The sequence below is a fragment of the Rhamphochromis longiceps genome, linkage group LG8 (genome assembly GCF_057381845.1).
Source record: "Rhamphochromis longiceps isolate RC_006_pf linkage group LG8, R_longiceps_female_GT1.1, whole genome shotgun sequence".
Taxonomy (NCBI): domain Eukaryota; kingdom Metazoa; phylum Chordata; class Actinopteri; order Cichliformes; family Cichlidae; genus Rhamphochromis; species Rhamphochromis longiceps.
Genome location: NC_140564.1, coordinates 28,756,193 through 29,291,008, shown reverse-complemented (window position 1 = coordinate 29,291,008; position 534,816 = coordinate 28,756,193). Strand labels below are relative to the sequence as shown.

Below are 534,816 nucleotides of genomic sequence, written 5' to 3'. Positions count from 1 at the left end.
AAAAACGACACTCACGGTTGAGTAACCCCGAACTGTCCAACTCGGAATATTCCGTTTCAGAAAGGCTGATAACAATTAGTTCAGTCAACGCGGAGTTGCTTTAACCCCAAGTGAAGCGCGCGGACGAGGATACATAAAGCCCTGATAAGCGGAGCACAGATTAAGCGAGTCACCATGGAGACGGAGGGAAAGAAGGCGCGGTCAATGTATCTCACAGCGCTTGAGGCCGAAATTCTGATGGCAGCATATGCCGATAACATGCAAATTCCGCGAAAAAAAGGAACACAGCCACAGCTGCAAAAGCATGCATGGCAAAACATAGCCGACAGAGTCAATGCGTGAGTGTTAATTTAAACATTGATCGAGGGATTTCCACCCATTTAACACGTTATTTTATCATATGTTATTTTATTTGTTATTTTATACATTTTATTTTGTGATGTGATGTGAGCGCAGGTGCAACCCAACAGGCCCCAAACGTGCCTGGCAGCAAGTAAAAATGAAATATAAAAATATAGTCCAAACAGGTGAGGTGTAATTGTATTATGAGCCATAGTGCTTGGTCTGTTTGTCCCATGTAAATCAATTGCAGTTAGAGGCTACATTAATTTTCTTTCTGTAAGCACTTATTGAAATTATCTGAGCACATTACAAGTACATATTTGCTTACTCTGTATGCTCAAATGTGGCCCGTTATAGCCAACAGAAAAAAAGCAGAGGCCCGAAAAACAGGTGGGGGTCCTCCACCACCACCACTCACAGAGGCTGAGCAGTTGGCCCTCAGCCAAAACAGTGGGCGCCCTGTGGCCGAAGGCATCTCTGCGGGGACATCCTCTGAGGCAATAACCCCGCAAGACACAAGTGCCTACATAAGGGGTAAATTCAAAATAATACATGATGTGCATACATCCTTTCTTCACAGTCACCTTTGCAGTGCGACACATTCATTTGATAACCTCTTTACCATAATGAATTATTTTGTAGTGAAGTTATTTTCCGACTGATTTTGCCTTCCCTCAGCCTTGGTTGTCTTTGAGAGCATAATGACAATGAAGTGTAAGGTGCTTGGTATGTTTGTTAATTGCCATTTGGTCCCTTGTAAGTTATAAGTGACCTGTATAAACCTCATATTCTATCAGTTGATGGTGATGGTGTACTGCATCTGGTGCAGCCTCCTGTTGAGCCAGACCAACATGCAGTTGTGAGTAATACTCCACAGATTATATGAGTTTACAGTAGAACAGCAATGTTGTTTATTTCTTTACTACAGGAAAATAATGAAGAAACATTGACAGCTGTTACAGAGGAGGAAGCAACAGAGACACTTTATGAGGTTTACATCTTTTAATACTTTGTGTACAGGAAATACAGGCGACCAATAAAGCCAGTTGAACAAAAAATCTGTTTATTCTTCTTTCAACATGTTGAGGTGATGGGTCAAAAGAAATGATTGTGACATATGGTGTCTCTGACTGCTCTTCCATCTTGTATGTCCGTGGGAGGGTCAGGATGTTCATGGTTTGGATCACTGCTGATGTTTGGTTCAGAAGGACAGTGTTCTCCTCTAATTGTGGCAATGTTGTGAAGAATCACACATGCCACAATAATGTCACATGCCCTTTCTGGGGTGACCCTGAGTCTTTGCAGGCACTGGAACCGGGCCTTAAGCATTCCGATAGTCATTTCAATTCTGGCTCTTGTCCTGCAATTAGCCAGATTATATCGCTGCTGTGGGCCCGGTTCAGGGTCAGGGTAAGGGGTAAGCAAATAGGGTAAACATGGATACCCCCTATCACCAAGCAAGTAGCCAGTGAACTCTCCTAAGACAGAAGGGTACACTTCAGTTCAAATGTCCCTGAAGCAATTGGTCTTTATATATTTTAAAGTATTCTCAACTCACCATGTCCAAATTTTGTGCTCAGTGTACATTCACGGAATATTTGTGAGTCATGGACAGAGCCTGGCCACTTGGCTTCCACATTTGTGATAATGTTGGCAGCATCACATATGATCTTCACAGTGCAGAGAACACAAATTAGCATCCATTACTATAATGAAATAATTTGTTAGTTTGACATGCTACAGGGAACTATGTACCTGTACATTAATGCTGTGGAAAGACTTCCTGTTCACATAGTCTCCTTCATTTACTGAAGGAGCAATGATTGGAATGTGAGTGCCATCTGTATAGCCAATCACGCCTGGGAACCCTGAAAATAAATGTGCAATTTAAGTAGTAGTCCAAGTATCACCACATCATAAATTAAGTTTTGTTCATCCTGATACCTGCAATTTTGTGGCATCCCTCTTTGATAAATCTTGTGGGTCTGTGACCGGGGAACACCACAGACGAGTACAGGAGACGTTTCAGTGCAACTGTAACATTCCTGACTGCCCGACAGACGGTAGCCTTGGAAACGTGCTCAGCGTCACCAATATTATACAGAAAGCTCCCGTTTGCAAGAAACCGAAGTGCAATACAAATAATATGCAATGAACTGAGAGCATGTCCGCGATGTGTCACATGCGTAATATATGGCCTGAGGATGTTATCCAAATAAATTATAGATTGTGCTGAGAAACGGTAACGTTCGCACAGAAAATCATCAGGAAATGATAAAATGTCCAAACGCGCTCTGATCACTCTCTCCCGGCGGAGAGCTCTGCGGAGAATTTGGGCTTCACGATCTACTGGCTCTTCAAGGAAGGAGCACGCCATGTCCGACACTTCCTACTGTCAGGTTTCCGACAAAGGGGCGGAGACAGTCAGGGTTAGTTGTAGTAAACCTGCTAGGGGGCAGGTTAGCTTCACGGAGTGTGTCGTCATAGTGACTCACTCAGGCTGCAGCTGAACTCGCTTTGTGAAACCGAAAACCCAGAGTTTTCGTTAACTCAGGGTATACTTACTCAGTTTTTCCACTAAACCGGCTTCCTGAAACAGGGCCCAGGACTGTTCGCCTCCCAACACAACCAAATTGTACTGAAGCAGCCTATTTGTGTTTTTGCATGGAGGGCTAGTCATGGGTGTATCACTAGGTCTAGTCAGATGTTTAGTAATGGATTTTGGTTTTACACTTGACTTTTATCTCTCTTGTCATCAGAGAATATGCTTGTCTTTTGATTTTTATTATATAAAACGATCATTTGTCTGTTTTGTAAAAGTTTTCTACAATTTTCACTTACTTTACATTATTCCACACATCAAACAAAACCTTCCCCTACAGACTGTTTCTGCCAAACCGTTGGTAACTTTGGACCGTTACAGTTGAGAGTTTGAAGGAAAACATATTAACTAACAATTTGAAACCAGTTTATGGGGTAAGTTTCATGAAGTTTGAACCAGTCGTCTGGCAGGAGTTCAGGAATAAACATACAGATATACATACGGTACGATCATTGCAGTATAAGATGATACATAAAAACACAGCTGTAAGAATGCAAAGACAAAACATTTAAAAAAAAAAAAAAGACAGAGCAGGTCTGAGCTTTGCTAAAAGTAGAATTTTTATCTTACATTTGACATTTTGATAAAGCAAGAGAAAAAGAAAAGTTGTTCACCAGAGATTCACAGTGGTTGAGGACAATTGATTAAGGATTTCTCAAAAACATGTCCACACAATCAAAGGAGCTTACAAAGAAAAGCGTCTGGACTTCTTTAAGTTGCTTGAAGACGTTTCACCTCTCATTCAAGAAGCTTCTTCAGTTCTCCTTTGACTACGATGACCTGGATGACTGAGAACCTTCACAGACATGTCCACACAATCATTACTGTCCCTAATGTGGCCTTGAGTGGTAAACAGTTTAAAACTTTTTTCCTTCTGATTGTTTTGCTTTTCAGAGATGAAATAATCCAGTAATTTATGAAGCGTTTTCTTTCTTATCCTTTTCCCCTTTTTCTACCAAGCTTCTTTGAGGCATTGACCTTAGGTTTGTGAACACTAAGTTACAGTGGCAGTACTAACTGTGTGACATTAGGAATATCAACCATAACCATGACCCAAATTTTAGCCCAGCTTTACCAGATCAGCAGACCAGTTTTTATTCCACTGAAATCTGTGACATTCAAGAAGCTTCTTCATTAGTCTGTTAAAGTGATGATGTTGGGCTAACTTTTGTGTTAACTCATTTTTTATGTTCATTTTCTCACAGAAGTTTGCCAGTAAGATTCAGTCATGTGACCCGCACAAACACCACAGTTGCACTCACACCACAGTCACCGCTTTGACAGCTTCTATTCTGAAGCATCATCTACACCTCACTTCTATGGAAGAGAAACAATGACTTCAGTATTATTTAGAAAAGGAATACAAATATTTAATATAATATTTCAAGTATATGCCAACATGAAAAATTTTTTATTTATACAAAAAAATGTTAAGGTATAATTATAAATATTATGAGACTAGTAAACACATCCAAGCCTTTCATTCATTTAATTTGCAGTGATTTCATTTGTGCATGAGGTCATGTTTGTTTGTTTTTCTTCAGCAGAGACAGATATCTTCCTGTGTTTGATCTTTGAAGTATAACAGAAGTGACCCAGGATGTAATTCACCACATCCCAACAGATTGAAGACCCAAGTACAGCAATAAGGATGGGATTCAAACCCACGTGTGCAGCGCACAATAGACTAGTAGTCCGTCACCACAATCATCCCGTAGGGCAATCCCAAAAAGTTGATCTTGTTAAACTGGACAAAGGTTGGGAGATGCTCTCAATGTAGCTTTCCTCAACCTTATAAACAGGACATTTGCATAATGACTGAAACATTGATCAATTGCTCAAGCTGTATTAATATATATTTAATGACACTACAGAGAATGAATTGTATGTAATAAATCAAATGTAGACGAAAACATCCCAGTTAAAAAAAACAATGTCAAATAGGACTATGGCATGAAATAGTCCATTCAAATGTTGCTTTTCTGATAGCTGATATTTCTTGATTGGGTCACTGTATAAAATAGGCAGAGAAAATCTATGAGATAATAACCTAATAATCACATCAGATATTAGAGATTTGGCTTTTCTGACACATACTGACTGTATTCCTCACAGGAGGAGAGAGCAGAAGAGATGATGAGTACAGCACATGGATGAGAAAAAAAAAGAAGGGTGAAGAGAAGGCAAACATCCAAAGGACAGCACACTTTCAAAGTGACCATTATGGCACAATAGAACCAGAAGCTTTGAGACCATCGCTGGTATAAGAAAAAAATAAAAACAAACCTAAATACTGGCAACACAAACTCTCTTATGTAACTACTTCATAAACATGAAGGTTTCAGTTTTTTTCAGCGGACGACAAAAAATACTTTTAATTGCAATCAGAACTCACAGCAGTCCAATTAGAAATTCCAACAGTGAGTGGAGCAAGTGCCTTTCAGCCACTGCACAACCACCGGCTTTAGTTAAACCCATTTGCTCTGCAAACATAGACACTATTCTTGGTGTGGTTCCCACATATGCTGTGGAAAATATTTTTCCACATATTGCATCATATATAGCTGAAAAAGCTCGTGAACGATATACATCTGTGCAGCCATCGGCTCAGACAGAAAAAAATGTCAGAAGCAACGATGATGATGAACTGATCTATGAGAGTCATGGACCCAGTTCCATTGGTTTGCACTCTTGCAGTGAAATGGCGCAAGAGAAACCTGAGCACAGAACAAAGGATTCTGCCATTTCAGAGCTCAAGCTTTCTCCCTGTGCACCCCCACAGCTAACTGTAAGAAGTATTTATGCCCTAAATAAGAGAGAATGGCTAAATATTGAATTCCTGGGTTCAGAGAAGACCAAACCTTTTGACAGCATGGGTCAAGCAAGAATGGCATCAATTTACTGGGCCCAGGAAAAAACTGTCACTGTTGTTTCTACTAGTAGAACAACAACTGACATGACATGTCTCCACTGAACATACAAAATACACGCTACTGATCTCAGGTATTCTCATGATAAGGTGGGGCCAGGTTTCACAATGAACTCACCCGAAACTCTGGCTGATTGGGACCCACACCCAGTTTCACACCTTGGCTCAGAGGATCATCAGGGGGTCCTTTTGTCCCTCTGTGGGGGGTTACTCCCACTAGGTTTATATCTGGGACTCTCCACCATTTGACCTTAGAACTGAAGAAGCTTCTCGGATGGGAGGTGAAACGTCTTCAAGTAACTTAAAGAAGTCCAGACGCTTTTCTTTGCAAGCTCCTTTGACTGTATATGGAGTAGGAAAACAGGCTGTTCATAACATGTCAAGCTATTAAAAGTTATTTCTAGTTCATAGCTTTTAAAATTTCATGGAAATGTTTGCAGTTTTGGCAATAAGAAATTGTATTTTCACATTTTTAAAAAGCAATTAAATGTTTATAGACTTCAGTTCAGCATTCAATACAATCCACCCCTCACAACTCATCAGGAAACTGACAGACCTGGGCATCAGTTCCCTCATCTGCAAATGGTTACTGGACTTCCTGACCAACCGCCCCCAACATGTCCGGCTGGATAACCGCTGCTCATCTACAATCACGATGAACACCGGTGTACCACAAGGCTGTGTGATGAGCCCTTTCCTCTACTCCCTCTTCACCCACGACTGCAGACCTGCTGATGGTTTGTGACCAGGAGATATTTTATTTTGTATTCTTATGATCACAGTTATAATTAGAAGTATCAATCATTAATCATTTACCATTGTGGAATCTGATGACAGTATAATCTTTGTTTTATATCTATGGTAATCTGAGTAAAGATTAATGTATGCATATTATCATCATTGTAATCAAGTCTCAAATGGTATCCACAGCATTGTATTCACCGTCCATAACTGGAGGGTCCAGCAGGACCTTGTTCTAATTCATTTGCAGGCCTACATCAGAACATGCACATAGAGAGTTATGTAAACACGCACGTTCACACTTATTTACACAGGGAGGTCATGTCAGGACATTCTCTAGTTGGACACACAGGCTCACAGAACTGCACAACATGACATGTCACACACTTGTTTTTCTCTAAAGTATCATCTGATGTTTGTATAAGGAGAACTTTGGACTATGGGGAGACTGTTATCATTTCCAGTAAGGTCTAACTGTGTGATGTCATCATGGGTTATATAAGGATGGGGAATGGTCCACTCTTGGGAGATCTGTGGCTGTACGCTTGTCTTCCCATGCTTCTGTCTTAGAAGCATGTAATAAAATCACTATTTTTGTCACCTACACGGACTCGGCTGTTTTTCCTTCTTACCCAAACTGAACCAGACGTAACAGGTTCCAACACCATCATTAAGTTTGCAGATGACACCACGGTGATTGGCCTCATCAGTGACAACGATGAGGCCGCCTAAAGGGAGGAGGTGGATCGTCTGGCTGAGTGGTGCGACACAAACAACCTGCTGCTTAACACCGAGAAGACCAAGGAGCTCATAGTGGACTACAGGAGGAATGCTGACCCACATCCATCCATCCACATTAAGGGGACGGCTGTGGAGCGTGTGAGCAGCTTCAAGTTCCTGGGAGTCCACATCTCCGAGGATCTCACCTGGACGACCAACTGCTCCAAGCTGGTCAAGAAGGCTCACCAGCGCCTCTTCTTCTTGAGGACTCTGAGGAAGAACCACCTGTCCTCAGACATCCTGGTGAACTTCTATCGTTGCACCATCGAGAGCATCCTGACCAACTGTATAACAGTCTGGTACGGGAACTGCTCTGCCTCGGACCGGAAGGCGTTGCAGAGGGTCGTGAAAACTGCCCAGTGCATCGCCGGAGCACCACTTCCTGCCATAAAAGACATCTACAGGAAGCGGTGTCTGAAAAGGGCTGGGAAAATAAATGAATGAATGAATAAATCTAAACTGATGTTATTTGGAAATAGTAGTTTAAATACAAATGCAAAGATTCAAATAAATGGTGTTGATATTGAAAGAGTCAGTGAAAATAAATTTCTGGGGGTAATAATAGATGAAAAACTTAACTGGAGAGCTCACGTAAGATATATTCATTCCAAAGTATCACGAAGCATTGCAGTACTAAACAAGGCAAAACAGGTATTCGACAGAACATCACTTCATATTCTCTACTGTTCACTGGTTTCACCATACTTAAGCTATTGTGCAGAGGTCTGGGGCAATAACTATAAAACCACATTACATTCACTTTTTACTCTTCAAAAGAAAGCAATTCGAATCATCCACAATGCAGGTTATAGGGAACATACAAACTCACTATTTTTGCAGTCTGAAATATTGAAACTTGACGATATAGTGAAATTCCAAACAGCACAAATTCTATTCAAAGCAAAAAATAAAGAACTGCCAGGTAATATTCAGAGTATGTTTTTTTTGAAAGAAGGAAGTTATAATTTAAGGGGTTTTTGTAACTTCAAAACAATGAAGGTACGTACTATAAGAAAAGGCTTTTGTGTTTCTGTTCAAGGAGTGAAACTATGGAACAAACTGAATATGGAATTAAAGCAATGTCCAAACATAAAACTGTTCAAAAAGAGTTATAAAAATACGATCTTCTCGATCTATAAAGAAAAGGAAAATATTTGAATTAAGTGAATGTCTCTATTTAAAAACAAACAAACAAAAAATTCATGATGTGATATTATAGTATATAGTATATCAGAAATCTGTTCACTATTTTTATTACAAATTATATCAGTAAGGAAGCTGACTAAATATTCACTGATAATTTATGGGACAGGGGTGGGATTAAATAAGTGTATACTTCTTCCCACTCCCTTTCAACATGTAAATTAATCAGAATGTTTTTTTGTATGTAATTTGTATAGTATTTTTTTTCTCTCTTATTTCTTTTCTAAATGTACTTGTATATTGTTCACATGTTGAAATAAATTACCAATCAATCAATCAATCAAAATCATCAAAGACCCCAGTCACCCATCACATGGACTCTTCACCCTCCTGCCCTCTGGGAGGCGCCACAGGAGCCTCCGGACTAAGACCACCAGGTACCGGAACAGCTTCTTCCCCACAGCTGTCAGACTCCTGAACTCTGCCTCCTGACATCTGACCCACGTTAAAACATGGACTGAACATACACACACCCACAATGGACAACTGTACCCTCAAACACACAATAATAACACGGACTGAACCACCACTCACAACCACTAGCACTTTATATAGCCTCTGTAGAAACTATCTACACCCTCACTTATCTTAACTGCACTACTGTATAGCTCTGTGTAAATAATCATTCTGTACATTCGATAATCTTTAATCCTACAACTGTTTACAACTTGCATAGTTCCCATTTCTGTATAACTGTATATCTCAGATTTCTTTAAAGTTATTTATTTCATATTCTGTATAGTTTTTCATATTTATATCCTGTTCATAGCCTGTACATAGCTTGTACTCACTACAGCCTGTACATACTTATAGTTATAGAATATTCACAACATACTTCATACCGTGTACATTATAACATAATAGACCCATTTCTGTAATATACTTACATATCTATATTATTGCTAATATATATTGTAATATATCTATATCACTAAGCACTTCTGGATGGATGCAAACTGCATTTCGTTGCCCTGTACCTGTGCATGTGCAATGACAATAAAGTTGAATTCTATTCTATTCTATTCTAAATGCCTGCATTCTTACTCAGGGAGTAGTACTGGAGAAATCCTCAATTAAAAGCAAGCAATATATAATTTATACATGTATAATAAATATAAATTTAGCTTTGACACACATACTTAGTTCGTTTTTTCTGGTTGCATTACTGTTGATCTGATCCTGAAAACCAACTTAAACCACAGTGTTACAGTAAAATAAATATAATAAATATAGAATAAATATAAATGGTGCTTAGGTATATTGAGTTTATTAGAATTTCCTTTTAATTAATATATCCAACTATTACTTGTGTGATTTACTTGCAGTTTACTACCTTTATTTGATAGGTATGGCTAGTTTGGCTGTTATGCAATGTCATTTGATTGGCGTGTTATGCGTCCAATAAAGCACTCTCAATTCAACGCAATCCAGCCAATGGACGGATTGTGGGGGCGGGGCTTTGTTGACGCCAGAAATGTCCAGGCCAGGTGCGTTGAGTCATTTCCCACAAACATAGACTCAGGTATACGAAACAGCAGAGTTGGTTGTTTTAATTTAAAGAATATGGGGTGAATAGAAAGGATAGAGTGGAAGCTTCGTAGTGCCTGGTTGTACTTAAGCAGAAAACGTTAGAAGAAGTCAGCGGTGTTCAGAGCACGAAATGAGTGGTAGGTATTTATTTACGCGTCTTTATTTTCTCAGACACCATATTGCAAAAAATATCCAAATTTAGCACTGACGTTTTAGATACTATAGAAGCTGGATTAAATTAAGACGCAGAGCACGTTTATTACACGTTTTCTCATTTGAATATTTATATGCTAAACTTAAATTTGGCCGTTTGACGTAACTTTTGACGTTATTTAGCGTCGCTGTCCTTGGTCCTGAAGCTCAGTGAGGCGCTCAGGGGGAACCCCAAGATGGTAACTCTTAGTGACATGTAACCATGGCATCAGCACCATGTGACTTCGTGACTCTTAAGTGGGTCAGACAGGACTTAAATAAACCAGTTAAATCCTATTTCTTACCTCACCTTCTGCAGCAAGAATAGCTAAGAGTGAACCTTTCCTGAGCTGATTTGGAAAGAATTTGGTAGCTCCATATGTTCGACAGGTTTTTGTTTATTTGTTTCTTTTACATCCAAATGCATTATGGTGTATTCATATGATGTGCAAGTTTTTATTCATGCATCCAATATTGATTTGGTTCTGAGACTCAGACAGGTGAGAACAATGCAACATGGGCAGGAATGGGCCAGAGTGTGACTCCAGGAAGCAAAAGAGTCACTTATCATGTGGGAAAACAGCCAACTTCAGTGAGTAAAATCCAGTTTACACCACTGCACATTCGAGTGATTTGAAGTTCTCTTAAATGTGAGTATAATGCAGTATCACCATGCAGGGAATACAAGACAATCCGTCTGCTCTGTGCTCCTGTAGAGTCCTCTGCGTGGAGCTGAGAGTGTGTGAAAGGAGACCCCGCCAGCCTCCATGGCTCAGTCGTCAGACCCATCCCGCAGAGAGAAGACCCCAGGGACCCAAGGGTCACACACAGCTACGCGCAACCTCTTACGGAAGAAGGAGCAGCGCCGGCGTGGAATCCGATCCTCCTCACCAATGGGTCGGGTCATCCTCATCAACTCTCCTGTGGATGGTAAGGAGCAGTCAAGCTGGCTGCTGGTGTAGTGCAGTTTGTAACACTCCTGATGACTAAACAGTGATTCCTTCTAATTTATTAGTCATAGAGAGCGGACAAATAGTTTTAGCATTCTGTTATCAATACATTAAACCAAGCATAAGTCTCACAACATGAATCCACAACACTTTTATACTCAAGCTTACAATCACAAGAATTAAATTCTGTGGACAAATGCACAGGCACTGCAGATTAGGTTTAATATTTGGGGCTATTGTGCTTCTGTAACATGTCTTCTTTTATACTAAGAGAAAGAAAAAGGTCTTGATTTTTCTGCATGTTGTAATGCAAGATGCTAATTTATGCTAATTGGAGTATGTTTAATGAGATAATGCAGCATTTTTAAACATAAAAGCAGACCTGGAATGAAAAATTTTATTTCTGAAAACTGGCCAAAAATGTTTTTAATTACAAACTCCGTAGATACTTGACCCCGTTGAAATATTCACCACAATCACCAACAACTTTTGACTTTAAACACTTTAGGTGGTGATGATAGCGAGGACCTCCACACAATCACAGTGGATAAGTGTGTGGACGGCAAGCTTGGATTCAGTGTGCGTGGAGGCTCAGAACATGGTCTCAGCATCTTTGTCAGTAAGGTAGAGGACAACAGTGCAGCAGGTAAGATTAATTTAGTCTCTGTGGAAATAAATAGATGTAGCCAGAGATGTGAGAGTGCACAGAATAAACATTTGCTGTGTTTGTTACTCACAGTATTTTATTTGTGTGCTTGTTTTCAGAGGCAGCAGGCCTGCTCGTAGGTGACAAACTGGTGGAGGTGAATGGCATCAGCCTGGAGAGCATCACCATGAGCAGTGCTGTGAAGGTGCTGACGGGCAACAACAGGCTAAGGATGGTGGTGAGACGTGTTGGCAAAGTCCCTGGTATCCGCTACTCCAAGGAGAAAACTACCTGGTAATAAAGCAGTATTCCTATTCATGTTTATTCCCCAAAAATTATTTTTAAAAAATCTGTCAGATTTTTTTCCCTGTAGTGATCAGCAGTGAGGTGTGCTGTTACTTTTTTAGGGTGGACCTGATTCACAGGCGTATGGTGGTGGAGGAGAGTGGACGGACGCCTTCTGAGGCCAGCTCAGGCAGCGCCCTGCAAAGGATTGTCCACCTTTACACCACCTCTGATGACTACTGCCTGGGTTTCAACATCCGTGGGGGACAGGAGTTTGGTCTGGGCATCTATGTCTCCAAGTACGTACACCTGCTAGAGAAAGAAAGAAAGAAGCATGTTCATAAAATTTAAATGGAATTAAAAAGGGAAGAAGGAAGTTTGAAACATGCCTGAATGCCCAACTTTTGACATGCACTCCTCTCATAGCGTAATTTTTTTGTATGTTTTTCTTTCTGTTTATTTAGTCAATAAAAAAAATCTCTGCCACTAATATATCGCTGCAATAAACAATAAGTTTTTATTGTTGACTCATCTGAGGATCATTTTCTTCTAAAATGTACAAGTAATGACGTAGAACTACTCAGAATGTTTCAGAGTCTTGCTTTTTGTTAAACCAACAGCTCCAAATCCAAACAGCAGCTGATACGCATTTGGTATTTGAGCTTCAAAATACTGACACAGTTCATCATTTAAGCCCTTGCTTGTCTTATTGTCCCAGATTGGATCCTGGTGGTCTGGCTGAGCAAAACGGAATTAAGATGGGGGACCAGATTCTGGCTGCCAATGGAGTGAGCTTTGAGGACATCAGCCACAGCAGTGCTGTTGAGGTCCTGAAGAGTCACACACATGTTATGCTGACCATCAAGGTGAGGGTGGTGATGTATGACATAAATTGCAGAATACATTGCTTGTTAAATGCAAAGAACGTCATAGCCTCTAGAAAATGTTTCGGTTTTTAATCTGGTACACAAACAGTTAATATAATTCTAAAAATATATAATTAGATTAACTACATAATTATAGTTAATATAATTATATAGTTCTAATTTTATATAATTATAAAATTATACTAACTGTCACACCAAAGCCAGTGATTCTAAGTCTTAAATTGACACTGATAACCCAGGGTGAACCCTGAAGTTACCAGGATAAGATGAAAATCTTGCTTCATAGTGGCTTAATTTGGGAAACTGAGGCTTCAGAAAGCAGAGGTGTGGACTCGAGTCACATGACTTGGACTCGAGTCAGACTCGAGTCATTAATTTTATGACTTTAGACTTGACTTGAAAAAATGTTCTAAGACTTGTGACTTGACTTGGACTTTTACACCAATGACTTGGGACTTGAATTGGACTTGAACCGGTTTACTTGAAAAGACTTGATATTTTACCCCAAATATAAAATTTAACATGCATATTATATAGAGATTGAAAATGTGACGTCATTCACGGGTAGAACCGCAAAGGATTCTGGGAACTCGTGGCAAGCGGTACTAGCGCACGCAGGCTTTCAATTAAAATCAGTTATACAGCGATAAAAAGAAACACAAAAATGTCAAGAAGCTGTTGTATTATTAACTGCAATAGCCGGTCGCATGACAGCCACGGGAAGCCGACGGGTAAAGAGATCGGTTGTTATCGGATTACGTCGTTGAAGAGAAATTGTTCGAGCCATGTTTCCGAAGTAACAAAGACGCGACGGGTGGCCTGGATTGCAGCCATTCAAAGATCAAATATAACGTCCCAGAACACTCCAGCTCACAGGTTAGTCTGCTCCAAGCATTTACACGAAGGTCAGTGTTTTTTAGTAGTTAATACGTCATTTTCATAACATAATTGGTGATATAGGTTACAAGCAAGTCTGGCGCTGAACAGAAATTGTGGCGCTATGCTCCTTTATTTATTGTGCATAAATAGTGAATTGTCCTGACACAATATTGCGTTTCGCTTATGTTATTATGGTACATTGACAAAAACATATACGTTTATTCACAGGATAAAACAGTTTTTTTTGTATCACTAATTGCCCAGTACGATTACAGCATACAATATTATTGTCACTGCTACATTTCTGTGATGAACCAGAAATTATTTCCACTACTAATTAATTACCGTTGAGCTCAAAGGTTATATTAATAAACGGTTAAGGAATGTGTATTTATGACGACGATTTGTGAGATTGGTAAACTTATGATACGTACGATGGTCTTTCGTTCTACACGGTGCATTTCAAGGTCCTGCACCCATCCGTCGGTAAACTGTACCTGGACTTGTTGCAGTGACCGGAAGTTACTAAACTTCATGAGTGTATGCACTCACTCCAAGAACCGTATGATTATTAATATGCGTATAAATAAAGAAGCTATTTTGTGCAAAGATGTCAACTGTAAGAATGCTGTGCATAAACATTTACTCTGCTCCATGTATGATGATATAGTGACTGCTCTGTATAAAAGTGGCACACTGCTTGATAAACAATATAAGCATAAGGAACCTAACATCAGACCTGGCTGGAAAGAACATGTATCCATGTACCATGATGAAGCTCGCATAGCTTATAAATGTTGGGCCATGGCTGGAAGACCTAAACAAGGCCCAGAATTTGAACAGAAAAAATGTGCGAATGCCAGATATAAGTACGCTGTTCGCTTTATAACTAAAAATGAGCAAATGCTAAGAGCAGATTCTTTGGCCAGGAAAATGCTGTGTAATAATACGGCAGATTTTTGGAAAGAGGTGAAAGCTCTTAATAACTGTAAACCATCTCTACCATCAACTGTTGAAGGTGTTTCTGGGGCAGATAACATTGCAGCATTATGGAGACAGCATTACAGTGCGTTGTTTAACTGTATAAAAAGTGAACCATATGAGGACAATCTTGACATGAGTAATGACACAATAAGTGTAAGGACACATGAAGTATATGAAGCCATTCATAGGTTGTCTGATAATAAATCCTCTGGTTTGGATCACATCACTGCAGAACATTTAAAACATGCTAGTGTAAGGCTAGCTCCTCTTTTAGCACTCTGTTTCACTGGGTTTATGATTCATGGCATATTACCAGACTCAATGCTGTGTATTTTACTGGTACCAGTTATGAAGGACAAAGCTGCAAAAGTGAGCTGCTTGGAAAATTACAGGCCAATTGCACTAGCCAGTATTTTATCTAAGGTGTTAGAAAGAATCTTGTTTGACAGAGTTAGTGTGTTCATCTCTTCTCTGGATAATCAGTTTGGCTTCAAAGCACGGCACTGACATGTGCATATATGCACTCAAGGAAATAGTTTGTACAGGGCTAAAAATTCATCTGTCCTCATGTCTTTCATTGATGCCTCTAAGGCTTTTGATCGAGTGAACCACAGAAAACTTTTTGATAAAATGAAGAGATGGGGAGTTCCTCAATACATCGTGAGGATTCTCTCTTACTGGTACGCTCATCAGAACATGCAGGTTAAATGGGGAAGCAGTATTTCTGCCCCCTTTGGTGTCAGCAATGGTGTCAGACAGGGTGGGATTTTGTCTCCAATTTTATTTAATTTGTATGTTGATGATTTGTCCATAAAACTGAGAGCCTGTAACACTGGGTGTATATTAGGTAAAGCACTGATAAATCATCTTATGTATGCAGATGACCTGGTTGTTTTTAGTCCAAGCAGTGCTGGGTTACAGGATCTTCTTAATGTCTGTACTGAATATGGTGTGCAATATGACATTGAGTACAATGCTGCTAAAAGTGCTGTTTTGATATGTAGAACCAAGCAGGATAAACAGCTAAATTTCCCTTTGTTTAAACTGGCACAAAAAACTCTTGAAGTTCATAAAAAGGTGAAATACCTCGGTCACTTTATTACTGAGCAAATGAATGATGATGATGACATATACAGACAACGGTGTAAGCTCTATGTGCAGGCAAATACTATTGCACGCAAATTCAGCTTTTGTTCACTTCCAGTTAAAGTGGCTTTGTTTAAAGCGTATTGCACACCGCTATATACTGCCCCCTTGTGGTCATCCTACAAACAATGTAGCATGCAGAAGCTGCATGTTGCATATAATGATGCGATGAGAATCCTTTGCAGGATACCTAGAAGTGGTAGTGCCAGCCAGATGTTTGTAGCTGTGGGTGTTTGGACTTTTAAAGCACTTTTAAGGAAGCTAATGTTCAATTTTAGAGAACGACTGGATGGTTCGAGTAACAGTATAATTTTAGCACTCACAGATCCGACAGTGAGTGGTTCCCGTTACTCATCCAGTCTCAGAAAGCACTGGTTAAAGTGTTTGTGTATTTATTGATTTATTTTAAGTAATTGTGTTTTATGTATATTATGGTTTTATGTTTTTACAAATGTTTTAGATACTTATTTATATACATATATATATTTAATGGTATACCTTGTGTTGGGGGGGGGGGGTGGGGGGGGGAGTGTTGTGTGTGTGTGTGTGTTTTTTGTTTTTTTTTTGTCTTGTTTTTATGGACATGAAGTCTGCCAATTAAGATTGAATTGAATTATAAAGATCCATTAGAGTGTTCATCATATCGTCCTATATCTCTCTTAAATGTAGATTTAAAAATACTGTCAAAAACACTTGCTCTCAGGCTAGAGCAACATCTACCATTGTTAATTTCTCCAGATCAGACAGGTTTCGTGAAGGGTAGGCATGGTTTTTTCAACCTGCGCAGGTTTTTGAACATATTACACACCAAGTCAACTACAACCCCTGAAATTGCCTTATTACTCGATGCTGAGAAGGCATTTGACCGGGTGGAGTGGGATTATCTGTTTTATACTCTGCATAAATTTGGATTTGGCCCTAATTTCATTTCATGGATTCAGTTACTTTACTCCTCACCTATGGCACGTGTTAGAACAAATTCGTTATTCTCTTCTTATTTCCCACTTCTCCGTGGTACGAGACAAGGTTGTCCCTTATCCCCTCTTCTTTTTGCATTATCAATTGAACCACTGGCGATTAAACTGCGAGCTGACAGTTGCATTAAGGGCATCTTCAGAGGTGACCAGGAGCACAAAATATCCTTATATGCTGACGACCTCCTGCTGTATATGTCAGAGCCTTTATGCTCTCTTCCCCGTGCTCTTGCCATTTTTGAATGTTTTGGTAATATTTCAGGTTACAAGTTAAATCTGCATAAAAGTGAACTTCTCTGTGTCAACTCTATAGCCAGAAAGATTTCATTTTCAGGTTTTCAATTTAGCGTTAAATCAGGGTATGTGACCTATCTGGGGGTTAAGGTTACCCACTCATACAAAGATCTTTATGAAAGAAACTTTGTCCCGCTGCTTAAAAATACTGAGACAGATCTTCAGAGGTGGAACAATTTACCACTGTCATTAATTGGCCGCGTCAATTCTATCAAAATGAACATACTTCCCAAGTTCCTTTACTTATTTCAATGTATCCCATGCTACTTACCCAATAAGTATTTTATAACACTGAATAAGCATATCTCTGCATTTATTTGGAATGGCAAAAGTCCACGAATTCGTAAAGATTTCATGCAGAGGACTAGGCCAATGGGTGGATTAGCCTTGCCAAACTTTCGGTCTTATTATTGGGCAGCAAATATTCGTAATATGCTGTACTGGATGAGTAATGTTACTACAGAGACTCCAGCTTGGCTCCAAATTGAGTCATCCAATTGTGGCAAAATTTGCCTATCAGCTTTGTTGAGTTCAGCTCTCCCATTAGAACTATACACCTATAAACGTAACCCTTTGTTGTATGACTCGCTCAGAATCTGGGTGCAATGTAGGAAAAGGTTGGGGTTACACTTAATGTCAATTAAAGCACCTATCTGCTCAAACCATATGTTCCCACCCTCCATGATGGACTCTGCCTTTAAAATATGGGAAAGTAATGGCCTTAGAAATATCAAAGACCTCCTGAAGCAGTTTAATGTTCCTCGGCAACATTTTTTCCGCTATTTACAAATTCGTCACTTTGTAAAGAGTCGATTTCCTTCATTTCCGGAACTACCTGAGGAAACTTCTTTGGATAAAATTTTTAATATAAACGTTCATAAGAGAGGGGCGATTAAAGAAATCTATGCTATACTATTAGATCTTCAATCTCCTTCTCTCTTCATCCTTAAAGCACAGTGGGAGAAAGACCTTGGGATGACTATAACAGATGAGCTCTGGCAATCTTTTCTCCAGAGGGTACACTCTTCTTCGATATGTGCCAGGCATGGGCTCCTTCAATTTAAGGTCCTACACCGATTACATATCTCCAAGGAAAAGTTAGCCAAGTTCTATCCAGGAGCTGACCCTCTGTGTAACAGATGTAAAGCAGAAACAGGTTCGCTCCTTCATACCTTTTGGACATGCCCCAATCTTCATACCTATTGGGTGTCTATATTTAACACTCTGTCAGAGATGTATAACGTTAAATATGAGCCTTCTGCTCTAACGGCTATCTTTGGGGTGATACCTCAAGACATCACTTTGCCAAAATGCTATTCGAATTCTATTGCCTTTGCTTCACTTATCGCAAGGCGCCTTATACTTTTAAGATGGAAGCCGGAAGCTCCTCCCACACATGAACAGTGGCTTGCGGAGCTCATGAGGTTTTTACATTTAGAAAAGATGAGATATACACTGGCAGGTTCAACCACCAAATTTCTTAGGGCATGGCAGCCATTCTTGATGTACATGGAAACATTTAAAATGACCACCTTATCATGACCAGATACCATATCTTTATATCGCTATCATAGCTAACTGTACGCTGAATGTCCCTTATACATTTTATTTTTCTATTTGTTTGTTGTTGTTTGTTTGTTTTTTGTTGTTTTGTAGGGGTTTCTTTGGTTTGTTTGTTTGTTTGTTTTTTCCTTCTCTATTTCTGTTATCTTTTGGGGTATTGTAAATACTGAACAGCAAACTATTGTATGTTCAATGTTTTGTTGTTAACATGCTGCTGTGACTGAAAATAAAATTTATAAAAATAAAAAAAAAGATTGAATTGAATTGAATTGAAATAAATATGCTAAGATGAGATATCTGACTTCATCTAACTAGCAAATGTTGTCCAGGCTACGTTGGTGATACAGTTTTTTTTAATGTGTATGATATTTTTGTCATGCGATTTTAAAGCTGGTCCTACAACCGCATCCAAGAATAACATGCAGCTTATCTCAGAACTGTCGGTTAAAATTATTCTTGGAGCTAGGTTTAATTGAGCTGCATTTTAAAGAGGTGCAATTTCACAATTTGTGTATATTTTCTAAGTTCACTATTTTGTCATGTGTTGAGAAAAACACAGATTTTAAAATTACATGGTCTAATATTTACATTTAGCATAACTGCAACATTATTTTTTCGGTTTTTTTTTTAAAGACTCGAAAGGACTTGAAATTCAAAGTTTCAGACTTGTGACTTGACTCGGACTTTTACACCAGTGACTTGAGACTCGACTCTGACTTGCCTGACATTACTTGAGACTTGACTTGAGACTTGAGGATAAAGACTTGAGACTTACTTGAGACTTGCAAGACAATGACTTGGTCCCACCTCTGTCAGAAAGTTGCTGACCTGAAAAGAGGTGCCTACAGCACAGTGTATTGCTTTGAGCCCAGGCTTAAAGTAGCTATAAAGTTATGTTATGGTCTGTTTGAGATATATACTTTTGATTAAAAGATGTCAATAAACCATATGCCTAGCTGTATCCACAGCCCTGACATTGTGTTAGTAGAAGTAAAGCTGTCTCAGTTGGATGTTTGCTGCTAAATAAAATCTTAACAACTTAAAGATGCCTCGTTGTGTTCTGCAGTCGGTCTTTTTTATGGGAAGCATGCCAGCCCTTTCATTAAAGCCTCTTTCAGATGATCCGACATGTATCACCTTTCTAACCTCTTACCTGACTTTCATCTTGAATTCTCTCACAAACACAAACTACTCCAGTCGCATGGCTACGTGGTCGATATAGCAGCAGTTAGTGTGGCAGAGCCGACAGCTGGCATGCAGTCATAATATTCCTCACTCACTTAACTTGTCGGAGCTTGGGTTTCGCACTGTGAAAAATAGCCAGGCCATGTGCATTATTCACCAGGCAGCTGGGATCAGGTGCTGATCAAAGCATAGAGCCGGTGTATTGTGCAACTTTTTTGTTTGGGAGATCTTTTACTTTGGTAACTGAAACAGATCCTACAGTTAGAAACCATCCCAACTATCAAAGATTACTAGAAAGTCTGGAAAGGAAACGTGTTCGTCATGTAGGTTTTTGGGCGTGTGGTTCTCCGGTTACACTTTGTCAAATATAGTGATCCCATAAAAGTTTAACTGTTTCTACTGTATCTATTTGCATATCTGTGACCCTATCTTCACAGGAAGCAGGACGGTACCCTGCTTATAAGGAGATGGTGGCAGAATACAGATGGCTTAATAAATGTATGTATGTTTTTTTTTCTTCTAAAGTTTTCTTCTGTTCTGTTTATATCAGAGTGAATTTATCCTTTTAAATCTTTTAATCTTTCTTTATTAGTGGCCAATGGTACTCAGAAGTCTTCCTCCCAGGGCTCAGAATCCTCTTCAGCCTCTTCTCTGTCATCTGGGACTCCGGTGAGCTCTCTGAGCGGCCTGTCGCAGGTCATGTTCCCGCCTAGCCTGCCATTTGGTTCTGACATGGTGGACGTGTGCATCTCCACCGAGGACCAGAGGTCTGTGTCTGGTTTGTTTCCCCTTTAGAAGCACTCAAGCTAAAGTTCTTCTGCAGACCACACCACATGTGATGCTGATAGTTCTTATGTTCAGGTCTGAGTCAGAGCAGACAGAGACTGCCATTCAGACAGATCTACCTCTGAGATCTGGGACAGACACCACTCGCAGCCTGGGACGGACCACTCTGCTCAAAGACACGGTGATTCGTGGAGAGGAGAGCAAAGGGAAGAAATTGTCTCCCAAAACAGCCGTGCTGCTGGCTCTTAGCAGGCCAAGCCGACCCATCACCAGGTCACAGAGCCAAGTGACTGTGTCAGGTGAAAGTGAAGCAGAGTGAAATATATCAAAATGAAATGGTTAAACGGTACAGTAAATAACCTTCTGTTACTACCCCACCATAGAGATAAAGCAGAAAAAAGAGAAGAAGCAGAAAGGAAAGGACCCCGAGGAGAAGAGCACCCTGCAGCGCTCGAAGACCTTCGTTAACTTGCTTTTCAAGGGTGGACGGAAGAGAGACACTTCAAGGGGGCGTTCAAAGTCCCCATCCAAAGACAAGGCTGGGAAAGGTAACTGCCTTGCTTTTCATTGCTACAGTGACATTCACATTATATCAAACTGAAAATGAGATGTGCGGCCAGCGAAGATGCTGAAATATCTTCTGCAATTAAAACAGCAAACGAGAAATAACATGAAGCAAATAGACAGCAGATACCTGTCAAGGCTGAAAATGTCTTCATATCGCATGTGATTTGAGTCCATAGATTCAAATTTTTTTGTTTGTGATGTTTCCTTTATATCAAGATATCTTCCAATTTTTCTTATTTTATTTTAAGTTTATTTTTGAAGAAATTATGTGAAATATGTTCCAATTTGTCACAGAAAGAATCGTTTTTTCCTAGATCACTTTGTTGGATCAAGCACCACCTCTAGTATAATTTCCACACACACCTCACTTTATTCTTTTTGAGTAATCCTGCTAGCAAACAGACAAACTGAAACAATCACTGGGCAGTGGAAAAAACAGGAACTTTTCAGGCATCTAATTGTTTATTTATTAGCTAATTACTTTGGTGTATGGTGAATTGTCATGGGGGAGGTCTTTATCAGCAAGAAAAGCAATAAAACTTATGAAAATACAGTTAAGAAGTACTAAGTTTAATCCCCTCTTTACATTTCCCGGTACCATCCAGTGGGCCGGATTGAAGTCTTTGGTGGTTGCCTGATTTAGACACACATACTCAATATTGATTCCACTCTGCAATGTTTTTAGATGGAGGACGGGCTGGTGAGATGCCAAATTCAGAGATGCTTGGAGTGGTGGAGGACATGGCCCGCAGGCTGCTGACTGAGGAGGAAGTGGCTGCTGTAATGAAGACGTGCAGAAGGGTAGGACGCTGAGTTAAAATCTGTAGGCATACTGAGTGTTTGTGTGTTGACCTCTGTAGTGTCCTCATCCAAGGGAGTAATAAATGCCTTTTTGTCAGATGCCGCTAAAAATGTGTAACAATGTTTTAACAAAAAACAAAACAAAACCCAGGATTCATTAATATTTTCTTAGCTGAATTTGTTTGTTTTCTCCAACTAAATTTCAAACTACCTTAGATCATGAGTGCACATATGATGAAAGTCAGGCTGTGTTTTACTGCCATCCATTCCACAGAAACACTTAGGAAAACTGGATCTTCTTCACAGTCCTCCTCAGACATGATAGTTTCAGTTAATTTTTCCATATATTTACTGTGTTTCTGATTCACTGACATACGCATGTTGGTAAGAACAAAATAGGCTGGTGTGCAGGTGTCTTTAATCCAGTGGTAAATTTGTATGTACAATTACTTTGTGTTTGTGATATTGGAACATTTCTACACAGTGATTAGTAAGTGAAGCCAAGGTGCATTTATGCTTTGATTGATGAGAGGTAACAGTCCTGTTTTAGAGACTTGCGATGTGTTAGCGTAGCTGTAGCAGTAGTCTTAGGTTTAGCAGGCAGGAGAAAAGAACATTTTATTGTTTAGGGATTTTTCATTGGCATGAAAACAGGCCAGTTTGCAACATTAACCATGCATGGTGTAAAATCACAGGATAACTGTGAAGTACTGTCTCACTGATGTCATAAGTTGGTGTGTCAGGGCAAAGATGCTAAAGGACACCTTCCCAAGCCAGCAGCTTTGACGCCCTGGGTGTGAGAATGGCCCATTTGGACAGTTTGTTTCAGTGTCCACTTGTAAATGTAAGGAAATAATAAAAGCTGCTAAATGCTTACTAAATGTATTTACTCTCTCAGTACGTAGCAGATTGTTCAGTGGAAAATCTGATACGTCAACTGCTGGTTGTGCTGGACCGACCTGAAAAGCTGCTGCTGCTTAGAGAAGTGAGGTAAGGACAGGGAAACAATGGCGTTGGAAATGTTTCCAGAGAGGCTGAAGGATTTTTCAGGATAACCATCTCAAACTGAAATCCAAATGTTGCTCATTGAGGAGCTGAAGACTAATTAAAGATGTAAGAACAATGACTCAGCGCATTTTTTGTTCATCCACGTGTCTCAGAATGCTGCTTCCTCCTTCTGATCTGAGTGTATTCAATAACATGGTGACTGCCATTGAAGCCGAGGCCTACGATATCCTCAAGTATCGCTCAGGTGTGTATGAGAATTATCTGATCATGATATTCGAGCACCATCAGAGTCAAAGTTGTTTTCTGATATTACAAACCGTATCTTTTCAGTTAGCCCAAAAATTAGCATTAACTTAACACAGTTTAGTAGGACCTCAGTAGGCCCAGAAATTCTCTGTCCTGTAAAATATGATTATTTTACTCTTTGTCTTATCACCATTTACCACCTTTCTGTAAAGTTGCATTTGTCTTATCTTTCCATTGTAGTCCGGACTCCTCCTCTTCGCTCTCCCATTTCTGGTCGAACACCAAAACGGCGCCTCATCACTCCCATCCCAGGTCAGCACCTCCACTGCTAGACCTTTTCTCGGTCTAGCTTTTCTAAGGATGAAATTCTTTTTTTTTTCTTTAAGCATATTGGTGAGACATAAATCCACTCAAGGAGGGATGAAAGGACCAATGAAGTAAAACTATGTTGATGAATGTGATTTTTATATTGGAAAAGTAAAACAGTGTTTATTGGCACTATTGTTTAACCTCTTTTATTGTTATTTATGTTTGATTGAAAAGGTTTGAGATCTTTGGGGGGGTTAAATGGGCTTCCATACTTTCCATTCAACTGTGAAACATTTTCAAACCTCAGCCTGAAGTGAAAGTGTATTGAACTTGAAAATAGTTCCTGTAACAACATTTGTTCTCCTTCTAGATTACCGGGGAGGCTTTGAGCTCCACAGTGCTGAGGAGGTGGAGAAGGAGGGCCACCTGCTGGAGGAGCTGGAGAAGCTCAGCTTGACTGGGCCCCGTGTGTCCAAAGACAGGCTCCACACCTCCAGGTCCTTCACACCTCTGCTGGACATACCGGTGGATGGATACAACACAGAGTCCAGAGACCTCAGACCTCCAGCTGCCAGTCCAGTGCTCCCCAACTGGCTGCTGGCCCGCAGCACCGACTCCAGGCCGCCTCTCCAGACAGAGATCGGCACGATTCGCTCCGTCCATTTTGATGAGGTGTCGCTGCACTCTACTTCAGATAAGGGAGATACGAACTTAGAACAGGGACGGCCGCCGTTAAGAAACAGTCGCTCTAAAGGCAAAAAGGAGAAAAGTGGGGACAGGAGTAAAGAAGCCGTGTTTACGCTGCAGAGCGCTGCTCGCAGGAGTCGGCCTTTATTGTCGCAGGTGTTTGGTTCAAATCAGAAACTGGGGAGTGAACAGGTGAACGGTCATCAGGCTTCTTCTGAGGACAGGATCAATGGCAGCGACTCCAAACAGGAGTATGAGCTCCGAACTGTCAGCATCTCCAAGACCAAACAGTCTCTGGGTAAGTAACTTTATTTGATGCCACTCTCACATTCAGAATAACTTTGTACCTAGTTTCCCAAACCAAGTTAAACTGAGGCATTATAAACTTTCATGCGACTAATTACAGAATAATGGAAGTAATTTTTAGTAATGCTTCTGAGCAAGAGATGCTTGGTATACAGCCTTCTCCTTCAGCCATTTAAAAACAATTGGAAAAACAATGTGTGCAGTCTGCTCTCACATATCAAAGTGAAAATTAAAAATCATTTCAATTGCAAATGTTTATCACATATCAGAAAAATAATCCAGTGAAATGTGTTTCTAAAAAAATCTGAGGCTGGAAACAAGCTGACATGCTTGATTTTCATGTGGTAGCCTGCCCCTCGATACCCTGGCTCTCAAAACATAATGCCGAGCTGCAAGAACGCATTGTGTTGCAACAGTATGCATGGAATTGATTGATCCTGTGGAAAACACTGGAAAATACTAACTGTATGACATACATTTTTGTATTTACTTCCTATATTTAGATTAAATATGACATTGTTTATGTATGCCTCCAAGTACGCCTCTGACTTGTGCTGCTGTGATGCTGCAGGTATCAGTATATCTGGTGGGATGGAGTCAAAGGTTCAGCCGGTGGTGAAGATTGAGAAGATCTTTCCTGGAGGAGCTGCCTCCACCTGTGAAGTTCTCAAGGTAACATGACAGTACCAAGCAGAAATCTTATAGAAAGAAGACTTATCAGACCAGGCAGAAATCTTCTATTGTCCAATTTTAGTGATTGCAGCAAATTGCAGCTTCAGTTTCCTGTTCTTACCTAACAGGAGTAGCATGTTGTGTGGGTTTCTGCTGCTGAAGCCCATTCATTTCTAGGTTTGCACTGAGTTGCTGCCATGTGTGATTAGCTGATTAGATATTTGCAAGCAAACAATTGAATAGGTGTACCTAATGAAGTTGCCAATGAGTGTATATAGTTCAGTGCATTTATTCTGTCAGTGTCTGACTGGATCTCCCTCTGTTTCCCAGGCTGGATTTGAGTTGGTGTCTGTGGATGCTGTTTCACTGCAAGGGGTCACCCATCAGCATGCCGTTGACATAATCCGAAAAGCCTTCAGCAATAAGGCCAAAGACCCCATGGAGTTTGTTGTCAAAGTCCCCAAAGATCTTTGAAAGGACTCTGAGATGCTTTTGTGGATTTAGAAAAAATATCCAGTGATAAGCAGCCGCCGGAATTTAACTTGGACACAGGTAAACTTTTACCAGCACACACACTGCTGAGGACTGGTATGCATTTTTTGCCATTCAAGTTAAATTTGGGAACAAGGACACAGAAACTTTCTGAACTGAAGCAAAGCTGCAGATAATATTTAAGAGAAAATGAACAAACCAAAAAGTTGTGTTTGTGTACAAATGAAATCTCTCACTTTTTCACAACCCTGGGGCCAGTGCCCGTCCAGAACATTTTTAACTTGTTTGACCAATATCCATTAGTGCATAACAGATGGAGAACTGTAGGTTATGCTCCTGAATTTTAAACTGTGCAGGATGGCAAACTTCAACTTTTGAGTGCCTTTGAAAGCCCCAGTGGACTGAATATTAATAAGAATCCACGTTAAGGTGGCTTTAAATTCAATTTTCTACCTGAAGAGGGCAGACACGGACCATTCACAATATTCCTGTGGACAGCAGCTAGCAAGAAGGATTTCTGAAAAGTTAAACCAGAAAATACTAAATGTAAACAAAGAATTAAAAATGGGAGAAAATACATCTGTACATGGAGGAAAGACCTGGTGTAATAAATACAAACTGACACATCTGTTAAACTTTTGTCTCTTTTTTTATTATTAAAACCAGAGTGGGTTTGTTCAAGAAATGTACAGCATGAAAATATACATTTAATGTTTTCATACAAATATTGTGGATTATAAAATTATACTGAGGAACCAAAACAAACATCTACACAAACAGTAATATACAGGCATCATATCTGTAGGAGCAAAATATAGAACGTGGGACATTGCTTTGGTCTATTCACAGTGGCTATGCTTTTATTGTGAGATGAACACATCTCTGGAAGAAAACTTTATCATGTTATGGACAAGTGAGGTTTATTTACATAATAATGGAGGATAATAATGATTCACTCAGCAGTGAGAGAGGAACAGGACGCGTCTCCTCCTGTGGTACAGGGGCGTAAATAAACAGATTCAAGCAGTCGGTGGAAAATTAGTTTGACTTTAAACGAAAACGTCACTTGGTACAAGAGCTCGCCATTTCAGCGATGAGTAATACGGAAACGTTCATAACACTTTATCCACACAGAAAAACGACGACCTCTTTGAGAGTAGTTTCTCCAATTATGATTAAAAAACAAAACAATGATAAAGGGGAAAAACAGTCACAATATACTGTGTGATATAAGAAATTAGGCATTATGATTTCCCTTTAATATCTGGATGTTTGAGGAGATCCAAAACACTGCATCTAATTCCCAACACTGACAACCTCTCCCTTATTTACTTCTGCATGCTCAGCAGCAGGTCCACAACCACAAAATAAGGCTGCTCGATTTAGGCAAAAGCCACAATCATGATAATTTTCGACAAAATCTTGCAATCCTGATTATTTAACATGATTATTGATGATTTAAAACCGTGAATTTGCTAAACCTAAAAAAAAAAGGGGGCTTTTCACATGGGATTTCCTTGACCTTCAGGCTAGTTGGTGCATTTTAAGTTAAACTTACAAAAACTGCTGCTCCTCTTTGGACCAGAGGGAGAGCAGTAGCAGATAACCAGCAAACATCCGGTTAACCATCACTGAAAGAGGACCAGATGAGAAACCCTCAGAGATCCTGTTTGCAGGCAAACACTGATGATCCTTTCACTTCAAACATGTTCTGGAGTTAGAGCTTGTTGACCAAAGACTCTTGTTTGTCTCTCTCCATTTAGTTCAAGCTGAACTGAATGGTGAATTTGTTTTCGGTTTTAGGATAGAAGTGAAGTTGCACTGCTGTAAAGGACAGGGGTGCGCTTGATTTATTACCAGACAAAATTATCATCCATATTGTCCTGATGTCATATTTCTTTAAAGCCAAAATAGTTTGATCCTAAACTTAAGGGAGAAGTTAACGGTGTTTCCACCAAACACTAACAAAATGAAGACAGTCTAGCTTTTGCAAAAACAGCAAGACGATTATGCACAGGTGTACATAAGTAAATAAATCATGGCTAATCTCCATTTTGCTGCTTCAGTTTCAGAGTCCTGGGCTATTTCTCACCCGTAAAACACATGCTCAGCATTTTACTAAGAGTGAGCACACTTTTTAGCGTAGATTTGAATAAGATGTGACTGACTGTACTACAGCACTGGTAACAGAAAGAGGTAAACATGACATGGAGATCGTTTTTGTTCCGTATCTGGAAATTAAAGCCACTGTATGGTGCAGAAAAACTATAAATCGAACAGTAAACAGGAAGTGATTTGGGACATTAATGTTTTTTGGTAAATATCATCTTTAAAGCAATGATATCATGAAGTTACTGTCCTGTTAAGGTTTTGGAAGATTTTATCCTCATGTTCTGCTGCTACTCTCCGGGAGAGTTATTTAATCCAATCTTGAGATAACTGTGGCACAGATGTTTGTGTCTGTGCGAGCTTAAAGCTGATATGTGTAGTGGTGTTAAAGTAATATTTGTTCCAGGCATTGTTAAATACTGTGAATTAAGACTAGACAGATGTTGATGACACGGCTTCCACCCTCTCCATTAATTTAGGGATAAGGGGAACCTATTGTGCACATTACGAGCTCTGGGGAGTACACTGGTTGAATGTCTCTGTCAATTCTGACAATTTTTTGCCATTCCTTGCGAACCTTCAAATCACACCAGAACGCAGCATGGTGAAACTACAAGCATTGTCTTAAGTGGATGCAATCAGCTCCAGCTGTACCGAGTGTTAATCCTGGGGTTATACTTGTCAAATATCTCATACTGGGCCTTAAGGCAGCTCTAAGCGATCTTTTGATTGGCTGCCCACCGCTAACAGAAGGTGTGAACAGTAGGTGGCTGGGGCTGATGTGTGCCAGATATGACTATATTAAGGACATGCACTTTAAAAAGCCAGAGCTTTTGGCTCACAGGGATTACTTGCTCAAATGCTGACCTAATTTTTTTTTTAGATTTTTTTTAATTGGCCATTTTTAATATGAGCATCCACCTTGTAATAGTATAAATGTGAAAAAATAAAATAAAATAAATAAAGACTAATAGTCCACTTTGTATTTCCAAACTATCAGAGTGCATTTTTAAGAAGCCTTAAGTTTGTTTTCCAAGATCATTACATGTCCAGAAACAACATATTTGGGCAACAAAAAAACTAGGGTTTTGTTTTTTGTTGCTACAGTGAAAATAAGTAGAGAACGATCAACAGTTTACTTGTTGGTCATGAACAGTTAGCATAAAAGCTTGACTAGTTCTGAGGAAAACAACAAGATAGACCTGTCAGCGATTAGCACCAGGCTCTGATTCACTCACTCTTATCATGACATCCTGATTGTGTGGTATCCCACAATCACTGACGACAGCGTGGGCTCCGTCTAAATGAACTGCACTAATGAGAGCTGACTACTAACACAGAGTGGGAGTGCTAAAGCCAGCAGGGAAGGTGGAGTCATAACCAACACAGGGGGAGGATAGCGAAAGGTTGAGAGAATGAGAGAAGTGAGTCACCCACAAACAAAATCTCCCACGAACTTTGAAAAGCGTGAGAGGACCAGGGCTAGTATGCTTATATCTGGTCGGTGTTAATACTAACAGACATTAATAGAAGGGCAAAGGATTGAGGTGGAGGGCTAACAACTAATTAAAGGTCAGTGGCTTTAAAGTGAGACTTGTAGACCAGACCAATGAAGCAGAAATCAAGCGGTGCAGGTGTGAAACACCACTTTTTTTTTACATTTTAAGTACTTTTATGCTTGTCTGAACATGAAGGAGGAAAGACAATTAGCTTACAGTAGTGCAAAATTTTAAAAAAAAGAAAAAAAAGAAACACAATCAAAGGACAGATACGAGGGTCAAATTTCTGTTGCGGCAATTTCATCAAAGTTGATCTCATTGCCGCTGCCCTCATCATCATCTCTGCTTTCCAGTTCCAAACTGAGCTCCTGCAGGAGCTGCTCCAGCTCTCGGTTCCTGCGATACATCTGCACATAGTTCTGCTGCAGCTGCTTCTGGTAGCGAATTACTTTGTCCTTTTCCTCCTGCCATATCTTGCGCTCCTCCTCAAAGCTTCCCAGTTGCTGCTCAGCTTTTTGACGCTCAAAAGCTAACTCGGATCTCATCCTGTCCATCTGCACCTTCATGCTCTGCAGCGCCTCGGTGTTGCTCTGCCGCTGAGCCTTCGCTTCGTCGCTCTCGTAGGCGAGCAGCTGCTCCTCGGCTTCCTGAAACACCTGACACTGTCTGTTTCCCGGGCCTTGATTGACCAGAGCATCTCGGAGATGAGCCATTTCCCCCTCCAGGCGTCCTACCTTTTCTCTGAGTAGCTCTGCTTCGCTCTTGCGACGCTGAAGCTCATTTTCACACACCTCCAGCTCCAGTGTTCGAGTTCGGATGGTGCCGTGGGCCTCCTGGAGCAGCACCTGGGTGTTGGTCAGCTCGCCACGAGTCTCCCTGAGTTGACCCCGCAGTGAGACGATCTCCCCCACACGCTGAGCTAACTCACTCTGCACTTCCTTCAACTGCTGCTTCAGCAACGAGATTTCCCCAGACTTCTGACAGACCTGAGTGGAGAGAAGCATTTAGGAGGGAAATTCAGTCAATGAAGTGTCGACAAAGAGCTCTGTTGGTTTTGAAGGTTAGATGGTACTACTACTACTACTAAAATGGATAAAGGAGTTGTTGTGCTTTATAGATGAAAGATTTTAGAGAAGGCTAAATAACATTTGTGTCACTGACCTGCTGTTTGGTGGTTTTTATTTACTGTCTTATTTACAGATTTAATGAGGTAGACCTCATCCATAGAGGTAAAAAGTTTGACTTTAAAGGTTTGCAGCTTGTCACTAGTTGGTTTTCCAGATGGAAATTTTTAATACAATACCCAAGCTCTTAAACAATCTTACTTAAACAAATAAGTGCAATGATTCCCATTATCAATCAAACTGACATTTATTTATGCAGACAATCGATTTGATCAGTAATTAAATGTCAGAAAAGAGTGAAAATGGTTCATTTCAGAAACTCTCTCTTGAAGAAAATGTCATAAAATACAACCAAACAGTTTTCAGTCTGAGAGGCTAACGTTTGTGTGTGCAGGTAATTATTTTAGATCCAAAATTAAGTACAAATATTAAGTATATAGCGCTTTTTAGAATAATAATACACTAAAATGTTGCAGAATCGTTAAGAAGGTGTGGAGACTGCTTTGAACTTTAGAAAGGATTTGTATTTTACACAAAATCAGTCAGAATAATTAATATAAACCATGAAATAGTTACTTTTACGTTTTGAACTGACTGAACTTTTTCTTATAAAATATTGGATATTTTTCTTTAAAAGAAGCCTTTTTTTTAAAGTATTTTTTTGTTATCACTAAAATTCATTGGATGACATTAATTTCATTTCATTCACGATTACAGCAAGACATTAAATTAGTGATTTGATTTGCACAGCTCTTATAGCAGTGATGAGTTTAATGAAGAATGAGACGTGGCACAAAAAAAAAAAATCACTAAAAGGGCACAATAATACACTTTAAAACTCAAATGTATTTCATGTACTTATTACTACATTATATAAGAGTTTAAAGAACATCCGCTCACCTCCCACTTGGTCTCCTCGAGTCGAGGGCCCAGCTGGATCTTCTCATGCTCATACGAGGTGCAGCGCTCCTCAAGCTGCTCCCTCTCCTTCAGAAGCTGAGCAAAGTCCTCCTGAAGTTTCTTCTTCTCCTGCTGGAGCTGGAAAACCTGCAGCCATAAAAAGAAAAAAGAGAGAGAGAGAGAGCGATACACTTAAAACAATGCTTTGTTTTCAAAAGCCAGCACTGAATATTCTTGTCTGAGGTTCTAACCTGCAGCTGAAGCACCTGCTGTGCACGCTGGGCTTTCTGAGAGGCAACCTGCATCCTGGTGGCACAGCCCTGCCTCAGCTCCTCCAGTTCCAGCTCAAAGCGCTTCTGCTTCTCCTCATAAACCTGTAAAGCAGAACAACCAGTGGCAGAGAGGTCAAAGTTCAGATCTGTGTAAGTTTAGATAAAGCAAATGTCCTGCTTGGATATTTTGTTTGGAGGTCTCACCTGACATATTGCAGCTTCATTCTCATCCAGATTGTCTCTGAGTTGCTGCAGCTCCAGCTCTCTCTCCCTCAGTTTGTCCTCTAGATCCCTTACCACCCCCTCATAGCCTTCCACAGGGCCAGGAGAACGCCCACCAGACCCGCTGTCAGACAGAGGCTGCCCCCGCCCACTTATCGACCCAGAGCCTGTGCTCTTACTGGAGGAGGATCGCCCGCTGTCTGAGTTGGAGTGTCCATGTACAGTCACTGGCGGGGCGCTCTTCATGGGCTCTAGGTGGCCAGCGGAAGCCTCCCCCGATGGCAGGTTGTAGCTGGCAGCACTGTAAGGCGGCAGGCTAGAGAGGGAATTGCGTCCAGAGTCTGATAATGAGCAAGACTGGCTGTTACCACCAGCGGCGTTACGCCCACCACTATAGGAGCTACGCTTCTCAGAGCAGGAGGGCGACACATCTCTGTGGGTGGGGCTGAGCAGGTTCAGGTTGTTTTGGCTTTCTGGCGCATTGGCACAATGGCGAGGCGAGAGATACTGCATCGAGGAGCGGCTCTTGGGAATGACGGGTTTGAAGGCAGTGGGCCGCAGCACTGTTTTCTCCATATTCTAGTAAAAAGTAAAAAGAGTGAATTTGATATAATCTAAAGCTTTACAAAGCAAAATTAAGCCTAAACAAAGCTGTGAATAAGTAGTTAAAATATGTTTTATGTGACACAGGCCCTGCTTCTGGGAAATGGAGTCTTTATAGGGCGGACAAAACTGAATGATATGGACCACATATATGGTATGCACTGTGGAGCCTCACACACTCACCTTCTCAAGTTTTCCTGACACTGGGATCAGTTTAGGAGGAGGTCCTCCAATATTTCCATTTAATCCTTCTTTAATCTCGTCTACTTCACTTCCTGGGCTGCCAGGTGTCACATGACTGTCATTCCAGTCACCTATGTAGTCCTCATTCAGATACGTGTAGTTCCCGTTCCCAGTCTCCTTCTCCAGCCCTCTGCTGGACATCGTGGAGTTCTGTTTCTTGACTGGGGGAATGCTTTGCAGTAACAGATCCTGTTGGGGCGACTCGGAGTCCACGCGGGAAACTCCTGGTGTGGGCCGTCGAACTCTGGCTCCCAGCTCAACAATTGGGCGATGGTCCTGGTAGGGACCAGGGTGGGTGGTGATGAGGCTACCGACAGAACCCATAGGATCCAGAGTGGCCAGTGGCGCGTTGATGGGGGGGGAAGGGGCAGAAGGGTGTCGTCTGCGAGCTCCTCCACTCAGGCTTGGGGTGTGGGGCTCAGCAGATACAGGTAGAGGCTGAACCAGGGCCATGGTGGCAGCTCAGAGAGGTCACTCGTGCTGAAAAAGAACAAATGTGAATGTGTTAAATAGTGACAGACTGATAGCGTTCCTTTTTTCCCCTGTCATGGGGACGGTTTCAAAGAGGGACACTCATAATAAATCTGTCCCAAACTTCAAAATAACTACATCAGCATACTTTATGTTCAAGAAATCCCTGTATGATTTCAAATAGAGAAGAATCATTACTCTGTTCTCAGGATAAAATCATTCTAATAGGAGCTAGAAATGAGCGCAAGTCAAAGACCTCGCTCTCCCTCGCCAACTCCTCCATCTCTTCCAAGTAGCCAAGAGGTGTAATCTATCCACTCAGTCACCTCCCAGTGAGACCCGCCCAAGAAAAGCTCACTATGAGGTGTCCAGGAGGCCAAACCACTCAAACTGGCTCCTTTCAATGCACAGTATCATCTACTCTGTACCGCTCCCAAATGACCAAACTCCTCAGTCACCCGTCAGAGGAAGGACATTTCAGTTGCTTGTATCCACAATCTGTCTTTCAAGGTGACAGTAGATTTACCAGGACATCAACCTTCAAATTCATCTCACACTTCATAACAGATCTATACAGAGTCCACATGACTGGCAATGCTAGGCCACTTTATCTGTTGACATCTCACTCCAAAGTTCGTCCAAACGGAACAAGACTGAAGTACAAAACTGGAGAAAATATTTTTCCCCCCCACACTAAAACAACGATGAGTGCTAGGGCAAAAACAAACCAATGCCAAATAGGTTAATAAAATATGTAAATGAATCAAAATTAACAACTGTCATCCTGTGGAGCTCCAGTTATCCATTTGCTGCACCATGAAAACATTGTTTTGGCTTAAGAGTAAGTCTCAAGTCCTCTGAAAGCCCTTCATAGGTGATTCCTTATAGAAAAATCTGTTAAATCTTAAAACATTTCCATCAGATGCTTCATGCTTTAATTTTTTGCCATGCATAATTTAACCTTTATACTATGAATATTTAATGATTTACAATCACTCAACTACATAGGAGTGGATCTAAATTTTGCACTTCTTAATTCACATTATTTTTGCCCTCATTACTTAATAAAAACAGGAATTATCCACTTGAAATTTTCACAGCTGATAATCACATTTAACCTTTTAAAATCTGCAGCCAAATCAATTTTACACCGACTCCAAGTGTCACAATCTGAAGCTAAAATCAGACTTTTGTTCAGTGAGATTTTTATGTAACCAACAGCATATCTGCACCAGTTTCATGTCTATGACGTAGATGAATAGAGACATGTATATTTGATCATTCACTGAAGAAAACTTCAAAGAGTACTTTTCTGGGGGGTAAGTTTCCACCATGTAATATAGGTGGCTGGTATGGGCTCAAAATGTGGTCATAAATATTTTGTACTTGTAAAAAAGATTTGTATGTGTAAAAAAGATTTGTGTGTGCGTAAAAAAGATTTGTATGTGTAAAAAGAATTTGTGTGTGCGTAAAAAAGATTTGTATGTGTAAAAAAGATTTGTGTGTGCGTAAAAAAGATTTGTGTGTGCGTAAAAAAGATTTGTATGTGTAAAAAAGATTTGTGTGTGCGTAAAAAAGATTTGTATGTGTAAAAAAGATTTGTGTGTGCGTAAAAAAGATTTGTATGTGTAAAAAAGATTTGTGTGTGGACTTAGAAAAAAAACCCCTGCAAGTTACAAGTACAGATTTTTGACCCTATTTTTCTACCCTTCATCTGATTGGTCAATGTCATGTCAATCACAAATGTAACAATCCAATCAGAGAACAGATGGGTTTGGCTGTCGAGGGGCGCTTTTTTTGAACTGCAGGTCTTTGAAGGGAATAAATGCCCTTTTACATGCCAACCCAGCGTTTTCCTTCATCACCACGAAGGAAAACAGTCTGTGGTTGTCCGAGTTTGGTGATTTTTATGTCACAGGTCTACGTGTTTAATACAGGGACTTCCACAGCCTTTTCAACAGCGCTGCGGACCGCGGGGTGGGGGCGGGCAGTGTTTTGGAAATGACAGTCTTCATTACAAAGCTTTCTTCGTTATGAATTAGCATACATGTTTTTATTGAACATTTGAAGAACTAGCAAAAAAAACAAACTCTTGTAGAGGATATAAAGTCAGAGATAGAAAAGACAAGGAGCAGGTGCATCTAGTACAGGTAGAGCAGCTGCAAAAACCCACAGAGCCCAGCAGCCAGCGTAACAAATTCTGGATCCTTTGCTTTTAGTTAGCAGTTAGCATTAGCAGCGTATCCTGCATCCGATGTGAAAGGACTTTTATGCTGCGCACTGTGACTCACAGTAATGGTCCTGGGTCAGCCCTGACTTTGTGTTAAACTAATCCTAAAGTAATAATGTTATTTCTAACCACTGATATACCACAACTTTTTCCTTTCAACAGCTACTGAAAGTTAGGGGACCTAGCTGCTATCGGATATTTATATAGCGATCCTCCAGCTTCAAACGGTATCACCCTTCAAGGACCTGCAGTTCAAAAAAGCGCCCCTCTGACAGCCTAACCCATCTGTTCTCTGATTGGATTGTTACATGTGTGATTGACATGACATTGACCAATCAGATGAAGGGTAGAAAAATAGGGTCAAAAATCCGTACTTGTAACTTGCAGGGGTTTTTTTTCTAAGTCCACACACAAATCTTTTTTACACATACAAATCTTTTTTACACATACAAATCTTTTTTACACATACAAATCTTTTTTACGCACACACAAATCTTTTTTACACATACAAATCTTTTTTACGCACACACAAATCTTTTTTACACATACAAATCTTTTTTACACATACAAATCTTTTTTACGCACACACAAATTCTTTTTACACATACAAATCTTTTTTACACATACAAATCTTTTTTACGCACACACAAATCTTTTTTACACATACAAATCTTTTTTACAAGTACAAAATATTTATGACCACATTTTGAGCCCATAGGTTGGTTAAAGCAAGCTGGAGCGCACTTACTTTCTTACCATAATTCCTTCTATATCAAAACAATTTTTAATATAGTGATTTTTTTCACACTCTCAACTGAAGCTCAAGGCTGTGAAATGGAGAAACGACACAAGTGTTCACATGTTATGGTTAAAGTTTCAGCATATCCTTTAAGAAGTTTCTCAAAAACCTTGTAGGCCCTTGCTCAAAGAGGGTCTCAGGATCAGGAGGCTGAGCAAGTAGATGAAAACTGCAACTGCATGTTCCCCTCTAAAGTCATTTCATCTTATTTGGTGTGAAGCACTGACTGACTCTTCAATTATAACTGTCATAGTAAGGGCAAGGTCTTATATTAAGCCTTATAAAATCAAGTCGAATCTTAAGTACTTAAAGACAAAAATCAGTCACTGTCTGAGTGCAAACTAGCAAAACATGATAATCATAGCATTTTTCTATCAAAGGCTTCGTTAATAGTGTTTTCAAATAGCTGTGTCAAAACCTGTTGCTATAATATTTACTGATCTTATTCAGCAACTAAAGAAATGAGCTGAACTGGCATGTTTTTCTTTAAGACCTAACAAGAAGTGATTGCAGCATTCAAATCTCCCCACAGGGTTTCTTTCAAGGAATTTTTCTCACAGTGCCTATGACACAGACAACACAGAGATGATATACAGTAGACTGAAGGATACAAATATCCCACAAGACCATGGTGGGCCACACACAGACAGCCAGGGACAGGCCATTCATTATATCCATCCAAGCAGCACAAACAGGGCTTGAGGCATGGGGCAGCACAAGGAAGGGGTCTCTCTTCATTTGAGATGTAAAATGCCTTGTAACATGCTGGCATTTTTCCCTGACAGCAACAAAGGCTACTGTCTCCACACATCTTATCAGCCTTAGGAACAACTGAAAAGTTCATAACTGTGGATAATACCACAAAAGGTAAAACACTGAGAAGAGGAGACAGGTTGAACTTGGCGTGGTACTTCTGCAGTGGGTGTTTAAAGCTACTAAGTAAAGGCAATAATACACAGAGAACAATTTTTAAAAAGCGTGACAGACTTACTTTTTCACTCCTTCAAACGTCTGGTGGTAAATGTTGACATTATAACAGCAGGCACAACAGACTATGATATCAACAGTTTATTCCCGGCGCTGCCCAGCAGTCGAGCGTGAAGAACAATGGACAACAGGACGCCTGATGATGAGATCATGGTGTACAAAAACCAACAACGGAGCCTCTTGTAGACTAAAAACATCATCACAGTGAGTCAGACTGTCAGGATATCCAACCTGTGGGTGTGTCGTCGCCTTAAGTTTCAGAGAAGTCATTTAAAGTATGACAGGAATTCAGTTTTCACTACGTCACTCACACGTTTTTGGTAATCAGCCGTTGCGGTCCAAGGGTGTTGTAATGATTTACCATTATGGGGTTTTCTGTGATATTGCTGTGACTCTTGTTATGATTTTATATTCTAACCTTCACAGTGTCCTTTGTTTCTGTGTGTGGTTTAGTGTGTGTGTGTGTGTGTTTCCTCCCTCCCTGTCTGTCTCCACCTGTGTTGTTTACATGCACCCATGTCTCTTTTCCCACCTGTTTTCTAATCCCTAGTAAGGCCTCAGGCCTTTCGACCAAATGTAAACGGTGTTTTAAGTCACTCAAAACTTTTTTCTTCTTTTTTTTAAAGCTAACACCAAATAGGGAGATGTTCAGAAGTTGAATTGCATGTAGCTACGTGGAAAAGGAGGATACTTTTATCTCCGTTTCTGACATCACAAACATGGTTCTGTGTTATTGTTTGGGAGCTTATTAATAGCCAATGTTTCCACATCAGTTTTTTGCATTTTCGTGAGAAATATATATATTTCAAAATAAAAGTAGAAAACCCCAGTTTAAAAAATAAAAAAAACCCACCTGTGAGTCTGTAGCATATATCCTGTCTAGCTCTGTGCTGTTTTTGTTCCTTGATGTGCTCCCTTGTGCGTGTCATGTTTTCCTAGTTTAACTTCTGCTCTTCCTGATGGTTTCCAGAGAAGTCAAATAAAGGAGGAGCCCTGCATCTGGCTCCTCTCCATACCACACATCATGACACCTGCCATGTTTTAAAACAAAACAAAAAAAAAAAGTATTTTGCTTTTTTATAATTTGATCAAACTGATCTACTTGTATCTCAAATATTTTGATATTTTATAGCTGATTAATTATTATTACCCGCCCAGGCGGTGATCATGGAAATCAGCTAGTTCTAAATCTATTACAAGGCATTTTGTATTTTTTTTTCTTATAAGATGAACTCTCTAAGATCGTAACCATTTTTGTTCTTATTAAATTGTTCTTCCAGGTTAACAATATAGGGTTAGGGTTACCCCCATCAGAGGGTCAGTGTTTTTGTACTTGGTCTGGGCGAAAAATAGCAATAAATATTAAAAAAGCTAAAGAAAATTATAATAAAATAAAATAAAAACTTAAAACAGAATGCACAGTAGTACAGTAGTGGTTAGCACCGTCACTTCACAGCAAGAAGGGTTTCTGTGTGGCGTTAGCATGTTCTCTCTCTGCCTGTGTTGGTTCTCCCACAGTCCACAGACATGCATGTTAAGTTATCTGATGATTGTAAATTGGCTGAGTGTGAACAGTTGTCTGTCTCTCTGTGATAGCCCCGTGATAAGACTGGTGACCCGTCATGGGTGAAGCACTAGCCCATAGCAGCTGGGATAAGCTGCTGTATCCGACCCCTTTTGGATAATTGGATGGCTGCATAAACTAACTATAACCCTCTCGACCAACCTTTTGACCTTTAACGTTGACACTTATTGTGAAGTAGGCTTGCAGAGTTTCTAGCCAAACAGCTGTGCCAAGTCATTTTCCAACCTACCAAGTTCACAGGTTTCTTAAGGCTTTTGCTGTGATTCAACTGTGATTACCACATGTTAATCAGCACCGTGGAAACCTGGCTGATCCCTTCTTAGGCTCATTATGAAGTGACTAGGACAAGCCTGGTGCTATTGTATGTTAGTATGTTCAGTAGACAGTGAAAATGCAAAGAAATGAGAGAGCATTTTAGTCCAATGTCTGTTAATATGTTTAGTGTGTCTTGGTACTCTCACATAGCAAACTTTTAGAGGTGGTACAGCTTTAACAAGAAAAGTATTGATTACATTACATCACTCTGCTGCTATTAGAAAGTCAAAAATCCATTAGCTTATGGGCAACTGGGATCTGTCCATTGATCATCTTTGGTTAGTCAGTTAATGGACTTTCAAATTGAAACTCCATTAAACAAAAAAAAAATTCAATCAGTGTCAGCATGAAGGAAAAGTAAATGAATAGCAGCCGGAGCAACATGTGGTGTTGCGGATCAGACTTAACGGTCCCCAGAGGCACAGCCAGGAGGATTAATCTCATGTGATTTCTCTATACACTGATAAAACGAATTCATCCATGACAATATTTATTACAAATAATCCCATGTGAATAGCATGGAATGAGAATGACTGAGTAACTGCTATTAGAAAAAGAAAGCCTCAAACCTAAAATTGCCTTTCTTAATACTGAGATTAAAGAAACCCCAGAAGATTATCTCCAGCAAACTCTACAGCTTATTTCAATGAGAAAATTCCTCCAGGCTGATTTAAAAAGCACCAGTTAGTGAACTCACCCGGCTGCATCACAAATTTAAAATCTTTTTTGCTGTGAAAACTTTAAAAGGGGACATATGATTATTTGAAGCTCCATATTGACTCGTTGCTTTACATGACTCACAATTCATAGCAATCTTTGTTCATCTTATACCTAGTATTTTCATAATAAATAAGTTGTATGAGAAAAATCGTTAACTTAAAAAGGCTGCCAGTGTTTTGTGGTTCAATAAATCTTTTTGTATAAGATAGTCATGAAGAATGTGCATTTAATACATTAATCTTTCAGGGCAGAGAAACACTTCTCTCTAGTGCTGCTTTAACATTTACCTTTATCATGCTCTGATCACAAGGTAGCAGCACTCTAAACCATACCCTACTTTATTTGTTTGTTTATGTTTCTGTAGATGGCATTATAATTTTTAAAAGTGAACATCATGTTGTATTAAATGAGACATTAAATTACTGATTGAAACCCTAAAAATCACAGATTAATCGAGAAACTTGATATTCTTCCTCAGATTTCTACACAGTCTAACAAATTTCTGCAGCTGAAGGAGTCACCCCCTGATGGTCATGAGAAATAATGCCAGTTTTTTGCGCAACATCTATTGTTTGTCCAACCTATACCCAAGGGAAAGCTTTACTTTATGTAAAAGTACCCAAGAATGTTAAACTGCCACAGATTGATGACGATGTGCTCATACTTGAGATCTCCCAACTGCAAACTGTTTATATACTAAACCTAAACCTTTTTTAATACTTCTTTTGCAATAAAAAGTTTGCATATTTATGCAACAACTAGGCAAGACATTCTAGTTCAGTCTCCTCCTTACGTTTGGTTTCCACAGGTCTTTATTCCTGATCACTGAGTCCATTTGTTGCCCTCAGTCTCCCCAGAATGAGCTCTAATCCCTCAAGATAACCAAAACTATGCAGGCGCTCTTCTAGGCGAGGCACATGGGGTCTCAAAGTGTTTTTAAAGCCCCCGTCATGTTCATGCAGTCCTAGTTTCCCTTTTGTTGTCACAGTGACTGGGGGCCTCAAACATTAGAAGGAGGAAGAGAAAAGAAAAGGGGAGGAGGGGGTCATAGGGCTGACAGGAAGACCAGGACCCCTTCTTAGCATCTTAAAGCCTCCAGTCCTGCTATAGCTTTTACAATCTTCCACATGCTCCCACTTCCCTAATTGAAGATAAATGGACAATAACAGCTAATGGTAGTGGAAGGGTTTGTGACAACTATAAAGAGGGGCTGATGGACATAATATACTTAATATATTATGGTTTACAAATATTCTGTGGATGGGCAGAATTTGCCATTTTCCTTGTAGATTAAATGTGCCAAATACCTTTATATTACTACATGATATCTCATGTGATATCAGATGATATAGAGTACTGAGGCATTTTCTGACGTGTAAAAACAGCTGAATTGAAATAGCAAGCTAATATGATACATTAGCAAATTAAATGCATGCAACTCTTGTTTAGAAATCACTAATACAATGTTGTTGAGGCCCAGCACCCAGTCAAGCCATCCACTTAGGCCCATGTGCGCACACACATGCACACACAAAAACACTGCACGGAATGCAAGTAATATTAAAACCACCCCCAGTGTCCACTGTGTCAGCTGATTGTGAATGTGAGCAGACTGTTTTTGTCTGGGAAAGGCTTTGAAGGCTTTAATGCCCCTCGGTCAGCCAGTCACTCCTCCAGCAGCAGGAATGTGTGGCACTCCAGCTGAGGAGGAGACCAAACATGAGCAGTGGTCAGTGTGGGGTCGTGTCGAGTCTGCAGCCACCCATTTTCTGATGTCTCATCACTCAAAAGCCACAGGTTGCAAGACGAGATGTAGAGTAATATTTCTTCCGCATCAGACATTTTTCATTGCGGCAGGCAACAGTAGCAGTCTTAGGAAATCTGCTGTCACACAGAGGCATCAGGATTTTATCCTCTAGCTTTCAGTGCTGACAGTTTTATAGGGTTACTTGTATAGATGGAGCACCGGAGAAGCAGCATAGAGAGAATCTGCAATTGCAGCACTTTTTAAAATGTAATAATTCAGCATAAAGCTATGTGGATCAAAATATTACAAAATAAAAGTCAAAGCATTATAAAGTACACACTTTTCACTACAACAGAAATATCTGATCAACTTATTTTAGGAACATTGACCATATACTCTTAATTGTAAAAGATACCCCTCACCAAGAGATGATAATGACATAATCTGGGACCCACCTTAAAATAATCCTTTGGTCTTTATTCATTCAGAGGAAGTAGGGACCCTCAGCAGGAGAGTTACTTAAAGGCACTTAACTTTAGATGTTGGTTTTAGAAATGTGTTTTAGCAAAAACTATAAAGTTAAGTTAACTAACAACATAAAACCAGATTTTCAAACAGTAATGTTGCGGGGGATATTTGTACTAACTGAGCATCGTTCTGATGACAGAATGACACGCCTTGTCATCAAGCTCAAATCATCTTAAAGTGGTTTCTTGAACATGGCAATAAGTTCACTGAACTCAGATGACCTCCACAGTCAACAGATTTCATTCCAATAGAGCACCTTTGGGATATGATGGAACAGAAGAGTCGCAACTGGGTTATGTAGCTTACAAGTCTGCAGCAACTGTGCAATGTTAGCATGTCAATATGGTCAAGAATCTCTGAGGAATGTTTCCAGCACCTTGCTGACTCTGTGCCATTAAGAATTAAGGCCGTTCTGAAGCAAAAGGGGATCCAAACTACTACCAGTAAGGTGTACCTACTAAAGTGTCTGGTGAGCGCATATCTCGTTTGAAAGAAGTCACTTTCTCATCACACCTTGTCAAATGACTGCAAATGTCATGAAACTATTATACTGGCTAAATAAAAAGCAATAGTGAACACTTCTAAGTACATCATAGTGGCTCAAATTTCAACTGAAATTACTGATCTCGACCTTCCTCGTCTTCCTCCTCTCCCTCTGAGATTGCTTCCATCCACAGCTGGCATCAACCTTCAAACTCATCCTAGCTGGCTGTACAGCACTCTCACCGGGATATTTTTGGTTAAATTACACCATTAGTAACAAGTGTGAACAATTTTGAGCTGTTGTGTTTAATAAATGACACCTGTGCTGTAGCTGTGTTTACCTTCTGCTGCCAGTGGTTGGCATAAAGCTTTACAAGTGAATTACTGTGCAAAATTGTTCTTTAGTGAGTGAAAATGTGTTTAGAGTTTCGCAAGAAGGTTAAATTGGCTCTGCAAAGTCTGTCAGGGGTGACTGATTCAATAAACTGGCTTAGGGCTGAGAATTTGGTTCAGTCAATGGGAATTCACGTTATTCTAAAAAAAAATGCACCAAGTTTTTAGAATAAAGGTGTTAAAGGTGCAAACACAAGAGGGTAGTTTCTAATCTGTGGCAAGTTTAACTCTGTGGAGTCACACATGCAGCTGCTGAAGGGGGAAAGGTGCAAATACAATAGGGAGCTTTAGGTGCCGTGACCTTTCTCCGAGGGAAACAGGAACTTCCAATCAGCAAGTTTTTGTTACCGGTAGGGAAGGGCCAGTGCTAGCTGATTTGTAGAGACTACACTTTCAAAATAAATGTGGGGGGGACTCTCCATCAGTAAAACACAGCAATGGCATCAGAAGAATGAAAAAAATAAAAATATGTACGCTAAAATGATTTCCCAAATATACTTGGGTGGCCATTAAAATACCTGGGCTGTCCTCCCAAGTAAAGTCTATGTTCAGGGAAAGACTGGATCATAACCATCCCTTTGGAAAATGCTCCCAATCTACTTCAGTTTCTTTCAGGCATTAAAACCAGCATTTGCAAAATGCTAAACATCTTTGCTCCTTCCGTTTTGTAGATTTTTTGTTGTTATAATTTCTAACGAGAAAAAAAGAAAATAATACCAGAAATATGAAGACTTAAAAGCCACAAAGAGCAGTTCAATATTGTCTACTACGGAGACAACATAGAACTTAGAAGTGTGTAGAGTTCACTCCATACTGGACACAAAACAGGTGCTCTGCTTTCAAAGAGTGCAGTCAGTAAGCCTGCTTTGGTGCTTTACAACCCACTCCTTGAGTGGAGCCTCAGTGTGAACATGCAAACAGAGTAAAAGTTTGTAAGTGGAGGTTGCAGGCGCCTATAAAAGCTGGCCAATCAGCTTTTATAGACTGGACGGCCCATGTGATCTGCATTAAGTTTAATTTATAACTTAATATATAATGTATATACAGACCATTAGAGCTACAAAAATGAGAAAATCTTCATGACTACACTTGTGGAATTTATTTACATAAATGTATTTCGAGTGTATTAACATTTTGTTTTATAGACATATATTTGGCTACTGTATACCGATTAGCACAAGGATAACAACTCTCTTAAACAAAATATTAATATGCTGTAATTATATCCAACACACCCATGTGCTTGTGCTAGTCAGTACACCACAGTATACAGATTAGCACAAAGTTTGCATTGTTGAAATGCGTAGTAAGAGTTTAACCAGGTACTATAAATCATGGAGTAGCTGACACTGAGCAGCAACCTTGGAGCTGAGAAGTGAAGCCAATCTGTAAATGCAAAAAAACTGCAGTTCTTCCAATGACCATGTTAAAATCTCCAACTTTAAAAATATGTTTATAGCCCGGTAATGACATCTATGGCTGGTTTCCCACTTCAGAACAACTGTACAAATGGGTAAGGGGCCACTTTGATTTACAGGTGTAGCCATTTGCTTGACTTCACCTCAGTCCATTCCACTGAACTGGATCTCAGCAGTGTCCGTGCTGTTGGCGCCTTTTGCATAATTTTTAGTTAAATTATCTGACTGATATTATGCCTTGCTATGCGTTACAAACCATCCAAGACATTTGGGCTTTACTTCAAGTGAGTGAAATTCTAGTTTTCTGTTTAATCAGTTTGTTACTTAGCACCAATAAGCATCCCTACAGTTTATGAACACAGCTTGCTAACCAAGCATGGCAGTGTTAGCTGTTGGTTTGAAATGCCACAATCTCATCCAAATATGCTCACTTCTGGCTCTAAAAGCCCATCCAAAAACATAGCATTAGTCAAAACACACTGACAGTGAGGCCTTAAATTCTAGAAGCAAATGAGTTATGGTATGGCTATGTCTATCTTTTACATACAGTCTGTGCTTATGACCCTCCAATGTCAACTTTTTGCCACAAAAGACAGACTAGAGTTTTGCTACTACATTAAATAGCTTCTAAATGCTTTGTCCCTTATATTCATGCAAAAAGGAGATTTATTAAGAGACAGGACATTATTAAAACCCCATCATTTTAACAACTTTGAACCTGCCCTTAAAACGAAAAAGTTCTCAGACTTTCACACATCTTCATTTCTGTGGCGAAATAAGAAGCAGAGATGACAAAAATCAATAAAGAGAGATCAATACATTCACAAAGAAATGCTGAGGATTCAGTCTACAGGATCAGACTATATGCTGCACATAAAATGTGAAGGAAAGTCTGCAGTCTGCTCTGAAAAACTCCACTCAGGCAGGCTGCTCCAATCACAGCGGCATATTTTATTACACGTACAGCAGTAAACTGTAGATAAATTTCAGCAGCATTCTCTGGCATGCGTGGCAACCTTTCGTCTGACTGCATCTGAGATTGGCAATTAGAGACGCAAACAGTATAAAAGCCTTTTTATAGAGGCCGTTTATAAAGAGACAGTATATGCAGTTTATTAGCCATGCCCTTTAAAACTGCAACGTCACACAAACCTGCTTTGAGACAAACTGAAAGAGCCTACTCTAAGTCCTCCTTTGTTAGCGCCACACCATAAACACACATCCACAACCACAGAGGTGAGTCTAAAAATATTCCAACACCAGGTGAAGTGTTGGAACTGGCAAAAAGTTGTATTATCCCAGCCCTCATCCGAGACTCAGAGGTGTTAGGAGCAACAGCTCTGACTCAAAGAAGAACATGGGCAGAAAGAAGTAAAGAAGAGAGAGCTTCAATTTTCCCCAGGGAGGGTCCACATGAGGGAACAAACAAATGAGTCTGGAGATCCCCTCCTCCACTCTCCAAACTTCTGAATCCAACTCTCCCTTTCTGTCACACCCCCCAATCTCCTTATTCTTTCCCCTCATACTGGAAACTGGAACACAGAGAGAAAACTGTGACAAAGCTATTTTGGTTTGTAGACAACCTACCTTTCCACAGGCAGACACCTCAGTGCCCCAACAAACACCCCGGTTATCATGCCAAAAGGTAATGTTCCCAAGCAAAGCTGCAACTTTTTAGACAACTCAAATAAATAAAACCGATATTAGATTCCCCAAGAAGAATAACTGAATAAAAAAAGGGAATAAAAAGCCTTTAGAAACTGTAATTAACAGCTGAAAGGTGCTATGAATATGTACCACATATAATTGTGATAAATATTAGACCACAAAACACCTTCTGAATCATTCAGTAAGCAAACCCCAAACCATTTATCATTAAACAACACAAATCCATTAAAACATTAAGGGCTGGCCTTCAAAAAAATATAAAACCATAATTTAGCCCTTTTTCTCTTTTCTGCAGTGACTAATCATCGTTTAGATGCTGAAAGACTGTCTATAAAAATGTCAGGCTTTATAACAAAAAGACAGAAAAATCACAAATAGAGTGCAGTTCAAATGCTAAACATATGATTTACACCTGACGAAGAGAAAAACAACAAGTCATTACATTTGAGGCAGGAAAATACAACAATAAAGACCAACAAGCCATTACAGTGGTATTTTGTACCGTGTGGTTTTCCTGTAAGTCGGGACTTAACGCCACCCTTCTAGAACCTTTTTGACATAAATATTACCTTTTTGAAGTGCATGCATACTGCATTATAAGTAGTTCCACTATACAGAAGTGGTGACCAGTATATTTAAAATATTTGACTAAACAGGCATTTTTCAGGATTTATGATCCATTTGCAAAGCAATTTTGCTATGAAGTAAGAGGGATTCTGGATTTAAAACATAGAAATGCACTTTCCAATGACCATGATGCTCTAAAAGCTACTTTCAGATGCTCACTTATTCCCAAAGGGTCTCCACACCAAGTAGTTCTGCATGTTTGATTTGGCGTTTTTTGGGGGTTTTTGTCCTTTCTGACATAGCCCCAAAAGGCATTTGTGTCCTCCTGGGATCAAACAGGGGATCTTTCACCTGTTAGGCAAATGTGTAAACAGAGGCCCTTACGCTTAAACTTTACTATACAGTAACCTCTACTTGCCACCCTTGCACCACTGAGCAGCAACAGAAGAGTAATCAGTGAAAGGTCACGGCAGTTCTTTCCACCTTTTTTTTTTGCCTACAGCTACTGTTAACTATACGGTCTATGAAATCTTACAGTTATTAAAAACAATACTGATGTTTAACAATTTCTGCTTATTTAGACTGATTGGGAGTCTAAACCTAAAGATATTTAATTCTTATTTTAAGGAGATTATAAAAATTGAGATGGCATACTGAATAGGAAAACAGTAAGTGCATGCTGATAAGCTAAGAGATTCATCAACTAATTGTTTACATTTCTTTACACAAATGTAAAAATTCTTCTCTTTTTACCTTAATGTACAATAATCCTCTGTAACTTTCAGTCACAGTGGGACTCCCACTGTGAATGTCAAACACCGCCCATCACTTTCAATGGCCAGGTAATTAAAAGGTAACTTCCTGTTTCTCCAACGGTTTTTTCCTGCGAGTCTCTTACCCCAGTTTGTTCCTTGCATAGCTGCTCTGATGTCTGACCAGCTCCTTCTGATCATCCAGCCTCCTGCCCCTTCGTGTCTCACTCCGTTCCTGTTTCTGACCAACCCTCCTGAGGGGGAAAAAACTTCTCTAAAACCCCCCTTCCCCAAAAAAGAAACCGCTCATTCTCAAGGCAAATGCCACCAATGTGAATGAGAGCACAGTCCCCTCCCCTTTCCCTGCTTTTCACTCTCTTTCATGCATCCCACCTCCTCCTCCTCTCAGCACTACCCAGCCCCTCTCTGACATATGCACACCTCCTCTCTCCGTGCTCCACTCCTCTGCCATTTCCTTTGACTAAAGAAACTATACTCTGCAAGGTCCTCTACTGCCATTGTCAGGCAGTTAAAAGAAGAGGATGCAAGGGAAGGGGGAAAAAGCTGTCAGTTAAAGATCATTCTGATCTGTCCACACATTTTAAACAAAGTAAAAAATAAAAAATAAAGTGGTGCTGCATGCATCTCACTCTGTAAAGGTGCAGAACCCCCTGCAACCCTGAAGTGGATAAATGAATGGATGGCATTATTAGCTGTCCAAATTGAGTCTTTAAAGGAGACGTGTAAACACTAAGATTTAGAGTGAAATTGTAGTTTTATGGAACTACAGATAAAGGAGCCTGTTTAATTAACTCCCAGAAAGGATTAAAACAGGTAATTATGATACGAATGATTAATTAGAAGAAGCTGCCACTGAAAGATTAGAACTGGTTTACCTTAAAGGAAAAAACACCCAAGTGAGGATTTTGATATTTTAAGAAGCAATTCTGGATGTATGACATGCAGGCACATTTAAAAACAACATGGTAATGCTTATCTCTGCTCTAAAAAGTCTCATGAAAACAAATGCCAGTGAAAAATACAAACGAGAGCACAGTATATAAGAGCTGTAGTGCTACAACTAAAGCAGTATCCTGCACAATCACCTCTCAATATAATTGTTAAGGTACTCCACACACAATGATTTTGGGGGAGTGAGCAGTAAGCGGCTACAGGTAGGAATACATGGTGCTAAGCTAGCAGAACAACAATAAGGGTTTCATATAATATATGGATATATTTTATACCTGCATTATATTTTAGCATTTCAATGTCTTGGGGGTTGTACATAAAGTGATAACATCTGTTTGCAAACAGCTGCATATTTGCTCCAAGCATCAGTGAAAGGGACTGTTGAAATTTTTACAGAAGTGATGAAGAGCTGTTTACATTTCAACTGGTTTAACTGGTGCAGGAATCTAGTGTACATGCTTTGATGATAAAGAAAGAAAGAAAGAAAGTACAACGACTCTTGAGCACTTTTGTCTGGTTCAGGGTTCATTTTTAAAAGTGCTTTACAAGTGTTTTCAAAAGATTGAGGTTCTATTTATTCAGTGGGCAAGGGGGCTGCCGTGTCGTGTGCACACAAGTATTTATAGTGAAAGCATTGGTGCCTCCATTCACAGCACACACCCACACGCTTTGTGACAAAAACATTCTTCAGTCTTGGACTGCAGCTAGCGATTGTAGTCGTTTTTCTGCTCTATGGCCTCTGAAAGTTCAGCATCGTGGCACATGAATCAGTTCTCCTCCTGTTGGTTCTGGTTAACACGGCCCTTCAGATTACAGCATATTTTCAGAGCAGGAGGAGGAACAAACATTGAGTACATCTGACAGCAAGATGGTATTTCACTGGATTATTATTCACCTTTAATGAACCCAGAAACCAGGAGATTAAGAATCTCTTGTCTGGATTAGTGCTACCAGAACTCAAAAACCCCTCCTTTTAAAAAAATATTTGATTATATAATCTCATTTAGAATATACACTGTCAGCCCTTGTCCAGACAGACAGCATTAACTTTGCATCTTTTTCCAGTGGTGGGAGAAACCAAAGCTCCTGGAGAAAACCCACACAAGCACCGGGAGAAAATGCAAACTGTCTAGATTCAAACCAGGACTCTCCTGCTTTAAGACAATATTGCTAACTAATTAAGCCACCATGCTGTCTAAATGAAATAAAAGAAACTACACATGGCCACAATGGCAACCAGGCCACAAAACTATCCACTAGACAAAGTGTTTAGAGCGAGCTTGGCAGCAGGAACTGAACTTTCAAATTAATCAAATCAGTCTTATTTATATAGCACCAATTCACAACAATAGTCACCTCAAGGTGTTTTCTATTGAGAGAACCCCAGCAATCATAAAATTCTATATGAGCAAGCACTTGGCAATGGTGGGAAGAGAGAACTCCCTTTTAAGAGGAAGAAACCAGGTTCAGGTAGGTGCGGGTATCTAGTGCAACCAACTCTGGGGTGAGAGGACAGAAGAGACCACGAATAACAAATGAGACAAAACATTAACTATAGGAGAGAATAGATAAAAGTTACAGACAAGCATATAAATGCATCAGGAATTAAAAGAGGGAAGTAGACAGGTGGTGATGAATGCCAAGTGTATCATAGGAAATTCCTCAGCAGGCTGAGCCTATTCCAGCAAAACCAAAAAGAACTTGGGGGTCACCTCATCTAGCCCCAACTACAAAAGTCTGAAGCCCAATTTTAAAAGCAGAGATGATGTTGACAATGTACACCCTCTCCATCTTCTCTGTTTCATATATGGTTCTAGACCTTAAATACAACCCAAACATCTGCAAGCCCTCTATTGATATATTCAATCAATTATACAATTCCCTCATTCCCTTCACTGCAGAAATTAAGAAAATACTAAAACAAATCACCAAATATAGTTATAGTCTGTATAAATAGAGGTATGGTTTATACAGTTTCCACCAACATTTGAGACAAATATTTGTTTCTTAAGTTGCTAAATGCTGCCCTGTTAATCTCGCATGTCTGCTTTTCGTGTTGTGTGGGTATAGGTTGAGTAATAATTTTATTTTATTAAAGTTTCATGCATGCTGGCTTACTCTTACACCAGCATTACTAACTGAACTTCAATTTAGGATTATCAGACAGTAATCGCAGTTTAATCGAGGATATGACATGCTGAAGTTTATTCCAACATGGCTTTGGCAGCATTCAGCGTTTGCCTTGACCTGTAAGCCACCATCTGGTCAATAAACATGAAAAAAAGGAAAAAGGAAACAGGAGATGGTGTAGTCAGTGTAGCTCAGTTGCTCCCACATAAAGAGAGGGCTAAAGTAGGGTACGAGAAGTAGGCTATGCCCTGCCACCACCGCCTTACACACATACAAACACAGATTTGTCCCTCTTCGTTTTCAACTCTCTCTTTCCCTGCTCATAGAACTGGGTCACAGTAGTAGGCACAAGGTTTGTCCTTCAGGCAACAAGACATGATGCTGGGGATGGAGTTCAAGGTCATTCTTGATCAAGTCTCAATGGGAGGTCTTGAGAATACTAAATGGGCCACAAGTGAGGTCTCATCAGCCTGCAGCCAAAGCAACAGAAACTGCTCTCTGTTGGAGGCTACCATTTGAGAGCAAACACCATTAATCAGCCGCCTGGAGGCCACAACTGCTGGACTAAAGACGCAGGCTGCAAATCACCGCTGTGAATGCCACCATTAACACTACCACTTTACTGGCATGGGATGGCCAACATGACTCAGCCCCTATTTGAGGGAACTGATTTACAGGCTGAAGCAGCAGTAAAGTAAAATTCTGTAACTTCTCTATCTGCAGGACAGCAGAGTTAAAACCATGAGGAATATTAGAGGGAAATTCCAGTAAAATAAATAATTCCAGTGTGGCTTTGCAGAAATATTGGGTACATCTGTCTGTGGTCTCCAGTTTTTCTTCCTCAGTCATATAAAGTTTATTATCCTACAGTGATACTTAAAATGTTTAGGAGTGCCAGGAGTAACATAATTTCTAGTGAACACTGAAAACGGCTCCCGAGAGCCCACAGTTCTACTTTATCTACATCTATAGCGGATGCCCATCAGGTGGTCATCCACAATAAGCTGTGTTGCCATCTCTCTGCGGTCCGTCATCCTGCTTCCTTCTATAGTTTCATAACAACAGCTCCCGTCTGGGAACAGAAACCAACAGAAAGCTAGGCCATCCATCAGTGTCCGTGCTGCCTCGGCATGGGGACACACTCCCATTGGACGCTGCAGCTAAAACTGGCCTTGACCAGCCAGCCCTTTGGACCACTTACCTCCAAAATAATCCACCATGGCACAAAGCAATTCATGCACACCTCCCAAATAAAACCGCTGAGAAAATTTCAGCAGTAGGGTGCTTCATCAGTATGAAGAGAGAAGTGAGAGAAAGGGTCGTTTGTAGATTAAAATAAGTAGTCCTACTGAGCAAGTCCAGTCATACATAAATCCACACAAATGGGCTGTTTTGAGCTGGCAGGGACCCGACTTAACCACACTCTGATTTACTGTATAATGTGGCAAAGAGATTAGGGTTATGCCTCCCGCTCTGGAATTACAGCAATACCCTATCCATGATTAAGATCTGTTGCAAGCTCCCACGCAGCAAGAATGTGTTAACGTCCACGCCAGCACTATGCACGCTGCAACATGTGGGCCACGCTGAAGCCAAGTCACAACGTCAAAGTGTCAAACAGGAAATGACCATTAGAGAAAACCTAATGCGGGTATGAGGAAATGGCCTCAACATATGCAGAGGTTTTAGCAGTACTGCATGCAAGAAACTCCTCTTACCTGTCACTGACACCCCGTCTTCAGCTTCTGGAGGCCTTAGAAAATCATGTACGAGTCCGTTGAGCATCTCAGGAACTCGTCATTCTTCTTGTCGCCTCTCTGTTCTCCCAGACTGAGGGGATAAAACACACACAAAAGCACAATGTTGAATCAGCAGAAGAGAAGCAGCGAGACTACTACTGCTGTGGGGAGGCTGGAAAACGTGAAAAGTGACAAGTGTGTTTATAGAAGTTGGCAAGAAAGAGGAAAATCTGAGTCACAATGGCAAAAAGACTTCACGTGGAAGAAGCCTGAGAGTGAGGGGATTTTTCCTTGTTAACAAGAGCGAAGGCTGAACACAAAAACTTGCACCTCGTTTAAAGCAAAAACAAAACAAAAAAAACAACTACACCCTGGGACAAGTTTTAAAATGCTCGTGCTGATTCTTTTCCATGTTAGGGAATCGTGTGGGGTTTGCGGGTTTTCACAGGAAATCACTTTCTAAGGTTGAGCAAGGTTTAGAAATTATACCTAAAAATTCTGAATTGACTACTACCTCAACACCTAAAAAGACAAAAACCCACTGCCACCATCTGGAAAGAAGTACAGAGTCCATCTGCAGCTCATTAAACTGATGTATTGCTAGTACAGCAATAATTTAGTTTGTAATGGAAGAGGACAAGAAAAGACCGTGAGAAGTGCCAGAGGTGAGTAGACAAGACAGCCCTCATTTCACACTAAATATTCAAGCCTGCTGCTACAGTGAGATCACCCTAATTGTGGCACAATCATGTTTTCAGTAAATATTGTGCTGGGAATTAAATACTGACAGTAGCAAAGAAAGAACTGCACCAAAATCTAATGCCATACACCAGAGGCTTCATCTATCAAACTACAAGGTACTGCCGATGAAAATTAGCCCGTATGGATAAATACTATCCATTCAACTGATGGGACAAAGTGTTCATGTTAATTAATGTGCATTTTCCCTTTTTAAAATAAAAAGGAAAACACATTACTTTTCAATTTTTTGCTCTTTCCAGGTCAAATTTTCAAGTTGTGATGCATCACTTCTTAATTTTATAAATATCTACAGAACCCAAGTATCACACAATTTATTTTACATTTAATTAACTATAATTACAGTTATAAAGGTTTTTCTCACTGCGAAATGGGCCTTTTTGGAGGGTGTGACAATGCACATAATAGCAATTGGTCTCCACACAAAACAAAAGTACATCTATGATGTATTATTATAGAGAAATGCCTGCATTCTTCTTTTATGTCTATCTGATAAATGCAAAAGTTTACTAACCACCAATTTTAAAAGAAAAAAACATTTTTTAATACAACACTACATATGCAAGAAAAGCTCTGAGTGAAACTACACATTCCCACATTATTACATAAGAAACAATGCAGGCCTTGGGACTATTAAACAAAGAAAAGCACATCAATGTGTATCAGTACTTGAAACATAAGATATTTCTAAAATGACAAAACAAGGGATGCACAACTTGTAAATGTACAATATTTTGCCATGTACCGGTCGGCTATAATTTTCTTCTGCAGTTAGTGGCAAAAGCTTCTGGCTTATATCAGTGTAACTTAGAATTTGTCTTTTTCTGTAGTTCATTTTACTTGAAGTAATATTTCTCGAAACTTGACTGTGCCGCAAGTAATTAGGATTATTTCACTGTACTGTAGTAGCAGGGCTCAATATTTAGTACAAAATGAGTGCTGTCTTGTCTCCTTACCTCTAAATTATTGCTTTATTAGTAATACGTCAGTTTAATGAGCTGCAGATGGACTCTACTTCTTTCCAGATGGTGGCAGTGGTCTGTTGTCATTTTAGGTGTGGAGGTAGAAGTCCAGAAACCCAGAGCAACCTTTTCCACCCCCACTTTGAAACTAATAATAATTTCCATAGAATCAGAGATATGTCCATTCATATGTTCTTTCACCCGTCTATCCAGAATGGATGGATAGATGATCATCAATCTCAATCCTTTAGCTGTTTGAGTTTAAAATGTAACTAAATGTAACTACAAAGACTAAACTGAAACAAGAAAGTCTACTCCACAGTTCGAACTACCAAAAAAAATGTAACCCTATATTAACTGAAATTAGGGTTTATATTTGTTATTAAAACACTCACACACAAAGATGTCTGTAAACCCTTTATATGTTCTGCAAGTCTAAAAATAGACTGGTGGTCTCAGCTGAGAAACCGTGAGAGAGGAGCAGTAGCTAACTGGTTCATGTGAATCTCCTTTCATCAGCAGGATGATAAGATTTGTGGTGTTTGCTAAAACTAATGTTACCAAACTGCCTGCAGGGTTACTGCAACTGTAAGGGCTTTATTTAATACTAGCCAAGCCATCAGCTCTTCCATCTGTGCCTAACACACTGTATTAGTAAGTTACAGACAGATGGAAGTGCTGAGGAGACTGTGGCTTCCCACATGTAATGTAGCTCAATCCAGATGGCTTAAATGCAGCTTCTTAAATGCTGTACAGCGATAGGGCCAAGCCATTTAGAATAATTGAAGGCCAGCAAAGAAATGCCTTAACGCTTGTTTGTTTTAAAGGCTGACAAATGACCTACAGAACATAAGCAGGTGTTTACTTAACAGAGCAAACAGTGCAAAGAAGGACGCAGGACTTGGATCCTTGCACTGAATAAAAAGAAAGCAGAGGGCAGTATTTTGATAACCACTTATTATGTCACACAAAATGCAGTCTGATCTAGACCCCAATTTTCCTAAAAGGAAAACTAGACAACCCTCCAAAAATCCATAAAAGCTGCAGCAGGGCTGGCACCATTGACATGCCTATGAATGACATCAAACACCACAATGGTGTAGTTCTTGTCCTGCTCTGCAGCCTCAGTGAGCTCAGTAACAGAACCAGTTCTCCACCTGCTGCAGGTTCTGGTTAAAAGTGTCATCTGCTCTCAAGGGATTGGTGCAGAACAAGGAATCCTCTCACCAGCAGTTTACTGGTGTAGGAACATGAGATGGCAAGGATTGAGGTTAGTCTGATTTTGAAAGTTCTGTCGCTGAAAACAGGTGAGGGCATTGTTCTATCATTGATCCCATCCTTGTTTTGTCCTTATTATCCTTGATTGAGGAAAACGAAACTCAAAAATATGGCTAAAAGGTGCAAAAAGTAAATTGTAATAGTAGGAAACAAAACAAAAATGTGTTTATAAATCTCAGCTATCAGTAGGGCGCCCTACTTCATCTCCACCAAAAGGGTAGCTTTTGTTATTTGGGGGAAAGAAATGACTGAAACAAATTTTTCCAACATAATTGATTAATTTTAGTTTGAAGATGGTAAGGTAAAGAAAAGAAACATGTTTTCTTCAACAGGGATCGTTGGAAAGTAGATTTACACACCAAGAAAAAATAATTTAGTTATTACCATATACCTGCATTTGAAGCAGAAGTTATTCAGAGCACATTTAAAGTATTTCAGCAAAAAAAAGAAAAAAAAAAAAAAGCTCACACTAGTAACAAAGAGATTGCAGATGATAGATTAGGGTTTAACCTGTAGGCCAGAGTGCCAACAACCATCCACATAAAGAAAGAAAAATCACAACTCTGGGAGTCAGAGCAGGTCATCTACTCTCCATCTCAAATTAGAGTTTCACTATACCCTGGAAAAAAGTTAAAATCCCAAAAGAAATTGCAAAATGTAGTTTAGATATTTTGATATTTGTTTATGAAAGCTAAATATAAATAAACTGTGACAATCATTATTTTTTTTAATCATTAAAATTTATCAATTTAAAGTGAACTGTAGCCAATCACAACTGTCATAGAGTAAAAACAAGGCTATTATGTAGACAGCCTGTCTTTCCAGAGACAAACACTCACACATACAATTTTAGACACCAATATACCCAACAAGCCCTAAAAAACAAAAACAAACAAACAAACAAACATACGTTTCAAAGGAAGCTGCAAATCAAGGGCTGAAAATCTAAGCCAGTGCTGAAGTATCAAAAGCTGCAGTTCCTCTAGTGACCACTTGAGGCTTCAAAAAACAAGTCAATCCTGAGTCACTGAAGTGGACCTCCGAGCCATGCTCTTGCTACTGGTGCCTTTTGGAGAGTTTTTAATTAAATCATCTTACAAATAATATGTCCTGCTATGTGGTGAAACCCAGCCAAAAAGTTTGTGCTTCAATTGCATTGACTAAATGAAATCCTAGTATTTTATTAGCCTACACTGAGGATTAATTAGCAGGTATCTGTCTGTACATCAAGTTAATTTTAAATAATCAATGCAGACAACCAGAGTTGACAGTTAGGGATTAATATCCTGATTACATGCATAAAGATGCAGGATTACTATGAACATATGTGCATGTCTGGCAATAACAGGATTCAGTAAGTTCACAGCTACACTGTGCAGCAGTCAGGATTAAATGGGATGAGGTGCAGGAAATAAATTTAGCCACCTATTGGGAAGGACAGTGTAATAGAGTATAAGTAATGAAGATAAATGAGGTTCTGCATTTCCCAGGCTTTCAGGCATGCGCACACAAAAGCATGTGAACACACACATGCAAACACAAAAAACACAGGGCCCAGTGGACACCCTATTAAGAAATAGGGTGGCGTCCCACTTCTTCCTTGTCCAAACACTGCCATCCCATAGCACTTAGAATAATAAACCTAATGCTCAGCCATGTACCAAAGGTTGCAGGCGGGTTAACAAACTCGGTAAGAGGCAGTTGGACTTTTACACACTCAACAAAAGGCCATTCAAAAAACAGGGAAGTGGTGTAGCATAAAGGAGCACCATGCAAACAGTCATATTGACAGTATCCTGTAATAATAAACTTGAAAGCATGTAATTGATTTTCACTTGACCTCTGTTGTAAATTGTAAATGTGTGGTTATCTAACAGTATAAATGTAGGGGGGAAACATCGAATGGAGACTGGAAACATTGTGTTCAGAATTCTGAAATCATACAGATGTTTGTTTAAAGTGGATAAAATAGGCAGTGAGGGGGAAGTGAATCCAAGGAGGAAAAATGGCATGTCTGCCTTGTTTGGACAGTAAGAAGGTGGATCAGCAGAATCTCAGAGTTTTTCTCAGACATCCTCATTTAGGATCCTCACCCAGGCCAAACCTCAGACATACTCGTGCATTTTAAAAACCTCCTGGGAGAAAAATCCAGCTACTTCTTCCACGCAATGAGTAGTGGAGACTGAGAATGAGGTTACAATGAAATGAGGATGTGCATCATATTTTATTGCCTTCTTTAAGTGAAAATTAAGACTGCAGGGACAAGTAGTTGCTTTTCATTGCTGTGCATCTGTTTAAATACAGTTGAAAGCAATTTTATGTCATTAAGTCTTTCAGAATTAGCGAAAACATATACTTTGTGTTTATATCAGGGTCACAGACAGCTGCCTCTCCATTAAATGCCTTTCAAAATAAAAACACTCAGCCATTTATGTTGGAATGAAAAAAATGCAAATAAATGTTTAAGTGTAAAACATTATATCTGTTCCATTATTATGATCAGATCGTTTTAATGCAAAACAAAAGCTACAATAACTACACAATGGCTTTATTTTCAATACCAATAAGATGTGCCGACTCTTTTCTACAATGGTTTAGAGATTCTTGTACAAAATGTCAACAAAAGTAAGAAAACCAAAGAATAATCAGTTGCAAAGTTTTTTGCATCTGTAGATACATAAGCATAGCTGCACAGCACTGTGGAAAAACCCTCAAAATATGTTGTCTTATTTAACTGTGGGTTGTGTAAAAGGGGGTTGAAAGGAAAAGGAATAACTGGGAAAAGTTTTTTGTTAGGCGAGGATAGTCTGGCAGTGCGATGACAGGATGAGAGCGTATTCAAACAGTGTGCACATGTTCTTCACTTCAGATCCACTTCCCTTCTGTCTGAATAAGCTATTATGCAACACTGTGACGCAGGTCCTGCTTGACCGTGCATCCCACCTCCCACGTAGCTTCTGATCTGCACCCTCATTCATTCCCATCACCTCTCAGTCACTCAGACATCTACCGCACAGCCCCCCCCCCCCCCCCCCCCCCATTCAAAAACCTTCACCTCTTTTGACTCTTTCATAGGCATATGATTTCTCTTTGAGATATATTTTTATAAGTCATAAGCATGTCTGTTTTAAAAAGAGTACATTTATGTGTCGTCCATCTCGTGGCCTCCAAGCTGGAGAATAATCAGGCCAGAAATCACACAGAGAGCAAGGAGAAATGTATTTAAAAATATCCAAACAACCAACCTCAGGGAGGGGGTCGTCCCACTTACATAAGTCAGTTACACACAGTACCTCTTACTGTGAGGAAACTAAATGAAGATGTAAAAAGGAAAAGGTGGAGGCTTCAAGAGAGCCAAGATAAATGTCTGCAACAATTCTGCCATTCAGGACTCACTTGAGACTGACAGAAACAACAAAAGACAAAGGATGAAATATTACACTGAGTTATGAGTTTCTCTTCAAACTCAAGAGAAACAGTCAAGTTTTATGTTTGATTATTTATAAAAGCCTGATTTGCGTGACCTTGAGTGAGGGCGGATGAAGCAAATGACAACAAAACTGAGGGAGAACTTAAGTCTGAAGATTAAGAAAGCAAAAGTGGGCTGCTGGCCAATATTTTTAGGTAAAGAATATTTCCAGTTTATGTAACTTGCTTCTCATTTCCAGAGATTTGTAATAGCTGAAGATTAAAGACGTAAACAGGGCAAACTCCAACAAACAAAATAATTTTAAAAAGGTTATTCAATCAAATCTATCAGTATAGATATATAGTTGACACAGAATCCCACCACTGAGTTCTAGGTCTGCTGTGACGTCTCCTTCTAGCTGGGTGTACCCAATTCTTCCCAGTCACATGGAAAAGCATGAAAGAGCCAAGATAAAACAACCTACTCGCTCATGTTGAAGGACACTAATTGTCCTGTTTTTTCCTGACAGTCAGCATGACTTTGAAACTGATGTGTTTCAATAGGAAGTAAAGTCACATGGGGATAAAAGAGTTTTCACAAGGCTTTGCAGTCTTCTGTAAATCTACACACCATGACTCAATAGTTTGTAACAATAACTTAAAGTACTCATTTTTTTGTCTCCCATATGGTTATGAAGGAATTCTGGCCCAATGTTATTACGTTACTACAGTTCATTGAGGTTTGGAGGCATTTATTTCTACACAGCTCTTTTAAGGTCCCACCCACAGTATTTCAGTTGGGTTCAAGTCTGGATTTTGATTGCATTTTCTACAACTGTATTCAGTTGTAGATTTACTGCTGTGCTGAGGATCATGCTGCCCCTGACTGTAGAATACTTTGGTGTACAGAGGAGTTCATGGTTGAGCCAATGACTGCAAGGTTCCCAGGGTCCTATGGCTACAAAACAAGTCCAAATCATCACCCCTCAGGCACAGTGTTCAACAGATGTTATGAGGTGTTTGTGCTAATATACCTCGTTTTGGTTTTCTCCGATTGCAGCTCCACTTTGGTCTCATCTGACTAAAGAAAGTTGTTCCAGAAGCCTTTTGGTTTGGCCAGATGCAGCTTTGCAGACCTAAGCTTTGCTGGTCTGTCCATTTTAGAAAGAACAGGCTTTGTCCTGGCAACCCTTACAAAAAAAGCAATATTTTTAAGTCTTTTTGTAAGTGTAACTTTGTGAACTTTAATATTTAAATGGTAACTGAGGCCTGCACAGTCTGAGATGTCAGTTACGATTCAATTCAATTCAATTCAATTTTATTTATATAGCGCCAAATCACAACAAAAGTCGCCTCAAGGCGCTTCATAGATACAGAGAAAAACCCAACAATCATATGACCCCCTATGAGCAAGCACTTTGGCGACAGTGGGAAGGAAAAACTCCCTTTTAACAGGAAGAAACCTCCGGCAGAACCAGGCTCAGGGAGGGGCGACCGGTTGAGTTTTTGGAGTTTTTCCTCTGATCTTTGTATTGTCCAACTTGCTGGAACATCCACTCCAGGAAAGACTGTGGCAAAGTCTTAACACACATCTGAACGCAGCAGACCAGCAAACTCCTAAAACATCTGCTTTTATAGAAGTGGTCACACTTTATAGTGATCAGTATTTAACAGCACCAACGATGCACTTATTTTTCCACAGGTCTACTTGGAGCTCAATGAAAACTTTCTTTTTCGCATGACTCTAGATCTGTAGCGTGTGTCTGTGAAGGTTCTCAATCATCCAGGTCATCGTAGTCAAAGGAGCTTGCAAAGAAAAGCGTCTGGACTTCTTTAAGTTACTTGAAGACGTTTCACCTCTCATCCGAGAAGCTTCTTCAGTTCTAAGGTCAAATGGTGGAGAGTCCCAGATATAAACCTAGTGGGAGTAACCCCCCACAGAGGGACAAAAGGACCCCCTGATGATCCTCTAATCGCCTGAGCCAAGGTGTGAAACTGGGTGTGGGTCCCAATCAGCCAGAGTTTCGGGTGAGTTCATTGTGAAACCTGGCCCCACCTTATCATGAGAATACCTGAGATCAGTAGCGTGTATTTTGTATGTTCAGTGGAGACATGTCACGTTATCAACCAAAAATATATCAAACTCAGTGATTCACTAGCTCAGAACTCATGATACCAATTCAGTTATTCCAGAATTTTGGTGAAGACCCATTAGATGATCATGTGCCATGTGTTTTTTGTGAATCGAGGACAGACTGACCTTGGACTGTATGAGCAAAAATGTGGCAATTGTTGTATTTTAACCAAAAACCATATCTTTTTTTAAACCTTGCAGAGTAATTTTTATTGCCTAACCATAAACAGTAGGGTTTAGACTAACTGCCCCTTAAAAGTGGAAAATATTCACTTTGTGTACATGGCTCTGAATAAGAACATATGAATCCAGTCTGATGAAAATTCAGGATCACAGAAATGACGTTAATTCGTTTCTTAAGTTGCTGCACTGTTTATTTATTTTTTCCTGTTTTCTCATGTTCCTGGCCAGTCGTCGAGAAAGCCTGTGGGCTGCACCTCAGTCAGAGGCTGTAAGATGGATGACAGAAGGACAACAGCCAGCTGACACAACTGAGGAGTAAGTGAGTGGCAAAATGAGGGGTAGCGAAAGAGGAGAAAAACAGTGTGAGAGCAGGAAGGGAAGGAGAAAAAAATGAGAAGAGAAGCAGGAGTCAGAGATGCTGCAGGGCTTTACTGTACATCAGCACATATGGGCCTCCCTGCAGCAGCTGTGAATGTCATGATCACACTAACTACCGCCGCCAATCACATCTGCTCATGGGAATATGGCATGTTGTTTTTAAAGGTTTTTTTTTTCTCTTTTCAGACTGCGTAATCATCCACAGATGATGCAACACACAATGTGTACATGCTCTGTTCTCCTTATAGGCCATTTTGGGATAAACTTTAATTCAGGCTACAGACAACATGTGACAAAATTGTGCTCAGCTACAATGCAGAGATGCCCTCCTATGATTAAGCAGAAGAATATTTTACAGGAATCTTTGTAATTCTGTGCAGATTAATTCAGGCAGAGCAGTGCTTTGAGCTAAACACTCATGTTAACATGCTCACAGTGACTACATGCTGTTATGCAATGCATGTTTAGAACAAGTGCAATGTACAAGCTAGCATCAGGTTACTGCTGGCTCGTTGGCAGTGGTTGCTGGCTATCAGAGGCTGATTGCTTTGGCTGATAGCAGATTGTCACAGTTGCCCGTAATGTTTCCACGTTTGTCTACAAATATTCTTTGACTACTAACAAAGTGGAAATAAAATTTGAAAGAGTGCAACCCAATCTGGAAACCAAGAAGAAACCACAACAGCAGCATATAGGCTAGCAACCAAAGTAGTCACCAGACATTTTTTCCAGTTGAGGAATATAATTTTTCCCTAGTGACAGGTGGTTGCCAGGGGCTCACTGACTGGTCTGTAGGCCTGAATAATTGGGTTTTAACAATGGTTTTTCCTGCAACTGGAGCCTTCTTCACTTGATCCAACATTGTCACCATTATTGTAACATATCCAAAACAGTGGACAAATTAACCTCATGTGGTTAGTATGTAGACTCATAGCAAATGGGATCAGAAACATTTAATAAAAGTATTGCATTAACCATTTAAAAACTGCACGCATTTTTAGACGTAGTCCCCCATTTTCAGAGCATGTTCAGGTGCTTCTAGCTCTTTATGTAATCTCAGACTGACTCAATGATATCGAGATTAGGGATCAGTGCCATATAATCTGCTGCAGGACTTTTTGGTCTTTCTGACATTAAAGATAAAGGCTCTATATACAGGGTTTCCACCAGGGAAGTTGATAACCCCAGTGGCCCTGACAGGGGCAAACAATTTAATATAGCTACACTAATCTTTTCTAACAGTGATTGCAAAGCCCAGAGAAAACACAGGAGCACTGTTAGCATCTGTATTTCACACAGACGAGAGTGATGAGAAAGAGAGGCACTGGGGTCATAATACCCAAATATAACTAGTGGGAGACCACTGATTCGCTTCATGTGGCAAAGATTATTTAGCCTACTATGATTCTACTATAAAATAGTAGTTATAATATCTGCTTGGGTCTTCAATGTCATATTAAATTCAATTTCAATGCTGGTGATTTTGGCTCATAACAATATATACACACCCTTTCTTTTATAACGGTGTGTTTGTACTCTTCCCTAAATGCTCAAACTCATTCACTTTTTAAGACAGCCTGAGGCGAGATGACTAAAAGGTAGCGTTCGGTCATAAAAGATCTGCCAAGAGGAAGTTAAACTCAACAGGTAGATGTAGATGAACCTGAGGCAGATTTAATCATGGTCGCCAGCAACTGCATTTGTCTGTGGATCGCTTAGGGTCAACTGGCCCACATTAAACACTGTGAGGCAGTTGTGTGTGAACTTTCCAGGGGTTTCCCTGTGGCTGCTGTGCAGGTCTCCAGAGGCATGGGAGTCCTGCACTAGGATAAATAATTAAGGAGAAGGTAACCTACGAAAAATTCGTTTCCAGCTGATGTTTAAATCAAACCACTGGTTCAGCTTGTCTCGTGGATAGAGGAAGGCTGTTCCAAAGTTGAGGCACCACAATCTCATCTGGTGATCTCTGAATTTAAACTAAGTGTGGAACAATTAAACGACTGTTCAGATGATGGGAAAGGCCAACTGTTCAAATAAGGTCTCAGCAGATCTGCTACAATATATGAGCAAGAGCTTGTCCACGTAAGGCTTTGCATGAAATACTAAGTTTAAGTGGAAGAAAATTAAAGGAACTATTAACAAGTAGGATGGCGTGCAAGGGTTAGCTTTTTCTATAAGCAACCAAGGACGACTGAAAATGTATGTAAAGAGCAAATTTTTATTGGCTGACAGTAAAGATTTGAGTTTCCAGATGTTTCTTAGATAAACAAAAATAAGCCTGGATGAAGTTGGAGGAGAAGAAGAGAAGATTTAAAACACAACAAAACCTTGTTGGGGTGGCTGTGGCTCAGGTGGTAGAGCAGATCAGCTACTGATTGGAAGGTTGGTGGTTCGATCCTTGGCTTCCCAGTCTGCATGCCAAATATCCTTGGGCAAGATACTAACCCCAAGTTGCCCTCCGATGCGTTCATTGGAGTGTGAATGTTTATTAGTTTGCACTTGTATGAGTGGTTGTGAATGGGTGAACGAGGTATGTTGTATACAGCGCTTTGAGTACTCCGGGTGAGTAGAAAAGCGCTATGAATCAGTCCATGCTGGGGCTTAAAGACCCTGGGTCTCCCACCACCTCCACCTCTTTTTTAATAAGTTGAAGCTCAAGAAAATTCTGTGTAATAAGTTAATATTGTGCATCTTATTAACTTAAGTTAATTACATTTATCAAACAATTACCAAAATAAAATGACCAATCATGATTGTGACTTCTGCTTAATCTAGCAGCACTTCCAAGAAGGTAGTAAGACAGAATAGCTAAACCAAGTTGTAGCTTTTGTATTATAAAATATATAACCTATCCCCACTGGGCTTGTAATACACTGTTAGAACTCTGGCAGTATGCTTTGTAGCTCATTCAATGACTTCAGACTTAAATAGTGTCTTCTCCTACCTTCCACCCACCAAGGACACTTTTCCCTGAGTGATGTTGATGACAGCAACTTATCTCTGAAGGAAACTAAGCCCAGCCGTTCTGGTATCTTATCAGGGCTGTTTACAAAACTGTAAATGTAGTCACTACTGTGACCCATTCAGAAAGTGAGTGCAGGAAAGGAGGCAGTGGCACAGGTCAAGTCTGTGGGGATGGGGAAAAACATTTGGGGATGATTAAGAGAACGAATGCAGTTACAGCGGTGGAGCAGTGATTGAGTAAAGAGAAATATGAGAGGTTCAGCCTGCTTCTCTAAACAGCACATTAGAAATTTACTGAAAGGAGAGAGCTTTTATATTCTACATTCATCGGTATTCAGGGGATGAACTCTGTTCTGTCTGTAGAATAAAAACTGGTAGAGTCATGTCCACTTTGCATCACACTTGAATATAAAAAATAACCCTGAATTTATTTTTTTAAAGCACTGGCTGATCAGTCTATTTAAAAAAAACCAAAGTCAGGCCAGACAGTGAAACTGAATTTAAGTATTACTGCAACAAATGAGTCCTCTTATTATCAGAAAATCTTGTCATATAAGGTAAAATGACTGTTTGAGTTTTGGAAAGTTAGTTGGGGGAAAAAAACCATCAATATATTTACTAAAAAATTAAGATTATTTTTGACATTTTGTGATATTTTATTGGCAAAACAATCAATCAAGAAAACAGTTACAAAAGGGAACCTTCTCCAGTCTCTCTGAATCACGTGCCCTGAAGCTCATCAACTGACTGACAATGTTTTTCTGACAGCTGCATACTGGCAAAACAATGACGTCAGTGTCATGACACCAGCATGAGTCAAGGGTTTGAGATTCTTATTTCAAAATCAGTGGGAATTCCTGCCTTAAACATCTGTTTATACTTGTTTTACACACTGTGGTAAGGACACCACTTGTGGGCCTAACTACATGTGTTACATTTTTCTCCTTCATCTTCAACATTTGCTCTAAAATCTTCTGTCTTTGCTTTAGTGGCTTTCTTTTGTCTTCTCTTTACGATGCCTTCTCTCGTTCCCCATCTTCTGTCACATGCACACCAATGCTTCATTGCTGAATATTTTATAAATCAAGCAATTTCACCTTTATAAGTTCAAGCTATGAATTCTTTTAGACAGAAAATCAACAGGTTAACATTAAAGTCATTTCCTAGTTGCACACCCTTTGTATAATACACAAACATAAGTTGATCATGTTGACATATAACATATTGAAGTTATTGTACTACATGTGGTTCTATGGGTTTTTGTAGAGGTATAAAAAAGTCCTGGGAAATCTTCTAGAAACAAAAACTTTTGGCCAAAGTTTTGGAAGTCAAAAGTTTTAAAATATGGATGGAGGGTGCTTTGGCACCATGGTCCATTTGCATTGAAATGGGGCCATTAGTCAAAGCACCGGGAAAGGAGACAAGGAGGACAAAAAATGGCAATTTAGAAGGTAAAAGATGTCCACAGATAAATGGCTGCTGCACTTGAAAATTGGGACAAAGCAAAAAAAAAAAAAAAAAATCACATGAGATTTAACAAAGGAGAGAAACTGGGAGGCCTGAGTGTAACATTCATCTGCTGTTAAATCCTCCAAATACTCCCCATCTTAATCTGTATTCTTCAAAATTTAATGATCACAGACACAACCTGGTCGCGTCAGGACAGATTAGGCAGAAAAGAAGGCCACAAAATGTCCTGTCTGGTTCCCAAGCTCAGGCATCTGAGGTCTCTAAAACCTCAGCCCCTGCCTCTCAGTGCCCTCAAACAGCTGTTCAGTCCAGCTGTGCAAAGAGCTCAGAGCTGGCTAGGAGTACCAAACCAAATCCTCGACAGGAGCTCAGGTCACAATGCTCAGCAGTAAATTAAACCTGCAAGTTATTTTAATTGTGGGGTGCATTTTTAAAAAAAATATAAAGATTCTCCATTATTTTTTATTTGTATGGCCATAATGGCCCCCGTCACGTATCTTTCATATAATAAATCTAGGATATCTACCAAAATAGGGGCTCTGTTATTCATAACACCTTTTCCAAGCAGAGTTCTCAGGCTTTTCATGGATTTTGAACCAAAATGTAGCCATGCTGGTGCCCCCAAAAATAGGTCCTAGGTCCATTCCCAAAGGGGGAAAAAACCCTTTCCAATTCTATTTTTACAATACAAATGTCATTTTTTAAAACCAGCTGTTTTTATTTTATTAGATTGGGTTGCTGTTACTGAAGCAGAATAGACATGACCATTTATCCAACAGTTAGAAATAACAGGAAACTGCTTAAAATTACTATCAATAAGCTAAAAGATTCAGTTTAGTATATGAGGACAACTCCTTGCTATAGCACAGACTCCGAAAGTGACATGGGTTGATCTATTAGGCAGAATTCTATGCTGGTTCTTAGTCGTTACACTTCATAGGAGAGCTAAAAGTAGAGGAAGCTAAAAGCAAAGGGTCAGCAGTTTAGAGGTGTGACAAAGTGGATGAGTAGTTGAAATACTCCATTCATCTCAGAAGTATTGACTTTTTGCACATTAAGCACATTATTCTCTACATGTGTTTATTGGCTATGATTTGCTATTGTCAAAGTAACACTGCTGCACTTAGTATCCCAGGTTTGTTTGTGTAAGAATTATGTTGACGTCAAAATCAAACATTCAGCAGATTAAAGCAAATACTTGGTCCCATGTTGCTTTATAGTTTATTATGTTGCAGATTGACTCATTTGTGCATACTGACACTAGTTCTTCATTCTTAGTCTTCTTGTATGTCAGGTGTGGGAAAGGCCCGCTCCACATATCCTGATTTTTAAAGTACTGATGATGTCATGACTGACTGTTTTTTGTTTTTTTTTCATAGGAATGTTTCCTTTTGTTTTTCAGGACACAAAGTGATTTCTTGAATATTTTCCTTCCATACAGAGCCATCAGAAAAGTAGCTTTATGTGATTCTGACATAGAGGTGTGTTGTGTTACCAAGTTCATCTGCTTTTTGGTTTTTGTTAATTAAGTTAATTTGGGGAGATTTGTTCAGTTTCACATATAATGGTGGTCACTGTAAATATATCGCTCATCTCTGGGAACCCGAAATGTCTGCTGAGTCTGCTTCCTTGACACTTGAGTCAGACTATTTGACTGCTACATCTATAGCTTCTGTAATATCTGTATCTATAATAGTTTCATTCACAACTGTAAACTGTGGTTTTAAAAAAAAGAAGAAGAAGAAGAAGCCAGGCAAAGCCTTCCCCGTCAACTCATGTAACATATCCCCATCTTCATGAAGAACCACACTGACAAGTTAAAGGCATAAAAATATGCCGATATGTGTGAGGAGGAGTACTCATAGTGACAGCAGGAAGAAGAGCAACTAGTGTAAATGACAACTTAATCCAGTAACCTAATTACTCTGACACTGAGCTGAAATAAGAGTAGTGCAAATAAATGAGGCATAAAAAGTAATTATGGCTACTTTGGTCCTTACTTTGGTTTGGTTGTCATGTATACTTTTACTCATAAATACCAGTTTAGCATATTTGTATGCTTAGATGTATTACTTTCATTTTACAGAGTCAGGAAAACCATGTTTAAGCCAGGCTTGGTGTTACTTTACCAAAGTTTTCCTGCATATTGAGAAGTTTACCCTCCAACAAAGAGGTTTTATCCTTTAACCTTTCATCAGTTTTATGTAAGAGAACCTTTGTTTACTGAAGCTTAAAAGAAAAAAAGACAGGAATACAGGCTTTTTAAACAAATCGTGCTGTCGGAACCCCCTGAAAGTAATTTTCCATCAGCTAAAATAATCATTCGCGGCTTCATCCTTCGTTTACAGTATTAGAAGAGAACTGAAGTCAAGGTATTGCATCAGAGAAAGTATGACTTTTTCCTCAAAAGCTAGTTCTTAGACAAGAAAAGCCCTGGATTAGAGTTGATGTCCTCGTACTTAGCCTGCCAAGGTGTTCTGGTTTCCATAAAAAATTCCTATTATCACATCCTATTGTATTAATATATAAAAATACAGGAACTGACAAGAGTACAAAGAATTGCCCTTTCTTGTCATTTACAGACGTGTGCCCAGCAACACAGGCTCAAGGACTGTTTACAAAAGCAGAAAGTAATTATAAATGCACTGTAGGTCAGAGGAGGAAACACTGCCTATCTAATCATATCACAACAAAAAGAGATTTGGAATTTTACTATAAGCTATTTGAAATCAGTAACTCTAACAGTGGGAAAACGGAGGGCACACAGTTAAAGCCGCCTGGTCACAGCTCACTTTGTTTAGTCAACATCTTCAACAACCTGCAGTCTTTCAGCTACCTGAAACCCCCATTCAGCTCATCTGTACACAGTCGAAAAAGCATGGATTTTATATCAGCCCACAGCAAGTCTTCCTTTAAGACATAATTCCCAGCGAATTATTGATCTTCAAGTAGAGCTCTATTCCTTCTTCTGTAATGTTGATACTAATAAAAGCTTGTATCCAATCTTCTTCTCCAGCTATTTGTGTTAAAAGCCTCACTAAGTCCCAGCATCATAATTTCAGACAGTTTTAAAACACTGTTGTGTGGGAAAGTTTGCAACAACACTAATTACAGTAAGCAATCATTGAGAGGAGAACAAATTCAACACAATGAGGCGCTGCATAAACAAAGAAACCCAGTAATTACTAAATCTGCACTTCATGTGGCGTGATGGGCCCTCACGAAGACTAAATACAACACATGTTTTTACGTTCCTGACAGCTCCCGCTATCTTGCCATTGTTCCCTTGTCTTTTAAAGTTTCTCTCATATTATTATTCCTTCAAGAGAACAGTTTGTGCAGCATAAAACCAACAATAGAGGGCCACGACCTTTAGTTTAAAGAGCTCAAGGGCAACGTTCACAGCAGCACAACTGAGAAGTATCAGAGAAAACAAAAACAATATGGCCTTTTAATACTAATATACACTCATACCTCCAGCTCAGCCTTCCTGATTAAAACAAGTCTGACTAGAAACAAACAAGGTGTGGTGCCGCGAGAAGACACATTACATGACCAAATGCGCACTGCACTAAAGTAAACCTCCCTATCAAAACAGTGCTTTCTCTTCTAGTGCTTGGGGTGATTTTAACTGGCAGCACATACGGTGCCTCAAGGCCGCCAGTGTCTCATACACACAGTTTGTTTCATAATAATCACATAAAAAGCTGAAAAATGTGATTACATTAAATGAGCACATAAGTATTTGCAAGCCTGAATTAGCAAAACCTTTTCTGCAGCTTGACTAGTCTTGGATTTTGGGAGTTTTGTAGGTGTAACAGGTGTTTTCCCACATGCAGCCTTTAACTAGGATGAATAAACTCAACAACATGCAAACTACAGGCAACTGTGGCAATCTGCAAATGACCAAAAGAGGGTTCATTGTAACACCCTCTCTGGCAGGGACAGCCAGCAACCACTCGTCAACCACGGGGTCAGGTAACATTTTCCCAGGGGTGGTCGCCAACTGGTCTCTAGGCCTGTGTGACTGATGGTTCAAGCACCCTACTGACACTTTTATTTAAAGGTTTCAACATATACAATACAGGACAGAAAAAAACAAAACAAACACAGATTTGTTAACCAAGCAAAATACTGGTCATCACACCCCAACCCTAAACATCGAGAGTCATGATTCACCCGTCATGCAAAAAGAGAAGAAAATAAAAACACAATGCGGGATATGTCTTAGTGTCAGGAGTGCTCTTTTATGCTGACAAAGCACTCCTCTAGAAATTAGGGAAGCTTGCCGTGTGCTTAGAAAAATCACTTGACAAATTATCAATGCAAATAGGCTGTCTAGCCTCTCACTGACAAAGCTGCTCAGGTGCGGGTTTGACCTTGCTTTGTATGTTTAAGCAGAAGAAATTTCAATACAGCATCCTGCAGAGTTGTGGGGGTTTGAAGGCCGGAGCTTGCCCTACTGTTCGCTTTGTTTGCTCTTTACTATGTTATCTTGTTCCAAGCATTTGGCCTTTTGTTTACAGATGACTGAGCTGCGAACCTAAAATAGAGGGAATGTTGTTGTTTTTTACCTCATTATTAAAATAAGTGCACTTAGGGTTTTTCGGCAGCATAAATCCTTCTTATTATAGATGTAAACTTTTTTGTGTTTCACTAGAGCTGGGCGATATATCGAGTTTTTAAAAAATATCGATATATTTTTATACGAGATATAAGATGTGACAATATCCTTTATATCGATATAGTCTATGTTACGTTATAATTATACTTGTGGAGCCGCAAGTTTGCCTCTCTTTCGTCCACTTTCGTCTTTACGCAACGTTACTCGGCCTCGCCTCTCCTTCACTGAACACAACTCCCCCTCCTCCCCCATCGCTTCACCTGCAGGAAGCGACAAGATGGACACGGCAAATCTCCGTTAACGAGTTACTGCGCATCGCCCCGTGCGTGGGGCTGGACGGCGTCAACGTGTTAGCTAGCTAACCACGCTAACGAGCTAACCACGCTAACGCCATGCAGCCCAGAGGTGCTGCACGGACTAAAATCCTTTCATTTTCTCAAAAGTTGACAGCGCGCCTTATGTATGAATTCTGGTTGTGCTTGATGGCCGCGAACCGATTTTATGTGGAACACGGCGCTCAGCAATCTGTCACAAATGTTTGAGTACGACTTTGGTAAGCTACGGAGCTGCACCGCTTGATGGATTGTCGGAGCATTACGGCTGAGCCTCGCGGAGTGATACGTACTGTGCTTCAACGTAATATTACCCTACTGTGTATAAGGACCATAAATGGCACCAAGAGACGTGGTTGCGAAGCGGATTACAAACTCCAGGCTGTCAGTCACGCAGTACAAGTTGGGAACAGAGCAGCTGTGAAATCTGTCTCTTTGTTATTACGCTCAGCGTCTATTAGTTTACATTTTGACTGCACAATTGTGAGCTTTTTGTTATGCACAAAAACAACATTGTTTTCTTTTATTTATGGAGCATTATTATTTAATAAATGCTCATAATTTATTTTTGAGCAAATTTTATGTACATCTGCTCTATGTTAATAAAAGTGCCTGTGTGACATCTGGGACACAGCTTTGACTAAGAACTCTCTTTTTGTTCTTACTTTATGGCTTTAAAAAAATATATCGAGATATATATCTTATATCGCCATCCAGCTAAAAAATATCGAGATATGAATTTTGGGTCATATCGCCCAGCCCTATGTTTCACAGATTTTAATTTTAATCAAAGTGTGGCCTCACAGCACACCGGGCAACAGTACTGTAAATGTGCGTCTGAGTCGAGCCAATTTCCACTGCAGACAGCGTCACGGGGGGAATGCCATTCATTTTAAGAATTCACATATGTTGCTGCTCTGTCCCAGGGGCAGGTCAGGCAGTACTTGAGTGAATGTTAACTGCTCTCTCCTACTTTCTGTTGTCATTGGGTCATAAAATCTGCCACTGCCCCCAAAGACTTCATGTTTGCTTGTTGTTAAGTAAAACTTTTTCTGAGCTCCTGCTGGTGTTATTCATTCTGGTTGACAGCAGCAAACCAATCCTAAAACAAACTCACCGCCTGTGGAGCAGGCCTAGATTTTCAGGTCTCCTGTGATGCTGCACGTTTGGTCATTTCTAGCTTTAGAAAAGACCAGAAAGCCACAAAGGAAAAACACATTCCACATCATGTAGACCCAAAGTGTGGGTGGAAACAAATAACAAGGTTTTATTCCTTATAATAATCACTTTAATAACTTAATAACTGACTAATAACTAATATAACTTTAGCCTACTGATGTCCACATTACAATTTAAGGGCTAAAGCAAATATACATCCACACAAAGTGTAACAACCAACCAAAACTCACAAATTTAATATACTACATAGACTAACAGAAAGAATTGCTGCCAATGTGAATGTTTTATTGGTTTCTTATAGTTCGCTAGGGGGACAAAAAAACTAAGGTGTATTTTGGGTCAAATTTAAAGGCTCTTATTGCCATGAGGGCCCACTTTTAGCACTCAACATGCTTAGGTTATTGTACATACAAATTTTGAGGAGATCGTGTGAAAGACACCCACTGATTCTTCATAGAAATGACAACTTTAAGTAGTTCGTAGAAAAGCAATCATGTCCCTAAGACTAAAATAATGCACAGCAATTAGCCAGCTCTCCATTTCTAAACAGATAAGATAGAAAGAAACCAGATTAGTCTTGAAGAGACCGATGAGGAGGACATGCTGGAAGTCCACGATAATGAAACTGTTGATTTATAATCTACACTGAAGCTGAAGTCTGGACAGGAAATGAGTCTGGATACACTACAGGAGGCACTTTGTTGTGTCTAAACCCACCCAACCTGTCATGAGCGATGCACACATCGATAAAAAAAAAAAAAGGGAAGTGAGACTTTTTAAAGTGCAAAAGAAAAAGAACCTACTCTTTATTTCCCAATCATACACCTGTGTGGAGTAGGTGTGACAAAGTTGGATATCAGTGCGTTCAAAGTAAACAATAAGACACACATGCTTTGGCACAACTCAACCCCGACATAAAGCCACGCACACTAATTGTATCATGTTTTCATTGATTGTTAGGTTAGTTAGAGCCTACCGTATACAGAGTGCTGTGGACAGTCCGGGACAGTTGCTCTGCTCTGTTGTGGAAAAATCTGAGGAGGAAAATCAGGATGCCTCGGGAATGTTTTTTTTCTTCTTTTTAAATTGTCTTATCCACAAACTCGTAACTTTAGCCACGGCTGAGCTGACAAAACTGCATGTTCAAGTCTTGCTCAAGCTGTCTCGTTACTCTTCCTGTCGCTGAAAGCGCGTTTGTTGCTTTGCGAGGAGCTGAACGGGAGCTGCTCGTATTTCATTAGAGAGGCGGAAAGCTGGTGAGAAAAACTGACGTTACATCCGGTAATATGTTTCAAAATAACACTGTTTACAAGGAATAAATGTCATAAGATTTTCATTCAAACATTTTCAGGCAAAGAAATTTTTAAAATAAAACTGAAAAAATAAATAAATAAAAGCGAACAAACAACAAAGTGCAACTATATTAAAAGAATATATCTTCATTAATTCAAAAAGGTTCAAAAAGAGTCCTTCAATAGTCCTGGGAGGTGTTTATTTGATTTGAGGGGTTATTTATTTATTTAATTATTTATATTTGATCCGCAACAATACTATTAGCTCTTGAGGTTTTAAAATATAGAGACTGATTATTCTTTTTTTCATTTCAAATTATCATTTTGTGCATTGAACCTAAGTAGAAATTGCTTGGGGTCTAGTAGATTTCTTTTTTTTTTTTACATTTTCTTCTTAATTTAATGCTAATTTAAATTATATGTTTATATTTAAATTCTATCTTTATATATTACAAAAAAAAGCATGAGTGAAGTTGGTTATCCGAGATTCACCTACCGTTGTGGTTTTAATAAAATAGCAGTAAGTTAAAAAATACTTATTTTATAAGTTTCTTGGAAAGAATTTATAGAGGACAGTGGTTAAACAATAGTAATGATGATCATAATAACCTACATCATTTTGCCATTAATCTGTAAAAGTTTGTCATTAGGGCAAGAGGTTTCTCCAGTATTCTGCATATTGCACAGAAATTGTAAAAGCAAACATAAAGTGGCAGCAGGATGTTAATTTTAGAAGTCATAGCAGGACCAAAACGCGCACACTCTTAGCTTACAGTTTCTTTCGTACATCAAACAAACACTAAGGCATGTTATATGATCAGAGGGGGCAAAATAACAGAAACAACATGCTTTTACTTTGAAGCCCACTTGATAGCTTCCCGCTGTGAGGTGCTTTCGGTACATTAACTGCGATAAACTAAGCCCTTAACAATTACTCAAAGCTTAGCTTGATAAAACCTTAAACAAAGTCTTTACAACAAAAAGTAACGATTTATGTCATGGGAGATTGACCCCCAATTGACCCCATAAGCCAGGTAATTCCACACAATGTAATATAAACACAAGTATGTTTGCACAACACCTGTACACGGACACACACTTTTATCCAGCAAGCCCAGTGTGACTTTCAGATGCCCCTAAATACAGAAAAATATGTCTCTAAAAGCTATTTGCAGCAGTCTGAAATATTTAACAGTGCATGTTTACCACATTAAAACACCACACTGTTTAATTACAGCCTATCAATCGGCAGATGGTACCGCTCTGATTGGGTTGTAAAGGGATCATAGTCCCACAGTACAGTTTTGTGATGAAGATAACGTACCCTAGATTCAAAGCCTGCTCCAGCACAACCAGTTCTTTGCTCTGTATTCTAAATATGTAGAACGAGGTCACACCTAACGAACCTCAACCCTCTCAGACAAGCTTTTATGCTCCAGAGGAGTGAAAGAAGGCTATATATGCACAGTCGCACAGAGGGTTCAGATCAAAAACAGCATCAAAACTCTCGTTATTTTGGTTATTTTTAGAGCTGAACGTTGACTGATATGTCAGTCCAAAGTTAAATATAAGTCCACACAGAGAGAGTGATATATAGACATATAGATAGTCTCATAATAACACAAAATATGAACAGAAAAACTGTAAATAATCAAATCGTCCTGTCTGAATGCATGGTTGGAATAACCTGTTGTGTTTTACTGTTATAATATAACTTGAAATAATACATTTTTGAGCCATCTTAGTTCTGTCTGTACACAATTTTATGGCAATTCAAACCAAGACGCACATAGCTTCCAGTTCTAAAAATAGAAGCCAAGGCAAATGTACATTAAACCTGTGTTCTTTCCACTGACCACAAGGGACCAACTCCTCTGATGTGACCATTAACCATGTGTGACAATCATGGTGACAATGTAGGATCAAGGGATAAAACTCCAGTCACAGGTTTAGCGACCAGCCAGAGACCATCTGGCATGGTCTCTGTCTGAAAAAGAAAGAAGAAGAAAAAAATCAGTTTCCCAACCAGTTGGGAGTACTTCCTGGAGTTTGATGGCAGTCATTGTGAAAATGATTGTCGGTCACTGGTCTGTGTGGTGTGTTGTGCTGTGGTCGTAGTTTGAATGAAAGTAACAGACAAGGATGCCTTGAAATCACATTTAAACAACTTCTAAGCCCTGGGGCAGACAAGGTTCACCCTGAGTTCCTGAAGGCTCTGGATCCTGTAGGGTTGTCTTAGTTGATACACCTCTACAATTTTGCGTGGAGATCAGGTGGGGTACCTCTGGATTGGCAGACCGGTATGGTGGTTCACATCTTCAGGAAGGGGGACCGGAGGGTATGTTCCAACTATAGGGGGATCACACTCCTCAGCCTCGCTGGAAAAGTCTATGTCAGTGTGCTGGAAAGGAGAGTCCATCCGTTAGTTGAACCTCAGATAAAGGAGGAACAATGCGGTTTTGTCCCAGGTCGTGGAACTCTGGACCAGCTCTTTACCTTTTCAAGGATACATGAGGGGGCAAAGGAGTTTGACCAACCAGTCTACATGTGTTCTGTGGACTCGAAGGCATTCGACTGTGGGAGGTGCCTCAGGACTATGGGGTGTCTGGCACGTTGCTATACAATTTGATCCTTATACAACCGTTGCAGGAGCTTGGTCCGCATAGCTGGCAATAAGTCCGATTCATTCCCAGTGGGAGTTGAACTCCGCCAGGGCTGCCCTTTATCACCGATTCTGTTCATAATTTTTATGGACAGAATTTCTAGGTACAGTCCAGTGGTGGAAGGCTTCCAACTGGATGGTCTCAGAAAACTGTCTCAGCTTTTTGTAGATGATGTGGTTATGTTGGCTTCATCAGGTGGTGGCCTCCAGCTCGCACTGGAGCGGTTCGCAGCCGAGTGTGAAATAGTGGGAAGGAAACATCTTTGGAAACATCTTGACTGCAGTGCTATAGTACAACTTTTACTTATTTTTTCTGGTTTTGATCACACTTTTTCAGGTTTTACTGTCACAAACAAGGGTTTGCAGACAAACATGAAAAACTACAGGCAACTGTGGCAATCTGCCAGCAAGGTTTTTAGTGCAGCACCTTCACTTCATCCAGAGAGTGGGAGCAACCTCCAGGAAGCACTGCCAACCAGGTGGGGGATTTTTTCCCCATAACAGTATTGCATCCAGTTTGCTGGACAACTTTGGGTAAAGTGTGCATGACGTCATATGAGAAAATTCAATAGTATGGGAACAGAGCACTTAGTTTCCTTGATTTGTGGCTTCAGTAGAACCTTTCCTTATAGATTAATGGGCTGAATCACTAGTTTCACACTTATCAAATATAGCACGATGGTCATGTTGCAAAGTTTGGTCCTCATTATTGTCTAAAAGAACAATGAAGCAGGGTATACTTTAGGGCAAGTCTAGTTTGTGACTGACAAGTTTCTACTCTATGGAGGTGTAGTGTCCCTCAGTTTTAGAGTCAGGTCTGTGATAGTTCCTTACCTCATAAAACTAAGATGGTAATGATGGTAGCATAAACCTTAAGATGGTAACTAGCTATGTCCAGCTCCTGAATACAGTTTATGGTATGGGCTAACTATGACCAACTAATCACTAGTACAGCCTCCAGAGTTGTCCCACTGTTTTAAAATGCAGCTGCAAAACATGCACACTTGTGGATGTGGATGTCTTGTGGGTTTGCACAGAAAGGTTTATTTACTTTTTTTATATGAAGAACAAATCTTTAAATTTAAACCACTGTACTCCATTTTGCAGGATTGTACATTTACTCAACTTTTTGACTTCGACTGGTGGGGCTACAGCAATCAGACATAATAGGACTGGAGGAAAAAAAACTGCCCTGCACTTATCTGGTCTCTAGAGAATCTGAGAAGAGTTGTTACAGTAATTGATAATTGTGTGTGGGTTGAATGCTGCGTGCTTGTTGATAATGACTCCCCGAAATCAGTGCGCTCTTCGCCACTCGAGCATGAGGACATTGTGTTCACATTGCTCTCAGCTCCTGCACGCATGTCCAAGATGCCTATCATTGCTCAGATCAGCAAATTATGCTGTGTTGGCTGATAATGAACCCTCCACATCCCACTGTGAGCTCATTTTATTCATGAACATGCCGGATGGAGGTAATTGGTGAAGAGTAAGTGGTCAGTGACGCTGCAACTCATTTCACTCAAAAATGGCCCCTATATCTCCGCTATTTGAGAGTCCATTTCCTGAATGTGAAACTGCAGTGCTTTCCATTATGATACATTAAGCATGAGCAAAAAAGCCAGGAAAAACATTTTAAGGTTTTCCCAGGTGCAGTATAAAAGCATTCGTGTACTTGCGTGATATCCCTGTTTGTGCACTTTGCATTTGACTTACATGGTGTACGGTATTTGCAGCAAAATACACAGCAAGATCTCTGCAATTATTCTACGTTGACGTCAGTTTTAGCTCGTGTTTGCACACATAAACAAGTCTGATTAACTGAAAGATAGAAGAATGTAAACTGCCAGTAAAACAAATAAACACTCTCATTTCTAAATCTCCAGCAGGAAGGAAAATAATGAACTAACCAAAATACTGTAAGCACTCATCATAAGGAAAATAGGTTAGTCAAAGCAAAATGCATGAATGACAAGTAGGACAAGCAATGGGAATGACCTGCTGACGCATAAACCTAAACACAGTGCGTGTTTTATCTTCATCTGCTACGATCATATCATGTAGAGAGGGGGGAAGTAAACCACATGTCATGTGTTTGTACTCTTTGTCCTGCTTACCAGCCCTATGATTCAACAGTAAACTGAAAGATTGTTAATATAAACACCAACAGATGAAGGCCCCAAGCTGTAAGCAAAACGAGCTAAATCAAAATTGAATAATGTGAAACAGACATTTTTATGTCACTGAGTAATACAACTGACAGCAATTTATGCTATTTAGTTGACCAGATTAAGGGAAAATTATGCTTCTTGGTATTCTTGTTCATTACATTTTGGGGGTTGGTGGTAACAAACAGCAGCTTGGCCAAATTATTACTTAATTTAAACCAAATCGTAACTTCAAACTTCACGTGATACATAGACACTGGTAGGCCAAATTTTGGAGGTTGGCACGTAAACTGTGTAAACTGACATGTAAACTGATGTGTAGGCTTCTAAAATTTGAGCATATTTTCCCATGAGGACAACTTCACAACGGGGGCCCCTTGAATCCGGGACCCTCCTGCTAACCACTCTGTCACCATGCTACCCAGAGTACTATATACCTTTGAGATAATAAATAATTTTACTTTTAACCTCTATATGAGCTTTCAAAAACCTTAATAACTTTTGGTGTGATTAACCAGAAGTCATGAACCATAATAGTAATGAAGGCAAATTTGGTATGCTAAATTAGGCTAGAAACTAAGGAACTGACCTAAGAAAAGACTAAAAGTAGGGGCACAGGGTGATGTATGACATCTAAACTATGAGTCACACTATGGACATTGAATTTATTTGGCTTATTTACCCACTAGACATCACAAAAAGTGTACAGAGCTAATAAGAGTGATAATTACTCAAGTTACACAATATTAGAGCCATAGTTAAGAGTTTCCTGAACACTTAATTTTTTTCCCTTTGAGTCCATGCTCCGCGAGTCGGACCACAGTATGAGAATTGCAGGTGTAGAGAGATTATCAGTCTGTTAAGGTCTGGGTGGTGGTTTCACCAGACAGTTTAACTTCAGCAGATCTAAGTTTCTCCTGACAGCTGTGTGGAAGGTAGATTTAACAGATGGGGGGTATATGGATAAATTAATGGACGACTTGACTGAATTAATGATTTTTTTTCCTTTGCATTTAAATGAGAAAAAAATACAATCAAGGATCAACCCAAATCACACTGCTGTCATGCTGTTGAAATGATCCTATAAATTAGGATAACATAGGCTTATGTCACTAATGCATCCACCATCTTAGCATTTCCATTTCTTTAAAGTTAACAATACAGGGATCTAGTGTAACATAACCAAACATCAAGGGAGGAAAGATCTCGTTCCATTGCATGATAATCTGTTAAAAGGCTAAGCAGAGTCTTCTTAACTTACAGGTTCTTTGTTCTCAGTCTGGTGGTAAGGAAGTAAAAGGCCTACCAGGCCAAAGGGGTAGAGCTATGTACACTGCAACCAGACAGGTAACAGGATATAATGTAAGCTGGTGTAGTGAAGCCACAAAGGGTTTTGAACTTGTGATTTTAACACAATTAAGGCCTCAATATGTTTGTTGTCTTGATAATATTGCATCAAATGGACATAGAGTAAAACTAAATTGATTTTGTTACATTACAGTAACAGGTTATAACTGTTTAATAACTACATTAATAAAAAAATATTACACTTAAAATGATGTCAAGTGTATTAAAATGGGTTTCAACAGCTAAAAAAACAAAAGCCTGCACTGCAAATGTCTTTAAGTAAAAGGAAAAAAAGAAAATATATCCAAAATACAGTACTATACTCTCAAAATACTGCCGAGAGTGAGAAAGGTGATGTAATGAAAATTGTGATGGATAGAAGATGAGGTCAAGCAGTGGACCATATGTCAACAGAAGCTGTCGTTGTTCTTATCAGTCACCCGCATATGGTTGATGTTGAGCGCATGTTTCTTATGCTTGTCCTAACCAAGGACAAGTCGATTATGAATATTTCCACATGTGCTGTAATAGCAAAGCAACCAGTCTGCATGTGTCCCTCCTTGTCTTTACTAATCTTCAAGAAACAGATGCTATGCACGAGCAATGTGTGAAGTATTTCTGAAGCATCGAATGCATAGTCAGAGGACATCGCCTGATAGCATTATTAATGTTTCTGGCATTGTTCCATAGAAGCTTTGCATTATTATTTTCTCCAGGAATTCAGCTTCCTTTGTCATTGTTGGCTGGAGCTGTGAGGTGCCAGACTCCCTCAGCCAACTAATCTCAGCATCTGTGTGCCAAGGGAGCTGCTTTACTGAATAGTGCACTCACTTTGATCCTCATTATCAAACGTTGTCCTTTTGTAATTGAGGAGCTTAATTAAAATGTACAATAATTTGATGGAGAGCATGGGGGGAATATTCAGTAGAGATGAAAAACAATCTTCTCTATCCATCCATCAATCCACAGTTGCTGCTCTGTATTTTCCTGCACAGTGCCAAACTGATGGCCTTTAAAGACAACATGCAGGATTCATATGTGTCCCCTGTTTTTTTTATGTGTCTTTAAGGAGGATAGTCCACAGTTAGATAATCAGCTTAACTGACCATGCTTATGCTGATAATGTTTCAATTAACTGCTGTGGTTTCAGTGCTCAGGCGCTCATGAAGCAGACAGCCAGTGTGTGCACACAGTCTGAGAAGATTAGGTAGAGAGGGGCCTCCTTTCAAGGTGGCCATGCAGACGGCTAATTTGAGAGTGAATGGACATTTTCTTTGGCCTGGCTGTGGAGTATGCCCAGTTGGCTGTTCAGCAGAGCTGTCCCCATCTTGCTCTCTCTCTCTCTCTCTCTCTGTCTTTCTCTCTCTCAGGCTAAATTAAAAGAAAGTTTGGTGTGAGGTGCAGGGGCTCTGCCAGGAGCCTCACTTGTCTCCGAAGTAGGACACTAATTCTGACCACTTGCTGAAGAGGAATGAGGCCCTTCTCTCATTAAAATCAGAGATGCTTGCCTTTCAAAGCGCCATTTAACAGTTTCGTCATCCATTCGCTTAGCCACAGACGCCACATTCCTGACCACAACCACAGCACCTCCTCTCTTATTACTGCTATTATGCTCTTACTGTCACCCCACCTACCCTCTCATTTAACCTTTTTGAGTTTTATAGCAAATACAAGAGCCCAAACTGCCACCTAAGATTGTGCACCCTCCCCAATCCCCTCGGGGCTCTTGAATAGCCGCCACACCCTTGGTGCCAGGGCAGATTAAGCCCCTCAGCACTCTCTTTGGCCAGATCTGGGTGTTACATAAGAACAGGGCATGCTGGTGACTCTCAAAAGGTTTTCCTCTCATGTTTAAAAGCCAGTCGAGCACAGTGAGACGGCAGGTGTTTACAGTACAGCTCTGTCACTGGAAGTGGGTGGTCAGCTAAATGTCTGTGACTAATTCTACATGACAGTTAAGCATATCAGACATCAAAATTTAAAAAAAAGAAAGAAAAAGAAAGAAAGAAAAAGAAAAAAGAAAGAAAGAAAAACAATATTAAATAAATTAAGAAATTGTTTAATAAAACCATTATTGAAAAATATTAAAAAGAATATTTAAAAATTTTTATTTTTTAAAAACAAAAACAAAATAACAACAAAACAATGCCTATAAAAGAAAATAAATAACAGGAAATAAAGCGAATTTTTGACTGAAAATTGTCGGCTGAAGCTTTATCTTATAACACCTGCCTTTTTTTAACAGAGCATATTCTAAATGGTTACATTTTAAACTAGATTTCACACAAAAAAATAATAAAGCAGTTATCCATGGAGTATTATAAAAGAGATGCAAATGAGAGTATGCAGTAAGTAAGTAGTATTTTTGAGGGTAATGTTTCACATAGCTGCAGGGTGTGTTAAAATTGCTTCCTAACTAATTCACTCAATGCAATAATTTTCTTTTGTGTTTATTTACCTTTATAACAGTAAGCATGACTAATGTTATGAATCAATATAATCAATGAATGAATTAAAATTGTATTGATTCATTCATTTTAAGACGTATTGATTTCTGTATCGTTTTCTCTCTGTGTTTGTCACCCTGTTAATTTCTCTGTATTCATTTTTGCCCCATTGTGCAAAACACTTTCATTCAAAGTAGGTCTGGAAAATAAATAAATAAAAATGACTTGGACGTTGCTATAGAATGAAGACAAATAGCTAAGCTATTAATGAGGATAAAACTGATAAATAATACTTAAAATCACAAGGCAATGTAAATAGGAATAGAGAAATTGATACAGAACCAAGATCAATAAGAAATATAAATATTTAATAATAGCAACTGCATGAATGCAGGACCTGATGTGAGACATACTTACCCAAAAGCCATACATGCTCATTGACCTTTAGATTTTTGTAGGTGAACTGCTCTGACTGCCACACACAGAGAAGCAAAGCACTGCAGGCATTCTCCAAAGGGTCCAGTTCACCTTCGACAGCATTTTCCTCCACCTCACAAAGGTCTGCAACCTTCAAAATCTCCACATTTCCTTTACGTCACGCATGTGCAAAGGTGCATTAAGTATTAAACAATACTAACACCAAAATAGTCATGTAGAAAATTGTCATTCAGTAGCTTTATTTCACAGAGAAATACTTCCTAAGAATATCCTTTGTAACTGGATGAATTCATCATTCAATTAACTTCTTTATTGGTAATAAAAAAGATACAAAATATATTTTAAGTTTCAAATAATGGGCTGAAAACTGTGCTCCTTCATGATGTGAGAGTACAGAGAGGAGAATGTGAGCTTGGTTATTAATATACACAGCAGCAACAGCAGGCATAGTGTTGGCTAATGTGGGTCAAACGTGCTGAGTGCACGTGAGTGAGGCAGAGTAAACCCCACCTCCCTCATGTCCTGACACCACCCGGGGGTGGTGGGGCATCTTGAATCAGCTGTGAGTCTGAAATGGCCTCTGGTCCATCCGCATGCTACATGAGTCCTGAACACGCTCTAACTGCAAAACCACAGAGAAATGAGGCATGCACTTTATGGCGCTATAATGGGAATGGTTTCTGTTTATGAACATTTAAGATTTATAGCCAGTGCCTCTAATGCAAGGACAGGAATGTGGTGATTCTGGTCTGGCCTCCACTTTTGCACTTGAATGGATGGAGAAAGTTACTGTTTTAAAAACAATGTCACAGACTCAGTGTACTGTTGAACTTGCTCTACATACTCAGTGTGCCCCTTCTAGCACTTGGTGTTCTCTCAGCATGTTCTGTTACACTTTCTATTCTACTGTGAGTCTGGCTCAAATAATATTTCCTGCGATTGGTTCTAATGGGGTTTATGGACTAAAATGGCATAAGGAAATGTTTTGATATGTTTTAAAAGTGCATAGAGTAAAGTATAAGTGAATGGTAGCTGGTAAGGATGCAAAATTAATCCTGCACCGAGCTTTTGTTTGGGAACTTTTGATTGCATTGTATTGTATTGTTTCCTCAGATGTAATAAAAATCTAAATGTTCAAGTCTTTATGATTACAAAAAGGACTTCTCGTTCACATTGGCTTAAGAACTAAGAGCTTAGCTGTTGTGTTTTTGTTTGTTTTACCCTGGACACAGTAGTGAAAGAATAACTAGGTTCTAGATACAGAGTCTGTATGATGATGTCTATCTCTTAAATGTAAATTATTTGCGATATTGTTATGTATCGTTGAATCTTCCTCATGAGTGAGAGAAAAGTGGAGTAGGAGACCATCAGATGGATTGGGGGTGACTAAATGGAAGGTTGGTGGGTTGATCTCTGGCTGCTCCAGTCTGTGTGGCAAAGTATCCCTGGGCAAGATACGGACTCAAGTGTTCTCGCCAATGCATTCATCGGATTTTTGTAAAACAAAAAGTAAACAAAACGAGCTGCATGATTCAGGTTAAGTGATATAAAAACAACAAAATCCATTACCAGGGAAGATTCTGTAAAAATAATGTGTAGAGATGATAAACTGACAAAGACCTATGTAACAGACACAGACTAATTACAGAACAAGGATAGGTGAACTCAATCAGTCACTGATGGCTCAAAAAAGATCAGAGAGAAGAAAAAGCACAAAAAACCACATGCGGACCTTCAAAATAAAACAGAAAGTAAACTGAAAAAAGGAGCAAGACCAAACTGTGGGGGACAGACAGAGGGGAACACAGGAGACACGAAAAAGGAAAATTGAGGACAATAATAGGAACCAAAGATAATACAAGGAACATGACTCTATGAAACTAATACTTTAAACCTAACCAGGAACATGTTTTTGTGGTTGCACTGTTGCCTAATTTATCTAAAAATACCTCCAAACTCTATTGTGTTCTAGGCTGACTTTCCTGCAGTGAAAGTCCTGTCATGGAGGCCAACATCAGCAGAAAAGCCTCAAGAATATGATCCCAAGTTCACCGCAGGACCAAAGCCCCCAGCTGATTAACTCTGATTGAAGGTCCTGAAATTACCTCCAGACTCGGTCGAAATAGTTGAGGTTTAATGAAGGGCAGCTAATGGGGCGGAGAGCTATGCCTGCATGTCATGCATTGATCGGATCATGCAGGGAGCAGCATGCAAGTTTATTTCTCCCTGACTGATGTAAAGCTTCTTGTTCCGTTTTTGTGGTGTGGGCTGGCATTTTTAATTCTGACACCTGATGATGTTTTTATTAGAAAGATAGGAAGAGGGTTTATCAGCAGCTGAAACATCTTTTCTCGGCCTCATTTAATTCACATCCTTTTGGTCCCTGCACTGTTTGTTGCCTTCATGATTAAAAGCCTCATAACTGGAGTTGTTTCATCTCCTCCCCTCTCCAGATGGCAACTATTTGAATAGGCATGCAAAGCTCTGATCAGCACAGGCCATTCACAACAAAAGAGAACAATCAGACATAGAGTGCTGTGCTGCTGCACAAAGGGATTCTTGTATTTAATTTGGATTTTCACCACCTGTTTACAAGAGGAAAAAAGAACAATGAAACTCTAGATATTTTTAAAAGCTTACTTGGAAGAGGATCAGTAATCCTATAGCTTATGACTGTACATTCATGTGTCTGCATTCATTTAGCTCAGTTGTATTTTTTTGTGCATTTTTGTGATTTTTAAGGAGCTGGCGGGCGACACAGCCACCATCATCTGGCTGCAGTAATGTCTTAAAACACAAAGAGCCCCATTCAGAGATCTCTCGGGCCATATCCCACACCCACACAGTCAAAAGGACACACGGACCCATCCAGCACACAGCCTGGAGTTATTATGGCGAGCAGTGTGTACTTACACAGCAGTAAAACATTCACAGAAAATATTCAGCATTAACAGAAGGGTCAGAAAAGCAGAAATGAGAACAAAATGATGGAGCTTCTATACAAAGACCTGTCTCCCTCCTGCTGTCTCATACGCAGTGATTTAGGTTCATCAAACACACACAGGAATTATTCCTACAGCTTACAACAATATTTTACAGTTTCAACTATCCGAGAAGCTCGAGGCTGCACATACCTCGTGTAAGATGAGTCTGGTGCCAGGAGCTTCCCTTGGACTGGTCTGTCAAAGATGGAGCCAGCAAAGAAATCAGAGGCAGACAGAGAGGCCCCAGTGTCTGCGAAGTCCACACCGAGGCAAACAACAGGACAAAAGTACTAAAGAGCAACTTCACTCATTTTTACTAAAAGTAAAAAGCTGTACAAAACCCTTTTCCTGCTCCAGAGTTTGTACAGGTTTTAAAGGAATAAATAACTTTAGTAAGAAAAAAGGAAACTCTCAACAGCTGAGTTGCATTTTGAGTAATTCAGGCACTTGGTTTGAAAGATTTTGAAGACAAAGTAGGCATGTTGTTATACATATGTATGACATTCAGGTTAGATTGATATTTCATAAGTCATAGCAAAGCTATGCATCTGGAGTGCAAAGGCTGCCTCAACATTCCCATAATCCTAAGGTGTTACATATGGAGGACCAAAGCAGTCAGTCAATCAGTCAAGTTTATGCCACAATCACCTGAGGAGTGGACTTTCCAGCAAATTCACTCCAGCTTCAAACAGTCTAACACAAAGACAAAGTACAAGAGTTACACCACCGACTCTATAGATCTCAGTTAGCATGCTAAACGTTAAAGTTCATGACTGCACAATTAGAAAAAGACTGAACAGCACGACATGTTTGGAAGTGTCACCGAGAAGAAGCCGCTTCTCTCATGGCTGGTTTTTGTGTGCAAACCTGCATCTGTATAATCCACAGGACCTCTGGAACAATGTCCCGTGGACAGATGAGACCAAAGTGGAGATGTTGGCCACAATGCACAGCATTATCAGCACAAACAGCTCAACTGTCAAAGCACAGCAAAGGAGGGTTGATGATTCAGGCTTGTTTTGCAGCTACAGGGCACTTTGTAGTCACTGAGTGGACTATGAATTCCTCTATAAGTATTCTAGAATCAAATGTGAGGCCATCTGTGAGACCAAAGCTTGGCCCAAATTGGGCCATGGAACAAACTCAAAGGATGTAAGGAAATCTACAGCTGAATAGATTAATCAAGGTGTTGCAATAATAGTCCAGTGAAAAAATGTTTTCACAGGACCGTGTTTGCCTTTGGTATTGGCCAGCTCGTTTTATATTGAAACATAAAGGAACTGTAAAAGAAAATACAGAAATACGAAATAACAGAAAAGAAAATATTCTATAACTTGTATCTATGTATCTAGTGCATTAAATTGGATTTTTTAATTATTCAGTAGTTAGTTTTTTTTCCATTTTGGCACCTTTGGTCCTTGATTTTACACTTGTGTCATTCCCACAGTGACACTTGATTTATTCAGTGTATATTTCAAGGTTGCAAATCACCAAAGGCCCTGGTATAAAACACACAGGCACTTTCATATTCCCACATTGAACCACTAACCCTTTAAATCATAAACCTGAAATTTATATGGGTTTGCAGTGACTGTGATAAAGTGCGACACTTCAGCCATCAATACGTCCTGCAGCAGCCCACGACACAGCGCAATGCAGACTTTCTTCACTTCTGAGAGCTGCTGATTCTACTCGTAACCCCACACCAGTGCAACCGAGGCAGGGTAGTTGACTTTACCCATGAAATATTCATAGGAAGATGTTTTAAAAACACTTTGCATTTATTTAAAGTCACCCACTCTAAATAATGCATTGTGTGGTGTGACATTGGAGAAGGCCATGGTTGGACAATGAAGGGTAATTAACAGGCAAGTGTGCTAAAACCTTTAGTACTCTTCTCTTCCATACGTGGTATTTGAACTTAATTATCATTATTCAAAAGGCAGGCTCACAGGAGGATAAAAGGGAACAAACAAACTCTGAAACTCAGTCAAACAGCAAGGAAAGAGGGGTACACAGCTTGCTGCTTAACCAAAGAGTGCAGAATTAAACTACATTTTTCCTAATGTGCATAACTGAGCTTTGTCACGCTTGTAGTCATTTATAAATCAGACATATGGAACAAATCGTTAGCAAGTTGTTAAGGCAGTCGCTGCTGTAGCCGAGAGACGAAACTAAACGAACACATATGTCTGTAGTCAGTGATCACTGCCATTTGGAAATAGGACGGCTGATATTTGCTGCTCAACAATTATCTGAAGTTAACTAAACTCCAGTCTCTTAGCACACAACGCCCCCTGGTGACCACAGATAGAAAACGCAATCACAATCTGCATTAGAAGTTGTTGGAGGGGGTTTATTATAAAAAGCAACAAATCATTGTTGTACAAAAAGTCAGTAGAGAACACACTGTGGTAATGTGCAGGGGTTTGTATTATGCCTCTAAGCAGACAGTGATAGTGTTACCATCCCTATTTAATCAGTAGTTCCTGGCGTCACATTATTATTTCAATAGGTTAAACAACACTTAACAAATTCAGTCTTACTACATTGAACAGAAAAGCTTTGAAGACTAGTTTAACACTTTGCTGTCATTATTTCACATTCTGTCTGTAACATGCTTCATTCCACGATGAAACACGTTTTCACTACCTGGCATATTCTGGATTCAGGGATGTTAATTCATACATTTCATATGCATGTTCATATTTATGTACTTGTATTTAGCTTAGCTGAACCTCCTGTTATTGACATACAACTGCCGAACATTATCTTTCATACAAAGAGTCTGGTTGAGGTTTAACATTCAAATCCCTGATCAACAGAGAGAATACTCTGAATGAAAGTTCACTTCTGAATGGCTCCGTTTCCATTTGCAGGACTTTTAACAGTTCGTGGAGTCTTTGTGTTTCCTTTCACTTTCTCTACCTTGTCTTTTTTAACCTCCTCCTTCTTTGACGCTGCTGCAGTGGCCTCGTCCTCCTCCTCGTTTTCCGGCTTAGTGTTGACCTTCCTCAGCTTGTGTTTTCCTTTGATGGGAGTGGAAAAAGTCAGCGAAGACTTGATGAAGTCCAGAGGGAAGATGCCCACGTCTCCATCAAAGCGGTTCTTGGTCACTTGCAGGGATCTGCGGCCAGGACACGTCACCAGCTTCTTTTCCTGCAGTATGAGGACGTTGTCGGCCTCTTGGCTGGCCTGGAAGGAGTTAAAAGTCAAGACGTGTCTTACTTAAATTGGAAAACTGCAGATTTGAGAAGAGAGCAAGCGTATATGCATTTTATTGAAACAGCAAGTCAAGAGATGTGCTTATTTATTAAAATGTTTTTAATGTTTTTTAAGAATCAAAATAGAATGATACCCATGCTATTTTGATGAGTATGAACAAAATTATTATTACTCTCACAATAACAACCTATCGATGCTGTGATTCTATTTTGGCCCTTTTAGTTCTCCTATTAAAATATTTTAATTTGCGAATGCCAGATAGGGGAAATACCCACAAATAGGGTACATTTTTGCTGACCAGGTCACTGGTGACTGTGACAATGTTAAGAGGATAATTAAACATTGTACATTAAATGTACAGTATCTGTCTGCCAACAATTTGTCATTTTCAACTGTTCCTTCAGTATTTTCTACCAGACTGAACTGAAACTCTCACTGCCTTACCTTAGCAGAACCAAAGATTGATGCCGTTTGCAGTTCTCGGTCATCCTCCTCTTTCCTCGGATGAATGATCAGGGTGACATGACAGGAGCTGTTAGTGGCAAACTTCCTGAAAACCCCGATAATGTGGTCCTGGACTGCAAACCTGAGGTACATGAGAACATTGTATTTCCATACAGCATTAACACACCAATAACATATATTTTTATGACAGTATGTTTGCACTGAAGCACCGCAGCAATTTCCTAATGTTGTAAACCTGCTCAACATTTGGCAATAAAACCCTTTCTGATTCTGATTCTGATTCTGAACAGCACTAACATGACATCATCACACACCAGATAAACAACATTTTTTTTATCTTACTTGTCTACTGAAAGGTTTTCTTGTCCCATCATGAACTGTAGATTATCAATGACGACATGGTTGATATCATAGAGGTAGACAGCATGTTGCATTGTGTCCAGCACTGTCCTGCAGGCAAAATTGGACAGGAGTCAGAGGGTCTTAGACCATGTCCACACTAATATGTTTTCGTTTGAAAACGTATCTTTTTCTCTCCGTTTTGGCCTTCTGTCCACACTGAGACTGCGTTTTTGGTCAAGGAAAACAGAGCTTTTTGAAAATGCTCGCCAAAGCGGAAAGGCAGTGTAGACTGCATAAACAGAGACTTTCGGAAACGATGACGCATTTTAGTCATATGATGCAGTCATGTAACCAATTAAACTAAGATAGCAGAGGGCATTATACAGCAGTTATTTTGTTTGCTCTCAATTTTGACAGCCCTATTAAAGATTAATATCAGTTTGTACATGCTCCAGATAGCTTTTCTTCAAATTCTTTAATTCTCACTCGCTTTTGCAACTTTGTACTTTTGTGTTACTTGCAGCAACAACTCCACTTCATTGTTAGTCCATTTAAAAAACTCATTTACTCATTTAACATTTACTGACTGAGCAACCACACTCCAACAAGAAGTGATCAAACTATCAAGATTATGTTAAAAAACAAAGCAAACCTCTTCAATAAAAGAACTTAATGGATCCCTGAAGTACTAATAAGACTTACTTGATGTTCTGCTGCCCATGGAAAGTCATGAAGTAAAGCGACAGCTCTTCAAACTTGTCTGCCCAGAAATCATACTGTTCCAGGTTCTCCTCCAGCCTCTGCATGGCGAACTGTGTCAACATGATCTTGGCTAGACGAACATTGTTGATCTCAAAGCTGCCCCACAAAGTGTTGACACCCTGCATGCAAAGGTCCAGGGCCAACTCACTGATAAAGGTGGTTTTCCCACTTCCAGTAGGACCTGGTAAAGAAACATCATGATTGCGTACTGGGTTAATAAAGCTAGTACTTGTACTTTATATTTAAACTGGTAAACTAAAAAGCCATCATACTTCCAGACACTTTAATGAAAAGTAAAAACTTGGCCAGCTGTGAGTGTTTTACATCCTCTTCCTTTAAAGAAAGTATGCGGTTTGATTTTTTTTTTTTTTATCAAATATTGTGGCTGAATTTAAGTCAGCCTATCTCCGGTTCAAGGTCCTTGAGCAGTGCTGCATGACTTCCACAGCTTTTTAGCATTAATTCAGCTAGGTAATGCAGTGGGTCAGTGTTATAACAGTGATGATTCAATTTAAATGGCACACAGTGGGACACCAGGAAGTGGATTTGTTATTCACATGTTTGAAGTTCCATGATGAAATTGCAGATATAAAGAAGCATGTTGGGACTTTCACTGACTGATCCAAAAATAGCCACAATGCTGCAGAAGTCAGAAAAGGGAAAAACAGGAGCAGTTTTGAAAGTGCTGCAGCACTGACAAATGAGACCATCTTGAAGAAGATATCATCCAAACTTCAATCAGGTATGGTTTTTGTTTTGTTGTTGAGTTGTGAAACTCGATCACAACTCAGGGCAGAACAATAAAAGACTGAATTTAAATCTGCTTGCTTACAAATTGGCTTTGATATTTGGCTACCTAGACGTGGTGGAAGAAAGATCCATTATCCACAGAGATATTGATTATATGATGCTATGAGTTTTGTTTGTATCACTTTTAAAAAGGGAAGAAATGACTTAATTTTGGTTATGATTTCTTGGGATTTAAAAAAAAACAACTAATTAGTTCCTGAGTCTTAAAACATCATTATTAGTAACACAGTACCTGTAAAAACAGTCAGCTCTCCCTTGCGGTGTCCCTTCAAAATCCTGTTGAGCTCAGGAAACCTCGTCCACTTCACTCCAGCCACCTGATCTGTGTTGACAAGCTCCCCGTAAACGTCCTCTCTGAGCTGCTTGAAGGACACTATGGACTTATGGGCCGCTGGGATCGAGGCTTTAATGATGTTGCTTAAGTTTTTACCTCGGGCCAGAGCCTCCACCGCACACGGCCGGTACTCACCGGGCCGCACAAGGGAGCAACGCCTGATGCCCAGCTTGCGAGAAAAGCTCTTTGACGCCTCCCAAGAGCGAATGTCTCCCCCCAGCCACAGAGTCACCCGCTTGAACTGCTCCAGGTAGGGCAGCAGGATTGGAGGAAGGCAGCTGACCCCGCGAGGAAGAGCAACACTCGGGAGTCCTGTTGCCTGACTCACAGCCATCGTGTCAAACTCGTGACCCGTCACCACCACCTCCGAGTCCAGACGTCCCACAAGAGGGAGGCCAAACAAGTTGTAATAGGAGTTAGACTTTGGGACTGTAGCTTCATTATATGTGACTTTGTCAGTTTCTGTTCTTTGAGCTGACAGGAGCTTGACCCCTTTTAAAGAGGAATCAGGTCCACCAAACCAGGGGAAAACCAGGCTTTTGGTTGGCTTGAATAATCTCACTCCAAACTTCTTGAGGGTTGCATTGGAGATCTTTGTGATCTGAAACAAAGCATTGACATTACTGCGCCAGATGACACTGTAGAGGAAAAGGTAAGGTCTTGTACATACACCACCATATTTAACAAAATAAATATATACGTTTAAAGTGACTTTACATTCAGGTACTAGCAGTCTCAGAGGATGAGAATGGTTGTGTATGTGCACATATGTTTGTCACAGAGCTGAGGATGTGTGTGTGTGTTAGTTGTTGCCGATCTTTGTAATCAGTGCAGGGAGATGTGTGGTGAGGGCAACAGCTCTGGGGAAGCTGTTCATGAGCTGCTCGTGTCATCTTTTGAATTAAGAATCACAAATTACACAGAATAATACCTGGAAAATGGTTTTAATCAGCTGAGCTTCATCCTCTGGGAGGTCAGTGAGTGGCACAGAGGTGGACCAGATCCTCTGCACCTCTCTCAGCTCCCTCTCTCTCTCCTCCTGCTCCTCCACACTCTCCGGATACCCCAGAAGCACATTAGGGTTAAGGGACTCTTCCCCGTCCTTCTGCATCACCTCCAAACAGTCCTGGAGGTCCTCCCAGCTCCCCTCCACCAGCGTGTCCTTGCACAGAAACTGTCCCGTGGTTTTGTCAATGAACAGGGAGAAGACCTCCTTCCTGGTTGACAAATCCACAAAGATGCTGGGAATGTGGAGGCAGCTGTAACCATCGTGGAAGGGAATATCTTTGGAGCGTAGATACTGTTTGATGTCTGTGACTGTGACTGGGGTCACAGGGAACTCTAAAGTAGATTTGGTGTCTTTTTTATAACCTCTGGTCCCAGTGTGTGTCAGGAAGTAGCCTGTACCCCAAGGTATTGGAAATGGCCTGTGAAGCAGCCTCTTTGCTAGAGGTCTCAAAAATGGAGATGTAAGACATCCTTGGAGGAGAAACCTTGGAGCTCCCACCTGCAAGAGACAGGTGGAGCTCCTCAGCAGCAAGCCTTTCCACATTGGTTATGTGGTCAGCACGTTGAACCTGCAAAAAGACACCAAGACATGAGGAAACCAGCAGCCTAATATAGGAAAAGCACAGCAAAGTTTTGGGGTGACCTAGACAGTCAAATTAAGGAGAGGCAGAAAACCGTTATTTTCTTGTCAAACGGAGACGTACCGAACATGAAAATTATCATGGAGGCGTATGAAAGCATCACTCAAAAGTTAGTGGCGTTTAATAAAACATGAGGCTGAAAAAGAACAACTTACAGTCTCTGATATCTGTCCTCCTCTCCTCCCATGCTCCACTCTAACCCGGGCTTTTCGGTGCGTTTCCAAAACAAGTCCGTGTGAACAATACGGAAGACTAGATATTCGGAAAGCTAGACTAACACATATTTACCTTTTAAATTATACTTAACGTGATCATTTTTATAGTAGAAAATAAATGTAATGGTTGGACGTTTAATTTGTCAACGAAAAAAGTCTTCTTCTAGAAGGTATCTTTTTTTGTTAACCGTTATGTCAGCTATGCGTTTCACTCCGGAACTTGCTACTGACGGACAGCGCTGTGTACATGCCCGTCAGGTTGTCCTCTGAGAGCCTTGTTACCGTTTAGTGTGTTTGACTGTGTTATTTTTGTGCAGCAGTAGAAAAAGAGCAGATTAACGATGACTTCCAGAGGGACACCGAGTCGTTTTTTGAGAAGTGTCCTTCAAAATGGCGTCGGTCGGTACGTTTGCCAGCTAAAACGCATCTCCATCGTCTTCTCCAAAAAGGCTCAGAGTTCGTTGGGAGCCAGGTAAAAGAAGTCTTTGATAGTTTATGTAGACAGTTCCTCTAAGTCACGGCCTTGAAAAAATCTAAGAGATTACTTGGTTTCCTGATTAGCACACGGTTTATTGATTTAGATCTTGTAATTATTCTTAAATTAGATCCCAGTCTATTATGTTGACGTTAGTCTTGTACCTCATTATTTTTCATTAATCAGCCGTCTTTCCCGGTGGAGGAATCCAAAAGATGCTGTAAGCCAACAGCAGGTTAAAAATCTATTTGTCATAACGTCATAGCATACAATATGCTCATCTGCCGCTTCATTAGGAACACCCTTTCAACTACTCGTTAATGCAAATATCTCGTGAACAAATCACAATGGCAGCAACCGAACACATGTAGACATGGCCAAAGACCAGATGAAGTCCAAACGAGCATCAGAATTTTGAAGAAAGTTAAAGATGTAGACGAGCATCTGTGAACGCACAGCACGTTAAACCTTTGAGCAGATGGGCTACAGCAGCAGAAGACACCTGATGTCACTCCTTTCAGCTGAGAACAGGAAACTGAACCTACACCAAAGCTGGACAATAGAAAATTGGAAATGATGCAACATTCGAATGGAAGGGTCAGAATTTGGTGTAAACTACATGAAATCATGAATTGTAGCTCAGGAGGCAGAGCAGGTCACCAACTGATCAGAAAGTTGGTGTTTTGATGTCCGGCTCCTCCGGTCTACATAGCGAAGTATCCTTGGGCAAGATAATGAACCCCAAGTCGCCTTCTGATGTCATGTCACAGAGCTGAAATCCTCTCAATATGATTTCATTAACATGACAGTGAATTTATTGTACTCACATGGTCTCCGCAGTCACTGCATCTCAATCTAATAGAGCATCTTTAGTAGCAGGAGCAGTAGGTTTGCAACAAGGATGTACAACAAACAGATCTGCAGCAACTATGTGATGCTGTCATGTAAATATGCACCAAAATCTCTGAGGAATGTTTCCAGCACCTTGTTGAATCTATGCCACAAAGAATAATACCAGTTCTGAGGGCAAAAAGCGGTCAAACCCAGTACTGACAAGGTGTAACTGATAGAGTATTTTAGAAATGGCCCAAAAATGTGCAGTTAAGCAGGATTTTTGCAGTTCCTATTATAGCATGTAGGCTCAAATGCACTACCTGCTTCTGTAACACACAATCAGAAAGCCAGATGATCATCACATTCCTGTGATATGGATTCAGGGATCATAGTAGAAGAATCTTTTAGCACTGGCAGTAGATGTTGACAGACATCACCAACAGCCCTTTATTGTTCAAACGCCACATCATGATGCTAGCAGCAGTTACATTTGCAGACTCTCAGCAGAATTTTTCACTGCTCAGAATAGTTTCTGACTTCATGACTGAATGTTCTGTGACTTCAGTAGCCTAAAGATAAAAATAATGTTTCTGTTGATTCATTTTAAGCTGTTTATCTGCTTGCTAACACACAAAATAGGCCAAATACTTTACATTTGCATTATAATAGTGAAAGGGTCCCGCTTCACATTAACCAATTAAAACATCCTGTGCTCTTCTAAAATTGTATTTTAAAGAAAATGTTTTTTTAAAAATTCATATCTGAAAATTGCAGGGTGATGTCTGTCATCTGGAAAGATTTTTTTCCCCCAAGTTTGTTTTATTATCAGTTATTTAACTGTTCATGCATTTCTTTTTCTTTTTGAAATGAAAAGTAGCACAAAGCATAAAATTAAATTATATGATTGTCATTTAATTTTCCATTTTATACAGCTACGCTCAGACTGTGTGGTTTAAACAAAAGTATAATAATTTATTAACCAGTAATGAAAATAATTGGCAGGTATGGCTCAAAAAACAAACAAAAAACTCTGTCACCCTTACCAAACTGTAATACCGGTTAACCTGCTTTTTCAGGGATTTCATCGAGGAGGGAGTTGTGGATTATGCCAACAAGAACCCTGGAACTGTCGTCTATGTGTCTCCGCAGTCCTGCAGAGTACCAAAAATAGTTGCAGAATACTGTAAGTGCCCACAGCTCTGTTCGAATCAAACCTGAATAAATTTACTGAAACAATGGTGAAGCAGAGTGACAGTGAGATTTCTGAATATATATCATTTGTTGATGTAGATATAAAGCAAAGAGAGAAGGAGTTAAGATTACAAGCTTCTGTTAAGGAGTTTAAAGGTAATGAAATTATAATAGAGAGCAACTGAATGTTTATTAGAACATTTATTATATTCCACTCACTAGACTCTGAACTGAGTAATCGATAATGTATACTGAATAAAAAGATGAGTACCAAAATGAATGGTAATCACGTAGGAATATAGTCATGACTCTCTAGAGATGGTAAGCTTTCAAATGCTTCCAAACTAACCATCACAGATGTGCCTGACTAAAATAAGATGAGATAAGACTTAACTGATTCCATCCAAAGTGTTCTGGATGTGGTGTTTAGAGCTGCCCACCAATAGGTTGACAATTGAAACCAGCAACTTGTTGATGTTATAGGTGACCGAGTTGATCATACAGACAGTTGGTCTTACAGGTGCACCCTGTTTATGTATCGTCTGTAAACCATACAGACTTGGTTTAGATTCTCCTGGGTATAGCCTGTGGTATGAGGTTTGCTCAATAACGATGTCTTGCTCTAACTGTTTGAGACAGTCTATCACCCTCTTCCTGTAACAACTACCTGGTTCTCATTTCAGGGGCTCATAAGTATTTTTGTCACTGTGCAGCAACACAATTTTCTCATGTTAGTCTTTCTGGTTTAGCAAAAGCATGCACCTACCCTTGTCTGCCGGAAGGATGATAATGTTGTTATTACTAAGCGATGTGAGTGCCTTCCTCTCCCCCATGTTGATGTTGGATGCTGAGGACATTTTCGTCCCCAGTTGCTCTGCTTCCACATCTGCAAAGTTGATGTTTTGAATTGCTGTTTCTGTAGCTGTGATCAATTCGACTATCGGAATTTGCCTCGGCTTTAAATTTAACCCTGGAAGGATGTTTTTTACTGTTTGGGTGAGTTTTCTGTCAGGCAAATTTTTCCCCCGCTTTCCACATCCTCGGTATGGCATCCTTCTGTCTTCAGGCTGTTGAGGAAACTCCATATTTGGCTATGCAGATGTACTGTTCATAAGATTGGGGAAACCTGCAGTCAGCTGAGACTGAAGAAGTCACGTGGATGGGGATGAAACGTTTTCCCCACTGAAAATGCTACTTCCAGAAAAAAAAGAATCATCTTTTCAGGATTTCCTTACCTGTATGATTGAGCATGCATCAAGGCATATTTTCTAACATTTCTTTCATATTATCTGAAAACTCCTTGAACCAGATTCTTCATATTTTTAGGGTAAATATCTGGTACTGTGGCTTTATCAGTAAGGACATTTATAGAATGATGGATGCTTGAAATCTCTAAAATATTTGGATCCTGGATCTCTGACAGCAAATTTGGAAGTATTGTAGAAATGAGAATTTTGCAGATAGGGAACTGATATTTTATTTCCAGCTTCTCATATAGAAGGCATGTAATAGTCTTTAACCCTGTCACGCCAATTGTATCATATTTGATGAATTAATATTTTAGAATTCTTCATCAGCAAATATGAAACAAATTAAAAGTCACATATGCAAATTAATATTTCATTTAATTTTTAAACATTTTGTCAGAAGTTTTAATGAACACTCCATTTTCAAAAAGCTTGAGTATGGATAAGGTAGATTTTTCATCCAACTTCACTGTTATAATACTCAGCTATGAAACCATGTGCCAAATCCAAATGAACATTTTTAGAAACAGACAGTTTGTGTTAATGTTATATCCAAAATCTGTTGTTCTGTCTCATTTTTACTTACTTAATAAGAAGCACGAAAAGTAAACTGCCATAAAGCAGTCTTAGATACTGTAGGGGGCAGTATAACATAGGTAGAAGGTATTGTTGTTAATGTTAATGTTGTAGGTGTCCTCTTAAAAGTCGCATATATTTTCCTTTTTTGCAGTAAATGGCAACGTGAGGGAAGAAACCATCACGAGCAAAACGTCTCAGCAGATATCCGAGCTTTTGACTAAGCTGACCAATCAGTCCGGTCTGGAAATCATCCGCATCCGCAAACCCTTCCACACAGACAGTCCCAGCATCCAGGGCCTGTGGCACCCTTTCACCAACCGGCCCCCGTCTATTGGCCCCATAAGGCCACAGAAACCAGATTTTCAATAAGGACTAACGAAAGAAAATGTTGAACTTCCATTTGTATTTTTTGCAATTTAAATTAAATCACTGGTGAATAACAGTTTCTGCATCGGCTTCCTTTTGATTTGTTTTCCTGGATAATACCACACTGTTGTCTGATTTAAAAAAAAACATTTTTTTAACCATCTCCTTCTGTTTGCAGCAGAGCCCACTTGAAGGAAAAATGCTCACAGTTCCAGCTCTAAATGCCACATTTGAATAGACTTTAAATGGATCCACCAGAGCTTTGTCGGCGGGCATACTAAAGAGCAGATAACTGTTTTTAAATCTCAAGGTTATTTAAAGATTTGTGTAATAAGTGCCGCAGATGGAACTTTGAAATAAAAAAACCCAACAACTTTCAGATGTTGATGTTTAAATACAGATTTTCTTTAGAGGTGGGTTTCAGCACATCGAGAGAAATCAAATCACTTTTTTTTAATTTTTTTTTATTGTCACATCACATGTGCAGGCACACTGGCACAGCACATGCGAGTGAAATTCTTGTGTGCAAGCCCCACAAGCAACAGAGATGTGCAAACACAACAACACAAACGAGCAAAATACAAGAATGGCCAACCTGAAACTAATAAATATATGTACAATATATAATAGTGTATGCATTTCTGGATGTGTATACTAAATATTTTCCTACGTGTGTGTGTGTGTGTGTGTGTGTGTGTGTGTGTGTGTGTGTATACACATTTTTACAAATTAAATAGTAAAAAAATAAAATAAAATAATAATAATAATAATAATAATAAAATATATAAAATAGACAGAGTTGAATATGTGCAAAACAAGTGGCATTTATATACAGTGTGGAGTGCATAATGTTGAAGTTCCAGTAGTGAAGCTGAGGTGTCTATGACGTGTTCAGCAGTCTGATGGCCTGATGGAAAAAGCTGTCTCTCAGTCTGCTGGTACGGGACCGGATGCTGCAGAACCTCCTTCCTGATGGAAGCAGTCTGAACAGTTTATGGCTGGGGTGACTGGAGTCCTTGATGATCCTCCCCGCTTTCCTCAGGCACCGCTTCCTGTAGATGTCTTGGAGGGAGGGAAGCTCACCTCCAATTATCCGTTCAGAGCACCGCACTACTCGCTGGAGAGCTTTGCAGTTGTAGGCGGTGCTGTTGCCATACCAGGTGGTGATGCATCCAGTGAGGATGCTCTCAATGGCACAGCGATAGAAGGTCCTGAGGATGCGGGGGCTCATGCCGAATCTTTTCAGTCTCCTGAGAAAGAAGAGGCGCTGCTGGGCCTTCTTCACTGTTTTGTTTGTGTGTACTGACCACGTAAGATCCTCAGCCAGGTGTACGCCAAGAAGAAGAAGTAGCACAGCCGTTGTGCTGTCTGCATCGCTCAGTGTAAAAACTTAAGAAGAATTACATGTTTTTTAAGTTGTACTCCAGGGTGAATGTAAATGTTTTCACGGCTTAATACTGACAAGATTTGAAGGTGTCCTTAAATATCCCACAGCTTAAATGAACATGACAGATGGTTGTGTGATTGCCTGAGGGACAGCCTTTAACCTTCAGTGTGAGCTGTCCTCTGTAACAGGAACAGAAAATTTAACACTCGTCCAGCGGGTGATTTGTTCAAATTCAACAAGGCGTTGAATTTTGGCACAACTACTGGTTGCTTTCTTTGCAGTTCTTCTACTGAATTCATCATTTTTGACTGCAAAAGGCATTCAGGGTTCACCCCCAGTGTTGCTCTCCAAAAAACAAATACAACCAAGTGGAAACCATCGGACGAATACAAATAAGTCTTCGCATGAAGCCAACGTGAAGAGTGCAGCAGGCGAATGGTATACTTTATAACCCCGGCCACGGGAAATGGTTAGGCAATGTGACTGTTTATGTGGAGCGGGAGAGTGACATGACTGCAAAGGATGCTGATGAGATGCAGGAAGATGTTGCTGTTCATTTCGCTCACTTTCTCCCACGTATCTTTTCTAATTAGCATTCCAGTGTTAAATTAGACTCAGACACGGAGGCTGCACTTGGAATAAAAGTGTCTAACTTTAAATCTCCAAACTTTTCATCAGTAAATTTCAGATTTAAAAAGGGGCATTGCCTGTTTCGTAGAATAAAGTCTTCATTTTTATCCAAAACAGATAAATGTATTCCGCCATTCCCATGTTAAAGTCTGCAACAGCCAGTTTTAAGATTCCAAACCCCTTTATCAACCCATCCAAGCTTTTAATCATCACATGAGTATAAGATGAAGCATTTCTTTCTTTGTGTTTCCACTGATCTCTGGTCAGTTAGCTTGATGAGGTTGAGTCTCCAACCTCATTTCCAGCATCTGAAAGCCACTGCTATATTTGTGTGTGTGTGTGTAAGTAATTTTGGCACTTACAGTCCTCCATACTATTCTCATTTCCTGTATTTTTAATTTATCTCCGACACCAATTACAGATATCGCAGCTGCTGTTCTCTCATCACGCCCGCCATCCCTGATGGGAAATGGCACAGCTTGACCTGCGCAAGGACACTAAATAAAGTTGTTGTTGCTTAGTTACAGCTGTGAATGCTGCTCTAAAAATGGTAATTTTTACCCGCCTCCTCTGTACCCTGAGTCTATGTTATACCTCTGGCTCATATAAATGACTATGGGGTGGAGTGGGGTTCATTCCCTGTGGAGGACAGTGGCCTTGCTACTCGCCACAAGCTAAAAACAACCAGGTATCTTGAGAGAAGAACCGAGTGAGAACATATTTTGCATGTTGTTTCATGACTTCCTCTCAGGGCTGTTGACAATGAACCTTTTTTCCCCCAAGCTAAAGGTCATCCAAACACTTTTTTAAGCTACATGAACGCCAGAGGAAATTGAATGACATGAAATAAATAAGACATGAGATATCACTTTGGCCAGGTATAATCTGATAAGACAACAAAGAGAAGTTCATTATCTACATCAAAAATAATACAGAACCAGCTTGAATCAAAGTGTCACAGTTTACAGGGGTTTTAGTATGCATGATTTTTAACAAAGCACATAAGAAAGTATAGTGCAAGCTGTGAACTGTTTAGGCCCGACACAAAGAAGAAAGTACATCTACATAAACAGCAGGATAATTTTTGCTATGGAATTAGCAAAAAACAAAACAAAACCAAAAAACCAAAACAATTTCATGTGAACGCAAAGCAGCCAACGTGTTAACTAATTAAGTTTAAGTCCATAGTACAGAATAGAGTGTTTATTGTAAACGAATTGCCCTTGAATGACAGTGAAATAGCAGCAGTAATGACCTTAGATTCAGGTGAAACTTCCACTATGTTCAGTAATACCCAGACATTTACAAGAAAAAATTCTATATAACACAAACATGTTGAACACAGTAGAAGCTGCAATTATTTTACACATTTTATTGAAATTAAATGTTAACCAGCAAAAAAATAAAACAAAAACATTTTACACTGTACAATTTTGATTTAAATATATACCGTGGGCCTATTATGCAACTTCCAGTACCTTTGCATAAACCAGAGTCTAAAATTATCCTACTTGTCTTATGCTGGGCCTGTCTTGTCTTGTCTGGAAACAAGTTGTTTTAGCCTCTCTCTTTAAGCCAGCTGCCCTCTGATTGATTGACTAGCAGCAGGTGGGTGGAGCTTCTGTACATGAGATGCCATATTAGGGTTATCAGCCCTGTCTGACATCATATAGATCTAAGAGTCGGAAACTGTCAGAAAGTAAATGTAAATAGCAGTCTGAAGCTTGAGCTTGTCATTATTTGAAACTATACAAGCTAACAAGGGAAACATAAAACAACCCTTTGAATGCTTAAGCTGTCGGATTGAGAGCTTCATAACATAACAGCGTCTTAAACTGCTACAGAAAATCCAATTGTTACTTGAATTCCCACATATTCAAAAACACAAACTCAAGTGCTCTTTTAAAAGCCGGCTTTAATTGATTAGAGGCCACTGTGACCATTTGGAAATTCAGCCGGGTCCTTGAGAAGCGAGTGTGAATGTGAGCGGCGAGGGTTACAGATGATGCTGCCATGTAGAAGTAATGAGCAGTGGTAATAAAAGAGGCAGCAGAGATGGAAAGAGTTGAGGACAGAAGATTATGATCAAAACATGTGGAGTGGTTTGTTTTTTTGCTTTTTTATAAAGGGCTGATCAGAAACGGGAGATGAAGAAGATGAAGTGGCAAAGTTTGGGAGAAAGTATGAAGCAAGAACTTTAAGTTCAGGTTTTTACCACATACTGTAGTTTAAAACCATATATATGGCATTTAAAATATATAAAAGCAGGTCATTGTAAGCTTTAAATTTGTCCACTGCATTGCTTATGGATACAGGGTGTAACAAGATTATTATTTTACTAGGATACAGTAAAAATGGACTTGTGGCTTCTGGCAAAAACCTTGACAAACACACTATACTCAGTGTTTAGTAAACTGAAAAGCCTTTAACGCTGACACTAAAGTACAAAAAAACAGTCAGATCAAAGTTTGGATCATAGTGGTACTGATCTGATACTAAATACAAATATGCCCATTTAGAACAGCTTATTTGTGCTGTCACATAATGATGCTATGTACTGTAATAAAAGCACACTGAAGCTTTTGCCTGTCTGTGTGTCTGTCTGTGTGTTTTACGCTCTCTCCAAACGTATGCACCGCCCTTTGCAGATGAATCCACTCAGCAATTAAGCCTGGGAGTATTTAAGCGGAGGCAGGGGGAGAGGAGAACCTCAGTCTTTTAGTGTATTTCTGTTTGCAGTGTATGAGCTCATGGAGATTTGTGCGTGCAGTTTGCCAGCTATTTGATTAATTTCCCTTTTAGTTACAGGCTACTAAATTTTGTCGCATTCTTTTTACTTTTATGTGGCGATAGCAGCTTGGCCATGGTTCTGACTTTACTTAATTTAAAAAAAAATGTTGTTTTGTTCCTGAATCACCCAGAGACTTCTTCTGTCGCTTCCCCAGATGCCACAGACTTCCTGGGGAATATAACATGCGCACTTTTGCAGAGTTTCTCTTAAGCAATAATCATGATGTGGCTGGGTGCACATGGATTGCCAAAAAATCTGTAGTGCATAGTTTTAAAAGACCAGCTTAATAATATGCAAGCATGCAATCAGTTAAGTGCTTTGATTTGATTGAATTAATGTGGTTCTTTAGTCACAGAGAATTTCTTCTACCTCTATTTGCATAGAGTGGACTGCCTGGACTATATTATCCTCAGCAAAAAAAAAGAATGAAAAATCCATGATGCCAAAGTACAAGACACACGAGAAGACCTGCAAGTGCAAAACATCTCCTGTCTACTAGTATCGCCATCTGTTTCCTGCATGACTAACCAGGACACGCAGGTCAAATGTTTTGTGGCTGGATGTACCTGCAGAGATGACAGCGAGGCATGCAAACAGACAAGAAGCTGCTGTCCTCCCCTCGTGGAGGTGAGCCAAACACGACTCTCGCTGTCTGACAGATAAACAATGAGAGCCACCAGAGAGGGCCGCTGCTTGTGCTGAAGCTACGAGAGCTGATTCAACACTTTGCAGCAAAGACGGATCTTTATTTACCACTGGCCGTGACACGTTTACAAAAAGCTCAGAGATTCATTTCAGTCACTTCCCCGTAAGATATACACGTAGCATTTAATCATAGCGTTGTTCACCTTGTTGAGGAAATACAGTGAAGGCTGCAGTTCTTGTTGTTTTGGCATTGCACTAATGTCAGGTAAACACTGAGGATGCTTTTGTGGGCTGCAAGTGTGAAGGTCTTCTCCACTTGGGTTTGGCAACTTGCCACGTGCAGCTTTAGCAAAGCAGAGGACAAATGTGAGCCTGGCTCTCAGCGTTGTTTTAAGAGATAGATGACTAGAACTTTTTTTAATTTTTGCTGTAGAAATCCATGTGATTTCTGTTTGTTTTTTCACCTGTTTTTGTATGAAACCATGTTCTTGATGTTTTGAGAGAAAGTAAAACAGTCAATGTTATTCAGAAAACAGGCCTTAAATATAAATATAAAACAGCATCTAAAAACTTTCTTTATAGGATTTCATCAGTTTGTGGTTCCCGGTTCGCCTCCACAACCCTGAAGCCAGTCTGTGATCTACAGCAAAAGCCAATCAATCTGACCACCACGCTGACTGCTCCTTTAATAGACTGCATGTTTACTTTCATAAAGTTTTATCTCTTTTCCCACAGAGAGGCTAAAAATAGAAATACTACAGGGAAAAAAATAGTTCCAAGTTTGCTACAGGTTTTTCCATTGGCACTGGCACAGCACACTATGCTACTAACGGTTGCAACAGTGGCGTATATTTATTGCTATTTACATGAGGAAAAATCAAGGGGGGAAAGTGGCTTAAATAAATACACTAAAATGTAAGACTTGTCTTAAAATCTGTGCTCTAGTGTGCTGTATCAAAACTGGATTCTTAAAGTGATACTTTTACTAAAGTCAACATTTTAGTTATTATAATGATTGTGGCCGACGGCTTAACAGAGAAGATAAATGTTGTTTATCGAGCAAAAATGCCAAACATTCACAGCTTTCAGATCCTAAAGTGAGAAATCATAGGAAAATAATCATTCGTTACATCTCTGCAAAGGACATGCATCATAGAAAAAGTGGCTTGAAACATGACAAGCCACTCAAAACCCATTCCTGGAGCTTTGTGTGCTCAGCTTTCACTCATTTTTCCATATGCTCAATATTTTACACAAACAATTTTGTGAAAATATGGATTAATACTCTACCTCCTTTCAAGCCAGTTTAAAAATATACAAGGCTTGCTGCTCATCTCAATCAATATAAATCTAAATTTAAACTTGATTTAATTAGGCTAATCTCCCCTTCAAGGTCATCTTGTTGTGCACATCTGGATCAATTCCAGGGTAGCTATTTTTAGCACGCTCCTCCAAAAGTCCCGTTATGAACGCTTGCACTTTTGTATCTAGAATTTCACAGAGCAGCAAACATCAGCTGCTGTGTGATCCAGCTGATTACTGTTGATGCAAACTTGGTCTTTGGTTACATCCAGAATCCAAAGAGTAGCTTTCGCTGGAAGAGTCCACAGTGTCCAAGCACAAAGGTGGTGCTGCCAGGAGACATTTGTGGGGTTTTTCAATGTTTAGTCATTTCTCAGGGAGAGTTTTCCAACACTGATATTTACTTTAACCTCCTGAAGCATGTGAGAGATGACATCTGGTATGAACCATCTAAACAGTCTATAGAAAATCTTTTTTTTTAGCCACAGCAACAAAATCCGTGCTAAACACCTGCCACACATGCCAGATTTGATTGCCTCTGACATTATCCTCTTCTCCTAAAAAAATCCAAGATGATCGGTTCCAGTTTCGACACCACACATCACAGAACCAGAGCTGCAAGAGGGTATAATGGGACTTCCAAGCAGCAACCTAAAAGTAACAGCCACATTCAAAGTGCTGTAATGCTTCCTAAAGCGATATTCTTGAAGGAGAGATTGGTCAAATTTAAATCTCTTGTAGCTTTTTATTTTGTTGGGCATACACAGAACTTTACCTTCACACCACATAGGTCTTTTATTAGTCTTTAGTTTGGTAGGTTAGTGCATTTATAAAAATTTAAAAAAGACGAGAGGGGGCATGGATGCCTCCTTACTTAAGCCGTGATGACCTTGTTCATCCTAAGAGCATGGATTGTTTCATTTGCCGTTTTGTAATCTTCCTCATCAATATGTTTTTAGGACTTCTCAAAAAAGCCACTTGAAAAAGCTTCTTTTACCTCATAGAAAGGCTCACTGTGCAGTTTGTGATAATACCAGTCCACAAACACAGTCACAAGCAACAAAAAGGTGCATCTTCATACACAGGACTGGGTGGTAAAGCTGTAAGCACATTAGGTGCTACTGTTCTTAGGCCATGTTTTTAATTTATACAAAATAGCCTAATGCTTAGCATGTTTGGATGAACTATCACTTTAAGCTCCACAGATACCTAATATTACATGGTTATAAAACTTCTTAAATCTCTCCACAGTCTCGGAAATGCTTGATCACCTCCTGGCCTAATTTAGTTTTTGTATCCATGTCCTATTTTGTAACATTGGCTTTTTTGTCGTCTGACTGCCATCTTTCAGAAACTTCCAGAGAGTCTGCACTTTAGGTATCATCTTTAAGCTCCTTGGTTGTAGCAATTTTTCACAGCTCCACATTTTAGCAGTCTCTGATTAGTGAAATCCTGGGCCATTTGTCACCGAAGACACAACAGGCTGAATATTTCTGACCAAGTTATGACATGACCTGCAGGTACTCTGTGCAATTAAGAGCAGCACTTCATAAAATAGTCATTTTTCCCCACAAGTACGGATCACCTCTAGGGTAAAAATAAATAACAGTGGAATGAAGCATAAGAGGGGTGTCCTAGATGGAACTCTCATCGGGTTGCAAGTCCAGTTGTGTGTGTTTCCTTTTCTCCAGGATCCTGTTGAGCTCCTCTGTGAAGGAATGGTAGAGCGGGGACATACCGTCAGGGTCGGCCTGCCTCAGCAGCACGTAGCTGTTTCCGTTCATCTTCCTCAGCACGCTGGGCAGAGTGGCCGAGAGCCCGTTGGCATAGTCCATGTTGGGAAGCGGGGGTGGCATGGGAAGAGGAGGAGCCGGAGGAGGTGTTTTAGCTGGAGACATCTGGCCTTCACCTGGCACTATCTGGAGGAAGCCATCACCCAGGTCCCCAAAGCTCGGCACTGAGATGGACCGACGACCCTGACGGCCATTGCAGTGGCTTGAGATGGTTTTAAGTTCAAGGTGGGAGCTCCTTTTTCTCTCAGAGGCACCTAGGACTTGGAGACCTTGCTGGGAGAACTTCCGATCCTGAGAGGCTCGTCTAGTGCAGAAGCTTACATAAAGAAGGACCACAGTCAAAACCAAGCAAAGCCCACCGAGAACCGCCACCAGAGAGATGTACACGGCCTCCATGTGTCTGTAGGTCTGAAACTCAGGTCTTGAAGGAAGTGGGGCAGGAGGCGAGGGCAAGGGCTGCTCAGTGGGGCTGCCGGTAGAGAAAACAGTCGGGCTGGAAATTGTAGTGGGGTTAGTTGTGGCTGTGGGTTCCACAGGGAAGTACGGCTCTGTGTGAACCCTTACTGTGTAGAGATAGACCAGAACTGAGACTGAGTTCTCGAGAGCAAAGCAGCGGTAAATGCCGCTCTGCTGGGTGCGAGCTCCGATTATCAGGAGGCCATCTGTGCCGATCCGATAGCCCGAATTGAGGTCGTATCCCTGGAGCTCCCTGCCGTTTAGCGTCCAGCGTGGAGTTGCCAGGTTGGAGCGTAGTTCACACTGGAGTAGCACGTCGTCACCCGACATCACAGAACGCCTCCGATGGACCACTGAGGATAAAAACAAGAGGACAAGAGACATGAGATGGAGTTAAAAAGAAAAGTGAAGTGAAAAAGACAGAAGAAGACTAGTGGAACGTGAGAACGTGAGAAACAGTGTGACACAAATGCAGGAAGACAGAGCAATGAATATACAAGATGTCGGGTCACCAAGGTTACAATTTAAAAGTGAAGGTGAGCAACGTGTACAGCACCAGCATCGCTTTCCATCACATTTCATAAGCTGCTTTAAATGTAGCGAGCTCTGCAGTGCAGCCAGCAGGCCCGTCTGGCCTACAGCAAGAGAGGAACTGATTAAAATGTGTAAGCTGGGACCTGGGGGATGGGTAGGGAACATACACCTAATAAAATCCCTTAATAGATACTAAAAGCTTTAGTTTTCTGGCAGAGAAGGAAGATGGAAGGAAGATTTTTTAACCCCATCATCTGTGAGAGAGTCAGAAAAACTTATCAAGTGGGAAGGATGGTAAGGTAAAATGAAGAACTAACCTTTTTTAAAAATGAACAAAGACGCTGTGGTATAATGGATTTACAGTGTAGAAATGAAGTGCACGTGAATGTGTGAAGCAACACGTACCATTTCCTGAATTCTCCTTGCAGCCCCTGACCCCTCTCAAGATATCCTGGGTTAGGTTCGACCTGCAATAGTAATTAGGAAAAATTTGCATTTAACCTTCATTAAACTAAGAGATAAGCGTTAGAGTAAAAAGCGAGTGTCTTCTGAGAGCATAAATAACAGCGAGGTATAAAAATGCAGCAAAACTGTGATAAACAGAAACGTGATTGCCATATCATAAAGAAGATTTCTCCAATCAAGATTTCGACACAAAACTACCTGAAAGCTGCAAATATTGAGCCATTTCTGCAGCAAAGCCTTAATATCATAAAAAGAAATAAACTTGAGATAGCTTGGGTTCCCAGCAATAAGAGGAGGATACCTAAATGCTTTTTTTATGCAGCCCACTGTGGATTAGTACTAGGGATAAATTCCCCATCTCCTCCTTTATAGAAGGATTACTATAACAAAATGTTTTTCAAAGAAATAATATGGATATTGTAACTTAATAAGCTTTAAGAAGGAAGCATTACCATCCAAATCTTTTTGCTACTTTCTTTGGATGTGATGCAGCAGCAGCAAAACAAATCCACGGGGAGGGCCGAAGTGTCTGCTGCAGTAATGGAGATTAAGATGTCTGCTACTCAGTCATGCAGAGTTAATGAAGAGAGGCACAAACAGTCCCCAGTGCAAAGAGTGAACACAAGCATGCCTGTTTACTGTCATGTACCACGTGCACTTTTTTTTCCACTGGAATTAATTTACAAAATCCAGGTAAGCTCCTAGTAAACAAAGGAGGAATCTAACTTAGCAATTTTTGCATAGACCTGCATGTCCTGAAGCCTATTACACCTGATGCTGGGCAACAGATAGGATACACCTGGATGGTTTGACAGTCCTGTAAAACTGATTAGTGATATCATACAGTATTAGCTCCATCTCCAGTAAAGTGGCAGCAATGCAGCACATTTAAGCCTGTGGACACGGTCAAGTTGACCTGCTAAAGTTCAAACTGGGCATCGGAATGGGGAAGAAAGCTCATTTAAGGCACATTGAATGTTGCATGGTTGTTGGTGCCAGGTTGGATGGTCTGAGTACTTCAAAAACTGGTGATCTACAGGGATTTTCCCACACAAACATCCCTAGAGTTAACAGAGAATGAGCCAAAAAAGAGAAAATATTTTCTGGGAGAAAATTCCTTGTTCAAGTCAAAGGTCAAAAGAGAATAACCAGACTTCTTCGAGCTGACAGGATAACAAGAGTAACTCAAATAATCACTCATTACGATTAAGGAATGTGGAAGAGTATCTAATGCACAACTCGTTAAACCTTAAAGTAGTCGGGCTACAGCAACAGAAGACCACGCCAGGTGCTACTCCTGATAGCTAAGAATAGAAAACGACTAGAGCTCATAGGATCAGAGTTTGGAGTAAAGAACATGAAGGCACACATCCATTCTGCCTTATATCAACAGCTCAGGCTGCTGGTGGTGTAATGTGGGGGATATTTTATTGGCATATATCCCACGGAGAGTTAAGGCAGCTCTGAATGCAAACGGGGTCCAAATGGTACTAACAAGGTGTTCCTCATAAAGGTTTGGTGAGTGTACATTAGCATTTATTTAATATTGACAAAATACTCTCAAAGTTTTAATTATTGTGTTGTACCAGTTGTACCAGTTTCTCTCATGTAAATATTTCAGATGGCGATATGTAAAGTAAAATGTTACTGAAAGAGGAAAGACACGATTTCACTCACTTCCACCCTGTTTGTTTTTCCGTTCTACATGCAGAGCTACATGAGACATAAAGATTGAAATCATATCCAAATGGGTGGGGGCTTTTTTTGTGTGTGTGCGTACTTGAAATTCAAAACTTCCCATTATGTGCGAAGCTCCTGCTGAGCTGAACAGAGCTGATGAGAAAAATCCAGGTCAACTACATTGTCTTAGACCTGCTTTCATAGAAGATTTGTTGGAGGGATACAGAAGCTGTATAAATAATTAACTGTGCTCTGGTATTGTTTGGCCCAGAAGGAAGAAATAAACATAAGCTAAAAAAGGTCATGTAATGCAAAAATGTACAGCACAAAAAGTTAATCATCTTATTCACCTCTCCCTAATCTCCTGTAATTTTTCCAGAGGGCTTGATGGTAATGTTATGTTAAATCAACATGCCATCAGTTATGAGCAGTTCACCACATTATTTAACAGTTACATTAGAAAAAAATAAATAAAATCTAAATAAAAAGTACATTTTATGCTCAATTTTTCAGCTCATGTAAAAAAATAGATATAGAGTTAACAGAATATGACAAAATTAGGAAAAATCGGAGACTACAGAGCAGGTGGAACTGTGGAGAAGGTTTAGGGAAGTATAGATTCAGGATCTATGGAAGAGCAAAGCAAATGTATCTTGTTTGTTTTCTGCCAGATCTCTGTAACCCCATTTTTTTTTGCATGCATTGTGTAATTATGCATGTGTGTGACACTAAAATACATTGAGTCTGTGTCCTTACTGGAAATATTCTTTTTTTTGAGTGCATGTGCCCTTACTTTTGTGCACGTGAAGATATTTCCACACACACTTTCCCATCCCAGCCGCAGAAGGGGTCTCTGGCGAACACACAGTCATAACAGGAAGTGTACCTCTTGCAGGCTGACATCGGTACCTGCACGACTCCAGAGTGCGACCCAACATAGACACTCCTCTGTAAAACAGGAGCATATTTGGAAGATTTTTTCCTCATGTTAAATATTGTAATGCCCTTCAGTATAGACAGTGTATTTGTTCTTTAATCATCAGTTATTAATCGGTGGAGAAGGGAAGAGTTCCACAACCTTTTTGGGGTATGACAGGGATTTAGGCGCAAAGGTTGCCCATTTTCATTTAGATATAAATCCTTATTCTGTTAACGTACAGTTTTACTGTAGATATATTTAAACCTACCAGAGCTGAGGAGATGACCAGGCTCTCTATGGGCTGTGGTTCATCAAACAGCTGCAGCTCTTCTATGATATGCATTTCTCCATCGATGTCCACAGCTCTATGCAGCCAGCCGTCATCTGCAACAACAGAGAAAACCTTGTTGAGTTAAACTGAGATGTGAATATAACAAAATGCTGGCTGTATGAACAAGACTGATGTAGCCACTCAGTCTGAAACTCATGCTAGTGACAATTCTTTCTAAAGACTAGCAGGGGCAAAATCCACTGATAATAAAAAGATTGACCCTAGTTTTCACTTGATTTAATACCTCGGTAAACGCTATGCTGATTGCTTTATAGTCTCCATTTCTAGTTCCACCACTATTTCACCATGAGTTCCTCTCCTTTTACACAGATAGCAGCCAATGATGCAGAGGTATTCCTTGTAGCATGAGATGGTGCATTGTCTTGCATGGAGATGGTTGTGTTGCAGAAGGCACAGTTCTTCTCTTTCTACCATGGAAGAAAGCGGTCAGTCAGAAACTCCACATACTGGCTCAAAACATGACTCCACCACCTCCTTGCTGACGATGCAGCCTTGTTGGGATATGGTGGCCGTCCACCAACCATCCACCACTGCATCCATCAGTGAACAAGACTGTTTGAAAATTAGTCTTCATGAGTTCTGGGCCCACCACAGCCGTTTCTGCTTGTGAGCATTGGTTAGGGGTGGCCGAATAGAAGGTTTATGCACAACTGCAAATCTATGGAGGATCCTACACCTTGATGTTCGCCGGGCTCCACAGGCACCAGCAGCTTCAAATATGTGTTTGCTGCTTTGTAATGGCCTTTTAGCAGCTGCTCTCTTAATCTGATGTATTTGTCTGGCGGAAACCTTCATAATAATAATAATAATAATAATGGATTGCATTTATATAGCGCTTTTCCGGACCCCTCAAAGCGCTTTACAATACCACTATTCATTCACTTTCACATTCATACACTGGTGAAGGCAAGCTACAGTTGTAGCCACAGCTGCCCTGGGGCCTTTATCTTTATCTTTATTCCATCCATGGGTTTAATTGAAAAACAACTTATTTCATCTTTATGACACTTAAACACAATTTGCATAATAATTTGGAATGCGGTGTATTGTTATTTCATGGCACTGCTAAATGCAGATATGGTGTTTATTTGGTCATTTCATTGGATTTCTTGTATGAAACTCACCAGTTCCCAAAAACAGAACAGTGTAAATATTTCCATCCAGTGCCGGCTCTTTGTGCACTGCTATCTTGACATAGTTGACACTTCTTTTGAACATGAGGGGGCGCACACCTATTGGGTGCACCTGTTTGGCCATCAGCGGGTGCCTTCTGGCGAAGGTGAGGACATTGTCTGGGAGATCTCGAGACGAGTTGATGTTCTGGGACCTGTGCAGATCTGTTATACACTGAAGATACAGACAGAAAAAATGACTAAAAATACAGAACATAACAATCGCTGATGATGGTGGAGAGAAGGTTAATGCTTTAAAACTTACAGAGCCGGGTCTTGGATCTGGGACTTTTCCTGTGTACTCCCTCCATTTTGAGTCTTGCACCTCCATGTACGGCCCTTCGAAAACCTTCTGCACATCTGAGAAGGCGTACTGGCAGATAGCAGACGCTTTGATATTCTTCCTGTAACACAATCCCCAACACCCCAAAGACATGTCCAGGGGACACACTCAGGATTAATGACTCAAAGTTGAAAAACGGCTGGATTGAATTTCAGAAGCATCACAGATCATCAGGCCTCACTGACAGGCAAAAGGTTAACTAGCTGACTCTTTATTCTATGAAAACTGTGGGTATTATGGTGGGTTTTTTCCTTTTCACATTGGCATGTGGGAGTGACGTCACTGACAGGTGTGTAATTTTACCCCTTTATCTCTTCCAGAGGGATGCGTTTTCAACACTAGCATACAGTGCAAAAATACCCACTCCTTGTGAGTCATAAATAAAACAACCTATTTGTGGTTTTGGTCCTGCAGCTGTGAGGAAAAAGAAGAAGAAAAAGACTTTGTCCAACAGTATGAGTGATTAGTTGATTAGTTGCATGGTAAACCTTAACCTTGAGCCCTAAAGGTGAGATTAGTAATGGATGGAAAATGTCTTTGTCACACTCTTTAGACCATTGTGTAGTCATCAGAGTCTTCAAAAGCATCAAAGTGAGGAAAATAAGAGCGAACTGAGACCAGAATGTGTCTTGAAACTACCAGGAAGTACACCTCAGGGGATTAGTCATTCTTACACATGTGTGTCTGATGCATAGTGATGACTACTACTCATACATGTGTAATAACAAAGAAAGAAAGAAAGCAAAAAAGAAAGAAAGAAAGAAAGAAAGCAAAAAAGAAAGAAAGAAAGAAAGAAAGCAAAAAAGAAAGAAAGCAAGCAAGCAAGAAAGCAAGCAAGCAAGCAAGCAAGCAAGCAAGCAAGCAAGCAAGCAAGCAAGCAAGCAAGAAAGAAAGAAAGAAAGAAAGAAAGAAAGAAAGAAAGACAATGTCTACACTAGCCCGGATAAATTTGAAAATGGCGTATACGTCTGAAAATGCTCCGCGTCCACACTATTGTTTTCATGCGTTTTCACAGAGTTGTGCGTCCACACACAAAACCCTTACGTTCCAGTACTGCGCATGCGTATCAACCAGCCTCATTTCTGTCTGTCGTTTATTTGCTTTCCAGCTCTTCGACACGTCGTGTCAAAATTTTGAGGAAAAGCATCGCGAGTTTTTTAAATGGACTGACAATGAGGTGGAGCTGTTGCTGCGAGTAACACAAAAGTACAATGTTGCAAAAGCGAGTGAGACTTAAAGAATTTGAAGAAAAGCTATCTGGAGCAGGTACAAACTGATATTAATCTTTAATAGGGCAGTCAAAATTGAGAGCAAACAAAACAACTGCTGTGTAATGCCCTCCGCTATCTTAGTTTAATTGGTCACATGACTTAAATGTGTCACCGTTTTCGAAAAGGCTCCGGTTTCGCTGTTTACACTGCGACGCGGAAATGGCGTTTTCAAATCTATCCACTTTGGAAAGCGTTTTCAAAAAGCTCAGTTTTCTTTGACCAAAAATGTCTCAGTGTGTCTCAGGAAGGCCAAAACGGAGAGAAAAAGATGCGTTTTCAACGTATTAGAGTGGACATGGCCAAAAGAAAGAAATTAAAAGCAACAAAAGACAAAACAGAACGTAAGAGAACAGAATGAACGCAACCAAAAAAGAAAAAAGTAAGAAAGCCAACAACTAAATAGGACACCTAGAAAACTGCAAACCACAAAAGATGGAAAGCTAGAGTAATCAAGACAGAGAGATAAAAACATGAAAGCAACAACCAAGAAACAAGAAACAAAGAAAGAAAGCTGGCAACCAATGAAGAAAGAAACTAGACATCAATCTTCTGTTTATCCTATTCAGGGTTGTCAGGCAGATGGAACCTATTCCAGCTATCATAGGGCGACCACTGCGCCGGCCCAAAAGCCACCAAAAGACAAAAAAGAAAGGAAGTTAGCAATAAAGAAAGAACGAAAGAAAGTGATCAAAAGTGGAAAAAAAAGACAAAAGAAATGAAGGGCAAGAAAGACGGAAAGAATGAACTGCAGTCCTGCAGTGAATGAGAGGACACACACTGATATCCACTAAACTACAGCAGTGGGAAAATGGAAAGAAGCAAAGGAGAAATAGATAATAGATGTCTCATTGCAATGCTATCCTCACCATCAGAATCTAAACACCCCTGGGACAGTTTTATGCAGCATGACTCTGCATATCAGCATAAACACACACTCAGATCACATCACATTTTCCATTGGCAGTCGTCATCTTCACACACACACCCACGCACACACACATCAGCTCTCACCGCAGCTTGGCTTTCTGTTGATAAGAACTCACCTAGGATTTGAAAGAATGACTTTTTTCTCATTATCAGTTAATCTGCCGATTACTTCTACGATCAATCATCTAATCTTGACGGTGTCAGAATGTAGAGAAAAGATCCAGAGCACCAAAAGATATCTTGAAATGGCTGGATTTGTCTGACAGCCAGTGTAAAATCCAACAATATTTAGTATGCGACGACATAACACAGGGAAAAGCAGCAAATACCCCAAACAGAGAAGCACAAACCACAAGCAGTTTTACTTAATTTAATGACTTAATTGAGTCGTGTTAAAGGATTATTGGTTGATTAGTTAATCTCTGAATTACATGTTTGGGGAAGAAACATCGTTTTGTTCATCATCTGAATAAAATAGATCTCGTGGTCTCTCAAAAGAGGAATTAACATCACATTTACTTCCAGCTGGATATCACATTCTTGTTTCTCTGTTTTTTACGTCTTGATGCAACACAATGCAATAAAGAAATAATTTTCCCCTTTTGGAATAAAAGAACTTGGATGGTTTGCTCAGAGCTCTGACAACCTCATGCAAAATCTTTAGAATGAACTTAAACATCCCAAAGGTGCGAGTTTGACTTTATCCCACGACATGAGTCCTGGTCCTCACTAAATCTCTTGTGTCTGATTAGGAGATTGTGCCCTCGGCTAGGCTGCATTACCTCTTATAGTAACAGGATAACGGTCATTATTGAGTGTAGTGTCCACACAGTTTTGGCCATCCAAGCACAGGCGGACACACTGGCACAGTCCCAAGTTTTATACACTCACATCTGTTCACTTTCTGCTTCCAAATAGATTTTTTTTTTCAGAGCTGAATGTTTAAATGAGTGTTTAAATTGTAAATTAGTGTGATACTCAGAGGCTGGCAGGTTATTCATTAAAACCTTTTTTAAATGTAAAACCTAAGTAGCTCAGAAACAACAAAATAAACAGAAAACAAAAAAGTTTGTATAATTAAGCCATCTGAAAAAAGGAAAACCACTGAGCAAACAGTGTTTGACTGCAGATATATTCTGTTTTCACATGCTGCACATTCCACTTTAAAACTACTTGACTGAGTTCAAAGAGGAGAAATGCAGATAAGCATTCAGATTTATGGGATCCCCTCCTACACACACTGCACTATATTCCATTACATTTAACCTTATTTTTAAAGCTTCAGCTCACTGGACTCAAGCTCCTGAAATGGTCCTAAACAAAGGATGTTTAAATCTGACCATCTTATCCCACTGAGTGATTATTAAAAGTTGTAACTATGTGCATTATTGACCAGCTCAATTACAGTACCTCATTAAGCTAATACATGTCAGTGACAGCCCCGCACACAAAAAAAAACAGGCTGGGGAAACTATTTCTTGTTCAAGACTTTTGCTTGGTTTAAAAATACTGGAAAATTAAGTAAGTTCCTTTTCTCAACCATTGATTAGATATAATGACACAGTCACACCAAATATTAGAAAAGTTAAATATTCTGGCTATTGCCAGGTGTATACAAGATCTGACAGAAAACTAAAGACAGTGACAGATGATCTTTTTTTTAGTTTACAGTAATGTTGGGACCATAATGCACCAATTAAATACCATGTTGCATATAATATGGATTGGAATTGGGCAGCTGAGACTGTAGACTTCTCACAAAACAGTCTACTGAGGCCACACTAACAGCAAAGACTGGACATTTTCTCATAGACTTCTTAGAGAAGCTGCGCCCTTGGTAACCATTAAAAAGTTTGCAGATTCATTTTTCACTCTTCGTCACTTCACTTCTCAGACATCCATCTATGGTTCAAAGCCATAAAATTGTTTGCTGCCCATATGCAATGGGTGCTGAGGGCTTTGAGTTTGGCTCTCAGTAGTTATTTTCAGGAAGTTGATGCTTCTTGCTATACCAAGAAATATTCTGAAAATTGTTCTCAAAGTTTGGATCTTTGCATGAATTCTACAAATGTTCTCAGATGTTTGGGTTTGTAAGTTGATATTTGATAATAACTTGAAGTTTTAATTTATAGATTACAAAAAATGTTTTGTTTTTTATAGAAACAAGCATACATACATGAATTAATGATCTTAATCACTAGTTTCTAGTTTGATCTAATACATCACAATATTCTTTCATGCAAAAAAAACCAAACTACATGTTTGTAGAGCATAAATGAGTCAAAATCAGCTCTTACCATTCCAGACCAAAGATACCATAAAAAATGCTGCTGCGAGCGTCTCGCTCCTGCAGGACGAACACGTCACGCAGGATATTGAGGTGCAGCTCATACTCTGGGACTGAGCACACCATTCTAGCCTTGAGGAACGAGGTCCACTTCCTCTGCAAAGTCCTCTGGCCTCCCCAGTCAGTCTGCAGAGAGAGGAGACAGAGGTGGAATTAATTGATGTAAAGATAAACAACACAATGATTTTAATGATGCGGGTGATGCACAAACAGTGCATTTATATAAGAAAAGATTAGATCCAATTGAGATTATGCAGATATAATGAATATATAGGGAGGAGCTGAATGTTGGTATTCAAACTCAGTGTCCCTAGTGTAGCACATTTCTCTGATTGCATTTCAGAAGCAGTGGGAGGTAAGGCTGTAAGACATTTTTCTCCCTAAAAGAGTAATTTGGCACACCTCATTTAGATAAGATGAAAAAAGAGATGGATTCAATTTTTTCTTTGTTTGTCTGTATTAGAGGTTCTCATCTTTCTTTATTTGTGGCTTTAGGGGACATCTGTTGTTCATCAAAAGCCTCTGCCTGCATTGGCCTCCCACACAAGAAAGCCAAAGTAAATCAACATAAGATATACACTTAAAACCTTAGGAGCAGTTCTGTCAATAATACCAATTCAATTTATGGCACAAGACGAATGAAAGAAGAGACGAAAAGGAGTGCAGACAGATGAATCCAATCTTTAAATTTCATTCATTTGACAGAAGGAAATCTGTAGAGACTTGAAAGCAACAAATAAGCATTTCTTACAGAGATGATAGCAGGTTATTACTGTGGGAAGAGCTAAAGGGATGCAATGGCAGATTACAGTCTCTGTCAATCAACGCACAGTCAGGGTCACTGGGCTGTCATGAGGTAAATTTAAGGCAGTAATAGTGAAGAATCCAAGCATACCAGAGGGGGAATTAACCCTAGATGAGCCTGTGCTGCAGTGTATTCTCAAAATACAACTGAGAAAAACAACAACAACAACAACTTAAAACTACAGCACCATTCTCTTTACTGGAGATGTATAGCAAGAAAAATGTTAAATAATGTCAAACTGGCACCTATTTCTGCTTTTTGCAATGGTCTTGTTTTCATGTCATCATGTCTCTTCTTTGTTAAAGTAGGCATGACTGGCGAGGAAGTAGAAGCTGTCTGGCTGGGAAGTGAGAAGCAGAAGAGGACAACCGGCTAGGCAACTCAAAAATGGCAAGTCGTCAGTGGTTTCAGGCCAGGGGCTACTGCCAGAGCCGTCACTATCTGTGGATCTGCCATCAACCAGCGTGGTGCCTGGCCGCCATGGGGGCTGAGCTGGGGACCACTCGACATCTGCATGTGCTGCCGTGGCCTAGTTCAGACTGAGTTATTACACTCGACTGCTCTGACAACTCCACAGTGCTGGTGAAGGGAGAGGAAGAGCCCAGACCTTATTTCCAGAAATGACTACTTTCGAATGCTGTGAGAATGAAGACAAGACACAGTGAGTGTGTATATGGGTTTGAAAAGTAAGAGAGCAAGAAATGCTCAAAAATGAGCTCCCTGCATTTGTTTAATGAGCTTTTGGGACAAAAGCTTGCAGCAACACAGGGGTATTGTGGTATTTTACAACTTTATTATTCAATGCCAGTGGAAACAGGACAAAAAGAGAGAGAAATATCCTCAACAGAGGTCCTTGAGAATCATTTTAATGGAAATAAAATGATGTGTTTTTTCAGCAAAGCAGCAGAGACACTTAGGGAAAAGACCAACAGCAGACAGCGATGTGAAAATCAATACTGGGTGTATAAACCTTTAGCAACCTGTTTTTCATACTAAAAGATCCAAAACATGAGGCTTTTTTTCAATGAACTCTTACAGTGAAAATAGTGTCCAGACTATCTGTGTACTGTATACATAATTGAAAAGCAACAAACTCATGCTGCTGCTGTTTGTATTGTATGAATACAATTACATGGACACCGGTAATCATTCACTCACCCCCCATCCACCCATTTATCTCTATTTTTTCAACCATTCATCTAACTTAGTAGTCAAAGGGGGCTGGAACTTTTCCCAGCTTTCATGGTGTGAGAAACAGCATACATCCCGGACGCTGTGATGCCAGTCCATCACAGGGCCAACACACAGAGAGCCAGATCATTTATTACTCTCTATTAAGGGAATTTAATGTGGACTATGAGCCTATATGAAAAATGAATTAAAAAATTGGCACTTTTAAGCACTATTAGTCATTTTCTCTACACCATTAACTGTGCCATTGCTGTCACACAATTAAAACTTGACACATCAATGTCAAATAAATGCCATTTACCCTAAATGCATGTATGTTCCATCCCTGTTACTTATTCCCTAATCACTCTTCTGAGTCCAGTCTGCTAAGCACTCACCCCCCTTTGCAACTTGCCTGGGAACCATGAAGGAAGTTCAACATAGCCATGCTTACTTTGTATTAGCAGGCTTGACAAATCCTAAAACCCCAGTCAGGGATAAGGGGTGTGACAATGGCAGTTATCAACATTCTGTGTTAAGCTGGGCTTTCTGCCTGGCTCTGTGCACGCTCACATAAAAAGGAGCGTTTCACACATCATATTGACTCTTCAGCACAACATGATCCCCATGAGTGACACCTACACCAATCAGACACGTTATCAGATGAAAGCGTTGATAATAAAATGGTGATAAATGTTTATAAAGAACACAAAGGAGCATAAAAGATGTAACAGTAAAATGCAATACTGATGGAAATAAGACAAAAGAATAACGCTGCTATTCCAGCAGTGCAAAACAGACTTAACAGCAGAGTAGAGTCAAGTACGACAGTTTTTACTTAACTCATGATGTCAGTAATATATTGCTTAAAAACTTGGACATACATGACACATTCATGTTTTTGTTTGTTTTCTGTGTCCTGTTCTTTTTGTATATGTGTGTTTTTTGCTGCTGATACAACCAAATTTCCCCTTGTGGGACAATTAAAGGATTATTCTATTCTATTCTATTCTATTCTATTCACCCAGCTGAGAATCTATAGTAGGTTTAACAAATGTAATTTAAAAATTCACGGAAAACCTATTTTAAGCTGAAACTGACCATAGCCTCCTCCCAACCAGGTTATGCGTTCAGCACATGTTACCATGGTGATTTAACCACATAAAAAGACAGCCAATTTTGTGACATAAAAAATTCTGACTTTATGCTCAACATAGCTTGCTCTGTAGTACACTCAAATAATCTTGTTTATCAAGCTTTCCAGAGTTCCTTATAGTTGTACTGTGCTCTATTGTGTGTTTCACTGGCTGCTTATTTCCTCTTTTGATTAAAAATTTGGATTCCCCTTAGAGCCATTACTTTGGCTTTTGTCTTCTCTTTGAAGCCACATTGCATTCATGTCAGTGTCCACAATAACATCTTCCCAAGATAAGCTTCGAAACATTATTATAAAACTAACAGCAGCACAAGGTCAAAAAGACGTGTGGCACAGCTGCACCATAAATTCTTTTGTTATGCACAAACAAAACAATAAACTACTGCTGTATTTTATAATATCATCTTCCAGCGATTATATACTGTATATTTTCCAGCATATTCCTCTATAAACCTGTGCATCCTCAAGTACAGCTCTTCTGGCAAACCACTTCTTTCCTTCTGTCCTCTCTCCTCCTGTTGCATTTTAGGAATTGAAACTAAGATGACGTAGGACAGAGGAGACAAGGAAGCACAACTTAGAGAAAAAAAAGCTAAAGAGAAATAATAATGAAAGTATGAACATTAGTAAATGATATATTAAAAAAAGGAAACAAAACTCTACAAGTACATAACAGAGAATTCACACCATGTCAAAATCTTTGAAAAATTTCCTGCTCAGTAGGTTTTCCTGTTAGTGTTCTCTCATTCATTCACTTAAATCCTTTTCACAGGATCACAAAAAATGAAACACAACTGCTTCATTTCACCAGCTGAGTCATTGACTTACTCTTTTGATGCCTACAAAAGCACACTGTGATGGTAATTATACCCCCATGAATGGCTAAAATAAATGACAAGCGGGAGGAAAAGGAGCAAGAGTAACCTCTAGGAATGGTTGCTGGGCATGCTGTCTAGACTGGGAATGCTGACAGCAAGTGAAATGAGGTGAGATGGGAAGTAGAGGAAGAAGAGCAGGAGAAGGCGGAGTTGAAGATGGGGATATGGCAATAAAGTAAGGGGGAGGGTTTGCCATTGGAGGTGGAGGTTTGTGGACTTGTACTTTGCCTGGCAACAGTGGCACAGAGAGAGAACCTCTGTCAGTGAAGAAACTGTGATTAGAGACGACCAACTGCTGGCTGATTTAGCATTGATATTACAGCGAGAGGAGCGTGGCAGCTCATTGAGAAACAAGAACGTCCTCTGAAATCCATTTACATTCATTCTGTGCAACTGACAAAAACCATTCAATAATCCCACCATTTTTCACTTTGAATGATTGGTAACTTTTACCCTCTCTTGTTTCAACCCTTTCTTTCTGTGACCTTGCAGGCACTTGTAAAGCCGTTTCAAACCCAGTGAAAGCATTAATGCGATTATAGATAGCAGTGTTTGGGTTAACTGGTCTTTCTGACCTTGCACACTCTGGCGACCCTGGACACCTTGGTCTGGCTCGGGTAGGCAATCTGCTCCTGGCTTCTCTCAGTGAAGAAGAAGTAAATCTTGTCATCATCACCGATAGAGCTGTTGATGCTCTCCTTCAGCAGCACAGAGCCCACGAAATTTGCCTCTGTGCACACAAACACAAACACATCACACGCACACATCCACATGTCCAAAAAGAAACCTATTAGCAGCCTAGAAAGTGTCTCCTTGGAAACTAAAGATGGAGCCTTTAAGTATGATTGAACCACCACAACCAAGTCAGTTAGAGCTGCAATGCGGTGCAATTTTTTTCCTTGTGATTTTTATTCTACAAGTGAATCTGTTGTTTTTTTATGACAAAAAAACATCTGATGTAATAAAAATGTGCAACATAGCAATGAGGTTTGGTCTATTAATATTCTACTGAAAGAGGAACTGCAACCCCACTACCCAAAACACAGGAATGCTGTATGAAATGCAGATAATAAATAAACAATTCGCAATTTAATTGCTTGTAAGGTGTCCTTGAGTGTCTTGAAAGCAACTATAAATAAAATGTTTTATTGTTGTTATTGTTTATTTTATTTTTGAACACTAAAAGGAAGAAAAGTTATGCAATACTAAAAAAACAAAATTAAAGCCACAACTGCGATTATACAACTAATTACATTCATTGCTAACTTGATGGGAGTTTTTTTAAAGCAGGAAAAGAGGCTGACTCATTCAGAATAGAAATGAGGAAGAAGTTTCGACTGTAATGTATGCGGCAAATAGTTTGATAGCTTAAAAATGATGTTTCTCAATATGAAACTGCAATGAATATTGGAATCAGTAAACTATAAAATATCAATAAAAGACTCAAAAAATAAAGTGAAATGTCTGAATATAGCTGAATATGCGGAAAACCATATCAGTCAGAAAAGTCTGTTGGACTCTGGGACAACAACATGAACATAAACTGCCACTGCATGCACAAATGCAAGTTCAAACTCTACTATGCAAAGAAAAAAATATATCTACAAAAAAATATCAGATCTTGTTTGGGTGTGAGGTAGTTTAAAATGGATTGAAGTGCTGTTACAAGAAGATGAGATACAATACTGCTGTATGCTAGTTATGTCACATTATCATCACATCTATTCGTCTATTCTGTCCATCCAGAGAAAAAAAATTCTACACAAGAAGCAATACAATTACAATTGGTATATTGCCTTTCTACTACTTTTAGTTAAATCCAATTTAAAACCCAATTGAAATATTTGGAAAAAGGACACCATCCTTTTTGAACTAGCGTCTTACAGCAGCTATTATGTACATACATATGAATGATTATATTTACCCAGAAGCCACCGGGTGGGCGCCTCCTCTGTCCTGAGTGTGGGGAATGGAAAGTTTCTGCGAATATCTGGAGAGCTGCGAAACTCGTACTGAGAGGCTGTGAACATCTCACCATCTAATTAAAAGATTAAAAGCATGAATTGGTGGCAAATGGATTAAAAAAGAAAGATATTGAGATATCAAAGTTTAATCACATGTAAATGAAAGCATTCAGTGGACTGCAGAGGAAGTGGAAACAGTATGACCTATGACTTGTGTATTTGTAACGATAATTAGACAAAATTTAGTATGCTTAAACTGTCTAATAAAGACAGTGTTTGATTATCTATGCTACATCTAAAAGTGTGATCTAATCCAAAAATCAGGGTGCACTTTTGCACAGTTAACGCTTGCTGTAATCCTTAAAAATGTTCATGATGGTTGTCAAGCAATTATACATGAGGGAGCATTCACATTTCCAGCAAAACTAATTAAAGACTTAAGCCGTTTGAGTTGGTAAAAATCATGTAATTGTGACCTTGCTTGCATTTGAAACAAATCCCACAAGTTCCCCTTGCCCTTCTGGGTCCACTGTGATTTGATGAGTCTTCACAGACCCTTAGTAGGATGACGTTAGAAGTTTTAAAAACACTGCTGGGCCTAATTATAACCTCACAGTAGCACAGTTCTAACAAAGTATTTGAAAATGGATTTGAGTTTCATTCAAAACTATGACATCAGCATGATAAACAATATAAAATATTTTCCATAACTTCTCTTATGGATTTTAAAGTGCAGAATCAGGTGACAGACTGTGAAAGAGGACCTAAATGCAGGATACAGGAAATTACTGTGAAAGTCCAGATTCCAAAGCTTTAATCCAAAAAGTCAAGGTCATTTGCTGATGTGTTGATGAGACAGCAAAGCAAATCATTCTGGCAAAGGGCAAGCAAAATGTCAAATCCGAAACTACTTCAAAAAGTCATAAATGGAAATGAATACGAGGACAGCAACAGGATTATGAGGCAAAAAATCACGAAAAAGACTGGAGGCACAGAGAACTGCTGGAAGGAAACTGCATTCATTCTTAGATTTTAGAGTTCTACTAAGTATTCAAGTTATATAAAAAATTATGTAATATGCTGTGTATATGCATATCAGCAACATGCTGTTACAGAGGTTTGCATTGTCCCCTCACAGCAAAATGGTTCTGGGCTTGAACATCCGTTCTCCCTCCAGCTGGTGATTTTTTTTTCTGTGTCCAAACACTTCCAAGTTAAGTTGAGGTGATTCTCAGGTGTCCACAAGTGCAGATGGAGACAGATAAACCAATGTATAACCCAATTTAGTGTGGAGCCAGGACACCAATGGATGGGTGAGGATGGGAAATCAATATTTCATTGATTTAATTGTAAATTCCACAGATGAGCAGCAGATTAAAACTCAGAACATCCTTCCAAACATGTGCTAACCTCCGCACCACTATGCCACCATAATGTGTGAGAACAGTAAACCTTTACTGCCCAGAGGCCTTTACAAATAAGATCCCCAAGGACAAACATAATGCAGGATGGTTTGTGGAATAAAAGAAATTGCATTTGGACTTACCTATGATGAGGCCAGTGAATCCCTTTGCTGGGTCATACGGACACCTGTCTCTGCCTTCCTCAAAACCTGAGGAGAAGCTGAAACGCTCTGCATCCTTGTAAAAAAAAAAAAGATTGAGAACACATAATAAGTTGTTTCATTTCAATTCTTGTCACAATTTTACTTGACATAAAAAACCCAGGATCTCTTACGATATAAGCACAGAGCGGTCTGAAGGCGTTCGTTCCACAGACGTACAGGTGAGTCTCATTGTATCGCTGCAGAAAGCGGATGTGGTTGTAACACTCTGTCTGCAGAGAACACAGTAAAATGAAGTGATTTGTTTTTTGTTGTGTATCTGCTTGTTTTTCTCAGCGGCAATACATAATAATCAGTCAATAAATTTGTTTCCCGGGTGTTAAAAACAATAAAACATAAAAGAATAACCTTTCAAAGATAGGGAGGAAAAGCTTTAGAGAGCAGAGAAGGAAGCATGCAAAATAAATCAAATACAATACAGATGACATTAATGCTATTACACAGCACAGGCGGTTCAAAAGGAAGTTACATAAACTCTCATTACATTATTGATAACAAAGAAAAAGCCATAAAGGAGGCAAACTGACAAAACTGGAAAAAAAGAAAGGCAAATATGCACTAGCTAAGCATGATGACAAGTCTGGTTGGTTTTTTAACAAATTTTAAACAGTGCTTGCAAGGAAGTGGTAAGAGTCACTCAGTAATATATTTAATGGTAATAGGTTCCATAAACAGGAAGCTCTTATTTTGAAGGTTTATGGGGATATGTTTTCTTTCATTAGATACAGATGATCTCTGTCACTGGTCATCATGAGAATCTATTGCCAACTTTTTTTTTGAAATGTGACTGTTTTAAATGGAGTAGGTGCTAATCTGTCTATATTCAATAAAATTCACCAGCTAAGGCAGCCCAAACTGGAAAGCACACAGGTTCACCTTGCTAGTACCAGTTTGGATCCCATTTCCCCCCCCAGAACTATCTTAATCCTTTGTGGCACAGATTCAACAAAGTTCTGGACACATTTCTGTGAGATTTTGGTCCATACTGACGAGATAGCATCACACAGCCACTGCAGATTTTTTGCTGCACATCCATGATGTGAATCTCCAGTTCCACCACATCCCAAATGTGCTCTATTGGATTGAGACTGTTACGGCCAGTTTGAGCACACTGAACTCATCGTCCTGTTCAAGGAACCAGTATGAGATAATTAGAGCTTTGTCACATGCCATTTCATGGCTGGATGCAACCATCAGAAGGTGGATATCATGTGGTCATACAGGGATGGACATGGTCAGCAACAATAGTCAGATACGCTCTGGCATTTAAACAATGGCTGATGAGTCACGATTTCTGCTGCGACATTCAAACGTAGCTCTTCAGACCAGGTAACATTCTTCCAATCTTCTATTCTGAATTCTAGCCTCAGTTTCCTGTTCTTAGTTGACAGGAATGGGACCCGCTGTGGTCTTCTGATCCTCTCCTGCATACCTTGTTTGTAACAAGCTGTTATTCTTTGAGATGGTTTTGCCAAAAAAAGAAAATCCCAGTCAATCAGAAGTTTCAGACCTTTCTAGTGACATCTTGTTTTTTGTTTGCTCTACAACAAATAAAAGATGGAGAAAACCTCTACTTAATGTATATGGTCTAATTTATAAAAATAATGAATGAATGAGTGCCATTTATTTTAAATCCTCAACCTCCAGTTTAGTGTCTCAGGGTTTCAGGGAAACGAAATTACAAAACAACTGGAAGTATTGAATGTTTCGTTGCTGTCACAAGCATCACAAAATGGAGCAGTTGCACTTGTGCTCTCCAATATTAACCTAATAAATAAAGATGGGAGATTTTTCCGAGAAGAAAACAAAGCTGCAGCCTTTTACCTGATTGTCTCTGCCTTTGTTTAGGCACTGCTTCTTCTGTTCAGGGGAAGCATCCCAATCAATCTGCAAACAATGGGAGGGTAATAAGGATGACTCCGTAAGCTAAATAAATAAAGAGAGGCAAACAGATAAATAAAAAGCCCTATAGATAGAAAAGAAAGTAACAGATAGAGAGAAGAAAGTATGTGTGTGTGTATGTGTGTGATAAACAGGGGGAGGAAAAGAGAAGGACAGCAGACTTAATTTTCTGGCTGCGTCACTAAGTTCTGACTCACTTCAGTAACCCTTGAATAAATGCCTGGTGCATTTAATCCGATAGCCATAAAATTGGTGGAACACAATGGGATTTGCTCAATCTCAAAAAGGCTATTGTTAGTTTCTCCTCCTTCGAATGGGAGAAAAACTCGTGAAATGGGCTTTTCTGTCTTAACATCAGCAATTATGTGTTTCTCAGCAACTTGGCACTCACTGTGAGGTTTTCAGGTGTGGAGATGCTGGATGTGTTGAGAGCGTAGAGTGCTCCTCTGCCTCCCACATACAGCAGCCTGGCCTCCTCCTCCAACAGCAGGGTGCTGTAGTTTCGGGAAGAGCCGATGAAACGGGTGCTGCCCAGCAGACCTGCAAATATATGACACGAGACATGTGAAGGTTTCTTTGTGTAAAGACCGAGACTAACATGTCTTATTGTGTCAGGGAAGCAATATATCTGGGTGTAACTGACAATGATGCATATCGTCAGAATTTTTTGATTAGCAAAAAACGACAGATTTGTTCTGGTTATTTAAACTATAAATAGAGTCTCCTTTGAATTTCCAAATTACATCACTATCTTGTAAGCTAGAGCAGTTTTATACGTTGACCAATTGGCAAACTCCAAGGCTAAAAAAAAAGAGCAAGTGCCAACACTTGCAGTTCCTCTAATGGCCACATGAGGCTGGTTCCAACTGTATAGGGTGTTGATTTTTTATTTATTTTTCTATATCTCACCTGTTTCAACTTTTTTAAGGCTGACATTTAGTGGTGAGACTATTTTGATTGACAAGTGTGCTCACATAGAAAGCTGTAGCCGGCTGCCTGCGAGGCATCGCCTCCACTAATTCCACTTGCCAAACTGGACCTCTCAAACATGTATACACAGTGGTGGATTTTAAAGGAATTCTCTGACTAAATGAATGGCTCTCTGTGTGGTACAGCCTGTACAAGACGTCTGTGAACCAGCTGTAGTGATTAAAATTGTTATTATATTCCTATGCAAGCATTGTGTTATTAGCTGATAGCTAATATGTGCTCCTTTAGCTCTTCTGAGCCATTTGATTTGGCGTTTCAACACTCTGCCTACATATAGTTAGCTTCACCCAGACTTTTGTTTTAAAGGTTTTCTGCCAGAAAGACTTTGTAAAACATTGTTAACATAGTTGAAGTTTTATTTTTAACCCAAACCTAACCTTTTAATAAAGATTAGTATGTGGTTTGTTGCCTAAACCTAGCCAAACTGTGACGGTTACATGGTACGGTTGTATCAGGAACTGGCATAAAATCATTTCCAAATGAAACATGCGGATTATCAAGAATAAGATTTCCACACCCAATCAGTCAGGTTCTGGGTTAACAAAGACCACCTCTGGTGCTTTTGTCCAACAGGGTTCCAATGGAAACAAAAGGTTAATGCAGGAGTGTGAAGGTGAGAGTACGGACTTTAAATGTACAGAATATGATTGGTAAAAGGAGAGAGCTAGCTGATGTGATAGAGAGAAGGAAGGTAGATATATTTTGAGACCAGATGGCAGGGAAGTGATGCCAGGAGTATTGGAGGTGGATTTAAAATGTTCTACCATGGTGTAGATAGGAGGAGAAATGGAGTAGGAATAATCTTCAAGGAAGAGTATGCAAACAGTGTTGTGAAATTGAAGAGAGTATCAGAATTGTGAGTTTAAATCAAACAGACAGAAATCAAAGGGGTAATATTGAGTGTTATCAGTGCGTGTGCTCCATAAGTTGGATGATGTTGGATTTACTAGACAAAGAATGATTAATATGGAGCTGCCAGGCAGCAGCAGAAGAGGAAGATCACAAAAAAAATCATGAATGTAGTGAAGGATGGCATGCAAAAGGTTGGTGGGATAGAGGTGGATTGCTAGGGTGGGATGGAGGCACATGATCCATTGTGGCAACCCCTAAAATGACCAGCTGTAAGAAGAAAAATTGGCTTTAAAAAAACCACAAGATCACAGCTTCATATCTCTGCTTACAAAGCACAAGAATAGCTTGACTTTACACTCACTGGGAAATGAATGGAGTCTACACACCCCAAATGAACATGCTCAGTGTGTGTGACTGAGCGTGTGAGGGTGAGACCCAACTACAGATCTGGGAGATGGGGAGGGAGTCGCTGGAGTGATTGCTAAGAGGACTATAGAGACAGAACGTAGGGATGGGGGCACAGTGGAGGCAAAATTTTAGGGCATTCAGCAGGAATCGTGCCCCAGTACTGCCAAATCGCATCAGCGGTAATGCCATAGCATCAACATCATCCCTGCTGTGTGTGTGTGAACAAGTGTGATGTGTGAGAGATTTTTATAGTAAGTGGGCTAAATTACTGTCACTGAAGTCCATGAAAAGTACATGTTAACAAGGTAAACATGGCGGATGGCTTTTTGGCTTTTGATCTTCTGCCACTGGAGCAGACAGAGAGGTTGAAAAATAATTGGCCTGGTGCACTAAACTAAATATTTGAACACACCCCAATGTAGCACCTCAGAAATTAGGGCAGGTTGCGTCGCTGCTATGAGACAGCGAAAAGGAGGACATTGTTTTTTTTTCTTCCTGTGGGCATGAAAGATCTCCTTCAGTGCAGAAGTAGGTTTACAGAGCTTTGGTTTGCTCTAAAAGTGAGTGATAAATGTCTGATTAAGAAAATCTGACATTAAGAAGAATAAAAACCCTGCATGCGGAAAGAACAGCTGTCTTCAGAGAACAACAGAAGAGATGAAGGTATCAAGAGTGTTGCACTGAGGAATATGAGTCTGCACAGTGCAGATGGGCACATTAATCTCCACACATCCTCTCTGCCTCCCTCTCCTTCATCTCGCTCTGTTGTGAAATAACAGCAACATGTCTCAGCTCCCGGTAAAAAGATAAGCTATATTAGTCCTCAACCAATCAATTAAGCACAATGTGAGGACCTGCACGCTTGTTGCGGTTAATTCATTCTGATGTTCATAGTTCCTTTAAAGAAATGGAAATGGTTCATTGCTGCTGAGGGAGGCCATGGGATCACAGAGTAACTGCGAAAAGTATATAGATGATTAGCAGGCAATGGAAGCTTAAGTATTATATTATCTTATATACCACGGTTCATAAATGTTATATATTCAAGTAGTTCAGGGTCAGTATCAGTTCATAGTCACTTCAACATCAAATTAGGTTAATATGATGCAATTATACGTCATAAAATGCCTGACTGTGATAAATTGTCAAATCATGTCATTTAAATCAACAAGAATTGATTCAATATGAGCGTATAACTAAAAAGGATATAAATTGCATCATTATTTTCAGAGGCTGAATGATAATCCCTTTAACGTTATAGCTTTGAACACAAAACACAGTGCCGGCATTTAACATTTTACAGATTTCCATGATAAAATGTCCAACTTAAAATGTAGGAAAAACAAACCTGTTTACAGCCTGTTACAAATAAAGTATTTTTTTTAGTAGTACTGTAGTAGTAATCTCTTTATTCATGACAACTCTGCAGGATTTGCAGCTCAAGAACCCAAATGTAAACTCAGAGTAACTATCATCAGAGTAAAGAAAAACCAGTTTTCAAAGAGGTATACTACAAACTAAGTTCAACATAGCCAGCTTTTTTGCATTAGCTGGCTTGACAAAGCCCTAAAACCCCATTTGAGATGACTGGTATCACTGTTGCCTCACAACAAGAAGTGCTGAGTTCAATTTCACCATCAGCCCAGGGTCTTTCTCTGTGGAGTTTGAATGTTCTCCCCATGTTTGCATGGCTTCTCTCTGGGTACTCCGGCTTCCTCCCACAGTCCAAAGATGTGCAGTTAGTGAGGTTAGGTTAACTGGTAACTCTAAATTGCCCATAGGTGTGAATGTGAGTGTGAATGGTTGCCTGTCTCTATGTCTTAGCCCTGCGACAGACTGGCGACCGGTCCAGGGTGTACCCTGCCTCTCACCCTAAGACAACTGGGATAGGCTCCAGCTCCCCTGTGACCAAATGGAGCTATAATCCATCAAGCAGGGCCTTCTGCTAAAGACTCAGTGAGCTCTCAATGCTACTGTTTATTTCTTAGATGAGGGCGGCTGCAGATTAAGGCTCTGAAATTTAGTTCTGCAAGTCTCCTTTATTAAAGAGTAACGTTTAATATCTGACTGTATCCAACTTAAAGATTAGACTTTAAATTGGATACACTTAAACATTAAATGTTACTGTCCAGTAAAAGAGACTTGGAAATCGATTTATTTTGTCAGCAGATCAAAGTGAAATTAATTTTATTGATTAAACAGGTGTTTGTCTTGGTGTGTGCTCTGTGTTTAAGCAGCTGCAGTTCCAGCAGTGTAAAAGTGACTTAGCAGCAGATGAGGTTTATTAACATTTCTGCGTCACTAGATTAATACAGTCCCATTTCCATGACAGTGCAATCCACAGTTTGTTCTTCATTCAGTGGTTTTAGTTAGGTACAGCTTAAAACTTGCAAAACATATTTGCCCAGAAGACAACGTGAAAACAATTAAGTCAAACCAAACACAAGACAGAAGATGGAAACGGTTCACTGCTGCTGAGGAAGGCCATAGGACAAGAAAGAAGACAACCAGCTATCAAAATAAAACAGGAAATCACAGAGTAACAATCTGTTGTATAAAGTAGAGTAGAGAAACGATTTATATGAATCAGTCCATTTACACATGGGGAAAAAATCACTAAAGAAAATGCACGACTCTAAAAGTGAATTACACATGCATTTTGCTAGCCAAGCAGGTTAGCCAACATAAGACAATCCACAGAAATGTTCCTGTATTTGTCAATGGAAAATCTACCTATGTAAGCAGTTTTTAAGATGTTAATAAACATATCAGTGAGATCCTACAGGTACAAACACTCTGAGACAAAAATGGCAAGTTTTTGTTGACGGGTAGGTTCAACTTTGTCAAGAACTCAAGAACTGTCAGAGCAGTTAAAAAAAACTGTCCCAGCTGAAACTGAAGTCCATGTTTATGTCATGCATAAACATGGACTCCAGTACATATACTCTCCCAGGCTGTGACTCATCTCCACTGTATCACACTACAGTATTAGTAATGCTTTTACTTCCCTAATTTACAATAACCATGATGATAATGAGGATGACAGCGAGTTTTCCAGCGTGTTTGATCTTGCATAATACAACATGATGAAAACTGGTTTGAGTTTCCCAACCATCACATGGAAGGCAATTTCTTCCCCACACAACTGTCTGCTTGCCTAACCATCACATGGACACACTGGGCGATGACAGCAGCTCTGCAGGAACCTATCGACTTCCTGGAAAACCAGAGACTGAGTCAGACAGCATCTTCTCTTTCACAACCTTCCTTCTTATCAGCCTTTTTCTTTTTCTTTTTTAACTGACAGTCAGACAACCACAGGGATGCTCTTACTGGTCAATAATTAGGTTATTATCATACCAGCTCCGTTATGGCTGTCAGGCTGATTATACGCATGGAGGCTGAGAAGATTGATGATGCACACACAGCTCCTGGTAGAGGAAATCCTTTAAAAAAAGTTTTAAAGCATTCATTCTTCCTTTTTTTTAAAGTTATGTTTAAAAAAAGACCAAATTTACTTTTAAAATATTTATTTTAAGCATAAATTTATAAATTAAAAAACTGTAATCCTCTGTAGCCACTGCTCTTCCAGTAATAGTGAATATTTCTAATTTTCTGTGAGGTAGTAGAAGACTGTTTTTAATGTCTATGTTAAGACACTGACAAGGAGTGTTGGAGTATGTTGGAGTGTAAGAAAGTTTTATAGAGTTCATGGTCTTGTTTAGACTTTGAGCATCTCTCTTAAAAGTGCATCCACACTGGAAGCAACATGGTGAGACCATAGAAAGTGCAACTTAAAGCGACTACAGTCAAATAACTACAAGCAGCAAAAGTGGGCCCGAGCATTTCTCAGCTTCCAGGTGAACGGCTGAAACAGCTAGCACTTGACATATGGACTGGGAGTAAATACATTGGATGGGTAACTAGGCAACCAGAGCCTGGAATGCAGCTGCAAAGAAATGTGCAATGACCTTAAAAGGTAATCTGAAAGGCATCAATTATCCAGGTGACTTCTGAGCAAGCTGCAATAAAACTAATCAAGGGCAATAAAATCTTTGATTCCATGGTGGAGAAGACAAGCTGATTTTGTACTATAAATGTACCCTTCTCAGTTTAACGAGAGCAGCTGACATTTGTTGCTGCACTAGCGCCTTAAGACTTACATAAATGAGTAGCCATAATACATAGTTTGTATGACAGCTACCTTAAATATTTAAATATTCAAACTTTACCTAAATCACATTACCTAAATTACTCATCACACTTAGCACATCAACCTCAGGAGCACCCCTGCAGGGGATTATTCAGCATTTTTTTGTCAGCAGTTTTGAAATCAAGATTGCACTTTGTCGGTTTGCATTGTTTTATGTAGTGTATAAAAGATGTCTGTGCAGTGTGAGCAATTTAGTATTTTGTGGAATATATAAAGTGTAATTTCCTAGGTGGGACAGAGAACTAATAAGATGCACTCAATCTTTTAACATTAACTGGACTCCAGGCACAGCTCTGTTTTTGTGCCGTGCACATTTTCAGAATGAGAGGATTTTACTTTTCAAAAGTCCTCCCACACATGCAGTTTTAATGAGACTTTACAGTTCAGTTTTTAAGTGTTACAAACAGGGAAGATTCTTTGAAATTCAATGCTTTTTTACTTTTTTCATTTTGATAATTCTTGTATGAGCTTTTACCGTTAAAGGCTTTTTGATGCTTTATTACCTGCTTACATACTAACTTAAAAAAACATATTCTTTGTTTTTCTCTGTGTAAATAACTCAAAATCGTAGTCAGATCTTCCAACCTCTTTTTTTATCTCTCACTAAACGGGAGAGCTAAACAAGTATGTTAATTATGATAGGTGCTGAAAACAGCTGAAATTTGATCATTTCGTTCCAGTAATTGGACTGCCTCATAGTTTATGTAAGATTTAAGTGATCGCATTCCTGCTTTCATTTCCTGCACCCTCAAACCTGTTTTTAGTGACTGCTATGAGGGCAAGAGCAGTAACTAAAAGTTTTAATAAATTGAGAATGATCCGTTTTTTGTTTCCAGAGTTCATTTCCATGAACTCAACTTTCCACGAACTTTATCAGCAACTATTGCAAAGCTACTGTAGCTATCAATGAAAGCCACGTGACTGTGTACCTCTTTTTTTTTTTTAAATCTTTTTTCAGCCTGTCAACTTTAGATTTGAGTGAGCAATGAGCATGTCATCCAACACAGGCAAAGGTCAGGACACGCCAGGAGGGGATTCATCTGAAGGGTAGATGAGGGCACTTTGGTAGGAAGGGCCAGGATTCACCCAGTAGGGTGTACACTCCACTGCACATGCAAATAATCTAAATATAATCTAAAAGAAATTGGGAACATCAGAAAACAAACTCATACATGAGATACATTCAAGAAGAAAGTGTGATAAAGAAAGAAACACAGTCACGCGCATTAAAAAATGCATGACATTAACAATTTCCTCCTCACGAGAACACTGCGTACTCTCCGAGATCATTTTTAAAGTAAGAGTTATGCAAACACAAAATCTCAACCCAAGGCAATAAGATAAGATAAGATAAGATAAGATAAGATAAGATAAGATAAGATAAGATAAGATAAGATAAGATAAGATAAGATAAGATAAGATAAGATAAGATAAGATAAGATAAGATAAGATAAGATAAGATAAGATAAGATAAGATAGAACTTTATTAATCCCTCGGGTGGGTTCCTCTGGGAAATTCGATTTCCAAAAAAGCACAGCACCGACAGAAGTTACAGAGTTATACACACACACATATATATAAATACAGAGACAATATAAATAAAATATACGAAGGGGATAAATAGAATAAATAGGAATAAAAATAAAAATACAAGTGAATTGCACATTTCAAGTATTGAGTCTATTGCACCGTTGACTATTTACAAAAGTATTGCACAAAAGGTATTGCACAGTGAGGTGAAGAGGCACTACAGCTTAGTTGTTCCCTCCTTTGTCCTCCTGTTTCCCCTCCCTCTCCCCTCCAGAGAGGAGTTAAACAGTCTGATGGCGTGTGGGACAAAGGAGTTTTTAAGTCTGTTAGTTCTTGTCTTTGGGAGAAGCAACCTGTCACTGAACAGACTCTTCTGGTTGTTTATGGCCGTGTGCAGAGGATGCCTGGCATTGTCCATAATGTCCATCAGTTTCTTTAATGTCCTTTTCTCTGCCACTGTCACCAGAGTGTCCAGCTTCATGCCGACCACAGAGCTAGCCCTCCTGATCAGTTTCTCCAGCCTGGATGAGTCCTTCTTTGCTGTGCTGCTCCCCCAGCACACCACAGCATAGAAAAGTACTCCAGCAACCACCGACTGGTAAAACATCCTCAGGAGCTTCCTGCAGATGTTAAAAGACCTCAGCCTCCTGAGGAAGTACAGTCGGCTTTGGGCTTTTTTATACAGGTACTCTGTGTTGCATGACCAGTCCAGTTTATTGTCCACCCACAGCCCGAGGTATTTGTACTTGTTGACCACCTCCACCTCCTCCCCCTCTATCTGAACCGGCAGTGGACCTGCTCTAGACCTCCCGAAGTCCACAACCAGTTCCTTAGTCTTTGAGGTGTTGAGTTGCAGGTGGTTTGTGTGACTCCATGCGACAAAGTTCCTCACCAGACTTCTGTACTCCTCTTCCTGATCATCCCAGATACACCCCATGATGGCTGTGTCGTCTGCAAACTTCTGAATGTGGCATAATTCAGAGTTGTAGCAGAAGTCAGAGGTGTACAGGGTGAAGAGAAGAGGGGACAGCACAGTTCCCTGTGGTGCTCCTGTGCTGCTGACCACTGTGTCAGACGTGATGTCCTTCAGCCTGACGTACTGTGGTCTGTCGGTGAGGTAGTCGGAGATCCAAGCCACCAGGCAGGGGTCCACCTCCATCCTGTTCAGTTTTTCTTGAAGCATACAGGGCCGGATGGTATTAAAGGCACTGGAAAAGTCAAGAAACAGGATCCTGACCGTGCCTTTTCCCCCATCCAGGTGTGAGTGGGCTCTGTGTAGGAGGTACAGGATGGCATCCTCCACTCCGACACCCGCCTTGTATGCAAACTGTAGTGGGTCCTGGGCATGTTGTACCTGTGGTCGGAGGAGGTTGAGGAAGAGCTGCTCTAGAGTCTTCATAAGATGTGACGTCAGTGCCACCGGTCGGAAGTCATTCAGCTCATTGGGCCGGTTCTTTTTGGGGACCGGGACGATGCAGGATGTCTTCCATAGGGCGGGCACTCTCCCCAGCCCGCTACTCGTGACTCATCCAAGTAAGCAAAAGCCTTGGTTTCTATCTTATAAAAATAGTGACTGTATGATATAACAAGCACAGGGCTGATGAGAAGGACTGTGGTGACACAAAATGTCCCTGGGCTCAAGGCAGCAGAGGTAGAGTGACCTTGGTCTCAGATCTGGTATGACGCGAGCGGTTGCTATTTCATACCACTTGATCTTGAGTCCGAGGTATGAAAGAGAAACTTTTTCTTTAGTCTGAATCACAGAAATGAAAAATCAATTGGCAGCAATTACAGGAGTGCTCTAAACCCTATACTGACCCTTGATGTAGCTCCTCAGTTTATCTACTGTTTGAGCTTCTTAAGCTAGATTTATTCTAGCAAACAAAATTTGAGCACCAGGTGAGCTGGGCTTTAGTCAAAGCCTAAGCATGTCTCTCAATTGACCATATTAGGGATATCTAACCACTTACGTCCACTGACATCATTCAGACCCAAGAGTAGCAAAATACTTTCCCAAGACAAGAGTTGGGACCTCTTTGCTCACAGTGGTAACTTGTACGTACACTTATTGCAATTATTGAAAGTTAAAGTGTTTACTATGCGCATCCACCATTGTAACAGTACACACACTAACTGGCCATTTCATTAGGTTTGTTCAACTGACTTCTAACAAAAATTTCTCATGGCAGGAACTCTTTGCAATTAGGCATGCAGACTTCTTGTTCTTCTTTCAGCTACTGCCTTTGGGGGTTGGCACAGCAAATCATCTGCTTCTTTCTCACCCTGTCATGTTTGATTTGGCCAAGTTCTTTTGAGCAGGACACCCTCCATGACACAACCCTCCCCATTAATCTGGGCTTGGGACCCAGCCATGGGTCCACAGTTTTCAGGCCCCTCTTCTGTTGAACCAGCTTCCAGTTTGGATTCGGGAGACAGACACTATCTCTACTTTCAAGATTAGGCTTAAAACTTTCCTTTTTGCTAAAGCATATAGTTAGGGCTGGACCAGGTGACTCTGAATCCTCCCTTAGTTATTCTGCAACAGACGTAGGCTGCCGGGGGACTCCCATGATGCATTGAGTTTTTCCTTTCCAGTTACCTTCCTCACTCACTATGTGTTAATAGACCTCTCTGCACTGAATCATACCTGTTATTAATCTCTGTCTCTCTTCCACAGCATGTCTTTATCCTGTCTTCCTTCTCTCACCCCAACTGGTCGCAGCAGATGGCCGCCCCTCCCTGAGCCTGGTTCTGCCGGAGGTTTCTTCCTGTTAAAAGGAAGTTTTTCCTTCCCACTGTCGCCAAAGTGCTTGCTCATAGGGGGTTATATGACTGTTGGGTTTTCTCTGAATCTATTATTATATGATCTACTGTAGAATATAAAGTGCCTTGAGGCGACTGTTGTTGTGATTTGGCGCTATATCAATAAAATTGAATTGAATTGAATTGAATTGAATTGAATTGGTGGGGGGGCAGCACGGTGGCACGGTGGTTAGCACTGTTGCCGCACAGCAAGAAGGTCCTGAGTTCAATTCCACCATCAGGTCTTTCTGTGTGGAGTTTGCATGTTCTCCCCGTGTTTGCGTGGGTTCCCTCCGGGTACTCCGGCTTCCTCCCACCGTCCAAAGACATGCAGCTTGTGGGGGTAGGTTAATTGGATAATCCAAATTGTCACTAGGTGTGAATGTCCGAATGAGTGTGAGAGCGAATGGTTGTTTGTCCCTGTGTGTTGGCCCTGCGACAGACTGGCGACCTGTCCAGGGTGTACCCCGCCTCTCGCCCTATGACAGCTGGGATAGGCTCCAGCGCCCCCCGCGACCCTGAAAAGGATAAGCGGAAGCGAATGGATGGATGGATGGGTGGGCCACAGTGGCTTGTGGAATTAATAAGACATGGTTAAGATAACCTGCTTAAGTTCAAGCTGAGCATCAGAATAGGAAATAAAGACAAGTAAGTGTCAGCTCTCTGCAGAAAAATGTCTTACTGATGCCAGTTGTCAGAGGAGAATGGATGTCATTGAGCTGATAGGAAGGCAACAGTAACTCAAATGCTGTAACCACTCATTAGAACCAGGTAAGCAGAAGAGCATCTGTGAACGCACAACATGTGAAGCAAGTCCACTTCTTTATGCCTAGTTTACTCATCTTCTGATCACTGCTTCCAACAGGATAATCTGTCATACCACAAAACTCAAATCATCTCATACTGGTTTCATGAAAATATTTTCTTAGTGGTTCTAGTGTATATTAGTTTACACATTCAACTAACAAGAAAAAATATCCCCAGCTTGATTGCATGAGGAGTCACAAATTCCTTGTTTGTTCCTTCAGGAACACCATCTGGTATCAAAATGTGTATATTTTTAATTTTAGTTAAATTTTCTGCCTCCCAAAAGCACTCCTTAGAAGAAGCAACATATTCTATATTACATTTGATTTGTTCTCAATGTAGAAATATAGATTAATGTAGTTTTCGATATTGAAAAATAAAAATCAAAAAATCATTATCACTAAGAGGATTGCTATGAATATCTATTTAGCAACACACACAGATGTCAACCTGCTGTTCCATGAAGCTGGCCATTATTTTATATCCGTAGACACACACAGAGAAACACACACACACATACAGAGAGACACACAATGTACCTCGTGCTTTGCTGCAAAATCAATGGGGAAATTCAACAGAGCACTGAGGTGTGCCAGAAACCTCTTAGCCTGCTGGCTGGTTTCTATTTACTGTTCATTTACTGTGTTTGAGTGTGTGTGTGTTTGCACATCAGTTCTTCTGACTCTTCAGAGTACACAGGTTTGATGAGGGGAAGAGGTCAAAATGCTCCTCAGAAACATCTGTCAGTGGTTACACAAACACACACATACTCTTCACGCTTATTTCACACATCATCTGCCTCCTGAAAAAGAGTAAAGACAACTCTATCAGTGACTCAGAAGATCTGAGGAGTGTGCGTTGTGTGTTTGCCAGAATGAGCGCGTTTTCGGCAGTTGAGCCGTCACAGGTGGCGTAGCCAGATTGTGCGCAGACACACTTGTAATCCACCATGTGGGGTCCTGGATGATAGTAAATCCACTGTATGTTTGTATGCGTGTCTGTCACAGACTGAGTGTGTGACTTCCTCTGTGACTCACCGATCGCTGCACCCACTGTGGCGAGCATGTGACAAACAAAAACGCACACGTGCTCACAGAAAATTTGGGAACAAAGGCTTGAAGGAAAGCCTGACTTGATTTCTTTGGACACTGTCAGCAGTGTCAGTTTCTTTCAACTCTATCCACATTATATAAGCAACTCTTTACTTCTTTACCACGGTCAAGAGTCAGCTACATGACTGTGTGTTATGTAAGCAATTATGCACAGAAGACCTTGTGCAAGAATAAAGGCAAAGGTTAAAAAAACAAAAAGTGAAGTATGTCGGCGTGTCATCTGCTGACTCCATTATTTTCTATATTATGATGTTTACCATAGGAAATTATTACAGGCAAATACAGAAGCTGTGCACAAACTGAAATATGTAATTTTAAAGTGTTTATTTAGTTTAAAAGACAATTAGCAGGTCTGTAAACTGCAGAATATACAATACCATCGAATCAAGATAATATTTTACCCATTCAGCCTGTTATTTCTTGGTGAGATGGGGGTGGTATTTTTTATTTTTTTGTTCCAACCATCTGCTAGTAGTTGACACTGTTGCTTTACCGACATAATTTTCAGTTTACTCAGAAACGATCGACTTGTTTATAACATGCTTGTTGACACCTTTTTGTTTCTACTTCTCTCATGGAAGAAGTTTGCCTTCAGGGATTTGACCGACAAAGTTGATGCAGGAAGTAGTTTGTGGTAGATGCATGGGTTGGACACATGACTTTTATCCAGGAGACTGGACATCCAGGAGATCTTGTGCTTAAGAAAATTTTTCGAGACTTAGCTGACCACTTATTTTCAGTTTTTATTTTCTTTTTCATTCTTAGCTGTCACTTGTAACAAGGCCACTTGGTTATGTTTAGAAAAGGTCAGACAAGGATTAGCAAAAGATCAGACATTCACGGATGGACACAGACCATTTTGCAAAGTTGAACACTTGTTGCTACCAAAGGGCAACCCCTAAAGCTTAAAAATGAAGTCAGCACAGATGTGACAGTACCTACAGGGCCTCTAGATGCCATATGATACATGTTTCAAAAGGGGCTCTATCTCCATACAAGGTCAAAATGTTCAAAACCACTTAAAAGCATGTTATTTTCCTCTTCTGATAGTAATAACTCAGCTACCAGGATAACGGTCTGTACTGTGTGGCTCAAAAAATCCAAGAAGAAGAGAAATTATTATATTTCTAAAGTCTGTTACTTAATACTAATTAGCTAGTATGTGTGTCTGTGGATCACACCTGTATGAATGTATTGATGCTAATATAAGTGAGCACTCTTCTTTCATCCGTAACTTCTGAACACTAAAGCTTAAAAATAAGAAGTCCCAAATCAGTGGGTGAGGTCATGTCACATGATTTATTATCTTGTGTTTTTGTCCACTTGTGCAGTTTCAGAATGGCTAAAAAGTTGGTTAAAAGATTAAGAAAACAACAGCGGAGCTTGCTTTAAAAAAAAGCATGAATGGGAAGCACAAACAATGGCTGCAGTGGGCAGTTTTCATTGTTTTTAACACTCTTTTTTACTATGTGGCAGCTAAAGAAAAACAGAAACAGAGCAAACCATAAACAAAATAAAAAAGAGCACCCGACACTGCCCTCAGGTTCAAGTGCACAGCTACAAGATGTGCACATGCATCTGTAAAATTTAGTACTGCACCTGCAGTTTCTTACCGCAAAAACAAGTTGGACATGGTTCATGATGTCCCTGGTCATAATTCTGACTTCTAAACACTGACAGAGAATTAACAGAAAAATAAAAGATAACAGATGTGCACACTTTCAAAGGGTCAGTATGCCCAGGTTTATTTTCTCTCATGGTTTTCTAGTGGTATTTAGCCATTTTATTTTTAATTGACTAAGATTTGAAGTACAAATCTCTCAGATTCTTCACAATTGCCTTTGCCTTCAGCTGAATAAAAGGTCAGTGGAGCTTCATACAAAAAGAAGCAAAATATGCAGCAGCAATTTATCTTTACAAGTGTCTGTCACTGTGACGAGCTGTCCTTGATATGCTGAATAATCCACACTGTTCACTGTCAGCAGCTTTTATTGGGACCAATTCCTTACAGGAGGAAGATCCAGTTCACAGTACTCTCTCCATCTGGTGTTTTTTCTACACCATATGGGTAGTGTGAATTGTGAAGTGCAGGAAAATTAGTATTTTTTTTAAACACAGCTGCTCATTAAATTGTGGCACATCACACTCCAGCCAATGGATTCTGTCAGTATGTTGACAGGTTTCCACTTACGCATGTCAAATCAAATTTGTTTATGTTTTAGTAATAACAATATTGTTTATGATGGTAATTACTTGTCAGAGCAAACTATTATGTGAATAAGAAAATCCATAGGACAAAGTGTAATTCATGCTGTAATAACTATTATTTATGTGCAATCCAAGACTGTAAAGTGAAGATTAGGCATAAGAAACAAAAACTGCATTTCCTCTAGTGTCTGTGAAGGTTCTCAGTCATCCAGGTCATTGTAGTCAGCTTGGAAAGAAAAGCTTCTGAACTTCTTTAAGTTGCTTGAAGACGTTTCACCTCTCATCCAAGAAGCTTCTTCAGTTCTAAGGTCAAATGGTGGAGAGGCCAAGATTTAAGTCCTAGGGGAGTGTCCCCCAAGAGGGTCATGAACTCCCTGATGATCCTCTACCTAATCACACGAGCCAAGGTATGAAAACGGGTGTAGGTCACAATCAGCCAAGGTTTCGGGTGAAACCTAGCCACACCCTATCATGTGATTTACTGAGGTCAAATGGCCCAGGATGTGAGTGGGCGTTAAGGCGTCTGGGAAAGGATCTCAAAACTGGATTATAGATGGCAGACAGTTGGTGTCGTAAGCCACCGTCTCTGTTCAAGGATGGCTGTTCGCAGCGGACATAGATGGCTTCTTTCACTCCTCTTTCAAACCATCTGTTTTCTCTGTCCAAAAGTAGTTAAAGGTGCAATGTCTTCAAGCAACTTAAAGAAGTCCAGATGCTTTTCTTCCCAAGCTCCTTAGATTTCCTCTAGTGGCCACTTGAGGTTGGTTCAAAAAGCAAGTCAATCGCCATAGACCCCCCCTTTAAAAATGCCCAATTTTAGAACACTAAGAGGCATATTTGAAACCTTGTATGGTCTCTATAGGTTTCTCCCTTCATAAAAACTCTGACTGGTTTTCAGTCCAGATGAACAGAATCAACTTTTGAAGATTTACTTACCTGGATGATTGAGAATGCATTAAGACGTCTGACTGGGTCTTTCCTTATAAATCATTTGTTTGAATACTAGTGAGGCTTAAAATTAGGAACATGGCCATTTTGATTGACAAGTGTGCTTACACATGAATACTGTAGCTGTCATAGCCAAAAACTGTTCTTTAGTAAGCATTTTTTAGTAAACTATCTGGCTAATATGGCTTTCTTCCTGACACCCCTCCCCCACCCATCACCTTCACTCAATACCAGGTTGAGATGCAAATGAGGAGACTTCACTCAGGCAAGTCTGCTGGACCAGACGGAGTGAGTCCCCTTGTCCTCAAGGCCTGTGCCCCCCAGCTGTGTGGAGTCTTTCATAAACTGTTTATGCTGAGTCTGAGTCTGCAGAGGGTCCCGGTGATGTGGAAGACATCATGCCTCGTCCCTGTACCAAAGACGCCTCGTCCCAGTGGCCCCCAGGATTACAGGCCCGTGGCACTGACCTCCCACATCATGAAGACCCTGGAAAGGCTCATCCTGGACCAGCTGCGACCCATAGTAAGACCACATCTGGATCCCCTTCAGTTCGCTTATCAGCCTCGTCTCGGAACAGAGGACGCCATCATCTACCTGCTCAATCGTGTCTACACCCATCTGGACCAGCCGGCGAGCACTGTGAGGGTCATGTTTTTTGACTTTTCCAGTGCTTTCAACACCATCAGGCCGACCCTCCTGGGTGATAAGTTAGCAGCGATGCAGGTGGATGCTTCTCTGGTGTCCTGGATTGTTGATTACCTGACAGGAAGACCACAATATGTACGTCTCCCACAGTGTGTGTCTGACAAGGTGATTAGCAACACAGGGGCACCACAGGGGACTGTCCTCTCCCCCTTCCTCTTCACCCTCTACACCACAGACTTCAGCCACTGCACAGAGACCTGCCATCTTCAGAAGTTTTCTGATGACTCTGCGGTGGTTGGATGCATCAGCAGGGATGATGAGACAGAGTACCGGGCTGTGGTCGACTCCTTTGTCACGTGGTGTGAGCAGAATCATCTGCAGCTCAACGTGGCAAAGACCAAGGAACTGATCGTGGACTTCAGGAAGACCAGGAAACACTTGACCCCTGTTTCAATCCAGGGGGTCAGTGTTGACATTGTGGAGGACTATAAATACCTTGGAGTACACATTGACAATAAACTGGACTGGGCTAAAAACACCACAGCACTTTACAGGAAGGGCCAGAGTCGTCTCTATTTTTTGAGGCGACTGAGGTCCTTCAACATCTGTCAGAAAATGCTGAGGATTTTCTATGAGTCTGTGGTGGCCAGTGCGATCCTCTATGCTGTTGCATGCTGGGGGAGCAGGCTGAGGGTCGCAGATGCCAACAGACTTAATAAACTGATCCGTAAGGCCAGCAATGTTGTGGGGATGGAGCTGGACTCCCTCAAGGTGGTGTCGGAGAGGCGGATGCTGTCCAAGATAAAGACAATGTTGGATAACACCTCCCACCCACTCCATGACATGCTGGTCAGTCACAGGAGCTCGTTCAGTGAGAGACTGAGATTACCGAAAAGCACCACTGAACGACACAGGAAATCATTCCTGCCTGTGGCCATCTCCCTGTACAACGCATCCACTTAACACACTGTTTGCTGCTACAGCTACACATGTTTCTTTTCCAAATATTTATTTATAAGTGACTTATGTATGTATGTATGTATATATATGTATATATTGTACTATTCTTAGTTAGCGTATTGTCTGTCTTGTCTTAATGTTGGTTTAAAATGGAGCACTGTAACAAAAAATAATTTCCCCCAGGGATCAATAAAGTATTCTGATTCTGATTCTGATTCTGATTTCTGTGTTGTGCAGACTATCCAAGACAATCCATTTGTGGTTCACTTTTGTTGAGTGAAATAAAGTACTTTTTATCTGCACCAGTTAGCAGGTATCTGTCTGTGCACAGTATGCATATAGTTTATTTATGCAGCTTGCTTACCAAGTAAATTGTAGCACTCCAACATTTTTTCCAAATGTGGTCACTTCTTTTTCTTCAAAAAACAACATGGTTGTGGCCAAAATGCTACCAGTGAGGCTTCAAAATAGGTGATTTCATGCTGGCTAGAAATTTACAAAAATCGACCAAGTTTTAAGAAGTTTTATAATATGAAGAAAAATAGGCCTGTCCCGATCTGATGTGCATGCTTATTTTGCACATCAAAGTGGCAGTGTTATGTTTACCCCACTATTAATAATGACACAAATACAATACCTTGTCTTTAAAGCTTGTGTCAGAGCCAAAACTTTCATAAGACTTTGTCCAACCAGGGAGACTGCAGAATAAGATGAAGGAAAGCCAAGACTTTCATCTTAGATAAGATGGAAAAACATAACCCCACTCAAATGGTGGCAGTGTCATTGCAGGACTGGCACATCGGCCATCACTGAATTACTAATAAGGCCGTGTCTGAATCAGACACCAACACTATCAGAGGAGAAGAGGATCAAAGCACCATGTAAGCTTCAGGGATTTAAAGGGTCTAAGGCATAAAATGTCTCAACTGAGAACACCCCCCCCACCCCCACCCCCCCAAAAAAAGGTAACAGAAAATAACAGCAGAGATTAAACCTCTTTAGTTTGAGCAGTCTTGGTCTCGCTGATACAGTTTGTAAATCATCACTGTTATGCACAAGATGCAGCTGGTTAGACTAAGATATTAACAGACTTTGTTGAGCAGTAAATTGATGATCATTAGTGGTGTAATTACCATACTGGATGCAAAACAATTCATCTACACAGAAGCGTCAAGCTGGCAGGCTTTCTTACTGCCAATATCACAATAATGGTGCAATCTATAAGGAACCTTACTACCAAGACCTCTTGTTACATCCCAGCTCTCAACATAGTAACTTACAGTGCATCAATATTTCAGAACGGCATTACTTCAGGTCTGGTGGCAGAGGTAGGAAATGCCAAAGCACAAGCCCCATGGGCAAACAATTGAGTTCAGGACACAGTCAAGCATTAATCTCACTTCTAGGAGTGGAAAAATGCACTGTGGCCCACAAAAACAATCTATGTTTAGTTGTCAAACCTGCCCATAAAGGTTACAACGGTGGATTTCTAATGCTTAATGCATTCAGTATTTTTGCTTTCTTTTAAATGGAAAAGCTCCAATACCATTTCTATTTTCCGCTACAGTGATGTTTTATTAAGTCAATCACATGCATCATGGTCAAAATAACTATTTAGAAATATTCATATGGCAGCTAGTTTGATTAGCCAGAAGAAAGCTGTCTGGTTAGAAAAGCTAGTCTAGTCTCTGTTTACTTTTAGTCTCTTTTAGAAGAGCTTTTAGCTATGTTTCGTCTCGACAAACTGATAAAGGAACTCATCAAATCAGCAGCAACCTCATCTGTCTGCTGTGTGGTGCTGAGCAGGGACAATGGATTTATCAGCAACTCCCACTAAAGACCACTGCCTAACATAGCTCAAAATCGAACTATAATTGAAGGAGCCTCTGTCCCTGTGCCAGTTCTTCACTCTTCACTATCAACCTCATCCTCACACTTGATCTGTATGTTACTGTGCGTGAGCTTTCACATATTTGGTGGTTTTCAGTTGCTGTCCACACAGGGAGATGTCATCAAGTTTCTGACACCTTTCTAACAGCACATCAGTGACTAGCTCTTGGTTATCATAAACTGTGTGCAAACATATTGCCACCAAACGTAACATTTCTTTTTGGGATGGCATCTTTAATAACTATAAACTAACTTGTCTTTTAGTTGTATGGCTGTGGTTCAGGTGACAGATAAGGTTGTGTACTAATTGGAAGATAATGGTTTAATCCCTGGCTCCCTGAGTCTGGGTCAAACTACCCTTGGGCAATATACTGAACCCTGATACATGATGCATTTATCCAAGCAAATGAGGGCATATAAAAAGTGCTTAGGTTAATGAGGCTTGGAGTAAAAAAGTGCTTTAATTGCTGAAATGGAGTAGAACAGCACTGCAGAAAAACAGTCGATGGATCTTAGTATTTTAATAAAGCAACCAACTACAGAGAAATTAAGAGTTAAGAATGCCTGGTTTGGCTAGCAGTAGTCCTCTCTGTTCCTCAGGCAGATCAGTTTTCTTTGTTACTCCAAGAGACAAGCTGCAAGCCGCAGATGGTGTGTTCAGCACAGGCATATTTTAAATAGTCTGCATGATAAAGGTTGATAAAAGTAAGATAAATGCACAAAAACAAAGAAATGAAAGATCTAAAAAGATCCAAAGTTGAAAAGAAAGCTGGGTTATACTCTCAGGGTTTAAAAAACTCACTTTAAAAAAAACCTCCTTCAACATAACATTAACTCTTTTGTTTTAAAATAAGACCAATATTTGTCTTTTTTTTATTTTTTTTTATTTCTGGACTCTACTAGAGCAGTAGAATTCTAAATAATCTTTATCTATTTTATACAGAGTCTTGTTGCCAAGGCATCCTCTGAAACAAGTTTTATCTTGTCTGCCTATCAGACAACTTTCTTCTGATTTACTGCTCCTCAAAACCACAAGGTCTGAACAACAGATGGGGCTTCCATGCTCGCAGCCAGAGATTTAGATGACCATGTTAGGGATATCCCCTCTCATTATGATGGGAGCCAAGAGTAAAAAAAACTGTCAGAAATCAAGGAACCTCCTTATTTGAAACCCTGGCCATGTTTAATATGAGCATCCACTATTTAAATAGTGGATGAAAATAGTGGGGCCATTTTAACATCAAGAAAGGAATTAAGTATTAAATAGTATTTATAGATTCATCTCAGTATTGGATAAAAAAAAATCATGTATCAGAATTATTTCTTTGCTTGTTTGCCTTTGGTGGCCTTTTCGATGTACCTGTTCTCACCAAGAGAGCATAAAGACCTCTTCTGTCATTTTCTCTCTTATATACATATCCAAGCGCTCTCTCTGTGATACATCATGTCCTTCTCCTCCCACTCATGCAGCAAACCAGTAAAGCATACTGTAAATTAATGAGCGCCAGCAAAGAAAAATAATATCAATCCTCCCACAGATAGTGACACCCACATATCATCAAAAGGAGAAGAAACTTCCCTTCCCCCGTCCTCCCCGCTGACATGTCTCAGTGAGGAAAGTGACAGGAGATGCATGTATGCAGGATTTTTACATGGCACTTAATAAGCTTCCCCCTACATGACACACACACATATGCAGCACACATTCGCAGGGCATGCCCTAAGAGTGATGAAACGCATGCTGACACACGTGCACGTTCTGCACTCTCACATGTACTCACACGCCTTCCCTGATGATTAGAAACTGGGTCAAGGACAACTTTCTGTGAGGGCAAGGAGAAAAAGAAAATCTGTAATGACAGACGGGCTCAGGCTACAGCATAGAAAAGTGCCCGCAGTAAGAAGAGTATGTATGATTTATAATCCTAGGCACAGTCAGAGATGTGTAAATGAATTGTCACAAACTTGACCACTGTGAGGACAGAACACAGATAAGTTCTTCCACTGTGCATTTACAGAACCTGGTCAAAATGTGCCTGATGGGAACAACTGCTGTTTGCAGCTGTGTTTGTGCTTCACTAAACAGAAGACTCTGTAGGTGAGCCTGGGGTGAGCTTGTTCTCTTGGCCTCAGTTAATGTTGTTTTCATGACTTAAGCACAAGGTGTCCTTAGGCAGGTTACAGCATTAGTGAGGGATCACTTCCAACTTGTCACTTTTCAATTATGCTACACCAAACCACTCTTTTTCCAAACCTAACAAGATAGTTTGTAGTGTCAAAACATAAAAAAGTCACCAAAGCCACAGGACACCTTGCACATAGCAGGAAGATACAGGCAGTACCTGCCCAGCATGAGGAGATAATAGTGAGCCTGAAGAACAAATATAACACTGCATTCTGCAGTGGAAAGTCAGAGACTGACATTATTTTCAGCTTCTACGGTGCCTCCAGGTTTGATTTGCTGCTTTTCAAAACCAGCAAATATTCACCAACAGACCTGTACTCCATGAGTTGCAATAATAGCTTAATTATACACCCAATTCCAAAAATTCATCCACCCATTCTCTTCTGCTTATCCAATTCAGGGTCATGGAATTGGATAAGCAGGTGCTGGTGGTGCTGGAGCCTATCCCAGTCTATCACATGTAGAGAGACAACCACTTGCACTCAAATTCACACCTATGGGCAATTTAGAATCATCAATTAACCTAACCCCACTAACTGCATGTCTCTGAAATGTGGGAGGAAGCCGGAGTACCCAGAGAGAACCCACACAAACACAGGGAGAACATGCAAACTCCATACAGAAAAAGCCCAGACAGATGTTGGAAGCAAACTCAGGACCTTCTTGCTATGATTCAACAGTGCTAACCACTGCACCACCATGCTGCCCTAATTCCAAAAATGCCATTTTCTAATCATCAGGGGAGATGTGTTAATAGAAGCACGATGCAATGATTTAAAAATCTAATTTTATTCACAATAAAATATCAAAAGTTTAAACTGAAGCATTTTACTAGTTCTCAAAAAAGTTGGGCCAGGGACGACAAAAGAGGGACAGAGAGGCAGTAATTCTCAAAAGTTGTCATTATCCTGGGTCTTTGACCCAGTGTTTGAGTGTTCCTTTGGATTTGTCATTTACTTCTTTGAAAGCATAAGTTAATTATGTTCTAGTGTCTGAACATATTATTTTCAGGTGCCGCTGAGTTTGTATTTATAGTTCTGGATTTCTGGTTCATGTCTGTCCTAGTCTCATCTCTGCATTTTGTTATTTCTTCAGTATGGTCACGTCTCCATATCTGTTTCTGTCCCAGTATCAAGCCCATGTGTCTTAGTTTGTTTCTCAGTGTGTGTTACTTCCTGCTTTACTTTGAGAATCTCCTGTCTCGTGTGTATTCTGTTCAGTTTTGCTTCCCTTGTCTCATTTGTCTGGATTAGTGTCAGCTGTGTTCCCACCTGTGGCCTCTTCCCTCGTTATCCTGCTTGTGTATATATTGTCTGCATTTCCTTCTGTCCTCCCTTGCAATATGGTATCCTTGTGTCAATGGTTTGAGTCTCCTAGTATTGTTTTTTGTATTATTTTGTACTTCAGTTTAATAAAACCACCTATTATTTTATTCCCTACGTTCCGAGCACTGTGTTTGGGTCTTACCTGCACCAGGCATACCATCCCAAATTTTTGGGAACTGGGTTTGTATATAGTTTAGATAAATAGTTTCACAACCCAGCTCTTAACATAAAATGGAGACCAAAACTAGAAATTTAAAAAGCACGAGTCTCTAATTTAAAAGACTAAATTGATTAAAATAAAATGTACAGATTGGAGCAGCAAGGAGATTATGATGGTGAGAGGTGGTGGTCCTCTCCAAACCAACCCAGGCACGCCTTCATCCACATCTTATTAACAGCTTTTAGCCAAACATAAAAATCGTTCATCCAAGCAACTTTAATTCCACAGCAATACAGCAGCTAAGTCTGAAGTAGGAAAGGACAAACACATACAGCTGCAGAGACTCCTTTATTTAGAGATGGTGGCTAAATTAATTTTGCATGCATTCCCGTCTGATGAGCACTCAACAGAGCAAGCCCTTTTCATTTGTTTGATAAATAACCAAAAGATATTCGTAGTCTGGTCAATGCTTCACCTCCCAGTAGTTGCAGTAAATAGCTCCACAACGGTTTCTTTATTCATTGTTCTTCAGTGTACTTTTCTCAACCAATCAGTGCACTTTGAAGCAAAGCTCAGACCTTAGACCTCTCTCTCCAGCAAACAAAGTAATCATCCACTCAGTTCGGATCAAGAAAATGCACCACAGAACCGGGAACAAATACACAACCAGCTTCTGCTGTGTTACAGTCGCTCTCAAAGTTATTGTGATTCAGAACATCAAGCAGCACATCCTCCCACCTCCAAAATATCATCTCACCCTGCAATACTCTCAATAGCACTTATGACACCAGAGAGCTCGGCTAGCAATACAGCCGGCCCTGTTAACTCCACCCGCCCGCTAATAATACTCATCCTCGGAGGACCGAAGAGGAGAAAAGTGGAGTGGGGTGGAGTGGAGGTAAGAGCACCAGCCCTTACTGTTTGTCTGTGCTGGAGTTTCCTTCTCACTGCAGCTGGCTTCTGCTGCAGTAAGTGAGGAGAGAGGGAGGGTAAAGGTGAGCTGGTGGGAAGTAAGAGGTGGAGGTGTAAGGAAGACGTGCTGATGGTGTGTGTAAATACCCACTGTGTGCCAAAACACACCTATTCAGCAGTATTTTCTGCACAGACAGTAATCAGGTCTAACGTGCTCAGGTCCTCTTTTATGGAGGCTTCTTGTCTATTGTTTCATTAGAAGTGTTTGCTGAGCTGTGTGATCTAGGACAGGGCATGAGAGAGGCGATTAATAACTCTGAGCATGAAGGAGCTGTCTTTGGGGCCAACTGCAAAAACTGTGCCACTTCCGTAACAGGGAGGGGAGGAAGCAGTCGGAGCAGTAGCAAATAAGGACAGCGATCTGTTAGCTGGGTTGTGCACATGTGTTTGTGGATCCATCTGGAAATACACTGTATTAATGGAGTTTGTCCCTGTTCATACTTTTTTGTGTTTCTTTTTGTGTATCTGGTCTCTTTTTGGATGATAATCATGCTGCAAAGTGTTATTTTATGCCAGTTTAAAGATAATATCAATATTGTAACTGCGAAAATAAAAATAGTATGTGGCTTTTTCCGCCTAAAAGCAAGTGTAAATTGTTCTTTTAGGCATTAAATCTTGGTCAGTCCTACAAATTGAGAACCATCTCAAAATGTGTGATGGCCTCCGTCTTAGGTAATCTGTGGAGAGATGTGAATGACAACTCTGTCTCCCCAGATGTCCATGAACTACTCATGCCAACACCATAGTAATCTGATTTGGCACACCTGGTCTAGGATAAAAATCCTTCAGCTGAAATCTCAGCTTCATCTATGTGATCGTACACTCTGGTCTAGATTATGTTACTCCACAGTTGGCAGCCTCACCATACCACTGATGAACATACTTCACATTTCATTTGCTTTCTTGTTTATTTTCTTTTTTACTGGTTACAGTAAATGCTCATATTAGCCACCAACTCTCATGCCTTTCCATTTCTGGTTTGGCCTTAGAGCTGGGTCATGACTGACCGAAGCCAACTGCTGTACAATGGGATTAATAGGTGGTGGAATAGCTCCCCTAGCTCAACACTGCCATAATGCTTTCGGGGATGAGAACAGGATGTCTTCTGCTGCTGTTTATTCAGGGAGTTATGCTGGGGGGCAAAACTTGAGCTCCATATTTTTTGGCCAGTATTTGTTTATATTTTGGCCAACCATTTATGGCCAACCATTTAAGGATGCTAAATCATCTTTTAGTTTGTAATCCTTGTCTGCAATGTACCCCTTGTTGTACAACAACCTTAATTGGATTATTTTGATAAAAACATAAAAATCACGCCATGTTCTGGAGCTTTTTTTATGATCTTTAAGGAAATGTGCGGGCCAGCATATACAAATGTAAATAACGATTTTTTTAACATTTGTATGTATGATCAGATTAGGATAAAAAGGATCATCCATTTCCTGATAATCTGATTAAATCTTTAACTAATATTAAAAAAAATTGTTTTGGAAGATTAAAATTATCTCCTTTTTACCACTAACCCCCCTGTACAGAGCTTTAATCACAGTTTAAGACTTTTAATTTAAAAAAATCTGCTTGATCCTCACCTTTTGAGAAGACGGTAGTTCTCGCAGTGACATCCAGGTCCAAGGATGGGCTGAACGGAAAGGCCCACAGCTGTGATAGTCGGTTGAAAAACATCAGGGGCAGCAGGAGGAGTAGGAAGGGCTTGACTGATCCCATGATTAACCTACAGACCTGGGTCCAAGCAGAGACTTGCTTGTGCTCACTGTTTATTGTATGCAAAAAATAAATAAATAAATAATGAAATAAATGTGCAAAGCGTGTATCTTCAGGCCCAGCAGCAACCAGGCGCAGACTCTTTGATTATCCTCCAGCTGAGAACACACTGAGTCTGTGCAGAGAAAGAGAAAAACAATGTGTATTACTAAAAGAGATGTGATCCTGAATACCAAACTAGATGCGGCTGTCAAAAGGTGGTGATGGATTTCACTCATTTATGAACAAAACAAACGTTTGCAGGACAAGGACTCCACCACCCAAGTGGATATGTTGCGCTGGACTAATTGAAAGATTAAAAGGATGTCAAAGTGCCAGAAATGTACTTGTTATGCGGCAAATCAACCCAGCTATTGACTGGCCCTTCTTTAGTGGGCAATAAAATAGTATTAAAATTAGAGATGGACCGATCCGATATTACGTATCGGTCCGATACTGACCTAAATTACTGGATCGGATATCGGAGAAAAATAAAAAATTTAATCCGATCCATTAAATATCACGAAAGCACCTCGCAAAACTTGCAACACGCCGTAACTCACCTCAGAACGTTAGCAGTCGGAGCAGTATGCATCACGTGATAGAGCAGCTGTGGCATGCGGGACCTGTTGGTGGTCTGGATAGCATGTGGAGCTTCGCTAGCAACCTGGCATTTCATCTCCGACAAAGTTATCCCCGAGAGAAGTAAAGCAAGTGTGTAAGTCCATCTCTGAATGTTTGTAAAGCATTCCCACGTTAAGCTTAACAAGCGACTGCCTCTCGCTCTCCGGCTGCTACTTCAATCGTGAAACTGCTTAAATGATCAGCTGATCGGCTTTTCTGTCGCGAGTCCGTGTCTCTTGTTTGTTTTTGGCCCACTTTGCACCAGAAAGAGGAAACCAGCGGCTGAACAACAGCAGAACGTTTAAGCTTGATAAGCTGTTGTTAGAATTTATTTAATATTTCTTTCTACACCAGGATCTTTTTCTACGTAGCTGACGCTGGTAACTGTGCAGGGGCGGATCTAGCAAAGTTTAGCCAGGGGGGCCGATAGGGCATGAACAGGGAAAAGGGGGCACAAAGACATACTTTTCTTTCTTATTCTCATTTAAAATGTCGAGCTTTTAATAAATAATTATCTGACACCCAAAGTTTTAATTTGATGTAAAATGAATAGAAGTCAATTACTGTATATAGTGACTATTAAGTCTAATATATACCCTAGTAAGCTATAGTACTTTTTACTTTGGGAAGGTACCATCTGTGCAGTCTGCAATTTTGTTGAAGAAAGATGTTGAATCTATTTAATATTTCTTGAAAAATAATTGATTTCTGTGCATTTTTTTTTCACACTGCATCAAATTAAGGTTGATTACGTCGATTAAGCATCATGAGGTGGCGCGTGAGGGGTGGTTCCTTATTTTTTATTTATTTCTTTTTGTTGTTGCTGGGAGTTGGAACCCTATTAGTTAGGTTGCTTAATATTTACGCTAAGTACTCTTTAAAATACCAGAATAGGGAGGATGGTGTAGGTCTAAGTTTATTAGATTGATCAGTATTGCTGAACTATGAAATATTTTTTTTGTATACAGGTATAACAGAATAGCTTTAGTGTAGTTGTTGTTTTAAACTTGAGTATGAACTTGCAGACTTGCAAAATGCAGCAAGATATTTTAAAAAACAGTTTTGTTGATTAAAAAACACTATATCGGATTCATATCGGTATCGGCAGATATCCAAATTTATGATATCGGTATCGGTATCGGACATAAAAAAGTGGTATCGTGCCATCTCTAATTAAAATAAATCTCATTCCTGCGATGTCTGAAAAGTACATTTAAATCAGTGTGGTGCATTTACGAGTGTAGTATGGAAAGTAGAAAAATTATAATCACAAAATATTTTGCAGGATTTTACAACACAAAGATTATTTGGGTGGACAATCCAGGTACAGTAAGAGCTGCCCAACTATATTTGCCACTAATTTCAGGTATTTAAATGTATCTGTACAAGATAAATCACTTCAATCCCACATAATTCAGCTGGTTCTCCAGAAACGATCTTGTCCCGTGATCAGTCGGACTTCTAATCCTCCATTTTTACTGTTCTCAAGATCTGCTGTGGAGAATGGGATTCGTGTGCTGCTATGCTGTGCTCACTGAGGCTGCAGGGTAGAACAAGGACTATGATCACCATCATTACTCCAAGATTGTAGAGCTGCAGTGTGTCCAACTCCACAGAGAGACACTCTGCTTGGAATCCAATCCACTAGCTGAATATTGCTACATTTTTTGCACACACTACCTACGATAGATAAAATCTAATTCTGTAGCAAATACATGTGTGTTTGTGTGTGTGAGAGAGAGAGTAAATATATTTAATTACTTTATAGTTAAGGTGTAGATAGATGGTAATAGGAAACTACTAGGAGGTCATGAAACATGATGCTGAACCTGATGCCTACCAGGAACCACATGAATGATGTGTGATATTTCAAAACGTCATCAATGAACTTTAATGAAGAGGCGGCGTGCATAAACTTTCTCACTTGACAGCATGAGCACGAAATTACTTGCTGACATGCATCACTGCTCTCTGATTACAACCAATTAGCCAAAGAGAAGGACTAAGGTGCTGTTACGTAGCAGACCATTTAAAGAAAAGTTTGGAGAGTTAAATAATGCGCCTGCGTGATGTGATCTTGCAACACACATCTCTTAATTAGCTGGGTGCAGCATGATGGATAATCTAGAGATTAGGCCTTGTGCCATCAGCGCAATCTTCGCCTGGCTGCCCGTTCCCTGGCACTGTCACCGATCAAAGGGTCTACGCTGTGAATCACACTCTGCTGCGCAGTGACACTGGAGAATTCCCAGCTTTAATCTCCACGGCTGCCGCTGCTGCAAATCACTCCCAGCATGAAGCACAATGAGGTTGATGACCTTTCAGTTATAAGTTAGGGTGCTAATCCCTGGAACCAAACTGTAAAATGATAAAGCAGGAGATGAGATGGTGAAAAATTATGATGCATTTGTTTATCCAGATATGTGTACTCAGTATTGATGGTTTGGATTTAAGAAATAAAACTTAATGTCAAACAAACATCCCAAACACACCTACAAGATGTTAGGCTCAAGTGAGGAGCTCTACATATTTTCAAAGCTGTAGGCCTATGGTTTTTTTTATCAAGATTATGTTTTTAAGTAGGAGATAAATCATTAAACTGTAGTTTCATACCATATCTAATGATAGCAACTGAGCAAACCGATGTTGACTGGCCTCCAGGAAAACTTGGTACGTAAATCTTAAATTAAAATTACTTTGTTTTCAAGGTTAAGAGAACACATGCTCAAATGGTGAGACCAGGAATATGTTCATCTGCATGAAATAGACTTCAGGTATGAAAATGAATTCTTTTAACACCTTTGTAATATCTCAGTTTAAAAAAGTGAAGACTGAACAATGCTGAAATGACTTTAAAAAAGCATTAAAACCATGTTGTAGTAATTGTTGCATCAAATTGCCACACATGATGCAGTAAACTCTTAGTCAAACAAAAACAAAAAATTTAAAGGCATAATTTTCATCTGTCACTATTTACTGTCCAGTGCTGATACCGCTAAAGTTTCGGTATCAGCACTTAAAACAGCCAATAATTTAAAATGTAAAAACTAAAGAAGAGATGCAAAGAAACACCCTTCAACCATGTTGTAAGTGTTGATGTTGCATAGTTTTTCAACCAGAGGGTTCTTTGCAACTTCCTGCTTGGCAACATGTGTTTGGAACTCCACAAGCACATGAACCTGCTGATCAGATCAGCTGATCTGAGCAGAGTGGAGCCAACGCTTTGCTGACATCACAACTGCAGCCTTCCAAAACCTCCTCTGGCATTAATGCAGCACAAAAACTGAATGCCAGAAGCTTCATGGCATGAGCAGCTCCTGTAGGTGTAATGCATAAGTGGCCTACTTTATTCTCCAAAGTCTATTTGCTTCTGATACTAGTCTTTGTATTTATCTATGGTTTCTGTCAACTGTTGCTGTGCTTCATACATTCTGTAAAAGGCAGTCTAAATCAGAAGTTGGCTTTATATGATGACAGCCGTAAGAGATTTTAGCACTGTGCTCTTAGAATTTGTCAAATTCACATCCTTGTTTGAAAAAAAAGAAGTAGAACCAAAACAAAAAGCTTTTTTCCCAGTCCACACTACTTCTTTTAAAATTGTCATTACCCAAAATGAATAACACTCCATTGAGAGATTATAGTCAAAATTTTTGCATTTTTAAACTTTTACACTCAGCTAATGCTGACATCATTTGTGACATTTGTTTTTATCAGTCTTCACAGCTCCCACTAGAAAACTTTTTCACGCACACTTTCGTGCTCACAAAAGCCTGTAAGCACACTTTGATGTACAAAATCGGCGCGGTTCCCCTTCAATATTGCAAGCGAGGGGAGAGCAACAGCGCAACATGTGTCTTGTTTGATAGCTGCTCCAAATGCTAAGAACCTCCAGAATCATGCTCTGACAAAACTGCAGATGAAGGCATAGTGAGAAGCTCTTTGTCCTGTTTTTGTCAACTGCTGTCCTCGTGTAACACACAGCAAACGCACCATTGTCTCAACACATCTGCATTGGCGTGTTTGTGTGTCCTGCCCACAATGGTGTTGACACCAATGTGTTCCCACTTATGAAAGCCTGATAACTCCAAGAGGGAAAGGTAAACACATCTGCCTTGGCAGTGACACGAGCAATGTGACATGAAGACAAGAGGAACTGCACAAAAGAGCAGGCGGCGACAAAAACACCTTGTACTCAGTTTATTGATCCAAAGAGCGGGACAGGTCTGATGGGAAATTTTAACCCAGTTTCTATAACCACAGGTCTCTTGCAGCTGGTGCCCATCAAAAAGATTAAGTCGTCACTCCAGAGTATGAAATATATAAAGAATGATGCAGCTGTTTTCCATTGAGACTAATATGCAAAACACCTAGCCTGACATTTCTGCAGAAAGATCAATAAAACAGGTGAGCTATTTTTGGTTTTCCTTTCAACTGATGCCACTTGAAATGCCAAACACACTCTCATTCCTTTGATAGCTGCAGTGATTTTAATGGGCTTATATATTATGTGCTATATGCTACATTTAAATATTATATTTATACTTTTTTGTTTTTATCTCAAAGCATTGAGTGCCTGGCATACAGAGGAGCCATAAATGAGATTACTGAAGTTCACCCTGTGGTGTTCACTGTGATGTGGATACAAATATAAATAATTTGCCTCTGTTTACACTGCAAATATATAGAAGTAAGAACTTTTTATGTTCAGGTCATGCAATCACACTCACAAATAAGAATATGAAATTACTTCTTGAAGCTCTAAATAGAAAGTGATTTTAAACATCTAAAAATTACTTTTTTCTGGCTTGTACTACTTGATCTACCACTACATGGAGTTTGATAACAGATATTTCACAAGATGAAGCATTAGTTCAGGGCTTTCAAGATTTTAATGAAATAACACCAGTTTTAATGTGAACGGCAGATCAATTATCAGGGGGGGAAATCACATTTTGTCATACAGGGAAATTACCTTTCAACTAATAAAACTGTTTGATTTATTCTAACTTATTTCCAACCACTATCACAGAAAAAACACCTTGTTATGAAGCTTACAGCTTATGTACAGTATTTTCTGTTTATTTATATCAAGTTTAAGGTGTAAATTGAACTGCTTGGAAAATTTCAGTCTACTAAATATGAAAAGATTCCTTTAATATCCATTATAAAGACTTATCTTCTCTCTATACTTGTCATCTGTACCCACTGGAAATACTGGGAGAACAGGATGCCTCTGAAAATGATAGCTCTTACTACTATTGTAGAATAAGTAATGAATCACTTTACCCATTCTGAATTTTCCAACTCTGGAAAATCTGTCTTATCTTATCTTATCTTATCTTGCATCACAGCAGGAAAGAAAGTCGACCTGAGTAATCTACAGCTGATCTACTGGGATTTTCCCACACAACCATAACTAGGATTTACAGAGAATGGTCCAAAAATAGAAATAAAAGAAAGAAAGAGTGAGGGGCCATTCTCTGGGTGAAACTGGCCTTGTTGATACCAGAACTAAGATACCAGAGTTAAGAGGAGAATGGCCAGACTGTTTCAAGTTGATAGGATGACAACGGTAACTCAAAAATAACCACTTGTTACAATAAAATTACACAGAAGAACATCTCTGAATGCATAACCTGTTGAATCTTGACACAAACAGGCTACAACAGCAGAACACCAGATGCCATTCCTGTCAGCTAAAAACAGGAAACTGAGGCTACAAATTAAATGGATTCAACAAAATTAGACAATAGAAGACTGGAAAAATGTTGCCTGGTCAAATGAGTCTCAATATCTTCGGCATTAAATTGATGGTGGGGTCAGAGTTTGACGTACACACCATGAAAAGACTGATCAATCCTGCCTTGTATAAGCAGTTCAGGCTGTTGGTGGTGTAATTCTAGGTGCCTATGCGATATTTCATTTACAAAATTTGGGCCCTTAATATCAGCAAACACCACAGCCTACCTGAGTATTGTTGCTGACCATGTCCATCCCATTATGACAACAGTGCACCCATCTTCTAATGGATCCTCACAGCAGGATAAAGTGCTATGTCACAAAGTTCAAGCTGGTTTCTTGAGCAAGACAATGAGTCTAATTTACTGAAATGGCCTCCACAGTCACCAGATCTCACCTTTGGAGTGTGGTGAAATGAAGGACTCGCTTCACGGATGCGCAGCCAAGAAATCTGCAGCAACTCTGTGATGCCGTCATATTAATATGAACCAAAGTCTCTGAGGAGTGTTGCCAGCTCACTGTGGAATGTGTGCCACAAAGAATTAAGGGGGTCCAACCCATTACTACCAAGGTGTGACTAATAAAGTGTCAGCTGAGTCCATATTGATACATTTATTGTGAAATTGTTGTACTGCATATAAGAAACATGACCAACTCATAAAGTATGCAGATTGATACAGACTGAACTACAGGAAATACAAAAAATTAAATGCTATCAGTTAACTGTATCTTCTTTTTTGTCTGTTTTTGTCTAATTTTATTCAGAAGTTTTCTCAAAATACATACAGGGTTGGAGGATGGGTCAGTAGCCCATCCCTCAACAAAAAAATCCATTTAGTAACTGTACAAAAGCATACAACAAAGATAGAATTATACAAATATTATTTAACATACTTGCATTATTGACATAACAATTTCATGGTTTGCATATCAGGGTTGTGTCAATACTAGTACAGTGCTACACCTCTAGTACTCTAGCCTACTTACTGTATAACACAGCCATATTATATGTTAGCACTCTGAAACAGTCCCTTGTGTCTAAGAAGTTTTATTACTCAGATTTGGCTACTAATATTTAGAGCGTGTACTTTTACCCACGTATGTAGGATTTCAATTTGTAATAGAATATGGAGTATTTTAGATATTGAGTATTTTTAATCACTCAAGAAATCTGGCTGCTTCTTACGCCAAAGCAACCTGCCATCTGTGAAAATTTTTATGACTTAATAACGTATCTATAAAGCATGAATAAATGACAAAGATTACAAAGTAATCATTAATAAAAGCCACTAGTTACAGCTTTTACAGCGAGACTCGGCGACAAGTGCCAAAAAGCTTATTTAAGGAATGTATTCAATGAATCTCTCAAGTTTAATGTGCTTTAGAAACCACTGCTCAGCTTTATGTCTACCCATTTAAATTGATGCTTCCTCCAACAGTAAAACACCGCAACGAGGCTTTACAAGATATTAAATCACAGCAGATGTTCTAATTTCAACTTGAAACAATAAGTGACTGTCCTCAATGTCCTCAGAAGCAGCGGTGACACTAAAACGCACCTAATATGCATTTATGCCATAGTTAACGTCCACAAATGTGGCTGTAATAACTTAATGAGTGTTAATGTAAACAGTCAATGAACGTGAGGACGTCTACCCATGTGCACCTGTCCGACCTGGACTGCAGCACTGAGAGCCGAAAACAGCACCGCACGCGGTTTGGTCACCTTCACCTGAGCAGCCTCTTTACATCAGCAAATAGAGAGCAAGGAAAAGTGGAAGAAACACGGAGAAGCAGTCCGGAATGAAACATAACAGCAGTGAGGACTCACCTGCTTGTTTTCCTGTAGCTCTGCTCCTAAATCCTTTGAACCGACCTCTCCGCGGTGAAACACAGAGCTTCTCTGCTGCTGCTGCTGCTGCAGTTACCCAATGCTCAAACACAACCGACTCTCCCTCCACCCCCCGACACACAAACACACACACACACACACTGAGATCACAGGCTTTCCACAATTTCACCACCTCACATGTTCTTTTTGTTGTTTTGTTTGAGTTTCTATTAATTTTATTTTAAGAGTAAAGAAATTGTTTAGGAAGGATGTTTTTTCACCCATATCCAGATAATAAGCAGGTGTACGCTTTTTTGTGATTTTTACTCAATAGATTCGCCTTTTTGGATTCTTGAAAACGAAGGGTTTAAGCTCAGTGTTTGGCGTTTCTATTTAAAACAAACGTATAATAATGTTCTTTCTCAATAGAAGAATGGAAATGTGTCAGTTCCACGTAGAAGTGTGATTGATTTTAATTTTCTTTAAGAATATTACTTAACTGTTTCGTAAATTCTCCTGGAAATGTTTCCAAACATTAGTAAGCCTTCCAGTGTGACACCCCACGCAGGCTGTAAATGTAAAGTCGAGTGGAGCCCATGTGATGTGTGAGCGACTCCTGCTGGACAAAAGCTAGAACGACAAAACTTTGGGCTTTGGTACAGTATTTCTTTACCTTGTTTAGGTTAGACGGGATAACTATAGCTGGTTCATCAAATCTAAGATAACCAGGCAACATTGCATTTCAATAGATATGTGATTTGATTACTGGACTGCTTCTTATATAGTTCTTTTCTACTCTGCATGAGTACTCAAAGCACTTTATACAGCGTGTCTCATACACCACGGATGTTCTGTATGCAGACTGAAGCAGCCAGGAACCCTGGAGCTTCACTTGCAATCTTTATAAATGACTGCATCTACTCTATTAAAGAATAAAGTGGTCTATAGCAAAAATGCAGTGATCCTGTTATCCAACCACAGTGTTTAACATTATCATTGACATGATACTTGACATACTTGCTGTGTAATTCCAAACGCCTGCTACCCAGTTTGGAGATAAAATTATATTTTTTATTGATTTTATATGGTGCACAGTGGTTGAATCTGATGATCCAAGTATCCAAATGGAGAGGCTGGAGCCTATCCCAGCTGTCAGGGTGAGAGTCAGCGTCCAGCCTGGACAGGTTGCCAGTCTGTGGAAGGCTAACACACAGACAACCATTCACACCCACTGTCAGTTTACAATCACCAATTATAACCCCAACAATGTATTTGGACTGTGGGAGGAAGCCATAGTACCAAAGAAAAAACCCCTAACAGACACAGGAAGAACATACAAATATCATGGTGAGCATTGGTGTCTTTTGGGAATTTGCTTTTAGAAGTGGTTATTAGTTCCTTATAGCATCCCCTTCCTTTCCTTAGTCTTAAGGGTTTATTCTTGTGTCTCCCAGGTTCATTCAGTGTCATCCTCATTGTGATGGCTGCATGCCAACACACAACTGAAATACTCAGGTAATATTTTTGTTTACCTTTCTTTTTGCATTGTACTGTAAAGCTTCAGTGTCCATAAATTAACTGAAAGGTTTAAACTGGGTAGTTTGTAATACATGACAGCAGCAGGCCATAGTGCAAGGAATAGCATAGAATCTGTTTTGTATTGTTTGTTATTGTACTATATGTTGTATTAATTATTTTCTCTTCTTTTTGAGTTACCTGGCTGCTGCTCCAGTCCTTCCTGGTTTGAGTAAAGGAGAAGGCTAAGGGTGGAGCTGGTTTAAATGCAGAGGTCAATAAAATAGATTTCACCAGCTGTTGTGACCACACAAGGGGGGGAATGGGCTTTCTTCTTGTATTATGTTTAGCTATTGTCTCTGTGGTTTCCACCTTTGATGTATACCATGGTTCATTCACTTAATATATAACAGGAGTAGTCTCTCATTTGGGGAGGTCAGTTTGCTGAGTTATGGTGTTTTGTTAAGTGTTTTTAGTAGAATTTTGCTTTAGTTGGCCTCTTTTATGGGCCCACTTACTTCTTAAAATAGTTTGTTTCTGTCATTTAGAATTTTTGTAATAATTTTGCCTTTTGGGGGGCATAATAAAACCCATTTTGTGAAGGTTATACCTGTGCCTGTATGTTCTTGGTTGCCTGGTCCCTGATACCCATGTTTGTCCATGTCCTTGTCTCGGTATCGATGATTTCCTGTTTCATTTTGGTAATCTTTTGTCCTTCTTTGCTTCTGTGCCTGTTTGTATTCCCCTTTGTCTCATCTTCCCTGATTTGTTCTCTTCTGTGTTCCCTGGTGTCTCCGTCTCATGTGTGCTTGTTGTTTGTCTCCTTCTGTCCCCTGTCTAGTCCTTTTGTTCTCCTCTTAAGTTACCTTGGCCCCTTGTTCACTTCTGGCTTCGCTTTCTTCCCCTTGTGTTTTCCCCCAGTCAGTCATGTCTGTCGGTTGGTCTGTTCCTATGTCATGTTTCAACCCCCTCACCCATGAGGGGTGATGAATCACAAAGCATATTTTTCCTGAGCAATCTGAAATCTACGTGCAACACATACTGTAGAAGTGGTAGGCCTGCTGGCAAGTGGCACTGAAAGGAGGGAAAGGAGGATCTCTCTGAGGGAAACAGACAGATAGGAAGGCGACAACAACAGGTGTGCTGGACATTTAAGATGTAATCCTTATTTAAACATAATAATAACAATAATGTGTTTGTTTGTTTTTTAAGTGAAGAAGCTTTGACTGCTTCATTTCCAATTTAATATCAGATACTTTAAAGGTTTCTGTGAAATTATACATATTTTTTGTAATTACTTCTATTCTATTCTGTGCCCGTGTATTGATGTATGATATGTATAAATACTACATTTTTAAAAAATCATGCCATCAAAACAGCTGCCATCAAAACAACTGCTTTTGGGCCAGGTTTATGTAACTCGTTGCAAGTTATACTGGAATCCAAAGTTGGCTTCAATGCTTGCTCCATGTCCCTGAACATGTTTCAGAAGTGCATCTGGTCGTTGTGCCGCTGGGTGGCGCTGCAGCTCTTATCAGTGTGCCTCCAGTGCTGGGAAACCCTTTCACAAACCCGGCGCAGTCGTCACCGGTGTGAGTACGGACTGTTGTCATGACGTGCTCTCTGTCTGGGACTGAGACACAGCTGCTGCGCCAACACGTTAATTTCCCACGAAGCCAAACACGCTTTATTCTCTTCGGTTAACACATTTTTTAACGGTACGTAACCCGGTCGGTACTCTGTCGTGAATACACTTGAAGCCAGTTCTTAATATGTTAATTTCCTGCTTGGCAGCACGATAAGGTTATTATTAACCAGCTAGCTAATGCTAGCGCTATCGATTAGCTGGACGTTTAACGCCCAGATAAGAGCTTATTCCAGTATTGCTCTTAATCGATCAGCTGCTACACATGTGCGTTACTACTTGTAATATGAGCGAGTTCAATCGAGAGCCGAGCTTGTGAATGAGCTAATAAGCTACTGATAGTAAGTTAAATGTCTTTTTTAGAGCAGCAACGCCGCCTTTTCTGTGTCTGTCGTATATTTAGCAGAAGAAGTTTAGTCACTACTAGTCAGTGTCAGGCTTATTTCCTCTTCATTTTGTAGTTTCTTTACTAGCTCGGGAGGCTATAAAACTGTTTGAATACGTGGTTGTCACATGAGGAAGATATTGTGTGCAGTTTGACCTAACCATTATAACACCGTTGTAAAGTCTGTTTATAATGATTGTCTGCAGTGTGAGGTGAGGTAAAAAAAACATCTGTGATGTCCTGTAAACACAACAGGTGGGCTCCCCTGCAGGTGGGGAGAAAACAGTTGGTAAATATGCCGTGCCTGAGAGGACATGAATGGGATATTTGTAGATGTTGTCAGGCACTATCATCTGCTGCAAAGTACACCACTTTTGTTTTGGTAAGATGCACAAGTGTTAAAGATGTGATATGGCACAGCCAGCTGAAAGATATCCCGCTTTTACCTGCTTGGATCTGATAGGGAGCTCTTTGTTACACTCCACTGAGGTTGCCCCACTTATCTTGGTTGTACCTAGACAGTACACTGATGGAAAATATCATATCGCCTTGTTTTTGGGTTTTTTTAACTATTACTTTTTTCTCCCCCACTGAAGACGTGACAGGATGTAATCAGTGCAAGTTTGACCTTGTGGCAGTCAGGCATGAAGTGAGAGGTGCTTACTGGTATTTTTAAGCAAATTCTTTTCCCTGGGGTGCTGCTTATGAGAATGCACTCGGGACATGAGAATAGAACAGCCAACAAAGGAGACAGTAATTCACAAGGGGGTGTAACATGGAAACTCTGGACCTCATTCACAAGGTGTGCGTGAAGGTACTGAATGTGTTTGTAGTCTACAAACACATTGAGAACTTCCTCAGACTGTTTTTATGAACAAATAAAGGAGGCTGTCTTAGAATATTTTAGCGCATCTTTAAACTGCAGTGCTGTAGCAGTCCCTCATTTCTTCATATATTTCCATAACAATGGGAAATGTTGATCCCAGTCCGTGACTGATGGTGTCCCATTGTTTTCTTTTTTATCCAGGTATGTTTTTACTACACTGGTAGTGTACTTAGGATCATTGTAATTTGGAAAAATGAAGCTGTTGTCAAAAAATTGCATTCCAGATGATATTGCACGGTAGATCAATATATGTACTTTCCTGTGTGCATAAATCCTTTAATTTTAACAAGATCTCCAAAACCTCAAGCTGAAATTCATCCCCAAGACATAACCTCCACAGCATTTCACACGTTTTGCTCCTGTCCCTACCTGTGGCATCCTTCTTACATATTGGTGTAAGAAGGCTCTCCCCTTTCACTCTGTCCATGAACCTTCAACATACGGTCTATTTGAACTGTACAGGCTTCTTTCTTAGAAAAACACCACTGAGTTTTCCTCTATACCTCATGTTAATTTATAGAGAAATATGGGTGTGACTGTATGAAGATTGTATACAGCGATTTGGATGCACTGATACCCGCAAGGTGGCCAAAAAGAACATTTCCCAAGACCTACAGTAAATTTGCATGTACATGCAAAGTCTGTATTAAGGTCTATATATATATATCTGCATTGATGAAAGAAGCTCATTATGCTTCCTTTTCAAGCTAATTTTTCTTTTTTTCTGAAAGTTTTTTGTAATTATAATAGCATAAACAGTGCAACACTTCAGTTTTGAATATGACACCCAAGGGCAACACAGCAGTGAAAATACTCATCCTGAAATGTTTACTTTGTTCTTTTGGTCAGCTTTTTATGAGGTAAGTGAGATGGAGTTTTCAAAGGAGTGGTCATATTTGGCTGGGAGAAGTAGTATTACTCTCAGTCGGCTGGGCGTGTGCTCACAGAGGAAAGGAACAGTGTACCACAACCTAACTAACTTTAATGAGTACCTAGTGCACCATTGCTTTGAAAACAGCACTTTTTTCTGGTCTGCTCAGACTCTGTGGGGAGACTGACGGGAATGTTAATATTATTTTGATGTGCTCAGCTGGGATTTAACTGTTAAAAAGGTGCAGTGCAATTTCTGGTAATGCTCATAAATGTGACGTTATGAGCTAATACAGTTTATCTGTTGTATGTTTTTATCAAATCTAAATGCATTTACTTGTGCTGTGTGGTTTGTTTGTTTTATTTTTTGCAGGTTATGATGAGGTGGTAACCCTGGGGCGGCCAGGCTGTGAAATGACTGCTGTTCGGCACAAAAGAAAGACGGAGCAGAGAGACTGAGAAAGAAGAATGGGCACAAGGGTCTGGGGTTGCTGGCAAGGTGTCCTCTCTACTGCGCTGCTCTATGGCTCTTTGGCTCTGTTTACATCCATCCTGCACAATGTGTTCCTGCTCTACTACGTGGAGATGTTTGTCTCCATCTACAAGATCGATAAAATCTCCTTCTGGGTGGGAGAGGTGAGTCTAAAGAATGCCTGAAACTGTGATTCTGAGATTAAACACGTGATTTAAATTTGGATGTTTAATTCAGATTAGAAATCCAACTCTAATTTACCAGTCCAGTGTCGCTGAGAGTGTGCTCATCGTTTTGCTTTTGTTATTTAATTACCTTTTTTTTGTACCAGAAAAACAGAAATCTTCATTATGAAATATAACTTATTTATCGTAAAGTCTGTCAGCTCTTCATGAGACTAAAATTGGACAGTGAAAAATGGATCTTTCTTTTACTGATAGCAGCTTCTGGGTCTAAAAGGGAAAACAACATGGCCTTAAACCTGTATTTATTATTAATGCTACCAGGGGTGATAACCTGTGGTTGCAAAATAACTTTCAGTCCTATAGAAGTTTATGGGAAAAGCACCATTGCCCCGTAACTCTATAAACACTTTCATGATGAGTTTATGGGCTCAGTCACTCATTTCAGGTCAGACTGAATACAAAATTAAATCCAAAATTGTATGTTTTGGCCATTTTTGTTGTCAGAAAAGAGGATTATCCAGAGTAAGTTGAGGACTTGGCTAACAACATGTGATTGAAAAGTCGTTAACCAGTGAACATCCAGCAGTATCACAGCCAGATCCACCTCTTAGATAGTGAAAAGCTTCAGGTTTCATAACAGGACTCCACAAACCAATGGATGACATCATGGTGGCTACATCTGTCTTTTTTTACTGTCATTGGACACAACACATTGTCTTGTGCTGCTGTAACACCGAATAAAACCAATAAGACAAAAACATAAATAAAAGCAAATAGTTAAATTAAATGAAACAAAATACATTATGGCAAAACAATAAGGTTGAAACTACACAGAAGAACAGATTCTATATTGGAACCAATTTAAGATTAATGGTAATCCTGTATGCACCATCATCCACTGATTTTTATTTAACATTATTTTTCTGCTGCTCCAAAGACTGTCTTCCTTATCTGGAACAGTCTGAATGACCCTCTCTTCGGCTGGCTGAGTGACCGCGCCTTTCTCAGCTCTCCTCAGTGAGTATCTGCATCTTTACTTTCTTCTACTTTTTGTGGAACAAACACAGTTGTAAATAGTTGTTTATGAATGTGCAAAAGACTGCAGAAAAACAAGTTAACTGTTTGCACAGGCTTTAGAAATGTTGACGTGACCACACACAATAGATATTCCAAAAAAAAGGTCATTTACGTAGTTGGAGTCATTTGGAAGAGACACTAATGTTGTGCAATAGAATTTAGTTCTTTCTGGGATATTTTTGTCGGTTGCACATCTTCTTTCGAAAAAGAGAAGTTTTTTTTCTCTGAAGAGACACCTCATAGTTCTTGTTATGTGTCAGCACAGTTCATCTACTTGCCTCGAACTTGGAGAGATACTCCTGATTCAACAACATAAAGTCATCTTTGTAGAATGATCTTAAAATTCCAGATATAATCTTCATTCGGACTCTGATCGCTTCTCATTTCTCACCCATACTAGCCAAGTATCTCTTAGACACTCATACACACCCAAGTGTTTGACGCCATCAGAGCACTTTGTCAAACATTTGTCTGCTTTCTGTGTTTACATTGTTATATCACTAAGCAAACCTTCTCTGTGTTGTTCTAAGGCAGTGATGTTATAAAGCTGGTCACATCATTCTGTTGAAGTTTGTTACATTTAATACAACTACACGTTTTTTATGCCAGAGATACGCACTTTTTCCCTTTTTTATTTTAAGAATCTCTCCGCTGCTTGACATCATGATATACGGGGCTGTCTGCAATAACCTGTCTGTCTGTACCAGGGAAGTTGGTTAATTATCACAAAACGCGTCTAAAGATTTGTTATGTGTTTCGTTTTTCCACCCAGAGCCGGCTCTCAGATCACAAATCCAGAGGTGGTGCTGAAGCGTCTGAAGGCCCTCGCCACAAATGGTCCTCTCTTCGCTGTGTCCTTCCTGGCCTTCTGGGTGGCTTGGGCCAGTCCAGGCCTGCAGTTCCTGCTGTGCCTGTGTCTCTACGATGGCTTTCTCACTATGGTGGATCTCCACCACAGCGCCCTATTGGCGGACCTCGCTGTATCTGCCACCGATCGCACACGCCTCAACTTTCACTGCTCGGTGTTCAGCGCTCTGGGGTCTTTCTCCGTCTTTCTGTCCTACTCTTTCTGGGATAAAGAGGACTTTTACTCCTTCCGTATCTTCTGTGTAACTCTGGCAGCTTTTTCCGTCTTGGGGTTTTTCTTAGTGTCTCGAATGCTCCAGTGCCGTTTTATAAAGGAAATCCATCCAAAACAAGATGATGCATCAGCACTCAAAGAGTAAGAATTTAAAAGTGTGAATAATATGAGAAATTTTCATACTGTGTTTTCTCCTTTCTCACATCTTTTCGTGTGTGTCTGTTATCACAGACTAAACGTTGGCCATGCTCCACTTAACCACCCGGAAAAACCTGTCACTATTGGACAGTATCTCAAGCAGCTGTCCAGACACAGGAACTTCATGTGGTTCGTGTCAATGAACCTGATTCAGGTCAGCCTTTAAAAGTCTTAAAGCCGTGTGAGCCCATGTTTGTTTTTGACGTGCAATCTTAGTACAAACCTTTACAGTCTTAGTGAGTTTGTTCTTGTTATTAATGATAGACAATGCAAGATAAAAGTTAGACTGCCCTCCAGTGTTTGTCTTTCCACATGAAGTGCAGCCCTTCTTGTAAATGACACTTGTTGAACTTTCATAATTAATATTATTAGCTAAATATTTGTGGTTTTCCTGCTCGCACTAAAATCAGAAAACATTTCATTTGTTTTCTTGGTGTTTAATTAAAGAAAACTGCTACAGGTCCAAGCAACAAACTACTTTTAATTTAGAATAAAATAATCATCTTAGTTTATCTGTCACTTCTGCTTCTGTTTGCAGGTGTTTCACTGCCACTTCAACAGCAACTTCTTCCCTCTTTTCTTAGAACATCTCTTATCTGACAACATCTCTGCCTCTACGGGTTCAATTTTACTTGGTAAGATCCAGTTGAGATGCAGTAAATGATTTACACAAGTGTTTGTAATGGATGCTTTGCACAGCAAGAGATAAGAAATTGTATATTTGATATAGTGACTTAAATTTTAGTGAATAGGAAGTTACCAATAGGAATATTAAAATAAAGAAGTTATTTTAATGTTTAACACTGTTATGTGAGGAAAAATGCTTGGAAAACACACTGCAATGCATACATTTAAACCATGAGTAGTGGCATATTAAAATATATAATTAACCTTTATTTATATAGCACCTTTAAGAAAATAGTTTGCAGATTGCTTTGACAGAAAAGCAAATGCAGAAAGAGAACTAAATAAAAGTCACAGAAAATAAGTGGTTGATCTATTAAAAAAAAATTAAACAATTATATGAAAGAAGAAACTCATTTGAAAAGAATGAAGTGAGCACTTGATCTTCATAGTGTCACGCAAAGTTAGTTAAACCTCTGGGAAATTCATCTGTCTAGGTAGAAAGCATGAACCACTGTGAATCTATTTCACCTGCTTGGATTCAAACTCAAGTGAGAATATGTGTCCTGGAGAGTCAAAAACAAGACAACAACCCCACAAATGGAATGATTTTGCACCTTGTGGCCACAGAGGAGTGCTGTTTCCTTATATGCTGACTGATTTTTCTCCAGTTTTGCTTTTCCTGGTGTCTTTGTCACTTCAGTTAGCATGTGATGGTACCTGCAGCACACGTAGCTTGCACACAGAGTCTGGCTCCTCTAGGATGGCAGATGCACATCAGGTTTGCTGTGTCAAGTTCAAGATTCAAGAGCTTTATTGTCCGAAATGCTGTTTCACCCCAAGCCTCCCTATGGTGCATTTATAAGTATATAAAAGATATATCTCCAAGATATATAAAACTAGAATTTAAAAATAAATAACATGCTAGATTTTTTGTAAAATTAAGGGATAAAAGGGTACTAATTACTAACTAACAATACTATAATTATAACTATACAATACTAACTGTACAATAGTTTACAGGAGGTAGCAGGAGAGGGTTGTTATATGAGGAGAACTGGGCAGACATCAACCCAGTAGACAAGCCAGCATCTGCTCTTTTGATCAAGAAAGAACATGAGGAGCAGCGTAGAATGACCTTCAGTGATTTCACTTCACTCATTTGCATGTTTCTGATCAGACTCTCAGGAACTGACTCCATGAAGGTGGCATGAGGGCCAGATGGTATGAAAGAGGCTTGGCGAACGTTATGCTGTTTGCAGCATCAACCAGCATGACCAGTTTAGCAGTGGGTCAGTGATGGTCTGGAGAGCCATATCTTTGGTGGACCTGTTGCCAATTTAATTTGCAAACAAGCAGTTGAAATTGTTTCACGGCAGTTTATGCTTCTAACTAGACAAGCTGATGTCCCAGAAATTTAACAGACTTTGCATTTCATTTTTTTTGAGCAATATATTTTTGTTAGTGAGGCCCTTAAAAACATTGAAACTAGTCTATAAGAAGTGATTCAAAGGTGGTTACTAATTCTGCAAGCCTGATCTCTTCAGGCAAGTGATTCCAAATCTGAGACATGACAATAAAAGCTACCACACATTTTTTTTTTACTTATGTGTAGCACCAGAACCTTTTGAATGAATTGCAAAATTTTTACTTATTTGTATTGTTTGGGGTTTTTTGGCTTTCCACTCGCTTTCTCTCAAATTATTTTTCTGCTGTTTTATAGTTTTAATTTTTAACGCAGCTCTGCTTCTGCTCCACACAGGAATCTCTTATATTGCTCCACACCTGAACAACTTGTATTTCCTGACACTGTGCCAGCGTTACGGGGTTTACCAGGTTATCCGCTGGCTATTTATGCTCAAACTGGGACTTAGTGTGGCTATGCTGCTAGCAGGGGCTGACCACATTTATCTGCTGTGTGTCTTCATTGCTAGGTATGGCCGTGCACACACATCTGCACACGCTTCATGGATGTGTGGCAGTTTGGCTGGTTCTTTTTGTGCTTGTTTTTAACGGTTTATCATTTTCAAAGCTGCATACACAAACCCAGAATTCCTTTGGGCATGCCATTTGCAGAGACCCTTTTTTTGAGGGGGGTTATAAATGCTGTCTCTAGAAATTAGCCACAATTCTGAAATTGGTCTACTCTTAACTGTAATTGTAATATTTGTGTTATCTGTATAGTCCCATATACACATATAACATTTTAATGCCACAAGCGATTGATTTTCATGCAGTTTTTAGACTATTAGTGGTCTTGCTGTTCTTATAGCTATCAACAGCATTTGAGTGCTTTCATAGCTCATTGATAATTTTAGTCACAGCTGTGGTAAAGTGGTTAAACTTGTGGGTGAAGCTCACTAAAACTTTCCAGCTAAAAGTGATGAAGTTGTTACTGTATTTCATACTCGGACACACCTTAGCATGCTCTGACTGCTCTGAACAAAGGCTTTTTGCATGATAACCTGTATTACAGCTGATGTTTCCACGCTGTAACATTACGTCTCCATTTTCTAGTAACCGCGTGTTCACCGAGGGGACATGCAAACTCCTGAAACTGGTGATTTCTGATCTGGTGGATGAGGACTTTGTGGTAAACCGACGTCAGCAAGCCGCCTCTGCTCTCGTCTTCGGCATGGTTGCCTTGATGACCAAACCCGGGCAGACATTCGCCCCACTCATTGGCACATGGCTGCTCTGTGTTTACACAGGTACAAACAGAAACTCTCAGCCTTGGACCTCATGAGGACACAGGTTTTTCCAAGCTTGCTCCAAGGCGCTGCTTTCATGTGCGATTCCCAAGCTGACACAAATTACTACAGGCTCACACACTCTGTTGATATGTGTGTTGATAAAGTTTTGAGCGTTCAACTAGAGTTAAAATACATGTGTGTGACTTGCACAACAAGTTGAACTAGACAGATGACATAAATTGCTGTTTTGTGGTTAGTTTATCTTGCAAATGACAAACAAAACAAAAAAGCCACTCATCAAATCTTTGGCATTTACCTGATTAAACAGGCTTCTTTTGTAATCTCATTTTTTTTTTATTTAGTTTTCTAGAACCTGAACAGGATAGGAAAAAAAATCTATCTGTTTTACACTTGTTTTGCAGACTTGTTTAACTTTGCATTAATTGTTTGCCCATTTGTGGACGGTCAGCACAAGTGACCTGGCAGCCAACAAAGAATTAATGTAATTTTAAGAAGAAAAAAACATTGTAAACATGTATATTTACCTTCTTACTAAGACTTGGATGAGGTTGTTTAACTGGACAGAGTCAGTGTAGTTGTTTCTGCTGATAGGAAAAACGATCTAAGCCAAAGGGGGTGTATCCAGAGCCAAGCCACGTACTTATCAGTCACTTGCCTCAAAGTTTGGAAAATTGCGACACCAGCTTTGCATGAATTCACTCATCATAGCTGGATGTTACTGACTTTTCTATGGTCTCTGCTCACTTCCTCTTTGGATGTGTTTTTTAAGGCTAACAAACCAGTTTCCCCAAATATAACCTGTTAGACAAGCATCGCTTTATGCCAGCCGTGCTCTTAAAATATATCCTAGTGACACGTTTTTGTTTTGCCTCACTAGTTTTACTTTAGTTTCTTTCATCAATAGGATCCTCATTAACTCTTACTGTTTTCATATTTAAGTATGGCTTCAGGAAAAAAGAGTCAAATTTAATGTGATTAATTTTGTCGTCTCCAGGTTATGATATCTTTGAGAGAGATTCTGTCAAGGACTCAGTTTCTGGGTCTCACGTCGCCTCCAGCTCAGGGAATCCGCCTCTACGCCTGGGCTGCTTCTACATGTTGGTGTTTGTGCCTATCACCTGTGCCCTGCTCCAGCTGGTGGCCTGGTCTCGCTTCACGCTTCATGGCCGCAAGCTGCAAGGGATCAAAGCCCTGCGGCAGGGGGCCCAGCAAGGCCACCTTATCGATGTCAAGGCCATATGAACTGTTGGGCGAAGTTGCACATGGACACTTTTACGTCATTAGCTTTTACAGTCCTTTTTGATAATGTCTTGGAAGAAGATGAGCTGCTCCGCCCTTTTTCTGCAGCTTGGCCTTCTGTGCAATAAACTCTTACAGATCATGTGGCTTTGTGTACAGTGGAAAATGCACAGCGGGCTCACTAATCCATGTGGAAATGAACATGTTGAAATCTGCCTTATTCTTTTTATATTAAAATAATAAAGTATATTTATATTTGAACCGATGACCAAAACATCAGTAAAACCAATCAATCTTTTGGACCAAGGGGAGAAGAGATCGGGTGCCCTCTTTACGTGTAATTCTGGTGTTGAGCGCAGTCTGAACGTCTTTGCTGATCTTTAAATTGTCAGCACCGTCAGCCTGTTTGGAAAAGCAAAAGGAGGGTAGGTTTACAACAGAGCTCCGGTTCTGATTTCTAACTTTTCTTAACAAGTTGATGAAGAATTTCCAATGTAAGTACGTTGTGTTGAAAGTGCTGTTGATACTGCATGAAAACACAAGTTGATCATTTTGCTGTACATGTTTCACACAGAATGCCACTTTGATGTTGAGAACTGTATTTTGTAATACGTCAGTATTGATGATGCATTTGCACAACACTGCCGTTCGTCCGTTGTACTTCTAACATTTTACTTTTAGTCCTGTGGTGATGGAAACTGAAACAAGGAAATTATGCCAGTAGCCACTCACTCAATTCTCTTTTCAATTGTTTTTTTCCAGACGATTACAAAGAATGTGAGACAGTGCCACAAATAAACCTCTGTGTTGAGAGTTAATCAAACTCTTTATTTTAAATTGGGAGTTATTCTATGCTCTTTACTACACAACAAACTTGAAATAAAAACCTTAACAGTGTGATGAACCATTCGCAGTTTAAATATACACCAAAAAGTTTGCATATGAAAATCATTTATAGCCCTGTCAGGCAAAGGTCACTGCTGTTAATTTGAAGATAACTGGGTCAAGTATTTCAGGTTTAAAGACATCCCTTAATGCCTTTCTTGATTTCTGAGCTACTGAAAATTTTGCATTTGATTTCATTTGTTGTACTTTGTTAAGAAGACATCGCCCTGAATTTGGGAGAATTTTTTGTATATTCTGGTGAACTAATCTACTAAGCTATTTCTCTTTCAGGAAAAAAATCTATTCATCTATATCTATCCATTCACTTACTGCACATTCACTTACTTTCCATCCATGACAAACTTGGATTTTTTCAATACTGAAGTACTGGGCCCCTGATTTTCTTGTGCTTGTGTGATACTCGAACAGTAACCCAGGCAGATAACCTCAAAGCTTAATCAGGATTTATGATCGTAAAATGAAATGTACATAGGACATAAGCTGAAATTAGTGCAGTTGAAACATTGATTTTCTTTAGGGTTCAAAATAGAAATAGAATAGAAAAGTATATTCATATTTTTGTGATAGGAAGGGCCGGAAACACCCCAGAGTCTCCATTGGAGGATCAAACAAAAATGATTTTGATCGCTAAAAGTGTTTCTTACGCTATTTGTTTTGTTTTTTAACCGTTTAACTTAAAAGGAGGGGGGCGGTTAGCTGTGCGAAGACGGAAGTAGTAGGAAGGACTTCTCTCGTTCCAAAGCCCATCCTAACAGTGTGTTGCGCCTGCGTAAACCTTTTTCCTATTTTTTGCACTTATTTTCCTTATTTCTAATCACTTAATAATTAATTTAGTCACAGTATCGTTTCTGCTCAGTTACAGACCTAGCAAAGCTTCCCGAGTGCAGTATTTTAGCCTGAAATAGAATATTACCCATCATGCATCGGGCCTAGTACGCCAACTCCTTTTAAACCTACGTTTTCGCTCTAAAGCAATTCATATAGATTTTTTAAATATATATAAAGTGTTTTGTATATTTATATAAAGTAGATCCCAAAGTACAGTATTCAAACTATGCACGTTTGAGTTCAGCTCAACGACACCGTGAGTGTAATGGGTATGTCGGAAAATCACACCTCCCCGGGTCACTACATTCAGTAGTACACTCATGTTTCTCTTCAGATCGTATAAATCTTTCGCCTTTTACTAAAGATTTCCGTGGAGAGGAACAATATGAGTTATAACTAATTTTTTGATGCCCTGCTTATCGCGGGGCTTCTGTACTTGTGAAAAAAATACTATACGTTGCGCAGCATAATAACGTTCCCCGGCGTTTGAGTGAACTTAACGCGGAACTATCTATATCAGTAAGTAGTATTAACCGACAATGTTGTAGTTCCGGATCACCCGAATTTGACTTGCTTTTAACTTACAAAATGATTCTTATCTTTCAGGAGCACATTTGAATTTTCTCTCTAGTACAAATGCTAACAAAAATGTGAATAAAAATATAAATTATGGCTCATAATTGCAAGCCTCACCTCTTCAAGATGTCTTTACCAGAAGCAAACTAAGCAATCAACATATAAAGTAGATTAAAACTGATGGATTTAACGCAATTGATAATGCTGATTTTAAACAAAAACAACAAATTACTTTAAAATGCATTCAACAACAGACACAAAACCTTTAAAAAAAATTCACAGGCGTTTATTTAACAACTGTGTTACCTTACTAAAGGTTTGTTTGTATTGCTTCACACACTGAAGACCTAGATAGTTTTTGATGTCTTAATTTTTATTGTTACCACATTGAGCACGTGTGTAAGGAAATATGCAACATAAAAACGACACCGACGGTATTTTTGACGTAAATGAAGATATGAGTGTTTTCAGTGTCTAATGTAATCCACAGAAATGTGATTGCCTTGGATCTACTTCAGATCTCGTGTCTTTTTTCTTTCCTCGGTTCTGTATAAACACGGTTTAAATCGGTTTATAAGAGAGACCGCAGTATTTCAGTGATTCACAGTTTAGTCCAGTCCAAATCTGCGAATAAGACAAAATAAATAAGTAAGGAAATCATCATTTGGACTTAGATGTGTATTTTATTTAACCTAAAATTCCAGCAGAGGGCGTACTTGGTTTTAAAGATATACACATGAAGCTACAACTACACACATAACTACCCTGCTTTTCTAAAGTATTGTCTTATGGTCCTATTGGTAACATACTCTATTAAGTTTAAAAGATTTCATTTTTGCATTCCCATCACATACATAAAACATTAAACTATCTTTGTTATTTTCAATAAGAAAAGAGTTAAACTGTCCTTAAAACTCTATGTTTACCACGTTTATTTATTCACAGTGTTTGCAAAATATTATGGCAGACTGAGTCAGCACTTGGTCGGACAATCCCATTGGCTTTTTGTGAGCAATTTTCTGTGAAAACAAAGCACATTTAAAGAAAACACTGGGAAGTGTGGTTAAAGTCAGACTTCCCATTTCTCGTGGCTTTTGTGCTGTAATGCCTCACCATTTGCTTCTTTCGGTGCATTCGCAGAGGCACACAGAACAGGAAATAAGAGGGAGGCAAACGAGCAGAAATGATACATGTAAGCAGCAGGTTGAGCTCCGGCTGTTTAGATACTTAGGTGCCGCTTCAAGGCTGCGAGACTGAAAAACTACTGTCGGGGAATGCTGGGAGGCAGAGATGAGGCAAGTAAACCAATTTTAACTTATAAAGTGTGAAATTCAAGGGTTAGGTTTGATTTTATTGTTGAATGTTGAACTTTAAAATATGCCAGAAGACAAAATATGAGAATTTTACCCATGTTGGTTAACTTTTTCCCCCCATTATTTATAATTTTGCATTTTTATGTGCCTTGAGTGTATGTATGATTTGGCATTATGGAGTTTCTTTTAAAAAGCAGTGTATAAGGATTTTAACAATACGGCTAGCACTATTAGCAATACGACTGTCTTTTGTGGTTTTATTTTGTTTTTAGTATGACTAAATTTGTTGTTTAAAATGTGCTTCAGAAGATAATAAAAAGCAGTAAACATTCAGAGTCCTCCGTAGCAAAAACATAGCCTTTAACAGGCAAACTGAGATTGCTGAGTGACGTCTGCCTGACGCTGAGATGAGGACGGTGCAGGCTTCCTGTTTTGTGGCTAAGCAATTACTCAGTCTGCTGCTCAAGCTCAAGTTTAGGTTGAAGTTGCTCTGCAGCAAATGGAAAGCAACTTCCATTTCCTGTCTAATTCTGCGCACACACATAGAGGCTTTTATCTCTGCCAGCCTTTTGCTCATTACTCTAAACTGGAACTGCATTAGCCTTTCTGGTAAATCAGTATTAACATAATAATGTCAAACACTAACCATGAATGGATTATTGGACAGGCAGACATGGGTCCAAGTGCTTTGAGTGCTCGATGAAAGAAGAAAAAGAATATAGATGTTACAGCTATGTAGCATTATTTTTATCAGGTCTTAAAATTAGAGAAATACAACCTCAGATGAACAACAATGCACCCATATCACATTATTTATTAAAAACGAATCCAAAATGAGGAAAAATATGGAAAACTACATAGACTTAATAGCTTTTGAATGCTTTTCTGTATCACTCTGTCTTTCACATCATTGTGGTGAAAATTTGGCCCACTTTCTGTTTATACACAGCCCTCCCGTTATTGCATCTTAATCAGTTTGAGGTCTGCTCTTTGACTAGACCATTGGAATGTTTTCGCGTTTTCAGCCATTCTGTTGAGTAAATTTGCTGCTGTGCTTGGGAGCGTTGATCTGTTGCATGACCCAGTTTCAGACAAGCTTTATCTATCGGACAGATGGCCTCACATCTGACTCTAGAATACTTTGGTGTACAGAGGAGTTCTTGGGTGACTCAGTGACTGTGAGGTGCCCAAGCCCAAATCCTCATCCATCTACCTCCGTGCTTGACAGTTATGAGATGTTTGTGCCCATTTATTTGGTTTTCCCAAACATGATGCTATGCACAATAGCTAAACATCTCCGCTTTGGTCTCATCTGTCCAAAGGACATTTTACCTAATGTCATATTGTTTGGTCAGATGTAACTTTTCAAATCTAAGCCACGTTGCTGTGTTCTTTTTTAGAGACAAGAGGCTTTCTTCAGGCAACCCTTCCAAACAAGGCATACTTGTTCAGTCTTTTTCTAATTGTACTGTCATGAACTTTAATATTTAAGCCCTTAAAGCCGGACATTTGAATTCATTCCCAGAAAATTCGAATTGGAGAGTTTATTGAACTATCTGACAAATTTGATTAAAAAATTTCTTGAAATTTAATTTCCATATATGGCTTTCAATTTGTTTGTTATTTTCTTTTCTTTTCCTTTTTTAAATGTCTTAGAATTTGATTGAGGAAGTATTTTAAGAGAATAAAGGACTCTAATGATGTAGAAGTCTCAAAAGCGCACAAAGATTGGTTTGTATCAAATATGTTACACTAGGTGTTAAGGGGATTGAATCTTTTCCACTTGTGAGTAATCTCTCTTACTGTAGAATGGTGTTGTTTGGAAATGGCTGTATAACCCTTCACAGACTTGGCAGGAAGTCCTAAGAGTGTGTCTAATTTTTTTACGCACTGCAGCTGCATTTTGTGACTGTTTGTCAGATAAACAATGACACAGCGTAGGTGTCATGTGTTGTTGTGCATCTGATGTTGTATTTCCCCAAGAAATACAACATCATCACCATGATTCTAAGCAGTAGTTCATTTCCTTTTTACCAATTGTGTTGGGTTGTCAGAGCAAAAAAGCCCACAACCAACACACACTAAGCACTTAAGTGTTATGAAGACATGCAAAAAATAGTCTCCTCTCTCTCTCTCTATGTATATACACATATCTATCTATCTGTGTCTCTCTCTATATATATGTATGTGTGTATATATATATATATATATATATATATATATATATATATATATATATATATATATATATATATATATATATATATATATATATATATATATATATATATATATATATATAGTGTGGGGGGGGGCAATTTGAGAGATTTTTCACACAATCTTGTGAAATGGGATCACGAAACAAAAACAAGCAATGAACTCTGAACACTTTTTGACACCCACCCTAACATCACATTTCCTCTATTTCCAGTTTCAAAATGTTCCCTGTGCGTCCACATTAACTGGGAGTTGATGCCCTGCACAAGAGCATGGAGCACGTGTCAGTGAAGTTTGAGTACGAGTACACAGCGAAAGATGGTCGCCGAGTGTCCATAAAGCCAAACGAAAGTTACATCCTGGTCTCCAAGACTAATGATCACTGGTGGCACGTTCGCAAAGACCAGCACACCAAGCCCTTTTATATTCCTGCACAGTATGTGGAGGAGCTCTCGGCCACCGGTGGAGACCATCTTCGTCCTAACAAGCTGAATTCAGCTCAGGGTCTGACTGTTAGTAAGCCAGTGGATATGACCAACGTAAAGCCACGTAAAGGGACAACAAAGAGTCGTCCATCATCTCAGGATGTTCCAAAAGAGACCTACCGCTTCTCCACTTTTGGTTTCGGTGACGACTTACCAGAGGTGAAGACAGATGTACAGACTAACAGCACCTTTGTACACACTCTGAATAATGTAAAAACGCACAACTCGGCACCTCCAAAGGCTGAAAGCACCCAAGTGTATGCAAAACCTCATCTGGTGCCAAAGGTCATAAAAGAAAAAAAAGAGTCAAAAATCTCACTGCAGGATGATACTGCAGAGCAGACCTCTGCACATGATGAGGATATGGATTTCCCTTTGCCCCCACCACCCACATATGACACCATACCAGAGCTAATCGTCACAGAATTTGACACTTTTCCCGAGCCTCCGCCTCCTCTAGTTTCACTCGACACGCATCCCCCAGAGAGGCAAAGTGTCAAACAAACTGCAGAAAAAAATTCCATGCAAGTACCTCCTACGGAGCAGGTAAGACCCACATACTTTTTTCAACGCTTCATTCATTCTGTATCACCTCAATTGATGAACACGGGGGTTTTCTGCCACAAGAGGGTGCAATTTTGTCATGTAAGGTATGGCAGCTATGCTTACACATTACAGTGCTTTAAAAAGCTTTAACCCCCACTGCAGGTTTGACTGTGTTATTGTTTAGCACTGCATCAATGCACGTTTAAAGCCACAAAAAATGCACCTTGAAAATGCTTGTATTCATGTTTTTATGCAACAAACACGACGAACTAGACTTAGTTTAGAAGTTTCACTTTATGCAGCATAAGAGGAGGTTATCACTTATGAAACATGTGCAATGAAGCGCTGCTTTATTTTCAGAGAGAACATAACAAAAACACTGGGAACTTCTGCTGCATGTTGGGGATCCCAGGTGAAGCCTCGGCCCATCTGTGGCTCTAACTATTTCACTTCCTGCTCTTAGGAGAACTGAGAAGAGAACTGAATAGCATTTAAACATCAGTTTCAACATCTCAAACTCTCAGACTAGTAAACTTGAATTCCCATAGAAAGATTTATCCAGTTATCTCTTCTCTGTCCACTATAAACAGTAGAAAAGCAAGTGTGCTGAGAAACACACTGTGTGACATTACGTATTATTCAGATATATATATATATAAAAAAACACCCAGCACGCCCCTGCGGGCGGTTTATCCTTCAAGCTCGGGTCCTCTACCAGAGGCCTGGGAGCTTGAGGGTCCTGCGCAGTATCTTAGCTGTTCCCAGGACTGCGCTCTTCTGGACAGAGATCTCCGATGTTATTCCCGGGATCTGCTGGAGCCACTCGCCTAGCTTGGGAGTCACCGCACCTAGTGCTCCGATTACCACGGGGACCACCGTTACCTTCACCCTCCACATCCTCTCGAGCTCTTCTCTGAGCCCTTGGTATTTCTCCAGCTTCTCGTGTTCCTTCTTCCTGATATTGCTGTCATTCGGAACCGCTACATCGATCACTACGGCCGTCTTCTTCTGTTTGTCTACCACCACTATGTCCGGTTGGTTAGCCACCACCATTTTGTCCGTCTGTATCTGGAAGTCCCACAGGATCTTAGCTCGGTCATTCTCCACCACCCTTGGGGGCATCTCCCATTTTGACCTCGGGACTTCTAGGTTATACTCGGCACAGATGTTCCTGTACACTATGCCGGCCACTTGGTTATGGCGTTCCATGTATGCCTTGCCTGCTAGCATCTTGCACCCTGCTGTTATGTGCTGGATTGTCTCTGGGGCATCTTTACACAGCCTGCACCTGGGGTCTTGCCTGGTGTGATAGACCCCAGCCTCTATGGATCTTGTACTCAGAGCTTGTTCTTGTGCTGCCATGATTAGTGCCTCTGTGCTGTCTTTCAGTCCAGCTTTGTCCAGCCACTGGTAGGATTTCTGGATATCAGCCACCTCCTCTATCTGCCGGTGGTACATACCGTGCAGGGGCCTGTCCTTCCATGATGGTTCCTCGTCTCCCTCCTCTTTCTTGGGTTTCTGCTGCCTGAGGTATTCACTGAGCACTTGGTCAGTTGGGGCCATCTTCCCAATGTATTCTTGGATGTTCCTTGTCTCATCCTGGACTGTGGTGCTGACACTCACCAGTCCCCGGCCCCCTTCCTTCCGCTTAGCGTACAGCCTCAGGGTGCTGGACTTGGGGTGAAACCCTCCATGCATGGTCAGGAGCTTTCTTGTCTTTATGTCAGTGGCTTCTATCTCCTCCTTTGGCCAGCCTATTACCCCAGCAGGGTACCTGATCACGGGCAGGGCGTATGTGTTGATGGCCCGGATCTTGTTCTTACCATTCAGCTGACTCCTCAGGACTTGCCTGACCCTCTGCAGGTACTTGGTGGTTGCAGCCTTTCTAGCGGCCTCTTCATGGTTCCCATTTGCCTGCGGGATCCCCAGGTACTTGTAACTGTCCTCTATGTCTGCAATGTTGCCTTCTGGTAGTTCAATCCCCTCAGTTCTGACTACCTTCCCTCTCTTTGTTACCATCCGACTACACTTCTCCAGTCCGAACGACATTCCAATGTCATTGCTGTATAGCCTGGTAGTGTGGATCAGTGAATCGATGTCTCGTTCACTCTTGGCATACAGCTTGATGTCATCCATGTACAGGAGGTGGCTGACAACTGCTCCGTTCCGTAGTCGGTATCCGTAGCCAGTCTTGTTAATGATCTCACTGAGGGGGTTCAGGCCTATGCAGAACAGCAGTGGGGACAGAGCATCTCCTTGGTAGATCCCGCACTTGATGGTAACTTGTGCTATGGGCTTGGAGTTGGCCTCTAGTGTTGTACGCCACATCCCCATTGAGTTCCTGATGAAGGCTCTTAGGGTCCCATTGATCTTGTACAATTCTAGGCATTCCAGTATCCAGCTGTGGGGCATTGAGTCATAGGCCTTCTTGTAATCAATCCAGGCAGTGCACAGGTTGGTCAGTCTGGTCTTGCAGTCTCGGCTGATTGTTCTGTCTACCAGTAGCTGGTGTTTTGCACCTCTGGTATTCTTGCCAATTCCTTTCTGTGTCCCGCTCATGTGTTGACCCATGTGCCTGTTCATCTTAGCCGATATGATGCCTGACAGGAGCTTCCATGTAGTACTGAGGCAGGTTATTGGTCGGTAGTTGGAGGGGACCGCTCCCTTCTTGGGGTCCTTGGGGATCAGGACCGTCCGACCTTCGGTTAGCCATTCCGGGTGTCTCTCGTTAACTAGCAGCTGGTTCATTTGTGCTGCCAGACGCTCGTGGAGTGCAGTCAGCTTCTTCAGCCAGTAGGCGTGAACCATGTCGGGCCCTGGTGCTGTCCAACTCTTCATACTGGAGACCCTTTCTTGGATATCTGCCACTGTGATGGTTACTGGACCCTGTTCAGGGAGGTCGCTGTGGTCTGCCCTCAGATCCACTAGCCACTGAGCATTGCCGTTATGGGTTGCATCCTTCTCCCATATGCTCTTCCAGTATTGCTCCGTCTCCAGCCTTGGTGGTGCTGTTCTCTTATTGTTCCCTTGCCACTGAGAGTACACCTTTGCTGGTTCTGTGGAGAACAGCTGGTTTATTCTCCTGCCTTCTATCTCTCTGGTGTACCTCCTCAAGCGGCTGGCCAAGGCTGTGAGTCTTTGCTTGGCAGTTTCCAAGGCCTCAGGTATGGACAGCTTGCTGTATTTCTTAGGCACCTTATTTGTCGCACCTTTCTGCAACTCTGTTAGTTGGCTAACCTCCCTCCGTGCTACTTTGATCTTGCCCTATATATATATATATATATATATATATATATATATATATATATAAAATATATATATATATATATAAGTAAAAGACCCAAAACAAAAATAAAGAAGCACAGTTCTGTTGATGTTATTGATCATACAGTATTTGCAGACTGTTATTAAACCTGCAAACATGTACATATCTCAGTATTTATTATCCTTAACATATTGTCTTGTCTTTTTATTCTAGAGCATCTAAAACTGTAATCTTAACTGATTTTTATAAAATACATGGCAAAATCCAGATTTAAATGGCCTGCTCCTTAAATAGAAAACCTATGAGCCGAGCAGACCCATTGTCTGGGAAATCCCACGGGACACGGGCAGAAATAGGATCGTGTGGAGGCTTGAATTGAGTTAAGAAAGGTGAGACTTACATGCTGCACCCCAAAAAAGCCTACAGGCAACGACAGGCAACATGACTTAACATATTATTATATTACTGTTATTATATCTTTCAAAAGCTGTGAAAATACCTGAACTGGAACTAGTAACTGTAAAACCACTGAACTTACTGGCGTTAAGGATTCAACTAAAAACAGTGAAGGCACCTAAGTACTGTTGGGAACACAAAAAAAATCAAAGAGAAGAATGTGTTGTACAAAAAAGGGCCCCATTATACTAGTAATACCTTAGTAGTACTATTAATGCATATGTATCCATTCTAACCAGAAATGGGAGAACTTATTTTTAGGAGCCAACCTTCATTAAAGCCTAAACTGTATTTAAAAGATGGACGTGGACTCCTGCCACCACTGCCTTCTACATCTCCATATTCATATGGTGGTGAAATGTCAGTCACAGGGTAACCATGATCTTTTAGCTAACAGGTTTCACAATGCATAAAACGCTCATCATGTTGTATTCAGTAAAACTTTAAACTAGCAAATGACATCATAAACTGATCAGAACGTTTTTGAGGCCATAGATCCCGAGAGCTGAGGGCTATTTGAGAAATAAAAAACATCTGTTGTAAGAAGTACTAAAGGGTTAGCTCTCTTTTTTAATCTAGCTAAATCACTATGGTAACCTACCTGTAACAGGTAAGGCTCAGAGCATGTTTTAAGTGCTATAGAGATTTTGTGCCGAAGGAATACAATTATTTTACATATGTAACCTGTTACAACAACACAGGATTGTTTTGTTTTTAGGTTTTGTCGAGCCAGCTAATGCAGAGAAAGCTAAGCTATGCTGAAGTAGTTTCGTAGTACAGCTCCCTAATGGTCATCAAAAAGAATGTGGGTTCAAAGTGCTTCAACATGGGTTGTATCCAGCTTTTATATACAGTCTATGTTTGAAAGCTGCTGCCTACATTACCCATAATGCTCTGAGGAGCGAGCTTCAACGATCACTTCTTTCTAAGTCTACATCCCAGGTTTTATATGCGCTTTTTAATTGTGCTGTCCCGTGCCCCACCTGCTGACTCAAGGGACATCCCTTGCGGCAGTTTGCGTGCGGCTCTTTCTGAAGCTACAAAACACTCTCATATCAAATTCACGCCTAGTCCCAACCAAGATCAACAGAGATTCACGTGTAATATTATTGAACGTGTTCCTGGTTAACCTGAGCACTGAATGGTTGGATTTGCTTAGATATAAGATCCCACCATTTATTGGTGTTGACACTAGTGAAGGAAGGACTTAGAATACCGTTTCGGTTGATTGCGGTGTGTCAGAGCCAGCTCATCAGCATATGAATGCCCGGTCTTTCCCTTCATGCCATTTCAATGGCTGAAAAAAAAAGAGGTGTTCCTTGAATACTTCGGTAAAAGCTGATTCAAGACCTCAGTTTTACTCAGCGAAAGTTTCTGAGGGTGCGGGATCACTTTTATCAGGTGCGTATGGTTCACCTTTGTATTAAACAGATGTGGTTAAACTTCGGGAGGAGCTGGAGGTTTGCAGTGGATGAAACGGCTTTGCAGTGCAGCTGAAGGAGGGGCTGTTTTTTAGCTCTGGGACTTGAAAAATACAGTCTGTGGCTGTGATGACACTCCAGAACAGGTTACAAACAGGTTGTGTCAGCTGGTTGACCTTTCCTGGGGAGAGGAAGGAGTTAAAGCGAAAATCTGCCAGCCACTCCCAAAACCTCCAGCTGCTACCTGGTTTCCCAGCACCGGTTACGATCCGGGGAATTGTGATCATATGCGCACGGCAGGGAAACGATGAAACACACGGCAACATTTAACCTTATGTTCCTGTCGGATGTAGTTTGGTGACTTGAAACTTTTGCTTCAGGTAAGTTTCACGACACTTCCCGTCGTCTTTTGCACCTGTTGCAAGGAATACGTGACGTCAGACAGCACTGGGGTTTATGAAGGAGAAGGTGTGTTTGATTGGGTTTCTGCTCAGTTTCTACCAAATGTGTGTGGCACTTTGAGTCATGTAATGTCTACAGCCTCTCCCACTATACCCAGTGATTTGGTGTGCATTACGCTGTAATTACCAGCACAGTTTGTTGCTTCAGTGGGAGATTTTTACCACCTCCCAGAAATGATTTTTGCGAAGCGGTGCAGTTGAATTCCTGCATTTTAAACCATAATTTGTCCTTCTCGTCTCCTCTGTGTAAACATGAATGAACCCCCCACACACTTGTAACGGGACTGTAGACGTGCCAGGACCCCTCAAGTGCATTAATTCTTACCCCACAATGGAGGGCCATCTCCATGGTGATGCGAGGGGGTCTGGCCTGACTCCCAACAAGCAGGGCTTTGGAGCTTTTAATGCCAGCCCTGCCATGCAGTTGGCGTGTGTGTGCATATGTAATGTGCAGAACTTGCAATTAGCCCAAAATGTAGGTCACTTAATGTGGTAGGGAGTTTGGGCTGTTCTGGGCTTTCAGATGGGAAGTTAAGTTTGTCGAGTGAAGCTCAGGTTGTGAAACTATTGTTGTAGAATGCAAACTTTAATTCAGGTCTGATGTTTATGGCCAGTATGACTCATAAATACCTAACTTGTGTCAATTGGCTCTTTTATCATCCAGAAGTACAAGGTTCAATTATTGATGTCTGGCAGCAAAAGTAAACGTGTCTCATAATCCACATCACAGATAGCACTGGAGCCTTTGATATATATACATGTGTATTGGCATTTTAAAAGTAATGCCTCACCCTGCACCTTTTAAGACTAATAATTCCTGGTGCTCTGTGAAACAACATCAGATGCCAAGAAACTGCTCCAACAGGTAGTGTGAGTGTCCTGTCAGGCATTTCTGTGCACAGCACATGTGTACATCAGGCAGAACGGGTGCTTTTAGCTTCCTGGTCAGGCAAGTCCTTTCATTTTCACCACATTTTAGTTTTGGTGAAAATAAGTATGCATATTATGATGTGTTTTGACAGAGTTAGTTTTTTTTATAGTTTAAGGTTTAACAACTTGTTCAGCATGTAAGTGTGAGACAAGAACTAAATATATACCGTGACCTCAGAGAGTCAGACTTAGATCCAGTTTATGCCTGTCATGTTTTACCAATACATTTCTCACATTCAATATTTTACACTGTTGGCAAATAAAACTGCTCTTGCGAAGGTAATTTGGTTTGACTTGGTTCTTAAGTCATAATTTAGGTATTAAACATATAGTTATCTGTAAAAAAAAAGGACATATTTTGTAATTTTATGTGGAAATATGAGATTACATAAAGAGATATGTAATCTCAGCCTGTTCAGCCAGGTACAGCCTTGAGAAACAAGTGATATTTTTGTACAGATGTCAAAGCATGTGTACAAAATCAGCCCCTCTTCACTGTACAGTTGACTATACAGTAGGTTCACCATTCTGTAGTGATGTCCATATGTACAGCTACACCCTATTCAGTGCATTTACAGTATCTCACCATGCCTTAAGTTCTGACTCCCAAGTAGGCACACTGTTACAAACAGGTTAGTGAAGTCCTCTAATGAAACATTCAGTGTTTTGATGGTTTAAACATCATAAACATTACAACAATAAAATCATTGTTGTGATGTTATTCAGTAAGACCATAAACTATAAGGTCATTATTACAGTGTTTTCTGTGGTCACAGAGCATGGGAGCTGAGGGCCCCCATAGAGTTCTGTGGAACTGGAAGTGTTGTTACAACTACATGAATGAGCCCCTACTAGTCATTAAACATGCAAGTTTAAGGCCCTTCCCTATTCGCAACACTTTTCAGATTTTGAGACATACAGTAGATGTAAAATAAATCTATAACAGGAAATAGGAAATTTGCCAGTAGTGTCCATCCAGTAATGAGCGTGCTATGTACTCTTTTAAATAAAACTCCCAAAGTAGGACACTGGGATTAGTGAATGAGTGAATCGTTTTGGACATAACCACAATCAGAAGCGTTTTTGAGGATTTCATAAATATATTCTTGACATTTGTTGTTAAACATTAAATTTCTGAGCATTTCTCTCCCAGGTCTTGGATGCTAAGCTCTGTAACTTTATTGTAACCTTTTTAAATTATTATTACTATTTTCTTAGTGCAGCTGCTCATTTAGTTTACAAATGCAAAATAATGTAAAACTACTCTAAAGGAAGCTTCAGTTGGTCTTTATCAAGGGATGTATTAGTCATATGCTCAGGAATGTCTTTTGTGCAATTATTATTTTTAAAATGCTTTCTTAGTTTTGTTATGATGTGCTTGCTTACAGTAATCCTGCCTTTTTTTTCTATTTGTTAAGAACTAAGAAAAAGTTCCCAGAATCAAAAGCTGCAAGTGAAGTCCCGAATTTTATTTTTATTTCCAGTGTGTTTGCACGCAAACTGTTGATATTTACTTTCACCTGTAAAAAATGTCAAGGTGGTATTTTTGCAAAACACCAAGGTTTCCATTTCACTTGGCTGGTTTATAGTTTCCCCAGAGAGCATTACTTCGACTGGTACTTAAATCCTCCCTCGCTCCTACACAGAAAACACTTCACCTACAAAGTGTGAGTGGGAGAAATCTGAAATCAACAAACAGCATCAGCGGGTTTTTCACATCGGCATGCAAAGCTGGCCTGGAGAGCATAGATAAGAATGTGATAAGCTGATGGATTCCACATTGGGCATTTATGGAGTCTTCCAGGATTCTGGACCAATGATGAGTGTGATGTAAGAGCGAGTGGAGCCAGACCGATTCAATAGCTCAACTGTGTGCTTGTGGCGTGATTTGGGCCCCAATTTGGTTCTCCATTGTTTGATTGGATGAGCGCTAATGTGGTTAAGTAATCAAGCAGATTGCTGCTTCATGCATAGCTGAGGGCATAGAGTTGTCTGCTCTGCACTGAAGGGTTTTCTCCTTGAATAACGCTCAAAAACATTATCAAAAAGGAGCCATTTACTTGGCATCTTAGACAAAACAATACAACAGATGCCCTCCAGATATTCTCCATTACAGCTGGAAACGTATCTCAAAATCTGACACAACACTATCATTATTTCTGTGATTAGATGGATTTGACTAGCAAACTATCTTACTGAGGCACTTAAAGATGCACTTAGGTGCCTTCTTAATCCAGTAAAAGTTTTTTATATTGCCATTGTGTAAACATAAATGAAAGAATTTAGGCCTTCTCCACTGTCTTTATTTCTACCAGTGTGTAGGCCGATTTTATGTGAGGAGTTCGGGTTGAGCTTGCAGTGAAAATCCAAAGGATAACACTTTTTTCCCAAAAGCTTCTCTCCTTCCATACAGCACCAAACAGGTTCATAGCTAGCGTTTGTAATGAAAATGTGCCCTAAGTACACTGATAGCAATAAAAGATTGGCTTCCAGCACAATAGAAATTCCATGAATGATACAAACAAACGCTGATATGAATTTCCATGGGGCCACGCTTCAGTAAAATTAATGTTAAGATGAGCTAGACTTTTTGTTCATGGAGGGAAAACTGTTCAGAACTGATCATGGGCTAATCATAGCTTGTGCTAGCTTGTTAGCTAGCTTGTTGGCTATAGTAAATGTAGCAAAACATCCTAACTGGTTAAGTTCAGCTGATTAATCCAAATACCTGGGGTTAGTCGGGCTTGTATGTTGTTTTTTTGCAATTGGTAAAAGCTTTGTCATGCTCAAGTCAGTGTTATTTCAAATAGTCATTCGTACATTATATACACTGGGCTCCCAGTTGCTGTACAAAATATATGCAACATTTTAAGCTTATAGTCCATCTGTAGTGTAGTTGTGTACATTTATCTTACTAGTAAAAGATCCCCAGTTTGATCCAGAGAGGAGACACAAATTCTTTTGGGGTTGTGTCTGTGGCAGTATTGATAGCTACCCGGTATGACAACTCCTTTTGAATAAGGGAGCCACTGAAAGTAGCTCTTATGAAGCATATAGTGCAAAAGAATAAGCAGGACAAGCTTTTGTATACCTTATCACCCATATGTTCACTAAAATGTCAGCTAATATTATGCAGGTGGTTTTATGCACATTACAAATAGAAGATTTCATGCAGGGGAATCATGTGGCCCACGAGTTCATTCTGGCCTGCTGCATGACAAATGTGAAAACTGTATTGAAGTCATTAATAATTCAGCTTTTTTTTGTTCAATAAACCTAAGTACAGAAGTAGACATCTGTCGAAAGTTAAATGCATTTCTGCGTCTCGACAAGTTGTGTGAATATAAAGTGTTATTTTCTTTAGTTATTTTGTTATTGATATATTAAGTTTCAGTTCTCTCAGGCTGTCCTTCACTTTTTTATATAAATAGTTGCAAATAGTTGATAGTTCATTAAAAATAAAAGCTTTCACACTAACTTAAAATTTCAGTTACATTTCAGAAAAACCTCATGTGAAGAGCCACACCTGCCACCTAACTTTATTGGTGTACATATAGCCCACTAACTAATACACCTGACACTCCTGCATTAATGAAAATGCTTTTTGGATGTTCTTTGCAGCACTGTCTTCTGCCGTATACCCTGTAACCTGCAAGAATTTAAATTTCAACAATATAAAAAGAGAAGTTACACTCAAACCTTATTCAGGATAAAGCCAAATTCCAAATCTTCCATAAAACATACCCACACTCTCTGAAGCCCAGCTGGCTATGTTGTCCCATGCAGGAGGAAGTGTTGACTGAACAATTCAATTGAACAGAAACTAGACTTCCTGTTTCAAGCATCCACCCACATGTAGTCTGTAGATTTAGCAACACTCATCAGACAAACCTGTGAAAAAGCAGCTTTTCCATTTCCTTTTCTGGGAAATGTTTGCTTCCCCCCCCCCCCCCCCCCCACCCCCCACCCCACACACACACACACACACACACACACACACACACACACACACACACACACACACACATTATTAGCTGTGACCTACTAGCAGGTCTCAGCCATTAATAAAGTGTAGGCACTAGTGGCACTTAGGTGTAGGCATTAGTGTACACTTTACACACTATATGGAAGCTGCTGGTTCTACATAAGAAAACCAAGAGATTTTAAAAGCTCTACCGTTTCAAAACATCTTACTTTTCCTCTGTTGTGAATATAACATGTTTCCTTCCAAAAAGTTTGTTTCCATTGCTGTAATTTCCTTTTTTATCTTATGGGTACTCAGTCAGGAAGTAGGTTGCAGTGACCTGCAGAGTTTCTGCTGCTCCCTCTATCTTACAGTTCCCTCTGTCTTGTTTTCACTGTGTGTTTCTGCTTTGGGCTGCTGGCAGACGGTTACCCTCTACCCCCCTATCCTGTGCACAGGAATTCATGCATAGGCGTGCACAAACACACACACAGTCTGACGTGCACGCACGTCTCACCCAGTCCTTACACAGTCCCTTCCTGCTGCTGTTGTCACACAGCTCACAGTTCTCCTTTCAGTCTGGGTGCAACTGTCACAGCTGCAGTGTGAGGAGGATGTAAGCGTGTGCTTCTTGGTGTGCACTCACCTCTATCCCAGCACAAGCGGACCAAATGTAGTCGCACGGTTAAGTCGCTAGTTTTTGGTGTCTTTTGGATGGATGGCTCCTCTAGATAGTACAACATAAAGATGGTGGAGATGCAGTCCAGGTTTTGGCCAGGTCACCGGTCCAAGCGGGGCATGGCCCTGCCGGTGCCTTCTAAGGTAGGTGATCATTATTTAAGAAGCTTATAATGAAAAGCTCAGTTTTATTCATTGGTTTGTTTTTGTATCCTTATAAACTTGATAAATGATGTGCTTCCTGTTTTCTCTAACGTGATCACATCGCCCCTGCACTTATTTTGTTTCCTGTACCAAGTAAGGTGACGTACATGGCGTACTAACTGTGCCATGTTGGTTTTTAATGTTAGTTTGGACCCAAACTTTGTTTGTTAGTCCAAACATTTTCCCAAAGCAAAAGCATCAGTTCAGAGAAACTTCCTTACAAATCAAAGATCTGCATTCAAATGTTAACTACAGAACGCACTTAAAGGCTTAAAAGCATTATTGTGTTTAATTTTTTTTTACCTGATTGGTGTTTTTGTGAACAAAAATTAACATTAACAACTCAGACGTCATTGTAAATAGAGTCCACATGGGCTGAAAATAAGTTTTGTTTTTTTTTACTATTTATTTTCATTACTCAGTTTAAGGAATGGCTTGGCTCATTTAAGCTCAGTCACGGTTTTGGGTTCTGTTACTATGAGATTTGTAGTATTTGTAATGTTGTAAGACTTTGTAAGATGGTGATAATACAACAATACAAGTCAGGCTGTTTTATGTAAAGTTTAGTTTTTATTTTACTGCCATTTTACTAAAATGTTTTCACCCACCCACCTAGCTTTAGTGTTTCCTTTTTAGTGAACTGTATTAACACTGGTAGTAAGTACACCATAATTCCACCTACACGAGTGACTGATATAACTATGCTCAGATGTTGTTATTGTATTACTGTATATGCGTATGCACAGTTTTGCTTCGATCACGTGCAGTTAAGTTTTAGTGTTTTCTCCAAAGGATAGGGACCTTCCAGCATAGCTATTTCAGAGATCAATGATGCAGCTCTTTCATTTCCTCTGTGTCTGTCTGTACAGTTGTGTTGTTCAGGATCAATGTGTTTTGGGGTCAGCTGTCTGGTTGTCCTCATCGCTTGCCTCATAGTTATATCAAGATCAATAATAAGCCAAGTGCTAACACTGTATAGATAAAAACACACACAGTGCAATAGAGAAATGCTCTCGTTGCTCTTTTATTTTTATCACCTACATTTATCTGCCTGCTCTAAGTTGGGGTACTGTGTGGGTGACCCAAAAGCCAAGTGGTTAAAGCACATAGACCAACCACAGCGAGTCTCTGATCAGTTCCTAGCTTGCGCGACTGTCACTGCATGTCAATCCACTGCTCTCTTTCCTTACATTTCATTTGTTTTCTCTTTTAAGATTATTTAAGGATTTTTTATTATTATTTTGGCCTTTACTACATGTAAAGAGTCAAATAGGATCATGTCATTGACTGGGTGGGAGAGAAAGCAACACTACTTCACTGGATGTTGCTGTTATGTGGCATGTACTGCAATGATTTGGCTTCCAAGGTGCTTTTTCCCCAGAAGTTCTGCTTCGGGACTCTAACAATGACTACTAAAGCCAAAGGTGCTACAAAAAATGGCCTTTACTTGTACTAAAACAGCCGCATCTCTATTTCAAATACTCATTGACAACTAATAATCCTGCATTCCCAAGCAAAAGAACTCATGCAGAAACGGATTACGTTGGTGGCTGTCATTGTACCTAATAAATAAAGTCTGGAAAAGAACATAACAATGTAATTGATGCCGACTGACTGTACATATATGTGTAGTGACTTCCTCGTTTGTGAGGAAGGAAAAACTGTACAAGTCACCCATATGGAAAAGATATATATAAATCTTATAAAGTTTGTATCTGTCTTGTGTGAAACTTGTATGAAAAGCATACAAGAGTGAAAACACATAAGATCCCTTGAAAAATTATATAATGAAACTTGTATGTTTTGGATACTTACTAAAACAATATATGAAAGTAATGAGAAAGTGGCCACTTTCATGAGTAAATCATATAAGTTTTTACTATTTCTTTTCCGTATGGGCAGGCTTGAAGCAAGAATCCGTGCACATTCCAATGCTCAAATTATAAATAAGGTTTGCATGAAACATGCAGGTTTGATTATTCTTGGAACTTTGTCAGTGTCCTGATCACCGTGTTGCATTTTTTCCTTTGACCGTTTTTTATGAAGATAAAAATGGACTAAATACTATCGCCCAGTGTATGTGCATGTTTATCGTGCAGTAAAAACTGTCATATTTGCCTTTCAGGTGTAAAGCAGTTAAGGAATAGTACCTTAAAACTGATCATAGTCGAAATGAGGGCAGCTCGGATAACCAGACGATGTCCATGACGGTTATTAAATATTAGCGTATTGATATAATGTCAATTGCATACATACACTACATTTAGTTATATTGTAAAGTTACAAATAGACTGTCTCCCCACCTCCAAGTAGTTGTATGTTGTATTTAATATGCCAAAAAAAGATAATGCCCAACAAACAAAGCTTTAGATGAATTTGACGGAGAGCATTTCTGCTATTTGTTCATCAGATTTTCTGCAGGTATTGCGCTATTATTGTGATTGTGACATGTACTGAGTTACTTTCTGCTGCTTCCTGTTAGCACTTTTTTTCCTTTTGTGGACTCTGTTTATTGCAGTTATGACCAGATACAGCACTGACATGCGCAGGTCTCAAGTCTTGATAAATATAAAAAATGAGACTACCTATGTGACAAGAGGTAGTTTATGGGAAAGTCTGCAGCAGAAAGGAGCCTGTCTTTTTATCTGTGCCACCATGTTCAGAAGTCTTACAAAAAGGAATAGTGGAGCACAGGTGAGAGCACAGTAACTTAAATCAAAGGTTTTTTTGTTTTTTTTGGGCAGGAGTTGTTTCAGGTACCTACTTGTAACTAAGGAAAGGTTGAGGACAGTGGCAGCCTTTCATCGCACTCACTCTCGCTGGTGTTCTTTAAACAAATTAGTTGTGATGATCAGGATTGTTTTGCATGTTGTGTTCCTGCCATGCAGCAAGTGGACTCATGTGGAACTCTGTTCATGAAAGCAATGTGACACTGAGGACCTAACAACCCATTGAGAGAGAAAATGAAATGAAATAGGTAGTTAACTGGTTTGCAGTCGAACAAGAGGACCAAAGCTGATGCGCAATAGTAACGCATACCCTAGTTTTCAAACATCTATGGTTGGCCTGTGGTTTGGTGTTATTTGTGTGGTTGTTATTTTTATTTTTTATTTTTTTTATTTTTAATACAGTATTTAACAAAAACTTCGCAAAACCCACCACTGATCAGCACATGATCAACTATGGCAGCAAGTGCTAAATACAGACGGTGCTTAAACCCATGTGGAGGTGGTTTTGTGGACAAATATAGGTTTTGATTATTACTGAGGGAAGAGCGTGTCTGTGGGGTTTTTTTCAGCTCTAAGCTACTTCCTGTGCTCTGTAAGATGCGGAAGGCTGACTTATAAAGAGCAATAGTAAGAGCAGTGGACTGAAGACAAGTACTTGACACTGCTGACAATACTTGCGCTACTTTTTTGTGTGTTTACAGGAACACTAAAGTGACAAGATCTGAGTTTGACACCTTCAAAAATGAACTCCACAGAAGAATCTACTTTGTTTGCTTTAAACTTGTGTTTTGTAATGTAGAAGCACATATGAATGAGTCCCTTCTTTGTTTTTCCACAGGTGCAGGATGAAAATCTCCGGTCAGCAGTGTACGTCAATGTAGCAGAGCTCCGGAAAAGCATCTCAGAGTCTCCTCCATCGGCTCCTTCGTCCTACTCTCCTTCCTACCTTAACCCAGAGGGATGGGAGGTGCACGTTGACGACGAAAGTGGACAGGAATATTACTACCACCCCAACACAGGGCGCACAACCTGGGACAGCCCTTTTGTAGACCCCTCCACAGACCCCGAACCACTCCCTGCAGAGGAGCCTTATTCCCCCTCACCTCCTCAATCTCCTGTCCTTTCTCTGTCCACCGCCTCCCCACCGGCGTGGACCTCAGACTGGGAGCAGTTAGTGGATGAGACCAGTGGTCGCCCATACTTCTACAACCCAATGTCTGGGGAAACATCTTGGGAGCCCCCTGAGCATCCTCAGAGCCCCTACCCGCCTCTGATGGAGCCTATGAGTGTGCACAGGTTTCATGAGGATGAGCGGGTAAGGACAGCATGGCTGCTCTACTTAGCCGCTCTCTGTCTCCTGTTTTAGCTTCACCCAAGGGAAAGCTGTAAATACAGTCTGCTTTTAATGGAATTAAATCTCCTGCACCTACATAGCTAGTAGGACTCATTTTCATCAGGGAATCTCACAGCCCTGGCACTTAATATCCACAACAGTGGACACTAAGTAGTATTGTCTCTTAACTTTAAATGAAGACAGGCATCTGTGCTCATTTTAAATTACCTAAAAATTATTGGTGATGTTTTGTTTCTTCTGGGAAATTGGGCAAATTTGAGAAACAGTTCACTTCAAATTACCACTCATATTTATATCATGAAAAGTTTTTTAACAGTGCAAGCAGGCAGTGACCCCATTTTTCCCCTTGAATGACTTTTCTGAGCTGGAGAAAAAGCATTAATAGGCCAAGAAAGAATAATACATCGAGGTCATGAAACTATTCTGACTCATTTATGAAAGTCATAGGGAAGTCATCAAGCTCTATTTCGGGGTCACAGTAAGAAATTATCCAATCAAGATGATTCCGTGGGATGTAGCAACATTTCAAAACAGGAAAGGGCCGAGGAGGCGTTAATACTTTTACTATTATTATTCTTTATTAAACAGGAAGTGAAACTCTTGGGATTAAGAGCATCCTAGGCCAAGAATGGCAGTATTAACATAGCATGTTTTTTAATAGTGAGAGAAATCAGAGCTTATGGAAAACAAAACTGCATATTGTGGTTTAAAACTTGGGATTCTCTTGCTGTGAAACAGCAGCGCTAATAAAACAGGAGGTCAAGATTCACCAAGGGGGGATTAAATCATTAGACTTAGATGGCAACTGACCATGATGGTATATCACAGAGCTAAGCATCAAAATCTCATGAACCAACGTGCATGAATTAATACTTTTTCATGAATGTTGGTATTACTGTTCTTCAATCTTGAGTTATCAGTGTTTACAGGGAGGCCTGCAGTTCTAAGTAAAAAAGATTAAAAATTGAGCAGTAATATCTGTGAATGTGTATTCTGGTGAAATTCATATGTTGTAATCGTGATGAAATAAGCAAGTTCTTCCAGGGAGTAAAGGCGCTTTTTTCTTTCTCTGTGCTGGATATGTTTGTGTTTGTTGGGGGTTGTGCAAGGCGGATGTTATATTCCTCATTAGAAATTTTGGACTTATTAGAGTAACTTTGCATAATTCAGAGTTGAAAATAAGCCTTAATTATTTTATACCGGGCCTTAATGTGGTCTCGGGTTCCTACATTGTGTGGAACAAGCCATTTTAGCTTCCTTTAAGCCAGCTTTCCTCCATCGTGGAAACAGAGAGGTTCTGGGGGCCTCTCTGTCACCAAAGGCCGGGTCACCAATTTGTCTGAAGGAACTTTATGCAGTGATAAAGGAGTTGACTCATGATTACGACATTAGGAATTCATCAGAATACACATTCATTTTCTGCTCTTTTTTTTTTAGCCCACCACAATAACAGCAGGCTTGACTGCGAGAAATATACAAGCATGATTATAAAAACATAGTTGGTGAATTAATGAATTCATTGCTTTTACATCAAGGCATGGATATATATACAATCCCGACAGTTCATAAGGGTTTTACGTTGCTGATTAATTGATGCTTTTTAATGCCTAAAAACGACATAAAGTGACAATAATTATTTTATCCTTGACATAAAGTCTCACTTATCTTTTGGTTTTTTAATGTTATGCTTACAATAAAGTTTGCAAAGGGGGAACTATTTCCATTCAGGCCTTTCATTTGTCTTTCTTACTTTTGCAAAAGAAAAGAAATTGCTTCATTTGAAGCCTTAAAAACTGTCAGAAGATGGATTTTGAGACTTTCACGTAGAACCACATTGACTCTTTTCCATATTTTAAGTGCTTATGCATTGCTTTGCCAAATCAAACCAGTTCCTAGTTTTGGTTTAGTATTTTCCTCGTAAAATAAAACAAAACCCATTTGGGTCACAGCTCATGTGTTGAACCCTGAGTGGGACTTATGTGTAACTTAACGTACTGTGTCTTCATCCCCAGCCTCCTTTACCGGAGGAGGACTACCCCTCGGAGGATTACCCGCCTGCAGATCCACCAGAGGGCTATGAGGACACCCATGCCACAGGACCTCCAGCCCCAATCCCAAAAGACTACAGCTTCACCCATGTGACCCGGCCCGTAATCCCCAGGGCCAACCTGGACCGCAACACCCCGGCTGGTTGGAACCTCACTGTGGAGAAAGATGGGACGTGGGTGTTCACCAGTGAAAACTCTCCAGATCAGGTCTGCCCAATCAGAATTCAGGTTAATTATCCTGCAAAACGTTTGAAAATGTGATGAAACGGCTTCAAACACGTTCCAGCATAGTTACCATGATGATTGTTTGGAAACCCAGTATATCAATGTTATCTGTGATTGTTTTGACGTCATTCCAGTTGTGCAATTATCCAGGGAGGCGTGTAGCTAGTGTGGCTAAGAATAGAGTTGAGAGAAAATGACAAACACTGCATATTTTCCCCATCACACACTTCTGTCCGGTTACTGTGTGAACAGACCATGGATCTGTTTTGGAAAGTTACAAAATCGTCACGTGCAGTCCACCCAGTTTGACTCCTGGACAGGATTTCAGGCTCCATTCACTGTAATATGTTTTTGCCAAAAAACGTGTCATTTTAGTGCGTTAATGCCAAGCATCCACGCCACTTTTAAGACCTTTAAAACAAAGTCTTATGGAAACCCTAGTGTTAGTTCAAATATGGAGCAGTGTTTTATTCTTCGTGGACTCAAACAGAAAGTTTTTGAAGTGGTGCTCGGGTGGTGCTCGGGTCTTGTTAGTCATAAAAAACAAATAAGATAAACATCATATCTGGGCTGTTTGAGTTCTCCTCTCCTGTTACCTAGATTTCCTCTAGTAATAAATCACAGTTACAGTCCTGGTTTGCTTTGTAAAACTACATTCTGTCCTCAAATTACCACTTAGTTCTTTCAGTAACAGTTTCACCTCATTGGCAGCCAAAGTGGAAAAAACTCTGGTTGTACTGTTTGTCTATTGCCATTCTTCCTCTGTAGTATTTTCAAGAAGAAACCAGTTCTCTGCTTCCTGTTTATGCTGCACCATGCGCGCCCAGCCCATGCATGACTGGTCATGTGATGTGCATTTGCAAGCGTCTTAGTTTGTAATTACATTACATCCAAATATGCGACAAAGTCCTCATCTGCACTGAGATTAGCGTGGATACCATTTTCAGTAACATTTTCTCCAGCAGCATGCAGCAGATCATGTGTGAGCGTTGTTTTAGCTCTAAGGAAGTGAAACTACCTGAGCAAGACATTTTTTTTAACTATTTACAGTAATTAACTTTTTCTGTAACACCGAGACATGTTTAACTAAAACAAGTGCATTGTGTGTAACAGTGGATCAAATCTTTGGATGAGCAGGGGCAGACCTACTACTATCTAAGAGATGGCTCCAGGTCTCTGTGGAACCTGCCCGAGGTAAAGATCTCACACCACTTAACAAAGTAGTCGACAGCGTTTTTCATGCAAGATTATCACTGATTCTTAGACATGTTTTTACAGTTTGAATATAAATTATGAAAATCAATTTCTACGTAATGCTAAATGGACTAGTTTGAATACAGCACTTTTCTATTGTACTGCACTCAAAGTGCTTTATACAACATGTCTCGTTCATCCCTCACACACACATTCACACAGCAACTTTTACTTATTCCAGGTGTTTCTATCAAACAGTCGCACTTCGATGAGCAACTCGGGTTTCAGTATTCCGATTAGTAGATGACCTACTCTACTTCCTAAACCACAGCCACTGCCACTCCTGTACCCGTCTACTTACTGCATAGTAGATTTGAATAAACAGGAAACAAGCGTAACTTTATATGTATATTCATAGAAAACTTCTTACAGAGTAGAAGCACAATTCTCTGCACAATGCATAAGCTACCGCAAAAGTTGCAGTTGCATGCAACACTAAGACAGTAGGCAAGAAGAGAAGATCAATTACTCAAATCAATGTTAAGAAGCAGAATTAAAACTGAAATAATATTAAGATGATCAGGAGAGCAGTAAAAATGATACGGTCCTAGAAATCAAATCTATAAATGTAGCATACATTTAATAAAGTGATCATTTTATGCTGCTAAAAGGTTTAACTAAACAGGGATGATTTTAGCTTATTTTTGAATACTGCTAATGCTGGAGTACAGCTAGTGTTATAAACTGGGAGCTCATTCAATTAGCTTGCAGTATAAAAGTTTTAGGGAGACACAGAGTGTAACGAGACAGGTAGTTGTTCCAGATTACCTGAGGGTTTGAGCCGTCTCATACTCAGGCTCTGAAATAAGGATTAAATTTTGAATATGAATTTTAACTAAAGCACTATATTTCATATCCTTTGGCAGATAAGTAGGATCAAACTTTCACTTGTCTAAATTAAAGCAACACTGATCCTTAAAGTTGCGTCCTTTCACTCATTTTCTTGCATTTAATCAATGAAACTAAACTGTGTTTTGTCCCTCTAGGCCCCTGTAGCTTATGGCCAGTTGAGGGTGGAGAATGGCGTTGAGGTGGATGGCATGTCTGTCATCAAAAACTGGAGACACACCGTGGGACCTGCTCAGTTCAGCTCTGCCCAGGAAGATGGGGTACGAACATGCACATGCATATACACCCACTAATAGCACATGCTTGTTTAAGCACAAGCTGTATCACGTATTCAGGGTGTGTCGCCTGGGTTAAACAGAAAGCTTTAGTCAGGCAAAAGTGGTGAGGGTAAGTACCTGTTTAACAATCAACACTACTATGCTTTTTAACCCTTATTTAGCAAGGCAAATTAGCTCCACACCACGCTAATTTACAGAAACAGAGAGAGGGAGGATGAGGGAGAGCAAAAAGCGATATTTCCACAAACACCTGCGACTTCTGGTATACAATAAAGGGCTTGTGCTAAACAAGTCACCTCTAGCAGTCAGGGGTTCAAAGCAACCGTGTTGCTCAAGGGCACAACACTGGATTTCTCTTCACTGGAACCAAAGAGTTTACTCAAACCAAGAAAAACAGGCTTTGGATCAACTGTCATCTTTTTGATATAAAGTTTCATTTTTTTATTAGTGTGAAAAGGCTGAATGATGACAAAGACTGTAAGCAACAGTTTATGTTTTCTTTTTTGTCGCACACCTGAAACATAAAAAGACCAGAATTATAATAATAAGTTAGGTAATACAATTGTGTATTTAAAAAAATTAAAACCAAGTGCATATTGTTAGGTGATTGTTGTTCTTCTAACCATTTAATGCCATATTAACAAGGATAGTGCTCAGTATTGAACACTGAGAAAATGTGACAGATTTAAGAAGCCAAGAAACTACATTTCATATCTGCAATCCCTAGACAGATGTTACAGTCAAACTAAAAACTAAGTATTAAGGTGGTGTTTGGAGAATCAAGTCAGGACGTTGCCCAAAGTTGTTTTCACACGTAGCACACAATGCCAGATAGCCTGGGTAGAGCTTGCAAGGGGCAGTGCACAAGACGCTCACTCTTCAGTACATGACCTGCATAGTCAGGGATTAACAGGTTAAAGACTGTTTTAATCCAGAGCATTTGAGTCCTTGTGGCAAATAAAGTCTAAAAACTTTCAGGGCTGCAGTGCACCTATGCATGTGAAGCATGGAGATAAATAGATAACACCGATTTAAATTTACATGCTTGGGTAAGCTTTGTGGGTTTTTTGAATGACAAATCTCCTCACTGTCTTTCAGAGATTCGCCCCGACTCACAGGAGGAACACGTCAGACTACAGCTCCAGTGACAGCTCCAGTACAGGAAACTCTCCTGAGACGCAGCAAAATGTGAGCGGAGCTTATGTCCTGCCAAGGATTGTACTGACTGACTGCTTTTGATGAATTCTCAGTAGCAACAAAATTACTCTGATCTTCACCTTTAACTGAAAGGAGTTCTGTGTCTCTCTCTTAAGGCTTTTGGGTTTTGGCCCTGGAGAAATCCTTATTATCTGACCTCAAAGTGGCTGCGCTATAATGTGGGTGGTTAGTTAGAGAGCTTGCCTGCCCTTGATCTATAGATAGGTGCATCTATCTATGATGGGCAAAAGGTGTCATTTTTTTAGATAATTAGCCGAGCATTTGTTGCACTCAACCAGTTTCATTCCATGCATTAAATACTGTACTGTATTGAAATCACCCCATTGCTCACCCTTGCTGGAAACCTGCAAACCCTTTGCTGTATGTTTTTGCCTAAATGTGCATCTGGCTGAAGACAGATCTGTTGTCTTGAAACTGTGATAGATCCGGCCTGAAAGTCACTCTTGTAGATCAAAGGACAAGTTATGCGAAGTTCTTCTTTTTTCTTACTTTAAACCAAAATTGATTCTTCCTAGAATTTTTATCTGTTGAGCTCTCATTCTGGCAGCTGTACTTAATTTTATAAGAATGTTGAAAATTTACACAACCCTGCCACTGTTTGATCAATGCGTATCCTCTAAAAGTAGTCCCCCGGAAATCAACTTTGCACACACTGGGTTGACATTTACTTATATACTATATAGTGGCTCACTGTTTTAGAAGTCTTGTGGTGTTAGCGTCTCTTTAGTGTTGTGGTTCACACAGTTGCCTAACAAGTGTAAATTTCCTGTTTCAGTCTGGGGAGGGGACGCAGATCCCTTGGGGTTTGTTTTAGGAATGCAGAGCTACCTGCTGTGGTGACCAATTTTGAGGGAGCAGCTGAAAACAGCTTTGTTACTGAGACGTTGATCAATTTCATATTCATCTGTTTTTTGGGGGCGGGGTTTTGTCAAAGCCACAGGGAGTCACTGGTGATGGGCAGAAGAGCTGCATTTGGCACTGTCTGTTCAAGACCCCTGTTCTAGAGAAAAGCTGCTGTGCTGTTGCCTTAAAGCCTTAAACAACACATAACAGGACTAACAGCATAGTTTTAGCACATTGTGCATGTCATGTTAGTGTATTTGAAGCTTTCCAAATTTTTGCAAAAATGTATGCCAAGGATGCCGTAAGAAGAAATAAGAGTCTAAATAACAGTCAGGTGCTGTTAATCAAGTAAACTGGATTAACTGATCATCGGTGAGTGTAACCATCTCTATAAAAACAGAAACTTTGACAGTTAGCTAGTCTTCAGGTGTTGAAAAGCTGCATCTGAACAAACCACCAGACTCTTGTACTGTACGGTACCTTTGACAGACAAGACCAGAGTGGAGGTGTCTGTCCATAATCCACAACACCACATTCGGTGAAAAACAAACATGGCGTATCGACACAAACACCTCCTACAAGTTGTCAACCCTGGTGGTGGAGGGGTGATGATCTGGTTTTGTTTAGCGGCCACAGGATCTGAGCACCTTGCAGTCATTGAGTTGACCTCTGCATAGTAAAAAATTCTAGAGCCCAATCTGAGGACAGATCTGTCTGACAGGTAAAGCTGGGTCATGCTACAGGACAGAAATCCCATGCACAACAGCAAATCTACAACAGAATGGGTGAAAAAAGAAAAGAAGCAAACTGCTGCGAAGTAAAATCAGCACCCTTGGATGTGAAACATAAAATAAATTAATAATTATAACAATTCTTTATGCAGTGTATTGTAATAGAGAAGGCAGTGCTGTTTAATATACTCTGTATGCATAATGCTGCTGAAGACGTTTGCGTTCAACCTGCTGCCCTTCATTTCATCCCACAAGTAAATTTTACTCATAAGCCTGATAACTAAACATGATCTGCTAACAATTCAAAGATGTTTACTGTTTGTATTTTTAGGTGCAGAACTTGGAGAAAGCTGGAATTCTTAATAAAACAAAAGTGTCTGAGAATGGAAGGAAAGTAAGGTAAGAGGTTGCTTTGAGGTGTATTTTGCAAGTATCTTACTCACATTTCTCGAGTTTCTGTGTTACTTATGAATCTTCTCCCATTCCAGGAAAAACTGGGCCCCAACGTGGACTGTTCTCCATGGAGGGGTGCTGACGTTCCACAAGGACCCAAAATCTGCATCATCAGGGGCCGCGGTATAGTATACGCTTTGTATTAACAACGGAAGCGCTCATATTAATGATATGAGCATAATAATAGGAGCTCTGACACAGCATTCTTGCTCATTTCTGGCAGGGTTGTGACTAAATGTAGTCACAACTCTTCATGAAATAAGTTTTCAGTTCTTTCTTCTTGATTTTAAATATAAACTATCTGTTCTTATCATCTGCACGATACTATCACATTTCTCACCTGAGAGAGGGAAAGGAAAACCTAAACTGCAACGTGTTGCCAGCTGAGGTGTCACCTTTATGAGAATGCGTTAAGGCCCTCGGGTCACGAGCTGCCAAGGACAGCCACATCTTTTATTAAAGGCATCTTGATTCTTGGAATGCCGTGCCGTCAGTTTTGTAAACACCTGGATTTTGTTTTTCTCCTTGCAGAACAAAACCAATCACATTGTCCCGGAGGTTGCGGTGGATCTGCGCGGAGCAACGATTGGCTGGGCCACAAAGGACAAATCGAGCAAAAAGAATGTTTTAGAGGTGTGTTCGTTGACAGTGCTCATTTCTAAGCTTGTACATCCTTGATTCCTTTCTTCTCTCTCACCAGAGATGCAGATATTTAACAAAATGAGATATCCTAGCATCAGAGCCGCATTTCAAAGACATAAAACTGCATGATTTCTTCTTCTACTTTTTTTGTTATAGCCTGCTGTGCTAGTTTTTGGTCTCAGATGCCGTAGAAGTATAACAGTATAACAGACAAGCTTTATATTTAGGTCTAATTTTAATTTAATTCAGAACACACGCGGTCACAAGATGTGCATCTTTTATTACAGTTGCAAACTGTGAAGGGAAAAAACTCTGATCCCTGTTGTTCATTTGAAATACTAAAAAAAAGAATATAAACATCTGCTTATGCATAGACTCGTCCTCTATTCCAAGTGTGTTCAGCATCAAACACAAAAACAAACACTTGCTAAAGTTGTGCATCCTCGATTATAGGTCCCACGGGAAGCCTTCTTTCTTGTCTATGAAACAAAATAACCATCAATAGCATACAGAGGTTGATGTCACTGGCAGGATGTCAGAGAACAGAAAAACAGAGAAAAGAGGAGGGCACTCAGTGCCCCACATTTCACACTGAAAATCATGCCCACTGGAGGGGAAGACAATTGACCTCGAACTATAGAACTGAGATCCGAAACACTATGAAAATGCATCAAAAGCTCGCTAAATATATGAAAATTCACTTCCTTAAAAGATCATTTTAGCAGCTAGCAGTTATAGAAGTAATATTAGCTACAATGTATTGGGGGGGGGGGGGGGGGGGGAGTATTGGGCCACACTCCAATAAAAACTCCTGCTTTAAACCCTAACCCGTCACCGGCGATGGGTTAGGGTTTAAAGCAGGGGTGTCCAAAGCCAGGCCTCAAGGGCCGGTGTCCTGCAGATTTTAGATATCACCCAGGGTCAACACACCTGCATCAAATGATTAGTTCATTACCAGGCCTCTGGAGAACTGCCAGACATGTTGAGGAGGTCATTTAGCCATTTAAATCAGCTGTGTTGGATCAAGGATACATCTAAAACCTGCAGGACACCACCCCTTGAGCCCTGGAGTTGGACACCCCTGCTGTAAAGGGTAAATTAGGTTAGGGTTTAAAGGGTTAATCCTTGAATTCAGGTGTTTTCAGCGGCTTTGCCAGAGTTGTATAATGTTGTATAATCAAACAGCGAGCCTAGGAGTGCTTCACTCTAAAGAGCTCACAGATTTCCTGCATGGTACTGTAGTAGGAGGCCACCACTGCAACAAGTCAGTTTGTGAAATTCCACGATCAACTGTAAAGCACTTGGGAACCACAGCAACTCAGCCATGGAGTGGCAGATCATGTAAAGTAACAGGGCAGAGGTGCTGAGGCATACAATGCATCAAAATCGCCAGCACTCTGCTGACTCAGTCAATAAACAGTTCCACACCTCCTCGGCCACTAAAATCAGCACGAAAACTGCACCAAGAACGTCATGTCATGGGTTTCCACAGCCGAGCGACTCCTGTAGGTGTAATGTGTAGGTGCCCAGTACTTTTGTCCATATATTGTATGTATTAGCTGGGTTGTGTAGTTTTCTAACTTGCGAACATAATGATGTTACATGTAGCTTTTATTTGCCACACAAGTTGCTTCATTCCTCCTCCTGAAGAAAGGAGCTGTAGATTCATTAGTCTTTCAGTTCTTCAAGGCCTTACAGCTCTTATTGTTCAAGAGAGCAGTGAATTGTTTTCATTTTCAATATGGGCGGGACGTCTCTCTATGTGTGCGATTTAATGTTTTTTTGTATATGTGGGTGTGTTCGTGCTTTAGTAGAGCTGGTTCCATAAATGCACAGCTAAAATAAGATCTCACTCACTTCCTCTTTGAAAAAAGTGTTGCGAGTTCAGTCAGTAACAGGAGCTCTTCTATAAATAATCTAGCAGCGATTTATGAGTCACATCATATGTTTGGGTTTGTGCTTGCAAAAATAAAAATGTATATATATATATAAATTCTTTTAATCTGTGATTTTTCTGCATTTCAGTTAAAAGGAAAGAATGGTGTGGAGTTTCTGTTGCAATATGACACCGAAAGCATCATCACTGACTGGCATAAAGTCTTAGTGGACACCATAAGGCAACTTGTAAGTCTTTAAACTGCTTTTACAGAATAATCAAAATTAGGCTGCATTAAAATGGTTTAATAGCTTATTTGTCTTCTATTTTTTTCTTATATGAAAATATTAAATTTGCGTCTGTTTATAGAAGTTGATCTGTTCCATTTCCTGTTAATAACATTGTGTAGATATTCACTCCAATTCAGCTCCTACACAAAACAAACCCGCATATTTCATCAAGTTTCTTAAATTTTGTATCAATAAATGGCATAAATCAACACTTACAGGGAGCCAGATTTTGACCACCAAAGCTTAATTGCACCCAACGGTAACTAGACATTAGAAGATCACAACAGAAACTTCTGGTTGTTGTGGTTGATGGTGATGATGACAGGAGGCAGATCTCTGCTGCTGCTGCTTCACGCCTGAAGTCCCTAATAATTAGTGTTAAATACCCAAAGGTAAACAGGTAGAACTTGCTCAAAGTTTAAGAAAAAGCTTTTGCCGTGTCAACAAATGTACTCATGTTTCAGCTCAGATGAAGCCTTAAACATTAGCTTATTTGCCAATGAAGTTTTGTGTAAGTGCTATATTTGGATATTCAACATCTGAGCTTCATGCTTTTGGATTAGCACAGATGAGTACACTGGGAAAGCATACATAACTTTATGGGACTGTATTTTGGGCTATACCTCCAAAGGGGTGCCATTCATTCTGGACAATCTTGCAAGCGACCCCTACAAAGCTGGATGTCCAGAGACCGGGAGCTGGATGTTCTTTGGCTCTTTGGTTCTAGACTACTAGCGTAACTCTGGCTAAAAACAAAAATCAATTAAAACTAATATCAAGTTCATTTAATGTGTAGAAAACCACAGCATTAGAAAACACACAATTGTCTCACATTTTTTCCTAGTTAAGAAGCTAGTAGATTTCTGTTTTTAGCTACGTGGTCACTAGATGGAACATTTCTTTAAAAAAAGGTAAAATTAGAAAAACTCTACATCAAGTTTCATTTGTTTTGATTGTCTGTGTTTACCAGGAGTACCAGGAACATCATTCTGAGGAGGAGGATGCAGACATTTATGAAAAGATCCCCAACACAGATGAGAAGGTGGGAGGTGCCGTAGACAAGAGAAAATGTAAGTACAGCTTCTTCTACTTCAGCAAAAAAAAAAGCAAATTATCTCTGATTTTAACTGTGGCATGAGCAGCATAATGATTGTGCTTCAGTTAGATAGATAAGACATTTGTGAGCTACCCTCCCATCCTTTTTAAATGTCTATTGTTGCTATCTTTAGCAAGGGGAAGTGTTACAAGTACAGCTGCAACCACCACTGCAGCAGAAACAGAGCAGAAGAAGGTCCGAACCAAACTGATGAAGTTCCTCATGAAGCGTCCCACGTTGCAGACGGTCAAAGAAAAAGGCTACATCAGAGGTGATTTCAGACGAGGAAATGTAGAGCTTTGTTGTCATTTGCAGGCTTTGGCTGATTTGAATAGGAGGGAAAAATCAGTCTTTGTGCCTCCCAAACACTGAGCACTGATGTTGTGCCTATATCAGCATTTAAATACGAGCTGCTTTGAATTTTCCTACCCGCTTTTCAGTTCAGTTCACTTCTGTTTAGAGCTTATTTCTAGTGCATGGACAGCAAAATGGCAAAACAAACACAATGAAATTCTAAGGAAGTGTGTAATAGCCATGCTTTCGTCCAACTAGATGTCTTCAAGAGTTATGAGTATATTTAATATTCATTTCTGATATTGTGTGTAATCAAACTCTTCTAATTCTTTGCAGAAAATGTCTTTGGTTGTGACCTTGCGACATTGTGCGCACATGAAAAGACTACAGTACCGAGTTTTGTAGAGAAATGTATTAATGCAGTGGAAAGGCGAGGTAACACCTTATTTATATCACAGTGGAATAATTACAAAGTATATCTTCCTGTGTGCGTGATCAAGCAGCTGACTCGCTGGTGCTTACTTGCTGATTTCTAGGTCTGGATATTGATGGACTCTACAGAGTCAGTGGGAACCTCGCTGTCATTCAGAAACTGCGCTTCAAGGCCGATCACGGTAAAATCAATCAATGTGTTAAACTAATTAATTCAGTCAGTCACCTCATGGGCAAGGAACATACTGTGGTGTTGATCTCATAGGCTCATTTTAGACAGCAGTGACCCCTGCTGGGTTTTAATAGCAAGTGCATGTGTTGTGTATAAACAGATGAACTGGACCTCGAGGACGGTCAGTGGGAAGATGTTCACGTCATCACTGGAGCGCTGAAGTTATTTTTCCGGGAGCTTTCTGAGCCGCTTTTCCCATACAGCCACTTTAATAAGTTCATCTCAGCCATCAGTGAGCATTCTTTAATTAACAATAAGCCTAATTCTAAGCGCTATATCATCAATTTTTACAGGTGAAATTGCAGTGAGTGTTGCCATTGATCATTAACAATTGTTATGTATTTCTAGGAATTGGTGATTTCAACACAAAACGGGATCACATGTATGACTTGATCCAGTCACTTCCTGCTCCAAACCACGACACCATGAAGCTTCTATTCGGGCATTTACACAGGTTTGTGACACTTTACTTTTCTGTCCTTTGCATTTTATCTTTTATTTATTTATTTATTTATTTTGCTTACTGTGCTTATATTCATATTGAAATTGAGAGGATTTGTCATAATTATTGAATTTCTTTCACAGGGTTATTGAATATGGGCAGGATAATCGTATGACTGTACAGAATGTGGCAATTGTGTTCGGCCCAACGCTTCTTCGGCCAGAGATGGAGTCGGGGAATATCGCGATGCACATGGTCTTCCAGAACCAGATAGTGGAGTTCGTCCTGAACGAATACAACTATCTCTTCCAATAAACAGTAACAAACCTCCAGTGCAGACCTGGGCCAACATGTAAATGTGGTCAAATTGTTTAAAGAGATAGATTTACCTTTGCATTTGCACATCAGCAGCTTCAGTGTGCGATCTGGAAAGTTAAACTCCTTCTGTAAAATATGTGAAAGGGGTCTTCAAGTTTATTCAGACTAGGAAAGGGATCTTCACGTGCTCATCGCTGAGGATATTTGAAGCATGTTTAACCACTGTTTTATCTGGATTTTCTCTGTCGTGTGCAGCTTACACCGTTAGACCCTACGTTGGCAGTATTGCAGGAGAGGAAGTCGAGCTACATGGGTGTTGACAGGTGTTGTTTGGTTTACTGTTTCAAAGCCACTGAGCTTGTTTTGTGTGTGTGTGTGTGTGTGTGTGTGTGTGTGTGTGTGTGTGTGTGTGTGTGTGTGTGTGTGTGTGTGTGTGTGTGTGTGTGTGTGTGTGTGTGTGTATGGAGTGTAGACTGTAACAAATTGCTCTCCCTCCCTGGAACTCTAGGTGTCTAAATCTCACAAGTCACTTTCTGGAGATTTTATTTTATTGCTTTTTTTGTTTTGGTTTATCTAAATCTCAGTGATAATAGAACCAATAGGTCAAACTTGGAGAAATGCATTAATTCTCTCTTTAGCAAATTTTCTTTTATTGCTTTTATCTTTATTTTTAGTAATTTACAGTTTATCACTCATGGCAATATCTGAGATTCTATGCTAATATTGTTTCTTCTTTTTCGGCCTCATTTTTACGCAGGAATTTTATTGTAATATAGAAATGTGTAAAAAAATATATTAATACTTCTTGCTATGAAATAGATGATGGTGACTTAGAGTACTTGTGCAACTTGTAGATTATTTTCAACTGAAAACATCATTTTTCAATCATGCTGTACTTGAAGAAATTGTATAATAACAGCACAGAGATATAAAGTAGCAACAGTTTGAAATTCAGAACAGAAACATGGATTGTAGCTTTATGACATGTAAATAGAAATAGATGGCATATTTATGCTTCAAGTTGGTGAAAATGCACAAGTTATTCCATAATAAAATAACTTTGTTAAAAAAGGTTTATGTGTGTATGTTTGTTTCTTGCAATCATGTGTTTATAAGCTGTAAATGGGAGAAATACATTTAAGAATTTGTTTTTTCATTAAAGCTGGCCTGTTACACTTGTCATGTATATTTTTATAATTGTGGATGTTCTCATAAATAATAATTTCCAAGGTTTCAAATAATGGGGTCAACATATATACAAGTAAACCATGTTATTCAAAAGTTCAAGCCTCAGACTGCTTTAAGCCCTCAGCTTGAAACAATTTTTCTACTCTTTGATTTGAGTTATCTTATCATTTTATGAAAATTTTAACTAAATATTAATCTAAAGTGAAAAACACTTTCGGTTAAATTAATATTCGACATTTGTTGAATAAAAAGGATTGCGTCATTATTCACTTTTAACTGTTCTTCATATATTTTATTGTCAAAGCAAATGGTTGCACAACTATTGTACAATTGCAATTAAACAAACTCTGGTTACACGTGCTGAAGAGGCTGAGGAAATAAAATGCTTATTTTATAAAAGGCTTTATAAATGCCAAAAGGTGTAACTTAAATATTAAATATTTAACACGGGTACAGGTCTTTAATTTAATCTACAAAATACATTTAAAAAATCATAAAGCTGATTTTTTTTGTAAATGCTGAGGTCTAAGTAAAAACAACAACAACAACAACGAAAACAAAAAAAAGTTAGAGAAAGAAATCTTTCTTCTTGCGATCCCCCAAATCGGAAGTTTGAGTCGGACCATTTGGGAGGTTGGACGCGTTTCCGGGAGCTGTCAGCTGTGAGCACCCAACATATCCACTGCAATGAGTTTTGAGTGGCCGTGGCAGTACAATTTTCCACCGTTTTTCACGTGAGTCAGATGTTTCTCAGTATTTTTCAGAGCAGAGCTTGTGAACACGTAACTCAGTTTTCAGTATTTATTCATTTATGAGTCGGTGAGCGCTTATTTTCGTGCTAGCATCATGTTAGCACGCCAGCTAGCCAAACGAAACAGATTGCTAGGGAAGTGATTTTGCACTCACTGGCTTTCTGAAGTTTATTTAAAGTCTTTCTCGGTTTGTCTCAGTGGCTCGTTAAGGCTAGACTTCAGGGGGCTATATTAAAACATTAACAGGCAAACAGTTCATCGTCGTGTGTTTGAAATTTGGGATTTCCACTGTTATCTCGAGTGAGCTTATTTAATGGGATGAGCTGCGAGATAGCGAGAACTCCACCTAGTTATCACCTAAAGACTTGCACGTTTTGGTGTAATAAAAGTCAGGAAGACCTCAGTGCTGAAATCCCTGTAAAACACTGCTGTCCCGATAAATCACCGGGAGAGCAACTTCCCGAAAGGGACATTTAAAGGGGCTGCTATTGTCTAGGCGGTCGAATATGATAGGGTAGGCTTGCAATAAAAGACTGGTTTTATACATGATATGTAAAAATGACTTTTAACCCGTTACAATATGACAGATATTAGGAAAGCAGCACATATGTATATACTTAAAAATGGAACACTTTGCTCTTATCTTAATCCCAGGTCAGTGTTAACATATCTGCCTATGGGTGCAGTTTGTCTTTTGTATTAAGTTTGTATTATGTTGCCAAACATTGCTCCTGCCTGCAAGAACACAAAATCAGGCAAAACGTTGGATTCTCATTTTAATCACTGTCCTTGCAATAAAAAGTCTTTAAGTAAAATCTGACCATCTACTGTCTTCTGCTTATTCTATATTACTGGCTTTTACTGGCTCAAAATAGGCTGGCAATTGAGTTTTTTCAGGTACATTGATCTAGCACCAATTTCAAACAACCATCACCTCAAGGCACTTTATATTATAAGGTAATGATGGTGTAATTTTGGAGAGAACATCCCAGTGATCCATTCCTTCCCTATCCCTTCTGAACCCAAGCTAGGAGCTGTTTGCACAGGAGACGATACTGATAATTGAAGGCTCTGTCTTCTATTATACTTTTACAAACTCTAGGAACTGCAAGTAACCCTATAGTCTCAGAGCAAGGTGCTCTGTTGGCAGGATATGATGCAATGAGGCCTGTAACAGATGATCAGAGTTGTAACCAATGGACAGGTGGCTAAGGGCGGGCACAAAGACTGTGAATCAAACTGGCTGAAGTGGACCCAAACTGATGAGTAGTTTTCCTTATAGCCAGTGTTTTCGCTCTAAAATATCAATAAATCATGAAACCACCTGTTTGCATAGTTTAAATGTGAAGAAGACTTTTGTTTTTAGAATGTCTCATATACCCCCTGTTTGTTTTGCACATCAATAGCACAGCTAAATTAAGAAGAAACTAAAATAAAAGCTGTCTCTGTGGGTAAACTGACAGATCTTTAAATATGGCAGATTTCTTGTAGACTTTGCTCTACCTGGAAAGCAGCCACCTCTCTTTTTAGCAGCAATACCTAGAACATGCAGGGGGGGAATCTAAAGAGGGGCATTGCATTTACTTAACTACACTTATTTTAAAGCTTAAATATATTTGTTTTTTCTGATGTTGATTTATTATCTAAATCTACTAAGAAATTATGGCACGTTCTTATAGATTAAGTCAGCTGTATATAAATTGAATTGAATGAATGCTTTATTGGCCATATGCAGGTTGCCCCGCAGAGGAATAGGACCCCCCCCCCCCCCCCCCCCCCCCCCCGGACTTACACACACAACAAAGACATCACATGGGAATACAGTTGGAGATCGGCAGCGTTGCAGAGAAAACACTGAAAAATTACACAACAGTAGGAAAAGTACAAGAGGAAAATAAAGAGACCTCTTCTCACGCTGGGCACCTATGGGAGGACAGCATGAGAACAGGAAACAAAAAAAACTCCTCTGCACAGAGAGCACATTAATGTCCACATCACAACATTAGAGCACGTGACTAGCCACAGGGGTGGATAGGGGGGTGGGGGGGTAATCCGAAGGAACACAGCAGTCGTCCTAAAGTAATTAAAATGGCTTTGTTGGAGATCAGTAAAACTATACAAGGGGTCAGTATGTTGGACACTGATGTTGGGGCCTGATGAGTCAAGACTTCAGGAGAAAGATTTTAAATAAACATCTTTTATTCTGGAACCAATGAAGAAAAGTAAAGAATTATTCATTATAAAACATTAAATGCTTACTAGATGAAGGCTTTTCGAGCAAACTGACTTTAATTAGAAATGCAGCATTCATAAAAAAGCTTGATTATGTGATTAACGCTGTTTATGGTTAAGGAAAAATGTGTTTGTGTCTTTAACGTGCATTAAGTTTATTTTGCCCAAGCATTTGCGGTAATCTTTGCAGTAATCTCTTTGTGTTCTTTTCTGACAGACTACAGCCCAATGTTGACACGAGACAGAAGCAGCTGGCGGCATGGTGCTCACTGGCTCTGTCCTACTGCCGGCATCACAAGCTCTACACGCTGGATGTCATGGAGGCTCAGGAAAGCCCCATGTTCAACAACAAGAAGATAGAACGTATCCTGAAAGTCAACCTGTGGTTCCTTTTTAAGGGAGTGTTCAATTATTTTAATGTTTTTTTTGGAAAAATATTTGTTTGTTTTTAGTTTAAATCCTTTATTTTTTATATATTACAATTGCTAAATCTCTTGTGAAGAATTTATAGTTCAGAGATATTAATGTTGACACATATTGCAGTCACTGTAGTTTTTAGGACAGAGCCACCTCCCCCTTTCTCTCTCTGCTTGACTGATTTATTTTGAGGTTTCCCTCTTGATTCGGGCCTGATACAAAGCTGTCTTCAGAGACTGAGGTCATAACATGATCACTGAATTTTATTTCCCAGCTAATCTGTGCCGAGGGCAAGATAAGGCATTTTAAACACAACTGGCATGAAGGTGCTTATTGTGCCATTGCACATTAGCCTTAACTGAATCCCAGGAAAACTGTCAATGGAAGCAATTCAAGTTGTTTTTGAGGAACTGAGGAAAAAAGGTGAATTTTATTCACTTTACCTGCCAGCATAGTGTCATGATAAGAAAAAAAAAATCTTATTGTGTAACGTTGATAAGTGAAAAGCATTCTTGTTGTCTTCAGGCAACCTCGAGTGGTTGGACAAAAACAAGTCTCGGTGTTTAGTCATGTGGAGACGACCAGAGGAATGGGGCAAGTTAATATATCAGTGGGTGAGTCATCAAATTACAACACATACTGCCACAAACTGTTCTTTTTATTTATATATATATATATGTGTGTGTGTGTGTGTGTGTGTGTGTGTGTGTGTGTGTGTGTGTGTGTGTGTGTGTGTGTGTGTGTGTGTGTGTATGTTTATTAAGGTTTTGTGCTTTTTTTTCCCCTGATGTTTTAAAACTAGATATGATGAATGAGCAGTGATGGGTAAGATGTTAGTAAATGGGGATAACCTGGGTACTCCTCCTTTCCAACTCCAAGAACATCTGTAATTTACAAAATAAGCTTGAGGTTTTTATTAAGATGGTCTGAAAGGAGTGACTAAGCCCAAAATCTGATTAGGAAAGTGTTTACTGAGTCACAGAGCAGAAACAACCAACACTTGTTCTCCCATAGACTTTTATACAACTTTAACTCTTTTTACTGCCCTCTGTTGATCATTAGCAAAAATGCATGTTTAAGGCCACACTGGCTTCACTGTTTATCCCTGCTTCACTCTGTTTAGAGTGACTGGCACACATGGATATAGAAACATGTATCTTCAGCTGTTTTACAAGGTCATTCGTTGATATTACCGCATCCCCAACCAACAAAATCCATAAACCTTTTTCTTTAACTCCAAAACTATGACTGTATGATTATTGGGGTTTTCCCTCGAGTATTTGTAAAATAAAACACCTTAAGAAGATTCTTCTTGTGAGTTGATGGTATATAATTAAACTTTAAACTGAAAAATGAAGATCTGAAGACTTTTCTGAACTTTATTTTTAGAATATCAACTCTCATTCTCGCAATATCATACAATTGATTGTCCCAAAAATCAGAATAGAATTAGGAAAAAAGGCTTTTAAATACGCTGCCCCTGTTTCCTGGAATAATCAGCAGAAGGAACTGAAATTATTAGAACTGGTTACCATGTGGGAGTTTAATTCCATCTTAAAGGAACGAAAGAATTACTTTTTTTACTCGGTGTGATTGTTTTTAATTTCGCTCTTAATTGATCTGTTATTGTATATTTTTCATGTTTGTGTGGGATATTGTATTTGTTTTAAATGTTATGTACTGATGTGGTAATTTTGTTGCCATGATGCCAGGTCTCTCTTCGAAATGATAATTTTAATCTCAATGAGAGTTTTACCTGGATAAATAAAGGACTAATAAAAACATCAAACTGAATTAAAACCAAGCCTTAACCAAACAAGTCTTCAAACTAAGGGTCCAGAAAGTTTTAACTTCTCATCCTTCAGGTAGTCTATAACTCTCATAAATATAGCTGATCAGGTACACTATATTTTCGTTTATAAATTTATATCATTTTACCTATTTATTGCCTTTAGCCTCACAAATTACTTAAATCATTTTGTTTGGTTGCAGTTCTTGTAAAAACTGGACCCCACACTGCCTGTTCTGAACCCACATTATGAACAACGATTATTCCTTTCTGTCTGTTCTCTCTTCAAAACAGAAACTTAATGATTAACTGCATGCGATGCATTTAGAAGAAATGGCAGCTTTAAAAAACATCTGTTTCACTTTCTCCAACTTTCAGTTAGTTTAATTCAGTTTCTGCTTTTTTTTTTTTTTTTTTTTTGTACGTTCAGGTTATAAGACTGTTTACCACTTCATGTGTCAAATTAAGAAATTATAATAAAATAGAATAAGACTTGTGGTCAAGGTTCCAAATTAGTACCTTCAAATATCCAAATGGGTATAGTTTTTTTTTTTTCCCCCCCATTTTTCCAGTAAGTCTGGGAAGCCTATCAGCTACATGTCTGTAAGGGGGGAAAATTATCATGTAATAAAAAGGATCTAGTGCGTTTTGATGCCATTTACAGATGTGCCGTATTCTTTCTTGTGCTGTTCATGATAGAGATTGCCACACAGATGGTGTTGGTGAAGGTTAATGGAGCACATCTTCAGGGCTGTGGGTGTACATCACAACCGCTGTGGTTGTGTAAACAATTTAAACACGACTGCTGTGCTGTTTTGTACACCTTGTACTTCTGCACACATATTGTAGGTGTTACCTGCGACATAACGAGAAGGCCAGTGTTGTATTCATCGACCACTTGGGCTCTCTTTGCTCCTTGTGCTTAAAAAAAAAAAAAAAGCAGCCTGCGCTGGCACGAGTGCAGAGCCACTGCTGACTTCTTGAGGAGCAGCACACTTTTAGACAGGTTAGAACTGATCATTAGCAACAGATGTTGGGATAATTTCTCTAGGGACAAAACCATGGTGGACAGAATCTGTGTCCTGCATCTGCTAGTCGTTTGTGAATTTCTTGCTTTAGCTCCTGCATTAGTAACCTAAGCAAGTGGTTTCAACCTTTGGACCAGAAAGTTTGTGGTGCTGGGCAGGTTTATGGCACTTGCATCTGTCTGATTTTGTGTAAAAATGTGTGAAAATTGTTCCAGATTGTATACTGGGGTTGTGGTAATTGAAAAGGAGTGAAACTGGTTTGAACATGTTTATATTTTCAGTGTCAAAAGCATATGTCTGTAAATATTCTATATTTTGCCAACAAATCCAATGGAAACAATCAGTGATTTGTTTTATTAACAAGTATTGTTTGCACATTCATTCTTTACTGCTGGGTCATGAGGGGAGGGTCAAAATTATAGCCTTCAGCGATATTAAATAGGATTGAAGCTACAGACAAGCTAGAAACATCTGAAAATACAGTTGGGTTCATAAATAATCCACCACAGTGGATTTTAAGTGAAACAACAGAAATACAGACCTAAAGCTGTAATTCAAAGGTTTTAACAGAATTTTGACACTAAGTGTTTGGTTATTAAAGCCATTTTTATGCACAGTCCCTCATTTTCACAGACTTAAAAGTAACTGGACAATTGAGTGGGATGGGGGGAAAATCAATACAGCATAGTATCGCAATATTTTGCATGGTAATATTGTATCAATACAGGGACACCAAACATCAATATTTTATTAAATAAATAAAATACTTTGTGAATAGTTTATATTTTTATCCACAATTTCATCATCTAGAATAAAATGGGGGTCTTTTTCTTTAAAAAGCTGCTTTTTTTTTTTTTTTTTGGTAATAAAGAAAATTATTCTCTGTCACCTTAACGCATCTGTAAATGTAACCATTATATCTTTTTCCGACATTTTAGGTTTCCAAAAACGGTATGGTCAACTCTGTGTTTACACTTTATGAGCTGTCCAATGGTGATGACACAGAAGGTGAAGGTATGGCACCGTTTTAAAGTTTTCCACATGGAGAAAGCACCCATAAAACCCAGCTCGCGTTAAAGTAAACATAACATAACACAGTGGCGAGAAAGGCTTTTATTAATGCTGGCTGTACAGTAGGTTTCCAGTCCTAGTTTGTTTTAACTGTTTGATTTGTGTTGTTTACTCTGTTTCCTGTTTCTGCATGATTTCACCTAGCTGTAGTCCCAAATTGCTTCTTTCGTCTCTATTTTTGCACGTAAAGCACTGCTTAATGTTAATAAATGCCATGCTAATGAAATGTGCTGCACACATTGACCCAAAATATTATGAAGATATCAGCTTAATATACTGCTTATCCTTTAAGTGCTTAAAAACATCTCTGACCTGCCAAGGCATGGACTTGAAAGAGACCCTGTGGTATCTAAACCTTTTGCCCGTGACTGGGAGCCAAAAGGTCTTGCTGTGTCAGAGATTCCTGTTCCTTAATAATTTGGCTCTTGTCAGAGTGGCTCGGATACCTGCCCATTTTTTACTTGTTTTCTTGCATAGCACACCCTAACCCTACAGGGAACCTATTATACTTACTTCCAGCTACATATGTTTAATCTTGGCCTCCACTAGACCAGATTTGCATGATTCACAGCTTGAAAATAATCCTTATTTACCAAATACCGAACCTTGATGGGGCCTTCAGTTCATGGACTGACTGAAGTATCAAGTATCATACATAGCCAAGAGGAGTGAAAAATGTGTTTGGTGCAGCCCCTGAAGCCTGAGATTTTGATTTATTTGGAACTTTGGCACAAAGATTAACTCTCACAACAAGCGGTGAATTCTGGATTCGAATTCCACTTTCTGTACAGAGTTTAAATGTTTGCCCTGTGCCTCTGTGTGTTCTTTCCAGGTATTCTGGGCTCTTCCCTTACAGTCCAAAACATGCACATTAGGTTAATTGTCACTGTGTGTGAGCCTTATTATAAACCGGTGATCCCATCCCTCCTATCTGGCATCACTGCAAAGAGTCAACACTTATCATATAAAACTATGCTGCTGGTCCTCCAAGCAGCATGCTTGAAATTGGCTCTGATCCCCTAAGGCGTGGACTCTGAAGTTGCCCTGTGGTACTCAGTCCTCTGCTGATAATTGAGAACACCCCATAAGCCCTCCTCGTTCTTAGTGACCTAAATAATTTGGCTTCTTTGAGAGTCACTCAGATATTTAGCCTATGTTTTTCCCAGATCCAACACATTAACCAAGTGTTCCCTTGCTCTCTTAGGCAGATATTTCCAGACTTGAAATGCAGGTTTGTTATGAGATAATAGTTGTTATTCACCTCATATTTGAGTGATCGGTGTTTTGACTCATTGATTAGTTTATTTGATTTTCTTATAGCTTGTAATCCTTTTTCTCCAGAGTTCCACGGTCTGGAGGACTGGATGCTGCTTCGCTCGCTGCAGGCTTTACAGACAGAAGGCAAAGCCGAGCTCTTCACCATGGATGATGGAAAAGGCGTCAAGTTCTTCTAAAACTGTGCTGGAATCACACACCCTCTGTCTGGGAGCCCTCATACTGTACTTTACAGACAAATTTTTATTAAGATTTAGCCATTTAAGGCTACATAAGGTGCACCTCAATACCGAGTCTAGTGGATGCTGGTCCTCTAATTGTTGTTGCCTTTTGATTCAAAGCCTTCTCTTACTGGAAGAGAACCAATATCATTTCTAAGTGTTTGGGGGGGGGCATTTTAGATCATGCTACTTGTAAAGTCGTCATAGGTAGCATTTGTTGCCATTTAACCATGCAATGAATATCAGGGCACTAAATACTGTCATGTCTGAGTACTTTAGGGGAACATCTTTCCCTGCCCGCTTTAACTTTACTCCATCTTTATTATTGTAAATGCATCTACTTTTATTCTCATTTTTCTCTGTTAACAAATTTACTCTGTAAAAATAGCTGTGGATCTTTGCTCGGCTGTTATTCCTCTGTTCCAACCAGACATACCAAGAAATTCCAGAAAGCAACACCAGAGGGACTTTTTATTTTGAGAGTAAATGCTTCCAGAAGAGGAACACAACAGACGCTTGAGCCAGTCTTGGCTTGACTCAGCTGCGTGTAATAATAGTGGACTTCATGTACAGATTGCTGTATCCTATTATTGTGCAGTAGCTACTGTGATGCTCCTGTTATCTTTATCTCTGTCTATATTCAACTTCTTTTTCATATCCTGTAGGAAATAAATTAGACATTTGTTAAATTTTCTGGCTATTTCCTTTCTTTCACGTGCATCGACGTTTTGTTGTGTGAAAAACACGAGTGAGGACTTCAAAAGCTTTGCAGAGTGCAGACTGAAACTGCAGCAATGATGATGTTTTGATCTCCTTGCTGCAGCTGTATTAAAGTACTGCATACTGACATCATGTGCTGTGTATTCCCGCCTGTGGAGGGATGATACAGCTCCAGAGAATTGTGCGTGTCTTTGTGGATAAAACCTTGTATGTTCTCTTGTGGGGCAGGTGGGGCCCAGTGTGGCCTTGGCTGATAATGGTGTACTGTTTCACGAGCAGCAGCCCCCCCCCCCTGTAGGCCAGGCGCGGGTGCGCATCCTCCACCTTTGGGCAGCATACCGCTTTCCACAAATGAGGACAGCCTTGGCTCATAAAATGACTCATTGTTTTTATCTAATTTCAGAGGAAACTGAGGAGGAGTTCTTTTGATCAGCGGGGGGCCAGTTGAAAGTGTGGACATTCTGTTCGCCAGCAAGCTTAAAGTCAACCAGCTGAAGAACCTGATCGCCAAATTAATACAAAGTGTCATAAAAGGCAGCTTATGGATTGTTTCTCAAAAATTTAGAGTCACTCCCACAGTTGAGTTTTGAAGATATTCTTTTAATCGGATAAAACAAATCAAAACTTAATAACACTTGCGGTTCAAAATGATAAATTACCAAACACTCATCTTATTATAATTACTCCCTCTGGATTGCCCTATTGGTGCGTGAAAGCTGCGAGGGGGCGGAGTTGGAAGCGCGCACTGGGAGCGCACAGGACGAACTGCCCTCCGGAGCTTTGTTGATATTGGCAGTTCAGACCTTTCGCAGTAGGTTATGGCAAAAGCTTTCAGAAAGACAAGAAGAAGAAGACGAGAGGACCACACGAATCACTTGAAAGAAACTATGCATTAATGTGCGTGGAGCGTTCAAGTGACATGTTTTTTACGCAGTGAATGTGCTGAGTAAGTGTATTTTCCTCACTTTTCTGTTTTTTTACACGCTTTATCTGTCATATACTTCTAAGGCTGGTTACCACTACAGGCACTACAGTAGTTTACACGTTTCCGACTATCGTCTCTAATCTTGTTTTCCTTAGATATGGCTGTTATTCAGTCTCCAGTCTTTTGTTTTAAAGCCACTGACTTAACTGACATCATGGAAAAGTAACCTCAAATATAAAGTAACGGTGCTCTGCTGTCCTACTGTTATTTCCATATTTAGGCTCCAAATCAGGTTGAACCTGCCACAATGTCTCATGCACAAGTAGAGATACCAGGACGCGGGTTCCCGGGGCTCTCCGTGGATATGACCGACGACTGTTTGTCCCGAGTCCCATCCGTGCTGAGGACGCACGGGCTGGGCGCACGGAGGAACTCCTACGGCCTGCAGAAAATTAGTATGGACATTGATTCTCCCCTATACAGCGGTGTACTTTCCAAAGCCTTATCGTGGTCGGCAGAAAATATTCTCTCTCTGCCCGAGTCCAGAGCAGAAGAAGAAAAAACAGACGACACCCCGCCGTCCGCGTCTCCGGTTTCCAGCTCCAGCACGTGCCGCCAGGACCCCGACGCCGGGTCCGTCGGTGGCAACTGGAAACCTGTTGCCAGATCCACTCCTCAAGATCCCAGCTCGGACTCTGAAAACGAACTTCATAATAAACAGCAAAAGATTCTGTCTCGCATCACGTTTGACACTCAGTGGGAGCAGGAAGAAAAGGAGGACGTGGAGACTAAAGCGGTGGCAACATCTCCTGATGGAAGATATCTCAAATTCAACATAGAGATTGGAAGGGGGTCTTTCAAGACGGTCTATAAAGGGCTGGACACAGAGACTACAGTGGAGGTGGCATGGTGTGAGCTACAGGTAGGATGCACACTGGGTCTGTTCACAGCATATTCCCATCTATGTACAACTTCACACAAACGATGCATTGGTTTCCAGGACTTTTAAATCTACCTTTCCTAAAATGAACACTAGGCCAAGTGTGTAAGCTGATGCTTTTCTTGATTTCCTGGCCCACTTGCTGCTCTAATTCCTCCCTCAGGGCATCAGGGTTGATGTCAGGCAGCTAATCTACTGTATATTATTCCCCACTGACCTTGAGTTAGTTGTGTCAGGCACTTGCATGGTAAGGCAGGTCATCCTGTTAGCAGTCAGCTCCAAGCTGAGCTACAGTACTCTGCTTGTCATGAATCCCCTCTAATCTGTTTTCATTAACAACCAGTGACACTGGGGCTCTCTGAAGGCCTCACGTGACAGCTAAGAACATCTGAAAGGTAATAGATCAAGTTTTTAGGAACATACCATCAGTGGTTGTGTTAAAAAGTAAATGTGATGTGGGGCTTGTGAGATGAAGTTCTGCTTGGTGGTCTGGCCTTGCAGGGCATAATGCCCACGTGTATCATGTAAACATAAAGTAAGGCAGACGACTGAAGAGGCAGGCTTCAGTAAAACTGTAGAAGTGTCAGTACTTTTTATGCCATAGCATTTGGCGCACAGCCTTGAAACAGCCTGGGCAACAGCTGACACTTCTCTTGCTTACATGGTTTGATAGCACAGTTGTGGATTTAAAGATTAAAACTGTAAGTCCACTCTTAACATTTGCAGTTTTGTGTGTGTGTGTGTGTGTGTGTGTGTGTGTGTGTGTGTGTGTGTGTGTGTGTGTGTGTGTGTGTGAGAGAGAGACGTGGATGGGTGTCAGTAACTGGCAGCCACATGAGCTTTGAAGCTGTGTCCTCATAGCCTTTAAATGTCAAATTAAACCATGTGACAAGGATATTGCACTATATACATGCTGGCAATGTTTACTTTTGTTTTGATTCAAACACACTGGAAGTTTTTTTTAAAGATACATCTTCATTTAAAAGCACTCTTTACTGAATTAAAAAAAATGCACAGAGCTACTTTTTGTTGTGCAGTTATTTTCTACAGAAGCCATCGGAGTGCAGATAATAAGAGAATGTATGGGCATGAAGGGAATCTGCCCTTAAGGCTCAAGCTCTAGCACCTTCTGCCTCAGAGCCCACCTGTCTGTCAAGTCACACAACAGGTATCTGTTAACAGGAAGCAGATGGAGAGTCACACAGGCTCCTGCTTGGGGCACAGATGACCCATTACCTGCATCATGCAACACAGGCACTGATGTTTCACATGTTTGAGTCAAATAAACGCATTGGTCCATTGGGGTACTTTGTGGTCAGACATAACCCTGATTTTACCTTCTGTGGAGTGAAAAGTACAGCAATCTTTTTTTGTGGCTCTGTGTTGGAAACAAGCATGCTATTTCATCTCTTTACTTGAGACATGAGTCCAGTTAAGCTCCTTAATCACTCCTAATAAGCTTAAAGGTGACCACTGTTGATATGGTTACTGCTGTGATAATTTAACCTCAAAGAGACGGACTCAGATTCAGTTCCATTTCTTAAGTGAAATCACCACCCCGTCCACCTTTTGATGCTTAAGTGAAACTCAAAAGCTGAGTGTTGGTGGCTAAACAGAGATCGCTCCTGTAATGTTGATGGAGCAGCAGTGGAAGGTGCGTCACTGCAACTCAGGTAGAAATGCCTTAAGCTCTTTTAACTATGTATTACAGAGCCTGAGCTCTAATCTGCCGGATGTTCTAAGCTGTTCAGAATACAGAACAGGTTTTAAAGCACATCTAGTTATAGAGATCAGAACTTCAATTCATCATAATTGTCACTGTGACACAGAGAGGTGTTCTTTTGTGAATGGTTGGGCTGCATTGTTATGCTGAATGCATTGCAGTCTGGGCGGCGTCTACAGGGAGGCATTGTGCGATCACGTAAAAGGTAAAGAAAACATGCCGAACCCTCTGTGACATGAGACATTAAAGCCACTGAAAACTTTTGTGTGCTGTCTCTCTTCATAAACCAAATGAAGGCCTGTACTAATACAGAGAAAAGTAGTCCCTCACTAGAATCAAAGCTTCCTTAAGCTTACAAAACCCCTGAAAGATATAAACGCTGTGAAATCATACACATGTCTGAGGAAGATCACTAGTTTGAGTGTGTTGGAGCTTTTCTTCTGTTTTCTTATAGACTTCTTTTTGTATCCAGCGCCAACATTGTAAGTGAGGGCTTTTAATTTCACTCTTTATTATTTAAAACATGAATGATTTATTGACATTCACAACATTACCAGCCAGTTGAAGCACAGATAAGAAACTTTCATGCAGTTCATAAAGTGTTGTCTATTTACACTTTGTGTCCAGGAAGCAAAACATCCTGGTATTTTGTTGTTTAATAGTCACGCTTATACAATTTGTTTCTTTTATATGTTAATGCAAAACATTTCTGGATCATGTGTTATCAGATTTCTTTTTAAATTCTCAAATTTCATAATTAATGCTGGGTGAGCTTCAAAAATAAGGAACTGATCAGAATCAGTACTTGATTACTTGCTCTTATGTGATCTTTGCTATTTTGGGTTTAAGATCAAGTGCAAACAGTCAGATATTGCTCATCCATATCCTTTTGTTCTTCCTAATCACATGTTGTGCTGAGTACACACACCTTATCAATGCATTTAAAACCGGATGGACATGGCAAAAATATCACTAACTGATTATATAAGTCTGCTGGCAAGCTGATAAAGTAACACCCAGTGGGTGCTGCAGAACATTTTAAAACAAACTGTACCCAAACACTTGTGCCGATTGTTTGGTTATCTTTAGACGCTCAGTTGCATCTGCCACACTTCTCACATTTTTTTCTCTTCATCCAAATCGCCATTAAAGTCGCCCTCGTAGTTCTTGCATAAGCACTGCAAATTTTACAGAATCCTCCACATTTCTGTGGAGGATTCTGTAAAGTTCTTTCTTTCTTTTTTTTTTTTTTTTTTTTTTTTTTTTTAAAGAAAGAAGACTTAGTCTACATCACATCGCAGATGCCCATGAAGCAGGATTAAAAAAAACTAGTTCCACTTGTACTTTTGGTCATTTTGTGTATTTGTTAGTGTTGGTGTCACTGCACTGGTCATTCAGCCTCCAGACCTCTTAATGGCTGCATACATCTCTTACCTATGGATAAAACAAGAGTTTAAATGCTGCTTGATAATGTTGCTTTACAGGTGGCAGCTACCTAGCAACTGCTCACCCACAGGTAATTCAGGTGCCATATAGGTATTGACCGCTGAGCTTTTAAGTTAATACAGAGGAAATGAAAAATTGATGAGCTGTTGTGTGGCCCTCTGTTCCTCCCATTCATATACTGTTCTCACTGCACTGCATTGAGTCAAAAGGAAGAGTTGTTGTTACTGCGTCTAAAATGCTGATCGTTGCATGGATTAATGAGCTTGGAGGTTCAGCACCTCACAAGTGACTGCAACAGCACACCGAGCTACTTAGTAACTGATAGGAATGAGTTCACTGAGGCACATATCCTTTTTGGTGATCCTTTGTAAAGGGCATATGTTGCACAATACCTGATCTTATTCAAGGGCAGCACTTTCCAGCAGTTCTCTCCAACCTTGCCCCCTCAGCGTCTCAGGCACTTTTATACGCTTGGTTCATTTTTAAACATAAACCAACACAGTTTCTGTTATCGTGCAGTGTTTTTATGAGGGCTGTTATTAATGGAAGGCTGGCCTTAGCACCCACAACCAATTAATACCAGGTCCTCAGATGCATAAATACGGGCTGAAAGACCGTTTTCTGCTGATTAAGAGAAACCAGATCTTTAAAGTTGGTGCACCCTGGAGGTTTTATTGATGGTCACAAACTGTTTAAGAGGATTTTTTTTCCTCAGCTAATGCTTCTTCTAAAACAAATAAAACTTAATGCTGTTGAAGCATGTAGATTGGGCTGTTATTAACCATTTCTTTAGTGGTTTTTACCCATTATAAACTGGTAGTTTTCATACAGAAAACTACAGAATGCTCACACAGGCTAGCTTGTCCAGTATTTTTCCAGATATAAACAATGAATTCATTAAAACATGCACAACTAATGAATTGATATTGAAAATAACTGCCTGTTGTTTCAGTGCTTTATTCCTTTTGCCGCTAGTAAACATAGTTCCTGTGTCTAGGTGCAAAAAAAAGGAGGGTAGATTGTACATCAGCCGAGTTGTAGTAAGACCTGGAAACATTACTGAAGCAGTGAAACTGGGCTCTTGATGTAGTGTTTACGTTTTAGCTCAAAGTTTTAATACTCATATCGAAGTAGCAGATTAAATTAAAGCTGTAAAACCTTATTAATGTCTTGCTACTGTGTCCGTATAGTTATGAGGCTAAACAAAAAGGCATAAATCTAGTTTGGCACGCCCCAAGATTTCTGTTGCCCCCCCCCCTCTCTCACTCATGCTAGCCTGGGTTTCATAGTATAAGCCTGGCTGTGTAACTTTTATCTGAATGTGGCTAGTGTTCACTGACAAGCCATGGGCTTCCTATCAGCTCTACTGTAGCCAACATCAACATGGTCTTTCCTTGTAAGGCCCAAAGTGCACCCAAAATCAGCTTATCAGGGCGAGCCAATGTTCTGTGAGTAGAAAGTTAAGAAGGCGCACAGTGATAGCCTACATGTACACATGGCATAACGTCATTTTGATGTGGGGCCCGCTGTTTGTTGTTTTGTTTTTTTTCCTTTACTGAGCACGTTGGTCACCTGTGAAATTTGTACTGTACTGAATGTGCACGTCTTGGTGATTGCTCTGCAAGATACAGCTTGTCTGTATCATTCAGCATACTGACAGCACTGTGCCTAGATAGCAGTGTCTCATTGGCTGCTGTTGATAACAGGTTAGTGAGGGTGGATACTGTAGCTGCAAGCAGAGGCAGCATGAGGCTCTTTGTTTAGGGGCTTTGAGCCCAGGGCCATTGGGTGTGTTTGTGTGTTTACACTGGAAACCATAGTTCTTGTGTAGGTATAAAGGTGAGCGTGTGTGGTTTTTTTTTTTTTTTTTTTTTTTTTTTTTTTTCTATTTGCTTGATGGACTGGTTACTGTACCGTGGACCTGTCACTCACCTAATCCATACACAAGGAGACTGCTTATTGATGCTTTCTTAGACATAAGTTCCAGAAGTAGGACCCGCTTGATTAAATAATAGTTTAACTTTGTAATCCACAGTTATACGTTTAATCTTAGATACTAATCAAAAGTTTGGGAGTGTTAAAAGTCTTCTTATTCATCAAAGAAAATCATATTAAATATTGTCTAATACAGAAGAAACTGATCAGAAATCTTTCTTTTAAAGACTCATGTTTTCTTTTAATGGAATGGAGAGGAACCCAGGTCAGACCCACACACTGGAGAGATTACATCTCTCAGAAGGCTTGGGAACACCTCGGTGTTTCCCCCCGGAAACATTAGAGGTGGTGGGCGAAGAGAGGGAGGTCTGGGCGTCTCCTGCTCAGATTGATGCCCAATAACCCAGATCCAAAAATGGATGGATGGATGGTCACAGAAGCATCTCTTGCCTCTCTCCCAATGGCATACATTAACTAATACAAATTTAATATGTTACAATTTAATTAATCATTTTAACTGATAATTAAGGAAGCAACAAATCTAGCTAATTCACTGCCAGCGCTCCTAAAACTCAGAGTATTTTAGACTGGGACCTGTTCTGTGTTTTTGTACAACAGTTTGTACTATTCCCTTTACAAACCAGCATAATTCATCTCTGACCAGTTAATGAAGCAGTTACTTGCAGTGTTTAGTGTTCAGCTGTAAGTTGGCTGTTTTTTAAACCAGAAAAAGCTGTTTCTTCATGCTCAGTTATGCACTGCAGTCTCATATTTGTCCTTTTTATGTTGGCTAGTCTTCCAGTAGCGTGCAGGGAGTAGTACACTCAGTGGTTTTGAAATCCTCAGGTTTTTGGCAGTTTCCCACTTTAGATAAAATAATTTTTATCTTTTAGGAATCTTTTCAGTATTTATGTCAACATTCATGATAAATGAAACATAAAACTTTTCATTTATCATTTCAAGGTGTAGTAACAGAAGGGAAATCAAGCTCAAATGCACACATTACATGTGAAATGCATTCAGAGATAGGTCACACAATCTTATTGTTACCAATTACTCAGTTTTGGTAACAATGTAAACAGTAATAATCAACAATAATGCTTTTACAATAACCACAGACTCCGTAGGTTTTGATTAACACAAAGGATAATAGATAAGATTATATTAATGTCTTGAGATGTACAAAAATGATACTCTTTTCAGTTATTATATGTACCTCTGCCAGACACAGACTGGAAACACCAAGCGGCAAGAACAGATTAGAAACTGGTTTTCCGTCCTCGAGATGTAGCGATAGAGCTAGTGAAATTTACGTGCTAAAGTGTGCCACTGGCAAAGGCTCTGTATCTGCTGAGTCATTGCTTTTATTATTTTTCCTCAGTGAATCAATTCTTCATGTGAGAGATTTCAGTAAGTAGTCCAGGTTTGTTTAAAGTTTTCCAACTTCCAGTAATAGTGCTCTGGTAACCCATATTTTATACAATCACTTGCTCCGCTTCACGTTTTTCACGTGCGGCTCAATGGAAAGCTTGTTTCTTGGTATTGGGTTTATCCCGTGAGATCCCTTTAAAATGACACCGGTATCTGCTCCTCTAAAGGAATCTTTTGTGTTTACAGTAATCACATTGTCTTGAGCATGAGTATATTTTCCCTCTTATCTTCTGTGCTTTGAATACATATCCGATTGTTCAGTCTGACGTCACTAGCCGTGTCTGGGTCTAAACTCCGCTGCAGGTCCATATATCAAACGATCACTATGGCATTACTGAGAGTTGAAAAACTGTCTAAAGTCTTTCATCTTTAATAAAATGATCAGCGTTCTGCTCTACCAGGTGTAACAATTGAGTTTAACATCCAGGCATCCATGAACACGGAATTTATGACATTTAACGGAGTTAGAAGTTAGCAGGGAGTTAGCTCGCTAGCTTCTATCTAAATACAATATAGCATGTCCTGACTGCGGGGTTTTGGAAACAAATTAAAACGTACAGCTCTGCTATCACTTCCAGCATAAATGAAGACAGAAAACTAAACAGCAGTGACGTTTGTAGGGTTACTGAAGTTGGGCTAGCTGGTATATAATGATGTGCTACGTGACCGCTAGCGACACAGCTATGTTAGCTTAATATAAACAAGCTAACTTTTTTTCCCACTCAATAAAAGTTAATGTGAGTGTTGTCGGTGGTCAGGAACAAATGTAATCGCATGGCAGGATGCTGTAAAAGGACCAAACTTCAGCCAGGAGAACAACTGAGATCCATCCACATATGAGGTTAGTCATTCATATACTGCTGCATGGGCTGGGCTGTAGGTTCATCCTAAGGTTTTAAAAACTGAGCTTAAATAAATGATTAGTGGTAATAAAAGCCGAGGGAGGTCAACAGTGATCACTGACTGTTTTAGGAGCTTTTTGAGATCAAATAGAAGAAAATACATAACATTAAACATGTTAACAACACAAAAGCCATATTAAACGCAGACTACTTTAGACCCGGAAGTAGGATTCGTCGCGTCATCACTGAACAACCGGATTGATGGGCCGCAACATTAAAGCTGCTGACAGGTGAAGTCAATAATATTGATCATCTCCTTACAATGCAATGTTCTTTTGAGAAACCTTGACTTCTGCCATGCATGGGGATGATGCTTTAACATAAACCATCTAGCTAAACATTATATCCCAAGCAACCTCCCCCAACCCCTGGGACAGCTCTCCCTGACGGCTTCAACCTCACCCAGCAGGACAATATACTCCGACCTGCCAAAGCTGCTCAGGTCAAAGAGCCTAAAGCTTAATGAATACTTCTGCACTGAATCTGCATACTGTCTCTATAGCTTCTCAGTCATCCAGGTCATTGCAGTCTTAAGCGCTTAAGTGGAAAGAAACTGGACTTCTCTTTTAGTTTTTGCAGATAGCCAACTATCATCCACCTGTAACGCAGTCTTGAGATCCGTTCTCGGGTGTTTGACTCACACTTTGACCTTTAATAACGTATTATGATAGCAAGGTGTTGGTAATATTTAACAGAATTCACACCTTGGCTCATGATGACTCAAAGTTACAGGTAGGTCAGAGGAATGCGTAGAAGGAAATATTGGTACTGAACAGGTCGATCATAGTCATTGCAAGTCTCCTTGAGGTGGCCTCTGGTTATATTTCTAGGTAGGTGCAGAGTGCAGTCTACACCTAAGGTGAGGAAGTATAACGCAGGAGTATAAATCCTGCCTAACGTGTTGGCCTCACCTCTATACAATCCAGTGTTGACATTCTATGTTTCTGTGTTCATTACCCAACATGGGTCAGAGCTCTTAAGGGAAGTTCCTACGCAATGTCAGGCAGATTGTATTAATATGTCTTGTCAGTGTATTCCAGTGATGCTCGTGTGCTTTTGTTGAACTAGATTAGAACTAGCCAGTGTGCGCCCAGATTAGCCTCTTTTTGTAGCTGCATATCGAAACTGGTCCCAAGTTAATTTGTATCACTTTTAAAGTGTCTCCGCATGACACTGTGCAGCAACTGCAATTATGCAGGTTAACTGCATGAGATACTGTGTAACATGGGCTTGCAAAAATCTTGGTCACGATCTGTGTCAGGTGGAACGAGATCTGTTTCTTTAGATAATGTCCCATAAAGACAAAATATACTTTGTCATAACTCTGGTTGGGAATTATTCATCAGATTGATGATCATCCTGGGTGTCCTGTGATATATTTTCTGGTCCATATTTTCCTCTTCTGGCCAAAGTTCTGGTTTAAAAATGGCAGCGGGCTTGTCTCACATTACTAGGAATGCTGTTTTGCTCTAAGATACTCTTCAAATGCCACTAGTGTCCATTCCTGTTGAAAGGGATTTTCTGTCATCCACCACCAAGTGCTTGCTCATAGGAGGAACACCTGGTCTCTGGGGATCTCTCATTAATATTTGTAAGGTCTTTCTTTACCTTAAATATAAACACAACAATAATTTCTGTAATCTTTTTCTGAACTTTTTGGCTGTTTCAGTACAAACTTTATCTCACGATTATTAACATTTGCCAAAGATATAATAAGAACAGTATACAGGGGCTTTCAGAAAAATAAACCCAGCAGTAGCTCCACTCTGGAAAATGTCTTTCCTTCTCGATATTTTCAGTATTGACAGTGTTTCAGTTTACAGCCGTTCCTTTGGTGGTGAATTTAGTCACCCTCCAGCTTGGGCCCCAAAGAGGCCTGGGTCTTGCTTCCTAAACAAACTAAAGACCTCAAGCTTTAAAAGCTGTTGGGGCTCCGAGGCCACAGTTGGTAAGGGAAAGAGGCTGCTTCACGAGGTCACCCCTTGGCGTTTCTGAACTGACCGTGTGTCTTTGAGTGTGCAGGACTGAGGTGTCAGGGGTGTAAATGTGCCCTAAGTTGTTACGTGAGGTTTGGCATGAATTGGCCAATGTGGTGTACAGTAATGGCTCTCTCTGTCTTAGAGCCTGGCACCTTTCAATACTGATCAGCAAACACTGTAATTTGTTTTCTCAATCCCCCTCCTCCAGATGGAACTGGTAGTGCTATTTTAAATCCCATTTATCTCTAAGCTATGTGGGTTTCTAAAGTTGGTGCTCACATTCAGGCTTAGGTATGAGTGTGTTGGACACAGTTGAACAGCTAGTCAAGGATTCACAAATCTTTCATACTGTTAGCTTCCCGTTATACGGCACCACTTGCATACCGTCACTTTGTAAACTGTATCTGGTGCTAGTTGCCAGTGGCACTTGATAGCAGACCCGTGTTTTAAGTGTAACACTATGCTTCTGAACCTCCTGCAGCCAGACTTAAAGTGGACCAAACATACCATCTGTACACAGCATGTGCTTCATATTTTGCTTCACTTTGTCAAACATTTGTCAGGTATAAGATGTCAGTAAGACATTTGGAATTTCAGGTGATATCTGAGGGTTTTTATCAGCTTTAACATCACAAAAACTAATAATAAAAAAGAAACATCCTGGGATGAAAGCACCTTTGCTCTGCTTTGCTGCACAGCCCGGGGTCATAACTTTAAAGGGCTTTACTCCAACACCCTCTCGGGTGATCTCTGTCAAATGGGTTTTCCAAGAAAGCTTAGCATATTGTCTCGCTTGGAGTTGGTGTGCGTGGAGTGTTTTTGCATTAGAGCTTTTTTTTTTTATCCAGAGAAAATTATTCTTGATGGGTACTCCTTGTGATTGTCCTGGGGGAGTCACGTGATGCAATAAATGTCAGGTAGTGTGAATAAATCATGACCAAGGCAGGGGTAAAAATATGTGTATTAATGCTTAATGAGTTACAAAGATTTTACACAACATCCATAAGAATTACTTGGAGCTTGCCAGGTTCTGAATAATCCCTTTATCTCTTCCAGCATGACAATTGATTGTCTTCACCAAGAAAACATCAGTAGACTGTTGGGCAGCTCACACTCTGTGAAAGAGGTGCTGCATGTCCCAACCTGTTGACCCCTTAATTAATGATTTACTAACCTTAATGCATGAACTCTGCAGGTATAATTTCTAGTAGGACCTTCTACAACCTGGCAACTCGAACACCGTTTCTATGAATAAACGGTGAATGGATAATTACTCATTAATCACAGGAAATCGATTAGTCACAGCTTATAAACTCTTTCAAAGTGAAATCAAACAATCTTTAAGGTAATTTTCTTGTACTTGCATCCAATATTAAGCAACTTAAGATGTCATTTTTATAATCCATGCTGAATAGTTGGGAGGAGTTGGCTTGATTAGGTTTAAACAAGGCATAGAATCGGGCAGGTTCACATAATGTTATAACAGTGTTGTCGATTTCTGTGAAAACGTTACTGTAAAAACTGGTTTAAGGAATACACCCTGGAGTAACGAGCCTTTAAAGCCTGTCAGATATGTATTGTCATGAACTTGCTGAAGCCTGTAGTGTGTCAGTTATAGCCTGGTTATAATTATTGCAAATGTTTTTGAGCAATTACTGCTGAGAGAATTCCTGTAATGAGAACCAAGGGTTTGGTGGGAACATCCAATGTGGTTGGAGCTTCACTGCATTTTAGGTATTGTGTGAAGATTATCTGCAGCATTTGATTTTCCAAATGAAGATGTGTGCAGGAGCATTTTTGGAGTTTTTGGATGGAAATCACCAGAAATTATTTTTGTGCTTTTTAGTTTTAGCACTCATATTAAAAAGGCCAAAAGTGGAATTTGCACGCAGTCAAAAATAATGATGTAAACTTTGTTTGTCATATTTCTGTCGTCCCAAGAGGCACTAAAGCAAAGTACAGTTAAAAAGAATGATAGAAGCTGTAACTGAGAGCCTCCCTGTCATGAGATGTACTCGTACAGATAATTGTTTTTGACTGCCACAGTTGTGCGGCCAGTTGGCTCGGTTTAATCAGGTTTCAAAGCCCACAGATTCGCCTTGGCTCTTTGGAGGTAGAAGATGTATCTTTGACGGCTGTCGAGTCTACTGCAGTTTACAATAATAGCCTTAGCTGTGCAGACTGAGGAGCTGCCTGTAAACCACAATGCAAGTACACAAGTTTTAGTTACCTTTCTTAAACTCCTCAAGTACTTTAATCTGTACACCTTGCTAGTACCAGGTTGGACCTCCTTTATTTAGCCTTCAAAATTGCTTTAATTTATTGTGGCATAAATTCAACAAACATATTGATGTTATGTGGAAACATATTGGGCCATATGGACACATTAGCATCACTCAGTTCCAACCATGCCACCTTTTCTCCATACCTTGGTTGTAAAGAGTGGTTATTTGTGTTGTGTTGTATTTGTGCTGTTCCTGTCCTATGAGTTTAAAGCAGTGTGGCCTTTCTTTTGCCACTAACTTGATATTTTCTTTTTTTCTGGCCATTCTCTTAACCCTGGGGATGACTGTGTGTGAACTCAAGTCTATTTCCTGATAAAGACTCGTGTCATTATGAACAGTACAAAAAGCTAAAAAAAAAAAAATAGAATTTGTGTGACCCATAAGTAAACCTTTTCTACTCTTTTAGTCTCGTTTGGAGTCATCGAGTTGAACTATTTGGCTTTATTTTTAAGGCAGCTCTCTTCCAGGTTGCAACCTTCAGGCATCTTGTGATCTTTCAGTGATTCAATGTTTCCTGTGGAGGACAAAGTGTTTGTTCCTTTTACACTCATCATACTATTAGACAGAACAGCTATTATATTGTGCACTGTGGCATTTCCAAACATCCTTTCCTTGCAGAGTTATTTCATCTGATAGGAGTCAGTGTCCTTCCATCTGTTTTTCTTGACCTGAGATTGCTCCGATATCAACTGAAAGGTGTTACAGCTCAAAATGATCCTCAGGTTACTGCATAAACACCAGCCAAGTTCACAAGCCATGAACATGACGTCGTTTAAGAACTACTGATCGTCCATATTCACATTTACTGTGCTGGCATTTTCAAAAGTTTCTAATTGAAGTTTAAGGAACTACTTACTTACAAGCTGCCAACAGAAAATGACAGAGCCAATCAAAGATGTAACGTGCAAGGAAAAGTTCCACATCTCTGTAACTGCGTGACGCAATGCTCAGCCTAAAGGGCAAGAGGACTAACCCTTTAAAAGAAGTCTCAGAGAAGGTGCAGGATGGTACTATATATGCAGAGCAGTTTCTAGAAGACTGACGTTTTAATGAGTTACTAAAAGCAAACACCAGATAGGTTAAGAGATGTCAAGAATAACAAAGTCAACAGGCGATAAAAGATCTCCCAGCTTGCAAACAAACATAGCCTTGTAGTAGAGGTCGAATCGACCAAGTCGGTATCCTATAAACCAAATCCAACCAATAAGGTGAACTCAATTCGGCTCAGTAATTTTTTTGTTTTTGTTTTAATCTCTCCAAAAACTGCTACTGGTAATAGTATATGTTACACTTGGGTCTTAATTGTGACCACTTGGGGAAATTAATTGCCCACCGCTGCTATAAACAGTGTCACCACATGTAAAAGTCGTTTTTCCAACTATAAAGTGAAATGCATAAAATTTTATAAGATAACAGTATCAGTGTCAAAATTAACCCTAAAATGCAATATGATGTTGAAAGTGTCTGAGCAGCACTGGCAAAGACTTTATGACAGGCTGCTTTTCATGATTAAAACACATAAGAGATAGTGTAATCCTGTATCTAATTAGCGGGCGCCACAAGTCAATTCAGCCTCTCAGAAGGAGAGCAGCAGTCAGAGGCTGGTTTGACTCCCCAATCCTTATGAGATTAATGGCTAACCTCCCTCTGCCTGCTCCATTTACAGACCATGTCAGGTTTTCTTGGAAAGAGCACACTGCTGCTTCAGTTCTCACCTGCAAACATCTAAATGTGACCCTGTGCCAGTGCAGGTGCCTATGTGCGTGTTTATACAAACTGTATGTCAGTCAAGGGGAGGGCATGTCAGTTTCAGTGCTGTGAGGTCAGACTTTTTTCCCACGTTGCCTTTGACCTCAATCCTCACTTTTGGCAAGTCTGTCATCACGGTCTCCAATGGACACTAGTTTGTTAATTCTGCAACTGCGCAGGTTCTCCTCCTGTCGTTAAAGGGTCAAGACAAACTCTGGTTTTTATCTGCTGGGCTCCTCACTGTCAGCGTCACAGGACACAGGAGTTATTGCCTGTTAGCGTCACTTTAAATAATAACTTAATGACAGGAAGAGGAGGGAAAACTTACCTTAGTCCCAAAGCGGGTTTACACAGAGTTTAAGATAAGATAGGATACACATTATTTGTCCCAGAGTTGGGAAATTCCTTTGTTACCGCAGTTTAAATTGACTTAACCACAACAAATATAAAATAAAGAGTATGTTGCTCAATAAAATTGAATAGAATATGATCAAAATATTACATCAATAAGGTGAACTACTGTTATAGCTACTACTATTCTTATTATTCAACAACTGAACTTTTCTACTAATAATCAGTTGATCTTTCCCTTCTTTTAACTGATGAGTTATTTGTTTGGTTTACAAATTTAAATAGTTAGCGCTAGAAAATCGCAGATTGCAATTTGTTCTTGCGCCAACATATTAAAACCCAAATTCTTCCAGTTAAACTTTAATTTCTTGACAGAAAACAACAAAAAAATCATGTTAAAATATAGAGCTAGCAATTATTTGGCAAGAGATTATGTTTAACTTATGAAACAACATGGAACTTTTCATGCATGGCTAAAGCCTGCTAGTACTGGAGCTAATGGAGGAAAGCAATTGTGCACAAACTAGCAGCCGTTTAGCTGAGGGTGCAGCAGTTGATGCTATCTTGCAGTGTTTAATGAAGGAATAAACCACAAGGGAATGGAACTAACATACTGTTAGCATGGCTTTTTATACAAAAAATGTTATCCAAATTTTATCTAAAATATGTTAAAATTTAAAAACAAAATGAATCATTTTGTTTTTCTTTTTGGGAAGTCGAAAGCTAGACTTCTATTTAAGCGTGCTGATTGGTTGCTTAAGGACGAGACACGCCCTCAATGTCACTCATTTCCAAACAATAATTACATGTTAGAATCATACGTAAATTACAGCTAAAATGTGTACAAGCAGCTGGCTTGTCTGAAGACTCAAAAGACCCCTGAACCGTTTGATCTTTGACATTAAATCACTATTTTTAAGTCTTAATGAATACAATGTGGCATATATTGGACAAAGGAAGATGTCTAGAAAGAGGGTGACTATGTAGCTGCCAGGCAGGGAGAAAAGACGATGTCCACAGAGGAGATTCATGGATGGAGTAAAGGAGGACATACAGAGGGTTGGTGTGACACATCATCTGCTGTGGTGACCCCTAAAGGGAGCAGCTGAAGAGCAGCAGTTCAAGAAGATTAATCATGCAGCATTTAAAACCAGTGGGTGATGTTAGAATCCATTGTTTACTACAGGGTTTGGTAATGACTTACTGCATTACCTAATTAAAAGTAACCATTATTATTACACTGTGCCTAAAGGTCTGTCATTGAATAATCACAAAATAAACTCCTGGCTGATATAGAATTATATTTTTGCAGGAGAAATGAACTGAAAAGTCAGTTGAAACCTTTAAGACGCATTCCTGCAGGCTATACGTAGTGAGACTGAATTCTTTCTTCTTCTTCTTTTTTTTACTTGCCCTACTTTTCACTCTGCATTTAGTTAAGATTCCTGCGGATGCTGCAGTCCATCTGCATTGACTGGATGTTCCCCAACTCGCGTACATACTTTCTGCGTCTGTTTTAATGCACACAGTTCATTCCTGTACTAAGTCAGAGTATGCACTGCACACCACCTGGTTTGGTGCAAATGTTGTCTGACATGCTGTGTCCATGTCCCTGTTCTCATAATAGGGGCGCTGACAGGGACTTCTTAATACCCCTGCCTCCTCTACCATCAACACTGCTTATATAACTCCACTTATGTGGCTCTGAACTGAAGTATTTCCAACCCCAACCATTGCAGACCCCCAACTTAACACACACACACCTCTGAGTGGCTAAGAATAAATCATCTAGCTGGAAGAGGCTGCAGTAGAAGAAAAGCTTTTGCAGAGGCATGCTCACACACCTCTGACTCTGAGGTTGTTTTATTGATATACCCACTTGTCCTTTCAAAATGGAGATTATTTGTTTTTGTTGTTGCTCCCCCCTGCATCGCTTTCTCTGGTGTTATGCAACCTATGTTGGCCTCGATTCTCAGAGAGGGGAGGTGGAAGAAAGAGTGAGTGAGAGGTTTGGGACAGATGCAGGCCTGCTAATATACCATGGAAAAGTTGGATAGAGGCCTTGCAGAATGGGGGTATCTTCTTTAGGAAATGCCAGAGGGCAGGGCTTATAACTAAAACGGGCTACAGTTGTCTGTAATAATAAAATGAATATTCCTGCTTATGAAGTTATACTCTGATCAAACAGCCGCTGCCCTAATGAGAAAACTGTTGGAGTAAAACCAAAACATAATGGAACACGATCAGTTTTCAATTCCTCTGTTAGTCACAGCTTAAGTGAATGTCTTTACTGGGAGGAGGTGTTGTTAAGTCACCCTGAAATTGGCCAGTATCAACAACAGTCTAATTAGATGATTGCACTGCAGTGTTAATGCAGCTCATAATTTGCTTTTCTTGTCTCCATCTGCAGCTAATTTTCCCCTACATTGTTCAGTTATTGGCTTTTTAAATGAACAATGGTTGCTTTAAATAGAGGACGGGTTTGGATGAGTCACATGAAGTAATCACCCATTATCGGTGCCGCTTAGTTTGGCAGCTCACATTTTTCTGAACGCTGTATTTCACAGTTGCTACTGCAAGATTTTGGTTTTCCAAGAAGGCCTGCATTTTATGCTGTTGTCATTTGCAGCCGTGCCATCTTGCTTGCCAAGCTGTAGTAAATCTTGTGGTTTTGGGGGCGTCCGGGACTCCAAGTGGCTAGACTGCGTGCCACAAGTTGCCCCGCCTCTGTCCTGCAAACAGCTTTCATTTCTTTGCACAGGTGACTCTCTGCAGGAGAGTTATCTGATGTTGTCATCTTAGATGCATAAATATCCAGATGCACATCAAACCGTACACTCATTGACTCGCCCTGGCTCATGCAAGCTGCAAACATGCCATAATTTGTATCATGTTGCATATTTTCCCTTATTTTCAGAGCACATAATCCCATTACGGCTCTAATCCTCAGTGTCCATAAAGCTAATTTAAGTGTAGCCATCAAAAATTAGCTTAAAATTGAAGTGACTTACTCTTATTTGCTTAATAGCTTTTTTGAATGCAGTTCTAACTATTCCTTTTGACCCTTACGCCAAGATGTTTTTCTTTTATGCAAAGCTTTTAGTGTTTCTGACAGAGCTCTTTATATATGAGGAATAAGCTGCAGCCTGTCCTCACATCATAAACTGATCACTGTTGACCTAAAAGTAATTCACTTGGTCAGAGGTCTCCTTTGTGTTTCGCCTTTGAGCTCAGTGCCACATACTCGGGCTGCTGGTGTAATATGACAGTTTGACAGGTGACTGACGCAGGTAAGAGTAGCGTTTCGTTGTGTGACATCAGACTGTGCAGTTCTTCAGACAGTCTGCCTCCTGTGTTGATAGCTCAGCATTAGCCTCGCTGGGAAAACGTCGAGAGGAGGGAGACAGCAGTGGTCAAGCTGATTGTAAGCATAAACACATGTAGAGCTTTTTTTTTTTTTTTTTCCCCAGAAATCTACCTCAATACAGAATTCATGGTCCTGAAGTCTCTTGGGAGTTTTCCACCAACCGCCCACCGCAGGCAGAGTTACTCCACCAGTCGCTAAATTGGGCCATTCATCCAGAAGGAAGCACAAAAATGTCTTTGTTTGTCCGATGTGATTGCTGTGTTTGGTTCAGTGCAGTTTTACACAGATTTTAGAAACTTCCTCCGTAAATTTTTAAAGTCAGAGCTCCTCTCATTGGAAAATAAATGTTGTTATGCAACTGGAGGGTCACCCAGATGGATGAACCTGTGGTTTCCAATCCCACAGTGAGCTCATTAGCTAACGTAACAGTGATTTATCAGATCGCTCCCATGCATTTGTATTTGCTGTGTTTATTGCTGCCAACTTATGTAATCAAACAAAACCCTGACGAGACCAGAGCATGTGCACGTTAAAATTTTACTACAGCTACAACTCAACCATCAACACAACTGGATTTTTATGGCAAAGCAATCTTACCCCACTTAGTCATGGTTGTAAAGCTTTCAATCATTTTACATGATCGGCAGATTTTAAGTCTTTTTTTTTTTTAATGTTCATATCCTGAAGGTGGTCAACATATTGATGTCTTAAAAGTGTTTAATATTAATAAATACCTATTACGGTAACTTTTTTTTTTTTTTTTTTACACAGACTCGCAAGTTAACCAAGGCAGAGCGTCAGCGTTTCAGCGAGGAGGTGGAGATGCTAAAAGGTCTGCAGCATCCGAACATTGTGCGCTTCCACGACTCCTGGAAGTCGACAATGAAGGGCCATAAGTGCATCATCCTGGTGACTGAACTCATGACCTCAGGCACGCTCAAGACGTGAGTCCCTGTGTCCAGTTCCACTTTTGAATTAAACTGCAGATTTGCATGTGTATATGCATATAAAAGACTGCAGTTTATGTATAGATCAAAGTCCACAAACCTAAAAACGGTTCATTTTTGTCTCAAGTAGCTGATGCTCTGTTTCTAAATAAAACTTGCCAAGTCTCGCATACCAAAAAGGATATTTGTGTCATGTTTGACAACTTCTCCTTTAAGTAATGATGAAAGCTCTACTTTGGAAACAGTGTTCTAGGAGCGAATTCAGGAAACTCACTCATTTTAAAACTTCCTCTTGGCTGTCAAAATAAGAGATTAATTATTTTGTAGCACTTAAAAGCTTCCTTTTCTTTCCGTGTTTTGATATGTTTGGACTGATTCTTATCCTCTTTTTTTTTTTTTTTTTTTCTTCTTTTTAGGTACTTGAAGAGGTTCAAAGAGATGAAGCTGAAGCTGCTCCAGCGCTGGAGTCGTCAGATCCTGAAAGGGCTGCACTTCCTGCACACACGCACTCCTCCCATCATCCACCGGGATCTCAAATGTGATAATATCTTCATCACTGGCCCCACAGGCTCTGTCAAGATTGGAGATCTGGGGCTGGCCACTCTCAAAAGTGCCTCTTTTGCTAAAAGTGTCATTGGTAAGTGTTAATTTAGTCTGTGTTTACCCTGCTAGACAAAAGAAACGGCATCTAGAGCACAATTTATCAGTTAATAATTATCTGAAAATATAATTTTATATGCAAAATGCCCTAAAATGGTCTTGAAATGGTGGGAAAATCCAATGGCATTTTACAGGCCTTGCATTTGTGTAAACACCCTCCTGTTTCTGCTTACTCTTATTTCCTCCGTACTCATACTACCATGAATGCCTCTGTTTAAATTCCTGTCTGCATTTTTAAATGCAGCATCATTAACCAAATGGCTTCTAATTTCACCTGGAACTTGCCCATCCCATCACTTACATCCAGGGAGTGCCAGCCGTCACATGCACGATAATAACTTGTTGATTTTTGTTGAAAGTGGCACTGATTTTAAATCATTTGGTCCAAATCAAACACAGTATGTTGGGGTATTTTAACAAGAGGAACATTTTTTAACCTTTTTTATCAGCAAACAACATTAACAAGATTTTTTTTTTCTGCTGTTGGCTGTAATGATTAGTCAGACTATAACTTTGGACCAGAGTAAAGGACCTCAAGAGCTATATGCTAGTAATACCTGCTTTTCATGCAATGCCAAAATCTAAATATCTGCAAAACAAATGACACTTCCATCAGCATCCATTAACTGTACTGTCTACTTGGTGCTAATTAGCAAATGATGGCATGCTAATGGGAATTGGAAATTATATACATTAATATAAGCATGCGTGCCTTAATTAGCAGCTGTTATTGCTAACAATCATGAATATTAATCATTAGTGACTTAAAAAAGAAGGATGCAGGTTAAATTTTATCTAAATAAAAATGTCAGGAAATTCTTGTTTGTTTATATTTCTTTAAAAACATCATCCCTGCAGCTCTGTTCCATTTCATGTTTTTCCTCTGGTCGTTCACGCCTCACCTGCAGTGGCGCAGTGTCCCAGCAGTGCTTCTTACCTCAAAGTCTGGGGATGGTAAATGCTGCTAAAAGGGTAGTAAAGGAAGGGGCTGCACCCATAAGATGAATTATGGGGAACTGTGCATCATGCAAAACTACTTTAATAGATTCCAGGAACAGAGTTGAATGGCTGCTTGTAGAAAAAGGATAAACATGGCTTGCATTGCATACAGCTTGTCCTGTGCACAGGAAAAACTGTCACGAGAAAAGACTGCACGTTCTTCACTTAGTTTACTATATGTATTAGGTCTCTTGTTCCAGAAAGTTGCTCCTGTTATTTTAAAATCTCTATCAACTATAAATAAGTATTAATTTTCTCAAAATACCCCATCTTTGAGCTGTTTGATTTGCAAATTTCTTGTCAGCTGAGGTTTTAACTGCATCAGGCAACTACTTTGAGCAGAAACTCTTTGAGCAGAAACTACCTGGTCATCTTGGCAGAGAATTTAGCAGTTAAAAAGCTCACCTCATGTTTAAAGCGTGTTCTGATGCCATCAAAGTGGCAATCACACTGTCCAATAAGGGTCCTTGACTCTTATTATGGCTCATCAAGGATTTTAAATAATAGAACAACCTTTAAACCTTTTCTTCTCCCCTGACAGGAACACCTGAGTTTATGGCCCCAGAGATGTACGAGGAGAAATATGATGAAGCGGTGGACGTCTACGCCTTAGGAATGTGCATCCTGGAGATGGCCACATCTGAGTACCCATATTCTGAGTGCCAAAATGCCGCCCAGATCTACCGCAAAGTCACCAGTGTGAGTAAAGCAAAGACGAGGACTACCTCATTTCCCCCGATATTTAGTGTGATTGTCCACATGTGTTCTTCCGTGATGATGGAATTAGAGAGGAACCAGGATATCTTATTCGTACAAATAGAAATACGTAAAACGCACATGAATTGGGATTGAAATCATCATTACATAACATAACAGATTGCAGATGTTTTTCTTTTTTTTGCATTGGAATTTATCTGTCTGACGATGAAATGGGCTTTAAAGAAGTGGATTTTGGGAACACAGGCTGATGCAGTTCAGGCTGTTCTTGGGGGGTGCCAAGCACATCAGTGACGCCACGGTGGGCGAGAGCAGGCGAGAGCAGGCGACTGTAGAATTATATGTTTTGGAAAATGTGTCTCACTCCTTACTCCACAAAGAGGCCTGTTTCTTTCTTGTGTGTCGCGTATGCAAAGCAAACAGCGTGTCTGACGGAGGCTGGAAAGTGAGAAAGTGACAATGCCAACAAGTCGTAGTGCTCCTGGCTCCTCCACAGACAGGAGCATTATGTGGAGAAGCTTAGGCATACATCATGATGAAAAAACACAGTCATTAGCTGCTGTTTTTTATGATTTGTTAATGCTTTGTGTTTATGTGGAGCTGAAGTCACCTGCTATTAAAAAGGCCCGCAGTAACCAATATAGCGTGACATATGAAAGGCAGGACAGACGGGCTTCTGTCGTGACTGTTTACAGACTCTCCTTGTTCACATTTAAGTATACACCAAGTAAATGGATAGAAACGTGCTTTCTCATGTACGCTATATAACCAACAGTATGTGGGTGTTTGTGCATTTTACACTTATTTTTATCCACTAGGACTTCCTTATTTCATTTTTGTTATTTTCTTCCTAGGGCTGTGCGATATGACCAAAATCTCATATCCCGATATAAGAATTCTATCGTCCGATAACGATATAAATCACAAAAATTTTAAATTTTCTGTAAATTCTGTGAATCTCGGGCAGCTCGACATGCGTGAATTGTTTCCAGCTGCGTGTCCTTTACCCGGAGTTGAGTGTTTTAACCGATGCGTGAAACTATACATTTTTAGACATAAGTTGTAACGGCTGCCGATTTCTTTGTATTTATTACACGGCGTTCTGCGGGTTGCCTGTTCTAACATTTGAGTCTAAGGTTTCTTTTTTAGCACCTGGCGGCTCTTTTTTTACTTCTTATCCGTAAATAATCTGCTCTTTCACGTGATTCAGTTTATTTTGAAAAGTCTCAACAGGATCTTGAGCTTTATTGTGAAAGGTTTATGTGGAACATAAACAAGCGGACACGCGAAGGAGTTGCCGTCGCTGTTGCTAGCGACAACGCATAAAAACAGGCGCTTGTCTGTCCCTAGTGTGGTTATATTACATATAAGAGAAAGAGAGAACTTTAAGAAATGAATATAGCCACTACAGTAACCATCAGAACGATGAAAAAATATTGCCGTAAACAGTTTATTTTGCGACACCACGAAACAAACGATAGCGTAAAATGAAACGATAGATGTTTTTATATCGTCATCTGATATATATCGTTACATCGAACAGCCCTATTTTTCCTGCTTTTTACACTTACAGTAAACACACCTGTTGGTTCAGCCATTAAAGCCCGCCCCCCCTTCTTTGTACAATTGGAGGCTTACCAGTGTCAGAAGCTGCTTCTTTCGTCCATTAAAGGTTTTTTGAACAGGCTGTTCTTCAGCATGATTAAATCCACATTTTCTACACTGGTGAGCAAGAAAAGAACATTAATCATTAGGATGGAACAACCCCACTCCATCTGTTTTAAGTGATCTGCTGTATATGCCCAATTTGAGAAACTGCTGGAAACAATGACGACATATCTAGCAAGATTTCCTGGGTTTTGTGTTTGAGATAAAGAACTTCTTCTGGGGTCATTAATGATGATGCTATTAAACTCTTTCCTGCCAGATGTTTAACCTAGCTGGAGGGATTTGTTCCACGACAGCACCAATGAGGTCCGACACTGATGATGGCTGATAACGACTAGTTTGCGGTTGCCATTCAGGTTTACTTCAAAGCTTGGGGGGGCTTCTGTGCAGGCCAGTCAAGTTCTTCCAAAGCAGGAAAGAATTTTATTAAAGAGCTGCCTTTGTGCAGGGAGCCCTTGTGATGTTTGAGGAAGAAGGGTCCAAAGACAAATAAAGATAAATTATTACTGTATTAGATTAGAATTAAGTAAAGTGCAAACAGCAGGAGCAGTGTATACAGTTACACAATATGGACAAAAGTATTGTATAGTAGTATAACACCTCTTAATCTTAATCCTTAATTCGGGTGTATAAAACAAAGCAGCCAAGCAGTCCGTCTTTCCAAACAACTGTGAAACACTGGCTCGTTCTAAAGACTTCACTGAATTCAAAACGTTGTAACGTAATACTGTTACTGTTGTAACATATCAGTTAATAGAATTTCTTCCCTCCTACATATTCTGTGATCAGCTGTAAATGTAAAGGTAACCAAGTTCTGAGTCCCTCATCTCATATCCACATTAGCACAAAACCTAAAAAAAAAAGGAGCTTCATGGCATGGCTTTCCATGGCTGCACAGTTCCTGCAGGTGTAATGTACTAATGGTGCACCACTTTTGTCCATGTAGTGTAAATTATATAGAAACAAATGTGTATAGTAAATTGAAGTTAATACTGTAGTGAAGTCATAGTAGGAATAAAAATATGTACAGAATAAGATATATTTTTAGGTGGAATTTGATTTTGCTCTTATAAAACCAGTTAACAGAATTCATTCAGTATTTAAGGAAAGCACCTCATCAAAATCATTGGAAAGAATCTGTGTGGGGGACATGGTCATTATAATTAGCCTTTCATACCTTGGCTCACGCAATGGCTAATACGTAAAACATCTTCATCAATACAAAAAGTCCAGTTGCCTTCTTATCAAGCATTTGAGATTAACATGGCTCATATGACTGAAAGCCTATAGAGACAAACTAATTAACTAATGATAATATGTCTTCAGATGGCAAGTGTTTGTATTGCAGTAATGTTCTGATGTCCTTAAATTTGTCTCTAATAAATAACCATTTCATCTTCATTATTACAAAATTAATAAAATCTCAGATAAAACTAAACATTTTTAAAGCATTTTTGAAGCAAACAACCAGTCTGGAAAGTGAACTGAAGAAGAAAAATGAATTAAAATTAGAAAACAGTAGTAAGTCTTAGGTATTTTGGTCTTATAGTGTTTTTCCTCCTTAGTATACTTGAATTTCTTGTCAAAGAATACCACACTTTACTTGTAAGACATAACCACGCTTTGTTCTCATATCTGTGTAAAATAATTTGGGTTCACTGATCGTTATGTTCCTAACAACATTAAAATCTGACCCACAAACCAAAGTTAATACAAGCGCAGTGTGTTTCTCAAGCTCTTATCTACATGTAGACTGCCGTCGCCACCAGAAAGGAGCTGAGTCACAAATTAGATTTGGATCTAGGGAAAATGGATTTACTCTCAAGTAGAGCTGGGCGATAGAACGATAACGATATGTATCGCGATATAACTTTTACTCGATAGAGAAATTAAGCTATCGCGATAGACCTCGCCGCTCTTGTCCTCAAAAAAAAAAAAAAAAAAAAAAAGGTCAGCCAATCCAAATTAAGTAGCGCAGAGCCGAACCAATCACAGCCGCAGCGTCACGTCGCGTGACTTGTTACGTACAGCACAAGTGCCAAGCCGCACGTGTGTTTGTTTGGGAAGCAGCCAGCGGGTAATGGAGCCAGCGCGTAATGGAGGAAATGAGTGTGCCGACTAGAAAAATCAACCGAGCGTGACCGAAGAGAAAACAGATGATGGTTCCAACGCCGGAGAGATTGTCGAACGGAAGAGCCATAGAAGTTCCGTAGTGTGAAGGTATTTCGGCTATTTCAAGTCTGACAAAAAACAGAGTAGCGTGCACTGTAAATTGTGCCGAAAGCAAGTCTGGAAATACAATAAACTGGTGCATGCGTCACACTGCGCCACGTTATTGTTTCGGTGAAATGAATTTCTACAATACTGTTACTGTTAATTCTACTCTCTGCAGTGTTTAAATGCTTACATATACACACAGTTACTGTCCGTCCACACTTACGACTCGGTTCTGCTTCTATGCCCCAGCTTTGTTTACTTTTTCCCACCGAGGCTTCTAGACTTCTGATTGGCCAACATTTCTGCACGGTTAGGAATCTAGCGCCACCTGCTGCTTTGGCATGTTCATAGCAGCGTTTTCCTTCATTTCTGCCTTTATGTGTGGACGGATTATTTTTTAAAACGAAAACGGAAAATCTCCGTTTTCAAAAATACCCGTGTACGTGTGGACGTAGCCTCAGTCTCTGACTGGAAGCGCTAATTCGTCATTCGGCTTTTGTCAGACTAAAGTAACTGTTAAAACTGTTTGAAAAGCTAAGCTATACAACAAGGAGAGATTGAGAATTTCCTTTTTAGTTCTCAGTTTATTTGATATTGACAAAAGTTAGTCAGTTTTGTCTGTTCTTCTGTAAAACAAACTAAGATTTATTTTTAGAATTAATATTTTGTTTCTAAGTGGAATTGACAATTTAGTCTGTTTCGTTTGTCCTATTTTGAAACTTAAACGCTTTAGCGGCTGCCTTTTGTGTAGTTTGCAATATTTGCCTTTATTTATCTGAAAAAGTCTCATGTTCCTTAAGTACATCTACCCTGTTGAACTTATTATGGGAAATAAATATTTAAATAAAAACAAGCTGCTGATTATTTCACATTTTACTTGTGAGCAACGGCACATTTAAATCTTACAAATATAGTTATTTGGCTTATATCGTGATAGATATCGTTATCGCCTGAAATGAAAAAAACATATCGTGATATGAAAAAATCTCATATCGCCCAGCTCTACTCTCAAGGTGCCTACACAGTATGCGGACACTGCAGCAGAGTGCTTAAACAAACAAACAGCATGTCTATAACTGCAATGAAGTGCGCTATGTTTGCACTGGCATGTAGTTGGGATGCTTTATCAAAAGAATGGAAAAAAACCAAAAAAACCCCACCAAAAATTAAAATAGGAATGGCGTTACTACGCTGTCTCTCCTCTCAAAGCTCTGTCATTTGCCCCACTTAAACAGGCAGCAGGAGTATGCATTGAAGTTCTTTGTGACCCTGATTAAAGAGAACCAGTTACATGCAGTGACATGTCTGTCTTTAAATGAGATAACAAAGTGTACCACTCAGCCTTTTACTGGTAAATCAAATTATTTAGGTGTTTGGGTGCATCATTGCATTGCTTTGGTATCTGCTGGCCAAATGACCTTGGTTACTTCCTTTCTTATCTTTGTTGTTACAGGACTTGGAGCTCTGCTGTAATCTGTACACAGACTTATGCACATACTGATGATAGCATTTAGAAGAACTCCCTTATTTCTTATTACTGAGAAGTCCTGCCCTAATAATTTTGCGATTAACTGCATGGAAACAGCAACTGTTCTGAGTTAAAAATAAAAATAAAAATCGGTGCAAGGATTGGTGTAAGTTAAAGGGAAAGGAAAGAAGGGAGAGCATTGCTGGGTTTCTTTCCATTTATCCTGAGCTCTTGGTTTTGTTCTCCTCTGGTGTTGACATGGTCGCAAAGCCAAATGTCATGCTGGCTAGAGGCAGATGTCACAAAGCAGACGATATATCAGACATGCGGTGCAGCCGGGAGCGGCTGTCACCGCTTTGATCTGATCGTCTCAGAAGAAGAACTGTGGGAGGAGATCATTGTTGCTAACTTTTTCTGCATAAAGCTCCAGTCTGTGTTCCCTCCTACACTTTTTATTAAGCCTAATAGATGAAATTAAACTCTGTGTTCTTATCTGTTTGCACAGGGCATTAAACCTGACAGCTTCTATAAAGTCAAAGTCCCAGAACTTAAGGAGATCATTGAGGGCTGCATCCGTATGAACAAAGATGAAAGGTAACAATGAAAGCACACACTTTATTATTTATATCATCTTTTCTGCTCTTCACTATTCTCAATTATTATGTTGCACTATGCTTCAGAAAGCACATACATGATGTCTAGAGGACTTTAAAAAGCCTTAAAATGGCCTAAATTATACAAATTTATACAAATTTAATTTCCTTAAATAAAGATTCATGCAATCACATCATAAAACCTTGTTTGTTTGTTTTTTTAAGAATTCATATTTGTATATCCTAGCCTCCAGATGGCCACTTGAAGTGGCATTTGCCCTCACAGTTTGAAAACCACTGTGTTAAATTTAATTTTGATGGGTATTTTAGTCATGACTCCTCTAATGATTGAAGCACAAAAGCTGCTATTTTTCAGCACATTTGCAGTGAGGCTGCATTGTGGGCAGTTTGTACTCCAATTCATGCTCAGTACCGAGTCACAGTTAATCTCATAAACACACAGCCATGACTGATTTAGTGTGCTGTAATCTGTGAATTAAGTGGACTGATATGAGCTGAACATCTGAAGTAAAAATCTTTAAATTACACAAAATCTCTGTCTGTGTGTCTGTTTGTTGCCTTGTTCACAGACTCCTCATAGACCTTTAACAGTTGACCAACCAAGCTTGGGGCACAGGTCATCTTAGGCCCCTGAAGCCTCTTACATGACATCATGTTGTTAGTTAGCAAAAGGCTAAAATTGCCCATTTTTAGCATTTAAGCATCTATAAGACCTTACAAAAGCGTTGTATCAGTTATTTCACAGCAGTAACATCCCATTTCTATACAAAAAATTAATAATGCATGATTATTATGAGGCCATTATGATGGTAGTGATGACAATTTAGCTAACAAGCTAAAATGCCCCCTTTATAGCATTTATGCACATGCAACACTTAAAGGAAGTGTACTATTGATTTAATTTCATGGGAATAAAATCTCATTTATTGTCACAAAAGTTGAAATATACATGCCTAAAACCCACCTAGTAACTAAAATTACCCATTTTTAGCATATAAACAACATTGACCAGATACTACTGTACCCATGGGCATATATTAGTGGTAGAAAGTGCATTTACTCGGAAGAAAGTATATTTTAGCATTTGATTTGGATTTCAATTGCAAATTAATTGCAAGTTACTTAATTTATTTTAAACAATTACAAAGAAAACTTTGTAAAAAGTCTTCAGTTCATCTCCTTTATATCTCCTTAAATTTTTTTGTTTGTTTGTTTTTAAACTGAAGTGAAACTAGTTTCGGATGTTATGAGAAATAACCTTGCAATAGCAACCCTAAGTGCGATAAAACAAATTACTTTCTCTCTATAGGTACACCATTCAGGACCTTCTGGATCACCCCTTCTTCCAGGAAAACAATGGCGTACATGTGGAGTTGGCAGAGGAGGATGACATGGTGAAGTCAGGCCTGAAGCTGTGGCTGCGCATGGACGACACCAAGAAGCTCCACGGGAAGTACAAGGACAACAACGCCATCGAGTTCCTCTTCGAGCTCTACAAAGATGTGCCTGAGGAGGTGGCACAGGAAATGGTAGGTTGGCACGTGAAGAAAGGATTTTGTGAGGTCAATATTTGCTGCTTTACTGACCAGGTTTGTAACAGATGTTGGTGAGGAAATGGAGTAACTGATTCCTGATCAGCAGATAGAGGCCAACTTAGCCAACTTCCACGTGCTCTCTGCATCCCAATCTTCATTTACGATTTTAGGGGTTTTTTAGGTTTTCCAAATGAAGGGTGGATGAGGGTCCTCAATGCAACAAAAACCTAATTTGGACACTAACGTGATTAGAAAGACAACTAAAAGTGGATTCAGTTGTAATATTTCCAGGAGCGATTTAATCAATCTTTCTTCTAATTGGATGCCCCTCACAAACAATAGGTTTAAAGAAGATATGAGAGGGATACCTGTCCTATTATTGTGGCCTTAATATTCAAAGCTTGGTTATGTTTAACATGATAATCCTGAACTGTAACAGAATAAATGTGACAGAAATTAGGAAAAGCTTAATAGGTTCAATTTAATTAGAGTTGTATGGGGTTTGACTCTTAACCCTAACAGTGAAAGCACATGCACCTCAACATCATTGTGGTTCCTTTACCTTTCTGTTGTTATATCCACTGCAGCTCCTAAGGAGAACACCTTGTGTACTATGTTAAGGTCACAGCTCACCATTTAATTATCAGTGGTTTGAAATGGGAGAGGACGTCTCAGGAAGCAGCCGTAATCGTGTCTTTAATAATATAATGGCTCCTACACTTATTACAAAACCTTATGTCCTCCATAAAGGTCACTTTTAATGAGAATACAAGATACAATTTCTTACCTGTTTACCTTTTTACGGCAGTTTTCATCAAGATCAAATTTGGTATCAGCAGGGGACATCGTGCCAGGCTAATCTGCTGTAATCTGACTATGTGTTGAGAGGTTGTTACGGACTCGGTGTCCCACTCTGCTGAACTGGATGTCATGGGAGGCTGTAAAAAATGCCAGATTGTCAAAAGAATGAGGCCTATGTGTTTTCTTTTTGTAAAAAAAATAAAAAATACAACACCGACTTTGCATGTTTATAAAACTCTCAGATAATGTCACAGCTTGCATAAGTAGGTCATTAAATGCAATAGAGCTGTATTAGCACTCATATGCATGTTGTACCCTGACCATTTCCCTGTGCTGTTATGCAGGTTGTGCTTGGCTTTGTGTGTGAAGCAGACTTCAAACTAGTAGCGAAGGCTATACGCGACCGAGTGACGATCATCAAGCGTCAGAGAGAGAAACTGAGGCGGCAGGCCGAGGAGAGGAAGAAGAAGCAGGCGCAAGAAGCCATAGAAGAAGAACCAGAGCACCAGGCCGCTTCGCCCAAGGTCAACGATGTTGTTGCAGCAGATTCCCCCATCCCACCCCTGACACCTCTAACACCTTTGACGCCATTGACACCACTGGCCCCAGTTTTGTCCCCCGTCACCAGCTCTGTGGACTCTGGCGTCAGCACCCACTACCCTGCAGAGCCAGAGGAGCCCGAAGTTGACCAGCACTTTCAAGTTCGCCACAACAGCCTGTCTTCTGCTAACTGTAAGCTGTCTGATATCACATCCATATACCGTGAAAAGTTAAATGTTTGCATGCAAAAGTTCACTGTGCAGTATGCAGGATTAATGTAAATGCTGTCCCTTATGAATTACTGTGGAGTAGAAGAATGAAATAGAAAAATACACAAGTAAAGTACATTAAATTTTTGTTAAAGTTTTGTTTAAATTCTTTTATTTGCTGTTCTTAAACTCCAGAGACATGTTTTTCACTGCATTAGCTGCACAAGTGCGCTTCACACAAGGCTTTTCTGATGTCAACGCACGTGGGAGAGATGCAGAGAAAAGTGAAACTGTGGTTAACTGAATTATTCAGGCCCTGTAGGTCTTATTCCATGGTGTGCACATGTGCTGTGCTGAATGTTTCTCAACTTTTTATTCCTGTTTTAGAGACAGCCATCTGATCTCATTTAAATGTATCCAGAGCAAATCTATTCCACAGTGAAGCCCTTCAGATTTTTCTTGTTTATGTGTTTTGTGTATCTCAGGCTGGGGTCATTAGAGGTGTGTGCAAGAATGCACAGAGTACAGATTGTGTCAGTTTTTTAGGCCACAGCGGGTTATGTGCTAATGGTCGATGTGCTTTGTTGAAACAGCTGACTGCGAGACGGACGGCTATCTGAGCCCCTCTGGTCTTCAGGATCCGCTGGAGGCCGGCAACGTCGGCATGCCTGCGAACTCTCCCACCACGCATCCCAACCCCCCCGCCGTAAACGGTATCTCCCTCCGCTTCCCCTCGGTAAGTGGTTTCAATAAAGAGCTTGTTATAAAAGGAGAAAGCTCAGGGTGGTAGAGGGGAGGATGATTTTGAAGACTTTACAAGACCGCCTTTTCATTAATCTCTCCAATCCAGGGCTGACACATAATTTAAAAAGAAAATTAAAGGGCAACACAAACCTTTTAAGAACAGCTTTAAATACAGAACTATAGTTGAGTTTTTTTTCTCTTAATTTCAGTTTCTTAATGATAGTTTTTATTACTTAACTTAAACCTGTTACTTTATAAATAGATCCGTCAGTCATTGACGACTTATCACCAAGCAAGACATTTTTATCAATTTTGTTCGATCCAATTCAGTTTCACTTACATAGTGCCAATTCACAACAATCAGCTCAAGGTGCTTTATATTGTAAGGCGGGCTGTTCAACTCCAGGCCTCAAGGGACGGTGTCCTGCAGGTTTTAGATATCACCTGAATCAGATGATTAGTTCATCACCAGGCCTCTGGAGAAGTTCACGACATGTTGAGGAGGTCATTTAGCCATTTAAATCAGCTGTGCTGGATCAAGGACACATCTAAAACCTGCAGGACACCGGCCCTTGAGGCCTGGAGTTGGACACCCCTGTTGTAAGGTAAAGACCATACAATATTAGAAAGAAATCCCAACTATCAGATCTATGATCAAGCACTTGGTGACAGTGGGACGAAAAACCTCACTTTTAACAGGAAGAAACCTCTAACAGCACCAGGCTCAGGGAGGGGCATCTATCTCCCGCTACTGGTTGGAGGGCCCAGAGGATGAATTAAATATTTTTCCTCAAATCAGGATTTATTTTGTTTTATAGTTAGCGCATGCAAGATGCAATTTTTGGGCCATGTTGCTGAATAAATTTAGGTAGACTAAGAGTTTAAAGACATGCTAGCAGCTTGTGCCTCAGTCTCAATTGAAAGAAATTTTTCTAATATCATGTTCATTTTAAATCAGAAAGTGAAAAGATCTGTGATCATCTTTTTCCCATATTTGATGCATAAATATCACTTTTTCTAACTAATCAAATTTCCTCTAAATTTTGCATTTATATAGTCATAAAATCAATATTTTACAAGTTAAAATGTAAACCCAAAAATAACTCAAATTTAGTCATAAGCACTGAAATAACTGTTTTAGAGTGAGTACTTTCCTCACCTAACATCACATATAACTACAAAGAAAATGAACACTGTCTTTTTCCATGTTTATCTTACCACATTCCTGTTTTCTATTCATAGAGTATTGCTGTCTCCAACAACATAGAACACGGCAGTTCAAGGCCTACGAGTGGCTTCAACTCCCCCGTGGAGAGGTAAATCTGTCGAGCCTTTCTGTCCTCCTCACTCCGCCGTTTTATTTGCTGTTAAATGAACAATAGAGTCTAACAATTCCTGCCTAATTTAAGTAAGAAACCTGAAAATCAATGGGAATCTTGTAGAAATGTATTTTCTTTGGATCCCTTCCTCCTCCACTCCTGTGGGCTTTCAGGCTTGAGGCTATAGACAGACTCTGCTGGGTTTTTCTTTGCAGAGAGGCAGAATGGACCCTTGAAGATTTCTTTTTTTGACTGTGTGTCAGATGTTGTAAAGGCCTTGTTTTCTGTGCTGGTGGGATATTAGTGATACAATGTTTGAGCACAATGTGTTTGTGTGTGCGAGTGTTGTGGAGGATGTTCACCTTGGATTTAACACTTTAAGAGGATGATATATCTATTTTTTGTTTTTGTTTTTTAGTCTATAGAATATAAGAAAATGCTGTTTTCGTTTCTTAACACACCTCAAAATACACAAATTTGATCTAAAGTTGTGATTTTATTTTGAACCTAATATGTTTAATACAAATTATGTCATCTTCCAATTTATCAAAGCTCTTTTTAGGGTAAATAAAGTGATTGTCAGGCTCTTTCACCATCATCTTAGTTCCCTTTTTCGATTAGCAAGGAACAGGCTGTATCTAACATGTCTACTATAAATTGAAGCAAACATCAAGAGGGGATTGATTGTCATGTTTTGCAACAGCCTGGTCATGCACTGTTTAGCATCCAAAACACACTCCCAGTTGCTTAATTCTTCTGAGAAAAGCCCTCGATAACTGACGACCCAAACTGCGTGTCACAAATAGAGATGGCACGATACCACTTTTTTATGTCCGATACCGATACCGATATCATAAATTTGGATATCTGCCGATACCGATATGAATCCGATATAGTGTGTTTTAATCAATAAAACTGTTTTTTTAAAAATATCTTGCTGCATTTTGTATAAGTTCATACTCAAGTTTAAAACAACAACTACACTAAAGCTATTCTGTTATACCTATATGCAAAAAAAAAATATTTATAGTTCAGCAATACTGATCAATCTAATAAACTTAGACCTACACCATCCTCCCTATTCTGGTATTTTAAAGAGTACTTAGCGTAAATATTAAGCAACCTAACTAATAGGGTTCCAACTCCCAGCAACAACAAAAATAAATAAATAAAAAATAGGGAACCACCCCTCACGCTCCACCTCATGATGCTTAATCAACGTAATCAACCTTAATTTGATGCAGTGTGAAAAAAAAAAATGCACAGAAATCAATTATTTTTCAAGAAATATTAAATAGATTCAACATCTTTCTTCAACAAAATTGCAGACTGTACAGATGGTACCTTCCCAAAGGAAAAAGTACTATAGCTTACTAGGGTGTATATATATTAGACTTAATAGTCACTATATACAGTAATTGACTTCTATTCATTTTACATCAAATTAAAACTTTCGGTGTAAGATTCGGATAATTATTTATTAAAAGCTAGACATTTTAAATGAGAATAAGAAAGAAAAGTATGTCTTTGTGCCCCCTTTTCCCAGTTAATGCCCTATCGGCCCCCCTGGCTAAACTTTGCTAGATCCGCCCCTGCACAGTTACCAGCCGTCAGCTACGTAGAAAAAGATCCTCGAGTAGAAAGTAATAATAAATAAATTCTAACAACAGCTGATCAAGCTTAAACGTGCTGCTGTTGTTTAGCCGCTGGTTTCCTCTTTCTGGTGCAAAGTGGGCCAAAAACAAACCAGAGAGATGGACTCGCGACAGAAAAGCCGATCAGCTGATCATTAAGCAGTTTCATGATTGAAGTAGCAGCAAGAAGAGGCAGTCGCTCCATATATCGCTTGTTAAGCTTAACGCAGGAATGCTTTACAAACATTCAGAGATGGACTTACACACTTGCTTTACTTCTCTCGGGGATAACTTTGTCGGAGATGAAATGCCGGGTTGCTAGCGAAGCTCCAAATGCTATCCAGACCACCGACAGGTCCCGCATGCCACAGCCGCTCTATCACGTGATGCCTACTGCTCCGACGTGCTAACTTTCTGAGGTGAGTTACGGCGTGTTGCAAGTTTTGTGAGGTGCTTTCGTGATATTTAATGGATCGGATTACATTTTTTATTTTTCTCCGATATCCGATCCAGTAATTTAGGTCAGTATCGGACCGATACCGATACGTAATATCGGATCGGTCCATCTCTAGTCACAAATAACAAAGAAAACAAAGGTTTGCAGCATCGCCACAGATGTTCGCCTGTTTCTGTCTGATATCTGTGTACTCAGTGTCTGAAGGTGAACTAAAGTTACCTGTGAGGTGGAGGTTTTTAAATAGGGACGGGTGGGTGCTGCCAGCCAGTAGGCCTGTAAATGTTTGCAGCCTGTGCTGGGGAGGTGGATGGAGGAGGGGGGGTCTGTTACCACAGTGGTCCAAAAAAAGGCCCATGAGATGTAATTAGCTGAACCAAACCTTTTTATAAAATACCCTGAATGTTCTGCAGTTCTCTGAAACCTAAAACTCCTGTATAAATGTTACAGATCGCACCGACACGTTGCTTTCCCTGGATGAACACCAGCTTCTTGTAGACTCTGTTTGTACCCCAGAGACATGCCACTGTAACACGTCAACCCTTTCGTTGACAATTCAGAGTGTTTATTTCTATGTGCCAACATAATCAGTCCTTGTGGATATTCAGATCTCTACTTTTGTTCTAAATGATGAATTGGCTTTAAAATTGCTTTACAAGGAATTTATCAGTGGTTTCTTAGGGTGTGTTTTCTAACTCATATGATTTTTTTTTTTTTTGTACAGCTACGCGTCTGATGTGACTTCAAGCCTGAGCGATGGCTACGAGGGCCTATCGGAGAAGAACGAGAAATCAGTGGCGAGACGAATGGCTGCGAAGCTGTTCAGGAGGAGGGCGCGCTCGAGGCTTCGCATCATCGGGGTACAATAAATCAAATGTTTGGTTTAATTACAGCACAGCAAAATCCTTTTTTTTTTTTTTTTTTTTTCTGCACATAATAAACAAATAAATCAAACTGGCCTGAACTGAATTAGCGGAGGAAATTTATTTATGAGTGAGTGGTGAGGCACCACCCTAGTTATGTAACGTTATCAGTAGCAATGCTGCTCTTCCCCCAGCGACCGCAGTGCATTGCTTTTTTGATCAGGACATTCTGTGGTCGTTTAATGAGCCTGTTTGGATTGGCTGCAGAGACAAACGCATCATGGATAACCACATGTGCCTAAACAGTCTGCTACAGTAGAGTCTCATACATGTGCACAAACATGTTGTAACTCCTGCTTTTAGACATGTCATCACCATTGGTCCTCTCTGTCTCCATCAGCTCTCTGATAAAGTGGACCGGGTGGTGGAGTGCCAGCTGCAGACGCACAATGACAAGATGGTGACCTTCAAGTTTGACCTGGATGGAGATAACCCAGAAGACATTGCTGCTGTCATGGTGAGCCATTATCTGTGCTTAGCCATTATATATATAAAATCATCAAACGGTCATCTTTTGTTACATTTCTCTTGTTTTTATTAGGTTTTTTATAACTTTATTATGTTTATACAACGATATTTTTCTTTAGTCAACTGGTCACATGGCAGAAAATCATTGCATTTAGGCACATAGACATTGTCAAGATGATCTACTGAAGTTCAAACTGAGCATCAGAATGTCAGAGAAATGTGATTGAAGTGTTTTTGAATGTGGTGTGGTGATTGATACTATATTGGTTGGTCTGAGTATTTCAAGAACTATGGATCTACTGGGATTTTCCCACACAAACATCCCTAGAGTTTATGGAGGGTAGTTTGAAAAAGATGAAAAATGCAGACAGTAGCAGTTGGTGTGGGTGAAAATGCCTTGTCAAAGCCACAGGTCAGGAGCATACCAATTGCTCTTCTGCATACCTTGTTACATCTGAGGTCTGCAGAAGAGCATCTCTGAACGTAGCAGAAGACCACACCGGGTGCCATTCCTAACCTGTCGGCTAAAAACAGGAAACAGAAACTACAATTTACATCCCCAAAATTGGACAATGCAAGATTGAACAAATGTTTCCTGGTCTTGTGAGTCTCAATTTTTGCTACAACCTTCAGATAGTACTTTCTTTAGTGTTACCTTTATTGGGCAGCTAATGCTTAAAGACTGTTTAAAAAGACCAAAGTAGCCATTTGTATTTTGTTGGCTGCTGTTTTGAAGCCTTGTGCTTGACATGCTGGCCTTTGCCATCTTGGTTATTTCTCTTACATGAGAATTATAAGCTAGGATTGGATCTGACTGAGGAAACACGGGACACTGCACACTCGTCTATTTATGCTAAATGAGAATAAACTTGCAAAAATCAAGATCACGCTTTATTAACCAAGATTTGAACCTAGCAAATGAGACCATAAACTCAGTAGGAATTTCTTTACTGCAGTAATAAATCTAGTAGAAAGTGGGCAGTTTTGCCATCTGTACAATGTGAGTTCTTTTTGCAACCACAGGAGTCGCCCCCTACTGGGCGTTAGAAAGAATGTATGTTTGAGGCACTACTTTTTTGACTTTTATAAACATTATAAGTGCTTGCTACATCAAATAAGAGTGTAGCACTAGAATCCCTGAGAAATAATAATTTTGATTGATTTTTAATTTTGCTTATGATATCTGAAATTTTAAATGTTAATTCTACTTCATTCAAATTAGAAAAAATGTGACAAAAATTAAACAAAGCTCAGCATTCATTTACTTGAAACATTTATATTTTAGCATTTTAACCACTTGATCTTTGCTAGCATACCAGTGACTGAGTCATTACAGACCTATGGGCTAAAGCCAACAATCCCTAGTTAAGGGTAGGGAAAAACTGAGGGTTCGTGATGAAAGTAAGAGTTCTTCTTGGGGAAGGGAACCTCACATGAAGGTGCGATGAGACAGCATGTGCAGTAGCACTTTTTGTTCGCTGGATGTGCAGTTTTCCTTCACTCTAAAAACACACTAGGCTTTTGTTTATTGCGTCTTGGCAAAGCAGGGACACTTGGCTTCACAACAGCACAGTGGTTCTCAGTAGAGGGTTTTAAATGAGTTGAATTATGCCATGTTGTCAGGAAACGATGCTACGCCTCAGCCCACAATTCAGACACACTGAAAACTGCATGAATATGCAAAACTCCTCTAAGCATCTGCTACGTTGTGGATTTCATAAACCCACAAAATAAACAAGCACTAGTGTACTATATTTACAGATTTATTGTATTACACGTTAAAAATATTTTATACTTTATTTCTTTTAATTAATACATTTTGGCACTTTACTCCACTTTGACTGATGACAGCTGTTTAGTTAATGTTGCAGATCTAATTGTTATATAAAAGTCATAACATTACACAGACCAGTACAGAATAAAATTTTAAGTAATTTTATATTAATTAAATAAAATCCCCTCCACTTAAAACTACTGAAAAATACAATCTTAGTAATGAATAAAGACAAAACATATTTTTTACACCATCTTCTAGACGAAGAAGGCTAAATTTCATTTTAGTGTTTACACAAATTATATTGATTATATGTCAGAACTGAAATATCTGGTGATGGCCACTCAAGAAGATGGGACTTCACAAACTAATGGGTGATGTCACAGTGCCCACAACCATCTTTGATATACAGTCTATGTCTTTGTCTGTGAAAGTAAATAAAAAATTTGTTATTTATAACACTTCTTTTAAAAGCTAAAAAGTTTATTTATGACTGTTGTTTTTTGGCTACAGCTCCTAAGAACCTTATTCATTCTGCACTATCTGGCGAGCTGCTATCGAGAAACTCTAGCTGCTTTTCATAACCTTGTGGCACTTTTGAATTTGACTAAGTGAAGTATCTGAATACATTCTCCGTGGTCCTTTTGCCATCTAGGTGCACAACGAGTTCATCTTGCCATCAGAGAAGGAGGGCTTTATCTACCGCTTGGGTGACATCATCAAACGAGCCGAGGCACTGTTTGCCAAACAACAGCCGGTCCACTCCACTGGGCACCGACTTGCCCAGCCTGCATTGCACGGAGGGATTAGCTCACTGTCGTCCTCACAGGTCAGAAACAGCACCTGCCCCTTTCCATAAATCTGCGCCACAGGATTGTTAGCTGAGAGAAAAAGGAAGTGATTGTGTTTTACAGTGCTTATTATCATAAATTACAACATCTCTCTGCGCTGATCAATGACAGACCCATAAATCTGGGACAAATTCAACACTTCAGAGTAATGTCCTGTCCACTGGTAATAAAAAAACGTCACTGTCCACAGTCCTTCCTGAGGTTAGTCCTTTAAGATTAAAGGCTAAGTGCTCTTAAAACCACCTGACGAAGAGCTTTCACTTAAAGTGCTAATATCATAAAACGCATTAAATCATGTGTTTCCTTTTTTGTATTTGTTTCCGTAACCACAAATTGTTTCCACAACATAATGAACTTTCCAGCATATCTGCCCACAGGGAGTGGGTAAAATAATTTATGCTTGGATGAATTAAGCTTTTATGAATCCAGGTTTTGTTAAGCTGTAAAATGAACTGACTTGTTGGGAGCAGTGTAGTCCCTGTACAAGATGTGACCTAATGTGTAACCAGGTACAGCTTGTCCACTTATGGAAAAGAATCATCAGTTCTGCCAGGATATTTTCCACTTTGTGGAACACAAAGAAACAACCATTCTTGTCCTTTTGGTAAAAAAAAAATATGATCATAGAGATTGAGAAATAATGGGAAAAAGAGGGAAGTTGGAGCCATAACTACTATTTATCATCTATTTATCTTGTTTCCACATGAAAATGGGAATCGTTCAATGACAAATACGCCTGATACTTGAAAAAGCTTCAAAAGCAAACTGTGTTAATGTGAAAGCATTTCCAGTTGCTGCTTATGGAATATTGTTTAGGAAAACAATGATGTTTTTCTTTTCTTTTCACATTAATATCTGGACAAAGATCTCAGGTTCAACAGAACACTTTAGCCTGGTTGAGTTTACGTTTATAGCTTCACTTTTGATGTGTATTGCATGCGTAGCCACTTCCCCTTACAGCTGAGAGATAATATGACTGCAGTCCTAAATTGTCAAGGGGAAAAAAAAAGAAAAAGAGAAAGAAAACAGACCAACAGGAAGTCAGGAAGAGACTGACAAGCCCAGAAACTCATCTGTCCACAGCGCCTCTACTCTGGCTCTTGTAATGCTGAGGTGGGGCATTGTGCCGGGACTCTATTAATAAATTCTATAAATGGAGATTAGATCCCTGGAAAGTCCTGCTTGTCTAGCTGTTCTTAGCTTACTCTACATACCAGTGGACAAACAAAACAAAAACAGCACTTGTGCGATTTCCGCTGTGCACTATTTACCATTTCACCAGGTTAGTTTAGCTTGGTGGACACGGCAGCACTGAAAAATGACTACAGAGGAGGCTGAAAACACCTTTAAAGGATGTAATAATATATAAATTAAATCCAAGAATAAAAATACTAGTGAGTTTGTTCACCCAGAACACACTATCCTATAGATTTTGAAATGTGAAAACTTCAGCCCGCTGATGGCTTTAAAGCAAGATTGTCAAACTATTTTTACATCACGAGCCACATGCAGCCTATTTTGATCTTACGTGAGCCAGGCCAGTAAATATCCCTGTTCTGTCAGGACACAGAAGTCTAACTAATACTACTTATTCCCTGAGATATTTCAGTATATGAAAAAGTAAATGAAAAACCAGTCAACATGACTCTTTAGACTTAAATTGTAAGTAGTGAATTTGTAAAATTACAGAAATCTAATACTTATTTACTTTGGTGTAGTATGAATGGCCTTGGGGAACGTCTGTATTAGTAGAAAAAGTTGTAAAACTTATGAAAATAGTTAAAAAAAAAAAAAAAAAGTCCAAACTGTCCCATATGGAAAAGGAATAGTAAAAACTTATATGTGATTACTCATGAAAGTGGCCACTTTCATGAGTAAATCATATAAGGCTTATGATTTACTCATGAAAGTGGCCACTTTCTCATTACTTTCATACATTGTTTTAGTAAGTATCCAAAACATACAAGCTTCATTATATAATTTTTCAAGAGATCTTATATCTGTTTTCACTCTTATATGCTTTTCATACAAGTTTCACACAAGACAGATACAAACTTTACAAGATTTATATACATCTTTTCCATATGGGAGTATGCCCTCCTCCACATGCTTCAAATTTGATTTTGGCTAATGGGACTTATGTTTTACAGCCCTGCTCTAAAACAAATGTGAGGGGATTACAAAACTTTAAGGAAAGCAACTGATGTTTGCTTGTGTGCTTTTAACAGTCAAAATTCACAAAGTAACTGCAGTTTTACAATGTAAAGTGATACAAAATCAAAAGGAAATAGAAAGAAGGTACTCAAAGACACACATGTTTTTAGTTGACTTGTTAGAGCAGGGGTGGGCAACTCCAGGCCTTGAGGGCCGGTGTCCTGCAGGTTTTAGATGTGTCCTTAATCCAACGCAGCTGATTTAAATGGTTAAATTACGTCCTCAACATGTCTTGAAGTTCTCCAGAGGCTTGGTAATGAACTCATCAAGTGATTCAGGTGTGTTGACCCAGGGTGATAGCTACACTCAACAAAAATATAAACGCAACACCTTTGTTACTGCTCCCATTCCCCATGGGATGGACGTAGAGGCCTAAAATTCATTCCAGATACACAATATAACCATCCCTCCCAAACAGTGGTCACAAATCAGTCCAAATGTGTGGTAGTGGGCACATCTGCTATATTGAGATAATCCATCCCACCTCACAGGTGTGCCACATCAGGATGCTGATCTGACATCATGAGTAGTGCACAGGTGTACCTCAGACTGCCCACAACAAAAGGCCACCCTGGAATGTGCAGTTTTTTTGCGCTATTGGGGGTCTGGGGACCCAGAACCGGTCAGTATCTGGTGTGACCACCATTTGCCTCATGCAGTGCAACACATCGTCGCATGGAGTCTATCAGATTGTCAATTGTGGCCTGTGGAATGTTGGTCCACTCCACTTCAATGGCTGTGCGAGGTTGTTGGATATTCGTGGGAACTGGTACACGCTGTCGTATACGCCGGTCAAGCACATCCCGAACATGCTCAATGGGTGACATGTCCGGTGAGTATGCTGGCCATGCAAGAACTGGGACATTCTCAGCTGCCATCTGCCCTGAACAATGTGAACCATGATTCATCCGTGAAGCGCACACCTCTCCAACGTGCCAGACGCCATCGAATGTGAGCATTTGCCCACACAAGTCTGTTACGGCGACGAGCTGGAGTCAGGTCAAGACCCCGATGAGGACGACGGGCATGCAGTTGAGCGTCCCTGAGACGGTTTCTGACAGTTTGTGCAGAAATTGTTTGGTTGTGCGAACCAATTGTTCCAGCAGCTGTCTGGGTGGCTGGTCTCAGACGATCTTGGAGGTGAACCTGCTGGATGTGGAGGTCCTGGGCTGGTGTGGTTACACGAGGTCTGCGGTTGTGAGGCCGGTTGGATGTGCTGCCATATTCTCTGAAACGCCTGTGGAGACGGCTTATGGTTGAGAAATGAACATTCAATGCACGGGCGACAGATCTGGTTGACATTCCTGCTGTCAGCATGCCAATTGCACGCTCCCTCATTGCTTGTGGCATCTGTGGCATTTTGCTGTGAGACAAAACTGCACATTCCAGGGTGGCCTTTTGTTGTGGGCAGTCTGAGGTACACCTGTGCACTACTCATGATGTCAGATCAGCATCCTGATGTGGCACACCTGTGAGGTGGGATGGATTATCTCAATATAGCAGATGTGCCCACTACCACACATTTGGACTGATTTGAATCAGAATCAGAATACTTTATTGATCCCTGGGGGAAATTATTTTTTGTTACAGTGCTCCATTTTAAACCAACATTAAGACAAGACAGACAATACGCTAACTAAGAATAGTACAATATATACATACATACATACATAAGTCACTTATAAATAAATATTTGGAAAAGAAACATGTGTAGTTGTAGCAGCAAACAGTGTGTTAAGTGGATGCGTTGTACAGGGAGATGGCCACAGGCAGGAATGATTTCCTGTGTCGTTCAGTGGTGCTTTTCGGTAATCTCAGTCTCTCACTGAACGAGCTCCTGTGACTGACCAACATGTCATGGAGTGGGTGGGAGGTGTTATCCAACATTGTCTTTATCTTGGACAGCATCCGCCTCTCCGACACCACCTTGAGGGAGTCCAGCTCCATCCCCACAACATTGCTGGCCTTACGGATCAGTTTATTAAGTCTGTTGGCATCTGCGACCCTCAGCCTGCTCCCCCAGCATGCAACAGCATAGAGGATCGCACTGGCCACAACAGACTCATAGAAAATCCTCAGCATTTTCTGGCAGATGTTGAAGGACCTCAGTCGCCTCAAAAAATAGAGACGACTCTGGCCCTTCCTGTAAAGTGCTGTGGTGTTTTTAGCCCAGTCCAGTTTATTGTCAATGTGTACTCCAAGGTATTTATAGTCCTCCACAATGTCAACACTGACCCCCTGGATTGAAACAGGGGTCAAGTGTTTCCTGGTCTTCCTGAAGTCCACGATCAGTTCCTTGGTCTTTGCAACATTGAGCTGCAGATGATTCTGCTCACACCACGTGACAAAGGAGTCGACCACAGCCCGGTACTCTGTCTCATCATCCCTGCTGATGCATCCAACCACCGCAGAGTCATCAGAAAACTTCTGAAGATGGCAGGTCTCTGTGCAGTGGCTGAAGTCTGTGGTGTAGAGGGTGAAGAGGAAGGGGGAGAGGACAGTCCCCTGTGGTGCCCCTGTGTTGCTAATCACCTTGTCAGACACACACTGTGGGAGACGTACATATTGTGGTCTTCCTGTCAGGTAATCAACAATCCAGGACACCAGAGAAGCATCCACCTGCATCGCTGCTAACTTATCACCCAGGAGGGTCAGCCTGATGGTGTTGAAAGCACTGGAAAAGTCAAAAAACATGACCCTCACAGTGCTCGCCGGCTGGTCCAGATGGGTGTAGACACGATTGAGCAGGTAGATGATGGCGTCCTCTGTTCCGAGACGAGGCTGATAAGCGAACTGAAGGGGATCCAGATGTGGTCTTACTATGGGTCGCAGCTGGTCCAGGATGAGCCTTTCCAGGGTCTTCATGATGTGGGGGGTCAGTGCCACGGGCCTGTAATCCTGGGGGCCACTGGGACGAGGCGTCTTTAGTACAGGGACGAGGCATGATGTCTTCCACATCACCGGGACCCTCTGCAGACTCAGACTCAGCATAAACAGTTTATGAAAGACTCCACACAGCTGGGGGGCACAGGTCTTGAGGACAAGGGGACTCACTCCGTCTGGTCCAGCAGACTTGCCTGAGTGAAGTCTCCTCATTTGCATCTCAACCTGGTATTGAGTGAAGGTGATGGGTGGGGGAGGGGTGTCAGGAATCTCACAGGAGGCAACATGTGAAGAGAGAGGCTGGCACAGTGGTGTGGCTCTGGATTCCAGGCTGACTGCAGGTGAGGTTGTGGGGGTGGGAGCAGACACTGTGGTGTCGAATCTATTGAAAAACAGATTCAACTCGTCGGCTCTATTCTCACCTCCCTCAGCTCCCCTGCTGTTGGTTGGCCTGAATCCAGTGATGGTCTTCATGCCCCTCCACACCTCTCTCATGCTGTTCTGCTGGAGTTTCCACTCCAGCTTCCTCCTGTAATTGTCCTTAGCCTCTCTGATCTTGTCCTTTAGTAACACCTGGACCTTCCTCACCTCCTCTTTGTTGCCCCCTCTGAAAGCCCTCTTCTTGTTGTTGAGGAGGGCTTTGATGTCCTTAGTCACCCACGGCTTGTTATTTGGGTAACAATGAACAGTCTGAGCTGGAACAATGGAGTCGGTGCAGAAAGTTATGTAGCCTGTGATACACTCAGTAAGCCCATTGATGTCCTCGGCGTGAGGCTCACAGAGTGTTTCCCAGTCGGTCACCTCGAAACAGCCCTGTAGTTCCGCTATTGCCTCCTCTGACCACCTCCTAACAGTCCTGGTGGTCACAGGTTCCCTCCTCACAATTGGCACATAGCGGGGGGTGAGGTGAATCAGGTTATGATCTGACCTACCAAGTGGGGGGAGGGAGGAGGAGCTGTATGCATCCTTGACGTTAGCATACAGTAAGTCTAAAGTTTTCTCTCCCCTGGTGGGACAGTCCACATATTGTTTGAATGTTGGTAGTGTATTGTCCAGTGATACATGGTTGAAGTCACCCGAGATCACAATAAAGGCACTCGGGTGCTGAGTCTGTAGCCGAGCTATGGCAGAGTGGATAGTGTCACATGCAGCTGTGGGGTTAGCAGAGGGGGGAACATAAACAGCCACCAAGATGACGTGAGAGAATTCCCTGGGTAAATAATACGGCCTGAGTCCAACAGCACACAGTTCAGTGTCCGGGCAACAAATCCTTTCTTTGATTGTTATGTTGGCAGGGTTACACCACCGGTTGTTAACTAAAACAGCAAGCCCACCTCCTTTACGCTTACCGCTAGCGATGCTGTCCCTGTCCGCCCGAACAGTGTGGAAGCCTTCCACGGAAGCATTCTCATCGGGAATGACCTGGTGCAGCCATGATTCGGTGAAACACATCAGGCTACACTCTCGGTATTCCCTCTGACTCCGTACCAGTGCTGAGAGCTCGTCGATTTTAATTGCCAACGATCGCACATTTCCCATCACGATAGACGGCAGACACGGTTTAAACCTCCTCCTCGCTTCGAGCCTCCGCTGTCTCACCGTCACCTTTTTTCTTCTCTTCTGTCCTTGACCTCTGCATCCCCGATGTGTTTTCCTCCAAATTTCAGCTGGTACTTCTGCGGGCACTTCTGCGGGCCTGGCCAGCGAGCCGGCCGGCATCAGGGCGATCAGCTGATCTCTGGAGTAAACAGTCCGTGCGTGTAGGAGATGTGCCGCGGTCCCGTTCCATGATAAAAGTAACAGTTCCACGGCCACCAGAAGAACAAAAACTCTCTCAATCCACATGATTGAGTAAGAGATAGAAAACGGAGGAAAATACAAGTCAGAAAAAAAAAGAATACGTAAGAAAAAAGAGCTAAACTAAGAGAAAAGCAGGAGCGACTGTAACAGGCTGCACGCTGGTTGGCGCATGCGCACTGATCATGACCATGATTGTGACCACTGTTTGGGAGGGATGGTTATATTGTGTATCTGGAATGAATTTTAGGCCTCTACGTCCATCCCATGGGGAATGGGAGCAGTAACAAAGGTGTTGCGTTTTATATTTTTGTTGTGTAAAACCTACAGGACACCGGCCCTCGAGGCCTGGAATTGCCCACCTCTGTGTTAGAGTCTACAGAAAAGTGTCATTGCCTGGATCTGATATCTTATGAGGACGTCTAACAAAAAATAGCTTGAGCTTGAAAACATTTATAACAGAAATCCAAAATTACTAAATGAGACTTTGAAATAATCAAACGAGGAGGGCCAAGGTCTAGTGTTTGTGTGGCCTGACACTCAGATTTGATGACTTGATGTTTTCCCTATAAGTCCACCATCTTAAAAGCAGTAAATTAAGGTGTTCTCTTAGGCACCATGATAAATGTAGACCTCAAACTAGCAGCAGTTCTCCAATCATGCCTCTAACCAGCTATTAGAGCTAATCATCAAACTTGTGAAGGGGCTTTGAAGTGAGAAAGCAGGCCTTAATATCCAATACAGGACAGAGTGTTTCAGTATTTTTGGAAGGAGAGACTGAATTTATCAAATGTGCTCTTTTACAGCCTAATCTGCACAATCACGCCCTGCCTCGAACACACTCGTCCTCTTCTCTGCCTGGTGAGTTTCACATGTTTTCTGATTAACTGAATTCATCCATTAAATGGCAAACTGGATGATTTGATGCTCTTTAAGAAGAAAAAAATGGTAGGAATCTGAAAGTGAATCAGCCTCTAATTCTAAAAGTACCATCGAGTGTGTGTGTGTCTGATATGCATGTGAGACTAACTTGCATTTTTTTTGCCTGTGCATGATCATTTGTGAAAGAGCATCGACTCATGCATGTTTGTGTCTCGTCTTAGACTGCAGTGTGGCTAAACCGAGTGTAGGGGTACGTGGCTTGCCCCCATGTCCCAATGGAGAGGTCTCCAGTGCAGACATTACTTCACCTGTGCGACCTCTAATACGCTCACAGTCTTTCCACAACGCCCCAGGTAAATGGCTCTCCGCCCCTCCCTCTGGTCCCTGAGCGAAGAGGCCGAGCATTGTTTACTGTTTCAGCACACTGAAAAATTGTTACAGTCCTTTGGCATAGAATAAGTCAAAGCAAAGCTCGGCTACCTCGTAAACCTCCTCCCCTCCTCAGGGCCTGTTCTTGGTATTGTTCAGACATTCGCATGGCGCCATCCGCCATCACTACACCTCAAAGCCTTCGTCTGTCTCTGCTTTGCAGCAAGGCCTCCTGGGTAATTACCTCACCTGAAGGGCGCTTTCTAGCTTTTAGGGAGCTGTGAATGCTGTCACTGTAAAGCATGAGTGTTCTCCACTCCTGTGATAGTCAGCAACATCTGCTTGCCAGAACAAACTCCTGCTGAATTTCCCTGTCAGAGACTCTCGAAAGGAGAGCCATTTAAAGTGCGCACATCCTTCACGTGCAACCGCATTGCCATCTGTACATCCTCATTCCCTCTTCTCCCGTGTTCCTTCTCTGCTTGACGTCTGGTGCATGGTTGCTTTTGTAATGCTTCTTGGCCACATTACAGAGTGTTGCCTAACCTGTTTCCGTCAGCTTGGAAAAAGTACAGGCTGGTTTGCATCATCAGCAACTGGAGGTGTGGTTTATAACTGTGGAGCCATTGTTGAGGTAGATGGCCAATCAATGGATGGGGCTGGGTATTGGCGTCCTAAGCTATTCCCCAAGGAGTGATGTAAAAATCTTGACTTCTTTAATCTGACAATTAGACCCACAGTCTTGTATACATACACACACGTGCATCCCATTTAAACTCCTCTAAAATGTTGACATGAAAGCCTCACTTGCTCCATTGACGCTAAATCCCTCAGGGCCATGTAAGCCTGGTGTGCAACTGCTCCAGCGATCAGATGCAATTATGGTCCGATGCTGCTTTAAACAAAACATCTTTGTTCACCATGGAAGCTCATTATTTAAAAGGATGGGAAACATTTACTCTATGCTCCTCATGGTGATTATATTGGCAGGCGGGAGAGGGAAGATTCAGACTGACAAAACGAGGAGAGGAAAGAAACGATATGATCGAACCCAACTCACTGGGTTGAGCACAAACAAGATCAATGCCCCTAATTTTAATATATTTTACATGGTACAACAACAGAAAAGGTTTTCTAATCTAGTCTAAGGTCATTTACTTTATATGTTGAATTAAGCTCCACTTGTCTCTTTGTGTTCTAGGTTCTCCTCTTCATAATCAGCACCATCACCGCCCTACATCTCTCCTGCCTAATCACCAGCAATACCACTTGCCCTTTATGAACCACACCCACTTTCCATTCCCATATCCAGGGTCTCCTGGTTCACCCAAGCCAGCCGGGATCCATCCTCCCCTCACACGTGTAGCCAGTAACCCCACCTTCCCCTCTGTTCCCTCCCCAACCCCAAACTCGCCGAGTTCTGTGAGTGAGACCCCAAGTCCTGTCAACACGGAATTTGTTAACATATCCCCTCCTGCCCTTCAAACTCCCACCATGTGGCCCCCCCACTCGCAGCCCCTTTTTTCCTTAGCCAATGTAATTTCCATGGCAATGAGCATGGCTCAGTCTTTTATCCCTCCTGCAGGCCTTCCCACCCAAGGGCTGCCCTCATATCCAAGCTTTCTCCCCCACCTACACAGTCATATGGCTCCACAGCCAGGTTACCCCTCTGTCTACCCTCAACCTTACCAGACTTCACCAGTAGAGGCCTCTTACCCTGCAGGGGGGATCCCAGTGCAGAACAATGTCTACTACAGCCCCGAGCATATGCCTCAAATGGATGGAGCTAATTTAACTCACAGCAATCCTCCACAGTGGCCCCATCCTGCCCCCCCACCATCCATGGCTTCCACTCCTCCTCCACCTCCTCCTGCACAGCAGGTTGGACTCACCGGTTCCCCCAGCCGGACCCAGGAAAGGAGTCACATGCCCCCAACCTCAGCCCAAGCTCCAGCTCCAGCTAAACCCAGACCAGAGGTCTCCAGTTCGAATTCAAGTTCAAGCTCATCAGATCTTTCACCATCACCCCCAGAGAGCCCAGAAAACACTGTGAGTTATTTTAGTTCTGATTCTTCTAAAGCAATTTTTAATATAGGAGTGATTAGCTCATTAATCTTTATCAATAATTCTCATTAGTCATTTTTATATTATAGTTCTGAACACTTTATATGACTTCAATTTCTTCCTCACTGCATGGAGCTAATTAGAATAATTGAATGTAAATTAGCATGTAGACGGGGACTTCCATCACACTGCCCTGATTTATTGGTTGAATTTTAAAATGGCATTTAATGAGTATCAGTCGTGTCTGGTCTGCTGTAGCACTTGTGCTAATAATATTTGTTCCCTCTGTTTAGTTATCATCTTTCAACAGCCGGTTGCACCCTGCTGTGCCAGCGAAGAATACAAGTACCCCCAAACCAAAAGCTTCTTCCCCCAAATCTGGTAAGAAATTATTTGCGTGTTCTCATGTTTTTCAAGCAGGTCTCTGCATCACTAAAAGGCCATAGCAGTGATGTTCAGCTTTGAAATAACTGGAGATCATTAAGTACTTCATAAACAAACAATAATGTGATTAGCAACTGCACAAGCATAGACACCAACCTCATATAACAGATGCAGTTTTGTGTCATAGTTGCACTGGTTAACTACTAAAGAGTTCTTCTCCGGGGTACATAGTTTTATTTATTGAACGGGAAGATAGCAAGCTGTTATCCCATGATTGATTTTAGAAGTATTACAAAAGACTAAAGTAAGTGTGATTCTGGGTTTGAAGTGGTTTTGAAAAGCGGTTCTCATATTCTGGCTAGAAGTTGCTCTCTGTTACCAGTTATAGTCCTACATCGCAAACCCTCATGCTAACTGTAACATAAACTTTAACCATAAAACCAACTCCTACCTTTCCTATCAGAAAGTTCTCACAAGATTTCCTAAGTACTACTCTAATACTCTAAGTAGTACTCTAAATCTCAACATGCTTTTATTAATATTTTTATATTTTTTGTCTTTGAGTGTTTGAGTGTTTAATCACTCACATTTATGGATGAGCAGTTTTGGAGAAAACTGCAATACAAAGTCTGCTTTTTCTGCAGAGCTATGCTTAGATAAGCGCTTATCCAGAGAGTGTATCCTTGGAATTTTTCTTCTTTTCAAACACTGACTTTATGATTTCCTGCTTGTGACATGTTTATTGTACATGTGTGAATTGCAGCAAAACTCCCCAAGCAGGCACTGCTCTAACATGATGAATGTTACTAGCCAGAGGCTCAGAGTGCTAGAAAATAGCCTATTGTATGATATTTATGTGTGCGTCCCAAACACGCACATGCACCTTTAGCCATCCATTTTGTTGTAATGGCTCAAAATACGTGATGGACCATTTGCTTTTTGAGTTTTTTCCTTCTGCAATCCTAGTTCCTTCTGTCTCTGCTGACATTATCACTTATTACTGGTGCCTCAGAGCTATTGCGTAAGCGCAAGTCTGGATTTAATGTTCCATTCAATATGAACACAAACGTAGGTGTTATTGCGGCCCGGCCCACTGACAAAGGCCAATCAGCGAGCAGCTGTGCCCATTAAAGGCTCTCCTCCCATGTCCACACCTGACAGTATTTATACCCTCCTCAGAAGCCCATATTCAACAGAGTCCCTCTGTTTTAGTGGGCACAGACCCAGACTCGTTCTGCATTTACTGTAAGGAGGACACTCAGTGGGCAAATCGAAGCACTGCAGGCCTTTTAAAACCCTAAATTGCCTCCAGATGTGAGCACATGCAGTCACACTTGGGCTACATTCCATCTCGTCCTCTACACCCACCAATCCGTGACGATTGTAAATCCCTGCGGAGTCACTTGTGGTTGTTGAAGGGTCTCTTAATTAAGTAGTCGGGTAGAAGTAGAATAGCAAGCTTGCCTCTCTCTGACAGAAACGGGAACTTCCAGTTAGCATCTGCAGTGATTTATCCCACTGCCAGATGGATGTGCTAAGATAACGTCCATGAGTTTTTACGCATCTGTTCGGTTCATTCTTTTTTTTTCTCTTGTTTTTTGTTTTTTATTACCCTTTAAAATAATTTTTACCTTTCCAAAAGCATGTATAAAATGAAACAATCACACTCAAACTGATATCTTTAAGTGTGTAGCATTTTCTCCTTATATCCCGGGAGTAGCCGGGAACCGATCTACCGACCTTCCGATTAATACACAACTCTACCTCATGCTCCACTGGCGCAGACTTCCATGTTGGAGAGCCTACATTTAAAGCTAGCTGGTTTTAAACATCCCTTAATGTGGCGAGGCCTCTATTCAAACATGCAAGCAGAGTAAAAGTGTGTAAGGAGACCATGTAAGCAAACAATGCTGGTTTAAACAGTGCTGTTAGCATTCAGGAGTCACAAAGCACACTGGAGAACACACTCTAACAAATTACAAACATTAAAAAAAGAGAATAAAAGAGGATGGGAAATAAAGGAATATAAATTTAGTAGAACAATGCAAAAATGACCCTTTTCCTTAAAGTTAAACACATTAAAACAAGTGGCATGAGCAGTACAAAAATGTAAAGTGTTAAACTGTACAGTGTAAAAAAGCTTATCTGTCATAAAACATGTTTGGGAAATGCCGGGTAAACAAATTAGCTGACTTTTAAATGAGTCCTGGGTTGTGTTTGATTGTGACTATCCATCATAGCTATATATCATCATATCAGCTGTCACTGCTATAATTTCAGACTCTTTAGAGGGAATTCACTTTAATGCTTAGAAATAACGCATGCTGAAAAAGCCTAATACACCTTTAGACCTGTTATTGTCTCAAGAAATATGTGACAAGCTTTTAATCAAACCCATGTGATTAGGAATGATTACAGAACAGTTGCTGCTGTTTAGTCTATGATTAGCTGTGATTGACAGCCTTTACATGTACGCATTTTCTTCCTCTACACTGCAGAAGTTCAGTCTGCATCAGTGACTGTTGGACGATTCCAGGTGACGCCCAGCATGGACATCCCTTTGCCTGATGCGCCTGCACCTGCAGCCCCCAAGCCCGCAGAGAACGGCAGCAGCCAGTCGGAGAGCAGCACAGAGGAGCAGGGTGAGTCTGAGGCGAGCCTGGCCACCTCCTTCACAATGACCCCTCCTCACCCACAACCCCGCAAAGGTTCTTCGGGAGTCCAACAGGAGGCTGACGGGCAGGCTGGATGGGCAGTGAGCCAGGAGCAGCAGCAGCAGGAAGAGGAAGATGAAGATGAGGAAGAGGTTATCGGGGAACAGCCAAGGGGGAGGAGGAGAAGCCGTCGAAGGGCATACAGCCTGAGCCTGTTGGGAACGTCTGCAGACAGCGGGCTCTCTGTGACGGCTGCTGATACAGAGGGGAGGCTGTGGGACGGAGCAGCGGACAGTCCACAGTACACCAATGCCCTTCACAATTTATGGATGATGACTTATAACCGCAGTGCTCCCTACCTAAGCAGTGATGACTCAGACAGTGAAGATGAGGACATGCTGGAAGAGCTTCAGGAGCTCAGAGAGAAGTAAGTGATACCACTTAAGATAGTTAAAGTAACGTATAACAAAAAAAGCTTTTTCAGGAACATTTTAAACTGTTTGCTTAGACGAGCTACATTATGAGCGTTCATATCTGGCATTCGTTTGAGAGCACTAAAAAAAAAAATTGCATCCGTTTTGATATAAAGAATAACGAGGAAATGTCGAGATTTGCCAGACAAGAGAACAGACTTATTGTCTTTACTGTAAACAGATTGTGTTTAGATAAACCCCCCACTCTCCCAAAGTCATGTTCAAATTCAGTACATAACTTAATCAAAGACCTAAATTAAAACTCTGATTGAGTGAGTCTTTAAATGTGCTTCTTTTTGTCCTTTATCAGACATCTGGCAGAAGTTCTGGCCCTGCAGGCTGCCCAGAAAAGAGAAATTGAAGAACTATATAAGAAGATGGGAAAGGTCCCCCCTCCGGGCATCGTCTCTCCTGCTGCTATGTTGTCCAGCCGACAGCGCCGCCTCTCCAAAGGAAACGGTTTTCCTTCGTCTCGCAGGAACAGCCTTCAGCGACTGGAGATGTTACCGCTTCAAGGTAACAAAGAATATTCCCTTCTTTATTTATTATCATGTAAATATGCAACAGCTTCGAGTCTGAATGAGTTTTATAAGTCATGTACTGCTTTCCAAGGTATCATTAGGAGAAACTCTCTTGGAGGCAGCAGCAGTGGCTCGCAGGACAAACCTTTTAAAGGCGTCACTTTTGCCACAGACCTAAGTAGAATGGTGAGTCAGCACTTCCTTAACAAGCTTTTGATTATATGACAAATGAAACAAGGTGCAGGTATAAACAAGTTAAATTTAGCGATTGTTTGCACATTAATTAACATAAACACACAGGTGTAGCCATAAAAACGAATTCATGCCTTTATTTTAATGCCGTTTTTAAAACGCCATTAAATTCAAATTAAGAAAAAACTTCCAATTGAGATTCACATAAAAAATGTTTTTCCTCTGATGTCTCCTCAACATGAGAGTGAGCTGAAATGTAAACATGGTCCTCCAGTTGTTTGTTAATGTGAAAACAAGACAGCAAAAATATTATTGTTGATCCAATTTAGATTGTCCCAAGTCTAAACCAATAAAGCCTGAACCACCAAGAGTAATCGTTATTCTCGTTGTCTTGACTCATTGGCCTCATATTTGTCACTAAACTTAAAAAAGCATCTTTCCATTAAATCCCTGGATCTAAAATATAGTCTGTATGCAAAAGATGGCCAAAGCTTCTGGGTCTGGAAAGTAAGGCCAATACTGAAGAGCCTTAAACTTGCATTATTTTTAATGGCCAGCAGGGGGCAACTCCTCCAGTTGCCTTCCCTTGATGTCTGACATCATGAAACACTCAATTACAAGTTTTGTGTCTTATTCAGTACAATATGATGTTCATTTTGTAAATTATAATACCACCCAGAGTCAGAATAGAGGATAAACCTGAGTTACATCCATTAGTCGTTAGCCTACCAGTGTGCAGCGTCCATCGGTTTCTCAGATGGTTTTGAAAGCCAGCTTCCAAACGGAGCCTTCACTTGCTAATAGGTCATGACTGCAAAAACACTTAGCTTGAGGCTTCAATTACTAATGGGTGATGTCACAATTGCCACATGCATCTTTTATATGCAGTGTTTAGCTTAAACTGTTACATCCATTAAGTCAGCTAATGTGTTTTATCATCCAACTGTTACTGCTAACTGTTTCAACGCCTATAAAAACAGACTCAAAGACTTGGTCCAACAGATTGAGTTACATTTTCTGACCTGAATGTGTAGAGGAGGCCAAAATGTCAGGAGAGGTTTATACTCTGTAGACACCCTTTAACCATTGTCCTCCATACACAACAAAAAAAGCATTGTTCTAAATCGTATTCTTATATTTCACTTTTCTAGTAACAAACTCCAAGCCAAGCACGCCGTTATCTGGACTACCTCATCTGAAGTGTGACTGCAGTGGTCAAACCTGTCCTGTAGGAGGATCGCTTTAACCCTGGCACACCTATCTGCAAACTGCTCCCTGTCCGCCCATGGCCACTTACCTCAAATGTATAGAAACTCATCACCAGTGGAGCTGGATTTACACAGGAAGTGTAACCTCCAGATTTCAGCCCATTATCTCGACCTGGTGAACTTGTTGCAGCTGAAGCACAGAATAGCAGCCAAGTGACACGTTCGTGTCTGCTCTTTGTAAATAAACTGTCAGATCCCAACGGTTCGGACGTAACCACCTTCATTCCAGGCTGCCGCAGTGCTCTGCACAGTGTCACATCACGACATTATTTTTATCTTTTTGCCTGAACGCAGTCAAGCGGCGGTATGCCGTGCCGCAGCTGCCGAGTTGCAGCACTTTACCACGATTTTGACGCAGAACGACAACAGTTGCTGTTTTCCTGCTTGTCTGACTCGCTGCTGTTAACCTAGTCTGGAGCACAGAAATGTGAACAGTGAGACTGACACACACACACACACTGACAGCTATTACACACCTCACTCGCTGTAGTTTGGTAAAGATGTCTCAGCAGCTGCACAGTGAACATACTTTTTTTTTTTTTTTTTTTGCTAGAACTGTGATCAATGCCTTCCAGGGGCTTCATTCAGTTATTTGTTGTAGTCTTTATCTGGCTTCCTTTAGTGATTTGGACACCTATGTTTTCTCTAGACTCAGCTTGAAGACGTTTGACCGCAATTTTCAGATGTAGTGAAGGTGATTTTTTTTTTTTTTCTCCATTGGACAGCTGTGTAGTAAGATATCGTGTCCCAACAGGTGAGAAATGTTGTACGATTCTTCAGCAAAAGGCAAATTTAGTTTTAAACACATGGGCAGAAGTTCAGTTAAATGGTGCACAAGTGTAAAAATGTTACGCATCACTTTCAAAATCTGGTAGCTGGTTTTAAAAAAGGGGGGAAAGGATGGTGAGAAAATCCACCTAGACTTTATACTACTGAATTCCTGTTAACTGTACATGTGTATATAACGGAATTCATTTATAGATCATGTTTACAATTTAGGAGCAAATTAAATACTTCATCTATCTTAATCCTTTCTCAAACAAAAGTCTGATTGTTGCTTATTCCAGAGATCAAGCACATTGTGCACTTTAAGTCCACTTGTAGTTCTCAGTCATTTAACACAGTTGTGTGTAAAACTATTCACTCAAGCGAGAGCTAACGAGTTTTCCTGTCATTTTTCCCCCCATAGATGATAATCTCCCGTTTCATGTTTGATCACAGACGTGATGATCTACCCACCCATGGTTTTAAACAATGTCTATTTTTGTGGGGTGTAGAGGAATCAGTCAAAGCTGTGAATCTGTAGCTGTTGCCTTAAAATATTCCCATCACACACTGAATTTCTTGGCACCTAAACTCCCAAATCTTAATATATTAAAGGAAATAAAGTTTCTAGTCCAGATTTATTTGAATGTAAATATATAATTGTATTGCTTCCTGAAGCTGCTGTCCTGCCATGCTGAATCTGTGCCTTTCCCTAACAATGTCTTATTTTGCTCTTGAGATTTGGTGGCTAGATCCAACTCCATATATTAAATTTTGATGAAAATAAATGCAATTCTAAGTATTACGGTGTCTTGTGTCATGTTTACTGCTTTCTGTCTCGTTCTTAAATAAATGGTAATACAGAGACATAGCTGTTAAGCAATCTAATACATGAGGCTTTTATTTCATAAATCAAAACTTTATTAGCATAAATAATGTTATTTTTGCAGTTTCACTAGCATTCTCTATTGTTGAAGGCCACTGTAGATTTTTAAGTCATTAGCTGACTGATATTTTTTCATATTCCCTTTATTTTAATCATTGCTGGAAACATCAGGTAAAGGGTGCCGATTGTGCTACAGTGTAGCTTCTAAGGTCATGATCAAGTCAGCAGATTGGTCCTTACCACTGACAGGTAACTTCTTCAAAACTACACCACACTTAGTTAAGTCAGCCATACAATTGCCTTCAAATCAAGACCAAGTCCAGCTGTCTCAACATTACAAAAAAGAACAGCAGCCATGGAATATGATCAGTGGCATCATGAGTCCTCCTCCTTGTTAAGTGCAGGACAGAAACAAAGTCCAACAACAAGCAGATGACGCTTAAATCTCAGTTGGCACCGGTTTTTGGTCCCTGCATTCTCGCACGCTTGGCCTCCTCATCGATCTCATCCATGATCCGCTCCTGGGAGACTGAGTAAAATGTGTAGCCATCTAATTTGGAAGCAAGTGGTTAAGAGAAATATTTGAAAGAATGAAAACAAAACAAATTTACCGAAAAAACTAAGTACATCCCATGATTAAGTAAGATAACTTCATTGTCCTATTGGATGACCCAATTCTGAAGAAGAATTACCTGTTGGGACAGATGGCCTCAGATTTGACACTAGAATACTTATACAGGGGAGTTCATGATAAACTCAATGATTGCAAGGTGTCCGGATCCTATGGTTGCAAAACAAGTCCAAATCATCACACCTCCACTGTGCTTGACAGCAAGGTGTTTGTACTCATATGCTGTGCATTACGGTCAATCCACGTTGGTCTCGTCTGTCCAAGGGACATTGTTCAAGAAGTCATATGGTTTGTTCAGAAGCAACTTTGCAAACTTATCAAGTGCATTTGATTAGCAGCACCTGGCTGCTACTGACGCGCTTAACTGCCATAAGAGTGGATGAAATTTTCAGATTTCGACATCTGTCATTCAAAATGCCAGTGATGCGTTCAGGAAACACGTTTATCCCAAAACACAAGAGGAAATATCATTGCTTTCAGTTAATGGATTTCATTGATCAACAGAATAATAAATTCCTTCAAACGAGGTGCTCCGGAGGCCAGTTTTCGCTGCCAGTTTCAGGGTTGGTTAAATTACCAACCCTGAAACTCTTAATGAGTTCTCTTTTAAACGCAACAACACTGATGTTTACCTTTGGCAGTACACTTAAATCGTTTTACACCTACCTGAGCTAGCTGTCACGTTAGCATTCAATGAAACTGACAGCTATTACTCTAACTTAAGTAAGCCGATACATTTGCGTCTGTCTTAATACTTGGTAAACGAGCTTAACCTAACTCCTAAACAGAGGACACAGCTTAACGTTAGCATGCTACGCTAACGTTACATAGTTCCTTGCGTTGACGTTTGACAAGGATACAAATTCCCAACACGAGCGCACCGATAGCGAGTCCCGTCACCACGTTTCGTGTCCGCAGCTTCGACGTTCTCCTCTTCCACTGTTCCAGTTCCACCTGTCTGATAAAATGCATTTGATCTTGAGAAAGACCCTCTTTGGTTGGGTCTATCCTGGCTGCGTATGGAGCGTTGGATTTCTGAGGCGGCGTTTTGTCGGCCATATCTGCACTTCGTGAGGTTAGCACGGCGCTTTCACGATTGTTACACGCGCCGCTGCGTTCTAAACACTCTGCTCTGTCAAAGCGCGCTGCGTGTGTCCTATCCGGGTGTTATCAGATCTGCGCTGAGAGGAACCGCCAAGAAAACAACGTGTGCAACTTACAAATGAGTCGCAGAGGTAGTTTTTGGTTCCTGTTAGAAGACGGTCCTACGGGGGAAACATGCGGGAATAGCGCCATCTTTTGGAAAATATAAGACGCAGGTTATTTATTTATGGGTGTCTAGTTTTGAAAAAGTAAATAAACTTAAGAGTAGTCTGTCACATAAATGTAGCTGTCTGTCGTGCTCAGAGTAAGTTACTGAAGGTAAAATGGCGAAAAGATTATTTTTTTCTCCAAGTAAAAGTAACGCAGCAGGTGTAAAATTCGGGAAGGCCTCTTTTGACCTACTGACTGATTTTCTTGTAAATCTGGACAAAAGAAACAAAGATAACCTCCCGAGTTCAACGAAATATTGCGGGAATTTCAAAAATAAGAGAGTCATTGGTGAGTATTGCTCCGTTTTATTATTTTGTAGAAAACATTTGTTTGTCTTTTATTCGTAACGGTAATTTAAAAAAAAATATCGCAAGATTTTCAGCTGGAATCACGTGAATAACCGTTTTTCTTTCCGTTATTGCTAACTGAAATTGATCAATGAGCCAAGTAGAACTTGTTTTATTATTATGTATTTCTTTGTTTTTATTTGGATTTTTTTAAACCTTCCTCCAGATGTCTGAGATTTTATTTTTATTTTTATTTTTTTACTTTTAGATGTGGTTGTTTTGTGTTTGCCGTTTTTTGTAGATTTTTTAAATGCTCACTATTATAGAGTTTTATTTGTTTGTTTTGTTTCTTAACATGCCTCACATATTGTTCTTTTATATTTTTTGTATGTCGTTTTCTCCTTTCCTTTTTCATTACTTTAGTTTTTGTTATTTTATTTGTAAGTCGTTTTTCTTGTTGTTGTTGTTTTGTAATGGTGGGGGAAGTTCAGAATCTGACATTATCAGATCTGCTTTGAGAGGATATAGTACACAAATTTGGGGTATATGAAGTATGCTATGTACTTCATATATCCCAAATTTGAGAATTTTCAGTGATTAAAAACCACCAGGTCATTACATACCCTATAAAATAACTTAAGTGAAATCATATAACAAAATAAAACATAATAAGCCAGAACAAGTGAGTTCAATAAGAAATAATAAAATATGATAATTATAATAAATAAAGAAAATAACTCAAACAACTCAAATGTTAAAAATCAAATTAAGTTAAAATCTTAATACATTGAAATAATGTGACAAGAAAGAACATTTTAATTAAATGCTATTTTTGAAGCTGGGAAAAAAAAGTTTTAAAAAAAGTTCAGTAAATTCAATAAAGCAGGGGTTTCAAACTCCAGGCCTCAAGTGCCAGTGTGCTGCAGGTTTTAGATCTCACCCTGGGTCAACACACCTGAATCAAATGATTAGTTCATTACCAGGTCTCTGGAGAACTTCAAGACATGTTGAGGAGGTAATTTAGTCGTTTAAATCAGCTGTGTTGGATCAAGGACACATCTAAAACCTCCAAGACACCGGCACATAAGGCCTGGAGTTGGACACCCCTGCAATGAAGCAAAATAAAACAGAAAAAAAATGCTTACTAAAGTCATTTAAAAGAAAAGGCACAGCAGAAGTATTATACCATGAAATATACTGCTAGCATAAGAGAGAACAGCTGGCTCTCTGCTAGACAGATGTGTTGTAAAGAGCCACAATACAAACACAACACTTTGTGAGGCCAACTGTCTTTTTATAGTCTTGTAAATGCCCAATAAACAAGTGCTAAAGCAAACTGAGGCTGGCTTCAATGACAAACTTGTCCAAACTGTCAAAAACTAAACTAAAATCATTATGTATGTTTGGATTACTTTTATTTAGTATTCTAAGTAAAACATCTTTGGTTATGAAAAATAAATTAATTTATTAATTAAACTAAATCAGGTTTTTAACATGTTTTTACTCCTATAGCTGTTCATTTAGTTTTACTTAACTGTAGTGACCTTGTTCAGATAAAATAATGTTAAAAAATAGTCCAGATGAAAATAATGCAGACTTAAAGTAAAACTGCAGCATATCATCCATGGTAGATAACCTACTATAAACCACTACTGTGTACACACCAGACTTACAGCAGAGTGTCTTTTGTGTATTTCAAGCCTTTGGGGTGAAGTCTGTCTTTTGTCAGCAGGTAGTGACTAAGCTGTATAGGACTACCTCTGAATGGCCCACTAAGCCTCATTGCACCCTGTAATCACTCTGAAGTCTTTCATACATCTGGATCTGTGAACCCTGTCATTATGGAGGTCGATTCACAATATAAACTCCTTGAGGCAGCTGAGTTTACCAGCTAGGAGCATCTCCGCAGACAAATCCTGTGAGAGAGGATGAGGAGGAGCAATGGAAAACAGTGATAATAACTTTTAATGAATCCATATGCTTCCTTGTAGCCCACAAATCAGCTAAAATACCGTTTATATGGCTAGATTTATGGGAACAGCCTTGTGAGGAGTGCTTATCAGTGTTGGTTTCACCTGTTATTGTCAAATGTTGCAGAGATGAGGGCCTAAATGTAAAGTCTCAAGGAGGCAAAGGGAAACTTAAAGCAAGCCATTTATTGAGTTGCTTTAAATTCAAAAGATGCAGTTCAAAAGGAAAACTGAAAACTAACCTGCTAAAACCTTAAATCTAAAAACACACTAAGGCTGGAAAGCAGGTAGAGAAATGTGAGCAGACACTCTGACTGTATATACACAGGCAGGCAATTTGGAAAGGTAGAGACAGCTGGGGAGAAAGACACAGCTGAATTAAATCACAGAGTACAAGAAAAGGGAATGTCAAATTAAAACAGAAGGTGGGATGGCTTAATAGCATAAAACACAAATACATAATACACAGAGGATGCAGAGAAGTTAATAATAACTTCCAAATTATATTTTTAAAATGATGAAATGCAAGGTTTGAAACAGAGATACAAAAAATGGGCAGTTTATTTCTAAAACTTGTCATGTTTGAGTCATAATACCTCAAATACCTTTACATGTACATGTAATGAATGTGGAAATTGTACTTTTTTTTCTTAAGAAAGCTTAGCTTGTTGTGTGAATGAACTGTCCATAATTTTAAGACTAAAGGAAATGGAAACATTTGGAGATTTTTTTAAGGTTTATTTATCTCACGGGTTATGTAACTTGTAGTGGTCCAGCCCACGTGAAATCAAATTGGGCTCTATGTGGCCTATGAAGTAAAATGACCTTCAAACTATTCCCTTACTTATTCTATTTCTAAGAATAAGGACCCCACCCATCCTAAACTCATTTTGGACACTTCTATCCATAACCTTATTCTTTTGTTATCTATCCAGATCTAATGAACTTATGCAAGGGCTGGAATGTGGATTAAAGCAAGAACTATTTTCCACATCTTCAAACTGTATCTGCAAAAACTGGCACCCAAATGTGCATGATGCCAGGTTTATGCTGGTGCCAGCGTGACAGGATGTGAACATTGATGCTTCCCCCCTCAGCTGGATGCTTCTTTTACTCGTCTGATTTAGATCTGAGAAGAAAATAGTTCCTCTATGCAACTCCACACAGCCACAGACCATACAAAGGATAGTAATAATAATGTGTTAGTCCCCGTAGGGAAATTACTCCTCTGCATTTAACCCATTCACCCAGTGAGGCAGTGGGCAGCCACCAGTGCAGCGCCCGGGGAGCAGTGTGTAGGGACAGTACTTTGCTCAGGGGTACCTCAGCGTAGCTGTTCAGTGGATTCAAACCCCTAACCTTCCAATCATGGGGCAACCACTTTACCTACTGAGCTATCCCTGCCCCTTTTTCCTTTTCTTTTTTTTCTTTTTTAAATAATAATAGACATAGCTTTGTAGGATTAAAAAAAGTGTGGCCAACCCAGAATTCCTCTAAACCTGCAAATTTAAATATCCATAACAATTTCTCCAGCTCCAAAAAGACTTTCAGTCCTATAGTTGTTTATGGGGAAAGAGCTCTGATCTCTGTAAATAACTTCCTGAGGACTTTATGGGCTAAACCACTAGGTAGACGTCTCTGCAGCTAAGATATCTTAAACTGGTGAACTCACATCAAACTAGTATAGATTTCTAAACACCACTACAGGTCAGAGGAAACATTGGTACATTTGAATTTGGGGTTAAGTGTCCCTTTAATAAACACATGACGTTGCTTCTAAATTATTTTGAATGTTTTATGTTTTGCTCTTGTGCCTTCCTCTCCTGTGTTACTCAGAGTACATCTTACTGATAACTAAAGAACTGAGACTGGATCCACTGGTTGGTTACCACGCTGTTGAATTACTTCAAAGGTATGATTGAGCAGCACATGTAACTTTCCCTGTTGGTTACACCCTGTGTATTACTGGTTTTAGTTAGCATACTGTCACTTATAATAATAATTATAATCATTATCTTTGCCAGGTTCATGGTCAAATACATTGAAGATTTCATAACCGCACCCACACCTAAAGGTGCAACTTCTAATCGTCCGAGAAGTTATGAGGATGCTGTTTATAACAAACTGAAGGACAAATTCCCGCTGATCATCTTCTCCTGTGTTCAGCTTGCGAACAAACTGTCTCTGCACAGTCATGCAAGTTCTGCCTTGCCAATGATTACTTATGTCAGTTACCCTGAGATCGCAAATAGAATAATCTTGCATAATTCTTCCACACCTTTTGCAGATGATTGACACCAATACTGCTGTACACTTTCTACACTCAGTCGACTGCACTGTATCCAAACAGGCTCTCCTGGAATCAGAGCTGATGGTCTTGAAAGGGCTTAAATTCAGACTAAATGTCCTCAACCCACTGACTTATGTGGAAATACTTCTGGAAGTTCTCGGTAAGGGTCCATGTATGCACAGAAAAGTTTATTACATATTATAAATATTAATGTCAGTGCTTTGAGATGATTACATAAACTCTTGTAGGACACAATGAGCCATCAGTCCCTATGAAGCATCTTTATCACTACTGCCACCATGTTCTCCAGTTTATCAGCCTGGAGAGGACTGCCATCTATGAAACCTTGTTAATGACAACCACTGAGCGTGTCAGCCCATCCAGGGAACAGAGGTATTAGATTTGGCTTTAAGAAAATATTTCTGATAGATGGTAGAATGGACATGCAGCTTTGGAGAACATTCAAAGGTCAGATGGTCCAATCACTTTTCTGTGACCTTGATGGGAAATGTCATGAGATCCATTAAAGATCTGAAGAATTCATAAGGACACAGGGAAAGAGAACCACAACGAACCTCAGAGAATCTGACTGCACTTGCATTAGCTGTTTAATAATGTGGTTTTTGATGTTAAGACAGCAATGTGCTGAAATCTGACTACAAAAGATTCATCCTATATAATTTGCCCTTTTCACTGTCCTTATAATACTGTTTTATACAGCTCATAATAGAGAAACTGTGAAAATATGACTTCATTACTGAAGTTATAAATTTAAATAAAAAGGAATAAATGGCCTATAAAGTGAAATGAAATGTTTGTTACCCTGAGATTACTTTCTCAGCCCATCAGCTCATATTTCCAGATCCAGTGTAATTCCTGCCTATATTAAGGCTTTCTCTGACTGAAGTTAAAAAAAATTAATCCCAATCATAAAGGTTGGCAATACAGTAGCAATTAAACTGAGGATATAACTGACTGAGTTAGCAAACTGAATTACAATAAACCTTAAATAGCTCATGATCTTGATTTAAAGACCTGTTTCCTTTTTTTTTAACCTTCTTCAAAACTTAGCAGGTTATGGCACAAAGTTGAACGTACAATTAAACAACATTTACATGATCTGCATTACTTACATCATTCATATTGATCCTTTGGTCTGATGATGTATTGCTGTGAATTATGGGACAGCTTTATCTTCTTTCCTTTCATAAAGCTTGGTCTGGTGTATTCTCTGCTGAAGGAGGTAATACAGGAAGCCCTGAAGCGCCATTCTTTAGTATTTAGAGAATTCGACCAGCTCTTTTTTTGGTTGTCACACAGATACTTCAGTGTCACTTCACTTAATTCAAAAACCTACAGCTTGTCAGGCCAACTAGTGTTCATAATAATTTAGGATGATGCGGTACAGTACACACTGGACAGGTCAGCAATCTGTTGCAGGGCTAACGCAGAGAAACAGCCAACCATCACGCTCACATTCACACCTACAGTCAATTTAAAAATACCCATTAACCTAACCCCATGTATGTGTTTGGACTGTGGAGGAAGCCAGAGTACTTGGAAAAACCCACACAGACACAGGGAGAACATGCAGACTCCACACAGAGGCCCCAGGCTGGATCTGAACCCTTCTTGTTCTCTTGCTTGCAAGTAAAAACAAAAACAAAACCCCAACATTTTTTGCCATCCACCTCAAAATCTCAGGTTACTTTCTGAAAATTTCAATTGAGTTCAACTTAGTGATTTTCTCTCAAGTTTGAGTTATTTACCTGAAATTTTGAGACTATGTTTTCTAAACTGTGTAATCTATTTTTTTAAACAATGCTGGGAGTGAAAAAAATATTTGTAATTAATCAACTAAAGCTGAAAGCTGAAAGACTTTTAATGCCACAACAGACTGATGTCAGTATAGAAAATTACCCATCCACTATTTTTGATTTTGTGTGATTTAATATGTCATCAATCATTTGTGAAAACCAGGGAACAATTTGTACCAGTGACTGAAGACTGCATGCTTCTGGGTGTTGGTGTCATCGCTGTGGCTGCATTCATCCTCAGAAAGTGGGAACAGGTAAAGTAAAATTTCTTTTTTTATATTACACCTGCAACAGAAATTGTTGTCACTGTAAAGGTTCAGATAACCTTTTTAAGTAACCTACTTGATTTCAATTAAATTAAATATGAATCTAATCGAACTGTGTTTAACTGTAGGTAGTTGGAGAACTGAGCCACATCACAAGAATCTCAAAGAGAAGCATCACTGATTTTGCTCACGCGACTTTGGTGCACATTGTTGGCATCAGCTCCAGTGTCACTCCACTCTCATGACTGGCATGAGAAGAAAAAAATCTGTGTGCTGCAATAAAATGCCACCTAAACAAATAAAAAAATCACTAAAGATTGGCGATGTTGCCAAAGTGTTAGAAAAACTGTTAACTGTTCATTCTGTGAAGCCAAATAAATAAAAAGAGATTAGAGCTGTGGAAATACAATTGATTTAGTTTCAAATACTGTTACAGCCTTACTATAGCTGCTGACACTTATCCACTCGCTTAAATTTGATGCACTGCAATTTATTATAACACTCAAATGTGGATTTGAGCTGGGGATCAAATGCCCATTAACATTTGACGGGTCCTCCTCATCTTTCTTCTTGTCATTAGGCAGGCAAACATGCAGGGAATGAACATCAATCGCATCTGCAGAAAGAAATAAAAAAAACTGAGTTGCTGTAGAGAGAACCCAAAATCTTCAAATGTGTTAACATTTATGCTTTGGGATGAAACTGACATCTTCTTGTGTGTAGTAAATTTAAAAAAGGCAGATGAAAAACAAAAACAGGAAGGAAAACAAAGGACCAAAGACGATGGGAAGATTATATAAATAAAGGGTGAATTACAAAACATGACCCAGGTAGCAAAAGGTCACAAGTGGAGACAACCCCCCAAAACACACAAGAACACAAACCATCAGAGGAAACCAGGACATAACAGAGAGAAATAACTTGCACCAAAATGTGAAAACTAACACTTAGTGGGACAAGACAAGGCACCAGGAATTAGGAAAAGCTAGAACCACAAAGTGGCACAGCAAAACAGAGACAATATTAGGACCATGACACATCCATTTTATGCAAAAACATAAATAATTAAAGAAAGTGAAAAATAAAATATTAAGATTGTATAGTTACCCAGGGCGGCTGGGAGTTAAATGTGGATAGATAGAGTACAGTTCCTGAGATGATCATGATATCCACTATATCTGACACATCAGAGCGCCCAGTGATGCCATCACCCTGAAACAGATGGGGAAGGACAAAGTGCAGTCATGTAATTATAGTTTTAATTTTTCAAAAGCCTGTTTTTTCTTTTTTATTCTTTTTCTCAGTTTACCTGTCGAATTCTCATGTAACAGTCCTTCAAGTCAAACACGTTTGGGTCCACGACTACCCTCCCCTTACAAATTTCACATCTTTGGACAGCACGGAAAGATAACCCTGGAAATACACACACATCGTGACTAAGCATATTGACCATAATACTACCGTATAGCTTTTTCTTTTGCAGGCAACTTTTTTGGGGGCTATACCAGCAGACACAGTGGAAACAGCAACATTATCTTCCTGGTTAAAACTGGTCTGAACCATAGAAAGATTAATTAAGAGGTCCAGTCAGGCGGGGAAAAAAAGGAACATCAATCAGATTATTGCACTGAAGACATTACAAGCATGTGTTTCTTGTAGGATGATAAATGGGCTCCAGTGTAGGTGGTCTTGCCAGGGCTGCAGTTTTGATATTGTTATTCCTCTTTCAGTAGAGAACATTATTTAATTTTGTTCTAATCAATATTATAGGTAATTGGATAATATGGAAGAACTTTTTTTGCTGAAAAAATAGCATGTTGAAATGGCAAATTTCACCATTCATATAGAAAATTCAGCTTCTCAATTTTAGCTGCCTACCAACCTGAGTGGATTTTGGCCTTGAGCCATGTTTTCAGGCAGTCCAAGTGTATGAAGAGCAGACTTCCTGAACACAGGCAGGGTGACAACAATGGGTTGCTCGGTGACGCGTCACTGCTGTAGCAGATCCGGCATCGGTCTTTCTCTTTTTCCTCCTCATTGTCCTGTAATGGCTCCTCTAACATCCTACAGGTAGATGATATATCACATTAGACAATATGTCTAAATGGGAACCTGTTATGTTTGACTCCACATACTCTCATACATATACTGTTATATATGGTGGAATCGCATTTTAACAAGGGCCAGCGTTTTGAATATTTAAATCAGTATAGTTTAAACTGCTCTGAATGCTGCTCTGAAACCTTGAGTCCATAAACAGCAGCCAAAAAATCTGTTCAAAAGCAGGGGCAAAGAGGTTAAAATGTCCTGTTTTACACATGGGATGAACTAAAGGGGCTCCAACAAGGTCCAATATAAGATTTCAAGAAATATTTTGAATCATTAAAAGCTTCTCTAGCGGTGAAGCTGAAAAAGTTCTCTAAATTTCCAGTTAAGTCACGGCTAATCAGTGTATTCCAAAGTCAGACATATTAACAATTGAAACATCCTGCAAGATTACCTAAAATTTGGTTGTAGATCACCTAATGTGTCTGTAAAAGTAATTCACCTCCGTTTGAATCTGGATAACATCTGTCCATCGCAGTCTTTTGAAGATGGGGGCACTTCAGCAGCAGCAGCCCCTTGGCACTCTTGATTCTGTGGAAGCGCTTCACCTTCACCAGCTGTCATCATAATGGAGGTTTTAGAGGTATATGGACCTCTTCTTTTATTACGAGACCGCAGTGTGTTGGCATTGCTGGTTCCATTCTGAAAAGCGCCATCCTCCATGTTGCCCACACAGGTCTGCCTTTGAGAGAGGCCTGAGCTGAGTAAGGAGGGAGGACATTGCTTTGCCCCCTGAGTACAAGCTGAAAAGCCCGTGTTGACTTTGCCAGGTGGTGTCGGCATCACATGAGGTGACCTTCTTTGTTTTAGGAGAGGAGTGACACTGCTAAGAGGAGCTCCACTCAGGACTGCTGACATACTTAACTGTGACCTGAAAGACTGCTGTCTAAGCGGGCTGTGAGAGCAGCCAGCAGAGACTGAACTTGACTGACGTGCTGTTTTCGAAAAGGTGATCGAATCACTCTCTCTACGTGTGTGCTGCCAGGAGTCTGTTAAGCCGCCATCTGCCTCCACCTCAGATTCACCAGACAATACATTCAATTTGTGGCGATGTAGGACAGCGATGGTGTCTCCCTGGAAGTTGTCCAGAGTCTCAGCACTGGAGGGGAGCTCAAACTCTGCGATTTGCCCGTAGCTTGTTCTGTTGAAAAGGTGGTTCACATTGTTCCTGCTCTTCAGGATGTCTTGGCTTTGTATTTGTTTACACGCTTCCCTGTGGGTAGATCCATTTAATACAGCATCTTTCACAAGCTTAGACCTGTGCTTGATGTGATACGGGACATTGTGTGCTATATTATGGTGAGAAAGGAAAAGAAATTAAACTTATTGGTTTGGAATGAAAACATTTTGGATATCAAATAACAACTAATATTATAAAATAAATAAATAAAACACAGGGTAGTTAGAAAACCGGTCCAGGTCCTGCTACAACCTGCAGCACAAAATGCATTCTAGAAAACTTACATCTGGATGGCAGTGGGGGCTTTCCACAGTGGGGCATTTTTGAAGTCACTGCCAGCTCTGCACTCATGCTCTGGGTTACGCTGGAAAAAGCTTGACAGCGGGACACTGAGGCTTTGTTCAGAGGGTTCTCTGGCTCAGATGAAGCACACTTCCCAAAGCTGTGGGGGGCCAACTACAGGTGGCAAACAGAGAGGTTGCTGGAGAGTGAGACTTTTGGAAAGCTGAGCTACTCAAGAGGGATATCGGATGTTCCTGTTTTGAAAGTGTTCTTGCCTTCGGGGCTTCCCTTGCAGCTGACACTGAGTGCAATTGTGTGAAAATATTCGGCACGCCCGAAATATTTGCTTTTGTCTCCTGACTCCACCTTTGATAAAAATTCTGATAAAACAGATTCAATACAGTGGATGAGAAGGAAGGATATACAGCATGTCCGTATGAGTTTTTGTGTTGTGTACATCAAACTGTACCATGCTCTCAATCTGTAAATGTTTCCACCAAGAGGGCAGCATTACTCACAACGTGTTGTCCCCTGCAACACAAAGACAGTGAGAAATAGCATAAAAGCCAGTCTGAACATTTAAAGATACAATCAGGTCTCAGTTACTATCATAGAAAACAAGGCCATAGCATGACATAATGTCTGTGCTGATAACAGTTCAATACCATGAATCCTTACTCACTCTCTCTGCTTAAAAATTTTACAGAAACTAGTTACACACAAAACTTCCAGAAGTTAAACCTGACACAAATTATCTGCTATTTATTGTAAATAAATAGCCTGTCTGGAAGGAGTCTGAATAGTAATTATACAATGAAATCATTTTTATTTTTAGATTTTAAGAGCAAGTAAATAAGCTGGACATCAAAAGCAGGTTTATTTTATGAGAGCAACATACCTACGCTACACACTTCATCTGTTACACCTTATTTGCTTAATTCTTCCCATCACAGATTCAACAAGGTGCTGGAAACCTTCCTCAGAGACTTTGATCCACAGTGGCATGATAGCATTACAGTTAGTGCAGGTTTTTCAGATACACGTCCATAACATCAATCTCCCATTCCACCATATCCCAAAGATCATCTATTGGATTGAGATATTGCGACTGTGGTGGTCATCTGAGTACAGTGAACTCATTATCATGTTTGAGAAACCAGTTTGAAATATTTAAGCTTTGTTACATGGTCCAATGTGCTGCTGGAGGAAGCCATCAAACGTTGTGTACACTGTCCTCCTTCTGATGCTCAGTTTGAAATTCAGCAGTTCGTGATTGTGATTGGCTAACTAGACATTTGTGTAACCAAAAATGTGAACAAGTGTCCCTAAGAGACTATTTTTCCACTCAGTGTGCACTTCAAAACTCCAAAGTTATTTTTCAACATTGTTTTGTAATCACACTAAAGTTTAACATTACAAATGAACTTGGATTTACAAATGATGTTTAATAATTTTATTTAATAAGTAATACGTTAATAATTACCTCAGGCCTGCGCTTATTCACAAAGTATCACCATCACCAAAAGACAGACGGTAAATTAAAAAGAAAAAAAGAAAAAAGACGTGGTTTCAAAGCGCAATGCGAACCTTTTAAAACTTTATAAATACATTTTCAAAAGGTACATTTCAAACTTTTCATTCCCTTAACTTAAATATAACTACAGTAATATAAAACATTACATATATGACACTTTTTTTGACTTACTTTGTACTCGGATAATGACCACTTTGTGTACAATACATCCACCACTGCGGTTTTTTTTTCCAAATGATACGTTTCCATCGAAACCAGAATCCGCAGCTGCGCGGTGGCTGGTGTCCAGTTCTAACCACGTGTTTCTAGACAGGGCGGGGAGTTTGAAAATATTTAATTTTAGCGCTCTACGGGAAATAAAACCTGCATATGTGGACACGACGGTCACATCTGATCAAAATCACTAGAATTAAGCGCTGCTCTCTGGCTGGATGTAATGTCAATTAAGACAACAAGAATTCCTTGGTCCAAGCAAAGATGACAGTACACGTATAGGCTAACTGCTTTGGAGCATAGTCAGTAATTTTAAAATAACTGCCTGAAAATACGACCAAGATGACTACTTATTGGCAAGTTTGTCTTTGATTATGATCAAATTAAAGCTTTAGCAAGACAAGTTCAAAGAGTTGTTGCAAAGCCAATATTCAGCAGTTTTAGATTAACTGGAATAAACAGCTCATATATATATTTTTTTCACACGTGACAGAGCTTCCGCCGTTTTTTTCCCGGATGGCTGCAGACACGGAATATTTCACCTGTTCTGACTTCCTCTGTTTTGTTGATGTTTAGAAACAAATGTTTTACATTTACATTCATCACTCCATGAGACCTATTGCTAGATATTTTCAGTCTAAGGAAACCACTTTCAGAATATTTTAGACCTGCCACTTCTTTTGTCCCCCACTTATTAAGTTTCCCCAGATTTTTTGAGGACACACTGCACATCATATACAACAATGTCAAGCTTGCTGCTCATACCCCTGTGGGGAACACCTTGTTGGTGCAAAAAATACTATTTTATGTCAAACTGTGTTGGCATTTTAAAAAAAAATTTTTTTAATCATTTTCTTCAACTAAAGAAAGCAACACAACACATTGTGTGTTTTTGGACCAGGCTATCAGTAACTAAGTGACAAAATATAGAATTTAAATCTGTGTCTAGACACAACACAGGATGATTCATTCAGTCCAGGATTTATTTATTTTTTGCTGTCTCTGTGTCTTATATTGTTTGTATTATAGGTGATATGATTTAAATTTCATTCCAGCTACTTTTTCTATCCTCTTAAGCTTTTCCTTGCTTTACGCTAATGGCTTCAAATGATGGTGTTTATGTTTTATTCTTTTTAATTTAACATCTGAGACGACAGCTGGAAATTGTCTATTTGTCTACCATGAAAACATTTACAGTTTTAATGGATTACTTGTGAAGATATAAATAAACAATTGGACACACTTTTTCATCACTATAATGCACATGAAGTTTTGTTGTTGGGTTTAAAATAATTTTAGGTGCACTTCAGACTAATTGTTTTAGCCAGTATATTGTTTTATTGACAGTGTTGAAATAAAGCTTTCTTTCCTTTATGTGAGTGATAATGGAGGCCAATCTGTAACTTCAAATTTGAGAGTGTTTTGGCTCCTTTATGATACAGAACTCATGTGCAGCTGATAAAAGGATCTCTCACACTGGCATAACATCAGACAAATTTGAGGTGAGCTACAACCCCAGTAGATTAGCATAAGAAATCCAGGGCCAGCAGGTTCACTGAGCCACTCTCTTCCTTCTCTGGCTCCCCACAACTCTGCTGATCCCTCTGCAATCCTGTGTTAGTCCCAGTTAATCTTACCTCCTCTTGCAGTGGGCTAGAGTGGGCTCCACACTCACCTCTACTGTTTTCATTCTTTATATTCAGACAGATGGGAAAGTCCAGGGGAAGACAGAGATTAAGAAAGCTCTGGCAGGATTTGATTCAGTGCCAGTGGGAGCATATGTGTTTCTAGAGGTGAGGGGAGCTCTATCTGTGACCACCTCATCTATCACACTCTGTGTGAGTACACTGTAGAAACCCCCCCCCCCCCCCCCCCCCCCACACCAAAGCCAGTTTCCAGGAACCCGTCAGGTATTTCTCATTACCAATTGGCGAGAGAATACCTTTTGTGTACAAATGTCTGTTTTGGCATGTTTGTTAGTTAGTGTGCATACTGATGGATGTGTTTAGTTACATGGCTTATAAGCTGAGATAAATTATGTTGTCATGTTTTTCTGTAAAGTGTCAAGTGTGGTAGAAAATGGTTGCTTTCTCTCTTAAAGACTGCTTAAATAGCCCTGACTGCAGATTTCTGGAATGATGCCGAGAATATGCCCCCCAATATTAATCCAATCGAGACACAAAATAAATCGAGTTCTTACAAAGAAAAACCCCTTTGTGATATTATTAAACACGACAGCAGTACCTCAGACATGAGCAGGTCTTGTTTTACTCACTTACTAACATTTTCAGTTCATACTGCCATAAAATCTTTTGTGGTAAACTTCATTATCAGTGGCACATGCAAACACGGTGTTATGATCTCAGTCTGCAGCGGAACAATATAACCTCTCAAAACAAGGACTAGTAAGTCAGTATCAAGGCTTCGTTACCCCCCCCCCACATAAAAGGCCATTTTCAGTTTGCATTCACAATGATTATTGCTGGTTTGTTAAATAATGCATAAGACCTGTTGCCTTATCGTCTTGTTTTTAGTCAAACTTAATAAGAAAGCAGAGATTTTTTGGCTTATTAAAATCATCAAAGATCATGTGACATGTTTTGAATGTGATGAAAAACAGAAACTGCACTAAGAACCTAAAGTCAAATGAGCAAGTGACATTTTCAGCAGGTTATTTCTCCCCAACAAAAAGACCTGGCCTGATATGAGTAAATATGTGTGCAAAAGTGATAAGAATGCCTTTCTGGAATATATCATTTTGTATTTTAATTAATTACTCGGTTCATGAATTTCCACGATAAATTCATGCAGAAAAGGTACAAACTGGTGCCTAAACATTTACCATGACTCAGCAAATTCAATATCAGGAATCCCCAAATAAAACCTCTCCCCATACAATTAGATGAAAGAGAACATCTTTCTTTTATCACCAGCTACACAGCTGAAATTTGAACACAGTTAGGTGTTCCAACGGAATATACATATACAAACCTGGTTTTAATGGGTAATAGAAGCTAATATTACATTTCTTGAATGACCTTGCCAAAACCCCTACCTCAACCCTACTGAAAAGTGTGTGGACTATGCTTAAAGGTTGGATCCATACTATGAACCCAGGCAGTTTAAATGAACTCTTGCAATTCTGCCAAGAAGAGTGGTAAAATATTCAGCTAGAATTTTATATCAGAATCTTGTTGATGGCTACCAAAAGTGTCCCGCTGAGGTGCAACTCGTTGAGGGAAATTTCAGGAGGTATTTGCTTTAACCCTATGTGTGCCTTGTGTTTATTTCTCTAACACTTGTACTAATTGTACTTCTACTAGTCTTCTCTTGGTTGTTTTTACTAATTACTGTACAAGATACATTTTAAATAGCGACATGTATTCATGTCCATGAAGCCTGACCAGTGTTGGAAATGTGTTTTCTCCACTAGAATAGGCCTAAATAAAAAGTTATTCAAGTCAACTGATTCAATTTCACGTGAAGTGATTCAAATTCAAAATGTCAATGCAATTATTCAAGTTGATAAATTAAACATTCGATATAAATGATTCAAACGCTCCATCTAGTAATTCATTTTCAGTGTCCGGAGGCATGCATTTTTTTTGCCCATCTATTTGCCCTTTACAGTTACATGACTAAATAAATAAATAAGAAGCAGAAAAACAAGATAATCAATCTCCCAAACATTTAAACGTTGCACTAAATGTTTCTCTTTCTGTCTAAAATATGCCTTCAGCATACACTGCGTTTGACTTCACTTTTTTTTAAGCTCTGAATAGATTTAGATCGATTTAACTTGTAGCTATATGCCACAATCAAGCGCTGTGTAGAGTTAATTTTACCCCATTTGTTACTCTGGCTGATAAACCTGTTCTTTCATTGACTGATGGAAGAAAAGGATCAGGATAATGTCTGACACTTGCCTGCGTCTCCCTCCATCTATCATGTTAAATGTCAGATGCCATGGTCTTCTGGGGGAATGAATGGAGGTTTGATTGGCATCGACCTTGTTTCTCTTGAATAATTATGAATGATTTAGGTATTATTGGCTCCTTTCAGCATAAATAATTCAGAACTGAGTTCAACCCCCCTCCCGCCGTATGTTGCTCCGGTGCTCAGTTTGTTCGCCTGGTTCAAGTTTTTTTTTTAAATGTATAATAAGATGGCACTAATCACAAACACCAAATGAAGATTTTCCAAGCACATTTTAATTTTGGTTTAAGCGCTTCCTGAGGTCCTGAGACCGTTGAGGGTTTTACTTTGAAAGGCACAGCCGGATGTGGTGTACTTGATGAATCGGGCTGACTTGATGCAGTGGTAGGCAGGGCATCGCTCCATGTTGCGGCGCTGCGTGGCACTGGGCACTGACTGTCTCACTGCTCCACACGCACACATACACGCAGATACGCAAGACTTTAGTTGTGAATGGCCCAGACGCTTGACACGCTGGGTGGGCGAGAAGCAGCCGTGAGTCCGGCTCTGCTACCTGCTGCAGACCGAGCTTTCGCCGGGAGCACCCCGGGGTGTCGCTACTGTGACTGCACCCTGCGTTTGGACTGAATGTGGCCGCTTTGATCGGTGCAGTTATTTTCGGAGTCACTCTCTGTAAGCTATTTCGGAGCGACTGGAAACGCGCAGACTGGTAATTTGGAGTGAGGAGCCGCACGGAGCGCTGCAGCAGCAGCATCAGCAAGCAGACAGGGAACCGGAGCAACAGCAGCAGCAGAGAAGAAACGACTGTGATGCCAAAGCTGGTCAGAAAAACAAAGGTTCAAGTCTAGAAAAGGTAACCCATCCCTTTCAGAGCTGCACCTATTGCCATTTTAAAGTTTTATTATGTCTTGAATGGAAATGTCTTAGAAGTGTCATGCTCCTGCAGCAGCCGATCTATAACCTGTAATGCCAATACCTCTCAGCCGCTTACAGTGGAAGCCAAGCCATTCAAGTAAGCCAATAAAAACCCAGCGTAGTGTTTAATGAGATAGAGTTAGCTGTTCCTTTGTACTCACTAACAAGCAGCCCCCTACCCCGCAGCATATGTGATTCATTTACTTTAATATCAGAACTTTGAAGCACATTGTTGTGTTTTCCTCTAACATGAAATGATTTATTGCTTTAATATATTGATAGGCTTATCAGTTAAAGACCAGGGATAGGCACCACAGACCTTGCTCTCACTCTCTTTAGTATTTAGTATTTAGTATTAGTATTTATTTATTTATTGTCATTGTCAAGAACAATGAAATTGCGTTTGGGGTGTATTGATTTTAAAAGTTAGGCCTATTATCTACTCAATTACACAAATATATTTATCTTGTATGGAGAGTAGATTACACACATGGCATCTTCTAACAGTCTCAAGGTATAAGGCGGTCGCCCACCCAGCCAGCAGGCTGTCCATAAAGCAAAGAGGTATATATGGAAGAAGCTGTTCTTACTTGCTCTATGGCTCCAGGCCAACACCTACTTCACAGCACAGCCTATTATCTGACATCTGGTCCTTCTCTACAGGGACTTATGTGGTAATAGTATGTTTCAGCAAAGGCAGCTAATCTGTGTAATGTCTGTTGTTTGGAAGGGGAAAACATTTATTTCCCTATGATCACCATTCAGCACCTTATGTGGAAGAAAGTAAGTCTGTTTTCGGTCGTGAAAACTTCAGATTTGTTGTTTCACAGTTTTACGGCTCTGATTTTAACATGGTGAAGATCTGTAAAGCGACAAAAAGCCTTCACGGAGGAAAATGTCATTTTTAGGCCATATAGTTTACACACAGTTTTACAATTGCAAGGCGTCGCTTTTATAGCGGCAGAGAAGTGCTGTGATAAAGCATTTATCAGAAAAATAGACTGCAGAGTAGTAAGATTTGGTTCCAGCACTCATGGTTTTTGTATGAGGCTGCAGATGACTGCTGTCTCGCTGTGCTCTGCTATTCAAGTTCTTGGTTGTCAGCTCGACTCACCATAGATAAAAGACAGTCATCCTCAAAGCGTTCTCTCATCACATCAGCGACATGCGCTAGTTTTGCTTCTCTCCTGCTACCCCGCTCCTCACTCACATATGTGAGTTCACACACAGTGTGGCGGTTTTCCATTATGAGATCATGATGTTTTTTTTCTTTTTTTAGCCCACCAGCCCTAAACTTTTTTGTCTTTCCGTGCTTATCTCTCCCTGCTTGAAGGGGGGACTGTGGCAAAGCCTTGTTTTCCACAGTCCGAGCCAACACAGTCCCTCCGTTCTTCCTCACCGACCGGCCAAAGGTCAAAACAAAAAGGCTCTGCTGTAGCAAAACGATTTCTCTGCACCTTAAGTTGACACAAAACAGCCCTCAAGTCCTTCACTGAACTCAAGAATCATAAATAAAACCTGTGCTATGTCGTTTAATCAAACCTAACCCAAAGAGGCTCCCCTCTAAAACACTGTTAGCACAGTGAAAGTAATTTATTGTAAAGAGTTAATAATTTTCACATTTAGTGTATCATTAATCAATCGGCCATGCTAGAAATTGAATTTACACGGAAGATAAAATCCCAGTTTGCCTCTTATTTGCATCTTAGTGAATAATTCTTAATAGAAATGTGCTCACGAAAACACTAAACACATTAACGTGCGGATAGAGATGTTTACCTTCTTCCACTGCGCATCTGTCGGGTAAATGGCTTACATCCTGGTATTTATAAAGCGCTAACTATCCATAGAGGCTAAAACAAAAGGGTGGATTGTCAAAACATGTGATTTCATTGTATGTAAAACATGAATGGTAGTTTTTTTGGCTTGCATTGAGCGCTTTATATCTACATATGGTGAGTTTCCTCTTCCACAAAACCTGCCATACTGCACTGCTGTTTCTGTATAGTGTCCATATGTTCGACACACTTGAGGAGTGAGGGGTGACAAAGTGTTTTCAGTATGTGGATGAAATCCTCCACACTGGTTCATTTAATCTGAGAGATGTGTTTATACTGAATGTCCTACCACAACATGGATTCATTAACATTAACCTGTTAAATATCCAGAATTTGTGGAGTTTATGCATTTTGGACTCCGCCATTGCCGGTTCCAAACCCGGATGAAAAAGGAGAAGGGTTGGGCATGGGGTAGCAACCACATCCCGGGTGATGGGCAGTAGCAATATGCATTTTGGACCAATTTTAATGCAATTTCGTGACTTTAATCAATTAAAGAATGCTAACTTTAGCAGCCATCTTGACATTCATGCATGTGGCTGTTTTGAAGCCCTTTTCTAAATGAATCTCAATAATCTCAGGCACATAAAATGCATGTATGGTATTGCTTGTCAAACACAATAAAAACTGCCTCAGAAGACTTTGCCCTAAGATGATGTTTATATGGTTTCAGTTTTCCTGCAGTTATTGCTTTTACTACACATGTGCACAGCTTTACAAGCTGCGTTGATTGCTCAGTCCATTAGTACAACAAGAGTAGTATCTGCCAAGAACTCCACCCTCTTATCCAAATATGGTCACTTGAGGCTCTAAAACAGTAGTGCACAAAGGTTATGTTACCTTGGTTGCTGCCATCTTTTGTATACAGACTTTGGCTACATATGACTAACTCGGGTTTTTACTTTACTTTGCATATATAATAAGTCAGGCTCATATAACAAGTCCTTTTTTAAGGATCTTGTCCTTGTCATTGGGGTTTCATATCAGACTGTTGTAGGCTTGGACAAATAATACATTATTTTTGTTTAATTTGATGGACAGCTCAGTCATACAAATTCCTTTCCCCCCCATATTGACTCTAGTCTCAATGCATTTTAATGTAATTCAGCTGTGGGACATTTTTACAGAGGAGGTGAAATTGACTTCTTCATAACCAGAAAGCCTCTTTCTAGTAGAAGTGCGATTATCGATCTTTCCACCTAATCCCTCGGCTGAAATGCTTGAGCACATTCGTATTCTGTGGGTCAGTGAAAGTCAGTCTTGGAAATGTAGAAAATCACTGTTTAAATCAGGAGAAGAGGCTAAGCGTGTACAAGGCCAAGCAGTGCTTCTTCATGAAATATTACACTGAATGTAGAAAACATTAGTGCAGAGCACCCCCTCCACAAGTACAGCTTTTCTTTATTTTACGATTTAGTAATGTATAGACATCTGACTAACTCCTGACTTTAAAAGAAGCTGGAGTTAATTAAGAGGCTTCTAACCGCCTGAGAAAGAATCGACTGTTCGACTGTGCTTTCAGATATGAAAAGGTCTGTTGTTTAATGAGGTAAAACGGCTCTTTTGATGTGCATCCACGAGCAAGCCAGACACTACTGGGTGTTGCTCTCTGAGTCTTATCAGCCCTGAAAATGTGAGATTGTTTCCTGTATGGGGAGTAAAGGTATCGTTCTCCGGGATGTTTTGATTCATTTCCCTGAGCTGTGAGGAAAAACGGCACTCTTTATGCTGCTGTAATCAGGAAAAGCAGTCAAGGAAACCGGGAAAGCCTTTTGGGAAAAAAATGCTTGGCTTTTTAGTTTTGGGTACACTGCCATTTATTTGTGTACTGTAGGATAAATGGCAGTGATCATCAGTTTGGGGAAAATGTAGTGTGAAGAGAATTAAAATTGATATTTTGGCTATAATTTATTTCCTTCTTAGCCAGTAACTCAGTTTATGCCCCAAGAGTGGACAAGAAAATCATATTAGAAATGCAAGGCAAAGCAAACCACAGTGAGAGCATTATACACATTACTTTCCATAATGTGTATTCTTTGGGCTAATCTGTAACCGTCTGTTCAGTCTTCTTATTCTTTTCCCCTCTAACAAGGTTTCTTCTTTATTCAAATTCAGGGTGTTGCATTGCATTTGGGCCCCTCAAGGGTAATTTGCAACTATGAGTAATGTAAGTAAAACTGACTTGACTTTATACCTGCAAAAAACAGCCTTGGTGTCTCTGTGGATAAAGATATTCCAGATAGTTAGTAAAACACTCTGAAATTGGCTCATTTGGAAGAAACGACGGTGCACTGAACAAGGGACGGAGTCTGCTCGGGCATGTCCCTCATTTCAGTGTGGCCCTTTGATTATGTAATAATGATGCAGAAAAGGCGTCTCCTTAGCACTTTGTTCTTCCTTGTTAGTGACCAGTCTGTGAGGTAAGCCAGGCTGTTTCATCTTGGGCTTTCTGCTTTCCTGTCAGGAAAAACAGTGCTGCGCCTAGCTGTTGGAATCCTTTTGTCTGTACTTTTACTGGGAGTCAGTGACATTAATTGAGTTCCAATGAGGATAATTTGACTCTTTCTCACGTTCACTGTAACAATTCGCTCTAAACAATGCAGGAAATTGTATAATATACTGTTGAATACGGTAAATACAGACACCTGGATGAAATGTAATGACTTAAAATAGTTGCATACTATGGCATCAGGAGTGAAAAGTGCTCAGCCTGACTCTAACCACATCAGAAGGGAACCAAGGGATGGTGCTAACTTCTCTTTCAACACAAAGTGTCTGTGGTCCTAAAGCAAAACAAGTACTGTTACATTCAGAATTTTCTGAAAGTGCTCTGGTGACATCCCCATTTTCCTGAATCCAAACTGGGAGCTGTTTCCACAGAAGCTGAAGGCTATATTTGGACACTCTAGGAACCTTAAGTAAGCCCCGTAGTCTGAGAGTGAAGTGCTTCGTTGGGATAATATGATACTATAATGGCTTGTCTTTGAGGACTTTATACAAGAAGAGAAGAACAGCAGAAATGTTGTGACAGGTATTTCAGTTATTTACAATCTGGACCGGTTGGATATGTAATGTTTTCTGTGTTCTTGTGTCTGTGAACAGTGTGAAGATTTAGCACAGCAGCGATTAAACAGCTTTGTGTTCATCGTCAGTGTCGTTGTTAAAACATTGATCACAACAGCGTTCCCATAAACACGCGGCGCAAAGAGAAGGGGGCTTCTGACAGATTTGATAACGTGTAAAGAAAGAAAAGAAACAGACTCCAAAGTACATACACAAAGACACGCAGTTATATTTTACAACACAAAAATAAAAGTACAGTGGCAACAAAGCACATTTAAGAACAATAAAAGTAAATTATTATATACAGCAGTAAGATGCTGTTGTTGTACATAGGGGTTGAATGCTGCTACTTTATTGTAATTTAACAGTGAAAAGTACAAGTGTACTCACACTCTGGCTTTGAATAGAAAATTCCTAAATTTTGTCTTAGGAGTCGACTCTGTTGCTGCAGTCGAAGATCAAGCACTTCTGCGCTCTTATTTGTCACAAACAGCCGCAAACGGCATACAGTCGATTTCTGTGGCTTTGTTACTGCAGAAGAAACCACAACGGCAGCGTGGTAGTATTTTGGGAAATGTATTTTGTATTAAAACAGGTCTACAGTTTCATAACAGTCAAAACAGAATAGATTCAAAGAACGGTGCTTGTAAGACTGTCTGTATTTCTCAAACATGTTTTTCGCTCATTGCTCTTTCAGCCCGTCGAAACCAAAAATACAGCTGGATCGAAAGTGCTTTTTTTCTGCAGTGGATGCAATCGGTTATGGTTTTGTAACATTAAATCAATAAATATTGATGCAATGCATTTTCAGCTTTCAACGTTGTATTTTGTGCATCTAAAAGAAGAATTTGCTTATTTGCACTAGTTGATTTTTACCATACACTTACAGCACTGTGGTAACTATGCACGTCTCAGAAGAGAAGGTGTATGACAACATTTGCTGTTTCAAATAAGTACAGATAATGGGGATAAATGGCTGCTTGTGGAGTCAGATATTCATACCCTCTTCTACAGTTTTCTTTGTTTCCCCACCAAAGCCTACATCCTTTTTCGTTGTTGACTTACTTTAAAAAATATAGTAAATAATAAATGCACAAATAATCCTATGTCGAGGTCACAGTCTGTGTGGGCAAAGCATCTACCGATGGGAGCCAAACATCAGAGCTAGCTACTTCTAATAATCACAGTCATCATCATAATGAGAATTTCAGTGTTGTTCTGGTGTTTTGGCGGCTCAGTGTGAATGTAGAGAAGTGTCTGTAAATGGCCTTTAAAGTCTGAAAGATGCTGACCTGTTCAGAGTGATGTATTAGAATGAATACCAGAAGCCAAGAAGACCAGAAGCCTGTGCTGGGATGTGTGGGAAGTCATTTCTGCTGCTCTCCCTGTAGTTTGCACAGATATATATCATACTGGCAGTTGCTGCTGTCACTGGAGTCTTTGAGCTTATTTCTGCATTGCAACCTTAATGAAATCAAGTTAATCATTTCTTACTGGTCAAGCTTAAGAAGCACATGCATTCTTTTATGTCTGCTACCTCTTAGATTACGTTACATTACCTGGTTCTGCCATGATGGTCAGGCTTCTAGATAACAAAGATTGGATGTGTGGCTGTATCCAATCAGTCTGCCACTCAAACTTCCACCTGGGAACCAAAGATCCCTGTTAGCCTATTAAGCAGCTGCTTGAGTCAGCCCCAGCTGCTGATGGCAGATGAATGACAGAGTATTTATCAGGCTTGAAAGCCTTGTCTCATAGCTGGAACAACAGCTACAGCATAATGCCAGCAGCTTCGACTTTTAAATGTTGTCAGGAGCAACCCGTGACCTCTAGCCCCTCACTCCAAAGATGTTTAGTTTTAGCGTCTTCACTCTGTCACCTTCTGTGCACACACGGCAAACACATCATCATCCAGGCGTTGTAACTCCTCTACCTTGAGTTCGTCGCTGACAGCAGCTTGCGTAACTGTTAGACGATCACGGGGGTCTTTGCCATCCATCGCGGGGTTCAAAACAAGACAAATAGGGGTGAGCGCCATGTCACCTACTTAATGTTTGTACATTGACAATGTGGCTGCCAAGGCTTTGTGTTGTGATATGTGGGCTGGTGTGAGGTTGTCAAAGAAACACTAGTGCTCTGTCGAATCTAAATAGCTCCAGTATTGTTCTGTGTGGGGAGATGTGCCTCAGCTTTGTGATGAGAAGAGCCATTAATGGGTTAAGTTCATTATAATTTTACAGGCATTTTTGTGTCTGTGGAATATAGTGGGCTCCTTGTTGTTAATACAGCTGCCTTCACTTGCTTTGTGTGCTAAAGCAGGGTGTGACGATAAGAGTAGGAGTGTAGAGAATAGGAGTTTTATGAAAAGTAGCATTGTTGAGAGTCCAGAGACAGAATTGTTGTCAATGATACCCTTTGTATTTAGGAACTACAATGAATAAAATACAGTAAGAAAAAGAATTCCAGTGGCTGGAGAAAATACAGACCAACCAGAACCCTGCTATTAGGGTGCAGACCCATCTCAATCTTGATACAGATACCAATTCTCTAATTGTTATACATGTTGTATAAATACATATGTACAGGTGGTTAAGGTTGTAGAGAAAGTGAAAATGCCTTTGTTTTTTTTGCCATGGTGACGCTGCACCACTGTCTGCTCAGCTGTGTTCATACTCTGCTACGTGTGACGAGTGTTTAACATGGTGGAACCGCTGTGCTTGACAACTACAGAAGCATCTTTTTTTTTATGCTCTGATAAAGATCTTTCATGTCAGTGCTTATCATACATCCGAAAGCACGACAAATAAGGAAAGCATTCTTATTTAAATGCAGTTGGTCTCCACTTAAAGATCAACTTCCTGTGCACCTCTGCATGTCTTCCATCGTTACTTTTGCATGTCCTGTTGCTGTCCATGGAAGTCTCTTTCTTACCACATGTACATCTGCACAGCGTGGACCTCAAACTTGTCCAGAAAGTAAATATCAACATCTGTGGTAAACATCAAAGTTTAATATTGAAGATTATCTTAGCAGATCAGAACATGGACCCAAGAGTCATTGGTAGGCCTTGTTGGGGGATGAATAGAAGCACTAGAGGTGCTTCAGAAGGCACAAAATAACCTTAAAGGGGTGCTCTCAGACACATTTTTATGGGTTGAGTCCCAGAACGTTTTGGACTTTGATTTGGCTTCTGACCACATTCTACTGCACTTTAGCCCTAGCCTGTACTGCTCTAACTTTAGTAGTATTTAAACGATTTTGTCAACCCCTGTTTAAAGGACAATTGTGGACGTTTATTCTCAAAGCATTTCATGTGACCTTAAATCTCTCAAGAATGAGCTTAAGTTGCTGAACCCTGACCTCTGGCGTGCTAAATCAGTTGGTGTACCATGGATATTTTGAGTATTTACACATTCCTGTGAGTTGATGACATTAGTTTCTTATCAGCAGTAAGCAGGCTATTCTATTGTATTTTCTGGTTTGCCCAGTTTGTGTCACCAAATCCCTATAATTTCTTTCCAGTAAACAAGTCTTCAGGTTTCCAGTCCAGCTTCTGGGTTTCTCTCACTGTCCTACAGTCTGATTCAATATAAAATTGAATGACACAAGGTGTACATTCAGTGGGATTCGTCTATTTTTACTGTCAGATTAAGCAAAAATTGCCTCGACAATTTTTATGAAACCCAGTAGAGCGATGGAGCCTGGGGGGAAAAAGATACTTATGAATTTCTTTACACATTGGTCTCTGTGGAGGACTGTGTACCTTTCATTCCCCCCCCCCCCCCCCCTTTTTTTCCAGTTATAAATATTGAATATATTTTCGACCAATATATAATCAACAGTGATTAGAACAATTGCAGAATGAGAGATCAAAACAAATCCCTAATGATTTTTTTTCTGTATGCAGCACCAAAGAGTGCCAAAAAAAGAAAATATATTTTTGCTAGTGTATCACAAACCCAGAGGCTTGCCTGGCTTAAGTTGATTAAAAATAGATTACATGCAGCTTGAAAAAAATGTACATAACTTTTAAAAAGAAAAAAGAACAAGGCAGTTGTACCTGCTCAACTGAGATCCATCAACTTGTGTGCAGTAATTGTGGTTTCAATGATACTTGAATGTCAAACTTGTTACTGATACCCAGGAAAATACTTCATACCATTTTCAGTATTACAGGGAAGAAGAGAAAATTAAAGTCAAGTACATACTGTAAATGTTTCGCAGCAATGTGGCAATCAGAAAGCATATAAGTAAATGACATTCTGTGACTACAAGCAAAGTAACTGTTGCGGTGAGATTGATAAATATCCTGGAAGCAAATACATTAGAGGATTACCCGGCAACCGGAACCTGGAATGTCCACGAGTGACCAGCCTTGAGCTTCAGAGTGATGTGCAACTATCAAATTGCTTCCAGTGTGTTCCCAGCTTAACTGCTGATCGCTTGCAGACATTCCAGGCTCCCGCTGCCTACGATGGGACATCATGATATTGATGCTGTTCCAGTAATCCAATGGTAATTTTTTGTATCTTTATCGATCTACAGGTTATAGTGGGATAAATCATTGTGATCATCGTCGTCACTTGAACTAGGGGGCACTTGATGGTAAAAAGGTGAATTGTGCAAGAAAGTTTAAATTCCAGTAAATAAAGTAGGCTAAACTAAACATTGTTGAACTTGTGGTCACGGTATGTTACTAAGTACAAGTAGAATAAAAATGTATCTGTTTGAGCTCTAATTGAGTACACAGGAAGGCTGGCGCTGGAAACTATTACCCCACAAAAGCATTTCAAGGTAGTAGTTTGAACTTGTACAGATTTCTGTTGCAATAACTGCATAAAAAATGTTAACGTACAGTATAAGTTTTCAAAAGAAGCAATTTTGTAGACATAATGCTTGACTGAGTATGTTGAATGCACTGCCTTCAAGCAGCAACTGTTGATTGAAGGACTCGTAGCTAAGTGAAGTGGCCCTTTCTCTGCTTACTGTCAGTGTGGAGCCCTGTAATGCTACGTGGCACAGCGTGCAGGCTATTTTTAAGACTCCTTTAAGCGAAACTATTGTATTTTACTGAGACCAACATGGGTAAGCCACGCACACTTTGTGAACATAAATTTGAGAAAGGAAAGCACCTGCAGATCAAAAAGATTTTTTCTCAGTTCATGCAAATGTTAGTTTACTGACCACAATCCCTGCAGCTGCATGGGTTTGTCCTTTGCAATGAAAAGTCTCAGCTCTGGCTCTACTGGGGCATGCTTCTACCACTCTGTATTCTTTTTAAAACTTAGAGTAATGTAAGTAGAATGCAAGCTAATCTAACTCTGTATTTAAAGAATCTGTGCTTGTGTGATAAAGCGAAATATTGTGAGTTAACCAATAAATGACCTTCTTTACAGAACGCTGGAGCTCATTTTAATAAAAAGTGGCTTGTTTTCAAGGTAGGGGAGTGGTCTACTGCTTTAGCCTCCAGTCTCCAAAATATGTCCTTGTTCAGGCATGAGGGCTCATTGTGTTAGCAGTTAGGACACACAGTCCCCCCCTGAGTGTGTCTAAAAATACTCCACATCACCTCTGCCCCAAACTACACATGGATAAAGAGAAGCTGCATGTGCCTGGATGAGTGAACATGCAAATACACAGCGCGCAGACTGCACTAAATGCATTTCTCTTTGCGTCGAACACTTTACATCGCAACACTCTCAACAATCTGTACATGTAGCACTGCATGCTGACCTCTGGCATCAACAAGGCAGACCCAGAGGTCTGCCACTCACTGGATATTTTCTCTGTTATCCCATCTGGCACTAACTCCACTTTCAAAGTCAGTCAAATTACCTTTCTTCCCCATTCTGATGCTTGGTTTGAACTTCCTTAGATTATCTTGACCATGTCTATTTGCACTGAGTCTGTGTCATGTGATCGACAAGACTATTGCTTTTTCTGTTCCTGAGCAGCCGAAACCGTACTAACAAAGTGGATGAGCAGATATGCTAATTCTGATATCACACCAATATTGGGCACTATGATCAGTTATTAGATGTCTGTAGAATATGCGATAGCCTAACTAGTTGATTCATGTTGTTTGGACAAGCAAAATCGTTGCTTTTCCCATTTACGTCTCACAGGCACATGTTTCTAATTTTAAGCGATGTGATTTCTGATTGGCAAGATTTAAAGGAAGCATGGCTTACGCAGTTCCTTGATGGCTCTTTATCCAGGGCTGAAAGGACACAGGGAACCAGCCTTCCCTCAAGGTTAGGGTCAGCTACTTTCACAGTGGGCGACAGGAAGCCAGAGAGACTGCTGTCTCTAAACGTCTAATGAGCCTCTAATTGATATCCAGCTGAAAACCCCACAGAGTGTTAATGCCAGTTCCAAGGAAACTATATTATGTCTTGTCTTCATTAAGCAAACAAGACACAGAAGGCCTTGAAGCATACATTTTTAACGTGGAGTCACAGAGGTAGTTGGCTAGTGACACGGTCAGTGTTTCCTGTGAGTCACATTATATATACACTGTGCTTTTTCATGTTTATTTTCAGGCTGGAGAGCCATTAAAAGCTGAGAAAATTAGCAGTAACTCTGCTCATTCATGTTCTTGCTTTGGACTGTCAGTCTTTATGCTTCCTCCATGTGTATGTCTGGTGTCTAGATATAAAAAGAGAGGCGGAAACATATTTCACAGGGGGCTCTACTTTAGCTGCAATATTAGCAACTGAGTAATATTTCTTCATCACCCACCCTTTTATGAGATGTAACTGCAGTAATGAGATGAATTCTAAGAAAGGGGCTAATCCTGGGCAATGCTTTAAGCCAGCTGCCTAACCACATCCCATTCGCCATGCTGTGGAGGCTTCAGCTCTTCTGCCAGGACGGCTTACAGACTGTGTTTGCTTAAACGTTTCATTCATCTTGATTAACATCTTGATTATAAGATGAAGCTCAAAATAGCTGTTGCAGACTTTTCAAGCTTTGCTGAGTGTAGACCAGCAGATGGCATGTGTTTATTTAGGAGGTTCGTAGCATTTTAAACTTGATGTCTCATAATTCAGCGTGATTCGATAAAGGCATGAAACATTGTCATTCGAGCATGTACCTCCAACTCAAAGCGCAGCACACCTGCCGAGCTGCTGTTCAGATGTTCTATTTTTGTTTCCTGTGATAAAACGTTAAGCACATAGGCAGCTTATTTCTTAAGTAGGTGCTGGAGGTGTTTGTGTTGTTTTACAGCTTATACTTGTATATCTAGTTTTGGCTCTTCTGACAAAGCAGTCCAAAACCTTTGTGCTTGGATGGCATAAAGTGCTTTTAAGCCTCTCTCTGATGGCTCCCCACAAGGCAGCATTAGCAACATGTTTTAATGAGCTGAAATCTCGGCACAAGAGGCACCATTTCTCATTTTGGGCCTGGGAATAAAGGTAATCTGTGCTTAAAGGATGCTGAAGAAGGTGAGTGTTGGAAAGAGTGCTGCACCAGTTTAGGATTAAAGGCCAGACTGTCACTTTAGAAATTGCATTTTGGTCTTGGAAAAGTAATGGGGGGGAAAAAGCAACTGTGCAGCACTTACACATCCATTTCAGGGGAAATGCCTTGTTGTCTTCTGATGAGAGTAGATTTATGTTAGAAGTTGTAGATAAAAGACTAATGGGCCTGACTTGCAGTAGGCAGCAGCATTGTCTCTGATGCTTTTTATTTTTGCAGTATGGTGGGTGAGAGCAGGTGATGAAGTACTTTTGGATACAAAGCCTATGTGGTCATGTTGGATTTTTGTACCTATAAATCACCTGCACGTTGCACCTACAAGAGCTCTTTGGCAACACCGAGAGCTGGTTTGGAACTCTGCAATTTCAATTCAATTCAATTCAATTTTATTTATATAGCGCCAAATCACAACAAAAGTCGCCTCAAGGCGCTTCATAGATACAGAGAAAAACCCAACAATCATATGACCCCCTGCACTAATTGAGTCAACAGCGTTGCCGACTTTTATGCACCTCAGTGGCTTTATGTGGCTGAATCAGTGGTTCCTAAATGTTTCCACTGTGCGCTTGCACCTGATCGTGAAATATCTAGGAGGGAAGAAATTTCACAGACCGATTTGTTACAACTGTACCACATTAGAATTCACCAACGTCTTTTAAACACTGACCAGTGGTAGCAAAAGTTGAAAAGTGTTGGTTAAATTTATGCAGATGGTGGACGGGTGTAACTGCTATGTGGACAGGTGTCCTGTGTTCATTACGTTCATTATGCACAGCAGCATGTAAGCTGAGGAGGCTGCATGCTGCGCGGTAACAGTGTTTGCTAATGACATGACCAAGGTTTGCAAAGATGCCATTCTAGAAGCAGAAGACACTCAGCAGCCATCTTGGTAACCTCTTCAGGCAGTTATTTCATGTAAACAGGACCAAGGCTATCTAAATGAATGGGGAGAATTCCCTAAGTTTAATTCCAAGAAAAGACTTTAGTTACTTTGGCCCAAAATGAGGTTTAAAACACCTCTTGCCCATTGCAGGTAAACTTCTGCTATACTTATGCAAGGTTTGAAACATTGCAGCTTTACTTACACTTAGATTTAATTACACTTACTTACATCATATAATGAGTAAATTTGCTCATATGTTTCGTGGTTCAGCTCTTGACTGGCTCTTTGTGAACAACAAGTGATAAAGTGGGACCTTTACTGAATGCTACTACAGTTTTCCAGCTGCCAGCGACCTTTCGCTTGACAAGTGAAAGGTCGCTCGGTCAATTCCAGCCAGAGACACAAATCCCTGTGGGGTTTATGTCAGGATGGGCGTCTTGCATCAAACTCTGCCAAATCAAACAGGTGGAGCTACCTGCTGCGGTGACCCCTAGTGGCAAGGGAGCAGCCAAAAATAGCTTCCTATGCTTTGATACCGTGCATCTCACCTATAATGGATTGAAAAAATTCTTTTGTTATTTTTAAAAAGTTGGTTTGTTTCTATTTCTAAAACTAATTTGAATTTCATTGCCTCTTATGTGACCTGAGTCGGGGGCATAAAATTAATAACTGTACCAAGTTTACTCTAAATTAGTCTACAGCGTGTAATTAAAGAGCCCACCATATTAGTTTGCATTGCTTATTCTCTCCATCACCTGTCTTAATTGGTTTTTACTCATTTTAATTGGTGATTTATTTAAATATTTGTAAGTGATGTTAGGTTATCATGTGTTTTTTGTCCTAGATATCTCAGAAATGGAAAATGCGATCGGGGCCAAACGACCCTACTCTCTGAGCGTGTAGCTGCAGGCAAGTTTGTTTGAGTACCCGTTTCTCAAATTGGACAGAACAGTGGCTTCTTCATGATGTTAGCTTGAAAAGGCAAAAATGAAGTGCTAGCCTTTACACAGAGGCATTTGTATTACATGAAAGCTGAAACACTCATGGCCTTTGAGGAGGAGATGAGAGGGAAAGCTTAAATGCCTTATTTATCAGTGAAATGGGGACTTAGTGTGTTGGTCACATAATTTGTTTTGATCTTATTTCTTGGCCTGTTCGGCTAATAACACAGAAGCCCAGCAGACAAAAGAGAATTTACTTTTTATTCTGCCAGATGATTAGGATTTCTGTGGATGTTTTTTCATTTTGTGCACCAGGCTTAGCCGCAACAAGCCGTATCTTTCTAAACCAGACAAGCAGCACAGGGACGTGTTTCGCCCTTCTTTCTCTTCTAATCATCATCTGCTGGGGGGCAGCTGCCCAAACAATGTGACCCTTCTGGATTGGAGTGACAAGGGGAGTGGCTTTCTATGGCTTCTGCTAGCTCTCTCTAACCCCGAACCATTAGCTGTATTTCTGCAGACTGTTTCACTTGCATACGCACTAAACTCGCATAACCAGATCTCCTTGGAAATGTTATGTCAGATAAATTCACAGTAAGAAAAATTGCAGTTAAAAAATAGTGTTTGATAGAGGAGATGACATTTTATTTAAAGATCACGATGTGGGCTTTCATGTTTGCTTTCAATTAAAAAAGTCAAATGTTACCCCAAGCATAGCATCACAGACGTTATTTAGATTTCCCCTCTAAGCCTGCAAATCCCAGAACAAAAATATTTCTAAGCGTCTAACTCAGAATGATGGAGTTATTCTTACTGCCTCCCATGATTCCTGCTGTAATTTATTTAGACTTTTGGTTTGCTCAGCTTAATTAATGTGTTGGCAAGTTGGTGTAAAACAGATTAAGTCTTATAAAGTGTCCCCTACAGAGAGCAATGTGCAAACTATAATTAGAAAATGGGGGGAAAAAAGTATTCAAACTCTGCGTGACACCCTTGAGAAAACTTGATTACTGTGTTGCCGTATTCTTTTCTGTCTTTTGTGCAGAAATGACCTTCTGTTTCTTTTTCTTAGTTGATGTGGGAAATTTATCTACATTGAGTCTGGAGGATGGCAGCGGGAGACGTGAGAGTTGAAATGGGGACTTCAGAAAGCTTGAATGAAAATATTAAAACACACTGGAAGCTTTTAGGGAAATATTTGTTTCACAAAAACTGGTGCAAGTAATGTCCTCTCTCCAAAAGTGTGTGCTAGTTAAGTTGCTATTGAACATGATTCCATGTAGCTTTTTTGGTACAGTGCACATCCCTGCTATGTTGCATTTGCTGCATGTGACAACCCCACCCCCAACTTTCTGTCTTCTCACTGCTGCTGTCTTAATATAAAAAGTACCCAAAAATCTCTATGGGCCAGTGCAACTTTAAATTGGCTCTGTTATGCCTTTCCTTATTTTCTGTCATATATATATATATATATATATATATATATATATATATATATATATATATATATACACACACACACACACACACTGATGTAATGGTGGGTGCTCAGATTAATCATAATCAGTGTTTCTAATGAGGTCAGGATATGCACAACCAAGCCCTGTAAGCCAATAGCATAGGCTTCAGGCTGCTCTAAATGTTTGGTTTCTGTCAGGTTTTTTATACTCTTGGCTTCATATGGCATCGATTTCAACTCTGGGCATCTCTGGCACACAGCTCTACCAGGACACAGAAATCCTTGCCACTTGCTAGACCAGTAAAACAGAAGAAAGTTGGTTTAGGCCTCAGTTACACAGGCCGAGGGGAAAACGTGTATTTTCCAGCCAGCTTTAAGAGTTTCCTAGAGGTTGGTGTAAGTGAAATTGGTGAAAAAATACAGGGGAGTTCCAAAAACCTCCTTTCTTTGGTCACCCATGGTGCATGGATGACACTAGTGTTCGCAAACACTCATTAACCAATCACCAAACAGTAGAGAAACTTTAAAAAAATGTGCGACACAAAGCAGGAAATGGAGAAAGTTCACCTTCAAAGTAAAGGTGTAGCAGTAAGGCATAACTTAAACAGTTTCACTACCTCATAGGGTGTAGTTGGTGTTTACAGACAAGTGTAGTTCCATGCAAACTATAGGTCACTGTGTCAATCTCCTTAGCAACCAAAGTAATTGTGAGGTTTACGTGCACGGCAACATATATCTCTTTGTAACCAGTTTCATTTACGAACGGCAAACAACCTCTTGTAACCACTCACCAGCTGCTCAGGGAATACAGCTTTTCCCATAGCAACTGGTGCTCACAGAGGGGTCATTAAACCAGTCTTTAGGCCTGCGTTGCTGGTAGATGATATCACAGTAGCATTCAGCAACTGATCGCAACTGGTTGGTGAGTACTCATTTTTCCCTAGCGACAGACGGTTGTTAGGCGGTTGCCAGGCGGTCAGTTTTTTGTTGTTTTTGTTGTTTTGTTTGTTTTTTAATGGCCACTAGGGGGAAATACCTGAGGTTGCAAAAACACCTCTGGATGCTCATTTTAGGTGCTCATTTTAGGTCATATTAAGGGAAGAAAAAGTTAACATTTGCAAAAGTTGGTTACACTGAGTGTTTAAAATTATTATCCAGGGCATTATGAATGTTTTGTCCTCAGTTTCTCTCTCATGTCTACCCCATGCTTGACACTCCCCAACGTGGTCCACCTTTTTCATGCTGTCTCGGGTTAAAGGGTTGGGGAGGGGGGGGGAGGGGGGGGGTTCAGACAGTGGATGAGGTGAGAGGCTGCACCAAGTCCCCGTTAGAGATGCATAAGTATTATTTTAAACTGTGAATCATGCAGGGATACTTTTGTAGAGTGTAAAATAAAAATATGAAGTTGGAATGAGCTCAGTGGGTCCCCTGTAGCTAATAAATGCTGCCGAAGATTACCGTACTTATGAGCATTAAGGGGGACGCAGTATGTGATGTAATGTAATGTTACCACTGGGTGGCCTGTGTGTATTAAAGATGTTAATTTAAATGCTCGACACTGGGAGCAGCCAAACAATAGCCGTTCACATTTACATCTCTCCAGTTCCCACTCATTTTCGTGTTAATCACATGGCTGCTAACATCACCCACACAGATATTTCGGTCCCTCTCTCCCCCGTCCTTAACTCAACATCTAATGACATAATCAGACTTTCGGTCAGACTACTTAGAGCCTCTACATCACAACTTTCAAAGCAGTACTTTATGTCAGATTCCACCCTCTGTGGAATATGACAACTGTCTGCTGTCCCAGTCCGCCCTAACAATCAGGCCTTGTAGCCCCGAAAGCTGTTTGTGTTCTCTGTTGGAAAAAGATCCACAGCAGAGTGAACAGTGACAGGTCAGGCTGTTCACTCTGTGGACTTGCCACTCCACTGAGTCGGATGTCAAATAGTGTCTGCTGTTTCTCTTGTGTGTCAATACAAGGCCCTTTCAGTTCATTGCTCACCTTAAAGTGTTTTATTTCACTGTTATTGCCTTTGTAGAGAGCTGCTGGGTGTCCCCTCTGGAGAGGGTTTGGGACTGTGGTTCAGCCCAGCGAAATGTAGCGCCTCGCTGCCCTCAAAGCCGGATTTGTTGTCTGCTCATGGTGAGTCTTCTTAAGTTTCATGGCACAGGAACCGGTGTGTAGCTGGGACCTTTTTACACCTACAGATGCACCACAGAAAAGTCCTGGGGTATAGGAACACTCACAGAACAGTAGATATGTTGTTAAGCTTGCAATGTGTAAGTAGGCCACAAAATGAGAACAAAAACTGTCCTGTAATTATAAAGCCGAAAGCTTTTGTTAGTATACAGAGCATGTTTCTTAAAAAAATGACTGTGGCCTCAAAAAACAGGAACTTGTTTTCCCCATTTGTTTACTTTATTACTCTGTTGTGGTATTGCCATGGAGGAGGTCTTTATCAGGAGGAAAAGCTGTAAAACTACTAAATAAATAAATAAATAAATAAATTAAAAGTGCAAAATTTATGCCCTCCTTCACATTTTCCAAAACTGTCCTGTGGGCCAGATTGTAGACCTTTGTTTGACACCCTTGGTTAGAAGGCTAAACTGGGAGTTAGCAGCTTGCTTGTTTAAGTGGCACTACATTTCAAGCTGCTATATACGGAATGCTAATTCTAGCAAATTGTTTCTTTCAAATTTGTGTTATTTAAAGATTTAGTAGTTGAACATGTAACACTTGTTTTTCAGGAGACGGGAGTTGGGAATGTGAGTTAACTCTGAAAACTCTGTCAACAGGAAATAAATGCATGAAACATAGAGCCTGCTTCTTTTTCACTGTGAATTTCCATAGTCCATACGGTAGAGGTGCTGTCTTCTCTTAAAGAAGCTGTCTATCAAAAATAGTCTTATTTTTCAGAAGTGTCCCGGGTACTGATCGATGCTCCGGCTTGAGGCCATATGTAATTACTTTGAGACCAGCCAGCCATGAAATTGTTGTTTGGGTCTGAAATGGATCCAAAGTCAGAGCAAGACCTTCTGGTGTTGTCACAGTCAGAAAAACTATAACCCACACAGCAGCATGAGGATGTGGTGCGATAATTTCGAGGGCCGGTAAGGAGGTACGAAAATGCGTAATTTGTCAGCGACCTCTGCAGTCTTATTACCAGGACAAAGTGTTGTCTCATCCACGTGCGTTTTGTCCATAGTCCGTTTCGATGTTCAAGTGTGCGCCTGAAGACGAATGACTTCTGTCAGCTGTTAAAGTGGGTTCAGGAGCTCCCAGGCTGCAGAGAGGTATGCAGAGCGACAGTCACTGGCTCACATGTATGCAGCTGTGGCCTGCAAGATGTGAGCAGGCAAATGGAGTGGAAGAGTAGTCCCATTAAACCCTGGCTCTCCTCTGAGAAAGAGGCTAACTCTGAACGCTGGCCTCTCGCTCCCTTGCAGAAAGTGCTGACACAAATTTTTGTCTGACTAAAATGCCTTCTGACCGCATGACACTGGCTCTTTTCTTCTTCCTCAGAGATTCCTCGGCTGTAAAGCTGGGACTGTACAAAAGGGACACAGTCTGCGAGTGCTGTTTAGGAGCTGGCGTAAATTATAATCATAAACTGCTGCAAAGGTCTGAATTACTCACATTTTAGCGTGTGAAGGAATTTCTTTGTTTGAGCGGTTGATTTGATTTATATGCATAAATCTTTTAGATTTCCCCTCTTCTGGACACCCATCTTGGTAAACAAGTCAAAAATGCACAAATCTCGGGGCTTGGACCAGAGGAAGGCTGCTTTGTCCCCCTTTGGCCATCAGCGTGGACCTGTCAGTTTGTGATTGACGTTGCGTGGCGGCTCCCGCGTTGGTCACTGGTGCGAAGATGCAGAAATATGACAACATCTCCGGGCGCATAAAATGCTGGCTTCTAGTGCTTCAATTGTGCATGTCATCCAAAGTGATGTGGTGTTAACCCTCTGGAAACTGTAGGCGTTGGTGGTTTGCACTATATTCTAGTAGCTTCAGTAGTTTTCTATAAGCCTCAGCTCATTTTTACAGTAAAGGAACTGCATTTATAGACTTGCTCACTATAGTATTAGTCATATTTTGACCAGTCACATGCTTTAGGCAATAAATGTCTGCTCAGTGCTCGAGGGGACAATGATGAGAATGATCTGTGTTGTCAAGCTGGTGAAGGGAATCTGCTTGGTCTCCAGTGGGTTGTGTGGGTGGTTAGCTACAGCCCACAGCTACTGAAAGAGAGCTGTGTCAAATCTGACACACTGAAAGCCACAAACGCCAACGCTAGGAGCCAGTTGTGAAGCAAACCAATTTAGTTGCAAGATAAATTCTGTGTACGTTTAGGGAGAGCTGCCCTCGCTGGCTTGATTTTGTTTTTTTGCTTTTTGTTTTTTTCCCTCCAGTTTGTAAGTCCAGAACGGTTTCGCTTTGGGTCGTGTTTGTACTTGTAGTCAAAAATCCATTCAAGATTATGAGCAGATAATACCAGGGATTATTTTCCAAGTAGCTTGAATGTTCAGGGGATATGTTTCCTCCAGCTTGAACATTGCTTTGACTTGAGTATAACACAGAAACCACAGACCTCGGTTGCCAAATAGTCAAAGAATGAAAGAATAAAATGCCTTTCTGGCTGCTGTGAATGGGCTGGTGCATGTCTGTCTTTTTGTTAATGAAAAACAGTCAGAAATTCCTTAACACAAAACCTACCTTACTTCTCATTAAATTCTTGACTTTCCTGATGAGTTTATGATGTTGATCATTTTTTTCAAGTCTTATACATTAATTTGTAAATTATCAACCTGTTTAGACACCCATCAGTGCAGCTAACATTCTGCATAGTGCCATATATTTTCCTTAGGTTTTCAGTCAGATCCACCACTTCCATGTGACTTCCTGGATGAGTGACGTTTCTGGCACTGAAAACGCTACGTCCAGATGAACAGAATCAACTTTTTGGGATTTTCTTACCTGGATGATTGAGCATGCATCAAGACTTCTTGAATGTGATTCCTTGCATCATGCCATGATCAAATTGCATATCTTGAAGCATTAAAACAGAAGTCTAAAAACCAATAAGTGCTGTGACGGTGGATCTATCAGCCCGCACAGCCCATACGATGGTGGCTTAGTTCTCAGCACTGCTCCCTGGGTTCAAACTGGGGCAGTTCACTGTGTGGAGTTCGTGTGTCCTCTCTGTTTTTGCATGTGTATCCTCTGGGAGCTCCTGTTCCCTGGGGTGCTACACGGTGGCTGTACACTGCTCCTAATACTTTGGATGGATTTAATGTTTAGGTTTCCCTATGAAAATAGATAAAGGATAACTCGCCCTCTATCTTACCTCTGTGCTTGGGACAGCTCTAGCTTAGTCATGCTTGCCAGCTAATGCCGTTGATAGTTAAGCGGGAAGCTGGTGAGGGATTACATAATTGTCTCTGCATAGGTTATTTCAGCTGAAAAGCAGAGGAACAATCCTGGCTGAAAAACACACTTGTAAGAAATCTCATCCTCTCTTTCATTTACCTTGTGGACAGGTTAAGAAAAACAACAGTATAGTTTTTTTGTTAGACTCTATTGTCTGCACTGCTGGTCTGGCGGGGGGTGTGGGTGGGGTGGGGTGGGGGGGTGTCTGCTGATTTGGATGCTGTTAGCTATAATGTACTGTAATTGCCATGCAGCTCATTGAGCATTTTAGGCCAATGGCTTTGAAGCTGGACACATTGATTAACTCTGGATTCGGTGGTTTGAGGTGGGAGGGAGCTGCATTGGCTTTGAGCAATGATTCATTCGGGGGGTGGGGGCATATTGGAAGTTGTACATGAAAGGGCTTTTTATTCTCATGTCCTGTGAGGATTTCTGTTTTGGGGTTTTCAGTAGAGTATACATATATTTTTGCAAGACCAAGCATACATATATTGACATTTTTGTCATCCACAGTCCAAATAACAGAAGCTATGATGGACAGATGATGGTGCTATCATGGTAACGGGTAGATGAATTATCGTTGGTTATATTTCTCATTAGAAAAAATATTTTTTGTTATGAAAGAACGTGCAGTACTGAGTCTTACTTTGAAATTATTATCTTCCATGGTAGCAGTGGCAAAGAGAAAATCCAGGTTAGAGTTGCTAAAAGCCTTCATTTTAACAGCTGACGTAGTCCGCTTAAAGCCGTGTCATTAAGCATCATAATGCTGCCCGGCTTCCAGTGGTCTCAACAGTGACCACAGTGAACTAGCCAGGCTCCAACACAGGAAATGAAGGACGGAGAATTCAATTTGTGCTAATGTACGGTTTGAGAAATAACATGGCGTGAACAGCATGAAAGCAAATGTGCATTGTAGTCTAGACTGAGCTGTACCACAGTTTCCTTAACATTTTTTTCCTCATTTCAGTTCATGCATAATAATTATGAGGGGGGGGGGGGTCATAAACTCCTACCCTGTAAATCATAATCTTTTCAGTCAGTGGCCCAAGTCCACCTCAATTTGCCCTGTGTAGTTTATTGTATTGTGTTTGGACGTAGTGCAACGAGACCACGGGAGCATCTGGACTTTTTCTTGTAAATGATGCTGGTGAGGTGTGTAGTCGGACCAAAGTTTTAAGAATATGCAGACTATGTAGACATTTCATGCGAAACCTCATCATCATTGCCAAGTCAATCATGGTTTATCTTCATCACAGTATTTAGCGGATGTAATGAGTGCATGGGATTGCCAATATGCCTTAGACGCAGAGGTAAACAGAGACATCCAGTTATCATCTGGGCTGTTGGGGGAACTCTTTTAAAGTGAGTTTCCTTTGGGACCATTCATGCACAGGTTTGCTCAAATCCGCTCCTCCCCTCTCATCTATGCCAGCCATCTTTGACAGCTGGGCTCAGCTAACAGCTGCTGCCCCTCCCCCAGAATCTAACTGTTAAACAACAAAAAGAGTTGGCGGCAACTGTGCTTTGTAGGAGAGCAAATTATCTTGTAGATGCACAGAGTGTGTGTGGTCCCTCTTGGACGGGGTTGCAAGGTGTAGATTGACCTTTTTTAAATGTATTACACTTTCATTCTCAGTGTCTTTCAGTGGGGAGTTTGGTAGGATTTGATAAGTAAAGCAAAGCATTTTTGGAAAGAAAAAGATTCCCTGGTGTAGGAGAGAAAAACATCCGGTCGTAAGAGATTTCCAAACTTCTGTGATCTTCACATAGCCAACGCTTATCTTCTCGGTGAAACACGGGACTTCTTATGTTATCCACCAACACAACTTCCATATATGTGGCAGTTACTTTGTGGAACAAGTGTCCGTTGTTGAGGCTATTCTCTTTCTGGCAGTCTTCCTTTGTAAAGTTCAGAAACTAAACTTCCTTGTGAGGCTGTAAAACAGCTTGTGATTTATTTTGATGAACGGAGCTAAGATTACGCTTTCACATTTTCCAGGTTTTTATGCAAAGATGTAAAGATTCCTGCAACACTAAGCAAAATCACTACCGCTGTAGTAAAATGATGCAAATGGGGAGTATTATTTACTCAAGCATAATAAAGTTTTTTTGTTCATAAAAAGGTCATAGACTATTTAATTTTGTTTTATTTATACAGTGGCAATTCTCAATAATTTCCTTTACTGTACAAGGACTAATTATGTTCAGATTATATTTGTAGTGATGCTTATTTCAGCCAGGAACAAACCCTGTTTTTATTCTGATCTTGAGGAGATAAATGTGATGGATATCATTGTGATTTATGCAAAGGAACATTTTTCTACGTCTTCACCAGTTTGTGATCTGAAATTAATTTAAGGGTTGGGATTGGTTTAGGTAAACATGCAGGCAGTTTTATTTCCTCGGTAGCAGCTCCACTGGCTACTACATAAGCTTGACTGCTAAGTGTGCTCTTTTGTATCACCTTTTAACCTTAGGTTATACAAGGTGCTTCAACAGCCCACACAGCAATGCAAGGTGCTTGTCTTCTTCTGAGGCACTTGACTTTGGTCCAGCAGGGTCATTAGTGGCCCTAGTTCCCTTTAGTTGACTACACTGGAAGGGTTAGGGGGTCAGCAATGCTCCTCGAGGACCTTCCAGCCTTCCTCCCCTCACATATGATGACAGCCATAGGGGATGGAGAGCACACGAGAAAAAACGCACGGGACAATAAATGACTGCAAATGCATTAGAGATTCTCACACTGGAATAGCAACAGGGAACAGAAATGATGTATTAAATGTGTTATTTTATTCCGCCCCCGACCACAGAATCCCACCTGGCTGTTGCGATGGCTTTTTTTTTTTTTAATAAATTTTTGGGGCATTTTTTAAAAGCCTTTGTTGGACAGCTGGAAGCAGACAGGAGAATGAGGAGAGCGCGCAGGAAATGGTCTGTAGCAGAATCAAACTCAGGCCCCTGCAGCCTATTGGCATATGGATTACCTGCTCAACCAAGTGAGCTATAGTGGTGCCCCACGATTGCACTTTTTAAACACATGGTACTCAAAGAGGGGCCAGGGAACCTAAAGGTGTCTGCAACCCAATGGCAAGGGATGCTTTAAAAAAATAGTTATAAAAATTGTGCTCTAATATTTAAAACAGTACATGATTACAGATGGAGACCATTTATGCTTAGTCAATAGAAACTGTGATGCACAACAAATTATATTAAGTATGTTTAATTGATTTAAGGATTATGAGGGAGTCCCTGAAAAATGTCCATAAGGTCCCCAAAAACCTAGAACTGGACCCAGTATGGACAGTTTGTGTAAGGCTGGTGCAGTGTGTCTCCAGATGAACCTTTTTCTTTTGCTGAGGTTGGCAAGGCCTACATCAGTGTGCTAATGTGGAATGCTAAGGCGTGGTGAAAGATTCGTGACTTTGAGCAGAGAGGACGGATTGGAGGCGATGCTACATGGTTCCATCTACATGAGATTTCTGCACCCTCAGCTTGTAGGGAATCACATGTCCACATTCAGAGACATTCATACGTTATTGACCGCTGATGGCTGTTCAGCAGACCTCATCCAGGGACAATGCTGTATTCGCATTAATAATACAGTGCCTCATTTTCAATTAAACAGAGTGAAAAAATGCTTTTTCTTGATTGATTGATTGATTGATTGGTAATTTATTTCAACATGTGAACAATATACAAGTACATTTAGAAAAGAAATGAGAGAAAAAAAAATATACTATACAAATTACATACAAAAAAACATTCTGATTAATTTACATGTTGAAAGGGAGTGGGAAGAAGTATACACTTGTGCGTGAAAGCTCATTAATTTCCACAGCACATCCTCATCAACCCAACAGTCTTAATGACTAAAGACAAATAATTGTGACGCCACAAGAAAACAATCAGTCATTTAATGAAATCACTTGCTGTATAAGTGTCTTTCAATTAAAGCTCCTTAATGCATTGCTGCTGAAGTGAAAATGACATGCGTGACTGCCAACGTGTATGAAAGTGTTCATAAATAAAATATGTCCAATTTTCTTTGAAGCCTGGATCGTTTTTCTGTGCGAGTGTGGGAGTAAACCAAAGCTCCGTCTTCCCGAGCCACCAGACGTGATTGACACACTGTGATCTAACAGACATTTATTGGTAGTCATCAGATTGCCGTCAGGGGCTAGCCAACGTGCTAATTGGGTCTTGGTTTGCCGTGTCTGCACTTTCAATCAAACGTCAGTCCAACCCGTGACAGAGATCTGGTTGTGGGATGAACTGGAAGAGCAAGTAATTTAAGATGTTTTCTCTCCCTCCCACACTTCCTTCTGTCCTTTTGTACTCTCTGCTCAAAGCTAGATTTATAGTTACAAATGGCAACCTTGAAGGCACCATTACCCTTGTGAAGCCCACTAATGCCTTTTTTTTGTGGTGGTATATAGATGGCTCAGGACTTAACTTAATCCTTTTTATCCTCCAGATTGTTAACTTAAATTTTAAGTTGGTGATAAAGCTACATATTTTGTTGCTGATTACATAAAAAGGAGACCATGTCCCTGCAATCTGACACTGGCTGTTTAATCACAGTCGTTTGCAGGTTGACTGCAAACGCATCTCCTGTAGAAACTGTCTGTGGATGACATGAAAGGTGATTAGAGAGAGGTGCTGCTAATTCGCAGTGGACAAAAAGTTCTTCACAGAGTGAACATGAACGTGGTGGTGGCATACATGATGATACAAAAGTGGAACAATGCATAATTCATCAGGAAAAGTATTCCTCTCCGAGCTCAGTCTCTGCTTCAGTGGAGCCCCGTTTATATCCACGCCAGTGTAATTTGCAGACTTATTTCCCCAGACGTGAACAAAACAGAGGCTGTTGTCAACAATCACTTTTGACAATTGGATCTGTTTTTCTGCCTTATTTATGAGTGGATAAGCTCAGTAAATGGGAGAAAGTAATTTTGCCAGCACCAAATGTCAACGTGAGTACCCCTTTGACACACCTAAACGACTCTCTCTGACTCTCTTCTTCTGTTGTGTTAAATGGCCTTTCCTTATTGATCGGTTCTGTTCTTGTCCTGTGGTTTTGAAACCATACCCTTGTCCTGAAGCTCTGATAACATTCTCCCTATACCCCTGGGACATGTTGAATACCACACATGGACTGTCTGTGGGTTTTCCTGACGTCACAGGCACTATCTGTGGATGCCAAAAATAAAGATGGACACTTAATTTTACCTTCGTTGTCAGGTTTCTCTTCACCTTCAGCTAACTGACAATCAGGGATGACTAATTTTGGTCTCTGTCATCTTATACAGCACTCAGTGGAGGTTTTTGTGTCATGGTGTAAATGAATCAGCACTGCACATTAGGGCTGCCACAAACGATTATTTTGATAGTCGACTAGTCACCGATTATTTATGCGATTAGTCGACTAATCAGATCATCATCCACTGGACATAAAACTACAGCTTATTGCACCAGCAGCATCTGCTCTTATATAACTATCATTAGCTTACAGCTTTAAGCTTTTAAGGTGCTAACTAAAAATAAAGACAAGATGATAGTTTATTCAATTTTAATGAAATTTGCAGATTGTTTCGGTAAAGTTTAATAAACTCCTTGCTATCTAAAATATAACAGGACACCGGAGTATATTCTCCAGCATCTCACACTTCTGATAATCAGCTGTCTGCTTGACGTTTATTCAGCTGTGTAAAAACTATAACTTTAATCTCAGCCAAACCGATTTACTCAGGAACAAATAAAATACTAAAAAAAAGCCAAACAATAACATTTTTAATTTATCTAAGTGACTCATATATATTTAACCTGAGTCGCGAAAGACAGCGGTGGGTTTGAAAACAATTTGCCGGGAGTCCGGTGTTCTCACGGCGCTAGTGACCTAGCCCCCGGCTAGCTATCGAGCTAGTGGGTAACAGACGTCTCCGAAAACGTCGGAGCGCTTTTGAAAATATGTGGTGTCCTGATAAACTGAGCAGATATTTGAGGTTTACACAGCTACATTCTCGCCTGAAAATATGTTAAACGTTTATTTTGTGACCCAGAAAGAATAATAAGAGTAATATTAAAACTAACTAGCTACCGCCATTGTTGGAAACTAAGCTGGGCCGCGCTATGAATTCTGGGACACAGCTGCTTCTTCTTCTTCGGGGTTTAACGGCAGCTGGCATCCTTGTACATGCTGTGCTGCCATCTTCTGTTTCAGTCCGTTATTACACTCTTAAATCCTGCTATTATTCCTGCGTCTTTTGCGATCTTACAAAGCTTCAAACGACACGTCGACTATTAAATCAGTCGTCGACGATTTTGATAGTCGACGTAATCGTGACTAGTCGACAAATCGTGGCAGCCCTACTGCACATATTGGAGTGTTTCATACCCCATAGTTAATATCCGGTGCCTCATGTAGCATGGCAGATGTAGTGGGGTAATATTCAGTACTTCTTTCTTGTGTTTTTTAAAGTAGGGATGAAATTAATTTGGAACTTTTGTCTTAATGTTTGCCTTTGTTGAAGTTCTGAATTTTTACTTAGTTTTACTTTCATTTCATGGTTGACTGTAATTGGCTAATTGCATCAAGTGGAGCACAGTCATTGATTGTATATAAAAGATGGATGTGAGTGTGGGGTCTTGACAAGAACGTGCCTTAACACTAGAACTGATGACATTTCTCTGTGTCCTCTAAGTCTTCCACAGCAGATAGATAGATAGATAGATAGATAGATAGATATGTATATATAAAGATTAGGGGTGCAACGATACACAAAATTCACGGTTCGGTTCGATACTTTGGTGTCACGGTTCGATATTTTTTCGATACAAAAATGTTCATGCTTTTTTAATTTGTCATTTATTAAAATTATAAATATATATTTTAACTCAAAAGTACAGTTTTTAAATTTAATGTTGCTGAAACAACAAAGGGATAAAATAATAAATCTATCTGATCGAGAAATCACTCATCTTTGGAAAAGAGAGTTTATTACAGAGAAATGGCTCCTTCCAAAATAAAAGCTATACTATACGCTTCTTCTGGGGTATACTCTCAGCAGCATATTAAACATATCAGGTCCCCATAAGGAGAATCATGTGCTAACGGCTGTCTAAATGACTCGGGTAAAGTTTGTAGCATGCGTGCTTGTTGTTTTTGTCTGCTTCCACTTGTCTTTGCACTAGGATGATGTCGGCGTAAATGTGCAGTCATATTCATTGTGTTCCCACTAGTGCTGTCAGCGTTAATCTGAAACGACGTTAACGCCACAACACGGCAAATCTCCGTTAACGAGTTACCGCGGATCGCCCCGTGCGTGGGGCTGGACAGCGTCAACACGTTAACGAGCAAACTGCGCTAACGCAGTAATTCCCACCCATGTAATTGAGCATTGCGTGGCACATTCAACATACTGTTTTACTTTTGTCCATGACGCACTTACCTTCAGGGTCATACTTCACATGAAGACCAAAATAGTTCCAAAGGCGAGGTCTGAATGAGGGTGGGGGAGGTTCAATTTGCCATGTTGCAACGAGCTTAACTTCTGTCTTGCTAGCTTGTGCTGCGCTCAGTGGATCTGCTCTCGACAGTGCAGCCTAGGCGGAGTAGTCGAACGCAGATCCACTGAGCTCTCAACACAGACAGCATCGTCAGAAGAAAAGTTGATAAAATAAATTAAAAATTTTGTATTGTTCATACATATGCGTACCGAACCGAAAGCACTGTATCGAACGGTTCAATACCGATATGAATATCATTGCACCCCTAATAAAGATGTGTGTGTATATATATATAGAGATAGAGATAGATATATATATAGAGAGAGATATATAGAGAGATATATGAGACTGCTTAAAATATACGGTCGAAGCTTTAATGTGTTGTCTGCAGTGCATTTCAGCCCCAGTCATCTCTGTGTGTGTCCAAGGGTTCACTTTGAAGTGAACAGAGAAGAAACACAGCAGCTTTATTGGATAAGACCAAAGTTTTTTTTCAGATGAAGACCTTTGTAACTCTGTGGATTCATGAAGGAAGCCAGTAAGCCCCCTCGTGCCTTTACTCCACTTAGGAACCATGCTAAGCCTATCAACCAGTAAGCCGCACTTCATACACAACAGCCTAAGGCAAGGAAGTCCAACACTATCTGGCTCTGGTACGCAGTGATACAAAGTTACTACAAGGCCTCCGGCTAAGTGACATGTTGTCAAGCTTTTTAGGAAAATGAATTTAATTTGGATGCACACATCAACTTGAAATAGGAGTCGTACTCGGTTGTTTAGCGCTTCCCTTGAAGTGGCCAAATCAACACATTTGGGTATCATTTGAAGCCTGCTCATGTCAGGCAGAAGGAGCTGACAGCGCAGAGGGAAGCAGGGTTACTTAATTCTGTGTGAAACCAGCTTCGGGCTGGCACTGGAACCATGTGACAGCTGAGCCAGGACACGATGTGTGGGAATGTTATTAGAAGTTATCCTAGCCATTTTGTGCTTTCATTTAAAAGGCCTTTAAAAGAGTATTCACACTTCTTTGGTAAGGTTTTGTTTTCTTTTACAACACTGAGTCACTGGGAATATATTTAATGGAAGGACCTTGGCATAGGTTATAAAACAAACTACCTTAAGGGCCTTTTTTAGTAAGTGCACTTTTTTGTGTGTATTTTAGTCATAATATCAAACAAGCTCAGCCTACTTAATTATTAGTACAAACCAGTTGGCACAGTGAAACTTGCAGCTGTTAATCGGTGTAAAATGAAGCCTTTACTGTGATTTTTGTTTTGAAAAACATGAAATGTCAGGGATGAATGCTTTTTATACACAATACAGTCAGTTTTATATAACTGCCTTCACAAAAATCAACATTTACTTAATCTGTTGTGCTGTTGCTGCATGGAGTGTAATTACATCAATGGCTCCATCTTTCAAATGTCACTTGGAGCACCAAGAAGATCCTAGCCTGATGTAAATCCAAGCCGTGATTAACAGGGAGATGAGGAATGAATGCGAACCGGGGACGGTGCAGCACTCAGCCGATTTAATTCTTACAATTTAATTTGAGCGCCTGCACAGAGCAGAGACACCGACTGAGTTTTAAACGCTTCCATCTTAATGCAAATGTGCACTTCTGCCAATGTTGATTACCTGCCTTTAGCGGCTGTCTGCAGAATGACCTTCTGTCCTCATGTCACGACTCTATTTGCTCCTTTAAGCTGCCTGTCAAACATCGAAACATTCTTCCCGAAGCTCCGGTGTGTTTGTTTGAGCATGATTAAGGAGCCACGGGCATACAAATGGATTTATGCAAAACCAAAATTTCCTGTGCATTCTACAAGATAGATGATTGACACATCAGTGTCATATGTCAGGAACAAAGATGAAAGCCTATTATTTAGATTAGGTTTAGATGTTTCATTTCATTAATACATCTCCTATCACCCATGCTCAGTCATTTCAATGCATTTGTTGCAGTAGCAGCACTCCGAAATGGCCAGCAGGTGTAGCAGTGAGGTTTCTGAATGAAGAGACAGGATGAAGAAGAGAAGAGGAGGGAGGACTGGAAGCTGCAGGCAGTGGGATTAATTGAACTGTCTCATTTAACCACCATTAATCTGTCTCTCCAGGCAAATACCATATTTAACTCCGTCTTTGACCTTTTAGCATCATCTAGTGTCATTTGCAGCGGAAATGGTAAAGATTTAAGAATGCACGCTTATGTATTTAACCTTATTAGCTTGCCTAAGTCTTTACATCAGAGTAGTCCCATTACCCTTAGCATCACAATTAGGAAAATCCCACGAAGCTCATTCCTCCTCCATCATCGCTTCCTTTCTACCTGCTCTCTGCAAAGGTCTGGTCACACTGCTGCTCAGCCACTCAGTTTTCTGTTATTGTTCACAGGAGCGACCACAGAGAAGCGAGGTAGCATTAAGTAGCGCCTTCACAACCTTTTAAAATCAGAGCTCTGCTGCTGTCACTTTGATGTCTGCCGAGAAAAATGCTTTTTCATTTATCACTGACAAATACCTACTTCTGCACTGTCCACCTGTTAAGGAGATTACAAAGAAGGCATGCAAGTGAACTTTAAAAAACTGCAGCTCCGAGAGAATAAATAGGGTCTGTGATTTATTTCTGTCCTCGGCATTGCTAGGGGAATTTTCCACACCTGCCTAACAGTATTTCATCCCATTATTTGATCTTGCCCAAACACCTTCTAAAACAAACGGGAAAATAAAAAGCATTGGATTATGTTCTCCTTCATGTGGCTCTCTTTGACTCTGATAAAGGTTGACAAGCTATTTCAGTCGCTTCCTTTTGAATGGATTTGAACAAGAGACCAAAAGAGGCTTTAGCTGGTTTCAAATGAGCATAGGTTTGGTAACGAAACTGTGTGACAGTTGGCCTGCGTGAGGACTTCTGTTTCCCCGGCGGGACATGACACAACCAAAGCACATGATAACTCACATGGCTATATGTGGGCTGTGTAAATGGTAAAATGGACTGCACATGACTACTCAAAGCACTTCACGCTACAAGCCACATTCACACATTCACACAGTGATCCATATTCTAAACATTCAGGGCTTTTTCTGTTGCATACTTGCATGCTGATGGATGGATCGGGGGCAGAGGGGTGGACTTGCTGGGACCCACAGCTTGAGAAGAGAGTGTCTCTAATATGCAAATATCTCCATTCAAATGAGCTGAAATTGGAGCCAAATATTGTTGCTCCACTTGTATAACAGGTTGAAGCCACAAGCCAGAGTACAGTCATGTAATTTGCTAGTGGAGAGTAGATCACTGAGTATCTGTAAGTCTTAAAGCCTTCAAAAAGCACTCAGTTTAGTTCTCTTATAAAAAGCTTTAAGGGTCTTTTAAAAGTTTTATATTTCATTCACAAAGGAGGCTCTTCAACTTTTTTTTTCTTTTTAATCCAGTTTCAACTGGAACCTTGTAACTATTTTGCAACAGTAGCTGGGAAGCTTAATGACTTATCGTGGGCACCAAGTTCACCTGTACAGTTGTCACAAAGGGGGGAATGACCAGGCTTTTTTTTAGCAGAGAGGGTTTTAACATAAGCATCTATGGGGATTGACTCGCTATTGGAGGCAGCCTCAGCTTATTCATTGGTGCTGAAGATTGCCACTTGACGATTACACTAAATTTGTCATTTTGTGAAGTATCCGGTAGTTTAAATAGTTTTACTTTTAGATCATTGTTCACTTGTAAGAGTAAATGGCTTTCAACTTAATACACTTCTGACGCTGTTAGATGAGAAGCTTTCAGACTTCACATTGTCCACAACAGGCTTCATAACCGTCTCATCCGTGACTGATCAAAGCTTGTGTGGTGCATTTTGATACAGATATCACCACCTTCCCCTAAAGCATTGAGTGCGAGGGCATTAATCTAGATTAATAAATAATCTATCGCTGGGCAGGAGTGAATCTTTGTTACCAGCAACCTTAAGTGGTTTCTGCATTGCCTTGTGGAACTCTCACCTTGTGTGCCGGGCTCTGACACTTCCCCTTATTGATATCAGTGTGATTTATGAATCTCTGCTCCCCTGGCCATCCTCAAACTGGAGATGGGAGGATGATTTATCCCTGTCTGGTGCTGCAGGGCGTCTACTGTTGGCGAGATAAGGGAGGAGGCTCTGACTAAACGAGCTTTCAGCCTGAGTAGCTTCATTCCTTTTTGTGTGTGTGAATGTTTTCTCTCCTGTTTTAATGAACAAGTCCATCTGCTGGGTGCCACCATCTTCACCTTACTTCTTCTCCGTGGACCTTGAGAGCAAAAGATAAAGCGGAAGAACCCAGTCGATTGTGGGTGACTCGGCTTCGATTGTACAGCTTTCATAGGATAAATATTCTGAATGCATGCTTTCTCTGAAGCCTGTCTTTGTTTGATTAAGGTCTGACATTTGTGTTTCCCAGTCAGAACTCCGGATTGTACTATAATTGCTTGAAGCTGAGGTCCTCGGAGAGGTCGCCCTTTGTCATTCTCATACTGTTTTCTTCACTGTGCTTTGTCCACTAAAATATTTTCTCCTCTTGGCAGAGCAAAATTAAGTCGTATTTCTTTCACGGATGACTCCTAATTACCTATATTTAGGACAAGTCTTATTATACGTTTAAGAAGAAAATTGGATTTTACCCTAAAATTTTCTGCTCGTTCACATATCTGAAAGATTTAGTCCGATTGGGTAGCACCAAAAGCCTGTGCTTTTTTTTTTAAACGACACAATTTCGATCCATTTCAGTTGAAATCCTCCCTCTGCTCTGTGTCTGATGTAACGTCTGTGTTACAGGTAATCACAGTAAGAGCTCTCCCCCAGGAAACAAGTGTCCTCACTAATTCTACGATTGTGTCTGTGTTGCTTCCTCTTCAATGAGTTTTAATTTGAAGGCCACGGTAACAAGAGATAAATCCTATTGGGCGCCCTGCAATGCTGGCCTTTGCCATCACCGGCCCCATTAAAGGATACTTTATTGATTGTAAATAGAGTCACGGCGGTTCTCAGGCTCAGAGGAACGTCTGCACCTGCTGCTAGTAGGATTTCTTTTATGTTTAAAAAATTTAGATGGCATTGGTGATTAAAAATGTAATCCATTCCACAGGAAAGTTGCTTTATGAGGGGCCCAAGTTAATCCTCTAATAATAATAACTCTGGTTTCTCAAGATTATGCCATGACTAAGTAATTCCTCAAGCTAGGCTTATAGATAAACCTACATATTTAAATAATTAGGCCCACTTTACCTGCCTGGCTCAAAAGGCACATTAGAGACCTGCTCTGTAGAGGCCCAATCCAGCCTTTGATATTCATGCTTCCAAATGGACTCCTCCGTGCCTGTATTTTATATTTAATCAGAACAAACAAGTGTGCTGCTCGTGGTGACCGGAGCAGATGAAAGTGGCTCATTGTGCAGGCACAGTGAATGTGCCTTTAAGTGGTTGTTAACGCACAGGAGGAGCATTACGCCTGAGCTGTGGAGGATCCTGAGATGGGCTGCATCCGCTTACGCACATTATCTGTGAAAGCATGCTGCTTCTTGGCTTCCCTTCACAAAGGCCGGTACACAGGGTCAGAGAGAGTGGGAATGAGAGATGTGTATGCTTACACCCTCAGATGAAACGTTGCTTCAGCTGTGTATATGGGTACATTTTTGTCCGTGTGCGCTCGTCTCTGTTTGGCAACCCGCGTGTGCGTGTGTGTGTGCGTGTGTGTGTGCATGCTCGGTTGCCTACTCAGTATGCTGTCTTCTAAGATTCCAAACATTGATTGCCTCCTCTAGACAGCAATATCTCTCCCTATTTTCTCCTTTGGCAGTTTGTAGAGTGCTATAGTTTTGCCTGGTTACCTCCCAGTTATACATATGGAAACATATTTCAAGGCTAGACTGTAAAGCCCTCTGTATTTCATCCCTGCTGCATTGTGAGCAGCTGACATAAAGCTCCAGTATACTTACTGAGTCATGGCTTTTTGAGATTCTGATTTAGCATTATAATCACAGAATGCCTTCTGGCCTGTAAGCTAGCTGAACCAGACATAATAAGCTGTTCTCTGCTCATATTTTATGCTGAGGTGAAGGAGTGGTGAGTTGCATGAATACTAGCATTGAGGCCCCTGTGCAGGCCCTCTTATATCTGTAGAGATATGGGTGCATGCCACTAGATCTGACCTGCTGCCACCTTACACTCTCTTATCACTGTCTACATCTTGTCATGCGGGAGCATGTGATTCATACCAATGAGTGGTTTCTGTTCTGAGGGAAGGGCTTGCATGGTTCTACATGACAAAGAAAAACACACACTCCTCAGTGCTGTATGGTTTATTTAGACTAGCAAACGGTGTCTTCTCGACGACATCTCCTAGTGAATGAGTCAGATCTCAAAGTATCTAGGAGAAATATATACATCTCTTTGTTGATGGTAATTAACAGTGTGAAAAGAGCTTTTATTAAGCAAGACTGGACTGTAAAAATCTGGATTATTCCAGTCAGCCCACACTAAGATGTAGCTATCGGTGGTATGTGTCACTGCTCAGTCACCTTGAACCAACAGTGCTGCTTTTGACGTGACTAATGCTTTTCATCTATCCCTCTGGTAGGTGTAAGGATCACTTGTGTCACTGCATTATAAAGCAGCTGCAGTGATTGCTGTGATTAAGGTGACTTTTAACAAGTTCTTTCCCACAGCTGAGGAAAGCTGTAAGTTATGTAGTCATTCAGTAGTTTAACAGTCATGGAGCTTGCAGAGGTGAGATGAATAAAGTTGGGAGAAAAATAATATGGCATCATGAGATTCTTAGAAGAAGGGGCAAACTGCTAAAAGAAGGCAAAGAGGTTTGTATCAGCATTGACTGTTAGACCCACAGAGTCCATTATTAACTGATAAAATATGTGAAATTAATAGAAATTCCAGAGCTGTTTGTATGTGGAAAAGATGATTGCACCCGTTGTTACATGATAAATGATGAATTAACTGTGTATAAACAGGCAGTTCAATTTAATTAGCCACACTCTGGCAGGAGCACTGCCAGACCTGTTGAATCCAGGAATCACATAAATGGAACATGTCTGATGAATCGAAGCAGACTAAAAGATCTCAAAAGTAACACATCATGGTACAATCTAAGGAAACTCAAGAGTAGATGAGAAACAAAGTCACTGAGACTACAAAGGGCTATAAAGCTTTTGGGACTCCAGCAAACCATGGTGAGAGCCATTATCCACAAATGAGGAAAAACGGAAACAGTCGTGAATGTTCCCAAGAATGACCAACCTACCAAAATGAACGACTCATCCAAGAGGTCACAAAAGAACCCAGAACATCATTTAAAGAACCGCAAGTTTCATTTACCTCCGTTAATGTAAGTGTTTGTAATTCAGTAAGAAATAGACTGGGAAATAATTGTATCCATGAAAGTGCTTCAAAGTGAAAACCACTGCTCACCTAAAAAATCACAAAGGCTCATCTCACTTTTACCAAAACAAATAACTTGGTGATTCACAAGACTATTATACTATTATTAAATATTCTGTAGACTGAAAAGTCCTGGACGACTCGCTGTAATTACTGAAACCATGAATTCTGCTCTGTAAATCTTAAAGGGAAATGTCCTACCTTGAAGCTCAACCTCGCTTGAGTTATGATTGGAAACACACCAGCAAGCCCACCTCTGAATGGCTAAAGTAAAGCAACAAACAAAACAAAGGTTTTGGATTGACCTAGTCAAAGTGTGGACTTTACTCAGATTTAGATACTTTAGCGTGACCTTAAATGGGCTAATCGGGCTTGACAGTCCTCTAATGTGGCTCATTCAAACAATTCTGCAAAAGATAGTCGACCAAAATTCTTCCATCTTGTTCCAAAGGGTGGCACAACTAGTTATTATGTTTACTTTAATTTTTCACATAAGATCAAGTAGGTTTGGCTTTTTTTCCTTAATAATTAAAATCATTATTAAAAACAGTATTTTGTATTTACTCTAATTTCTTTGATTTGAAACATGTAAATGTAACAAATATGCAAAAAAAGAGAGAAAGAAATCAGGAAGGGGGCAAAAACTTTTCACAGCGCTGTATAATTATTACAAATAGTGTTAGACATGTTACATTCTTTGAGGATACATTTGCCTGTAGCATCTGCTAACTTGCAGTTAGTCAGTTATCCATATAACCACATCAGGTGGTAATACCAAGCTCATGAGAAGTGAGCAAATGCATCATCTGGGCAAAAATAAAAAGGAGGCCTTTCCTTGAATCATTCATTTTATGGCTTATTATTTATTCCGAGGAACTTGTCACACACTGACTGGGAGACACTTCAGTGCTTGGTAAATGAGGTCGGATGTATTTGCATTTATCAACAGTAAGAGGCTGTTTTTATGAGCAGTGGCAGATCCAAGTATACAAAAAAAGATAAAATATTAAAAATGTCATGAATCACATTTTGTTGGCCTCGATCACACCCTGGGCAGAGGATACAGATATCTACTGACACTGTGATTGACTGGGGAGACGACTGGAGTGGTAACTGCTGTCAGCTGTGTTATTGGATGCATAAGCTTATCAGACATCAAGATCCTCTGTCACTGCAGGTGATATCTCGATTTCTCTACGTATGTTGGTACTTGCAAGAAAGATGCTTATTTGAGGATCTGCAGAAAGTCCTGAAAGTTCTCCTCACTATTGCCAACTTTATTTACCCATTTTTATCCTAATTTGGGGGGGGGGGAGAGTTTTAGGTCAAACTTTTGGTACTTTTTGGGGAAGAGAGATCCAAGTTTTGCCCAGTGGCTGTGAGGTCTTGCTTTTCCACACTAGGCAGCTCATTCAGTTGGCAGCTGATATTGACGTAAATGAGGTGTACATGTGAACTAACCTTCTCGCTGAGTGATAATTATACATGTAAATATTACTGAAGTCATATAACACTTATCTCTAACCTGTGTATGCTGTTTATATCAAATGGTGGGGTCATACAGTCGGCATTTAAGCTGTGAAGAGCAGTAGGCTAGAAATGATGCAGACGTTTCTGCTGATGAGAGCCACGTTTGGCCAAGTATATTTTTGTCTGATTGCAGTCAACTGCAGTATATATGAGCGCAGAGTAGGAGATAACAGATGTGAGATTTAGCAGAATGCAAATATGACTCGATGATATCATGGATAATTTAATTTGCAAATGACATCATTCAAGCAGGCTTTAACTTTCATATGAAATCAGCAACATTTTGGCAACATACAGGGTAAATGAATCCATGTCTTTGCATCTTGTTTTGATCAGTCTGTTTCAGTCAGAGGGCGCTTGTGACTTCTAACATGTGGCTCTTATTTACAGCTAAACATCGAGCCAGTTTAAACACCGCTCATATTTTATGCTGCGCTTGAGTAATTGTTGCTGAAGAGAGTTGCTTAGATGACCCTGCACAAGCTAGAAATGATCGTGCATCCCTATAGATCTGACTTGTGGCCACCATACCATACCGCTCTCTGTACATCTCTTGAGAGCATGTGATTTATGCTAATGACCATAGGGGGACTTTGCATGGTTCTGCATGATAAAAATCATTCCTTGTTGCTGGTTTGTTTATTTAAACTATGTCTTCTCATTTGCATTTCCTGGGAAATGAGTCAGATTTCAAAGTGTCATAGGATAAATAATGTGCAAGTTCTACTTGTTGTTGATGATTTAAATCGGTGTGGATAGTAGAAACCTGGATTATTCATTCAGGTAAACTAAAATGTAGCTATTTATATTACGTATCTCTCCTCAGTCACCTTGAACCAACACGGCTGCTTTTGATGTGACTAAAGCTTTTTATCTATCCCCCTGCTAGGTGTAACGATCACAATCTTATCAGACATCAGGCTCCTCTGTCACTGCAGCTGATATCTGGACTTCTCTTGGTATCCACTTATGAGCAAGAAAGACACTCATTTATTTAGTCATCTGCGAGCAAACCCAGCCAAACTTGCTCAGAAGGTGTCCGAGGGACAAAAATAATAATCGCACATATAGAAAAAGTCCGAGTGCTGAAAAATGATTAGACAGTCACCACTTATGGTATTTGAAACAGTAAACAAACCCAGCTGGAGCCATCTAAAGTGATTTGAAGTTGGGCATGGTCTGATTCTGGCAGCTCCCTCCAGTTGTTTAGATCAACTTCTTTTTCAGTCTATTTTCTTCCCCCCCCCCCCTGCACTTGAGCTAAACTCAAAATTGGCACCTGCCACGGCGTCATTCAGTTTTCAATCTTGTTGAGACATACGGCTTCAGACTACAGAAAGCCAGTCTGGTACATTTGACGAAATCAAAGTGAAATAATCGAAATCTGGGTTTGCTGTGGGACTCAACATCGTCGTCGTTTCATACTTTTTAAACTACTCTGTTGTGTGTTGCCTTGCAATCTTTGTTGTTTCCCCAGTGTTCCTTATATTTGTTAGCAGTATTATGATTCTGGAAACATTTAGACCTCCTCTCAAGGTCATCTCCTTCCCCCAGTGCTTAAGCAGCACTGGGGGAAGGAGGAGGGCTTTTTGAGAGCTTTTCCATGTCCTCGTCTTTGAGGTATTTTTTTCTTTCTTTCTCTTTTTTTTTTTTTGTTGTTGTTTGGGTCGAAAGCCGGCTTCTCAGCTGGAGCCTGTCTGTGGGGCTTTGCTGAGTCACTCCCATCTAATGGAGAACATCTGCTGCCATGCTTTTTACTATCAGGACTCACAGCAGAGATATGTGAGCCCGTGAAGGGGGTGGAAGGAGGTGTAGGGGGTGGGGGATTAGTTGGCTAGAGCAAGCTGTAGTTTTAAAATGAATGAATGTTATGGTTTAATACAGATGTCCTCATCTTTCATCATCTGAAATACAAAGGAATCCTCTAACTTGACCAACCCTAATGGTCCTTTGTCTCTCAGAACGGAACCGGTACATCTGATAGATATTTTTACCTATTTTTGTTGTTGTTTATAGAGGGTTCATTAGTAAAAAGAACCATAACTTTTGGTTTGAAATTTGAAGGGTCGGTGGTGAAGAGGTGTAGAAGTGCTTTTATAAGTGGCCTGTAACACAAGCTATAAGACAAGTGTATAAATAACTTCAGTTTTTCATGTCGTACTTTCTATGAAGGCTTAATGAAGTTTGAAGTTTGCACATGTAGCTTATGAGGCTGTTATTTATGGAAGGACAGTCTTTTTAATACATAATTTCCACCATCTGTAATCTTAAGTACTGTACCCATATATATATATATATACTTGATCTTTATTAATGTTCCTGTCCTACAAAATACTGTAAACCTTAAGGCTCGTCTTTTTTTTTTTTTGGTTGCTTCCCTCTAGCCACGTCTCACTCTGCAGGCTTTATCTCATAGTCATGTTGTCCATAGTTTATGAATGAAAAACAATAAAAGCATTTTTTCGCTTTTTAGGAAGTATAGTGAAACCCGTGGTGCTTCCTTCTATTCTTCCCTAATTGCTTTGAAGCATTTGATCTAGCACTTGATGACATAGATAAGATTGGGTATACATGAATGGGATTTCCCCAGCTTCAATCTTCTCTCATTAATCCCCATTAATGTTTTTGAAGGTTCTTTATTCTCTCCTGCTTTGAGAATGTAGCTCTGTGGTTCTGCTTTGATAGCCATGATAATGTTTTTAACTGTTCAAGCCCTTAAAAAAAAAAGTCAGATCCTGTTAGTCGTAGTTGCAAATGCTCCGAATTTTCAGCCCCTCTTTTAAATTCTGGTTAAATAGAGCACTTGTGACATGTCACTCTCTGACTGTCTGTCAAATAAGATTCTCCTAAGCAAACCTAAACATCAGTTGTATCTTACGGAATACAGCTGGTGGTGCTTGAAGTGCCCTTGGAAATATTAATATTTATCTTCTGTCTTTTCTTTCTCCAACAGATTCTTCTGTAGTCGAGTCCAGGGCATCTGCTGCAGTCATGTTTAGAAACAGCTTGAAGATGCTGCTGACGGGGGGGAAGGCAAATCGCAAGAGTCGCAGCAGTGGTGAGTCTGTCTTGTGATGCCAGCCACAAACAATGATGCATCTGCCTGTCAACACACAGAAGGTGTTGGCTAGCTCTGTCTGTGTATTTTTAGGAAGCGAGCACATGCGAGTTCAGAGGATGAAACATATTTTGAACTTGTTGCTGATCAAAATCTATCAAATGTTTTCAGATTTCAAAAATAATACTGTCGTTTTTAAGGTAGTGAGCATGTAGGTCCTTCTAAGCAACCTGCAGAACTGGCCACTGTTCTTCTGTGGATTTAGGCTTTCTTGGTTTCTTCCGTCCACGTAATCCCAGAGACACGCCTGACTGACGTACGGAACTGTGGCCAGTTTCACAAAGATGGATTCTGACTACTAATTACATAAAATAACTAATCAGACTTCATAATCTCTGAATGAATCCTTTAGAAAAAGCACTTTATCCTCTGAATTCTGGTTAGCAGAAAATGTTTGAATAAAATAAGAGGAGAAACACAGATACTGAAAAATGGTACCGAGGTGTAATAAGTGATTAGAAAGAAATGTCCTGCTTTCTGTTAGAGCAGTAATGATTTAATGTTGCAGCTTACAGGATGCTACCAGCAAGGTCTGAAAAGTGAAGCTAACATGGAAAAGCCTTAAAGCTGTGTTACTTTGAATGTGGGCATGTGGTTGCAAATATACTTCAGTCCTGTAGAAGTCAATTTATTGGTCAGTGTAGGTGTCACTTGTTCAGGCTAAGTTAGCCTTGCGGTAGATCAAGATCTAATCCTTCATACCAGTTTAAACTGTCTTTGTGAAAGCAGGCCCAGGGCTTTGTGGGGTTCTTACCATCTGTTGCTGAACTCTGCCTTGTTCCACTTGTTTATGACTCTATGTTGGGAATCCTTTGCCAGTTTTGGACTGATAATTTACCCGTCTGATAGTATTGGATTAATGTATAACAATTGATGCATCTAACATTCAAGAGATCAAGAGTTTTGCACAGCGGTGTTCATACAAACCACAGCAGTGTCCTTCTGCTCCTCGAATAGCTTAACCTCCTGCCGTCAGTTGAAGCGTGCTTTTGGTCATGCCGTGCTGCACCGTGAAGAGCTTTGTTTCTATTATACATTCACAACAGGGGATTTCTGAGCTGGCCTCGGTTGTTTAGCTTTGCACAGCCATAATATGTTGCTTCAACCTTGAACTCAGTCGGCTCTCTTGGCACCAGTTGAGTTGCCCTTTATATTTTTTGTTTGATTTTTTGAAAGTGTAGGTTTCACCATTGTTTTGTCGCTGGGGAGGTTGTTTAACAACAGGTGGTGTGTGCTATCCTTCATCCAACGAATAAAAACCCTTGTGTGTAAAGATTGTTTCCTGTGCTGTACTGTCAGAGCTGTAAAACTGACACAGTGTTACTTCTGGGCCAAGTGCATCACTTCCTGCAGAGCCTCCCACTTCTCACCCACTTTTGGCAGTTTGCGTAATTTGCAGGAAGTTGTGATTTTTCTATTTTGCTATTGTCATGCATCAGCATTGCTGTATAATGCATGGTGGGGTGTTTGTATCGTGCACAGGGCATCTCTGAGTCTTGAGGAGTCTTATGAGGCATTAAAAAGTCTTAAATTTGATTCTCAAAGGTCATGAGTAATTTGTCTGCTATCCTGTAGACATTTGCATTAGTTGCCATGGCGAGAACACTTCTTTGGATTCCAGACTCTAAATTTGAAAGAAGAAATTTTTTTTTTTTTTTTCCAAAAAGCACATCATCTAATTGTTTCATAAGACAAGTGCTTATAAAAGGGTCAAACATATCCAGCATTGCAAACAGACTCCCACACACTGTCATTAACTATTTGCCAAATAAATATATATACACAAAGAGAAGTGTCATATAAGCAATGGCTGTAATCTTACACTCACGGTAAACAGTTTACATACGGTAAAAAGTATAAACACCAAATGTGGTTTTAATTCATGTCATAAATAAAGTGAGAAATTAAAAACACTGTCTGCCTGTTAAAGGTCAACTATTGAAACGTTGCAAGTGCAGGAGTCTGTGTGCAACACTCAATAATTCTAACTGTCATAGCTTGGGATAGCTTTGACTATTGATTGTGCACAGTTACTCTGATTTGACTTTTGTACCTGCTGATTCAGTGATTCCTATTGGGAAGCCTTTCCATATGTTGTATATAAAAAGAAAAACTGATTTGACTTTGTAGTCTGAAAAGTGAAGCCTCCAGTTTTTCTGAAGCTATCATTAGGCTCATTTGACCTCTGACCTCAGTAGATGCTTCGGATAAGTACATAGTTTCAGTCAATAGTTTCAAGTCACAGTGAATACAACATGAAGTTCGCCTTGCAAATTGTGGCCCCACAAGGAAGAAAATAAGCCATGTAGTGGGTCCAAGCTTTCTTTGATAAGTTGCTAACTTATGAACACGGTGTCTTCAGTTAGTCTGTCAAATCAACCTCACTTTTTGCATCTGGTTTCAGAAAACCAAGATGACAACAACCAAAATGCCAAAACTGGGGTCTCAAAACAGGACTTCACAAACTAATGGATGATGTCAAAGTGGCTATCAATTTTCTTCTCCGCAAGGCTTCAAGGTTCAAGTAGTTGAAAAACATACCTCCTCTCTGCTTTGCTTTCCGTGTGTTTATGTGTTAGGTTGAGAGGAGATCAAGCAGCTGTGCATCACTGAAGTACCCTCCAGTGTTTTGATATCAGTTGCTCTCGCTTTGCAGGGAATCTTCTCCTCCCAGCAATGCAGTGCGGTGCACTTCGTATAGTCTCTTCAACGGCAACATCTGTACTCTGAAACTTCCTACATTTTATAGCACGTATGCACATCCTCTAATATACAGGTGTCTGCACTGACGCCGCTGCTGCTTGAATAATTTATTTTAACACATAATTTAAATGTTTTAAGCTGCTACATAACTTTCAAGGACATAAGGAGAGGTGGTAACACCCTTATCTGCCTACGACAGACAGGGAGCGCTTAAAACTTGTATTGTGTGGATGCGCTTCCTGCTGAAATTAGTCTCGTTTCAGATGGAAGATTGTGAAATAAGATGCTCGTCCTCTGTGTTTGATACGGTTTCAACGCGGCGTCTATCTTCAGGAATGCCAGAGCTCCGAAGGGGGAATAGACCCGTTAATCTGAAGGCAACACATGAGCCCACTGTCCCTTGATCTTCACTGCAGAAATAGTTTGAGCCCCAAGTTATTAAGCTGATGAATGGCAGTTTTTAAATTGAATAACACAGATAAGCTGCTCTGATTGCGATGAGGCTGAATTTCACAAATCTGTATCGTGACACACTCGGGGAATGGGGCATTATCTGTCAGGGAAACAACATTGTGTTTGCCTGTTTTGTCCTCAGACACTATCACATAAATGGTTGAATCAGTTTTCCAGCTCATTCTTCTCGGTCCAACCTCTCTGCGGTTAATCAGATGCCATTCAAGATCTGAAGCGAATGTTCACTTGAGCACACATAAGCTCACACCCCGAGATTCAGGCTTTTTAAACAAAAAGGACAAATGTCTCGGAGTTACGGCGGCAGCACTGTTTAGAAATCAGATACTAGGGTTTTCATTAAGACACTGAACAGACTGCATACACTGTGTGTATATAAGGCTTTCTTTGTGACACAGCGGCCCACTGTTACTGTAGCCAGCGGCTGTTTCATGTACAAGTGCACCCGCCTTGAAAGCCAAAAAGTGAACGAGATGGAAAATATCCCCTCGTGATCTTTGCCTCTTACGTTGTTCCTTTTAGAGTTTCTAGCTGGCATATGAACTCAAAAGGGAGGCATGTGGAGGAGTTTGTTTGATTTTTGTTTTGTAAGATTTTGACTGCCTTCCTCTTCTTGCCCCCATCGAGAAGGGGTGGAGAAGTGAGTCTACACTTGAAACAAAGTCAACAGCCTGACATTGCAATTACAGTTTATGGCACTGGCTGATTAGAAAATGAGAACTGGGGTTAAAAGGTTTGGGTGTCTGGACAGGGAGCTGTTGCATGACTAATGAGTGTTGAGAAGATGGGCTGGAGCGTGGTATGGCAAATGTAGTTGCTCATGCTTTCTGCTATCAGAGTTAATACTGGATACATTTTCATCAAAATATTTATCTTATATTTACCTGAAAATGGTAGCTATATGGTTAAATAAAAAAAAAAATTAAAAAAAAAAAAAATTACATACACATATACATATATATATATATATATATACACATATATATATATATATATATATATATATATATAGCAGCTGGATAGCGTAGTGGTTAGACTACACGCCTTTGGAACAGAGGATCGCAAGTTCGATTCCTGCCTGGGGCGTCTGTATCCAGTAAGGGTCCTAAGGCTAGACCCCCTATGCTAAGCAAGCCTACCGCAGACATGAGCGAGACAGATAAATATGAAGGCATGCCGGCTCGGACGTCGCCCGGATCAACAAGGTCCGCGTCAGGTGTTGAGGAACCAGGGCACCCTGACGAAAAGTGGGCTACTGGAACAAGAAGGCATCGGTGGGCAAGGGACGAAAACAGGGCGTTGTTGGAATGCTACTACGCAAGTAACCCCGGCGGAAGGGGCTACATGAATAGGATGAGGGACCTATGGATTCTTCGATACCCAACATCCACAATGACGGCGAAACAACTAGTAGCTCAGTGTTCCAACATTCGAAAGAAGGGACTGCTCTCACAGCTAGAGATTGACGAGGTACAACACAAATGCTACGGCAAGGAGGAGTCAGGACGCCAGGTCAGGGGGGAGATATCATCACCCCCACCCGAGATTGGGTACATAGCCCCAAGTGCGATAGGAGAAGGATCGTTGAGTGCGAGAGGAACTGACCTGAAAAATAGGATCATGGCCAAGCTTGAAACCTGGATCCCCCGTAGCCGGTTACCAAGATTACGTGAAGTACCCTCAGAAGGTCTGCTAGATGATGTTAATGCAGCACTACGGGCAATACCTACAACCACGATTACCGACACTAACAAGCTGATCTACAATACGGCAGCAGTGATCAGTGAGATGCTTGGCTACAAGTTGAACAGCCACAAGGGGCAGTACCCTCCATGGAGAAGGAGGCTAGAGGGCAAGATCAAAGTAGCACGGAGGGAGGTTAGCCAACTAACGGAGTTGCAGAAAGGTGCGACGAATAAGGTGCCTAAGAAATACAGCAAGCTGTCCATACCTGAGGCCTTGGAAACTGCCAAGCAAAGACTCACAGCCTTGGCCAGCCGCTTGAGGAGGTACACCAGAGAGATAGAAGGCAGGAGAATAAACCAGCTGTTCTCCACAGAACCAGCAAAGGTGTACTCTCAGTGGCAAGGGAACAATAAGAGAACAGCACCACCAAGGCTGGAGACGGAGCAATACTGGAAGAGCATATGGGAGAAGGACGCAACCCATAACGGCAATGCTCAGTGGCTAGTGGATCTGAGGGCAGACCACAGCGACCTCCCTGAACAGGGTCCAGTAACCATCACAGTGGCAGATATCCAAGAAAGGGTCTCCAGTATGAAGAGTTGGACAGCACCAGGGCCCGACATGGTTCACGCCTACTGGCTGAAGAAGCTGACTGCACTCCACGAGCGTCTGGCAGCACAAATGAACCAGCTGCTAGTTAACGAGAGACACCCGGAATGGCTAACTGAAGGCCGGACGGTCCTGATCCCCAAGGACCCCAAGAAGGGACCGGTCCCCTCCAACTACCGACCAATAACCTGCCTCAGTACTACATGGAAGCTCCTGTCAGGCATCATATCGGCTAAGATGAACAGGCACATGGGTCAATACATGAGCGGGACACAGAAAGGAATTGGCAAGAATACCAGAGGCGCAAAACACCAGCTACTGGTAGACAGAACAATCAGCCGAGACTGCAAGACCAGACTGACCAACCTGTGCACTGCCTGGATTGATTACAAGAAGGCCTATGACTCAATGCCCCACAGCTGGATACTGGAATGCCTAGAATTGTACAAGATCAATGGGACCCTAAGAGCCTTCATCAGGAACTCAATGGGGATGTGGCGTACAACACTAGAGGCCAACTCCAAGCCCATAGCACAAGTCACCATCAAGTGCGGGATCTACCAAGGAGATGCTCTGTCCCCACTGCTGTTCTGCATAGGCCTGAACCCCCTCAGTGAGATCATTAACGGATATATATATATATATATATATATATATATATAAATAAAAATAAATAAAAATAAATAAAGCTAAATGGATCCATTATGCTCACTTCTACCTCCATATTTGTATTTTTGGTCTGATTTTCAGTTTCTCTTGTGATATTTGGACGATAAGATCAGAAATTGGTGTAAACAACTTAAAAGCATGGCTCCATCCTGCCTTGCATCAACGGTTCAGGGTGGAGCTGGTAGATATTTTATTGCCACAGTTTGGGCCTCTTAATACCAAGTGAACATCACAGCCTACCCGAGTATGGTTGCTGATCTTGTCCATCCCTTTAGGTCCAATCTTTTGATGGCTGCTTCCAGCTATATCACAAAGCTCAAATCACCTCAAACTGGTGTCTTGAACATGACAGTGAGTTCACTGTACTCAAGGCCTCTCTGAGAAATGTTTCCAGCACCTTGTTGAATCTATTTAAGAAGGAATTAAGGAAGCTCTAAGGGCAAAAGGGGGTCCAACCTAGTACTAGAAAGTTGTAACTGAAAACAGTGCATATCACAGAAAATAAGGAAAAGCATAATGGATCCCTTTGGACCAAGGACGGGCTTTTAACCTTGTGATAGACCAGCAACCTGTTCAGGGTGTACCCCGCCTCACCTCCTGTGACAGCTGGGATAAGCTGCAGACCTCCAGCAATCCAATTTCTTAACCACTTATTCAATTCAGGAGAAGTGGTTAAGGAATCGTATTGATGGATGGATAATAGAGCCTCTTCAAACACATAGTACAGTAGCTAATGTGACACATTTTAATTCTTTTGCTCAGGTTACATTGTGGCTCCATTATTGTGGTCCAAACAAAGGGCAAATTAAATTTTTTTCCCCCTTTTTAGCTGTAATCTAGTTCATGTTCACACAGGCAGGCTCACCAAGAGCTTTAAGCATGAAGTCATACGGACTGACAGCTCACTGAAAGGCTGGTTTTATTGGTGTCACCTTGAATTTTCATCGTCACTAGATTCACGTGGGAAAATTAAACTTCAAAGTCTGGCAGCAAGTTATGCTACACTATTTGTCTTCTCTAAAATTCACAACTGAATGTACCTCATGACCATTTGTAAATATTACTCCCCTACTTTTCACCCTCTTTTCTCTCTTGTCCTCTCTGCTAAATTAGAACTGATTCATGTCTTTACTGACTTATTTTTATTTTTTGGCTCATCGGGCAGAATTGCAGAACTCATACCAAACCATAGCTAACAAATAGTATCATGTAAATAAAACAAGACATTGTTTCTGCATCAAAAAAGGATCCTTTCATAGGATTTTATGATAGTTTAAATTTTAAATTGCGACTTTAAAACTGTCTTTCCCTTGAGAAGGCTTGCAGCTGAGGTGCTGTGCTTTCACACAAACACAACTGAACCATAGCAGAATCTGCTTTGGAAACACCCATCATCCACCTGTGTACTCCACATTGTAATTTGATTGACAGCTGCCATACTGGCCCAATTAGACCAGATTAATCAGGTAACTACACTGGAGTTTGATTGAACCACAGAGGTCCGTGTACAGTATACTGTTTTTGGTTTGTGCATCCACAGCGCTGTCCATTTGCATTGTGCACTGAGGCACCTTCAAGATTGATGGTTCTACATCTCGCTTGACTGATTCTAACTAACCTCTGTAAATTGGAGAAGACAGTCTCGTCGGAAACTCTTGCCAACCTGTTATTATTATACTTTTTTGTTTTTTGCTTTACAGAGAATAAATGAAGCAAGCTGTTATTGAAGAGAATCGAAAAAAATACTTACTTCTTGAAAATGGATACAGACTTAGTCACTTTTTTGTTTACAGTACGAATGGCACAAATGCTGCCATGTTTCCCTCCAGTTCCACTAACTCGACAAGTCTGAAGGCAGCAGGTGCTTGACAGGAATCAAATCAGTCCCCCTAATTACAGCATTCTAATTGATGGCTCATTTTCCACAGTGGTTGAGAAATCTAATTAGAGATCATCAGATCAGCAAACATGCTTTGAGCTCTACGGCACAAGCAAGGAGTGACACCACAGCCCGGCCTAATGCGGTGTAAATGCAGTTATTGCCAGTCTTTAGCAGCCGATAACAACCACGCCTGTGTAACACACCCCAAGCAAGAGGGCGGCTGACAGATTATGTCTGGTTCTGAAAAAAACAGATAAATTATGAGATGGACGACAGGTAGTGTGTTTCCTCTCTCGCTTCTGCCAGATCTTTATTTAAACACATTCATGTGTTCACAACAGGTTGCAAAAACTTCTTAACATCTCTGTCTCACATTCCCAAAGCCCAAAATCAGAATAAACTAAAATAGTATAATAATAGTATAAACAAAAATCTAAACAGTCATCTCTGTTGTTTGTTACTAAGAGCTATAAATCACACTTTTTTTCACACATCGTTTGATAAAGCAAACATTCCAGTATTGTACCATATACTAATGGCGTATCTGTGTAGTGGAAATCTCCACATCAACATTGCAGAGCGATCAGAATTATTATAGGTTATTACACTAACTTTAGACAATAACAGTGACAACATATCAAACTGTCTCTGCGAACACATTAACTCAAATATACAGGAGCCGTGGTGTACTTTTGTTACAAGAGGGTGCCTTAAGTTTAGAAAACAACAAAGCTAACAGCTACTCTAGGATGTGGCGAGCTAAGCTAGCTCCTACTCTCGATCGTAACACATTTCAATGAGCAAAACAGACGAATACAGATCCCAGCAAAACAAACTGCTGGTCAGGTTTTACCCTTATTTGGCATGTAAATTATGTGGACCACATGTGTGGCCTTATTACTTACTAACCTGAAAAAAACAGATAAATTATGAGATGGACGACAGGTAGTGTGTTTCCTCTCTCGCTTCTGCCAGATCTGAAGACGAGCAGTAGCGTCACACTAAACCATCTCACTGGGGCGGAAGTGCCCCCTTGTGGCGTAACTAGGGATCACACCACATGTTGGATCTCCAACAAAAATCACAAGATTAAGGCCCTTCCTTAACAAAACTACACCTAAAAGCTTATACAATGTACAAAAATTAAATCACATAATGTGACCACACATTACAGTGTGTCACACGCTCCCTGACAAAATAAGAATGGCTCCTGGCATTCAAACCTCAATTTTTCTCAAAAACATTGACACATACACTTATTCAATATAACAAAGGTGTGTATATGTAAGGTGTGTAAGCATATGAAAGGTGAGGTGTAAAGCATGTGGGTGTTGGAATATGATAAGGAACTGTCCATGGTGGCATGTAGGGTGAGGAGAGCGTTGCAACTGTAGGATGAGGCTGGTACGATGGTTCACCCAGTGTTTGGTATGTCAGCATCTGCCTTGGTTTCCTCTCCCTAGTCGACCTTCTCATGTCGCTAGTAGAACATCGTGGAGGGGTGCGTGCAGACAGTTCGTCCTCATTTGGAATTGACAGTTCATCATCTGCACTTTCTGATGGAACTGGGTCATGTAGTGAAAGCGCCTCTGGAAAGTTGTCTCCTAGACTGACTTGATCTTGGCTGACTGGCCGGCCAATACAGCTTTCTTCCCTGATGGGTACCTTCGCATGACTGTTTTCTTCACCGGAGGCTGGGTGGGGCTGTTCTGCAGTAGATATCCTATGGTAAGTCTTTCCTTTGATGGGCTCTCTTTCTTTTACAGGAAGCCTCAACCAGAATTTTCCAGTACTCTCTTCAGAGTCTGAGTCACTTGTTTCAGTCTGTTGCCTCCTCCTGCCTCTGTCCCCTGGCAGGTTGTTTGATTTTGTTTGTCTCTTTGGTGTAGGTTCAGGAATGTGCTGTGGGGCCTCAACTGGTAAGTCATTCACAAGTAGTAACAAGTTACGGTGAAGCACTCTAGTCTTATCCTTATCTCCTGCTTCTCGGTAGACGACATACACGGGGTTGTCAGCTACTTGTGCTTTGACTACGTAGATACTCTTTTCCCAGTATGACTTGAGTTTTCCAGGCCCACCTCTTTCACCAAGATTTCTAACGAGGACCCTGTCCCCAGGATGCAAGACGACACCCCTGAGTTTTTTGTCATAGTAGGATTTGCCTCGTGCGCTGGACAGTTTACTATTGTCACTGGCTATCTTGTACGCCTCAGTCATCTTTTCTGCCCACTTTTCAGCATAATGTTTGTGAGACACAGTTTTTTTCTCCCCAACCAGGCCAAACAACAAGTCTATTGGGAGACGGGGGTGATGCCCATACAACAGAAAGTAAGGGGAATACCCTGTTGACTCATGCCGCGTACAATTGTAAGCGTGCACTGTTTGCTGAAGGTGATCTTTCCAGCATTGCTTTTCTTTGTCGCCGAGTGTCCTAAGCATCTGCAAGAGAGTCCGATTAAATCTCTCGGCGGGATTACATTGGGGGTGATACGGTGTGGTCCTTGAGTGTCCAATTCCAGCTTTCTCTCTTAAAGTCCGAAAGAGCTCGTTTTCAAACTCACGACCCTGATCGTGATGCAGCCTGCCGGGATATCCAAAACGCTGGATGAAATCACCAAAGATGCGCTCAGCTGCTGTCTTGCCTGACTTATTTTTGGTCGGGTATGCTTGAGCAAACCTTGTAAAATGATCTACTACGACCAGGATATATTCATATCCACCTCGGCTGGGCTCTAGGTGCAGGTAATCTATGCATACAAGATCCAAAGGTGAGTTTGAAGTGATTGTGCCCATTGGGGCACGGACATGTCCAACCGGTTTTTTTTGTTTTATGCAGGGACACTTCCTTGTGACATAGTTTTCAACTTCCTGTTTCATAAATGGCCAGTAGAACCTCTCTCTAGCTAGGGCCAGTACTCGGTCAGTACCAATGTGTCCCATGTCGTCATGGAGGTATTTTAGTACCTTGGCCTTGTAAACTGCTGGGAGAACAAGTTGCTGTCTTTCAGTAGTACGTCGATACAAAAGTCCATTGTCAAGGCACAGTTTGCTCCATTCATGAAGCAATCTCCTTGCAGCTTTACCTACTGTTTGTCGTATCTCGTTTGTCATTACAGCATTTGTCTCTTTTAGCCGAATGATTTCTCCCACTGCTGGGTCTTCCCTTTGAGCCTTCACCAACTCCTCACTGCTTATGGTTGGAAGTGAAGTTGGGGGGTCTTGGTTCGTGTTAGCAGTAAGAGCCAGGATGGCGACCCAAGCTACATCCTGTTCCTGGGCTGCTTTGGCCCCACCCCATGTGGTTTGCACAACTTCATGAGAGAGCCCCTCAGTACATGCTGTCACGTACTTCTCAATGTCAAGGGGCATGCGGGACAACGTGTCAGCATCTATATTTACCTTTCCTGGTCTGTATTTTATCTCAAACCGGAAATCTGACAACTCCCCAACCCAGCGATGCCCAACAGCATTAAGCTTAGCAGTGCTCATTATGTAAGTCAGAGGGTTGTTGTCAGTATAGATGGTGAAGTGTGGGGCATAATAGAGGTAGTCTCTAAACTTTTCACACACCGCCCATTTAAGCGCCAGAAATTCTAATTTCCCACTGTGCAGGCAATAGTTTTTCTCGGCTGGAGACAGCGTTCTGGAGCCATACCCAATAACCCTTAGCTTACCATCTTGCTGCTGATAGAGTACAGCGCCAAGGCCTTGCTCTGAGGCATCTGTGTGTAGCAAGAAAGGTAAGTGGAAGTCTGGGTAGGCCAGGACTGGAGGGTGGGTGAGCATGTCAATGAGTTGCTCCAGTGCCCCCTGGTGTTCACCAGTCCACACCACAGGAGTATTGGAAGACAGCTGACTGCCTTTGGTTTTCCTCTGGTGAGGTGGTGCTCGTGACATGTCAGACTTGGCTTGGAGAAGTTCATACACAGGCTTTGCGATACGTGAGAAGTCCTGAATATAGCTACGGTAGTAGCTGAGGAAGCCCAGGAGCCGCCTCACATCGCCAACAGTCTGCGGTGTTTTGGCCCTGAGTGACTGCACAGCCTCTAGATCCTTTGGGTCAATTTGCACACCCTCTGCTGATACAAGGCGACCCAAATATCTTACTTGTCTGCAAAAGAGTTCACACTTTTCAGGCCTTAGCTTCACACCGTGATGCTGAAGTGCTTTCAAAACTTTGCGGACGCCCTCAACATGCTCCTCAAAGGTTTTGGCATAGCAGAGGATGTCATCTAGGTAGGGAATGCAACATTCATCCCTAAATGCATCCAGCATCTCCTCCATACTCCTCTGAAAGGCTGCAGGCGCATTGGAGAGGCCGAAGGGTATTCTGACCCACTCATACAACCCCCAGGGAGTTACAAAGGCTGTGAGATGCCTTGAGCCCTCTGCCATAAATCCCTGGTGGTACGCCTTTCCTTGGTCAAGAATACTGAACCAGCAGTGGCCCCCCAGCGTATCGATCAGATCTTGGATACGGGGCAGTGGGTGCCTATCAGGTATGGTTTTCTGGTTTAGTAACCGGTAGTCGATGCACAGGCGTAATGTGCCATCCTTTTTGCGGACACATACAACAGGGGCAGCATAAGGAGATTTTGATTTGATTATCCAGCCCTTTGCTAGAAGGTCCTGGATATACTCCTTTACTTCGTTGAATAATGGCTTTGGAACTGAGCTGTAGGCTTTTTGCACAGGGATGTCATCTTTAAGATTTAGTGACAGCTCTAGGCTTGTAATACAGCCTATATCATTAGCATCCTTTGCAAAAGCAGCTGACTCCTCAAACAGCATTTTCTTTACAACTCCCTGCTGCTCCTCTGTGAGGTGATGTACATCAACGGGTGGATGCCACAATAGAGTGGAACAACTTGCAGTAGGTGGTGCAGTGGTAGGACTCTGAATCTCCAGGTCTCTGTTTGGGAGTGAGTCAGTCTCAACAATTTTCTTGATAGGCTGGATACTGCCAATCAAAGCTTTTCGAGGTAGAATAATGTCGTGTTTTGTCTGGTTTCCTAAAGGCAAATTTACATGTGGAGTTCTGCCCATCTGAACTTCTAAGAGGCCCTCACCCACATCTAGCTGTTGTAACTGTGGGCAATTTTCCTCAGGTTCGAACAGCACTAGTGGGTCGCCAGAGTCAAACTGTGGTGGTACTTTACATTTTACCCAGGTTACGCTACCAGCTGGGATGACTTTGTCTTTCGGACCTGTTCTCAGGCGCCCCTGAGCAGAAACAGGTTTTTTTGTCTGCACAAAATGGACAATAGTCTTTGCTGTGTCATCTGGGATGGACATTGCCCCACCTAGGAGGCGACTTAAAGTGGAAGCTAGCCTTTCTGGTTTTCCCTGAATCACTACTTCAACCACATTGAATCCCAAAAGTGGCATTTCTAAGGGCAACGAGCTCACCAGGAAGGGTACACTGACTGATAAATCTGGGTCCTCATTTCCTGGTAAGTTCAGGGTTATGATCACCCAGCCATCAAAGGGGATTAGCCCTCCATTGGCCGCATACACTTCCAGTGTCTTTTTATCCTCCATGAGCTCAATTAGCTCAGTCAGGGGGCGAACGTCAAGATCAGGTAAGTACTTGTCTCTCCAATGGCGGTCTATTATGCTGACTTGGGCCCCAGTGTCCAAGAGAGCATTGACTGCGAGGCCATTGAGGATACACTTAGTCAAAGCTTTCCTACCTATTAATTTGGCAACAGGTTCATTGGTAGGCATCGTGTCTTTTAGGGGGTCAGCAGCAGTTCTCTCACGGCTATGCTTTTTGTTAACAGCAGCTGTTTCAATAGTTGTTTTGAAACTACTGTTCCCCGTCACCTTGTGGGTGGTGTCTGTTTCAGCTCCCCTGTCTGTGAATTGGGACTTGGGAAGGACTCCGGTTACTGTTTGTCCCCCCACAGCAACCGGTTCACGTTTCCCTGCTGCTTAGGGTTTTTTAGGCAACCCACAGCTCTGTGTCCCTGTTCGCCACAAGAGAAGCAGTGTTTACAATCTTGTAACCCCTCCTGCACACATTTTGGACAACCATAACGGCTTCCTCTTCTGGTTGCTTGTGGCTTGGGGGGTAGACAGCTGTATGACTGGCTCCTCTCCACTTTCTCTGCTAGGGTGTCTACTAATTTGGTGAGCACATCTATTTTCTCTGCAAGCTTCTGTACTTCATCTGATTTAGCTCTATGCTCTGTCATGTCTTTCTTTATATTTGCCTGCTTAACCTGTTCTCCCTCAACCTGTAGACTATGTGCAGCAGCTTGTCTTGAGCGTTGTGTTGACCCCAAACGCCTTTGTCGTTCACTTTCATCACTTGTTACCCTCATGACATGCTTTAGGATTGTCTCATCTGTAACTGTGTTGTCTGAAAGTAAAGGTTTAAGCTCCCTGCGAATATCGTTGTACTTGTGTCCTATTCCCTGATACACTGTGTGTAGGAAGACATCTTGTACTGTATCTGGGCTATACCTGATATCAGTCCCTGGCTGTTTTGACCCAAACAATATTCTTTGCTTCAGTCCAATAACACGGTAGAGGAACTGCTGAGGGGTTTCATGCTCATTTTGTTTGGCACACATTAGTTCTTGGAATAGTTCTGTGCTATTCCTCTCACCTAAGTGCGACTGGAGGAACCCCTTGAGCTCAGCCACAGTCATGTCTTCTTTATTGACCAGCATGTCCTTGAAATCTCCTGGCTTTATTATCCTTAGCACACCTCTCACGATCTCAGACTCAGTGAGATTGTCCTTTATCCCCTCCTCTATCTGTCTGCAAACACTGTTAAAGCTTATATCGGATGAGTGATCTCCAATTTGGCCTCCTTGAACTTTGAATTCACGGCGATGGATGTAGGACAGATCCTTCAATGATACTACTTGTTCGGGTCCTCTGTGTCTGGAAACGTCCATCTGTGTCTCAGAGTGATGTGGGACTGAGAGTGTAGGTTGTGCTGTAGCTTGAGGTGTGGGAATGTGCATCAGCCTACCAAGCTTTCGGCTCAAATCCTCATAGTCTAACAGCATCTTTTGGACATTCTCTGGTGAAACGTCACAACTGAGTTCATTAGTTGTCTCAGTAATTAGCTTGGCGTTTGCTGTTACAGGAGTGGTTACATTTGTTACATCAGAAAATAGTACATCAGTGTTAGCTGGTTGGGCTGATGCAGTAGGTGGGACAGTGATAAGTGGGGACATTGGCTTTGTATTTACACTTGACCCAGCAGGTAAAATTACACTACTTTGAGACTGAACAACCTCATCGACAACATCTTTTAGGGCTAGTAGTTCTCCCATGCCCCTATCCTCAGCATCTAATAAGTTCTTACTGTACATAAAGGCGTGGATGTACTCGAAACATCCCTCTGCGTCTCCGCTGGAAAGCTCTGCAGCATCTTTGCCTGGAGCAGGGCTGACTGTAGAAGCAATCTGGAAAAGTTCGTTTGATGACAGCGACAGTAGGCTTTTCCTGATGTCCCATACCAGGCTTTTCCTCTCCTGGTCTGCCATGACGACGTCTTCCCCAGTCTCTCGCAGTAGGTTGCTTTTGGGTCCAGCCCTCTTCCTCACTTGGTCTCAGCTTGTCTCACACAGACAGCTCACTTTGGGGCAGCCGGCATCACGCTGTCAGCTTTACCAGCACGAGGTGTTGTAGGTTGTGGGATTAGCTCATGGCAATGTGGAGAGCCAATCCCGGACGAGCCCCCAAGAATCTGTAACACACCCCAAGCAAGAGGGCGGCTGACAGATTATGTCTGGTTCTGAAAAAAACAGATAAATTATGAGATGGACGACAGGTAGTGTGTTTCCTCTCTCGCTTCTGCCAGATCTTTATTTAAACACATTCATGTGTTCACAACAGGTTGCAAAAACTTCTTAACATCTCTGTCTCACATTCCCAAAGCCCAAAATCAGAATAAACTAAAATAGTATAATAATAGTATAAACAAAAATCTAAACAGTCATCTCTGTTGTTTGTTACTAAGAGCTATAAATCACACTTTTTTTCACACATCGTTTGATAAAGCAAACATTCCAGTATTGTACCATATACTAATGGCGTATCTGTGTAGTGGAAATCTCCACATCAACATTGCAGAGCGATCAGAATTATTATAGGTTATTACACTAACTTTAGACAATAACAGTGACAACATATCAAACTGTCTCTGCGAACACATTAACTCAAATATACAGGAGCCGTGGTGTACTTTTGTTACAAGAGGGTGCCTTAAGTTTAGAAAACAACAAAGCTAACAGCTACTCTAGGATGTGGCGAGCTAAGCTAGCTCCTACTCTCGATCGTAACACATTTCAATGAGCAAAACAGACGAATACAGATCCCAGCAAAACAAACTGCTGGTCAGGTTTTACCCTTATTTGGCATGTAAATTATGTGGACCACATGTGTGGCCTTATTACTTACTAACCTGAAAAAAACAGATAAATTATGAGATGGACGACAGGTAGTGTGTTTCCTCTCTCGCTTCTGCCAGATCTGAAGACGAGCAGTAGCGTCACACTAAACCATCTCACTGGGGCGGAAGTGCCCCCTTGTGGCGTAACTAGGGATCACACCACATGTTGGATCTCCAACAAAAATCACAAGATTAAGGCCCTTCCTTAACAAAACTACACCTAAAAGCTTATACAATGTACAAAAATTAAATCACATAATGTGACCACACATTACAGTGTGTCACACCTGCACTGGGTAAGTCTTGTGAAATGACGGACGTTCTGTCATAGCTTTGACTTTTTTTAAAAATATCCCATGTAGGTTAGTTTAAAGCATTTAGACTATATTGTGCACACTTTTTAATATCTATAAATAAGTGCAGATGGTTGATCTGAATTAATAGAAACCTCCATGATAAAAGTAGACGTTTTCAATAATTGCACGACTTACTAAGTTGGCTTTTTATTCACCAATTTTCTACATGAATATGGTAAAAAATAGTCTAAAACCACCATGCTTTCGGGCCACGTTAAACTGTGACATTGATGGTACGGTTTTAATTGATGCTATGATTTTGTCCCCATGTGTTCCTCTGCCCATTGATTATAAACTTTAATTACCCTAATTGAGATTTCCTGGTTGAAAAGATACATACCAAATTCTTATGAGCTTCTGGTTCATTTGCGCAGCTCCTAGCTGGCATTTCTGTGAATAAACTTAAAGATCTTGACAAATATAAGATGGGATATTATGGAATAGCCTTGGAAATAATCTAATATTGTTGATAAAAGAACAACTGCTATATCCATACTGGATAGTGAACCATTCATCACCATTTCATCCATTATTTACTACATTTTTTCTGTTTGCTGTAATTCAGATTTTATCTGCCGAGTAGTTGGTGTATTTTGAAATCTAATAAATGCACTGGAAATAAATGCATATGCAGATGTTGCATATTTACATATATATTGCTACTTACATGCAGAGCAAGCTATGGAATATCCAGTAAACATTAGTGACTGCACTGGCTGGGTAGAAATAAATCATTCCACAATGTAGAATATTATCGGGTAGATGTAAGAGGCGACAGGAAGGGCAGTGGCAGCCTAACATGAGCTGATTCTGGCTGATCTCCACAGAGCGACAGATTGGCACCTACTGCTCCGCAGAATGTCCCCTTCCTTCCTGTATTAATGAACCCAGGGAAACATGAATGGAGGGATTTCAGTGAACCACGTTCTGTTAACATGTGTGAACACGGTCCACCTGCAGAGGGATACCGTATGTAGACCTTCGTTTTCCCCATTCACAGCAGATTGTGAAATGTCACGGCTTCTGTGGTTATGTAATATGTTTTTGTCTTCAGTTCTGGTGATATTTGTGAAAATTACAATAGTTAAAGATATAGCGTGTAGCATTTTTCATGTATTGAAAGTTGGTTTTTAATGATTAAAAAACAAAAGACACTTCCCCTGATTCTTTAACAGCATAATAATGTATTTTTAAATATAAGGTTTCGTTTATTTTCAGGTCATTCCCTCATCTTTCTCTCTCCACCTTCGATGCTCTGTCCAGCATGAGCCTAAAATATATATTAAAGAAAAACAGTGGACAACAAAAGTACAGAGGATTTGACATTTAAGCTCACTCCTAAGTGTTGTCAGTGCTTTTCTTCTACTAGTAATCTTTAGCAGCCGATAAAGATTACTAGTAATTACTACTAATCATTAACAGAAAATCACAAACACTGGAACACAAAAGCCTTAAAAAAAATAAAAACAGCTGATCTGCCTTTAAATAGCATTTTGTTTATGACAATGTTCCCAAGGAATGAAGCTAAGCACTTTTGTAACAAGTAGTTGGTCCTCATAGCTACTGCTAATCATCAAAGTTTAAAAAAAACCCCAAAAAAATCTCTAAAGTCTAATTTTGAAACCGCTTGCTCATTGGCTAACGACTTGTCAATGACAAGTTGTTAGCCAATGGGTAATTATCCATTATGAAAGAGAGTATGAGCAAGTTGTACAAAATACTTAATTAAACTTAGTGTGATTTGAAACGAGTGATTGAACCCATAGATTCCACAGGAAATTGGCTATTTTCCTGTGGCTAGCTGTTCCAGATAGATAGTTTGGAATCACAGCTATCGCCATCTGGTGGCCTTTATGTAGAATCCATGTTCAAGGCACTTGACTAAGGGCTAAATGGACTTTTTGCATTCAAAAATGACTGGACTGATTAATCAGCTGCAGATTTTTCTATTTATTTTGCTTTTGTTTAATTCTGCTGCTCTCTGGCTAAACTCTGCATGTCTTACTTCTCTTTAAATGTGAACATTAACATGCTGTGTAAGCACAGACTGTAGCTGGTGAAGCAGACAATGAATATGTGAATCAATACGGTGCACAGCTGTTGCGAGAAGCTTTGACCTTTGGTTACAGAGAACAAATAGTCTGATGTCTACAATCTGCTTGAGCTTCTCTGCAACATGTCATTTAAGTTTCTTCTTTCAGCAGTTGACATTCTTAGGTGCCTTCATGCAGTATTGACTGCACAGTCTGTTCTAACTGTGAGATGCCATCTAAAAGTAGATATATGCACGTGCATAATTGGGTTTCTTTATCAGTGCTTGAGTCATCTTTCCTCAACTTTTCCTCTTCTTTCTAGAAATCTCATTATCATCTCTATCATCTGTTAGAGTACTCACTATGGAACTGGTCTGCAAAGGTTACGTGACGTGAACGTTCTTCCTTAAACAACAAAGAAAACAGGAGAAGCTGCTCCTCCAGTGGCGTCTGTGACGATACAACCAGTGTTGATCAGGTGGGCGTTTAGCCGCCCCGAAGCTGCCCACCTCATCAGGCACCTGTGGCCTCCTGACTGATGCCATGGTAACAAAGCTGCAGCAAAATGAAAGTGTGCTGAAGGTCAAAGACAATTCAGACTTGTAGATGGACTGTTGAGAGGGCGCGGGGCGGTAAGAGACTATGTGCCCGAAGTGTCATTCGTGCCGCTCTCCTGTCTTGTGGAGTGTGGGAGGCACTTATTGGCTCGTCATTATGGTTCAGCAGAGCCTCTTGATGCACATAAAGCCCTCGTCACAGCCACCCATACGCCTTCGCTGAGTGACCTCCTTTGCGTCCTTTAGGCTCAAGAATGTTACACCCTGAAACCTCTTATATAGTGGGAGTCATGTCATGACATCGGTTCAATCTGATCAAATGTACGACAGATGTACACATGAAATGTTCACGGCTGAAACATGCATTCATTTTTGAGTCTATCTCTGGTTAAACCCAAAATCTAAAGCCAAAATTTCATTGTTGACCTTAGTTTTCTTCATAATGAACATTCTCATATGTTGTGTTACAGTTTAAATAGCAAAATTGCACCATGTTACGTGTGATGTGGCGTGACAGAAACAAGCATTGGTTACCTGAACGATTGGTCTTTCTTGACACTTCACTGGAGAAAACTTCAAAAAGTGGATGTTGGGTGAGCTTTCAAGGGTCATATCACTATGTGGGATAGATAACTGCTCAAAACAAGAGCATATAAAAGGTCTCCTTTTCATTTTCACACAGGACTCATCTTTTAACTGTTATTCTTTCTGTATCAAAGTAATTTTCTATTGCAGCAAATTCTACTTGGTTGTCTCCTGTGAGAGCCAGTCATCATGTCGGGCTGCGTGTGGACAGTGAACTGGCATTTACAGAGCACTTTCCAGTCTTACAGATCACTTAAAGTGCTTTAGAGTACAAGAGAGATTTATACACATACAGTCCTTTTTTTCTGTACATTTAAAGCACTTTATCCATCTCTCATCCATGGCCAGGTTTGAATCACCAACATTTCAAGCCTAAGATGCAGGACATCTGGACAGTGGGAGAAAACCCATGCAGGCACCAGGAGCACGTCCTTCATCACAGGAAGGAACTAGCCAGGCTTTGATGGCTTTAATTAGCTTTAATTACTTAACTTTTTATGTCCTCTTCCCTTGTAATGATAACTGTCACAATGGAGGTGTCATTGTTGCCACTTTTTTCATTATATTGGATTACAATGCATCAAATTTACTTGGAAATCTGGTTATCTGCTACCTATGGAGCACAGATATTGTCAATAAAATCCATTCTGTTCCTATTGTGACACATCCAAACATCTACAGTGAGAAATCTGTTTTTGTTTTTTTTGTCTTTCACCACATACTCCTTTAGAATAAGCTATAAAGACAGTTATTGCTATTGCTAACTGCTGAAATAAAACAAAACACACACACAATACAGTGAAGTGGATTCTGTGCTATAACAGGCAATACTCACTGTTGCCAATGGTACTCAACTCCACATTGTTCCCTTTGTATCACCATCGTCGCAATAGTGAAGCACATCCTCTTATGGCTTTTTACTTTAGTACTCTCTGATGTGTAAAAGATGGCATGAATCATGCATCTGATTGTCAAGCCACCAGTCTGGCTTCCACACTCAGCAGGTCTGGCTTGATTGCCTTCATGAATCTATATTAAAGGCCTGATGTGTGGTTGAAACCAGTATGTTATGTGGCGGACTGTCCTCCGCAGGGTCTTGAACTCCTCACGATGACATTGTCAGTTCCGACGGCCGTTCTCTGGCTATTTTGAGTAAAATCACATGCTGTGCTGCAGTACAGTGACATTTAAATGGAGACAAGCACAAGAGACTGGCTGTGCCTCTCTCTCATGTAGCTCTTTTGTAAGGGAAGCTGTATATTTCAGATCAGTAGGGAGTGGGCAGCATAATGCGTGGGTCTAACCTCTCCTCCGTCTCTGATCACAACGTCAATATCAGTAAATGGATGCGTGCATTTCTCTTCCCTTTCCTCGGGCTTTTTTTTTTCATTTTCCTGCTATCCCTGTATGGCCTTTTCCTCTTTTTTTTCCCCCTTTGTAGACGTACACAGTAGAAACCTGTTTAACCAAGAAAAAAACTAAATAATGATGGTATATTGTAATATTAGAGCAGGTGGCCCGTCTTTCCATTGGCGACATTATTCTGAATCTGGATCAGTGTCGTTTCTCTTACCTCATGTGTTCATGTTCATAGCTTGTTTAAGGGGACATATAAGTGGCTGTGGAGTAACTGACATTTAGCAGCTGGTATCCTTCCTAAAAAAGTCAAACAAGGAGTTGTGTCAGACGCTTTATGTTCAGGGAAACCAACAGGGATGTAAATGTGGCAAGATCATTTATGCACCATATTAGCTATGTTTGGATTAATAACTTAATTTACTTGAGTATGTTAAAGGAGTAAGAAGAACAATTTTGAGGGAATCATGAGCATAAAAGTAAAAAATCTATATTGGGCAAATAATATGGTGCCACTGAAATGGATGTAGTTAATGTCTTTGACTGGATAATTTAGGACAGCAACTGCCATAACTGTAATAACTATTTTTTTTAAATCAGTTAGTCTAACAATGCACAGTTTTTTTTGTTTTGTTTTTTTATAAAATCATTCTTTTAAATTGTCTAATCAACAGAATTGCAACCACAATTTGTACTATAATATTGAAATGTATTGTTTTTAATTTAATGTTACTGTTGTGCAAGAAACAAGGAATACAAAGGAATAAAAGGCAGCTGACACTTTTGATTAAAAAATGAATGAGGAAAATAAATAAAAGCTTGAAAGCACTCTAAAAGCACTTGTATCCCTGCCTCTGCTGGGCTATGCATGGGGAGCCCCAGTAGCATAATGGTGAGGGCATATAACAGAAATCCAAAACATCCTTAGTTCACTCATCAACTGCATTTTTTTCCCTTTTTCTCCCCTCCTGCTATCAGAAAATGAAATAAACATCAAACAAGGCTTACCACATAACATTTTATGTAGTGTATATATATTATTTTTGTTCCCCTCAGTTCCAGTGGTGGATGCTCATAATAAGGATTGGTTAAAAATGAATTAGTTAGCGTAGCATATGTGCAGATAATACTACTGAGCCAAAAGCTCAGGTGTCCGATTGCTCTAAATGCCCTGTTTCTAACGGTTTCTCCTGTTCTGTTGATGTTGATGAAGGTGGGTAGTCCTAATATGGTCATCTCAGGCACACAGCTGTGCATGTTGCAGCCCCTCCCACCTGCAGTGCAAACCTTTTCTCTGTGAGGGGCAGCCAATTAGAAGAAAATTGTATGAAAGAGAAGAAGGGAAGGGGCCCAGTATAAAAGATGGCTTATGGCTTATGCACAGATGCTCTAGTAGAGGCAAAGAAAAAATGTATAGAGACAGAGCTTAGCATAATGGAGCCTCTTTGTCTCTCTAAGCTTATCAATTTTGTTTGCTTGCTAACTCAAATTCCTGCCTATATTTCAGTTTAATTCAGTTTTATTTACACAGCACTTATTCCCAATAAATCCCCTGAAGATGCTTTATATTGAAAGAGAAAGACAATGTAATACGCTTCGCAATGGTAGGAAGGAAGAACGCCCCATTACCAGGAAGTAGTGATCTGCTGTGACCAGTTAGAGTTTTAGGCTTTATTATTTTTGCAGCAGTCAGTAAATCCCATGAAATCCATTCCTGCCTTATATGTTGAGTCTGCATTTGTGTCAAATCTATTTTACTGACAAAAGCCATGACAGCTTATTGATTATATTTACTGGATATCTTTAAAATCTAGTAACAAGTTTCCAGAATATTCAGTGGAACAAAAAAGGGAATTTAAACATAACCTAATCAGCAGAGAAAATAGCATTTGTGTCTATATATACACTCAAATTCATGAAACGGTACAGAAAAAAAGAGCAGGCTGGAGTGAATACTATTATCTAGAAGCTCCTGCTATGCCTCAATACACAAGAAAATGTTAAGAATTTTCACAAAGGCATCTTTCAGCTGTACCTCCCTGATGGGTATTGAGCGCTCTGCTGTATTGTATCTCTGTAATACTGGAGCTTTTAAGACATCACCTATATCCATGCTGCGCCTGTCTACAAAGGAAGTGCATGTAGTCTAGAAAAAGTCTCTTCTGTGCGACTAAAATAATAGAAATCGAAGAAGCAATTTGAGAACCGATGTATCACATATGGATTTGGGAGAAAACACATGTACTAGATAGTGGAGCATAAGCCTCCCACCTTTCAGTTTTCTCTTGTTGCTTTTGTAAGATGCCACTGAAAGGAATTTTAAAAATGGATACATCCCATCCTGTTTTTCCACCTTCACTAGCTGTGTAACTAAAAATGTGAGAAAAGTATTTCACATTTGTGAAAAACCTTAAATAATTGAATTATTTTGTGTAGGCATGTTTTTCTGCCACCCATGATAGAAAAGATGCTTACAAAAGATAATCAGAACTTTATTCTATTTAAATCCCATTTCCATGTGAACAAGATCAAATAATGTGATTACCAAAATGTTATATTAATATTAACACTAAAAATTGACTGACGCTGCAGCTCCTTTCCCTTCAGCTCATTTTTTAACACCTTCAGATTTACTGTTGTCAGTTCTCACAGCTTTCATAGTATTGTTTCCAGCTGTTTTCACTCCCCAAAAATCAGTGCTAAACCCACAGACTGTATATTAAAGATGGACGCAGCTCCATGATGTCACTTACTGCTTTTTGTGCTGTGGTTTTGAAGCCTTGGGTTTCATTACTAGGGTCTTAGCCTCTTTTGATATTTAATTAAAAAGTGATGGTGATGGATGAAAGCATAAACCCCTGGGATTGTCAGCTAATGCTAACAGTAGCTTGCTAGCTTTGCCTGCTAGGTGCATTAGTTAGGGGGGGATAAACAGGCTTAAAAACCGAATTGGGTAATTTTTTAATTTACTTTTAATCTATTAATAATTTAAATACATTTTTTATTATTTAACTATTACATTCAATATCAAATTATAATCACATTTTCTGCAGGAAATTAATTTTTTCAGTTATCTGCATTATGAGTAGACACAGAAAAGCCAGACCTGCCTTTTCATGTGCTTGACCTCTTCATGTGAGAGACGGACAGAATTGGCACAAAAATCTATCTATGATGCTAACACGTAGCTGGCAGCAATTCATCCCTAGACCCTGAGAGTGGATACCTCAGTACCAGCTGAGGTTTGGGTTGGGGTTAGAGCTTACTCCAGCTGTCATATGGCAAGAAGGGGGATACGCCCTGGAAAAGTCACCAGCATCTCAGGGCTAATACAAATACACAAGGGTTCACACCTAAGGCCACTTTAGAATCACAAAGGAATGAATTTCTCTTTTGCTAACCACTGCACCGCCATGCTATGGTTAGGATGTTCCTGTAAAGTGTTGTGTTGACTGCTTTTCATCAACTTTGATGAACATGTGGAAATCTGCAGGCATGTGAAAAGTTCAGCATCATGCTTTTAACTCATTATTGGGAAGCAAAGAAGTAATGCAACGAGTAGTGTAACGAATTACTTTCTCCGGAGAGTATTTTGTAATACATTACTTAAATGGACCGTATCTGTCACTCAAAGCAGCTACACCCCCAAAATGATGTTTTATAGTAAAATGTACCTCCTGTAGTTGTCACAAAGGGTGAAAATGGCTACAGACACCATACAGTTTAACATTGGAAGTAGGGCTGCTCGATTATGGCAAAAATGATAATCACGATTATTTTCACTGAAATTGAGATCTCGATTATTTGACGATATTTATTTAACCCTTTAAGACCTACTATAGAACCAAGTCCGCCAGAGCTTATATTATTTTTTTACATGTTGTAGTGCCATTTGTGGGAGCATTTCAAGTTGCTATACAACTGTTATAGCCCATATTTTAATAATATGTATGCATTAAGTCCATAGTAACTACATTAATTGCAAAAAAGTGCAATAAACTACAAAAAAATTGAAAATTGTTTTTGTTTTTGTTTTTTAACATATATTTCTACTTGGAGAAATTTAAGAGGTTTATCCCTCAAAACTTTAAATACAAAAAAGTTGCAAAAAATAGTTTACAACAACAGGAAATTTATTCAGTGTATTCATAGTTTTATTTTGGAGATACAGCAATTTTTATATACTGCAGGAAAAACAAAAACAATCCTATGATGCAAATTTGCAAAGAAAACAGCAGGTGCATCAAAATAAACTATTTCCAGCAGTGCAATTCGAGTTCTAAGCATCCCAGCAACTATTCAGAAAAGTCAAACATGACCAGTATAGGCTTTTAAGGCCTACAAGTAAAAAAAACTACATTTTCCGCGAAAATGACATCACTTCCGGTTTCGGGCAGGAAATGGCGGACATGTGATAGTTAGCGGTGACGTCTGTTTCAATGTGCGAAGTGTTACGAACAGCTGATCGGATCCTGGAATATTATGTTTTTGTTCCTGCAAGCGCTTTTTATGCAATTTATGTGGAAGGAAACCGTGACCGAGGACAAGCTGATGGCATAAGATGTAAGTTTCATATGCAAAACAAATTATTGCGCTAGCTTACACGGTTCAGGTTCTACAGGGATTTAAAAATAGTTACACAAAACAGAGCGTGCTGCTCTGACCGGCTTTAAAGGGTTAACAATAACAATGTATTGAATAATGACTTTAAAAAATAATATAAAATAGTGTGCAACACCACTGAAGTTTTTTTTTTTTTTACCTCTCTTTTCAACCAACGGCAGTCACTCTCCAAATAACTTCTGCTTAGCTTTCCGAGCTTCCCTCGGGTCCTCTTAATCAGCGGTCTCAACCTTTTTTGCGCCACGGACTGGTTTATGCCCGACAATATTTTCACGGACCGGCCTTTAAGGTGTCGCGGATAAATGAGGGAGGGGCTAATAATCGGCTCAGTCATTTTTAATGATCGTTGAAAGCCCAGATCGTAATCGTGATTAAAATTCGATTAATTGAGCAGCCCTAATTGGAAGCTATGAGGGTTGTTTGGAGTTTGCCTCAAGTGGTCATTTGGGGAACTGCAGTTTTGACACTAATGTATCAGCATCAGTTTTCAGTTTTAAAGGTTGCTGCTTGGTTGCGGCTAGTGTACGCCAACTCGTTATCACCTACAGAAAGACAGGCGACTTGGTAATCAATATTCTGGTGCAGTCATGGCAGATAGAATCAGATAATTCTCAGACTTAATGGACCCACAAAAGGCAGCTTGTGTGTTCTGCCTCTTATTAGACAAAAATAATAGTTCAAGTAGGCATACAGTTAGTACCCTTTAAAGTGAATCTGATAATAATTAATGACTGAGCTGAATAGAAAAGGTTAGTTTTGAAAATGACTGGTTTTTTAAGAGTTAAGTCATTTTACCGCGGCTGAATAAGAGAGAGAAGGAGGATGGGGGAGAGTTATCGCTGCCAGAAAGCGAGAAGAGGAGGAGCAGGAGGAAGAGGAGGAGGAGAGGAGAGCATGAGAGTGAGAGAGAGTTGCCTGTCTGCTTGTGTTCGTGGGTATGCGAATGTGTGAGCGTGTGCATGCGTGCCTCAGTGAGTGTATGCGTGCTGACACCTGGCGCTCGCATCACATTGTGGAGAGCTCTCTGCCTGTCTGGGCTGTTCTTTACCTCTCTCTCGCTCCCTCTTTTCCCTTTTATTCCCTCCCTCTATCTTTTGTCCTCTTCTCTTTGCCTTCTTTCTTTCCTGTATTTTTTTTTCACCTCACTGTGCCTTTTATTATCTCCTCTCTCTCTCTTTTTTTTGTTTAAGCTCTCTCTTACTATGGTGCAGGATTTTTATTGCCTAGGCAGACGGGGGAACAACTGACAAAGGTGAGTCGGATGAATCGGAAGAGACGGATGGTTATATTGAATAAATGTGGGGATTTCTGAATTCCACTTTGAATTTGGGGAGCGGTAGAAACATGCTTTGGTAAGAGCCACTATTCATCAAGGCTGATTTGTTAATTGTTTCGCAAGGTTTTTGTTGTTTCACGGTGCAAGTCTGAGCAGCTCTTGATCTCAGGAAGCCAGTGTGTAGGTGTCTCAATGTGTACTTTGGGAGGTGAAGGGTTCAAGTGTGTGATTTAAGAGCAGCATTGAGTGTCTGTTTTTTGACTGGTGTTGGCAGCATGTGTCAAACCCACTCTGAAACTGATTTGTTTGCTCTATTGTGGCTGCTGTGCAGGGTGTCACCTTGACCCAGGCTTCCATGGCAGTCCGTGTCTTGCCGGCATCGTGCCACACCTTAGCCGCGACAGTGTGCGTGTGTGTGTGTGTGTGAGGGAGACTGTGTGCTGTTCATAGATACATGAATACAGAGTGAAATCGCTGGAGAGGCCAAGGTGTCTGATAGGTGGCTGTAAAAAGAGAACATACTGTGTCTTAATGGGAATTCAGTGTGGTGTTTCAGCTCATATCTGTCATCCTTTATGTCTTCAGGTTTATTAATAACAGCAGATATCTCTGCTTGGTGTTTGGTTCCCTTACAATAATGTCACTTCTCTCTGCCATTTTTCTTTCATCCTTCTCCATCCACTCCTCTTTAGGTATGGGGGTCTTCCATATTCATATATATAAAAAGGATGAAAGAATATTTTTTTCTTTTAAATATTTATTAATTATAACAAGGTTTTGAGTAATTTTCAGAGATGTGGATACACAGCAAATAAACCAGAAAAAGAACTAAACCTGAGCATCAAATAAGTTGTGAGAACAATTTCAACCTCGGTTTTGATCTTACTCAGTACTCAATACCTATTTCAGTACCCTAGGGGCAGCGGTCCCCAACCTTTTTTGCACCACGGATTGGTTTAATGTCAGACGCTATTTTAACGGACTGGCCTTTAAGGTGTCGCGGGTAATTACAACAAAATTAAACGATACGACCAAGACAAAAACTGTGGTATTTTGTAAATATAATAATAAATGCGAATTCACTGTGTAATTGTGTAACTTTATTAGCAGCGTCCTCCTGAAATGCACCAACGACAGTGAGAGTAACATCCTCCTCTCTGCCCCTTAATACTCTCTGGTCGCTATGGTAACATGTAAATATTTCTTTCAAAATAAGACACACAATTTCCACATGGGAAAAGACCCAGGGAAACTGAGTTAATGATAAAAAGCCTGAAAACCATTAATTTCACACCTGAGCCTCAAATCTCGCAGCCCGGTACCAAACGACTGACGGACCGGTATCGGGCCGTGGCCGAGGGGTTTGGGACCGCTGCCCTAGGGGGAAGGAAAATCACAGAATTAGGACTTTAAAAAAAGATTAGAAGAATACAAACATCATTGAAATCATTGAAAAGACATTTTTTGAGTTAGCTGATGTAGAGCAAAACATACAGTAATAACTGTAAGGTGTATATACAGGGCAAGTAGTGCAAAAGCCCAACGATGACTTACTATTAATCTTGTCTCGCCTAGTGCTGTGCTTCTGGTAACTCTGCCATATTTTCATTGCTGACCAAATAGAATTGTTAAGGTAGGGTGTCACTGTTTCTGTCCAGTTGCTAGTCTTGGGGTTGGATTGCCTCAGTGATCCGCTCTGAGCCCCTTCTTGTTTGCAGTGCTGATGGTCAGGCAGGAGACTCTTTGACTACGTTCACACTGCAGGCGAAAGCGCATCAAATCCGACTTTTTTGATCCTATGCGACTCTTATCGGATCATGGTATGACAGTGTGAACAGCACAAATCCGATATTTTCAAATCCGACCTGGGTCCCTTTCGTATGTGGTGCTGAATCCGATACATATCTGATGTTTTAGAAAGCGACCTGTGTTAGAATGGTCATGTCGCATTAAATCCGTCTTTTACGTCACTGACACAAGACAGACGCCAATTATCAGAGAAGCGCCCGAGAACACATCGTGAACGCTTGCTGGCCATCCAGTGAAACTGTTGGGAAGACAACGTTGGAGAAACGTGAGCATTTTATTTGTACTGTATAATCTGCAGATTCTGACAGAAATCTGCAACTATCCTTTGAAGCACCGCTCCTCTCTAAAACAGCAATAAGGATAATTATTAGGCCATATTTAAATAACAAAATAACTTTATAACTTCAAGCAAAATTGGGAAACGTAAAGTCCAAAGTCTTTATATTAAGGGCCATCAGTCAAACAATACTGTTTGGTCTGGGTCTAAACAGACCGCGTTGTGTGTGACGTCTTCTTTTCCGCATGCGGGTCCTTTGAGGGTTCACACTAGAGCGCGTTTGCTGTCACATTTTATTTTGTAGTGTGAACAAGCAGACAAAAAATTGGATTTGATCAAAAAATCGGAATTGAGCATTAAGACCTGCAGTGTGAACGTAGACTTTGTGACTATCTTTGCAGATGATATTGTGATCTGTAGTGAGCAGCTGGAAGAGAGCCCAGAGACGTGGAGGGATGCTCTGGAGAGAAGAGAAACGAAACTCAGTAGAAGCAAGACAGAGTGTTTGTGTGAGTGACAGGTTGAAAGGTAGCAAGTAGCACAAGTAGTGAAGGTAGATCAGTTTAAAAACCTGGAGTCAACCATCCAAAGCAATGGAGAATGCAATAAAGAATTGAAGAAGAGTGCAGTCAGGGTGGAGTGGGTGGAGACAAGTTTCAGGAGTGATTTGAGACAGAATGATAGCAGTTAGAGTGAAGGGCAAGGTTTACAAGATGGTAGTGAGACCTGCTATAGAGGGTGCACCAACAGAAAGAGAGGAAGCCAAGCTGGAGGTGGATTTTCATTGGGAGTGAGAGACGGACAACTCCGGTTGGAGATGGAATTAGAAAGGCAAGGCTTATATTTTAGATGGTGCAGAGGAGGGATGGTGGATATATTGGAAAAAGGATGTTAAATATGGGGAAAAGAGGCCACAGAGGAGGCTCATGCATGACATACAAAGGGTTAGTGTAACAGAAGGGAATGCTATGGATAGCGTGAGAAGAAGGCAGATTGTCTGCTGTGGTGACCTCTAAGGGGACCAGCCCGAAGAAGAAACCACTAGCTGCTACTTCAGTGATAACTTGGCAGACAACTAATGCGGCTTTTGGGTAATTGCTAGCAGTTGAATTGCTTAAAACTTTTACCTCTGACCTCATGAAATTCCTCCTGAGGTTTTGTTCAGTGTCGCGAACATCAACTATTCCAGCTGATAGGAGACGAAAACAGCACTGTTGGGATAGGACTGAAGCTGAAGGCTAGTTAAAGTATTTTCTCTGTCAGTTCAGTGATTTATCTGTAAAATATTAGAAGGTATGTTGATGAAAGACAACAAATCCTTCCCCAAATCAGCCAGACCTACTGTTGTTGTTGTGTGGTTCATGTCTACTTTTTGTGTTTTCTGCCTAATGTACCTTTAAAATGGGTGACATGTGATCAGTGCCCTCTCTTATTAATTTAATTTTAATTTAATTTATTTATTTAGGACAGTGCATGTTAATGAACATAAATGTAAAAAAAATTACATGCATGTAAACATACCAGATTATAGCCAAGGGCTAATTTCCATCTGTTGTCCATAAAACATAAAAAAAATAGACATAATAATTCATAAAAAATTTATAATTCATTCATAATAAAAACTCCATCCCACATTAAATATGTGTGCTTTGATGTGTGATGTAACGTCACTGCTTGTTTTCCCTGAATCCTAATGAGCAAAATGTTTCACATATATTTAACAGTTTTATTCTGGCATTGGTGGAAGTTCACTTTATTAAAAGCCAGACTTGTTGCCTCTCTGGAAGACACTTGAGAGTGAGGTAATGAGTTGTTTTGGTTATGAAATCAGGTGTCCTTTACGCACTATTGGCATTTTATAATGGAAAAATATTTCAAAGACAGCAGGCCTTCTCTGTACTCATGTACTTCCTCTGTCGCTTTCTGTTGTCGTCCCCCTCACTCTGCCATCATCGCACTTACTGTAACTCTCTCCTCCTTTCTCACACACCCCGTTACTCTCTCTCCCGCCCACTTGGATATTTCTGGAGAACAAAAGGAGAGAGAAGAGAGGGAGATAAAACAGTAGAGCAGGGAACGACTGAATGTACCAATCCTGCGTAGGCTAATGAGTCTTCACCAGTTTGTCCCTCTCTTTCTCCCATCCCCCTCTGTCTCAATTTATCCACATCATCTCATAACCAAACTTGTCCACCTCATGCCTTTCAGGTGCTTCCACCTTAAAGTAATTTCCTTCTTCATCTTTGTCTTCTCCATTCATCACTGCTACTTCTCCCTGGGCTCTTTTCATCAATCCAAATGCGCTAACATTTTTCATCACAGCTTCTTTTTACAGCCGTCCTGCTGCTCCTCCGTTCTTTTCATTCCTTCTGGAGTGGTTATTTTCTTACTCCCCCTCATCTTCCTTTTTGTCGAGTCCCACTCATTCCACCCATTCATCATCCATTTATATTCATTATTACAGGGGCTAACCGTTTGCCATCGTTCATCATCACTTTCCATCCAGCTTTTTGCACATATTTATTCATCTTTTTTTACTTACCACACGCTGGCACATATATAGCCATTAAATCCTTCGTGAACAGATCAGACTGCTGGATTGTGTATTTGGCTGTGTGAAATGTGAAATAACATGTCTCTCCCCCCCCCACATTTAAAGTTCTGATGCCATACAGAACTTATCAGTTCCCCTTCTGCAATGGCATCCTGTTGTTTTTGCCAGTTGGGAAGCTGGGCTTTTATTGTGGCTCTTGATGTGGATGGGCTCATTACTGCTGTTCAATGCAGTCTGCCTTTGAATAGCAGGAAGTGCCCTTGCTAGCTGAACATACTGAGGGATATTGTGCTGCTTTGCGTCGCATGATAAAGACAGCAAAACACAACACTGGTTCACTTCACAGGAGGACCAAGGCGTGGACTATCCCCACGCCAGCTGCATGTCCATATGCGTCTCCCCGACTGCGTCTGTTTGATTGCAGTTATTGTGCCATCTTTGAATTCAAACCTACAGTCTGTCTATAACTGTGCTTGTCAGTCTGACTGTCTGCTGCCCCCTCCTTCGTCTTTCTGTCCAATCTGTGGCAGCCATGAATGCCATGCTCGATAAATGTAACTCCTGCTGACACTTACTGGAAGGGCAGACTTATCAGGCCTTCGGATGAACTTATCTGCTTTGACAGGTCTAATGATTGTGCAAATCACATATAAAGACACATTATGCCTGCATCCTCATTTGTGCTCAATTAATCTATAAGTTGATTGAAATGGTTTTATTATTAATTTTAATTTATTTAACAAAAATGCCAATATTTTCCACTTTGAGAGTCTTAAATGTCAGGATTTGCTCTTTTTCTATTGTAATTACTGTATTTTGTATTTCAAATAAATTAACAATAAAAAGAGTTGGCTTGGTTGCAGAGGCACAGAGATCAGTTGGCAACCTCCTGGTGACCACACGTTGCTAGGTAAAAATCTGTATTCCTACTTTTGATTGCTTTGGTCTGTAGGGATGAATGTATCTCAATAAATGGAAAGTTGGTGGTTTGATCTCTGGCTGCTCCAGTCTGGATGCCAAATACCCTTGGGCAAAATGCTAACCAAGTTGCTCTCTCACGCATCCATCAGAGTATGAATATATGTGAATCTTAGATAGAAAGCACTTAAAGTGTAGCGGATGGGTGAATAAGTCAAGTTGTATAAAGCAATTTCAGTGCTCATGTATAGTAGAAAAGCGTTCTATAAGAACCTTTTACCATTTATCATATCGGTGGTCTGTGGTTGTTTAGATGGTGTCTTGTCTCTAAACAGTTGTCAACTGGCTGCTGAGCTTTAGTGAAACTGAATATCTATGAATACTGGAAATGCATTCTTGCTTAAGCAGGTAGAAAGACTTTAGTACTTTGACTTCTCTCAAGTCATCTACCATTGTTGTTTTCATGAGCTCCTTGGTCTCTAAGAAACTGTGATGACATCTTATAGACCAGAAAATACAATATGAAGCAGCTGATAATGATATTTCACTTTTGGAAAAGCAATATAATCCAAACACATGATCAGAGCAAGCTAAAATCCTTCAACAGCAGCCTTGTACTCATAGATTAGTGCTCAACAATGAGACGCACACCCAAACAGTATTAAGTGCCCAGTTGGAAGCGATGCATAAAAAATTGATGTCAGACCAGTCTGCTGGATCTGCCAAGAGCAATATTTGTATCTCCCTCACAGACACACACTGACCCATATCCTGGAGTTTGTAGCATTGTCTAACCCCACCTCCTCCCCCTCCCCAGCATTATTGTAATGACTTTGGAAAAACAACAGTTTTATTTTAAATGATCTTCTGACCCTAGGATTATTTAAATCAGTACAGTATTCGGGCTTTGGCCACATGTCTGACAGTTATGTTGTCTGAAATTTAAAACGTTACCTCTGTCACTGAACTCTGTTTACCACCATAGGTGTATCTCTTTGTAAGATAAAATAAGAAAAACAACTTATAAAAATATATATATATATATATATATATATATATATATATATATATATATATATATATATATATATATATATATAAAAATAAAACAAAAGTAGAACATATAAGATGACAGAAGAAATAAAATTCAACATTACTGTGACAACTATAGTTAAGCCAGTAAACAATACAATGAAAAAAAAATCAATAACATCAATAAAAATCAATAGGAAACATTATAATATAAAACCAGAAATAAACAATTATTATTTTAATATATAGATAACAAATAATGCATTAAATGCTATATTTGGGACAAAGAAATTGAATTAGTTGAAACAAAATAAACGATAAAATGCAAAAATACAAAAGTGAACCTAATATGAAATAAATCCATAGCATAAGGTCATAACATCCCCCCAGATTAAATGCCATGGCTTCAAATTTCTGTCAATATATCTATATAGAAATATAAGCTGAGAGGGGGGTTCTGTTAGCATATGTGCATATTAATGTTTGAACACTAAATATAGCCCACATCAGCACACACAGGGTTTAATAGAGTCTAGCTTTCATGTTGATGATGAGACATCCAGCCACATGCTGTAGCCTACTTTCGTCCTACTACGTGTAAGCTTTGCTGTTGGCTCTTCAATGCCCCAGTCTGTTTTATATTTAATGTGTACTTCATTATTTAGGCCTTCTTGTTTGCAGTTGTAGACCTATCTCCAATGCAGCTGAGGGTATAATCTTTGTGCGTATGTGTGTGTGGGGGGTATATGTAGTTCTTCCCTCTCCTATCATCGCAATGACACTGAGAGCAGAGTGAATTATTGCATCGCTGTGGGCAAGCATACGATAAGAATAACAGAGCGCCGTGGAAGAGGTTGCAGTAGCAAGGACAGCCTGTGCCGTCTTTCTGTTTCACCTCTCTCCACCCTCACTGCTTCATCTGTTACTATGGCCACACAGTCAATGGCCACCTTGCTTTGTTTCTGCATCTTTTCCTCTCTTTCCATTTTCTTTCACTAATTGTTGCCCTGCCCAACAGGTTGAAAGCTTTCTCTCCTTTTTCCAAAATGGAGAGAAACAAAATGACACTTCACTCGTCTGCCGTCGTACCTTTTTCAATCCAACTTCAAACAACCTCTTTAGTCCTGTTTTTGTGTTTCTGGCCATTTTAGACATGCTGTATGCTAGGCCTTTTTTTGTACCTGTTATTTGTTCGGCATTTACCTGGTGTTCCACCAGAAGAAGTGCACTCTGTGGCTGAGGCCCAAATAAAAAGGTATAATTAATCATTAAATTAAGCATTAAATCACTATAAATAAACAAGTAATTGCATTCTGTTATTGAGAGTAGTTCCTATCCTGCAAATGGGATTCTCTGTTTACACTTGTTGTTCTTTTGAAAGTTTTACATTGGTGCAGGATCCCTCAATTAGTTGATATTCTATGAAAGCATGACTCATTTTCCGGCTATTGCTCTTCAAAATGAAAATCACCAAATGGCCACTCAACAAAATAATTATTCATAATGCATGTAGACAGTTCATGGAGAGCAAAATAACCTGTATGAGTCCATGAGAGAAGCTATTGAGGATGGCTGCGGCTCAGGAGGTAGGGAGGGTCATTTGAAGCTCAGTCATTTTAATTTTGGCTCATACAGTCTGCATATGGATGTGGTTTTTGAGGGGGCAAAAAAACCCCACTATAAGTACCAGTTTCTTTACCAGAGGAGTTTAAATGGGCCACTTTATTATGTACATCTTGCTAGTACTGAATTGGAACCCCGGTTGCCTTTGGAGCTGCTGTAATTCATTGTGGCACAGATTCAACAAGGTGCTGGAAACATCCATATTGACATGACAGCATTACACAGTTTGCTACAGATTGGCTGGCTGTACTTAAAAATGCACATCTCGAGATTTGGTGACTCTGTATAACATTTGAGCACAGTGAATCCAATGTTCTGTTCAAGAAACCAGTTTGAGATGATTTGTGCTTTTTCACATGGTGGGTTATCCAGTTATCAGAAGATGGGGAAATTGTTTTCATAAAGCAGGGTGTCCAACTCCAGGCCTCAATGGCTGGTGTCCTGCAGGTTTTAGATCTCACCCTGGGTCAACACACCTGAATCAAATGATTAGTTCATTACCAGGCCTCTGGAGAACTTCAAGACATGTTGAGGAGGCAATTTAGCCATTTAAATCAGCTGTGTTGGAGCAAGGACACATCTAAAACCTGCAGGACACCGGTCCCTGGAGCCTGGAGTTGGGCACCCCCTCAGTTGTTACTAAAGCGACCTAAGCATGCCAAGACAATATCCCCAGCACCATTATACCACCAGCAGCCTGAACCTTTGCTGCAAGCCAGAATGGATTGACCCTTTCATGTTATAACCTGAATGATGCAGCAGAAACACAATAATTAGATCTGGCAATGTTTGTCCAATCTTCTGTTTTTAATTGTAGCCTCAGTTTTCAAGCCTAAGCTGACAGAAGTGACATCCATGTGGTCTGCTGCTGTAGCCCATCTGTTTCGATGATTAGTGGGCTCTTCTGCATACCTTGGTTGTAATGAGTGGTTGTTTGGGTTATTGTTCCCTTCCTATCAGCAAGAAGCAGTCTGGCCATTCTCCTCTGACCTACGGCACCAATGAGGCATTTTCTCCCATTGAACTGCTGCTCACTGGATATTTGGGTAGACCACCTTCTGTAAACCTTAGACATGGCTCTGTGGGAAAATCAGTAAACCACCAGTTTCTGAAATACTCAGAACACCCTGAACCATGTTCAAAGTGACCTAAATCACCTTTCATCTCCATTCTCATGCTCTGTTTGAATATCAGCAGGTTGTCTTTCCCATGTCAGAATGCCTAAATGAAGTGAGTTGCTGTGCTGTGATTGGCTGATGGAATATTCATGTTAACTAGGAGTTGAACAGATGTACGTAATAAAGTGTGTATTTAAACCACAGCCTTGAGCTGTGTTATTAACATTGAATATTGCGCTGGTCATCTGAATTTTATTAAATTTATATTTTATCACAAGCCGTGTTCCCTCTGCATTTTAAAATGGCGTATAATTTCAGGTCATTGCATTTTCATTTGAGAAAGCTAATTTTATTCTCTCTGAAAAGGCAGAGGTAGACAGGAAAAATAATTGGTGCTCCAGGCAAACTAATGCGTACCTTTTCGATAAGTGATGTCTGCACAGTTGCTTACAAAATAAAATGGGCAGTTTGTCCTCGTCTGGTGTTGTGTTTCAGCGTTTTCTGTGGCAGAATTGTTGATTTTGAACTTTTAGGAATCCATTATGTCTTCATTCTGTGGAGCTGGCAAAATGCAAGATGTGTTACAAATTTCTCTGCACATTCCTGGTTTTGCTGTGAAGCTTACAAATCCCCACACTGCAGACAGGTCCCCTAAGCAATGTGAAAAAGGTTCAAATTTAGCAGTGTTCCTCTTTAAGCTGCTGTATGGTAATGACTGTCATTCAACACGAGAGTAATTTCGAAAGGCTGTAAATATCTCCCATCATAATGAAGAAGCACTAACTGCAGCGGGAGCTTTTCTCTCTAACCTCTCTGCGTGAATTCATCACGATCCATAGCGTTTCTCATTAAACACTCTTCATCAGTGCAGAGAGTGGCATCTGCAACCCTAGCAGGAGTCGCAGACACCCCTCCTCTCGCTGTGGACAGCCTGAGGTCAAAGGAAACTAGAGGTGATGCTGCTCTTAGTGCTGCACTGGAACAACAAACAACCACAAATCAGGTTTCCTCAGCAGCCGCTTCAGTATGTTCTCTCAACAAACCTAAAATAATTGATCACCAAATTGACTGATCTGCAGTTTCTTGTTTTCTGAGCCATGTCACTGTAAGTTATTGCACAGCTTGTGTACAGTTTAAAACAATAACAGAGGCAGGTTTGTTATAGAAATGTGGGTTATTTCAAAAGCAGGCCTCCCATTTCTTACTGTATTCTATTAGTGGCTAGCAAACTACTGTAATTAATCTTAAGACTTATGTGTCCTTGCTTCCATACTTAAAGCCCCATCTAGATATAAAGCAATTTGCTCATCACTCATTGTCCTGATGTTATTTTTTGATTGCTAGTGAAGCTTTGTAGTGGCTGCTTATCCAACCCGACGGATTTTTCTCTAGTTGTGGTTTTTTTTTTGCTAGTTTCCTTGTCACTGCTGGTACCAGTAACCCACTAGTGGTCAGCAGAGATGGGCAATCCGATTACTTTTTTCAAGTAACGAGTAAAGTAAGGGATTACTATTGCAAAAACGGTAATTAGATTACCGGTACTTTCCCGTAGAAATACTGCGTTACTAAAACCGTGATTTTTTTTTTTTTTTGCGAAACTGTCTCATGACAGTGACGTAAGCGAGTGCGACGTTCGTGACAACAGCTGTGTGCAGATCAAGAATGGATCATATATTGAGTGCGGGAGAGAGTATGAGCGTGCAGCGTTTAAAGCGTGGAAGTACTGACCTTACTTTGAGTTTGATTCTGTAAAAAGTGACAAAAACATTAGTGTCCGCTGTTCACTGCGTGGGAAGAAAACTTCTTTTAACCCCCCTAAACCTCCAAGCAAGCAGAGTGCGCTACGACGTAATGGGAAATTCACAGAGAAACTCGCGGTTTCTTCAACTGACCGCTGCGGCACACCTGCACCAGGGTAAACCTCCGCCTACCCCACTCCTGCTTTACAGGTGAAAATAGAGCAACAGGACCGCTAGTCTTTGATTTTATTTATTTTCTACTGTGTTTTACTTGCATCTATTTTAAAGAGTGAGTGTAAACACACAAAATATTTTATTTTATGTGCTGGAATGTGCAGAAAATAGCTTTAAATGTTAAACAAATTTCTTCCAGTCAGAGAATGTCGCATATAATTAAATTTTTGCTTGATGCATAAAGTTAAAAGATTAAAACTGATAAAACAAGTTTAAAAAAAAGAGACTTTTCCATTTGATTACATTTTGTATGATGGATTATGCAGAAAAAGTAGAATTGGGCTGAAAGATCTATCGCTTTATCACCTATTCAGGTTGTAAATCGTGTTTTTAAAAAGTAACTAAGTAATTAATTACTTTTGAAAATAAGTAATCAGTAAAGTAACAGGATTACTTTTTGGGGGGAAGTAATCAGTAATTAGTTACTGATTACTTTTTTCAAGTAACTTGACCAACAGTGGTGGTCAGTCTCCTTCTGGGTGGCAACAAGGTTTGTCATTAAATGCTCCTTTTTGTGAGGAGGCGCAGTTTGCTTTGCTTATTCTGGACTTTCATCCATTGACACGCAGCTGCAAAAAGCAACAGAGCTGTGATACCAAGTACTTCCTGGACATCGGAAACTGCTTTAGTTTGTCCGCACCTGAGGATGCGTTGTACTGCAGAAAGGAGGAACTGGGAATCAAACTGCAAACCTCACACTGAATCTTTTAAACTACAGAATAAAATAGGATTTGAAGTAATATTTTTAAGTTTTCGACTGTTGGTCAGACAAAACAAAAATATAAAGACATCGCCTTTGGCTCAGTCTTAAAAAATATAATGTGGGTTTCATTTTTTTGTCATTTTCTGATCGACTGGGGGGGGGGGGGGAATGACTGACCACTTGGCTCAATCTGCTAATACTCAAGGTTAAAATAAAATTGACTGGAATAGTGATGGAAAGAACACAGGACAGTGGGAAATTAAACTGAGGTAGGTGGTACAGGTGTGATGCCAGCTCTTCATTTTTCGTGGTCCATTCCCTCGTCGAGGATAAGAAATGAAAAGAAACAAAAGCATCACTCTTCAGTGAAACACCTCAAGGCAGACTAGAAGCCATGAACTGTTTTTCATTTCGCTGCTCATCCTTTTTTGCTCTCGCCGAGTCTCAAAGCAGCCAAAGCAAAACCTTTATAACATTTCCATTTCCGTTTGGTTTATTTTTGCTGCATGCTTTTCACTTCTCTGCTCTGTGATGTAACCCCAGTGGTGTGTCAGACTAAAGGTAGGAGATGCTTCATGTGGTCTCTCTCTCTCTCTCTCTTTTTTTCCAGACTTGTATTCATTTTCTTTTATTTATTTATTTATTTAAAACGCAGACCTCCCACTCAGTGCTGCGACACAGCTTTTCTCGGCATCGGATGGCAGTGTGGGAGTCGGGGCATATCACTCTCTTTCTCTCTCGCTCTCTCTCCTTTTTTTCCCACTCGCTGTCTCTTGGTTACACGCATACACACTCTCACTGCTTCCTCCATCATAACACCTCCATCCATCCAGGACACTGCTGAGTCGTGGTGCTGTCAGCCAGAGCCTGACGCACTCAGCCACTCAAATATGCGTCACCTCTCTGGCCTGGCGCCACCACCGTGCTGTTCGCTGTCCTCCAGATACACCTCAGTGGCCAGGGTCACAGGCTTTGGGCTTTTCTGGAAGGTGGGAGGAGGCATGTGTCATTTTAAGCCAAAAAACTTTTTTTTTGTTTTTTGTGTCTGTCTTTTTGTTAGAGAGGATTACAGGTCATGCTCGAGGTAAACACACACATTACCATACTGATGTATTTTGGTTAGAGCCTCATCAGTGCTTGATTTTTAAGTTTGATAGCAAAGTAACCTTCCTCTTTTTTACTAAAACGGATGCCTAACCCTGACTGAGCCTTACAAGAGTAAGCATTTATTTTTGAGATCTGCCTAAATACAAATGGAAACTTATAAAATGTCTTACATCAGCTTTATACTCATTACTCATTTCCTATTTAAAGCATCTGTAATCAAAAGCAGAACCAGATACACTGGTCGACATGTGTTCCTACTCATCTATGGCCACGAGCTGTGAGTGCTGATTGCCGATACAGATGGGAGAAATCAGAATCCTCCCTTGTAGTCAGGGTGAAGAGCTCGGTCATCCAGGATCGGCTCAGAATAAAGTCACTGCTACTACATAATAAAAGAAGCCAGTAAAGGTGATGCGGCTATCTTCACTAGGATGCCTCCTGCGTGAGGTGAGGTCTTTTGGGCATATCCAACTGAGAGTAGGCCCCAGGGCAGACTCAGGATGCTGGAGAGATTATATCGCTTGGCTGGCTTGGGAACTCCTTGGTGTTCCGCCTAGCTGGAGAAGGCGGATGGGGAGAGTGAGGCTTGAGTGTGTCTGCATAGACCTGGACATGGATAAGTGGCAGGAAATGGATGGTTGGATGGTGTTTATAAGCAATAATGGGAAAGTATGTTGTTGGTGTTGAACCTATGGAGAACTATCACCTGCAAATAGGCTCCCCCTCAGCTCCCTCAAACTTACTAGTAAGTTTCAGATTATTGTTCAGCTTGCTGCAATTTCTCGGCATGGGTTTAATCCCATCTATCACTATGTTGGGCTTCCTACATCTTTTTTCAGTGAAAGTAAAAAAAAAATCTACTCTACAGCACCTGCTCATCACAAAATGGCAAACACACAGATAACAGAAGAGCCTGATATTTCCCTCAGCAGTTGTTAGAGACCAAAAACCGAACTGAAATGGAATATTGGACTTAATTTACCATGTGGCCAAAAATATCACTCCAATTGAGCGTTAATGTTCCACATTACAGCAATTGGCCACAGTATTTAAGCTGCGTGCTTAATGTTTTGTAGGTGCCCTTTTGTGCTGCCAACATAGTTCTGAAGCCTCTGGGCTGTCCTGTAGTGTCTGGCACCATCATGTTGGCAGCAGAGCCTTTGAATCCTGTAGGCTGTGGGGCAAGGCCTCCACGGATCAGCTTATTGTGGACGCTCAATCTCACATTTACATACATTTAGGTTTATTAGAGGCTGTCTACCATTTCAGACTGCATTTTTCACATTTTAAGTTACTGTGTAATGAGGACAAGCAGCATCTACACCAATCAAGCATCTGGTGATGACAGTCTATAGAGTCATTAAAACTTTGAACAGATTACATCATCATGTTCTTAAGAATTTAAATATGGTACGTTTTGATCATTTCATTACATTTGCTGATCCTAAACAACATGATGAGACTATAAGCAGGTTAGATATGACTTCTAAGAAATTAGAAGTCATATCTAACCTGCAGAATTTGTGGCATAAACCGTGTGATGCTTAAAGGCCCTTGTAGGGATGAGTATTATAGACTAACATAGTTTTAAATTTGTTGTGGTTGATCACATGGTGACGTGTTATTTCTTAAGATTTAACATTTTACCTTTCAAGAAAACTGTAGAGCAGACAGGTAAGGAAAAAGACAGAGCATGGGGAATTACACACAGAAAGTGGCCCGGGGCAGCCTGGGTTACCTGCAGCCCAGTGAGCTATACTGGTGCCCAGATATGGGGGTGGTGGTGGTCTCACTCTTTTTCTGCTACAATGAAGTAGCCAAAAAATAATTTATGAGTATTTTTCCTCTATTATGACTGTACCCATTGCTAACCTGAAATAGCACATGCTATTGTATTAAAGTTGAAAAATAAATATGTAGTAAGATGTGGTTATTTAATACAAATTAAACAAGTCAAACAGTACAAGGCTTCACATCAATCTACATAACTTAATACTAGCATGTGCCACACTATAATTTGATCTGTTGGAGCTCTTGGAAAACTGATGTCCTCAATTGCACTGATAAAGGTTACAAAAAAAACCTATTAGGTGATAGATCTGGCTTATAAAGTCAGTATAAAATGTGGGATAATTTGTATAAAAATTAGCCCATTTTGTGGGTACGCTGCAGTGCTACACAACATGATGATGGCATAATATATGATACAGATAAGAACCTTCCAGGGGCCTAAGGTGTACCTGGGTGTCAGGTTGGTAGCTCAATTCCTGATTGAGTAAGCAGACAAACAGATTTAACTTATTTTATCTACTAAGATATCCCAAAAAAATTTCAAAGGCTGATTTCATAAATATGTATTTGTTCGGCTTTATACAAAATGATTGGTTTTGGTTAATTTATGAAGACAACATAGCTAAAAAGTTTTGAGGCTAGAATAGCATGCTGGAGTTGTGCAGTTTAACCTAGCATTTTCTTTTCAAGATAAGATTTCATTTAAAAATTCGTTGCCATTAGCCCAGCACTTCTCCAAAATAACTCTAGCTGTGTTGTGTAATACAGGTTGTTGTAGCTGGGAACACATGTGAGGCATAAAAAGAGCAGCAGTAGTAGTATCAGCTAAAAAAAAAAAAAGCCCCGCATTTGAATTTGTCGTAGCCCCTGGGTAATCAACAGTTATATAACAACAGGACGCAGAGAGGTACTCCTGTAGTGCTTTGGGCATGACTGGGTTATAAGGATATTTCTTCTTTATTGCATCTGCTGCTGCTGCTTGGTAAATTGGAAGATGCCTCTGATTTACAGCATGCCCTCAGCAGGTAAACCAATATGTAGGAACAACAAATGAGGGGGAAGCAACAAGCAGCAAGGATTAATCTGCATTACTTGTAGTGCTCTTAGCTTAGGAATGAAGTTCTCTTTGTTTTTCTTTGGTACTTTTTAAAAAAGGAATTTGGGACCAATTTACAAATAATAACAACCGCCAGAGTTAAAATGTACAAAAGCATTAAAGTATTCCAGACTGCATAAAATGGGAGGAGAAGGAGAAATTAAAATACGACAAGAATAAAGAAGGAAGTGGTAAAGCTTTGAAAAGGTTTTATAAATTTATATGAAAGAAAAAACTGTCTGTAACTGGAATCAGAGGAGACTTTTTCCAAACTGTTGGTATTAAAACAGTAAAAGCACAGTCCCTGCTTTGCTTTAAGGCTAGACTGTTGAACCTGTGGCAGCAGTTGATTCCCAGATCTGAAATTCGAGTGCAATATAAAGCGTTATTAGTTCTGACATATGTAAAGTGCAGGCAAATCATGTAGTAATTTAAAAGGAACCAGTAACATCTTATTTTTCAGTGAATGGGAAGCTAATGCAATTGTGTGAAGACTGAAGTGATGCGTTCCCAGCTCTTTAATCATGCATACAATATGTTGCACTAGTAATTGGAAGAAGATGTGGGTGTGGATGGATGTTGACAATATTAGTATCTATATCGAATCTATAAATAGAAAAACTAAGGTGCTTCTTGAAACTGAGCTGTTAATCAAAGCTTATTCCCAAATTTAAGATTGCTTTCGGTAACCATTAGAAATCATTAGTACCAATAACAAGGACTTTATCTGAGTTCAGCTGCAAGAAATTACAAGTCACCTTTAATGGCAGTGAAGCAGGAAAATACATTTGTGTGTTTTTTGCCTAACATATAATTGACAGTCATCATTACTGGGAGATTATATGTCCAAGAGGCAACAGAGATAAAGAAAACAAAACAGGTCCAAGGACTGATCCCAGTGGGACCCCAGATGCACTGTTTCATGTTTGGGACACATGAAAACAAGGATGTCATCTTTATTTTGAAAACAATGTTTTGACAAGAGCATAGTCACTCAATTAAAGAAGAAGTAAGCTGTAAAAATAGGTTTTCATGATGAGTATTTTTCATCAACTCTTTATAAAAGATCGATGCAGCTACTGAGCTGGGTCTTGCCACAAGAATCGCTATTACTATTTATTAGCAGTGCTTTTGATCACACCACAAAGAGAGTGCTGATAAGGACACACTATGCCTTTTATGTGTAGATAGATTTCCCCTTTTTGTGAAATATGTTACTTGAGTAGAATTGATACGATCCCGCTGATGTCCAAATTCCCTGTAGTCCCCAAACTGCAGGCTTAAATATAGATGTAATTTTAAAAATGTGTAAAGTCTACTGCGCAGCCTACAGATCGACTTTGTGCATTCAGTACTAAGACTGTGCATTTTCTGTTTTTTAAACATTTAGTTTTTGCAGCATTATTCTCATAAGTAGGCAGTAATCATGAGAAACATTCAGAAGTGTCTACTACCCACACAGTACACCACGTTTTTTGCTCACAAGCTGGCTAGCTTGCCTTTTTCTCCCTTTAGCCTTCTTGCTTGTAAAACAGAGCGATCCTCACATTAAATCAGAGCTGATATGGGCATTGTCCTAAACACAGTTAACAGCTTGTGAAACTGCTGGTCCAGCCTCTAAGGCCCCTTCTTACCTACAATGTACTGTTCCCACAAACACTATTTCCTCTGCTGGGAGTCTTCATATCTGGTGCAGTTTGTCCTCCCTTGATATAAGACTGCTTAAGAGCTGACAGGATTGTCTTTTGCCCTGTCACTGCAGGTAATAGAGCCAGTGACAAACAGTTCAGTGCACCTCGCTCTGAGCCTCATCCCTCCTCTCGTATTGCTTTAAAATCACCACAAGGTTGAGGCATTGAGCAGCACAGCCTTAATGGTGTTTACCAAAGCTTCTAGTGGATGTAATCTTGTTAATGCGTATGTGTTTAAGGAGGCACAGGTGTCAATGCCAGCTAGGTGGCTAACGTTAAAGTGCACTAAAGTATGCATGTATGAAAATATGTTTGTTTTTGCTTTTTTAGGTGTCATTTTTCAGATTATTGCTCAATTAATCGGTGTCAGAATAAGAAAATGGCCATTATAATTCTATGAGATCATAAATAACCATGCAAAATGCATAGTTATTAGGTTCATGATGCTGTTTATCATCTAAAGGCAACAAATCTTTAAGTAGAAAAGCTGGAAGTGGATAAAATTAATCATTTTTTTCTCAAACCCTATGGTCTCAAAAGATTTGATATAATCACACCTACACAGTCCTGTTGAGCTAAGCCTCTGACTGTAATCTCTCTCTTTTTACATTTACAACATAAACGTGAATACTTTACATTTATCGAGTTAGTATTTCATCTTGAGAAATGCCCACAGTTTGAAAGGAAGTGTCCAAATGTAGTGCTGTGTGTGTCTGCTGGTGTATTTTTGTTCTCTATATGATTTTGCGGTCCTGCTGCGTTTCCCTCAATCATCTGTTGTTTGTCAAAACAAATGTCAGATTCAGAAGTGGGCTTCCATACTTATCCAGCTGGAGGTAGTTGTATTTTAGATTATTATAGATATGGCATATAGCAGTGGAAAGTAAAAGGTGACACTTATGATTTCTGTACAAATTAAGCAATTTAACTGGCATCTGAGGAGGTTTTTGGCGCCCTCACTAGTTTGTTTGAGAAATGCTAGTCAGTGAAACTAGTTAATCACTTGTTATTAAAGTAGAGTGAGAAAGCACTTGTTTCTCTGTCAAGTTGTAGATACTGGATGGAAAATACAACAACAGCAATTTCATTAGGTATACCCACTCAACTGCTTGTCAGCCCGTCTCCAGGGTTTACACTGAATGGTTTGGAAAAAGAATGGAAATATCCAGTGAGCGGCAGTTCTCTGAGAGAAAATGTTGTTTATGAACAGTGTTTAAGTTTCTCTAATGTAATTTTTTTTTGTATTTTTCCCACCTAAGATATTATTCAGTAGTCTGATTATAAGTTTCCTTTTTATTCAGCTGTCTTAAAATCTTTGTTGAAATCTAAACGAACATTGATTCAAGCATGCCCTGTAAAGATTTCTTTGGTCTTTCAGTATGAAATGTGTGCTTCTGTTGTGCATAGCAGTGCATGTACAGTAAGTGCGTTTGTGCGCTGTGTCTGTTGGGATTTGGATGTGGTTCCCTAATATTTACTTTGGCAGGATGTCAGAACAGTCCACTTCCTGTGGTAGACCAGGATTGGCTCACTACAGCAGTGGACAGAGAACATTTAAGAAGCCTCCTTACTGTGTGTGTGTGTGTGTGTGTGTGTGTGTGTGTGTGTGTGTGTGTGTGTGTGTGTGTGTGTGTGTGTGTGTGTGTGTGTGTGTGTGTGTGTGTGATATCCCATGCATTTTTATGAGGTGCCGTAAGGGACATTATTACTGAAATGCTCTCACACACACTACTGAAACGCTCTCACACACACTACTGAAATTTTAGCTCTCACACACACAACTGAAACGCTCTCACACACACTACTGAAACGCTCTCACACACACTACTGAAATTTTAGCTCTCACACACACTACTGAAACGCTCTCACACACACAACTGAAACGCTCTCACACACACTACTGAAACGCTCTCACACACACTACTGAAACGCTCTCACACACACTACTGAAACGCTCTCACACACACTACTGAAACGCTCTCACACACACTACTGAAATTTTAGCTCTCACACACACTACTGAAACGCTCTCACACACACAACTGAAACGCTCTCACACACACTACTGAAACGCTCTCACACACACTACTGAAACGCTCTCACACACACTACTGAAATTTTAGCTCTCACGCACACTACTGAAACGCTCTCTCACACACACCACTGAAACCAGAGGCATTTCTGCTGAACAGGAAGTTGTTTCCTGACAAGGAAACTGATGGAAAAAGTGGTATATTTCAAAACACTACAAGGATTTCTACTCAGCAACCTGCTAGTACAGCAGTCCCCAGCCTTTTTTGTGCCACGTAAACGATATAAAAATAAAAAAACGATAAATACCATGAAAACCATAAATAGAAATGTGTTCGAATTTTTGTGGAGGAATAAAACCCATTACATAGAAAGATCTCAGCTTGTGAAGGGATACAATAAAGGTGGTATCAAAACTCCAGAATTGGAATTTATGGTTGGCACCCTTAGAATTAAATGGTTAAAATCTTGTCTGTCACAGCCAGACTCTACTTAGCTCCACATCCCATGATTCTTGTTTAATAAAATAGTATACAGGATTAGAATTTATTCGAAATGTGATTTTGCGGCAAATAAAATCCCCATAAAGATATCAAACTTTATAAAACAGACGTTGCATTTTTGGGAAAATGAGATTTACCCACAACTTCTCCCCATAATTCAACCTTATGGAATAATAGGGTAATAACACTTAATCAAAAATCAATTTTCAAGAGTGACTGGTTTGAACAAAAATATTATATTCATAACAGATTTGTTGGATGATAACGGTGTCATTCTAAGTTACACAGACTTTTCAGAAAAATATTGTCTAAACTGTTCTCAAAGAGAATATAACAAATTTTGTGAACTGGTCCCACTGCCTCTGCTTCATTTGATTAAAATTTTTATGATATACAATAATTTCTCATCAGTGCTCCCAAATTTATTGCTAGGGCAATGTCAGCTGTTTGATAAAAATGCAATAAGAAATTTGTTAGTAGTTTCTTCAAAGACAAAATATTTCATAGTTACAACAGAATGGTTACATGGCATGGTTCTAATTTAGTTATTTCATATACACTGGATAAAGCATACTAAAAATTTATGAAATAGCCTATTCTACCTAAAGTTAAAGAAACACACTTTAAACAAAACTAATACTGTGGCAGAATTTCTAAAAAAAGAGATTTGGCTTTGAGGTGGATCAGTGTTCTTTTTGTACTGATGAAAATGAAACCCTAGAACATCTTTTTTTCCCCTATGCCCTATCAGACAATGTATTTGGTGCAACTTAAAAAATTGGATTTCCCTAAATATTAATGATGTGCCACTGTTTGAATTACATCATAATTTTTTTTATATGGATCATCTAGCATTGGATGTCTCAGACATTATTAACATCATCATACTTTTGAGTAAATATCATATCCATTGTGCTAAATGGAGGAACGCTAAGCCTTCTCTCCCTGGTTTTATTGATGATTTTAAGATATTTTTCTTTGCTAAAAAAGACAAAAAGCACATATGCCAAAAAAATAACCAGGATAATGCACGTCTCCCGCTATTCTAAATTTTGACTTATGCTGAGGCTAATATATTGTTAAGTAATGCAGCTGTCTCACTAAGGTCCAGAATCGATTTGTTCCACGATTCGATTCAATTCAATTCGATTTGATTATGGGGAATTTTGACAGTCAGAAATATTATAATTCAGATCAGTACATTTACATATTTTTGTATTTAAAAAAAGGAAGCTGACACACGCAAGACTTTATCAAAGGTGTGAGCATCACAGCAGATGCCTTTGTGTCAAAGTAGCTGAAGATAAAACACAGAAAAACATGAAGGTGGTTTTCCTGGCCTGGGATTTTATAAAAAATATTCTGCAGTACATCAAAAACGAAAGAAAACCATTAATCAACATATGAACGTTACCTCTGACGTTACAGCGGTTTTATTAGAGACACGGCTAACGTTTTGCATTTTGCATAATTTAAAAAAGTTTAAATTTATTCAGTATTGAACGGCAGAAATTAGGTTTTCTTTTCGGAAGTATGTAAAATGAAAAAAAAAAAAAACAGCGGCCGACTGCGCTGTAAACAACAGTAGACTTGTGCATAACAAGCAAGCGAATAATACAGAAAACAGATTTTTAGACGGGAAACTGTTCTTGAAGTACAGAGAGAGAGAAAGAGAGAGAGAGGGCTGTGCATGACGTGCGATTTTATCGTGGTGGAAGCAAAACAGTGAGGGAATTCATGACGATGTTTATGTGAAGCGCAGTTTGGATCTTCTTTTGCTGCTGGTTCAGTCAATATTGTTTGGAGAGAGATCAAACTAACAGCTTTAGAATCGGCGCAAAAACGGCGTGAAAACAAAGCGCGGACCTGCCGACAGATCAGAGTCAGCGAGCTGTCGGCTTTCAGCCCCGACCGTGTCCGTGCTGTCGGGTGAGAAAGGCGACATCTCACTGATTCTGATCCGCGGGTCCGCGCTGTGTGTTTACGTCTTTGTGCAGAAGCCGTGTACCTGCTCTCATTTACTGTCTTAGCTGTTTGGTGGTTGTTGAAATTTTGTGAGGTTTCACCAGAGATTCTGGCATTTCGGGTAAAATAAATTTATATTAAAAAATCGATTCAGGATTTTAATGAATCGATTTCACGTTATCCAAGCCAGAATCGATTTTAATCAATAAATCGATTATAAAAACCCACCCCTAACTAACAGGTTGCTGAGTAGACATCTGTGTAGTGGTTTGTTTGAAATCTAACACTTTTTCCTTCAGTTTCCTTGTCAAGAATTAACTTCCTGTTTAACTGAAATGCCTTCCTGTTCAACTGAAATGCCTTCCTGTTTAACTGAAATGCCTTCCTGTTCAACTGAAATGCCTTCCTGTTCAACTGAAACGCCTTCCTGTTCAACTGAAATGACTTGGTTTTTCAGTAGTGTGTGTGAGAGCGTTTCAGTAGTGTGTGTGAGAGCTAAAATTTCAGTAGTGTGTGTGAGAGTGTTTCAGTTGTGTGTGTGAGAGCGTTTCAGTAGTGTGTGTGAGAGCTAAAATTTCAGTAGTGTGTGTGAGAGCGTTTCAGTAATAATGTCCCTTACGGCACCTCATACATTTTCATGTTAGCATACACTGAGGCTGGCACTAATGAAGATACCCATCAACTTTACAAGTGAGCAGATGTCTGTGCTCACATATGGCTGCCTGCAGCACACTGTGGTGTTGTGATTCATTAAGTTGCTCCACTTTGTTGTGAATCTGATTAAACCTGAGGAGCACAGTTTTTCTGGGACTCGCACACTGTAACATATGGCCTGAAGTGATTTAATGATTAATTGATCACTTTAGCCATCAACAAGAGGACGAGTGTCTCACTCAGCTATTTTGTGTGTTTAAGGTATAAATGGCTATTTGAACCAAAACGTGTATAAAATTGGTTTCAAATTGAAAAGCACAGCAGACAAGTAGCTGTGGTTTCAACATCAAGCTTCAAATGCAAACTTTTCCAAAACATGCTAATGCAGAAGAAACACACCACACCACTTATTTTAAAAGGGCAACAGGAGGATGATTTGGCTGTGTGATGGCCACAAGGCCAAATAAATTTAAAAAGCAAACGGGCTCACAAATTGGATGGAAAAAGTGTCCAAAACATTATGAACACTTGGGAAGATGGTGTTGATCACCTTTGAAGAGGAAACGTGATCAGAAACAAAACTTGGGAATGATCCTGATTCGTGATCAAATGCTAAAATAAAGATACCATGACTGTGTTCGATAATAGGAGAAAGAACACTTCCACACACTCGATGCAAAGGGAGCTCAAGGAACTGGGACTGAACAGCTGTGTGTTGGGGGCTTCACTTCGCTAAGGAGCATAAAGAGTAGACTTTCCAGCAATGGAAAAAAGGTAAAGGTCTGCTGAGTCCAGATTTACCTTGTTCAAGAGTGAAAGGTGGACCAGGGAAAGGCCTTGATTATACTTTGCATGTTAGCAAGGCCACTAGGTTCTGCTTGGGATGTAAATTTCATCATGAGCTATGTAAGCATGAGGGACTGCACAGACTCATCCACAGAGACTTTCCATTACAATGCAGCAAATGTGTATCCGCCACATGGGGGGGGACTTCAAAGAAGTGCAGGATGTCTCCAGCTGTTCCTGTCCGTGTTAATGTCTCCGTAGTACTCACTATTTTCTGATATGGGGATGCTTCAGTTGAAAAGGTCAACGTTCTGCAACGTCGTGTGCCCAAAAATTGAGGTCAGCTGACCACGTGACCACCAAATGGCAAGATTTTTCCATCACTGGATTTTTTTTTTCATATTCAAAGATGACAAGTGTAGTTAAACTGGGTCTAGTGCTCAGTTGGATGGTAATGATAGTACGCTTCATGCTGAATGTCTGCCAAAAAAATGAGTCCTACTTGTGCAGTTAGTGCTAAAATCATTCGCTGATTAATAAATTATATGTTTATTTGACTGGCAGAAACGTAATAGACCGCAATTTTCACAATCACTTGAGTCATTTCTTCAGCAAATGCCAAATGTTCACTTTATCCAGCCTCTTGAGTGCTTGGATTTCCTGCAGGTTTCTCATTTGCAACACTCCAATTTGAATGTCTTCTAGTATCATTGTTGGTACGACCAACTCATTTTATAGAGCTAACCATTAATAATTCAGTCAACAGAACCTTTAGTTAAGGACCTTCAGCATGCATAAACCTCTGCAACTTTATGATTCCCCGTGGTGCATTTGAGTTTTGTTTAAATACGAGGCCTTTGAGCAATCATATCCCAGCGTCCTCTCTGGTGAAATCATCTGTTGTAGCTTGGCAGTCGCATTTGTTGCTCTCTACAGGCACGCAGCACTGATTCACTACTTGGCATTTGCATTTTTGAAATGTGAAGTTTATTATTTCTAACACTATGAATTGGTCTGTTTTGGAAAATTAGGACAAGATGGTGTAATTCATGATGTGTTAAATAGATTTCAGGATGTTTTATTATCCTCGCTCGCATATAGTCTGTCTTTCTGATGAAGTACAGGAGTAACACATTTGAAACAGAGACCACAATATGAATATTCCATCTTACTATAACCACTAGTCCAGTGAAAGCTAGAGTAGTCATAGATTGTTGAGGTGCCAAGCAAACTGGTAAAATCCCCATTTTAGTTCTTTTTACATGCTGAAAGGACAACACACTGGCAGTTTGGGATGCTGGTGAAGTCACTCTGATTAGTACAACACCCTCTCTTTTTCTTTTCTTTTTTTTATTCATCCTCTCTGAAGAAAGCTACTGACAAATGATCTAAATTGACATATGAACTACATTGTGGCTGGATCTAGGATTGTGATCTGTGATGGACTGGTGACCCATCCAGGGTGTACCTCATGCCTTAAAACAGCTGGGATAGACTACAGATTCCCTATCTATCACTGAATAGGGATTAGAAAATGAAGGGATGGATGATTTATTGTTTAGGTCTCAAGAAAGAAACCTCTCATCGGATTCCAGGATAATTCAAGCAAGTGTAAATTCTTGAACCGAACTTGCAGAACTGTTTACGATTGTGTGTTCTGTGTTTCGAATGGCGTTTTTGTGCATTCAGGGGAAAAATAAAGTGATGAAATAGGGCGAAGCATTCCGGTCTCCTTTTCTTCTAACTTATCATTTTGATATATGGTGATGGGGAAAATAATTTGGCACAGAGAGTAACTGGTGTTTAATTAGTGCACTATTTTACCTTCTCTTGAGAAACTTTGGGACTGACAACAAGCTGGCTACACAGCAACACTGGAGTCCCACAGAAGCAATAAGCAAAGGTAAGAAGAAAAGGCATGGAGGAACTGAGCAAAGCAATGAATCACTGTGTTGTCAGTGAGTGAAGTCATTGAGCTGAAGGATGCGATTCTCTGGGCTCCAAGTATTCGGGGTGTTTCTCACTTACACAGCTCAGGTACAATTTTATTCTCTCTCCTTTGCTGGCTGTTGTTATTTTGCACTGTCCCTTAAGTGAATGACAGGGATTGATTGCACTTTTTGAGTTGAGTCTATTGGCTGTATTTATGTTCAACCTGATTGATTAGTCACAGAAAAATAACCAAATCTAAGAGGGAACTTAAACCTTCTGCCAAATAAACTTCTTTAAACATCAGTATTTATAGTAATCACTCTTTCACAGTACCTGTAAAAGATACCTCATTCAGGAGGAAAGGTTATACTGAACTGAAAACACCGGCAGGTCCAAGAAAGTCAGGCACAATGATAATGATAGCTGCTGCTCCATGGAATAACTATCAGATGTCACACTGACTTCTTCCATAATGATTCTTTGTCCACATTTAAAATTGGCTTGCTCCTTTGACACAACAACACAGAACGGTTGCATTACAGTGGCAAAGAAATTGCCAACATGGAGAGTGCACCATCATACTGTATCTTTGTTTTGGAAATGGCTTTTTTCCCCCGTTCAGTGACAGCAGTGATTTGATTTTACAGTTGAGTAGTATATGCTGCAGAGCACATATTGGCTCGGTTTCATTCTCACTACCAGCTGGCAGATGTTCTGTGAGAACCTCGAATGATGTCCTCTGTCTGCCTTTGCAGGTTTTAATGAAAATATCTCTATTTCCATCAGCCATGGGTCCTCTCCTTTCATGTTCCCTGCCTAATAAGCCATTGGTCTGTGTGGATGGACATCGTACTGAAATCACGGGTAACGAGAGCACTTCTTTGAAGAAAGGTTTCTTTTGAATAGAGGTGACACAAAGATATGTTTCTCAGTCCTAAAACTGTAGTAGAGAGAAGGAGGCTCCAAAAACCTCAGTAACGGAGTGATTTAAAGGCTTAACATAGATTTGTTATTTAGTGGGTGACAGTTATTTCTGTCAGACCATTTTAGCCCAAAGAGGATTGTTGTTCCTTCAGCAATAATATATATTTTGAAGTATAGCCCTGTTCTGGGAACTCCCCGCCCTTTCGTGTGCATATGTGGAAAACCTAAAAGCAGGGAAAGCACCAGCAAGACCGCTGCACATACCCGAGTAGGCATCAGCAGGAATTTTATCAAGAGTCAAGCAGCTTTAGTGGTATGCCCTGTATAAAAGTTGCCAATAAGATAAGCAGAAGAGAATCAGTTCATCTGTTGGATTTAACACAGAATTATTGTTCAATTTCAACCTGGATAGAAGTTACCATTTACATTAGAGTATAGCTGGAGACTCTCTTTCAGAAGAGTTTGGTATTTAAGTAGAATCTCTGCAGTTCCCGGGAGGTCCCTCCAATGGGATCTTTTACATTTTCTTGTAATCGTGTTTCGTCTTTTCCATTTACTCTCGAAGTTGCTTTGCTGTGGGCTAACAGGTTCAGGGAAAATACTAGTGACAATGTTTACACAAAGTCTAACTTGTTAATTTGCAATTTCTTGCCCATTTTTTCTTAAAATAAATGTTGCTTCTGCTGTTTTTGCTTCTGCTCCAGACTACCTGGCAATGTGAATACTGAGTTTTCATAATATGTCAATGCAAAAATCTACTAGCAGGATATCAGTTGTAGTGCATACCATTAAAATGCACAAGGAGAAACATACAAAGATAAAGATAGAATTAGCTCAAAGGCTTAAATTATTGTTATATTCCAGCATCAAGCAAAAGTATAAAAAACAACCCAACATTCATACATTTACTGAAACTGAAAAAAGGCCATTTGTATTGTTATAGCTGTTAGAGCTGTTTTTGTATTCTCTCCCTCTTTCCTTGGTGGCTTCTTTGCTTCACCCTCACCTGTCTAAATGTCATCTGTAACAAGGCAGACAAAGGTTGCATGTTTTGAAAGAGCCTACAAGCACTGATCTATGAGTCTTTGGCACAATAGACACTATATTGAGAGTAAGAGTCACATCTGTTGCCTGGATTCTGGGAGAAACTCATTGCTGCTTCTCTTATTATAGGTTGTCTTCAGGGCAGCCCATAACAAAGTACCCCCTTACTTGAAATGCAATGAAAAGGTTTCTGTGGTCATGTGATAGGGGTTTGATGTTTGTTATTTACAACTACTGTACAGGTATCCAAAGATAAGTAAAAAAATCACCCAAAATACTTAAGTATGCACAGTCTCTTACACTATATCACGCAGCTGTCTCCACACAACCTCATACACTTTACTTGTGCTTGCATGTGCATGTTTTCACATATCACTGTGCAAGCAGTTCTCGTAGCTACTGCCCGTCATCTTCAAGGCCTGTATTGATTTTTCACACCATTGATTTTACTGGGCGAAATGGCTCATCAGGTACACAAGGTGAGAAACTATTTTTGGTGGCTTTGTTGCTGTCGAACATGCGTGTAATGGAGGTGTTAGAAATATACATTGCGCTGCTGTCTGTAAATGCCAAATATACAAAAACCGTTACGTAGAAATTGTGTGTTTTCAGTGTGCTGGTAAAGCTTTTTTTTAATTGACAAATCCAGACAACAACACAGAAGAATCCTCTGCAGAGAGCCCCCTTCCACAATCGGCCCAGTTCTCACACACATACCCCACGGCTTATTCTATCTATCCATCGACAAGCTTGATCTTTCCACCAGCAAGCCAATCTGGCCTGCTGCGTGGCTGAATGTGTGAATCTGCGATGGGAGAGATAATACTCGACTGTTTGTTTGGGTTTTCTGGACCAATAGATGAGAGCACTGATTGAAAGGTAATGTGGGGATGAGGCAAAACATCTAATCCTTTTTTGTGATAAAAAAAAAAAAAGAGGCCTACTTCCCTTTCTGCCTAATGCAACAATCTTTGATCCTTCTACTCAGATAATCCACAGACTAGTTTTCATACAAGTAGCTCAGTTTAGATTTATTAATAGCTCACTTAATTCTATTGGGATCCGTTTCTTCTGAGCATAAATCATTTGTTCCACACCTCCTCTGCTGGCCTGTCGTGCTTTACAGTAGATCCATCTGCACTTGAGCAGGATTATGAAACAATCCCCTGGTGACACTGACTGTGCTGCCCATTGATGCTGCCCCCACCCTCCAACCTGCTCTTTTCAGCTCCATCCACTGTGGCTAAATCTGCCTGCCTGATCCCCTGGGCGTAATTGATCTTCATATCATTAGCTGTATGTGGATCTATCTTGGGAGACGCCCACTGTTTGACTGCAAGTCAAAGTCATCCCTCATTTAAGCATATGTATGTCGCAGCGAGCTCTTTGATTGTGGCTCCATCGCAGGTCTTCATGCAGGAATGGTTGTAATGTAAACTATTATGTTATCAGCTTTGGGCCTGCCTAGAGATAGAGGCTCACTGACTGTTTAGTCTAAACATGTGGAGGCGGAAAAAATGGAGCTCAGCAGCGCGTTCTTCCCTCGCGACAATAAGGGGACGCTTGGGCCCCAGGAGGAAGGGTGTCGAGGGTCTGTGTGTGAGCAGCCTCCTGGGTGTCCTCAGATCTCACATCTGGCTGATCGGGGAGGAAGAAGTGGCCTTGCTGCTTACTTGCACCTCCTCGCCACGCTGCCACCACCACCACCACCACCGAGCTCACTCCCTGTCTTTCTCTGTGTGCTCCTCTTCTGCAGATGGTGGGAGCGAGGACTTGGCAGACCCCCGCTCGCCCAGTCTAGACCCTCACCTGAGCCACATCGGCCAAGGTAAGCAACCGAATCTCCAAAGACAAGTTTTCTTTAAACTCGAGATAGAGAAAAATTTGCAGTCTTGACAGGAAACGTTATGCCTTCCACAGCACCTGCTCTTCTCACCTCTTGCTTTTATGTGCTCGCGGTGTGTATAATATGTGCGAATGAGAAGCTGAGTTGCTGAAAACAAACGTGAGCTCTTTTCTCGTCCCCCATATTTCCTCCCTATTGGCTCTTTCCAGACGCTATTTCTGCTCCCTTAATGTTTTCATGAAGCCTTGTTTGCTGGACCGCATTTATTCCGTTTTCTAACAGCAAGTTTATGACTACTGGACATGAAGTTATATTTACAGGGAGGGCAAGTGTATGAATTTTATATTCTTGTAATTTTGCCTGTAAATCTGAGTAATTTCAAGGGGAAATAGGGTTGTATATATGACATTAGATGGTACCAACAGCGAGAATGTCTGTGCTTGGCAGAAACTGTTTGGGGCAGTTTGTTTTTTTCCACCTTATACATATTTTGAACTGAACACCTTGATGAGTAGGTGGTTCTGTTTATTTCGAGGCATGGAGTGGTCCTTGTACACGACTCTTATTGCAGTCTAAAATGAAACACGGTAATTTCCCCTTCACTGCTTTTGTTCTGTGGATTTCACCGCTGAAGTGCGGCTGGTGCTCCCTCTCTGCCCTTCTCATTTTTGACCTGAATGAGACCATTTAATATCTTTCTCAGGATTATCATAATTTTCAATGAGGCTTTCCAGAATTAAATGGACTAATTGATGAGATTAGGGCCTTTTCCACCTCAAGAATGTTGGCTAAAACTACGAGTATTTGGATGAAAAGTGCATTTCAACTTCTTGGACCGGGGTCCGTATTACAGGGACATTATTTTACGCCCCACAGAGCAACTCCTTCATAGTGGGAGGGTCATACTTACTGCATTGCAAATAAGCTCCTGCATACTATACACCATGAAAAATACATTTATTAGAAACACTGTTGAATTTAGTAAAACTTTATTTTCATTAGTGTAGGTCTTGTACTATTCAAATGTATACCTGCAGGATCACCTAGACATGTAACCTCTGGGGAACGTTTTGAGACTAAAGGTTAACTGGAACATTTTTCAATAATTATCTATACATTAGGTGTAATTTTTAGGAAGGATACATTAAAGTGGTGCAGTGAGTACTGTCAGCACAGAAAGAAGACTCTGGGGTTTGCAAGGCCTGCTGGTCTTTATGTACTCTGGTTTCCTTCCAGAGTCCAGAGGCATGCATGTAAAGTTAATTGATGATTCTAAATAGACTGTAGGTTCAAATGTGATTAATGGTTAATGGTGTCTCTGTTAGCCCTACAGTGGATTGGTTACCAACCTCTCACCTGGCATTGGCTAGGATAGCAGCTGAGAAAATAGATGGACGTTAATAATTGTCTATTTCTGTCTTTATTTAATTAATTAATTTTTTTAATAATATGACCTGCTGTAAAGAGTGCACTAACTTCTCATATAAGATAGCCCTTCTGTGTCATTAACCTCTGATAAGTTATACTATATTTCTAATAAATACATTGTTGCAGGTTAGAAAGTGTGCAGGAATCAGGTTTTGTCTCATCTTCTATGGGGTATGGAACTCCAGGCCTCGAGAGTCGGTGTCCTGCAGGTTTTTGATCTCACCCTGGGTCAACCCACCTGAATTGAATGATTAGTTCATTACCAGGTCTCTGGAGAACTTCAAGACATGTTGAGGAGGTAATTTAGCCATTTAAATCAGCTGTGTTGGGTCAAGGACACATCTAAAACCTACAGGACACCGGCTCTCAAGGCCTGGAAGTCCCTACCCCTGTTCTATGCTCTTGGCTTATGAACTAGATTGGTGAGTGTTTTCAGTAGTACTGACTGAAAGCTTCAAACGTTGGGTGTGGAGTGTGCAGTACTATGCATGTACTGCACTTTAGTTTCTTTTTCTTTTCTTTTTTTTAATCACCAGTGAAGTCACAGAAGAAATCATATGTCAGATGAACTGATGAGTTCTCCTCCCAGGGCATCGCATTATGTCTTTTTGTCAGATACCATTACACACGTCTATTAGCGCTGGTGCGTTGACGCCTTGTCTGTTTTCAGAGACCTACACTGTCTGTTTTCAAAGGAGTGAGAGGAACCAGCAGTTTAATAATAATAATAATGGATTGCATTTATATAGCGCTTTTCTAGGCACCCAAAGCGCTTTACAATTCCACTATTCATTCACTCTCACATTCACACACTGGTGAAGGCAAGGTACAGTTGTAGCCACAGCTACCCTGGGGCAGACTGACAGAAGCGAGGCTGCCATATCGCCATCGGCCCTTCTGGCCAACACCAGTAGGCGGTAGGGTAAAGTGTCTTGCCCAAGGACACAACGACCAGGACAGAGAGAGCAGGGGGATTGAACCGGCAACCCTCCGGTTACAGATGAGCTTCCCATTCCCCTGAGCAACGGTCGCCCGGTGGCATGATATCTGCATGTCCCTGTTCCATAACTTTGTGCTTCACCAAAGAACACCTCGTGAGTAACTTAGACTTACCAGTGGCTTTGACACAACTGCATTATATGATTCTACAGGAATAAGGACAGGCTGACAGTATAGTTGCTGCAAAAATAACTTGTCACTTTTTCACATGCCAGCGGCCCAATTGGCATAATTTTCACAGCTCTTTACAGTGTGATGGACACTCACACAACCTACAGTATGAAAGGAACCTTTTAGTTCTTTGAAAAAGTCTAAAATGACTAAAATGAAGGTGTCTTGGATGTAAATGCAGCTAGTTTATACCTAAAAAGTCGAATAAGTAAATAAAGCACATTCTTTTGTATTTGTCCTGATTATTAACATGAACGGCCACAAAATTGTTAATTTATTTAGCAGGTAATTGATTGAGAGTAGCTTACCGGTAATTGTTTATTTTTGTTCAATATTTCAAAGCATTAAAACCAAGCCTGATCCTGACTGCTGGCAACTGCTATCAGAATACCAAGTTAGCTATTTTATATTCACACCAGTGTCTGCATACATGTGGAGAATTTCCATGCCGGGGAAAGCAACCGCTGCTCTGGCTGTTGTTTTTCACTCTCACAGTGACATTCCCCAGTGAATGGATGGACTGACTCCAGAGCCACAGAGGGATTGATGTGTGTGTCGGATTGTGTTTGGCATTTCTTCTATGAGTGCAATTGTTTCAATACTGATGTATTTATATTACAGCAGCCAATTTGCCCCCTTCCTAGCCATCATACAGGCTTCCTCAGGGACCGGTATCTGATAATGGCTTTTTGTCTCACCGTTGCGGCTGCTATCTGGCGCGAGCATGTTCCTTGACCAGTTGGTTTTACAGTTCAGTCTGCTGGGAAATGGGCAGTCTGAGCTAGAACTGATTCACAAAATGGATGTTTACAGACAGCTGGCTGATGAGTGCGTGTGAAATTAAAAAAATAAAAATAAAACCAAAGTTCTCATAATTTGTGGGTTTTAGAGCAAAAGAGGAAAAGGGGGGGTATGAGTGATGGTAAGTGGTTGTTTATACTGGCTCTGTAATTACCACTCATTGTGAGAGGCTTTTTTCGTAAATAAAATGCTCTCTTGTGGTCATGACTGTGCTTTTTTTCTTGTTTAAACATTTCAAATGGTTAGAAAATCCTTGATTATATAAAAATTGTTGGGTATTGTGTTACTGCGGGGCTGACAGAGGTCAGGCGGGCTGCCTTTTGAGGCAGTGATGTAAACTGCACGTGTTGCCTGCAGGGCTGCTCTCTGCTGGGTCACGCCAGTGATGTTGCGCTCAATATCAGTAGTGCACTGATTGCAGGATCGAGCGACCAGGCTGAGGTCCTATCCTCTGTCAGAGGGTGATACGGTTTCTACAGCAGGTGAACAAACAGGAAAAGAAACAGAACAAAGAAGTCCAACTAAGCACTTTAATAGTGGATATATTCTGATCCTTGCAATCCATTATATTCAGTTATACCTGTCAGCCTACACTCTAAGAAATAGGGGCATTTCAGTCCTAACAGGTAGAGTTGACATGAATGTACCCCTAAGGTTAATTGTTGGGCATCAGCGTAACTATATCTACCTTTTCCACAAAGATTCTTGTGTCCCTAATGAAATGGTACATATTTGCAGCATTTGTTTAAATGTTTTAAGGTGCAGTAATGTGCCACATGCGCAAGGAATCTGGGTAAAATGTTAGCTGAATAGTGCTTCCTGCATTCAGATTGGTTTTATTTGAGGTGCTTTTGGAAGGGATACATTTAAACTCCAACTGAAAGGCACTCTCTTGAACTATAATCACATGTTTTTCCTTCTAATGGTGTGGTCATCTTTATCCTAAAGAAAATCCAACGTGTTCTGGCATATAAGACTTTGTAAAGGAGTATAAATATATTTCATGAACCGCTGGACCTTTCCTAGTGGTGGTCCTTTAATAGCAGACTTCCACTTGTGGAGTACCAATAATGGCAAATATCCACCTTGGATGAGAGTGGAATATAAAGAGCCCAAAACGGTTTTAACACAAAGCTAACAATTTTTATCATATTTAAATCAAATGTGCATAAACTGCACACAATAGCACAAATCACAGATAATATGAATGAATATCAAAATACAAACTGAGTTTATAAAACTGCAGTCAAATCTGAATCAGCCATTTACACCAAGATATTTAGTGTCAGGTGATTTATAAATCCAGAAATTCATAAATTCCTTTGGTTAAAACTCCGTTGTTTTGGCTCCTCTTTACATGGAAAGAGGGATGCGGTCAGTTACTGGAAGACAAGTAGAATAGATCCAGATTTTTCACAAACTCTGTTTAACATCCTGATTAAGGTTTGTAAGCTGAAACATGTTTTTTGGATTTTTTTGGCTAAACCTGAGCATGCGATGAGAATAAGGGCATTTAAAATTATATTTAATAAGAGGATGCCTTTGAATTCTTTGTTTTAATAATAATAATAATAATAATAATAATAATAATAATGGATTGCATTTATATAGCGCTTTTCAAGACCCTCAAAGCGCTTTACAATTCCACTATTCATTCACTCTCGCATTCACACACTGGTGAAGGCAAGCTACAGTTGTAGCCACAGCTGCCCTGGGGCAGACTGACAGAAGTGAGGCTGCCATATCGCGCCATATCGGAAATGGCTTGAGACCTAGACTATTAGCAAAATGTAGCTGTTGTGTATGAAAGGTGTCCAATTAATAATGCATGTACAAATCCAGAGTGGAGCCATTTGGTAAGATCACACAGTAACCGTAGGATAATTTCCTCTCTCATCTTCTCTTCCTTTGCTATTGAGTCTGCAGTTATACCATTAATATTATAACACAGTGCTTTATTTAAAGTCCAGAAAAATATCTCATACTATGCTGTTTCTCCCTCCCATCCTGCAGGTGGCAGCATAGACAGCGACTGTGCCTTTGAAGGAGACTACAACGTGCCCCCTCTTTCAATGACTGAGGGCATGCAGCATATTCGCATAATGGAGGGCGTGTCACGCTCTCTGCCCTCCTCCCCGCTGCTCACCCATCAGACCATCAGTGTCAGGCTGCAGCCAATGAAGAAGCTCACAGGTAAGGATGCTGCAGGTGATAGAGGAGTCACTCAGAGTGCAGGATTTGAAGTTGTTGTCATTTTCTTTTTAAACCAGAGTTCAGGAAGAAAGCCACAGCCAATAGAGACATGGGCTAAATCTGGTTTAAATTTGCCTGTGGCTGTCCTCCCCCATAGACTCGGTGTACTAACACAGCCTCCCTTAGCCCTTCACTGTACCACTGTAGGCAGCTTAATCACAAAATCATGCATACTGAGTTAAAACTGATTTTACAAGACTAAGCAATGTTTCACCCCGATGCTTGCTGATAAGCAGTAATCATTTACTGTATTACTTGCCCCCCTAATTCTAAGTAGAAAGCAAGTGGAGCTGAGCTCGGGTTTCTGACAAACACTGTAATTTCCAATTGTTGTAATCGCCAAAGTCCTACCTAATTGACAGTGTCAAGAACAGATGATGGACTGCGAGCTGCGGTTGGCTCAGGCGTCCTTTATTGCTTTTTACCTCCTACCACTAATCGTTTCCTTCCACAGTCATCACTGACATTCAGAAAATGTGGAAAATTGCCTCCCCTCTGTTTCCTCATCAACTGCTTTATGAGTCTGTGTTGTGTTCCCTCTACTATTGCAATGGGGAGAAGCAGTTGTTTTGGTACACAAGACGGTCTGGGCATCAAAGGTTACTGCTCTACTTGTGCTTTCAAAATGAGAATTGAAATATTGACAGCACAGCTTCACCCAGTATCTGTGCAGCCTCCACACAGAAGCAGAGTGGGTGTGGATGAGTTTAAAGCTCGACTCTGGTGCACCCTAGTGGTGACTACTATCTCCCAGCTACTTCAGATCATTAACCGTTTCTGGTATGCCGGGGGGAGCTGTGATTTTTACATCATACAGAATGATTTATGATCTCTCCAGGGTCATCCAAACTGTGGGTTTTAAAGGGGAAACGCACATCACATAACCACATCATTTTCTCCCATTTTAACTGGGTGTGCCACACTGCTGTAGAGGACTGTGTGTGGACGGATGGAGCAGAGGTTTCTTTTTCTTTCTTTCTTTTTTCTCGAGAATTAAATTTCAGAACAATCCGGCCAAATCACACTCTTCTCCCCACCTCCTCCCTCACTGTTCTGCTGTTTGAGGAGCATTTTGTGTGCTTTTCTTGGATTTGATGTTTTGTGGCTGATTCAGCCTGCTTCTAAAAGGCTTCTTTCATCTGCGTGAGTCGCAGCTAGTTTTTAGGACATCATACGAATCTGTAAATATGAATGTGTGTGTGTGAGAGAGAGAGTGTTTGTGTGTGTGGTTTTTTTTTCATGACAGCCAAGAATAGCTTGATTAATGATGCACGGCGCCGTCTCATTTGTACTATTCTTATTTTGTGGCTGATGTAGGGAGAGGTCTCTTTGCAGTGTTCTCACACATGTCATCATTTGGCTTGATGTATTACACCAGTCAGGTGCTGCTTGTTGTGTGTTTGGGGATTTTCAAACTTAGTGATGCTTTTTAAACAGATTTTTTTTCTATGGATTATGTTTCATAATTGACTCATTTCACTACACTTGTCACCTTAAGTGAACATGTGTTGTAACTTTCACTAGGATTAGCTTGTGCTTATCTGTATGGATTTGTGTCATATCTCTTATTGTCTGTCATAAGGTGGTGTCTATTTAAATGGTGAAGTCACGGAAAAAATATATAATTGCTTTAATCCAGATAAAGGTTTTTGCATTAAAAAGGGCTTATATATGGTATGTCCAGTGGTTATTCTTCAAATCACATGTCAGTATGACTTTACAGCACTTACAGGACCAAAACGGCCTGTCAGTGAAATGACAGCATGCACAAAAGCCCTCAAGTGCCCATTGTCCTTCAAGCCCTCAAAGACCTGTGTCTGCTCTCAAGTGTCATCCACCAGCAGACTGTATTTGAGCTCAGTCTACCCAGCTTTGTCGCCCTTTAATTAATTCAACGCAGCACCACTTCCTCCACAGCTTGACGGTACTGAGCTTGTGTGCGGTGTTACAGTCACAGGCCTGAACCCCTCCCGTGCCACATATTGCAGAGGTGAGAGAAGGGAGTGCGCTAGAGAGCAAACAGCAGTAGGTCTAAAGGGCTAAAGCGCTTTGATCCCCCCCGGTGGTCTCCCCCAGTCACAGCTTCTATCTGCCCTTGTTTGTAGCTCCTGATTGGCCCTAGGGGGGCAGAATTGTGATGTTTGTGAAGACTTGAGTTATTCAACCTTGTAAAATAGCAATGAAATTTCTGACCTTTTCAGAGAATCCTTGACTTTCTGATTGAATCCCCTCTGCCTCCTTGAAGACTCTTGAAGGGGAACTTCTTAGACAGATTTTTGGAGTAGGAAGAGATGCAAACAGGCACTGCGTAGTCAGTTTTTCATGTAATCACTACTGGTTTTCTGTGGACTTGGAAGTAATGCCACAATTCTTCACCCTATTGGTCAAAAAAGTATGAAGGTACTTATGAGATGGAAAGATTAGCTGATACATTGAACAACATAGTCCCACATGTCGGTGGTTTCTAATCTTCTTACAATGCAGTGTTATGTCATGAAACCTTGTCTTGCTAAGTGGCATGCATTGTCATGACTTCCTTTTAGTTGTCTATATTAAGGAATAATCTATTTTAAACAAATGTGCACAGAAAGGTCTAGGTTATTGATGTTCGTTTAGTGAATTACTTAGAGTTTGGCATTGAGAGGTAATCCACTTGATGTATGAGTAAGGCACTGTGTGCTAAACTACAACTACTAAACGATAGGAAAGATTCTGCAGCAACTTAAGGAAAGAAAATAATCTACATTTTTGTTTTATCATTATAAACCAGTAACATCTTTAAAACCTGCTGAAAATGTTGGATCTCAGCACCTTTAGGCTGCTTTCTCTGTGTATATCTGATAACATCTACTGCTACGGTTGGCCACACTGAGTGTTAGATTACAGCAACCACTCAGTGCTTGTTCGTAGCAAGCAGTTTTACCTGTCTCCTCAATATTTGGTTTCAGCAACCACCACTAATACCATTGGCAGTCCTCGATGGCTTTGGTCTCCCTCACAAAACTTGCTCATGATTGGATCAAGGAACATGACAAAGAGCCCAAACCATTCAAATTCTTAAGAACCAAATCTGATAGAGAGTCCATGAAATGCACCACAATACTCCTGATCGCCTAAAAAGACTCTGTCGGTGGTTTTTATGTTGTGCCTGAATCCCTACACTATATAAAAGATAAATTTAGCCGCCATGGCATCACACACTGTTTTTAACTCAGTGTTGGCAAACATTGAGTTAAAATTCTCAACAAATGCCAGCAAGCTTGGTTAGAAAGCTACACCCATAATGGATCCACACAGACACACAAATCTGCTATTAGCGCTAAGTCATGAAAGTCCTATTATTTCACTCTTAAGGACTGAAGCAGAAACTTCTTGGATGATCTGTAGCTAATAGCAAACCATATAATTCCATTAAAACCTTCTAAAAAGCTTAGCAGCCGAAACATCACTTTAAATTGGAGAACGTGATGCCTACAACTCCCTGTTTCAGTTTCTCTTTCATAAACTGTGGCCATGAATATGTGGCCAACAAAAAAAGAAAGAAATAAGGATGGGGGGCAAATACTTTTTCACAGAACTATACTCTGGTTTCATTTTTAAGCCCTGAAGGTTGGAGCTTGTTTTAATGATATGTTTTGCATGAAAAAAATCTTGATAAAGTAACTAGTAACTGCAGCTGTCTGATAAATGCAGGGTAGTGGTAAATGCTTAAATACCAGTACCAGATATAAATACACTTAATGGTAGTACATTAAACCACTGACAGGGCTCATCTGTCCCTCATCTTCATGTGCGTTTGACAGATTTCGCGTCCACATTGTTTATGTTTTCTATTTTTAGTCCTCTGTTGTCTCAGAATTGGAGTGGCTCATTGTCGCACTTATCTCTTAGTGGCTGATTGTTATGAGCTGTAATCACTGATTGCTTATTTGTGCTTTAATAAACACCTCACTCAAGTGTCAGGCTCACCAGAGATGTCGCCCCAGCTGATTGATTGGCCCTGCTCCACTCAGAAACATTTAAGAGGAATTATTTCAACATCTCTCCCCAGATTACACTGCTTTCCCCTAATTAATGGCTACAATCAATACAATTACTGCCTCCCCATGGATTGCAGCATAAAAGTGGAAAATTGCATTTGGCCTTAAAACCTGAGAAAAGCCTTGATTTAATTATACAGCCTAATTTTTCACCCACTTTTGCTTCAATTATCACAGTGATATGAGTATATCTAAAATCTATTGTCTCTGTGGTGCTCACAATAATGGAGTAATATGTGAATAAGTGGGAATGCACTACACTTAGCTAACTTGTAAGCGGTCACTGATGTAGGCATGAGTAGTGGTCAGGGTTAACAAAGCACAGTGTGCAGGACTGCTTAGTCAGGTTTTACAGCTCATGGTGTGGGTGGTCTTAAAGAATCCGCATTAAAACAGTTGAGCAGTTGAGCTCTGCTAAATTGGCTACTTCTCACAAATGCTGCATCTCTGTTTTTGTTTTTTTGTCTTCTTTTAAATTTATTTTACAGTGGAATCGTTCAAAGAAAAGACACGCTCCCTTGTTGGGGGTTTTCCTGCAGAGATACAGCAGACTGCAATAAGATTATGGTGTATCTGAGTCATGCTCAGCAGAATCTTTTTTTATTATTTTTTGAAGTATTTGGGGAATGTGGACGAGGCTAGCAGAGGAAAGCATGACACAAAAATAGTTCCGGTTGATTATAAAAGCGATTCTTGGCCACCTGCTGAGCTGTGAAAATATTGCAGGAAAGCCACAAGAAGTAGTTCAAACTACAATCCAGCCCCAAGAAGGCCTCTGGGTCCACCTCCAAGGCACAATGACCACCCCCACTAAGAAATGGGACTGGTCAGTGGAAGCCAGAGAGAATCAAATTCACCCAATTGGTTTTTCAAGGAGGAATGATATCTCTCCAGACTAACGGGGTTTAGAAGTAAATTTCTATATTGAGTTGCACATAAATCATTTTTTGATTTCCAATTCATGAGGATAGTTTTCTTAGTGATGCATAAGGCAGTAGGAACTATGTGTGATGCATTTGCTTCTATATCTAATTCACTTGCATCACCTAAAATGCACAGTGGGTGAGGTTGGGATACAGCAATTGAACGATGTGAATGTGTCTTCACATGTCCTCTGCCAGAATCTCTGAACAGACGTACAAGACCATATAGCAAACATATAGTTCACTTTATATAAAACTACCTATGTGCAAGGCCCATTTGGAACATCCTTTGTCCTGTAAAGTGTGTTCTATGGAGAGCTTTGTGTCTAAAAATATCGATCTTCACTTTGATTTTGCTATCAGGAGGGAAATGGAAGTCATCCATTTTTGACTTTTTTGATTTTGAATTTGTGGGTACAGAGATTTAAATATTCTGTTCTGTGTTAAGTATTTCTAAGTTCAGTCAACTGGGGTTAAATATCACCTGTATGGTGGACCATAATTGGTGATATTCAAGAAATGTACTGTCGCTGACTTTGAACTTGTTCTTCTGTAGAGTTCTTGTCCAATTATGGGTTTTCTAATAAGCTTCATTTGATACATTTTAAAGCCTACAGCAATCTGTTGGCTAAGAAGTAGTAATAAAAATCTGGTAGTTCTAGACCATCATTATCTTTAGACTCGAGAAAATGTCAGATTAATTGAAACTGTTATTTGTAGCCCTAAAAGCATAATTAAACAGTAGCTAATAAATAACAGGTTTCACCTGATTAATTAATTTACCTGCCTCTGAGATTAAACGCCAGCTGATCTTCCAGCATCATATAGGAACAGATGTTTGAACATGCAATAATCCATCTGTAATTCTCTTACGTTTCACATATTTTATTTTATTTTTATTTTTTATATGAGCAGCTCTTGTGTGACGTCTCAATCTCTGTCTCTCTCTCCACCCATCCTTGGCCAGCCTCATGTCTTATTTGCATCTGGTATCCTCTGTGAATTTTTGAAATGAACACTGACATTTGGGACGTCTCAATCTCCACGCCTCCTTACCCAGCGTTGCACCTTGAGAAAATCGTTCTTCAATTATCATCATTATTTCCTCCTTCCACTGTCCCAGCCACTGCCGACCCACCAAATCATTTGTTCCGCTGAAAGGGAAAATGTGACATTTTCAGATCCATTGTCGCAGCTGAAAAATAAGGAGTGAAGGTTAAGAGTAGAAAGGTGTAATTGAAATGTTTAAGTACGATGCCCTCAGGAAAAGCAGTGGCTGGATTAAATGCTGCAACAGAAGTACTTGACATATTTTAGTCACCGTCCAAATAGTCTGGCTTTCTTAGAGATGAGGTGCTGTGTCATTATGTGCAAACATCAGTTCTTCTGCACTGTGCCACAGTATGTCACATTAAAGTTACTTGAGGGGAGTCGAAATGTCCCTGTAGCTGCCTTTCGTTGAACTTACTTCAGATGAATGGTGGTGCACAACTGAAGGGGTAATACTTATAGTAGAAATATAATAGAAGTTTTTCTAAACTGAAACTGCTCTTATTTCCCAAAATTTGAGATTTCTGCTCCAAGTTCTTTTCTGCATTTTAATGAAAATGTAATGTTTGGTTGTGCTCAGACACGCTATGTGTATGGTAAGTGTAAAGCTATAGCTAACAGCAGGCCTGGGGACCCACCCAAAGGGCAAGAAACATAACAAACCCACAAGTGTTTTAAGTAGAATTCTTTGGTCTGAAAATCAAATCTGGAAGAAAAACAAGTGTATAGATGTGATTTTCTTTTCACAATTAAAAAAATGAGTGCTCAATGCTATAGTATTTCCAAACTAAATGAACCAGAAAATATTTTAGAGTAAAACAAAAAAAGGAGGCAACTCTAACCCAAGTAAAATTGCCAAGTGACAGTTCTTTTATTTATTAGACAGAATTGTAAACTTTAAAGTTGTTGAGAAACTGTTCAGCGAGATGACACGCGAGCTAATCTAGAAGCTGCAGCAGCAGCAGCCCGAAATCGCCGTGGATTTACACTTTTATGAAAAAGCTCTGGCTGCTTCATTTTCAATCAAATGTTAGATACTTTAAAGCTTTGACTGAATTTGAGTTGAGATGGTTACTTTTTAATTTCCGGTAAGAAAAACTGCACTCTCCATTTTAAACCATTCCTGCATGCTATTTCTAATTCTTTAAGAAGGAAGCTAGTTGGGGCCCATCAAATATTTGTGCCCGGGGGTCTCTAAGATGATGATCTCGGCAGTTAACTTAGCTCAGCTTAGTATAATGACTAGAAACAAAGAAAATGTGCTACCATGTTCTGTCACAAAAGCTTAATACTTAATGTGGTATATTGTTTGAGTATTTGTAGTAGTTGCGCTCCATTTCTTCCTCAGTGTCAGGTGGGATTTCCTGCAGCTCCCATGAGATAGCTAAAGAGGTGCATTTAAATAGGATAAAACCAGACCAGATGTTTCCACTCATAGCTAGGCTGTGCAGCCATTGGCTGTTGGGTTTTTTTATTTAGGCAGATATAACACCTCCTCTATTCACCCTGCTCACTCCCCCCCACCCCCAACAACAGCATCCAATACACACTCAACACAAGGCTCCAGCCTGTCTCTCTCAACCACCCAGGTTAGGAGGGAACTGAGGAGGATTAATGGCAAGAAGGCAGCGGGTCCAGATGGCATCAGCTCGAGGGTCGTCAGGTCCTGCGCGGACCAACTGTGTGGGGTGATGGAGCACCTCTTCAACCTGAGCCTGAGGTTGGGAAGAGTCCCACAGCTCTGGAAAACCTCCTGTGTTGTACCAGTGCCAAAGACTTCACGCCCCAAGGACCTCAACAGCTACAGGCCGGTGGCTCTGACATCCCACCTGATGAAGACCCTGGAGCGGTTGGTCCTGGCTCAGCTTCGGCGCCTAATAAGCTCATCACTGGACCCACTTCAGTTTGCCTACCAGCCTGGCATTGGAGCGGATGATGCCGTCATTCACCTCCTACATCGTTCCCTCGCTCACCTGGAGACCGCTGGAAGCACTGTGAGAATCATGTTCTTTGATTTCTCCAGTGCCTTCAACACCATTCTTCCCTCGGTTCTAAAGGACAAGCTGGAGAACTCTGGAGTGGACCATCACCTCACTACCTGGATCCTGGACTACCTCACCGACCGACCACAGTATGTGAGGACTCAGGGCTGTGTGTCGGACAGGGTCGTCTGCAGTACGGGGGCCCCACAGGGAACGGTTCTGGCTCCGTTCCTCTTCACCATCTACACTGCAGACTTCTCCCACAATTCCACCCAGTGCTTCCTGCAGAAGTTCTCTGATGACTCTGCAATAGTCGGCCTCATCACTGATGGGGACGACAAGGAGTACAGAGGTCTGACCCAAGACTTTGTGGACTGGTGCCAGCTGAACTACCTCCAGATCAACGCCAGTAAAACCAAGGAACTGGTGGTAGACTTCCGCAGGCACAAGCATTCTCCACTGCAACCACTGAACATCCAAGGTATGGACATTGAGGCTGTGGACAGCTACAGGTACCTTGGTGTTCATCTGAACAATAGACTGGACTGGACTCATAACTCAGACGCCCTCTACAGGAAAGGGCAGAGCAGGGTTGTACCTGCTGCGGAGACTCAGGTCGTTTGGAGTGGAGGGCCCACTCCTGAAGAAATTCTATGACTCTGTTGTGGCTTCTGCTATCTTTTATGGCGTGGTCTGCTGGGGCGGCAGCATCTCTGCTGGGGACAGGAAGAGACTGAACAGGGTGATCCGAAGGGCCAGCTCTGTTCTAGGATGCCCTCTGGACCCAGTGGAGGTGGTGAGTGACAGGAGAACGGCGGCTAAGCTGTCATCCCTGATGGACAACATCTCCCACCCCATGCAGCAGACTGTGACAGCACTGAGCAGCTCCTTCAGTGGGAGACTGCGGCACCCACGGTGTGGGACGGAGAGATTTCGCAGGTCTTTCCTCCCCACTGCTGTCAGACTCCATAATAAAGACTTTAACTGATCAAGCACACACAGCCATACATATGCAATAATACTAAGTGCAATAATCCTTTCTGTCATCGTTGTATTTTTACTCAGTTGTATATAGTATTTGTATTCTATTTTTATCTTATTGTATATTTATTTTATTTTATTCTACTGTATATAGTATTTTATTTTATTCTATTCTGTACAGTTGTGTACTGTATTTATTCTTATTGTATTCTAATTTTTGCCTCATAACTTTTGCACTGTCCTCTTCCTGCTGTGACAAAACAAATTTCCCACGTGTGGGACTAATAAAGGTTATCTTATCTTATCTTATCTTATATAAGACGTGTATCAGGCTGATCGTTCTTTCTGCCCTTTTTTATGCACACATTAAAAAAATCAGTAAATCAAGTTCTGATTATGGCAATTTAAATTGGAAAGCAAAAAAGACTGATTTAAAAAAAAAAAAAAGAAGAAGCTCACTTGAAAATGAGAAAACTCATAATATATTAATGATTGTTGAGGTGTTGCTTATTTTAATGTAAAGAAAAGGTAAAAGAAAGGTGAGGCTTAAAGTGAAAAATCTCAGATCCATCTTTCATCTATAAATATATCAGGTAAATAGAGGAAAGGACCACAGGTAATACGAACTAGAAGTGGAAGGAATGATAAAAACAATAATATAATAATATTGAAAGAGCTGCACTGTCTGGTGTGGGAATAAAGATTATAGTTTATATCTTGAGGCTGAAGATGCCAGGCGTTCTGCAAGGATGTTTACACATAATATAAAGACAACATGCATTTCTAGAAGATTTATATCACTTCTTAAGTCTGTAAACTCCTGTGATGAATATCATAACTAACTGATTATGACTCTTTGCAGCAACAAAGTCTAGGCTATACATCTTTCCTGGTGCTTTCATTCCTTACACACTTTGGTAACCTTATTGGTTACATGTAAGTACAACTACTGTGCAACAGTCTCAAACCACCCCACACCAAAGTATTGAAGTCTCGAACAATAGTTTTCCAGGCTTTCTGTCTTTCAAAGTTTTTCTTTGGATATTGGCTGGCCTTTCCGTCACTTTCAGTCCAGTCCTTGTACCTAACCATTTTCAGATGAATGTAGTTTGGTTGTTAAGCCACTTAACACTGGCCTGTAAATGATTCAAGCATAAATAAGCACCTAATTCACAGGATGAATCAAATTTTATCTCAAATTAACTTTGAGCCTTTCACTGAAAACACATCTTTTGTATCCATTTGGTTTGTTGAATTTATTTAAAAAAAAAACAAAAAAACTCAAGATGTGCGAATAATAATTTGAGAAAACCAAGACAAAGGAAGTGACAGGCATAAATAACTACAGCAGACGAGCAGTACTCGAAAGTCTCAACCTTAAGAAATAGGAAAAAAAGCTAGCAAAGACCTGCTTGAGCTGATAACTTTACTGTTTACTGAAACCTCCTCAGAAATGGCCTCAGGATTCTTAAGTCATTAGGGTGCAAAGACCAAAATATGCCAAATTGCACAAGGACCAGGCTTAAAATTAGTGAAAAGCAGCCACTGTCCAAAGAAGAAAATTTTTAAAGACCTACTAAATAACTAAAAGTCCCAATTTACAGAATGTCTTGTATTAAAAAAACAAAACAAAAAAAACCTAACACATGTTGGCTACTCGGTAGTAAAATATAAATGAGGGGTGGCTCAAGACTGTTGCACATTACTGTATGGGCAGTTGAAAAAGTCAAATAACAATAACTGAGAAGCACTAAGCCAAAGGTTTTCTCATTTGAAGTTTCTGAGTCCTCTCTGTCATTGCTGTGGTGGTGAGTGAGATAAAGAAGGCTGAGAATCACTGCTTTTCAGTAGCAAGTGAAGTTTGACCTGTGATCGTCGCACATTTTCTGGGCCTTTTGGTAAGACTTGCAAGGGGGTTAGGATTGTCACCCGAGGGAAATAACTGTGAGTGGAGGAGATTAATAAAAAACATTTAGAACAGGATGCTTACAGCCTAACGAAGCGCCCGACAAAAGCGAAGCTGGTACACAATAAACTTGCAGCCTCTTGAGTTTGGACATGAAACATGGCTGCAGCTGTACAAATAGAGTTTCAAGGGTAAAACAAGGACAGGCAGGAATGTCTTGGTCCAAAAGGAAAACAGTGTAGGTTTCATTGAAACCCATGTTACGATCAAATAATACCATTCCTCCTTTTTCCCTCACCGCTTGTGATCTGATATGTCCCCGAAGCTCCGTCCACAAACGACAAAACTGTGTCCCTTTAATAATACCCTCCCTTTCTCCCTCCCTCTTTTTTTATGCCATTTTCTTTCCTGCCTCAATACCCACCCTTCTCCTCCTCCTCCACCTCCTTTTGCTCTGTGGTTGCTATGACAACAGCAGCACTGCACCATTCATCTGCTGGAGACCTGGACTCCTGTTCCTGTACGGAGAGTGTGCGCCTCTCACATCTATACATAACACGCTAAGCGCTAATGCAGTCACGGAGGCGATTGAAGAGCTCACCTCTCTGTGCTTACAGGAAAGGCTCCCTGTGCCGCTCGTATCGCTCTCTTCTTCTTTTTTTTTGTCCTCTCTTCATTTCTTTCTGGCGAAGGCTTTTGGTTACCTGTCAGCTTTTCACGTTGCTGCCATCGCAGAGGTTTCACCTTTGTGTCCCCCCTCCTTCTCTTTCCCCAGTGACACATTGACTGCTGCGTTCTTCCTTCTTCCTTCCCTTTTTCCTCCCCTCTCGTTTTCCTCCTCCTCTTCTCGCTCCTCCCGTCACTGCCATAGCTGCCCGGCTCCGTATCATTTACCGCAACTGAAGTGAGCAGGCAGCATCACCACTGAAACCTGTGGAGATTGCTTCAGAAGGGAAACCGGGGGGGAAGGTAGAAGGAGATCTCGTGTGCTTCTCCGCACTTCTCCTCCCCTGCTTCGCTTGCAGGCGTATTTTCTCGTACGCATTTTCCTTCTTTTCCTTCTTTTTCCTTGTTTTTCTTTTTTTTTTTTTTCTTTTTGATGAGCTGGTCATCGTTCAGGGAGGAAGCAGGACTGCTTGTGTCGCTGGAAGGAGGGGAAGGAGAGGAGCTGGTGCCGTACTCCAGCCTTCAGGAATGCGAGATCTGGTTTGAGAATGGTGAGCCCAGCCACACCCTCTTTTGCTTGTTTCATTCCTCCATCTGTGCTCGCAAACTCTGTTTCACCCCCTCACCCAGCCTCCAACCCTCACCACTTGTCACCTGCTGCTCCACCTTTCCTTGCACGGAGCTCGTCTGCTGCGTGGCGCGGCCGCTGGTTCGAATGACGTTTGTAAAGACACGGGGCTAATGGGAGGAGTGCAGGAAAGTAATTTCTCTCTGTGAAATGATGCATTTGTCAAAGATGTGAACTCTAATCACAGTGTAGGCTCGAGGGCCTGTGAATCAACCAGAGTGTGATAATGTAAGTGTTTTTTCGTGGCGAGCTGGTCTGTTTCATGCGTCAGCGTGGGTGAGCATTCAATTGTCTTTGAGAGAGTGTGTGTGTGTGTGTGTATGTGTCTGATGGAGTGTGTGTGCGTGTCTAAAGCGCAAGCTGTGGGCGGCTAATGGTGCTTGTTCTTGTTGTTGTGTGTCTCACTTTTCCTTCCAGAGCGCAGCGTCATATGTAGCATATGGTTGCGTAAATGGGTTGAAGTTGGTGGGGAATAGTCCCCCCCCCGCCCACCCCAAACCCCTCGCTAGGTAGTCGGCAGCAGCTTGTTGTTGTGTACGAGAATCACCTTGTCATGTGCTGGGACGTGGTTCCTCCCTCTTGCTGCAGGTTTCCTGCCTCCCTGCCTTATCCCAGGGGACTGCTAGCTGGTGTGTGAACGGAACAAAATGTCTCAATAACGTTGTCTGCCAGAAAAACATGAACACCTCATCACCAGCTGCTATTGCTGGTCTCAGGTGAATGGTTTTTGATGAGGCGCCTACAGCCGGTTTTCACACCACTTAGTATCACCACCTGGAGAGTGCTTTGATGAGCTTACCTTGTCAGCTGTCATTCAGGCTCTTATCATGCAATGACACTAAGAACTTCAATTTCAGGGTGGCTAAGTAGCCGTGTTTATTGTCTTCATGGTGGATCCCTCATGGGGTTATTTGAACTCGATGGAGCAGGGTGAAACGGGTCTCTTCCAGAGTAATGCAGTGCATCCCTCTGTGGTTATGACACAATGACTTTTGTATTGTTTCCCTCTCTCTTATTAGATGTATTAGCTGGGTGATGGTTGCCTGACAGACGCTGCAAAGCCTTGAAAGTGCGAAGACGGGTATTCAACAGGTGCAGTGGAACACATATGCCACTTTAAGTCATGGTTGAGGCGGTTCTTGTGAGAATACCCACAGAAAATGTGTGATAGAGTATGTTTCTCAAGGTTATTTTAACCATTGCTTGAGTCATTCAAGTGTTTTGCAGTTTGTGTCAGTACCCGTATTTATTCGTGGGCCCATATTTTTTTTCCACAAGTCCTGACTTTAAACTGCAGGCTTCTGAATTGGTGTGGCACACTTACCTGTGTGTAAACTTCACTTACCTGTACCCGTTTGCAGTGTTTCAGAGGGATATTGATTTTATATAATTGCTCCATTTCCCTCCCCTCGTAAGACAAATGGTTTGTAAGCCAAAAAATGAGTTATGAAATAAACTGGGCAGATGTCTAAAATCCAACATCCGTGGGTCAGTTTACTGGCACCACAACCTGCACAGGAAATGTGACTGTGATGTTAATTTGCCTACTGGACTGTCAGTTTTATGAGTCTTTAGTAAGAGAGTAGCATTTGGATTCCACCTACCGTAGATTAAATAGGCAGCCTCCTGAGGGACCATACAGACAATATGTGCCATGCATAAAGTGACCAAACCACAGTAAACTAAGTGTGGGGTGAAACGTATGTTTTACAGATAAAGACCTGCTAATTCAGCTGTTGTTCGGTTTGAATATAATCTTTGGGGTTTGTTGTATTAACTGGGAGGTGAAACTCTTTGAGATTAAATATCTCTTTTGCAAGAGTCTCCAGATAGGGAGCATTAACCTAATTTGTTTAGAGGCAAGAGAAACAAGACATTCCAAAGAAAAACCATGGAAGCAGAACATCTGAGCCACCATGATAACCAGTGTTTAGCCCTGGTTTCGATAGCCAGACACATCTCTTTTTTTAAGCCAATCAAAAGTAAGACAGGAACAAAATCCCAGATAACCCGACACTTTGTCATTCTACCTACATGTGATACCACTGGCCTTTAAAAGCTCGCACTTTGTTCCTCATTCTCAAAGTTTATTAGTGAGATTTAATTATGTGTTGCATGCCGGACTAGTATTCTTGTGTATTAAAGTCCTTTTCTTTCTCAGTCGAACAGCAGTTGTCGAATAAGTAGAATTACTTATCAAGTGAGTCGGTGTTGCCCCTTCAGTAACAACTCCCTGGATTCTAGAATTACAGTCTTTTATTATGATTAGAGAAGAGGCAGTGAGCGCCGCCATTAGCAAGATGAAGTCATCCTTTTGATCCCCACTCCGACCAAGCTCTTTAAAGTCGGCTTCCAGTGTGTGTACCAGGTAACAACCTACAATTAGAAATCTCCCCAAAAGCTTTCAAAACAGCTACAGTAATATGACGCAGCTAAAGAAGTGCAACCCAGACAGAGACAGCTTTAGCAATAACAGGCTTGGCTTTAACTTTCCTTTTTTTTTTTGTAATTTAAGTAATTAAAAAAATATTAGGTTCTCTAATTGTAGGCAGAAAGGTCCCGCTGACATTCAGTATGTCTCCTGGCATCAAATGGCTGTTGTGAAAATTTCAAAGCAAGTTTGCAAGAAGTAAGACGAAGACAAAGAGCTTCATTGTTGTTGCTCACAGAAAGGCCGTCCTTGGCAAAGTGTTTGACTTTGTTGATCGTGGTGTCTCTGAAAGTTTCAGTTTCTTTATGTTTTATTTGTGACAATGACTTTTGCATTTTATTTAACCACCATCATTCCAGCCAGTAACATTAAAACTGCGTAGCTGACTGCTGTTATGCTGATGAGATCCAGTTTTTATGTTGCAGTTTTTACATTTACTGATCTGAACAAATTGATGCTTAAAGGAGAAATATTCTTTAAAACTTAGACAGGAAAGCAGGAACAGAGCGGGAGAATGCAGGAAATTGGGTGGAGTTGAATCCAGGCCCTACAGTAGCCTTCAGCAACATGGGCCACCATCTAGATGAGCTACACCGTTGTACTGATGTCAGATCAATTTTAAGCTACTTAAACATTCTATTCATGGGGTCGTTAAGTGGTTGGAGACTTTGAAAAGGTCAATTATTGTTTTAAAAACACAAATTTCTTTGGTTTCCTGGTATAAAATAAGGGATAAACATTGGAAAAAATGAAATAAACTAACAGGGAAAGAAAACACTGATGTCCAAGTGGGCCAGAATCTTACAATTTTACAATCCCTAAAAAATGATGAGAGGCAGCAGAAAGATTCAATAAATATTTTGATATCAAACCAAACTGACGACAGAATTAACATCTATTTTTTTCTACGCCTAGAATAAAAAGTCTTTTCTCAAAATCACTCTATTCCCTTTTCTGTCTTTTTATCCTTGAGCATTTTTGCAGTGAAAAGGTTTCATTTTGTGGAACCAGAAGAGCATACTTGTTTTGTATTTATGAGCAATACCAAGGCTTGAGTTTTTCTTTTAATTTTACTCTCTAAACATCCAATCTTTCTTGAAATCCTGTTAACATATTTTTCTGTGTTAGTGGCACCAAATGTGGAATTTCTATTCAGTGTTTTTCTTTCTTAATTTTAATCCTCCTCTGTGTAGCACAGCAAGCGGCTGCATCTTGCAAGAGAGGCTTTACAAATGAAGTTACTATCTTATGACTATTACTGTGGTTTTTACTTACGTTTAGTTTTATCTAGGTATTTAGCCGTACCTTCTGGAATAGAAGAGGGAAAAAAACCTGTATTGTGGAGAAGAGAAACCCGCAGTGTACTATTAATAGCAATGATAATGATTTGCTTACAAAACAGAGCAGTGGGTTACATATACCACCTCACTGCTTTCTGCGAATACCGCTGGTGAAGAGCTGAGCAAACACTTCTCTGTGAGATGCTCACACAAATACACAGAGACCTAAAGAAGTGTGTTATTGTATGTGTGTCCATGCGTATCCAAACCCTTACGGACTATTGCACAGGACTCCACAGTGACACCAGGCGCAGTATTAACATTCACTACTTGTCTGTCTGCTGTTAACTTATTTGCTCAGTCATTTCAGGGTCCTGAACCCCTACCAGGCGTTTGTCTGGATCACAGCTCCGACTTTCTACCCTTACTGTCAGTCTCCTAACTATGTGTATGGGATTACATGAGGGCCACAATTGATTACAGCTTCTATCTGACATGAAAGACATTTGGGGAGCTTTGATGGTCATTTTATGTCGTCCTAAAGACAGTGACACATTATCAGAATCATCTCAATCAGAACAGCTTAAAACTGGAAGCATGGATCAGTAATCAAATCTGTTTTCTTTGTAGTGTTTATTTTAGCTTCCTAATTACATAACAAGAGCAAAAGCATCCGACCCTCACTGATTTTTCACAAAGACAAGGGTGTGGTTCTCAAGTAGTGTCTGTGTGAGGTTATAAATATCTCCACTAGGGGACCAACTCCAGCTGGGACAAAGGTCAAGACACCCTTGCTATTATTAGTACACTGCATCAAGTGGTGTCCTTGGCAATTGTGCTCCTCTCACTTTCCCGGAGTGCCTGATATTTGACTTTACCTTGCTGCTTTCCTCAGGAGTGCAGTCCTCTCTGGTCTCCTGCTGGGAGAGGGTATGCCAAACGTTCATGGTCACTCCTCTGTATCAACCTGCTGTGGAAGGAGAATGTACACATTTTAGACCAGCCAATAAAGGATTAAAAAAATGCTGCTCGGAGCAAATAAATAAGGTATTTGAATTTATTGGTAACAATACATTAAACAGCATCCTATGGATTTTGAAAGGATTCCATTTTGGAGACTCAATTAAAAGATTATCATGCTGTTACATAATAATATAATGATAAAGTGACATGTGAACAATGGAATCGTGCACAAACAACATGTTGAGCTGGTTAAAACATTGTAGAAAATCCTGTCTGTGAAACGAGGACAAACAATCTGAACAGGAAGTGCATCTATTTGGCAACGTCTGCAGAAAGAGCATTTTTCTTGGCATCTTTTCTTGCCACTGATTTTTGGTTGTTCAAGAATGGTAAGCAGGGACCAGCAGCCAATCAGGCAGGAACCCCCCTCTCTACAGGTTTTCTTGATCCACACGAAAACCTCGCTTAAGGAAGGTCCTACACGGGCAGTTCCTATATTTGAAACATGCACAAAGATGTGGGTGACCCTAAAAGGACCCTCAAGTTCCTGCTGTAAAAACAGCCTTTGCTCCACGGTGCCTTTGACTCACATCATGTTTGGCCACTAAAGCTCAGTCTTAACTTGAGATCATCCTTTGTGTGGGGATTACCAACTTTGTCCCTCTGCTTTTAAAAGGCAGTAACCTAAAACGGCTCCAAATTCTTTCTATAAGTCTTAGATTTAGGTTAACCCACTCATGCGTTGTTGTGCATTTGATATCACTTGATTTAGTGCTGTTGGTTTAATCCAAGCCCAATAAGGTTATGTGAAACGTTGAATTAACAGCTCTTTGGGTTAAGGAAAGCTCAGTTAATGAGCCTTCTTAGGAAATCAGCCCCTCCCGCCTTCCTCTTAAAATTCCGGCTGTGCCTCACCTTGCTCCACTAATCCTCCCAAGGCCTGTAATGATAGATACACATTTGAGTGTGTGCAGACACTCGCACACAGACACTTGCACGCATACATTAAAAGTACAAAAAAATAAAACAAACAGGGGAGGCAGCCGAGCTAATGGACTCGCACATGCTACTGACTGTCGGCAGCCTCCGTGTTGCACGGCAACATCTGGTCTGTATTGTTTTGTTTAACAAGTCAACAAGAGAAGCACACAAAATCATCTGCGGTCTGTGAGCCGGATTATTAAATGCACACTGGGCACAAGTCTTCGGGTCATTCATGGAGACTGGTGAAATAAATATAAAACTGCATCTCTCTGCTACTTCAGGACTGCAATGCTTTTGAACTCAGTTGCTATATGTTGAATAGAATGAATTACTAAACTCTTCATCTTCAAAATTACCCAAACATATCCACTTCATTGCAAACCTTTTAACTTCATAAGCCTAATTGTGGGCAGTTGTCTTTGCTGCTCCAAAGATTAACATCAAAAACATTGTTAATCTTTTCTGAAACGCCTCATATGGGCATAAAAGGACTGCTAGATCACATTATGTGTGATAAGATTGCATAAAATGATAAATTATCAATCAAAATTAAACTTCATTCAACTTCAGGCTGCTATAAATGCTTTGTTTCTGTCTTAAAAAAATCTTCTTGGATCTGTGTGATGTTAGAGAGAGAAGTTATCCTTAATATGGTGGGCAGCTCTAGCTATGAGAAGAAAAGCCCCACCCATCTGCTACGACAGCCAATCAGAAGAACACTTAATGGGAGAAAAGGACTTGTTTCAGATAGGGGATGAACGGAGGGGCTGCACCATTATTTTGAGCTATGAATCATGAGCACAACAGGTCCCCTGCAAAAGTTCATTAAGTAACACTTAACAGTCAGCTTGACTCTTCAGTATCATCATTTTTTAAAATATTGAAATGTGATATTGATGTGACTGTATTGCTCTATGAAAGCACTCAAAAAAAAAAGTCAAAGCTTCATTATTGTTCCAGATTGAGATCACATCATCTCTTTTTGGGTCAGAGCACAAAGGATCAGAGCTGCCATTGCAGCAGTTTGCATCTTTAAAAGCTGAATTCCTTGAATTGAGATGTGTGGAGGACGCGGTGCTGTAAAGCAGCTGAGATTTGTCAATACAAAGAGGTTGTTTGATTGCATTTGAGCAAAAGCTGGGAGCTTTTAGTGCCGTTGAAGTCAGCTTCTGTCTGCGTTACCACCACCCTAAAAAGATGGACAACTCTTCCTTTCCCTGTGCTCTGCTGTTGCCATAGTGACTGGGCCGGCGTGCTCAGTTTCTATAAAGCTCTGCTTAGGTTGCAGACAGCCGGGCAATGTATGTCCTCACCGCTGGTCTGTATGTGAGTGTGTATGTTAATTTGTGGGCGCCCGTGTCTTTGTCTGAGTGGGTGCCTGAGGTCGTATGCAACTGACAGAGTGGTAGAGACGCTGCGATGTCTCCTTTCGCTCGCTTATCATTCACTTATCTGCAGCAAATGAGAAAATGTGCATTGCATATTGGAGCTTCCAATTCATATTCAGATCTTGTCATTTATTTGTTGAAAGCCCAGGTTGTGTCTGAGGGGACTGCCATGTTGAAAAGAAGCTTTCCTCTTTCATATGCACAACACCGTGTGAATTTGAATCACAATATTGACGTGCTTTCTGTTTTGTTGATGACTTCGCCAAAGGCTGTGTGTCTGTGCTGACAGTCTTGGGAATAGATATGAGCTTTTTAAATTTTTCACAATGTCCTTTAGCACCAGTGTTTCTGTGGATCCCTCCCTCTTTTCTTACTCTAATCTCACATATACACTTGCATACATGTCGCATGCATATTCATATTCGAACCCGCACACCCAGAGCATGTAAGAAATATCTATTTCACGGCCACGTGCATCTGCACATGCAGACAAGATATATTTATTCATAAGCTCATTAGAGGAGTGGATTTGCCTGCTGCCATCCATCACACTGTCACCCATCCTCAGCCTGGCACACACTGACAACAGAACTGCAGGAGAGAAGTCCATGGGATTTAGTCTCCTGGAACCAGAGCTATAGAGGGGATTTACTCCAATAGACAGCGTTTCCCTTCCCTATTTTGTAGAGGTGAGATCAGGGAGACTACAGACAAAAGAAATGGTAATCTTCTTTTCACTGTAGTTTATCCCAAAATTGATATTCTGGGAGGAGAATGCCTTTAGTCTCTCAGTGCAATCAGTGTCAAGGCATCGCAGGAAACCTTTGGTACCGTAAATGATTTAAAATGTAAAACAGTTGAAATATATGGGGGAACTTTGTGTTCATGCTCTTGCGAACACACTGCCTACACTGTCAGACTGTCACACTCTCCTTCCAGCTTGTTACAGGTTATGGTGCAAGCTGTTGCAAGCTTGTCAGTGCAGGTGCAAGAGCGCCTTCAGGAAATCGGACAGGACTGTAGGTTGAAATGGAAGCATAAAAATACAAGCTTTGGCGTCTTTTTCTGCTATTGCACATTCATTTTTTTTACCTAACCAAGTGAACTTTTCAATATCGTTAAATGGACGAGAGGGGCAAAACAGAAAACATGCTCCAGCCCTAACCCAAATTGTGTACAGTTAGGAAAGTGTCCCTACCTGTCTTCCTGTTTGAAAGTTAAAAGCTCCATCAACCAAAATAATTCTTACTTGGCTCCTCAGATAACAAGTAGTACGTGTACAACCTTCACACCAATATGAGCAGAATCTTTTCACACATCTTTTGTGTGAAGGTCAAAACTCGACATAATCTATTGATGGGTAACAAAAAAATGAACAAATAGGAGATGAGAATACAATAAATACATTTTATGTAATTGTATTGTAGCTAATTTATATTTAGTTACATCCATCCATCCATCCATCCATTTTCATCCGCTTTGTCCGGGGCCGGGTCGCGGGGGCAGCAGCCTAAGCAAAGAGGCCCAGACCTCCCTCTCCCCAGCCACCTCCTCCAGCTTATCCGGGGGAATACCAAGGCGTTCCCAGGCCAGCCGAGAGATATAATCTCTCCAGCGTGTCCTGGGTCTGCCCCGGGGCCTCCTCCCGGTGGGACATGCCTGGAACACCTCACCCAGGAGGCGCCCAGGGGGCATCCTTGTCAGATGCCCGAACCACCTCAGCTGGCTCCTTTCGATGTGGAGCAGCAGCTGCTCTACTCTGAGCCCCTCCTGGATGGCCGAACTTCTCACCCTATCTCTAAGGGAGAGGCCAGCCACCCTTAGTTACATATAATAATAATAATAATAATAATAATAATATGTAATATGATTTTAATGCATTTTAAAATTATTAGTATTTTGTTTTCCTGACACATATGTTCGTATCACATCATTAATTAAGTTTATATTTATTTACTAACTCACAGTTAGTGGACTCTAAACTCATAAAACACTGGCCAAAAACAGAAAAGCTTGTAAGTTTGTCTGTCATGGCGTTTCATTAAACCGTGGATGACTCTGGAGTCTTCTAGTCCTGGCGATCACTTGTATTTGTTCATTGTGGCATCTGTGCTGGATAACCTCCTAGATTTGGTATTTAGCAGAGTCCTGTCCAGGCCATACTAACACAGTGCTGACAGTGATTATGGCATATAAACACTTGTACTTTATGCACATGCACATAACTCTGAAGCGGCACTTAATTTTCTTTGCCAGGCAGAATTCGTTTTCATTTGTTTTAACTTTGGATTTGTTTGTGAGCAGAGTATGTCAAATTGTGACAACAGATTGCAGTAGATTGGTGCACAATAAGATCATGAGAAAAGGGAACAAGTTGTTAGTGCCTGGTGCAGGCCTGGATCAAGGTACAAACCTTATTTTTTTTTATTTCTTGGAATTTTAAGTTGTTTTTAGTCATGCCTGAAGCATGATTTTTTCGTTACTCTTATGCTGGCTAAAATGCCCTAGCAACTTCTTTGCTTGGATTGACATGGCATTTGTTGCAGACATATTAGCAGAAAATAACTGTAATAACTTTGATACATTATTTATTTTTATCTAAAATTTGACTTTGTCTAATACAACCTGATTAGGGACCTAATATTAACTAATTAGTACAAGTAGTAGTATCATTTTTGTGGTAAAATACCATGGTGTCATTAGCAATACTGCACTATTAATTTACAAAGTTGGAGGGCCACTGTCTGAACCCATCTATATTATTCTCTCTTCTACTGAGTATTGAAGTTAATTAAAACGTACAACATGCATTGTCATTACAGGTGAAGTAGCCTTAAAGCAGTTTCCACCAACAATGTTTAAAATGAGAGTAACGCGTCTGCTGTACTGAACACCTCTGAGGAACAGAAATTAACAATGAAATTAAATATTCTTCCTTTTTCATGTTTGCTTGCATATTTTACACAATGCTGTAGAGCGAGTAGGAATATTCCAACGATGGAATATGTAATGTGATACTTGAATTAAAACAGAAAAAGTTCTTGCAGGGTTTTAAGATAATATCTACACTGCATGAAAACTAAATGGAAGGTATGGACCACCTGCACATTTCACTGAGAGGAGCTGCTCAGCCATGAAAATCCATGCCATGAAGCTCCTGGTGCAGTTTCTATACAGATGTTAATGCTAGAGGAGCTTTGGAAATCTGCAGTTATCGAGTCAGCAGAGCATTAGCAACTTTGTAGCATTTCATTGCAGTAACTCAAAGTGGTGCTAAGTAGTTTGTATGGCCCCTACATGCTTGTATGCATGCCTGACAAGATCAGGGCATGCTCCTAATGAGATGACAGTGTCCTGGGGGCTCTCCTCCCAGTTTGGACAGGGGCTCTGAGCTCCTGGACAGTCTGAGGTGAAACCTGGCAGCATCTGATGTGTCCCAGAGGTGTTCTATTGGATTGTGGTCAGGCAGAGTTTGGGGGAGAGTCAGTGGTATCAATTCTTTCATCCTTCAGGGACTGCCTGCATACTCCCTCCACATAAGGTATTGTCATGCACCATAAGGAACTCAGGACCTACTGCATTAGTGTAGTTCTGATTATAGGTCCAAGGATTTTATCCCAATACCTAATGGGAGTCAGGGTGCTGCTGCCTAGCCTCTAGAGATCTGTATGTCCCTCCATAGATATGCCTCCCTAGACCCACAACCAAACCAGTTATGTTGAACGATGCTACAGGCAGCATGAAGTTCTCCACAGTGCCCGCAGACTCTTTCACATCTGTCTCATATGCTCAGAGTGAACCTCTCTCATCTGTGAAAAGAAGAGTGCGCCAGTGGTGGATTCATCAATTCTGGTAGTGTATGGGAAATGCTAATCTGGCTCCACGATGTCAGGCAGGGAGCTCATGCTCATGCTCTTGAGCACTCCTTCTTGCTCTTGACACTGTGGTGGGATTCACAGCAAACCTTCTGGCATTGGCATGCATTTATGTGCCATCCTGGACGAGGTGCTGGGTCCAGCCACCCCTGCATGCTACCAGTAGTGACACTGACCTAGCCAAATTTAAAACGAATGGGGAAAAAAACGGTCAAAAGAAACCCAAAAACCGTCGGTGCCATCCACCTGTAAAACCGTTCTTTTGGGGGTTGTCTCATTGGTGCCCCTCTAGTGCACCTGTTGTTAACGTAATTAACACCAAAGCAGCAGAAACTGACTAACACCCCCCTCTGCTACCTAACTGACCAGAATCGAATTGATTTGATGGTGCGCTCTGATTTTAAAAAGTATATAATATATATATAGTTAGTGGAAAAAGAATAACATTGAAAAAGATATTTGAACAAAGACGCAGAGTTTAAAAGCTAAAGACTGAAAATAAAGCTTGTTTTGAAAATGGCATGTTTACAAGTCTGTACAGCCTGTGAGGATGCTTGAACTTTCTCGCTGTATGTTACGCATTTTACATCGACCATCTGTACCACTGTACTGTGCTCAACAGTATGTAGGCAAAGGGATTAAAGCTCTCCTCCCCACCCATTACACACACACACATACATTATCCTGACATTAGCTGTAACACGAGCCCTAAACAAAAGTGGTGAAGAATCTATTCTGGTTTTGCACTCGCTGTTGCTTGAACATATGTTCCAACTGCTGCTCATGACTTCCTGCTCACCGCACTTTGGTCCTGCACAGTATTTCTGCACCAGATAGCTTTGGACGTGTGTGCTCACCCGTAACAGTAATGGTTGCGACATACAGTATAATCTATTTTAAACCCCTATTTAACCAGATTAGTCAATTAAGGGTAAATTATGCTTAGTTGCTGCCCATCTCAAACCCACACCAGTACAGAAAATAAAGATAATAGATTAAACAAATGAGTCTTATGCACAATTTAGTTGATATTGGCTGATTTCTTTTTTCTTTCTCACAGCTGGGCATGACTCCAAGTTCGTCATAGAAGTTATTTCCATAGTGAGGACAAAAAAAGGGGGAAATATAGTCTGGTTCCTCCTGTTTATGAATATAACAGAGGAGGAGGGGAAGTCATTTCTGTATTGGATTGTATTGGGTTGTTTTTTCTTTTTTTAGTCTCCATTTGTGTGGTATATTAGCCAGATATTCAGCGTAAGCAGGCTTAGCATTTTAGTGCTAATTGACAGAACATTAAAAAGCAGAGCGAGTGCAGGAAGCCTTATGGTCTCATTATTCTTGCTGTGGAGAGCCATCACACTCGGTGATTTTAACAACAACATCCTTGCAAACAAATGCCACTGAATGGATCGCAAAGGTTTTCTTCTTTTTGCATTTCTTCCAGGGTATGTAGCCTGTGTGTGTTTATCAGTACAATGACTTTGCCTTTTATGTGCGTCATAAAACTATTTTTTTAAGAACACCACAATGTATGGACTCATGACACTGTAAGCTGAACTGGGTAACGGTGCTCACAATCTGTGTGCCGTGACCAAGAACCCATGAAAGGATCATACACAGCCACCACCCCCGGCTTTCTGTGAATCTCTGATTTTCTCATTTGATGTCTCAGACGCTGTGGCTGAGTCGGGCGCGAGGACATTCCCAAAATGGATCTCATTTGCATTCTTGGTGTGATTTTTGACACTGGACAAACAGACGCAACAAACTTTTTATTTATTTAGCTTTTCTTCTTTTCTTTTTTTTTGCTTCCTGGTATTCTTGCATTTCAGTGGTGGGCGGATGTTTTGCAGGTGTATTGGTTCGCCCTAGCGAGGTACCTGATTGCTCACGTTGCTTATTTACTCATGTGTTTGCTTTATCTGACCCGAGGCAAACACAAGGTGTAAGAAAGCCTTCAGGATGTTTTCATTTTATCAGTGTGCTGCTTTAAGTTCATGCTGTAAGCTCTCTGACTTTCCTCCCTTTCTGTCCTGTCCCTGTCACTCCTCTCTTTCTTTTCTTCTTCCATCTCCCTGATTTATGTGTGTGTCTCTCTGTGTGCACGTGTGTGCACGTGTTGTCTCCTTCTGGGTGTGTGTGTGTGTGTCTATGCTTTCTGCTCCCAGCCCCTCTGCGGAAAGCAAAGTTTGTGGAGAGCCCTCGCATTCCACAATCAGAGCTTGGCTCCCCTACACACACCTCCACCACTGCCAAGAATCCAGACCTGGACACATACTGCCCTGGTAAGTTTTGGCCAGCTCATCCCTAATTTTGTGTGTTGTTTATTTATTTATTTTTTGCTCATTGGTTCTTCTCTGTGCCTCCCTGATTTCACAGACGATGATCAGTTTTCGGGGTATTCTGCTGCTGCTGGCTGCTGTAAAACATTGCTAAGGTTATTAATGAAAAAGCTTTGCTGGGGCCTGCAGTGTCCATCCTCATTGCCTCCTCCCTCTCTGTCTCTCTAATCCTGTCTCGCTGCTTTCTCACCCCGGTCTGCTTTTCGGGCGGATAGCTCGGTTAGGTGCCACCGCTGTTTTCCGTTAACTTTGCAGTCGGCTTTTTCTCGGTAATCCTGCGGACAGTCCACATCCCCACCCCACCCCTCCCCTTCCCTCCCTCCCCTCCCAGTCTATCCCCATCAAACCCCGTCTATCCTCCTCCCTTGTCTCTTCGTCTTCCTCGCTCAGAAGGACTTTAAAACGGGTCACCTGAGGATAGTGCTGTGCTCAGATCTGGTTCTGGTATATCTGCTTTCTCATCTTGCTTCTCCTTTTCCTGTTGCCATTGAGAAATGCAGTGCTAGCTTCCTGCCCTGTCTTTTTGGCTCAACCTGTGGTGGAATAGGAGAACCCAGGGCTGGATGTACACATGAGAAATGGTGATGGAAAGCCTCGAGGCTTAACTGGACTTATTTAGGCGGAAAATGTTTGAAAGTGTGCTACCAGCCTTCTCCGTCTGTGAGCCTCTTCTGCTGACTTTCTGCTCAATGGGAATTCTAAGTAGGTGATATAGTAGATTATATATTTATTGCTGTCATACTACACATTATATGGTCTGAATAGTGTATTACTTAAGGATAAACCCTTTGATTCTGGCTCCTGGCTTGCTTTTGAATTTCATGGATGAAAAACTGTTGACCCTGGCTTTATTTTTGCATTAAGTCAGGCGGCTGGTAAATAGCAGTTGTTATGAGCGGCAATAGGTGTGACATTTCAGGGATAACATGGTAATCTCTGCTTTCTGACCCAGTATGAACCTTCCAGATCCCTCACGTCATCTGGATCCGGTTTTTTATCAGTTCCCAGAGTCAGAACCAGACATGGAGAAGCTGCATTCAGCTTTTATGCTCTATATATCTCGAACAAACTCCCAGAAAGCCTCAGATCAGCTGAAACACTCAGTTTATTTAAATCCAGGTTGAAGACTCACCTGTTCTCAGCTGCATTTGAATAAAGCACCAAATTCGCACTGTTTTGCTTTTAAGCTTAAATTTTGAAACTTACATTTTAACTACTGATTTTATCTACTGTTCCTTTCCTTTTTTCCATTTTAAATCATGCTTTTTATTTGTTTTTGTTTTTTAATGTCTCTGTAAAGCACTTTGAATCACCTTGCTGTTGAATTGCGCTATATAAATAAACTTGCCTTGCCTTCCATTGGGGCAGGAAAAGAGTTGATAAAACGTGAACTGGAGCGGAACTGGGAAGCCTAAGATGAGTTTTCACGAGAGGTGAGGAGTTGCACCTTCCCGGTGGACAGATGGACATGTTAGCTCTTAACAAGGTCTCCTTGGCGTGTCTAGCAGCAGGGTGTTGACTTAAACATCTGATCACATGCTAGTCCACACTCTGCTGCTGACACTGTCTTTTGAGTGGAGGAAGTGAGGCATCAGTTGATTTTTTTTATGTGGCCTACAAAGATATTTGTGGTGCCATAAATATTGTTTGCAAATATTTTGTGAGACGTCTTGTAAAACTCCCCACCAGCCAGCCTCCTTAAACCGTGGAGTGAAAGCCTTTCTAATGATGTTAGAGTTCAACCTTCTTAAAGGTAATTCTCCAGACTGGGGGCAGACGCTACAGATAAAATCCTCCATTGTGTCACTCCTTTTTGCAATTAAAATTACAATCGGGGGTATTATAGATTTAATGTCAGTGCTTGCATATGCATGCCAGGTCACATGCATTTCTCAGTTGTGTTCAATGAACAGAGAGGAGCAAAAGACAAAACATTACATGCCACTTCCCTCTCCACCCTTCCCATGTGAGGGGAAGTAGGAAGGGATGAAAAAACCAAAAGGTGAACAGATAATTAGCGTCCACTTCAACATGCGCTTGCTTTGTATTTTGAACAATGTTATAGGCAAACGTTTAACTTCTTTGAGCTGTGTGAATTATCTGTTAAAGTTATTATCTGTGAGTCAAATTTTAAAATATAGAAAGATTTCTTTGCCCCAGACGTTAAAAACGCACTTATTTGTATTGGACTGATAAACTACTCAACTGACTTAGTATATTAAGGGGGGATGTGAATAAATCTCAACAAAAAATTTAGAGTCAGGTGCAGAACCAAAAGAAATGAGCTGCAGGATTCCAGCAGATTGTTTAGATTTAATGCCAAACGGTGATAAGGAAGAATAGCGTGAATGTAGTTTAAGATGTAAACAACAGATCTGGTCTGTGACCTTGTACTAAATCTGATGCCTGAAGTTAATTGAGCATAAGTGTTGGCTGTGAAGGCTTTTAACATTCAGCCAATGCATCTTTTGTGGTTTATGTACTTTTTAATTTGACTGAATAGAGACTTATTCTCATATAATTGGAAAGAACTAATGTTACTCTATTAAAGTCATGAAGAAATTGGTGTTATCATAGTGAACTTGTTATCTTCAACAAACCAGTTTGACATGATTTGAGCTTTGTGTCATGGAAGAAGATGTGTACACTGTGGTCTCAGTGCTCACTCAATATTTTCTCTTTTTTGGGACTGTTGTCTGTAAATCCTAGTATAGGTATGCGGGGAAAATCCCAGCAGATCAGTAATTCCTGAAGTAGTCAGATCCCCCTTTTCTCCTTTCTGATGCTCAGTTTGAACTTCAGCAGATCACTGATTGACTTTGTCTGTATACCCAAATGCATTGAGTTGCTGTCATGTCACTGGCTGATTGGATATTTGCATTGATGGAGCAGTTAAACAGGTACATCTGAGCGGCAGGTGAGTGTACGTTTGTAATAGCAGACAAAAACATGCGGTTTAATTTCAGTTGGACGTCTTTAGCTTCAGGTCTTTAAAGCCATTTCTTCAACTGTCTTGTTGTGAGTTGCCAATTTTTGGAGTTATCTGCTGTAAAAATCTCTGCTGAATTTTTCTTTTCTCTGCTTTCCTTTGACTCAAGGCAAGCACTATGTGGTTTTACTGTATTCAAGGGAAAGCGATGTTCTTTTTTTTTAAAATTCATGTTTCATGACCCAGTCACCCAACACAGAAAACAAAACAAAACAAAAAAACAAGTTTCGTATGGGAACTATTTTGTTCTACTGTCTTTATCCGCCAACCAAAGGACTCATGCAGCTCTCTAACATTACAGCTCATTGATGATTACATCCTGTCAGACTGTCATAACCATGAGCCTTTCATCATTGGTGCGTTATCAAATTGGACACTGGACATTTACATGGTTGGCGGGTGTCTCGGAGACAACAATGTTTGTGGATTGTTTTTAATAAACGGGGGGGGGGGGGGTTGTTCTTTGAGCACCACTAGGCAAGAGCCATTTACTGCAATTACACTGAAGAGAAGGCAGCACCTCTGCAGCTGATATCTCCAAAATTGGGCAACTCACACCAGAACAATCTAAATGGATAACTAGCACCGCAGGCAGGAGGGGGGAGGGGGGGGGGGGGGGGGGGGTGGAAATATTAAATTAAATTTTTGAGTCTGCTTCAACAGCATAACGCTACAGTCATTAAACAAATAATAGATTGTATTATTATCAAATATGGTTTATTTTAATATCTAGTTTACAGATATTTTTTGTTATTCTGCCAAATAAAATAACTCATAAAGATCCACTGTGGTACTTTTTCTGTGATTTCAACCTTTGCCAAAACTAAATGCAACTAATGCTGTTCCTAAAGTGCAAGTTCTATATAGCTTGATTATACTACTTACATCTACGTTATATCATCAAATCCTGAAATCCAGTGCCCTGAGATGCAGTGTTTATGCATAGATAAGATCACAGCTGTGCACATCAAGAATGTGAGATTCATTCCTCTGATCTCTTGATTAGCCCTTCATTCCTGGATTTTCAGGTGTCTTTGTCTATACGTTTCACTACTTGTATTATTCAAGCTTTCTTTTCCTCCCCAAAGCCGTAAAGTAAAATTGCAAACACCACTTTAACCTCGTTTTTCAATCAGTGCCACGTCCTCTTCAGGTAAATTTATCTTTGAACCTTGCGTATTTAACTTTTTCTTTTTAAAAATGTGATGGCTTACTTTTCGAGAACCTTGAAGTTACTGCTCCCAGGTAGAGGTGAAATAGGAGCCACCAAATGCTATGTGTTATCTCACCTGCTACTCAGGCCTATTTATACCCTCTCCTGTCCGGTCCAGTCCCCTGCTTGCAGCACACATGCTTCTCCTGCTCTCTCTGGCTCACCGTCGGTGCGCGAGGGCAGATCCATGGACGGCCAGGGAGAAACAGATGCGCTCGCACAGAAACACATTCCTAACATTCCTAGCTGCGCGCAAAGATAGTTGCCATGGCAACCATCTGTCTCCTTCGCAGCTCAGGAATCCAATAGAGAGAAGTCTGCATTTATTTATATATATATATATATATATATATTTATTAGGGGTGCAACGACACACAAAATTCACGGTTCGGTTCGGTTCGATACTTTGGTGTCACGGTTCGATATTTTTTCGATACAAAAAAATGTTCATGCATTTTTAATTTGTCATTTATTAAAATTATAAATATATATTTTAACTCAAAAGTACAGTTTTTAAATTTAACCCTAACCCTTGTGCGTGTTTTTTATTTTGACAGCGAATGCGCACCTGCGGACCACTTATGTGCAGCCCTGGTTATTTAGCTCATCATATCGCAGCCACAGAGATTCTTTTGTCCATGAAACCATAAAGCTGCACTTTCTTTTTGCCTTATAGTCTGATTTGTCATAACTTTTCCGTTTTGTGGTAAGCTTTTCTTTGGCTGTCACTTCTTCACCCTGACCTGTCTTATTTGGCTCAGCAGAACTGAAATGCTTTTACACATGCACTCACATAAGCTCAGCGATTCTCTGCGCGATCAACCTCTCACATGTTTAAGCTTGCTGCGGGAGATTTCACTTGTCATGTTTGCATAGTAAGCTAACGATTAATAAGACGATGTCAGAGGAATTGGTGCACAAATTATCATCACTCACAGATCAGTGCTGTCGCTCTCTATACACAGTTCGCACGATTGCAAAGTGAAAGCAAAAAAACAAGCGCAAATTCAAACGCGACTTCAATATGTCACATATTGACAGTGGCTCACCGATGCCAATGACATAATTACCCAGCTACATTTCTGAAAGAATGCAAAAGCATTGACATATATTTTTCCTACAATAGCCCGACGGGCAGGGAAGAGATAGATTTTGGTAGCCCGACTGAAAAAATCGCTAGCTCCGGGACGTCGGGCTAGCGATATTGCGAGCCCTGTATCTGATTGAGGAATCACATCATCTTTGGAAAAGAGAGTTTATTACAGAGAAATGGCTCTTTCCAAAATAAAAGCTATACTATCCGCTTCTTCTGGGCTATATTCTCAGCAGCATAAGGAGAATCATGTGCTAACAGCTGTCTAAATGACTCGGCTAAAGTTAGTAGCATGCTTGTTGTTTTTGTCTTTGCACTAGGATGATGTCGGCGTAAATGTGCAGTCATATTCGTTGTGTTCCCACTAGTGCTTTCAGGTTAATCTCGTTGAAATGACCTTAACGCCACAACACGGCAAATCTCCGTTAACGAGCTACCGCGGATCGCTCCGTGCATGGGGCTAGACGGCCAACACCTTAACGAGCTAACTGCGCTAACACACTAGTTCACACCAATGTAATTGAGCATTGCATGGCACATCCAACATACTGTTTTACTTTAGTCCATGACTCGCTTACCTTCAGGGTCATACGTCACATGAAAACCAAAATAATTCCAAACGCCAGATCTGAATGAGGTTCAATTTGCTTGTTGCAAGGAGAGCTTAACTTCTGTCTCGCTAGCTTGCCCTGCGCTCTTCCTTCTGACTATGCTGTCTGTGTGGAGCGCTCAGTGGATCTGCGCTGGACAGTGCAGCCTAGGCGGAGTAGTCGAACGCAGATTCACTGAGCGCTCCACACAGACAGCATCGTCAGAAGGAAAATTGATAAAATAAATTACAAATGTTGTATTGTTCGATACATATGCGTACCGAACCGAAAGCACTGTATCGAACGGTTCAATATCGATACGAATATCGTTGCACCCCTAATATATATATATATATATATATATATATATATATATATATGCATATATATATATATATATGCATATATATATATATATATGCATATATATATATATATGCATATATATATATATATATATATATATATATATATATATGCATATATGTGTTTTGATGTTGGGCAAATTTTATTTTATATTTATTAAGATGTTACACTGACGAAAAGCGCCTGAAGTTCCTTTAGCCGTGTGTTTGGCGTCTGGCTTTGAAGTGATCTAGATGTTTGCTTGCAGTGACTTCGGCACCATGTGACTGTCATAATGTGTATTTAAAGAACAAAAGGTAGGGCTATAAATAGAAGCAAATCAGTACATACAACCCCTACATTATGATAATATATTCCCTTTGATTGTAGCTCCCTTACAGTAGCTACAAGAACAGGTAGCTTTAAGAAGGATTCAGATGGTATGGTATTTTTGTTTAGAGTTTGACAGCTCTGTGATTGTCGTCACTGCCAAAAATCTGGGCCTTGGCCATATGTTTGACTCTGCTGTCATATTTTTAGAGTGGGAGAGTTTAAAGATGTACAAAGGGATTGCCTATGGTTCGCTCAAGGGACTCACTGTGGGCTCGGGCATCCAGATTAGAGATTTTGTTACCACATCAAAAGAAACCTAGACAAACTGCTCGCTCCTGCACAGGGTTGGCCAACAGCTGGCTGCTACACAGACGCTATAGTAAGAAGAACTAAAGGGAACAGAGGGGATTGTGAGGGAGAGAGTAGCATTCAAAGAGACGAGTGAAAGAACACAAGTTAACACAGGCAGACAGAGCCCATGTTTGATCATGATCACGATCACGCCCCAACCCCCCACCACACCACCTACGGGAGCAGTTGACTAATGACTGCTAATATATTCACTCCTTACTACTACCAGTCTGTCAACTGGGAAGCCTTCGGTGGCTCAGTGTTCAGACTGGTGCAAAGACAGCAGCTAATACATAGAAATGACATGCTGTCTGTATGGATAGATGATTTGCTTTACTTTTCATGTAGGTTTCTTCTGTTCATGGTCTTCATGGGATATCACATCATTAGGGAAAAACGATACACTGTATATAAAAGATGGACAAGGCTCCCAGGTATAAAAAGGACAACCAGAAGAGGGCGCTCCTAGTTGCAAAAAGAGGTTTTGTATACCTCTGTTCCCTTGATTGTTGTCCTTAGTATGAGTTTAGCATCTTACTCACTAGTTTCACATCTTGTTCAAATGCAGCATGATCTTCATTTTGTAAATTTTGGTACCCAACAGTGTCGAGAACGGTAAATCAGCATATCCTCATTATGATTAGCAACGTGCTACTGTATGGTGGTAAAGCTTTTTGTATCCTTCACTCATGGTGACTGGTTTCAAAAAGAAAAGATGGCAGCAACAAAAATGCCCAGTTCTAGGTTTCAGACATAGAACAATGCAACCCAGTGAGTGACACAAAGACTATTTTCCAGCAAAATAAGATGTTCCTCGGCATGATAGTTATTACATTGGATAAACCAAAGCGAAAACCAACCTGTTGTTGTCCTATAAATTTAATCTAATTGCATTTGATTAAAATTATTTCATACAATCTATCAAAGATGCTGCTGTTTTGTTGGTAATCTGCCGAAATGTTGACTAAAATGACCCCACTTATCGATAAACATCACTTGTAAGTTGAAATTAACCAGTCAGCACTTACCTTCTTCTCCTTTACCTTCAACACAGCAGATATATTGACCACTCCAAATTGAAAATTTACATAACTGTGTAAACTTTTATGCTTTAACGAAAAGATTCCCAATAAGGTATGTGTAAAACACGGCAAAAGTGGAGCTCTGGCAGGAACCCGGGGCTGTTTTTAGTGATTGAAGTACTGCTGTGCATGCTGTATACAGATCAAAAGGGTCCAAAACATTCAGTTTTTTCACACATATTTTGTTTTTCTTCTTTTTAGATGTTTTTATCTTTCTAGTCGTGGCTTGAAATTGATGAAAAATTCACAGGTTTGTGGTTAGCTTATACCAACACAAACCAGAGCTCTGCTGTAGTCATGTGTCTGAAAACTATGAATCGATCCAAGTGCATCTCAGCCGTCCTCCTGTGGTATTAGCGGTGAGGAGGTAGGACGTTTACCCCAGCTACATCTTCTCCATTAATGGACACTTCCTCAAGGGAAACCCATGGATTCACTGACCTTGGAGGAATGCACTCTGCTCCATAAAGCCATCACCATCTCGTTAAAACTCATACATAATTAGCTTGTTTCGGACCTAATGTATGCTCTGATTACCTCATTATTGGTTGCTGCTGTGTGTGTTTTTTTTATTGAAGCACTGCACCCATGTCGTCCCCATTTGATTCAAAGGTTTTTTTTTCCCTCCGTCAGAAGGCACCCAGCTTCTTTACTTGCTCACACTGTCTTGGAGTCAATCTAATGAGGAACCTGACAGTGTTCTGCCTTTTCCGCCCATGAGCAAATGGAGAGGGGAGCCCGGGCTTTAGATTGCCCGTCTGTGTGTGTGTGTGTGACTTCGAACTGACGAGTGAGAGGACACAGGCTGTAGACAAGCTGTCCGTCTTCAGAGAGGTGGCGTGGCGGCTTGGACTGTTTAATGGCTGTCAGTCAGAGTTTCGTGTAACTACCTGCCAGTCTGGTTTGACCAGCCCTGCTGGAAAACTGAGGGGGGAAAAAAAAAACACACTCTGCCTCGAGCTGTTTTTTTTAAAAAAACCAACCATCTTGTGCTGTTGGCTTCAATAACATTGATGTCTGGGCCAATTCAGAGGCTTATATGTCCAATTACAGCTGTTTGAATTTAGCCACCAGTCACTTTTTTGTGCAGGGTGAGTAATTAACACAACCTTGAGCTCTGCGAGTGGCACTCCAGTGAATAATGTGAAATTGAAATGAAACTGATCTAGTAGGCACCTCTAGGGCCAAGTGTGATTGAAAAACATGATACCACTGGTTAGGGTTTGTTATGGGTGGGGGGTAACCAGGCAACTGGGTGACGGGATGAGGTCTTTAAGGGATTTTTAAATGGGTCCTATTGTAAAGTTGGCAACTGAAATCCCTCCGCTCTGGGGGTGTGTTTGTGTGTGTTTGTGGTTTTGATCATCTGATCATCATGCAGGCTCACCCGGGTGTTTTCTTTGCTCTCTTTAGTCCCAGGAGTCTCTGTAAATAGGAGTAAGGATGTGGACATGCACGCTTTGTCTTGAAAAGGCACACACCTCTTTCTCTCTCGATCTCTCTCTCTCACTCATTCACACACACGCAGGTGAAGGGCGTATTTCATTACGTCACTCGAGCCGTAGTGGTGATGAGTGGTGCGGAAGGAGCTGTCGTCGGTATGGGAGCCTACTGCTAGTCGCTGTGGAAGGCAGCTTTTTGTAAACAGTTGAAAACTGTTTTTGTTGTTGTGGCTGAGGGGATTTTGGAGTTTATGTAAGGAGATACCTCAACCGAAAAGTCCGGCTGTTGGGGAATGTGTTAGTAATGCACAGCTCTGAGCTATGGGAGAACTCTGGTAGGGTGCTTCGTTTTCTTTTCCTGCGTGCAGGTGCTGTGTGTCCAGGTGTGTAGTCAGGGCTGTAGTTTATTCAAAGGGAGTGTAACAAGTGTACTGTGTGTTTCTAGGTAAAGAGGTTATGGATATATAAAAAATGAAATGTTGTAAGGTTTTGGGTTTTTTTTGTTTTTTTTCTTGTGGCAAAATAAGCTGCTGTTCAGTTTTCTGCCCACCACTGACACACATTCTCCCGTTCCTTTCTCTTCTTTTTGCTCTCCCCCATCTCCTGCCTCCTCCTCCTTGTGTCTATCTGCCTCCACAGGGGAGTCAAGCCAGGAGCTGGGCCCCCCTCCGTCCGTGGATGAGGCAGCCAACACATTGATGACGCGCCTGGGTTTCCTTCTCGGAGACAAACTGAGCGAGGGGCCAGCCGGTACCCAGTACAGCATGGAGGAACCCGAGGCGAGACAGGTACCAGAAATATGCTTTTTTTTTAACTATTCTCAGCGATCTGCACTTTTCCCCTGATGATAGAGTTCATCACGTGATGCACGCAGTGTGAATTTGATAAGAAGCCTTCTCTCAGATTAACCCAGTAAATACTTGTCATAGCTACAGACTTTCATTCTATTTATCCTAATCTATATCTGAGTCAAACAGTCGAATCTGTCTTGTAAGCTATGTGATTTTCACACATTTGCATTGTGAGCGATCGCACTTGGAAACTTGAACAAACACATCTGATTCGATCTGTTTTGACATTTATCTTCATAATATTCGTGTTTACAGTCAGTTTTGACAGATCTTTGGAAGTCAGGGTAGCCAGATCAAAGGACTTTTCAGTAAATTGCCCTCATGTGCCAGAGTGCTTTAGATTCTGAGATTACCAGTGCCTCTCCATCAAGTGTCAGATATCCTCCTGCCTAATTAGCTTTTTATAAAACAAATATGATTATTTTTTTCCTTATTTAGATTATTTCTAGATTATTCAAAGGAAGTTTCTTGAGCCGACACGCGGCAGGTTAGACTTAATGTTTTGCTCCTGCGCCGTAACCTTTCTATTTGTGAATTTGTCAGTTGTGCAACAAACAGCTCCTGGCACAAGAGACTTGCTCTAAGCTCAGCAGCAGATGCCCTGGTATCTCTACCTAAACCTAATTTGACAGGTATGAATTTTCCAAACTGTGCAAGGAAAAACAGTTGCCGCGGAGAGGCAGCGAAAGAGAAACAGGGTGGGACGGGGAGGGGGGGTACAAGGGGCTAACCTGTTGCTGAAGCATTCAAGGCAGGCATAGGTATGTGTTCGCTCTGAAACAGTGTGGATAAGCGATTAGACTGATGGACTGCCTGTGCTTGATGTGAGCGCTGCTGTAGCAGTGGGGGTGTATAAATTGAGAGAGGTTTATTCAAGCGGCTCTTTTTAGAGACGTGACTCACACGAGCACCCCGCTGCATCGTGCACACAGTACAAACTTATTGTTTTAGATATCTGCCCCAAATACTGTTCTCTGGATTGCAATTTTGTTTGATTCATTAACCACCAAAAATGACAAGAATTGCCTCGAGACACCATCTATTAGCAGATAAAAGAGTGGGCTTTTGTTGTAATTCTTCTCATTTGCTTGGGATTTACTAGATTTTAATGGACTTTGGTTAGTGCAGTAATTCAGGGGTTTGACACTTTGCCCTCCACAAGACAACAAAAATATGCAGAGTTAGGGATTAGCAGATCTTGATGTAACCATAAACATACAGAAAACTACTGTTAAAGTAATAATAACCACGTAAGTGCAACATAATATAAGTAATATCGTTTCAAAGCCAATTTCTAAATGTTCATTAAGTGATTCTAATTCATGTCTGAGACGGTGACTGAAGATAAAAGTGTATAATTCAAAGGAGGTGTGCATGTTTTGATAGGCAGTGTTGGTCAAGTTACTTGAAAAAAGTAATCAGTAACTAATTACTGATTACTTCCCCCCAAAAAGTAATCCCGTTACTTTACTGATTACTTATTTTCAAAAGTAATTAATTACTTAGTTACTTAGTTACTTTTTAAAAACACGATTTACAACCTGAATAGGTGATAAAGCGATAGATCTTTCAGCCCAATTCTACTTTTTCTGCATAATCCATCATACAAAATGTAATCAAATGGAAAAGTCTCTTTTTTTTAACTTGTTTATCAGTTTTAATCTTTTAACTTTATGCATCAAGCAAAAATTTAATTATATGCAACATTCTCTGACTTGAATAAATTAGTTTAACATTTAAAGCTATTTTCTGCACATTCCAGCACATAAAATAAAATATTTTTTGTGTTTACACTCACTCTTTCAAATAGATGCAAGTAAAACACAGCAGAAAATAAATAAAGTCAAAGACTCAGCGGTCCTGTTGCTCTATTTTCACCTGTAAAGCAGGAGTGGGGTAGGCGGAGGTTTACCCTGGTGCAGGTGTGCCGCGGTCAGTTGAAGAATCCGCGACTTTCTCTGTGAGTTTCCCGTTGCGCACTCGGTGCTTGCTTGGAAGTTTAGGGGGTTTTTTCGCTGTAAAAAGAAGTTTTCTTCCCACGCACAATGGACGCTAATGTTTTTGTCACTTTTTATGGAATCAAACTCAAAGTAAGGTCAGTACTTCCACGCTTTAAACGCTGCACGCTCATACTCTCTCCCACAATCGATATGTGATCCATTGTTGATCTGCACAGAGCTGTTGTCACTAACGGCGCACTCGCTTACGTCACTGTCGTGAGACATTCTCGCAAAAAATCACGGTTTTAGTAACGCAGTAACGCAGCGTTCCTATGGGAAAGTAACGGTAATCTAATTAGTTTTTGCAATAGTAATCCCTTACTTTACTCGTTACTTGAAAAAAGTAATCAGATTACAGTAACGCGCCCATCTCTGTTGATAGGGCAAAAAAATATTAGCTCAAGATAAAAAACATACATTCATATGCCATCCAGATATTGGTAGGATACCGCTACCTTCAATTTTTTAATTTTCTTTATATATCTTCAAATCACACCAACAGTTTTCTCAAGGTTCTTTATATTTATAATGTCGAGACCCTTCAATAAATTTTAAAAGCTGCTGCTTCAAAGTTGGGCGTTTTCACATGGGCGTCTATGGTGATGGTCTCGGCCTCAAATGGCTGACATAGTAGCCCTGGTGGGGTTACACTTGACATATAATGGGAAATAATGGCTCTGATACTACTCTGATACATTTCTCCAGCCACCCTGCTGGACAAATGATGTAATAACGCAGCTTCTGTCAGAAAAAGGAAGAAAATAAAGTGCTACATGGCTCTAAAGGCTTATCAGTGAACACAATATCAATATTTAAAAAACAAAAAACTGTGTGTTCGTTTTCTTGCAAACATCTTTGTTGTTGCAGAAGTCAATTCAAGATTCTTTGTTTGTTTTTCTTTGGGTCTCCCTCTATAATGCATAAATTCTCCTTTTTGGCATTTTTAAGGTGATCTTTGGTATGCTGGGCGTTTATAATTCAGTGATCATTATAAAAAAATTGCCATTTAACATGTTTGACTTCCTACAATAGCTGCTGCAAGACCTCGCCAGCTGATAGAACAAGGTGACCTCAACTTGCAGAGGGTGCAGTTAATTGCCTTTCATACTCGCGTGCTCTCGCTCCCTAAATAGATGCAGTGCTCTCCAAGTTCAATCCAATCCACACGCGACATTTAAGGTCAAACCTACAGAAGACTGCGTTCGTTATCTGAGCTGATAGAACTGCGGCGTGGTTGAGCGCACGCAGGGTTGAAGATTTGTCTGCTGGTGTGGATGTTTGGTTACATCGGGGTCAAGCTCTTGTAAACGTGACACTTGAGCGGTCTCATCCATGAAGACAGCAGAGGGCAGCGGTGACTGAAATACTGGTTGACAAATTGTTATTCCGCAGGCACAGAAACACTGTTTAGTGTCAGCCAGAGGGCATTTACTTAAAGTGGAAGTGTGTTTACAGGTGTCACAGTTATCCCACTAATCTAGTAGTACTCTGCAGTGTGTGTATTGTTGAGGTGAGTAGTTGTTTATTGTGAAAACATATGAGTGTTCAATGGTTCCAGGTTTTCAAGTGTGAGGGTTTGCTGCTTTTCTTAAAAATAAGGAATTACAACTACAACAATTTTTCAACTTATCAGTTAATCGGCAGCGTTTAGATAAAAGTTTTCATGTGTTTGTGTAATAAGAAGACTTTATCACAAAAATAATGGCGAACGGACTACATTTGTGCAGTGCTAGTCAAATCAAAGGGCCACATTGTCTCTCATTCACCCACTCGAATAGATAATAAGCAGTTGCTTGGTTATTTGGAGCAATCAGTAGATTAGTGTCTCTCCCAAGGACATGTTGACATGTGGACAAGTGGACCTGAGGATCAAACCAACAATCCTGCGATTAATTGTCACCCTGTTCTCATCTCCAAGCTCAGGAGGCCGTCAACAGATAATTGGCAGATTAATCAATACTGAAAATAATCATTTAGCTACAGCATTACTCCTGACTCTGGATGTCTGTTGGCTAATCTAAAATGTATTTGCTTGGTGTGTCCCTTCAGACTTCCTCCTGCAAATTAAACTAGACCAGATTTTGCCCTGAGCGCCACTTCACCCCTCTTTTCTGTCTGTGCTTAGGAGAGATTTCCGTGTGTGCCTTTCAGTGACTGACGCAAATACGTGGTTACTTGGCTTGCTTGTTTTTCTGTGACTGTTGCATGCTTGTATCCTATAAATTTGGGCAGGTTATGTGTTTTGCACAAGAGTACATCTGTGGGTGTTCAGAGCAGCTGCTGATTGGATGCAGCAGAGTGTTTATATTTTGTCGCCCGTGGTCGATTGTCTCCTAACCCGAGCTGACATCGAATAGAGTCACTCCAGGGTGCCTGGAAAGTGCCAGGACTGAAAATACTATACATTTATACTACATATAAGATTGTAGTTATGGCAAAGAAGAGGAAAATGTGCATGAAAATAGGGGTTTCTATGGATCTATAAATGCAAGTTAAAGTTAGTATTAGTGTTAAAATGTAACACTGAATCTCTCTATTGTTTTCTGAAAAGAAACCACATCACTGTATACAGTACATATGCTACTTGTAAAATGTATTGGCTGTAGTGAAGGTACCATTATTAAGTATTTTTAAATGCAACTGCCAGGAGTGTTGAGTGTATTTGTGTTTGTAAACATGCTGTACATTTGCAATTTTCGTTAGTTATGCAACGTGGCCTAATTGTTAAAACTTCTTCAAGTGTATCTTGTAGAGAAATGGAGCATATTATGAGTTAGTATTATATGTGTTTGTATACATGTGGGAGAAGGACTAAGAGGATCAGCAGGGGGCTGAGCTTTTGAAAACTGCAGTATTGGAATGGCATTTTCCTTCATATGAGTCACATTTTAAAAGTTCAAATGCTGTACTTTTGCCATTAATACCCATGTGTGCTAATGGAGCTGTGGGAGCCAAAAAAATCTTTAAAACTGTGTTTATTTGTGTCCATCCTAGGGCCAGAACCAGAGGATCAGCCCGTGTTCCACCCTGACCAGCAGCACTGCCTCCCCACCTGCAGGCAGCCCCTGCTCAACCCTCCCCCCTGCCATGCCCGGCCAGGCTGGCAACAGGGACTGCGCCTATGGTTCTGTCACTAGTCCCACCTCGACACTGGAGAGCAGGGACAGCGGGATTATCGGTGAGATCTGCGTGCTGATTCACATAAAACGCCCGTAATGAACATGAGTACATTCATGAATACAGAAAGAAGAAGCAACAAACCCCAAAGAAACTTGAGTTACAATATGATATCGTATCTTAGGGGAAAGAGAAGAGGGAGGGGGGTTGTTTTTGTTTTGCTGTGGTCTTTGGGGCTCCTTGTTTTTTTATGTCTAGGCCATTGAGTTGGGTGAACATGGTAATTCTGCTGGTTCTTTAAAAAACTGTATCTCTACATCTTGTTTTGTCTGAGTTAACCAATCAGACGACTCCAGGTTTTGACCCATTGGCTGACCTTAATGGCAGCTTTATTGGGTTTATGGTGGAGGTATCTACCCCGGAGTAGGTACTACATTTCACCCAGGAAATAATGCTGCTTTCCGTTTGAGGTGGGATGTTGGAAATCTGAGCTGGAATAAACCCCACCAAACCTAATTTCATAATCTGAGATGGTAGCAGTGCACGCAAACCTTAGTAAATCTGTTCTGTACATTACTGATTTGTATTTGTTACTTGTTGAATTAGCCATATACAGGGCGCTGACTAGGCTTTGTCTGTGATTGTTCTGTGGTAGTGTTTTTAAGATCAATAAACAGACATTATGCTGTATTGTTGTGTATAGAAAGCAAAACAAATTTTGTTTTCCCCACTACTACTACTGAAATGCAGTCAGTTCAGGAGAGACATCACTTAAATGCCTTTACAAGGTATCCAAGGTAAAAGGAATGCAGGGTTGCCACAAAAACAAAACTAAAGAAAGTACGCCTGAGAGTTCCAACAGTGGGAAAACGGGCCTGTGCATTTCCAAACCACTCTGTACAACTCTGATTGTGTGCTAAAGCCAAAAATCGTAAAATGATATTTTGAATTGTGCAAAACAGTTTGATTTAAATCTGAGTCATGACCAACAAAAAGAAAAATGGTCATTCTGAATGCCATATCCAGACCCGAGCAAGGTACTGTCCAAAAGTCTTCTTTGATCTGGTCTGTGATCAGTTCCCAGTACAGCGAAGGTCCTTTCCTGGTCTTTACACCAACTGGAAGCAGCTTGATACCTCGCCATCATCTGTGGCATTTATGCATCAATTGAAAGGAATCAGGAGCGCCGAAATGCTCTCTGGTGCGAGGCAAAAGTCGAAGCAGGTGCCGTCATTGTTTCCTGGCAACAATGGTGAACACCTGCAGTTTGATGAGGAAAGCATTGCATCAACATACCATTGATTCAGAACAACAGCAAATAAATGTGAAAGCAGATGGGCTGGGTGGGTGAAAAGATGACAAAAGAAACTCAAACAAACCCAGTGTCTAAAACAAAAGAAATGATCTAAAAGACTGTGTCATTGTTTGTGTTGCAGCAACTCTGACCAGCTATTCGGAGAACATGGAGCGAGGCAGCAAATACGGCGAAGGCTCGCGGGGAAACCTGAAACTGTGGCAGTCTCAGAAATCAGGCATGGACTCGTTCCTATACAGGGTGGATGAAAACATGACTGCCTCCACCTACAGCCTCAACAAAATCCCTGAGCGAAACCTGGAGAGCATGTCCTCCCATTCTGCCCACTCCATCCCTCTGTACCTCATGCCCCGCCCTAATTCTGTGGCTGGTGAGTCCCTTTCTCTTTCCCCATCCCTCAACTGTGAAAGTTTTTTAAAAAAGGTATTTGTCCAGGAAGCCAAAAATATGGTTATTTACAGGCGAACGACCATGCAGCATACAAATTTTGCCAAGCTAGGGAGCCTTTTCTGGCAAAATTGGATTGAGCTGCTGGTGTTTAGCCATGTCACGCCCTATTTCTGACTTCTTACTTGCTTCCTCTTCACTCCTTTCAGCCTCTCTTCCCATGCTTGTTGTCCTACAGGACAAACTGTAATCCTCCCCTTTTGAATTATTTTGCTAATTTTTTGTGATCGCAAAGGCCCTAAATATATAAATATTTAGCGTCTTGCAGGCTAATTTGCATGACATAACCTGTATTTTTATTGTACCACAAAAGGTTGTTTGAGTATCTGTAGCCTTGTGGGGGTTCTTCTTTCATTTCTGGAAGAATATTACACAGGAGAAACTGGCATTTGTATCGCTAACAGAGGCCTTGTTGATATTGGGGTTTTTTGGCCTTGAAAAGCTCCCGAACATAACAGTAAATATTTTAGGAAAAAATGTCAGTTTTATAACACAGAGGCTGCCCTAACGGGCCTGATTGTAATATTGTTCTCATCAGAGAGGCTGTTACAGACGATGAGCTCTGTTATACCTTCACCTACTACTCCTGGAAAAAGAGTACATGCGTGCAGACTCTCTTATATATTTCACTAAACACTGTAATATGCCTGACAAGGCCTGTCACTGCAGCTATGACCCTCTCTTTATGCTGGTCATGTTCTGCTGTTTGACTCTGTCTGGCAGCGCAGAGACACTGTCGGGTTTAGAGATTCATCCTCGATCTCATCTCCGCCCCGCAATAGTCAGATCTTCAAAAGAGACTGAGTGGGCTAGATACGGCTTAAAAGACATGATACAAGCTGCAGATGATGCAAAATATAAAATGGAGAGAGTAGAAAAGGTGTGAGCGAGGGAAGAATAAAAAAAAAAGGGAAAAGAGCATATGATTTGTCTGATGGCATTTGTGTTCGTCAGGAACAGGAATTCCATATTGAGTAGTGGGAGATGGATACATGTGGAAGAGGAGTGAAAGGGAGTAATCATAATCTCTCTTTCTCGCTCTGCCTCTCCTCCACAAAGAATTATTAGATGATGTAGGGATGGGAGGCAAGCACAGGCTGAGGATTGGCTGGGCTCACACAGCAGTGGAACATCAAAGCCCCAGGCATTAACCGTTTCTATCCCCAAGAGTGACAGAGACTCGCTTTGATGTGCGGGGAGAGAGGGAGAGCGATACGGAGCGAGAGCAGAAGGCGACTGGGGAGGAAAGAGAGAAGGGAGGGGGCTACTCTATTACCTAATGAAGTCAGTGCGTTGGTAGAGCTGAGGATAGATATGGAGGAAGGAGAAACCAAAACCAAGATTTTTTTCATCCGTTCACACGTCATGATGATTAAGACAAGTATTGAGTAAATTGTAAAACTGGAGGACTTACAAACAAAAATTGAACAGAAGGAGAGTGAAAATGGTTAAACCGCAGGGTGGGAACTCCTGACCACTGTTGTTTAGGCTTGAAAAAAGAAGGCTAACATTTCCCACATTGACACTAGATGGCCTTTGTTAGATCCTAGATCCTTCTCACCTCGCTGATTTGTTGTAGAAGTCCAATGAAAACAGTGGAATCGACGATACTGCCACGTTGATTTAGGAATCTTGTAGTTTTTAGGGATACGGTTTTGGTTTTTATTTAAAAATTAAAAAAAAAAAAATTAACAATAGGGATGATTAATTAATTATAAATATAATCTTACTTGTTATTACATGTATTTATTTCCTGTTTCACAAATAAAGGACAAGTAATAGTGGCTAAGAGCTTGTCTACGTACAACTCTGCATATCCTGGTGTTGATTATGCTAATAAGCTTTCAATAGAATTGAATTTTTTAGCCTAGCATAAACAGCCTAATATAGCTTATTAGCATAATCAACACGAGGATATGCAGAGTTGTACGTAGGCAAGCTCTTAGCCACTATTACTTGTCCTTTATTTGTGAAACAGGAAAATTGAACTGGGACACAAAACTCAGACATTTGTTACACTAATGGCAAATATGTTTCCAGGCAAAATATTTCTAGTCTAAGGTTAAAAAAATCACTTAGCTCTTTTAACCAAGGCGAAATGAAAAAAAGTTTTGTTTTTATTTGCTATGTACTGTGTACTATGGCCACATGTAGAGAGGATGATGAAATGTAAAAGACTGATGGTGATATCTTCGTTCAGTGCCCACAGGGCACAGATTCAGTTCTGACTGTTTTTAAAAGCCTTGTGACCAAAGATAGCCTGGGACAAAATTCAGATAATGACAGTAATTTAATACCTCACAATGTGACTTCTGCTGTGACCTACATCTACAAACCAACCGACTGTAATGCGGCATGAAATGATGCGCTGAGCAGCGCGACACCGGCATGTGTTAAACAAATTGTTTGAATTTCCAGCAAAGCAGGAAATTCGAGTGGCAACCTTCAGGGATAAAAAAATTAAACCACCCTGGAAGTAGTTTCATTCCAGTTTAAGTTTCTCCAGTGGTGTCTTGCGCCAAAAGCCAGGCAATCACCATAGACTATCATTTTAAAAAGCCCAATTTTGTATCGTTCAAAAGTATTTTTTCAGTGCCATAATTTTGCCAACCAATCGAATGTAAAATGCTGTAATAAGCACCAACGCCACAAACACGCCGCGATTTTCAGCCCGGTGACTACAGCTTCAATTTGTGCTGTGGCTACATGATAACTTGAAATCCCTCCTTCATTCACACAAATCCAAAGCGAAGTTTTACCTCATATTACCCATGTGAATTCAGTCATGTTTGAAACCTGGAAATAATTAACAGCCTAATGGGCATGAGTAAAAACGTTATTGCCTGTATGTCAATTCACCTCATTATTTAGACACTAATGTAATCGGGCCACTGTAAAACTTAATGTTAGGCTTTTTTGTTTTGTTCTTTTAAAACTTAAAGCTTTTTTAACATGGGAGTTTGTGGAGATTGACTCAGTTTCAGAGTCAGCCTCTAGTGGCCATTTAAGGAACTACGGTCTTAAAGGTTACCACTGGGTGTAGGTGTTATTTTTCCAAGTCTACATACATCAAACTTTTTGTTGTAACTAACCAATGAAGGTCTACACCTGAAGTTGCCAGATTAGTGATGCAAATACTGTGGAATCTGCAGGTGTTAATGACGTAATTTACTATGTATTTACAAGAATACATAGACGTCTCAAGAATCTAGCACCAACAGATATAACTGCCTGGGGAACTGTGATATTCATTCTCAGAGAGAAGACTCGCTCTTTAGTCTCCAAATTCACTAAATTAAGGTAACGGCTCACTTGAGATAACGTTTTTCATTTGGGGGATGCACAGTCTACATTGATTTCCTTTTTCCTTCATTTCTTTTCCTAATTTCCTTTCTGGCTTTAGTCTGCTTAGATACATGGTGTTTTAACACCCAGAATTATTGTTTAAATACCTCTACCTCCATTATTTATCATTGCAAGTCATCTCTCTGGTAGATGAGAGGAGAACAGCGAGGCATACAGAGCTCCAGCAGCTACCTCATATCTGTGATGAGTAGTCGACTTCCTGGCTGATACTGGCTCTGGATAGCAGCCCAGCTGGTCTTTGCGAGTGTGTGTGTGAGCGTGTGTGCGTTTATGCCGTTTGTCGCTCTTATAAACAGGAAGTGTCTGATGTGGCTGTCATTACCCAAAGCTCCCTGTTGCAGAGTTCAACATTTTTCTCACTTTTTTTGCTACACCTTCCATTCTCTCACTGTTCCACACTTGGGTTTTTTTCCCCTCTCTTTTTCTTTTCACTATCCGTGTAGTCTTAGCGCACTGGCACGAGAACTGTGAATGTGATCCCCAGCAGCCTGCTGCATTGCAGATAGAGACGATGAGCACACGGATTTGAGTCCTCGCATTCAAACACAGTTGAAAAGGAAAAAAGAGACTTTTCAGCCCTGTAGGCCTGAGTCATTCTTCCTTGGTTTTGCAGGAAATTAATGGCTCCACTGCCCTTGCTTTTAGCCTAGTTGGATGGCCAGCACCTCCCAATTCAGCCAGGGCTGAGGCTTCGGCATTCTCAGCTGCCATTTTCCCTCCATTTTGGGAAACCCATGTGGCTCGTTTTTTGGGTCCATGGCTGGGGTGACTCAGGCAGTCAGCAACACACAAACACAGCCAGTACACATGCTCTGCACTCGACTAAGCTTAACTCCAGTGGCACAGAAGCCACGCTTTGAACCAAGGACAGGACATGGATCAGTGCTGAGGTGCTGGTGAGTGTTACACAGGCGAGAGGTGCCGGGCTTAGAGGCCTGCTCCTCTGAGATTTACCATGCCTTAGTTTTTAGAACGCCTGCAGAGAGAGAGAGAGGCAGACGACAGAACTGAGAAGAGCCATGGATTTTCGGTCACACCTCTCTCCAACTCCTTGAATTTGAATTTTCAAGGAATTTGAAAACTTCAGGTATTGCGTGAAAGACAAATTTCGGAGCGCTGCTTTATTTTTTTCTGGATTACTAATACTGAAACCCATTCTGTTGATCATGATGTACACACCGAGGTTACTGCTGAGGTCTGGGATTACAGATGGGAAGAGCAGACCAAATGTATTCAGGAGTGCAAAATGACAGGAAATTACAAAATTGTTGTCCATCTGCGTTTATCCATCAAAGCTTGCGGAAGACGTTCTTGGTTGAGTCTACAGGTGCACTTCCATCATGTGAAGTGTTTCAGGCCATCTGGCTGAATTGTTTCCGTGTTTAAAATCTGCATGTCGCGGTGACGTGGTGACTTGGCAACTCGGCGCTCATCTGTCAAGGAACCACCAACCTCTCGATTAAGTCCCTTTAATCCTTTCTGCATTTGCCTCGTCTTTCCCCGCTCTCACCTCTTACTGAACCGAGGGGTTCAGGTGTGACGGGGAATCTGTGTGCTTACTCACACTGACGGCACCTAATCTCATTTAACATTCAGTGGTTCCGAGTGTTGGCCCTGAAGACACAGTGTGGTGTGAACAATCAGCAGCCAGCGTCAGACGGTGTTCACTCCATGAATAAGACATTTGTCTACTGAGCTAATTAATCCTGAGAGGGGCCGGATGGCATCTGTCTCCGTGCCGCGTGACAGACACAGAGAAGAGGGAATTTTAGGACATAACCATGTAGGGCTGGCTTTCTCTTTCCTGTAGGAGTCGGCAAGTGGAAGAGCAGAAGCCTGACAGCTGCCTCAGGACAATGACATGAACCTTTGCCACCTTAAGTGTGTGTGTGCCTGTGTTTGTGTGGTTTGGTTATTGTAGTCTCTGAATGCACATGTGTGCTGACAGTACTGTTTTTTTTTTCTTCCTCTCACTCTTAAAACATTCCTCTCTGTCTCCCCTCTGCCTCACACACACAAACACCCAGCTACCAGTTCGGCCCACCTGGAGGATCTAGCATACCTGGATGAGCAGAGGCACACTCCATTACGCACCTCGCTGCGCATGCCCAGACAGAGCACCACCTGCGGGCCGGGTCGCTCCGGGCAGGATCTGAGAGGTGAGCAATAAGCCAGAGTAAAGGAGAGCACAAACACACACACATTTGCACAAACGTGGACCTCCTTATATACCTACTTAACCTTCTTATCAGTTGTTTAGTACGAAAGACTTTAAGCATTGTCTTTACGCTGGCTATGAGAGCTACACGTGACAGACTTGAACTGATTATGCATTGAAATAATGAAGAAACTGGCACATTAGTGAGATCCGTCTTCCCCTCTCTATATAAAGACTCCAAATACAAAGGTATGAAGAATGTATTATGATAGAAAATTATTAATCTGAAAAGTTGACATCCTGGTATCTTAGTAACTAAAAGTACAAATCTCAAACTAGTGGATATCTGGATTTTGTATATTGGAAGAATGATAGGAAAGAAAGTAATATGGCTTGACTCACAGACAGATGGCAAAGTTATATGGTCATAAACCCTTAACACATGTATCAATCCCAAATAATGAATTGACCTTTAAAGAACAATTAAAAAACAAAAGGTGTTTGTTATAACATCGAATGAAGCACTTAAATGCTAAAAATTAATAAATGCCATGCTGTATATGTCCATCTTTTTTATACCGTATGGCATGTGCTTGGGTTTCGTTGAGCATTTTGTTTGACTCTTTAATTTTCGTGCCATTTCTGCATCAATATGTGATGACAACGTCTTTATTTATGTACAAATCAGGCAGTAGGTGACTGTTCACCACGTATTGATAGTTTTCAACAAAATATCCTCCAATTCTTTAATTTCTTTTGTTTGTTTTCTAAATATTATGGGGACATTTAGTTTGGATTTGAGCATTTGTGTGATCTTTGTTTTTATAACCGGAATATGACAGTGAGGTGTGGATCTCACGGAGAAACCAAGCAGAGTGCACACTCATGCAGTGGTGAATCATATCCTTCCTAATTGGTTATTTTACTCTCAGAGACCATAAGCTATTAAATGAACACTGTGCTGTACCAGGTAACATTAGAGATCTGGGTTTAATAACAATCTCAACAGGAAAAGTTTACAAAGGCCATAAATGAAGTGAGCAGTAGTCATTTTCTCATGGATTTCTAAATAACCACAGAATCCGCCCCCTGCTGGTCACTAGAAAGAACACAGGTTTAAGGCTTCACTTTTCAGACCTGGAGGCTACGCCCATCTTTTATGTATATGTACTATGATATAAACTGACCCATTGCAGTCATTTACTGTAGTGAAGCATTGCAAGGACTCGGATGATTCTGTGATCAGTAAATTTGTTTTGTTTTAATTTTTTCCACCGATCGGCCAGCTGTTTCACGTCATCCACAGTTCAGACGCAGCGATCGAGACGCTGTTCTGTTCTGTTTCTCATCCACAAACAACAAATCTCGCAAGGCGAAGCTGCATGACGAGCGAGTTATTTTTAAAATTCAAATCAAAGTCAGTGACGGTTCGTTTGCGCTCTGCGGTGTCTTTCAGATGCAAATGCCTGCACGTATCGCTAAGCTCTTATAACAGACCAGTGGTGCGGCTGTGCTGTTGGTGGTGAACTCCGGATGTCGCCGGCTGTTGTCTGTTGTGTCCTCGTGTCGTCCTTCCGTTTCGCACACAATGAGCATTTTGTCATACTGTCTCACTACTAAGATAAAATTTGTCTCTGTGCTTAACATTCAGAGTCCGCTTCACTGCACATTGTTCAAGTCTCGAAAGCAGCGAGTGCCTCTGTGATGGAGCAGCCTCCTTACCACATGGCCAAATGGCCTTATGTCACATTATGTGTCCCCTTGCCCTTCTTCCTCTATCACTTAGCCAGTAATGAGCGCTGTAATGACAGCCCTCTGCCATCCGAGCGAACACAGATATGCATCCCTGTGTGCTTTAAACACCTGTTAAGACCTCACTTAGATGAGATTGTGCTCGACTGAGCGGCGATGTGATTCCCCTGCTCAAGGGCAGCTGGCTGGCGACAGAGTCAAAGAGGTTTTATAGGGAAGAGAAAGGGAAGGAGGGACATGGACATGAAGGAAAAGGGAAAAGACAGGAGACATTGGGTAAGAAGTAGTTGCTCTCAAAGCCTCACTGTTACTGCCAGAGCCACTTGTTTCAACCTTCCTCCTCTAAGGGCAGCCAAGTGTGTTTACAAGCCAAACGACTGCATCCTAGCATGCTTTCTGCCTCCTTGGATCAGTGTCAGTGCCTCCCTGAATGCTCTGCTCCTCTGCTTTCAACAGGAGAGACAGAGAATGAGACAGAGAGAGAGAGAAAAGAGAATTGAAGAACAGTGTTTTCCCCAGAAGATTATGTGGGGACGAATTACCTCAAATAATTCTTGAAATTGAAACCAGACTTGAAGTAGGGAAAACTCAGACTTAAGGATGAACCAAAGAAAAGATTATTTGATCATCCACTTCAGTTGTATTCTGTTGTCTTGAAAGCCTTTTGGTGTTGCTGACCAGATTGTTGATTTTCTAATGATGACCTGCTTTATTTTTGACTATATAGTACCGGTTTGTAATTCTTCACACATGAATAGAATAATGAACAGGCCTCACATGACCACGGAAATTTTTGTCAGTTAATTGTCAAGTTAATTTTGAGCCTCTGCAATTCCTAAACAGTGCAAAATCTTTAAGAAGTCCCTTGAACTAAAGCTGAAAGTCTGCACTTCCTCATATCCTGGTACTTTGTACATCGCCTCACTGAATTTAAAATAAGAGGATAACTTAAAAAATTGTGTCATTGTCCAAATATTTCTGGACCTTAGCTGTATTACCAGGTCCCTGCTCTCAATAATAGATGTGAAATGCAAACCTTTAGACAGATTCTACATCTAAGAAAGAGGCTCGCTGGGTATTTTGCATGAGAGGTTGCTGGATCTGGACTTACTGGAGACTGTTGGTTATGTACAGTATTGATCAGGTGGTAGCCAGCTGACAGATGCAGCTCTCTCTGTGGTTGATTCTGTCGAAGCTTCGTTTGATGCCAGCCATCGAGGGCCCAAGCTGTGCTGCTGTTTTGAGGAGAGTGAGTCAGACTGTAATGGACCTTCTTGTGCTCCTGCCTGCCTACCTCTAAGATTTACCACCCACCTTATCTTTTCACCGCAAACTCTCACATAACTGTACACTGCACACGCATTTATCCTAGCGTTCTCTCTCCTTGTCTTCGTCGCTCCACTCCATCCCTTCACCCCTCACCATCTTTTCACCTCGGCTCGCATACACAGAACAGGCTGATGGTTGCACCTTTTGGCTGATAAAATATTTTTAACTCCAAATGATTTTATTACTCCAATTTATTTATTATATATATATATATATATATATATATATATATATATATATATATATATATATATATATATATTAGGGGTGCAACGATATTCGTATTGATATTGAACCGTTCGATACAGTGCTTTCGGTTCAGTACGCATATGTATGAACAATACAACATTTGTAATTTATTTTATCAATTTTCCTTCTGACGATGCTGTCTGTGTTGAGCGCTCAGTGAATCTGCGTTCGACTACTCCGCCTAGGCTGCACTGTCCAGCGCAGATCCACTGAGCGCTCAACACAGACAGCATCGTCAGAAGGAAGAGGGCAGGGCACCTCCCCCACCCTCATTCAGATCTGGCGTTTGGAATTATTTTGGTTTTCATGTGACATATGACCCTGAAGGTAAGCGAGTCATGGACTAAAGTAAAACAGTATGTTGGATGTGCCACGCAATGCTCAATTACATGGGTGGGAGCTAGTGTGTTAGCGCAGTTAGCTCGTTAACGTGTTGGCCGTCTAGCCCCATGCACGGAGCGATCCGCGGTAGCTCGTTAACGGAGATTTGCCGTGTTGTGGCGTTAAGGTCATTTCAACGAGATTAACCTGAAAGCACTAGTGGGAACACAACGAATATGACTGCACATTTACGCCGACATCATCCTAGTGCAAAGACAAGTGGAAGCAGACAAAAAAAAGCAAGCATGCTACTAACTTTAGCCGAGTCATTTAGACAGCTGTTAGCACATGATTCTCCTTATGCTGCTGAGAATATAGCCCAGAAGAAGCGGATAGTATAGCTTTTATTTTGGAAAGAGCCATTTCTCTGTAATAAACTCTCTTTTCCAAAGATGAGTTATTCCTCAATCAGATACAGGGCTTGCAATATCGCTAGCCCGACGTCCCGGAGCTAGCGATTTTTTCAGTCGGGCTACCAAAATCTATCTCTTCCCTGCCCGTCGGGCTATTGTAGGAAAAATATATGTCAATGCTTTTGCATTCTTTCAGAAATGTAGCTGGGTAATTATGTCATTGGCATCGGTGAGCCACTGTCAATATGTGACATATTGAAGTCGCGTTTGAATTTGCGCTTGTTTTTTTGCTTTCACTTTGCAATCGTGTGAACTGTGTATAGAGAGCGACAGCACTGATCTGTGAGTGATGATAATTTGTGCACCAATTCCTCTGACATCGTCTTATTAATCGTTAGCTTACTATGCAAACATGACAAGTGAAATCTCCCGCAGCAAGCTTAAACATGTGAGAGGTTGATCGCGCAGAGAATCGCTGAGCTTATGTGAGTGAGTGTGTAAAAGCATTTCAGTTCTGCTGAGCCAAATAAGACAGGTCAGGGTGAAGAAGTGACAGCCAAAGAAAAGCTTACCACAAAACGGAGAAGTTATGACAAATCAGACTATGAGGCAAAAAGAAAGTGCAGCTTTATGGTTTCATGGACAAAAGAATTTCTGTGGCTGGATATGACGAGCTATATAACCAGGGCTGCACATAAGTGGTCCGCAGGTGCGCATTCGCTGTCAAAATAAAAAACACGCACAAGGGTTAGGGTTAAATTTAAAAACTGTACTTTTGAGTTAAAATATATATTTATAATTTTAATAAATGACAAATTAAAAATGCATGAACATTTTTTGTATCGAAAAAATATCGAACCGTGACACCAAAGTATCGAACCGAACCGAACCGTGAATTTTGTGTATCGTTGCACCCCTAATATATATATATATATATATATATATATATATATATATATATATATATATGTATACACACACACACACACACACACTCCCTGACAGGAGTGAAAAGTAAGTAATAACTCTTAGAAATTCAGTTGAGCGCTGCATTTGATTAGACATTTAAAGGATAAGGTTTGTAATGTGCAGTATTCTTCTTACTGTCAACAAGTGACACAAGAATACCAAAGCAAAGAATAAATGGATGCCGCTAACAAGTATGACCTATGAAGCATGATGCAGTTCATTCATCTGTGCCATAGAGATCTATTGTTGTTGATTAACCTGAGCATGGTAATTTCTTTCCAGTAAGCCCCACTTATAGCAAACATATGACACAAGTACTCGCTCGAGCTACAAATGTGCATTCATTCATTCATTCATTCAGCCTTTTAGAATGAACTTCATAGCGATTACTTTTGAAAAACTGAGCAGCATTGACCTGGTTATTTAAAAAAATAATCCCCTTTTTAGAGATGTTTCATGTCACATGTGTGCACGCACCCGTATTTGTAACAGCGTGACAGGATGTGAACATTAGTGGTACTCCACCTCGGCTCGGTGGCACCCTTCCTTCCCCAACTCTGCTCGGTGGCATCCTTCCTTTAGTCGTTAATTAGGCTGAAACAAAATAATTCCTTCTTGAAACTCCTCAAAGTGCTTTAATTATAGAGAGTTCTGGAAAGACTCACTTCTGCTAATTCTTTGCTAATTAGTTATTTGTTTTGCTTTGTGCACCAGTAGGAGAGTGCTGTCTAGTTCTGTTGTTCACAGAGTATTCTGTAGAGTTCAGAAGTGGGGGAACTTAGAACAAACATTATATATGGATACAAAAGCACTGCAGGTCAGAAAAAACAAACAAAATGCATGTTGTGAAAACGGTGAAACAGTGGTCTAAAATTTGTTTTCCAACTTATTTCACACATTTGTTTTTTCGCACAGTTGGCACACAGCTGGAAATTGTCATCTTCAGACATTTTCTTCTACTAGAATTATTCAGCTTTGTGTAAGTGAGGGTGCTGCCTGGATTGCAGAAAACAGCTGACTTTTACCTACACTTTCCAAGTGCTGTCAGATATCATGCAGATCCTGCCGGGAAAGATCGGCATGTTGCACGATCTGAAGGTTAAAGATCTTCTGACGTCCGGTCCAGTTGCATTGAACATTTGCTGACATGCACCTCCATCAGGTGATGTCTAGAAAAGTTTAGGGCCACTAATTAGAACTACGGTGGTGTTTACAGTACACATTTATTTACAGTAAACACAACTGAAGAAGAAAGGTGGTTCTCATTTCTACTTTAGTTAATGTGGTTAGATAATGGTCTAGATTTGATGACAGTGCACCAACTTGTTCGGAGCTTCAGATACTGTTATTTGCTCTCCGAGTACAAAGTCATAATTTATGCAGTCTGCATCTGATAAATGCATTTTGACTCCAGCTATCTAGGTTTGTAATATTTAAGTGTGTGTTGGGGTTCTTCAGGGGGTTTTGCATGTTATGTAACGTAATGACATAGTTTTTTTTTCCTTTGCTTGGTTCTAAGACACAAGTTAAGTAATTGCTATGCCAACAAGGAAATAGTATTTGTGAAATGATCATTCGGTTACCACGTTATTTTTAAGATCACGCATTAGCCATAGGCACATCCAGGTGTAATATGTTGCTCTAAGCTTGCTCTGCAAATTACATAAGATCAGATTTTTTTTTCCAGCAAATATTATGTAAGTTCCTGTTGTTCTGGCCATGTATTTGCTTAGCTGTAGCTCTACATCAACTGCTATAAGGCATAACTCGAGTTACAGAAAAACAATCCTTCAACAAACTAAGTTTAAGCTGGGAAGTTGTTCACCTGACCTGAGATAACCCATCACCACACTCCCCAAGAGCCCCTTGCAACAAGCGGTGATCATCTAAACTGCTTATCATCCTCCTTCCCTAATATATCCCCTCTTCCTTCACTGTTGTGCCAGTTTCACTCTCCTTTCCTCTTCCCTCTTTTCTTGTTTCTGTCCTCCACCTCCCATTCTCCTCTCCTTTCCTCCTCCTCTGCTTCTCATCTTCCTCCTCCTCTTTTTCTCGCTCCTCAAGGCTGTTCAGTCACCGTGACTCATCCTCACCTGGTGAATAATTAAAAAGTCTGAGACTCTCACTCCGTCTGGCCGTGGAGGGTTGGCGTTAGAGGGGGAGGAGGAGGAGGAGGGGGGAGGTGGAGTGATACCTTGCTCAATGCTGCCTGAGGTGGAGTGTTATGGGCAGGATTATGAGTAACTGCCAACCATCCCTCTCAATCGTGCACACGCGCACACACACTTGCTCTCACCATCCAAACAACTCCCCTAGCCCCTGTTCACAACATGGCTGCCATGTTTTCCTGAAATACCTGACACAGTGGAGCAGCGGTGGCTGTGCGACTTAACGTGCATGAAGAGATGTAATCGTTTCTGCCATTTGGAGGATGGTGTGAGGTTGCGCTTAGTAATTCCACAAGGACGGAAGAAGCTTTACGGGCACGTTTGGCGTTCAGTCACCCCCAAGATAATTGGATTAGCACCACTTAAAACTGAGTCTCTGGGTATTTAGCTTCCTACTTCATTGACCTGAGGTATCTAAGCTATTGTAAGTTGCAACACTGGGTGGCTTTCGGATCACCAGTTTCGCATCCTTCCTAGCGTAAAACCCAACTGGAAGAATTTTACATCAGCACAGAGTCGCTTCTGTCTGCCTCTGTGTGTGTTTGTTGAGTTAGCACTAAAATAATCTGACCTGGGAATATAGATGAAATGTCTTTTATTACACTGGGCTGCAGCTGGCACACAGCTTAGTGCAGTAAAACGCAGTGCTGGCCGTTCATTTGGTATAAACGTAGAGCAGCATTTTACCCACTTCCATATGTATCTGCATTTCTGCTGATTGTATAAGACAGAATATTCTCAGCGTAATCGTCACATTTCTTTTTGATTCTGCGATTATAATTAGCATTCCTGGAAAAAGGGCTAGTGCTTGCAACAGCACTTTGAAGTGCTGTGTGGTACAGGACATTAAGAGCAATATCAGCTCATTATCAGCAAACTGAAGTCTTTTAGAAAAGACATACAGCTCTAATGCAACGCTCACTCCCTCCTTGCCCCCTGCATAATTTGCAGCACTGTACCTGCACACACTGAAGAAAGAAATCTGTACACGTTCACCATCTTTCTCCTAATGTATAGTTTCTACTGCTCTGACTCACAGCATGCTTTTTTTTTTTTTTTTTTTTTTTTTTTTTTTGGCTACTATGCTGCAGAGTGTGAAATGAACTACTGCACTGGCTATTATCTGACCAGCAGCTGTTTCTCACTGCATACTGCAAGAATCTGATTAAACTTTACCCCAGCGTACAACCCAAAACGAAAACCAAGGTGAAAATCAGATTTTTACAGTTCGTTTGAGGTTCCCTGTAATAACTTCAGATTCTGGAATATTTTACGTGAAATTGCAGTTAACGGGCTTCAACACACATGCACATGCGCACATTTGAGCAAAATAGGCTGTGGAGTTGAGGTTGGAGTCTCTCTTCACGGGGTCGAATTACTGCTCGAACTGGATTCAATTATTTTTATGGGGATTGATTGATCTCGCCCAGCGCAATGGAACCAATTAGATTCTCCCAAAAGTGCAAACCCTCTCCAACCTCCCCTCCAGACATGCTGAGAAATGCGCTCAATGTAATTCAAAGGATTTCAATTAGTAATCGACCCTGGTCTGGTGGTTCCCCATATTTCTGACATGATGATGTGCTGATGCTGCTGCTTCCCCCCCCCCCCCCCCCCCCCCCCCCCCCCCCCCCACTGAGTTACACCTTACCCTGTGCTCTGACACACTGCACACCGCTGTCAGTTTCCATTTCTGTCCTCACTGCCTTATTTTTGCTTCTCTCTCATTACCCTCTTTCTTCTTCTCTCTGTCTTTCGCTTGCTGTTTGTCCCAGCTTCTGCAAATAGCACCCATGCCTGGCAATCGCAGTCACGTAAGTTACTTCAACTTTCATTTGCTGCAACAGGCAGCGTGTTCTGCTCAAACTCGCTCTGCTTGCTGGCTAATGCGCTACATGTGCTCCAACACTCTCACCAGCAAAGCGTTTGGATTATTCACGTAAAACTCTAAGCTCGAAATCGGGCGTAGCTGCCAAATGCTGAGATAACACTTAAAGGAGTGACACCGTCTAGAAAAGAGCGTGTTTTTACTCTCAAAACTCCAACCAGTTTAAAAGATGAGGCCTGGGAGATGACACTCAGAGGCAGCAGACTACATTTTTACACAGATTTTTATCACACAGCTTCTGAAGTTCATACCAGATTCATTTTAGCCTCATTAGTCTTTAATGGTCCATATGTTGGATAACACCTCCCACCCACTCCATGACATGTTGGTCAGTCACAGGAGCTCGTTCAGTGAGAGACTGAGATTACCGAAAAGCACCACTGAACGACACAGGAAATCATTCCTGCCTGTGGCCATCTCCCTGTACAACGCATCCACTTAACACACTGTTTGCTGCTACAACTACACATGTTTCTTTTCCAAATATTTATTTATAAGTGACTTATGTATATATGTATGTATATATATGTATATATTGTACTATTCTTAGTTAGCGTATTGTCTGTCTTGTCTTAATGTTGGTTTAAAATGGAGCACTGTAACAAAAAATAATTTCCCCCAGGGATCAATAAAGTATTCTGATTCTGATTCTGATATGTTGTGCTGAAAAGATGCCCAACCTCTGCAGGACTTTAGTTTAATTACTCCCCCTAGTGAGTAGAATCAACAGTCGACCATGACTGTTAAAAGCAGTCACTCCCTCGACTTCTTAAAAAATATCTTTGACAACCGCGTGAACTCAAAGATTGTTTTGTTGTAAAATATGGGCTGGTAAGTGGGGAAGATCGACAATAAAATGGTGTGAATAATAAATTCCTGGGAAGTAAAAAGTTGTCATCTTTACGTCTTTAAAGTTAAATTTTCTTGCCTTTAGTGTTCCAGAAAGTGGATTACTCCAGCTACAACTTGTAGGGATAAGTGTGCAAAACGTCAAATCAGTGGTGCATTTACTGCCATATTGTGCACCAATGTGTAGCTAATTGTGCACTAATACAGATGGATACATTGTATGCACCTATATCGAGTTCATGCACGCTGTATAATATATTATTACTTGTATTAACGCAACTACAAGGTGGACTATTATTGCAAAATATTAAAGTAATGACACAGCTTGTCGCTGAAATACCACAAACTCATTCTCTATAACCCCGCAGTGCGTTTTGCTCCCTATCGGCCTCAAGACATCGCCCTCAAACCTCTGCTGTTTGAGGTGCCCAGCATCACCATGGACTCGGTCTTCACCGGCCGCGAATGGCTCTTCCAAGAGATCGACGCCCACCTCAACAACCCCAACGTCAGCACCAACCAGGGCGTGGTGATAGTAGGCAACATCGGCTTCGGCAAGACGGCGATTATCTCTCGCTTGGTGGCGCTCAGCTGCCACGGCACCCGCATGAGACAGATTGCTTCAGACAGCCCCCAGGCCTCACCCAAACGTAGGCATATGTTAATTTTAAATATGGTTTGCCTGGTTTTGACTGCACAATCTTAGTAATCACAAAAAAAAAAAACCAAGCTGACTTCCAGTTTAAAATTGCAGTACTTTGGAAATCTTAATGAGTCTTCAGCCGTTATGTAAAAATATTTCACATATTTGAGCTGCCCTTGAGTGTGTTTGGCTGCCTTGTGTCCAGATGGAGAGGGGCTTCCTCTTACCCAACCCCAGCCTACGCATGGCACCCTCGGAGGAGGCAGCTGTCCCGGGACCCCAGAGATGAGGCGACGTCAGGAGGAAGCCATGAGGAGGCTGGCATCTCAGGTACTGGACACACCTTCACTTTTCAGCCTGCAGTAAACAGACAAAACACAGAAAAAGAATCCGGGTTAAACATTTGTCTCAAAGTATCAAAACACTACAGCTGATTGGTGTGTTTTTGACTTTTCCCCCCTCTCGTAGAGTGCTTTTACAAATGCAAATTATCTATTTTTCAACCATTTGCTTCACAAATAAGTGTGCTTGAAGTGATTGTAATATGAAATTTGCTGCTCTTATTTGATTGCCGTATATTAAGGCAGTGTAAGTGCACAAGCTCAAACCACTCATGTGTATTTCTACCTCCTGGCACTTCCATATCCCCCGACTTTTATTTTCACAGCAAAATCAGTTGCCAAATATTGTGTCAAGAGAATTTGCATGCCTCTGTATTGTTTTGGATTTTGCAAAGCGTATCTGACTACCGAGGGGGAAAAAATTCTATTCAATCATCTAAATGGTCATCTTAGATTTAAGGTTAGCCTTGAAATTTCCTTGATTTGATAAGATAATTGTCTTTTCATGTCTTAAATTCACATTGTTAGTAGGATAGCCAGTGACATGCTCTTTTGAAAATACCTTTACCAAGTACATGCGCAGAGATGGCTCATGTTCTGTCAGAAATTATGCAGTTTCAAGCTTTTGAAAGAAAGTTTCTTGCTACCAGCAGGCACTCACAAGGGGCTTAGTCCTGAGGTGGTAGAATTCAAAAACAGGTGCTGGAGATAAGCTGCGACTTTGCCTTTGCCCTTTTGAAACGTTCCAAATTACGTGTGTGGCTCTTTGTTGTGGTAAATGCTTTTAAATGTTGAGCATTAACTTCCTCTAACCTGCCCGCGATGTAAACCCTTTGTGATGTGTGAAGCCGGCTCTCTTTCCTGCTCTTCTTCCTGTCTGCTGTTGCACCTCAGTACCCCCTCCTTCCCCTGCTGCGTAGCCATCTGCATCCCCAGTCCCAGCCTGATGCATTATGCAGATGTGTTTAAAAAAGAAAAAACAACTTTGCCAGGGAGCCTTATGAAATATTTATACCTGCAGAAAGCCATTTCCCAGCCAGGCTATTAGATCGTGTTAACTCTGTGAATTAATAATTGAGCTCACTCCCTTTTTCACCCCTTTTGTTTTAAAGCCCTTTATTCCACTGTGACCAAAAATTAGCATTCCATTTTGATTAGTCTTCTTTTTTTTTACCCCCTTCCTTTTTTCTCACTGCCCTCTGATCGTTGCCACCGCTTCTGAAAGTTCAAGCTCTTTGTGATCTCTTAGTCCCCTGGAGTGCTCGGTCACACCTGCTGCTATTGTTTAGCCGGCTAACCTCTCAGAAAATTCACCTGCCCTCTGCTATTTTCCATCTCACCATGTGCCTGTGCAAAAATAACTTTCTTCTTTTAAAACTCATTCTTATATTTGCTTAATCAGTTAATCTGAACATGTTTCAAGTACGTAGCTGTGAATTATGACAGTTTAACACTTGACTCCTTCGTACAACAGTCTTCTCACACATGAGCATGCATGAACTAACTCAGAGTCAGTCTCTTTTGGCAGCCGGAAGCGATGAATTATTAATAGCTAAAACCATACAGCGAAACGAGCAGTATTATGTTTCATTATGCTGCAATCATCCACCATGAAGTTGACTCAATCCCAAATGAGTTGTAGCTGTTGTACACCGGGAAAGCTGGCTTTGCACTGACGGAGCCCTGAAAAAAGTGTTATTTCTAAAAGTGTGTCATGTGTCCCCAAGTGCTCCTTGACACCGATCTTGAGTTTGCAATATCCAAAGGTTGCTCAAGGTTGGGAGTACCAGAGGGAAATGGGGAGTGTTCACCTTTACAATTCTCCAAATGACCTGGCTTGCAATCTTCTCCCAACTCTCTGTCGCCCCCAGGTGGTGGCGTACCACTACTGCCAGGCAGATAACGCCTACACCTGCCTGGTGCCAGAATTTGTGCACAATGTTGCGGCTCTCCTGTGCCGCTCACCGCACCTAGTCGCCTATAGGGAGCAGCTGCTGAGGGAGCCACACCTGCAGAGCATCTTGAGTCTGCGGTCCTGCGTCCAGGACCCCCTGGCCTCCTTTAGGAGAGGGGTCCTAGAGCCTTTGGATGCACTTTACAAAGGTGAAGCATTTAGAGTTTGTATTTCTCAAGTATTTCTGCATATGTGGACAGATTAGCTCAACTAACCTAGGGAGAAGAGGGAAAAATATAATTCTGAAAAAAAAAAAGGAAAACACTGGAAGATTATTAACTTAAACTATAGCTACCAGTTTGAAATTGCAAAAAATTGTCACTAAACGTAATAAATAGCTTTAAGTGTAGTATTAAGTAAAAGTAGTGGACAGGTGGTTGAAATTGAGTATGTCTTTCTTTATATTTTACTTCCAGTTAGCCAGTTAATTTTAAAAATGATCTTGAGCAATAGTTCTCCAGGTTTTTTGATGGTATTTCAAAAATGTTCTTTGGACATTGGCTGCTTTTATTCATTTTCAGTCCAGTCCTTGTACATGAATCATTTTCAGATCAATGTTTATTTTTAAGCCACTTAACCCTGACCTATAAATCAAGCATTAAAAGGGCACCAAACTCAAAGGAAATAGGCAGTAAACAGACAGCTTAGCAAAGAAAATTTTTTAAATTGTATCTTTAGGCACTTTGTTGCCTGTCACAAAAAACCTGATTTTCCTCTGTTTTTTTAGTTGAATCTATGAAAAATGCCAAATATAACAGTTTGACAGGCATGAAATAGTATTTTTGCACCACCAAGGTGATTCATAAAGACCTATTAACAGGAAAAAAATGTCTTATCTTGGCATGCTATGAACAATTTTCTTTAGGAAACTGGGCAAGTGGAGTACAACTGGCAGGTTTGACAGGGCCTTTAAGGTAGGACAGATTAAAGAAAGGCTGGGATAGGTGGTTTAAAATAGTAACCATTACAATTCAGAGAAAACATGCATATTGCACTTGATCTGCTCTATGTGTTTGACAACATTATATTGTTAAGGTTTAGAGCAGCTACATTTGAGATGTCTGTAAGCTCCATCTTTCCCTTTCAGACATTAGTAGTTTCACTTCAGCTGTTTGAGGTCCTGAGCTGTTTATAATACATAAAAAGGTTCATCTTTTTATTACATGTTTTCACTTAATTTTCTCTGTAGGTCTAAATGTGTTGATAATTTACATATTGAGCTGTAATTTTTAACAAGTTAAAAGTATTTTTCTCACAATTCAAACTTTGTGCCCTTTCACAGTCTAATTTATTCCCTGACTTGACACATTGGTTCAATATTAATTTCCTTATACTCAAAGTACTCACAGTATAATTATTACCATATCAAATTTCTTTCTCAGTGCTTGATCTTCAGTTGTGTTGTGGGCTCGGGAAGATATTTCAGTCAGGACAACTGTAGTCTAGAAAAAATTACATTTCCTTCTTTAGTAATGAATATTTTGGCAGAATGGTTCTGTTCTGGGACCTCTGTTAAACTTCCTCATACATACATGGAAAGCCAGGGCTGAGGAGAACAGCAGCAAGACACAGATGAAAGGAGAAACTGGGGTGGAGGAGGTTTGCAAAGTGGCTTGCACAGGGAGCAGCAGCTGTAGGCAGGTTAAAGCAGCATGCTTTTTAGCTGCGCCATAAGGTGATGTGGACTCGATTGCAGCAATTGGGGCTGAGCTTGACTTCATGGCCTGCCTGAACTTCCTCTAACCTTCACCCCGTGTTTTTCAGAGAGGAAGATTAACTCTGAGGAGGATCTCATTATCCTCATTGACGGCCTTAACGAGGCTGAGTTCCACAAACCAGACTATGGAGACACCATTGTCTCCTTCCTCACCAAAACCATCAATAAGTTCCCTCCCTGGCTCAAACTGGTGGTCACAGTCAGGACCACGCTACAGGTAGAAGTCATACCATCTTATTATTTATTTTTGACCTCTATATGAGTTCCTGTACTTGTGAGTATCTACAGTTTAACAGTATCGTTCTACCAACGTCATGAAAAATGACTTCCTAACTGAAATCATTCTGACTCTCCAGGAGATCACCAACGCGCTGCCTTTTCACCGAATCTCTCTGGACAGCCTGGAGGAGAATGATGCCATAGACCAGGACCTGCAGGGCTACATCCTGCACCGCATCCACAGCAGCCCAGAGATCCAGAACAACATCTCGCTCAATGGCAAGATGGACAACACCACCTTCGGCAAGCTCAGCACCCACCTCAAGGCCCTGAGCCAGGGATCCTACCTGTACCTCAAACTCACCTTTGACCTCATTGAGAAGGGCTACCTTGTCCTCAAAAGCTCCAGCTATAAGGTATAAATTTGTTATGGCTTTGACACTTATGCTAATATACCTAACCCGACACTGACCTCAGAATTAATGAAGTCTGTGCATGCACGTCACTTATTATTTGCAGATGCACTGCTGGAGAGCTGTTTTTGTTTACCTGCACTCTGACATGCATTGTGTAGAAGTACTTTCAAATAACTCTGTTTTTGACAGTCTGAATACAACACATCTTTCATAAATTATGCATTTGAAATGTTTTGTTGTAGTATTTCATTATGAAATATTTTATCTCACGGCCCCAGATTCATTTAATTTCATGTATTCAGACAGGCTTCCAAACTTTATTTCTTAAAAAAAAACATTAAAAAATGACATCTGATAACAGGCTTCCAAACTTTATTTCTTAAAAAAAACATTAAAAAATGACATCTGATAAATCCACATTCTTCTCTCTAAGGAAGAGAAAGTGGAATAGTTGAAGATGGGCTGTACAAACATGATCCATTATTCATGTGGTGTAGGGTTATATCCAGAGGAAATCAGCATTACAAATCAGAGTCCCTCCTTCCATCCTTCCTTCCTCAGGTGGTTCCAGTCAACCTGGCTGAGGTATACCTGCTGCAGTGCAACATGCGCTTCCCCACACAGTCATCGTTTGAACGGGCGCTTCCCCTGCTCAACGTGGCTGTGGCCTCGCTCCACCCGCTGAATGATGAGCAGATATATCAGGCCATTAACGCTGGTTCGCTGCAGGTAAGCTATTCCAAAACACACAACACCTCAGACCTTTGGACCTTCTAGTGAGGCCGTCAGTGGAAGAAAACGGTGTTCTTGTTGATATTAAAACTAGACATCCTGTTAAGGGGCAAGGAGGAAATAAAATTCAGCTTTGATGCTTTTTATTGTTGATGATTAATTAAACACTGCTGGCTTCTGAGTAGGGGTAGACAGAAAATAACCAGTTTTCTTTAATGGGTTTCAATATACAAATATATTGAAAAACTTCAAAATTGCTGAAATACTATTATAGAAGGAAGATTTTCATGTCTTTAAACATTAAAACATCATCCTCTTATTACTCATATTTGTGGTGGTATTTGTGCAGTATTGTTTGCTTCCCTGACTGATATCGACGTCATCTAGGCAGCAAATCCTTCAGGACATAACTGTTGATAAACGCATGCTTTTGATCTCCGATCTTTAACATTGAGACCATGTTTGTGGTGACAGGGCACCCTGGACTGGGAGGATTTCCAGCAGCGTGTAGATAACTTGTCGGTCTTCCTTGTGAAGAGGAGGGATGGCACCAGGATGTTTGTTCACCCCTCCTTCAGAGAGTGGCTGATCTGGAGAGAAGAAGGGGAAAAAACAAAATTCCTGTGCGACCCTAGGTGAGAAGGGGCAGGCAGACATGAGAAAAGAGACTCTCCCCATCATGATTGCTGAAGATGATCGTAAGAAGGTTTAATAAAATCATAATAAAACAGAGGTTTATTAACCGGATTTTGGGGAACATGTGAACAGCTTATTGGATTTTTGGGGAGAAAGCTGTGAAGAATTCACAGGCAGTATTCTCATTATATTTAAAATTGCATCTATAGTGTCACATAATCAGAATCTTTAAATGCAAACGTCTCTGTTTACACTTTATTTTCCTGCATTATAATTAAAACTCCACAGATAACAAAATGTTATGACCTGATGACTCAGTCTCAAGTATTGAAAGTGTTTTTCTGTCTCCACAGGAGTGGGCACACCCTTCTGGCCTTCTGGTTCTCTCGGCTGGAGAGCAAGCTGAACAGGCAGCAGACGATTGAGCTGGGCCATCACATCCTCAAAGCACATATCTTCAAGGTATACTGTTGTTTGTCCTCACACTCGTCTATAGATACACACATACACGCCCCCACGCAGCTGTGGTCTAGCTCTGCAGTAATGAATATTTACACACTGTCTCTCTCTTTTCAAGGGTCTCAGCAAGAAAGTCGGAGTTTCCTCATCCATCTTGCAAGGCCTGTGGGTATCCTACAGCACAGAGGGTCTCTCAGCTGCTCTTTCTTCACTCCGAAACCTCTACACTCCAAACATCAAGGTACAGGTGCTAGCACGGCTGAGAGGAGGATATTCAAAAACACTCTGGATACTAAAAAATGAAAACTTCTCTGACTATGCTTCAAAGAGATCTGCCTCTCTCTGGACTGGGATGGTTTGAATACCCAAAGTCATAGTTTGCAGTGGTAGCTTTTCCTCATATTTCTTTATTTTTGTCTTTAATCCATTTGTTTAGGTGAGCCGGCTGCTGATGTTGGGCGGCGCCAATGTGAACTACCGTACAGAGGTGCTGAACAACGCCCCCATCCTCTGTGTCCACTCCCATTTGGGCTACATGGACATGGTGGCTTTGCTGCTTGAGTTTGGCGCTTCTGTTGACACACAGTCTGAAAGCGGCCTCACGCCGCTGGGCTACGCTGCTGCTGGCGGGCATATGACAATTGTGACTGCACTCTGCCGCAGGAGAGCGAAGGTTTGTGAACGGAAATGGCAAGGGGAAAAACTGGCCTGATTTCCATGTAACATGTTTTTGATCAAATCTATATCCTGCTACCAGGTGGACCACTTGGATAAGAATGGTCAGTGCGCGCTGGTTCACGCAGCCCTCAGGGGCCACATGGAGGTTGTGAAATATCTTATCCAGTGTGACTGGAGTATGGGGTCGCAACAGCAGTCACCGCAGACTCAACAACAGTCGACCTTCACCAAGAGTCACGCAGTCCAGCAGGCTCTTATCGCTGCAGCCAGTATGGGATACACAGAGGTACAGCAGGGACACATGAATGGGGACGAATTTGGGTTATTATGCCACATAAATGGTTCTTCAAATCTTAACGTGATGATTAAAACCTGGGTACTCAAGCCTAGTCACCTACAGACAGATTTAGACTTGCAATCAATGCATGATTTAGATTTCTGCAGGAAATCTACGTCCTAACTCATGATGTAACTGAATGTAACCCTTCTGAACCCAATGCTGCAACCTTCCATGCTATTCAAGTTGTTGCGGACTGCATTGACCCGACATGTGGTTACATGTCTCGGTATGTGTACGCCAGGTTACGTGGAAAGTTGCGGTTAAAAGGTTTCGTTATGTTGGAAGTTACAGTGTAGGTTTCCTGCATAAGTCTAAACCATGCATAAATCAGGGAAACAAACAGAGGGAAAGGCTTAAAGCTGAGATGGTTTACATGAGAATCGTACTTAAGGAAAACAGGAATCTCAAACTACATGTTTTTGTTATTTAACTTCTTTAATTAAGTACTTTATTTGTATTTTTTTTTTTTTTTCCATTTTTGAAAACAAGCGTTAACACATTTTTATTATTTTATTATCAGAGTGTCCTCCAGGACATTGTGAAATGTAATAATAAATATCTTTGAAACACTTTTAATAAGTTATACTTGACAGTCAGTTGTTGACTATATACAGACACTGATCAAACTTTTAGCCTGCTGCATTAAATTATAATGCATATGGAACTTTGATGTTCTGGAGCCTAACTGGACCGCCTTAAATTTTAATTGAATACCACTGCTGTTCAGTTCCTTTGAGCTTATTTCTATTATTGACTATTTTCATTTTGTTGAGTCTCTGTATTAAGTTGTAATAAAAAAAAAAGTGACATAAAATGCTAGAAGTACTTGTTATTGCACCATTTTTGTGGCTTCATGTACAGCATTCACACCAATGGTGGTGGTAAATCAGATTTAGTAACCCTGTAAAAGAAGCAATAACTATAGAATTTCTCATTGAGGCTTGTTCTGCTGTGTAAGCCATCTGTTAAAGATGCTCTCTGTAGTCATCACTTGTTGGGGGAAGAAAAGGAAGGTTACATTAACTTTTACACATTTGAAGTCACTTAGAAATGCCACTATTTTTTAAAGTAAGGCTATTAGCATTATATTAATCAGAAATGTTGTAAATGGTGAACAATGCAGTCACTCATTGCTATTCATTCATTCATTCATTTGCTTTTTGATACACTAGCCACAGATATACTTTTTCAAACATCACTCCTGTTTTTTGTTTGTTTTTCAACCCCATTGACAGTTTTATGGTGTTAAAATTCCAGCTGATCATGTTAGCTCAGCTCAAAATTCAGATTTCAGAGTACAAGTTCAGTTTTTATAGGTTTGCTGTCCCCTTAGGAATAATTTTCTTCTGGGACTTTGTTTTCACACAATAGGATGTGCTACTCCCTTCCCAAACCACCACAAAGTTAATCAAGCTGCCAGCTGAGGCCTGTTAGGAGTTTATTTCTCAGATTGTGATGTTCCTATCCTCTCGCTCAGTTATGCAGCGATGTCTTCCACTTCTTTCTGTTTTGGGAGGGGAGTAGTACAGACCGCTGTATGAGAACTGAAATGCGGTTCATTTCTGAGAACTTAATTAGATTCAGAATAAAGAGGCTTTTGGTCTTTTTAAGAGGGACAAGAAAATGATGCTCCGAATACTCAACTGTCCAAATGTGCCTATTTAATCAGCAGAACAGTTTTCATATTTAAAACTGGATAATTGGATAAACATACAATAGGTTACACAATGTGTCACTGAAACATGGGCGTGATGATTGCTGATAATTGGCCTATCTGGTATGTTTGTGTGTAACTACCAGCTGTTAATCACACGTACCTGCTGTAGGGTTTGGAGAAAAAGCACTTTGGACATTTTTAAATATATGAATTATATGAAGTTAAGCTGGATGGTAAATGTAATGTGATTCCTAATGTCAGCTCACTGTAATATAAATATATTCTGCAGTTGACTGGCAGAGATCTGGTTGTCAGCACTGTTGCTGATGACTTGTGTACAATCCGGTCTCTCAGATCAGATTACAACAGATTTAAAGGGTAGTAGATTTCGCTCTGTAAGAGGAAACTTGGACATTAATCAGTGCCATCTTGAATCTTATTCCCCATCAGATCGTGTCTTACCTGCTGGACCTGCCAGAGAAAGATGAAGAGGAGGTGGAGCGGGCTCAGATCAATAACTTTGACACTCTGTGGGGAGAGACAGGTGGGAATCCATACTGTAACTGAGCATTATGCATCTAAAACCACCAGTTCAGAATAACAGATGACTGTGAATGCTCATGTTAAATCCCCTGTGCAAATGCAAAGATGTATCATCGTTTTTTCCCCATAAAGTTCAGACTGATGGAGTTTCTGTGAGAGGGTTTTTCACTGCGAGGCAGAACGCTGCAGTGCGGATGTGGGAGATGTTTCTTGTGTGTCTGCTGCTGGCTGCTGCTGCGTCAGACGCTGATGACAGTGCAGTGGTGTCATTGGAGCATAGACAGGGCTGGGCCCACACAGGGGAGAGGAGGGGGGCTTTGACTGAGCTCTAGGGTGCTTAGAAATGACTAGTCTGATTGCAGGATGTTGAGAAATGTAATGTATCATTATAACCTAGAGCTATAAAACCTCATTGCAATCTTTAGTGCCCCTGCTACAGTTTTGGAACGACTGTCTTCTCACTGTTGAAGAGGGGGAGTCATTCAGCTCTGCTTTCATTGTTTATAAGGGTTCAAAAGGGTAACAGCTGTTCTGGCACATGATTTCCAATCCCAGTGTTACTAGATAGGTCAAGTGGAAGTATGTTAACAGCCTGAGGGAGACTATGCATATTGACACTTAGAGTTTATGATATACCTAAATGTTTCTCCAGCAAAGAACAAGTAGGTTGAAGCTGGGCTCACACTACCAGGTCTGCTGCCGCTCTGATTCAGTCTGCTGAAATGATTTCAATTACATCTCTCCTCTCCTCGTCACTTAAAGTACCTGCGTCTTATGTACATTAAAGCAATAATCAAGTCAGTATGTGTAAGTGTAATCTCTATGAACCTAAAGCTCGAGCTTCATACTGGTCTAAACTCTCTTTCTCACAGAGAGAGGATATCCTTAATATGGTCATCGGGCTCAGCAGTCTCTCAAGTCTGTTATTCAAATTAGAATAAAGTGAAAGGGAAAGGCGTTCAAATGGCTTACTTCAGACAGAGGATGAATTAGGGGCTCAAGTCCCAGCATGAGATTAATAAGGATTCTTTTGACTTACTAAAAAACGAAGATATGCAATTATGCAAAAAAGTATGGAGTTGGAAATGAGCAGATGATAATATGCTAATTTTGTGCTCCTAACTAGCCATAACATCACACGGTTGTGTATCTGTGCATTCAGCTCTAACTGCAGCCTCTGGTCGTGGGAAGCTGGAGGTTTGCCGTCTGTTACTGGAGCAGGGTGCAGCTGTGGCTCAGCCCAACAGGCGAGGCATCGTCCCACTGTTCAGCGCCGTCCGGCAAGGACACTGGCAGGTCAGTGGCCACCTGATCCTATTTGCTAAATGAATATATTTTGCTTTGAAAACTTGCAAAAAAATGAAAAATTTGGATGCATCTCATTAGGCTTTGGGAAAAGCTTAATTTTCCCTGCTGTTGCCTAATCTAACTGTCAGAGTAATAGTTTTAAAAATGAATTTCTAGCTGCAGTTTTCGTGTTAACTTATCTCTTTGATGTTGCATTGGGTGTTGCAGATTGTGGACCTTTTACTTACACATGGAGCAGATGTGAACCTGGCTGACAAGCAGGGTCGTACGCCTCTGATGATGGCCGCCTCAGAAGGACACCTGGGAACTGTTGAGTTTTTACTAGCTCAAGGTGAATAAAGAAAAGAACTTGAAAGCAAATTGAAACTCAGTCAGGTCAATGTATTTAGCTAAAAAAATACTTCTGTCACAGCAGGAAACCGATACAACATTGTAATTGTTGTTGGGAAGTGTTTGTGCACATCTCTCAACAGATCTTCTGAACTCAAATAGTGAAGGGAAGAAATATGTGTCGGTATTTGCCTGATGGTCATGCTAGCACTGCTAAATGTTTCTGTATTTGGACTGGGTGCAAACACAAAGTTGTATATCAAAGTCAGACATGATGGATGGCAGGAGAATCAGATTTGACAGGTCACAGGAGCCAGCGAAGGATAAAAGAAAATCCCCTTAAAATGGAAAAGATTTAAAGCAAATATATTTGCCTCAAATTGATTTGAGATTACAACACAAGAATACTGACTGCACTAATAAAACTGAACCTAATTACGGTTTTCAAATTATGTTTACTGTAATTGGATCCAAATGAAATCAATGGAAAATTTACAAAATCAATCAAAAGTAATACAGCAGTTAGTTATTAAAAAAACAGAGACGCACAAATACAAACCAGCCAACCACAGATGGAGATTACTCTGAGATGGAGTACAAAAATACGCTTGGCTGCGTCTCACTGTTCCTGCTACTGTTTCCCGTCCCAGGAGCCTCCCTGTCATTGATGGATAAGGAGGGTCTAACTGCTCTGAGCTGGGCGTGTCTGAAAGGCCATTTACCTGTTGTCCGCTGCCTGGTGGAGAGCGGAGCCGCCACTGACCACGCGGACAAGAACGGACGCACGCCCCTCGACCTGGCTGCCTTCTACGGCGACTCTGAAGTGGTATGTAGCTAATGTGGAAACCAAAGGAATGCATATACGACACCCATACGTAGCTCGTATGTGTCTGAGCAGGTTTTTATATTGCTGACATTGATTTAGCAAATTTGTAACTAGCTTAGCTATTTCTATGGTAAGCTATAGAGTAGTATGATTTCTTTTTTATAGACAGAGGTGTCAAACATAAGGCCAAGGGGCCAGAATGGGCCTGGCAAAGACCCTAATCCGGCCTCACTGGGCATATTTCAAACATTTTAAGGAAAGCACCAAATTTTGACTTTTAAGTATATTTTCACAAGTTCTACAACATTACCTTTACTGATAAAGACCTCCCAAATGGTCATACATAATAATAATAATAATAACTATCAGCAATTTGACCTACAGTAACTCGTCTTGCTGGATCAGACCACACCAGCCTTCACTTCTCACGTGCATCAGAGACTCCTTGGCCAACCATGGCCCCCGTTGCTGGTTCATCACTGTTCCTTTGTTGGCGTAATGTACAAGAGAGGCTTTGGAATCCTGGATGATATGTCTCTCTGTCCTTCTCTTTTTCGCTCATTCACTCCATTTTCTTTGTCTCTCCAGGTCCAGTTCTTGGTGGACCATGGGGCCATGATAGAGCACGTAGACTACAGCGGGATGCGTCCTCTGGACAGAGCAGTGGGCTGCAGAAACACGTCCGTGGTAGTCGCCCTGCTAAAGAAAGGAGCCAAGATAGGTAAGAGCAAGTTGACAGAATTAAAGAACCTATTATTTAGCAAACAGACGAGGGACTCTTAAGTGCAGCACCTTTGTTCTGTAGCGCCACATAACAGCATTATTTGCCTGCTGTGAAATAAGATACAATTGGAGATTGTATTTTGGCTGAAAAGGTCATGCATCGGCGTTTAAGCATGAGCTGCATGAAAGACTATAAAAGGAGAATTCACAAGATGATTGTGTACACACTTCCTGCTGGTCATTATAGAGCACTGTAGTACTCCAGTGTAATAAGCCATGGATTCAGGTTTGTGTCTCCATGTAGCATAAACAACTTCCTGCTACTGTATGCCATCCCACCCCCCTGGTGCTGCTTCTCCACAGCTATTTATGGCTCTGATGTGTTTCTTTTTATTGTACTACTGTTGCTGTTGTGTTGTTTTGCTTTCTCTCTCTCTGTCATGTTCTCTCAGCGCCTCTGTTTGTCTCTATCGCTCACGCTATCTCCCTGTTTCTCTCACAATCACGTCCCCTCTCTCGATTCCTCTGCGGTTGCTCAGAGACAGGTTGTTATTAGCGCTTGTGGTGGTTTCTTTTTGTTTTTTTCTTTTGTATCTTTTTGCTGAGGCACTTATCTCCGCTTCTCACTGCTGCTTGTATTCCTTTTCTCACTTCTCTTCCTCCTCCACCATCATCACCTCTCTTCTCTTTCACCCTCCTGCTGTTTCTATCTCTTTCTTTCCTCTCATTCCTACGCACTCCCACACCCCTGTTTCCCTGCAATCCTGCCCTCCCCTTCCTACTTACACTCCATCCCTTGCTCATGACCTCCCTCCTCTTCCCCTCTTACTCCTATCCCCCCGCCTCTCTCTCCGGCCCCAGGATGTCAGACGCTGCCCAGTCGGCCCCGAGGTAAAGCCAAGGCTGTCGACTTCTCACCCTACCAGGCATTTTGACAGCTCTATCTCCTCTCTCTGTGTTGTCTGTGTCGTCCTAAGTGTCGGCAGGCGAGCTTAGCTACCAAAAACCTTCCCAAACTGACAAATAATAACATGCAAAGGTATTAGCACTGACAGAGACGCAGTCGGGATTGCCTAGAGGTAGATGCTAACGTTGAAGTGGTTAATGACAGCATGCCCAGCCTCCAGCCTGTGACGTCGTATCAAGGTGTTGACCCTCCATCCCACAGATGCATGACGGAAGCCCACAGTAACTCTTGCGTGGTAGTGATTTAGCGTCACTGCATGTATTTGTAATACCTCTGTGCCACCGCCACCACAGACTGCAGTGATAAACCATCCTCCAGACGTTTTGTCAGTGTCAGCTAGGCCAGGCAGCAGCATTCCCACCCTCACCACCAGTTCAGGGGACAGCTCACGCCTGCAGAGCCCCGTTTTATCCCTCCTGCTTGCCTCTTTTGTTTTTCCCGTAACTGCCCCTCTGTCTCCTTGTGCTAAATCCTCCTCCTTTTCATCTCTGTGGTGTGTGCACATGTGTCAAGGATTGCTGTTGCGCAGATACAACAAAGACCGTTTCAGTCAAGGGATTGTGTTTGATTTCTCAATCATTTTTTTCCCCTGTTAGTTTTTTTTTCCCCGTTTGATTTTCTTGCTTTTTAATCACGTCTGTGAATTACTGTACACCTGCACTTCTTAACAAGACAGAAACTGTGTCTTAGTAGAAAGTCATGACAGTATGCTTTGATTTAATTTCTCTGTATACACATCTACACTAGGTTGCCTGGGCCAAAACATATTTGCAGATATTATATAATTAATTGTTAAAAAAACAAAATAAAAAGCCACTTTTCACAACAATGACAATGCTAATTTTTGTACGACAAATAAGCACTTTTAAAAAATTATTGGCAAATGGCATTTGACCCAGGCATGATGTCACGATGGTGACAGTGCTCTCGAGGTGTCAGGATAGTTTTTTATTTATTTTTTCGTAATCTTTCCTCTGCAGTGGATTGCCTGTCTTTTCTCTTCCATTCCTCCATTTTGACTGTTGTCCTCATTCCTGTTATTATTGTTGTGTGTACTGTGACTCCCAGTCGCTCCTCTCCTCTTTCTCCTCCTGCTCCTTCTCTCTGCTTATTACTGCGTGTCTTTCTTTCATCTGCTCCCCCCTTTGTCACACAGGTCCAGCCACGTGGGCTATGGCCACCTCCAAACCCGACATCATGAACATCTTACTCAGCAAACTCATCGAGGAAGGAGACAGTTTCTACAAGGTCAGAGAACAGGCTGTGCACTCAGCAGCTCAGATTTCATACTGTGAATGAAAGATGGGTTATGGATATCCTTTATATGCAAGTTTAAAGATGCCTTTTTGGTAAAGTCATAAACTCCCATTGAAAAATTCTGATCTTTGTGTCGCATATCTGGCTATAAATCATATCCATATTAGAATATTCATAAAGCCAAAGACATTATTTAAATAAGATCTCAGTAGTGTTTGTCCACAAATGAATTTATATGGCTAATTAGATATTTTGCAATTTATCCATCTAGATTGTTTTGGTGCACGTTGCCCAATTTTGGAAGCTAGTACATGCCTATCCCCCATCTTTGTGAACACGAGAATGAAATGACGTAGGAGTTTCAAAGGAATACTATAGATACATCTTCTCAAACATCATAGGTGTGTTTGACTGTCTGTGACCTTGACTTGAGTGTCAAGGTCACAGAGTTTTCTGAAAATACTGTGAACGCGATAACTTGAGAAAGACGCCATCTTGGATTTTCAAATTAATATCATAGATCCATCTGCTTGGAGGGTGAGGGGTAGCCCACCAGTATTTTCTAATGTGTTATAGGTGCTTAAACGGTACAAATGGACTATTTTAGCCTGTGATGTAGTCGCTAGAGAATATTATGGTGCAAAAATATATTGGGCATAAGTTTTGTGGATATAAAATACATATCATTGGGAAATTAAAATCACACTATGTTCTTATAAGGTGTTACAAGTGGGCATTTTAAACCTCTTTTTAGGTGGTTGGGAAAAATGATGACATCATAATATCTGGTTTAGAATAGAAGATGAAGTGCCTACGTGCTCTTTATGGTTCTTCAACTCCTGATCATGTCGGGGAAAATTTGCATTGGCTATTTGCTGTAATGATCTTTTCTTTCACTTAAAATAAATGGAATTAAAGAGGACCCAGCTTACGGTGCTAAAAGTGGAAACAATGCTAAAAAAATAACTTAGCAGAAATGTCTCTTTCCAGAAATCAGTTTCTCAAAATAAATCGAGAGCAGTTTTGTTTGGGGAAACCGCTCAGATGCTTGACTGTAATGCCGGCTAGCTGCATGCTTCTTCTGGCTGGTCATTGTAGTTTATTAAAAAGAAAATAGCTCCTACATAAAACAGCTTACACCAAAATGTATTAGACGATTTGACTTGGTGCAATTTATTTATTTGTTGTTTGGTTTCTGGAAAGAAACTAAATGTATTTTAAGAAGGTAGAAATCTTCTATTCTGTCTATTCTACAAAACTTGGCAATTCACAACAAAACCATCCAGATGGATGAATAGCACTGCAACAGTACTTGGAAAAAATGATTTTGGAATTTGGGTGCAGTGATTAGTCCAGCTGGCTCCGTACAAGAAAGTTCCTGATTCAAAATAACTGATTGTAATCATGTATTGGGTGGAAAATAAATGGTTACCAGCTGAAACATCAAATATCTGAAGAATATGAAGTTTTCATGTTATCCTGTGTGGGTACTTCTTTGCACAGTCCAAATACATGCTTGGTAGGTTAATTAGTGAACTTGAAAGTAAATTAAAACAAAATATAATTTTACATTAAATAAAAAAGTTTTAAACTTAATTAAAATAAAACATGTCTTAAATTAAAATAAGTAAACTGTAATGTTTATTGCTGCCAAAAAACAAGTTAAACACATTTGGACAGTGAAGGAATGTCAGGATTCTTGCTCAGAAAAAGGAGCTGATCAACATGCTCTGAAGTCAGTTCCAGTCCACAAAAACTTTTTTTGTAACAAAATATCGATTTCTGCTGTCCCTGTATCGATACATTATTAGCAAACAAAATATCACGATACTACACAGTATCGATTTTTTCCCCCACCCCTAATATATATGTGTGTATGTGTGTGTGTGTGTGTGTGTGTGTATACAGTGGGGCAAAAAAGTATTTAGTCAGCCACCGATTGTGCAAGTTCCCCCACTTAAAATGATGACAGAGGTCAGTAATTTGCACCAGAGGTACACTTCAACTGTGAGAGACAGAATGTGAAAAAAAAATCCATGAATCCACATGGTAGGATTTGTAAAGAATTTATTCATAAATCAGGGTGGAAAATAAGTATTTGGTCAATAACAAAAATACAACTCAATACTTTGTAACATAACCTTTGTTGGCAATAACAGAGGTCAAACGTTTACTATAGGTCTTTACCAGGTTTGCACACACAGTAGCTGGTATTTTGGCCCATTCCTCCATGCAGATCTTCTCGAGAGCAGTGATGTTTTGGGGCTGTCGCCGAGCAACACGGACTTTCAACTCCCGCCACAGATTTTCTATGGGGTTGAGTTCTGGAGACTGGCTAGGCCACTCCAGGACTTTCAAATGCTTCTTACGGAGCCACTCCTTTGTTGCCCGGGCGGTGTGTTTTGGATCATTGTCATGTTGGAAGACCCAGCCTCGTTTCATCTTCAAAGTTCTCACTGATGGAAGGAGGTTTTGGCTCAAAATCTCACGATACATGGCCCCATTCATTCTGTCCTTAACACGGATCAGTCGTCCTGTCCCCTTGGCAGAAAAACAGCCCCATAGCATGATGTTTCCACCCCCATGCTTCACAGTAGGTATGGTGTTCTTGGGATGCAACTCAGTATTCTTCTTCCTCCAAACACGACGAGTTGAGTTTATACCAAAAAGTTCTACTTTGGTTTCATCTGACCACATGACATTCTCCCAATCCTCTGCTGTATCATCCATGTGCTCTCTGGCAAACTTCAGACGGGCCTGGACATGCACTGGCTTCAGCAGCGGAACACGTCTGGCACTGCGGGATTTGATTCCCTGCCGTTGTAGTGTGTTACTGATGGTGACCTTTGTTACTTTGGTCCCAGCTCTCTGCAGGTCATACACCAGGTCCCCCCGTGTGGTTCTGGGATCTTTGCTCACCGTTCTCATGATCATTTTGACCCCACGGGATGAGATCTTGCGTGGAGCCCCAGATCGAGGGAGATTATCAGTGGTCTTGTGTCTTCCATTTTCTGATGATTGCTCCCACAGTTGATTTTTTCACACCAAGCTGCTTGCCTATTGTAGATTCACTCTTGCCAGTCTGGTGCAGGTCTACAATACTTTTCCTGGTGTCCTTCGAAAGCTCTTTGGTCTTGGCCATGGCGGAGTTTGGAGTCTGACTGTTTGAGGCTGTGGACAGGTGTCTTTTATACAGATGATGAGTTCAAACAGGTGCCATTCATACAGGTAACGAGTGGGGGACAGAAAAGCTTCTTACAGAAGACGTTACAGGTCTGTGAGAGCCAGAGATTTTCCTTGTTTGAGGTGACCAAATACTTATTTTCCACCCTAATTTACGAATAAATTCTTTACAAATCCTACCATGTGAATTCATGGATTTTTTTTTCACATTCTGTCTCTCACAGTTGAAGTGTACCTCTGGTGCAAATTACTGACCTCTGTCATCATTTTAAGTGGGGGAACTTGCACAATCGGTGGCTGACTAAATACTTTTTTGCCCCACTGTATATATCATAAATGAAGGATAAGCCAGATGTATCTTTTTGTATTTGTCCAACAGAAGGGGAAGGTGAAGGAGGCTGCACAGCGTTATCAGTACGCTCTCAAAAAGTTTCCACGCGAAGGCTTCAGCGAGGACCTTAAGACATTCAGGGAACTCAAAGTATCGCTCTTCCTCAACCTGTCCCGATGTCGAAGGAAAATGAACGTAAGTCAGCAGAAAAGCAGCAACAGTGAAAAACACTAAATTGTTAAAACTGAAGGATGTTACTAAAGCCTTTGATGGTTAATGATACTATTGGCCACATGTCAATTTCTCTCACTGTTCTGTAGTGTTCATTATTCTTCTCCTGTGCTTAATCTCTCCAGGACTTTGGGATGGCTGAGGAATTTGCTACTAAAGCGCTCGAACTGAAACCAAAATCTTATGAGGCATACTACGCCAGGGCACGCGCCAAGCGTAGCAGCAGGTACACTCATTTTTATCCTTGTACAGATCAGAAGAATGCTTTCCTTTTTCCTTACCCCTTTCTCCGTGGTCTTCCTTTTTAAAGGATCTCTATATTCCTCCCCCAGATTTTACAGTTTTGCGTAATTTACTTTATTTATTTTATTTATTTTCTATTATTTTAGACAATTTCCTGAAGCCTTAGAGGACCTGAATGAAGCCATAAAGCAGTGCCCCAATAACAGAGAAATCCAGCGGCTGCTCCAGAGGGTGGAAGAGGAATGCCACCAACTTAACCAGGAGGAGCACCAGCAGCAGGACCTGGAGCTGGAGCCTCCTCCCTCACCCCCTCCTACACCTCCCCCAGAAGAGGAGGAGTCCCTGTCTCTGTCCATGCCTCTCCCCCCTCCACCAGAGCCCCGTCTGGAAGACATGGAGCCCGTACAGGACTTGTTTGAGGATGAGGACTACCTGGAGCAGGAGCTGGAAGCTATGTCGATGGGTCTGCCCCCACCTGAGTCCCTCTCAAATCCCTCCAGCCTTCCTATAATTCAGAGTCCACCCCTCTCCCCCACACATCCAGATCAGATTTACTTGGCTGGAGGCTCACCCATGGGCCAGCCCTATGAATACCACCCCACCTCTTCCTCCATGTCCTCCCCAACTCGGGGCTCCTACCAGCCCACGTCACCCTCCCTCTCTCCAACACATCAGAACTCCCATTACAGACACAGTCCCCCTCACACCTCCCCAGTACACCAGCCATCCTACCGCTTCAGCCCACCTCCTATGGGTACCGGGGGTCAGGGGATGGATCACCAGAGCCCACCGCCTTCCCCTTTACGTCGGGCTGCTCAGTATAGAGCCAGTCCACCGTTAGAAAGTGTTTGTCTGTACAGGTCTCAGTCTGGGTCACCTGTGCGCTATCAGACAGAGCAGCTTCCTGGAAGACCCAAATCTCCCCTCTCCAAGATGAGCAGCCAACGTTCTTTCCAGCTGAGTTCGCAGCCCTCTTTATCCTCACAACACCACCAAGCCCAAGGCCTCCGTCTGCAGCCTTCCATAGCCCAAATAGTCCGCACAAACCAGCCCAGCAACGTAATGGGAAATAGTAGTTATGGTGGCCAGATGGGCCACTCCATGGGTGGTCGCTATCAAGGGGGTTCAGTGGATGTAGAGAGCCGCTTGGTGTACCAACCCTCACTGGATGGACGGTCAATGTCCCAAGTCCAGGCCAGCCTCAGTTCTGGGGCCCTCTGTCAGCACGGCGGCCGAGGAGGGGTTATGGAGTCGAGCCTGTTGAAGGATGAGCTACCCCAGCGCCCCTCCTCTGCCTACCGCGCCAGCAGTGGGGGCCCAGGGGGCATCCGTTACAGCCAGACACCTCAGATAAGCCGCAGCCAGTCAGCCGCCTACTACCCAGTCTCTGAACACGTTCTTGAGCGTGCCAATGCTATGCCCCCCTGCCAGCTGGGCTCTCCCGAGATCCCCCATATGGTTAGACGCCCTGTGAGTGCCAATACTACTGAAATGAAGCAGCATGTGCCCACCCCTAGGCCTCTCATCCATTCTCAGAGTGTAGGCCTTCGATTCTCACCTTCCAGCAACAACATCTCAACTGGATCCACCTCGAATTTAGCCCCGGGTTTCAGGCCTTCCTCTTCCATTCAGCAGATGGAGATTCCCTTACAAGCCACATACGAGCGCACCTGTGATGACATCTCTCCCATTTCTCCCTCCCAGGGTGGTGGGGGGTTGTATCAGGGAGAGACCACTCGCTCCCGCAATACGCCTTTTATGGGGATCATAGACAAGACGGCTCGGACTCAGCAGTACCTGCATCAGCCCTCACGGTCCAGGGCAATGACATCTATGGACTCTGCCATCAGCCCCACCTCCCCCGGTCAGCTGGTCCAGCAAGGTTCCACCTACAGTCCCCCCGCCTCACTGGGTAATATCGCCTACTACAACAAGACCAACAACGCCCAAAACGGACACCTGTTAGAAGAGGATTACTACTCCCAGACTCAGCCCCCCTCTCTGGGAAAGCTGGCCAATGGCTCCCGTGGCAGTGGGGACATCCTGGAACGGGTCAGCCAGGTGCCCACCTACCCAGACGTGAAGGTGGCGAGGACTCTGCCCGTGGCACAGGCCTACCAGGACAACATGTACCGACAGCTCTCGCGTGACTCCCGGACCCAAGGCCCCACCTCCCCCATCAAACCAAAGAGACCATTTGTGGAGTCGAATGTGTGATGGCCTGTCTGTGATTGGATGGTTGGACTGGGCTTGTTAGTGGAACTGAGAGAGTAAAAAATATTTAGCTCGACAGAAGATGTGATGGGGTGTGTGTGTGTCATGGACGAACTCATCTCAACGAACTCACTAGAGAAAGAAAACCACAAAGCCAACAAACACATTATCTAAATAAAGACATTATCTTATATGAAAAACATAACGATGAGAAGTGATCCTTTCAATATCATAATCTGCAAACAGGTAGGATAACAGGAGGATCGCAAGTTCTAATCTAAATCAGAGACCAGTTCACTTCCGACACGTGGCACATTGTCCCCACGTGTGACCACATCAGGTGGGACTCCAAGAGTGAAAGTACTACCCATCGGACTCTACTTGTGGACTCTGTATCCATCTTCTGTTCTTTCAAAGTGTGCTCTTAACCAAGGTTGCTAGTAGGCTCTATTCTATGTAATACAATATTATATGTTCAATACTGTACATTGCTCAGAAAATACAAATGGCTCAACAACTCAGTACTTAGAGAAAAATGACAATATTTATAATTAAGTTATATATTGTACATAAAAAGAAAACAAAACATAGTTTGCATTTTGAATTTTATTCTGTTAACCCTGCCTCTGTGTCACACTGCAAGTCATACGGATGTGGAAAACCGACCGGTGGACAAGGGACACAGACAAACTTTGACTGATGAAGTTACCTCTGTTGTGTCAAAATAAAAAGAATTTTGCTATAATATAATGCAAGCGAATGTGTCAACCTGCAGATTATTTTTTGATAGATTAGTTAGAAAATGATAAAGTTATCATTCCCACTTCCCCAGCAACATCTTCACAACATATTTTGCTCTATCAGCAAACCAAAAGAGTTTAAGGAGAAAGCAGAAGAGCAACAAATCTTCACCCTCTTTTAAATGATATCAGTCGATAATCACAGTAATTAAATATGTATTGTCTGTCAGGCAATAATAGCAAATTATTTTGGCTGCAACTTGTCTTTCACTCAGTTGGGTGCTTTTATCAAATGGCAGAAAAATCAAAATCAAAGTTTGCCTCTGTCCCTCCTCCGTGTGAGCGATGGTGGAAAGTACTCAGCGACTAAAAGCAAGCAAATGCATACACAACCACTGTTACCAACCTTTCCCTTTCTTCTGCATTGTTTTTATGATTTCTTTTAAATCATAATGCATTTTTATTCAGCCACTTCTGCACTAAAATGCCTGACAAGGTCTTAACTAATGGTGCACTTTATGTATTTTACTTACTTTGTTGTTACGATTGTTACATTAGGAGTAAGTGAAAGTGGGCGTGTGATCCGTCAGATCGCTGATCAGTGCTAACCAGACTACGACAGACACTTATTATGTGAATTGCAATGCAGTGGTGAGTGACAATGTTCAGAATCTGGGATGATATATAAACTTTCTAGCACAAGAGGTATGTATTGGCTCAGATATTTCACTCTGTCCAGTTCAGGTTTGTTAGTTTGTCTGTTTAGAGAGGCAAATCATACTTAAGTAACTCCACCTCATAAAAATATATTCCTCTAACTCTAAATCACTGGTTTTGACACCATGTCCACTGGCACACGTCTTCTAAATAAATCGAACCTACTGCAACAACAAAAGCCTGAGATTTCAGTATCCAGGAGCTCTGTAATTTGGAGTTTGAGTCATAGAGATGATGAATAATGAAAATATTGAAGTAATTTATATATGTGGGAATGATTATAGACTATTTGTCTGTAACATTTTATTTTGGATGTCTGATAAAGAATAAATGGAGACAGTTGTCCTCAGTTTCACCTGCTACTGGAGAGAAGCCCTACTTAACTTTATAGAAATGAAGGTATAAACTGTATTATACTTAATTTAAACAGGACTTTTTAAGTTGAGGTTATTTGAGGGTGTATGGTTTCAAGCTATCTGTGTATATTAGTTCGCTGTAAATAGTCTGATGCATGTTCTATTCTTTCCATGACCTCAAGCAGAAACATGTATAGCAGTGTCTCTGGTGTGTGTGTGTGGTACAACGTTTGGATTAAGATGAGGAGACTGCTATCCCCCGAACTTATCCTTGTCATTTTCCCTCAACCACGCCAGACAAAAAAGTTCTTTTTATTTTATTTTAACATATTTGCTTGCTGAGCAGAGTTCTCTTGTCTGTAAATGTGAGCTTTCAGATCGCTGTGAAGTTTAATTAAAAACAATAAAAAAGAATGTGTTTTTATCTCATGATAACTGATTGTAATCTGTACAGTCGAACATATGTATTGGAAAAAAGGAGAACATATTTATAAATGGTTACCAACTGAAACACGCCCTGCATGTCAATCATTTATTTTTTTGCTGATTTGGGAATAACATAGGAATGTAGCTTTCAAGTTTTTCGGTCACAAAGCAATAACACAAAACTGAGCATCAGACATCTGCACAATGTTCAAATTCTTTGCCTTTCACTAGTCGCAAATCTGAGGTTTTAAACCTCGGTAACAATCTTTGACTCGTAAAGATTCAAACAACACAAAATGCACATAAACAAAGTTGCACTTTTCCCAATAAAGTCGATATTTAGCAAAAATACTGTAGTATTTACAACACTTATGATTGCACTAGATTCACTAGAGACATACTTTACGCCACAATGTCTCAATACCGGCACTTTTAAAATCATCAAATAAGAGGAAAAACACAGGTCACAGACTGGATAAAAGGCCATTGTTTAGTGAATTTTAAGACGTGAAAATTAAACTTAACCCATACCCATCAAAATGGTTCTGAAACGCAGCGAACATTAAACATTAAATGTGTTTATACAAACTCTGAAGGAAACTCCAGTTTTGGGAGGTGTTTAAGGTGCACATCATGTGTGGAGGAACTCTTCTAGTCTTTCTTTTTTTTGAATGTTAATAGGTGTACCAGCCCAGGCACAAGTACCATAACGATCAGAGGCACTAGGACGAATTTGACAAAGAACAGGCTGTAGAAAAGGCCCAGTGGTCGGACCGGGAGCGGTAGACGATTCACGTGGTAAAGACCCATGGATGATACAGCCATAGACAAAGCTCTGGGAGCCCAAGGTAGAGACCATCCACCAGGCTTCCAGTACTGTGCCAGCCCCAAACCCAACAGGGCCCCACAGTCTCGGGTGAGAGAGGAGAATGGGGCTGTGTCCAAACGAATCCATTCTGCATGGCTGCACCATTTCTTGGCCAAAGCAATAGACCTGTTGAATCAAAAACATGACCGGTCATGGAAGGAAGTCCCTTTATATTATCACAATATATACTGATCAGACTCACTGATTAAACATTAATGTAATAGAGTAACTCACCAGGAGAGGTCAATTCCCAGCTGCTTTAATCCAGCATGGAGCATCAGAGCTCCGAACAGCAGCCCAAAGCTTAAACTAAAGAAGAACAGCAGGGGGCGACCTTCTGGTACTCTGCAGCTCAGGACAATCCCCAGAATGAAACCTGACAAGAGCATTTCATCAGATTAAGCTGCACACATGGGAAAACTACCCTATGGGTCTGACAAATCCAATTATGAAATTCTTTTTTGGGAACTACAAAAATCCTGTAGAATTGCACAGATAGTTGATAGCAAGCAGCTCAAAAACCAGCACAAGTGATGATGGAGTGCACTAGTTCTACATCTGTGTTAGAAATATTAACACTGAATAATGTTTTGGAGCAACCAATGCTTTGATTCAGAGGACACCTGTTTTAGGAGGGGCATCAATCATTTCAGCAAATCACATTCTGCAGCACAGCTGCATATTTACACAATCTAGGTCTTAAACATTCTTGCCTGTAATCCATTAGAGTCAGTCAGTGAAAATATTTAGTGTATTTTGAATTTAAACCTGTATGATTTGCAGCTGTGATCATATATCAAACAAAAATGGCTTTTACACTTTGGAGATCACTGCATTTGGCTTTTAATATACTTTTTATAAAGTGCCCCGCCTTTTTCAGAAATATGATTTTTGCATAATATGTATTCAGACCTGTAATGGAGCCAGCAACGACCTGATGAGGAAAGTGTGCGAGGATAAAGATCCTGGAGATTCCAACTGCAACAAGCATCACCACATAGAGGACGTAGGGAGCAGCTGATAAGAGAACACTCCGGATTCAGAAAAGGAGAGATTTGTTTAAAAGTAGTTCCAATGTGCAGCAGTTTTGTGCATTTTTAGAGCCAAAGCAGCATACTGCACTGGATTTAGCTTAAACAGGGACGTACCTGTGAGAACGGGAGTACAGAAAGGACCCCAGCGAGGACACAATGACCCACCAGACTGCTGCTGTCACCATCGCATGTCCAGACGGACTGCCTGAGAAACAGATGCCAACTTTGGACTTGGAGATCTGAATGTTTGATGATTTAAGGACATTGGCTATGACTCAGACACAGTCTATTTTTCTAAGACAACTTCTAACCTGGGCCTGTTTCACAGGTGGACGGAAACTGGTGAATTTTCGGTTGCTTGTTGACAAAAAGACGCGATTCACCGATCCACCAGAATGGCCTCTCTCCAAACAGCAACCTGATTAAAAATAAATATAATATATAAATACATTTACACACACCCCAAATAACACAAATACATTCAAGGTCATGGCTTCACTATATTTTACTACATTTAATACAGTTTTTAACTTGTTGAATCTAAGACTTTTTTTTTCTCCAAAAGCCTCTACATATTTACTCTTCATTCTTCTTTTTACTTTACTGAATCTTATTTAGTTCAAAGTTCCTTACTGTATTATATTTGGCTTCTCTATACCTCTCCATGAACACTCGCAGAAAATAATTAGTGTAATCAGAAATATCTAAATCAAAATAATACATGGCTTTTAAAAATCTATATTATGTCCATAGTAGTTTAGTTGTATCGTTTCTCTACTTGGTACATTTGTAATGTCTTTTGTATTTTTCCTTTTTTTTTCCTTAATTGTTGAGGATTTGGGGCTTCATTTTTTCTATGCATGTTCCTCTGTCTTTTGCATGTTTTCCTTAAATTTATCTTGTTTTATTTCAAGTTTTTAATGGTATAATGTAAATGCATTTATTATAATGAAAAAAATGTATTTGTAATAACATTGTAACAACAATGTTATTAGTATGCAGGATCGCACCAAAGTATATTTCAGATCTTGAGGTCCTCAGCTAAGGCTGCTCTGGCCACCCCATAATCTCAGCTGGAAACCAAATGTGTTCAGGCTTTTTCTGTCAGGACACCCTTTCTCTGGTACAATCTGCCTGAGGAGATTTAGCTCATTATAATCTTTTAAATTTCTTAAAGAGACGTTTTACGAGCATTCTTTCCACTTCGTGTTACCACTTTGTTGTCTCTCATATTTGCTTTATTTTATATTCGTATTTGCTTCTTTTAGTAATCATTTTTTAATTTATTTATTTTCGGTCTTTAATTCTCCCGTTTATCTTTGCGTTCTCAGTATTCATATACCTTATGTTGTTTAATTTTTATTTCTTATTAAACGTTTTATTTGCTGTTTCCTATCTCACCTTGTGAAGCATTTTATAACTTTGTTATTATCCATCTATATCGTTGCTTCCCTAAAATTTAATCCGTTGAAAATTTTGGTCAAATTTATGTTATATGGTTACTTCTTGTTTTTAATTTCCGTTTCTTTTCGTCACTTTTCTTGTTACACTCCAGGCTGTTTGTGGGGAAAATTCCATTGAACGGTCCCAAAGGTTCCGCTCATTTCTGTTTCACGTCGGACTAATACAGGGTTGTACTACTTTGCTGTACCGGAAGCAAAGACTAAACTAAAATTATTTTTATTTGTTTAAACTGGAAAAAATGAACATGTGCAGGCGGTCTTGAATATATAATTAACAATTTTAATGTGAAAAAAGTTATGTATGTAATGTAGCAACATGCTAGCATGAGACATACAACCGCAATGGTAAGTGTAAAAACTAAGATGGACGGGAATATTCAAATCGTGCTTCATTAAAACGCCTTACCATTTGAACACTAAGTTTAACCACTCCGATATAGCTGCCATCCAAAGCACCGCTACCCCAGCTCTCCTGTTGATGAAATAAGTAAAAGGAAAGACGAGCAAAAAGGCTGCTTTAGGGTCTCCCATATGAGTGACCGTAAGCCAGAATTTCTCCTGAGTCTTCGTCCTCTGCTGGAGACCTTCGGCCATCCAGACGCCTTGGGTATAAATCTCCTCCATTCCTTTCTGCCTTCTCCCAGTACAAACACTTTGATATGTAGATGGAAATCTAAAGACAGCCCTTTATTTGATGTGTTACAATGAATTCCACAGTACTGCTCTACATCCGGTAGGGGGCGGGGCACATCGGAAGGCGGTTCAATGGGAAACAAAGCGACATCCTTCGTCGAAGAGAGAAGTTGTATTCGTAGTAGTTCTGCAGTTGAAGACCTTAGTTAGTGATTCAATGACACAACTTTACTTAAACTAGATTTGATTTGGCAGGAATTATAATTCATCACATTAGAAGAAACGATCGACGTACTTTTGTTACGCTCAGGTTTCGTCTCCATACGACATCGCGTCGCTTTACGTAAAGCAGGCGCTCCGGTTTCCTGGCGGAGAAGATGGCGGCTCCTGGACCCGGGGAGTATTTTAGCGTCGGGAGCCATGTCGCATGCGTCACATGCTTGGGCCAACGTCTGCAAGGAGAAGTTGTCGCGTTTGACTACCAGTCCAAGATGTTAACTCTGAGTATCCTTTTGTTTGTTTCGAGCTGCGGATGGAGGGGTTGCTGGCCTGCCTGGCTGCAAGGGCCTGTAGGGTAACCGAAATGTGGCAAATAGTGATCCGCGCAGGCGTAATTGGTGCTAGCAGAAGCACACACGTTTGCCCGTTTTATATATTTTCTTGTTTCGGATAGCACCTCATCTATCTTCTGTCTGTATAAGCCTTTAGTTGGGGTTGCCTGGTAATTTCTTGGCCTCTCGTTAGCCGCTCTAGCAGCGCATGTGTTTTGAATCCACTCATTGTATTGCCAGCCCTCAACATGGATCACTATCTGGCAACGAATCCTCGTAAGGCATCATGGCTGTGTGCTCTCAGCAGGCACAACCGTTGCTAGTTAGCGAGCTAACTGATACTGGGAGAGTCTCGCGTGTTGATGGTCCACATATTGACCTCACATGGTTGGTGGTGCCATCAGCCGGAGATGCTCACGATTATTTGTACAAGTTAGAGATTAAGTGGTTTCCGAGTCCACGCTACACAATCAGGGTGGTTTTAGCATGTTAGCATGCTAGATTTCGGTCAACCCCACACTGCAGCTACTGGCTAGCTCAATTAACGGGTTTGGCGTTCTCAAGCTTATCAGCTGGGCTGTAAATATTGTGTGATTGTGCCACAGTTCATTTTAACATGAGTCATTTGGGTGGGAGTAATAACTTACTTACTAACACTAGTTTGCTGGTGAACATGTCTACACCCATCAGTGTGAGTGAGTGAGCGAATGTGCATCTTATCATGTTCCTTTATCTCTGATCATAGAGTTAATTGCACAGACTCGTGAGGTTATCGTGTAGTTGTCGTCATTGTGGCCAAACTTTGAGGTGATTAAATCAAATGAAGAGTGGGGAGCGCTTAGAGCTGATAGTCATGGTCTTTCTAAGTGTTAGTTTAACACTAAAAACACTTTGTGACGTTGTCTGAGCTGTAGAAACGCCTGGACACCTACTTTCAGCTCTACAATGTGTGATAATGACGTTATAAACGTGTAAGTGTGCTCAATAGCCATACAGGCATTGTATGTATTGTATGACTAATCGAGGTAATATGTTCACATGCTAAGTTTGAATGCAAGGCCTGTGTAAAATCGGATGACTTTTCTTATGTATTTATCGACTTTCAGACAGTCGTTTCCAATGTATTTATTGCAAGAATTCGGTTTATTCATCAACAGAAGTCATAACTTAAGTTTTATTTTTATTTTTTATGGATCAGTTTGCCAAAAAACATATACCGCTCAGTTAGATCTAATGTTCATAAATGGTGTGCCTTGGGATTTAGTGGGATCCATCTATTATTTAAGCAGCTGCACTAGAACTTAATGAGTTGAATTTATATTTGCTAAATTAGCGAACTTCTAAGGTCCCAAAAGATGGTGAGGAAAACAGGACAGTGGATCACTGTATTTTGTGAACCAGAGAGTGGGCAATCCCCTGCCTATACAAAAGAGACTATCTGTGAATGACAGTATTATCTTTCAAGACAAGTTGACTAATCTTAACATTATTCCAAGACGGGATACTTAAACCCACACTCGATTTGAATTAGAGGCAGACAGTTTGTTGGAATATCTGTGGAGGGAAACTATATGGGAGTAGAACTTACTGCAAAGTGCAAAAGGGCTATTTTGCTACAGGCGTGCTATCATAAGTGTATAGTCAAAAGAAGAATTGATTGCATGGAGGATGTTCTATGCAGATGTGAATTCATGTGTGCCATGAAATGTTGGTTTGCTCTTAGGTGCACAAAACATTTGAAAACTGCTGCTGTGATATAGAACCCAGAGCGAAACAAAAATCTGACTAGTTCTTATGTTACGCTTGAGTTCCCAAGTCAGCAGTTTACTGTTTAAGTAAAATTTCCCGAGAGTTGTTATAACTAGTTACTGTACAGTGAGAGGAAACTTTATGTGTTATGACTTAAATAAATAACAAACAGGCAGTGTTAAAGCCCAAACAATGTGTGTATTTCCGGTCAGTCATAGAGCGAGCCAGCCCTGTATTAAGTAGCAATAATAATAACACTTTAGTAATGTAGCTCTTTTTGAGACTTTGTTACAATAAGCTTCACAATCAGTAATCAGCAAGAGAAGGTAAAATGGTAACAGCAGCAAGTAAACACTGAAAAACTTGGATAAACTTGATATGACGGGTAATAAATAAATCAATGCAGTAATAATAAATTAAAGTGGAGTGGTGATAAAGCAATTTCACTCGCTAAAAGCCGTTATGGTAAGTTGTAGATACTGGGTTTGCTGACCTCGTTATGGGTGCTTCGTGACTGTGGATCAGTACATGTTTTTTTTTTTTTGCAGTTTTTCCTCTCATAACACATTTTAGCCGTCTCCATTCATTCTTTCATTCATTCATAGATGCTACAGGTGGCAGCAATGCTTTCGGTAGTCCCATGCTGTAACTGGCACTACCTTTCACTGTCAGTGTTTGTCAGCCAGTGTTCTCTGAATAATGAGCTTCTCTGTGCAGAAAACCAATGTCCCAAGTTCTTCAAGGGGACAGATAATAGTCATTTTTGTTCTGTCATTCACTGTCACAAAGTTGTTTGCCTTGACCTAAGTGCCTTCAAAGAATGTGCTTCCTCCAGTGGTAAGCCAAACCTCAACGACGTCATCCTGATCAACTTAGCCTATGTTTCTGATGTGGACATTATAAATGACCGCACTGAGACTCCACCCCCTCTAGCATCACTGAATGTTAGCAAGGTAAGTCCAATAATTTATTTTCTTTTTATACCATTTATTGGTTTTTATGCCTCGGGTTACATCAAGTGTGGTGGGTGTCAGGCGCTGTTGGTGAATGGGCCAGGATATCTCCTAACTTTACAATGAGGATTGCCTGAATGCTCCAAAAATACTTGGCCCTCAGTGAAATACTGTATTCTTTTGGCCAAAATGCATTTGCCGTTTCGGCTGCGTTTTGAAGAGGCTGTGAAATGGGGCTGGCATCGTCAGTAGGTCTAGAAATAGACTTCTGAGGATTGAGACCCTGATTTGGAAAATTGGAACACAGCAGAAATAAAAGTCAGTGTTTATAGATTATTTCCCTCCCCCCACTTAAATAAAGTAAGCCCAAACTGAGGCCGTGAATAAATGGAGACATGTCGAGGGTGTTTAAATGCTGAGATATAAACACTGCCTCTGTAATCCTATGCGGGAAAGTGAAATGTACTTTTATATAAACCAAGTTCACTGCTGGAGTGCTGAACCTAAAATCACAATTGGAACCTGAAATTTAGTTTTTGCAGTTAAAAGAATAAGCTGTTCTTGTTTCAGACCAAATATTTGATGTGCCTAAAGAAAAAAAATTAAATAAAAAAATGCTGTGTGTTCTGTTTTAATCTTTACAGCTTGCCAATCGAGCACGGACAGAAAAAGAGGACAAGCTGTCCCAAGCCTATGCAATCAGTGCTGGGGTTTCTGTGGAGGGCCAACAGCTATTCCAGACTATTCACAAAACGTAAGAACTTTATGCTACTGTTCATTCACTTCACAGGTCAGATGGGGGTAAATGTTCACCTGATCGGGTCAAATTTCTCACTGCATACTATATGTATCATTGACCACTAATTTGTGAGTATTTTATGCCACTAGTGGCTTAAATCACTTAAAGATCTTCATCATTCAATCAAAATCAATGGAAGGACACTCACTGACCATCTTGAATCCTACAAAGAGATTATAACAACAAAGACTTTTAATGTCATGTCAAAAAGGGAAGTAAAATATTCAAAAGAAAACCCAACAGTTCAGCAGAATCATGCTGCTTATTTAGAAAACAGAAAGCAATGACATCATTTTTTTCCTTTTAAAAAAGCTGACTTTGAAAGTTTGAAATGTGAACTAATATAATTTTTTCTCTAGCCATGTTAAAAATGAAAAATTCACAGTGTACACATCTGTACATTGTGCAGATGTGTACACAACAGTGAAAACAAACCAGTGAACTTGCTGTTTGAAGAATTAGATTGAATTTTAAATACATAGATTTTTTTTTTCTCCCATTGCCAAAACTTTCAGGGATTTTCTTGATAGTTTAATAACCTCACAGTTGCATCAGAGTGAAGCTCTTGCCAGCATTCAGATACAGTTATGACCGTATTTATTTGGACAGAATGGACAATGACAACTTTAATTTTAGCTACACTGAAACCTGCTTCAAGTTACATTTATACAACTGGTGTATAACTCTTGGCTTTCCCAAAAAGTTGATCCTGTTCATCTGGACTGGTTTTCAGCGGGAGAAACGTTTCATCACTCATCCAAGTGACTTCTTCAGTCTTAGCTGACTGCAGGTCTCCCCAACTTTATAAACAGTACATTTGCACAGTGACTGAAATACTAATGATCAAGGAACTGACCTCACAGCCCATTGTTCCTTCAGTGGGCTAGTTTCAGTCCTTCAGTTTCAGTCTGATCACAGTTTTTTATAAATTAAGCAGGTAAAAAGTCTGGTGATCATCGTGGCTTTAGAGTTTGGAAGCTGTTTCTGTGAATCTACGACATGTGATGAAAGGAGCTGTCAATGCAGGCCAGAACGACGTGTCTGAGAGATCATAGACTCTAGATTACAGTGCAGCAACTACTCCTGGCCATCATGCAGTGTTGGATGAAGTAACAGCAATGACTAGTTGTCTGTGGGCTCTTCACTTGTCTGAGTCCATAACGGTGTTTAATGCCCTGCTTTAGGCTGCAGAGTCAAATCTCGATCTTTGTAATTGTAATGAGGACAGATGGATGCTTTGCTGGGCTTGGCAATTTAAAAAAAAAAAAAAAAGAAGAAGAAGCCTGGAACAGTGGTAGGTGATGACAGGATCCTTTCTATAGTCAATAAGAAACACCCCCATCATATGTCCATCATAGAGAGAATACTCTGTGACAAGCTGCAAAATGGCGATCGTTGATCAGTCACAAGGTCAGGTTAGTGGGAAGAAGGAACAAAAAAAAGGGGGGGAAAGCCAGACCTGTTTAGGAACAGCAATATTTGGACAGTCAAATGCAGCTAGGTTGACTGGAAAGAGCTTTACAATGCAAATTGAAACTTACTGAGAATGCACTACAAAAACAAAGCGAAAGTTGTTGGAAGGCAGAGATGTTGAATTTCAACAATAACCTGATCTTAACCCACTCGAGCAAGAATTTCCTTCAGTTGTATGATAAAGGAAAAGGAATGCAAAGTATTAAACCCAGTCATTGATGTCTGAGATTTAGGAGTAAATCGGTTTCAATTTACTATAATCTGTAAATTGAAACCGAAATGTATTTTCATCTTGTTCCCTTTGAGCTGATTCATGAAGATGAATGCGCCTCTTGATAATTTAACTTTTACACTTTGTGACATGAAGGAATCAGGCTGAAGTTTCAGATATCTGATCCAGCCATGTTTTAGCCCTGAATCAGACTGTAATTGGATACCTGTCTGAGCCTTTTCCGTCTTCTTTAGTCAAAGGTCATATTTTGAATAAAATCTTTTTTGCAGCTCACATAGTTTTTGATTTAAAATGTTTTCAAAAACACAGGAGACCAGATGCCCCACAGAATTGTTCACTCAGAAACGTGAAACCTGTCCATTGTTGGCTCTGGTTTCACTTTCAGGTCGTTAACTCTCCGTATGACAAATGTGCTGCTTGTTTAACCTGCTTAAACTGGTTACCTTAGAAACAGAGCTATAGATGTCATAAACACTAGTATGAAATTTGCAGAAAGAAAACAAAAAAGCATTTTCAGCTGTGGCTAAAAGGTCGTTTTCTTTTCTTTACAGCATCAAAGACTGTAAATGGCAGGAGAAGAACATTATTGTGATGGACGACGTCATAATCTCACCGCCTTACCAGGTTGAGAACTGCAAAGGCAAAGAGGGAAGCGCTTTAAGTCATGTACGCAAAATAGTAAGTACTACTACACTTTCTATTTTCACATGTGTAACTGTTTATTACATGATGACTTTGTCTTCAGCTTTTGCTTTTACTTGATTTGGGGGGGTTAGAGATGAGTGGCATTTTCAGACTTGATTTTTTTTTCCTCTTTTTTGTGTGTGAGCATGTGCTCATCTCCACATGCTTGCAAGTTTGGATTAATCTAATAAATCCGCAAATCCCTCGACCTCTGTTACTTCACCTTTGTCCGTGATGAGTGCCCCATATGCTTCATTTTTAACAACAGTTTTTTGAAGTTGTATGCAAATATGATCGCTGTGCTCTGTGTTGAATGTTCTGTTCTTGGTAGCATGCGTCACTAATTCCCTGAAGGCATATAATCGTTCTTATTGAATGAGTTCAGTTCCACTCTTAGCCTCTTCCTCGCTGACGATTTGATCGCTTTTCTAGGAAAATTCAAGCCTGTAAATCTGTGCTGTCTTGTTTTGGGCACAGACAGAAAACGGTGTAAATGGAAAGTGCAAATGTTCCCCCGATTAGACACTTTCCCCCCCACCCAACGCAGTGTAAGACTTCCACATTCAAGTGTATACAGTAGGTGTGTGTCTGTCACATAAAGCTGCTCAATCGTTACAAACTATTATCAGGATTATTTAGCACAGTCATTCGTAAACTTAAGAGTCTCATCTCGAAGGGGGATGACCAGTGAATAAGCTGCAGGTCAACTGCTGGAGGGAGGTGGGTGCAGACAGGGATGGGGACCTTGGAGCACCTGCATGGCAGCAACAGGGTGAGCGATGGAGAGCTTAAGCTGACTGCCAGCTGTTAGGCACCACAGAAAGCGAACTGTTGTGAGACACCCTGAGCAATCAAGAGAACCACTAATAGCACTTTACACAGGTTCATATATGGAGACTTTGTGAGTTTGACTTTCGGTAAAAAAAAAAGTTAAAGGGGGGGGGGGTGTGTATCTCTGGCTTTCGGTCCTCTGTGCAGAAATCACGTGTATTTTTATGCCATGGAGCTGAGAGCAGCTTCTTAAATATGCCAGTCATTGGTGTTGCATTCGGTGGCCTCAGGCCTCATTCTCTAGTTTTTATACACCCATTCCCATCACACTCCAGAACTTGACAGACACTTTGTTGATGGGTACCAGATGGTCATGGCTAAACACGATTTGAATTGAGCAAGACCACATTCATTTAGCTATTAACTTTAGCTATGGTCCCAGTGAGGGGAACTTAAAGATAAGCATGTGTTTGGGGGGCCGTAACAGTAATTCGTCATAAGACTTGCTTTTTATATTTGGAAAATGTTTGAGCTTCTCGGAGCCGGTGACTTGTTTTGTTTCATGTCAGTTGTGACTCAATTTTGTTGTTATTCCTATCTTTGGTTTTTCCAGGCTGAAACAAGTTCAGATTTGTCTCGTTTCTGTCAATTTGGTGTCTCTATGTTCTATCTGTAAACCATAGCTGGTTCAAGTCTCACCATAGGAATTTTATCTATTAATAATGTTTTCTTTATTGTTTTTGCTTTACCCTCACAGGTTGAGAAACATTTTAGAGACGTGGAAAGTCAGAAGTCCATGCAACGTTCACAAGCACAGCAAACACAGAAGGACTCCACTTTATCTTCTTGAGTTGGCGGTGCGGGTCGGCCGGAGAAGGCGACGCGGGTGGTTTTGTTCCCACTGCCAGACAAAGTCGGCATTCCTTCTCCACAGTCGGAGACCACCAGGAGGAGCGTTGAGGGCCCTGGATCCCGAAGATCAAAATACCATTAAATGAAAAAGACAAAAAAAGAAAGAGGAAAGATTAAATCTTAAATTAGACTTTATAAAGAATAATTTAAACATGAACCATAAACCAACCATAGTTTCCTTAACTAACTTGTCTCATTCTGCCCCCACTCCTCCCCTCTTGTCCTTGAAGCCTTTTCTTTTTCCCGCCCTCCTTCCTTTGCCTTCAGTTCCATTTCAAAAAAGAGAAAACTAGAGCAGTCAGAAAGGCTTGTTAGCTTTATTTTCTGTCATTGTTTCCTTTCTTTTCTTTTTTTTTCTTTTTTTTTTTTTTTTTTGCTGTATCCATGTTCTACTGTCTGTATTTTCTGTATTTTAAACAAAATGTGACTTGAAATGCCACACTTTAAAGGACATTTTCTAAAATAAAAGTAACAAAAATTCTGACTGTAATACCATAATTTTCAACGACTTTTTTGAGAGCAACTTGTTTTTGTTTTATGTTTTTTTTTTTTTTTTTTTTTTTTTTAATTGCCAGAGTGCTGTCTTTTTCTTGTCATAACCCTGATTTTATATGACATCCTCGGAATACATTTGGCTGCATTCCTGAGGAACCACTTCACTTGTGTCACGTGAACTCAGACTGACCATCAGCTGTCCTCAGTAAGGACGTTTTAATCAGATACGGGTTACACTCGGGTTTCACTTTCTGTCCTGTTTGGTAGCGTTGTAATCTGTGTAATTACAGGAAACTGACGCCATGTCTCTTTCAAATTAATTATTTAAATGTTTTAAGCCTCTGGGTTACTCTAAAGCTGGTTGATGACATTTGCCTCCATCCTGTGGGCAGCAACGAACTTCTCAGTAAATCAGTGTGAATTTTTAAATGAGTACCACTAATGGAGCTGCAGTTATGTGGAAAAAATGTTCTTTTTTTCCTTTTTCTGGGTGGAGGTATGGCTACATTTCAGGTAGGCTGATGGTTGTTGTTCAGTGATATCTTGTGGTTGTCTTAATGAATTATTTCAACTCCAAAATGTCAGAAAAGTGTGAAAAATGCTCCCAAAGGTGAAGTCGATTTTATTTTTTTTATAGAAAGGTGTATTTTTTAAAAAATAACATTATACGTAATAGTCAATTTTTAATTTCTTTGGGGCAGTCTTTAAATATTGAATTGTTTTTGCTGACTGATCCTCGGTGCTTCCAATATAATGGTCCTGATGCTGAATGCTGTACTGAAGATTTACTTTTAAAGAGGCTTTTCCATTACATTACTACCAGTGCTACCTTTACCATAATAGAGATTATAAAAACTCATACAATCTTATGTAACATGTTGCTGAAATCACAGGGATGTGGGAGTTCTATGATGAAAAAGAGCTTAATATATCCATATAGAAGAGCAGATGTAAATCCTTCCTTTAGGAAAGGATCCAAAATGGACCAAGTTTCCTGCCCTGATGTGGTGGTTATGTGATCATCTGTTTAAGCCATTAATCCCTCTCTAATCGGGAACCGTTCGATGTTTGCTCATGGAGAATTTGTTGAAATGACAGCGTTATCGTGCCCTTGCAACAAATTCTCTGGGTTTCTACATGTATTTCTCGGGGGGACTACAAGAGGGTAACCATGCCTTTCAGCAGGAGTGAGGTCACTCAGATTCCAGCAAGATGCCTGGCTTTGGCTGCACTATGCTGGCCACGATGTTCCTGCTCCCTCTCCTCCTGAATGCCGTGCTGGGCTTTAAACTGTGCCCCAGCCCCTGCTTGTGCTATGAATCTTCAGACCTGGTGGACTGCAGGTCTCGTGGGTTGACCCGGGTCCCATCCAGCATCTCCCACGGCACCTGGCTGCTGGATCTAAGTGCGAACAAGGTGACAGAGGTGCACACCAGGTCTTTCATAGGACTGTGGTCACTCAAGATCCTCCTCATGTCCAACAACAGCATCCATATTCTGCACCCACAGGTACGTCAGTAAGAGCTGGTTATTGTGTGTTTTCTGTGTTTGATATTTTAGTGCAGCTGTAGAAGTCTTTAGATTCTTACATCAAAGAAATAACCACACTTAAAAAGGAGTACTGCAATTTTCTAATTAATATTTTAACATGAACTGGTTATTGAAGTTCTCTTTCAAAGTCAGTATTTAGTGTCAGTTTGTAGTCTTAGTTGAGGTCTTAGGGGGTTATTATAAATTTAGATTGTGGGTGGATTTTGTCAGAGGCATATTTAAGAGGTTTAGAACTGATATTACAATGCGGACGGCACACAGTCATGCAGATGTCCTGAGCTCGATAAACAAATGCAGACATTTTTCCAGGACAACCAGCAAAGCAAATTTAACCAAACTGACAAAAGCTCTATATTTTATTTCTGCGAACTAAAATCCATCCTTTCAATCCTGAATGGTTTATCTAGTTCAGGGTTGCACAGGGCAGCTGGAGCTTATCTGAGTTATCACGTATTAAACCCGATGAGATGAGAGGCAGAGTATATCCTGGCCAAGTCTACGCTACCACAAGGAAATGAAGAAAAAAAAACCCGTTCACTCACATTAACATACAGCCAAGTTAGAATCAGCAAGTAACCTAACAAATGTGTTATCTACAAGAAACTTGCTTAGATTTTCAGTGGGGCATTAGTATATGCAGTACTGTGCAAAATTCACGAGCTGAAATTCGTTTCTTAATATGTTGCTAGGAAGATGGGAAACGAGTGCACTTTATTCGAGTGTGCACACATACATGGAAATGCAGTAAATAAGGTAAACAGAGTTTGTACAATTCTAACAAACTTGAGAAAGTCAAGATTTGGTAGGACCAGCTTTTAATCTTCTGCACCACCTAAACTTTCTCTATGCTTGCACTGGCAGTGTGTTTGGGATCAATGTCATGCTAAAAATTTAAGACACTTCCTAGATTATATTGCACAGTATGATGGTATTTTACTTTTCATCTCTAACCTCCACTGGCTACAATGCAAACCAGGAAAGAGCCTTCGCTGTGTTTTACAAATGGATGTAGACAGCCTTATTCTTTTCAGGGTCGCGGGGGGGCGCTGGAGCCTATCCCGGCTGTCATAGGGCGAGAGGCGCGGTACACCCTGGACAGGTCGCCAGTCTGTCGCAGACAACCATTCGCACTCACATTCACTCCCGCATTCACACCTACGGGCAATTTAGATGTTTTTCAATTAACCTATCCCCACAAAGTGCATGTCTTTGGCTTGTGGGAGGAAGCCGAAATACCCGGGGAGAACCCACGCAAACTCCACACAGAAAGACTCCCTTAACTGCTGTGAGGCAACAGTGCTAACCACCGTGCCGCCACCTCCATACATATTGATGACAATTTAAACCAAAAAAATTAAAACTTGGATTTGTCAGTCCGTAAGAGCTGTTGTCCTTGATTTTCAGTCCAGCTCTTGTGTGTTTTGGCATACCTCAACCTTTCCTCCATTTCCCTTCCTTAAGAATGGCTTCTTGACGTCCAATCTTCCACTGAGATCATTTTTAATGAGGCTGAAGGAACTGATGAATCACCAATTTCCTGTGCCAGGTCATTGCTGGACTTTTTTACTGGTTGTTTTTTTTTTTAAAGGAGATGACTGTCACACCATCTACTTATTCTTTTTGCCTCCACTTGTCCATTTTCCTCATTTTGCACACCATGCCAAGTTTTAAAGAACTAATTGGTCTTTGGAAATCACCATGTTGGTGCAAAATACAATTTCATGTCTTTCAAACTGTGTAAATTTTAACATTTTTCATAGTCTCAACAAAAGAAAGGGGAGCAAATGTGTTTTTGTCACCAGGCTGCAAATACCAAAGTGCCAAAAGATATTGTTTAAAAAATGGTTCTTTGCTAAATTGTCGATGTGTAGACACAACACTCTTTCAACTTGAACTCCCTTGATGCATTTTTTTTAATGTTTAATAATTAATAAGTCAGTGTTAAGTGTCTTAACAAACAAACATACTTCCAAAAATGATAAAAGGACACGGATGCGTGAAAAAGCAGCCAATGCCCAAAGATAACCTTGACTTTAGCACATCCATCCATTTTTGCTGCTCATCTGGTTTCGGGGGCAGCAGTCTAAGCAGAGAAACTCAGACTTCCCTTACCTCACTTACCGCCTCCAGCTCTTCTGGTAGGACAACAAGACGTTCCCAAGCTAGCCAAGAGACAGCAAGTCCCAGCAAGACTAGGACTTGCTGGGACTCTCTCCAGCAAGTCCTAGTCTGCCCCAAGGCCTCCTCCCAGTAGGACGTTCCCAGAATACCTCACCTAGGAGGTGTCCAAGAGGCATCCTAGTCAGACCACCTCATCTGGCTATTTTCGATGTGGAGGAAAAGCAGCTCTGCTACGAAGCCCTCTCAAATAACAGAGCTCCTCACCCTATATCTAAGGGAGAGCCCAGCTACTCTTTGGAGGAAGCTCATTTCTGCCGCTTGTATCCAAAACCAGAGCTCACGACCATAGGTGAGGGTTGACCAGTAAGTCAACAGCTTCACTACTATATAATATTTAACTCTTCCCCCCCCTCATAAAGACAACATTTGACCTCTCGTGTTCCCTTCATGACGAGTTTTGATACATCAGTTCATATCAGTAAAGATGTGGTTTGATGACCTCACTAACTTTTCATATCCACACCCGGTTATTTTCTTATACAAGGATGCATGAAATATAAAACAAACCACCAGTTCAGAAACATGGGTTAACTCTAGAAGATTATTTAAAGGGAAGAGTTAAAATTTCTATTTCTCCAATCAATTCAAAAATAAAATATTTCAATTAAACAGAGACAAAAAAAAAAAGTCTGCACAGCTTTGTTTGGGATTTTAGCTTGGCGGAAAAAAACCCTTAAATTTCCCTCTGGAACCGGTTTCCTGAGATGAGATGCAATATATATTTAAAAGTTGCTGTGAAAACACACCCGATAACTGACCACGTTTTAAGTTAAACCACAATTCAAACTCAGCTGATTTGAGTAACGTGTTGTTTCTAATTTCTTTTTCCATTTTAGTCTCTGTCATCCCTGCAGTTTCTGGAGAAGTTGGATTTGAGTTTTAACCGGCTGCGGTGGCTCCCTCAGGACTTCTCTCAGGGCCTATACTCCCTCCAGGAGCTCCGGCTGAGCAACAACCTGCTGCAGCACTTAGACTCCAAATCACTGGAAGACTGTGGCAGCTTGAGGAAACTGGACCTCAGTTACAACCACATCCGAGGACTGGACATCAAGGCTTTGAGCAGCCTGTCTCGACTGAGCTTCCTCAACATGGAGGGAAACAGGCTGAATGTTCTTAAAGATGGCCAGCTGAACAGGCAGCAAACCTTGGAGGTCCTGCTGCTCAACTACAACAACATCTCAAAGATTGAGGCCGAATCTCTGGCTCCCTTGCGAAGGCTCTCTCTGCTAGGTCTCAAGGGAAACCAGCTAGAGCACATAAGGTTCAAGACCTTCCTGAAGCTCCAGACAACCAGCACCTACCTTCAGATGTCCCTCAACCCCTGGATCTGTGACTGCGAGCTGCAGCGCATCTTCGGCAAGATCAACCATGTGCGACATCTGCACGTAGAGGACTACAAGGACATCATCTGTCACGCTCCCGCTCAGCTAGCTGGAAGTCTCCTGGCTTCGATGGACAGCCAGCTGTGTATAGCTGAGACTGCCTCAGTGCTTGTCATCACCATCACCGTGATGCTCGCTGTGATTGGTGCTCTGGTAAAAGCGGAGCGCAACCGTAAGAACAAACAAGCCTCAAGTGAAGCAGAGTCCCAGGGACAAGAAAAGTGATACTTTTTACTCATTTACAGGAACTCTAGGACTAATATGTGACCTGATTCTGGATGCTGAGCAGCAGACAAGTACAAATTATCACATTCTATTCTGTTTCAATGCTCTTTAAAGCTTTTTATACTTATGAAGCAGGCACTGTAGGAAAAAGGAGAGAAATCAAAGTGGAAATGGCTCATGTAGTAGCATAGTAAACAATCCAAATTTACCCATATGTTCTGGGTAACATGAACATTAAGTGTCATCTTGTATACTTGCCTAAAGAACTTTTTAATGAGACGCAAACTTTGTCTTAATCTACAGATTACAGCAAAAGAGCGCGAGTAGGGCCTAGAGAAAAGCCTGAGCACTATTCCGGTGCGTGTAGGACTCATTCAACATCAGGCTACCTCCGAACATTTTTGAAATTCCCTTTACTGGTCTTACGACACAGCCACATCTCAACCCCTTTGAAAACTGGTTGGTCTCCAGTACCTGATCTATCCTTTTTGTCATTGACCTTTTTTAAATGAGCTAAAACATGTAACATGTTCCATATGGGATGTGACACTATGGTCATATTACACTGGTTTTATTGTTGATGGAATATGAAATATTGTATGAAGAAATCTTTATTTTAGCAATGGTGGCCAAACCTATTGCAAAAGTTCATAGCAAACCACAAAACAAAACAGACTGACCAGTCTGGCAGGTTGGAAGTGATTCAGTGAGATTAGTAAAAACATAAAACCAACATATGACTAAAAAAAATTATTGAAGTCATTAATGGAATAAATGGAAGCTCAAAGGTGAATCTTCTTTAGCTAAGTATAAAAACACATTCAGGTGTTTTCTTTGTGTTGAACTACATGTTGGTTTAGACACTGACACAAGCCACACATTAAATATAAATCCTCCAAAAAGGCTTTATGCATATTTAATCACTCATCCTGGTAATTATGCCTCCTAAACACACTGCACAGTCTTGGACATGAAGGATCTGTTACATTCAGCCTTTCTTCCTTGTTAACTGAATGTTGAGCCAAATTGGGCACATCATAGAAAACAAACTGCAACTTTCAGTAAAATGAAGTGACTTGAATACCCATGTAACGAAACAGTTATTTCATATAAAATGTAAGCAGTTAAAAAGTATTACAGCTGTAGACATATAAAAGACGGACTGGGTCTAAAAAGTGAAGCCAATTGAGTTTGTAAATTTCGGAAGGAGAATAATGAGTACACTTATTTGTTAAGGCTTATGATTGACAACCCATTAAACAATGAGAGTGCTGTTTCATAGTCAGACCTGCTGCTTCTAATAACACAATGGTGAAGGTAAAAACGCGTATCTGGAAGCTTTAAAGCCAGCGGGAGACATCACATTGCCAAGCCCACCTTTTACACCATCTATGATGTCAGACAGGACTACCCATTGAAAGACTGCTTTAAACATGGTGTTTATTCCCAATAGGCCAGCATAGTCATTCCACTTCAAAAGCAATATCACATAAGACGTGCAACAAATTAAAGGAAAAACCTGAACCTTTGACCCTTCCCCTACAGTGAGGGGTGGGAGTTAATTAAACTTTTTATAGGAGTTCTAAATTGGCTGCAGGTGTGAGTGGCATACCCCGCCCCTCGCTCTCACCCAAAGTCAGCTATGACAGGATCCAGTTCCAACCTCTGGTTGGTGGTTAAGAAAGACAGCTGTATGTATGTACGTACAGGAGAGCTGATGTTTTAAGTTGGCGCTCTGCAAAAACCAAATCACAAAATTAGTGAATAATCTCTTAGGTTAAAGCTGTTTATTACAGAGACAGCTGGACTGAAGCTGTTCTGGCTCAGCATATTGCTAAGCACAGATTGGCAATTAATCAAATTATACTTTCAGTTATCATTTTGGCCTTTTCTCGGATTGGTCTCACTGCTGTGTGGTATTTTGCACAGTACTGCTGGTTGTGGAAGAATTTATCTAAAATGATGCTTTTGTTGACAACTAAGATAAGAACCACCTAGGATAATGCATCTCAACTTTTCTTCAGGTCAAGAAGGACTTTGGAATTAAGTCAAATTTAAATTCTGTTACAAACATGGCTTCTAACAATTACAAAAACAAGGTAATGGACATAAAACTATTTGTTTGTGTTGTTCCTTTGCAGCCGTGCACTTTCATCCCTCTCTAAAACCCCAATCAAGCTGTTGCTTCATGATGGCTTTTTCCTTTAATTTGTCACCCAGCAATTTTTCCCTTTTTTAAAATCACGTATTTAAACCATCCACTGTAAATAGTGATTGAAATCATTAAGACCTCTTTTAAAAGTTCCCAGTAGGCTTGTAGTAATAACACTCCCTGTCAAGCTTCAGAGCATATCAGAAACAAAAATGTAAACATAAATCCAAATAAATTATTAACATTTAAAAAGCAAGGTTGTGTTTTTTCTTTTTCCTTGCAAAAGCAAAGTTACAAACTGGATAATCGATGCAGCTTACATCCAACCGTCTCAGCAGTGACTGTTTTTAATCCTGAGGCGTCATCGAGTGACGGCAGCTTTGAGTACAGAGTTGGGCCACGATGAAAAGGCCAACGACATCTTCCTCTGGTGCACACACCTTGGTCTGTAAAAGCTGTCTGAGTGTGTGACTGTTCAGCCATCAGTGGCTAGGATCAGTACAGCGGCGAAGATGCCCACATTATGACCTATCAGCTTCATCTGGTTCCAGAACTCCACCTTCCGAGTGTGGTGCCAGTAACCAATGTTACCATCGATGAGCAAGATAATAAGAGGAAGGATGGTGGCCAGGATCTGAGCGGCCAGGCGGATGTAGCAGCCGGAGAGGAAGGCCAGAGCCAGGATGCCAAACACCACCTCCAGCAGCATCAGAGTGACCTCTCCCCCAACGATGTGGTTCAGATAGACCTGCCTGTCCTCTTTGCTGTGCTGGAGGGAGTAAACCTAGTGGGGAGAAAATAGCACTGCAGTATTTGAACTAAAAACAAGGTCTGATCAATAAAATGTTACTCAGAAATTTATGGAATATTATTATTATTTCATATAAATGATTATCTGGTTTGTAGAAATTAATTACAAGTAGCTAATTTCATGTTATTTGATCACAAAGAATTCTGGTCAGACTCTGAATCTAATTTAATAAAACAGATCAATTCAAAAATGACCAGTACGCACAGTTTTGTATAAGCAGGACTAAAAAGATATACACTTAGTTTATAAAGACACTAGGGAAAATAAGGAACATCTTATATTTAAAACCTATTTAGTTCACAATGGCATTGAGTGAAAATAACAAAACCTCACACTTAACAATCTAGGTCTGGGTCGTTGTGGCAGCTGTCTAAGCCAAGATTCCCACACTTGCTTCTCCCAGCCAACTCCTTCAGCTCTCCTGGGAGGACACCAAGATTTCCCTAACAAGCTAAGAGACATTATCTCTCCAGTGTGTCTTAGGTCTGCCCTGGGGTCTCCTCCTAGTAGGACATGCCCAAAACACCTCACCTAGAAGATATCCTAGTCAAAAACCTGAACGACATCAACTCATCGCCTTAGAGACACTGATGTCTCCTCGTAGTGTCTCATGAACAAGTCAAGACACCTTTCAGAAAGAGCTCATTTCCACTGCTTGTATCCACAATCTTATTTCTTTAGTCACTACCCACAGCTCATGAACAGGTAAGGTAAGGAAAGGAAAGTAGATTGCTAAATAAACTGCTTTGCTTTCACACTCAGCCTCTCCCTCACTGAACACACTCCATGTGTCAATCTCCTGCTACACTCTCCCATACTTGTGAGCAAGACCTGGAGATTCCTAATCTCCCCAAAGTGGACTATAGCCCAACTAGCTCTAAAATCTATAGAAGTGAAATGTGTCTTACCATGCAAATGAGATAGACTCCCAGAAAAACTTGTCCAGTAGACTGCAGGGATCTGCTGCGAGGTTTCTGTCTGTATACTTCCCCTGCGCCGCTGGCCAGAATCAGAAAGCCTCCAATAATGGCCAGCGCTCTGGAGTACATTCGCACCTGTAGTGAAAAAGATTCAAGCTGTCACAATCTGAGGCAAGTTCCTACCACAGTTGCTCTGATAAAGCAATCTACTCTGACTTGTAGTGGTGGCCCAGATCCAATTTCACCGCCATGTGTGACACAGATCCACTTTTGATTAATAGCTCAAAGACTGATCCGGGCCATTGTTTGATTTAGTAGAAGTTTAACCTCCATCAGTGGTCAAAAAATGAAATTTATTACATTCAATGAGTATCAGACATAAACAAATATGTGCTCAAAAGTATTAGAGTTCATGTGTAGTGCAAAAAGACAACCCAAAAATAAACATCTCGAAGAACATATTACTGCATGTTCACACCATGCATGTTATATATTATCACTTCAGACTGGTGTCAGATATTACATTAAATAAAATCTGGCAGGCAATGGTGACGCAGAAGATCTGCTATGGCAAATACTATAGGGAGCAGCCAAAAGATTATTCAGAGGGTCCTCATAGGTTTTATTCATAGACAGGATTCTTCAGAAAGTGGGAGAACCAGCAGAATCCCGTCTCCAGTCTCTCCACAGAAAGAGACAATGATACAGTCATAACAAAAAAGAAAAATTTGGGTTTTCAAGTATTCTCTATCACAGACTAATTTATTCCTTTTCAAACCAAACTGTTCCATTTCACCAATCTTCTGAACTATTTTTATCCACTCAGTGTTTGTTAGAGATTGCTTATTTAAACACTTATTAGTTATTGCTGTTCTACTTTTAGTTAACAATATAAATATAACAAAAAGCTGTCTTTTTTTCTTTTTAGCTCAGGAAGCATATTCACTAAATAACACTAAAATCAAAGTTAATCTGTTTAGCTGACAATTTAACTTATATCTGTGAACAGAACTGACTTTTCTATCAAAGGACGTCACTCACCTTAAGCCATTCCCCATAATACACCTGCTCTCCAACGTATGATGCGTAAGTACTGATGGCAAGCTGTACGGCAGCAGCCAAAGCAAACCACCGTCTCTTCACCCCAAATGACATGAAGCTGGCACAGATCACCGCAGCGCCCATGTCCACATACAGGTACGGTATGTGGATATCTGGCTTCCTGTAGATTGTTGGGAATTAAAAGCGTGTCAGTGGGTCAGTTTTACCCCGCCTCAGAATAAAATTTTGTGTTACGTTATAGATTTACACTTATATTTATACATTTTCCGTGAAGCAGCTGTAATTACAGGATGGTTCAAAGGGGTGTGGTTGTCCACCATAGACTGAAAAATACACACCCAGTATCAACACTGAAACGACGACCAAGAAAGAAAATTACAGCCTACCCTATCTAAAATTACAGACGAGGCCAAATATAACACGGCTTCTTAATTTAAACCACTTCTTCAGCCCATCAACTTTCGGCATGGGAGTAATTTCTGCAATTCAACTCACATTAGCTAGCAAGCACATTCCCACATTTAAGATAAAAGAAAAAAGGTTGCTTCGTGTAACTTTATCCTTTAAACTCAACCTTTTCAGCCATAACAATTTTCAGCTAATACTTCTCCAATAACATGTTTTAATATTTAGACTATTTTTTCCCTCAAAGTTTGACTCGATCTTAAAGTAGCAGGTTGTTAGCGCGTCAGCTAACTTGAGCTAGCTCTCTCGTTCTTTCTTTATTTACCTTTTCGAGTCCGCTCGTTCAGCAAAGAGCATCAGCATGCTGAAGCAGTTCCAAAATCCAAACCGGGTCAAAATAAACGCCCCCACTTGGCTTAGAAACCTCAACATCTGCTTCCTACTGGGACCCGCCATCGTTGCTGCTGCACATCTAATCGCCAGCGATACAGTATTGGATACATCATTAACTTCCGGGTAACAATATGTTCACGTGTCGAACTAAAAGCATATTTTTCAGCTATTATTTTGAAAATATTTTTTTCCTGTCTTCCTATTGGCTGATGTGACAAACAGGTGGGTTGGGCCACCGGTGTGGCCCAATCACTGCACTGCCGGGACAAAAGCTATTCGACAGCTCCATCTGCAGGAAATGATTCGTAATTACAGAAAGGTTTAGAGGTCATGAGAGGAAATGATAGTTGACCTCCATTGCTCTAAATAGAAAAGGCTTGGATATCTTTCTCCAATTAAAAAAGATCGTCTTTTAATATTGATTCATTTTTAGTGAATTCATTAAGGCATTCATTAATTTTTCTTCAATAAAACAAGAAAGATTAGGCGACTTAACGTCAAGTCATCTAGTATCCCTTAACAATAACTATGCAAAAATATTTGTAAATATTTTCTTTTCTTTTCTTTTTATTGAAAACTGAATTTGTATACACCCCCAAAAAGCTTGTATTTAATAGATTAATGCTGTTGCTTAAAAGCATTAAGTTTTATGTTGTATAGTTGTATAGTTTACACATATTAACTTTTTATATTCAAAATATAAAAGCAAATATTTAGTGCGAGTCTTACTAAAATATTTATTTATATATAATACAGTAAATATTCTATATAACCTCTTTGGCTCTGATAAAAGCCTCAGTAATTTATATTGTCAATTTATCAGGCCCTGTTGCATCTTAAAGACTTCATAGTATCATATTATCCTAATAAAGCATTTGCTCTAATACTCTAATACTGCTCTAATACTGTAGGGTCAGTAGCTTACAATATAAAGTGCCAGGAGGTAACTGCTGTTGTAAATTGTGCTACATAAATAAACTGAATTGAATATTTTTTGTTTTTACTCTTGATTGTTTATTGTACTAAGGTAGCCAAAATCAAAAATTAAAATATCTTTAAACTTGATTCTGGTTTCATTCAATTACAATTTTTTTTTTAAACTTGATACTTAATTTCCAACTTATAATTCATGTATTTTTTGTGTAACTGTGGAATATAAATTGGCAGTTTGTTAAAACTCTTCCAATCCCATATAAATGCTATGAACACACCAGTGACGGTCCTGCTCATTAACAAGTGTTCATAACAAAAGAAATATTCAAAAAACAATAAAATAAATTGTCAAAGCCACCAGTGACAATAACAAATACCTGTAAATGACATTTAGCACAGCTGTTTTGCAGTAAAAATGAACTCAAGGTGGGGAAAAAGCCTCTTCACAATGAAAAGGAGTGTTTCTGCTCTGCTGCTAATCCACAGTGAGGTTAATCTTGAGTAAATGAGACTAACCCAGATTCTGATAATGGCTTAGTGTGAGTCCTACTGAAGGTTTAGTGGAGGCCAATTAGCTTTCCATGTCTGTCAGATGTCAGTTGGAGGTGATGGGAACAAAGCGGTGAAAATGTTAATGCTTCCAGATTGAGTGACGGCAGCTAAATGCTATCACTTTAAATGAAATGAATGGCTTTCAGTTAATGTTCAATGTGTTGTTTTAATAAATTAATAAAGTACTGCCAATACAAAGCTGAAAATAAACCCACATTTGAACAAAAATGCTTTACTCACCAAAACATATTCTACAGAAACAGCAAGATCAGAAACCCTTCCTTATTGTTTTATGATGATCAGCAATCTCACCCACCTTTGTATTTATTTTCACTTCTGTAACTTATTTCCAAAGTAAAACTATTGTCAGTACTTTAACTGAATTAACACTAATGATAACAGAAATATGCAAATATCCACACATTCTTCACTGAAGCAATGCAGATAAGTGAACAAAAAACATATTACTTTTTTCTTGTACTTTCTCTGAAGGACATTTCTAACAGCTATTTTTGTGCAAAGCTAACAAGTGATGCCACTAACTGTACTTCTGTCAAAAGCATGTCTTTGCTTTGCACTTGTGTGTACTGCGTATGTTTTTTTGCCCTTTTTTCTATACATCTCTCTTCTCTCTACATTTCTCTATGAATCATGCAGATAAGCACAGATGATAGATAAACCAATAAGAAGCCTTTTTATTCCTGCTATTTTGTTTTAAATCACTTTGATGTCAGAAAAGCATGCAGTGATGTAAACATAATCAATAACTTTCCTCAAACGAGTTAAAACTGAACTAATGAGTCTGTCATGAATATGTATTGAATAATGATTCTGTAATAACTTCACAGATTCCACCATGGTCTATTTTGCAAGATCGACCTTAAGTATATCTGCAATGAGTCTGTGGTACCACAACTCTGTGCACTGTATTGTTATTCCCAACTACCTGAAATCACAACTATCAGTTTAAACAAACAATAGTTTTGGGTAAAACCTCTTTGGGGGACAGACCACATGTATCTCAGAGCATATCCTCTGCAAAGGATCTGCTGTTCCCAACTCTATCATTTCTATGTCCATATCTCACTTTCTCCAGCATGGCGTCAACAAATTGAAAGGATCTGTGTTCCCTTGCCTTCCTCCTTCCTGTTTAGGGGTCACAGCTCCTGATTGTTTAATCTCATCATGAGGGATTGGTGACATCAGGCCCAATCCTGTGCCGACCTCATCCAAAAGCCAGCACCGGGGATCAGCTGGGATGAAGAGCAGTGGGGCAGCACAGATCAGTCAGTGAGCAGAAGCGATCGGACTACAGTGAGGCACACAGTTGATGAGCTCTTAGGGGCCAGCACATTTCTCTGACTGTTGGGGACCCCGCCATTCAACAGGTAACGACACTGTTTCTTTTTTTGAAATCTTTTTTTAAAATTGAGGATTTAAACATAACTTTGACCATTAGAAAAATCTAAAGACATTACGATAGTTAGTAAAGTACACTTTTTCAATCTGTTGTGACATTTAACATATTTTGATCTGTAATTTCTTCTCACAGCCAGGATGGCTCGGGATATGTCAGATAAGGAAATCTTGAAAATGGAGCTAGACCAGTTGAAGAAGGAAGTTAGCACACCTAGGACACCAGTAAGTGCCTCTTCTTTTAGTACAATTAGCTTTAACTTTATCCACCAAAGCCTTTTGTAAACATTTAATTAAGATTAATTTTAAATGACTTGTGCGACTTCCCTGATCTTCTTTGTTTTCATCTTTCCGATAATTAACAGGTGAATGCAAACTGTACAGACACAATTGCTTTTGTGGAGGGACTGGCCCCGAATGATCCGCTGATTAAGGGTGTTCCCGATGACAAGAACCCTTACAAGGGAGACAAGGGCGGCTGCATAATAACATAGCACATAGAAATCCAAGGAAAAGTCACACAGTTTTTTATGAGAGTTGGTTGCATTGCTGTGATATTCCTGTAGCCTTTGTGGATAAAATGTACAGTAGAAAGAAAACTGAAATCTGTAATGGATAATTCCATCACTGGATTTCTGTATGCACCTGTGGATATTCTTTGTCAATTTATAATTAAATCCAAATAGCTGTGCAAAGCTTCAACCTGACGTAGCTGTTCTTGTTATTGAAAAGACATAACACATGTGATTTTTTTGAGCTCCTACTGTACTTTAATCTCATTTTATCACACTGGTTAATATTAAATAGTGATAACTACTCACTGATTTGCGTCCAATATCCCTGACTGTAAGTCAACATCTCACCCATGTTACTGTACAGAAGGGGGTCAAAGTCCCAAGAGAGTCAGTACTACTAATCGGATTTCTTTGCTGAGGTAGAGTCAGTCACATGGGTCTGTTGACACGGAGCCGCTTCCTGTATCAAAGTCTTTAAGCTTATTCCACACTTCATCCTGACTTCCATTTTGAGCTCTCCATCCAATTAGTGACGCTTTCAGTGCTGGCATCAGGAAATACAATTAAAGAACTCAACATCTGAGTCATCAAAGAACTCAACATCTACCTGTCAAATAGCTTTTTAAAGAGGTTTAATTTTTTCAATATTGTAAGAATATTATAATAACACAAAAGATAGATGATGGGGCTGCTGGGTACAGATTACAAATCAGAGTATAGAGACAGAAACTAAAACAAAATACAAAAAATGAGCAAAAAAGGATTTTTGAAACATAACCTATAAATATATATAATTATCACATAATTTACCAGTAAATAGTAAACAAATTATTGCATGATGACTTGTTTATATAAGTGTTATTATAAAGAATAAGTAAGATCAAAAGATCAAAAGAAGAATCACTTTTAAATGCACCAATTGTGAGTCTAATAAAGTTTTCGTTGTAATTTTAGTGTAATGTAAAATGGGAGAGTGAAAGCATTTTGAAAAGCCTCAACATTGCTGAACATCAAGTACACAGGTGTGGGGTAACCGGAGTTTTTCTGCCTATTATCAAACCAATCAGTCACTCCCTGCTTGGCTGGGTCTCAACTAATAATCAAAACTGTTTAGTATTTTCAGTCTACAAACAGAGAAATCAACAGGTCAGCACGAGTGGAACCAAATCCAAATAAAACTGATAAACACTTAGATAATGTATAAAATAGGGGCATAGCTTCTCAGTCTAAAATGTGAAACCTATGCAAAAGTGCCATAAACCCGTTTTCTTTCTAATGGCCAGTAGGGGGTAAATCTGGCACTTTAAGACAAGTAGACTTATTTTTTCAAGTCTAGTCAAGTCTGGTTAAACAGCCCTAGACTGCCATGCTCTCTGATCTCAGTTAATACTTTTCTGATGAGTTTATGGTCTGAATCTGTACTTACTAAAGACAATATGATATTTATTTGTAAATTTTTGTCACCTTTAATGTCCAGATGGACACTAAATCAGGGTGTACTCATGACTGTATAAGCGTCAGTTTTACTTTCACTTGCAATGTTCGAATTCAAAAAGCTAAAATCTCAGCAAATCAGCTACATTCATCTTGTATATGCTGCCTAGAAGGAAGAAAGAACAATTTTAAGAGGTGAAGTGTGTACGAATCAACTGCCCGGGGACCCTCAGTAGAGTCTTCATCAGAGTCTGCAGTCAGAAGAGACCAGCAGCCGGGCTTGGGGGCTTGTGGGCTGGAGTGCAAGCTTCTTAAGTACAGCAACCCTAATAGCTGCTGCGGTTTACTTGGACCCACTCTGTCCTATCGATCTTTTTGAGTTAATCAATCATTTCTTCTTCTTAAACAACAATGTGCCTTTAAGTCTCCATTCCTATAGGACTGCTGAAAGATGATTAATTTGAAATATGATTAATTTATTTTTATTAACTGGCTACATACCACAGGCTTTTGAGGTGGTGACAATAAAGCCATTACTTAAAAAGGCCTTACCTGATCCAGCTGTGTAAGCTAACTATAAAACAGTTTCTATCCTTCTTTGCATTTCAAAAATTCTTAAAAGAGTAGTTTTAAAACGGTAAGCGTATCATTTGCAAAGAAATGGTTGAAAAGCTTCAATCAGGATTTTGAGCACACCATAGCACAAAAACAGCACTAATACTTTTTACATTGTGCTTCCCTGAAGTAATATTATTAGAAAACACTGTACATATTTTCATTGGTATTTCAGATGTTAACTAGATTCACCTGCATTTCTAATGCTATAACAACTCTTAATGTCTTAAACCCACAAGAGTTACTCAGCCTGCTGAACTGTAAAGGCATAAAACATGACACATGCATATAAAGTCTAACGCAACTTGTTCATAGTGTATTATCTTAATTGCCTTATCAGATTACAGATATTCAGAATTGCTATAATGTATATGGGCTTCCTGTGAGTTGGTTGCAATAACAAAATAGCATGTTACCTTTAAATTACCACCTTTATGGGAATCTGAAATAAATTGAGACAACCAGATTGGCTTTATGAATTTGTAACCATTGTAAAGGGTTCAAATATGGACATGCTTTTTTTTGACCAAGAAAGGTTGTAAGCCTAGAATGTTCATTACAAGTTATCTGCTGTGGTCACAGGATGCTGTTCGAACACTGTTATAAAAAAAGATCACCATATACTGATGTACAGGTGCATCTGAAAGAATAAGGTAAGCTTGACAGAGCAAAATCTCACAAGTCTCCGTTACACATCTCACAAGTGTTACAGTGTTACACAAAACCATCAACATGTAGCGAATATTTACATCTGCATTAATATTAAAAAAATCCACTTGAAGTTTAAGGCTACATTTCTGTCTGCCACAATTTCAAATTCCTTTCGACCATCGTAGCAACTTGTTGCTTCATTGTGGTTCACCCTATCTGTGGCTGCAGATTAAATCTGTAGCTCAAAGTCGAATGAACGAATGTGTAACTTGAGTGCAAAGTTCATGAGTGGATTACGTTAATAAAACTAGATCAGCTACAATCCATATATAGCTTCTTTTAAGAGAAATATAACATTGGTGCAGCAGGTCTAATTTCAGTGTTATTAGGCTCATTTTCTTCTATCGTGTAAGAAGTCTGACTCTTATATTCACCAGTAATGATTCTTAAAATGCTAAAATTTACTGAAGCAAGTTCCCTCAGATGCCCTGTTGTAAAAACATAAAATTGGACATGAAGTCCAAGAAGACTTCAATACAATATTATCTAAATTGTCTTATCAGATACAAGCAATTACAACTATCTCTATCTAGATTTGCCGTGAACGCTCTAGATTGACTAAATGCAGTTTATGCAATAAAATGGGTTATTGATTTGAAATTAATATCTTTAGTATTTATTCTTTAAAACAATTGGCATTCAGATTCCCCTACACAGTTTCAGTATCTTTAACATTTTAGGAATTTCTTCAAAAAAACAACAACAACAACAAAACAATTAGACCAGTTCCTAATTTTCCTTTGATGTTTTTGTCTTTGCCCTAAATGAGTGCTCAGCAAAAAAAGCATTACACACCATCGTTATTGTAATCTGTTATCACAGGAAAAATGGGCCTTTCGCCACTTTACTGCTTGTCATAACACATATATCACTACATAGCAATCTCTTGCCCCCTTTTCCCCAGACCTTTGGCATTCAGCAGGATAAAAGGTGCCTCCTCAGGGAGGCGAGTGTTTAGATCACACCTGCAATTGCTGCCGTGAACAATCCTGCTGCAGATCGAGATCCAGAATCAGCAAATTGACAGTCTCTGAGATGTGGCTCTTGATTTTCTTAGTCTGCCTGCTCATATGTGCAGGTAGCACATACTGGTACCTGTTTGGGAAACCGAGCCCTTTCTCGCTCAACTCAGTGAGACCGCCTGCACCGCGGGAGTTTGATCAGAAGAAGCGCGACAAAGTCATCAAGCAAGGTAAAATGACTGCAGGTGAAAAGAGCTGCATGCAGCATCAGAATAAAGTTGTTCCTGGATAGTCAGAATTCCTGGATAATTAGCCCAGCCTAGAAAGGGAGGGGAACATAAACAACTTTTTATTTTTATTATATCACTTCAAGATATTATGGCCTAACTTAAAAAAAAAAGTCAGTGAGTCATTCATACAGGAAGAACGAATTCAAATCTTTCTTCAAAAAGTTCATCTTAAGGGTGTGATTATTATATTATGCTCCTCTTTTTATAAAATGATTTTTAACAAATAAAGAGTTCTATATTATATCTATTTTGTACGAAAAGTTTTACATTTAGGCCAAATTATAAAAAGCAAAAATATTCAAAAGCTTAACTGTTAAAAATCAGTTAAACAAAAATTAAAACACATTCTGTTATTAATAAACCATATATTTAAAGAAGTACAATTGCCACATGGGGGCAGCACGTTTGTTAACACTGGTGCAAACTGTTGCCTCGCATTAAGAAGATTCCTGGTTTATGCTCTAGCTGGAGTGGGTTTCCTCCTACAGTCCAAAAACAAGCCCGTAAATGTAATTGGTGATTCTAAATTGTACATGGATGCTAGAAGGATATAGAATAAAGCACTGTATGAAAGCACACAGTATTTTAGTGAACTAAAATTCCAGTTTCTATGTTAAGCAAAGTTACTGTTACTTTAAAAACCTTTACTTTGCATTGAACAGAGGTTTCTGTGACACCAGTCTGATGAGGTAAAGATTTTACCTTTTATTTAATGCATTATCTATGCATTAAATAAATACATAGATAATGAATATAGATATCTGAAATGAATTTGCTATAGTCATTATAAGTGCTGATACTGTTATCTTAGTGATCTTAGAGATGAGAAAACTGTCACTAAATAAACCAACAGTTTTTCCATGTGTGTGTTTTATCTTAATTAGATTACAGCTATTGCTAATGGGAAAACACAGATACCAGCACCAGTTCAATGTTTATGACAAGAGAAGTGCACAACCTTCAGCCTGTATTATGTAACACAGGTTGCAAACGATGCATTTTGACGTCCCAGTTTCAGCACTTGGACACGATAAAATTTATAATGGACTTTTATGATAACGATGTGAACTGGAACAAAAATCTTTACTAGGTTAACACCACCATCTGTATGTTTCTGTGAAGGTTTCAGCGTTGACAAAGTGCCCAAGAACCTGGATGTCATCGTCATCGGCAGTGGTATTGGTGGTCTGACGGCTGGAGCCACACTGGCCAAAGCAGGAAAGAAAGTGCTGGTGCTGGAGCAACATGACCAGGCCGGAGGCTGCTGCCACACTTACATAGAGAAAGGCTTTGAGTTTGATGTCGGTGAGAAATCTTCTATGACTGACACATAAGTATCACTCTTTTTAAGGAACTGTTACATTTTCCAGAACAGTCATTTGGAGAATCATTAGAGATTCATGCTAACAGCTTGAATTACATAAAAAATAACTGACACAGAAAGAATAATGATACAACTAAAGCAATAGGCTGATGATAATTTGGTCTGTCTAGGGTGACAGCTGCTTTTTCAGAGAAAGAGCAAATAAAGGCATGCGCTCAGCCATCATAACCCTACAGTCCTAAAAATCATTCTTTTCTATCTAAAAATGTTCACTTCCTTCATCTTCAGGGCTTCACTACATTGGCCAGCTCCATGAGAACAGTCTGCTGCGTATCGCCTTTGACCAGATCTCAGAGGGCCAGCTGGAGTTTCACCAGCTCGATCAACATTTTGACACCATTCAAATCGGCCTGGGCAACGAAAAACGAGAGTACACCATCTACTGTGGGAAAACTGAGATGAAAGCTCACCTGATGAAGCAGTTTCCTGATGACACAGAAGTCATTGACAAGTTCTTTAAAATCATGAAGGTGCTGTTGTTACTTCATCACTTATTACACACATATTTCAGTCTCAACTGTCGGAAGCTTTAAAATAAAATGCTTACAAATTCCCCTGGTTTTTCAACAGATCTCAGCTAAGAAGACGCACTACCTGGCAACTCTCAAGCTTATCCCGCAGTGGGTGTCTTTATTCCTGCTGAAGTCAGGCATTGCAGACCTCATCTCTCCAGTTTTCCGCCTCTCTGGCACATGTGCAACAGATTTTGTGAACACCTTGACCAGCAACAAGGATCTCCATACCATCTTTTCTTACTTTTTCTATGGTATGAACTCAAAAAGTTATCGTCATAACAGAAAACATAAGATATAATATAGTTATTTATTTCTATTTTTGCCACTGAAAATAAAATGCTTTTGGATATCTAGAAGTCAAAATTTAAGGTTGTTATATCAAATCTTGAGTCAGATATCTCAAAATTTCAACTGAACTCCAACCTGAAAAAAAACTTTTGATTTTGAGTGGCATGGTGGTTAGCACTGTTGACGCACAGCAAGAAGGTCCTGAGTTCAATTCCAACATCAGGCCGGGGTCTTTCTGTGTGGAGTTTGCATGTTCTCCCTGTGTTTGCGTGGGTTCCCTCCGGGTACTCCGGCTTCCTCCCACCGTCCAAAGACATGCAGCTTGTGGGGATAGGTTAACTGGATAATCCAAATTGTCACTAGGTGTGAATGTGCGAATGAATGTGAGTGCGACTGGTTGTCTGTCCCTGTGTGTTGACCCTGCGACAGACTGGCGACCTGTCCAGGGTGTACCCTGCCTCTCGCCCTATGACAGCTGGGATAGGCTCCAGCGCCCCCCGCGACCCTGAAAAGGATAAGCGAATGGATGGATGGATGGATTTTGAGTTAAGTTGAAAATTGTTCCATATCATGAGACACACAACAAAAGAAGACAAACAAAAAGAGAGAGAGAGACACACATACATAAGCCTTGCTATGTTAAATCAATACCAACAGTAATGTCTTGCCACATCACAGAAGTGTAGATCCAATGTGTCCCGAAGATGGGTGGGAGCTTGGGTTTCCCATTAGTTTTTAGAAATCATATACTGTATATGTGGTACATATTTGGGGACAAGTTAAAAGAGAAAACCATCATAAGGTGTCTGGAATCAGGTGTTGGGACACCAGTTGTCAGAAGATCTTTTTTTTAATGGTCGAGAGCAGTTAAAAAAAACAAAAAAAATCTCTCATCGAGGCATGAGTAAAAGCGTCATAGCATATGATTTACATCAGTCCTCGAGGTGGACATGGTTACTCCGAACTTGTATTGATTTGCAGTGAGACTTCTAGGTAAGGGAAATAGAGGCTGTAATATTATCAGGGGCCCACAATAATAAGACTACAAACCCCGAGATAAATATAAAAAGTTACTGTGCGCAATATGTACTGTATAATAGGGGTATGCAATTCATCAACTTTTTAAAAATTCAGTTACAATTTTGTCTTCTAGCAATTAATCAAACAAGAAAATAACAAATATTGTGCCTCATTCTGTTTTGCAGTAATTCCCTTCCTTTCCTGCTGTCACCCCTGTAAAAAAAGGCCAATTTCATCCCTGCGGCAGATTTAGTTCACTTATTCTTTATGTATATAGGTGTGCCACCAAAGGACTCCAGTGTCCTGATGAATGCCCTCATGATTCATCACTACAAACGAGGAGCGTACTACCCTAAAGGCGGGGCCAGTGAGATTCCTTTCCACATCATTCGCACCATTCAGAAATATGGAGGAAACTGCCTGGTGAGAGCTCCCGTCTCCCAGATCCTGGTTAATGAAGAGGGAGCTGCTTATGGTGAGAGCAGAATCCACCTCATTTTTAAAATCAGTGTAAGGTTAAGTTATTGTCAAGTCAATAGTGTGTGTTTGTTTGAGATAGGTGTAAAGGTGAGGAAAGGTCAAGAGGAAGTGGAAATTCATGCGCCTGTGGTGGTTTCAAACTGTGGAATCTTCAATACGTTCCAGAAACTTCTACCCCCTGAGATACAAGCCAAACCAGGTGAGAAACTTTACTGAAACTGAGGTAAAGTTGGCCAGAGCGACAAATGCAGGTGAAGTGAAGACGATACAAGGTGATAAATAATGTCTAAGTAATGCTTCTATATTATAGATATTCAGCAACGACTGAACATGATGAAACATGGCAGAGGATCATTATTAGTCTTCTCTGGCTTTGATGGAACAAAGGAGGAACTGGACCTCGTTTCCACTAATTTCTGGCTGTTCAAAGACAATGATATGGACAAGTCGTGAGTATTGCAGAGCACCGATTGCAAAGAAGAGAAAGGCAGCATTAACCAACCACAAGGGGGCGCTGCTGTATCAGAATAAACAAGAAAATCTCTCCTGCTCAAGTCTCACACATTTTTATAGATACAATCTTATTTCAGAACAAAGAAAAAACACCATAGCTGAACATTATGCTAAATATTTTATTTAAATAAACACAGTATATGGCTTATGATGTTGTTTTTTTTTAAAGTTAAAGGTCCTTTCTTGTTCGTTACATAGGGCAGAAGATCAGTCATGTTCATCTCCTTTCGTCTGTGTTTTGTCCAGTCTCCGTGTGCTCTATTTTCCCTCTTTTTTACCTTTTCCCTTACCCACCCAACTGGCCATGCTTGAGCCTTGTTCTGCTGGAGATTTCTCCCTGTTAAAAGGGAGTTTTTCCTTCCCACTGTTGCCTAGTGCTTGCTCATAGGGAGTCACTTGATTGTTAGGACTTTCTACAGGTGAGGTGACTGTTGATGACCGGTACTACCTAAATAAACCTTAATTTAATTGAAACGGAGTTAAGATTGCTCTTTATGGGATTTATGATTTGTATTTTTTATTTTATTTTAGGATGGAGGACTACTTTGGATTGAGCAGAGAGGAAGCACCTGATAACATCCCCATGATTTTCATCACAGTGCCATCTTCTAAAGACCCTGAAGCCAAGATAAGACATCCTGGTACATATTAATAACAATTACTCACTATTTCTACAGTTTCCAAAGGATATTTATGAGATCTAACAAAACATATTTTAAATGAGGATTAAAGTGCTCTATACTCTCAAGACTCTTTGCAAGATTTGAATGATTTTGAATAAATAACACTGTCCATCCCTCTGCCTGAAAGAAGCTGTTTTAGCGCCCTTCCCCCTTTCTTTAAGCCATCTTCTTCTGATAGGCTGGCTCGATGACTATATAAGGACATCCTCTCTGTTTGAGAAAGCCAGGAGAAGAAAAAAACTGTCAAAAACTGGGCATTGAGGGCAGTCTGAGGTCTCAGCTTTTTACATGAACATATGTTGACCTCAAAATTTTAAACGTCGAGCACGTCAAGTATTTAGCTTTAAAATAAAATATATTCTTTGGCATATTTTATACGATCTAACACAGAACTGAAAGTCCACACAAATTAAGAGTGGTGACTTGCTGTTCATTTCTACAGGAAAATCCTGCATGACAATACTCACCATGGTTAACTATGAATGGTTTGAGCAATGGAAAGACACTACTGTACGCAAAAGGGGTGATGAATACTACAATTACAAAATGCGATTTGCTAAGAACCTCTTTGACTGGGCCTGCACTGTGTTCCCTAAAATTAAAGACAAGGTAGGATCCGTCATGTTTAGATGTGATTCTGCTGTTTTTTCTGCTGTATGTTAAATTTAATAAAAAAATATACTTTTAAGGAATAAAGAAACAAATCAAAAGCTATTGGTAATGTATACAAACTATTAATGCTTGTTTGTTGACATCAAGTAGGAAGGGTTTTGTTAAATCTGCATGTGTTGTGTTTTTCAGTTGGTTTTCCAGGATGTAGCGACGCCACTGACAAACATGCACTACCTGGGTGCTCAGCATGGAGCCATGTACTCCGCTGAGCACAACCTGGAGCGTTTCCATGCTGAGGCTGTAGCCAAAAACAGATGCAACACCCCAGTCAAGAACCTGTACATCTCAGGTATGAAAATATGGATTTTATGCTAAAAATCATCTGCAAGAATTTAAATCGTATCAATTAGGTTTTAGGATAGAGTAAAGGAAGGGTATATACTGTAGATATATTCCCAATCATCAAATTATTTTGAATCAGCTAGAAATCAAACCAAGCGTTTTTGGTTTAATAGTTAGCTTTATGAGTATTGACAGGACTTTAATTTAAGACCACTTTTCAGTTTCACAAATAAATAATAAATTTCATAAATGAAAGGTAGAAACAGCAACACTGAGCTGTGAGCAACTGTGAGCAACTTTATACACAAAAGTGACCCGTGGTCCTCAAGTTCCCCCCAAAAAATGCATACAGATTTACCGTACAGCAAAGTTTAACCAATCTTAAACTGTTGCTGCGATATAACAGAATGCAAGCTGTTTTCTAGATAACTGAATAATAAAACTTGATTTAAGCTGAAGGAAATACTAGTTTTATAGAGAATATAATGCTCTTAAGCTTATCTTTTTTTCAGGCTTAATGATGAGCTGTTCTTTGAAAAAGCATAATAACTGCACTTGGTTCCAAGATTATCTGGTTCTTGAAAACCATCATCTTATTTGAGGGACTGGGAAATTGGCTTTTGAGTATAGCGTTTACAGCTATCTGCAGAAGCTTGTAAAATTAGATAGGCTAATCCCTTTTAATCAATATAAGTCCCTTTTGGTGAACAATGTACAGTTTTCTTGGAACTGACATTTTTCATGCTGATGTCCTTGCCTTCTTGGTATTATGTATATGATAACTTTATGGGCTTTTATTGCTTTATTGTATTTTCATGCACTCAGCGCCTTTTCCTGTTTAAATGAAAGGTTCGAGAGGAAGTGGAAGGATAGTAATTGACTAAGATAATGCTTTTAAATATGACAGTTTACTTTTGCTGTATCTGTTAGCAGCAAATAAGTCGTCTTTTGCTGGTGACTACAATGGTGCTATGAAAACATGATCATAAAAAAGTCCCAAAGCAGAGACGGATATATTATTGGGGGCGATCGTGGCTCAAGAGTTGGCAGTTCGTCTTGTAATCGGAAGGTTGCCGGTTTGACAGTCTCGGCCGTTGTGTCCTTGGGCAAGACACTTCACCCGTTGCCTACTGGTGGTGGTCAGAGGGCCCGGTGGCGCCAGTGTCCGGCAGCCTCGCCTCTGTCAGTGCGCCCCAGGGTGGCTGTGGCTACAATGTAGCTTGCCATCACCAGTGTGTGAATGTGTGTGTGAATGGGTGGATGACTGAATGTAGTGCGAAGCACTTTGGGGTCCTTACAGACTAAGTAAAGCGCTATACAAATACAGGCCATTTACCATTTATTTAAGAAGCTTCAGAAGAAAGAACACACCGATTTGAATCTGTCTTCCAAGTAACGTCTCATACAGAGGTATGCATGTGTGGCTGTGTCTTCCAGGCCAAGATGTGTTCAGCAATGGGATAGCTGGTGCTCTGCATGGTGGACTCCTCTGTGCCTGTGCTGTGTTGGACCGCATTATCTACATTGACTTGCTCCTCCTCAAGAAGAAGCTGAAGAGAAGGAAAGCCAGAGAACTGGCAAAGCTGGCTCAGAAGAAACTGCAGTGAAATTGCTCTCTTCTTCCCCTGCAGGACAAAAACGGAACTACACAAGTAGGGTATAACAGGACCCTGAAATATTGTGGGAAGCTCACGAGAACACAACACTTGTTTAAATTCTCAAATCCTAATTTTTTACATTAGAATTCACTTATTTGATGGATAGGATGTCTTGTTTTTATTAAGGGAAATAATCCACTTGCAATGAAGACTCAAATTTAAATAAATTTTTATTCTTTTGTTGTTGTTTTTTGTGTTTGAAATGATCATTATGACTGCGGCAGATACTAAAATAAAGTCTGTAGCCTGCTGGTTCACTCATAAAAATCACATTTTGCATCATATTTTGTCACACTAACACATCCATTTCTCACCTTGTTTGGCTTTAAGGTTTTCATATATGCTAATCACAAATTATCTTAACAATATATTTAATAATCCATCAAGTACTTACAGATGTTTTCAGTTGTGGTTGTTGTGCTGTTAACAAATACTGAAAGCAATTTTAAGTAAACTGCAATGCTGTATTATTTAAATCAATATTTCTTAGGGGTTGGGATGGTTTTATGAGAAATGGGTATATATTCGTACTTTTTTGTGTGCACATAAAAAAAAGATGCAGGATTTTCACAAATTATCGTATCAATCTTTCAACAATAATTATTTTATAGTGTTGTGTCAAATAGGTTATTATTTTTGCTGTTTATTTAAAGATCTTTTACAGGTGAACTGAGATTATAAGGCCCCTGTGGGTTTAGTTCCCACCTATGTTGTTCTGACCTGACTTCCAAACCCTCGTTTTGTTTGTTTAACTGCTGAAATCAAACATATGAGGGGAAACCTCAGACTTCCTGCAGCAAGTGAACATTTCCTTAGTAAACGGTGGGCAGATTGGTTGACAAGCTGTGGTTTGTAGAGGACGACTGGGGGGATCCGAGGAGAAGAATGTCCCCTCTGTCCAGGCAGACGGTGGTATGCCAGCACCTCTTTCCTTCCCTGTCAGCCTCCAGTCCCTCTGCTCTACAAACCCTGGATAAGCTCCTACTGCAGTTAAAGTTACAGTAAAAAAGCTGCAAGCTTTACTATCTTTCATACAATGCTTTAGAATAAAAAGGGCCAAAATTAAATTCAAGGAATGAGGAGCTAATTATACTGACTGTGTGTTGCTGGAACTTCAGTACACCAAAACTTGTAATTACCATGGCATGATAAAGTGCACAACATCACCCGAAATAACTATTACTTTCCTACACTGAGTTCTGACTGACTCACAGACCAACTTGAATTCAGTTTTTCCCTTTTTTCAGTTCGGGAATCAAGTTAACTCATCCTTTTTTTTTAGTGACGTGGCTTCACGGGAGACAGCCTGTCGGATGGCTGGCCTGTCCATTAATTTGGACCAGGCTGAACTACTGGATGCAGCTCAAGGTTCCCAGAGAAAGACTCTTCCAACAGTGTACATTGTTGTTTTGAATGACAAAAACCACTGGACTGAAACATGTTTATGTCCCCTTCATTATTTTGTCCAACATGACCTAATTTACATGAACTTAAACTATACCACATGACCTGCAAAAGTAATTAAATGTCCATCAACCTATGCTATACTTTCTTTTCTTACTATTAATGCTAAACTGGCAGCCTTTGTAACGTTACACCTGCAAAACATAAGCTGTAGATCACAGAGGAAGGTTGTAGGTTCAGAATTTTCTGTGTGAAGTTGCATATTCTCCCTGTGTTAGTGCAGGTTTCTCTCGGGACCTCCAGGTTCTCCTGCAATGAAAATCTCAGTTAGTGCTGCCTACGCATGGTTAGATCTCTAACCCAACCTGAAACTAGAGTTGGTGTTCTCATCTTCTTTAATACCAATAAATGGTAAATGGCCTGTATTTATATAGCGCTTTACTAGTCCCTAAGGACCCCAAAGCGCTTTACATATCCAGTCATCCACCCATTCACACACTGGTGATGGCAAGCTACATTGTAGCCACAGCCACCCTGGGGCGCACTGACAGAGGCGAGGCTGCCGGACACTGGCGCCACCGGGCCCTCTGACCACCACCAGTAGGCAACGGGTGAAGTGTCTTGCCCAAGGACACAACGACCGAGACTGTCCAAGCCAGGCTCGAACCGGCAACCTTCCGATTACAAGGCGAACTCCCAACTCTTGAGCCACGATCGCCCCGATACAGATTACTTTATTTGGACGTTTTACAGTTCACGCAATTCTAATAATTTACACCTACTTTCAACTTATCACAAGTAAAAGTTTGTTCGTATGTAAATCCAAAAAGTAAATAACAGAGAACAAAAACTAAAGGGGTTGTTTCCTCTCAGTTTTCACTAAAAATACAACCACATTCTGAAAAGAAAATTATGTGACCTAAAGTGGGCAGATCATAGGAGAAATTTTAGGTTTTCTTGACCAGCACAAGCACCACCTCAACCCCCTTTCTCTTTTTTCCTCTCACAGACGGCTCCCACATGTTTAGACATGCTCTTGCACCAGGAGAGGCCCAGAGGGTCAAATTTTAACAAAAGCAGTCCGTTCTTTCCACTGCTTTGACTACTCTGCAGATCTACACTGTTAAATGAGTGCGTCTGTGATTGACTGGCAGTCCAGCGACACAACCACCTTTAGAAAAAAAAGAAAAAGCATTTGCATAAAGCAGACAGCAAACTTGCAAACACTGTGCAGCAGGCTTGGCTCAGCGAGTAGTCATGTTACCAGGCTCTCGTTTCTGTGCTTCAGCCAGATTTTCTTCTTTTCCAGATGTTGGAGCTCCTCCCTGCTGGCCGGCCACAGCCTCCCACAGCTTGCACTCAGCCAGCAACCACAGCTGCTACCAATATGAGAACTCTGAGAAGAAAGTTTTAGGCGACACAGAGGAGAGGAAGACCCAGTCTGAAGTTTGCACTTAGGATCAGACTGGGTTTAAAGGCAAGAGCAGGTAAAAAAAAGAAAGAGCCAGCCGAGTTAGGGTCACTCCTACTTTACTAACCCATCATAGTTGATGTTCTTTAAAACCTTTGTAAGCTGCATTATATATACACCCTTTTTTCCCACCATCTAATATGTAAAGACAAAACATTTTTTGTCGTGTCTTTTTTCCTTGATTCCTTCAAATCAGTTGTTTTCCTGCTTTGCAAAGATCACAAACTTCTTCTGTGATTTCGATAAAAAGCTGATGTTTGGGGCCATCTCTCTGTTGAGCTAAATGGAAAATCCAAGGAAAATGGCAGCTTCCCAAAACTCTCTTTTGTCTGCATGAAAAGCCTTCCACAATCTGAAACTAGTTGTTATGTCTTTACACTTAGAGCTCACAATATCAGCTTAATCATTTTTAAAGTCTCAGTTTAAGGTACATACTATATCATTGGATAAATATCTGCCTCTTTATTTGATTAAAGCTACACTGGCTTCACTATCTAGCTACCAAGTGCTCTACAAGTAGGGTTCAACAATGGTGTTGAACCAAAGCAGTAAATCTCAGGGTAGCTGCTGAACAATGAGCTTTCCATGTTGGCTAATTACGAAAATGACTCCTTTCACACTCTCAGTTTTCCTTTTACTTGTACTAAAACATTGCCTATGTTTGCATTGAAATCAAGAACTACCAGACGGCACCAGACATGCATGCTGGCTGATAGGGTTAAAGTGCCAGCAGTTCCTCCAAGGCCACTTGAAGCTAGCTCCAAAAGTGAATCAATCCCTGTGGAATGCCACATTAAAATACCCTATTTTACCCCCATATCTCACTTTGACACAAGTGGATCTCACCAAATTTGGACACTTCTCAGACCAAAAAACAAACATTTAGGCTTTAAAATCTAGACTCCAGAAATGAATATGTGACATCATGATGACACGTCTTCCTTTTACATACAGGTTATGATAATATCAGGTAGGCAGTGCATGCTTCATGCACAATTTAATTCTGTGGATTTAAATTCAGCACAACACCTTTTTTTAAACTCACAAAAATTCTCCTTCCCAGCCTAACAGCAGAAATGAATGTGTCTTGGCAGGCCTATACTTTCCCTTTTCATCTGTTTGATGTATTTGATGTAAGACTGCTGCATGTTTGGAGCTTGGCTGGGAGAGTGAGCAAGAGAGAACAGGGAAGAGAGAGGACCAAGTGCCAGAGGGGCCCAAAGACAGGAGAACACTGGAGGCTAACTTTGTATATTCACATCTCTTTTTTTATGAAAGGGTAATTTTGGGTATTCATCCAGCGCACTTTTTAAAGTCAAGTGTCGATTCCTGTAATTATTACCTCTATATCGGTTAGATAGAAAACATCTGGACCGTCTTTATCCAGTCCTGAGTTTTGTGTCCATTTATTTAAAACTCAAACAGAATGAGTTGGCGCCACGTTGCTTAAAGAAAATTAAAGTAATAATTATCTGGCAGACTAAAAAGTCACCCTCAATTACACCATGTGTTGAGCTGTACTGATGATATGAATCTCTGTCTTGAATCCATTATTAGCAATTTCTAACAGCTGAGCAATGTAACATAGAAAAAAGATGTTATCCTTTTGCTTGAATGAAAGAATTTAACTCTTTGCTCTTTCACACCCATCTGCACTATGTGACTGCAGCTCCACCTTCCAGTGGCTGCTTCGGACACAATCCAGTCTCATATTTCACCGTTTGGTCGTCACTCCAAGCCCGTTCTCCACTAATGCTCATTTCCCTAATGCATCCGCATTCGTCATCTCATGTTTACACCATGAGGGAGCTTCTAAAGTTCAGGGGAGCTTATGCACTAGATGGGGCTCTTCTGTGGGTTTAATCCCAGTCAGCCCTCTTAGGCGATGACTCCTCAACACATGACTATTATAGACAGTCATTTTTTTTAATGTGGCGTTTTTCCCTTTGTGAATCAGGCATCCAAGTACAGAAAGTGTTAAATGCTGCGCAGGCTGAGCAACCCTCTGGTGCACACTGTGATTGCGGGGAAGTATAAATAAACTTAATTTAACTTTTTTTTCACATTTAAAATTAAAAGGAACAAAAATAGATTTGTTCTTGAGCTCACCTCAACAACATACCCTTTCCACATCCCTGCAAACGTGTTACACAGTTTGCTGAGACATGCTTAGCTCGTGATCTGCATGCACACCAAGTGTTTACTTTTGTACTTAACATAGAGGTGGGAAACATTTGGCCAGAAGGTGGCAGACTTAATACCTTCATAAACAGTTTAAACTGAATTTATTATTATATTATTTTTGCATGTGGTACAAAAACTTCTGGACTGTTATAATTAAATATGTCCTCTAATTAATTACATCTCCACTTCAATCTCCAGCTGAGGTGCTTAGTTTTAATCTCCTCTGTGGTGTAGATTTTGTTTTCCTACTGGGAGGGGGTGTTTTCTCTGGCTTCTACTCACTGGTCCCAGATCTAACTAAAAAGCCGTGCAAATTAATGACCCCAGAGGGGTCGTACCTACATGTTTTTACTTTGGCATTCAGGCACTGTGGAAAGGCAGGATTAGTTTAAACATCTAAAGGGGTTAAGGAGCATGTAGACAATTTTGGGGCTTCATAAAGGTTTTCTACCATCACCTTTTCCTCTTTCAGTATGAGATAAAGACTAAGGCAAAGCTGGAGGTTATTATTACAGACGAGATGCTCTGGCTCATGATTCACCCTCATTGAACTCATGTGTTTGGTCTTCCAGCGAGATGAGTGTGATTAAATTTCCCCACTGCAAACGCTGCACCACAGACAAAGACATCACTGGGACCACAATGAGCGACTCCACCTTTAGCCTTCTGGTCTATAGTTTTTCCTGCAAAGTAAGTTGCCACTTCAGGACATTTTGTATCCTTCATGCCACTGAGTGCCTGTAGTTGTGCACGTATTTAAGATTTTCTGCATCATATTAGGTCATATTTGTCTTTCTTATCAGTTTTCCCCTGTCTTGGGCCATTCAGCCTACACATAGAATAAAACTATATAACAAAAACAAGATATAACGGGAGAAAAGGACTACAAGTAATGATTATTATGGATAATCTGTTACATCCTTAATTAACAATTCAACTAAACTAAGTGCTAAAACGCTTAGAGGTTTGTTTTTGTTTGGCCAAACCTCTAAAAGATTCACTTTTCTATGACAAAAGATTAAGGAAAATAGATAAAAATAGACTTGTAAACAAGAATAAAAGCTTAAGAAATCATTTGTTGCGCCTCTAGAGTTGGTAACAAAATAGAAAACTAAACAGATGAATAAAAAATTGATTAGCAACACAAGGAAATTATTTGAAAACTGAGCACTGATGTTATTGAGCTTGTATACCTAGCTGAAATGTGTGTGGGCGGAATATACATAGCTACAAGTGATATAAAGGAGTAGGTAGCCTACTCGTTATGGCTTGTAATGCCCCGAAGGTGCTGGAGACAAGGAGTGCAGGAATCACTTTCCCTCTGTTTGCATAGACACTCACTCACTTAACAGTGAAATATGTTTACCTTTGATCTACATCAGGTTGGACATGGGTTTAAGAATGGTAACATTAACAACAGAGAAACAAAAATGTGGTTAAAACTCCAGAAGAAGCGAGTGCATTATTTTAATGAGACCTGTTTTGTCAAAGTTTTCTTTAGGTTAGCCACACTATAGAGTAAAATTACTTGTTTGTTATGGTTAATTTAATCTTCAAAGGTACTAGTCATAACGTAGACTACTATACTGAAATACAATATGTTCCTATGATCCAGAAAATGTTGCATGCATAAGTAAGTACAGTATCAGCTGATGGCTGAGATGATGCTCCCCACATGTCCCACGGGCAAATTTCAAAGGGTATTCTTTACAAAACCAAGGAGATTATAATTGCCTTGAGGACTAGCTATCAGCAACATGTCCCACTGGCTATCTGGAGCTCTCAGGTGGAGACGGTCCTTGGGAGTTCATCTGACATTCATGCAAACCTCCAGTGATGACAACACAGTCGTCATCATGAAAGCTCAACAACGCCTTCACTCCCTCTGCAGGATGAAGAAGGTGGATCTCCCCATCCTAGTCCTGACCATATTTCACAGAGGCACCATAAACTGGAGAAGAAACAGAGAGCTGCTGAGAAAACTGCTGCCTCACATGCTGCCACATATTCAGGACATCTAGTCTTGAGGGCTGTAGATGCGGAGCAGTCAGGACTTCACTCACCGTTCACATAACTTTGTCACACTCAAGGAGACACAGAAGTTTCAGATCAAGTACCAATAAACTGCTAAATAGCTCTCTTCCTACAGTAACATGACTGCCTAACCAGAGAATGTGAACAGATATTTTTTTTTTTTTAGCTTGCAGTAATATTTATAACAATTAAACACTGATTATACTTGTTGTTGTTTAGAACATTTTACCTGACACTGCACTACTGACCGGCTGATATGTGAAACCCTGTCCGTCTCAGGATGCACAGGCGTGCACTTAAATAGAATCACAGAGGTTGTGAATATATGCTAGTATGCTGCTTTTAATTGAGCTTTGAGATAAATTATATTTTAAAATGTGCTTTGCATAGAAGATAATGTAATAACTTCGATGAATGCATCAATACTGGTATATAGAATGTTTTTGTGCGACTAACCAAAAATCCTTGAGCCTGTTTTCATTTTTTTTTCCTTAAAGTTTTGTTTCCGAAGCTGAAGTCGCAGTTCAGAGCATAGTACGGCCAGCCCTGCAGCTGTAAGTGCTTCCAGATGCTTAAAGAATTGAACTCATGTGTGGGACAGAACAAAAAGATGTTTCCCTCATTTATCCAAGTTATCCCCTGTTGCCGTCCCCTTTCTTTTGCTTTTCTCAAATACATTTGTAGAACATAACATTTAGACATTAAAATGTAAAAAGAAGAAGCACTTTTCTAAAGCAATGACATCAGAAGAGATATCAAGAGAAAGGTTTTGAAATAAAAAAGAATCCTGGTTAGAAGTGGGAGGAGTGCTGCAGGGCTATAATCTTTTCTTACACTTTACTGCTGTGAACGACACAATAAAAACCTCTGCACGTGACCAGAACTGCACTGCATAAAAAATGACAGCCCTGCTTCGAAGTGCAAAGACAAACTGTAGGATTTCATGGTGTGGCGAACGTCTGCCTGCAAAAAAGTCCTATTGACAAGTCAAACAGAGTTGGGTGGGATCGAGGCTGGGTTTAATGTGTGGGAGAAGGTGGAGTCCGACACTAGGTCTGCACTGCTACCTCGTGAACTCTGATGATGCCCCAGGGTGGCTACTTTTTTTTTGACTGGGTGCTCCTCTTCCTCTCACTGAGTTTAAAGGGGAAGCGGGAGGGGGAGTGAAGAGAAATCAAGAACTTCAGCAATGCACAAGACAGGTAGAGACAGGACCGAAATGAAAGAGAGAGGGAGCGAGAGAGAGAGACTACAAAATGTGTTTGTCGAAGTCAAGAGTGAGGATATATATGGTGGAAAAAGACAAACAGATCAGGTGTAAATAATAAAGTCTTGAGCTACAATATGTGTTTACTGGTAGTTCATGCCTGTGCTTCTACAACTGCAAGTAGAGCGAAGAAACAGCAGAATATGATATTAAACTACATCAATCTTTCTATTGCAGATGATAGGGAAAGCAGATTGCATTCAGTAATGGTGTCTTGTAAAGCGGCTGAGCTCCAGGAAAACTGTGCAAAGGAGGAATGCAGACTGCTGAGTGTCTCGACATGTTGAGAGGGAGAGCAGCAGTGGACGGAGAGGAGTCCAGCGCTGGAGTTTTACACACTCCAGAATCTTATGTCTATGATCTCTACGGATGAAAAGCTTTTAAAAGTCTTAGCATGATATCTTCCTTGATATCACAGAAGCCAGCTCGTAATCTCAAGATTTTTATTTACATGACCCAGATTGTTATGGTGTCACACATTGTAATATAAAGAGTCCTAAAGGCTCAGCCTAAAACAGTAATTAAAATCTGAAGGCGCAGGAAGCTTTGGATAGATGTGGGTGGCCACCATCGTTATCAGGTTAAGTACAAGCATTAAACTTAATGAAAAGTTTTTCCCCTGATGTAATTCCACCACCTGAAGCTGACGCACCCACTTTTATTCTAACATTTAAGTTTCTTTTACCTTAGCACTAAGTGACATCACATTTTAATAAATGTCATCTGAGTATTATATCCTGTTAAACTACCATCAAATTCTTTCCTGGGTTAGACAATGTGCTTTAACTAGGACCATCTGTTTTAAATGAAGCCAGATCTTCGATGCATTGCAAAGATGATTCATTCTGTTCAGACTCTCCCTCACAAAAGGTTTCCTTTGCTCAGCGATCGTGCGCTAAGGAGCATATTTTAAAGCATAATTTGTTCTTCTCTTCACGCACCTTCTTTTCATATACCTTTTCTTTTTAAATGGTGTAGTACTGCATCAATAACAAAGCAGAACTAACACTAGAAACGCGGGCATCAGGGGGTAAAATAGGCACATAGTTATCCCCCATCACCATAAACTGATCAAATTCAGTTCTGCCCGAACTGCTCCCCCTTCCCTTCTTCACCCCCTCTGGTCGATTTTAAGATTTTAGTTTTTTGTTCCTCCTCTTTGCTCCTAAGCCAAGTATACTCCCTTTGTTGATGTGGCAGGCCTGGGAAATGAAGAGTTGATGCTTCATGTTAGGCAAAGACAAGCACCTCCTCTCCTTTTTTTTTCCACCCCTCTTTTGCTTGCAAACGTGGACAGAAAAGAAAAAAAAAATAGATCATTTGGTAAGCTACCACAATGACACAAAATGTCAGGTTTAGGAGACGGTTCGTGGTGGCCAACATATATGAGCTACGCACCAGCAAAGTCTGTGTCTGGTCTTCTTTATTTGAACATCTTTGGCTTTATCTAAAAGAAAAAAGGACACCAATTTGAGTTTAGCAGACAGAAACAGTCTTACAAATTTAACTCTCTGGGGCTATCAGTAAAAACTGATCCTTAAATGTTATCAGTATATGATCTGATTTCCATCTACAACACAAATCATTAGCCAGGAAAAAATGACAAGACTTTACTTCCAAAGCTGCCAGCATGTGAATTCATCCAGGGGAGCGACAGAGCAAGGTGCTTTTCAAAGCCAGTGAACTAGTTTTCAGTGAGTTTCCGTGATGTGGGGAGAGGGAGAAAGAGGGAGAGCACAACCAGACATCTTACATTTCATTCCAAAGCACAGCTGAACACAAACCAGGGAGGGACATGACGCTAATCTAAATATGGGCAACCGACTGGAGCCAATCAGACTGTGTCCATCCGTTTTTTACCCACCCACTCCCGACTCACCCTCATCTCCCTGCACTCATTGTAGTTCAACACATGACGTGGAGACCTCAAACGCTGCTGCTTTTTCTTACCATCCCTAATCTTTTTGGCTCAGAGTCTCTCTTCTTGACTATACAGTAGTTCATGGTATTTCCTCCAAAAAAAGTCAGTGTCTGTATCACAGCTGAGAGGCTCTTCTATTGCACCAGACGCTTCAACCCAAATCTTTATGTAGCTTACCTTTCTGTATTAATTTTCATCATCAGAAATTAAAGCTACTGTTTATAGAATGAAAATAAATTAGAAATCAGTCATGAACTTGCTGCTACAGTAAATAATATGTCGATGTTTACTTTGAGCTGTGACGTGGAACCTTGACTCTCATCGGTCGAACTGGAGCTAAATTTTGCAACGTGTGCTTTTCTTTTGTTTACTCCTGTTAAATTTGAGTAATGCTCCCCTGATAAGATCGAATAGCAGCCAGCATCACGTTAAATTTGTCTTTCTTATTAACCAACAGTTGGTTTTAAAAACGTCATGTGTTTATACCCATTTGGGCACAGTCATTTTGAAAATGGTTAAAACACATAACATATAGCACCTGGCTGCAAGGATGCAGTCCTGTCAGCATTTCATAAAGCTTAATTGCCCCCTCTCTGTGTTCTCCATGTGGTGTTGCAGCCCCAGCACTCGAAAGGCTTCAGACAGGCAGGGGGTAAGGGTTTACACATTCATGTTTGACTGAGAACACAACAAGCTGCTCCTGTTTAAGTGCATGTAAAACCTGCTGCCCCATCTTTGTTAGTTGTACCCTGCTACCTGCCGTATGCTACCCATTAGCTGAGGGGAAGCAGGCTGCTTAATGGAGCCGTGCCACTGGGGAGTCTGATCTTGACCACGTTTAATCAGCTGAATAACCAGAAAAAGGCCCGTGGCAACAATCAGCACTTTAGCTCAGGTACTAAAGACCCCAAACACTATTCCGGCTTTAATCCAAATCAGTTTACATTTAGTCAGACACTCCTTCGAGGGCGATAAGCTTAATTCCATCTTAAATACTGAAATTTTTTTCCCACCAGTATCATTAAAATGTGCTAATCTCCAAGCTGCAGTGAAACTGTGGATCACAGCCCACCTCACCTGCTTCAGCCTTCTTTAGAGCCTGTCTGTTATGGGTCTTTTTATTCTTGTGTGCTTTTTAGAAAACATAATTTGGTGATTTCAATCAAAATGCTCAAGAAAAAAAAAGAATAATGAGCAAAAATTGGCTCCAACTGAGAAACCAAAAGATGCTACACATTTGTACGGTAGCAACCTGTCAGTCACAAGTTAAAGATAAGATAACATAAGATGACCTTTATTAGTCCCACAGGTGGGAAATTTGTTTTGTTACAGCAAAAGTGCAAAGTTATGTAGCAGAAATTAGAAAACACTGGAATGCAATAAAATAAAATAAAATAAAATAAAATACTATATACAATAGAATAAAATAAAATAGAATAATATATACAATAGAATAAAATAGAAATACAAATGCTATATACAACTAAGTAAGAAAATACAAAAGTACAACTTCGTCAGAAGAAGAATTACAAGAATTGCACATATAGCATATAGAATTGCAGCAGTCTTATTGCATGTGTGAGGGTTTGATCAGCTGCAAAAGTCTTTGTTGTGGAGTCTGACAGCAGTGGGGAGGAAAGACCTGCGAAATCTCTCCGTCCCACACCGTGGGTGCCGCAGTCTCCCACTGAAGGAGCTGCTCAGTGTGTCAGAGTCTCTTGCATGGGGTGGGAGATGTTGTCCAACAGGGATGACAGCTTAGCCGCCATTCTCCTGTCACTCACCACCTCCACTGGGTCCAGAGGACATCCTAGAACAGAGCTGGCCCTTCGGATCAGCCTGTTCAGTCTCTTCCTGTCCCCAGCAGAGATGCTGCCGCCCCAGCAGATCACACCATAGAAGATAGCTGAGGCCACCACAGAGTCATAGAAGGTCTTCAGGAGTGGGCCCTCCACTCCAAACGACCTGAGTCTCCGCAGCAGGTACAGCCTGCTCTGCCCTTTCCTGTAGAGGGCTTCTGAGTTATGAGTCCAGTCCAGTTTGTTGTTCAGATGAACACCAAGGTACCTGTAGCTGTCCACAGCCTCAATGTCCATACCTTGGATGTTCAGTGGTTGCAGTGGAGGATGCTTGTGCCTGCGGAAGTCTACCACCAGCTCCTTGGTTTTACTGGCATTGATCTGGAGGTAGTTCTGCTGGCACCAGTCCACAAAGGGCACACCAAAATGGTTCATGTTTGCAAACCACAAGACGTCTGGAACAATGTCCTTTGGACAGACAAGACCAAACTAGAGATGACTGGCCATTATTCACGTCATTACTTTTAGGAAACTGTCAGCACGGTGGTGGAAAGGTAAAATTTTATGCTTGGTTGTCATCCACAGCATGTGGGCACCTTGAAGTCATCGAGTCGACCGTGAACTCCTCTTTATACAAAAGTATTGAAGAGTCAAATGTGAGACCATCTGTCCAACAACTAAATCTTGGCCCAAATTGCAACAGGACAATAATCCCAAGCACAGCAGCAAATCTATGAGAGAGTGGCTGAAATGGCTCACTTAAAGTCTGGCAAACCTCAGTGAACTGAAGCAAAGTAAAGAAGTGTGGGCAAAAATTCCTACACAATGATGTGCCAGACTGATAAAGTCATATAGAAAAGAATTACTTCAAGCTTCTTCTGCTAAAGGCAGTTCTATGCTACAGGGTGTTAACTTTTCAGGGGGACTAAAACAATTGATGATTAAACCTTAATTTACACATGAAACAACTGAATGTGGAACACACTTACCAAAACTTCCCAAGCCACTTTTCTAAGTAGGTGCATAGTAAAAAACATCTGCAAGAGCGATGAAAGGGGCCACAGATTTCTATATCAGTTTTCCACTAACAAAAACAAACCCCTACAGTGCAGCCATATTTAGTCTTCAGTAGGGGCCTTTGAGACCTTTAGTCACCTACTACACATTTTGCCAGGGCCTCAAAGTGGTTTAAGGCTCCTAATTAAAAAACAGAAGCACCTGAAGCTACTGTAAAACACGCAGGGGTACTGAAATACCTAAAAAAAGCCCTTGATCTTCTTAGTTCTTAATTAATGGCAGCAAAGCAGCCTCTCTTAAACACTGGCTTGCTACTGTGAGGGCCCTTGCTTGCTTGCTTTAATAAACACTTTAATAAAAGCTTTTTTCTTTCAAACAAGCCTGCTTTTTGATGTGTTTGAAAGCAGAGGTTCCCAAATTCGTTTTATAATAAAATATATTAAATGTGTATCCAAAAGCGATACAGAGGAAAAGATAACTTTGTCAAACTGTGAGCAACACAAACTGAATATTTCACATCTGTCTTCAGCAAGGAGGATTTCCAGCTAGACACTTGTTTTAGTCTGCTATCGATCTGACAGTTGGCTTCTACACTGAGAATGTTCGCTCAGGTTGCAGCACCAGCATCCAAAAACATCTGGATTTGTCACTCTTGGACACAGTCGTGGCTCAGCCATTAAAACACATCTTTTATGACTGGAAAAGAAATTAGGCAGACGACACTGTAGAAGAGCAAAAGAACACTGTTTGGAAAAGTTTGAGGGGATTTCTGTACCTGTATTTGGACATATCTGCTGTTAGGTGGAACAAATTTGTGTTTAGCTGACGAATTATAGCACTGTGTCTGTTTTTTTTGCTATTTTCAAAGTCTGTCAGGTGGCTTCTAGTGTTGATCAATGAAAATCTCAAACAATAACAAATGTGAGGTATGAACTCACAGATTCAAACTTAAATCTTTGATGCCTTTCTTGCAGGCTAACACTGCTGTAGATAACCATTTTAGACACGTGACCACCAACCATGTGATGTTAACTCATGGTGATGACAATTCAAGTGAATAGAGCCTCAGTGACACAGGCCTAGAGACTGGTTTGCAACCAGAAATGTGTACTCCCAAAATGTCTCGAAAAGACCATTTTGTGATTGCTTTGGTTGCAAGCATATTATTGCATTTGTAGTTTGAATGGAAGACTTGTCTACAAGCACTGGCCAGCTCATCTCCAAGCTGCAGTGAAACTGTGAAAAGTGCATCACCAACTAGAAACATTACTTTGAAGGTGAACCTTTTTAATTTCCAGTTTGGCTTGCACTTGGCACTGCTAGTATTTAGCGAAAATACATGAAAAACTAAAAGTAAAACTGGGACAGTATGGTAGGAACCAAAGCAGGTTTTTGGTGAAGCACCTTCCTTGCAACTGAATCCCACTCATCGAAAAGTGTCCCCAAATGTCTACATTACCCTAACATTTAAGCAAGATGAGACAGAGGAGGAGACGGTAAAGCAAGTCTTTACCATTCCTTCCTTCAGTGCTCTTCATTTTTCTGTCTGCCTCTCCTCTTCCACCCATTTCTTCTTCTTCTCACTCTCTTGACTCATCCAGGCAGCAGACCAAGTATAATAGGAGACAGGAAAGAAAAGTCCACAGCAGCTGAGTGCGTGGGGCCAAGAACCAAGCCCAGTGGCCCTTTTTTTCTCTCCATACTATAACCCTCTAATTTCGCATTTATTTTAGGATGAAAGTTTATTGAGCTCAAGTCTGGCTGCAAAGCCAAAATCCTGGGAGTCACTGTGACACTCACTGCCCTCTCCACTCATCTATGGCTTTTTGATCAGAGGGCAGAATGATTTTGCTGCAACGTCTCTGAGGAAATGGTGTCAAAGTTAAATCTAGTGTGGGATAGAGGAATGTGGAAAATGACAGGTGAACAACTACATTAAAAGACTGGCTTTTTCCTTTTTTCCCCTGTGAAATCACATGATCTCCCACTGCACACTTCTTTGGAATCTGGGGCTCCAAAGAAGACACTTTTTTTGTTTTTATCTGGCATTATAATGGAAGCAGTTAAATGCAGAACTGCAGGGAGAACAGCCGTTTCAGTTAAAATTCCAGTTGGTACATGGGATTGTAAAGAACATAAACAATCAGTAGGAATTTCAGCAAACTCACCTTGTTCCAAAGCGATCCAGGTGTACATGCAACATAACTGTACATTCAGGTGAAGAGAATGAGTGGAAAAATTATAGTTTCGTGTTGTAATGATGGGGCTGACTGGTCCTTACTGTCACTGAACACCAATGATAGGAGGAAGTATTATTGGAGCCGTCGTTCACTGTAATTCACTCATTTTATATACTTCATACTT

At 40.4% G+C, this 534,816-nt stretch overlaps 19 protein-coding genes and 1 non-coding gene across 36 annotated transcripts; 13 read left to right on the top strand and 7 right to left on the bottom strand.

Moving 5' to 3' along the window:
• The first annotated feature begins 10,094 nt into the window (after window positions 1-10,094).
• Window positions 10,095-26,554, top strand: LOC146663958 (PDZ domain-containing protein 7-like). Its single transcript, XM_085415349.1, has 18 exons — window positions 10,095-10,264; window positions 10,810-10,911; window positions 11,036-11,249; window positions 11,778-11,915; window positions 12,035-12,209; window positions 12,323-12,499; window positions 12,919-13,066; window positions 20,550-20,610; window positions 20,705-20,879; window positions 20,974-21,197; window positions 21,282-21,446; window positions 22,151-22,266; window positions 23,165-23,256; window positions 23,427-23,518; window positions 23,761-23,832; window positions 24,200-24,814; window positions 25,394-25,494; window positions 25,825-26,554. The coding sequence occupies exons 3-18, from the start codon at window positions 11,087-11,089 to the stop codon at window positions 25,966-25,968; spliced, it is 2,658 nt and encodes an 885-aa protein (XP_085271475.1). The 5' UTR covers window positions 10,095-10,264; window positions 10,810-10,911; window positions 11,036-11,086; the 3' UTR covers window positions 25,969-26,554.
• A 62-nt stretch (window positions 26,555-26,616) lies between these two features.
• LOC146663957 (leucine zipper putative tumor suppressor 2 homolog) lies at window positions 26,617-73,359 on the bottom strand. 5 transcript variants are annotated; one of them, XM_085416934.1, is made up of 7 exons: window positions 73,110-73,359; window positions 52,442-52,553; window positions 32,899-33,438; window positions 32,095-32,691; window positions 31,870-31,992; window positions 31,619-31,765; window positions 26,617-30,580 (listed from the first exon to the last, which is right to left on the bottom strand). In XM_085416934.1, exons 3-7 carry the CDS (start codon window positions 33,409-33,411, stop codon window positions 29,873-29,875), a joined length of 2,088 nt encoding a protein of 695 aa, XP_085273060.1. In that variant the 5' UTR covers window positions 33,412-33,438; window positions 52,442-52,553; window positions 73,110-73,359; the 3' UTR covers window positions 26,617-29,872. The 5 variants fall into 5 exon arrangements, with proteins under 5 accessions (XP_085273060.1, XP_085273064.1, XP_085273062.1 ...); XM_085416938.1 differs by lacking the exons at window positions 52,442-52,553; window positions 73,110-73,359 and adding exons at window positions 38,299-38,476; window positions 47,768-47,844; XM_085416936.1 differs by lacking the exons at window positions 52,442-52,553; window positions 73,110-73,359 and adding an exon at window positions 47,768-47,901.
• Window positions 73,360-87,802: 14,443 nt separating this feature from the next.
• twnk (twinkle mtDNA helicase) lies at window positions 87,803-93,275 on the bottom strand. The gene is made up of 7 exons (XM_085416932.1): window positions 93,214-93,275; window positions 92,341-92,986; window positions 91,308-92,010; window positions 90,206-90,446; window positions 89,504-89,611; window positions 89,141-89,282; window positions 87,803-88,666 (listed from the first exon to the last, which is right to left on the bottom strand). The coding sequence occupies exons 2-7, from the start codon at window positions 92,959-92,961 to the stop codon at window positions 88,319-88,321; spliced, it is 2,163 nt and encodes a 720-aa protein (XP_085273058.1). The 5' UTR covers window positions 92,962-92,986; window positions 93,214-93,275; the 3' UTR covers window positions 87,803-88,318.
• Window positions 93,276-93,485: 210 nt separating this feature from the next.
• On the top strand, window positions 93,486-98,041 carry mrpl43 (mitochondrial ribosomal protein L43). Its single transcript, XM_085416933.1, has 3 exons — window positions 93,486-93,745; window positions 95,659-95,765; window positions 97,751-98,041. The coding sequence occupies exons 1-3, from the start codon at window positions 93,615-93,617 to the stop codon at window positions 97,966-97,968; spliced, it is 456 nt and encodes a 151-aa protein (XP_085273059.1). The 5' UTR covers window positions 93,486-93,614; the 3' UTR covers window positions 97,969-98,041.
• A 2,820-nt stretch (window positions 98,042-100,861) lies between these two features.
• On the bottom strand, window positions 100,862-160,970 carry sema4gb (sema domain, immunoglobulin domain (Ig), transmembrane domain (TM) and short cytoplasmic domain, (semaphorin) 4Gb). Its single transcript, XM_085416931.1, has 15 exons — window positions 160,442-160,970; window positions 152,076-152,383; window positions 126,870-127,018; window positions 126,401-126,463; window positions 124,690-124,788; window positions 124,499-124,592; window positions 122,913-123,026; window positions 121,564-121,718; window positions 116,930-117,105; window positions 112,357-112,495; window positions 112,044-112,266; window positions 110,836-110,951; window positions 110,442-110,596; window positions 107,909-107,970; window positions 100,862-107,322 (listed from the first exon to the last, which is right to left on the bottom strand). The coding sequence occupies exons 2-15, from the start codon at window positions 152,209-152,211 to the stop codon at window positions 106,355-106,357; spliced, it is 2,649 nt and encodes an 882-aa protein (XP_085273057.1). The 5' UTR covers window positions 152,212-152,383; window positions 160,442-160,970; the 3' UTR covers window positions 100,862-106,354.
• Window positions 160,971-163,535: 2,565 nt separating this feature from the next.
• On the top strand, window positions 163,536-174,229 carry slc68a1a (solute carrier family 68 member 1a). The gene is made up of 9 exons (XM_085416930.1): window positions 163,536-163,674; window positions 166,116-166,378; window positions 167,337-167,416; window positions 168,249-168,698; window positions 168,789-168,909; window positions 169,294-169,390; window positions 171,142-171,313; window positions 171,897-172,090; window positions 173,088-174,229. The coding sequence occupies exons 2-9, from the start codon at window positions 166,211-166,213 to the stop codon at window positions 173,333-173,335; spliced, it is 1,530 nt and encodes a 509-aa protein (XP_085273056.1). The 5' UTR covers window positions 163,536-163,674; window positions 166,116-166,210; the 3' UTR covers window positions 173,336-174,229.
• A 1,151-nt stretch (window positions 174,230-175,380) lies between these two features.
• On the top strand, window positions 175,381-175,495 carry LOC146663952 (U5 spliceosomal RNA). Its single transcript, XR_014913124.1, has one exon. It is a non-coding gene; the product is annotated as a U5 spliceosomal RNA (small nuclear RNA).
• Window positions 175,496-179,430: 3,935 nt separating this feature from the next.
• On the top strand, window positions 179,431-209,649 carry arhgap27 (Rho GTPase activating protein 27). The gene is made up of 17 exons (XM_085416929.1): window positions 179,431-180,203; window positions 195,150-195,626; window positions 197,678-197,920; window positions 199,052-199,132; window positions 200,179-200,301; window positions 201,418-201,507; window positions 203,443-203,510; window positions 203,600-203,687; window positions 204,096-204,197; window positions 206,232-206,330; window positions 207,343-207,442; window positions 207,602-207,739; window positions 208,099-208,197; window positions 208,299-208,376; window positions 208,527-208,658; window positions 208,775-208,880; window positions 209,012-209,649. The coding sequence occupies exons 1-17, from the start codon at window positions 179,445-179,447 to the stop codon at window positions 209,181-209,183; spliced, it is 2,955 nt and encodes a 984-aa protein (XP_085273055.1). The 5' UTR covers window positions 179,431-179,444; the 3' UTR covers window positions 209,184-209,649.
• Window positions 209,650-210,979: 1,330 nt separating this feature from the next.
• vps25 (vacuolar protein sorting 25 homolog) lies at window positions 210,980-219,848 on the top strand. Its single transcript, XM_085416928.1, has 6 exons — window positions 210,980-211,108; window positions 213,576-213,721; window positions 214,145-214,198; window positions 214,301-214,389; window positions 217,531-217,606; window positions 219,005-219,848. The coding sequence occupies exons 1-6, from the start codon at window positions 211,062-211,064 to the stop codon at window positions 219,115-219,117; spliced, it is 525 nt and encodes a 174-aa protein (XP_085273054.1). The 5' UTR covers window positions 210,980-211,061; the 3' UTR covers window positions 219,118-219,848.
• A 789-nt stretch (window positions 219,849-220,637) lies between these two features.
• wnk4a (WNK lysine deficient protein kinase 4a) lies at window positions 220,638-276,734 on the top strand. 3 transcript variants are annotated; one of them, XM_085416921.1, is made up of 21 exons: window positions 220,639-220,825; window positions 221,085-221,726; window positions 239,684-239,856; window positions 240,276-240,496; window positions 242,060-242,217; window positions 248,094-248,182; window positions 249,512-249,731; window positions 250,883-251,270; window positions 251,881-252,023; window positions 253,274-253,347; window positions 256,163-256,298; window positions 256,702-256,818; window positions 259,259-259,432; window positions 267,155-267,209; window positions 267,452-267,583; window positions 268,801-269,648; window positions 269,957-270,044; window positions 272,546-273,128; window positions 273,485-273,690; window positions 273,787-273,881; window positions 275,039-276,734. In XM_085416921.1, exons 2-21 carry the CDS (start codon window positions 221,112-221,114, stop codon window positions 275,039-275,041), a joined length of 4,518 nt encoding a protein of 1,505 aa, XP_085273047.1. In that variant the 5' UTR covers window positions 220,639-220,825; window positions 221,085-221,111; the 3' UTR covers window positions 275,042-276,734. The 3 variants fall into 3 exon arrangements, with proteins under 3 accessions (XP_085273048.1, XP_085273047.1, XP_085273049.1); XM_085416922.1 differs by lacking the exon at window positions 267,452-267,583 and having other exon boundaries at window positions 220,638-220,825; XM_085416923.1 differs by lacking the exons at window positions 220,639-220,825; window positions 221,085-221,726 and adding an exon at window positions 228,036-228,258.
• Window positions 276,735-276,805: 71 nt separating this feature from the next.
• Window positions 276,806-278,496, bottom strand: coa3a (cytochrome C oxidase assembly factor 3a). Its single transcript, XM_085416925.1, has 2 exons — window positions 278,298-278,496; window positions 276,806-277,356 (listed from the first exon to the last, which is right to left on the bottom strand). The coding sequence occupies exons 1-2, from the start codon at window positions 278,494-278,496 to the stop codon at window positions 277,253-277,255; spliced, it is 303 nt and encodes a 100-aa protein (XP_085273051.1). The 3' UTR covers window positions 276,806-277,252.
• A 282-nt stretch (window positions 278,497-278,778) lies between these two features.
• cntd1 (cyclin N-terminal domain containing 1) lies at window positions 278,779-285,663 on the top strand. The gene is made up of 7 exons (XM_085416927.1): window positions 278,779-279,039; window positions 282,845-282,920; window positions 283,033-283,204; window positions 283,296-283,458; window positions 283,547-283,691; window positions 285,279-285,369; window positions 285,510-285,663. The coding sequence occupies exons 1-7, from the start codon at window positions 278,865-278,867 to the stop codon at window positions 285,624-285,626; spliced, it is 939 nt and encodes a 312-aa protein (XP_085273053.1). The 5' UTR covers window positions 278,779-278,864; the 3' UTR covers window positions 285,627-285,663.
• Window positions 285,664-285,859: 196 nt separating this feature from the next.
• LOC146663946 (uncharacterized) lies at window positions 285,860-290,804 on the bottom strand. The gene is made up of 9 exons (XM_085416926.1): window positions 290,655-290,804; window positions 289,419-289,480; window positions 289,225-289,329; window positions 288,952-289,123; window positions 287,930-288,776; window positions 287,264-287,445; window positions 286,691-286,794; window positions 286,489-286,593; window positions 285,860-285,997 (listed from the first exon to the last, which is right to left on the bottom strand). The coding sequence occupies exons 2-9, from the start codon at window positions 289,458-289,460 to the stop codon at window positions 285,908-285,910; spliced, it is 1,647 nt and encodes a 548-aa protein (XP_085273052.1). The 5' UTR covers window positions 289,461-289,480; window positions 290,655-290,804; the 3' UTR covers window positions 285,860-285,907.
• Window positions 290,805-295,011: 4,207 nt separating this feature from the next.
• tanc2b (tetratricopeptide repeat, ankyrin repeat and coiled-coil containing 2b) lies at window positions 295,012-480,818 on the top strand. 11 transcript variants are annotated; one of them, XM_085416906.1, is made up of 31 exons: window positions 295,012-295,485; window positions 313,259-313,362; window positions 336,065-336,169; window positions 392,736-392,807; window positions 398,238-398,417; window positions 423,743-423,859; window positions 433,994-434,142; window positions 439,200-439,383; window positions 440,759-441,007; window positions 446,478-446,609; window positions 455,585-455,623; window positions 456,915-457,196; window positions 457,395-457,519; window positions 459,402-459,633; window positions 461,249-461,418; window positions 461,558-461,836; window positions 462,398-462,565; window positions 463,043-463,203; window positions 463,558-463,666; window positions 463,782-463,904; window positions 464,100-464,336; window positions 464,421-464,627; window positions 466,789-466,882; window positions 468,044-468,177; window positions 468,397-468,520; window positions 469,170-469,345; window positions 469,934-470,066; window positions 472,192-472,283; window positions 475,855-476,001; window positions 476,163-476,263; window positions 476,427-480,818. In XM_085416906.1, exons 3-31 carry the CDS (start codon window positions 336,103-336,105, stop codon window positions 478,495-478,497), a joined length of 6,354 nt encoding a protein of 2,117 aa, XP_085273032.1. In that variant the 5' UTR covers window positions 295,012-295,485; window positions 313,259-313,362; window positions 336,065-336,102; the 3' UTR covers window positions 478,498-480,818. The 11 variants fall into 11 exon arrangements, with proteins under 11 accessions (XP_085273032.1, XP_085273035.1, XP_085273037.1 ...); XM_085416908.1 differs by lacking the exon at window positions 295,012-295,485 and adding an exon at window positions 307,848-307,866; XM_085416907.1 differs by lacking the exon at window positions 295,012-295,485 and adding an exon at window positions 307,879-307,896.
• Window positions 480,819-480,825: 7 nt separating this feature from the next.
• On the bottom strand, window positions 480,826-484,722 carry g6pc3 (glucose-6-phosphatase catalytic subunit 3). Its single transcript, XM_085416917.1, has 6 exons — window positions 484,505-484,722; window positions 482,947-483,053; window positions 482,750-482,840; window positions 482,514-482,632; window positions 481,836-481,977; window positions 480,826-481,727 (listed from the first exon to the last, which is right to left on the bottom strand). The coding sequence occupies exons 1-6, from the start codon at window positions 484,720-484,722 to the stop codon at window positions 481,385-481,387; spliced, it is 1,020 nt and encodes a 339-aa protein (XP_085273043.1). The 3' UTR covers window positions 480,826-481,384.
• Window positions 484,723-484,900: 178 nt separating this feature from the next.
• Window positions 484,901-493,367, top strand: lsm12b (LSM12 homolog b). The gene is made up of 5 exons (XM_085416919.1): window positions 484,901-485,235; window positions 487,851-487,984; window positions 488,629-488,738; window positions 491,040-491,166; window positions 492,701-493,367. Exons 1-5 carry the CDS (start codon window positions 485,109-485,111, stop codon window positions 492,791-492,793), a joined length of 591 nt encoding a protein of 196 aa, XP_085273045.1. The 5' UTR covers window positions 484,901-485,108; the 3' UTR covers window positions 492,794-493,367.
• Window positions 493,368-494,562: 1,195 nt separating this feature from the next.
• On the top strand, window positions 494,563-499,192 carry LOC146663942 (uncharacterized). Its single transcript, XM_085416920.1, has 2 exons — window positions 494,563-494,859; window positions 497,919-499,192. Exons 1-2 carry the CDS (start codon window positions 494,563-494,565, stop codon window positions 498,687-498,689), a joined length of 1,068 nt encoding a protein of 355 aa, XP_085273046.1. The 3' UTR covers window positions 498,690-499,192.
• A 191-nt stretch (window positions 499,193-499,383) lies between these two features.
• Window positions 499,384-504,542, bottom strand: tmem101 (transmembrane protein 101). Its single transcript, XM_085416918.1, has 4 exons — window positions 504,365-504,542; window positions 503,614-503,794; window positions 502,561-502,707; window positions 499,384-501,625 (listed from the first exon to the last, which is right to left on the bottom strand). Exons 1-4 carry the CDS (start codon window positions 504,493-504,495, stop codon window positions 501,317-501,319), a joined length of 768 nt encoding a protein of 255 aa, XP_085273044.1. The 5' UTR covers window positions 504,496-504,542; the 3' UTR covers window positions 499,384-501,316.
• Window positions 504,543-507,148: 2,606 nt separating this feature from the next.
• gngt2b (guanine nucleotide binding protein (G protein), gamma transducing activity polypeptide 2b) lies at window positions 507,149-508,113 on the top strand. The gene is made up of 3 exons (XM_085415348.1): window positions 507,149-507,305; window positions 507,470-507,558; window positions 507,699-508,113. Exons 2-3 carry the CDS (start codon window positions 507,475-507,477, stop codon window positions 507,825-507,827), a joined length of 213 nt encoding a protein of 70 aa, XP_085271474.1. The 5' UTR covers window positions 507,149-507,305; window positions 507,470-507,474; the 3' UTR covers window positions 507,828-508,113.
• A 3,530-nt stretch (window positions 508,114-511,643) lies between these two features.
• LOC146663939 (inactive all-trans-retinol 13,14-reductase) lies at window positions 511,644-519,534 on the top strand. Its single transcript, XM_085415347.1, has 11 exons — window positions 511,644-511,800; window positions 512,983-513,165; window positions 513,473-513,714; window positions 513,815-514,010; window positions 515,345-515,542; window positions 515,627-515,746; window positions 515,858-515,996; window positions 516,592-516,701; window positions 517,186-517,352; window positions 517,545-517,704; window positions 519,135-519,534. The coding sequence occupies exons 1-11, from the start codon at window positions 511,644-511,646 to the stop codon at window positions 519,302-519,304; spliced, it is 1,842 nt and encodes a 613-aa protein (XP_085271473.1). The 3' UTR covers window positions 519,305-519,534.
• The last annotated feature ends 15,282 nt before the right edge of the window (window positions 519,535-534,816 follow it).

Coding starts and splice junctions, on each gene's coding strand:
- LOC146663958 (XM_085415349.1), top strand. CDS start 11,087: ATGGCTCAGTCGTCAGACCCATCCCGCAGAGAGAAGACCCCAGGGACC. Junction 24,815..25,393: donor CAAGACCAAACAGTCTCTGG/GTAAGTAACTTT, acceptor GTGATGCTGCAG/GTATCAGTATATCTGGTGGG. Junction 25,495..25,824: donor CCACCTGTGAAGTTCTCAAG/GTAACATGACAG, acceptor TCTGTTTCCCAG/GCTGGATTTGAGTTGGTGTC.
- LOC146663957 (XM_085416934.1), bottom strand. CDS start 33,411: ATGGCCCTGGTTCAGCCTCTACCTGTATCTGCTGAGCCCCACACCCCA. Junction 31,766..31,869: donor AGCAGGTGCTTCAGCTGCAG/GTTAGAACCTCA, acceptor TTATGGCTGCAG/GTTTTCCAGCTCCAGCAGGA. Junction 30,581..31,618: donor TCGAGGAGACCAAGTGGGAG/GTGAGCGGATGT, acceptor CTCTCCACTCAG/GTCTGTCAGAAGTCTGGGGA.
- twnk (XM_085416932.1), bottom strand. CDS start 92,961: ATGTGGAAAGGCTTGCTGCTGAGGAGCTCCACCTGTCTCTTGCAGGTG. Junction 89,612..90,205: donor CATGGGCAGCAGAACATCAA/GTAAGTCTTATT, acceptor TTTTGCCTGCAG/GACAGTGCTGGACACAATGC. Junction 89,283..89,503: donor GAAAACCTTTCAGTAGACAA/GTAAGATAAAAA, acceptor CATGTACCTCAG/GTTTGCAGTCCAGGACCACA.
- mrpl43 (XM_085416933.1), top strand. CDS start 93,615: ATGACTTCCAGAGGGACACCGAGTCGTTTTTTGAGAAGTGTCCTTCAA. Junction 93,746..95,658: donor CAGAGTTCGTTGGGAGCCAG/GTAAAAGAAGTC, acceptor CTGCTTTTTCAG/GGATTTCATCGAGGAGGGAG. Junction 95,766..97,750: donor AAAAATAGTTGCAGAATACT/GTAAGTGCCCAC, acceptor CCTTTTTTGCAG/TAAATGGCAACGTGAGGGAA.
- sema4gb (XM_085416931.1), bottom strand. CDS start 152,211: ATGGGATCAGTCAAGCCCTTCCTACTCCTCCTGCTGCCCCTGATGTTT. Junction 121,719..122,912: donor GCCCACCCGGTGGCTTCTGG/GTAAATATAATC, acceptor TTGTGTGCACAG/AGGCAAATTTCGTGGGCTCT. Junction 110,597..110,835: donor TGGTCATCTCCTCAGCTCTG/GTAGGTTTAAAT, acceptor CCTGTTTTACAG/AGGAGTGTCTATGTTGGGTC.
- slc68a1a (XM_085416930.1), top strand. CDS start 166,211: ATGGGCACAAGGGTCTGGGGTTGCTGGCAAGGTGTCCTCTCTACTGCG. Junction 166,379..167,336: donor TCTCCTTCTGGGTGGGAGAG/GTGAGTCTAAAG, acceptor GCTGCTCCAAAG/ACTGTCTTCCTTATCTGGAA. Junction 167,417..168,248: donor GCCTTTCTCAGCTCTCCTCA/GTGAGTATCTGC, acceptor TTTTCCACCCAG/AGCCGGCTCTCAGATCACAA.
- arhgap27 (XM_085416929.1), top strand. CDS start 179,445: ATGGAGCACGTGTCAGTGAAGTTTGAGTACGAGTACACAGCGAAAGAT. Junction 200,302..201,417: donor GCTCTGCCCAGGAAGATGGG/GTACGAACATGC, acceptor ACTGTCTTTCAG/AGATTCGCCCCGACTCACAG. Junction 203,511..203,599: donor GAGAATGGAAGGAAAGTAAG/GTAAGAGGTTGC, acceptor CTCCCATTCCAG/GAAAAACTGGGCCCCAACGT.
- vps25 (XM_085416928.1), top strand. CDS start 211,062: ATGAGTTTTGAGTGGCCGTGGCAGTACAATTTTCCACCGTTTTTCAC. Junction 213,722..214,144: donor CAACAACAAGAAGATAGAAC/GTATCCTGAAAG, acceptor ACTGAATCCCAG/GAAAACTGTCAATGGAAGCA. Junction 214,199..214,300: donor TGAGGAACTGAGGAAAAAAG/GTGAATTTTATT, acceptor TGTTGTCTTCAG/GCAACCTCGAGTGGTTGGAC.
- wnk4a (XM_085416921.1), top strand. CDS start 221,112: ATGTCTCATGCACAAGTAGAGATACCAGGACGCGGGTTCCCGGGGCTC. Junction 252,024..253,273: donor TCTCCCTCCGCTTCCCCTCG/GTAAGTGGTTTC, acceptor TTCTATTCATAG/AGTATTGCTGTCTCCAACAA. Junction 256,299..256,701: donor CGAGGCTTCGCATCATCGGG/GTACAATAAATC, acceptor TGTCTCCATCAG/CTCTCTGATAAAGTGGACCG.
- coa3a (XM_085416925.1), bottom strand. CDS start 278,496: ATGGCCGACAAAACGCCGCCTCAGAAATCCAACGCTCCATACGCAGCC. Junction 277,357..278,297: donor TGCGCTCGTGTTGGGAATTT/GTATCCTTGTCA, acceptor CTTCCAAATTAG/ATGGCTACACATTTTACTCA.
- cntd1 (XM_085416927.1), top strand. CDS start 278,865: ATGGCGAAAAGATTATTTTTTTCTCCAAGTAAAAGTAACGCAGCAGGT. Junction 279,040..282,844: donor CAAAAATAAGAGAGTCATTG/GTGAGTATTGCT, acceptor TGTGTTACTCAG/AGTACATCTTACTGATAACT. Junction 282,921..283,032: donor GCTGTTGAATTACTTCAAAG/GTATGATTGAGC, acceptor TATCTTTGCCAG/GTTCATGGTCAAATACATTG.
- LOC146663946 (XM_085416926.1), bottom strand. CDS start 289,460: ATGCTGCCCTCTTGGTGGAAACATTTACAGATTGAGAGCATG. Junction 287,446..287,929: donor TTATCCAGATTCAAACGGAG/GTGAATTACTTT, acceptor ATCTACCTGTAG/GATGTTAGAGGAGCCATTAC. Junction 286,795..287,263: donor CAAGGCCAAAATCCACTCAG/GTTGGTAGGCAG, acceptor GTGTATTTCCAG/GGTTATCTTTCCGTGCTGTC.
- tanc2b (XM_085416909.1), top strand. CDS start 336,103: ATGTTTAGAAACAGCTTGAAGATGCTGCTGACGGGGGGGAAGGCAAAT. Junction 461,419..461,557: donor CAGTCAGGACCACGCTACAG/GTAGAAGTCATA, acceptor CTGACTCTCCAG/GAGATCACCAACGCGCTGCC. Junction 476,264..476,426: donor CGCGCCAAGCGTAGCAGCAG/GTACACTCATTT, acceptor CTATTATTTTAG/ACAATTTCCTGAAGCCTTAG.
- g6pc3 (XM_085416917.1), bottom strand. CDS start 484,722: ATGGAGGAGATTTATACCCAAGGCGTCTGGATGGCCGAAGGTCTCCAG. Junction 482,841..482,946: donor CACCTGTGAAACAGGCCCAG/GTTAGAAGTTGT, acceptor TCTGTTTCTCAG/GCAGTCCGTCTGGACATGCG. Junction 482,633..482,749: donor CTGTACTCCCGTTCTCACAG/GTACGTCCCTGT, acceptor CTGAATCCGGAG/TGTTCTCTTATCAGCTGCTC.
- lsm12b (XM_085416919.1), top strand. CDS start 485,109: ATGGCGGCTCCTGGACCCGGGGAGTATTTTAGCGTCGGGAGCCATGTC. Junction 485,236..487,850: donor GTCCAAGATGTTAACTCTGA/GTATCCTTTTGT, acceptor GTGCCTTCAAAG/AATGTGCTTCCTCCAGTGGT. Junction 487,985..488,628: donor CATCACTGAATGTTAGCAAG/GTAAGTCCAATA, acceptor TAATCTTTACAG/CTTGCCAATCGAGCACGGAC.
- LOC146663942 (XM_085416920.1), top strand. CDS start 494,563: ATGCCTGGCTTTGGCTGCACTATGCTGGCCACGATGTTCCTGCTCCCT. Junction 494,860..497,918: donor TCCATATTCTGCACCCACAG/GTACGTCAGTAA, acceptor TTTCCATTTTAG/TCTCTGTCATCCCTGCAGTT.
- tmem101 (XM_085416918.1), bottom strand. CDS start 504,495: ATGGCGGGTCCCAGTAGGAAGCAGATGTTGAGGTTTCTAAGCCAAGTG. Junction 502,708..503,613: donor ATTATGGGGAATGGCTTAAG/GTGAGTGACGTC, acceptor TTTTCACTACAG/GTGCGAATGTACTCCAGAGC. Junction 501,626..502,560: donor GAGTCTATCTCATTTGCATG/GTAAGACACATT, acceptor TCTCCCCACTAG/GTTTACTCCCTCCAGCACAG.
- gngt2b (XM_085415348.1), top strand. CDS start 507,475: ATGGCTCGGGATATGTCAGATAAGGAAATCTTGAAAATGGAGCTAGAC. Junction 507,559..507,698: donor TTAGCACACCTAGGACACCA/GTAAGTGCCTCT, acceptor GATAATTAACAG/GTGAATGCAAACTGTACAGA.
- LOC146663939 (XM_085415347.1), top strand. CDS start 511,644: ATGTGGCTCTTGATTTTCTTAGTCTGCCTGCTCATATGTGCAGGTAGC. Junction 516,702..517,185: donor AGCCAAGATAAGACATCCTG/GTACATATTAAT, acceptor TCATTTCTACAG/GAAAATCCTGCATGACAATA. Junction 517,353..517,544: donor TCCCTAAAATTAAAGACAAG/GTAGGATCCGTC, acceptor TGTGTTTTTCAG/TTGGTTTTCCAGGATGTAGC.